Source organism: Lineus longissimus, chromosome 15 (assembly GCF_910592395.1).
Source record: "Lineus longissimus chromosome 15, tnLinLong1.2, whole genome shotgun sequence".
NCBI lineage: Eukaryota > Metazoa > Nemertea > Pilidiophora > Heteronemertea > Lineidae > Lineus > Lineus longissimus.
Genome location: NC_088322.1, coordinates 9,626,478 through 10,116,681, shown reverse-complemented (window position 1 = coordinate 10,116,681; position 490,204 = coordinate 9,626,478). Strand labels below are relative to the sequence as shown.

The 490,204-nt window shown below is 41.5% G+C and overlaps 20 protein-coding genes and 2 long non-coding RNA genes across 46 annotated transcripts; 13 read left to right on the top strand and 9 right to left on the bottom strand.

The window, feature by feature from the left end:
* Positions 1-4,651: 4,651 nt before the first annotated feature.
* Positions 4,652-14,201, bottom strand: LOC135499478 (uncharacterized). The gene is made up of 6 exons (XR_010449301.1): positions 14,127-14,201; positions 12,549-13,235; positions 12,022-12,163; positions 10,441-10,555; positions 9,110-9,481; positions 4,652-4,822 (listed from the first exon to the last, which is right to left on the bottom strand). It is a non-coding gene; the product is annotated as an uncharacterized LOC135499478 (long non-coding RNA).
* Positions 14,202-18,459: 4,258 nt separating this feature from the next.
* LOC135499917 (myosin-IIIa-like) lies at positions 18,460-67,373 on the bottom strand. 13 transcript variants are annotated; one of them, XM_064790977.1, is made up of 37 exons: positions 67,250-67,373; positions 60,382-60,629; positions 59,879-60,048; positions 59,322-59,526; positions 57,574-57,650; positions 56,445-56,590; positions 54,920-54,985; positions 53,228-53,318; positions 52,774-53,049; positions 52,443-52,631; positions 52,184-52,334; positions 51,795-51,846; positions 51,101-51,302; positions 50,028-50,154; positions 49,156-49,369; positions 47,917-47,985; positions 46,248-46,389; positions 45,799-45,952; positions 45,083-45,301; positions 44,783-44,818; positions 43,143-43,252; positions 42,174-42,200; positions 40,658-40,690; positions 39,814-39,929; positions 39,463-39,612; positions 39,042-39,153; positions 38,422-38,584; positions 37,825-38,067; positions 37,105-37,289; positions 36,520-36,714; positions 36,059-36,093; positions 34,627-34,710; positions 33,882-33,971; positions 32,682-32,792; positions 24,966-27,197; positions 22,435-22,534; positions 21,337-21,425 (listed from the first exon to the last, which is right to left on the bottom strand). In XM_064790977.1, exons 2-36 carry the CDS (start codon positions 60,524-60,526, stop codon positions 22,450-22,452), a joined length of 6,702 nt encoding a protein of 2,233 aa, XP_064647047.1. In that variant the 5' UTR covers positions 60,527-60,629; positions 67,250-67,373; the 3' UTR covers positions 21,337-21,425; positions 22,435-22,449. The 13 variants fall into 13 exon arrangements, with proteins under 13 accessions (XP_064647036.1, XP_064647037.1, XP_064647038.1 ...); XM_064790966.1 differs by lacking the exon at positions 22,435-22,534 and having other exon boundaries at positions 18,460-21,425; XM_064790967.1 differs by lacking the exons at positions 22,435-22,534; positions 67,250-67,373 and adding an exon at positions 61,343-61,507 and having other exon boundaries at positions 18,460-21,425.
* A 6,570-nt stretch (positions 67,374-73,943) lies between these two features.
* LOC135499484 (alsin-like) lies at positions 73,944-103,031 on the bottom strand. Of its 3 annotated transcripts, none has more exons than XM_064790247.1 (25): positions 102,938-103,031; positions 94,098-94,327; positions 92,112-93,953; positions 91,683-91,770; positions 91,319-91,415; positions 90,761-90,951; positions 90,463-90,498; positions 85,629-85,686; positions 85,000-85,251; positions 84,557-84,729; positions 83,855-84,020; positions 83,344-83,604; positions 82,438-82,508; positions 81,849-81,915; positions 81,415-81,617; positions 80,962-81,120; positions 80,378-80,547; positions 80,072-80,181; positions 79,391-79,620; positions 78,463-78,760; positions 78,033-78,190; positions 77,473-77,601; positions 76,984-77,212; positions 76,530-76,655; positions 73,944-75,937 (listed from the first exon to the last, which is right to left on the bottom strand). In XM_064790247.1, exons 1-25 carry the CDS (start codon positions 102,955-102,957, stop codon positions 75,713-75,715), a joined length of 5,589 nt encoding a protein of 1,862 aa, XP_064646317.1. In that variant the 5' UTR covers positions 102,958-103,031; the 3' UTR covers positions 73,944-75,712. The 3 variants fall into 3 exon arrangements, with proteins under 3 accessions (XP_064646317.1, XP_064646318.1, XP_064646319.1); XM_064790248.1 differs by having other exon boundaries at positions 76,530-76,652; XM_064790249.1 differs by lacking the exon at positions 90,463-90,498.
* On the top strand, positions 95,702-99,494 carry LOC135499791 (uncharacterized). 2 transcript variants are annotated; one of them, XM_064790747.1, is made up of 2 exons: positions 95,702-95,932; positions 96,302-99,494. In XM_064790747.1, exon 2 carries the CDS (start codon positions 96,311-96,313, stop codon positions 98,264-98,266), a length of 1,956 nt encoding a protein of 651 aa, XP_064646817.1. In that variant the 5' UTR covers positions 95,702-95,932; positions 96,302-96,310; the 3' UTR covers positions 98,267-99,494. The 2 variants fall into 2 exon arrangements, with proteins under 2 accessions (XP_064646817.1, XP_064646816.1); XM_064790746.1 differs by having other exon boundaries at positions 96,289-99,494.
* A 14,215-nt stretch (positions 103,032-117,246) lies between the features above and the next one.
* Positions 117,247-121,006, top strand: LOC135499994 (transcription factor Sp5-like). The gene is made up of 2 exons (XM_064791083.1): positions 117,247-117,381; positions 118,012-121,006. Exons 1-2 carry the CDS (start codon positions 117,313-117,315, stop codon positions 119,107-119,109), a joined length of 1,167 nt encoding a protein of 388 aa, XP_064647153.1. The 5' UTR covers positions 117,247-117,312; the 3' UTR covers positions 119,110-121,006.
* Positions 121,007-122,071: 1,065 nt separating this feature from the next.
* LOC135499992 (sacsin-like) lies at positions 122,072-141,931 on the bottom strand. The gene is made up of 8 exons (XM_064791082.1): positions 141,820-141,931; positions 139,491-139,637; positions 138,768-138,878; positions 138,404-138,551; positions 136,404-137,685; positions 135,795-136,063; positions 124,212-135,211; positions 122,072-123,780 (listed from the first exon to the last, which is right to left on the bottom strand). The coding sequence occupies exons 2-8, from the start codon at positions 139,581-139,583 to the stop codon at positions 123,496-123,498; spliced, it is 13,188 nt and encodes a 4,395-aa protein (XP_064647152.1). The 5' UTR covers positions 139,584-139,637; positions 141,820-141,931; the 3' UTR covers positions 122,072-123,495.
* A 1,709-nt stretch (positions 141,932-143,640) lies between these two features.
* LOC135499709 (neuropeptide SIFamide receptor-like) lies at positions 143,641-148,072 on the top strand. Of its 2 annotated transcripts, none has more exons than XM_064790643.1 (2): positions 143,641-143,821; positions 144,107-148,072. In XM_064790643.1, exon 2 carries the CDS (start codon positions 144,197-144,199, stop codon positions 145,202-145,204), a length of 1,008 nt encoding a protein of 335 aa, XP_064646713.1. In that variant the 5' UTR covers positions 143,641-143,821; positions 144,107-144,196; the 3' UTR covers positions 145,205-148,072. The 2 variants fall into 2 exon arrangements, with proteins under 2 accessions (XP_064646713.1, XP_064646714.1); XM_064790644.1 differs by having other exon boundaries at positions 143,668-143,702.
* Positions 148,073-153,084: 5,012 nt separating this feature from the next.
* LOC135499554 (prolyl 4-hydroxylase subunit alpha-2-like) lies at positions 153,085-163,202 on the top strand. The gene is made up of 12 exons (XM_064790390.1): positions 153,085-153,593; positions 153,929-154,089; positions 154,741-155,072; positions 155,461-155,512; positions 155,931-156,097; positions 157,229-157,393; positions 158,834-158,904; positions 159,469-159,583; positions 160,073-160,123; positions 160,469-160,543; positions 160,813-160,978; positions 161,175-163,202. Exons 1-12 carry the CDS (start codon positions 153,382-153,384, stop codon positions 161,264-161,266), a joined length of 1,659 nt encoding a protein of 552 aa, XP_064646460.1. The 5' UTR covers positions 153,085-153,381; the 3' UTR covers positions 161,267-163,202.
* A 2,296-nt stretch (positions 163,203-165,498) lies between these two features.
* On the bottom strand, positions 165,499-182,737 carry LOC135499870 (centrosomal protein of 112 kDa-like). 2 transcript variants are annotated; one of them, XM_064790871.1, is made up of 10 exons: positions 182,718-182,737; positions 175,604-175,638; positions 174,663-174,699; positions 173,518-174,200; positions 172,952-173,130; positions 172,536-172,654; positions 172,206-172,231; positions 171,484-171,651; positions 170,947-171,046; positions 165,499-170,389 (listed from the first exon to the last, which is right to left on the bottom strand). In XM_064790871.1, exons 2-10 carry the CDS (start codon positions 175,619-175,621, stop codon positions 169,560-169,562), a joined length of 2,160 nt encoding a protein of 719 aa, XP_064646941.1. In that variant the 5' UTR covers positions 175,622-175,638; positions 182,718-182,737; the 3' UTR covers positions 165,499-169,559. The 2 variants fall into 2 exon arrangements, with proteins under 2 accessions (XP_064646941.1, XP_064646940.1); XM_064790870.1 differs by lacking the exon at positions 182,718-182,737 and adding an exon at positions 175,848-175,899.
* On the top strand, positions 175,918-179,337 carry LOC135499872 (golgin subfamily A member 6-like protein 25). The gene is made up of 2 exons (XM_064790874.1): positions 175,918-176,188; positions 176,982-179,337. The coding sequence occupies exons 1-2, from the start codon at positions 176,184-176,186 to the stop codon at positions 178,507-178,509; spliced, it is 1,533 nt and encodes a 510-aa protein (XP_064646944.1). The 5' UTR covers positions 175,918-176,183; the 3' UTR covers positions 178,510-179,337.
* Positions 182,738-185,751: 3,014 nt separating the features above from the next.
* On the top strand, positions 185,752-191,664 carry LOC135499871 (early endosome antigen 1-like). The gene is made up of 2 exons (XM_064790872.1): positions 185,752-186,413; positions 188,450-191,664. The coding sequence occupies exon 2, from the start codon at positions 188,485-188,487 to the stop codon at positions 190,105-190,107; it is 1,623 nt and encodes a 540-aa protein (XP_064646942.1). The 5' UTR covers positions 185,752-186,413; positions 188,450-188,484; the 3' UTR covers positions 190,108-191,664.
* Positions 191,665-192,324: 660 nt separating this feature from the next.
* Positions 192,325-212,557, top strand: LOC135499604 (outer dynein arm-docking complex subunit 2-like). 2 transcript variants are annotated; one of them, XM_064790473.1, is made up of 21 exons: positions 192,325-192,429; positions 193,390-193,641; positions 193,891-194,063; positions 194,401-194,626; positions 195,071-195,180; positions 195,517-195,659; positions 196,040-196,156; positions 198,297-198,520; positions 199,057-199,131; positions 199,331-199,487; positions 200,157-200,303; positions 200,627-200,836; positions 201,636-201,665; positions 203,353-203,586; positions 203,975-204,085; positions 204,545-204,760; positions 205,135-205,316; positions 205,806-205,920; positions 206,259-206,447; positions 210,840-211,061; positions 211,475-212,557. In XM_064790473.1, exons 2-21 carry the CDS (start codon positions 193,415-193,417, stop codon positions 211,586-211,588), a joined length of 3,222 nt encoding a protein of 1,073 aa, XP_064646543.1. In that variant the 5' UTR covers positions 192,325-192,429; positions 193,390-193,414; the 3' UTR covers positions 211,589-212,557. The 2 variants fall into 2 exon arrangements, with proteins under 2 accessions (XP_064646543.1, XP_064646544.1); XM_064790474.1 differs by lacking the exon at positions 201,636-201,665.
* A 7,079-nt stretch (positions 212,558-219,636) lies between these two features.
* On the bottom strand, positions 219,637-234,595 carry LOC135500018 (CD63 antigen-like). Its single transcript, XM_064791148.1, has 7 exons — positions 234,437-234,595; positions 232,120-232,308; positions 231,754-231,828; positions 230,560-230,655; positions 228,846-228,977; positions 228,041-228,124; positions 219,637-224,581 (listed from the first exon to the last, which is right to left on the bottom strand). The coding sequence occupies exons 1-7, from the start codon at positions 234,497-234,499 to the stop codon at positions 224,516-224,518; spliced, it is 705 nt and encodes a 234-aa protein (XP_064647218.1). The 5' UTR covers positions 234,500-234,595; the 3' UTR covers positions 219,637-224,515.
* A 1,338-nt stretch (positions 234,596-235,933) lies between these two features.
* LOC135499550 (ankyrin repeat and IBR domain-containing protein 1-like) lies at positions 235,934-251,933 on the bottom strand. 3 transcript variants are annotated; one of them, XM_064790383.1, is made up of 20 exons: positions 251,916-251,933; positions 250,866-251,202; positions 250,162-250,369; positions 249,637-249,693; positions 249,259-249,384; positions 248,769-248,834; positions 248,297-248,414; positions 247,890-248,062; positions 247,390-247,623; positions 246,833-247,002; positions 246,365-246,453; positions 245,923-246,053; positions 245,284-245,418; positions 244,975-245,061; positions 244,530-244,742; positions 244,186-244,383; positions 243,557-243,728; positions 243,174-243,344; positions 242,532-242,873; positions 235,934-241,960 (listed from the first exon to the last, which is right to left on the bottom strand). In XM_064790383.1, the coding sequence occupies exons 2-20, from the start codon at positions 251,051-251,053 to the stop codon at positions 240,759-240,761; spliced, it is 4,080 nt and encodes a 1,359-aa protein (XP_064646453.1). In that variant the 5' UTR covers positions 251,054-251,202; positions 251,916-251,933; the 3' UTR covers positions 235,934-240,758. The 3 variants fall into 3 exon arrangements, with proteins under 3 accessions (XP_064646453.1, XP_064646455.1, XP_064646454.1); XM_064790385.1 differs by having other exon boundaries at positions 242,658-242,873; XM_064790384.1 differs by having other exon boundaries at positions 243,180-243,344.
* Positions 251,934-252,206: 273 nt separating this feature from the next.
* Positions 252,207-264,821, top strand: LOC135499765 (involucrin-like). 3 transcript variants are annotated; one of them, XM_064790712.1, is made up of 13 exons: positions 252,207-252,323; positions 254,403-254,552; positions 258,015-258,107; positions 258,416-258,661; positions 259,907-260,027; positions 260,299-260,360; positions 260,777-260,874; positions 261,370-261,522; positions 262,030-262,133; positions 262,538-262,609; positions 262,851-262,940; positions 263,540-263,749; positions 264,087-264,821. In XM_064790712.1, exons 2-13 carry the CDS (start codon positions 254,407-254,409, stop codon positions 264,285-264,287), a joined length of 1,596 nt encoding a protein of 531 aa, XP_064646782.1. In that variant the 5' UTR covers positions 252,207-252,323; positions 254,403-254,406; the 3' UTR covers positions 264,288-264,821. The 3 variants fall into 3 exon arrangements, with proteins under 3 accessions (XP_064646782.1, XP_064646784.1, XP_064646785.1); XM_064790715.1 differs by lacking the exons at positions 252,207-252,323; positions 254,403-254,552 and adding exons at positions 256,859-256,877; positions 257,658-257,728; XM_064790714.1 differs by lacking the exons at positions 252,207-252,323; positions 254,403-254,552 and adding an exon at positions 256,804-257,728.
* A 1,556-nt stretch (positions 264,822-266,377) lies between these two features.
* Positions 266,378-282,942, top strand: LOC135499764 (speract receptor-like). Its single transcript, XM_064790711.1, has 22 exons — positions 266,378-266,625; positions 267,426-267,554; positions 268,482-268,682; positions 269,124-269,277; positions 270,065-270,220; positions 270,534-270,760; positions 271,723-271,858; positions 272,367-272,530; positions 272,922-273,021; positions 273,663-273,741; positions 274,070-274,196; positions 274,751-274,924; positions 275,283-275,459; positions 275,744-275,906; positions 276,547-276,690; positions 277,178-277,361; positions 277,618-277,758; positions 277,900-278,023; positions 278,338-278,581; positions 281,439-281,537; positions 282,070-282,161; positions 282,413-282,942. The coding sequence occupies exons 1-22, from the start codon at positions 266,533-266,535 to the stop codon at positions 282,512-282,514; spliced, it is 3,210 nt and encodes a 1,069-aa protein (XP_064646781.1). The 5' UTR covers positions 266,378-266,532; the 3' UTR covers positions 282,515-282,942.
* A 4-nt stretch (positions 282,943-282,946) lies between these two features.
* Positions 282,947-314,166, bottom strand: LOC135499763 (uncharacterized). The gene is made up of 53 exons (XM_064790710.1): positions 313,955-314,166; positions 312,959-313,048; positions 312,531-312,601; positions 312,031-312,210; positions 311,625-311,792; positions 310,836-310,952; positions 310,080-310,349; positions 309,599-309,746; positions 308,717-308,915; positions 308,307-308,474; positions 307,313-307,670; positions 306,687-306,825; positions 306,162-306,320; positions 305,502-305,634; positions 304,954-305,184; positions 304,417-304,626; positions 303,652-303,923; positions 303,092-303,239; positions 302,562-302,789; positions 301,743-301,896; positions 301,083-301,363; positions 300,726-300,920; positions 300,265-300,396; positions 299,763-299,898; positions 299,095-299,315; positions 298,372-298,545; positions 297,670-297,853; positions 297,228-297,485; positions 296,813-297,021; positions 296,495-296,600; positions 296,011-296,127; positions 295,556-295,682; positions 294,975-295,149; positions 294,248-294,521; positions 293,777-293,969; positions 293,326-293,543; positions 292,731-292,963; positions 292,185-292,338; positions 291,557-291,732; positions 291,169-291,324; positions 290,683-290,851; positions 290,230-290,365; positions 289,868-289,989; positions 289,562-289,701; positions 288,868-289,027; positions 288,222-288,422; positions 287,859-288,062; positions 286,782-287,570; positions 286,265-286,489; positions 285,936-286,031; positions 285,219-285,559; positions 284,527-284,740; positions 282,947-284,005 (listed from the first exon to the last, which is right to left on the bottom strand). The coding sequence occupies exons 1-53, from the start codon at positions 314,044-314,046 to the stop codon at positions 283,713-283,715; spliced, it is 10,344 nt and encodes a 3,447-aa protein (XP_064646780.1). The 5' UTR covers positions 314,047-314,166; the 3' UTR covers positions 282,947-283,712.
* A 5,674-nt stretch (positions 314,167-319,840) lies between these two features.
* On the top strand, positions 319,841-403,671 carry LOC135499666 (uncharacterized). 3 transcript variants are annotated; one of them, XM_064790568.1, is made up of 117 exons: positions 319,841-320,076; positions 322,090-322,186; positions 322,554-322,587; positions 323,004-323,151; positions 323,478-323,541; positions 323,915-324,024; positions 324,441-324,523; positions 324,998-325,056; positions 325,488-325,612; positions 326,295-326,391; positions 326,798-326,921; positions 327,170-327,341; positions 327,524-327,713; positions 327,909-328,117; positions 328,352-328,473; positions 329,792-329,970; positions 330,766-330,911; positions 331,142-331,318; positions 331,700-331,858; positions 332,697-332,836; positions 333,286-333,520; positions 334,354-334,523; positions 334,972-335,149; positions 335,507-335,671; positions 336,034-336,219; positions 336,597-336,714; positions 337,202-337,252; positions 337,567-337,599; positions 337,925-338,239; positions 338,556-338,765; positions 339,279-339,348; positions 339,635-339,798; positions 341,163-341,290; positions 341,487-341,628; positions 342,188-342,433; positions 342,835-342,877; positions 343,088-343,346; positions 343,649-343,940; positions 344,153-344,207; positions 344,507-344,685; positions 345,127-345,300; positions 345,717-345,938; positions 346,066-346,108; positions 346,381-346,697; positions 347,054-347,324; positions 347,850-348,160; positions 348,678-348,927; positions 349,364-349,509; positions 349,844-349,920; positions 350,347-350,401; positions 350,647-350,856; positions 351,193-351,393; positions 351,773-352,105; positions 352,478-352,699; positions 353,075-353,401; positions 353,771-353,971; positions 354,135-354,205; positions 354,453-354,602; positions 355,004-355,115; positions 355,323-355,622; positions 355,957-356,166; positions 356,418-356,676; positions 357,080-357,239; positions 357,529-357,673; positions 357,947-358,173; positions 359,015-359,171; positions 359,859-360,090; positions 360,789-361,005; positions 361,497-361,736; positions 362,267-362,573; positions 362,855-363,114; positions 363,305-363,618; positions 364,036-364,304; positions 364,698-364,878; positions 365,393-365,559; positions 365,998-366,125; positions 366,473-366,722; positions 367,113-367,284; positions 367,939-368,309; positions 368,636-368,799; positions 369,153-369,312; positions 369,802-369,993; positions 370,371-370,607; positions 371,035-371,194; positions 371,535-371,922; positions 372,544-372,697; positions 372,992-373,219; positions 373,559-373,770; positions 374,012-374,157; positions 374,756-374,889; positions 375,119-375,385; positions 376,139-376,569; positions 376,992-377,237; positions 377,866-378,072; positions 378,422-378,596; positions 378,999-379,261; positions 379,521-379,682; positions 381,039-381,210; positions 381,588-381,736; positions 382,181-382,483; positions 382,756-382,930; positions 383,305-383,510; positions 383,943-384,129; positions 384,693-384,863; positions 385,172-385,603; positions 386,142-386,292; positions 386,651-386,793; positions 387,097-387,366; positions 388,340-388,671; positions 388,953-389,144; positions 389,328-389,544; positions 390,378-390,690; positions 391,634-391,685; positions 392,120-392,141; positions 392,501-392,640; positions 399,522-399,581; positions 402,138-403,671. In XM_064790568.1, exons 1-117 carry the CDS (start codon positions 319,927-319,929, stop codon positions 402,525-402,527), a joined length of 22,086 nt encoding a protein of 7,361 aa, XP_064646638.1. In that variant the 5' UTR covers positions 319,841-319,926; the 3' UTR covers positions 402,528-403,671. The 3 variants fall into 3 exon arrangements, with proteins under 3 accessions (XP_064646638.1, XP_064646637.1, XP_064646639.1); XM_064790567.1 differs by lacking the exon at positions 402,138-403,671 and adding an exon at positions 401,156-402,115; XM_064790569.1 differs by lacking the exon at positions 399,522-399,581.
* A 4,286-nt stretch (positions 403,672-407,957) lies between these two features.
* Positions 407,958-431,585, top strand: LOC135499840 (tumor necrosis factor receptor superfamily member 16-like). Its single transcript, XM_064790813.1, has 5 exons — positions 407,958-408,111; positions 418,532-419,042; positions 427,428-427,670; positions 427,974-428,087; positions 428,951-431,585. The coding sequence occupies exons 1-5, from the start codon at positions 408,076-408,078 to the stop codon at positions 429,160-429,162; spliced, it is 1,116 nt and encodes a 371-aa protein (XP_064646883.1). The 5' UTR covers positions 407,958-408,075; the 3' UTR covers positions 429,163-431,585.
* Positions 431,586-433,475: 1,890 nt separating this feature from the next.
* On the top strand, positions 433,476-452,598 carry LOC135499623 (uncharacterized). The gene is made up of 3 exons (XR_010449316.1): positions 433,476-433,579; positions 440,717-440,834; positions 450,801-452,598. It is a non-coding gene; the product is annotated as an uncharacterized LOC135499623 (long non-coding RNA).
* A 15,038-nt stretch (positions 452,599-467,636) lies between these two features.
* LOC135499776 (uncharacterized) lies at positions 467,637-471,657 on the bottom strand. The gene is made up of 5 exons (XM_064790728.1): positions 471,594-471,657; positions 471,312-471,460; positions 469,808-469,973; positions 468,708-469,506; positions 467,637-468,278 (listed from the first exon to the last, which is right to left on the bottom strand). The coding sequence occupies exons 2-5, from the start codon at positions 471,352-471,354 to the stop codon at positions 467,961-467,963; spliced, it is 1,326 nt and encodes a 441-aa protein (XP_064646798.1). The 5' UTR covers positions 471,355-471,460; positions 471,594-471,657; the 3' UTR covers positions 467,637-467,960.
* Positions 471,658-471,767: 110 nt separating this feature from the next.
* Positions 471,768-489,609, top strand: LOC135499463 (tyrosine-protein phosphatase non-receptor type 23-like). Its single transcript, XM_064790206.1, has 21 exons — positions 471,768-471,854; positions 472,308-472,382; positions 472,681-472,808; positions 473,312-473,438; positions 473,543-473,824; positions 474,183-474,341; positions 475,117-475,175; positions 475,761-475,840; positions 476,276-476,456; positions 477,329-477,468; positions 477,739-478,035; positions 478,319-478,479; positions 479,479-479,630; positions 479,773-482,941; positions 483,285-483,381; positions 483,563-483,627; positions 483,987-484,124; positions 484,314-484,498; positions 484,780-484,884; positions 485,537-485,736; positions 486,298-489,609. Exons 1-21 carry the CDS (start codon positions 471,768-471,770, stop codon positions 486,960-486,962), a joined length of 6,552 nt encoding a protein of 2,183 aa, XP_064646276.1. The 3' UTR covers positions 486,963-489,609.
* Positions 489,610-490,204: the final 595 nt, after the last annotated feature.

Below are 490,204 nucleotides of genomic sequence, written 5' to 3'. Positions count from 1 at the left end.
CATGTAGACCAATACTTCGATGTACAGCGTACATGTAGCAGATCGAGTCTATACTAACAGACTAATGGGCAACTCTGAATTTGTTAAAGGGGAGCTGCACCCATATGCATTTACACATAAGTTTGGCTGCTTTTTTGTCGGGTCTCGTCCAGTGACCAGAACTGTGTCACATTGGAGACCCGAGGGATACCTGACCTTATCTTATACCGTATTTAAATCTGCCAGAGATGCAACATAGCAATATAGAATGCTGTCTTACATTAAATCTCAGTGACAATATGGATTTATACTGGGGATAAACCATAAAGATGTGAATATAGATATAGGCCTACCAGTACAAATGTTGATACTCCTAACTAGTCCTCATAATAAGCACTTTAAAGACGGCAGGTTTCTTATGATATATAGTAGAACCTCTCTATTAAGGACACCTTCAGAACTGAAAAGTGCTGTCCTTAATAGAGATGTCTCCTGATTAGAGAGGTCAAATTGAATAGAAACAACCATATTTGGGGCTGAAACTAGTGTCCTTAATAGAGAGGTGTCCGCTCAGAAAGGTTCCATTGTATAATGATTATCTGCTGGTGCCATTTGGGCTCATCCTCCGTGGGACATGTGCCTGGTTTTGCTGTGATGGGTCACATTTTATCAGGCCAGGCTTCTGTATAACCGCAAAAGTCGCATTCCAGCAATGTACAGTGGAACCTCCCTTAGAAGGCACCTCTCTATTAAGGACGACCTCTCTATTAAGGACAATAGTTTTGTTCCCAAAGTGGTTGCTTCCATTCAATTTGACCCCTCTAATCAGGACACATCTCTATTAAGGACAGCACTGGTCGGTCCGAAGGGTGTCCTTAATAGAGAGGTTCTACTGTATATGTATTGTAGGGCCTATGGAAGTTAATATTATTAGACCTTTTTGTGTCTTGGAAGCATGTGAATCATGGTAACAGTCCCACTGATCCAAGTATAATTTAGAAGCAATTCATCAACCAAGCTCTTGTGCATTTTGAAACCATGGTTTAGATCTACTGTGAAGCCAGCCAGGTGCTGTTCATTTTGCTTTAAACTTCTTGGAAGCTGTTTGAGATGTGAACAAATTTGTTATGAATTGAATATGATTTTTATTACATACAAGATCACCTTGGCTAATAATCAGTTCATATTTAGGGTACTTACACAACCTTAACAGTTCTGGGGGTCCACCATGATATGGTTGTGGTGTGCATGACATCATCACATGAACATGTGCAGTCTTTGGCCTAGGCTTTGGGTGAATGATAGTAAGAAAAGAAAGTAGGAGATTATTGCCAGTTATTCACATTGTTAGGAATGATGGTCATTAGGAAGATTTAAAGAAATATCTGAGACAGTTAGCTTTATGAACCTTATTGTTTTTGCAGGTTGTTAGGCCAAAAGATAATAAGATGTTTCTCTGTCCTTTATGCCTTTATATCTACCATCGAAAAACTATATGAGAAGAGGATTTTCATAACTTTGTCACTTTATTGTCCGATGGAAACAGAGGAATCTGATGTGCTACCAGTACGACCACATGATGTCACTCTTCTTCACCAGTCTGGCTATGCTGTGAACCCTGCTTTGCGAGCATTCACCAATTCGTGGTGTATTGCACTTCATACGCACAGAATTATCCAAGTCGTGTCCACCAATACTCCATTAAGAGTGATCTAGGAGTGCTTTTCTGAAATAAAGGTTTGCTTAAAAAGCACACATCTGCGCATGTCTTTGTTGTTTTTATTGATGAACTCCAAATTTCCTCTGTCAATTGGGTTAACATTGCTCGACAGTCAATAAGAGTTAGTGTCAGGTATCTTTGAGATTTGTTTTCCCCTTGTCGGTACAGCGAGTGCCGAGTCTGTGAAATCTGCACCATCTGTAGTCATCGTCATCCGTTTACAATTCACAAAACAGTGGCATGTCCCCCCCCCCCCCGAGGCTTTGCTTTTATAGAAAGCCTACCACTCGAGAGGGCAAGCTCATGGCTTTTGTTGATTATTGTGGCCAAACGTGCCAAATCAATGTATCGTGTTCATTGGCCCAGAGACATTCTTTTCGGCTGGCCAGAGTCCTATCACAAAGGTTGCGTACTTTGCTAGCCCTTGCCCTGGGGCCAAGACACCAGGAAGGCCAACAGGGGACCACAGTTTTACGTTTCTTTTCAAAGAGAGAGAACTAGGCAGTTTTTGGTCGAGTATCTTCGAGAAATGATCAGACGGGGACCTGTTGTTACTGGACATCTATTCCCACTTTGGCACGGTCATGGATTGAGCAACTTGGTCAGAGAGCAGAGTATCATGGAGTAGACTCTTACAGCAGCCTGATTTTGTCATCCTGTTTATCTTCCTATCTGGGCTGTCACTGTTGTACCAAATAAATGCAGGGAAACTGGTGTCTATAGTGGAGGCAGTGGGAGGCTGTGACTGAGGCCATGGTCCAATGATGAGAGGGCTATTTTTGTGACTTCTCCATCTGGTCAGCTGGGCTATCTGTAGTAGTGCCATTGTTTAAAGTACACTGTTCAACTGGCTTGAGCCTGTCGACGCAATGTCTGACATTTGTCTTTGGTGCGGACAATCGCGTCATAAGCATACCCTGCTTTACACACAGCAAGAGCAGTCAAATGGTAATGTCCTTTGTTATTTAAGGTGCACAAGGGCACATTTCGATGCTACTGGTTTTACCCAGCATGAAACTGATACTGATGACACTTTTTAGTGTCATCACTGAAACTGATGACACTAAAAAGTGTGTCATTTCCAACCTCCATTGGAAGGCAAACCATAGGAACATAGGAACCAGCGAGATTTCTATTTGACCTATTTTAAAGGTCAAAATCTGGTAAGCACAACGGGCGGCTACGGTGAAAAGTTTCGATTGGTGATGGTGTCCCAACAGGCGAGTCAATAAGAAAAAACTGTTTCTCTTTCATAAAAACTTTATTGTTGTACATTACAAGGAAAACACATGACGATTTGGAATGTACTGTAGGAGGAAACCCGCATACCGGGAGAAAACCTTCGCAATCGGAAGGAGTCGTCATCTCCATCACACAGGTGACAGGTGCTTATGTTTGAAATGACTTAATACATTGTACATCATAGTTCATACAATGATCAAAGTACATTATTTTTTTGTTGCACCACTCCGAAAGCCCAATACAAGAAGAGGACCAGGAGATAGGATGGTAGCACTATCCCTTTAAGATGTGGTCAACTTCTTTACAAGATGTCACAAAGAAACACTGATAAGTGTCCTTGCAACACAATGCTAAAATGAGATCAAACACAATAGACTCAACTACTCCACCACAATGGTTTGAGTTAGCACTAAACCTCTTCATGCATTCACATGTATAGCTATTGTATTAAAGCCTATTGTTCATGCCTTCAGCTGAGCCATGTTAGCTTACAATAGGTTTGGTCACTGCTGTTGATTTGCAGGACCCAATTTGAATAACAAAGGAACCACATTTGTCATGGCCACTGGACAGAGCTGGCTGCCACTTAGCATGACAAAAGCAGCAGTTCTGACATGTCATTTGCATGACAAAAGAGGTGACCTTGACAGGGCAAAGATTAAAAGTTGGCTTTGCCATACTTTTTCGCAAAGTCATGGAGTCTAGATCTCATTTAGACATTTAATCAAATACCAAATATTTACAAACAGGATTTACAAATACATTCATACAGGACAAACATTTTAAAACGTCTGAAAGTTGACGTTTTTAAATGACACTTTTCTCAATCAATTCAGTATGAAGTCCAAAATTCTCATGACGGCAGGTACCATTGAAAACTTAGGGTCCCCAGTAGCCGTAACAAAACATGCATGCATGCCACCATTGTTGAATGACACACTTTGACAACGGCTCACTGTGTGACCACTAGGGAAGGACCAGTCTTTAAATTTCAATAAAACAGTGATAGTTTATCAAACTGTTTTAGTTCAATTGGAAAGATGTTTTGGTATTTCAAGAGGGAGGTAATTCAAATTCAACTTATCACTGTTGGTCTGTTGTCTCGAGCATGAAGGTACATGTACTGAGCAACTGATCCAGCCAGTGTGAGGTTAGGTCCAGGGCATCGGAGCCCAGGCCATGTCAGTTAATTCTGTGGTACTGATGAGATTGAGAAACAGAATGAAAGGCCTACGGTTCCATCAGACACATGTGTTCTTGTTTCGTGGGGTCAGCGATACAAAAACACATGGACCCCATGTCTTAAGTGATGGATATACCAGTAATTAAATATCTGATGAATTCGGTGATTTTTAAGCAGAATAATAACTTTTGCCTGAAAAGAATTTCAGGGTCCTCATATGCCCAAGGCGGCTGTTGATTCCTCTGGTAGCCACAAACAACCCATCCCCCCCCCCCCCCAAATTGTTGTTTCTTCTTATCTTAAGCAAAAAATTAAGCTTGAAAATTATTTTGTTTGGGTTCTGTCGTGCCTTATCATTGGCTACCTTGTTAGCCAGAAACAACCCAACCCCCCATAATTTCAATTCATTCTTTGAAAAGTGTAAGATTTTGAACCATGGTACAAGTCATGGTCATAACCAAACATAGATTAAAATAATCTATGCTTTTCATAAGCAAGGCATATTTGCCTTTTCACCATCCGAAAAATTTGAATTTTTATTAAATCACCTTTCAATCAGATATTTTGATAAAACGATAAAGCCTACGGTGACAAAATACAATCTAACCGTCGTACTGTTACTTGACGGCGATGGGAGCATGGTTGGGATATGCTGGGTCAGCAACATCCTTCTCCCTTCTGTGGGATGGCTCATCATGCTGAAAAGCAAATTAAATCAAATTAAAATCATACTAAATATCGAATAATGTGCTTTTAAATGCTTTTGAAATGCTTCCAAATTTTGCACCAACCCAAGCGGTTTGGTTTTCTTGCCCAAACCTCTGTGATGAAAACGAGGCTCTATACATTATCCATTATGAAAATGAAGTATTCTCACTCAGGTGTTTTAGAATAGTCAATCGATACCGACGTTGCACCAAACCAAGCGGCCGGCCTACCCATAACCGCTGAACTCAAAACAAGGCTTTGTTGGTACATGGTGCATTTACACTGTAGTGCTGTTCATTCTAAATCCAGGTGTTTTGGAATACTAGTTACAACGCGATTTCCATCAGAATTACACAGATGATAGTTTGAACCATTCTTTATATTAAGTACAAAAAAAGGTGTCGCCATAATACTGCTTATATCAAAATGTAGTAAAACAACACTTTTTTACATCTATCTGTACTGGGAACTGAATGCATTACACCTATCATTCATGCAAGATTTAAAATTTTTAAAGGTTCCACTTTACTCCAGAAAAGTATAATGCCCTAACTCCATGTGACCATGAAATTCATCAAGAATGTATGATAGAATTTTGTTAGTCAAGAAAAGTTTAACTGCATGGAGTTTATCATTTGAATAAACCACATGTCACTATTCTGAATGAAGTCTTGCAACCAGTTAAGATAAATTTCTTGCGAAGATGTAATGGAACCATTTCAGGGAAGTTGACCGAGGTCAAGGAGGTCCCATTGGGATTGCAAGGACTGACGATGGGCAAAGGGGTACTCCTCAACACAATCACATACTATGATTTCGGCCTAACCCTTAGTGATATTTGGTTGGTTGCCGAGCACATGTAGAACGGTCTTCAATTCACGATCTATAATCTAGTTAGAAGCACTATCGATTGGTGTTGAATTGGGCAGACATAGGTGTAGGGCGGTCGGTTTCTGTGCTGCTGACAAGAGGCACATATACCCGAGTGGCCGGTTTTGGTACCAAATGGTTAGGCCCATTGCTATCAGCTACTGAACGAGTATTAGTTCAGCCACCTATCACGGGATGTCTCTCCCATCGCTCAGTGTGTTGCTGACGTCAGTCAAGCAGACGATCTTTTCATAGGGCAGTCCAGCAGGGCTGGGAAAGAGCCGATTTTGGTAAAAACGTCAAAAAAGTGGCCACCACTCGCATTTTCGTCTCCATTTTTAAGAAATGGAGGCGTCTTCTTTCATAGATAGAGGAAAGCTAGAGGAACATCACAAACTTTACTTGGAAGGTGTTTTTCTTATAGTTTTTATTCTAGATTCTTTTCAAATACCCTCTCATGAGCCTGGACTGACAGAGGGTACGGAGGTGGGTACCTATGGGGAACCCAGGGTTCCCTGAAGATGGCCAATTTAACCCCCCTCCTGCTATAGTCCCTCTTTAATGTGATTCAAGCTCTTTCCTTTGACATTGTAAGTACATAACTAACTCATCCTGTTTACAACCAAGAAGTTTAATCTGCTTAAGGATGAGAGATGCTCTGCCCCTCATAACTGTAAATAAGTGTAATCACTTTGAGCACTTTAAAACAATCCAGAAACTCCTCAGCGGATATCAGGTAACAAAAGGCTACTTATGACTTTTGCTGGCCATTCCCACCAAAAGAAACTGCACTCGTCCATGTTGGCCAGCATATATATTGTGCAACGTCACAAGATTGTATGTCATTTCACAACGACCTCTGATGTGGTGATGGGCGTCATTTTCGTAAGTGCCCAATGCTATTGTCTCTGGTAATTCATTAACTAAGTCACTGCCTGTATGAGGATCAGTTTTGCAATGACCTCAGCTAGTAGTTAAAGCGAACTGGAACCGCCAAGCCAGTTCGTATGACCTCGTTTTCATTTCCCGCGTATCGGGTGATCAGAACGAGGCATGAATGAAACATGGCGCCTAGCTGTCAATCATTCAGTGACGTCACTACTATGGAATTTACTACGAAAATTCATGAATGAAAGATTGCATGACTCACGTGATTCTCACATGATTCTCAATAATAACAAATTGAACTGCGCATGCTCGGGCACTGGGGGCGGAGCTACAAATCTGAACTCGACTTTCTCGGGAGGTGAAAGTCGAAAAGTTGAATAAATCGCTCGGCAGTTCCAGTTCGCTTTAATGCTGATTCCAAGTTGACAAAGCAAGGAATCTGTGATGATTGCAAGTATTGGGAGAGGCAGACTTATGATGAAGTTGTAATTGTTAGCATTTGTAGCTGCTGGTCTAACTGGTTGTTTTGTCAGCAGAAGGCTCTGTCGATGACCATTGGATATTTGTCCCAGGTGCAGCCCCTAGTTGACGGATGGTGACCAGAAATAGACCACACCCTATCGCATGCCTATTTTAAGAAAATGTGTAAGAAAGGACACCATGAAGGATTCTGGTGTAGCAGGAACATCTGTCCCAGGATAGAATGTCACAGGAGCAAATTATTCTATCACATGCAATTTAATCTAGAGAGCTCAATAGCAAATGTCTTTGGTCTCAATAGGACTATACCTTAATTCATTACCATGTAGGACATTTGAAAATGACAATCAGTTGTGCCTTTCCTTTAACCAATGCCACTTGCATGCCAGACTGAAGCAGTGGAAGCCATTGAGCGATGCATAGTTGAAGTTAGAGCATGGTATATTGAAAATGAACTCATGATCAATGACACTAAAAATGAGTTTGCCATCTTTGGCACATGGCAGCAGCTTGCAAAGGTGAGCATTGCCATCAATAAAGGTTGGAGGGTCAGATATCCAACCAGTCCAATGTGTCCGCAATCTCAGTGCATGGTTTGATTGCAACATATCCATGGAGACACACGTAAACAAAGTGTGCGCCAAGGCCTACTATGGTCTCTATCGGATACGACGAATCCGAACCTTTCTGTCGGAAAAATCCACCAAGACCTTGGTACATGCTTTAACCATCGCCCACCTTGACTATTGTACTGCTCTCCTAAATGGTATCCCCACCAAGTTTTTGAACCAAATCCAACAGGTTTTCAACTCTGCCACAAGAGTCGTGTGTTTAGTGGGAAAGTTTGACCATATTTTCCCCTGTGCTGGTTCACCTGCACTGGCTACCAGTCAAGCTCAGGATCAGGTACAAGATTCTGCTCTTGGTGTTCAAGTGCTTGACTGGGGAGGCTCTGGGATATCTCAGATCCATGATTCAGTTAAGAAGGATCGATCGCCAAAGCCTTAGATCAGGATCTGCGATGTTCCTTGGTTCAAGTGCCAGACTCTTGGTGGTCGTTCCTTTGAAGTAGCTGCTCCAAAACGTTGGAACCAGCTGCCGCAAAAGCTCCGTAACATTGATTCCCTCCAGACTTTCAAGTCCCTCCTAAAGGCCCACCTTTTGCCTTTGGGGAAAAAAGTGCTCCAGAATACCCACTCGCTGAGTAATTGGAGCGCCCAAATGCCAACATTGATTGATTGATTGATTGATTGATTGATTGCTACAGCGGCTTAGGCTTCAGCATTACTCTAGTTTTGTTGATCTAAGACCAGTTCTGAATAATCAGAATCTTTATGCACATGGTTGTTCGACACCATGATACATGTTCAACTGGGATAATAGATGACCAGCTAAACTGAGTTGGCCATTGGCCATTACGTCACTTTTCCAGCTTGGCCTTTGTTTTGATTTAGTAATAATATATCGACCAAATCTTCGAATTGAGACCCTTTGCCTGTTTGCTATACAAAACTGAAGTCTGAGATCACGCCTCCTTATAGCTGTCCCGCTGCCACAATGGCGTTCTTACGAGAAAAGGCGGACCTCAGTACTACATAATGGGCGATGTGCTGAGAGAGATGTTAAATGTACTTTGAACACAATGAGACTGTTTCTTTGCCCTCCCAGTCCCACTTGTGTAGAATCTAGAAAGTACGACAGTTTTCATGTTTTCAAAGCATTTTTCCTTGTAAAAACCATATTTCTGAATGATGCAATCCTACGGAAGAGCAAGATTACATGTGTGGAATGTGTAACAGATAAGGTTACGAACATTCCTTATTGTCAAGTTCTTTTTAGAACATTTTATTATTTTACTAATTAAGATTGGTCCAAACTATCATCACTGTGAGTTTGATGAAAATTGCACTGTAATTGGTGTCGCAAAAACAACGTTGAAAAATTGTTTCTCAATAGAGAGCTCATGATCTCTAAATCAGGCCAATGGCTACACCTTATCAAGGACATTAGAAAAACTGAAATTGATTTGTTTATATTACCATGTGATGGCATCCTTCCGAAGGTATGAGATAGGCTGTCCTCGTGGTGGCTGCAGGATATCATGTCCGGGCTCTATGTCCGTAGCTTTCCCTAAGTCCAGAGAGTCCCTTTGGAGTAAGATTGGCATAACAGTCCATTAGAAGATTGTCATTATAGTCTATTAGTATGATGGACATTTAAGTATCCAATCCATCCACACAGCAAACACGTTCCCTTCCTGATCTTAGTGAAAGTTCTCCTTGAATTGGTCTGTCAAGGCATCGTTTGCTGAACTGTGGATCGTCACTCCTGCACATAAATATTCCTCAGCGCAACCATTCGATCCACTAAATCCACTCGACTCTCAGTCGTCTGCCCGTATCTGTGAGCGACTGGAAAACAAAAAATAAGGTTACTCCATTAATGCATGTGCCATAGGGCCTTTCATTCAGTTTCATCAAATTCACCAAAGTAGTTTATGATAGAATCACAACCCTTAAATCCTACACCGTTCGTTAAAAACGAGAAGTTTGTAATTGAATTTGAAATGTCCAATTGCACAAATATGTACTAAATATAGATTTCAGCACTGGCACTGTCGTTGTATAGAAATACAAATACCAGAAGCACCCAGTTTCAGCAAACTCATATGCATAATAACTGTTCTACAGCATTGTGTATAACTGCAATTCTATTTTCCTGGACCACCAGTAATACAAACGGCGTACCCCTTAAATTAAAGCCCTCACTCAGCCCCTTATCTCATCACCTCTCAACATCTTCCCGGTCCCAAAACAATGATTTGCAAGAGAGCTCATGACCGCTTGTCAGAGACCCAAACCACTGTACAACTGCGACTCTTTTATTTTTATTTTTGACAAAGTTTGTGTTTAATAAGGAGAGATGCAGTGATGGAATATTTATTGGCACTTTGGGCTGAGTTCGTTCGGTTTCAGAAGTACGCTATATGCAGGTCCAAGGTTTCCCAAATGAAGTATGAAATCTCCCTGAAGTTGCTGAAGTCTTCAAGCAATATGGGGGTATTGTTAGCATAGCGCATCTCTGCCCGAATAATCGGGTCGATCAAAACAAGGCGGCTGAAGTGGGTTTTTCAAAAATCATTGCTAGTTTCTTGAAGGGGACTTGGATGTGTTCTTGTCTTAATTTTCTAAAGGCCTTAATACCGACGACCACAATGCTATACCACTTGACACTTGATTTGCAATTCAATTCGAAACTGAGGTTGCTTGTGCAGTTTGAAGAAAAAATCCACCATTTTGCAACTAAATGAAACGAACTCAGCCCATGGTGTGTTCACCCATATACTGTCTTGTCATTTGTATATATTTACCATATATGCGTTGGATTCCTTCGTCATCCAAAATCTTTGAGAGTCACATCTACCATAGCACAAATTGTAGATCTTGGTTGAGTGGTTGGGTCTTCTCGACAGCCATCATCTCAATCTGCAGAGGGCAAGATAAAGGGAAATATAGATTGAAACCAAAATAAATTTCACTTTAAGTGTCAGGTTTCGTTATCATGAACTTTCTGGCTTCACTTTTTAGCTCACCTTTCAGGGGAGCTGATGAGTAGACGGTGGCGTCCCTCGTTGTCGTCCGTCGTTAACTTTTGACAAAAGAGTGGCACGTTTCTTAACCACTTGACCCAGAAGGTTCATACTTGGTGTGTGGGTACCCCTTAGGCAAGACCTTCTTTCAACATGAAAATTAGCGCAATTTGACTGCTTGTCTGCCATATAGGGGGCGCTCTTTGAAAAATTAAAGTGGCACTGCTGGATAGATGCTCAACGGGCCTTTTCTTGGATCAAGTGGAGTGAAGATGTCTTTGGTTGACGGCATTTTCTTGTGGAAAAATGTTGATCAGCCACACTCTTTGGCAGGCATAATCTTCATGATTCCTGGCTGATTTCATTTGTTGAAGACAAGAGTCTTCAGTTTTTAGTCATAATAACGGGGGAGAGGGTTCACAGAAAAGAAATAATTTCTTTTGGCTTCAGTCTATTTGGGATGGTTCCTAAGTATAAGTTGACATTAATTTCAATGACGCCCTTCAAGTTCTACTTCTTTTTTTATTTATTTTTCTCTGATCGTCTCCTAATTCTTTGGTCGTCAATGTTCAGATCAAAATTACAGCTTTAAAACCAACTTTGTTCTCCAAAAAAATTCTCAAGTTGGCTACCTCTATAAAAGTCAGAACACTCCACGTTTTGTTTGGTTTTGACTGATAATGTAACAGTGACCAGAATGTCACTGTAGGCATCTAGTGACAGTGTCCGTGTCCGTGAGGATTTTTTGAATAAAACTAAGCCTTGAGTAAAGTTACAAATGCTTGCATCCTCCTTTAAAATTAGTTAGTTTAAAATTAACATCATATAATATGTTCCATTGATTTGCCCTTTTTTTCATCAGGATTTTACAATTTTTACATCACGTTGTGGATTTTATGTGTTAAAATATAAATCTCTTGAAACTGGCTTAATACTTGGGGCTCATTATACCCCCTTCTGGTAAATGAATGTCACAGACAGTGTCGACTGATTTCCAGCTTGTGATGATGATTTCCTCTTCCAACAACGATCACTGTAGGGGTGAGCATATAATTTGTTCAAATTGCCTTGGATTTTTATATCAATGTTTATGACTGATATTACTAACAGCCATACATAAAATGTAACTCATGATTTGTCCAACTAATCAAGATCATCGAGGTCATGTTGCCCATTTGGCTGTTACTTGAGCACACTCGGTCAGGTGGTCTCACTCGACAAAAGTTCATGACTTGGCCGCCAGTGTGCGGGTTTCGGCGACATGAAAAATGATCTTTTTCCCCTCATTGACTGCTGGTTGGACAGTTATGGAGTTTGTTTCATGAGTAGTTATAATATCAACCAGGACTAAGTGATGCTCACCCTGTAGACTGCAAAATCATCTTTTGTGTTCCTTGTCCTCGTGTCCCTTGTCCTCGTGTCCCTTGTCCTCGTGTCCCTTGTCCTCGTGTCCCTTGTCCGTGTGGCCATGGACCTTGTGTCCCTTGTACAATGTTGGCTCGGGCTGCTTAAAAAGAATCATATTTTTTGTTGAGGGGTTTATCTAATTTCTTAGTGTTTCTACTGCATGCTGCGTTCACACTGAATCTGATTTAAAACTGTTTTCCAGAGAGCACTCTCCGGAATCAAAATGAATCAAAATTAACACCCACACTACACGTTTCAATGAGAATCAGCTAATGCGAATTCAATAAAGCACATTCAATTGTATTCTGGAACCAAATTGGGTGAAGAGGTTTCAAAACTGTATGAGCAGTATTGAGTGTGGCACCCCAATACGTATAAAAGTTGAAATTGTATGTCAGATTGATACTTCTTTCGGAGTTATTTTGACATCTTTGTAATGTTTCTTTCAATCCAGACGTAACTGAGGACTAAGTGATGCTTACCCTGTATGGCTCCAACATTGACAGCAACATATCCTTGGGGTCCATCCAGTGTCTTCTTGGCTCTCGAGCTGGAGGCCGGCTCTCCTTCTTCTTCGCCGTCTTGTCGATTTCAGGGGGTGTATATTATTAGCGTTGTGAGGCACAAGGAGGTCAAGGACACTGTTGTTATTCAAAGAGCCCAATGTCTTCGTCATATGTACTAAACTGGTTTAGCACAAGTCCCACACGGACACGCCTGACATTTCGTCCGACGAAATTCCGCAGGTTAACAACAGGCCTATTCCCCAGTCATTCCATCCCCCTCGAGATCAGGTAGGGGATCGCTGGCCAGCTATTGCTTACTATTGTTAACAGTCGTAAGACTTATCCCGCCAACACTCTAAAACAAGGGGACCAATTGAATGACTAGCGACACGCAACTGTTTATTGCCCCCATCAATCAACCACAATGACTCAAGGGGAACACGTTCCTTGAACCTAAGTCCATGTCATCACCGTCGAAACTTAGATGAGGACCGTGGAACAAAGTGGCAAGCATGCCTGGGACCCAGCCACCGTGCTTTGGACATGAGATGAGATAGACTCAAGTCGCCAGTCACGATAACCAAAGACACCAAGCGTATAGCTTGAATCGAACCCGATCTATCATCGTCATTGGTCACCTGGCCTCGCCTGGACAACTGAAAGCTGAATAGGTTGAAATCGATGATAAGCAGTAACCAAAAGTATAACAACTATAATAGCTAGATAACTACGATAATAGATAACTACAATAACTACTCTAACAACTAGAATAACAACATTAGCTACAAAATGAGCAAGTCAGTGATCAGACACACTTCCAACTCTCACAACGGTCACCATAGTCTACCCCCCCCCCCCCCACATGACCTCCCACACCCGGTTCTATGCCGTCTCAAACACACACACACACACACACACATCATATACTGCTGTTACAACTTTTGTACATCCACTCGCATGAATTGCTGATGGAGGCGCCACTGTCAATCTATATAACATGTTCAAAACTTGGTGTACTTTGTAGCAGTGGCTTTATTTGTGCATTTTACAAAAAACATTCTTGGGATAAAAAATGGCAAAATATAGACAAGATAGTTTTGAATCCTTGATCTCTCAGGAAAGTGCACATGAAAAGGTCCTTGCATTGCAATTGGGAAAAAAGTTGCATCTGATTTGTGACATTTTTTAAATTTCAGTATAGTTCATAGACAAGGCTTGGTCTATGACAAGTGTTTGACTTGCTTATTGGTTAGTTATATCTTTCAGTAGCCAAACTTACAATATTCAACTCTCAGTGGACTTCTATCACTATCAGTTTTCACCACGTGATATTGCTTTGAAACCGAAGCACTGAATGCAGGCAAATGATCTGCCATTTGCGTAGTCAGTTATTTCTTTAGCTTGCTGTTACTAAAAGTGACACATTTGGGAAATGACTTTTCTTCCCTTGTGGCCTTTAATAGTATTGTTTTACTATTCTATTTTATAACGGTAAAAAAATTTGACAGTGGCAACTCAATCAACAATTTGGGGAAGTTGTTACTTGATGCATACCCTTCATCCGATCATCTTGCGGTTCATCCAAAAATCTTCGGTTGCAATTGCGGACAAGGTTTGCAGCATCTGTAATGATAAATTAGAACAAATGCATAATGCATAACTTTATTTCTTTATTTCATACAAAGTTGCCATTCTTACGACTAGTTATAACAAGGATTTATGTAATTTTGGAAATTGGGGAGTTGAGATTGGTGTTGGGGAAGGGTTAGGGTTTAGGTTAGTGCTAGGAGGAAGGGTTAGGGTCTGGGTAAGGTTTGGGATTAAGACACAAAAGTGAATATGACTGTCGTAAGTATAGCCAGTAGTTTGTATGTAAAATCCAATGGGACCATCAGAATAACAGCTGCGGCCTTGTACTTATGTAAACAATGTGAGCTAGTTCACTTCTCAAAACTCGTGATCAACCCAAAACTAGCAACCCATGAGATGGCATCACCGCTTCAAATATGGCCTCCTGAGTTAGTGACCTGATTGTACTCTCCAGTTCTTTTGCGCAAAAGCATGCAATTCTCATATTTTTTGTCATTTGACAGTGGCACCTCTCAATTACTAATCGGAAAGTCAGAATCTAATACTCTAATATACATACCTGTATGTAACCCGTCACCTTGTAAACCATATCAGTGAGAATCTTTCGTTGCAATTGCAGACAACGTATGCGTTATCTGTAATGATAAATTGGCACAAATGCATAGTTCCAAATTCCTTAAGTTGAGAGCATTTTAAATTCTTTTAGCTCAGGTGATCTATACAGGGCGTTTCAAAAAAAGGAAACCAGGATTAATTCGTCAATTTTCTGGACAGGGCTTAATATTTTGGGAATTGGCAACCACCATTTATTGCCCAATGACGTCCTCTTTCTTACGACACCAAGAAATCCAATTTACTGCTATATGACTGAACACGAAACAGTTTAATTTAATCAACCATGGCAGAACTGCAGTCTATGGTCAGCCCTTAAAATGGTTCTTGGAGGTAGATTCTATCTCTGTATTGAAAAAAAGGGGAAAATACAAAGACCAGTTGCCCTCTTCAAAAATCCATAACACCTACAAAAATAAAACATGAATAACGTCAAGATTCAGTTAAACAGAAGGTGATACCCACCTTTAGAAGATTTGTGCTGAACACAAGTCATTTTCTTATTTCAGATGTTGAAATAAGTCAAAATTCGAGCAAAACCATGTGCTCCTTGCTGCAATGAATGTTCAGCCTGCATTGCACAGTCAAAGCAAAGGCAAGCATTGGAAGGCATAAAATGTGACAGGTAGTGGTTTTATGTAACACTCTCACATATTCTTTCAAGGTTGGCAATGTCTTTTGTCACTCCAAACAATCAAACAAATGTGTCAATGGCCAAGGCTAATCCAAGTTAGTAATGTAATTGGCCATAAGGAATAAATAAGTGGGTGGGACTGATTTTGAATTAGTATAGGGTGTTAATCAAAAGTGTTGCTAGTTGTAATGTTCAAAATTTTTTCATATATAATTTTTTTTTTCTAAAACAGTTTCGTGCAATAAAAACCAAAAGAAAAAATGGTGCAAACCTGAATGATACTAGCCATTCATTCACACTTTTCATTGCCAAACATCTTTTTGAAAGAATTCAGTCAAAAACTAGCAGCACAACTTGATTAACACCCTGCAGTAATTCATGATGTTTGGTTTGATTTGTTTGGTTTTCAACATGATACAGCTTTTATTCCTTTTAAAGATTCTTTTGGGGATTAATATCTTGGATCAAAAAATGTCATGAACAATTTAGAATAGCAAATACAAACAAAAATAGAATACATGTTTGCAGACTTTTCACTTGATTTTCTTGATTGGGGGTAAAATTATGACTTTGAGAAATTTATGAACATGGGGGGGGGGGGGGGAATGCAAATCGATGATTGGGTGTGTGTCACAGTCTCTGATATGGTCAAACTAGATGAGACACAGTCTCTGTCAAACATGGTCATAGTGGGTGTGACAGTCTCCGATATGGTCATACTGGGTGTGACACAGTCTCTGATATGATTGGGTGTGACAGTCTCCGATATGGCCATACTGGGTGAGACAAAGTCTCTGATATGATTGGGTGTGACACAGTCTCCGATATGGTCATACTGGGTGAGACACAGTCTCTGATATGATTGGGTGTGACAGTCTCCGATATGGTCATACTGGGTAGTCTCGGATATGATTGGGTGTGACACAGTCTCTGATATTGTCCCTGATGTGATCATATTCATGTGTTATCAAATGAGCAACGCTGTATCAGTGCCAATCATAGCTAGAAGCCATATCAGCCAGAGGGCGTAGCTCAAGGGCTAATACGGGTTGGAGGCCATGCTACAGCGATTTGGTCAAACGTTCGAGGCTCTGCTCCAGCTGATGTGTGGTAAGAAGGAAACCAGAGTAGACTAAAACTACCATTTTTGAAGTCATCTTTAACCAAGATACATTTCAATGTCAGATTCTAAAATACCTTGGTACCGTAAAGTCAACTTTTAAATGGAAAATGCATAAGCCTCGTTCTGAGAGTGGAGTGTTTTGGACACGCAACCAAGATGCTCTACCAAAGTTCCCTCGGGTTGCACTAAAATGTGGAACCATGCACACAGCTCACTTCAGAAGTTTGAGGCTCTCAAAACACTGCTTCAAACACAAATCAGCCAAGGAAGCATCAACCACCCTAAGTTTTTTAATGAGCACTACACATATTTGCTGAGAAAAACGCTCCAAATAGCCCATTTGCGCGGATTTTAGCGTCACTTGAGCGAGCCGATCCGAACTTCCTATACGGGCTGCCGTAACATAATGTAAACAACGGCGCTACCGGCGCTCCGGGCAGGCGATGGATGGAATTTGCCAAATTCGCACATATTAAAGTTATTTCGTGGCCTATCTTTTTAAGTTTGAGGTATTTTAGAATAGAAATTGAACCCTCGGCTTCGGACCTTGGTTGAGTTACCAAGACACTCTCGGGTGGAGCTAAAATTTCGTCCAAACCCTCGCCTGTCGGCTCGGGTTTGGACTGTATTTTAGCTCCACCCTCGAGTGTCTTGGTAACTCAACCAAGGTCCTCCGCCTCGGGTTCAATTCCTTAAACAGTCATTCTGAAGAGATAGATTCTATTCAATTGCAGAACATTTCAACGCAAATAAACGAATCAAAAATTTCATATTTTCAACATGTATTATTTAACATCATTTAATACCTCTAAACATCTCTGTACAGTAATTTTACAAGTTGACACGGCCAGGTAAGGCGAACGTGGAATCGAGGTGCAGCTACAACACTGCCATCTAGTGGTAAGAATATTAACAAATTGCGTACTGCCATCTATTGGTAGAAACTGAATCATCTTAAGAGTTCGAACATGTCAGGTCACAAGCCTCTGTGAGGGGGGGGGGCAAGTGTAAGTGAACAAGTGAATACATTTTTAGCCCGTCCAACCAGCCTCCTATCAGAAGGCTTAATGATGAGGAATAGAAAATAGTCAAGGACTTGCTGGAGGATGAGGACATGTGTTGGCAGCGCTACGAATGCTTGGTTGAAATGGCAGCCGGCCTATTCACCCGTGAGGCCTATCTCCACATAAACATTTCATGCTGCGATCACACAACTGCCAACTGTTCAAGTACATTCGCAAGCAGCAGGCCTCTGAATTGTCCCTAACAAAGTCCTGCTGTAATTGGCCAGATTTGGTGAGATCTCTCGCCATTTCATCCAACGTGCATCATCCCACTGGTCTGTCATTGAAAGACAGATCTTCAAAGCAAACAAAAATACTAGTACAACAAAAATACCAGTACAACAAAAAGAGAGATATGCATGTATATAAAAGATAGTGAAAAAGAGCTCAGAAAATACAACTTCTTTAGCATGATATAAAGCATTTCATGACACAGTGACATGTAAAGAACATCAATATGAGAAATACTTGTGGTTTGGACAGATTTTTATGTGAAAATATTGGACATTTTGGAATGTACATGAAGTATGTAACTACAGTGTATGCATAACATTAATTTGCTGTTCTTGAAAATGTCCTCACTCCCTCTTCTATTTCGCCAATGTGATAAAACTATACAGTAGGCCAACTGCAATGCCTCTGCACCTGCTTTGAATACAGTCCAGAATAGAACAGGGGGTGAGACACTTCATCAAGCAGCCTCCATGACGAAAAAAAGATTTGTGAACAGCCATATAGTACTGCTTGAACTCAAAACAGGACATCAATCACAATTATTTTATCCGAGTGGCTTCTGACAAAATGATTTTTGTCACTCTTCCAAAAGTCACCAGGCCTTGGAAAGTTGTTCTAACTGATCATGACTTGTTTTAAGTGTCAGCAGAACTATTTACCTATTACACAAATCAAAGAAAACAATATGGACATTTTTATATACATACTATAATTATGCCTTAATGTACATGTAGTGTAAAATATCACAAGTTTCTAAATATCAAGATATGCTTTTAGCGGAGGTTTTTCAATACTTATCTTGATGTACATGTAGTTACAGTAGCAACACTGATGGAACTCTGGAACCATCCATAAGCGATGGCCCAGGGGTCTCCCGATGATCTGTACCAAATCTGTGCGACAGGTTGTTTTTTCTGTTGGCAAAACCTGAACCGCACTCAGGAAATAGACCTCAATCATTTCGTCGAGGCCGCAATAAGTCAAGGGGCAGAGTCACAACCAAAATGCTGAGATAAGATCGCTTTTTAATGATATTTCGCTGGTATCATTTCACAGCACCAGTAGTAATGTCATGGCTTCTCCATGAGATTCACAAACAAACATACATTTTTATAGAATGTAAACAAACAACTCTAGTTTCACCGAGCTGAGACTACTTCATTAACTATCACGAAATCGACACGAAGGGCCAAGCTTGCACATGACATCATGACGAACAGACAACTTGGCGTCGTCAATAAATTATCTCTTGAATTTGAACATTTTGAATGTTATCAAACGACCATGTGCATAATATCTCCCATTTTTTGGAATATTCAGGTACAGTCTTAGCACAGTGAAACTAGAGTATTTGCAAATATGTACACACATGTAAAATATTTAGCTGTTTTTGCTTGAATTACAACAACCATATAGTTTTCAATACCATTTTCAAAACATTTAGATCATTGCAAAATAGATAATTTTGAAACATCATTCAATTTGCAAATCAAACTGTCAGAGATCCGCCCTTATCTTGAAAACCTTGGATGGAATTATGCAATGAACAACATAGATATTGGTGTATGCCTCTGTAATCAACAAAGTATATAAAACATTTCTGATTTATTAAATATTTCGATGTAATCAACGACAATGAAAAGATATACAGACAATATGCAAAACCATCTAGTTTAGAGGCCTTTTAGAAAAGTATTGACATTTTGACGTCATGACATTTGTATTGATGCGTTGATGCCCCATTGACCTTATGATAGCATCTATGCTGGCAGCATGACGTCATATGAAACGTGACATCATTCAAGTGACGTCACATGAAAAACCCCTTTTGGAGAACAAGTTGAACACATATATTAACCGTGAGTGTTACCTCATGGATACACTAAAACCTGAGAAGCTTTTACATGTTTTACAATAAAGAATTTACATGATTTACAATTTTTTTTACAGTAAAGTGTATTTACAGCACATAATAATCAGCAATGGCTTCCAATATTTCCTTGAATCAAACCAGTGGATCCTTTTATAAACATTCCTGAACAATTACTATACCTAGTGCATCAAAATAAACCTTGTCATAAATCAAGTCTTCCCCTTGGTGTCCTGTTAAACTTCATGATCATTTTCAACGCTTTTTTCTGAAATCTAAGAAGGGGAGGCCTCTTGTGCTTAAACACTGAAAAAGCTGTGATAAACACTTTACAATATGTTGCTATGATAAACATTGATTCATAGAAATTTTATCAGCTGCTTTAAAAACATGTCATCTGCAACAATATGGGGGAGTTGGCATCTTTTAAACATGACAACATTAAACAGAATTAAACTTAATAGTTGCTGATTTTAGAATGAGGAATATACATGTACATGTACATTATACAAGTACATGTACACTGTAAAGGTGTTTATGAATATTCAGTAAGGTGTTTGTGAATATTCAGTAAGGTGTTTGTTAATATTCAGTAACAGTGTCTTTTTGAAGTAAGCAATGTACACTTCAAGCCCAGGGGACGCAGCCCATCCTTTAGAAACAAGACACTCCAATACATGTATGTACATGTAGGATGTGAAAATATGATGACATGAAGGCTTTTTATTTCTGGTGAATATATTTTGATTTTTTTCACAAAAACAGATACCGATGATGAAGGTATCTTATAAGGCATTCTAACGTTACAAGTATCAGAAGTCACAAGGCTACTCAAAGTAGCTGGACGCATTTTAGGACGGTCTGGATGGCTCAAAGAGGCACGGTGGCATGCAGCCCATAATATTTCCACAGAAACGTAAATTGACACAATTGGACGGTGAACGTGACACACTAGTGAAGACGGATTGGTGTGCAAAATACAAAATCTGAAAACATGGCCGCGGTGAAGTACCAGTACATGCACAATTAGGATTTAATTGATGAATCGTTCATAGTTTGACACCTAGGTGGAGCCACATATATCAACAAGATCTAGCATACAGAACGTGTTATCTTATGTTATGTGTATAAGTTCAAAAGCCGAATGCAGTCATTTAAACCGTTTATCCTATTGACACATAAGTCTTTATTTTTGTTACAAACACAGAATGATACAACAAGAGCAACATTTTCTCACGTTTTACCCTAATATTTCGATTTCCAATTAATGAATTCAAATTTAATCACATTTGCTTTAACATTTAGTAGTTAGCCCTGTGACATTTCGCAAGACCCAATTAGACCCCTAAAAAATCTCAATTTTTTAACCAACTTCATATCAATATAGCACCTTTTCTGAAAACGTTAACCACTAGCATTTGTTAATTTAGACATTTACACCAGGGAATTTGGTCCAACATGTCGTTTTAACACCTTACGGAAGTCGTACTGGTTTGGCGCATCTGTCGTGAACCTTCGTGTCTCCTCGTCAGGATTATAATTTGTTTTACGTAAAACTGATCGGAAGTCGACAACATTTTCTCCAGTTTTGGTATTTATGTTGTTGTTGTTGTTATGAGTTAAGTCCAGAAGTGCAGGAACGTAACGTTGTTGACTGTTGACCTTTGGATTTTTCTTGTAGTGTGGAGCCCTCTGGTGGATAATGGGAGAGTTATTCATTTGATTCCTGAAGAGACGCAAAAAAGACGGTTAAAATTTTCAAAATCTAATCTGGCGGTTTAAAGTACGTGGCATTTGAAGGGACTTTATCAAGTTATTACTTATGAAGCTGGAAAATAATCAGGATAGGAATATTTCCCAAGAACATGTCATCATTTTCACCAAGTCACTCAAGGCAACATAAATAGAGTTGAACAGACAATGCTTAAATTGACAAATTTAGATAGGGTCTGTTCACATCAAGTCAATATTACACTCTCAGCCTCAATGACTATATTGCTCCTAACACTCCTTTGAGGACGTTGAATCAGCACCACAATCAGCCACCTGCGAGAGTCAGGGACAGCCATAAACATTAACCCTCATCTGTTCAAGATGGCACACCCCACACATACATGTACATACAAAATTAACTAAACGCTAACTTACTATAGCTGTTCTATAAACCAAGAGCGAAGAAAGGGCAAGCAAATAATGAAAGAGAAATAAAGATCAAATTTAAACAAACTAAAAGAAATTACTAGAATACAGGGTGTCCTCAAAAATATGTCAGACTCAAAATTATGAACTTTTCTGAGCTTGATTACGTTTAAGTACATGTAAAAATTACACTGGCTTGGCAACTTCCTCTGATCTTTATTTAAGTTCTCTCTCCGTCTGGATATTATTTTTATAAAATCTTTAACTGGTTTTTTTTTGCAAATTACGTACCACACCAGGGTCTTTGGAGCATTGTAAAGTAGTCAAATTCGATTTTTTTGCAAAACAGCGTTCCAACATGAAACTGAATTTGTTCATGAGCTGTCAAGAGTCTAGCTCCATTTACAGGTCAACCGAATGCATTTTAACACCTGCGAGCCAACTGGAGAACCATATTCATTTGACAAAGACCGACTACCTCCCCCTGCCAGATAAGCGACTGTTAACTTTATGTTAACACTCGAGCACAACCCCACTCACTGGACAGTGACCGACCCCCCCCCCCTCAATCGAAATCAACTGACAATAATACGAACCTTGCCAGTCTAGTGTTATGTTGTCAATGGTATTGGACAACAGATAAATAATCGTTTCTTGATCTGTCTATCCTCCGCAGATCTCTCCTCCGTTATCGTTCTGCAACATAAGTTTTAAGGTCCACAGAACCGAGGACAGCAACGAGGTCACTGGACGCTACACGCATGCACATTCCCATGCACATTCCCCTTTAATGACAACACAAACATGCACTCTCCCCTTTAAGGATGCCAAACACATGCACTGACCATGTGACTCTGGCAGTTTCAAAGTCACTTTGCCAGTGCAATCATAGTTGCTAGTTTCAGCATCATTATGCCAGTGCAATCATAGTTGCCAGTTTCAGAGTCACTATGCCAGTGCAATCATAGTTCCCAGTTTCAGAGTCATTATGCCAGTGTAACCATTCAGTAATTTATAATACTATTCTAACATCTTAGCAATTTATGAAGAACTTTTACCAGCTGTATCCAATATCGCAACCAAGTGCCGCATCACATACGATGATGTCTGTCACTTACACAAGATATTAGGTTATATATCATTTGTAGCTTTTTTTAGAATGGGAGGCATCTTGCCTTCAAATAGCCCACAAGTTGAAATTGCCCACAGGAATAGAGCAACTTGATCCCCTCCCACCCCACTTGCAGATTCCCTTTTGAGACACAAACATCCAAAACATATGCAGGCCCTAATTATGGTTCCCAACCAGTCCTTGACGAGTCACAACAAATATACAGTACGCCATCTAGTGCACAAACCTGGTATTACACAAGTGTGGGTTCGGATTCAGCAAGAAACTTGTGAAACAATGACCTATTTGGGAGCAAGGGGAAAAATAACAGTTTTAGGGGAATGAAGCTAAAATCAAGTCATTCTACACTAAAAGTACCAGGTTGAAGTTGTGGTTGTAGATGAGAACATCTCAAATAATTGATATAAAAACCACTAAAAGATACGAAAAAGTAAATATTCAAATATTTTCCTTCCTCCAAGATAACGAAGAAAATTCCCGGTGAATTTACCAGGTCATAACCTCAACCAAATAGCAATAAAGACGCAACCCTAGGTACCAAAAGTCCAAAACCTTTATTTAAAAACTAATGTAATCAAAATTCTTAGAAATTGGTCGAATCTCAACTGAAATCTAATCACCTGAAAAATCTAAAGACCTGAATTAAAAGTTTCCAAAACCAAACTTGACAACAAGTTGTAAGATCTTACATGTCGTTTTCGCACTGACCAACATGGAAACCATTTGTAGTGTTTTTTGAAGGTAAGGCTTTGAAAAAAGAAAATAAGCATCAGAGTATAAGGAAGAGAGATGCTTGGTGACTTTATTTGGAGACAGAAGATGCGTAATTACATTGTAGTCCCATCATAATCTTTCATCAACCTTCAATCAAAATTGTCATGACTTCAGGTTTAGACAATGGGGTAACTGGTCAACAAGAAGACCTGTTTTAGTTAAAATATTCTGCAACAGGAGTTTTGTTGTGGCCATTACAGACCATAAACTATACACGCTCTCTTCAAACTGTAGAATCAATGCTGGATTTAATCCGAAACCCTCAATAGGCCCACATCATTCACCGTAACAGCCCATGCTACATTGCAACAATGACAAATATTGAAAAATCCATTTAAATTTCAGTATCTCAGACGGCGTTCAAAAAATCTTTCACCGAGATACCGCAGTGTGATGTAAAGCCCTTATCTAACCCTTGCTGGCTTATCACTATGTATTGAGATATCAAGATATACCAAGCCTGAACATTGCCCAGGGTGGAATAAGAGTTGAACGTTTTTAACTCAATGATAGCATTAAAATGGATTTTCAACACATTGAACACTGCATGCATCAGCAACTCTGTCCGAGTCCGGTTAGAAAAGAGAAACAGACATATAGATAATCTCTCGAAAATGCTGAAAATGAAAGTAGACTCAGACAGAATTACCACCACAGATAAAGGCATAGTGTTACAACAACAACAAACACTGACTATTCATGACAGTAGATAACTTCAAATCAACTTAATTGCAGATGAGCTAAAGATACATGTAGTAAGAATCTACAATTTTCAAATCTAATTCTTCCAGTTTAATGAAACAACCCATGTTAAGGCAGGATTTCCAGTAACAAAACACAGCAGCAAGTTTTTAAAGACACAATCGTTATTTGTATTATGGCAATCGCTTACAGAAGTAAGGCGCACAACATGGGACATTACTTGACAGAACTGTAGACAAAACAATCAGAAGATCTGCACTACTTGATAGACTCTAGTTTGAGATAGTTCCTGGTAAACAAAGTAGACCAATTCCTGCATAGTCTGTGATTCCTGTATTTACCGAGTTGACATAAGAGCCTGTACAAAAGACCTATTTTACGTGTATAGGCCTATATGTAACAGACCCGCCTCAAATGGCTTAAACACGTCGAAACAGTATACAAAGCTCCAGCAGGATTTGGAAAGTAGGAACACCGACAGCACATCAAACAACACTAGAATATTCAAACCAAACCTACTCGGCCGCTAATCCCACAGCAGGAGAATCCAATGCCTTGAAGTCGCCAGTTCGCGATGCTTGCCGCACCATCATCCATTTTCCTTTCCCTCCAGCTTGATCCGCTCCCGGTTGCTCTTCCACAACAGGATCCGTCTCATCTGCACCTGGTTGTTTCATTACGACTGGATCCGGAGCAGTTTCTGGCACGCTCTCGCCATCGGCGTCCTGTTTCTCTTCGAGATCCGGTTTCACTTCCTCGCCATCCGGACTACCTAGCATCGACTTCTTCTCCGTGGGTGGCGTACCAGACAATGACGCCATCCGTCCATCCTCCGAACTCTCCTTGATCATTTTTGTCCATGTTTTTTTCTCTACGGTCACTTCTGACGAACTGGACTCCCGGCGACTATCAGCAGGAGATGATGCAATCGACGACACTACTGATGCCTGTTTAGACATTTTCTTCCAAGATTTTTTAACATCCGGGATATCCTGGACTTCATCCAAATCTCCATCAGGGCTTGCGCCATCCGGAGGTGTTCGCTTCTTCGGTGATACCTCCTTCGACAAAACAAGACTTGTCGCTGAAGCGCGTTTTGCTAAACCTTTAAACGTCTTTTTCTTGTCTCCTGGTGAGGACCCCGAACTATGACTCACTTGCCCTTGCGAGGAATCCTCTGCTAAAGCTGGTAGACTATCCAAATTCAGTGGCTCGTTCAAAACAACCGAAGTCTTTGGACTCGAAGCGGGTGAATTACGCGACGATGACATAATACTTGCAATCGATGTCTGCTTGGCCATCTTCTTCCATGATTTCTTTTCTTTTTCCTCCTCATCCGCCGGATTCAAATCTTTTTTCACGTCATCCCATGATGGCATCTTGTCCTCTAATGGTGGCTCTCCGGGATTCAAATCCTTCTTGACATCATCCCACAACGGCATTTTATCTACCAGGGGAGCAGAATCTAAATCTGGTTTTAAATCCTGTTTAATCTCATTCCAACTTGGCATCTTGTCTTCCAACGGCGGATCACCGGGCTGTAAATCCTTTTTTACTTCATCCCATGTTGGCATAGTATCCAACTCCTCCACAGTTTTCCTCTCCACGAGAGGGCTGTCCACAGGTGTTCCCGCCAACGATGCAATCCTTCCATCAGCTGAACTCTGCTGAACAATATTCCAAGACTTCTTATCAAGTGGCCCCCTCTTGACCTTCGGGGTACCCTGAAGTTCTTCTAAACGCTTCACAGCAGGCGAGACCGGTGGCGTAAACTTCTTCTCCTCTGACACCTGCTGGGCCATCTTCTTCCAAGTTTTCTTCGGCGTTCCTTGGTTCCCGTCCTCACCCCCAGTGTCCAAGTCCCCAACCCGATCTATAGCCGGTGAAGCCGGGGGCGTTGAAACCTTGCTGTCGTTAGAAACCTGCTGTACCATGTTTTTCCAGTTCTTCTTTGGAGTGCCAGGACTTGCCACATTCTCAAGATTCCCCTCCTTCACCGAGTTTCCCGGATTTTCTGGATTCCCTGGATTGCCCGGATAACTCTCGTGTTTGCGTTCACTCTCCAGACTCTCCCCCTCCTCTTCATCCTCGTGTTTTTCCTCCACACGTTTCATTGCCGGTGTCCCTGGTGGTGTATTACTAAACTTCCCTTCCTCTGATGACTGCTTTACAACCCTCTTCCATGTTTTCCTTTCAGCTGCCGGGCTTGCTGCAACCTCAAGCGACGAGCGCCGACTCCCAGATTCCGATTCAAAAGATTTGAATTTCCCCTCCTTCGACGACTGCTTTACAACCCTCTTCCATGTTTTCTGTTCGGCTGGTGGGTTTTCCGCAACATCAAACGACGAGTGACGACTCCCAGACCCCGAATCGAATGATTTAAACTTCCCATCCTTTGACGACTGGCGGGCTTTTGCCCAACCAGTCTGCTCAACACCATCCGGATCTGCGCCTTCCTCCATCTGATACTCCTTCAAAACCATCGCCATCATTTGTAACCGGCGATGCTGCTCCTCGATGGTTTTCCGGGCCACCAACCGCTCCTTGTGCTTAACCGTCTCCGCATCATTCTCCAACCTCTCCAACAAATCGTTCACATCAAATTCAGTGTGCATCTCACTTTTATCGGCGTGTTCTTTTTCTTCGACTGGTTTTTTGGGTTGGTGTTTCTGTGCATACCTTTGTGTGACTGCTACTTGTGAGTATCCTAATTGTGCGTACTCCCACCCAGGTAGGATGTACTCCCCGAAGCTGCACGAAAACGTATTAACATATGAGCACAGGAGTCAATAGGAAGTACAAAATTTAGTTAATTAGGTAAAGATAATTAATTAATTTCAATAATTATTTCAATAAAACAGGACTTTACTTAAAATCTGTTATTGGATAATTACAATCAATCCATCGAATGATGTAGATGCATTATGAATAACTCATAATACTGTAATTACAAAATGATTAGCTCAATCATGGAAATAAATTTTGTCCACTGTGTCAAACTTAAAAAAGAAAAACTCCTTAAACATGCCAAACTCGTATTATGTGACAAAGACCTCAACCTGAGATTGCTTGAGACCCGACGTCCTCCTACTTTAGTACAACCAGGAGAGGGTCATTCTATATTACTTCATACCCCATGTGCATCCCAGTCTAAAATGATAGGCTGTATTTTGCCCATGCTGCTTCTTAATTCACTCGGGTAGAAATCTGCATCCCTTTTCTGTGAAAAATTGGGTCAAGCACCGATTAAGACAATTCATTTTGTATATAAAGCAAGTGCAACATTCATCTGAAAACTAAAGATTTCAACTCAGTTAGTTTGATATAGCTAATAGTTACTAACACACAACATTTTTCATCAGTTAACACACAAGTTAGTGTCAGTTAAGAAAGGATGCAGCACTGGTAGCTCTGTTGAAATTGGAGCCAAAAGATACCAAAAATACTTTTCTAATATGTTCAACCCTCATTCAGGCTAAATCATTCGACAATACAGATAGATTGTTCTTGTGAGATTCCCGAGGGTTGGCTGCTGATTTTGCCAAAGTACATGTTGAAAAAAGACAGTATCCCCTTCCCCAGTGTTGCATGCCCCTCGCCTAACTACTATATATCATGCCAAGACTGTTAATTTGAACTGAAAGAGAAACATAAACAGTCAGAGAGTTAGAAGACATTTTGGGACATTTAGTTTTGACAGCGGCAAAAATATAGAGCAATACATTTCTCCATCGAGTCCTAGAATCCTACGAGAGGGCCTGTATAGTTACATGCAACATTGATAAGGTGACAGTTTCGAGGCTGCTGAACTTTTCTACAAGGGGACTATACTTTGAAACAAAGTAAAAAAAACATGACATACCATGAGAGACTTCTGTTTACAAGTTCCAATTAATCCTTTTTGCCAGCAGGCCCGATAGCGAGCAAGGCTCATCATTTTCAGAATATTGGAAAGTCCTATTTCGGTTTGAATCAATCACGGCAAAACCAAAGGGCCTATACTAGTATTTCTATGAGCACTACCTGGCTTTCAAATGAACAAAACAAGGGTGGATGGCCCATCATAAAAACTCGGATCCACATATTCTAAGCCAACAGAAATGAGGTTGCTAGGTATCATTTTCGAAGCTGCGAGGTAAAATTTGGCAAAATATTTGCATATAACTACAGTACTCCACCACTCCAAACCAATTAAAAGCATGTGATATAAAATTATGCAAATGTTCATGGGAAAATTATGTGTCAAAGGGATAAATCATAAGGCCCCGAAAATAACAGAGTATTATCATATTCTACAGCTATTCAGCAGTGACTTCACAAAACACCTCAGTAGTTGCCTGAGAACCTTGATGTTAGTAATGAAACACTCTCTCTATGAGTATGGTAGTGAACTGAGCCATTATGGGGTTTTGTAAGTATATCACCGTGCCATCACCTAACTCAAAACGATTTTTAAGTTATTAGTGGAAGATTTGCAAACTCTGATGTTCTTGTGCGCAAAGTTGAAGTATTTTTGTATTCTGTCAAAATGTTGCCTTTTGAAAACTTTGCAATACGAGGTCATTGTTGATCCAACTCTTCAAATTTCATTTGCAAAGGCATATCAATTAGCACCAAACTGAGCCACATGGAAAAAAAAGTAGTCTGTTCCCCCAAGCATTGAAATCATACACCTTGGCATGCGCAAATAAAATCTGCGCAAATAAAATCTGCACAAAAGGGACAAAAAATAGTTTTGCAGAAAAAAATGTCAACAAAAACAAAAAAAACAACAAATTTTAATATTGTATAAAAGTTAACAATTTTGCAAGAGCTCTTAAACCACTTGAAATAAAAATACTGAAATTTCAACTTCACCACACAAGAACACATCAAAAATGCAATGTACAAGCATACTAGCTATAATGTGCTAGGATCAGTACCTGCACCGCCTGATTTCTTAACAGGGGTCTTATTCATGTGTACTAGTCTAAGGGCGGGCGCAACTGTAGCTAGGGCGGATAAGTCCTTGGTTCTATAAGGCATGTGGGGGAAATATTCAGTCTGAACAGCGGCATCCACCATGTCTGGTTTTGGTCCTTTTCTGCTTTTTTTCCTGCGGAAGAGACAATTACATGGATTAATTAGCTTAGTTGATTGAAAAATGGTAAATTTCCATTCTGAAAACAGTTGTAAAAGTGGGGTGCAAGCAGCAAAATGATGACCATAAATTGATCCTCACATGTGATTCAATATGATGCATTGATCAACTCCAAACTACAGAATGATGCACATCTGATGCATGTGCATTGAGAGTATGTTGTTGGCACAGGCACTTACATGTAGGCTGCACACATGCACTTGCACATGCATCTGGCACCTGTGATGTCCAACATAAACAAAAGATTTTGGTTCATGCGATCATGATCGCAGGGCCCAGTGAAGGGTAACTGTATTTGTCATTTATTCTCACAATTTCCTTAATTGGCCTCAATTTCCTTTATCATGTGTATTTGCCTCAATTTCCTTATCTCACACTGTTTTCATACTTTCACATGGACTAACTCACTTAAACACACAAATGATGCTCACAAATGACAAAACACTTTTCTCTCATTTCATTGCGAATCCTGTTACTAATTAAAGGGAGACTATAGGCAGGAGCCAGGTCAGTCAGGTTGAGTTACACAAGTCACGAATAGAGGTGTCCCCCATCTCGCCATACGTTGAAATCATAACGACTACTAATTTCACCCCAAGCTCCTGCCTATGGTCCCCCTTTAAAAATATTTACAGGTATAACACATTTCTGCTACTTCTTTAGGCAAAACTAGATGGGGAATAGTTAGTTTACGACATACAGAGTTTGGCATGTTTATAGAGATGTTAAAAGCTGAATAATTGTTAATATTGTATAACAAGGCATTTATTATGACTCATAGATTGGGTAGAGTCCAGAGTACATCACAGGGTTCTGCCCAATATCGCCACCTTTGTTAAAGCCACTTATCTTAAACTGCACAAATGGTCAAAAGAATTACGTTTTTGTGACTTTCGTGGTAAATTTTGTAGAAATTAATTGATGCAAAATCTTACAGCGATGTTTTCTCGAACATCTAATGTAAAAATCTAATTTTTCTCAAAATTGGAACCAAACTGTTCTTTTAGAAATGGATGTAGCAAATTAAAATAGGACCAAGAAGGGCAGAACCCTGGATACAATTGGCAACAAAATTCATGACAACAGTAAAATCTTACTCAAAGTATTCAGACTCGAGAAACAAGTTGGCGATACGCCGAAACCTGAAGGAAGGAAAAGTTGAATTAAACTACGGACAGAGTAACAGTAGAGCACATCGACCAAACAACAATATCATAGAACAACCAATCAACAATATCGAGGAATGACCAATCAACAGCGAGAAACAACCACACAGGAACAACACCGAACATTGATAGCTGTGATGATAGACAATGATGTCTACAACTTTTCATATCTCAAAATAACCACTCCAACCTAACTGAACACAAATAAATCTGACCATTTTTCTATTCCTTGTTAAAACAAGATTATCTAGAGTGCGAATTCAGCTACAGGCCGAGCTACATAAGATTCACCTGTCATCATTCTTGATACTTGCTTGAACAAGGAGTTTTCAAAGTTACCCATGAAGGCCTAAAGCCTGTGACGTGGTCATTCTTCAGGTCACGTGTGTATTGTGACTTCTATGTGAACTCGATCTAATTCGGCCAATCAAGTTCATCATTTGTATCAGCAGTAATACAAAGTCAACAGTATAGACTTTGATATCATCAAATGAAACGAAACTATTTCAAACCGCATGCCCAGCAAAACAATCATCTTGGTGTACAACCACCACGTGAAGACAATGCCAGAATCGAACAACATTTTTTAATCGACGGAAAACATGAATAAGCCTTGCCTAATTTATAATGTGAAGATAACATCTACTCGCACTGGCCCCATGGCGGCGCTACCTGTCATTCTAGGAGAGAAAAACACGGTGCAAAACATTCAATGAATCCAACAAGAATAGTGAGTTTTGAAGCCGAATACTCCCCTTTCACTTTCATAAGGCCAGTGGTATATGCCCTTCTCCCTACTCAAACTGGTGTGATTGGTGGACCAAATTTTCACCGAAATTATAACAGGAAAATACCTTTATAATGTTTCAAACAGCCCTTCAACACATTGTTCACTGCGCTTAATTTGATAAACATTGCACACGGCGCACCAAAACTTTCCACAACGATCGGAAAATCCTGGAGATGATGCAAAATAGCACCAATCTAAGTTGGCGTGGAGAAGAAATGGTGCACAGTTACACAACAAAAATATCAAGTTTGACTGACAACCGGCATTCACGATATGTTCAAAGAGTAGCACCCCCTCCCCCTAGCAAGAAACTTTCCCATGGTGTAAAGGTGCCTTCCAATGTGCAAATAACTTTCCAATGGAAATAATTAACTTAGATCCAATCGGTCTTACTCCAATCTGCAAAGGACACTGCACATATTGTGTCAAATGAAGCCCCAAGCAACAATAAAAACAACAAAACAATTCATGATGAAGCAAAACTATTTATGCACAATAAAAGTTATAATAATACCCAAACCTTTATTCCATCGAACTGAAACACCACGTGGCAGTATGGAGAAAATACGAGAAGTCACAAGGCTCTAAACTAACACGAACCGTCAAGCTAACCTAACAGATGAGCTCAAAAAGGACTTATAGTGTGTTTACCGCATTGTCAAAAGTTGTGCTGTTTTAATAATCGTTTTAATACGAATATTGGTCAATTTGTTTCCAGACATTTAGTTTTAGTACTTCTACTCACTCTTTCTCTGTCCAACTGTGACTTTCAGGAACCACTGAGGTGTCAATTTCATTTTAATATCGTGTAATTATATGATTGGACAACTTCAAGACAACACAACTTATTGAATATCATGTAACAGTGTTCGTGTCAGCCTCTGTGAGTAGTGAATGTTGTTTAGTCCTTCCATGATACAGCAAGTAACACCTGCCAGAATCCACTGATGAGATCCAAAACAGGTCGGTTATATTACGGTCAGTAATATCATGGATTTCAGATAATATCTAGACAAATTTATTAATTATGATCTTTCGACAATGCAGCAACACCTCTAATACTAAGAAACAAGTTTAAAGACAGCAATCAGACATCAGCGGATGATGGGCGCCATCTATCCTGGCCCCTGAATACTAACTCTGGCTCCTCCTGTTGAAGTACTTGTTTCTGTGCGTTTAGCAATGGCGCGTCCCACGGCAGTGAAGAGTCACTCTCGTTTTTACGCATATGCGTGTCACCCGATGGTTTGCTACAAGTGGAGTAGAAACTATTGCATTATGGGTATGATTTGCAAGATTGCGGAAAAATCTGTGCGGACATCGTGTGACGTGGCGGAAAGTGCACGCGTGAAGAAACGCAGATAACAGGAACAAAACTGTGAGGACTAAACAGAAATCTATCAAAATTGAGGAAATGCCTCCAAGAATGTTATAGAGATAAGAGTTCTACAATCGCTCTAGTTTCCAAAGGGCATTCATACAGCATCATCACAGCAAAATACAACATTTTGAGCACCAAATTTACATTGTTGTCAACGCAACGATGGCAGAAGTAAAGTGTGGCAATGTCAATCATGACAATATCCACATGAGTCGCACTAAGTAAGCGAAGACAGCAGAGTCATTAAAATGATATACTAACTCTTAAATCTTTTGATCAAAGCAGGAGAGGAGGGACAGATGTAGTGCACCAACAACATCGAACAAAACGTTATCAAAAATGGAATCAATTGATTGCAATCAAAGACTTCTTGGAGTCAAATGTTTTGAACCAGCTGTCTCAGTATCACATGATTACATGGATAAAAGAAGACAGAGGCACAACGCTTGGGAGTTAGCAGCAGCCCCGAGTTAAGCTCGGCGCTTGGCATGCTGAATGCGGTGTACGTCACAAGATAGTTACAAATGCCGACCCAAGCAGCAATCCCCAAACACTAAATAGTATCCGTACTATGTTAAAATATGTCTAGCCAAGAAGATATCTATTCATTTTTCACGAGTTTCATCACAGCTCCTGAGTTGAGAAGTATTTTGCAAGTTTGTGAATAGATTCAAAATAGATAATTTAATTAAGAGACTCGATTAAGAGAATATATGACTCTGCTTGATAAAATACTGTAGACTCCAAGGTATCATTTCCTATTGTCAGTTGGGTGATACCCGGCAAAATGTAAGTCCATAAAACAATACTTCGGAGCAATAATCAGATAAAATGCACCCAAACTAAAGAGGACTTCACAACAACAAACTGGACAGATAAAGCAACAAGATGAGCCAATGAAATGCCCTCAGATGCAGCTCTCAACCAATCAGATGCCCTGAATCAAATTTAAACTAACTTAGCCATTATCTTGTTGGCTGCCGACTTTGCCAAAAGTTCACGGTACGCATCGTCAGCCTCTTCGTAGCCATCTTGAATTCCGTGGCGTCTGTCGAAGCAAAATTGCAAAATAATCTTTAAAAGATTGGTTGAAATAGAACGCAAATATGAGGATTTGGATTTGAAGTCAACATAAAGAACTCTGGTTGGAAAATATGAGTCAAAATGTTAGTAGGGAAGTAAATAAGCAAAGAATGCAACAACGCCAATATCAGTATTTATTTCAAAATGTTGACAAGCTGCAAGTGGGAAAACCCTGCAGAAAATCAGGCAAAACAAGCCTTTATACAAAATGAAGTTCAACTGAAAAAAATGTGTTGATAAACTCCTAATAATTGGACTATGATCCGGATATTTGCTCAGAAAGTCAACTCAAAACAATGCATACTCACATACACCTCTACATACATTCGGATTTGTTATAAAAAGCGACGTAGTCTAATAGTCTAACACTAAAAGCAAACTCGACGGAAACAACATTGCCATAGCAACCACTGGTATCACTTTGGCAATCAAGCATATCTTGCTGGCCATCAAACAAATCATCTAACCATTTGCATATATCTTAGAGATCATAAAAAGACAGATAGCAACCAAACTCGTCTCTTAGCAACATTTGTAACTGGTTGCTAAGCTACACTTCATGATACCATTAGTAACCACTGCAACACACACAGGACATCACTACGCCAACCACTACTTACCCTGATGACAGGGAGGGCACATTATTAGCTACTATACTATCGTAATAGCCCCCTTCAGCTTCACTTATGAGTATCTTTGTTTCTCTGAAAGAATCAAGGACCCTATTTGTTTTTGTCTCAAATTCTGCAGGTTTATGAAGTGTCACAATATTATGAAACAAACAGCAGCACGACAAGAAAAAAGTGTGCATTTTTAGCTTCATGTCAACTGCTTCATCAGGAAACCATCAGAGAGAAACCTAAAACTGTGACTTCACTAGTTAACGACAACATAGACATAAAGTTCTCAATCGCCTATTCACTTCAGTATTCTGAGACAGTTAAATTGAGATATTTTCGGCATCACAGTTCATAATACTGCAATTTTCTGAGTTTTTTTTTAACAGGTTTGATTGCTGTTTCTCCAAATTAGATTTGTTACTTTTTAACGTTGGAAAAAACTATTCCTTCAGGTGAATACTATTAGACAGCTGCTTAAATACTATCAGTCAGATAATTATTGAAACTTGATTTTTTATAGGGGAAAGTAGTAAGTTAAGCAATCTATTGAACACTGCTTACTTGGCACTACTTGACGTGAGGAGAAAACTAATATCTAGAATGCAACAGACAACACACAGGTGCAACAGACAACAAACGGTGCTAGACGAACATCAAACAGTGCATCAACGAACATCAACCAGTGCATCAACAAACATCAAACAGTGCATCAACAAATATCAGATGCTTGCATCAACAAATATCAGACGCGTGCATCAAGAAACATCAGAAGTGTGCATCAACAAATATCAGACGAGTGCAACAACAAACATCGAACATGTGCATTGAGTTGTACATACATTCAGGGACATAATTCCACAACAGATGTAATGAAAAGTTTCAAACATTGACAAACAGCAGAACTCATTGTGAGGTAAAACGTACCATGGAACTTGTTTGATTCCAAAATCGTTACAAAAAACTTTTTTGAGACACAGGTATGTCTCCACGACAAGCAGTGGTACCAGTATTAAGGGCAATATGTGCAGCTACATGTACCACAGAGTCAGCAATGAAGCTGTAGCAAACAGTACCCCAAATCACCTGTTAACAAGCATCAGCTTGGAACAGGCGCTTTAGAAAAGTAAAAAGTTTTCTGAAATTTCCTTACAGTTCAAAATCGGTTCAACCAACAGTAGCTGAAACTGCATGTGGTTTCCAAATTCTTTGAGAATAAGTATAAATTTCAAGCTCGATATTTCCACTTTATCCGATGTGAGAGGGACTGGGATGTGAAAGGAAGTGGTGGAATTGATTACTTTCTGGAAACAGAATTTGAAGCAAGATGCAGGAAGAGATGGCAGTATCAGCATCTTGAATAGACGAGCAGATGAGAAAACAGGACATGCCGTAACATTGAACACGTTGATAGAACAACATACAACAGACTTACTTTTTGGCGGGCCGTCTTGAACTCTCTTCAACAATCTGAAACGAAAGACAAAATGTGCCAAATTTTTGCAGTTTTCCAGTACTACTTGAGAATGATTCCTGCAGGCAAGAGCGGATGCATAAGAAGAAGGCGATAAGGTGGCTTTAGTGGCTGTTGACTTTACAAAGCGGACTGATCTACATCTCAGGCTGGATTTGCATAATGTTCAAGTTGTCAAAGTGGGACCTCACCTCGAGAACTAACAAGTCATTTCCAAAGAGTGAACTTTGCAATGGAAATGATCCACAACGTCACTTCTCACTCTTGTGTCATTTCATGCCATAAAACACCAGACAATTGACAAATTCTGCTTGTGACAAGTGACATTGACCTTGACACGTGACCTCGACAATTGACAAGTAACATTGACCTCGACAAAGGGAAAGTAAAGAAGACATTGCGAGATGGGAAGGTCACCATACCTTATTATAATATTTTGCATCCTCCTCTGTCCAAGGTGTTTTGGTCTTTTTCATTCTCGCCAGCTGTTTCATGCGTTCATTTTTCTTCTTCTCCTGCACCGACGAGCCGAATTTCCCAACCGCTCGTTTCTGCGGGTCAACGGGCGAGTTATTCTTCCTCATGGTATCAAGTAATTCTTTATTGTACAATTCAACCTGAATATCAAGGAAATCCGTAAGTACAATAGGGTTTAAAACCCAATGCCACAGAACTTACAATTGCTTTCAGAAGTTCTTGTTAAAGGCAAAATGGCCTAGATTCCATTATTTTTTACTAAATTGCTTCAAGAATTTTAGGGAGCAAGCTGAATTCCAATGCATGGAAACATAAAAACACAGCAAAATGGCTGCAGTACGGTGAACTATACATTCTGTCTTTCCAAAACGTGCAGAGTGCACAATGCCCACTGCACAGAATCCGTTAAAAACATGACTTTGATGTTGCGCAGTGCGATTGAGGTAAAACACAATTAGAGTCAAAGCCTCAGCTCCGGGAAGATGAGAGGGAATGCTTTATCGAATTTTCAAAGGAAATCTTGCCCTAACCTGCTGCCCAAAATATATGAGTTGCGTCTCCTTCTGCGACCTGTACATGCACAGCTGCTGGTATATCGTCTTCGTTTTCCAGGCGCGGAAATGTTTCTGGACGACGACCGCCGCCGTCTCATCATTGAGTCGCTGCTTCGCTCTCATGACCCGCATCTGTTTACGGGCCTTGAAGCCTCTCCAAGCTGAAGGGAAAAGACATTGAAAGTTGCGCGAAACTTTGACTCAACGACAGACTTGAGCAGACAACATCTAAAGCATACATTCCTGAGAAAAATTCATGCGGTTCAGAAAATATTTGATGAAGAGTTGATCAGAATACGTATCTGAACAATGTTTCTTGAATTGATTCTTAAGTTTTTGTCAGGTTTGCTAATGACAGCATCCGAGGGCGCTGATGGGGAAGCTGGAATGGTAATGAGCTGTGGTCAGGGAAACAGAGAGGTTGTGCCACGCCCCGACTCTTCTGTGCTGGGTTTTCCCGTCCACTATAAAAGTAAACTAAAACGTGAAAAAAACTTGATGGCGTTGAAGTGGTAGGCGATGTCCTACTTTCCACATCATGCCATTTGGTTCTCGTGAGTAGGTGCAACTTTAATGATATTTCACAACTTGTAGTAGGTGTGGGAGTCGCGAGGCAGTGCAACCTTGCAAATATATTTTCATCAAACCTTAACGAATTTACACCAACAGCACAGACGAACACGTCACGCCACCTACCAGCCTGTATCATCAAAGCCTTTTGCGTCACACCGCCCTGCACATTACGGTAAGTCTTCCGCGTTACAAATCCACGATACGCAGCCTGGATCATGACGGCGGATTGTTTTCGTTTGTCGATAACGGGTTTGTAACGCCGCCGAACAAGGAAACCGCGCACTGCGCCCTGGATTGCCGAAGCTGCGTTAGTACGGTGACCCACCATGCTAGAGAACTTCGTCCTCGCCTTCCAACCTCGGTACACTATAGAAAGAAATTGGGGTGAATGACTAACTAGAGGTGATGTTAACAAAATATAAAATAATTGGTAGAAGGTGCCTCTTATTTGAAAATAAAAAGCGAAAAAAAACCAGGTGACCAGGTTTTTCTAAGAAAATCATCAAAGTAAATGCTACATTCTGAAAGTAAATGCTATATTTTGGAAGTAAATGCTACATTCTAGAAGTTAATGTCACATATGTATTCTAGAAGTAAATACTATATGTAAATACTGAATCAGAAAACCCTTCCCAAAAAATATGACTTCATGGTATTTGAGGGGAAAGGAATAGGATGCTGTATTAAATGAATCACTGGGCAATATTCATTAAAACTTACTTCGTTGAATAGTAAGAGCACTGTCGAGTAATTCTTGCCTCTCCTTCCTGAACCTGACCCGTTGTAGCCACATCCGCACAAGAGCTTGGGCCACGATAACCTTCCTGTTAAACTCTTCAAATTGTCTTGTCAGCTCCTCGATGTGGTAGTATTTCAGGAAAACCTACGAAGAGGAGGAGATGTCATTCATCATCTACGCAGTTATTTGAAATGATAGGTGTAGTTTTATCCATCAGCAGCGATAACTAAGAAAGGATGAATCTAAATTTTCATCAGCAGACTGTCTGACATGTTCATGGATAGTCAACCAACCTCAAAACGAAGCAGGGTCTAAGCCTTGATTCCATTGAAAAATTTGGATATACATGTATGTACTTTTCACCCTTAGCTATAGTTCCCGATATATGAAACTACACATTTAGTTAGCGACATGGACAAGAAATACTTCAAGAGCACTAGAGATAAGTTATTGCTCTTAAATCCTGGTGTTTTCAACTTGATTTGACAAGACATACACAGTACCTCAAATTGATCACAGCTTCCATTGATGATTAGGAACGAAATGATAAGAAAAGGACCTTTTACTTGCCCTAAACCACCGAGCTAAATAAGGCACCAACCTTAGTTTTTCCGATAGCCCAGTCGGCAAGGTTGAGTTTATTGAGTAACTGGGTACAGCTCTCCCTGTTGACGGGGACCTTGTCGTGGTATATGAAGCCAAGGATATAATACCTGCAATTACAAATTAATTGTATCAGAATGGGGATATGATACCTGCAATTACAAATTAATTGTATCAGACTGGGGATATGATACCTGCAATTACAGATTAATTGTATCAGACTGGGGATATAATACCTGCAATTACAAATCAATTGTATCAGACTGGGGATATGATACTTGCAATTACAAATTAATTGTATCAGACAGGGGATATGATACTTGCAATTACAAATTAATTGTATCAGACAGGGGATATGATACTTGCAATTACAAATTAAATGTGACTTGGTCCTAACGCAAGTGCCCTAAGGATCTTACCTCTTCAGGAATTCTGGTATAGGTATCCTGTGCGAGTACCCCAGACGTCGTATTCTCGTTGTTTCTAAAACGCCTGTATAACGCAGTTGTACAAGCACCTTGTCATGGTCGAAGTCACTGGGCAAGTTTTCAATATTAGGACGGATGCACCTGAAGAAAGGAGAAAGTTTCATTTCATTCTTTAAAGAATTGACAGCCTTATGGGCATTGTATAAGGATACTAGTTTTGGTCCCGAATTGGTTGTTTCCATTGAATTTGACCTCTCTAAGCAGGACACTACTCTATTAAGGACTGTACTGGTCAGTCCTAAGGGTGTCCTTATTAGAGAGGTTCTACTGTATTACACTTACCGCACGAAATGAGGTGATCCGGCCACCATCTTGGAAAGCAGATCCATCAACGAGTAGCGGAAATACGTAGCGACGGTCTGCTGGGCGCGACCTTGGCTAGAGGTCACGGAACCCGGCTACAAAATAAAGTAAGAGCATTATAAAAAGAGTAACATTTTAAATTATTGGCTTTGAAAATGTATTTCCACATCAATTGAACACAAACCTCTAAATAACACCTCCATTGAATAGGACGCATATATCCCTCTTACAATGAGAGAGTTTTGTTTGGATTAAATAGAGGACAAATATATTTGCTATTCAACTATAGCAAATTTGTTTTGATAGAAACAACATTTTCAAGTCGGGAACACTTGAGCCTGAACCTCGCACAAATTAAACTTTTAGCTAGATTTAATAGAATAGAAACCTGGCGTTGATTTAATAAACATTCTTTTGAAAGCTCGAGAGTTACAATACATTCTATACAACAATTTGCAATTTTACCAAAGTGCATTCTAAAGTTACGGCATGGAGTCATGGGAAAACTAAAGCTCTCTATCAAACCAAACCGAGGAACCAAACACAGATATCATTCCTTATTCTAATAAACTAAACTATGTTTTTTTCAGGCCCCACTGTGTGTTCTATGTTGGGATATAGAGGGATTGGGAGGGGAGGATATCCATTCTATGCTTCTATCTACTTCTATAAAAGAAATTTTGAAATGAATGGAGGATCACTTTGAGAAGTGTGGACCGGACACCTTGGGAAACAGGGGTAAGGCAGGGGTGAGGGTAACCATTCCTTACATTCTTTTCTCTACCTACTTCTCTAAAAATTGTTTAAATTATTAGTGACTCACTTTGAGCAGTGTTGGGACGCCAAGACGTACAGTCTGAGATAGGGCAGGAGGACACACAATTAGGTACAAAGACAACAGCATAAGAGAGAGTAATATAATTTCCATAGGAAAAAAAATCCGTTCTTGTGAAGCATGTGCTTGGACTTGGTCCAATGGTATTATTGTGATATAATTTTAGATAGAAGACCACAATTTCTTGAGAGCTGGCAAATTTTAGAGAGACAAGCGCCTGTAGGCATAGCACACCAACCAGAAATATGGTGAAAATCGAAGAATGTCGATATTGATATGGGAATTTGAAGTAAAAAGCCACTAAATGATACACAGATAATGCAGACACATTTGAACACAATTTCTGGCAAGTTACACATAGGTACACTGATGAGAACAGATAATACTTGATAGAAACTGTATCTAAGTCTAATGCTAAGACATCAGGGGTCTATTCTAAAACTGATTAAGACATCTACCTTCTGTTGTGATCCACAGTGGGTTATTTTTTGAAGATAGTAAAATGTTTGTTAAAATTTGGAAAAGAGATATAGAACCATGCACATGTACATCACCCTGGAGAACAAATTTTCCAACTTGCCCAGAATTATGGCCTGAAACTAGGCCTTCTAACTTAATACAATGTACATTACAAAGCAGTTTGTCATCAGAAAAGCGCAAGAAAATATGTGCATCTCTTTTACAGCAACCAAAATGTGTGATCAGTGGTAAATTAACTCAAACAACCCGTGTCCATTTGGTAAGAAGGACAATATGACATCATATGCACAGGACTACGAGGACAATTAACTGTCAGGTTTACCCTGTACTGTTTGCAAAAGATCAGTTTTATGAAACTCCAGGTATGCAAATTTTCCAACTTTATTGAAAACATTTTCCTTTTTTGAACAAGATATCTTGGTAAGTTGGATGGCCTATCTGAGACTCAGCAAGTTGGGGAATCGATTCTCTGGGGTGTAAGGGGAAGTGGTACCATTATAGTCCCTGCAGTTTAAAAACAGCTGATTGTACACATTAAAGCACACAGGCTATAATCGCACCACCTTAACTTGCAGTTACACATCAAGAAAATGACACCAAGATAGTTGTCAAACATACAATGCAAGAATAGACTGAAGACAGTTGACAAAGACAGAAATCAATGATAAATGATGCTGTTGCTTTGTATTTCAAAGAATCCTTGTACAATTTGTCGTTAAATCTAGAAATGATCAAGCAAAAGCACAGCGAAAACCGAGCGATGCCTCCCAAAAGGGAATGTCTCGTTTTTGTCCTGAGCATACCAAATGCTTAAATCGGATCAATGAAGGGGCCAAATCAATTACTGAAAGAGGAGAGTCGCTTTGTAAACAAAGTACTATCACTGGCCCCCCTTAAATATCATAGTAGGGGGCGGGCCCACCAGTGTTAGTTTGAAATATCGAGGCATTCCCCCACTTAGCTGTCAGACAAAAGCAAGACACAGAAAAGACAGAGTTGGTGCTGACAACATCAAGTTACTTACACGCAGCATGGTGGGAACGCCGAACGACTGTTAGGTGCAAAAACAGTTTTAGGGAATATTTAACAGACAACAAACGACCAACAGGCTCATGCTCTTCACAACACTCAACGCTTGTTTGGCAATTGGAGTTTTCTTGGTGGACACATCAAGGTTTATTTGCCAACCAGAGCTTTCTTGTTAGGAAGAAGGCTTGTTTGGCAACTAGAGTTTTCTTGGCAGGAACATCAAGACTTGTTTGCCAACCAGAGCTTTCTTGTTAGGAAGAAGGCTTGTTTGGCAACTAGAGTTGTCTTGGCAGGAACATCAAGGTTTGTTTGCCAACCAGAGCTTTCTTGTAAGGAAGAAGGTTTGTTTGGCAACTAGTTTTCTTGGCAGGGACATCAAGGCTTGTTTGCCAACCAGAGCTTTCTTGTTAGGAAGAAGGCTTGTTTGGCAACTACATGTAGGTTTCTTGGCAGGAACATCAAGGCTTGTTGGCCAACCAGAGCTTTCTTGTTAGGAAGAAGGCTTGTTTGGCAACTACATGTAGGTTTCTTGGCAGGAACATCAAGGCTTGTTGGCCAACCAGAGCTTTCTTGTTAGGAAGAAGGCTTGTTTGGCAACTAGAGTTTTCTTGGCAGGAACATCAAGGCTTGTTTGGCAAACAAAGCTTTCTGTCTTGGAAGAAAGGGAAATGCAGTGGCCTAGATTTTGAGTGCTAGACTTCTGACCCAGAGGTTGTGAGTTCGAATCACTTCCAAGTCACTTTGTTCTTATCATGTTAAGAGTTTGAAGGTGATGCGCCCAGAACATATAGTTGCTTAACATCCTCCAGAGTATTCCGGGAGGTTTTCAATCAGGCTTACCAGTAATCGGAAAAGTGTTATGTAAATGCGAAATTTTATTTTTAAGTGAACAAAGCCAACACTAACAACAACAACAGCACAATTCTGGCACCAAATGACGCGTCAGTTCTGCTGAGGAACGTACCTTGCTTCCACTGCCCACACTGAAAGTGGAGGAGGCAGAATTGCCAGGGGATGTCATGGCACTGGAGCTATTAGATCCAGGGTTGCTGCTGCTGGTGTAAGTAACATTGCCTGCAATGGAGAAGTCAGGAGATGAGCTTTAGATAGCAATGCATCCGGACTGGAGTGGAAGTGACATTTATAAAGCTTACAATTGAAGTTTGTCCAATCTTTCTTTAAAGAGTAAGTCATTGTACAGTTAATGAACCAACAATTTGGTTTGGTAACAGCAGGCCTGTGGTGTAGTTCAGTTTACAAAAAGTGTAAATGTACCGTTATCTCACAACAACATGACTACATAACTTCATTTTTTGTCAATCTTGGGTTTCTGCAGACTTTATGGGACTTTCTATCAACGCTATCCTACCCCAACAGGTAAAGGTATATGGGTTCTATATGTGCTATCTCAAAAACCTTTGGGCTTTCTACTAATTTGGTCTACTGGCTACCGTCTTTTCAAACCATTATCAAAGCATACCCCTACACATTTTCAGTAAAAGTGTGTTCTTTTTTTCTTTTCAAGGCCATTCAGTACTTTCAACTGGCCTGGATTGGCCAACTGTAACGCAGTCTGTGCACTCCTTGGTTTCTACAGAAAGGTTTCGTGATTCAGCATGGGAATGACTGAAGTGCTTAGAGACTAAGAGTTGATATTTCATTTTACATCTCATTTCATTTAAAGGTTTCTTTTGTGTAATTTATTTAGAAGCACAGTTCAAGAAAGTAATGCAACTTTTTTTCTTCTTCAGCGTTCAACCTGCCTAAGTACTATAACCTCAGTCCTGTGGCGGAGATGAAGCGGCTTGTCGCCCGAAGGTCCGGCTGTGTTCCCCACAGCTTTTCGAATGCAACTTTCAATTTGTAGCTTTTACATCTTCCTCATGAGTTCGACACCTTATCACCTTGATATTCATACTCAAGGGTCGAGCATGCCGCTCTAACATCAACCGGGGCATTCCTTAAACAATACCACGCAGAGACCACAACAAGCTATGGTCGCAAGGTTTTCACTTTGCTCGTAAGGCTTCAACACAGGATCATGGCATTTCCTGAAGCCTTCACTACATGAAGCGCTATATCGGGGATATTTCTTGTCAACCCTTAAGAAGGGGGTACAAGCTACGAATTGACAGTTGCATAAGGCATTCAGACAATCATCAGGAATCTTCTCGTTCTTCCACATTTTATTGGTCACCAACAAAACACGAGATGTAAACACCATATCCACAGCAAACTTTTCATCACCAACTTGATACTGAAGAGAAGTCCATACTCCAAAGATACAATCTCTTTCTTATCACCAAGAAATAATCATGGGAGAAGTTTTAAACAATTTTATGATGAGCTTGCAAAGTAGTAGTAGACTGCGCACATATGTATCATGAATTAAGGATTATGAGGATATACCCAGGACCTGAACTGTATTTGATGGTGTAAAGCAGCACTGCTGAAACGTTCAACTTTCAGTCCGTGTGAAGGCTATGATTGAACCTTCCCTTACCAAAAATCCCATTATATCAAGGACAGATACATGTACACCATCAAAAACAGTTCACGGAAATTCGCATAGAGGAAGCAAATGGAGATATAAACAACATTTACTGAGTGATAAGAGGACGGTTTTATAAGTCGGGCTGCCTGAAAATGAAATTAATGTGCGTTCATGACAAGTGACATTGTAAACAGTGACATTGAACTACGTGAGTCGTACATACACTCGGCCTTGGGCACTGCCCACATGGGATACTTGATTGACTGACAGCAACAGAGACTTTCCTCTCTCCAAGTAAGCAGCGCTGATGATATGTTTCTCACAATTCAGCTGCCTGGGTGCGTCGTTCATCAAAGACAAAACTAGAGAGATTGTGCAACACAGACACAACACTCAACCTCAAAATGTACCTGTTTTTGAGAGTGGGTTCTGGAACAACGTCCTGACGAGTTGGACATCTGAGAGGCGCAGGATATTGACAATCTCAATGGCAAGACGATCACGGTTCTTCTCCAAGAAGTTCTCCGCCTCATATTCGACGAGGCCAGCGTAGTGCTTGATGCTGAACTGGAGGGCGTCACTCTTTGGCTTTATGTATTGGGCCGCTTTGATATTGCTGTGGAACTTGCCTGTAGATGAAAAAGGTTGGTAAATAAACATCGAAAAACAAAATATATCTTTTTTTGGCATAATTATGATATCTACTTGATGTATGATGCCATAAAAGGTGGGTTTTTTTGTAATTTTGAGACCCCCTAATTTGGGCAAATGGTCTGTGTTAAGTGTATTTGCAAGAGCTTTATTCCTCATGACCTGGCTAGTTGTCATACACAGTACGGTTGCCAGTATTATCATATAGAGGTGTAGGTTATCACCTGCTCTGCAACTAACACCGGAGGTACACTACAGTTCAAGTCACAATTGTCGTCGCTTCTGCTTCAAATTCTTGCTTGCCAAGTGCGTCCATGCCTTTAGCGTTTTATTTTTCATGAAGGTTGTGTGTATATCATTGTGCAACTTAATGCGACCTACTCCCCGGGTAGCGCGTCAGTGGCGTGCCAATTGACGCGAATCAAGGGATGTCAATTGTGATTTGGACTGCAGCTCAGAACAATTGTTTACTCACTGACTAAAGTCTGGTCCGTTGCTTTAGGAAAGTGACTCTCCTCATCCAGGAGGGCAAGAACTCCCATCGGTTTGGACAAAAACATGTCCAGGACAGGCCGGTTGTCAACAAAGTTTATATTACTCCCTTCGATGCCTTCATTCTTGTATTCTTGCTGTAACAGAGACAGGACATGATCATCTTTACATTCATTTGACATATAAACCTGAATTTGGAATTTTCTATTCTTTACTGTAAATACCCAAAAAAGTGAAATTCAATGTCCCTGCAATTCAATTCTGCAGAAGATCACTTGAAATTAGGAGTTAGGCTCCTTAGTCTTTAGATCAACCAAAAATAGTTAACCATCTCCAAAAGGTTATGTACTAGTCACTTCAAAATAATGAAGTAATACTGAACTTACCAACTCCCAAGCAAAGATATGCTGATTGAAGTAATACTGAACTTACCAACTCCCAAGCAAAGATATGCTGATTGAAGTAATATTGGATCTGCTCGTTGGCAATGTTGATGCAGAGCTGTTCGAATGAATTCCTCCCGAAATTCTCAAAGCCGAATATGTCGAGGATGCCGATCGTTGTGCTCTCGTCACTGCAACGAGAAAGCGATATTAGAAATCTTGTGCAAATTGAATAATAATGATATATCAGTATTCAAAATTAGAAATGCACGCAAAGGCCTTGACGGTGGTGTGAGCGACTCGGAAAACCATCCCAAGGAGACAAACACCTCAGTTGTGCTCAATGCCAATTTTGTCACAGTCTGACTTCTTGGTCCATTCATAGGGCAGGTCACCTACAGAACCCTTGCTTTTCATATGAAAATATACAAAATGCTTTTGACCAACTTTGAAGACTATCCTAAGGGCACGAGCTCATGTAAGGTAGAATATTATGATAATTCTGCGCAGTTTTTTAATACCGAGTGTAAAGATATCATAATGTGAGACTAGTGAAAGATTTGAGGTGCCAGCCAAATCTCAGATTGCAAAATAACAGTGAAAGGAAACGGTCAATCATATCTGACAACAGACAAATCAATTCACAACACTGGAAAGCGATTTTAAAAGCAAATGAATGAAAAATCTTTCTATTTGACACAGGAGTGTCGATTTCAAACTGATGCACTCTTCCGTCTATCAAATCATGCATGTTCTTTTACTATTCCTTGATTATCAAACAGAATTACATAATCCAACCGATTTTGAGAGGATGTTAAGTTGGTTAGAGAGATAAGGCCCCCAGGACAAGAAAAAGAGTATACCCGGCAAACCCCCTCAGACCTGGTTAGGTGTAGCAGTTGTTAAAATTCAGTTTACCCATGCATGCACACATACATTGGAGTACACAATCGCCCAAGAAGAGTATTTGCCACACCTGTCATAGAGGAGGGAAATATTGAAAATGGGGTGTGAAATACTGCCCGCATTATAAATGAAACTGTGCATCGAAAACCAAGAAAATCCAGTGTTCAACCACGAATCTTCATTGTCAACTATATTAAAGGTTGGTACAGAAAACTACACACTAATGTAAAGAAAGTTTACGAGTGAAGTCCAACTGCAGTTTTGTCAAAACTTAGTTTTTGGTATTGGAACTGATACTGGCACCAAATTGGAGGTATTGGCTGTCTCACCCAACGTCGCGACAGTGGAGCTATAAGCCAAAACCGAGGCGCCTCTCTGAGACAGCTCCAGCTGACAGATATGCTGACAGCTGTGTTGAAGCTCTATAGTGACGCCCTCTATGCCAAAATGTGAGAACTATGAGTGCAGAACAAAGTGATGACAAAACTACAGATGTACTTTCCCTTTAAGGAAGTAGTGCAGGTGAACAGAGAGAGAGACCGAAAAGCACAAAACAAAAAAACTCGGGTTAATCAAATTATTTTTGAGCAAATTGTCAACTATTCTTAGTCTATACCTGTCTCTGTTTTTACCAAAGTAATTCTTCATGGACTTCATGAACCACTTTTCTCTATAAAACACACAATGCAAAATAGAAATGTACGGTTTTTAAAACTTTTACGCCAGGGCGAATTTTCCAATCCATTTATTTTGGTACAACAATTATTTTTACTCCGACCATGCAACATTTTTACAATATTTTCCCCTCTCACCAGCTGAGTTGACTCAACATTCCCAAATCAGGAACTTCATCAAAACTGTCAAACAATGCAGTGTATTTGCTAAAAGTTGAAATAAAATGAAATAAATTGGTAAACAAGGCTTAGAACTGAAAGAAATTAGAATTAAAAATTAAAATTAAAATTAAAAGACTTGATACTGAAATTTTTTGAAAAAACTAAAAAAACAGTTTTGGATTTTACAAATATCAGGAAAGGTTGAAGAACTAATGATATTGAAATTTTATCAGTTGTAAACTGATTTCTGAAAATTTTACCTCCACATGATTTTTCTAACAGCCTTTTTTACATAAACACCAATAAAACTGTAACAATGGTAAATTTGATTTTAAATTACCACTAATAATACTGTAATGACTCAAAAAACAGTAACAATGGTGAATTGGAGTTTGAATTACCACCAATAATACTGTAATGACTCAAAAAACTGTAACAATGGTAAATTTGAGTTTAAATTACCACTAATAATACTGTAATGACTCAAAAACTGTAACAATGGTAAATTGGAGTTTGAATTACCACCAATAATACTGTAATGACTCAAAAAACTGTAACAATGGTAATTTGGAGTTTGAATTACCACCAATAATATTCTAATGACTCAAAAAACTGTAACAATGGTAAAATTGGAGTTTGAATTACCACCAATAATACTGTAATGACTCAAAAAAACATTAACAATGGTAAATTTGAGTTTAAATTACCACAAATACACTATAATGACTCTATGAGACTGTTATGATGGTAAATTTGAGTTTAAATTAACACAAAATATCTATAATGACTGTCCAACATAAACATAGTTCATATTACCACAAATGACATTTGGTGATTTTGATGTTTTAACATATTAAAATATTTGGCATGAAACTTCCAACAAAAGTAGTTTCTTGGCCGAAGATTTATACTTTTCTGTCCCATTTATGATTCTTATAATCAAGAATTTCGTAGGTTTTTAATTGGTAATTAATTCAAATTTATAGGAAGTTTACCTGTAATAACTATCAAAAGATAGACAGTTAGCCCACATGAACTCAGTCCGCTGATGTAGTATTCTCTAACGTTCACTTCAGCAACAACAACAAAAAATTCTTGGAAAGACTTTAGTTATTTGTAAATAATTACCCATCTACATGAAGAATGTCCATATTTTTAACTAAAAAAGGAATAAATTATTTCCACCAGAAGAATTAGTCTCCAATTTATACTTACTCGTGTCGAGCTTTTGCCGGCTTCAATAAATGATTCGTCTTGTAAACAATCCAGCTGAACAAGCGACCGTACAACGTCTTGGCCATAGCGTCCCGCACCATGATCGATTCCTCGACCGTGTTATTCCGCACAATCGTCTCGCCACGCGCGACAATGCCGCTAGTCGTCAACGCCTCGAGGAACTCCTTGGAGTCCATCCCCAGTAACTTTGACACTGAAATGATAATATTACTGATATGGCCAACTGATCTAGGGCACGAGCAGACAAGCGTAACAGCAGTAAACAATAGCCTGTCGGCATTAAAACCCCTAGAAGTTGATTATTTGACAAAGTTAGCAGCATGATTGCCTTGCCCAAGCAACCATGCCTCTTGTTAACAAGCATTTCGGGACTCTTTGGGTTCAAAGCCATTCCCTAGTGCAACTCTGAAACAGTTCAGACAATAGTGCAGTGACAGCTGACAGATTTGCTTTTAGAACATGAGAAGACAAGGCACACATCGGAAAAAAAACCTACAGGGTCTATAATCCCCAAGTATTGACGCTGCAATGTTGATACTGCTTGTACACTACAGCAGTAATTTGACCAATTACCTACCCATACTGAGTAAACTGGGGTTGGACACCACACTACTCCTGGCATTATGCTTGGCCTATTAAGTAAACTGGTGTTGGACATTTCACTACACTTGGCATTATATATGCTAGCCCTCCTGGCCCTTAAAGTCAACCTACCTATACTGAGTAAACTGGGGTTTGACACCACACTACTCCTGGCATCAGGCTTGGCCTACTAAGTAAACTAGGGTTGGACATTACACTACACTTGGCATTATATATGCTAGATCTCCTGTCCCTTAAAGTCAACCTACCTATACTGAGTAAACTTGGGTTTGACACCACACTACTCCTGGCGTTATGCTTGGCCTCCTTGCCCTCAAAGTCAATGTTACCAATGTGTAATAGGGCAGCAAGGATACTATAGATTGATTCAACTTCCTGAAACAATAAAAATCTTAAAGTTACATCTTTAGCAGACATGACAGAGGCAAGGTGAGGTAAACCTAATCTCATCCAGTTTCACTGCTTGTGGCACCATCTATCATTAAATGTTGGGACGTGGCTTAAGGAATTGAACCCGAGGCGGAGGACCTTGGTTGAGTTACCAAGACACTCGAGGGTGGAGCTAAAATACAGTCCAAACCCGAGCCGACAGGCGAGGGTTTGGACGAAATTTTAGCTCCACCCGAGAGTGTCTTGGTAACTCAACCAAGGTCCGAAGCCGAGGGTTCAATTTCTATTCTAAAATACCTCAAACTTAAAAAGATAGGCCACGAAATAACTTGAATATGTGCGAATTTGGCAAATTCCATCCATCGCCTGCCCGGAGCGCCGGTAGCGCCGTTGTTTACATTATGTTACGGCAGCCCGTATAGGAAGTCCGGATCGGCTCGCTCAAGTGACGCTAAAATCCGCGCAAATGGGCTATTTGGAGCGTTTTTCTCAGCAAATATGTGTAGTGCTCATTAAAAAACTTAGGGTGGTTGATGCTTCCTTGGCTGATTTGTGTTTGAAGCAGTGTTTTGAGAGCCTCAAACTTCTGAAGTGAGCTGTGTGCATGGTTCCACATTTTAGTGCAACCCGAGGGAACTTTGGTAGAGCATCTTGGTTGCGTGTCCAAAACACTCCACTCTCAGAACGAGGCTTATGCATTTTCCATTTAAAAGTTGACTTTACGGTACCAAGGTATTTTAGAATAGGTATCTCAGGCCTGGTGACTAATAAGTCTAGGATTTTTAGACCAAAGGGGGGGGGTCATTCACGGTCATACCTTAACAGGAGCAGAGGGAGTTGCCCTTTCTATCATTTTTATCTTTTTTTGCTACCATCGATTGGTCAAATAAGAACCCACAGTTCCCAAATAAATGGCTATTTTGCAACACACCTGAGGTTTAAATCCGATAATCTCGAAACAATGCTGTATGGTCTTGAATTTGACCTTGTAGATGGACACATCCACGGGTGTCGGGTCAGAATCTCGCAAGTATCGGAACTTATCGCCCGGCTTCATGAAGTATTTCCCGCTTTTATCTTCATGTGACAGGTAGGCCTTGGCGTAGTATAGGACGTGGAAACTCTGCTCTCCACTGAAAGGAGGAAAGAAAGTAGAATAAGAACATGCACATGGACATTGACATATTAGTCACAGTGTCCATTTTATTTCCTTTTGAATGGAACTCAGTTTGAACCTGAAGCCCAAGTTTTCATTCTTTACAGGCAGGAATAAAATTCATGTTGAGCCAGTTTTCCTTCAGATGAAAATCTAGTATTAAGTTTACTTTTATCACCCCCAATGAAAAGACCATCCAGTTTGACTTAGACACTCTATATATTTTCCAACCTCTAAATTCCCATGCCAAGCACCTAGCAAGACGGCAGTTTTTCCCCCATATTTTCAACTTAGCAGGTGGCTATTAAACCTACTGTCTTCATTGGAAAGAGCTACCAACTGGACTCGGAACCTTTGACAATCCCTACACATGGCGGACTTCGTAACCACTTGGTCACAGGGATGTGATGGTGAGGCAATAATTTATGAATACATTTTTCTTTAGCAATAGAACCACAAGAACACTCACTCAGCTTGGTGTATGACTCTCGACTTCTCAAGGAGATATTCTGACATCCGCGCTGAAGAAAAACGGAGAAAATTTTTTTTGAAAAAATAGCCAGACCCCTTAAGATGGAAGCCATCTAGGTTTTTTGATGACACGTCTTAGCTAGATTTCTAAACAAATGATGTAGTTCACATGCAGTCAGCCAAATCAAATGGCATTGAGACCTTGTTCTGGCTTTGTCGTAATGGTTTTGCAAAATAATTGCCAAATCGACTCGAGTTTATACATCATTACGGAGGAATCACAGTTTTCATGCTTCCATTGAAAAAAAGACACAAAAAAACCCCATCTGAAAGAGCAACAAAGACAACCATTCCCAATTTCAATGAAACTATTGACCATGACCTTACCTCCTGTGACCTTGCCCTGTGTCGTGAAGGTCATCTCCAGGTACTTGCCAAACCGACTTGAGTTATCATTAATCACAGTTTTCGCATTTCCAAAGGCTTCCATCAGTGGGTTCACCTGAAGGATACGCTCCTCGAGGCTACGGTTAAGGGCCTGCAATGAAAAAGTCATGATTCATAATGCCCAGGTTTCAAAAATCGTGGTAGCAGTGAAAGTGCAATAAAAGTCTTTTTTAAAACGTGAATAATTTTATCAACTTACCTTTCCTAGCTGCGTGAGCTGCTGCACCAAAAAGTTTGCACTTTCCGTCTTCCCAGATCCCGACTCCCCGCTGATCACAACGCACTGGTTCTGTTTATTATGCATCATCGCCTGAAACGCCTGGTCGGCCACGCCATAGACGTGCGGTGGATTCTCTGACTTGCCGGCATTTTGGTACTTTTGGGAGTACTGGAATATAAAAGTATGGACCATGATGCCACGAGAAATTCCAAGGGAAGGTAAATTTAAGAGAAGAGCGAGTCCCTTTTTTGTAACGGTGCAGAGAACACTGAAAAGAGGAGAACACTGCAATGAGGGGAACACTGCTTACCTCATTGCTGTAAATCGTCAGCGGCGTAAAAGGGTTCACGGCCAACAAGATGTCTCCGATGTACGTGTAAATCTGTGAATCCTTGTATCTGTTGTACAACTGTGTGACGATAATATCCTCGTCGAGAATCTCAAGGGTTGCCAAATCGTCCACCGTACTAATCATGGCTTTGCGTGATTTGCGTTTTGATTTCAGTCGGCCATGTTTGGTTGTGACGTCAGGTTTGTGGATGATGCGTCCGACTTTGCGGATCATCTCCTCCAACTCTTTCGTGAGCTGAAAAGAAAATCATACAAATCAAAAAGGGGTGTTAATAAGCACAATCTTCTCACGACATGGCGATAAGATATCTTGCAACGTTAGCCTCATGAACAGACTCTGGCTGGTCATCCTGAGTAGGTCAACTCCTGAACTTACTTACTGAAACAGTTTGAAATCTGAGAAGCAAACTCACCTCCGATACATCCTCCGGGACTTGCTTGATGAACGGATGCTTGAACAAGTCACCAATGTGAGGTCGCTTCTCAAAGTCCTTCACCAGACAGCTAGAAAGGAACAGAAATGGTCAAGAGAATTGCCCAAGGGTACAATGAACCATAGACTGACTGATGGATGCATGTTTGCATAGGTTACTGAGGAATCATTTTCCAGGACCACAAAATCAATAGCAATATTCAAATTGCTAATAGCACTTATCTATTTGATGAAAAATTAAAAATCCCTCATAATTATTATTGGATTTTATATCACCATGGTATGGCATGTTATCATTTTGAACTGATTAATTCATGAAGTATTCTCAATTTCCCACGTTGGGCAAACATACCTTTTTTGTCCCCAAGCAACCTACCCACTAATGACTATGTCGACAAAAGTCACCTACATGTATATGTTCATATGTAATGATCACCTTTGATCAATTAAATATCACATCAACACGCTAAAGGCTGGTTACGAAGTTCACAGGAACAAAGCTGTTTAAACAAATGTCACAGATCGCTGCCGGGCGTTTACAAAAATCTATAAAACTGATCATTGTTATTGGTCGTTCAGTTGTCATGGTTACCAGCGAATGGAATCGTGAAAATATGTAGGGTGGAGACTTGTGACTCTAATCTACTGAACAAGAATATTCTCACGGAACTTTATCACGAGAATATTACGAGGGCGGGTCAATAAGTTTTAGCAATAGGGCATTCATTTCAAAAGGGTTAATCACTGACTTTTGACAACAAGTTTACTCCAAAGATGCAACCTTTATGAGCACATCTGTGTAAAATTATCAAACAATTATCAAGATTTCAGTTTTAAATGTGACGTGTTAGAGTTAAATAGGGTTCACATTGTCACTTTTCATGTTTCACTTGTCACGAGTTAACTGAATTGGGCTTGATAACACGACGTGAGGGTGAAAAGTGACCTCGTGAATCATATGTCGCCCGCTCTTTGGAAATGACTTGCTCGTTCTTCATGTCGCGCGTGAAAAGTCACGTATGAAAGTGAACGTCATACGTGACTTTTCACACGCGACATGAAGAATGATTAAGTCATTTCCAAAGAGCTTCCAAAGAGCGGGCGACATATGATTCACGAGGTCACTTTTCACCCTCACGTCGTGTTATCAAGCCCAATTCAGTTAACTCGTGACAAGTGAAACATGACAAGTGACAATGTAAACCCTATATGTGACCCGTCACAGCAAAACCAGGCACATGTCGCTCTGAGCTTGGCAGCTTGAGACGGACTGTTTGATCAATTCTCTATTGTCTGCCTTTTGTGAAATATGAGCACATCAATTTCTTCCATTATCTCCTGGTGTCACTTTGGCTCATCTTCTGTGCAACATGTGCCTGGTTTTGCTGTGACGGGTCACATATAACTCTGGCATTATGCCCTATATAGTGAACCATGTACAACTTGATTGAAAAGCCATTATTAACACCACCACGCAGTGGATTCTGCCAGACTGTTCAATATAACTTCTAGAAGGGTGTGGCCACGGTATGCATTGTTATTGTTATTTTCAGAGACATGATTGACATTCAGAACCAAAGTTGTTATCTATCTGCACACGTCTCGAGTACTTTTAGTACCAACAGATGATTAGGAGCTCCAGATTATTTTTTCTTCAACATGATTAACTCACCTTCTTACAAAATCTTGAAATGACGTGGACCAATTCTCAATATTCTTAAACTTTGGTGGTGGATTTCTGGAAGGAGAATGAACTGTATGAAATACATGCACTGTAAGTGCAAACATGCAGAAACTGAGATTCCCTTTAAGAGTGTGTATAGCATGCTCTCTTCAGAACCACATATGCCCCAACGACAAAAACAAAGGCGAGAAGCTCAAGATATCCCAAGTTTCCACTGATAAACACACAAACGCCGGTAAAACGTAATATCTCCAACTGACATGACTTGATGTCAACATAATATTCGGTTTTTGAATTCAATTGGCGGTTAACCCGAGGAAGAAGAAGACTTACAATAGTGCACCCAGGACACGCCAAAGACTGCCGAGTAAAACAATAAACACAATCTTGAGCCACACTGTATACAGCAACAACAAACAACACCACAGGATGTCCTCACTTTTGCCTATTTTATATATACTGTATATCAATAAAACAAAACATCCTTACGGACATGAATGACAAAAACACACCCTTTCCAATGCCCCAAGACTGGACTGCTAGTTTAACAATATAACACGACCTCCTACAGTCTCACGCCCCAACATCCGTCCCATGTTGTGCCTCATTAATAAAACACAAACACCCAGCTGCTACTTCAAAACAATTAATCACAAGATAATTACCTCCTTCTAGGAATAGATCAATTTCTTAAGACTTTTTGCAAGATAATGATTTATTCAGCATCATTGGGTATGAGCACATTCATGATAGCACGTTTCTTCCCAGAATTTATCACCGTGTGTGCCCAACGACGTAAACCAATGCCTTTTTCACCCAAGCATTTGGCGCCCAATGACGTAGATCTACAGCGGTCAGACTTTGTGTCACCCCGAAAGTACGACACCATCGCCATTGCCAGTGTCATCAGAGCATCAGGGAACTCAGAAGAAAATCACTGCTGCAAAATCACTGCTGATGAATATCAAACCAGTCTGACATTATTGCATATGTAGGATGATGGATTTTGCGTGGTTTTAAATCGCATGCCTCTACAATAACAATTTCAAGTCTGCACTGTACCTAAGAGGTGTGACATTCCATGATCAGCATGCTTCTTTCTAAGTGCCTGGTCTGGAATTTATAAATCGTATTGATATCATGGATGTGTAACAGGTTGAACTAATGGCCTTAGAGGACCTTTAATTGATATTTGCCCACGCATCAGAATGTGGAGTCACAATATGGTATCAGCTCGTCCAATTGCATAAATCATCTCAAGACTGAAACTCGAGTGCTTTAGATCTGCTCTCTAATGAAGAATAGAGAGGAAAGATGGACAATTTGAGTGACAAAAGGACAACCTACAGGCAAATAACGAACTGACTCTGTCAATTTGAGTGACAGAAAGTCACCTACCTAGGTATTCGAGGGAAGAATAGAGAGGAAAGATGGACAATTTGAGTGACAAAACGATGACCTACAGGCAAAGAACGAACTGACTCTCAATTCAAGTGACAAAGAGTCCACCTACCTAGGTATTCGAAAGAGTGCCCTCATAGGATGTAAATCTGTCAGCGGAGGTTCTCCGTCTGCTAGCTCGATGGCGGTGATACCAAGCGACCATGTATCGCAGCGGACGTCATATTCGTACTCGATTTGTTGCTCACAGGCGATCACCTGAAAAAGAGACAATCGGAATGAAGATGTGTTGGAATTTTGTTCGAAACCAAACCCACCCCTACCAAAAGATTCACAATCATTGAGTTGATTGTTATGTATTTATGTTAGAAAAGGCTGACTTCTTGCTTCAAAACGTCTCATCTGGCTACAACATACAAATGGCACCTGCTAGGCTAGATCATCATCATGGAGTTTCATTTCTGTTTACCCCTTGGAATAGTACTCCTACTTTTGACTCATTTTTAAGGTCCGTGTATTCCAAAGTGTTTGCCTAGCGTCTACCATACAATCTGTACACATTTCCGGCAATGAAGTCCAACTGAGAACTGCGATGCCGACAATAGTACAAATACACCACACGGTTAAACAAGGTCCCAATATGCAGCCTACATGCAGTGGAACATATCCTGTAGCAACATTAGCACCCTGAGTTACACAATGAAGGGGCGTGATATACACCTACCACATTTAAATGTCTGGTACTAAGACATGTGTCCAAACATTCACAAACAATTCTCTGCAGTTGGACTCAATCTTGGAACTACCTTAGTATCGCAGATAACATTGAAAGAAATCTTGATAGATATCTTGATGATTGTGTTGGTAAGGAGGGGGTGGGGGTTATGCATGTGGACCCCCCATAGTCAAAGTCGTCATTGCTAAAGATGGACGAATTCTTCTTCTACATTAGACTCAGGCAAGGAAGTCTTGTGCATATCAAAATACTAAGTTGAGAGCCGAGTGTCACCTAGGACTCCCTAAACAATATTAAGTGATTTTCAATGGAGAGTAGGAGGAAACCTACTCCATCGAAGACATTCACCCTCTCTATCATATAATTATACTAGGACAGACGAGGAATCGAACACCAGATCTCCAAGGAGACATGTGCTGATGTTGCCACTGTGCTAAATCGACACCCTTGACCGCATTGCGCATGAGTGATGACAATGTGACAATCAACGTGAAAGAGCACTCACCTCGGGGGCCATCCAGTAAGGTGTTCCAACGGATGTGTTCCGTCGACCATGTGGTCCCTGTAGGTGACCAGAGACACCTGCAAATCGCATTCAAGAAGTGAAGTATTGTGGTATTAGAAAGTGTGATTATCAAATTAATCAGGATGACATTTGTACGTACTGAGTCATTAATTTTGATGAATTTTTTTACATTTGTACGTACTGAGTCATTATTTTTGATGAATTTTTTTACATTTGTACGTACTGAGTCATTATTTTTGATGAATTTTTTTACATTTGTACGTACTGAGTCATCATTTTTGATGAATTTTTTTACATTTGTACGTACTGAGTCATTATTTTTGATGAATTTTTTTACATTTGTACGTACTGAGTCATCATTTTTGATGAATTTTTTACATTTGTACGTACCGAGTCTTCATTTTTGCTTAATTTTTTACATTTGTACGAGTCATTATTTCTGATGAATTTTTTTACATTTGTACGTACCGAGTCTTCATTTTTGCTGAATTTTTTACATTTGCACGTACTGAGTCTTCATTTGTGATGAATTTTTTAGTTTCACACATAATGACTCTCCACTTTAAACCTGCCCTATCGCATCTTTTAACACAAATTTGCCTGAAGCCCAAAACACTTGAGATAATAATATCGCACAATTCTAAAAATAGAAACTCATCAGCGATATTGAATAGCCAGAGGAGGTGACTTTTTAAACTTCATGAAGTTGTTTGGTATAAAATGCAATTATTATTCATCATACAATTGATTTCTCAATTTCATGATTGCCACCAGCATGATATGTGGGTGGGGTACCGAGAGGCATGGAAGAGGTTTGTTCTTGTGACCTTACGCTCCCTTAAATTGCAGTACCCACAAGTCAGTTCTAACTGGTACCAGTAACACATAACAAGGTCGCGCTATTCATACCATTGTCGCCAACAGTCAGGTATACTTGTGAAAATGACACAAGCTGCGGCAATATCGGTCGTTATGATGGAAAAACAATCTTGTGACATCACAGGATGTAAATGACGGCCACCTTTGGCGAGTGTGGGGTTTTTTTGTGAGAAAGGCCAGCCAAACATAAATGGGCCCATGGAAACCATAGCTAACCGGATATCCACTCAGGAGTTTCCAGGTTATTTGAATTTTTACCGTGATTACAGTAATGAAAAGCAGTGCTGCTTTATTAATCTACTTTGGTGAAATTGAGACGTTGTCATAAAGAGTACAGGGTATCATGACACTCAAAGTGTATTTCTTGGCAGATCTGAGATGGCCTATATATCAATTATTCTGCCCCCTATGACATTCAAAACACCAAATGTTGATTGGTTTCCTTAATTTGCAATATACTCCAGTAACCATGCCAATGGCACGAAATCAGCTGTCATGCAATTTGGTATTCTCACATAAGTTGTGGTGAAAAGAACTTTAATTCATGCGTCGATTTCCTGTGGCTAGTAAAGCGCTGCCCAAACAAGCAATTGGAAGCTCCCTGCGATTATCATTTGTGCAACAAAAGGATTGCTTGTCTGTGGGTAAAACCAGTAATTGCAGGAATTTCAATCGCTCGTTTGCAGGGCTCTTTAAGGCATGAACCTGGCACCAACTTAGCGCTTGAAATTTTAAGCAAGTCACTTAACTTCAGGGCCAAATACTTCCACTAACATCACCAAACCCTGACGGTCTAAAAGCTGCCATATTTCCACAAATCCCAAGCGACAGATAATCTTTATACTCACCAAAATCAACTAATTTAATCCGCCCGTCACGTGTTAATAGAATATTATGTCCCTTCACGTCCCGGTGCATGACGTGACTCTCATGAAGATACTTCAACGCGCTCATTGTCTCTTTGATAATGTGACCGATCATTAGCTCCTTTAGCCGCGTGCCCGCCTTCAACTGGGACTTGGCGACCTCAGTGACAGACCCACCACTGCACAACTGGAAGAGGAGAGATTATTTGTGCTGTAAATCTTCCCGAGGGGCGGGCCAGTCGAAGAGTGTCCAACATGCAATCTGAAGATCGTCGGTTCGAGGCCCAGTACTTTCAACTGGCCTGAAATAGCCTAGTGTAGCACAGTATGTACGCTCCTTGGTTTCGTCATAAAAGTTTCTGGATGAAGCCAGGGAATTTATGCAAAGCGCTTTGAGACAATACAGTAGCAAAGAATAAAGCGCTATATAAAAACTTCCATATTTCTTTCTTCCAGTAAAATGATAGACACACTTATTGCATACCAGTAGGCCTACACGTTTCCCATTTTCAGGTTTTACTTCGATTCGAGAAATTTACCTCCATTGCCAGCCACAGCTGGTCTTCAGCCTGTGGGTCCCGTTTAAGAAAGCAGCCATGATACTGGGGCAGGTTTGGATGGTTGATTTCTTTCAGGACCCGGTACTCCTCCTCAATCTCCTCCAACACCTCATGGATTGTCTCCATTATCTTCATCGCAACTCGCTCCCCTGCAAACACGAACGGCACATTATAAAGTACCGGTATATAGAATAGCAAACAGATCATCGTTGTTTTGTTCAGTTTGTCTGGAAATGACACTTTCCCCCAAAGATCTGCCTATACTGTTTTACTGACACAGTGACTGTGTCTTTCTACCAATATTCTTGTGCCTCCGAGTCTGGGCATTCCCCCCCCCATGTCCCCTCTCCCGACTCCCACCAGCTCACATTCTCTGGTCAGGTCTGGTAGGGGCCAATGTGGACAACATTATTTTTATACTAACTATATGCATACCCTACGTCATCCCTGTATAGGAACCCTTCCCATTATACCCAACTCACCAGTATTCTTCTGCCTTGCAGCATACACCTCTCCGTATGTCCCCTCTCCAACTCTTTCCTCCAGCTCCCATTCTTTGGTCGGGTCTGGCAGGGAGTTGAAGTCGATGACGTTACTGTTATACTGACTGTACATACTATGTACCATCTTTACTCGATGTTATGGATGGAATGTTTTCATTGTTTTCAGGAATGTTACGAAGTCATGCAAGAAATATTGCCTTACGTCCCCATCGTGTTTATTTTCAACTCTGAAAATAGAAAGACAAATCATATTTTAGACCTTCGGGTGAAAAGAAAATTCTAGGTCATCTTATGCCACTTGTAAAAGACGTGCGACTTCAAGGCCACGTCAGGTGGGCATATCCAAAACAAAGAAAATAAACACAACAAAAACCACAAGTAATTCAGCTATGCTTTTATGAACATAAAAACGAACAAGTTTTCAAGTGACATTTTTGAGAATGTATGGCGCCATCAGGTATGCAGGCATGTGCTTGATATTGTAACATGAGCACCTTCAAGCCTACAACTTCACTCTGACATGCATGGTATGCACTCAGTTGCACACTACAAACCTTTGCACTGGCAGTCATGACAGTTGGAAAAAAATTGAGAAAAGTAGTTTTCGATAAAAGTAGGCCTAATGTTTGCTCGGGCAAACTAACTCGCTTACCCAATATGTACATGGAATTATGAGAGAGAATAAGCTATTACTGGGCGTGATTTACAAGCTCATGCAACAACGCAAACATTGCTGCAATAACCTGTGATGATTATCATGTACAACAAAATCTCCTGTTTGCAGAGACCGAGTGGTGACCAGTTTTACCAAAAGTCAAGACATACACTTACTACAGGTACCGGCAAAAAAAAACTTTGTGAAATGTCCATCAAGCCATTTTTATGTCCTGTACTGAAATAATGTAATTCCAGAAAAGATATTGAAAGAAACACACATCACCTTCTATCCAAAATCAGGGAGCTGGTTATCCAGATACTCCAAATTCCCGTGAAAGGTTCGCACAAAGCACTCTTGGTAGAAGACAATAACCCTCTGTCAAACAATTCGTTACTGTTGCTGTCAAATGATTCGTTACTATTGCAAGAATAAACTGGGTGGAGTTACAGGTAGCTGAGAAATGTGACGTGCATTGACCGAGTTGACCGCAGCTGCTTGCGTTGGATGGGAAATATCAATACTGCGTGGATTCGTATATAAATGGGACTGGAGCGTAAAATTGGTAGCCAATGTGTGGGCATTGTAGGCCTATGCAGGTTTTATACCTTCACTAGGGGTGAATTGATCATTCAGAGGAAGGAAAGGGGATCCCGGTACTTCACAGTCACGGTCAAAGTCCTCGTCGATTTCAAACACTTTTTTCAAACATCAAAATTTCATGTTATTTCATCTTGAAGTTCCTTGCACCTCACTACCCCATATTGATTCGACAACGGTTCAATCAAATTTGGCCAGTTGGAAAGTTATAATTCACTACATGCTCAATTTTTCTCAACAGGTCACATATAATACATGGGAGTTGTACATGTAGGCTAGTTGCTCACCGTTTGCACTACTGCGCCAGGCCAGCTGAACTCTGCATACAATGGGCCAACATTGTATAAACCATAATATCAAACCCCACACAATCGTCAGCTTTATTCACAGTAAATTCCATTAAACTGTTGTACTGTGTACATACTTTTCGATGTCATTCAGCTCTCAATGAAGTGTCTCAAACCTTCTATTTTGCCCTAAATCTGCAGTTAAAGGCCTCATTCATTCATTTAAAATCTGAACATTTTCAACCTGAACATTTTCAATCATCAATGCACCAAATATTAATTTCATCAATGCAGAAACTTAAGTGTAAGTTGTGTACAGGAATACAATAATGCATACTGATACATGCCAAGTTTCATCCAATTGGCTTGTCTTGTTACTGCACTATGGTATTATTACCTGCAGGCCACATGCAACTAATGTAAACAAACCGACATGGAATTCAAAAGGGGAGGTGCCAGAAATATGTTCTTTCAACGACAATACTTGGAATATCATTTAGTCATATTTTTGAACGAGCCATAGTTCAATTGCCAACAGCATGTATGCTCTCTTGATCAACACTTGAAATCAACATAATTGAACTGTAAATGAAAATGACATACATATGTTTAATGTGAAATTTCAGTGCTGTGATTGATCTGCAAGCATAGGAAGACATGTTTGAACTACTAGACATTTTATTTTGAACTTGAAGGCATGTCTTTCCACACGTGAGTCTGTGAGATTGGGAGACCAACTGACACGTAGTGTGTGCATATCTGAGACACTGAGAGGCCTACTGACACATGATGTGTGCATATCTGTGAGACTGAGACTAAGAGGCCTACTGACACGTAATGTGTGCATATCTGTGAGATTGAGACTGAGAGGCCTACTGACACGTGATGTGTGCATTATCTGTGAGCCAGAGAGAGGCCTACTGACACGTGATGTGTGCATTATCTGTGAGCCAGAGAGAGAGGCCTACTGACACGTGATGTGTGCATATCTGTGAGACTGAGACTCAGGGGCCTACTGACACGTGATGTGTGCATATCTGTGAGCCAGAGAGAGAGGCCTACTGACATGTGATGTGTGCATTTCTGTGAGACTGACAGGCATACTGAAGTGTCGACAGAATTCCAGTTCTAACATGGAGTCAAGATGTGACCAGATGAAGTCCTACACACACACGTGCCACTGCTGGCTGCTACCTCCAACTAATAGAATACATATAACCCTACCGACCACAAACATGAAAACTACATTAGCGAACTTTAATGGAAATTATCGACCCAGTGTCATTGCGGTCAACACCCTTTTAAATTACTCGTAAATATCAATGTAAGGGAAAACAATGTACACAAGCTAAACATATTTGCCTTTACCTCAAAGTCAAATTGATTGAGAATATCAGGATAACTGGAACAGGGTCGATATCAAATTATGTAAGATTTCAGAGCTAATTGTATACATAAGTTCACCACAAGTTTATACCAATCATGCTAACACATTTCTCTTTCCATGTCATTGGCGATTGCATAGGTGCAGGCACCAAGTTCAAGAAATCTCTATTTTATTTCTCAAGCAGATGCCACCAAAATGAAATAAAGAGATTTTCCAAAGATGACAAGCGATGTACTTGTGTCAGGTATCAAACTTTTATATTCCGGTCACGTAAACTTCCTCCTTTGACCACATGAAATCAACATTCGAGGTGTAAAATCTAATCAAGACAATCTACGGACACCTTGACAACCCAGCTCAGTCATTTCATTGTCGCCAAAGTGACCTACATGCTACATCAACTCGATACATTAATCATATTATGTTCAAAATACAATGAATGGGCAAAAAATCAATCCAAGGTCACCATAATGTCACATCAACGTGACACAAGCTGGCAGTAATAACAAGGGGTTTCATATTGTCCTCAAAGACAATGGATCAATGGATTAAACCATAGAAATAGAATGAGAGAGCAAGCTGTGCGTCGAATAAAATAATCTAGTTTAGTTTCACCCTTTGGTTTGGTAAGACCATTTTTGAATCTTCAAGAAACGGAAAATATTGCGCACCAGGCCGTTCAATACCATTCAGAATGTGGCAGTCAGTTACACTTACATGCACTGTCACGTGACATCACTCCTTGCTGAGACAGTCAGTTACATGCATTGTCATGTGACATCCCCATAACTCTGAGTCAGTTACATGCACTGTCACATGACATAGCTGTGACAGTCAGTTATATGCACTGTCACGTGACATAGCTGTGACAGTCAGTTTCATGCACTGTCACGTGACATAGCTGTGACAGTCAGTTTCATGTACTGTCACGTGACATAGCTGTGACAGTCAGTTTACTGTCACGTGACATCACTCCTAGTGGCAACACAGACAGCTACATGTACATATGTATAGTTCAAGCCACGTCTCAAAAAGACCAACAGAAATAATGTTTCTCACGTGAACTACATTGTACATGTATAGTTTCATAATAGGGTAATACAAGAAATAAATAACATCAGGAAACAAACATCAATATCAACATCGCGGAAAAAATGCAACATAATATTTTTCTGTTGACATGTTCGATATTCATACGACTCACGTGTGACAATTCACGCCACCTCAAAATGACCAACAAAACTAACACAATCGCTGCGATTGTCACGTGAACTGCGGACACGGAAACAATATCACGCAGCGGAATCAAGCGCCGATCAATCACCAATACGAGCCACACCTAATTTGATGATCGTATCGCATTGATTGCGATAGATCTGTGTAATTCTCGATGATTGAGGTACCATGGCAACACAGGTGACTTTTTGATAATTCTGACATTTCTCACACCGTATACAGTGAGAATGCGGAAGATGTCGGTGTAATTATGATTTTGGCTTATCAAGGTGTATATGACGTACACAATTGTTCTAGTTACACAACTGTTCTAGTTACACAATTGTTCCAGTTACACAATTGTGGGGGGAGGTTAGAAAGCATCCTGATTCTCATGTGATTGTGTCACCACTATCGGGTTAGCGACTAAGCAATCTCAAATCCTTGTGGGTCAAGATGGGTAGAAAATAGCAAGGATAAGGTTCAATCTTTTCTCGATCAGGGCTTATTACTATCCGGTGCTCGGAAATGCCCTACGATGGGCAAGACTGCAGCCATTTTAACTAGTCTCACAGACAAAACATATTAATAGTTATGAAGACTTTTCCAGTCATTGTGTGATATGAATAAAGACTAGCAAATGCTTTTACTCCGGTTTTGTACAGGAAGGCCTAGTGTAAATGTACATGGAGATTTAGATAAAAGCATTTGCTAGTCTTTATTCATATCACCCAATGGTTGAATGTTTTGTGTCTGGTCGACATTGAATCACAGAAGGCTATTTCAAGAATGGCAACGCTAACTGATTCTATCATTCTTTTTGACTGGTTCTTGGTACACGCTTAAATTTTTCCTCAAAGATTGCAATTTTTCTTGATTAAAAGTCAGGCATGACAAATCATCGTTCTGCCCTCAAACATGGCTGACCATGAATGCACTCTAGAGGTGTGACGAAAATGTCATTAAAAGAGACTTGACAAGACAGCAAGCTTGACAAGATGTAAAATTGTGTTTTTCCAGGTCAATTGACCTCTGTATCTCATTTGGATCAGTCCAGCGTTTCTCAATCCCTGGGGTACGAGTGTCCTTTAATAAGAGAGGTTCTGATGTACTATTCTACATTGAACAGGCCTTTTTTGCCGTCCGTAACTTTCGACTTTATACTAGACAACCTTTCATCCTATTCTTCAATCAATCATACGATTGATTGAATTATCAGTCAATATAACATATGACAGGTAGCGCCCAAACCACACCCATCGCATTATTGTAGCCATCTTCTTCTTAGCAATGATATTCATAGGTTGATGTTGTTGGATAGTGGGATTAGCATTAGCATAGCAATAAAGATATTCATACATAATTTATACAACTTCCTCATCAGGCAAATCCCAGGGACGTGCAATCTCCCCTCGACAGAAATGTCTTTCTTGTTTCACCCGGCACCATGACATATATTTAAGAGCCAGTCAGCTTGGCACTGCCACTGTTGATGCGAAATGATGAATAGGCAAAATGATGAATAGGCAAAATGATGAATAGACAAAATGACGAATAGGCGAAATGATGAACAGGCGAAATGATGAATAGGCAAAATGATGAATAGGCAAAATGATGAACAGGTGAAATGATGAACAGGCGAAATGATGAACAGGCGAAAGGATTAATGGAGCTTTAATCCTGCATCATAATCAATATCTCATAGTCCAGTGGTTAACACTGCTGGGCCCGGATTCGAATCCGGGGAGAAGCCAGGATTGTTTTTCTGGATGAACCGGTGTAGCTTACAAGGAACTAAAATTCTAAAATTCCTGGCTCTTCACAGTCCTTAAAATTTTGGTGGCTGACTAACGGCACAGCCCATAGGTCACTCTAAATCACTACATTTTACAATTATGCCCCTTTGCATGAAATGTTGAAAAGTTGACCCCCCCCCCCCCCATACCCCACCGCTATCTACAGCAGATGAAAACTGAATTTTTTTTGTAGGCGAAATGATGAACAGGCGAAATGATGAACAGGCGAAATGATGAACAGACGAAATGATGAACAGGCGAAATGATGAACAGGCGAAATGATGACTAGGCGAAATGATGACTAGGAAAAATGATGACTAGGCGAAATGATGAACAGGCGAAATGATGACTAGGCGAAATGATGACTAGGCAAAATGATGACTAGGCGAAATGTTGACTAGGCGAAATGATGACTAGGCGAAATGATGACTAGGCGAAATGATGACTAGGGCAGGCGTAATGATGACTAGGCAAAATGATGACAAGGCGAAATGATGACTAGGCGAAATGATGAACAAGCGAAAAGATGACTAGGCGAAATGATGAATAGGCGAAATGGGTGTACGCGAAATGGGGGTACACCTAAAAGACACTTACAACCGAGGTTCCTTATATCTGGTGTCTATGCCAGGGCAGGTTAAAGACCTCACCAAGTGAGATTTGGAGTACAATGGATACATGAGGAATAACTTGAGAGTAAGTAGCTTGGTATGGTATAGATTTTGGAATTTTTGCATGCACTGTCTGTCTTTTGAAGTCGCACCAATTTTACGATTCCAGAGTCAAGCAGACCAGTTTTCCTCACTTTATTATCATACTACTGTCACACTGATAGCCTACATAGATATTAACTTACTGTGACGGTTCGATTATGATTGGCATCAGAAACGAAAAATATTGTACTCACCAAAAAATCATAAACTTCTTATATTTTATCTGAACGTCTTTAAATCGACATAAATTCCACAGAATTCAGGGAAATATTGAGAAACGGGTGTGGTGAAAACAACATTAAATGACGAGTTTTGCACTTATGGCAATTTTAGATACTTTTGAACATCTACTTGCCTAGTTTTCCCGATGGGCGTCACTGTCTAACCATGAAAAATGTGATGTCCAAAAGTCGGTGTAGTATGCACCGAGCATTATCTGTGAGTTATATGAAAAAAGTTCTCAATAAAAAAAGATGTATTTTGGCATAAATAATACTATTCACAAAGCAGATCCAACTTTTATCCCATTTTAAAGATTTCATTATGTTCGCTTTTGAAGAAAGCAATAATTGTTTTGATGTTTACTTATTCATATCTTGAATGCATTTTATTGTATTCTTTATGCCAAAATACAACTTTTTTATCTAAATATTATTTTCAAATAACTCACGGCCAATGCTCGGTGCATACTACAATGACTGTTGGACATGTTTTTCACGCTTATACAGTGGCGCCTCTATCGGGAAAACTGGGAAAGTGGATGTTCAAAAGTCTTAACCCTTACTGATGAAGGTCACGCACGGTCAATGTTATATCCAATCCGCGTTAGCAGGTCATGTGATCTTTGATTTTTCGCGGGAAATGAAATTGTAAACAAACGCACGTGCGCAGTTCAAATGGTGAACAATATTCTTGGTGTTTTGAAAAGGGTTTCTTAAAGGGGGATTATGGGTAGGAGCTGGGGGTGAAATTGGTGGTAGGCCCTATTCATTTTACTAATACGTGCAGTTAGGAGCTTCAGCCTTAGGGGTCCTCCGTGGTCCTCCTCCCCAGCAGAAGAACAACGGGCCACGTATATAGATCCGTATAATACTTGCCGAATCCGTACGAGTCCGTCACTATCAAGTGCTGCCATCTGAGCTAAATAATTTTGAATGAAATAAAAAATCACGCCCGTTTTTAGGGCTGTGGATGGTTGTCAGATGTTGACCGTTAGATCACAGCTTATCTGAAGGATGCTTTCTTCACGTTTTTATTTCTACTGTTATCGACACGAGCTTGCAATTAATAGGCTAGCCTATGTCGATTGTTTATCAGCGATTCACAAAAACTGTTTGAATTCATATCGAGCCATTATTTCATATGGGAAGGCACATGTCTTGAATGTCTCCCTGTAGAGCCCCGGTCACAACCAATCTGATGGCAGAAGCTGTCACAATTATGATTTCACCATGCTACTAACACACATTAGTCGGTCAATTTGACACATACAAGCTCTTCCGATTTGCAGGACCCCCCCCCCCCACACACACACACCCTCAAAGTGCCTACATGTAGCTGTCACTTTGGCAAAAGTCATTTTTGAAAAACACAAGACGTCGATTTGGGGCGAAACCACTGGGTCGAAAAGGTCACGGGGCGAAACGACTGGATACCGGTCAAAAAGGTAATCTTGGCGTCCCAGGCAACCACTTTTTACAGGAATAAACTAGAAAAGTCTTCATTTTAGGACACTAGGTTTGTATTCCGATCCTATAGCCTACTTCAAGAGATTTTGTTCTGATCCTCTAATAGAAAACTAGGTTTGTATTCCTATACTTCAAGAGATTTTGTTCTGATCCTCTGAGAATGCCAAAACAGTGGGAATGAGTTAGTAGGCCTAGGCCTAGGCCTACTTGACTTATCACACGATCCTGACCTGAGGCTGAGAGTGAGAATGAGCTTTGTCTTTATTATGAGATTAAGGCCTAGTGATCCTAGTCGTCACGTCCGTCATGATGCATTGCAGCTCTGATGTTGTACATTGAGCCAACTGTAACGCGACGTCTTCGTAAACGCTGTCCCCAATCAAGTGCAACGATCTATATCTAGCCTAGCCCTAGGCCTACTATAAATACATGCACTTGATTGGGAACAACATTCAACAACCTTCACATAGTGTTGGCCGTCCTCACGTTGCCACTATGCATTGCAGCTCTGACGGTTTTACATTGCTGTAACGTGACGTGACGCGACGTCTTCGTAAACGTTGTTCCCAATCAAGTGCAGGAGTGGAGGTTGTGTACGTAGCCATTAGCCAAGTGCAAAATATTCGGCCTATGTAGCCTATATTATTTTGAATTTGAACTATTTTCAGGCAAAAATGGAGCGTGGTATGTCTGGTATCAATGAGCACAATGAAGCCATCCGTAGGTCAAGATTCCAAGACAAAGCTTATCACTACAAGATGAAACAAGAGCAAGCAAGTGGGGTAGGTATGCGAGGGGTCAGTTGGAAAAGGCGTGGACTTGCAAATTATGAGATTGACCCGAGTTAGCTCTCCATGCATTGACTCTTTCCACATGAAACGATGCACTTAAGTAAGGCGTTTCCTGGAATTAGGATCGACCAGTTGACGTCATGGTGCTGGTATCGATTTTCGACAAATGAGAGTTATTTTTCATACTTTTTCCTTTTCACAGACAAATGCAGCGCAAGCGCAGTATTCGTCAACTCCGTCTAATGCCCCAGATTATCACAGCCCTGAATTAGTGGACCAGTAAGTATCAGATAAGAATTGACACACCAGCTTAGGAGATCATGTCATGACATTCTGTCCAGTCTTGAGATGTCACCCTTATGATGATCATATTGATATTGCCGCTTTGTATATCATAAACTGAGTAGTTTACAACTAGCTTATTTAGCTCTTTCAGTTAATTCAGTAATTCTCCTTAAGTTGCTCAGTGCTATTTTAACTGGGATGAGCTCCAGCCTGATGAACCAGTAATTGTGTCGGGCCTACAGGCCCAGCAGATTTTACCTTTTACCTCTGTTTTCTCAGGCAACGTCGTCAACAAGTCCAACAACAGCAGAATACATGCTACAGTGCAAAGATCCCCAAACGTTATACGGTACGTATTGAGACTTTGATAAGTCGTCCAAAGTCAATAAGGTGGGCAGCTGCCTGATATGTAAGAATATTTTCTCAAGAAATTGACTATGAAAATACTGGTTGTCTTTCGCGTGGTGCCCTTCCTAGACTCTTATATCTACACTAATTATAGAAATGTACCAGTTTTCGGGGTGAATCAAGATGATTTGATGTACCTTCAGTGCGACCATTTATTGAGCTCGGTGAAGACATCGACTAAATCACGTGATAGGTTATTTGAAATTAAATCAACTTGGAAATCAGGAATCTGGGAATGCCATTAGGGTGAAAATTTGAACAATGAAACTCTAGGGGGAATAGTTGCAACACTGGACTCATCATCGGAGATGACATCAAGCTGAACATACCAATATTTTTCTCTTTGTTGCTTTTGTCTCTCCAAGTCCACTTGAAAATCCAAACTGTCATGCATCCGCTTCCTTACACTTTTGTCAAATTTCTCATTTTCACTCGTTTGCTTTTGCTGTTTCAGTCAACTGATTACATCAGCCAATGGTAGGAAATGAAATCTATTGCACGACCACAGGCATTCAAGGAATTTGGAAAAAGTCAAACCCACTTCTTCTTGAGTGACAAATTGAATTTCTGAGGATTGCAAGATTTGAACCAAAATGTGTCTCACCACATTGAATTTATGTTCACATCATAATTTATCTCCTTTTTGGAGTTTTTGTAGAGTGTCATTAGACTTCTAAAACATTTATGGACTTGCTGTTCTGTATGATTTTTAAATTGATTTGCATTTTGTATGTTTCAATGGCTTCTGACGCGACAATGCAGTAGTGTGCCCCAATCAGTATTAAAGGTGACAGAACTCTATAATGTTGTTTACATAATTTCCCTGGGAGCTATGATCACAGTCACATCATTGCAGTTTAAAGGGACTGTAAAGTAAATCTTATGGCTATCACCTTGCAATGTCCTAAATTGATATCATCCATTAGAATGAGGTCGTCTGACACTGTGTGGTGTTCTGTACACTTTGCATTCTTGATACCTTTATAACCTTGCTCATTATTGTCCCTTTAAACATCCATCTAAATTTTTCACACTTTTTCTAAAAATTGGTGATGGTTGTGTGTTTTAAATAATTTATCCTGTTTGTTTGCAAAATGTTTTGATATATTTTTGAAATCTCAAAACTGGTTATTTGTGGATGACATGGTTGTCCACGTCAGAAGATTTTGTCAACATGCAAGATATTTTCTATGTGTTTATAAGTGTGATTGTATAATTATTAGACTTTAATTACTATGCTGTACGACCATTGCCCTTGTTGTTAACAATGTAGTCGATTCAGGAGGGAGAATGTTGGTCCAGTTGTCAGTCACCAGGAATTTCAAATACCTTGGCCTGGTTGTTAAGGAAACATGTTTTATGGTATTACTTAACCTGGCGTTCAGTCTAAGGGCTAGACTGAATGATATAACGCCAGAATAAGTGACAGCATTTGATTTATTTTGAACAACCTGGCCCAGGTACCAAATCGATATCCTGTTGGCAGTCCAAAGTCACTGGTCCCAATTCTCCCAGTGTGAGTTTGTGGTGATTAAAATTGCCATTATCTCTAGTAATATTTACACAATAAAGCTTCTGTGATACTAATATCTTAACACTATCATTCAGTTGATCTTTCTTATTCATATTTCCCCAGCCAATGGGTCGAGAGCATATTTGACCATGAAGATATGCTGTTAGATGGTTTGTTTTCCCGACCCTAGGTGGCACAGGCGTATCTGGTAAAGGGCCTAAGGAGGCATTTATAGGCCCTGGCACAAGGGCCAATAGATCTAGTTACCATATCTAAGCCGCCATATACAATTTACCTTTTATGTTACGTTTTTTTTTTACTGGCTTTTACATTTTATTGGGGCAACATGAAGACCCCGATAATAAAACTGCGGCATATGAACTGAAGGACCTAAGAGCGTGGAATCTCAGTTTTATGCCTCGTTCGAAGTACCAAGCAAGATCAGGCTTGGTGTCTTACCAAGGGAGATGGAGATGAAACACCTGTGAACCTCTTGAAAGTGTGGAACCCATGACCTGATTTTGAGTCTGGTGCTCTCCCCACTATGCCACTGATCTCTCTTTATGGCAATATCAACCGACAAAACGGGATTAAGTTGGAAGTTTCTATCAAAATGGCCACAGAAGTGGAATGTTCAGTTCTGAATACTTGGGTTTGACCATAACAATCAACATTTTAGCACGCACCCAGGTTGAAGGTGACTATAAAATGGAAAACTGGCTGCTATGATAGAATTATGCCATCAGCCTGTATACGAGAACCTTTGTTGATGTGGCCTAGTGTCCAGGACATGAGGGCCATTACTTCATACCAAGTGATGTACATTTACATTTCTTTTTGCTTCCACCTGAGGGCAAGCTTGTGGGTAATGTAGATTGTTATGGCCAAATCCATGTATCGACCGGATGCAAAAATAAATTTAGGCTATTTTGAAAAGACCCTTTTTACAGGCAGCATAAGTTTACCATGACATGGGGTCATGTTTTCAATCACATCATGGCCAAAAGCATTCAAAATATCATGAACAATACAAGGCATGGACAACTTCAAATGAATTGTTTGAATAAGCTTGTATATTTTTACTTTCATGCCATGGTAAACAAATGTTGCCTGTGAAAAGGGTCATTTCAAAATGGTCACAGGGTGTCTATTCAGGGAAACGGGCAAGGAACTTACAACAAAAATGTAGCTCCTTCGGTGCTCTTGTCCTCAAAGAGACTGGTATATCCATAAGCGTAGGTTGGATGTGGCAGCGACATCCCATCTTGACCCTCAATGTGTTGACATTGGTCAGCTTTACAGTCAACGTGCGTCCAACGGGCGGCGGCAATACCACTGGAAGTTCAGTATGGGACATCCAAGAGCACGTCACAACACAAGGTCTGTAGTCCAATCCATTTGGTCTGATGAGAGTAACTGAGATCCCAAGAGAGAATTTTCAGCCTTTTATAACAAATAGCCTGGTCTATTTCATTCGGCCCCATTCAAGGACGAGACCTTGTCCCCGACAGGGACTTTATACAGTTTTCCAAAGATGAATTTACATAATTTTCAAAAGCTGGCTACAAAGGATTCATGATGTCACTTTTCACCCTCATGTCATGTTTTCAAGCCCGGGGGTCAATGAACTAACTCTCTCATTACAAGTGACAGGTGTTATGTTATATGTTATACAAGTTATAAACATCTGGTATATCATAGAAGATTTCTGTAATACTGTAAAGATGCTTTATACAGAGACCTTTAACCCTGTTACTACCAATGGCATTGTCTGTACCAAAGCATTCGACCAATTATTTAACTTATTTTGCACGAATGTGGCACAATGCTTAGAACTAGTTTTTTAATATATTTGAAAAGTAGATGAATTAGACTATCAATTGGTAATAGCTCCTGGTAACACTTATTTGTCTGTGATCAATAATCATTTATATGGTAATTTCCAAACATGGCCCCAGACCTTTATACAGCGTCTTCTGTGTTCAACTCATAATGCCAATCAAGAAGTTTAACTTCTTTTTCTTTTTAGTGATCAATTTTCTTTTTCTGGCTTTACTACCACCGAACCAGGCCTTTTTCTCTATTAAACCTGACTGTCATCACTCGTGTTCCTCCCTTGATCCCCAGAGTTTGGTCTCCATTGATGCAGCATAGGCCACGCGGCCAGTCTCTTGTAGATATCAGAATAACACAAACACCGATGTGAGAAATCATGACCAGTTTATTATCAATAGACCTGGAAGTCCTGATAACAACAGACAAAGAAACAAAAACAAATACTGAGGACAGAAAGAATAAAATAACATGCAGAAAGACAATATTCCAATTACAATTGGCCATATGAATAAAAACTAGCATTTGCTTTCTCTACCGATTTTGAAGCATTTGCTTGTACTCGTATGAATAAAACAGAAGCAAATGCTCGAAAATTTAAGTCTTTGCGACAAGTCAAACACTTTTCAGCGTCTAGAGTTTGCTTCGAAAGAATATGAATAAAGCTTAGCATATGCTTTATACTTGATAGGAAATGCTTCTATTTTTCAAGGTTGCTCCTGAGGTGGCTAGAAAATTGAAGTAAGCGGTTCGTATGAATAATCTTCTACTTTTAGCAAATACTGCCTCTACTAGAAGGATTTGCTTCCAAGGACATGCTAGTTTTTATTCATATGGCCCAATATATGCACCATTTCAGAAGACATGAATAAAATTACTAAGCCAGTTATATTGGTAGTCCAGTATTTCAGTATCGTCCAATGTATTATTAGGTCATACCAAAAGGCTTTTTCAGAAGTAAATCTCGCACCCTTTTGGGCCGCTCGGTGATCAGTCGAATCCATAAAAGTTTGATATTTCTTAAATCAAACTTTTGGACCCGAGAGGATTATCACATTTCTGTTACCATGGTTATGAAATAACATTTTTTGTTCCGACTCCTTGAATTCGTCAAAGGCTTCCAATGCAGATTTTGTTTTACTTAATTGGCCAGCCTCTAACCTGGAAATTGAGTTGGGTCCAAAAATTAGAAGAAACATCTCCATGTACACCGCTATAAAGAAACAAAATAATTTGCTCATCATTTACTACCAAAAAGAAGATCACAGTGAACAATTTTATTGACCATAATTAAAAAACTGGCAATATGAGGAGTAATCTTCTGATCTTGTTTCAAATAAAATTTACACAAAAGCCACTAAAATTTTCACATGATCACAGGAAGAAATCTTTAGCTAAAGTATGCCATAAAATACATATCTTACAGTGATGATATATGTACATCGTTGAGGGACCATCTCAAATCCAAATGAAGCCAAATATTTATTTTCGTAACACTAACATACATAGATGACTAATTAGTACTTTCAGCATGTTTCACCCCAAAACACCTCCTTTTCAGACTCCCAGGAAAAAAAAAACAATCGATATTTTTGCAATATGAAAGGCCTGTTTCAAATCAAAGACTAAAAAGAAACTCAACATGTTCATTCCAACAGAAATGTACACTGTAGTCCCTTAGAAGATGCCTGTCAGCTCCTGGGGAATTGACTTTATGTACCCTTGTTTCCTCACGTATACCGTCTTTGGGTGCCATATTCAAGAGGCCCGAAGGGATGAATACCTCACATACCTAATACAAAGGTTAGGCGTAGTGGATTAGACTGATTGGCTCAGATCGTGGCACTGACCTATGACCAGAGACAACAACTTGCAGTCCACTACCATTGCTCGATGGGATTTTAAATGAATTAAACGGGTTTTATTACCAGATAATCCTGTTTGGGCTTTATTCATGGTGTGACCGAGGCGGAGCAAATGGACAATGCCCATTCATCACGTGGGCAAAGAAAAACCGCCCCGCATATGTAAACCCTATTGTGTACCCCACCCAATGTATGGACACTTATTTTGTATTAGCGGTACAGAAAGACGGTATACGTGAGGAAAGGGAGTATATAGTGGTTGAACAATTCCGATTCAGAGAAGAATTTTCTCATTTTGAATCTGGAAATAGCTCGCCTTGAGGGTCGTGAACATAATGCCAAGTTCTCCCAGCTCCAAGTGAGCCTCCATCAGATCGTCAATGAAGTGGATCTCCGCGCCAAGATGGCGTATCCTCGCCCGTACCACGACATACTGGAACACCGGGAAGAGATCATCCATACACCAGAGGTAGTCGTCTCCCAACATCTTCTGGACAGCCTGTATTAAAAGGATGCTTTTAGCCGACGTTTTTAAAATGATTGAAAACATAATGTGCAATGAAAATTTCATGGTTTGACAGGCTTGGATGAATATATTTGGCTGTGAAAGCGTTCCTCGCTGATTGACTCTGGGAAAAAGTTATGAGCATGTGGATTGTGCCGATTTAACTGAAAGAATGGCTTAGACGTCTATTACAGGTACGTGACCCAAAGGTTTTTTGTTCAAAATGGCATCGCTGCAAGGCAACCAGGCAAAAAGATGTGCATTCCTGACTACTACAGTATGTTCCAAGAAAATAACTACACAGGCAAATATTAGAGAAACTGAGATAACTATTGCTACTAATGTCATCCCATACTCACCGGCACCCCAATCTTGTCAGCCAAAACAAAGAGTCTCACTTAATTTTTTTATTTAGTTTCCAGGATTTATGATTGAATCATTGAATTTATGAATTTTTTAAATTTCCATTAGCACAAATCTACAGATACCAATGAGTTACAGGTACAATTCTGTAGACCCAGAAATTGTTACATGCCTTTTACGTTTTTCATGTTTACAAATAATTCTAACTCTCTGCCATACTTACCCTATTGAGGTCATTGAATGTGTTTCTGATGGTATCCAGTTTCTCCGCAGGACAAAACGCTGTGCTGAGCTGCTGGAGTGATTCGACAGCTCCCTTGTAACACTGGTCTCTGATAGTGGACACCTGCTGAAATGAGGGGGAAAACACGTGGTAAAAAATTCTGTGGCATCCAAGATATAAAACAGGCACAAGTAGGGAGGGAGTTTTTCTCTTGCCTTGGCATAGGCACTGGGTACGGGAAACCTTGCTGTTACATCTCATTGAGAGGACAAAGCAAGTTGGTATGAAGCAGCAGCCACCATATGGACAACTGGACTACAGTGACCCCAAGTGAAGACAACCTCCCTTCCAGTGAAGTGATGTCATCTCAACCTAGTTTTTTCTCTTCAATTTTTGTAACTTTATCAATAGTTGTAAACGACATCAAGATTTTGCACAGAAGTTTCATACTCACAGCTTTCTGCTTCGACAGATCAACGGACAGATCATCCATCGGCCAGAATCGTCCGTCAACGCCTAGGTAGGAGAGCAGTGCCATGTCAGACTGGCGATTCAGGCGCTGGACACGTTCCCAGTACCTCTCGTCCTCACGCTCGTTATAGAGGGCGTACAGCGTGAAAAGGGGCGGGTAGACTTTCGGCAGGAGGAAGCTGTGGAGGATACCAGTCGCTGTGATCACTTCACTGAAATGAGGAAGCACACATCAAGTTGACTTCATCCGAGGCCAGGGAGTAGGAGCTCATCTTAAGCGATCGTCAACTCTGATAGGAAATTTATGCTTGTCCTGGCATAGGCACTTGGTACAAGGCATCTTAGATGTCTGTCTCGTTCAATGGATGAAGCATTCGAAGTAAAAGTGACTTGTTTGAGGTCACAAGCAATGTACTGTTCAGCTACTGGGAAGTGAACCCATGAAATCAATTTTCTACAGGTTTATACATACCTTCCATCTTCACTCTCCTCATCCACAGCTCGGAGTGTGAAATCATCGCCCTCCACTGCCTCAGGAGTCTTGCCCTCGGGAAAGATCTGACAAGGCATATCTGTCTCGGGCAGTTCTGGAAACAACACCCTGCGGAAAAGACAATGCAAGGTTTAAAATGACTGACGTTAGAAAACTAAATTGTTTAATGTTTATTGAAACCCTAGTACCAAGTTCAGTCACGGGAGTCATTCTCCCTCAATCAGTTCCGGGTTCTTCCCCTCAGGGAATTTCTGACAAGGCACGTCGGTGTCAGGCACTTTTGGAAACAACACCCTGAGGAAAACAGAGCCAGAAAATTTGCTGTTCTCACAATTACCAATGGCTCAGACAAGACTTTTGTTATGTCCACCTGGAGCCAGTCTGCAGTCATATTCTCCTCGTATGACAAACTTAAAGCATCTTCCTTACTGAAAAAGTGAGCATAAAATACCCTGCCAATGTAATTGAGTTTGAAGTGGCATCATAAAGATAAATCTGATCCAAGTCAGCACGTATGATTTTTACTATTTTAGACATACCTGAGAATATAATACATCCTGACTATGTAAGATTTAATCTCAAGTACTGCGTGGTGTAGTAATCGTGGATGAGCCCCAACACCAACGTAAGTCGCCCGGTATACATCCACGAGACTCTCCATCAGTTTACCGAGGGGATGAAATGACGTGTTGAAGGCCTGGGAAGACATAAGAATAGATCATTACCCAACCTCGCTTCTCAAAGTCAAAATAACTGGGTCAATATTTGGCTGTTCTTGACTCTGCCGGGGCATGTGCTATTGTGAAAGTCACACTGGTTCATCATTACAGACAACTGGCTCTGTTAAGGAAGATGAACTCAGTACGACAGGAACTAAAGGAAGTGTACTTCTCCTAAACGTATGCTATTCAATCTGGTGAACCAGTGCTACTTCGTGAGAAGAGTTGAACCCTGAAGTAGATTACTTACCGTTTTCAAATAGCTATTGATCTGGTGATAATTCTCCACGGTCAGTAGGCCCTCGCTGCGTGGAGGAATCATTTCCAACTCCTCCAACCCTTCGCTACGAACCCTCGACCGCGGTGACATCCTATTCTCCGAATCCCGCAACGCCTTCTTCCCAGCAGAGACCATCACTGCTACCATTTCCCACGCTTTGTTGCAGTCGGGCTTCCCGTTGCCCGCTTGGCATCGAAGGATTGCTCGGCAGTGGTCAAAGATACCCTCCCATTTTCTGTCCGGGGGGACACACAGTGCACCAAAGGTCCTGGACGAACAGGTATATGTATTTAATGTCAAAGTTGGATGTCATGGTCAAAGTATGATTGAATAACACAGGTACTGAAAGAACTGCACCGGCTTGCGATGAAAGCCAGGATTGAGTACAAAATCCTTCAGACTGTCCACCAGTGTGAGCATGAATCAGGGACCATTTACCTGAAAGGGCTGTTGTAGCAAAACCTAACCTCTTGGTGTACATGTAATGGGTCAGAGCATTGGAACAGAAACAAGACATTGCGAAATTCAAGGTAGGCATTTCTCTTTGGAAGGGTCTGTGGAGTGGTGGTGCCTTGAGTGTGGTTGGTTAAGGCGGGATAAGTAGTACATTGGAAGCTTGATGAAGCTTTTGCACAATTGGTTTTGTTAAGTTAAAACAAATTGTTTTTTTTACATTTTATGTCAAAACTGGTCTCTCCCAGGCAAACGTAGGACTACAAACAGAAGGACCTTTAACTGTCAGTGGTTATATATCCCACTACCACAAAGGACCGGCTACACTCTGAGCCACTTGATACCTCTGCAAACCAGAAGTGACAAAAACTTAAAGTAAGACGTCAATACATTCAATTAAGGTGATGGAAGAGAGTAATTGGAAGCAAAAAGGGATTCTACTTACTTTGGAATAATCCCAAGGGCATGAGAAAAGCCCTTTGCCTCCTTCACATTGACGGTTGCCTTCTTCAGCAACCCGTTGACCTTGATACCCTCCGACCATGCTCCAGTGAACTGCCCATCCATGGTATCTCCGTTAGGGAAGGTGAGGACACCCTTGCCATAGAGCTGGGTACCGTAGTTGAATTCGCCCTCGTAGCACGAGTTGTCGTCAGTCATCATCAGGCCGTAACCCTGGAATTATATTAAACATGCTCATGACATCCAGTTCAAATGACCAGGTAAGTGTACGCTCAGACCATGCCGCGGGAATGAAAGCTAGGGCTACAGTCCAATCTCATCACATCCACAGAGCTGAGTCTGAAATTGTGATCAATGACTCTGGAGAAGAAGGTACTCTGAACACTTGAGGTATTTAAGCCCTTCAGATGCCCAGAAAATGCATGTTTGGTACTTAAAATTCCAAATGTTATTTGGTGTGGGTCCCCAGACCCCCTTGTTCCAGTCCTCTATCCTGGTGGGGCTTCCCCCATTACCAAATTTCTGGATCGGCCACTTGAGTTTTCTGCCAGTGTTTGGCTGCATGACATTTCAGACAAAGTTGGTCTTTGAAAGTAAACAACATGTCCCGGCATCCCAGGTTGAACTCATTCGAGCAGATGTGAAAAGATAGAAAATGACTTACAGTGAGTTTGTTTTGCTGGAAGTTTCCTTCAAAGTACATGCCGTCCAACGTCACCACAATGCCTGCGCCCTGCCGGTTGTCCTCCATCCACATACCCATGTACTTTTCACCTGAAACAAAATCAATTCAGTGGTTGAGGAAAAAGTTGTGTGTTTGTTGTCAATTGGTGTCTTTTTTGCTTTTGTTTGAGGCACCATGTACAAGGCCTCTGGACTTTACATTGTACATGTGCATCTCCTTTGAGTGAGGGCTTTATCAAAGGTTCGCTTCCCCATTTATAAGTGTAATTAACATAGTCATACACACCTTTCAGAATATCGTCTACCACGCCATATCCATACTTCTTATCGTTGAGCCACTCTCCAATATAGATACTGGCAAGACTAGTGCTGTTCAAGCTGCCCTGTTTCAGTACCCCATGGCCATGTCGCTGGCCCTCTCTGAAGTAACCTGTGTACACATCACCATTGGCGTATCTGAGCAGGAAGAGACAATGATTTATATTACTCATGATATCACCATATCATTCGTGAATAAAAATAGTGCCACATTCAAGAAAGTTTGGGTGAAAATACAACTGTTAATAGGACTTTTGGATATTTGGACTTGAGTAGGGTAACCACTCTGATGCATAAAGAACGACTAGACACCTCTGACTCCCGATACCTCTGACTAATCGTAGAATGGGGGTTGGGGGTGGGGGTGGGGCGGTGCGGGACTGGGCGGGGGGCTCAATCAGTTGTTACGTGGAAGTTTTTTTCTTTTTCTTGCCGTTTCTCTCAATGAACAGTGAAGCTATAGCAACAGGAAAAATAACCACAGTGTCACAACAGATGCCAATGGGAAACTGCAGCAACAGACACTTGTAAAACATTCATTTCTTTACTGACCTGATACAACCAAATCCATGCATTTTTCCGTCCTTCAAGTTCCCCTCATAGACCTCTACCGAGTCTGTCTTCGGCACCACATTGACCCCTTGGCCATGCTGAAGACCATTCTTAAACTTCCCTGTGTACTTCCTGCCATCCATCCAAGTAAGTTCACCGCTGAAATAGATAAAGAAGATATATGTTTATTTGTCATTCAGGCCCTTGAGTGGCCACCAACTATCCCCACCAATGGCCCGACCTGCTAATATAATCATGGGGCCGCTACTCGACTTCAGACACTCTACCATTGCTATTGCTTGCGATAAAATCACTCTAAAATCTTATTATTAGCGAATCTGATGAACCTTTTTGGACCAACATGTATTGAAACTTTTTTGAGGCAAGGGACTGTGATTGATATGCTGTTATCCGGTCGCACTCAATAGAAATTTGGTAACCTGAGTTACTCACTTTCCATTCATTTTGCCCGAATACCATGACCCCTTATAGGTGGCATCCTTCATCAGCCCACTCTTCAAGAACGTATGACTGATGCCGTGCCTCGTGAGTGGGGGTAAAACATGGCCGCCGATTGTGTTGCGTTTGCCGACGTTGTTCTTGTCTTGCATTAGGACCTTGTCAACAGCCTGGTTGATCGCCCATAGCCAATCAGACTGAAAAGATGAGAAGAGCAGTCAGGACCAACCCTCGAGGATAACGGCCACCCTGGTTAATAGAGTCATTACCTAGAAGTCCAGTTATCAGACATTGTGGCACAAGCAAAACAATGCCAATTGGACACACTACCTCAGGTGCAGATCACATACTGACCACAAAAAGATGCAAGCCTCCCAGAAGGAAAGAGGAATAAATAATGTTAACCAGTTTATATAAGTCAAATTTACCTTGTCACAGGCTGTTGGTGCTATCAACGTGAGTTGATTTTCTGGTGTGATCATTTGAATGGCATTCCTGTTATAACAAATACAAGACCTTTGATGAGAATTAATCAAGTTGGCTACATACATGAATGGGAGCGTATAACAGACTGGCGATTTTAACTGCAAAGATATGCGATATTCATTACAAAGACATGCAATTTTCAAATGAGCGATAAAAAGGTAGGTCGTCTGCGGGCAAAATAAGTCATCGCCGACGTGCGATAAAATGAGACCAGTTTTATATTTATAGTAATAACTGGGTTGTTATATTCATCACAGTAATGATCGACTCTGGTTACCGGAAACGTGCAATGAATCTGTAGACCAGATTCTGTAGTAAGCGGCTGCGATTAAAATCATCTGTGGTAAACTAAAGCTAGGACATCAGTGATAAATGGAACTTCATCGAACTGGCTCAATATTTTTAAAGTGTCCATTAGCCAATTCTCGCTTTGTACATTCTTGGTCGGTCACAGACCCAAGGAAACTAATAAGGAGGCACCACATAGCACCTACTTTTCAATCACTGACTAAACTAAACTGATTAACTTACGAGACTTGGTCGGTATCTGAGAGCGTCTCCATCCAGATGGACTGCAGGGGGAAGACCTCCGTGGAAGAATACTAGAACACAGATGAGAAAAGAAATTATTAACATCTTTTTTAAGGGTGTTTTAGTAGGTAAAGAGACAGAGAGTTTTTCCATCATTCATTGAAACGAAGTTACTTTCGATTGACTGACTGATAATCTGTAGCTCACAAAGCCTGAGCAAGGAGAAGTGCTCTACAAGTAGATATAGCCATTAGTTATTTTTCTCACCATCAGATGTCTTCACTGCTCCATCCAGGTTGCGATTATATATCAGTTCACGTTTTCATATGTATCATGTCGCAGCCCACTTCTCATTTGTAACATGAAGAATGAACAAGTCATTTTCAAAGAGCGGGCGACATATGATTCATGAGGTCACTTTTCACCCTCACGTCGTGTTTTCAAGCCTAATTTAGTTAACTCGTGACAAATGAATCAGGACAAAATGACAACGAGAACCCTATATACATGTAACTTCAGACCAATACTTTCAGGATCAGTGAACAGAAGCTATGAAGAAAGAAGCAATGTAGGAGCTACTGAAGTCAAGAAGCTGGGGCTCTTGGCTAGCAGTCAAGAGATCCAAGCAGGTCTCTATTTCCAACTTGCTTTTACTCCACCCAGGTATAAAATGGGTGCCTAACTGAGCAGCTCATCTGAGATCTATTGAGACATTTCAGGAAAGATCAGTGTGAAGTTGGATGACACCAGGTACCTCTTTCGCACTAAATAGAGCAGACTAATAACCCAAATTTCAACATTTTTTGAAGAATATCTCCTAAATCCCCCACAAAATTAGAAGAAATGACACAAGTTTTACATTTGGTTGACAGCAGTTAGCAACCAAACAGATGTCCACCAACTTACATGTGAATGTACAAATACATCGCTAAAGAGGAAGAACCAGTGTGCTGCAAATCGTCCTGCATTATAAAGGGTCAAGGAATTAGTCTTGCTCTCCCGGATAAGACGCCGCCCCTTGCCGCGTAACGAGTCGACTAGCTTTGCCGGACTAGCTTCCCAGAATATGCGCGTGTTCTCGCAGCTTGTGTGTTCGATCTTCGCCGATTCGATCAAAGCATCCCATAATGCACAGATGTATGTCAGGTGTTCGTGCTCCTCTGTGTCCTACAAGGCAAAACAAACTGGGATGAAAATTTGACAATGTGCAATCCATTCTCCAGGAGAAGATGTGGTTGCCCCCCCCCCCCCGTAATGTAACTTCCTTGAAAAACCTTGGCTCCTTTTTGCAGCAGACCATCCGAGTTACTTAACAGTAGACCAGACATGCCAACAGCCTATGAGGCTCCCTGCCAACCATTGCGTTGCATGTATCAGATTACGGCAGTGCAAGAACTCAGATGCCAATTTTGCATACCTCTGCAACATCCATGGAGAATTTCTTTATCTGTTTCTTATAATCTTTGAGCCTACGTAACGGAATCTGCATCAAACGTCTGAAAGTTATACCACAGTTCATTTTGTCAACCCGTCCTTCCTCCAGCAACTCAGCGAAAACATCTTGAAGCTTCTCTAAAAACGTCCTGAAATGCAACGTGAAATAGTAAACTTACTGTTCAATGACTCATTTATAATTGTGCCAAAATCATTCTGTCACAACAACCAGACCTCTTGTCTCATATTCATTGAAATGCTTTCTTCTGTACAAACTGCACTATCTTGCAGCACTTTACATTCATTCTTCAGCCTAATCTAGAAATCAAGGGTGCTTATAATGCGCTACACTTGTCTTTCTGGCCAGCTGAAAGTAGAGAGCGGCTTTGGCCAAGCCACAAATTCACGACCTTCTGATCTCGGACGCTCTTCCACAGTCTGAGCCAAGAACTCATACTTTCCAAGCAGGGCAGTTTGCAGGACAGTCACTTACCCAGCAGTCTGAGCCAAGAACTCATACCCTCCAAGCAGGGCAGTTTGCAGGACAGTCACTTTACCAGCAGTCTGAGCCAAGAGCTTAAACCCTCCAAGGACGGCAGTTTGCAGGACAGGAACTTTATACCCAGCAGTCTGAGCCAAGAACTGAAGCCCTCCAAGTTGGGCAGTTTGCAGGAGAATCACTTACCCAGCTGTTTTAGCCAAGAACTCAAATCCTCCCATGGCGAGCACATTACCAAAGCTGTGCGAGAACTGGTTAAATATCTGGATGGTCTCTTCTGGGTGTGAGAGCATGTAGATTTGGTAGAGAGACTGGTCGCCCTGGATCACTTGAGTCACTTGCACAATGTTTATGCCAACCTGTAAATGAACAGGCACCTACATGTATGCCCAACCTGACCAGACGTTTTGAAAGGATGCAAACCTTCAGAGAAAGTATGGAGAATGAAAAGACATTTCGCTCATTTTCGCTGGTCATCGTTGATCCCACCGACCTGTAATTGATATCAAAACCAGCAGTTTGTAATACAAGTTTTACTGCTAAACAAGAGATCTTTCTATTGCGCAGACCAGCGATTAACCACAGGTTGCAGGAACAAAAATTGCTTGTTTGCACAGAAATTTACCTACCATGTTCATAACATTAGCAAAAGTGTCAAACAAGTCTTTGATGGCCTCTCCACATGTCGAAGTGTCCACTGCCGAATAGACATCTGTACTAACAAGTGGACGTATCACAGATAGATAGATATTCTCGAGCTGGTTGAAGAAGCTACGCTCGCTGGCTGAGAACTCGTGAAGTAGCGCTATCAGGCCTGATGTCTTGTCGACTATGCTTGCGCACATCTGGGATCCGGCCGTGATCTGCTTCACCCATCCAACCTGAGGAAATACGAGAGAAATTCAAATTCTTATTCCTTCAGCAGCTGCTTGAGCTGCACTTGGAGGTGATATACTCCAGGGAATATTCCTCTTCCAAGTCAGCGTGGTCAAGACCCTGATTGAGAGCCACACCCCTTTTCAGACCACCACTCATAGTGGTACTACATCTCTTTTGTAGGAAACAAAACGATTGACCTATGGGGTAAACCCTTGATGTTTTGGACATCAGATCAGCTGCACAGTTGAAATCAGCAGAGGCTGACCGCACAACTCAATGAAAATTGGCACAGCAAGAGGCACTTATCCGAGGAGGTGAATTCTATAGGCCCGAGAATTGTAGGTTCGAGATTGGTTTTGAGTGGCCGGTCATGACTTACTTTTTTGAGTTGACTTAATCTCTTTGGCACATATTCCGCTTGTACTACTGACTCTGTCCTGGAATTAAAGGTTAACATAGGGACTGAATCAAACATTCTTCGCAATATGATTTTAACGATTTTTTCAAGACGAATGAGTGAGAGGGACACAAGATTGTACTGCATTTAGTTATGGTTCTGGTTGATAATCAACAGTACTGGAGCTGGGGTTTGGCGTTGATGAAGTCTGTTTATAAGGTATTTTACTTGTTATTCTATTAAAGAATAGTAGAAACCTGCAGTCCTTTCTACAATGTTACAGTTTGCTTGACAGTGCTGGAATACTAGACCAATTCTTTAAATAGCCCAACTAACTTTTGCTGACTTGATCAGCTTCCTGACAAGTCAGAGGTACCAATTCCCCCATGGTTTGTAAAAGAAGGGTTTGTACCCCTTTCTGTCTGCTGAGCAGTTTTTGAAATGGTGTTTCTGAAGGGAGGGGATTCAAACTCTCTGGTTGTTGTCCATCTTGAAGTTACTGTCAGAAGAAACTGGTTTATAACTAATATACGCAGAGCGCCAGAAGGTTTGTTGGGTAAAGATAGGTAAAGTTACACCCTCTAGCAAACTGTGAAGGAAAAGTCAGGAGTGTTTCTACCAAGCTTGATTCTTAGCTCTTCACCATTCTTAAAAACGCTACTCGTGGGAATAATTGAGACAGGCCTATTGCGCATCTTTACTCAAGACTACGTGATATTTTGGTCAGAAAGATCAAATCTACGATGTTTGGTCATGCCTCAACACTTCACGACACCCAACTGTGACGACACTCCAACTGAAAGGAGACGAGGCATGCAGCTAAGTTAATCACAACATTAACTCTTTCACTACCGCAGGGTCTTGGCAGGGTCGTAAGGTTTTGGCAGTGTATAGACCCCTGGCCCACACCCCGAATAGACCAGGCGGCCTGGATCCCAACTTGGAAAAGTTCCAATGTAAAATAGCTAGCATTACCAAAACTCAGGGACAAGGTGTGCATTGAGTTGATTGCAGTGCTTCCATCAGTACCATCTCGTTTTTCAGGTGAAACCAAACAAAACCTTTAAAGGGACTGTGGTTCAGCGATAGAACTTGGGGAACATTTTACTAGCAGTACAGATTACTACGGGCCAATAGTCTGGTAAATACCGGGTACGGTAGCGAAAAAGTTAAGAAAATTCAGCTATTCTTGGCAGGGTTTCATCAGAGGAAAATGCAAGAACTGAAATAAAAAGACTTTATGAGCAAAGTGTCAGATTTTAGTCGTATGATTCTTGAGGAAAACTATACATGCACATCTTAAAAACTGTAACAGAAGGTACTAGAAACTCATTATGGGGTATTATCAATTTGTTGTTCATGGTGGCCAGAGAAAACTCAAAGATCCACAGCAACTTGAGACAAATATCTTTCCATTCCAGCTACATATATCATATTATTTAGCATCATTTTGACAAAAAAGTCTGAATTCTGCCAAAAATCGAAAAATTTGCTTCATTGTATTCATTGTCAGCACTTCTCTACAGATTTAACTGCAGCCTGAGGGTTCTCAAACTGCCAAACTTTTTTATGTCGCTTTTTTAGAATTTGTTATAAAATCCTGTCCTCTCGACCACCATAATCGTATGAAAGGTATAATGAGATAATGAATGGATGAATAACCCAAATATCAACATCTTGCAAACTAAAGCAGGTCAGGTTAATATAAAACTGCTGGTTGACAGGAGTATATCAGTCATGCCCGCCATTTTGAAAAACAGTGTATGGATGTACACTTCATACGTATTCCAGATTAAAATAGGAAGCATGACCAATCTACTCATTTTGTCCTGCCATCTAGTGTGCAGATCAGGAACCAATCTAAAATATGCAGTGAATTAGTTCCCAATATCATCATCAACATCATCATCATCCTCATAACAGAATGGTCCATCAGGATTTTTGCTGTATATGCAGATGTCATAATACCAATATCAAACTGATATACATTATTACCCGTACTATAAGGGAGATATGCAAGCTTTTTGAACAAAAGAACTCAATAACAGTAGAACAAGCGTTTAACAATACAGGGTGTCCCAGAAAAATACAGGGTCCGTATTTATGATCTGAGGTTTTCAGAGGGTTGATACACAGCAAGGTAGTATGACTGTCATACTGTCAGTGAAGACTGGTGAGAAAAGAATATAACCGGTCTGATTTATTTTGCTTCAAAACCACCTGAGAAACTTTTCTGGGACACCCTGTAAACTCATAACTGGCAAACACGTCATGCCTTTATGTTGCGGAACGGCACTCACGATACATAACTTGGAGCCTGAAAACTGGAGTTAAAGCGAATTGAAATGACAGTCAGGATTTTTCTATCAAGAGATTAGTCGGCGAATTTTTGATTAAAGTTGTAGTATTGAACTATGTAGCTTTGTTTTGAGGATGAAGAAAGGCAAAGACATCTTTCATTGCCAGAATAAAAATTTCATGTTGTATCTGATACAATATCACTAAAGAGGAGCACTGCAAACCAGTGATTTTTATTGCAGCCATAATCGTACATTTATGTAACAAAAATTACAAGGCTGTAGGACGAGGAGTCACTGCAGGCATTTGTGATAAAAACAAGTCATTCCTTTGACCTGCAATTACATCAAACTGCAGTCGGATATTATCACATGTCACAGTGATGACAGATATTTCTTGCATATTACATGTAGCATTGTTTTTATTGCTTATCGCAGCAATAGATATCACATGTCTTAGAGACAAATGTCACTAGTCTGTAGTGCACTTTAGACCTATACAAGTTATAGAAATAATTTCATAATGGGTGAGCCGAGCAATTTAAAACATTACATTGAGAAGTTGCTATGCATGTCACAAGAAAGATTTTTGTATACATATGTATGAATAGAAAATATTGAACTAAAACTGGAAAAGGTATATAACAACAGTAATAAAAAACCATTTCATGCAACTAAATGCTCTTAAAAAACATCATAATTCATTGAATGGGCACCGACTGTGGACAAAAAAACAAGACATGCGACACTGAGATTCGTAAACGGTAAAAGTTTCATATGGTTCGTGAGTGACTCACTGGTAACAGCCCTGGTGCTGGAATCTAAAGGTGCAAATGACAGTCAGACACGGTTTGCAAATTCAAATAAAATTGTCAAACGATCAGCGTAGGTCTATTATGAGTATAAGAATTTTAAAGATGTGCAGTGCTTTAGAGCCCGGAAACAAGATAGCTATACATGCTTCCCGAAATTGGTGGCTTGCATTGGAACTAACTTTTTCCCGCTTGTCCGTCATTAAAGGCATTCAAGTGTGTAGGTCAACCATGACTATCTCCTTTGTCCCTCCACCATAAGGCCTAGTTTCCCCTTATGACATCACTATTTCGGACACTCAGCGCCCCATTTCTGGAAAGGTGTATATCAAGGCTGAAGTAGTTCCATTAATGGCAATCGAAAGAAATACCAACAAAAATACAGTAATACCACATAAAACTAACTAAAGCTAATCCTACTCTCCACATACAACACTGAACTAGGAACACCTATTTGGTCACTATTGCCTTCAAAGGTAACACCGGTACAGTTTTTATATTCAGTTAGATTCAAGCAAACTTGATCCAGTTACACAAAGATAAACAGTGGAATAAATACGACACATCAATTATTGAGCAGGGATGAGATAGGTGGATACAAATTTTAAGGTTATGAAAAAAAAATGTACTCATTACATAGTTTGCTATTGAGGAAGGAATAATTCAACCATAGTTCTTTTCTACGATTTTAAAAACCACTTCGCTACAGACCAGCTTTGCAACAAGTTCATACGCTACAATTGACCTATTTTCAGTGTATGACATCATGGTGCGAATGCATGATGTCATGTACTCATGTTGTCTGAGCCCAAACCCTGTGCACGATGCTCAGGACTGAAGATGCGTTCCGTTGCAGTGAAATGGTGAGAGCAACCAAGGTACTGAAAATTGGGAAATGTTCGCAGCTATAAAAGTTGGTGAATTTATCAAAATTTATAAAGTTTGAATTACTTTAGTTTTGATACATAATGAATGAGAGTTCAAATATATGTGAGATTTATGGTTGCGATCCAACCCAAATTTGTGGAAACATGAAAATAAAGTGCTCGCAAAAGTTTCATGGTTTACAGTGATTATCTCATCCCCGATTGAGCCATGTAAGTTTTAGACGAAGCCATGCATACCTCCTGTGAAAGTTGCATAGAAAGAAAAAACAGCATTCAAAATATGAAAATACGAAATATAGGGTGGCAAAAGATATGGATGCAATGGCAAAACGGGGACGTATTTTTAAAAGCTTTAGTAAGCAAAGCTGGAATGGTTAAGGTAAGATATAAGGTAATCCTTGCACTTGCATGAAGCTAAACCATCAATTGATTACTTGATATAGTTCCCTATACTAATAAGGAAACAGGAAAGTTTTCGACAGTTTGCCGCGCTGCGCAAACGAGTGATTTCAGTCGCGGCGACCTGCGACTGAGTCATGACAACATGACTAAAATCATTGGTTTGCGTATCAATAGACGGTGCGGACACAGTACGTGTTGCTCAAGCCGTAAGCTGAAACTGAAGTGATCGGACCACCATTTGCATTGACCTCACTCCAATATTATCAAGGTTACTATCCTGTTATAAAACTGTTCTATCACTACTACAGAAAAGAAAGATAAGTATTAAAATAAGTAGAAAACCCACGCCAGTGTAAGTTGCAATGACCTATATGTACTAGGATAAATCACCAGTCACATGGCATGCACACTTACTTACCCCATTTTCGCGCCTGATAATAATCCTGTGATGAACCTAGAAATAACGAGATGCGGGATTATAGGTGGGAAAGCTGGGAGAGAGGAGGGATCAGGTAGGTCAGTTAGGTACAGCCTGTAGCTGTCTTAGGTCAAATGGTGATAGGGTAGCGCTTTACTGCAGCAAATTCTCCTGTATGATAATATTGCAAGGGATAGGGAAGTCGGAGGAAATTTCAAGGACAAAACGCCAATGGAAAGTCATCAAGACAGTCTTGTTTGGTTAGAACAATCTTGTCCGATCACAAAGCGTTACCTACCTGTCTTGGATGCCACAGAAGTATATCTCTGGCTGGTGACTGTTCTGATAGGCCGAGAGGAGGGACTCTAGTTGTCCTGCCGATATGTCCCAAATGAGACAATTATTTAGGCCCTTGATCTTGTTAGGGGTGATCGTAGGACACTCATTGTGGCCCAGTTGGTAGTTGTCATTTTGACCCCAGGCAAAAACCTAAAAGGATTAAAAGTTACAACAAACTTAGGCAGGTTTGGGTGACTTGCACTGTGACTATCCGGCCATGATAACCCAACTCAGACAGCTGTTCAAACGCTTGATCTTGTTTGGGGTGATTGCAACCAGGAGACTCATTGTGGCCCAGTTGGTAGTTGTCATTTTGACCCCAGGAAAAAACGTGAAAAGGATCAAATGTTACAACAAAGTTAGGTAGATTTGGGGCGACTTGGACTCCAACCACCCAGCCTAAACTCAGACAGGAGATCAAATGCTTGATGTTGCTTGGGATGACTGTAGGAGACTAATTGTGGCCTAGTTGGTAGTTGCCCGTTTACAGTGTATGACTTGATACAGTTTAAGTTACCTGAGAATTGCAGGTGAGTGCGAGGGAGTGCTTAGCACCGGCAACCACCTTGATGATGTGCTTGTTGCTCAGGATCTTCACGCAGCTTGGCTGAGGCCTAAAATGAAGATTAGAAGTAATGGAATATCAAAATATTCGGTACAAACAGGCCCAATTAAGATGGCTATTGTCAGCTACGTCATGTCACTCGGCTTTTTTTCATCCCCAGGTAGACAACCAGAGAACCATAATGGGAGTTCCACGCCCGCAGTGTTGGGTGATATAACAAATAATTCCTGTTTGGTATCAGACTTCGTTGGTTCATTCCACTCGTGAGGTGTTAGTTTCAATAAGAACAAACAATAATGGTCGTAATTGTCAATACCTGTCCAACATGTCTCCATGTCCAAGCTGACCACATTTCCCTCGCCCCCAACTCCATACCTCGGTCTCAATACACGCATCCTCTGGCTCTATAATCAAGAGAAATAAAGGACTAACTCAAGATGATGACAATCACACTCAAAAATAGAAAATGTGCAGTCACGTGAACTTAGATGACAACATGGTAATGCAGCATATGGTGTTGCAGGACATTATTACAGGACATCAGTGACTGACAAAAAACGTGTCTTCTCTGTAACATTCAACTGCTGTTCAAAGAAGAGCTTGAGGCAATTTTCCCTGAGAAATATTTCCATGAGCCTGAGGCAGACGCTAATTGATTGGGAAATGGTGGGTGGTTGCCACAAAACTCTTTTGAAGCGCGCCATTGACAAATTACCTCTCTCAAACTCTGCCCTAACACACTTACCTTCCAACTTCTTGGGCAGTTCATTCAGAATCTCTGTCAATCTCTTCACCGATATCTTCCTCCCTTCCTGCTTATCCTTCAAGGACCCCATCCTCTCCAGCACCGGCATCTTCTTCCACTGCGGGTCCGGCTTCTGCCGAGCAACCGTCTTCTCTTTATTATGCTCAGATTTTATCTCCATGATCTTCGTCATGGAGCCGCTGTGACCATTTGCGTTTGGCATAATCACTGGTACAATTTTTTCCGGACTTTCGCTGCTCTGGAGATTGCCTTGATCCGTGTTAAGACTCTCCTTACTGCTGGTCGGAGACATCCCTTTCCCACCTGTGTGACTCACCCCTTCACCTTCTAAACTCTCCTTGCTCGATTCCACTGAGTCATCTAATGTCTGATCACTACTCGTCAACGAGTTTGCGGGAGAAAACCGGAACTCTAGCTTCGCTTTCAGAAGCTTTGAGGCATCCAAGTCTGTGCTTGCCTCGAAGATTGCGTCAGGAGCTGAACCAGTGGGTTCTTCTTGGCTTGTATCGAGCCCCTCAGAGCAGACGCCACTATCGGTAGCACCCTCTAAAGTCTCTTTCTTTGAATCATCCTCGGGCAACACAATGGAGGAATCACGCATTGACAAGCTGTAGACGTTATCTTGTTCTCCAGGTGACATCGTAGAAACATCTGACGATGATTTACCACGGAGTGGAGACACGTCTGTTGAACTTTGAACAGTGATCGAATCCTGACTGGCAGACTTTGGAAAGTCCTCGAAAGTGACACCACCAAAACCCTGCGACATTCGGCGAATATTCGTCACAACTCTATTCCTCATTGACGATATCTCATTCGATACCTGCGTAGCAATTGCACTCGGCTGCGTCACGTTTGACCACAAGTTTTCAATCTTATCACGTATCACAGAATTTTTCGTCTGCTGCTGCAGCAGATCCACTTCGCAGCTGCCGGATAACTGTCGCTCCAAAAACTCCTTTGCCTCTGCCTCGTCAAGAAAAGTACTCGTGTGCGATTTCAAGATACTCGAACCAACGCCACTAATTCCAGACTTTGTCCGCTCATGTCCGAGGCGCAGTTCAGCCTGGCTACCAGGTTTAGAATGGGCACTTGGTTCTGAGATGCTTCGCCTGGGTGGTGAAATTCTACTGTCCGATTTCGATGAATCACGGGGTGATTCTGCAAGTTTATCTACGCTCGCACTTCGACTTACACCCCGATTTGGCATCTCCCCCTCTTCGACCTCCAACCCCAAGGGACACAGGTCCCCGCCACAACTATGTTCCGTACTAATCACGCAGGTGTCATTCAAATCTGTCATCGTATAAATCTCTTGCTTACATTTTGCACAAGTAGACGGTTGATCATCGTGGGTCAAAATATCCGCTGAATCAGCTCTTGCCTTCAGACTCTTTCCTTGCACCTTAGGAAGCTTTTTAACCAAGGCGAGGCTATGCAAATCACCACAACTTATACTCAGCACCTTCCTACCGCCAAAATATTCCACTTTTTGCGGCGTAAAAGTCTCGCCAACATTTGCCAGACCAAGCTGGCATCCAGATCCCCAGGTCCATAACTCCCCATCATCCGTCAACGCCAAGGTATGCTTTTCACCGCAGCCAACCTGACAAATGTTGACCTTCTTCGTGACCTTGGGCACCCCGTGTTCGCAGTGTCCAGTGTTTTCAATAATAACCACAAGTTGTGGAGAACTCACTTTGTCCTGCTCCTTCCGGGCACATTGTCCAAAACGGGTGTCGCCCCAACAAAAAACGTCTCCGGTGTGGCAAGTAACAGCAGTGTGATTGGTTCCGACCTCGACATCAATGACACCACATCCTAGAAAGAGATAGGACAGAAATATTTATTCAGCATGATTCAAGTACTACGGGATCCGAGGGGAGCCTGATGACCGGACCGAACGAAATCGTTGTGCCATGATTACAGTATAAATCAGCTGATCTACATTTTAATATTATTTACCTCTCAAGTCTTCGACCATCTGAGGACTCTCCAGTTGGTTGTCAAGGCTACCGATGCCCAGTTGCCCGTAGTTATTGTTGCCATAGCAATAGACATCCTGATCTCTTGTGAGGAAGGCACAATGGCTGTAACCGATGGCAACCTTGATGATGGGTTTCTTGTGGAAGATGCTGGATGACTTGAGGGCGACGTCTGCCTGGCATTTCCAGAGGTAGAGCAGGCCTTCCTCACTGGAAAGATAGAGAACACGAAATCTTCGATCAGCGGATGGAACAAATGTATGTCGCACTGGCTGCCAACCCACCATAAGGGCTACATGTATCACGGACAGTTCTAAAAGGTTCCCATTCTTCAGTAATTTTGACCAAAATACCAGTACTTTTCAATATTTTTGCAAGTGACCTCAGCATGCTTACTCCCAATCCATTATTGAAAGAAAATGTTGGTTGCTTTCGTCAATGCTACTGAAAAACTGATTGAAGTCATGAAGACTTGATGACTGAAGTTTCAGGATTTTAATCCTGAAATTTGTCAGCAGCAGAGCTGCCAACCCATCAGTACTTTCAGTATACTGATTGGTTGGCTGCTCAGTTTGATTCCTTTGGATTTGGATAAAAAGAAAATTTGGGTATTTCGAAAGGGTAAAATTTCTCTGAGCCATTCGCAGTGGAAATTGTTTGTAATTTTAAGATATCGTTCCTTTATTTTCAATGTACTTTACGGTCTGTCATAGAATGCCAAATATGCGACAAATCTTCAGAACTCAACATTGTGATGTCCAAAGGCCATGTAAATCATCAATCAAATCAATGCTCTCATAACCCTTCATTGAAATACTCACAGAATATTGCAAGAATTTGAACCTTTGGCACTTGAACGCTTCCAACTCTATCCTAAATCGATAATGGTGCCTTTAAAACAGGCAACTCAAACGACATATCATTTAGGAAGTCATGCGTAAAAATAACACTACAATTATGATGGTATAAGTATTAGTTTCCGAATTGACGAATGAATTAACTCGTTCAAAGTTGTTCAGTTCAGTGGCCCCATAACATGCATCATTGGTTTTATTTAGGAATGAAGTGGAAATAAAATGACGTGGGTTTATTACTTTGAAGGTTTTTAGGTCTGGACATCTGTACCAACAGGTGATAGCACTTCCTTCTTAAAGAAAAAACAGCTTTTATTGAGTTCCTGGTTTTTTGAGTTCCCGCTTTTTGTTCCGTTGGATAGGAAGGACAATGTCCTGATTACAGAAATAAAAATGGATAGAAAGACCCATTTGGGGCCAAAATTACCAAGGGTGATCTGTTATACATGTTATAGGGTGTCAGCTAAGAGAGGTTCCACGGTAGTCACTAGAACTAAGTTCTGCCCCCTATTTATTGAACGTCCAAACAGTAGTCAGCCGAGGCCATTCATAACCTCTATGATGAGTATACCATCAACCATTAAAATATGACATACACAATACATATATATTATTAAACTAGCAAGTACTCAAGGCAAGTTTGGACAACTAAAGAATGGAGAAGAAAAGATTCTTTATTCTCCCAAACGATTTAAAATTCATGACCTGGTTGGGCAATTCGACAATTCTAGCCATTTTGCGATCTGTTTGTGGGCGCAGAAGGTCAGAGTGAGGATTGAGACGTCAACTTCGATGAGTCTACATATCTGGGCGGGGGCAATTAAGATTCCAGATAGACTGAGACATCAATCGGAACAACAAGGAATAATACAACAAATCAGGATTACGACGAAGCATTTTCTTCATATTTGACGAGGTGTCTGGATCAAGTTTCTGGGTATAGATATCTCTAACAGAAAGGGTGAGTACATAATTGGAACTTTGAATATCATTTTAAATAATGATCTCTACATGCGTTTTGATGTACATGTAACACAAAGTATAGATTAAACCCATACTTGGCAACACCCAAAAGTTAAGCTTGCTGTTGACAATGACTCGATTGATGAAATATGCTGCATCTTTTGGGTTATAAACAAATTCATACTTACTATTTCATATTTATGCGCCGCACTGGTGACTTAAGGGTTGACTATAGACACCTGCATTTTGCGCAAATATTTCCCAGCTCACACGATGCGACAACAGCTTCATGAAGATACAGCATCAATACACATGTCCTGATGATGCCTTACCCCTTTATCTTTCTACTTTCAGCTAACCCAACCAGCCAGACAAAATGAGTTCAGCTAAGAAAATCGGCAAGACGAGCAAGAAAAAAACGCAACCCACGCCAATGCCGGAGATCCAGAGAAACGGCAGCCAAAAACAACACATTTTCAGCAGCACTCGACGGGATGTTCCATCAATAACGGTCGAGGAGCCCGAGATGAGTGCAACAGCGTTCTCATCAGGTGGTTTACCCTACGCCCAAGTGCAGAGTGATAACGAAGTGATCTATCACGGTAGGACGGATTTTCGGCAGCATTCGCTTCCAAATCATCAACGCCCACGTGAAAGGCCGAAATCTGAATCTGTGATGTATTATGAACGGAACCAGGGGCCGAGAATTTATCAAAGTGTAAGAAGCCGCAGTGCAGATCATCTCCAAACGGAACGACATCAATCGATGCCGCGGGCCGTTTCGCATCATGCTGTTCGAAGGAGTTCCAAGAAACAGGCTGTGCGGAGTCACTCGGATAGTGAGCAACAACTGAAGAGAAATGCAGAGAGAAAAGCTGTACGGACTTATTCCGAGGGAGATAAGGGAAGATGGTTGGAGGAGCAAATGGTCGAAACAAAGTCAGGAAATGAAATCCCAAAGCATAGAACCGATATAAAGGGACTGTCTCTCGATGACCTGCAGCTGGATATCAGGCCGGGTCGGTTTCCGCAACGGCCAGTCACAGCAACTTTGGGGCATAATTTTCGGGGGCAGATCATATCGCCGGAAGGAATCAGGAACGGTTTCATGAACCTTGGTCCGGGTCGAGACTCGGTTCGATCTGGTACCCTTGGGAGGCGGAAGAAAGAGGATGCGATCACGTACTTTGCGATTAGGTTTGTGAATAATGACACGCATGTGTACCACCCAGGAGAGACTGTGGAGGGTCATGTTATCATGGATACATCCTGGCCACTAACGGCACTCGGAATAGACTTGATTATAAGAGCGCGCGGTTCCTTGACAGTTTGTAAAGAGGGTGTTGTTAGCCATAGAAAAAGTGAACTATATTTGGAAAAGACAAGCAGAATGCTTGGTAGAAATGATGGACGAATGATTATGATAACGCCAGGACATTACATCAGCACCTTCACTTATCAACTCCCGAAGAAGCTTCCTTCGTCGATTCTTAGCGAGAACACCTTAAAGAATATCAGTTTTAAATTAGACGTTTCGTACACTGCACAAGCGGTAATTTTTGACGAGATGTATGCAAAGGCGACGTCAAACACGGGCAGCCCACACGTCACTCACGGAATACACATGCGCCGTGGCGACAACTACCGGGTTGTTGCTAAACCAATCAAAGTAGCGACAAAACAATTTAAAGTTGTGAGCATTCCAGACGCCCCTCTTACCTCGAATTTCCTAAAACCAGCAAATCACACCGAGTATTTGAGCAACAATGACGGCTTGATACTTGCGATGGAATCCACGATCGTGTATCCTGGGTCCGAGGTTGAGATGCATATGGATGTTGACGAAGGTACAGTCAAACTTGTGAAGGGCATCAAGGTTGAACTAGAGCAACAAATTCAGATACCAAACACCCACCATGACATCCGACGGACCATGAAAGAGACTGTCCACGACCCAGCCATGCGCAAACGCAACGGAACCCTCGTTACTTGGGACATCACAATGAAAATGCCCAACAGTTTGACCCCCACATACAAGGAGATCATCAACTTAGTCATCGTCGAGTATTCCCTTCTCGTCACCTTGAAGCTACCTTCGAAGCAGCTCTTGATGCGAGTTCCCATTGAAGTCCGCCGCATCCCCACCGCAAAGGATCACACGGCCACGATGCCCGATTTCAGGATGGCGACACGCTTTTCCAATCTGTCCGATGCGAAACCGAAGGAGATTGAAAATGGATATGCAAGGCCGGAGGAAGTGAAGGTCCAGGTGGAGTACAGATATAATTCGTGGATACGCAGGAACAGTAAGATGTACAGCTGCTTCAAGTAAACCACTTGGGTTTATACGTATGTTGACTCCTGATCGATATTGCCCAAGTATCATTATTATGGGATGATGTACGACTGTAGTTGGGCAAGGTAGAACCAGAATTTTTGGATTGGCGGCCAAAGAAAACTAATAAAACGCTGTACATGTATATAACACTCAATAGGCCTCGAATTCAACTGCTGTCATCCCTGCCATGGCAGCTAGTGCCCTCCAAAATGGCCTTTGTGCCTTCTCGAATCTTCTTTCAGATCTTCGAGTACCCAAGGCCAAAATGAGCCAATAATAGTACCCAAGGGCAATAATTTTTGAATTTGAGGTCTGGTATAATAGTTATATGTACAGCAACACATGAGCATATTTATGATATTTGTTATGAGAGGAAGCCACAATGCAATGCAGTGTGTGTAATCTAAGCAGACCTTTTGCCGCGACTCTCAATAGAGCATGATAATTGATGTGTATGAACAGCCTGTGAAGGATATTGAACTGACTTTGAAAAGCTGACATAAAAACGGCTATGAAGGCACCATGTCACTGAACTTGAGCCACGTTAAAGGCCTAAGCTGTTTGTGTAAATTGATTTTATCAGTGGCACAAATATATAGATATAAACATTGCCGCTGAACAGACATGTCAACGTGATCAACAATTCAATCGGGAGTGAATTATATAGGGAATGAATAATGAATGATAAATTGTTGACCTGATGAATATTAAGTTTATAGGTTATTACTAGCCGTGTATACAACAGCAATAAAGTGTATTGATTTACCTGTTAGAAAAATCTCAAAATTCAAATTTAAATTTCAAATTAACAGAGTAGGCCAGTTTCAAATAAATTTTGATGGCCCTACGGGCAGGGTGGTAAGCTGCACACAGGTTTTTATCACAGAGACGGGCAATGAGTGATGAAAATGTGTCTGGTCTGCAAGCAAAACCGGTCATTACCGCGTTTTACATGCAGCCTGTATAATCAATTTTCTTGTGTCAAAGTAATGACCTTTTTTATCGCATGTTTACAGAAATGACTTTTTGTTGCAGGCACAGTCTGCGATGACCGCACAGACTATAGACTTATCTTTATCGCAGGTGATGCTAGCCTGCAATGTTTCACAGATTCGATTATCGCGTGTTACCCTGTTGTAAAACTGAAGTCCGTGAATTCTGTAATCTATTCTTCACGGGTCATGTAAATATATCAAAATAAATACACAGGTATAATTTTAAATTTCAGACGTCCATCGAGGAAAGGTACTTGTCACACTCGTTCAAAATTTAATGAGCTTATTTTTGCATTGGGACAAACTAGGCCCACTTAATTGGTATGGGAATAAAATGCAGACAATATTCATGAATATCTCATGAATGTACAGCTTGGGGCATGTTCTTAGTTAGTTTGAAGCTCATTACAACTATTATAAATCACTGATGTGTCTTGATCTGAACCCAACATCAGCAAGGTGGGTTGCCCAGCAAACATAAGGCAAGCCCGCAGCCTTAAGCCCGCAGCACACTAGCCGCCAACTTTGGCAACAAGAAGCGTTCAGCTGACGCCTCTCGACGCCAAAGTTGGCGGCCAGTGGATCTCGGTCAGAGCACACCTGCCCAGAATCGGCGTCCAGTAGCGTCTTTTTCGCCACTTTAGGCTGCCATTTTGAAATCATGTGACATCAAGATGCAAGCTGATTGGCCATAGTCTCGCCGCTGATGCCAATTCAGGCGGCCATCCGTAGCACACCTGGCCTCTTCTTGCGTTCAAACGCGGCGACACGCGTCAAAAATCAAACATGTTAGATATTTGGCGTTTAGTTGCGGCAAGTGGCGGCAAGTCGCCTTCGCCGACGCCGTTCGTAGCAGACTAGGGATTTTTCAGGCGTTCAGGACTCTTGCGGCAAAAAACGCCAGTGAACACCGAAGTTGGCGGCTAGTGTGCTGCGGGCTTTAGACAGAAGACTCCAACCGAGAAGGATGTTGAGAGGAGCTGTGTCTGACCTACAACCCGGCCAGGGTGGAACTGGAAGGGGATAAGGAAGTTGGTAAGTAGACTCCTTGACTGCTGAGGGTTTCATGAGGGCAGTTCAGCTTTAGGGGTTTATGAAGTCTCAGTTTGTGACATCGATGAAATGACATGTGCTGCATGTGCCTTGTATACATATAGACTTGCGTCATGCAGAGGATAAAGGTCCATAGCTCACATCTGTTCCACACCAAGAGTGATTACAATAATGTTCAAAATTTAACATTTAATGTTCAGATTTTTGTCCCCAAGTCAAAATCCGATACCATGTAATTTTAATTTTAATCTGTCAACATAAGGATGGTCATGCAAAAAACGTATTAAAACTATTAATCCTGCAATAAAAAATGGGGACTGAATATCCAAGACTTGTAAAGGGTCAGGGCCGTAGCTGAAGGGCCAGGGGGAGATGGGGGCAAATGCCCTCTCAAGCAGTCAAGGGGCCCAAAAAAATTTGGGATTTTTATGAAGATTTTGCTCACTCACAGACTGACCAAGGACAAACATGACAAAGGCTCAGGCGTTTTGCTCCCATGACCAAAATAATTAGGCATGATTAGTAAGCAGATGCACCTAATTAAATTCCATGTGACACAATTAAAAAGGTCTTTTCCCCACTTTTCCTGTGGTGCCTTGTTGCTTTTCCCACAAAAATCAGTCAACAGTTCAGTTTGACATTTGATTTGCCGTGGTTTTGTTAGTGTTTCCAGAAAGTTTGTTCTGAGACTTTTCCACCTGATGACAACCACCAAAACTAAGAATGACATCAATAGTTTGGGATGAATGATGTTGTCATCCGACTTGAAAAGTAGATTAATACAGTATTATTACATGTATTAGATTGTTACAGTAGATTGTTTTTTTCAATGATTGCCCAACTGGTACTGCTGCCCAACTGGTACTGCCACCTGATGACAACCACCAAAACTAACAATGACATCAATGATGAAGCAGGATGAATCATGTTCTCATGATGTTGTCATCTGACTGGAATTAAGTATATTATCACAGTGCTTCATGAACTCAATTTATACACATAACGATCAATCACAAATAATGCAGGTCAGCTGATCATGATTAAAATCGAACGATGACAATATATTTTGTAACAGAATGGCGTAACTGGAGTATCTCATGCGATTGATAATGATACTACATGCAGGAATTTGTCATCGAATTGTATCCAACAGGCTTATCATCGAGACTTGACTATGCTTGTGTTGACTTTTTTTGAGATATCTCTTGTCTTATGAGAGCAATTTATATCGCAGCGACCTACAAATACTATCGCTGCTTCATGCGACAAAAGGATCACCTGTTTGCGAGTAAAACTGGCCACACATGACCTCCAATGTCCACCACAGATGAGCAAATATTGTCGCACGCGATTTCAATTGCACGTCGCAGAAATTTCTATCGCTCGTTTTTGGCGTCATTGATACCAGTATCAGCCAGGGCCTCAGCACAGAAAGGGCCTCAGGGCTTTGTTCAACAAAAGACGGGCAAAACAAGCTGCAAACTTAGTTGGAAAGGCCGCAACAATACCGCACACCTGAGCTGGACAGAATAAAAACCAAGACACTACAGGCGCAAATATTCACCTGTTGTTGTTGTTGTTTGATTCCAAGTCGAGATTGAGGCAGAATTTCAATATGTGTGACAGAGTGTCGTCTTCTTCGGAATTTGTTCGGTTTAGAGCGAATCTTCGAAGCATCATTACATTACAAAAATCCAGAACAAATTATCCAGTCAAAAAGTTTATCAAAACTCACTCAATATTCCAACAACAATTAATGTTTTGCAATAAGAATTTTGGTTACACTTCCACAAAACTGTCTGTAGTGTAGATTCCAGACTGAGAAGTCAATAGCTTTTCAAGTAAAGCATGATTGAAAATTAACACCAGAGGTAAAGTGGGGCCTATATAACATCCGTGTATTCCAAGGAATAAAGGTAACACAACATAGGTTGCAGAGAGGAGACTTGATAGATGTCCAAAGAAATTTCAGACATGGTGCGGACGAAAATAGATGTGCACCCTGCCTACATCCTTACATATCCATATACATGTAGGGATGTATGTAGACCTGCCAAAGCCTAAAGCACAGAGTACAGTGGTTTAATCAATACGTCAATACCCCCAGATCCTCCAGATGGCCCTCAAGGAGTGGGGCTCTTGACATAGTTACAGGTGCATATCAACCAATAGTTGTATTAGTTACGAAGTGAGCAGTGTATTTGTATTTGTATTTGCGATCTAATAGTCTAAGGGTAAAGGATGACCAACAATCTAGTCTAACCGTGTCCCTGCTCATCTACAGCTTACAGGATTCAGGATACTCCAAGGTTATTAACTGATTAAGACCGACTCTCAACAATTATGCAGCCTATGCCATGTTGCACAGTAGAGCTGTCAAACAGCCCGATGCACAGTGAACATGTATGATGTTTGTATACAGAGCCAGGCCTATACACAACAGTGTAGTGCATCTGCTAGTGTACTGTATAGTGTTGTGTAGGATAGTCATAGTGCATCAGCTGTGAAAACAAAAATCTGGTCGAGAAAAAGCTAAACATTTTGTGATCGTGAGCAAAAATGCAAACTCCAGTTATGGAAAACTTGGTGTCAGCGGACGGAGAATTTCAATACATACCTATCTTTTTCCTCAAACATCTTTATCACCCTCAGATAACGATATAAATCGAAAACGAAACCATCAAACGTCACAAAATTTCTGCTTTCTGGTTGTCGCCATTTTGTAAATCTCGTCCGTAGCTCCTATTTTTGCATGGGGCGAGGTATTGTTGACTTCAGTGTAAAGTTTCAACACGAGATGTCACTACTGAACGGTTCGGAAATGTTTAGATGACGTGTCTTCGGTTTGGGGTGTGAGAAGATGTAGGATGTGACGTTAGCTTGAGACGTGTCTTGAGTTCGTAGTGTGAGAAGATATAGGATGGGACATTAGCTTGAGACATGTCTTCAGTTTGTGGTGTGAAAAGATGTAGGATGTAGATTCAGGATGACCACTTTTCCCCGAGGACTTCCTCAGGCTGGGTTCGAATCGGGAGTATCCTACATCTATATTCCCGTGGTCATCTCGCTAAGACACAAAAAAATGCAACGATTTGGCACCAAAATCACAATTAAATATATATGGATGGCTCGAAATACTTCTATTTGGTGAACCAATTAACTATAAAACTGTCTGGAGAATGGCATTTCCAGGAAATCCTAACTCGAATTGACGGAGGGCATGCCCTCGGAGAATGAGGTGCTAATTCTCCACGGAGAAGTCAACAGTGCCACTCCAGCCAGTCGACCAAGTGGGAAATTGTTCCACAACGGGAAAAGTTATTTGTAAGATAAACGTGAAATGATCAATATCTACTCAATAAGTGAGTGAGTGGTCCGCTTGAGAAGTTGCTCGCGGGCGGAAAGATCAAAGAAACCAAAGCGAAAAGTTTCACCTCGAATTAATTTGTCAGTGAGGCGAGGTGTGAAATCGCCGCACTCTAGAAAGTGACGGAGAAAAATAGACCTAACGGAGGATTGGCCACAGCGAGGAGTGGTCAACCTCGGAAACATCGTATAAAATCGACAGATCAGGCGATGAGAAGCTGCTCCATGTAGGGGAGTTTAGTTAGAGGAAATTAGGTTTAGGACAAGAAGTAAAAAATCCAGGGCAAATCCTTCTGCATTTGAGTCTATTAGCGCCCAACCCTAACCGTGACGGGCCGGGCCGCTACAACCTTGTAGGAACATGGGACAGGACGTCACGTGTGCGTCCGATCAATCATGAGGATCACATTTCAATTTTTTTCTTGATAATGAGTAAAATTACAATTTTTAGTGGGACCTTTATGATGCATGATTTACAGAAAATGTTTAAGTAATGTCCTCTAGTTGGTGATCGTCTCAGAAGAGAGGACGGACGAGACGATCGGTGATGCCTGCCATTTTATGATGACGTCAAACGTACGTTGTCGCGAAGTTGACATAACGTGATCATTACAAACTCCATTGGCCAATCAGCGATTGCTTCTGTGACATGCATGGATGTGACATTGACCTTCAGAGAAGTAGAATTTAGCATATAGACATTCATATAAAAACTTGGCAGACATGACCGATCATCTCATCCGTCATCTGAGCTGCCATTTCGTGAGACGATTGGTGGCGCCACATAGTCCACCTTGTCCACGTCCAAAGATGACTTGTATAATTTCGCACTGTACGCTTTTTTGCCAAGCTATATGCAACCATTTCCTAATCAGAAAAATGACCTTTTGGATATTCGCACGGCTTGCGCCTCTGACATAAAATACCAGTAAGCGGATGAAACGTGACCTGGAGCCGAGATAACCGTCTGCCCGAGGCTGGATCTCGGCGCGGCGAGAGGTTCCGTCATCTCATTCCAGATATTGATAATAAACAATAGTGTCATTATTATGGCGAGATCAAAGTGGTTCCCCGCCCGCGCCATTGATCGAAAGAGGCCACAAATATTGACTGGGGGAGAGAGAATGGCATCGATCCATCATGCTGTTACGTTTAGTCGACGCACTCTCTCCGCCACCATTCGGCCGAAGGAAAAGCCAGTCCCTCACAATGTAGGAATGCGAATATGATGTGCACACATCTAATGTAGGAATCCCCAATGCAACGCGCAAACCGAAAACTACGCGAAAAGAATCAGTTGGCGAAACCGTGAAGGGTCTCATTCAGTTCATACCTAGTATACCCCAAAAACGCCCCAAAAACAGGTTTGATTTTATCGCACGTCGCTGGCACGTGACTCTGCTGGGCGTTGTTTTCCCCGCGGTTAGCAGACTGTTTCGGCAATAAAAATTGCCAGTTTGCGGCAGAAAGAGTGTCGGACCTGCGAAGCATCATCGGAGGGAAGGTGTGCAATCAAACCCAGCGCCTTCACGACACGACGGACCGGAATCGCAACGAAAAAAATCCAATGGCTGAGAAGAAAATGTTAGGAGTGCATGAATATTGTATGAACGACTGGAAGGTGTACAGATTGGTGTTTTTACATCGAAAACTAACTAATCCTTTGTAGCTGTTCTTTGAACTCGCCGTCCTAAAGAGCCGCCTACCTTTGATCGGGATTTCGTGTATTTATTTACGGAGGAATTCCAATGGTTCGTGGTTGAGGGCGGTCTTTTTGCGGCGCGGTGCAAAACATTATGCAAAAGTAATGGGGTTTCCTTTACTGTTTTTGCTTTGAAGTGGGATTTGGACACTTAGGTTGCCCGGCCTCGGTAAATAATAGTAAATAAAGAATCGGTCGCCGCCCGGTTCTGACACGCCGTTCTGGGCAAGGAATACATGAATATAAAATAAGAAATCAAACCCGTCCTGTACACTGCATTTTTACAGGAAAATAACGGTGGGGGGGGGGGGGGGGGTCAAGCAGCTTCCACACGGACAGTGTTGTACTGCGTTCGAATAGCAAGAGCGCCAAAAATCGCATGAGAACTTGTGAACTATTATCTTTGATTTCTGATTACAACTCCCTGGAGAAAAACGAAGCAATCACGACAATCTATAAGGCCCTTAGCAAGTCTTTTCATCCTGAGATTCAGCATGCCGTCTATGTGCGTACTATCCATCTTTAGGAGACTGTAGGATTCATGTTTACTGCCGGTACGTCATCCTGGCTTAACCAGCGGTTTTCAATATCCGCCTGTCGATATTTCATATTTTGTACATGACTAAAGCCTGATCTCAGGATGCCGGTATTAAATCGGCATGGAGATTTACATTTTTCACTTCTTCATCACCGCAAATATCGAGAGGAACATTTGAAAATCACTGGTTATACCAGGATGAAGCCTTTTCTGCTGAATCAGAGAAGGCAATTTCGTTTCGTCTATAATGACATTGCCGTTTGTTCCCAAGATGTTGCCAAGGCGTCGACCGAGGCAGTACCTTCATTCCCAATCAACCATGCGGATACGACCAGCAAATCCCCTGTTATTGTTTTCCAAAGAACTTACACGCCTTGCCTTACACCGCCCCTTCCTTTCATAAGTCACAAAATATAAGACGTGGTGTCTCAAGTACCACATGGTAACAACTTACAAGAAATAAACAGGATTAGAACCCTTTACGAGGTCCTTAAGAAACAAAAGAAGACAATCATTGAAAAATCAGAGGGGCAGAAAGTCACCTGTTACTTGTAAATAAGAACAAATGTTCACGCAACTGAAAATTATTAAGACAACAAAATGAGGAAATCTGTTGAATAAGTAAATGGCGATTTTAGCACATTTTCCCAAAAAAGTTTTGAATGCATTTTTTGTGTGGATGTTTTAGTGTTTTAACTGCAAATATAAGAGAAGAATAACATATTTGCCCCAGAAGAGGCCATATCTGTATGAAAAACACGTTTTTCGGTGACGACTGCAGGCAACCCCGCTAAGAACGGTATTCTGTGTTTAAAAGTAGCCAAATATTTTCCTGCACTTATGAAACTTTTGTGATTTTAAGGTTGACTCGAGACTGTGTCGTTAGGGGAATCGACAGCCTTAATTTTTTTGTTGTAAAACATACTCAATTAAAACACTCTCATCATATAAGGCCTAATTGGTATTTGAGTGCAATTAAGCACCATCTTGCGAATTGGAAGGTCAGATGATTGGAATCACAATAATTCGTCAGGATGCAAGCGACGGATGTAATTTCAGCGTTGACTCCCGACAACATTTTAGTGCAATTGCCGTTTTCGAACGACACAAACAAAAAATTAAAAAGAAATGTAGTCATATGAATAATTGTTGTCATCCAAATCTTTACCGATGAGTTCTTTTCGGTAGAAAAGAATCACAGGGCCACACCCAGATTGTGATTAGTTTTGGAACCTCGACTTTCGAATAATCGTTGTGTTAGTTTTCATCAACGTCTTGACTAAGAAGTCAAGCGCTAGCAACCATTACTCGCGACAGTGTTGATATTGTGATCGACGAACTTGATTTGTTATGTTTTCACAAAAAATAAAGAAGAAAACTTTATAAAGGTTTTATAGGAATTGTGATTAAGGTGCTGCTTCGGAAGTTTTGGAAGTTTTGACACTAATTTCATTCGGAAAATGTGGTAATTTGTGCGACTGCATTTGCGACAGTGTTTGCAAAGTGATCGACTAGCATACGTTTTTAATTTATTTTGGTGGTTTTAATCACAATAACCACAAAATACACATTGTACCGAGTTGGGAATAATGACATTTACTGGTTTTTACTGTTTCAATCTCGGATGGCGGCCATTTTGGTTTCGGGGAACTGCATTTCTTTCCTGATAAACCGCTTCGACCAAGCCTCCCCTGCTTCAATTAGAAACAAGTTCCCTCCCGTCTCCCCGAAGCGCACTAAATCTCCATTTCAAACTATTTTTATCAGTAATGTGATTTCGATTTCTTTATGTTGCATGTTTTGGGTGAAATCCAATTTACCTATTCCAAAAGTGTTCCTTTGATCACCATTTTCCTCCTTGAACTAATTAGCAGCCTAATGCTTTTGCATAAAATTATTCATTATTCTACTATTATTTTTATGATTCATTTTCTATCTCTCTTTTTTTTCAACGTGATAGAGCCGAGTGAGCTTCATACAGTTTTTATTGCACGCTGCTCTAGCATTATTGTTTTACATTCATTCCCAATGGCCGTATAGAGCGGGCGGGGGGAGGGGCAGGGGGCAACTGCCGCTAAAGGTCTCCGAAAAGTTTTTTTCCAAGCAGATTTAGGCTCTTTTTCGACGAAAAAACCCAACTCCCAAGGACAAAAAAGTTACATACAGTCCTGAATATAATTTAATGTTAGTCAATATGCGACTTTTTTACTACGGCTATGAGGCAAACATAACCTGCAACATATTCTTGATGTTACATTTAGGTATATTTTGTACCTGCAGTAGATGTATAATGGATCGACAGTAATTAATCCCCCGCAGGCTAGAGCACAGTTGATATTATCGATCCCAAATCGGTACAAAGACAAAAATAAAGGTATTTCTCATGATAGTTGGCCCTCCCACCCCTAACATACACCTTGCCTCACCAGTCGGAACAAATTAGAGGGCCCTAAGGTCCCGGTTGATGAAACAAAGAAAGCAAAGACCAAAGAGACCGACATCAAAGCCGGATAATTTCGTTTTCTGGGAAGTAATGATGAGGTAAGGGTTGTAGGATTGCGTCCCTGCTGTGGCGCATTTGGCGGCGCGTGCGAGAAAATAGGGAGGTTCCGCAACCCGGCTTAGGAACGACGAACTACGAAGACCGAAGGTCCGTCGTGTCATCAAGTTATGCGCAAATTCACTTGCGCCACCCGAAAAACAACTTCTGTACTTTTTCGGAAAATGAAAAGCGGTTTTTAGATTCTGAAAGACCTCCAAGTGGTTTTTTTCACTCTGCTAAAAACCTCTGCGGGGTGCACATTTGTGTTGGTCCAAGGTTTTTCAAAAGCTCCAAAACCTTTGTTTCGATAAAGCGTGTATACGGTGTCCAAGGCCAAACACTAAGTCTGAGCTGAGTTTGATATATGTTATATTTTCTCAGTAAATCGGTCACCAGTATTTAACCGGACTTGATGATGACAAATGGCAATAGGAAAGGCATGACAAGGTGCAAGACAATTAGGCTAACTATTCGCATTAATTAGCATCCTGATTACATTAATTATCATAGTTAGCACTTTGAACTTTCTTTTCTTGGCAAAAAGAGTGTCGATGATTACAGCTATCGCGTAAAATGTGTGTAATTATCGAAAGTATTAGCGAAATTGCGCTGACCCAAGCAATATACTTGAAGCAAATTGTAGCAAAATTGCAGCATTTATGATTGAACAATCGCAAGATACGCGTATTTATTACGGGGTGTTTTTTGCCCAACTTCCCAATAGGTGTTTTGTTTTATAAGGTCAAGTTTTAGCGGAACAATACCACAGCACTATAGAGATTTTAAAAACATGAGTAACCCGACCATCGGGCTGACTACTTTCATGAAATCCAATCATCATGATAGCCCTGATGTAGGCGTTGATAAGATACGAGCTAGACTGTACATTGTTTAAATTTGTATCACTCGTTGCATCTGTTTAACGACTTCCTTTATCTACATCTTGAGGTGCTGTCATCTGAGCGAAGAAATTGGAACCAAGCACTTGCCTAATTTTAAAACTATCTTGTCATCAAACCATTTCGTCGATCGGCGTTGGGTTCTTTTGAAACTATAGGTAGAACCTCAAACTACCCCCAAAACTTCCAGGAGTACAGACTTGGGTTTAGATTGACCGTATATCATGGGGTTTGCAGACGTAGCCTCCTTTTAAATAACCCAACGCTTATTACGCTGTGTTCAGGACTTCGTCGATCGGCGTTGGGTTCTTTTGAAACTATAGGTAGAACCCCAAACTACCCCCAAAACTTCCAGGAGTACAGACTTGGGTTTAGATTGACCGTATATCATGGGGTTTGCAGACGTAGCCTCCTTTTAAATAACCCAACGCTTATTACGCTGTGTTCAGGACTTCTGGTTTTTCTTCGAAAGTATGTGTTCATCTGCTGAAAAGGAAGATCCAGATATCTTATGATCTTATGAGATCGCTTTATAGACGAAAGCCCTTTAAGCCATTTAATTCGCACTCTGCCGCTTGGCGACGTCACTAGTCACCGTATTGACGCAGTGCAATATTATTTAAATTAATGACAATATTTGAATGGACTGAAGTTGCTCAAATTAGGTGGGTCGACCCAATATCAAAGACACCGCCTTCCCCTTCATTATATTTAGTTAGTATGGGCCTATTTATTCACAATTAGTATAGCACGCACCGATTACCCAAAAACATGGCCGACATCGCATAAAAAATCGTTTGTCCTGGTCGCAAATACCCCAAGGTATTTTCAAATCCAATATGCATATTGTTTTGTGTTTGTTTCACTGTGTATTGTATTTATTTCTGACTCAATTCTGTTTTATTTACAGAGTTCAAAGGAGCTTGCTGGCTTTACATGTTTGATGTGTGCGAGTTGGGTAACCCCGAGGTTTGGTCAGGTGCTCTGCTCAATCTCTGTCAAAGGTCGCGAAGAACGCAGGGAATAGCTGGGCTTCAGTCATAACAAGGAAGTTTTATAGAGTAAGTATCATACAAGTGTACAAGTTAAACTAGAACCTCCTTGGTCATACACAATGCTGTTAAGTAAATGTTTTCAAGAAAAAACATGTAAACCACAAGAAAGATTAAAAACTTAATGTATCTTCTTTTAAAACGGGCGGGCGTCCCCATATTCCCGCAAATTATGACCTCTTATCAGATTTTAGACATGACCAGAGTCGTTATTTGAAAGACTCTGCCAAAACCAAGCAACATGTCGCATTTTTTGTATGAAGTCCCCAAAAATCGGAGTGCCATTTTTTTGCGTGAAATTGTATAAAGCTCTTTCTCAGAGAGCACACTGCACACAGACTCGCCTAACCATTGAGAGAATGTGAAGGGCGGTTCCTCCCACGCCCCGACCAGCAGTCTCATCTGTTCCGACATCCCCGACCCCCGGGGACTTAACAACAAGTTCCAAATAAAGCGAAATCCGATATTTTGATAACTTTCCTCCTGTTTTGTAGTTGTTAAGATTCCTGTCGGTTTTACTCAAATTTGCTTCAATTGTGTTTCACTTTGATCTCGCCGCTTAAAAAACGCCGCGAGGATCTCATTTTTGCGCTCGTTTCCGGTTCGAGCTTGTTCTTGACTTTCTCGGAATTTTTTGAATTTACGTGCAAAATATTTGCTCTTTGACGGAGATTGTTGAGAAGTACACTGGGAAACTTTGTGGCATAGAGAACGTAACCAGGGTTTGCGGTTTGGCGTACTACGAAACTGACATTCTGAACTTACAGTGGTATCGCCTGACGCGCGTTCTCTGAAGCTGAGCAGTGGTCAAGATGGAAACTGAGGGATCGAAAACCCAATCTGAAGCAAAAGAAAGGTCCAAAACAATTTTTTTATATCAAACATTCGGAATCCTCCTTTCTCGTTTCTTCGAATGAACAGGTGGAATAAGAATGGATTCGAACAAGGAGTGCGGTACGGTTTAACGTATGTTGATGACGAACCTGCGCAGATTTGCGAAGGGCGTCGACGCGCTCAACTCTGACTGCACGAAATGGTACACATGTTGATCTACAAGTAATTAATGGTGGATAATCATAATTTGTTTGTTTATAATCACGAAGCTTCCTTTTGGTTGCGACAAGCTGCTAAATTAGCACGATCTGCCAGCACGACGTCGCGCCTTCGCAAAAATGGACAAAAACTCTTTCAATGAAGCCTTAATTAACTATGTTTTTGCCTCATTAATTGCGCATAAAGGTAATTAAATCTACTCGTCTTCGATTGGGACGTCGACAAGTAAAAAGCCACGAGTCCTTTGGAGTCACAGCATGACGTCACTGGCCGCACCGCCCGTCCGGTGTGCACAATTCTGCGCCTGCCGTTGCTTACCGCCCGAGGTGACCAAAGGCGGAGCAGGGCGGAGATTTCACAGTTTGTTTAGCTAACACTCTTTTGAAGTAGCCCGCCCTACCCCGGGTACTTAACACTTAAGAGTCCTTTGTGAGACAGTGCCGCACAGGGCCGGCGGGTCAAAACCTCAGATGAAAGGCCAGATCAAAGTGCCGGCTTCTCAAAGGGGACCTTGCAATGTTGACGGCTTTCGGCTGGGGTAATTAAGGCCCAAAGCACGCCGAATATTCTTTGATTGGCGATTGAGCCGATTTTAACTCCCATGCGCTAGAATTCGCGACAAGTTTAGCACGTACCTACTGACACAATATTGGTGTCCTTTGTGCATGTTTTGGCGGTGGTTGGGCGTAAGGATCATGCGTTTTTATCAAAATGACGGCGAAAATAGGTAAAATGCATGAAGGCATAAATTTTCCAAAATAGTGGGAAGGAGGAAGACTATAGAGGAGAAGTTGAGACCAACGTCCCGTGTAAAGTTTCCGTGTGTTACCACTTGAGGTTCTAGTACTCTATATGCAGAAAAGTTCTTGCTTGAGTCAAAGCCTTCTTATATTGAAAGGCTCTGCATGAGCCAACACAAGTGAAGACTTATCTTTGCCCAAAACTAAAGCAGCGAAAGCGAAGCATTTTCCTCTAATTGCAGGTATCAATCTAGATAACGGAAGCAAAGCTGCTACGGAATGGTTTCCATTGGCTATAGAAGGTTGCATGACCATGAGGAGTATACATAATGCATGATGGTCTATTTGAGTATTCCTCTCCTCTCCCCATTCCAGCCGAACGCCTATCCCAGGGACCAACCACTTCTGAGATCCTTGTTAACAAAGCTCCAACAAGTTCCCATGCCCCTTACGTAAACGTCCCTCCCCTCCCCTCACGGTCGGCGCTATTTTCGACGCCTTCAAAGGCACCGCGACTGCCCAAGGTGTCCAAATTAGAGCCCTTGCTCCGTGCAGCAAATTGGGCCCTTTGGTGAGGAGAATAAAGTGGGTGGGGAGGGCCGGGCCATGGTCTGAGGCTGTTATTATTGCTAGAGAACCGAAGGGCGGCGTCGGTGTGGGAACGCGAGGACGAGATACCACAAAATCTCAAGCAAATACGGCAATGTTTAGCCAGAGATCTGCTGGTTTCAGCGTTTGAGGGGTGCCGCGCACTTCGTTTGGCTGTGTTTTTTAAGCGACCTCAGTCTATCCCTCGGTCTGCTTTTGTTCGAACTTCTGCATCTGTGCATCATAACGTGGTCCTTCCCAGCCATGCAAATTCCTCATGTCTTGCATATTAGTGGTCGGTAAAATGACAACCCCTTAATACATGTACCTCCAACTTCTCATACTGCAATAACAAGATTGACAAAATATTCCGCTGTGTTCATGTTTAATTTTTAAACATGGCAAACTCGGACGGTGTCGAAGTTTGAAATGTCCTCAGGATGGAATGTCCGGGGAACAAAGGATTCTATTCTGCGCTTAAGTTTCTGAGCTATTGACAATGGCCTCTGAAGAACCATACCATCTTCCGTCAGAATACAACACAAGGCCAGGCGCTTAATTTTCGAGAGGAGCCATTTTGTACTTCTTCACCGGCCATAGCATAACCATAGCATAGAGATATCTGTGCAAAATTTGAATCTGATATTTTATCAAATATATTCTATTTTGGTTGTTCAGATGTCAAAATCAAATTTCTGAATGAGAGATCAATGGGACCGTGGCTATTAAAATATCATTACACCGATACGATCAATGACTAATCTATCGCAAATACATGAAAAAAGTCATCTCACAATAAACCATTAATTCAAATCGAGGTCAGTCCCATACGTCTGCCGCATGCCATTTGTAAATAGGCCTATACCTACCATTCGGCGGACAGCCAAACACACGTTATCGCTACGCTGGCCTACTTTGTTGACAAATATTACATATTGAGCGGAAAACATGTAATGTTAGAAGAGATCAAAAGAGCCGCCGATATCTAGCTCAAAGGAATTTTTGGGCAATTCAGGGCAACTTTGGTGATCAAAAGCTCCCGAATAGTTGTTTGGCCTGCATATCATATCGAATCGAAAGTATCATCAAATTGGCGAAATAATTATTAATTAATAATTGTTAGTGCGTGGGCTCATCTTCTGTCTAAAATCGTTATCCACAGTTGCAGAGTCATAAAAATGGAAAATTTGGAGACTGCCGAAATGTCAATTCAGATGCAGCGGGTACACTTCGAGGCTTATGACCTTCTGTTATATTCCATATAAATAGATGAAAATAACATTATGGAATCCATTATGATACTCCATATAAATAGCATTACAGAATACTTTTTCTCCTGGACACTCTATCCAATGACATTTAAAACCGTCACACCGCCTTGTTAATGGTGGGTTTCCAGCGGGGTTGCAGTCAATGAGGTTCGAGACAGTGAGAGTGGAAAAGATGTAATACTGATTTGAATACCGTGACAATGAATGTACATGTACATGTATTCATCAAACATAATGAAAGTGTTCACCATTATACATTTGAAGTGATGACAAGCACATTTACCAACATCTCTACAAAATTTTCGCCATTCTCCAAAGAAGACAAGAACGACGGTCATGCGAATCCCAACGAATTTCAATACAAAGCTGCCTTTGAAGGTTTTCAAAATATGAATTTCATGTAATGCACAATTGAATAGTTTCCATTAAAGATTTCTACAGATGAATCCACTTCACAATTGAAAATAACTTTCTTAATAAATGACATACGGTATGTATTTCTACATGTCCAATTCCTTTTGATGTTTTCATCTGACGTTGATTTGTTTACCAAAAGATCAAAGCATTCGCCGCAAATAAATAATACTGTACTCGTGGTTGACCCGGGGCTTGACCCGAATTCTTCTCGCTTCTGTTAGCGTTGTCGGGCGGGTTTTGTGTCTGCTCATGAAATGAAAAAGGAAATATTTGGCATATGTTTGATGATCAAAGCAAGGCCCGTGGACCCTGGTCTGATACATGTCCCCGCAGATTATGTGAGCAATAATGATATTTCAAAGTACTGTAATATCTTTGAAGTGATGTCGGATCAAGTACATGCGTATGACAGACCCTATTGCTCCGGTTCCCTCCTTAATATCATTTTCTTCAATTTTCCCGGGTGAATTGCCACAATAAATATCCTGAAACATCCCTCCTAGAAGTTCACCTTAGACAAAACCGCACAGGCACAGGCCCTTAAAACTTAGTACTATTCAGGAGACACTTTTACTAAATAGACGCACAAATGGGGGGGGGGGGGGGGGGGGGGCGCTCCTGAACATTCATTTACATTTACATGTATCAAGTGGAAACAGCGCCTTACAAGTCTAATAATTTTACTTATTTACTTACTTACTAATACAGTAAAGCGTGAATGGCTAAACATAAATGTTATTCAGCAATGGGAAAAGTGTGCATCCCTGTCTTATCCCGCGAGTTCTTTTTCGAAGTGCCGTTCTACTTAGAGGTGATATTCCAACGTGTATTAAGGTATCAAAACATCAAAGAATTTCTCCCTCAAGGTTTCAGCTTCAACTTTACTTTCCGTGTACGAATACGGGCCGCACAACTTGTAGGCAAACGAATCAGGACGGAAAGTGTAACTGCTTGTGCTACTTCTAGAGTATAACTTCAGAGGTAGAGCATGCTGAGATAACCAGTGATTTTCAATATACTCCGCCTCTCTAGGAGTAGCAAAAACCTGTATCGCAGGCGGTCAGGTTAAACATTTATGATCTATTTGTTTTTGTATACTCCGTAGCGTGTGCTCTCCACAGACTCTGTCAAAACAGAAATTAACCAGTTAAATGTTGAAAAAGCATGCAGTATATTCAGCTTTAAATGTTAAACCGGTAACTTCTTTTGTATACTCTGTAGCGTGTGCTCTCCACAGACTCTGTCAAAACAGAAATTAAACAGTTAAATGTTGAAAAAGCGTGCGGTATATTCAGCTTTAAATGTTAACCCGGTAACCATACGGCAATTCGACAAAATGATAACTTTTATTCGACAGCAATTATGGGTCACTCGGCGGAGTAACACCAAATTATGACTAAACTAACACGGTAGCGTTTTGCAGGCGTTAAATCGATTTTACGACACTAAGCTTAGAATTTTGCGGCTAAACACGCTTATTAAAGTCATGAAATCGGAAGAATTGTAATTACACTATGTATACAGCCTGCAAATCTAATTTATATTACATGGCAATTAAAATGACATCAGCTTCTACAAAGTGTCATATAATTGGTGTAAAATCGCAAATATTATCGGCCTATAGGAAACTATTTGTGTGGTCGCGCTCTTTAATCGACTTTTTGATTCTTGGTCAAAGCTTGGACACACAAACGTATGGTTATAATGCATAAGGTTTTGTTGAAATTTGGTATTCATAGTATTTGCATGTCTGTCTACACAACGGGAAATGCTGAAATTTATATCTCGTACGTAATAACGCAATTGGAAATGTTCAGATTCAACTACAAATTTCATCTTTTTAGTGAATGCATAGGTCTTTCAAACGACCAGGGTCACCTCACTTTCACTCAGGGCAAAATCCATCCATATAAAACCCAATTTATTACCACACCAAATCGCGCAGCGGGTGTCAGGACAGTTAGCCAGGAAACATGACACAATCCGACCGAGATGGCTCTTTTTAAGCTACGTATAAAGCCAGAAATTACCGCCAAAGATGAAACGTTAAATCACATTATTTGCATCAAATACCGCATGTTTGTTGAAATCCTTGGTGTACGCGAATCCCTGTTATTTTTCATCCTAAACTGAAGGTATTTTAACTACATGATTATTGACTGCAACGTACAAACAAATGTACAATTCCATGGCCAAGTTATCTGTAAAGGAATTTCAAATATTGTCAAAAATAAGCATTTTTTATCAGATATAAGATTTTCGCCACATGCTTACTAGAGTCAAAACTATAATGCATTATTTGTCAAATGTACACGATTTTTACGTAAATTTTCGTCAATTAAGAATAACACTAATTGAACCACGTGACGGTATTGACCAATGGGTTTCGCTTTCGCGGCATTTCTTTGATCTGAATGATCGCATTATTCCCAGCTAGATTTCTGTATAGACCCAGATTGGTTCGCCACCCCCGGTTTCTGTGAATAACGCGGCATAATGGACGCTATTATTCCCGTCAACAAACACACACTGCGACCACTGCCAGGCCCACTGTTCAATATCCGCCAACCAAACCACCATTGATCCTAATTGGCCCGCGGCGGACATCAAAGACACCGCATTCTCCTCTGATTGGTCAGCGGCACATCAAAGGCCATTGCCTAAACGCTAACAACTCGCACCTATTTAGTATAAAGTGTCGATAGGGTTGATATTGCATAGCACTTCGGAGAAGTACCAGTTGTCTTTTTGCCCTGGTGTTAAACGTACCATTTTCACTCTCCCTCTTTGGACTTAATAAAACTCTCGGACTTATCTGTTCTCGATGGCGTTATCAGCTTTGGTACCGGGCCATTCGCCCCATCAGCACTTCGCACAACATGCAATGATGCCGGTAAGTTGATATCCCTTTCATGATTTTTCAGTATTTCGTTCCGGTGTAAATAGTTTTAGACGTCATATATAGATATATTTTATGACAGAAGTGATGTGACGGCTACTAGTGTAGTCATCTGATTTCGAAGTTTGCAAGATGAAATGAATGAGACTCGTGTGTCCCATGTATGGTTCGATCATTTGGAGGGAAGTTTCCAAACTACATATCATTACCAGCTAGTAAAGTACTCGGGAAATTCCGCCTATCGTATATGTTTTGCCAGAAGTTTGGTTCAAAGCCTGTTGTGACCACGCGTTCAATTGACCGATCGACCAATTTGACCAATTCAGATGGACTGTTCACTCAACACTAAGATATTGTTGCTTTTTTCACGAAATGTCGATTTGACACCCACATATCTTATGGACATCATATACTACTTCTGCATCTTTGTAATCCGTTGAATATCAGCTGTCAAAAACAATTGAAAATCATATTCGGTTTCAGGTCAATTCTATATTTGTTTTGTGTTTCAGAAACAACATGTACTGGTATGCCAGTAACAAAACGTTGCTGTTGTACAATGTTTCGTTAATTCTTCAGTATTTTAGCATTGAGTCTGATTGTCTGTTTTCTCTCTATTTTTAGGACCACGCCCGTATGATAAGCGAGCACAATCGGGGGTCGTCTCTAACCGTGATCACACCCACTTGCAACAGATTCGACCAGAGCAAGATGCCCCACGGAGCACCCATGTTGAGCCCCGGCTGGTCTCCTGCTCACGTCACGCCACCGTGTACTACGTCACCAGATTATGCGCTCCTGCAAGCAATGTGCCGCCAGAATCTAGCCTTCAGCCATCACCAAGTCAGTCTGGAACAGGCAGCATACGCCTCAGCCGTAGAATACGACCTCCGAATTCACCAAGCAAAATTGATCCGTGATATGCAGCAGCAGATGCAGACTATGCAGAAAACGTCACAGCATATTCCGATGACATCACATCCATCCCAACATCCATTCATGCCTGCTGGTCTCCCGAAGCAGCTTTCACCACCTCCAGCCGAAGAAGCCGAGCTTCCATGGTGGAGCGTGCAGCCGCAGACAAAAGTACCACAAAACTCTGCGCCTATGTCTGCACCTCTGTCGCCACTTTCGCCGAACTTCAAACTCGGAATGCCGCCAAATATGGTCTTGCCCAACAGCCAAGCAGACGTAAAAATGGCCGCCATGTTTGCCGGCGGGAAACCGACCATCGTGACAGCCAGGAGGTGCAGACGGTGCCGCTGTCCGAACTGTCAAAATGCCACCAACTCCGGCAGTCCGAACAAAAAGAAGCAGCATATCTGTCACATCCCAGGATGCGGAAAGGTTTACGGGAAGACATCGCACCTGAAAGCGCATCTCCGCTGGCATACCGGGGAACGCCCGTTCATTTGCAACTGGTTGTTTTGCGGGAAGAGTTTCACGCGTTCCGACGAACTACAGCGACACCTGCGGACGCACACGGGTGAGAAGAGGTTTGTCTGCCAAGAATGCAACAAGAGATTCATGCGCAGCGACCATCTCAGCAAACACGTTAAAACGCACGAAAATAAACGGAGTAAAACGAAATGTTCCGAAGACGACAAGGAATTAGACGTTGAGGGCGACTGTGATGACGTCATGGTTGACTCAAACTCTGACTCGGAAGTAGATTCGTACGGCTCTGACTCTGAATGTGAAAATGTCATTGTGGATGTGTAGTGCTATTTTTCCTGGGTTCAGGCTTTTAAAACGGCTTTATGTTGGAATAAAACGTCCAGTCACAAATCAGAATATGCAATTGTGGCGTCCGTTTGACACCGCAACTGGACACACTGAACTTATTGATTCATCACGTTAATGGATTATCAGACATTTAAGAACATTCTACAATAGCTAAGCAGCGTCTGTGATAAAAAGGATGTTATTCTGAGTTTGCAATGCATGCCGACACTAAAACATATGGCATAGTTCTTGTGGCCGTGAAGCGGAACTAGATGGCAGCACTGATCCATATTGACATATCATTATCATATTATTATAAGACAAGTGCTGCCGTCTATAATTTAGCACGTCACGACATCATTTGTCACAGTAAACTTTTCCGCCTCTGTTGAATGGGAAAAAAATCACTATGAAAGGGACACTGTCCTCACTTTACGAAATGCCACTAGTGGTAATAGCTGTACATTTCCTTAAACTTCAAAAGGACAAATGTGTTGTGCAGTGTTCCTTTAATGGCATATTTTCATCTGCAATACAAAAACAATGGTGCTAATTTGTGCAACTCAACACGTGCGTAATTCATGCAACGGAAGTATCCAAAGCTAGACTTCAAATACACTGTACATATAGGAGCAATTCGGTACATGTTGGGATGCTTTGCCATGTCATGGGTCAAGAATCACCTGCATGTATCATATATTTTAGGCCGGGTCTATTTGGCAAGCCGCTCGCCGAACAGGCATCTTTTTTTGTCTTGTTTGGAGAGCCGCTTGCCAAACAGCACTAAAAAGCCGCCCTGTTCGACCAGCCGGGCTTGCCAAACAGGTAAAAAATCTACCCTGTTTGGCGAGCTGGAGACTTTACTTTAATATTAATGAGTTCGGCTCTCCATTCAGGACAAGAAAAAGTCGCTGTTTGGTAAGTCGGGCTTGCCAAGTAGTCACCTCCTATATTTTAAAGGCTTACGCCGTTCGTAAAGAAATTGAAATTTCTAACTGAATTAAAAAAATTCCTAATGGGTAAATAAATACCAAATATAAATTTCAGCCATGCCATTGAAGAGAAAAAAATACAAATAATATTGATACATGTACAAAGTTTCAGCGAATTTGTATGCATAGTAATTGCACTACAGCCTTGTGTACAACTGCATTTCTATTTTCTATTTTTTGACCACCAGTAATTACGAATGGCGGACTCCTTCAAAAGGAATACCTGAGACAATACCACCATTGAATATTCATAGGTTGGAGGGTCGAGGCCTATCAATTAGACGAGTGCATGTTTTTAACTCTCAAGTACATATTTGGAGAGGTATTGAAAAAATATTTGCTGTGGCAAGTCTACAGATATAAAGAAATTATTTGATGAAAAAATTAATTTCGAATTTTGCTAATTTGGTAATAGGGGGCGTGTTTTGAGATTTTTCTGCCAGTTAGCTGAAAAGAGTGAAAATATCGATGTCTGTCTAATTTGTCGATTATCAAAAAATTTCCGTGGTCAACTACCAGTTTACCTTTTACCATTTACTTGCCCGACTGTCCGGAATATCATATCAAAATTCCAGATTCATAACCCCACGCAGTATTTCATGCGTCGCGGTCAAACATTGACAATTTAACTGCTAAAAGGCTTAAAAAATCAATGGTGGTCTTGTCTCACCTTGTAAACAGATTATTACCGGTTCCATAATACGCACGTGCTGAATTGCCTCAACGTATTATTATGCCATCCTGAGGATAACCTTAGGATGATATTTTGCCAAAGCTGTAAAAATCATATAATTTGTTTTTTTGTTGAATTACAATTCTTTATTGAACGGTTATTTATGTTCAATTGCGATTCTTTTTTGAACAAAATGTAACAAAAGATTTTCAGAATTATTATAAATAAATTTGCCAAGAGAATATTAATCAAAATTATTGTCGATTATTTTATTCTAAGATAGAGTATTCACAGTACATCCTGGTGTTTTGGGAGTCTAATTGCCGGATGCCTTACTAAAAGTACTGTTGGCAAATTATAGAGCTACATGGCGGAATGGGACCAAAACAGTCCAGGGGAGCGAAGGTCAACCACAAACTGGACAAGATTTGCTTTCTCTGCTATGTTGCGGATATTGGGTACAGAGTTCTGTGGTGCTTGTCTGCTGCTAAATTCTCCACCGGGGAGCTCTACGCTCGTGGACATGCCTGCCAGACCCAAGGGAGTTTTCGCAAAGTCACCGAAACACCACGCTGGCGTTACTTGTGCCCTGTGAAAACTCCCTATTGACAGAGGCGTACCCGCACAACAACAAAACATACATATGTCTTTGTATCTGTAACAGCATCATATGCACTAACAAGATAAATAAATGAATTGAGAAATTGAAATCACAGGAGTTCCTTGCCTGCTATTCATATATATGTATACAAATGTGTTTACATTAGGTCCATGCGAGGATCTACCCGCCAGACCTGTATGTTACCGCTTTTTTGAACAGTATATCAAAAGGCGGTGTACCCTTGAAATAATTTTTTAGGTCTGTAGGTGGGGGTGTTTTTGCTAACCGCAGGTATATGTCCACGCTCAAAGGGCTCCCTTTCCAGTTTGAAAAAGTGTGTTCTTCGCAGCGTTTTGAATCCAGATGTACCTGAGATGCGATTTTCGGGTGTTACTTCAGTTTTCAGGCAACTGACTGGGATCGTTCTGAAAACAATTTTGAAAAAGACATGCACTTTTAGATTCGATTTCAAACCAATTCGATAAACTTGACTGAATCGAAAAATATTTAGCAGGTCGGGGGGGGGGGGGGCAGGGGAGGCGGACTGTTGCACGAATCGGTCCATTATCAATTTCAACACAGGTGCTGCCATCTTGAAAGTAGTAATTACACCCGGATGAGATGGCTGTAATTCATATAACTTCCCGATGTCAATCCCGAACTTCTGACGATGAAAAATGTACAGTCAATAACTAAAACTAAATTTTCCATTTATTCGCAACTTGAAAATTGGAATGAGTTGGCCTGATACATGTACAGTATATTTTCTAATGTGAGGACGAAAACATGTCGACTGTTGCCGATATATACATGTTCGCATGCGCACATAATTTATCTGATCTCTCCCTTTCTCGCCTCCATCCTGAACTTTGGGCGAACAATCGGCACGAACGACTAACGTGTGCGAGGGGAGGAGGATACGACCGACTCTGGCTTTCGAGGATGTCTTGCCTTCAAACCTGACATTGCTGAATATCATGATTCGGTGTAGACCGAACAACAAAGCACCAAATATAGTGGTTGTTGACCAATTGGCCTCAGATACATACGGTACATACCTATAACTGGAAAATAATGTAGGCAGAAATTGTTTGGAGTGGTTGAATTTTAAAGGTCACCCCCGTTTGTTCGAAGTTTTGAAATTTAACTTGAATTTGAAAATTTCTAATCGTGTAAAATTCAACAATACCATTGTCCAGACTGATATACAAATATGTACTATAAATGCCAAATTTCATGTTTTACCTGTGGCACAGGTAAATACAATAAGACAAATAGGGTAGACTTTTGAGAGTTTCAACTTAAGTTGAAAATCAAGTATCCACAGACAATGAAATTAGGCAATGTGAAACGGGTCCGTTACTGAGATAGTCCTGGGGACAATAATAATAATCACAACGAGCAAAGGCGACACTAAAAAAGTACACAGCCGAATATTTCCATCAAAAATCCATACAGAATCTATTTTCACACAGAAATTTCTTTGCACAATATCGTCATAGAATTTCTATATAATGATCTTCACAGATTCTTTATGGACCTTTCATCTGATTCTATATAATATTGCAAAGGTATTTTGATGCATTTTTTTGTTTAGGTTTTTCTAAATATATTTTATCCACCCGAATAAAAAAAGTAAGGTAGAATGGGGTAAATGTAGCCCCGGTTTAATTGTAGCCCCTGCCTATGATATTGATTGATATCCCAATGCATCAGAGTGCAGGGGCTACAAATAAACTGGGGCTACAATAACCCCATCATCTACCCTAAATGTACATGTAACAGACATGAAAGGAGAATTCAACAGTAAATTGTTCACGCAAAAGAACTTGACTATACACATCTACGTGTATACATTACCACGGTGGGTAAAGGTATTGGTTTACCTTTGTAACACAATAGAAATAAGACCCTCCTATTACAGGGATGGAGGGGTGCAATCGGATAACAATACTAAATGTGTGCTTTAACGCCCCTCAAAATGGACTAATCTTTTGCCTGTTTCTTTTGTGTCGTCATTCCTCTCCCTGTAAGCCCGTGTTTTTCTTTGGCAAACCGATACATTTACCCACGGTGATTACTCATAAGGAAACACAGCCTCGTCATTTGCTAGTGTATTATACCCCCATGACGAAGTGCCCCACTCGTTGTACCAATCTTTCCGTCAGTCCGTAGATCCTGGAGCAAGTCTCCTCACCGTATAGGTCATGGGGGATACGTGGAAAGGACAGGCGGTCGGGGTAGCGTAGCTTCATCCCATCTCCTAGCTCCTGGGCAATCTCGTCAGCGAGGCCTTTGAGGGTTTCATCACCATGGAGTTCCGCAATGTCGGGGAGGTTGTGGTGCTTGAAATGCGGGACATCCTTCATAAAGTAGGCGGATCTTAGAGCCTTCTCGGCTGCCTGAAAACCATAAAATATCTAAAATGAAAAAGCTATCGGTACTCCTTAGAAACAAAGCGGTTGCCCTGATCACACGCTGCCATTGCGAGCAAGTCCCCGTGGTTAACGAATCTAATGCCTGTGGGAAATGATTGATCAAACCGAAACAAATCTGATGTGACATGTTCATGAATCTGCAAAGTGATCGTAATGTCTCAAAACACTTCGAAGTAAATGAAAGTATTTTTCACGGGGGAGGGGGGGGGGGGGGCATCTTGAGTGCTCAAACTTCGCTTCTTCAAAAAAAATTAGCTGATCAAGATTTCAAGAATACAATTTACATATCTCTGTTGTAAATTGAGGAAAGCATGTCCAGCCATGTGAGGACAGAAGTGAAGACTAAATTCCATTTTAATCATCGGCTTCAACGTATTTTTGAGATGGTCCCTTACCTGGTGGCATTTGTAGAGTGCCCATTCGTACGCCCTGCTGGAACCATCATGATCATGCTTCGATGCCTTGAGGTCCATCTCCGCCTGACGATACCATCGCTTCGCTTCACCTGGCTGTGGATTCCTAGCCCAACCTCTGAAGTAACTGTAGTCAGTTGGGTCACTTAGACCAGCCCTGGCGGACGAGTTGGAATCCAACCATTGTCTCTGTTGCTGGATATCTCGGCTCTGTTCTTGGGCTCTGCTGCAAGCATATCTTGATATATGCTCAACACCATACCATATCGTACCCCCGGATCCGCTGCTATTCGTTTCTGAACGATTGCTGTCAGTTTCTATCTGTGCAATTTTGTTGTCAAGGAATTTCAGTACCTCGTTTGCAGTGCCTTCATGTCCAGGGTGCTTTCCAGGCTGCCATTTCACGATGAGTCGTTTCAAGACCCGGTTCCTGTCCTCTATCGGTAGCTTGTAGAAGGCATAGTCGACGTCTGCAGCCACTTGACATTTGACCTTTTCAAGGTCATATTCTTGGTCTTTTGGCGCGCCGTCTGCAGTAACTAAAGCATGGCATGATAGTTTGTACATCGAAGAGGAGGAAGTGGTAATCTTTCCATTGCCTGTGTCTATCTCGTACATGCGGATAACCTGATCTTCAGTGCCTTCTTTAGGCCCAAGTGCTTTCACAACCTTAGCGTAGATGTAGGTAGCTTGTCCTTCAAGTCCAGCATTGAGGGGGTCATCTAGCTCGAAAGCGATGTATTCCCCACTGAAGAACTGTAGGAAGTCGGGTGCCAATAAGCAGTGTTTGTTTAGGGGGAGGTAGTCACCTAAGATCGGCCCCATCTTGCTTCTGATGCGTGATGACGCCCTGATGCCATTGTCATCAAGCAAAGCTTGGATTTCGTTGTATGGAGTGTTGAACAAATCTTTGATGATGTCCAAGGTATCTGGACGAAGTGTCGGAAATGATTCTTTGATGATGCTCTTCAAGAGTTTAGTATATTCCCTAATATCCCGCGTCGATGAGTGTCCTTGTCCAATTCTATCCTTAGCAACATACACCATGCATCCAGCACCAGAGGTCTTAACAAGAACACTCTGCGCGTCATTGTCTGTCCCTTGAATTATGCCTCCTTCTCTTTCTTTGAGGATTGTTGCCACCCTTTTGACAACTATGAACTGAATCTTTCGCATATTGTTTTCTAGCTGACGCCAATATTCTTCATAGCGGTCACCATAATCCTGCTCCAAAGCATCGGACGTAAGCAGTTGAGTGAGCCCAGCCTGGAATTCATCATTCGCGATACGATCTTGAAACCAATTGGATGTGTTATTATCCAATAAGTCCATGGGTTGCATGCTGTTTTCATCGATAACCTCAACCAAGACTTCAGAGAGATCCTTTGGTCGCAGCGCCTTCGGAATTTTCCGTAGGTGCTTAAAGAAATTCCTTCCATCAAATGGATCATCCGGTATCAACAGAAGATGATATGGCAAGTTGGCATTCTGCAATCGGCGTTCCCAACCAGGCTTATCCACGCAGTATAGATCAGTTGAAATCTCGAGTGTATTTTTCTGGCTGAGGAGATACAACGGATGGTCGCAGTTTTCTGGGTTGTTTTCACTCAGGAAGAACAGGCTTCTCCTGATTGCACAGGTAGCTGCTGCCATTTTGTTCACATCTGACTCTAGGTCATTTGTTCCCAAATCTTCCTTAATCATTTTCAAGACAAGCATGTAGTGGCGGTGATCCGGTTCTATTTCAACACCAATATGTGTCAGTACGTCAATGTATTTCCTCAGCTCACATGGCAGGCTGTACAGATAGGGTGGGAGTTCATCACACGCTGACAGGGACACCACAACCTGTCGAGGATGAACGAGACTGTCGCAAGCATTTAGCCACACGCATGGTTCATTGGCCAGGTTTTTCAAACAACGTGATCCTTCTGTCTTCATCGTTTCGCAGAGGTATTCATAGATTTTGTTCATCACACCAGTGATAGTGTCTGGTTGTTTATGGCGAAGGTTGAGTCTTGATATGTGTCTTGTCAGTTTGATGCAGTGGGCAAGAACTGTTGTCATCGTGACTTTACTTTGTATTCCAAGAGATTGTTGAAGTTTCTGAGCAGTCAAAGGTCCGTCCTTCACAAATTCAGCCCCCATCCACGCAGGTAGGATCTTAGCAGAGGTCCAACACACTTCGAAACTGGAATACATCACACTATTCTGGAAACAAGTGAAGACCATTTTCTCTGGATCCTCTTGGCAAAACTGACAATGCAAGTTTGAAAATTTCACAGGAACAGACTCTATCGGTACGAAGGCAATGTCCTTCAGTTGGAAGAGTGTCGTTTCCTCCTGGTTCCTTAATTCTTCGCAAATAAGTCGTGATCTCATTTTTGTTATCTCCTTTGGATTCGTCTTGCCTTCCTGCTCCACTACCCCCGCGTACCTTACTAGGTCTTCAGCAGTCACTGTGGCCCTGAGACCACACAGCTGTAAGAACGCCAGACATTCAATGTCACAGAACTCCTTCGGTGGGAATTTTATCTCCATGGCCTTGAACAGCGGGACATTTGGGCTGAAGAACTCTTTTGCAAGCTGCAAGTCTCCATTCGAGTTCTTCAGGAATGGTAGCTTCTGAAGTGAAGCTAACAAAGCCTTGTATTCATTTCCATCGCTGTTCAAATTTCGTATGACGGTCGTTCGAATGAAGTCGAGATGTTTTCGTTGTTCATCCTCACTCAGGAAGTGTTGGAAATTGAACTCGGTAAGTATCAAGGTCACATACAGATCAACTTCAGACTTCTTGACTGCTCCAAGTCTGCAGAGTAATTTGTCAACATCAGTGGCTGTTTGAAAGATGAATTTCTCATGTGTGTCCTTGGAATACCAGTTATCTAAACCAGCTTTTGGTATCCCGGTTGGAACTAAGTAGCATCCTTGACCACTTTTGTTAAGGACAGACACAGTGACATTCACAAACTCGTATATTGGCAGGTCTCTCAAACGGACAGCCTCTTCGTTCGTACACTGATTCTTGAAGAAAGCAGTAAAGTACTCTCTAAGCATGTGTGCATTCCTTGTGTTCTCTGTGACTTGCTTTAGGCGGCTAACATCGGACTTATTCTGCAGACGACACCAGAGTGCATAAAGCACACTGCGGGGATCTTCCATGTTTGAGGTCAATTCCTTTGGCAGTGCTAACAGTGACTTGTATGGATACGTTCTGCCAGGGAGATGGTCTTTATCTAGCTTAGGGATTCCTGCCTCCAGCAACTTGTCACGAACGTTATCATCCTTGTACAAGGTAGCAACACTTACACTTTCACTCATTACACACTTTGCGCACTCAAGCTGGTACAAGAAATGTTTTCGTTCTTGTCTATCATGTGCTGGTACGATGCAGAATGGCTTCAAAGGTGCCAGTTTCAGTCGGTGTAAGGCCTCCCGGTCTCCGTTTTTCTTTCTACATGCCTCATTAATCTCACTGTTGATCAACTCCCAAAGTTCCTCTATCCATTTCTTCACCGTCTTGTCCGTGTCAGTGGTTGGATTCCATTCTATCCTATTAGCGACCTTGAGATGTTCCTTACCAGGTAAGAGCAGTGGTGTCAGGTCTTGGATTGTGAGTTCAACTAATGCCAGTGGTTCCTTGGTGCGAACATCTGAGGGAATGGCAACAAAAACATCCCTATTCACAAATCGACTAGCATGATCCGGTGCAAGTGTATCAAATCTAGGGTAAAACAGTGCCGTAGTCACTGAGAACTCCTTAAGCAGCCCATCACCAGTCACGCACAGAGGCAGACCTTGTAAAGACTTGATATTTTCGTTTGAAGCGTTTGAACTTTTATAACAGTATTTGATCACTGTCACCACCGATTCGATATCTTCATAAGGTGACTGACAGACAGGCTGGGGAAGACCTTTCAAAGTGCAATCAGTGTAGGCCTTGTAGTTGTAGAGGTAGTCCAACACTGTTATTGGTTCAACTTTGCGTACACCTATCTCCACCTTCTGAAGCGAATCGTAGATGAACATCGGTGAACAGAGCAGGCTGAAACCTAGTCTACACAAGATGTTCGTCAATGAATGTACCTCATCTCTTTCCCCGACTGTCACAGTTTCGGTTTGTTGTGTACCAGTCCATCTAGGACCCCTGTACGTCGTCGGTTGGCACTTGGTGAAATGTCGGATCACAGATGAAGGACTGAGATTATCAAAGAATGCTTCTCCTTGCACGCAGTGAGCAATGTTGAACCACCTTGTTTCAACATAGCCTCCAGACACCACTTGTACCGCCAGACATTCTATCTTGCGCTCATGCAGAGCTCTGTAAAAATTGTCGACAAGCTCAAGAAGATAGTGCTTTTTAACCTTTGATCTATCGGGAAACATCTTGAACAGCTTCTTAAGGTCGTTCACAGTAGCCCCTCCATCTTTGAGCTTTGCACACTGATCGCTTATGAGGGATACATATGCCTGGGCTACAATCTTCTCCATTATGAGGGTGTTCCATTGGCCTTTGAAATTTGCGTCATCATCCCAGAGTGCCCGGCGAGCAGAGTCTAGCACAAAGTGACCATTGACATGGACGGGGAGTTGGGTGTCCCCACGTGAAGGCAATGGAAGAAAGCAGAACAAATTTCGTCCTTTTACCTCTTCTGTGCTGCTCAACAGAATCGCAGCACCTCCCCGCGGCAGTAATGCCAAATCCTTCGAGGCCACTGCTTGCAGAACCTCTGCTGGTATATCAGATTGCTTAAATCCGATGCACTGACAGACTACCCAATTTTGTGATTTGCCTTTCGAATCTTCCATCGACAGAGTATAGACGACCTCTCGGTACTGTACATCTCGTAGAGACTTGCTTCCATCAGTCAAGCGTTCGCCAACAGACTTTACATACTGGTTGAAGTCACTCAGTGCAGCCTGGTCTTGGTTGGATATAGTAACAGTAACGGAGTACATGTAGCTCCAAGGAGCGTCACCAATGCTTTCTAGTGTAATACTGCGCACCGAATTGACAAATAAGAGACTCTGAAACACTTCTGCTTCAAATGACCTCAGTAACCGTGCTGCATCATCGACTTCAACATGTTTCTTAGAGATTTCAGATTTCTCTGCCATTTCTTCACTGCGGAGAGGTAGCCGGAATAGTGTCCCTCCCTTCAGATCAAACTTGTTTTCAAGATACCCAGAGAAAACATCAGCAAAATCATCACGAACTGTCCTGAAGTGGTCGCTCTGATAGAGTTGACCAGGACTCTCTACACAAACTCCAGGTGCAAATGTCAAATTTGGATCAAGGACACCAAAGGTCTTTCCAATTTCATCACCGTCAGTCAGAAAACTCGGCACATCAGTGAGATGGTAGACACTGTTGAATCCAATACCATACTGCCCGGTCTTTGCTGGATCACTCGACTTCGCCCCTTGACCCAAACTACAAATGCCCTTGAGATCTTTCTTTGTGAATGGCTTGTTGTTGAAGACGCATAAGGCAGGGCCCTGGAGCTGCTTCCAATTATCATTGAAAACCTTCTCGTCTGGGTGATTACGTCTGTCTAAAACAAATCGAAGTTCAGTTGCACCAGCATCATCTGCATTTTGCAGAAGTTCTTCCAGCACACCTTCATCGGATGGGTAGTTGTTTAAGATGTTCCTTATACGTCTCGAGAGTGGCTCACTTTGTCCAAATGGCATACCAGAGCCTAGTTTGCTCAAGACGTTCTCACGATCTGACTTTACCCCTAGAGCTTTGGCCACTGTGAGTGGTATATCAGGATGAACATAATGCAACTTCTGTTTCCCCACAGACTGGCCTAACCATTGCTTATGTGTCAATTTCTCATGGTCATTACCAAGTGCATTTAAACACAGTTCCTTTACAGGTAGTAGTTTCCATACTCCTCTATCATTTACCTCAGAGGGCAGTTGAACGCCTTTTTCAGGTTTTAAGTTCAATTCCTGTAGTGTTGTTTTTGTTTGACTAAGGCAGTCACAGAGGTTCTCAGCTATTTCTCGCACAGTTCTTACTCCAGTGTCTGGAGCAATGCGCTGTAAGGCATCTATGTAGTCTGTAGCATGGAACTGTTCCTTCACCCCAAGTGCCTGAAGCAGTGCTGGCCGGTAGGTTAGAGGATAGGGCAGAACGTGCAGAAAATTCGATACAAGTTTCCCACTCTTGGCACAATATTTTGGATGCATGAACTTGTCTCCAGTATAGAGGCATGGAAGTTCTTTTAGCTCATTCTGTACCATTGCTGCATCAGTAGAGTTTCCACAACGCTCATCCAACTTGCTGTACACATCATTACAGATTTCCTTCACTTTGGATGAGTTCGAGCCATTGGGCTGAACAGTGGCCAACATCTTCAACTGGATGATAAAATCATCTAAGGAGAGGAATCGTTCCTGTAACCCCAAGATTTCTATTAGCTTTGCCTTTGGACGAGCACCTCGCAACCCACAAATCTTCTCATCGACAATGTACCTGATGCTCCCTACCAAGTTTTTGCAATCAGTCGCGAAGGCATCGTCAGCAGACACTAGACCACCAGTCATGTCATCACCTTTCCATCTTATGGGATAATGCTCTGGCTTTGGAAGAACTGGCAGGAATCGAATCGTCTTCAGTTTCTCTAAGTGCACTTGGCTTGGTTTTTCCCCACCATAACACTGCAGTTTCTCTTCGACATAGGACGTCCAATGCTGCATTCTCTCTTCTCTCTGCCTTCCAGAGAGATTCCTCATGGATTCGGCGCGCTCTGTGACCAGGTCCCATGATATGTCATTGACATTCATGCCCAGATCCTTTAGAACTGATAGGGACTCATCTCCGCAGAAACCTGGCATCGGGAACACACCATCTGTTTCATTAAACAGGTTTGCCCGTCTGCCATTGGGACTTATCAACTGGTCAGGTTTTAGGAATGTTTTACCATTCGGCTGGACAGGAATACAAGGATACGCCTTAAGTATATTACTCAGCGTTTGGTCAGATTTTGCCTGCTGCAAGGCAAACAATAGTAATCTGGTCTGCTCTTGGTTGTCAAGCTGATGCAGGTATGGAAGTATGGCCTTCACGTACACTTCGGCACAGGTGAAAACCTTGGCATTGATATTGAACTTAGAGAAACCTTCCTTCAAGTTATTTGGCAGGATTGTTGCTGTAATTCTGTCCTGACTGGGCGTTCTTTCTAGGTAGAACTGAAGTCTGCACAAGAAAACTTCTTGCAGGTCAGAAGATGCAAGAATCTCATCCAAAAAGACAGCATGTTGATAGTCAAACCAAGAACTCCCATTAGTGAAGATCTTTGGAGATGTTGGACACGTTTGGCTGGCGAGCATCTGAAAGAAACTCGTATACACAGATTTAAAGCCCTCGTCTATGCTGCTGATGTCAGGCCACAGACTATATGGCTCATAGTCCTCGGTCACAATGTCTTTAATCTGTGTCAAGGCACCGATGTATGCTTCAGTGATGACGTCCCTTTTGAGAGCTTCATTCCAGGCACTCATCTTATTGTCCACTTTATCATCGGATGTGATCTTTACGATCTGACGTCGATCTGGCTTAATCGCAAAACTGCCGTTCACGATAACTGGCAATCCACTCCTCACTGACGACGGTAGGGGCAAATGACAGAAGACTGGCAATGAGGCTCCACTGCTGGTAACTGGCTTAAACCTCTGATCTTTCTTCTCTAGCTGGACAGCAATCCCTGCAACTGGTACATTAGACTGCAAAGTACTGCTTCGTGCGAGCGTCATGGATTCTTTGGTCCCGACACAATCATGAACCAGCCAGTGCACCTCATTTGTTTGTCCACGGAGTTTAAGCTGACATCTTGCATCGAGCTGTTGACATGTGTGCACTATAGATGTCCTACACATATCACTAGGTAGAGCCTTGCTTAGGTCTTTTACCAGGCATGAAGCAGTCTTCAGAATCGTTGGTTCTTCCTTTAAATGTTGTAAACATGGGAGAGGCCTCAGCACATTAGGTGTTGACTTCACGTGAAATATACGAACCGACTGCGAGGGGTCCTTTGCCGTCTTAGCTAGATGATGCAGTTCTATGGATTTTACACTCTGTGTAAAAAGAAGCAGATCGCTCGCCTGGTCAATAATAAGCTGAAACAACTCCTCGATGGAATCCTTAGTGTACGGCATACTGTTGATCTCACTCCTTGACCCAGCTTGTCGAAGTGGAAGTCTGAAGAGCGTACCACTGAAAGGACACTGTGCACCTTCCTTTGCAACCTGGCAACCAAAAACACCATGGTATGTTTTGAATTGATTGTAAAATTTCTTTCTGATCTGTGCACTTTTTCTGCTGCCAGAGAAAATGTTGATCTTCAATCCAGCATCATCTTTTGCTTTTGCTCTTCCAAGATGGGACTTGTGTGGATCAAAGATAACGATGGTTTCATTTGTCATGAAGCTTGGAACATCAGTGACATTATACACAACATTGAACCCAAGTCCAAACTTCCCAATTTTGTCACCTTCTGCCTCCTTTGTAGCCCCACTGAGTTTCTTGATGTTTTTCAAGTCTGTCGCTGAGAACATTTTGTCGTTGTAAACCCACAACGCTGGCCCCTGGCATTCTTTCATTCCTTCACCAAGTAAGCCATCCATTGCGTCAAGGTTTTCCCGCTCATCATACAAGAACTTGACTTCACAGGCCCCGGCATCATCAGCGTTCTGTATAAGTTCCTTTGGAATTGCCAAACCATCAGGATAATCTTGAAGGAGCAACCTCAGGCGCTGAGTGAGACTTTCCTCTTGCCCATGACCTTCTACGACAGGGATTCCCTCAGAGTCGTCCTCCAACAGTCTATTCAAGGACGTTTTCACCCCAAATGCCTCAGCGAGCTCTTTTGAAATGGAGTCATCGATGTAGTAGACAGCTTTTCCACTTCCAATGCCATCATCTTGCACGTCTATGATATCTCCAAAAGCCCAATCGTCTCCACAATAGGTACACTCTGATGCAGGCAACAGCTGTAACTTTCCGTCAGAGTTCCCTACCGGGAGGACGACGGTCTCCATGACATTAGCAGGTACCCCACTCGGGTAGAGGTCTGTTATTCTCTTCAATGCCTGCTTAACCATCTCGAGATCGTGTGAAACCCTTTCCTTGGAGACGGAATCTTGTGCATCGTACCATTTCTTAATCCTGAGCAGTATCTGGGGCCAGTTACACTCTACTCTCGCACCCATTGTCAGCAACCAGGGATGGATGTTGGACATTTCGTCGGGTATTCTATATGCATAGGGTTCCATGTTCTCTGGTAGGTCCTTCGAAACACATTCTACTGAAGTAAAACCATTGCCGTGCCAGACCCATTCTGTGAGACCTTCAGCGCTGAAAGCGGTTCTTACAGCAGGAGCACCGTAGTTTCGGAGGGTGTCATAAATCTGCTTCACGAATCCCATCAGGGCTAGTTTTTCTTCTGGTTTGTATAGGGTTACAATGTTCTTCAGGTGCTGTACGATCTTAGCGACAGGAAGACTGCATTGATCATGACCACAGATTGTTTCCAAAATTTTATCTGGCACCACCGATATCCTCGTGGACGGCATGGTGGAACCAACTACAGGAATCTGTGACGAGAGACACAGCGAATTCGGTGACTGGAACACGCCACTCCCGGCACCCCATGGCAAAAGGGATAGATAAGCAGGTCTTTCCTGCTGCACTGGTACCCACGAAAGGTTTCGAAGCTGCTGGCGAACTGCATCCCTCAGTATGATCCCACTTTCAATGACATCAGCTATTCCTCGACTCTTAGTCTCAAGTTGAGCCAATGGCATCCCACCACCGAGGCCTCTACTATCCCTGTCTACTATTTGGGCTGAGATTAGGACATCTTGGTCTACTACCATACTCCTTCCTTTAAGACCTAGGCGTCTTAACTGATCGATATAGGCGCAGTAGATTTCGGTCGGAAACCTATCTTCCCCTTGGAAGAAGTTTTGGAGGACGCTGTCGCTTGGATCAAAGCAATCTAAAGCCCTGTGGTATGTTCCCTGCTTATCTGTTAGGAACGCCAGCTGGATTAAACGGTCCTTAAAGGTAGAACTGTACTTCACATGCTGGTCGAGGTCCTGGAGAACGTAAACCATTACCTTCTCAACATCAGAACCACCAATCCGCCTCTGTGTGATTTCATCGAATAAGTGCTCTTCGAGAACCATCGTCTCGGTCAGTGTTTTGATACCAATGTATTCTGACATCAGCTGCACATCAAGAGAACTGATATCAAGGAGTTGGCACGGGCAATGAACGGGGATGGAGTAGCTTCTCATACCATTCTGTACCTCATTTACACTTGTGTAGTGTCTTGGTTGGTTCCCACTTCCATCTACAGTTTCGAACAACGCCAGCTGTTTCATGAACGACTTCCATTCGCTTCCACCCTTTAGCTCTGATCTCAGAGGTTCGAAGAACTGAAGGAATGCCAACCGTTCCTCCCTGGATGCATGATTGTTGAAGTTCCCAACATTTGAGCTTCTGTCTCTGCTGCACGCTGCCAACAGCGCCAACATGACCGACTCTGGATTCGGCTGGTAGACACAATGCTGATCGAAGACGTGAGGGTGCCGCATGATGACCTCTGGTAGACGATCCAGAAGAGTGATTTTAAAGTGCTCTAAAGCCGCTGCTAGATGATAAGGTAAACATTCATCGTGTAGCTGCTTCACAACACAAGTAGCACCGCCTGACAGTTTAGACAAGTGCAACTGTCCTGCTGTATTCGGAATTGGTAGTATATGCAAGTGTTTGACTTTGTTCAAGTGGTTGGGGTGGCTCTCAGACACTGAGACAAGAAAATGCCACAGATCATCAAGCCATGTATTGGTCAGGTGCTTCGCATCGTTGTCGCACACAAGAACATCTTTGTCTTTGCATCCTTGAGGGAATATCTGTGGAAGAAGTGTGAGGATGTCATCTTCTGTGCACTGGACAAGCTGTGTATTGCCTGTAAAAGAAACATTGAAGACAGAGCCAAATGATAATGCAAGGAAGGCTTAAAATACTTGGGTTATTAGAGCTTGAGAAGAGCCTTTCATGCAAAACACAATCGTCCATCAAACATACACACGAACTTTGTCTTGTATTGAGTCGCTTACTTGTTCTCGATGGAGGCTCTACCACCAAAGTAAGGATTGTTTACTATGGTGTCAACTCCAATAAAAGAGCCAGCCAATTTTGGCTGATGAGGCACTCTATATTTCGAACATCCTATATCTAATGCCAGAGGAGAAGACAATTTTACTCTCTATTTAACTTGCTGGCTGCTAAAAACCCGGCTGCATCGGACAGAGCTTATGGCAATGGCGCTAGAACCTTCGACCTTTTATTTACAAGGCAGGTGTCTTAACCACCAGGCTATCGGAATCGGTGTGTTGTATACTGTATGAAACCTTAAAGACATACCGAGTTCTTGAGGTCGTTTAGATCTAAATCGAGTTTAAAATATCACGACCCAGATATTGCACACAAAAGGGAACATTGAAGGTCTTTTCGACAAACACTTAACAACTAACCAGGCATTAGCTTACCTATCACGTCTTGTTGGCAAAGCATCACCTTCAAGGACTGGTCAATGTCGTTGCTCAAAAACTTGCTTTCCAAAGAGGGCAAGATCTTCTGATTCTTGTCAGTTGCGATGTAAATCTTTTCTGTCACGGCAAACGACCCGATGACTGTAAACGTGCCATCAGAGCAAGGGAGTAGTTGCAACCCATGAAGATCTTGAGGTCGGACTGCTCCTTTCCCAAGAAGATATTGGAGAAGCTCGAGCTTTCCTTGTCGGGAATATGACATGTAGCTATAGTCAGATCAAAACAGGTCTTTAGATGGAGAAGGCTTAAATTTTCGAAATCTGAATACAGGTGTATCTCACAAGAGCCATTGGGAGTGGGGAGGATCAATTAAGCTGGTTACCTTTTGATAATACGAGCTGTAGTTGTTGGAGAGAGAAACTTCATAGAAATGCAGGTATGTGGAAAGATATCACGTCGCCACCTGTTCAATGAATACTATAGTCTAGCTGAGAGGAATGAGTGTATTCATCATAAACTTAATACACCACATGTGTCATGTCGAAGTCATGGAGAGACACGATTTACAGTTTTGCCTTACTTCAAGAAAATATAAAATGTTCTCACCCGTCAAATTGTTTCATCACTTGGCAAACAAGAGTTGGTGTTGCTTCTTTAACCAGCTCGATGCAGGTAGACTTGATAGCGTCCATCATATGGGCTGGAATGCACACAGCATTCATCTGACATTCGGTCAAGAGCCGCACCAAGACGAGTCTTGTCTTTTCATCGATTTGAGGGGAGCACAGCACAGCATCTTTCACACCGACGTATCTGTTTACGCCTCCAGCAGTAGGGAGTATGGGCGAAGTCAATACTTGCTTCAGAAAAGGTGGCACGAGAGAACCTTTTAATTTTTCATCCACACACTCAGTGTTAGGGAAGGCATGACAAATGTCGTCAGGTTGGATATGTGGGTGTTGCGTTGCATCAAGAAGTAGTTGGGTGTACGCACAGGGAATGAGCTCTTCCAAGAGACACTGGTTCCACTTCAGATTATTCGACATCTTTTCATGGCTCTGTCCGGCTGTTGGCCACTTTACTTCACTCCTGTCAGAACCAACCACGAAAAAACTGTTGATATGAACAGGTAGGCCCGTTGGACTTTTGTTATCATGGATTGGGAGTGGTAGGAAGCAGAAGATGTGTCCATCGGGTTCGGAGATGCCCTGGGCATGTTTCACACCTAGAGGCATGGCAACGCCAACCAGCGGCAGATAACTCAGCCTTTCATCTACTAGGAGTTCCTTCATGCGTGAAGACACACCCTTTGCATCGTAGTAGTGGCAAACAAGGAAGCTCCGGGTATCATCAGCACATCCTGCATCACCAGCTGGCCAAGGAATATAGGTTTGGAGATCTATCTGATAGGTCAAATGACGCTGGTCTTCAACTAGCTTGTTCTCCGCCATGCCAAGTTCTTGAAAAAACTTAGCTCTGCGATTCAAAACGTCCTCATCCCTATTGATCAGGCAAATGCGAAACTGCAACCTTGGCGTTGGCTCATGTAACTCTCGTACATATACCTCTATTGACTCAAGGGACTTCAGGAACAGTAGGTTCATGTATGCCCGGTCCTTCAGCGAGTTAAACAAGTCCACAATCTTCTCTTCCCCATAGAGAGTCTTGGATATTTCCGATTCATGTTTCCGAAGGGGAAATCTAAACATGGTACCCTTATAGAGTCCATTTTCGTCAACTCCTTCATTGTATCCTTGGAACTCTCCTTGGAAACTCTGAAGCTCTGCAGGAAATTCAGAGTAGACTCTAGAGTGTTCGCCACATGGTAGTTTCTCCTTGTAGGGGCTTATTTTGGCAATGTACTTTCCACTAAGCAGGGTTGGTAACTCTGAAAATATCAATGGATTAGAATTATTACAACAACTGACCATGCGAAGTAAATATCATGAAACTATCGCTTTCTAAAATTCTCGTTTCAAAAATGTCATATACGGCATTTTGACATTTTGCTTTTTTTCTTACAAAAAAATTAATTTTATGCTTATTACTGATTAATTTATTTATTTTTTGCCCAAAATAAATAAAATTTTCTAGGGCCGGGTTTTTGAATTAAGAGATTACAAAATATTTTAAATTTGCTAATTGTTTTTGTTTAATGAAACTAGACTAGACAAATTTGGTCGTGACATAAAATAATTTTATCACCAATATAGATCATAAACTTTTGGAAAAAATATGTTCTTATCCATAAAAAATATGTATGAATGTAAAATTAGGTCAGGACTTTACCGCAAAGCCAATTGGGGTAAAGGCAACCCCTGTTCATCAGTATTGCACTGTCCCTAGCAGGCATTGTTTTAGATTCAGTGGCTTGCAGTGAATTGCAGGCATTATTATCAGAAGACATGCCACAACAAGATTGAGGTATGTTTTAGTGCATCTCCCAATATATTGTAAAAATGAGGTGATGATAGCGAAAAACAGTTGGGTTGCCTTTCCCCACGTTACCTCATACCCTGCAGATCAAGAAGAGCCAAATTCCCACTCAGGGTAGAGAGCTACGAATCCAGGAATCAGAGAGAAATGCCTTCAAAGAAATAGGTTACCTGTCATGTGAAAGATTGATTTGAAACCCTGTCCAAATCTTCCAACTTTGGTCCTGTCCGCCTGCTTGTAGCTCTTCCCCACATTGAGGAGATTCCTGAAGTCCTCATCTGTGAAGACGGCATCGTTATAGGCGTACAATGCCTCGCCCTACAAAATAAATGGAAATTGTTCAAGCACAGTCCAGTACGTATTCACTGCGACACCAAAGTGGCAATGTGACCCCATAGGTCCAGCTTTATCAGTCGCAGCTTGGCAACTGAGCCCAAGATGGTTGTCTTTATGAGCTGCAACAAAAAGATCTCTAAATCATCGTCACTCGTGCCAATGCTAACTGTGGACAGCGCTATATATCGTAAATTGTACCTGATGTTGTGCCAACGAAGGGTCCTGAAGTCCATCTATCGAGTAACTGTTCTTGTCATAGAGGAATTTGACACACTTGGCTTTGCCATCTTCAGCATTTTGTATAATTTCCTGTGGATAAATGAAGAATAAACACTTTGTATATTTCTTGGGTTATCTTTTGTGAAGTATGAAACTCTCTTCGTTTCAAACACTGGCCAGGGAAGTAAACGTTGTCAAGGAACCAAAAAAATCCGTAAGAGGCTGGAATGTGACATATGCCTACTAGCAGCTCTACCAGTCAGCAATTACGTACACGACAACACGCCGATTCGATGTTGGAGACCAATCTGATTGATGGAACCATTCTGACGTCATCACGTGGACCTCAAAGTCTGCTAAACCTAACCAATGACCGTTTCGACAATCAGCCTTGTCCTTCAACCTCCGCTCAGGGGCGTTGTAGTCGCCATTGTGGTTGAAATAGACGGTAACAAAACAGAACTACCCCAATCGAGGAGGAGGTTGCATTTAATAATATGGGATTTAACTTTCCCACGATGATACAAATGCAGCAATACCTGATATATTTTCAGTAGCCTGAGGGTGTGTGTAACGTTCGATCAAAATAAAGAATAGTGTAGTGATAATATCAGAAAATTACTTTATAGTGAGTGAAAAATAATAAGACACAAGCTACATGTAAATTGCCTCAAGTTTTAGGCTGGATGTGGTCTAGTTTACCTTCAGAATCTGTCCATCATCCGGGTATTTGTCCAATATCTCTTTTATCTTGCTTTGCAGTGTCTGCTGCCAATCCCATTGCAAATGGTCCATTTCGAAGAGTTAAGGTTGCATTCTGAGTATATACGGGAACCAATTATTCTAAAGCTGAAATTGGTATTTAAAATGCACGTACTTTAATGTACATAAAATTATGTCCTGTTCTTTAAACAGAATTGAAGTCTTTATGAATGCGGGACCAACGAATCTCTCTGGAACACCTATTTTGAACGGACAGAGCGTAGGCCTAATAATAAAACTTTCCATGAAAATGTCTCTCGCCACAGCTGTTAAAGCACCAGAGAAAACTTGCCGTTTTTGGCAGCTTTTGAAGACTGACACTACGATAACTAACTTCCTCGTAGTATGTTATCATGACAATCCAATGGGACACACCCTAAACATGCAGCGATCGGGAAAAACTGATATACGCAATGCGCTATACCAACTGTGTACATAATGACTGCCGTTGACTATTAGCGTCGCCTGGTGCTAGATAAACACACTAAAAATAGTGAAACCATAGATTAACAAATGTACGGGAATGGTGTAGGCCTTTATGGTCAGCTCTATGTCATTCCCTACCATTTCTTTATATCACAAATATACATGTACACATACACGTGTTGTCCTCATTACCAGCACAATTTTTCTACTAAAACTGGGCCTGTGAAAGCTGCTTTTGATAGAGTAAGAAATATCAAGTCGCCGCCGACTCAAGCAGACAGACAGATATCCAGCGACGTCACAAGTCCCCTTGAAAAAGCCTCTATCTGAGATCATGTAGTTTATCATGCTAGGCCTACAATTGCGCAATTGCGATGAACGACCAGTTTTATTATTGGCCGGGTCTATTTGGCAAGCCGCTCGCCGAACAGGCATCTTTTTTTGTCCTGTTTGGAGAGCCGCTTGCCAGGCCTAAGAAATGTTATCCAGCACGCAGATGTGTTTTCAGATAACCGATAAAGACGACAATGCGACTTGACATATAACCTTTATATATCAGTAATGCAGTCACGCGATCTCATGGTGCTCAATAACGATCTAATTTTGGATGGTGCGTGTTCGCCGAATGTCCGCGTGGAAAACGGCAGACATTAATGAAACGGTTCTAGGCAACCCCCCCCCCCCCCCCCGGTCAGTCAATTCCACCCCAGTAAAATAAACCCCTGTAAAATTGCCCCCCCCCCCCCCGTAAAATTGCCCCCAGTGAAAATGCCCGCTTTGGAGCTGAACTCTTCCTTAACAAAGGTGTCTAAGAGAAGCATGCGACCAGTCGTAGTGAACTCCATTTTTTCAAAATTGTCTATGGCTATGACTACAATGATCATGAAACAATGCATGATGGATTCAGTGAAACTCAAAGATTCCTTCATTGTAGAGAAATTGATCTTTCACCACCATGAAATGTATAGTACAGTGTGGATATTGATTTTTGGAACGCCCGATTCAAGTTTCGGAATCGAGGAAACCTTCCTGGGAAATTGCTATTTGAAACACCGTGGTGTTGGCAGACAGTTTGAACAGCCATCGGCTGGCGAGTAACTCTCAAAGGGATACGCAATTCGTAATCATCTTTGGTCAGGAAAACAGAACTTCAGTTATACACGTTGCCGTCGTAATATGATGCATATAAATTTCCTGAAACTTGGTATTAATAGTATATGTCTACAACACGGCAATGCTGACATTTCTATTCAGTACGTAGGCCTATTTTATTCTGAATCTCATGGTCTATAGGAGAGAGTGGGGCAAGTTGGCCCCCTCGGGTAATATGGCCCCCTTGAAATCTAAGCCATCCTGCTGCCATCCTTTTGACAAGCCTTGTTCTTCTACCTCTGCACAAGAGCAGACAGTAACAATATTGCGGCGGTGGCTGTACAGGCCATTCCCTGTGCAGTCTTGAGATCGAATATTTGCTCCACACCTGATCTATCAGTAGGTACCTGAGAAAAGTGTTTTTGTTCTGACACCCTTACTCACAAGTTTGAATGCTATTGCATGCTTCTTTGGGAGAAAACAGTGTCAAAAAGTGACAGCATAAACTTCCTGCTCGATTTGTTAAATTTTCCACATGGCCATTTTTATTTCAAACTTGTAGGTGAGGCAAAATGGCCCACTTTTGCTGGGGCTGACCCCACGCCATCCATAACTTGCCACAGACATTAATTTTGTAAGTTGCAGTAGGCCTACTAACTACACTAACTGACTGTAGAGTGTAAACCAGGATGTGTAAACGGGCATCGACTAGAAGGATTTTAATTTAAAAATATAACTCGGAGACACTTACAAGCCAACAGCGACCAGCACAACACATACACTGCGAGGGTTACCCAATAATAATTCGTCCTCAGCAACGTAGCGGATCCTCTTTCCGATCGTAGCAACGCATCTACCGGTTGACGCGAGTCTACTGCATGTTATGAGCCTACGGCCAATATATAATGTATTGTGTGTTTCGGATTCACCGAAACTATCACAGGTGTTTCGGATTCACCGAAACTATCACAGGAAAGCACGAGTTTTACCATCAATTTGGTCAATAAAATATCAACGAGTCCATCAATACTCCTTTGAGGATTTTAATTGATTTAATTTTAATTTTTAAGATTTATTAACTCAGCACCGCGGTCGGCAGGAGCTGGAACAAATTGTCCAGATTTTGCATCCAGTTAAACATGCGCAGTATACCTTTGTAACGGTTCGGTTACCTTGGTTATCAATGTGCTTGCTTAACGGGACGCTTGGATTCCCCGATTCAGTTTCAGATTCACCGAAACTATACCAGGAAAAGCATGTCCTTCACCATAATTTGGTTTTGTCGTTGTTAATATAAAGGATCGTTGATAAACATCAATGTGTCTAACAATTCTAACAATGTAAGAAGGGGGGGGGGGGGCTTGTGAGGGGGAAGGTCTTGTTGAATTGATTTTTTTCAGGTAAAAACATTGATCAATCAAATAAATATCAATGTTTTGACTAGACTATAAGCACAAGGGAGGGGGTAAATGCCATGTTCAAACTTCTTTTCAGGTAAAAACATTGATCAATCAAATAAATATCAATGTTTTGACTAGACTATAAGCACAAGGGAGGGGGTAAATGCCATGTTCAAACTTCTTTTCAGGTAAAAACATTGATCTATCAAATAAATATCAATGTTTTGACTAGACTATAAACACAAGGGAGGGGGTAAATGCCATGTTCAAACTTCTTTTCAGGTAAAAACATTGATCTATCAAATAAATATCAATGTTTTGACTAGACTATAAACACAAGGGAGGGGGTAAATGCCATGTTCAAACTTCTTTTCAGGTAAAAACATTCTTGTTAATCTTAGACCGTTATGGTCTTCCTGTAGATCACATACAGTGAACCATGGCAGATACTTGGTTGATTATCACCCTTGAAATGTTTCCGCATCTTCTGCGGCTTTCAAATAGCCCCAGGGAAATAACTCTAAGGGGTGTAATCTGGCGATTAGGCAAAGGAAAGGGAGGCCATTACTCGATGTCTTCATACAAGGACGACATAAATGCAGGGAAATGTGACCCATGCTGTGAGTTTTGGGGCTTCAAACTTCTGGCTGAAACCTCAGTACCCCCAGGAAGGAGATTTGAGAAGAAGAGGGATGGCGTTGAAAAGGGGGGGGGGCTAAAGTTGAAAACTGAACATTGAGCCTACTTCCTTTACATGACCATGCAACTCCTTTTAAAACAATTGAATGGCTAATCAAACTACTGAACTAATTTAGGGAAACTTTTCTTGAGACACCCGTTACATTGCATATAGGCTACATGTATACGCATATTATGTCAAACAACTCAACTCTCATAAATGACGAAAATAACCCTTAATCCAACTTATATATTTGAACTTCCATCACTTCCCCTGTGTTATAAAAATACCTCCGAATATTATTAAATGATAATTTTAGATAGTACGTATATTTTGCCAAGAATAAACCATTGTTTGATAGTTGACTACATGCAATTTTAGCCTTTGCTGATGAGCTGCTAATTTCACGCGAGATCACAAAGTCATCGCAGACATTACGCAGTGTTTATCATTCAAACGGCTTCTTGCCTCTCAAAGGCGGATTATTGACAGTTTTCAATCTGTTTAACATGTCGGCAGGTGTTGAAATGTACATAGAGCTGTACGGCATACATTGTACGGTATACCGTATATACATGCATATGGACATTCCGAATGTCATTCTGAACATAAGTGAATCTTTCACGCATGCGTGATTTCCATTTCTCACATTGTTTATGACTTTAAGAGTTGAGGTAGGCACCACCATTTTGACTAAAATCTTAAATCAGAAAGCAATTAGACCGCTATCAAAACGAAGCGAATGCCAATTTCAAGTAAGGGAATCTGATCTTTGTTTTCCCGGAGAACAGCCTCCAATGTTTTAAATGTTCGTCCACTTCATTTTGAAGGAGTTCTATGGCTTTAGGTTGCTTCAAGTTCTAGCCAAAATGGCGGTGCCTATGGTCAACCCTTAAAGTTGGATCGAGGATAAGTAGGAAAACTATACAATGTACCTTTATGTTTATGCAAATGCGCAGCAAAGAAGAAGTTCCTGGAGGATATACCAGTTCGAATTAGAAAGGGATGAGCTGCTGCGGCCATTATAGCATGCGTATCAACAAACAAGGATGAATACGTCTATAGATCTCAACGCAGGCTCCCGCACAGCGCCTGCTCAGGAAGAAGTGGAGGACAGCGAAGCCTTGCGAAATCTGATGAAAATATTATCCTTCACTGAAGGCTATGTCATCCTTAGTGTTCTTATTGGTGGCATCATCGGCAATGTCATATCCATCGTGGTCTTTTGGAGGACAAGGCGTCGCCGGGATGCCACAGTGCAGTATCTTAGCGTCCTGTCCGTGTCGGACCTGGCCGAGCTCATCACGTACGGTGTGCTAACAAGTTGGTTGACCTCGGGATTAAATCAGGTCACACATGGGGAATACTCCGTCAACTTATGGCTGATGTCAAACGTTTCATGTAAACTCCTCCCGTTTCTATCTCATGTCTTCGAATGTTTCTCCGCGTGGACGATCGTGGCGTTCTCCATCGAACGAGCAGTCATAGTTTGGTTCCCGCTAAAGAGACTATCGATAATCCCAAAGAAACGCAAAATCCTGATATCTACACTCCTTTTATTATCTGTGGCTGTGAGCATACAACGGCTAGTCTTATTCGAAGTCTATTTTAACCACTTTTACATCTGTTTCTATCTGGTTCCAAGCTTTACCCGAGTTGTTTTGTACCAAATCGACGTCATTCTCTACAACTACATCCCCAGTTGTCTGATTTTCATCAGCAATATCTTAATCCTGATCGGCATCGGACGGTCGAAAATCGACAAGACGGAAAAAATTACGAAGTCAGCAACGCAAGATCTAAGGGTAATTCTATCTCTCCTGTCGGTTTCGACCCTGTTTGTAATTTTTCTAACCCCTGCATCCGCCGCGTGGACGTATTATGCTCTGGCCCTTCGAGCGCCAGTTGTTGATGCCAAGTTCGTCAGGTTTCTTCAATATCTTGGAAAATTTCTCGCGCAGATTAGCCACCTCAATTATTGTATTAATTTCATCATTTACGGGTGTACCCTGCCCTTCTTTCGCGATGAGCTCAAGAAAATGTTCAACATTTTCTAAAAGGAGAAAGCTACAGGAAATCTAGTTTAGCTGGACTAAATGGTTGCCAGTGTGAGATGCATGTAAGCGGCCGTATGTAAGATCCATTAAGGGGGAGTCCGCAGATACAAAATAGACAGTATTGCACTGGCAGGATTGTATAAAACCATTCGCTTATACTGTAATCATACATCTTTCAAGTCATTGGACAATAAGCTGAGACTGTCTCTCCATGGGACATAGATTTCCTATCACACGATAGAAGTAGATGTAGCTAATAGAATTCGGTTTCCTGGAAAATAATGTACTTCTTCAGTTGTGTTGGATACTCGAGATCATCTGACATGACATTCGCCTTTAATGGTTTGCGGATGGCGCCCAGTAATGCCACCCGACACAACTCTTTCAGTGAGTAGCCAGTGGAGAGAAATTCCTTCAAATACTCCACAATGTCACCGCATTTGCGTCATCACCCTAAGGGCGAAAAATATAGTATGCAAATACACGGAAAGTTCGTTTCTCCTTGGTCCATTCGTAAATGTTATGTCCGCATCGTTTTGGGGTCTGGAGGGCGAACTACTGGTCAAATTTCTTTCAGGTTAGGTTTTTACTGGTCTTCACCTCAAAACCAACCCGGATATTTTCATTTTAGTAATCATGGTAACGAAATATTTTTTGTATGTATTTGTGTACATTGACGTAGTGCATTGAATTCGGACATTTTCCACTCTGTACGGTTTATTTCTCCACCAATCTGGATGAAATGTTCAGACATCTTTCTACTAGTGGTCTATTTAAAACTTATAACTAATGGCCTTGTGATCGCAGACACCATAAATACAGACATTCATTTATAGATTGCTACAGATATAGCAATAACAAATTATAACATTTTATAAGTTGACGCAGGCTACTAGAGAAGTACATGTAACATCGATGAGAATCCTGCAGGAACATGAAGATGATGGGAAAAGGCACCCGATCTGTAGAATACTTCTCGTTCTACGATATTGCAAAGGGTTCAAGTTGCTTTGTTCACGACGTGCAAGACGCCATCAATATACATGTCCTTTAATCCACCTTTTACCTGGCGATGTGACCTGTCTGCAACATCACCAAACAAACACTAGGTACTACCATACCTTTTTCACTTAGGTTTCCTTGTTTCTTCGGCCAAGTGCACGAATCACAGCGTTCTTATGTTTCTGCTTACACAGGTAAATATATGATATTTTTATGTTCAGAATACGTTTTGGACGTTCTTTAGCGATCGCATGACGTAAACGTTCCAATGTGAGAATTCGTGTGCCTCTGCATCCAAAAGCTTGGTGTTCCTGTACGATGTACAACGACACGTCTATAACAACGGCCATGTCAGTTCTGATTCAGGGGACGACTTTTTCTAGTCCTGACGTCAGGTCCTCGGATCTCGTGCTCGAGATCTACAATGTCATTCAGGGCTACCTCATCCCTGGAATTCTTCTTATTGGGATCATGGGGAACACCCTTTCCCTCGTAATTTTCATCAGGGCCAGGAAACGCGCCGATGCAGCAGTCCAGTACCTCAGCACACTTGCAATCTCCGACACAGGGTTTATTTTATTCCTTGGAGTGTCATACTGGATGTCATATGGCCTTGCTTACCTCACCAACGGCGCGCATTCATACAACTTAGTGACGTACTCAACACCAGCATGTAAAATAATGGGATTTCTAAGACACGTCTGGGAACTTGCTTCAGCATGGGCAATAGTTGCTTTCACTTTGGAACGAGTTTACATTGTGTGGTACCCTTTAAAGCGGGCGGGAATAACTACAAAGAAGCGAACAGTTATAATAATCGCCATTTGGGTCATGTCTGCCTGTCTGAGTATCCATCGATTGGTGTTAAATGATGTTTTAGGAAATTCTAATTGCTTTTACAACACTTCTTTTGCAAGCAAGTTTTGGATAATTTTGTTCGACGTGACCATTTACAACTATATTCCGTGTTTCGTCATAGTCATTTCAAACGTTCTCATCCTTCTTGGAATACGTTTGGCCAATACGTCCTTAGATTCAAAAGTTGTTTCCTCGAGACATGATCAAAATTACAATCGTCTGATCGTTTCTTTGTTGTTGATATCGACATCCTATGTTGTCTTCATGACGCCCCTCTGTGTTTCTGGAACTCACCACTTCTATTACTTAAAAACTGCAGAGGTCGTAGACCCCAAATATAACCAACTATTCTTCTACATCCTGACCTTTCTTGAGCAGTTTAGTCTGTTGAATTATTGCTTCAACTTCATCATTTATGGCTGCACTTTGCCATTTTACCGGAAAGAAGTGTACTGTTTGCTTTCACTGCGCATGCGTTAAACTGCTGCTCATGGATACAGCGACTCCACGCAATTCGTTTCGGCTTAAAGGGGGTACGCCGTTCGTATGTACTCATGGGTCAGGAAGCGAGAAATTTAGTCACGCACAAAGCCGTTGTACAGTTATCATGACTTTGCATGCATTTTTGCTGCAAATTGGTATCTATCGTTAGTTGTATAGCAGCTGTCAAATTAATTGCAATGTTGAAATTTATAATCAGTACGTATTGGCGTATTGGAAACTTTCAAATTACGAATTTCAGATTTTTAACGAATGTCGTAAGCCTTTAATACGTCGATTTGAAACTGAACCAGATTTTGATAAGGATAAACCTATTGTATGCCTCGTTGACGAGTGTACGATGACAGGCTTTTGCCCACTCATTGGTAACTTGTCAATACATATAATGTAAAATTCAAATCATTGACAGAAGAAAACAAATACTCATCAATGGGGGTGCAGAACTCCAAAGGGAATCCTCACTGAGTAAAGTAGCAGAATCGTTTCGAGGGTTGAAAAAAGCCAACTCAGTTACATGTATGTTAATTTTTATAGATGCTACCTTTCCAGAGCAGAAAATAATTCATTGCTTCTTCATAAAGAAACCTTGATTTAGCATTAGCTTGTTTTCGATTGATCATGATGTATTTATATACACAAATATGGACTCGCAAGAGCGGCTTTAAATACCGTAGAGAGATTCACAAATATCAATGCTTATCATAACAAGTTGACAAATTCTGCCGTAGCTTGATTGAGTTGATGTTCGGAGATTAAAATCATCGGATAGCAAATCACTAACACTGGAAAGCTTATCCTTAACAACGGAACTATTTCAGCCCATCAATCGTTGTGACAGGTAGTGGAATGCTGCGGTGATCGTGAGTCGATTTCGCCACAGACGTGTTGATACTTAATATGTACGTTTTCCTTCATCTGAGGTTGTCCACTGTAACATTGAGATCCTCCAAAACTTCACGAAGTACGGTCTGCTTTTTTTACTTCATCAGGAATGCTTCTGCAAGTTAAATTACTGAGATTTTCAAGTCCCCAGTCATCTTATAGCCTGATCGAAAGGTGGAAGAATAGCCTGAAATGAATGTGGCGAATGTTCATCTCTCCACCCACTTTGTCGATGATTTGTCAATTTTGATCATCGAGGCCTAAAAAACTATTTTGACAATTTGTGAACAAAAATCCATTTCTATGCCTACTTCAAGGGCTCTTCTTTCCTGTAATTCAACAAATTACAAATGTCCACTGTGACACTCTGTACTAAAAGTCATACAAATTACAAGTGTTCACAGCGACACTTTGTACTAAAGTCATACAAATTACAAGTGTTCACAGCGACACTCTGTACTAAAAGTCATACAAATTACAAGTGTTCACAGCGAAACTCTGTATTCAAAATCATGAGTAAAAAATCATAGATTATATAGCATTTTCATGTGTTTACTGCTGATGCACCTCATGATTTGGCTGGTTGTTGTCATGTTATCGAGCAATAAACCATCCAAAGCACTGCAATGACACAGTCAGTGCCTGGCGTCACGTCCTCGAATCTCGTACAAGAGATCTACAATTTTATTCAGGGCTACCTCATCCCCGGAATTCTTCTTATTGGGATCATGGGGAACACCCTTTCCCTCGTAATTTTCATCAGGACCAGGAAACGCGCCGATGCAGCAGTCCAGTACCTTAGCACACTTGCGATCTCCGACACAGGGTTTATTTTATTCCTTGGAGTGTCGTACTGGATGTCATATGGCCTTGCTTACCTCACCAACGGCGCGCATTCATACAATTTAGTAACGTACTCAACACCAGCATGTAAAATAATGGGATTTTTAAGACACGTTTGGGAGCTTGCTTCAGCATGGGCAATAGTTGCTTTCACTTTGGAACGAGTTTACATTGTGTGGTACCCTTTAAAGCGGGCAGATATAACCGCAAAGAAGCGAACAGTTATAATTATTGCAATTTGGGTCATGTCTGCCTGCCTGAGTATCCATCGATTGGTTTTAAATAATATCTTGACAAAATCATCCATATCGAATTGTTTTTACAATGCCCCTTTGGCAATTACATTTTGGATACTTATGTACGATATTGCTGTCTATAACCATATTCCATGTTGCTTTATATTTATTGCCAACACTCTCATCCTGTTTGGAATACGACGAGCAAATACGTCCATAGATTCAAAAGTTGTAACTTCGAGACAAGAACAACATTACAACCGCCTGTTGGTATCTCTGCTCCTGGTCTCGACATGTTATGTTGTCTTTATGTCACCTCTCTCCGTGTCTGGCACCCACTATTTCTATTATTTGAAAACTGCATCAGTTTTGAATCCCATATATCATCAACTTCTCTTCAACATCATGACCTTTCTCGAGCAGTTCAGTTTGTTAAATTATTGCTTCAACTTCATCATTTATGGCTGTACTCTGCCATTTTACCGGAAGGAGATGTATCGTCTGCTGTCACTGCGCATGCGTTAGACTGGTAATCATCCATAGACATGAAGTTGTGTCCTGCAAGATTGAACCCTGATTTAAATGTATTACATGTTCTTTATAGTCATCTTACAGAGTCACGCTTAGCATTCTCAACCAACATGGTTTTCCTCAAACTCGCATTTTATCAAGAAATCACATATACACAACACTCTGTTGATTTCGTCGTCACTGCTGACGTATCTTAGAAAAGTTGAAGGCTGAGCCCCTAATATATAATTCAGCCATATTTATCTCCACAGCAGACTCAATCATATGATGCCCTGATCACGAGTTTCCGTTTAAGTTTAATTTTCAGCCAAGACGCTCCGATTTATTATGGTATGGTTAATTTTAGAGTTAGCCTCATGGCCGCGAAAAATATACTCCAGGCATAAATAGTAGCATTCAATTTATAGATTGCTACAGTTTATAGCAATAACAACGATGATGTTTTGTCAGTTGACTGACATGTCTGTCGGCGCAGCATGGAAGACTATTGAAGTATCATTAATTCATCACCAGGAACTTTAACATGAGAGAAAAATACACCCAAGCTTGATTCTATGAATGGCGTTGTTTCGTTCTGTGATACTGTAAAAGGGTATCCGATTGTTACCTGGCGATATGACAACAAAACACCGGACGCACTAAACGCCACCAGTGCCACCAGTACCAACAATAATTACACTTTTTACTGAAATTCCTCAGTCACTTCGGCCAAAATATTCACACCTTTTTATGTTTTTGCTTACACAGGTATATGATATACTTGTGTTCAGAATATGTTTTAGGTGTTTTGCAGCCAATGCATGAGATATGCTGCAATGTTCGGCGAGGTAACTCGTAAAAGCTGGTGTACTCTGCAATGACACTTTTATAACGACGACCATGTCAGTTCTGATTCACGGGACGACTTTTTCTAGTCCTGACCTCACATCCTCGAATCTCGTGCTAGAGATCTACAATTTTATTCAGGGTTACCTCATCCCCGGAATTCTTCTTATTGGGATCATGGGGAACACCCTTTCCCTCGTAATTTTCATCAGGACCAGGAAACGCGCCGATGCAGCAGTCCAGTACCTTAGCACACTTGCAATCTCCGACACAGGGTTTATTTTATTCCTTGGAGTGTCGTACTGGATGTCATATGGCCTTGCTTACCTCACCAACGGCGCGCATTCATACAATTTAGTAACGTACTCAACACCAGCATGTAAAATAATGGGATTTCTAAGACACGTTTGGGAACTTGCTTCAGCATGGACAATAGTTGCTTTCACTTTGGAACGAGTTTACATTGTGTGGTACCCTTTAAAGCGGGCAGATATAACCGCAAAGAAGCGAATAGTTATAATAAATGCAATTTGGGTCATGTCTGCCTGTCTGAGTATCCATCGAGTAGTTCTAAATGATGTATTCACAGAGTCCTCCATATCAAATTGCTTTTACCACACTCCTCTAGCCATCACGTTTTTTATCCTTATGTATGACATCACCGCATATAACTACATTCCGTGTTGCCTTATTGTCATTGCCAACATCCTCATCCTCTTTGGAATACGACGGGCAAAGATGGCGTTACATTCTAAAGCTGTCAGCTCAAGAACGGAACAACACGATAGTCGTTTAGTAATATCTTTGCTGTGCGTGTCGACGCTTTATGTGATATTTATGATGCCTGTCAACGTCTCTGGCACTCATTACTTCTACTACCTAAAAACTACAAAAATAGTCGATATCAACTACCAGGTTACTCTTTACTACATATTGACTCTTTTGGATCAATACAGCTTGTTGAATTACTGCTTGAATTTCATGATTTATGGTTTCACTTTGCCATTTTACCGGAAGGAGGTGTATCGCATGTTGTCATTGCGCATGCGTTAGGATTGGAAACGAAACACGCACCGAATGGGACGCGGCAAACGCTGTCAAATTAACTGCTAAATGGCTTATAAATTCAATAGTGGTATTGTATCAAATGACGATGCAGAAATTGGCCTATTTCATCGTTCAGATCAGTTCTTGAACGCATATTTGAAGCCAATATCTAAGGTGGCACAAATATTGTGAAAAAATGCTGATTTGCGGTGCCTATCTCGTGCGCTGAAAATCAAAATGCAGGTTTCCCGTAACAAAACATTCAGTGTGTGCGCTGGCGTCAGAAACACGTGATATCACGTCAGCCATGTTGCAGAGTATGTCATGTATGCAAATATATATACGCATATTAAAAGGCACTTTTGATGTATGTTATGTGAACGGTTTTCAAAATCGATGAAAGTGTAATACCTCCTTGAACAGCTGTCGACAAACGTGGCAATTTGAAAATGCAACCGTGATTTTCATTGATTTTGATTTTGATTATATTTAGTATCGCCACAATTTGCATTATCATGTAAACTGGGTAAGATGGCGGTACCCCGTTGGTGACGAGGTGAATTATGATTCAATGATTTCAAATAACATCTTGAGCCATACATGAAAGTGTCCCTTTTTAGCTATAATGTGGTATCGGTAAAAATTTTAATCGATGTTACTGTTAATTTAAAAAAAATTTCCATTAGGACATTGATTTGCTTATTACACTTTAAAAGAAAAGGCATTTCGAACCTCTGTGCCCTTGAACATTATCGTGTACCTCGTTTGAAATATCGAGAGGCGGAGTATATTTAAAGGAAGTGACTACTTGGCAAGCCCGGCTTACCCAACAGCGACTTTTTCTTGTCCTGAATGGAGAGTCGAACTCATTAATATTAAAGTAAAGTCTCCAGCTCGCCAAACAGGGTAGATTTTTTACCTATTTGGCAAGACCGGCTGGCCGAACAGGGTGGCTTTTTAGTGCTGTTTGGCAAGCGGCTCTCCAAACAGGACAAAAAAAGATGCCTGTTCGGCGAGCGGCTTGCCAAATAGACCCGGCCATATTTAAAACCACTGGTTATGACTGGATGACTAATAGATTAGGTACGGTGCTTTTTTCTGGCCATCACATGTGCAGCCACATCAAGTCTGTAGTCGATTAATTGTGGTCTTCGCACATGTTAATTTTATTGAATGGACCGGGTATACCTTTAATTTAAGAGTGCTCTCAACACTCACGGTCTTTTAGACCTGGACATATGGTGTCTGCGTACCTAATTCTACATTGCGTAAGGTTTTTTAAGTACAGATCCAAGTAAAGCAAAATAAGTTTTCCAACTCTAAAGAGTGCTACTTCTGTTCGATTTGTTTCTCGAGACGAGCAGGATTAGGCAACGGATACAAACCTTGCCAATTAAAATATTTCAGCAAAAATCGTCTATAACGTACTTTCGAAAGGATATAGTTTCGCCAATGATGGAGCAACATCAGATTTTCTCTTGCTTTATTCTGCTAACGTGTCTGGTCTCATATATTCCAAGCGGTCAAGCTGAAATATACTCGGCGTTGTTCCGTCTAAAGAATGCTTTTGCGGAGGAAGGCAAAGCATTGGACTCCACTAACGAGGTTTTGAAGAGTTTGGCGAAGTCCACTCTGGAGGAAGCTGGGGTTAGGGATTTTGAAAGGTGAGTGGCATTTATGTATGTTCTTTTCCATATTGTAGTCGTAATGATCTTTACTAGCTGTATTATACTTCGGAGATAATGTTTTAAAGATTTCAGGTGAACACATTTTTCAGAGATATTCATTCTGTTAAAGGGAGATTGAGGCAGAAGCCATGCAGTTAGGTCAGATTAAGTTGCACAAAATCGCCGACAGGGGTCTCTCATATTTCACTGTACATGGAAACTATATGCGCTTGTATCACGAATATTAGTATTGTTGAATCAAGCCAACTCAGGCCGCACGGTCGATCCTTTGGCTATCTGAATAAAAAATGCTTCAAAATATTGCGTTTTAGGTTCGTTTTTGAAACAACAAACAAACACGACACCGGTACCACACAGGGGACAGAATACATGGAGCATCCAGTCAACGTATATCACGTGATCAGAAGAATGGCACAGGATTGGCCGAAAAAGTTGAAACTCATTTTTGAGGTGGAGGATAAATCGATTCAGAGTAAGTAAAGCGGCGTCACGATAAACACTGTGTTCCATGACTTGAGAATAAAATTGTTACAAGCAGAGACAGCAAACTTTAACAAATTTCCTTTTTTACTAGTCTCAAGTTCATTCCATCAGCAGTTGCCATTGCACGCCAAAAACCCCTTATAATAGCTTTGAAGATTTGTCAGTATTTTGCATCAAGTTAGTGTTTGCTCTTGGTCATGATTCATGGCGATTCTGGTAAAATCCTCACTTTTGTGTGACGATCAAAGCCATTTTCAATTGTCTCAAATGTTGATTCAATGAATGATGCATTTGGTACACATGGCGTGAATGAATTCAAGAGAAAAACTAACATAATCGACCATCAAACGATCAATGGGTGCAGCTGCTACACCTTAAAATCAGAATAAAAGCTATAAACATTATAGATTTTTATAAATATTTGTAAATGTTTGTCGATATCTACAAACTTATGCATACTCTGTCTCTACTGTGACCACCGGATGACTAAACTCCATTTGCTTTAGGTACAATTATAGCATGCTTCCGCATCCCAGCGAGGGGTGCTGTGCAGTTCCGTTGAAGCAAAATTTTGCGAAGCCATTGAACACCGCAAGATTTACAAATACAGCATGACCAATGAAAGTTACAAATATTTCAGAACTGTACCAGTCACTTTCAAATCTGACCACGACAGCTAACAAATGGCCGTCCATATTAGACAAGAACGGGGTAACCTTGCAGCTTATCCGAATCCAAGCCTTGTACCTTCTTGATATTCACGAGCTAGCTACGGGGACCCTCAATGGCACCACCACAGACCCTCTCGCCCTGGATGAGGTCTTCGACGTCGCTCTGTTTGCTTACGACCGGGGCATGTTCTACGAAGCGGTGTTATGGTATGAAGGATTGGTCGAGGAGATTCTGAAGGGAGGCAAAGGAAAGGTTACACTGTCTAAAGCAGCACGGGGGTTAGCTTCATCGTACTTTAGAGTAAGTTGAAAGGATTGTCATCAGTTTTCGAAAGCTCACTCATTTGATGTTGTTGTTTTTTCTAGCAGAGCCTGCAATTTACTGAACGTCCAGTAACGCCACGTGCATTCGATGTCCGTAAACAACATGGAATGCTATGACCAGGCTGACTTTATGACATAGGGTTCTTCCCCTGCTTTTGTAAATTGGTGGTTTTTCGCGCCTCCTTAAAAAAGAGAATAAAAGTTTCCCGATAACTATTTCAGCGGTGATAGTTCGGTTTTCGTTTTTTTCTCGGTTTCCAATCATAACCCAGTCTACAAATATTCTGCGAAAATAAAACACCCGCAAAAGTTGACCTCATTACATTCGGTAAATTATAGTAGGGTAATGGCAATCCTTGTTTCAGTATGAGAATTACAAGAAACCAGTTGAAGTCCTCGAAGAAGCTTTAAAGAAAGGTAAATCATTCTCATCACACTGGGAATACAATGCAGATGCCGATGGCCTCGTGGTTAAGGGTTGACTATATAGGCACTACCATTTTGGCAAAATATTTAGAAGGATTTCAAGTTCTAGCCAAAATGGTCAACCCATAAGGCGTACGCCTCATAACCGGGTGGTCGAAGACTATTGATAGCTCGTTTCGAATGCGGCGGGTTGGTTAAAAGCCATCTGGTTAAATATAGAGCACGAACTGCTTTCTCGTCTAAATCTCGTCTAATTGGATATAGGGAGTAAAGAATGCCTCATAAGACATAGTATGCCCATTCAGTTCAGGCTAAGGTTAGAGAGACGCTATGGTAAAGAAACAAACTTCCTTCGGTTGATAAATGTTGGAGAATGAAGGAAAGCAATGAAATTATACCTTTGTTTCAGAACCGGATGACAAAAGACTACAAGTGGACCTGGACTACTACAGGCAAAAACTGGCAGATAAACAAACGGATGGGGTCGAGGTTGATAAGAAATTGGAGCCCCTTGATAATCCCAATTACTCACATGCAAAGAAATATTTTGCAATGTGTAGAGGCGATATCAAAAAGGTAAGAAGTGTGTTTCCACAAAAAAATCAGGTACCAAGACCCGATATAGAAAATGGTAAATTATTTACTTGAACCTCAAGAATACAGTTCAGAGGACCTTCAGATTGAACTTCATCACTTCACGACTTCAATTGATTGATATGATCTGTCAAGCTGGCTAATATATACATATCTTCATAACTCACACAACGTAGTGAGTGTAATGGTTACGTGTGTATATAAAGTGTAAACAAAATTCATATATCCATCATGTCCATCGAATCTGAAAAAATTTGTGCAGACCCATGACAGTTCCGGTTCCGGTACAGTTTGTTGCATTCCATACGGGCCGCGCTTGCCGATCCTGCTTTCACGACGCACCGCAACCACAGTTACCATGATTCCCGTTGTTGACGCAATTATTTCATGACGTCATGAGCCATTGACCAATCACGCAAGTAGATTTATTCACACCGGCGCCACTGTCTTGAAGTGTATCTAAAAATCGTCTGCTAGAACATGAAGGACAACAACGTCGGCGGAGACAGTTGTGACATTTCATTGCAGACGAAGCAACGTCCTCTTCTTCTCGATTTACGTACTTTACTTCAAAAAGTCAGTTTTAACACTACTGCACAATTATAGAGTGGTCTTAAAGTTCCATTTGGATAGAGATTTGACGGACTGATTTGGAAATTCATTCCAACCATGCAACTGTTTCAGAAATGAGAAAAAGCTCCTGGGTGTCATGACATGCATTCAATTATTATTTACCACAAAGAGCTGCTTCTTCCAGCAGATATGAGACAGCTACCGGGGCGGGGACTATTTCTTTATGGGGCCTTATTGTTCAGCGTCTCCAAGGAATTCTATTTTTAGAGTCCAATGGGGGGGGGGGGGGGGGGGGGGGGGGGCTTCCCCCCAATGAACTGACTAAAACCTGTCACTTTCAGAGAACGGGGGAGGGGGTTTGGGGGACTCATCCCCCAATGTACTGGCTATATATGTCAGAAGGACGGGGGTTTGGGGGGCTCCCCCATGTCAAACAGTTGTGTGAGTTCACTAGAGATTGCTCTTTACATATCAACATTTTAGCAGAGTCTTTCAAATAAATTTATTTGAAAAACATTTTTTTTCTCCCTATTTTTGCAGCCAGAGTCATACAGAAAGAAATTAAAGTGCAAATACAGGCGGACGGACATCCCGTATCGCCCGGCAAAAATGGAAATCGTTAATTTAGATCCGTTGGTTGTAATGTTCCATGACGTCATTTATGATGATGAGATGCAACTGGTGAAGAGAATGGCGAAGCCGCATGTAAGTCAGTTTCTCAATGTCAATTCTCGCCTTGGCTAGGCCTACCCACAACAGTAACGGAGAACACATACCCAAGCTCGTGGAATGCTCGAAAAAAGTAAAGGAGCGGGGGACTCCAATACTCCTTGAAAATCATGTTGGTCGGAGGAGGAGAACGTACCGCGACGAACAGATAAGATGACCGCGACGCGCAGAGGATTCTTTTATTTTAGAGTGGGAGTGAAAGTTAGGATGTTGCTTAAAGGCCATATATCAAGGTTTGAAAACATGCTTGATACTCATGAAATATGTTGAGGGTTAAAAAAACAAGATCCCAGACATTAAAAAAATTCCAATAATAAAGTCATTATTTAGTTATTTCAATTTTCAGTTTTAAACTATTTGAATTTCCCACCACACACAACTTTAGATTAGTTCCACATGTGGCCGCTAGGGATTTTTTGATGACGTAGATCAGGTCAGTCAGAACAAAGCAAGATGGCTTCCGCATACAGTTCAGAGAGTGAGAGCAGTGAATTTGAGGATGTTTTGGTCGATACAGAAGGATATTTAAACGTTGAGCCGTACATGATCGAGACATTAATATCACAAGATCATAATGAGAGTGATCATTCGGACGAAAGTGATTAGAATTTGTGGTTAATCAATTTGCATGGCAGACCTGCCGATATAGCAAAGAAGACATTGATAGACGGTTGCAGATGCATAACATGTATGATTTTTGAACAGACTAATGTTGCACAATATTGTTTCGCCTCGTCAGTGTTGTATCGCCAGTTATGTCATGACGCTGAACTACTATTGAAAAGTGACGGTATTATGCACAATCATCTTGACGTGACGATATAATGCCGTGCAACGTTAGATAGGCCTAGATGTCAGATGACAATAATCTGTCATTGACAGTGGCTGTCACTGACACTGACCTGTGTCGCTGTCACCTTGCTATGGCTGGAACACAAGAAGACACTATGGGGTATCACAGGCCCCAATAGGGCCTACACATTATGTATAACAACCGACCTCAGCAGCCTCGGGCATTAAATGCAATTGACATGGTTGGAACAGCTGTTTTTAACAAGTGGCATTTAATATTCAGTTGGATGCAGATATCCGGCTTCATGTGATAATCCGTATCGATAAAGTGATCACTGCAAAGTTTGGCCGAAGGCCCAGGCTTCCAACACTCCAAACGTTGCACTTCCGAATCCACAGCTTCCTCCTCTCTCGTTCAACTGGCTTTGGAAATTCATGAAAATGGGTCCCATCCGTCATTCGATTGTTCTTCGTGCTATCCTTGACACAATTCGGAGCCACACAATACACCATAGTGAATGAAACACATTACTTCCAGGTGTGCATAATTAATTAAGGCCCTCCTGCTTTTATGATTGCATGACATGTACAGATAACCTGATCTACGTGATTGATGCTTTTCAGATGACCCGCTCTCTTATACGGGGCCGTACAGAAACGGATGGTGAGGTCTCAGATGGCCGTCTTAGCGACACGTAAGTTACATGCAGGTCATCCCATCATGTAACTTTCGATAATCTCGTGATTTGGATGTAACTTGTGCCATATTTTGCTCTGCGTATTGATGCACTTTGTGTATTATATTGGGATCGATCGACTGGACTTGTATGGATCAATATTAATTTATTTTGGTATCTCATCCTCCTAAGGTGCCTGTGATTCACGGAGGCACGTTTTAAAAGTAAAAAAAGGGAGCAGAAATGTTTTTAAAAGAAACTATTCTTCATCATCTACTAATTTTGGTCATGTTTTCGGGCCCCTTGTTTACATCATGTCAACATCATGGCGGCATTCAGGGAGGTCCGGAAGCAATACAGTTCATTGAGGCTTTAGGTCCGACCGTCATGTGAGTGACATCTGGACAGACATGAGGCAGAGACAGGTTTATACAGAGGCTTTGAAACGTGTATACTGTTCAATCAAAAGTGCCGAATTCTGCATCCCTGGAGATAAGAGCCACTCAGAAGGCTCTATTGTAGGGTTGATTTCCTTTCTTGAACTGGTGAATCCCAGAACAATATTATTCTCGTACATTTCAGAGCATGGTTCGACGACAGAACGCGACTCATTGCCAGGCTCAGTCGCAGGGTTCAGGAGACCACGGGCCTTTCTACAGAAATACACGAAGTCGCAACCCATGCTGAAAACATGCAGGTATATATATGAACGATATATATAAACAAGCTATATTTCTTGCGGGCTTTTCTAACGTAACAACCGGTCGAAGATGCGCTGTTACGAAAAATGCGACCTCACCATTTTCATTTAGTGAGTAACATTGTGACTTCGCGATCGGCTCACCAACTACTCACCCTCACTTTGTGCAATTCAAAATAATTATCATCATTTGTTATGACAGTAATATTAAACATAAATGTATAAAAGGTCGGAAAGAGTTGCATTTTTATTTGAACTATCGGGGCAATGACATTGCCATGTAGGTCGCATACATTTTACATAAATATGTGTACATGTACATGTACATGTAGAATGAAGCAATTTGTTATGACCGAGCCGGTTCGGCATCGTAAGAAAATGAAGTTTGAACTCTCACGAAGCACCCGCGGTACCGAAAACTGACCTAAAAAGCCTTCAAGAACATCTACGGTTACGTATGTAAAGCCACAGCGTTTCTCTCTATAGGTACTCAATTATGGTTTAGGAGGAATGTATGAGCCGCATGAAGATTATTTCGTAAGTATGAAGGGAGCCCTGCATTATACTTCACATCGCGCAGAATCCGTTATGATGACCCATGTCAAATACATCACCAGAAACTCAACAAGAATATCGCGAAAAAAATCCACCAGCCGTTTCGTTTTTCAGGCTTTTTTCGCGAGTAGTGCAAATTAATTGCTTATGAAATCGACCATAGCTTTTTGTTTATATAGCCACATGAATAACTCATGATTTTCGTCATCTGTCACCGAACAATAATCCAGGACTCTGTTTTTATTGGGGCTATATCAACTTTCACACCAGTTGTAGTGGCTTGCACAGACTTACTTACTCGCTACTTCAGCCTGTTTTTGCCTTCAGGGGAGTGAAAAGAATCAAGGAACAAACAAATATGTCGTAGGCTCAGGAGATAGATTAGCCACGTGGATGTTCTATGTACGTAAATTAAGGTACCGGTGTAGAAGTAGAAAATGTCCCCCCCCGGAAAAAGTCTCCGGCACTCTTGTACGCTGCTGGATGGATAATGGTACATACACGTATATGGTTCTATAGAGGCCACGACCGTCAATACCCCAGAGATAGATAGACTTTGATTATCATTCCAAGATGCCAAGAAAATTCTCTTTTCAAGAGGTACATCCACCAGGTTCGAACCCTTTACCCATCCATTCATGACACTTCAGACAAAAATGTCTCTATTTCAGATTAATGAGGTCAAGGTAGGCGGCGCCACTGTATTCCCGAAATTTGAAGCAAGAGTTCCGGTAGTGAAAGGTGCTGCCGTCTTCTGGGCGAATTACTTCGTCAACGGAACTGCCGATGCTAGGACGACTCACGCGGGATGCCCTGTAGTGATTGGATCAAAATGGGGTAAGGTGCCACCCCTCTTGCCGATATTAGTATAGGATGTGAGTCGAAACCATTAAGTGTTCAGGGTTGCTCTCGGCAAAATATCCCAGTCCCGTCGACAGATCAACCAACCTCGACAATGAAATTCGTCTGTGGATTTTTTATTGCAATGGTCCAATTGACAATGTGTATCAATCCCATTCTTTTGTTTTTTCAGTTATGAACAAATGGATCCGTACTCGTGCACAGATCAATAGATGGCGGTGCTCCAAGAGAAGATATGCGAGAACACCTGCCATATATCTGTGATTATGCATAGCGACATGTTACGACTGTAAGAACTGGAATCCTGTCGACACGTCACGGGAAAGTCCTAACTTTACGCCATACTGTGAATAGCAGCTGACTTACCGTTGACGTTGTTATCGTTCCAAATAAGGTATAGGTTGGTACAGTGAGAAAGAGAATCCATTAATCCTATTATAATACGCTACAATAATCTGAAATGTGATAGGTTTTTTAAAAAAAGTAGGCCTGGAAATAAAGCATGTACAATTTACTCAGCCTAAATCATGATGGGGTCGGAAAAACGTATATTTAAAATAAAGATATCTAAAACTATATGAAATTCCGTTTAAATTAAATGCTTATCCCTCCACTTGAGCACCATTGCCAGCTTATTTCGACCTACCGGGCTTTAGCCTACAACTTTTGTGGCACAGTTGTCCTTTTTACTTTGATCAAGCAATACCAATATTATTATTATATTATCACGATGCGTCGTACCGAAACACCGAATCGTATATAAAGCTTCTACGTTTCGCAGCATTGCTTACATGATTTATCCTTAATAGATTTTTCTGTTGGTCGACAGTCACTAAGTTTTCTTCGAAACCTAGATTTTTGCTTTCGGCCTCAACGATCATAATACGTAGGTTCACATGTAATTGTATTATTCCTTCTTGTTTCATGGCGATATTGAAAGGGTTTCTTGAACAGCACAATACTCTAAAGCCTCCCAGTTTCGGCAGAAAAGAACGAAATCGACCGATGAAAAGTCCTAGTCTTTGGTTTGTTGTTAAGTATTGGCACTCGCCAATAACCGGTAACGTGCGCCATTGCTTTCGACTCAGGCCTTGGTAAATGTTGCGGATAATAACCAATTTCAGGCAGTTACTCATTACAAATGTTAAAACGACATCCGTTTCATAAAATAAATCTAAGAAGAAGGTAAACAGGATACCACTGGGGATTCTCGTTGCAGTTGTCTGATTAAGTAGTAGGGTATAGATCAGTTCGTTATCTTCATGCGTTCGAAGGGCGGTGTATGTGGTCAAAGACAGCACCATATACTCTGGTAACTTACAGTGAAACGCGAAAGTGTTCATGTCAGTGGTGAGAAACGGGAGTGCAGTGTCGGTAACAGAAACACACCTCTCTTTGCTTGGAATAAGTAAACTCCCTATAAACCTTCCTGCTGAAAAATCAAATATCTTGGCATCGCTAATGACTCGTTTCACACCGGACTTCTTGAGAGGAATGTAAAGTAGATAATTCAAAACTGGGTGTATATTACATACTTTAAATGGTGTGTAGTTGGTGGAGTTATAAAGGACTCGGAAAGCCTTATTTTTGGTGTTATAGAGAATGACCCTGTTCCAAGGTACGGGTTCATCAACATACTGTACGATTACCAATGCCCTCGTTGGGTGAAATCGAACTTTTTTTCCATTCGCATTAATTGACGGGATAAAATTGAGAGTACGGCCTAAACGGTAGTTCAAAATATGATTTTCCTGTTAAAATAAACGAAATAATGTTATGATGCCGAATCAATCGATGTTTTTGCTAATAGAACGTTAAAGACGGGCTGTTTTTCTGAAAACCCGATATGTTATGTTTGGCCTTCCAAATGTAAGATTTTTGTTATAGTTTGGATGTTGAATGCACTTTAATAGACGTATTTATGAAGCTTACAACCAATTCTACAACATTTTAGAGGTAATTGGCTAGGTGGGCGACCTCAAAAAGCATGCATTCCGAAATAGCAAAATGAAGAAATTCGAAATATGAGGTGGCCCAACACTATTGGCAAAAAATTAATTCATGCGTATATATAGATAGAGAGTTCTGCAGTTGGTTCTTCTTGTCCTTCATGTGTCAGTACAGCAAACGGGTTGTTTGTTGTCAAGTCATATATCTATTTTTCTTTCTTGAATATATCAGTATATAGTAATATTGCATGTTCCTTCTTCTTGTCAACATTTTTGGAGGGAGCCTCTTGTATATGCAAGAAAGACCCATCTTCTGGGTTAAAACAGAAACTGTTGGTGATGTCATCCTTGTTGTGAGGATGGAAATCCGTAAACACTTCCTGATATAGCATTTCCGCCGATCCTTTCTTGACTAGACCGTCATTTGGTACGTACTTTTTTTTCAGTAAAATGGCCCGCGGTCCGGGTACGCCAAACACGACTATCTCCTTGGTCCAGGGGTTGTACCTGAGTCTGATGATTATATCATGAGCCACGCCAAAGAGTTTTCTTGTATGCTTGATTAAGTGCTTCATTGGCTTATATCGCATTTCCTTCCGATAGGTGACTACATACCATAATCCGTGAATACTTTCAAGGTCGTAAATGTCTCTAACCACAAGGCTGGGACGAGATGTCCTCAACGGAACATTTGTACCATTATATAAATGGAGGTTAATACCCCGAACACAATTCGATTCGGCCAAGTCGTACATAGTTGCTTTTATTCCACTGACTTTTGTACCGCAAAAACATAAAGCAACCTGCTGAAATCCAATTGCGAGTTGAACAGGCCCAAGTCGAATGCAAACATCTGCTTTTGGAACGACAATCTTTCCCGAAAATATGCCTTTAGTCATATCATAGAGAAAATAACGAGTCTCCATATTCTTGGGCTTATAATAGAATGCAGTATACGTTTTATAGCTTGCTCGAGAGCAATATCCACTTAGTCTTTTCTTGTGGAATGTCATGTTGTACAGTGCTCTATAAAAGCTACCGTTAATTTTATAGGCGATTAAATTGAAATATGGGGTGAAACGTGGAAATTTCAATAGAATGATTTGACCAGATTTCTTTTCTACAAACCACACATCTTTTTCGAGTGCAACAAAGGGAGGTAAAAATGACAAACGCTTCGCAAGTGTATACACAATTTTTCTATTGCTCTATAATCATTTAAAAAATTATAAGATAAATCGATAATTCAATTACATGTAGTTTGTTGGGTAGTTTAGGTTGCTGGAAAGTGATCGATTCTGCTCTATAATTTTGTCACTTAAGGTCATGTTTTATGCACATTTTTCCCCATTTTCCCATTCTCCAAAGCAGCAATAATGTCCAATCATATTCTCTGTGCCAGTCTTAGTTTCCATGTTGTATTAGTCACTGTACATCATACATTACGATCGCGGAGCGTACATGATCGGACTGACTGTAAATGGCCGCGGCCACAGATTCGTGCTCACATATTTGCGGATGAAACTACAAAAACGTATGTCAGTATGAATAAAACAGTTTCAACCAAAAGCGTGTAAGGAATTATTTAAAGCGTGTCACAAACGTGATTAGAGAACCTAAAAGTCTCAAATTAATGAAATGGTCCAGTCGAGGCTATTCGGAGACAATGGCGGCCAATTCCAACAGGGTCGGAACGACGTCACCAATAAATAGAGTTCCGGTCATGCGCAAGGAGGACGGAAGTTACCTTCTTCTGGTACATCTTGAAGCCCTGTTTGGTAAAAGCCTCCTCCTTCTCCATACATGTTCCCTTCTTTGTGCTCATCTGGCACTCAAAGTATGCACCATCTCGCAGAACATTCGCTGTTGAACAGTTCCCAAGGCTGCATAATATAATACAATCCAAGACGGAAACAACACTTCGATTGCTCAAGTCTGGTTGTAATATTCCGAAATTGATCACTATTTTAAGGAAACTGGTTGTTTTCAAATAGCTTTTAGTCATTTCAGAAGTTTATATTTTCCTGCTTTTTACAAGAATCGTGTAAAAATACAACTTCAATATCTGACAGGATTCTGATCTTACTTCCATAGAAGACTTCTTTTTGAAACTAGCAAAAAATCATACAGGAACTCGTTCTTCAAACGCCTGTCAGTCGTGCAAAATATCGAATCGGCGGCCACCACAATGACGCTAGTGTTACACCAGTGGGTTAAACAGATGTCACTCAAGTGTCATTCTGATGTCCTGATGATGTTGATTCCGCTGTTTATGATAAATTATGAGTCGGGGGCGGGGGGGGGGGGGTCATCGCAGATACCGGGTGACCAGGAAAAATGCCACCCCTGAAAATGGCGATATAATTAAATGTTTTTCCATTAACTTCAGTCTGTGCGTGACTTTATGCAAATTATAAAAAAAACGAAGGGGGGGGTCACACAGTCTACGGTATGTCTTATGCTCTTTCTATGGAATTGGTCCAAATGTCCTAATCGAAATTTAAGGAGTACACGTACTAATAAAGTAGGTTTGAAATTTAATCGGATGTTTATTCATCTTTTTCTATAGCAGAATATTCAATATCTCGAGTCACCCAACGCATAATGTCTAAGAGGACAACATACATGCATTAGAGAACTTGATATGGTTAGGCGGGACACAACCGGCCGAGGAATGCATTTTCACCATTTTGGCCAGGACTTGAAATCCTAAAGCAATTAAAACTCTTCTAAATGGAAGTGAGGGCCAGTTTCAAGGTGAGAAGTCTGTTCCTTGTTTTCCATAGAACACCCTCCCAGGTTTTAAATGGGCATTCACTTCGTTTAAGGAAGTTAGAATTGCTTTAGGATTTCAAGTTCGAGCCAATATTGTGGTACCTAGATCAATGGTATACACTCGTTTCAACAATTGCACAAACACACACCACAAAGACTGTAAAACCTCTAAACCTAAAACTTTGGCGTAAAGTCATGCACAGGTCTCATTCAAAGTGCAAGATATAGAGCTGATAAATCTATGCGTGACGTCCGAATATCGTCATTTCTTATACACAGAATCGAGGAGTACATCGCAAGTCGGCTACCTGCATTGTGATATACTACAGTAGAAACATACATATTCGACTTCATCTGACGCATATGACAACATGTGGCTTTCACAAAAGCGGTATCACATCAGCTTCGAAATTTGGCAGCTCACCCGACTAAGTGAGACAAACCATCGCCGATTTAGGAGTAAAGCTACTAGGCTAAAATCAAGGCTAACCTCGACAAAATAGTTTTTTATCGAACATCACGATTGGTAATCTAATTCTGTATTGCCCTTCGCATTCCAGGTAGCAAACCTCATACATTGTCACAGGGTTGTTTCAATGATTTCAGTATATGATAAGATAACAGTAACTACGATTAAATTGTCTGTCGCTCGCCACATTGACAAAATGATGAACATTCTTTGAGCAGCTAATTCTATTTTCAGATACAGTAGAACGTCTATAGAAAGACACCCTTCGGGACCGAAAAAGGCTGTCCTTATTTAAGAGGTGTTCTGAGGTCAAATTGAATGGAAACGACTCACTTGGGACCAAAATCAGTGTCCTTGATCGAGAGGGTGTATTGTTAACAGTCGTGTCCGCTCAGGAAGGTTCCACTGTGCATGTAGCAAAACTATTTACAATGGACACTGTATATCAACGTACGGTGTAAGTTAAAGAGGGGATAAAGATACAATGTAACCCCACCATTGGTTTGCATTCACATTCCCGAGACTATGATAGAAAACAATGCCAGGGGCTATACTCCCCAACTCTCAAGGCTAGGTTTACATAAGTTGGAGCTCCACTACAGAAATGTTCGGTGTCTGTCCGGCTCTATTTTTGTTGCATTACAGGAACACCGTGTCTAATAAACACGGACATGAATAACACCGGGTCTATTAGATACGGAGAGCATCGCCGTATCAGCACCGTGTCTGAAGCTCGGTGTTAATAGACCCGGTGTTCCTGTAATGGAACAAGAAAAGGGCCGGATATAATTGTTGTTTTTTTGTACGGTGGTAGGCAGCTGTACTGTCGATTGCACGGTGGAATTCGAGCTGATCAATGACAGTGATTCCTTACCTCCATGAAAATCAAACATTGGAGAGCGACTCACGTGCTGCCATCTGTCGCCGTATCAACTAACCTTGTTGTCCTGTAATTGAAACGCGGAACAAAATATGTCCGGGTCTATTTATACACGGACAGACACCGTATCTAATAAACACGGGTTTTAAAGCAGTAGTGGAACTCCAACTATAGAGTTCACGCTGTCATGTGTAACACCGACGTCAATTTTCACTCGCCATTCATTACAATGGAGAGCGAACAAGCCCTTTCAAAAGTGCGGGCTACATGTGATTCACGGTGTCACTTTTTCCATCAAGTCGTGTCGTCTTATTTTTTTCAAGGCTAAATCAGTTAACAAAAATGCTTGTGACTAGTAAAAAGTGACTCGTGAACGACGAGTGTACAACTTGAATCATGTATGTAAACCGAACCTCTTCATCAGGGGACTACTGGATTAGCAATTTACAATGGCCGCTCCGGAAGTCGGGTAGCGCCTTGACCCCTGGGAATACAAGTCGATGTAAACCAGGGCCGTGCACTTACACCGACCTTCCTGTCGTTCCAATCACATCAAGTGAAGCCGGAGTCTTTCAAATACATTTATTTGAAAGACTCTGGTGTAGCGTGAAAGGTAGACCGCATTCACGTTCAACTGAGAAAACTTGGTTGTTGTTGTTGTTGGGTTGTTGCATTCAAAATCCTGCCGGTGACAGCCGCAACTGAACCAACAATTACCAGCCAAGAAGACGAGATTGCAATGCTGGCGCCACTGCTGACCACATTGGCTTCTATATTCGCCATTGCAGCTAGCAGCAATATCATGTATCATGTCATGTGCATTAGACATTCTGTAAAAAAGAGGGTTTCTGTATCACAAGGCACAGTGAACATACCCACCGAGAAGGAGATCTTTCGTAATCCCGAAACGTGTGTTTTTACCCATCAAAGTGAAGAGCGGACCCTTGGTAATATTATATATATCACTTGTCAACTAGATGAGGGACCGTCCAAAATTATGCGGGACCCTCGAAGATATAATTTGTGAAGGTATAGCCGAATCTCTAAAGCAGTATTGTTGATTTTATTCACTGACTGCCTTTCTGAAAGTAACTAAGCAACCATTTAAATGAACTGCTACTGGAAGTGTAGCAGTAAATAATCGAAAAATTGTACTGATCGATTAGTATGAATGCACAAAGAAAGCTGTTATTTGATTATTGATTACTAGGCAAGAGTCCTCTATTAAAACATGTGTACATTACGTGTACATTGTTGTGCATAGGTTTTGGTAAAAAAAGTACTCATTGGACCAATCAATCTGCACAAAATTTTATATGTGTCAAGAAGAACCCTTTGCCAATAGCATAATAAAGTTTAAAAAAATTCCAATACCGATTGCCTGAGAAAAAAAGATTTCCGTACACCATATCATCCATCAAAACGTCACTAGCGCATTGATATGGCCCTGTCAAAGTACAAGTTCTAAACTGACCAGTGAGACCACATTTTCTTAAATATATTATCAAAAAGCATATTTCTGTGATGGCCTGACTCTTTAGATTAAGAATCAACCACAGATTGAGAATTAATTCCACTTTGGTCCATCCCAGCCATGTATTTACCACAACTTGACATTTTGATAAGCTCTATGTGACTCCGGTCGTGGATGAATACAGGTCTCTGCCCATATTGATTGACTTGTTTAAAGGTTGTTTTTTTCTGTTCAAAAGTCTCTACACTGAAAAGACTGCAAAACGCGTTATATCGGGTAGGCCTGGAAAAACGCATAGGCCTAATAGTATTTAAATCTCGAGTATGCATAAAATACGAAACAATGATGTCTTGAACACTAAGACATACCGTAATGTTAGTCGCCAAATTATACACACTAATGGTATTTTCAATGCTTGTTGGGAAATTATCGGAAAATGGTCATTTTCTTTCGTCGTTGTGAAATGTGTAAGATTCCAACGGCGCCGCGAAAGACACCGACCCCGGAACTCATCTCAACTAAAAGGTTACGTAAACGTGCGTTGTTCTAACCATTGAAGAGGTCCACAAGTACGATAGTTCACCAATATCCCATTTATAGTAATTGGCATTTAGTCGAAGTTCGACACAATGCCACAAAACAAAACCTTTCTTTCTCAGTTCAGAAATGTTTTGAAATTAACCACCACTTCATTAATTACTCGAAAATTGACAGAAAGGTCAAGCTGAAACATTACAATGTACGTCGTGACCTTGGTCTTAAAAAACAAGACATGAAGAAAGGCACCTAACGACAATAATGTGTCTTGTGGGGCTTTTGTCTTTAACACTTTGAAGCCCAGGCACGGACATGTCCGTGATGGCCAAACATAGCTGAATGCCCAGTCACGGACAAACTAATTATTAAGAAACGATTTTAGATCGGTGAAACCCGCAGAGTACTCAAATCTGGCCAGTAACCAAGCTAGGCCCACTATTGCCACACAGTGCCAGAGGAACTTCTGCAGAACGTTAATCTGATTGCTCTTCGATTCCATTCAGAAGAATTTCTATCCTTTCATTGGCCTGCTCTAGCTTAAACTCAAGGCGTCGTATCTTCGTCTCCATGTCACTCATCCTTTGACTAGCAATCGCCTGCATGATGTTCGCCTCGAGGAGCTGCTTCTTGAGTTCCATCCGTTCCTCATCCCATTCAACCATATCTTCGCCATAATCTTTCTCGAGCGCCAGGAGCTTCCCGTTCAACTCTCCTCGCAACTTCGTCTCGGTCGCCATCGCAGATGTTCGAGACTCGATCAGCGCTTTCTCGTAATCTTCAAATATCTCCTCCATAGCTTTCATATCTTTGTCCACCTTCTGTCGTTCTTCGTCCAGTTCTTTCTTGTGTTTTTCTTCCATGGCCTTCATCTTCTGCCTGACCGCGCTGATCTCATCATTACGTATCTTGTCCTTGAAACTCTCTACCTCTTCGATCCTCGCTTCCTCTTCCCGACCGAGGTCCTCCATGATCTTCGCCTGAAGCTTCTGAAACTCCTGAAACTTCTCGTCCGAGTTCCTCTTCTCGGCAAGCAAACATTCCATCCTATTGTTCGCCGCAGTCAGTTCCTGCTGCAGGCCACTTGAATCCTTCTCGTGGTCATTGAGTTTCTTCTGCATCTTTTTATGAATCTTTTCAAATTTGTCATTATCCTTCCTCCAGGAATCACCCATGTTTTTCAAATCATCTTTCAGTTTCTTGATTTCTTTCTCGTGCGTGGTTTTAAGTGTTTTCATTTCTTTTTCCTTATCATGTGTGCCCGCCTTTGCATTACCCAGCTGTAGTTCAGCATTAGCAACTTTATCTGAAATGAGAATAGTATAAAGTAAGGTACGAAAAATACGATATGTCGACACAGCCAGCAGTGTATCCGTAGACTGTTCCCTTGTGAAAATCTAGGCAGGTGGAACATAAGTGGGAAAAATTTGGAACATAAGTGGGAAGCATTTGGGATCATTTGTAGGCCGGGGTATGTCGGGTACGATTTGGGATAATTTTGGAATTTTCCCATCAAGTCACTAAATTGAAGCGAACTTCGCCGTTCGAGCAATACAATACCCTTTATACCGGGCCTCAGTCGGTATCAACACAGTTGATGCATCATCTGGTCATACGCGAGTATCTAAATGGAACCCGTATTGCAAGCCACATTCACCAGGACGAGTCTCGCTTACTGATCTGCGCTGGACTTATAAACAGGAAATGAAAAGGTTCATTTTTACTGCCCGTGAAAATGCAAAAAGAAGGCCAAAACATAGGTTGTACGAAATCCCCTTCAATAATCTACGACCCTGGAGTGAAAGCTCGAGTGATATCTTCCCTGAACAGGAGCTTTACTTCCTAACCGGTATGGTTACTCACTTTTCATGCTGTAGTATTCGCTGACGTGTTTTTCTGCTGCTACACTGATCTCTCTACGGTCAAGTTTCTCCTTGAGGAATTTGTGAACACCCTTGGAACTCTAAAAAGAAGACCAAACCTGGTGGAAATACATGAATACATTCGCAACTATCAGAGGACTCAATCTGTAGGCTCCCCTTAGGAAGTGCGGGCCGGCGTAGTGGAGTACAAAAACCCGCGGGTCAAGATGATTTTAACAAGGTACAAGTTCATAAACCTACAGCGGTAGGATGTGCCACTAGTGGTGCAAAATGATCGCTGGAATACATCATTCTTATTGAATCGAGGCGAAGGGGGCGACAGACTAAGCCGCGTATCAGTGTCTGGCCGATATCTAGCGACCAGACGAGAACAATTTTGAAAGAATCCGTCCAGCACTGTGAGAGCTATGCCTGCTTGAAGAAACCTCATTTTGGGGGTTTCGACCTAGAGGTCTTTTTAAAGTAATGTGTTTTTGATATTACACTGACCATCGCAAACATGTTGTTTTATGCCTACCTCAGATTTGTCATCAAGGTTATTCTGAAAGTCGCAAATGACAGTGAGGCAAGCTCTGTAAAATCTGCAGGGTTCCCCAGGCGTATCGTACTGCTTCGCATTCGGATAGACAGTCTCGAAACGCTTGTTCAGTAACTTGGTGTGAGTGTCGTACTTTGCATCGTGAAGCTAAGAGAGGAATAGGAAAAGGGTTATATGTCAGGCATCGCAAATGCAAAAAATCAACTGGGTATCATAAAAAACCACCAGGAAACGTACATAATTTCATCCCGTTTTGAATCTAGGTCAAAGCCGGCCATTTTCTCGTGGTTTGATAAATGTTAGTATATTTCTATTCAGTTAGAAAATGGGTGTTGCTCTCGTGGCGGCATTTGCAACACGAGATGTATTGAAGGAGAACCTATTGCAGGACTGTGTTTTGCGTATTATCCCATGAGACTTTCTTCGGTGCTGATTGTGGTCTCGTCCCCACTGAAGACCTCTTGACTATCAACAATTATACTTTGCAGCTGAGCAAGAATCAATAAAGATTCTTATTTGCAGCTTAAGCAGGGTGTCCACGGGTAACATTTTTGAAACATGTTCTGTACATAGAGCAACAAAATAGTAGCATTTTAACAACTTTTTGTCAGTATACACAGGGCTTCAGACAGTCCAATTGGACAACAAATATCCCAACCACCTCTGTTCAAATCCGACATAAAAATGAGTGCAGACGGTACCTGTGTAAGAGCCACTCTTCCTGTTTCTGCAAAGAAAGATAATATCAACGGTATAAAATTACGAATAACAGAGGGAACTCATGCTCAGCTGTCGCTCAATCACCGTCACTGTAATACAAGAAGTGAAAAGGTTCCATATGAGATAAGAAGATAAAGGCAGACACGTCGAGTGCAACTATCATTTAGATGCACGGATGTAGGCAAGGCTACAGAAGGCCTATACAGCATGTGGATGAACACGCTTTGGAATGTAAAATGCAAGGTTGTGCAAATACTTGGCGAGGTAACGGTTGTCAACGTTGACAGAAGCTGACAAAACATGCTTCCTACCATATTCCTTTAGAAGCTCGTCTTCTAGTTTTTCGACTGCGGAAGCGAGTGTTTTAAGGCTCATCTTCTGAAGGTCCTTGCGCAGTTGTTGATAATCTCCGACCGAAATATATCCTTTGCTGAAACAAGAGTCAAAAGAAGTGCTTAGCTTGTTTCGCGTCGGCAAAGGAAACGCTCAACCCTTTCGCAACCTAACTTAGCATCTGTTCCTAATTGTGCGAAAGTCAAAATTAATATTTGGTAATTCATACCAATTCATATCTTTTGTGGCATTCGCATGTAAGCACGGACCTAAAGATAGAAATCGATAATTAGAAAAGCCTTGTGCTCAAAAGATGTTTCACCCAGCCCCGGCAACGCAGCAACGCAGGGTGGAACCTTAAGACAATTTCCAATCAATCCGAACTCATCCTTACCTTTCTAAAACGATCCAGAGTTTACTAAAGGTCGTGAGGTCATGAAGCTTATTGCGTGGAATGGTCCCTTTGATGATGTAGTTGTCTTTCAGAGTATTAAACTGGGAATCAAGAAGTCCCTCTTGGACGCAAACCGTCACACTGGCATGTTGATCATTGTCCATCTGTTCCATTTGTTTCTGCAAAGCACATATAACACGGTCGTGGAGGAGCGATAATACATGCATACAGTAAGTACTAGATTGCACATGGTAATCGATGCAAATGGAAAAGGCGATGCAATGACTCTTTTATATTTCCACTGGTATAACTGACCACTTGCAACAAAACTCCAGGATTTAACGCGTTCTGTTTAAAATTTATAAGAGATATCTCAATCATGATCAATTCCAAACCACAATACTGCTAAAAGCCTTCTTTCTTTGGATATGCCATGTTATGAAGTGTTGCCAAATTTAGCCTCGCTGCGTTAGGTCTCCAGTTCGGTATCAAGTCCTATCAATCTTCGATCATGCATTACAAAATATGCTAGTTTACAACATGGATAACATTACACCATCACTTACCACAATACTTTCAAAGTCTTCCTTCTCCTTCCTTATGGCATTTTCCTCCTTCTTGGCATCCTCGAGGTCCTTATACAACTTCGTTCTGTCCGAACGAGCAGTCGTAATCTTCTGTTCATTTTCTTCCTTTAGTTGTATCAGCAGCTTCCTGGAAGCGGTCGGCTTCTGGCCCTGAACACGATTTTCGATTTCATACTCTTCTATTCGATCTTTGACAGTTTTTGTGTTATACTCCACCATTTGTATATTTGCCTGAAGGTCAAATAAGGCCGAAAACGCTGCGGTCTTTTCCCTCCTAGCTTCAATTACACTTTCAGTTGTCGATTCAAGGGCAAAATGGTACTTCCTTTCTGCCTCTTCGTTAATGTCCTTCGCATGTTTTAACTGAATGGTCATATTATCTTTTGCAGCTTCATGTTTCCGCAAGGTAGTGAGATCTTCGAGGTACAAGCGTTCTTTGGTGGTGGGTGTCTGCTCAACCTCCATCTGATCACCATGGTCGGCTTCCCCGCATTGTTCAATCTGGTAGTCATAATCATTTTTCTCGCGCTCCAGTTCGTCGATTGACTGGTCCACGTTATTCCATTTCTCTTGAAACGTATTCAGTGTATCTTCTGCTTTTTTGTATCGTTTCTTTATATCTCTCAGCGTCGTTTCATTCTCACTTATCCGATTTGCTCGTTCTGGAAATTAAGGCAAAATCCATTAAAGAGGAGTACCTCGAAATAAGGCAAGGCGGTGTAGAAGTCGGACCACCTCTCTCAGCTCTGACGACGCATGTTTCCTCATAGAAGTCCGCTTTTCTTTGCCTGCATTGCATAAAATTGCCCTGTTATTTATATCTTTAGATCTTTGAACATTTCAATGTGTTTCCCCGTGAGGATTACAGCAATTTTTTGCCCAAAAGACCCCCAAAAGCACCCAAGTACAAGCCAGCTACTAACTGTCCATTTCATCAACAGATCCCCTGATCGGCCGAAAACCGGATAGGAATGGATAGCCCATTGAAATTGGCTCCGATGTGCTACACTGTACATGTACATTGGTCTAGTTCAGGATTTATATAGACGACACTCAGTGGCCGGATATCGACATCTAGCTCTCAGCTCTAATCAGAACTGGTTAATGAATGTAAATGGACTTACTGGTCCGGAGTTCTTCTCGCTTCTTCTCAGGGTCTGACTGAAATAATCAGTAGCATATTGTGAATATTTTTTTACTGCTAAGAGGAAAACGATGTAGATTTTTTGATTTTTTAGACAACTGCATGTAGAAATAGTTGACTAGATATAAATGATATTTCTCTTCTGAACAATTTTTTTGGGGGTTTTCTTAAAGCTAATAACCATTATTTTTAAGAGTGTATAGTTACATGTAGCTAATCCTTCATCGTTCGGGTTATGCACTTTAGGGTTATCGTACGTCTCGACTCTGTTTTTCAAGGATATTCTAGACATCTATTTCAGACATTCCGTTCATCGCAGTCTTCAGGAGGAGACATACAGTGGCTTATCCGGGAGTCGAACGGAACCCACTCCCTCTAGATCATCGGTCTTAAGCCCGCAGCACACTAGCCGCCAACTTTGGCGACAAGAAGCGTTCAGCTGACGCCTCTTGACGCCAAAGTTGGCGGCCAGTGGATCCCGGTCAGAGCACACCTGCCCAGAATCGGCGTCCAGTAGCGTCTTTTCCGCCACTTTAGGCTGCCATTTTGAAATCATGTGGTCAACATCAAGACGCAAGCTGATGGGCCATAGCCTCGCCGCCGACGCCAATTCAGGCGGCCATCCGTAGCACACCTGGCTTCTTCTTGCGTTCAAACGCGGCGACACGCGTCAAAAATCAAACATGTTAGATATTTGGCGTTTAGTTGCGGCAAGTGGCGTCAACTCGCGTTCGCCGACGCCGTTCCGTTCGTAGCAGACTAGGGATTTTTCAGGCGTTCAGGACTCTTGCGGCAAAAAACGCCTGTGAACGCCGAAGTTGGCGGCTAGTGTGCTGCGGGCTTCAGCGGGCACTGTGCGTCATTGACATATTCAAATAATGTCACTGACATATTGAAATATCTATATGCCGCTATACTTACTCCAAAGGGCCAATGCATCCTTCCTACTCAGAGTGCTGAAAAATAAAGACTATCATTGAAACCAATTATTCGTATTCCGTAGAGCGCTCCACGGAAAACGGTTTCAATTCGGATTCTGTTTGAACACAGCATATAATGGTCAATCCTAAAGCTATAGGCCTACTGTATACTTATCATATACTGTTCGGACACTACCATTCTGTTCAAGCATTAGACATGGGCCTATGTACAAAAACTGGCCTACCTCAGTCTATCGCGAAAACGTCCAACAAATACTGTAGTCATAAAATAATGACCGCGTTATCGATTGACAAGCGCGGTCGAGGCGCTAAAAATCGCCTAGCTAAAGATACAATGTGGAATTCCCAATTGGAAAAGTTATTTCGGATTTCATTTCGGTATTTCCCATTCATTTTTTTGAAGTGGGTTTTTGTGTCTTTTTTATCCATATGGGATTCCCAATTCCTGGTATTGAAATGGAAATTTTAGGTCGATATAGAATGCCTGCATGGATTGCCCTGATCCAGATTTATATGTGATATAGGGTACAGATAAAGAAGGATCAAGACAAGACATTCTAATGAGGTAGGAACTAACCCTTTCTCTACTTATTCATAGCACTGATATCAGGATACTAAACACTTAGGTGGCTCTGTTCCCTCGGCTAAGTGTTGCCCATTGAGGACTCGTTTTTTTCAGAATGTCCCAGAATGGCGTGAGGTATTATTGGTTGATGAAAGCTCTATGCTTTGATGTGATAATGTACATGTAATTTGGTGATTATTAAAGGGACAATATAGGCATCAGCTAGGCAGGCACGATAAAGTTACACAAAGTCGCCAATAGGGGTCTCTCACATCTCACAGTACGTCGAAATGATTCACGCTCGTACGAGGAATTCATTTCGTGCTGAATCTGACATGACCCAGGTCTTTACTATATATTAGTCACCTGAAGATGGCCAAATTAGCCCCTCTGCTCCTGCCTGTAGTCCCCCTTTAAGAGAACTTATGCTGCTGAACCCCAAAATAGTTTTCTCCATTTTCAAGTCTGTATTTCCATTCAATTCTCGAGGACGATACTAGGTCGAGGATATAGAACGGGTTTGTGCGACTGAATACAATCGCGCTCAGTGAAATACTCTAAATGGGGACTACAGGCAGGAGTTTGGGGGGGGGGGGTCAAATTGGTCATCTTCTGGCGACTCACATGCACAGGGGCTTTGGTCGTGTTTGACCTATATTCCTCGTAAAAATTCCGTTCTGTCAGACAGGAGAGACCCGTATTGACGACTTCGTGTAACCTTAATCTGACCTGCTCCTGCCTATAGACGCTCTTTAACTGGCCACATTGTCACGAAAAGACAATTCCATTTCAGCCTTTCCGTAACCAATACGTCAATGAGCAGAAGACTATTTCAAAAGATGGCAGACAATATAAAGCCCTGTCAGCCAGGTCAGGCCAGGTCAGGTCAGTTGGGGCCTGCCAATACATGTATGACGGATGAATCGAGGACATTTACAACCATGAGGACGCGCTTGGAACAGACGAAAAAAGAACGCCACCAGAGGATTGACGAGGAAAAGAAGGATTTTGCTGAACGTTTGTCGGAAAAAGAACGGGAACATGATGATGAAATCGCCAGGCGTTGCGAAGAGTTTCAGGCGTACCAGGCTGAGAAGGATGGCGAGGTACGTAAGGCGGGGATAAATATCGTAGGCTTGGGGCAGAAGCTGACCAATTCAAAGCTAGAGCTGGAGAACGAAAGGCAAAGGATATCAGAGGCTGAGAAGCGTTATGAGGCAGGCGAAGGAACCATTAAGAAATTACGGGATCAGATGAAAGCAAATCGGGAGAAATATGATATGACGTTGGGAACAATGGAGGAAAAATTGAAAAAATGTTTGGAGGTGGGTCGAGTTCAGAATGGACAAGCGAATGGTGTAGGAGATGGTGAGATGGAGAGATTGGCTACTGATAAGGAAAGGCTTGCTGATGAGGTTAAGGTGTTGAGAAAAAGGTGTGAGAGTAAGATCAAGAAGCTGGGTGATGCGGAAGATCGACTGGCGCATAAGAAGAGGAGAAAAGAGGACTGTCTGAAGGAGCGGAAATCTGAGTATGATCATATCTTATCCAACATGCAGGAGAAGTGCGACAGAGAGGTAAATGTCATGAGAGAGCGTAAGGAGGAGGAGAAGGAAGCCTTGAGAAATGAGTTACATAGGCAGAATGATCTGAACTGCAACAAGTCGGATGAGCAGATCCGACTCCTGGTGGAGGGGCACAAGGAGGTGGTGAGACACCATGGACAAGAGATGGTAGCACTGAGGTCCACACTCCAGGCAGAGAAGGAGAAGATGAAGGTGGATATTGAAGAGATGGAGAGGAAGTGGAAAGAAGAGCGTGGACGACTCGAGGACTTGCTCCAGAGGGAAAAGGACAATCGGGAACAACAGCGGGATGAATATGAAGATTTCAAGAAGTTGCTTCGGGAGGAAAAGATCAGGGAGATAGAGTTTGTCAAGGTCAAGTGTGTACAGGAGAAAGAAGGGCTCAATAAAGAACATTCTGAGATCCTTGCGCAGAAAGGGAAGAAAATGCTAAGTCTGGCGGAAGGACATCGGGAGGAAATGGGTGCGAAGGCTGCAGAGTATGAACAGGAAACGTCGAAATTGAAAGATGAAATGGCGGCATTACGACAGACATTCGATAAGGATCGTGCCGGACAGGATAAGTCATTGACAGACTTGATTACAAAACATCGTAAATCGGAGAAAGATCTCGAAACGTACTACAAGGAAAAGGAGGAGAAACTCAGAGATGAGGTTGAGAGTTTGAAAGTGCAGTTGTCTGAAAAGATTAATGAGATTGAACTGCTGCAGTGTCAAGTTACGCTTCAAAGCTAAATGTGTTTAATTAAGTTATGTTGTCTATAGCCAGCAGGGCAAGACCTTTATACGCTTCAAAGCTAAATGTGTTTAATTAAGTTATGTTGTCTATAGCCAGCAGGGCAAAAAGTTACACTTCAAAGCTAAATGTGTTGAATTCAGTTATGTTGTCTATAGCCAGCAGGGCAAGACCTTTATACGCTTCAAAGCTAAATGTGTTTAATTAAGTTATGTTGTCTATAGCCAGCAGGGCAAAAAGTTACACTTCAAAGCTAAATGTGTTGAATTCAGTTATTTTGTCCATAAGCCTGCAGGGCAAGACCTTTATACGCTTCAAAGCTAAATGTATCTAATTCAGTACTGGTATTTTGTTTCTAGCCTGCAGGGCAAAATGTTACGCTTCAAAGCTTAATGTGTCTTATTCAGTTATTTTGTTCCTCAGCCTGCATGGCCAAGTTACCCATCAAAGGTTAATATATCTAATTTTGTTATTTTGATCCAAGCCAGACAGAAGGTCACTTTAAAATACAACACAACATATTGTTTTTTTGCTTTTACGACTGACCTACAATGGATGGCCAAAACCAGTTAATTTTGGCGTGTGCGTTTTTCACAAAAAGCTAACTTCGCCGAAAATCTAACGCTGGGAAAAAAAAGGAACGACACTGATTGAGATACTATACAAAGGTTAGGAAATCTACGTCAAAGCTGCAAATTCACAAAACCGCGAAGTTTTTAGCCGCCAATATGCAATTTTGATTGGTCCAAATGATAAATCGGTTTTCTCTGAATCTGTATCCTAAAAAGACAATAGGATATATACAATATTCAGTTACATGGAAATGACCCGTTTGTTTGTCTTTGTCATTGACATCAATCATCCTGAAACTCCCGAATTGTGAACCTTTGAGTAGATTAGATATGATTTGTCCACATGATTGGTCATGATAGTGCCTCATTAACTCAATTCGACTGATTGGGTTTTTCCCTTTTCTTATTGCGACATTTATGTTCGTGACACCAATATGATAAGTTAGGGTGACATGGAATTCCCAGTAAAAAAAAAACTCCCGTCGAATATCATTTAGTTTTCGCAACATTGACATGGGTTTTCCAATAGCCAGGAAAATCAACAACATATTTCTGGAGGGCGTTGCTCGGTTCGAGATTGGATCTCTCTGCCCGAGGTCATCTCGCTATCATCCAGAAAATGCCAAAATTCTACATCAAAATCACTAATCAAGTGTAAAATAACATTGCTTCACATACATGTAGTTGGTTCAGGCGCTTACACGACTCAACAATTGGTCTCTTGGCTGCATCACCATCTAAAACATTTACAAAGATAAGTTGACCAAACTAATCGTAACTCTAAAATTTGTCAGCGCCAACAAAACACTATGTCTTCTGTATTGTCAAATCGGTCTCGAAAAACAATTATCTGGCTCAAGCCTATAGCCGTCTCTCATTGACACTTCTGTGCTGTCTAACCCTACGTCTGCTGATATTGATGAGTTGGTCACTTGTTACAATGAAACACTCTCCAATCTTCTAGATAAACATGCACCTATTATCACCAAGGTGACCACAGTTAAGCCAGTGATCCCTTGGTATAATAACGAGTTAGGACAACTGAAGGCTAAGAGGAGAAAGCTGGAAAGAAACCGTCACGCTTCACCTTCTGCGGCACAAGCTTACCGCAAAGTGCGTAATCTCTACTCCGTCCAACTGAATCTCGCCCGGCGTGCTTACTACTCAAATGAAATCGCACAGTGTCAAGGGGATTCGAGGAAGTTATTTCGGGTTGTTAACTCGTTATGTAGTGAAAAACAGTCGGTCACATTGCCGGATCATGCTGATCCTGCTGTACTCGCGAATGACTTCGGTGATTTTTTCGTCCGCAAAGTTGACATTATTAAAAGCAAAATCAGGGCAGTCACACTTAACTGTCCCATTGTCTCTGCTGCTACAGCAGAGAAGTCAATTAATGCTTTTAGTACAGTGTCCGACGAGCAAATTCGAAAACTGATCATGAAGTCCTCAAGCGCGAGCTGTTCGCTCGATCCGATCCCAACCTGGATGCTTAAGCTATGTGTTGACTCTCTGTTACCAGTCATCGCACGCATCGTGAATCTCTCGCTACAGGATGCTCGAGTTCCTACTGAATGGAAGTGTGCCCTGGTATCGCCTTTGTTAAAGAAAGCAGGACTTGATCGGACCTTTTCCAACTTTAGGCCGGTTAGCAACTTAGCATTTGTGTCTAAGCTTGTTGAGAGGGTAGTAGTTGACCAGCTTATGGTCCACAGTGATAACTTTGCCCCACTACCAGCAGTCCAGTCCGCATACCGCAAGAACCACTCGACAGAGACTGCTCTTCTGAAGGTTCAAAGTGACATTCTTATGAAAATGGACAATCAGGAAGTCTGCTTGCTAGTCTTGCTAGATCTAAGTGCCGCGTTTGATACGGTTGATGTAGACATATTGCTTCAAACCATGGAGACAGATTTTGGCGTCACTGGCCTTTGCCTTCAGTGGCTGAAGTCTTATATCTCTAATAGAGAGCAGTGTGTCGTCATCAATGGTAGCAAATCTAAGCATTTTTCACTCCATTGTGGTGTTTCACAGGGCAGTTGCCTTGGACCCATCCTCTTTTTGTTCTATATGTCAAGGCTTTATCACATCATTTCACGTCACTTGCCAGATGCACATGGCTATTCAGACGACAATCAGCTCTATATGTCTTTCCGTCCTTTGGCATCTACTAACCAGCAGAGAGCTGTGTGCGAAACGGAAGCATGTGTAGCTGATGTCCGTGCGTGGATGATCGAGAACGAGCTCCTCATCAATGATCTTAAGACAGAGTTCATTTTTATCGGTTCTAGACAAATGCTCCAGAAGGTAGATATGGGTCCAATCAGAGTTGGGGAGGCCTCAATTTCACCTGTCGAATCGGTACGAAACCTTGGTGTTTACTTTGACAAAAACATGTCTATGGAAACCCATGTCAGTAGGGTCTGCTCCAAGGCTTTCCTGCATGGGTCTTTATAAGATCCGCCAAATTCGACGGTTCCTCAGTCCTGAGTCAACCACCACTCTTGTTCATGCCTTTGTCACTTCTCACATTGATTATTGTAATTCCCTTCTATATGGCATTTCTACACATCAACTCTCCAGACTGCAGCGTGCACTTAATGCTGCAGCTCGCGTTGTGTGTCTGGTGCCGCGGTTTGATCGTATCACACCGGTTCTCATGCGATTCCATTGGCTTCCTGTTAAATACAGGATTGTTTTCAAAGTGCTTTTATTTACATATAAGGCAATACATGGAGTCGCACCTGCGTACCTGTGTGATATGGTCAGACTGAGGCACCATTCCACCTACCATCTCCGCTCTGTTATTGCTCCAACTTTGGTGGTCCCTCGCACTAAGTGCAAAACCTTTGGTGACCGTTCTTTTTACAAGTCATCACCGGTTCTATGGAACCAGCTACCTTCCAACATCAGGCTTGCTGGTTCCATAGACATTTTCAAAACTCTCCTGAAACAACACCTCTTCAGGGAGTGTTTTGCTTTGTAAAGCGCCTGAGAATTTAAGTTTTTCTTTTAATTCAGGCGCTATAGAAATTCTTATATTCATTCATTATATTCATTCATTTAACATTGTTGGAAGTATATATCCATTCCTAACACGACACCAACTCTCTATATATGATGGAAATGTAGCACTGTGTGCCACTGTGAGAACTATGATTTTAAAGTTTGGAAGTTTGGGGAAAAATCGGTCTTTCCATCCGACACAAAAACTACGTTCAGTTGTCAGGTCCCATTGGGTTAAACTTTGATGTTATATCGTATGACGCAGTGCTCATCAATATCATTTTCAGATTGCAGATGAGCAGATTTTCAGTTATTCATTAAACAGTTACGGGGTCCGACGGAATGAACTCATTCAAATTCACTCTGATAAACCCTGAGAAAAGCATTTCTAGTGTTAGTCAGTGTTATTATGCACAGTACTGTCTAGCCGTCATTGATTACAGTGTACGGTATGGTGGTTACCGGGAATTCACATTTCCAGCGGGGGGGGGGGGGGGGGTTTCCAGACTGGACACTTGCTTGGAAAATCGTCGTTGGGAATCTATGGCAATATGTAATGAACGGAATAAGGATGTACTGAGTGGTGAGGATTTACAGAAAGGTTTATATATGTACATGTATGTACCTACTGTTTTTAGTGCAGTGCGAGCAGTTTCTCGTGCCACCTGAGGATGAGACGTTATTTTTTGATTTTAGGAAGAAAGCTAAACTGAAATTACAAATCGGGCTTTCCAATAATCCGGGTGGGCACTAGACTTGGACTTGGAGTAACTCAATCTTGCCTGCCCAGCTGCTGTCTTTTAATAGTCCCTTTAAATATCTGTTTATGTTAATGAGGTTGCAGTAGGGAAGTTCAGCCTAGTGTCGTGCACAGGCCGCGAAATTTTTTTCTGCAGGATACTTCTGCCACAGTGTACATCTGACAGCCAATCACAATTGGCGCGATCTTTGACGTCACCCTGTTTATTTATGCATGATAATGCAAATACAATGGACGATACCGAGTCGCATGCCGAGTGCCACTTCAACTGTGAATGTGACAATAGTTCATTGTCTGACCCCAATTATGCTCAACTCAAGGTTTGTGTTGTAGTGTTTAGGAATGAATTGCACAGATTCATTGTAAAATTGATGATATTATGCGTACAAAAGAGGCATCAGCTGATCTGATCGCTACATTGCAGTGCATGCATTGATTTGTGAAATTTTAAGGGGCAGTGACACTGACAGTGTTGCCAATGTTGATAATTATTAAAGGGACAGTGTATCCGATGTCTCGCGATTTGTGAAATTTTAAGGGGCAGTGACACTGACAGTGTTGCCAATGTTGATAATTATTAAAGGGACAGTGTATCCGATGTCTGCTGTTGAAGGTATCAGGCCTATTTTTGTAGTTTGAACATTGTTGAAGGGCCATTGTATAAAACACATTTTGAGAAGCAAACAAAATAAATTGAATGGTGGCGCCACCTATGCATATACAGCAGAACTAGTTACACGGTTGACAGATAAACATTCAACCTCGGCTATTTTGCCGAGCACAGTGCGCCTTTAACAGACAAGTCCAATAAATACAGTCCACTCGACAATGAAAATACATGTTAAGATACTGCAAATAAATATACTCCTCTAACCATTTGCTAACTTGTTCTTTCCAAGATTATCAGAACACGTGGCATTGTTGACATTATTGCGCCATGTGGAAAGATGATGTCAACAAAGACACGTGCTTGCCTTGAATTCTGATTGGCTGTCAGATGTACACTATGGCAGAAGTATCCTGCAGAAAAAAATTTCGCGCACAGGCCATGGAATGTACAAAGGAACAGGACTCGCTATTCGAAGGACTATTTTCTATTTACGCCGTGTAGTACATACATGTAGTGTATTGGGGAGGTCAGTGTAAATAGAAAATAGTCCTTCGAATAGAGAGTCATGTTCTATTGTACATTCCTAGCAGGCCTATGGTCGTGTTCTGGTCATTGGTCATGCCGACTTACTGGCGGCTCATATCGATCATAAAGTCCTCATGCCCTACAGATGGTGGATCGGCATGATCAATCAGGTGTTATGCCTTTAGTGTTTTAGATGCATTAATCAGGGTCAAAATGAAGAATGTTCAGTTGTCAAGTGGATTTTTTTAAAGTCTCCAAACTTGCTTAAATGAGTCAATTATTCTTTAAAAATTCCTGAATTCAACCAATTTTACTCAATTTTAACTAACCAAGATGATTATATTGAAGAGAAACTGCAAATAAGACTGTCAGGAGTGATCTCATGAAAATAAAGTGGGGCCGTTTCGACTTGGGGCCGTTTTTGGTCAGGGGCACGATCAAGGCCGGATGCTGCCAATCTGCGCACACGTTGATGAGGCTAAAAGGGGTATTGGGAAATGAGCATTCCTCCTTCCATTCCGACTGAATACCAGTTTTAGTTACACCCGCGTTCGCGGCCACAACCATGGCAACAAGATGGAGTCTGCAGACCCGAATTCGCCACAAGACTGGTTTCTGCGTTTCGTTTCTGTGTTTCTGTTTCGTTTCTGTGTTTCTTGTTTTACAACTACCCCCTACAATGGATGGCCAAAACCGGTTAATTTTGGCGTGTGCCTTTTTCACAACAAGCTAACTTCGCCGAAAATCTAATCTATGCAATTTTGATCGGTCCAAATGATAAATCGGTTTTCTCTGAATCTGTATTTCTTATGCGGTCGATTCCCTAAAAAGACAATAGGATATATACGATATTCAGTTACATGGAAATGACCCGTTTGTTTGTCTTTGTCATTGACATCAATCATCCTGAATCTCCCGAATTGTGAACCTTTGGGTAGATTAGATATGATTTGTCCACATGATTGGTCATGATAGTGCCTCATTAACTCAATTCGACTGATTGGGTTTTTCCCTTTTCTTATTGCGACATTTATGTTCGTGACACCAATATGATAAGTTAGGGTGACATGGAATTCCCAGTAAAAAAAAACTCCCGTCGAATATCATTTAGTTTTCGCAACATTGACATGGGTTTTCCAATAGCCAGGAAAATCAACAACATATTTCTGGAGGGCGTTGCTCGGTTCGAGATTGGATCTCTCTGCCCGAGGTCATCTCGCTATCATCCAGAAAATGCCAAAATTCTGCATCAAAATCACTAATCAAGTGTAAAATAACATTGTTTCACATACATGTAGTTGGTTCAGGCGCTCACACGACTCAACAATTGGTCTCTTGGCTGCATCACCATCTAAAACATTTACGAAGATAAGTTGACCAAACTAATCGTAACTCTAAATTTTGTCAGCGCCAACAAAACACCATGTCTTCTGTATATTGTCAAATCGGTCTCGAAAAACATTAATCTGGCTCCAGCCTATAGTCGTCTCTCTTTAACATTGTTGGAAGTACATATATATCCATTCTTAACACGGCACCAACTCTATATATATGTTAGAAATGTAGCAAGCACTGCGTGCCACTGTGAGAACTATGATTTTAAAGTTTGGAAGTTTGGGGGAAAATCTGTCTTTCCATCCGACACAAAAACTACGTTCAGTTGTCAGGTCCCATTGGGTTAAACTTTGATGTTATATCGTATGACGCACTGCCCATCAATAGCAAGGATAATATACCAAACATCATTTTCAGATTGCAGATGAGCAGATTTTCAGTTATTTATTAAACAGTTACGGGGACGGAATGAACTCATTCAAATTCACTCTGATAAACCCTGAGAAAAGTAATTCTAGTGTTAGTCAGTGTTATTATGCACAGTACTGTCTAGCCGTCATTGATTACAGTGTACGGTATGGTGGTTACCGGGAATTCACATTTCCAGCCGAGGGTTTTTCCAGACTGGACACTTGCTTGGAAAATCGTCGTTGGGAATCTATGGCAACATCCAATGAACGGAATACGGATGTTCTGAGTGGTGAGGATTTACAGAAAGGTTTATATATGTACATGTATGTACCTACTGTTTTTAGTGCAGTGCGAGAAGTTTCTCGTGCCACCTGAGGATGAGACGTAATTTTTTAATTTTAGGAAGAAAGCTAAACTGAAAGTACAAATCCAAATCGGGCTTTCCAATCTGAAAGTACAAATCGGATATCTTTATTGGACTTGCCGAGTTGGAAAACCCCAAACGCTGCATAAAAGCAGAGCGAACATTGCGTATTTTCAGTTGAAGAGAAAAGGGTGGAAACACAAGCACGGTTGCCGTATCTGTTTAGCTGATCAATGCGAGACACTTCAGACTATCTGTATTGATATTTTGGCAGATATTCTCAAGAGCTTGATGATAGACAGCAGGACCACTTGTTCGAGGTGAGTTGGAATTTAAAAAGTGCATTCCTTTCATTTCAATTTCGACAGGTTATTTCGAAGGAAGATTAAAACCCTTTCGCTGAGTTTGACAAGAGATGGAGATGGTATCGGCCTTGACAAGGATGTCAGGGGTGAAGTTTGTAAAAAGGGCTCAGGGCAATCGGGGCTGGTTTTGAGAATGAATAAATTTTCAGAAAAAAATTATAGGGTATTTCATAAAACATGGTGTTTTTTCCTCTTATCTTTCAGATTATGCTTGATAAAAAGGCACTGACACATTTTTCTTTTTTCGGGAAATTTTTCAGTAGGTTACTGGGCGTGGTTGTTCAAAACATGTTTGTCACTGACGCTGGCGTTAACTTAACTTGGCTTCAGTGAAGCCAGCGTTAGTGACAAAACTTCTCAAAAAATAATGAGAAAAAACGACACTGGTCAAATGGAGAACATCGTCAACAACTGATTTTCCCAAGCCCATAGCCGCCTTTATTGAAAGACTATGCTGAGACTAGATGCGTAAATTTAAAGAAAATCCGGTTATCTCTCTCCCTCTTTGCGATTGATAAATGTCACGTATTGATTTGGGCAGTTTGTTATTCTAGACATTACAATTTGCTATCGATTTTATGTCCATACTGGCCTCAATACGTTCAGGTATATAAAAGAGTAACACGAGCATGAACCTAGGCCTACCCACACATGCATAAAGAACAATAATCATACACAGAATTAACGACGTGATCAATCGTCTGATCGCCTGAGGTCATTAGACTGGTTTACTGACTTTAATAACACTAGAGGGACATTCATGTTGACATAAGATATTTCAGTTTTTCATTTACTTCGAAAATAGCTTCTCCAAACACGATCATTCTTTGAAAGGTCTCTAAAGTGCAATAAACGTTGAACTATAGTCGCGAGTCGTGTCCAAAACTGCCTCGTAACACCAGCGAAAATCGTTTATCCCGAGCCGCGGTATCAACATCCCGAGTTGTCCCTATAGGCGGAGTGATCTCATTTGTTCTGATTCTTTGTCTGTGAAAATCGAAACTGATGCCAAAAAGAATTTAGAGAAGATGTACATTATTTACGAATCCTACTCTCACCAACGTTGAATTACTGTCTTGGCAGGCATCGCATGGTAATGCCAAACAATTTCAAGCATAAACAACTACATGTACATGTAGGCCCTACATTATATATTTTAACAACAATAATGTTTCAAAATTCTAATGAAGAGAAAGCGTCAGCCAAAATCCAAATGAATGAAGTCATTTTCAAATACATACAGATTTTTTATACGAATAGTCGCAGTCATTTTAATTGAAATTCAGGTTTTTTTAATTCATATCGAGATGCGGAATGTATTGAAACCCCCTGCTTACAAGGATGTGTTACAGCCAACGACTTGGTTACGACTTAAAGCAATGAGCGTACAAATAGTTTCTCTTCTGTTTAATAGGTGACTCTACTGGTATTTTAAGGAGAGTATGAACTAATCATTTACCTTCCTGTTGCGTGGGATACAGCAATATTACGGAATAATGCAGAAATCATACATTTTTAATGCTGTATCCGTGAATCATTCGCTTGATCCGCCATATTTTCAGATGCCGTGTACACAATGCGCGCCATCTATCGTTAATCTCAAAAACTAATTTTGTAAATATCAATAGGTCACGACCTTTTCTCCAGCCAATCAGAAGTAATGTTTTGTAAACAAAGCCACGCGGCGTAACCGCGGACTGAGCACTATTGTTATGATCGTACTTAAAGCAATTCGCTGGTACGCGCTGTTCATTCCCAGTAGAAGGTTCAATACACCGAAACGTCGGACAGATTATATTACATTGTGGTGCTTGTTTATTTATTTCAACATATTTTAAGGAGAGTATACCTTCTCATGCATATAGTCCTCCAAACTCCTCCCTTCATATTTCAGATATATACCGCGCACCACAAGAAAGGAGGTATGTTTCCCCCAGGTTCATTCACCCTTGAAAACCATTAATGTGATAGTCTGTTTTGTGTCTTTGCAGCGCGAAGATATAGAGTGACCAGGTGACAGTCTGCGATGGGGGACCAAGTGGAGACTGAAGCAGTGGCAATCGGAGGTGGAGAGATGGAGAGATTGGTGTCCACGGCACGTTTGAACGATGACGGGAGCAGAGATGAAACCGCAGCCGTTGGCAGCAACGGGGATCATCACCTCGACAACCAGGCTGGTATCTTGTGCGAAACTGAAGACGACTGCGATGAAATGCTTGGTGACGATGGGTTCGACTTTGGAAACGAAATTGAAGGTTTTGATGACGGGTATGACGTATTTCAAGAGGAGATTGAGTCGGCAAGGCAGCAGCACGAGAAGGAAAGGAACGGACTGGTGCAGCAGCTAAAGCGGGAACGGGAGGCTGTGAAGACGCTGACTGATGAAAACGAAAGATTGAACAATGCTTTGATTGAGGTAAAAGAACATTGTGAAAGGGAAACGGAGGATAAACTGAAGTTGTTGAGGATGACCCTGCAAGAGAATGCAGACTCGGCTGTCAAGGAAGTTGTTGGGAAATATGACGCCAAGTTGCAGGCACTGAATGGCAAGGTGGATGATCTACGGGTGGAGCTGATGACCACTAAAGAGGCGGCACGGAGTGACCTAGAGGAGAACGTGCGGGTGCTGACTAATGATCATAAACAGAAGTTGGCTGAAGCTGTCTGCAAGAGGGAACAGAAGCTGCAAACTGAGCATGAGGGGCTAATTCGTGATCTGAAGTCCAAGTACCAGAGGTTAGAGGAGAGTTCAAAAGAGGATTTGAAGAGGATGAAAGAGTCACGTGACGAGCTGCAGGGGGTCCTGTTAAGAGGTATAGAGGCGTCACCTAACGATACTTTGATCCAGGCTGCAGAGTCATTTGCGGAGGACAAGAAAAACGCGAAGCGAGATTGGCAAATAAAAGAGGAGAAGTTGGAGGAGACGGTCCGTAACCTTGAGAAGGAGGTCCGCCAGACGAGGAAAGGCCAACATGAGGAGGTGAAGGCGAAGTATGAAGGGAAGATCGCGGTTCTTCAGCAGGAGAAGGAGAGTTTGGAAACAGAGATAAAGGAAATCGAGAGGGGACAGCAAAAGGAGAGGGAGAATGCCGCCGTAAAGAGGAGAGAGCTTCTACAGAAATTGATACGCAGCAACAATGCAATCAAGGACTTGAGAGGGAAATTGGAGGCGAAAGATGCGGTGTGTAGGCAGTTGGAAGAAAAGATCAGAGAGTTGAAAGTCGAGTTTTCGCGAGCCAAAGGTGAGGCAGAGAGGCGGGAACAAGCTACTTATAGGGAACACGAGACTCAAACCAACTACCTGAAGAGAGAGATCAGCAATCTTCGCGAGGCGTTGAAGGCGAAGGAGTCCGAAAACACCGACTTAAACAGACAAATCGTGGATAAAATCTCTCAAGCGAAGGATGAGATCATCAAACTGAAATCGGAGTATGAACGGGAGAAGTCCAATGCGGTAGCCATGTGTAAGAAAGAAGAGGAGGCATCCAAGAACACATTCTTCCAGACGTTGACCAAGAGGCATGTTCAGACGGAGAAGGAGTTACGGGAGGAGCTCAAGAGAGAACAAGAGAAGGTGGATCGACTGAAGGCGGAACTAGGAGAGAAGGAGAACAAGATAAACGAACTTGATATACATTTCAGACCTTGAGGCGGCCGCGCTGCCACCGGAAAAGAAGCATGGCCTGTTCTGCAAATTGAGAAATGGTTCCTTCAGCGGGGGTAATTCAGGCGGGGGTAATCTAATGACAGAGAGCCGCCGCTCATCACAAGACACGAGCTCACAGTCAAGTACCACTGACAGTTATAGAAAAGTGTCGAAATAAAATGTATCATGTTGGCGGTTGATTTCCGGATAATCGCGTTGGATTAGATCCTGCATTAGATCCAGTGACAATTGCTGCTTTTGAATGTACTCTCACTTTGCAATACACTGCTGCTTGTTTACAATTAGTTTATGCCCTTTGAGTTAGAGGCTCCAGTGACGTCTTACTGCGAAAGATAATCAGTCGTCAGTGTTTTTTAAACAGGAACCAAACGTCTCCGAATGTGTTTGGCCCGATTGTTCGATGCATTCTTTTTTCTATAGGACGATTTCGGCGAGAAAAAGATCCGCGTTTTTTTCTTCAGACTTTAAAAAAGCGTCTAAGCGTATATTGGACAATATGCCTAAGAAATCGGCTGTCTGCTTGAACTACTTCATGTATTAGTTTATTCCAATAAGTCATTCTTTTTCGTGCATTTTTACTAGTTGTCCAACGAGAGACAAAGCGCAACTTGATTTTCTTAAGCTGATGTTAGCCTGAGTGTGACCCCTTCATACCTGAGTGACAGTTCGAGACATTTCTTTATCTGTTTCTCAATATTTCTCTAGCTGTATGAGACTGAAATATGTGGAACAAGCCAAAAAAGTCACACCTGTCCGGTAAATAGTGGCTTGATTGAATGTTACGCAGCAGGGATGCTACATTCTTGCCCAAGTATTCATAATTTTGATGATGCAAACTGTGTTTGATGTATATCGACATTTCGGCAAAGTATACCAGTTAGTCTTTGGCGCCACCTGTCACCGTTGGTGGAAACCAGCCTAGTGATGTCCAGAAAATAGAGCCATTTTCTGTTCTGTATAAATTATGCAATATTGTTTCGCATTTTTCTCGTCTTTTTTTCCTACATGTATTTTCAGTGTGTATTGATTCATGGCGCTTTGGCCAGCTTTTCGTCATTATACAATTACAATGTACTTCTTAATTCCAGTACTTAAAGGGACATCTTGTGCGTGGATGAGATTTGGGTTACCAGGAGATTGACACCCTTGCTTGCCACCATTCGCCACAACATGGTAGACCTATTACTCTTATCAGATATTTTTGGCTCGTGATGCGAGGTGGTTTTGGAAAGGCTTGCGAATTTCATTAGGCCTACATTACGTTCCAGTGTAGCCTTACTGTTATTTGTTGATTTTTCCATGATCCTGTTTAGAGTAGTCACGCTTCAGCTGGAGGTGATTTTCGTATGAAAAACCGACATCTCTCATGCCCGGCCAAACTGTCCCTTTAAAGCTCGTTCAGGTCTACTTCTGGCAATGTACTACGTCGTGTCTGCGGAACATATCAGTTTTCGCACGAATAATCACATACTGGAAGCTCGCAAATATATATTCTTTATATGTTGTATCAATTCCATGGATAAAAATATTGATTTATTATTCCGTTGTTGTTCGTTTTTTTCGCCACTGTCCTATCACTCAACTTTGAAGGCGGTCCAGGTGTCTGATAAATCGGACAGTTATGTAAGAACGTGATGACTCTAATTGTATTTTGATATTTATAAAGACTTGTGAAAGTAAATCTTTACAGATTTCGGGATTCAACAAGTAATGATAAACTGTCAATGAATCACTAATGACACGGAATTTTGGTCCGTGGTAAAGGGACTCTATGGTCGAGCTAGGCAGGCAAGAAGCACACGAAGTTACCAATGGTGCCTCTGCCATCTCACAGTACGCCGAAACTATTCACGGTTGCACGAGTCTGTAGTGCTCAATTTGACCCAGTGCCCTTACTGTATATTGGTCACCCGAAGATGGCCTATCAACCCCCCCCCCCCCCCCCCCCCTCCTATCTATAGTCCCCCCATGCCCGTGAGGAGGAACGCATTCCTCGGCGGGCACAAGCATCATTGGCCCGGATCATTGGTCGAGACGAAACATCGAGGGGGGGGGGGGGCATCAGAGGACGTGCCCACTCTGAATTACATGCGACTGCCAGAGCCTTCACCATTCAATGTTTTGAACCGACCCGGATTTTGGTACGTTTCGTAAACTTCAGATGGCGCCTACTAATACCCACGCATGCGCACAAGGCCTAGCAACGGAAGATAAATAAATGGTGGCCGTGGAAAAAGAACTTCTCGCTCAATCAAAGGAAAATTAAGTAAACAAGCATAGCTTGGCATTAGAAGTTTAGATTCGGTAAGTTTGGATGTCAAATTATTGTGATTTCATTGCTGATGTGATTGTCGACGTCAATGTGCAGTAATTTTTTGTGATGGTTCATTTGTAGGAAGTGCATTGATCTATCTAGCCTAGTGCTATAGATCCATGCACTTGATTGGGACCAATGTTTACGAAGACGTCGCGTCTCGTCACGTTACACTACAGTAATATAAAATGCATGATGACGTGACGACGGCCAACACTACGTCATGTAAACGTTGTTCCCAATCAAGTGCATGAATCTATAGTAGGCCTATAATAGCCATAGGCTAGGCCGAATCTCAGTCTAGTGTCTCTCTCAATCTCATCTCATGCTGCAATGTATGCATAGCCATACACATGCATAGGCCTACTCATAGGCATAGCAATAATAGGCTAGCGGTAGCCTACACTTCACACTTACAGATAATATGCATGGCATGTGAAGTTGGCCCAGTCCGTAAGTGGTGACGGTACGGTTTAGACAATGGGAGACCGGTGCTAAAGTGTGGAATCGGGAATAATTGCATCCTTATTCCTTGCTTTGCCAGTTGGCAGATTCCACCATTGTCTAAACAGTAACGTAGTTACCGTAGCAACTTCCGGGCCATTTTCTTAAGTGTCGTATTGTGTTCAATGTCTTGATTGGGATGATGTGCGATGCATGTTGATCATGTTGTTATCAACGACGTTCATGATGTTGTAATGGTTGGTGATATCAATGCCTGGCAATAGAGCATCTCGTTCATTGATCACTGCAGTAATATCAGGAGTTTGTTTGAAAACCTGTAGTCATGATGTCATTTTGACATTCATCATTCATTCACCATTGACATTTGTGATTTTGATGAAGATCAAGAAGATGACATTGACAAACACTGAAACAGATGGCATAATCATGTATGAATGACATGGAGACATACAATCTTAATCTCTTCCAATTCCATGTTTTTTCAGTGTTTCAGGTCACCAAAAATCAATAATGGGTAACACACTCAAGAGGGCTGCCCAGTGGACGTCCGCCCGAGATGGGTCGGGCGGCAAGTTGGAGTTCACACCGCTTAACGCACAGATCCTCAACAGCATCATCAAGTTCTGTGAGGGATACAGCGGTGGACATCCTGAGGAGTCGAAGATCTTCTTCAAACAGCCACTTGTCTGGGACACTGCATTAGAGCCATCTCATTTTGGGGGAGGCTATTCCGAACAGTAAGTTACAAGAACGAGTTTACAATCCCCGTTCACGGCCCAAAAAAGGTTATCGGTTGACTTAAGAAGTGCCACTGTTCAATGGATTTATAGTTGAATGCGATCAAACTACGTCATTTCCGATCCGAGATTGTAAATTTTATCAAAGATACGTGAAAATCTTATCCTACCCAAGTGGAAATTGTCATTATTTAACTAATGCGAAAATTTCACTGAAATACGAAAAAAAAATTTAATTGCACTTTGCAGAGGTGGTAACATGGTGTCTGATGAGACTGGAGGAAGTGACAACCAGCCCACACTCACACTCAAGAAGAAACGCGGTGGCTATGAGGTGCACGTCTCAACCTGGGAACAACTCGAAAACGTCTTGAAAATGGCCGGCGAAGAAAAGATGACTGAAGTTCGATCATGTCTTGAAGGTGAGAATAAGCTGAAGTACATTGTAACAACGGAAAGCATAGTTGTCCTGATTATAACTTAAATTAGACTCCTTTAATTAACAGTGCTGCAAGTGCAAGGAAAGAAGTTTCATTTCTGCACAATCATAACGTAGGTGTTTGAAAATTTCAACACAGAGCTACTTCGTCATATGCTCAGGATTTTCCTGGCTGCTATCAATGTATTTCCCCAAAAGCAGTTGGCCATTAAACAAGTTTTTCTTCCAAGCGAACCAAGATCCCATCGCGAACATGCTCAGTGATTGCTTTACCACGACAGAGGGAAAGGACAACTCATTTAACCTGTTTTTCTTTCCAGCAAATCGTGATCCCATCGCGAACATGCTCGGTGATCGTTTTGCCACAACGGAGGGGGAGGACAACTCGGCGTACCGGTTCATGGAAGAAATCCTTCACAGCAAATCAGGCGAGGAAGGCGGTGATGATGAGCAGGTCGGCGAGAAGAAGGCCGCGCTCAAACTCCTGCTACAGTTGCACAACTTGGACTCGAAGCTTTTACAGGAATCACTCTCACAGATCAACAAGTGAGTGACTGAGTGAGACCTGGCTATTGATTTCGGGTTATAATTGGCACCCTCAAGACACAACAGTGATTGCATAATGGCAATGGGACACCATTGTATTTCCCCCATTCATCTTGATCTCAAAGTCTTGGCTGACTTTTGGAAGTTACCCGCCCCACGGCCTTGAGGTCGATTATCACGTTGTCATGCAGACAGCTTGCTGTAATCAATCAAGAAATTCCATGGCCTTGTACATGTGCAGAGCAAAAGACTGGGAATCAAGGATGCATGAGGGAAATTGATCTTTCATCTGCTAGTGCTAGTGTGCGAAGGCCGGAATGATAGAAGACAGAAGGCTAGAAAGAAGAGAAGATAAGACATGAATTGCAATCCACATGTACGACGAAGATTTCAAGAACGTACAAAAAAACCAATTCTTTATTAACTGTTTCCTTTCTATTCCAGTGAAGTGCGCCTGACGCCAGTTGCCGTTGAGAGTGAAGTAAAACTTATCCGTGATTACTCCGGAGAAGACGAAGACCGTCATGTTGTTGAGTACATCGAATTCGCAGGAGGTGAGAGAATATCATCAGTCATCAAAATATGATTCACCAAGGATAGGCTACCTATCTGACCGGTTGTTCAAAGCCTGGTCAGTTTAGCTCCTGCTAAGCTTTGCGACGACTACTTTAAACATGAGATGCCACCAAGGGTACGGCTAAAACTTGGCAAAGTCCCATGGCGAAGCCCTTAAGGTTCTGCAGCTAAGCCTAACAGAACAAACTAAGGTAGTGTGGTACTGGTAGTGTCTGTGATCTGAAACTTCAAACCCAACTGGTGACACAGCCTTTCCAAGTTCGCTGCAGAAGGTCAGACAGATTTTTTCCAATTTTTACCTTTCCTCATTCCAGTATACACCTATGTTTATGCAAATGGTTGCCGAGCACCGCCATGGCGACAGGTTCATGGCGACATCTGTTATTTGGAGATCAAACCACTAGATGGTGATACCGTCTTCGTCACTGCCAGCACCAACGGTTACTATGAAAACGGAGTAAGTATCTTGGTTATGAATTTGAGAAATATTTGTCCTGCCCCTACCATCTTGCAAAACATGTCCTTGCGATTGGAAGTAATCCTTCCATTTTGAGATCACCATGTTGTATCCCACAAATTCACGGTAGAATTATAGCACGAAATGAGGGGGCAATTATATGCCAGGTCGGTCCACCATTATCCCTTCCCCCAATACATGCAGTAAAGATGACCAATTTCTTGGTTGGATTTGTGTTCAAAAACAATTTAGCCAAAACACAACTTTTCTAAAGAATAACCATCAAGTTTCTATTATAACTTGTGAGATTCCAATTGAATTGTGACCAAATAATTTTCCCCGTCGGTAATCTGACAACTTTTTCTTTGTGCATTTTCCAGGGCTTCACCAAAGAGAAACATGAGCTTATTTTCGACAAACAAGGCGAGATTGAGCGAGATCTTGTCTCGTTCTTGAAGGCAAAAAGTCCAAAGTTTGCTGAGAATATTGATAAGCAGGTTTGTTCAAGCTTGTTTTCCTTTTGTCTTATTTTGGTCTCAATCCTAACAGTGACAGTTGATCTGTTTGCAAAAACATCTACACAACAGCACAGCACAAAGAAAATATTTAAAGATAATGGGCGATATGAATAAAGACTAGCAAATGCTTTTATCTAAAACTCCATGTACATTTACACTAGACCTTCCTGTACAAAATTGAAGTAAAAGCATTTGCTGGTCTTTATTCATATCGCCCATTATCTCCGTGAATATCTGTGACGGCATCAATCTCTGACAAGAGACCTAGCGAAGACAACCAACCTTTGACATTTTTTTCATATTTAAAACAGTGCAGCGACAATTTCTTTCTTACCAATGACATCATCTCTGATTTTTATTTACATCAGATTTGATATCGTTTATTCATTGGTACAGCAGAAGCTAAATCGAGACATTACGTAATGTCGGCAAAGTCACGGGGTCAGATATTCTGATGCCACAAATTTTTGTCTTCATGCAGCGCTGTTCTATGTTTGAGTTGCATGCTGTCAAAGATTTCATAAATTTCATTGCTTTGATTTGGTATGCTAAAACTAGCTAAAACAAGACCAATGAATAGAGCTAACTCTTGCGCTAACCCAACTGTGCTTGCTTCTTCTCTTTCTCTTAGTATCATTTCAGCCCTTCCTGCCTCTCCTTCTTCCAATCTCTTTGTTTTATTTATTTCTTATTCAATAAACACTCTCGTCACTCTATCCATTCTTTGTCTCTTTTCTTTCCCTATTCCACGCCCTCTACCATGCAGCACGGTTCGGTCATGACCTGTGCAAGAAGTCTCTCAGAACAAAAGCATCCAATCGACTGTGGTGATTTCCTTCTTAAGTATGCAAGAAGGGCTGATAAAACCACCTTGGGTCACCTTCCTTAATCTGATTGGATGTGCACAATCTTCAATGTGAATTAAAGAGGCAGATGAGAATCGCTAACAAATTTGGAGTTTGTTGCATTCCATATTTTTCTCTGATTCTGGTTGCCTAGCAACTAGAATACAAACACCCTTCCCAGGATTCCCTGTGATTCATCCCAGCAACTCTCCCCCTAGCAACTTGAAAGACTTGACTGGGCCGTCTGTTTCAGTCTGTTTCAGTCTGTTTCTGGCTTATAAACTGGCTGCAAAGGGTAAATTCTACCTTATGAGAGCTTATTTAGTAGTATAAGAACTAGAATATCCCCCATTGAACATGGATGAGAAATTCATGTGGATTTAAAGGCGCATGAAAAAATCCGAAATTTTTTTCAAAATCTTTTCAAATGTGTCTTGGTTCAAATTCAACATTACCTCCCCCCAAACAATTTTGGACTTCAAAAAGGAAAATTATGACTCCTATAGGCCCAAAAAGTCTTCAAAATGATTGATTGAAGTCCACTTTTCTATCTGGTTATTTTTGGAAGAATGTCCAGCACCTCTCTTCAGTCTGAAGCTCATCTTTCTGTTGTGCCACTGTGGCTTTCTCTTTGCATGGCATGTCCCACTTGTGAAGAAAATCTCCCAAGGCCAAGTTGTGATGGAGGGTTCCTAAATTTGTTTTGCTCCAGAGCTGCAAAAGGATCGTAGGTCTAACCGCAGAAAGTTTAATCTGCTGCAAGTGCAAGTGATGTCAGAGGAATAAAATTTAAAAACAGATGGCCAAAATACCAACAAATTGTTGTCATTTTTGTCTGATTTCCAAAATAGCTTTGGTTGCCAAGTGTGAAGACGTCCCAGAATCCTTAGTACGGTTCCCTAGCAACCAGATTCTGTGGTCAGTTTTCCCATCATGCTTTGCATGTGGCCTTGACAACCACACATCATTCAGTGGGAGAGCATCTTGCAAGCTGCTGCTGTGAGTTCTTCTTGCATTTAGTGCTTCTTAATCTTTGACATTAGCCCCCTAATGACCTCTTATTCTCTTCTCAATCTTCCATCATTACTTACTTTCATCATTTTGTTGAGTTGTTTTAGTTCCTCGGTGCAAATTTTCACTTTTTAAAGTGTGACTCTGAGCTTTGGTGAAAGCTGACAGATTTGGAATTGGAAATGTTATATCAATCATTTGATCACTTATTCTCGTTGGCGTCAAGCTCTTAATATTTTTGACGCACCCTTTTTAATTTGCAGAGCTTTGCCCTTCAAACAGAAGAGCGCGACTATCTCGACACAACAGCAGATCTCCGCGACGACCAAGACTCCGAGAGAATGGACCGCCACGAGCATAAATCACAACGTCGCGATCACCATGATCAGAAAGACGATAAGAAAGAAAAGAAGAAAGAACATAAGAAGAAGAAACTGGAACCGTCGCTGAAGTGGAAGAATCTCGGGATTGAGGAACATAAGAAAGAGTGAGTGTGTCATCGGTTGTGGTGGGGGGGGGGGGGGGGTAGGATTTAGGAACAGAGTGTGACCTTCTATTGTGTTGTCTGCTTTCGAGTTTCACCACTGTCACTGTGCATTTGATGGAGGTCTTTTGTTTGACTTGGGGTAGGAAGTCCAAGGAAACTCGGTTTTACATTTCATTCGAAAGACGAAACAACGGTAACACCCGACATATATCGACATTCTACAGCACCATGGTTACAATGTTTCATAATGGATTCGGTACAACGTATAATATATCACTATTGGCCTTGTTTTGACCACAGAGGTTTTGATCAGACTATATCTATAAAACCTCTTGGGTTGGTGCATAATGTATGAGCTATGCCTAAGATTTATAATTTGAGGTGTTTTTGAAAGGGAAGTGTTACTTCACTGACAGTATTCATTGTCTCACCGAACACCGCTTGCTGTCATTTCACCCTTACCACTCTAACCACTTTGCCCCTTATCTGGAGCCCTGAACCAGGCACTGACTCCTGCCCCTTTCTGTTATTTGCAGAGATGAGAAAAAAGACAAAGACAAAGACAAGGATGACAAGACATTGTCGCCCAGAGGCAAGAGATACCCAATCAAGTAAGTCATATCAAAAAGAAACGATTGATCAACACATCCCACCCGAATTGTGAAAGGTATCTGCAGAATGGCTCAATGTTTTTAAGTTCATTTAGTTCAAAAGACAGAGGCCAACACAACCAAACAAATGTTTATCATTTGTGTCGCTTGATATGAATTGATGTTTAAAACTCCAACTCTTTTTTTCTTCTAATTATAGATCGAGCCGAGCCCAGCATCACGACGAGGATGAACCTTTCAGTGAGAGCTCCAGCGAATCAGAAGAGGAGGAGGAGTCAGCTGATAGGAGACAGGAAGTGAACTCTGACCTCCCGTCTGAATATTGGCAGATCCAGAAACTTGTCAAATACCTCAAGGTAATTGAGTCAATGAGTGTTTCTTGGGCGATGAGTGGCACAGTGGTAATAGTTCCAGACTCAATAATCAGGATGTTTGGGTTTGATTCATCTTTAGGAAAGCTTCATTGCTGTTTTATCTCGGGGTCCTTGAGCAAGACACCTAACCCTGCTCTGCTTCTTACCTGCCACCATGGGTATCAGTCTTCATTGGGTCATGGGAAGTAAACCTACATGTGTACAATCATCTTGACCTGCAAGGTTTTGAGATCCCGAAAGTGGTGACGCAAATGCATGAGATCCAGGATGATGTACGATAGACCAGCATCCAAAAACGCAAGTTTATCTTTGCCCCTTTTTCATTTTTGCCTTTTTTCATTGTGTGGCGCAGGTTATCTGAAAAAAAATGTTGTCAATCAAAGTATTTTGTTTATGTGTTTAGGGAGGCAACCAGACCTGTCCTGTCTTATTACTAGACATCAATACACATCTAAAAAAAGTCTTCATGCCTGATTGTGTTCACCATATTCACCTCTAAACTAAGCATGATCCTGCCTACTAAAAGATGTATACGGTGAGCACAATGGCCCCTGGCCATTTCATTTCATTGTGTGACGCAGGTTATCTGAAAACAAATTGACCAAGATACAAGTCGACATGTCAATCAAATTGTTTTGTTTATGTGTTTAGGGAGGCAACCAGACAGCTACCATCATCGCCCTCGTGTCGATGATGGACTTCAATCTCCAGCAGGAGACTTGCCAGCTCGCCATCCGCGATGTTGGTGGTCTTGAGGTCCTCATCAACTTGTTAGACACTCAAGAAATCAAATGCAAGGTATGGTTTCTTTTCTGTTTCAGTAGGCCTTGATAAATGTAAACTTTATGTTATATATATCTATTCTTAAAGATAATTTTTATAACGCACAACATTTTCAAAGCACTTTACGTTTATTCGACAGTCTATACTGGAACCTTTCAGTAGAACTCGGATGAGCTGCTTAATCAGCACTACAACCTGAGCATTTCCGACCGGTACCTATAAAAACCCTGAGGAGTTGGGCATGTAAGACTCACGCCGACAGTGGGGATTAAACCATTGCCAGGGATCATATGACCGCTAGACAGTCGGCTAATATTACTCTCTGTTCTCTGTTGCAGATTGGAGCCCTTAAGATCCTGCGTGAGATCTCCAAGAACTCTCAGATCCGACGCTCGATCGCCGACCTCGGTGGCCTACAGACCATGGTGCGAATCCTTCGCGATCCCAACAAGGACCTCAAATGTCTTGCGGCTGAAACTATTGCGAATGTAGCCAAATTCCGCCGAGCGCGGCGTACCGTCCGACAGCATGGAGGAATTAGAAAATTGGTTAGTATCAGTACATGTGTATTTGGAGGATTTTCAAAGTTAAATGCCAATTGATGAAGGTGGTAAAATGAGAAAATGGTTTGGGAAAATATACCGGTAGGTCCTGAATGCGAGAGTATGAAAACTCATTGTTGACAAAGGCAATTTTGGTTGGGATGCTTCCCTGACAAATGGAGACTGTGACATAATACACAGGGATGGTTTGGAAAGTTCTTACCTCTGTTTTGAAAATGAAAGTTATTCCTCACGATCCTCAAAATGACTCCTAGTCCTAGGCGACCTAAGTCTAAGGTGCAGTCCAATTGCATTCTTAGATGTCAAAATGCCATGTGAAAGCAGATCCAATATGATCCGTAATGGCAAAACCAGGTGCATGTCGCTCTATTGCTTGGCAAGTTGAGACAGACTGGTTGTTCATTTCACCATTGTCTGCCTTCCTCTGTTATATCCTCAATCCTGGTGGCATTTAGGCTCATCTTCTGTGCAACAAGCGCCTTGTTTTGCTATACACCTTTCCAGAAATGGGGCGCTGAGTGCCCGAAATAGTGATGTCATAAGGGGAAACTAGGTCTTATGGTGGAGGGACAAAGGAGAAAGTCATGGTTGACCAACACACTTGAATGCCTTTAATGACGGACAAGGGGGAAAAAGTTAGTTCCAATGCAAGCCACCAATTTCGGGAAGCATGTATAATGTGTCACAATTGACAAAAGAGAGTTGAATCGGATACACTTTTCCTTGAGGCTGATATTGTCAAGGCTAAGTAGCAGGAAACATTTACATTCTCATGTTGTTGTAGATGGGTCTGTTGGACAATGATGACATGCAGGTAGGTAATTGTCACGTCTCCGGCTGGTTACATCATGCCAGGATCTAAAGCTATAAGTATAGTTTATTCTAAACTTCTACATGTACTTTTAATGCCAGGCACCAGACGAGAAGGCAGTTCGTACCCTATTTTTAACTAGCTGGCAGCTAACCAACAGGCCGTATCAGAAAGAGGTTACCAGCAGGCCTCAAACCTTTTACCTTTCTAAACCACTAGGCCATAATTCGACGGGCATACAGGATTCAGAGAAATAGGGGGTGCCCGAGGCACTTTACATTCAAAATCCTGCTCAAATGTTTTTTAAACATTTCATGGTCAGTTTCAAACATTTTCTTGGAATGAGACTACGAGTGGCAGGTTCCCGCTGCACCCCCCTCCACCTATGATCTGCCCCTGAAAAAAGGAGTTTGTCATACAGGTGTTAGACCAAATGAATGCACTGCTAATTAGTTTTAGGGACGGAGAGTGCTGCCTGGCATGGGTGTCATAAATAGAGTGCTGATTCCTGGCATGATGTCATAAATAGAGTGCTGATTCCTGGCATGATGTCATAAATGATTATATTTCTTTTCATGTACATTGTACCACTGCTTCATATACACTCATTCTGTATTCTTTTTTCACAGATAAACCAACCTAAATCTCCGCCATTTCCGTTGTCTAATCTTTGATAAGAAAATTCTCGATTAATGATTAGTAATTCAGTCGTTCAGTACATGTAATTTGTCTGTATAACACTTTGAATGTGTACTGTTTCACTCTAGCCCGAAAAAAATTCTAAACGTCCAAGTGTAATAATTCTATAATATTTTTTTGCTATAAACTATGACATTTTTGTGATCTTGATAATCATTGATGGACACAAATTTTTTTTTTCTATTTGTTGTACATGTACTTCCGACTTTCAATTCAACCCTTTGTACACTTGGCCAGTACATGTACATGGTTCAGGCTACGAGATACAATGTACATGTAACCTTGACACATTTTACACTTCCGAAGAATAATGTGTGCATGCGAATCCCTTTTTTTTCAATTCCAATTTTTTTATGCTTTTTATGTCATTATTCAGGATTAGAAAATCTATGAAATATCGATGGTTTAAAACAAAATTATGTGCTAGTGTTAACCAAGTGCTGTTGTGCGCGTTGTTTATTTTTGACCAGCAGACCTACCTGACTTAGTCGCCTACATGCAATTTGCCCGTCAGTGTAAAAGAGCCCATAAAATAACATTTTAAAAGAAAAAACCATAGTTGCCTGACATGTTCAGGTTGTTTTCTACATGCAGAACAGAGCTTCCCCATGTCAGTAAAAATCAAAGTCCATGCTTGTAGTTGTACTAGGTGACACAAGAAAAGGTTGCATATTTTTTATTTTGAATAACTCAGCTCCATGAATCCGGTTTCAGTACTTTTTGCTTTTAGGTTGTTTGATCCAAAAAAACCTGAACTATAATTGATTTGCAATTAAGGCATTTAAGTTGGAAATACATGTAATCAAAATCAAAAGCATATGACCTTTTTTGTATCACCTTGTACACTTACAAGGCACCAGACGTCTGTAAGACATGTCAACATTGGCTTTGTTTACAAATGAGAGGTACAATGTCACCATGGTCAGAATCAGACGTGAATATCACCTCCCTGACATTAAACCTCTTTGACACGTTATATATTCTTCTGCAGGTCGGTCTTCTTGACTGTGTCAGTGTTGCCACCAACAAGGGCTCTGAGAACGAGAAGGACATCGAGGTGGCACGCAGCGGTGCCCTGGCGCTGTGGAGCTGCTCCAAGAGTACCAAGAACAAGCAGGCAATGCGCAAAGCGGGAGCGATACCTTTGTTAGCAAAGCTGCTCAAGTCGACTCATGAGAATATGCTCATCCCTGTGGTAGGAACGCTGCAGGAATGTGCTTCTGAGGTACGTCGGAAAATTCTCTTAGAACTCATTTACTATCGTGGTATGAAATCCTTCTTGCACCAACGCCCGTCGTTTCAATCTCCTTAAACTCCAATCCTTGATCCTTCTGACTACAGAGTCTGAACTCCATCTCCTACGATACTATACTATCCATTAGACCCCTACATATCATAGTTCAATCGATATATAGTCTCCCTGGGATACACCAAAATACACAAAACAGACACGTCACCTCTGATGTCGAAAGCTTTGTGGCCCAACTTGAGAGCGCATGACAGCCTTGTAAGGTCACTCTGAATCCTGGGGGTTTACATGCCCTTGCATTCCATCCAAGACAAGCCACAAGCTGCAATCAACTATAATCAGTCTGTCTTCTTCTCCTTTCCAGCCGAGTTACCGTCTCGCCATCAGAACAGAGGGAATGATTGAGGATCTTGTGAAGAACTTGGACAGCGAGAATCAAGAATTACAAATGCATTGCGCGAGTGCCATTTTCAAGGTAAGCAATCAGTGTGCAGTTCGAGCTCTATGTGGAGGCATTCCTTTTAAAGGCCAAGTCTAATTGTTAAAAAAAATTGAAAATTGAACTTGTATTCGAACATTTCAAAGGTGTTAATACATTGTAGGTACTGCATGTAAATTTCAACACTGCCGTTGTGCAGACTGATACTTATATACAAGTACTATAAATGCCAAGTTTCAGCAAGATTACTTGCATTCTAACTGTAGTGCAATGCTTATTTCTATTTACCTGAGCCACAAGTAAATACATTGAACCCAGACGGTGTAGGCCTTTTATCTACTACCCTTGGCAATGTCATTTGATGGCAAAGCTGATGGCACATACTGTTTGGCTGGTGTTTCTTCCAAAAGGCAAAAGATCCTCAGTCTGGTGTTTTAGTTTTACTAACTCAAGTCAAAGGGTCATAGGCTTTACTCTTATCTTCTTTGATTGCAGTGTGCCGAGGACCAAGAGACACGTGACCTCGTCCGCTTTTACGCCGGCCTTGACCCCCTCGTCAAGCTGCTCAGGCAGAATGAAAATAAGGAATTGCTCGCTGCTGCTACCGGCGCAATCTGGAAATGTGCCATCAGCCCGAAGAATGTGGAACGGTTCCAGGAGTTAAAGGCGATCGATTTGTTGGTCGGCCTGCTCAATGATCAGCCAGAAGAGGTGAGAGATGCACTGTCTGTTCTAGAATACTAATAGTAAGGTAATGAGGTACAATTATACTAGTCCAAGTATAGCCCCTACAGTGCAGAATACAGCTGGTACTACATAGTTATGCACACTGAGGCTATAATTGTACTGGTGTTATAATTGTACCACTGGACCTTATTATACTAAGTAATGATAATGTTGGTCAACTTTTTCATGGAAAGTACTACATTATCTTGGTTGAAGCACTTTCGGGGAGTCTTTCTGTGGTTCCCAGGATCACCCACAAAGCACTTAAGAATAAGTAAAGGGTGATTCGGCTGTACCTGTCAATCATGAGGCCGACAGTCTACCACTCCAATACTTATAAATGTGTTACTCCATTCCAGGTTCTCGTGAATGTGGTAGGCGCACTGGGTGAATGTGCCCTGGACCCCCCTAACAGGATGGCTATCCGTAAATCCGGTGGCATCCCGCCCTTAGTCCAGCTTCTCACCGGTACAAACCAGGCATTACTTGTGAACGACACCCGCGCTGTGGGGCAGTGTGCGGAGGAACAGGAAAATATGGCGTAAGTATACACGATGTTTCCAAGAACCAACAGAATTAGTAGTAGAAATGCTTGCTCGCAGAGTTTTTCTGGTGTACTTTAGAGTCTTGAGTAAAAGTAAGTTCTTTTAAATCTGCTGTGGAACCTCCAATAGAGGACACCTCTGTTGGCAGGATACCCTGTCTATCTGATTTTGGTTTCAAATCTGGACGCCTCTCTGTTGAGGACAATTTTGTTCAGTTCCTCTTCCTGGGTGTCCTTGATAGAGTGATTCTAGTGTATTTGGCAGTACCAGCAAAGGACTCCAGCTGAAACTTCAAACCTGTGTCCATTCTGAGATGATATCAATATAAACTTGGTGTTTCTGCCCTTTTGGTATGCCCTCAAATTCTGTCGGCTGAAACACTAACACCTCATTGATTCAACAGTCTGTAACATTACATAGTAAATTCTAAACAGAATTGTTTGTTTTGCTTTTAGTGGGGTTGTCATGGATTGTTTATCTTTCAGCATCATTGACCGGTTAGACGGTGTGCGGTTGCTGTGGTCGTTGTTAAAGAATCAAAACCCCGAAGTGCAGGCGAGCGCTGCCTGGGCCATCTGTCCATGTATTGAAAATGCCAAGGTGAGTCTTAGAAAAAAACTGGGAAGTTGTTTTCTTGTGAATGCAAAAAGAAGGATGAGATATTGTTCCAAGTTTCGATGGTCAAATAACAGATAAAAGACAGATAGTTGTTTGACTTATTTGATGGAGATTTAAACTTGGCTCATCATCGACATCAGCATCTGTCAGGGTAAGGGGGAAACCAGTAAATGATATTTGTGACCTGGCAAAAAAATGCTACGGAGAAATTGTGTGTAAAGAGAGAAGGTTAATTGTTTATTTTATATGATTAAGAATGTGTAAGTTAGCTCAGCTTACACTTGCGTCAAAAAGCTAAACTAGGTTTGCTTTCGTTTCAGGATGCGGGAGAGATGGTGCGGTCGTTCGTAGGGGGCCTAGAATTAATCGTCAGTTTATTAAAATCAGAAGACAAGGAAGTGTTAGCAAGTGTCTGTGCCGCCATTGCGAATATTGCCAAAGACGAGGAGAATCTGGCTGTCATTACAGATCACGGGGTTGTGCCGATGCTGGCGAGATTAACAAATACGGTGAGTAGGCATTGTGGCAGTGGTGTTTGGGGAGAACCAAATTTTTTGCGTGGGGGGTTTCCATATCAATTCAATGTAAAGAATGAAAAGACTGATTTCTCCCACACCCAGTTTGATGGTGTACTCTGTCTTTGGTTGACGGCTCTACAAAACACTAAGTCATCTCCGAGATTTCTCCATTATTCTATTGGCATTGAAAAACACGCCATAGGCAGGCAAGTTGGAGGTAGCGTTTGACAATGCCAGATGTCACTACTAGCAGTGAACCCAATCTTGGCAAACCCTACACAGGACCTGTAGTGTTACAAAATGATGCTCATGGACATGTACAGTGTGAAGACTGATGAACCAACAAAATTGTATCAAGTGGTGATAAGTGCTGTGTGTATTGCAGCCATGTATTGCAATTGACTCGCATGCAAAGTGTCCTACATTGTATAGTCATATGATAGTTGAGTTACATCAGTAGTTCACGGATCAGATACTGTAGTCATGTAGAAGTTTAACATATCTTGTTAAAGGGACACTATAGGCAACAGCTAAATAGGCAAGATAAAGTTAGACAAATCTTTAATGACGTCAAAACCATTTAGGCTTGTACAAGGGATATGTTAAACGGTGAAATAAGCATGACCCATTGCCCTTACTGTGCATATTAGTCACCTTAAGATGGGCAATTTAACCCCCCTACTCCTGCCTATGGTCCCCCTTTAATATATTTGAAGGTCATTTCCGTCGGTTGTCGTGCACTTTCGGTTTAGTTGGTGGCCATTCTTGCTAAAAAAAACAGAAGATTTTCAAGGCGTGTATTCTGGCTTTCTTTATCCTTTCGCATTCCATCCTGTTGAAAATCAATATGCCTCGTAAAAATCTGTGACTGAACAATAAAGTAATGTTAAATCAGCCTTGTAGCAACACTAGGAACCGATAGTAGACTGTGAACAGCTGTTTGAGTCAACAAATGCATCTGATTGAACGCGTCGATTTTAAACATCAGTTGATCTAAACTAGCCAATCAAATGTGGACTCTGATCCATTGATCATGTTTCGATCGATGCAATTGTTTATTTTTAAAATAAATATTGAATGTTTTCAAAACTCTTCGTAGGCCTACTGTTCAGAGTCCAGAGTCTCATCAGTGTGGTTTACAACAACTTAGGTCATCACCTAGACCGGGACGAATGGGGGGGGGGGGGGGCAGGGAGTAGCCCATAACGCTCATACCTTAGTAGTTTGAGCCCGTCTGAACAGGACCAAGTGGTGACAAGACACTTGGTTTGAGATTCTGACAACTAACCTACTGTATACACGACCTCACTCATATGAAGCAATCTGAATAGCTCATAGAGCCCTACCTGTAGTTCTGGCTTTCTACATCACCTTGTCTTTGTTCGGCCCTTTGTTCGGGCCTATTTTTGGACCAACATCTGCGTTTGCAAGCCAACGGGCATGTGTATAGTTGTCTAACTCTTGAATGATGATTTGGCTGGCTTCTGAGAACATGTCTATTGCCACTTTAGTCCTCGAGGTTTGTCTGTTTTAGCTTATGTGGGTTAATTCTCGAAAACGCACATGTTCCACTTGAAACTTCAAGTATGGAACTCAATATCAAAGTTCTGTGCATGAAAACTCTAAATCTTCTAAACAGTGTGAGGTAGTGACATCAATTGAGTGATCTGAGAACTACCAAGTGCGGGCCATCTGTAGCGAAACAATGCATGCCACTCCCTAAGCCTTTCAGTGTTTCAAAAATGCCCTCGGTGCGTAATGCGACCAACAAAGTCAACAGGCTTGATAATCAACCGAGCCTGCTGGTTTACATGTCAATTATGACCATCATGGTGGTATGAATTGAACTATTGATTTGATTTGGACAACAGCACATTTCCTGTGTGGGTTGAAATCCAGTTTAATTATACGCTAAAATAGAATTCCTTGTACATGTAGAACCTCTCTCAATTATAATCACGGACAGGCCAACAGGTCTACAAGGCCTTAGACCTTATACGATGATGATGATGATGATGATGATGATGATGGACAACCTCAAGACTGACAAGTGCTGTTCTTAAAAGAGAGGTGTCCTGATTAGAGAGGTCAAATTGAATGGAAAGAACCAATTTGGGATGAAAACTAGTGTCCTCATTAGACAAGTTGTCCTTAATAGAAAGGTGTCCGCTATTAGGGACAAATACCACTGACAATGTACATGTACATCGATTGCATGTTGATGGATTATACAGTGCTGGACCCTTCAGACCAGCTGAAGTTATATGTCCTCAGTGCTATCTTAAAGGGGTACTACCGGATAGTGGTTGGACATTGCGTGGATTGATGGGGGCGTATGATTTGAATAAACTGCCACGGTGTCCTTGAAATACATGTATGGGCGCATATTTTAAAAAAGGTTTGCTTGGTGTAGTGTACCTTTAAATTTTGAAGTTCTATCTGAGCTTATGTGTCTCCTGAGGTATTAGAAGGCCTACACGTAGGCTACTAATTGGAGTAAGTCCTTGACATTGTGTACCCTTTATGGATAAGTATCCCTCACAATCGCAAGGTCATGTTTAACATGATTAACAGATCGATCGTAAACAGATGTCTGGTTTAAAGGCGTTCTCTGTTCATTCCAAAAGTTTAAAATTGAACTAGAAATTTGAAAACTTCTGATTTCGTAAACTGAATATAAATATCAACAATGCCGTTGTGCAGACAGATATACAAATACAGTAGAACCTCTCTATTGAGGACACCCTCGGGATTGACAAGTGCTGTCCTTAATAGAGAGGTGTCCTGATTAGAGAGGTCAAATTGAATGGAAACAACCAATTTGGGACCAAAACTAGTGTCCTTAATAGAGAGGTTGTCCTTAGTAGAGAGGTGTCCGCTGTAGGGAGGTTCTACTGTATATACTATGGATACCAAGTTTCACCAAATTTGCATGCATAATAACAACACTTAACAGTATTGTGTATTTCTATTTCTATTTCCTCCTGATCTACCAGTAAATACATGTACAATGAGGACGAACAACATTTTCTTTAAATGTCTGATTGGCCTGACCTAAATGATCTCATTCACTGATATGCAGATAATAATTGTCATAGTCTCTGCATGTAAATTTTTACTATAGCTCTTTACATACTCTAGGCCTACCCCCACATCTGTCCAGTATATAAGGTTTCATAGTGTTTACAAAGATGACAATAGGCCCTGATGTAAATAGTCAACTATCTATGCTTTTGAAGCAGTTCTACTGTTCACTGATCACTGAATCGATTTGGAGGGTTAAAATGGACTGCTTTATCCATGAAAGCTGAAGCACGTAGTAAGTTTGATCTTGAGAGCTGTTATGACCAATTTAGATATGGAAATTAGAGCCACAAATCCAGCTTTTATTATCAATTCGTTGTTTATTACTGGGGAAAATAGTACTTTGTTTCTTTTGTAGGTTTAAAGAATTTACCCAAACCAACCCTATCACATTAGACTTGTTATAAAGCATTTTGGTGGCCAAAATCTTCAGTTTCACCTCGCATTGCGTGGGTAGATTTCATCATATTGAATGGAGAGGATGTGCATGTTTGAGCGCCAACTCTAAGGGTTAAATGATGGTCTGATAGAATATTATATGGTGACAGATTGATCTAAATTTCTTGATGGTGATGATGATGACGGCCATATGTGACTGCATTACATGCTGTACAAACAATCGACCTACATAATATGTCAACAATATTGATGTAGTAACAGGTGTCTGGCCCGCTCAGTGATTTAATGCCTGTATGGAACATTTATTTTTCAATCTTTTGATTTTATGGCCTACACATTTGATCACAGTAAATCGTGAAATTTTCATGGCGCTAAAATTTGGGGAATTTGCTCAATGTCATCATCGTTTCTGTAGCCGAAATTCAATGGTCAATTGACTCAATACACGAGTGTTGAAATTTTTGCGGTTTTTATGTTTGCATTTGATGGTTTATTCATGAAAATCATGAAAATAAAACCGGCGCAAAAATTCAACAGTACCTGCTCTTACCCAGGCTGGTTTGGTTGTTGCCAATGTCGGCCAGTGAAAATCCGTGAAAATCCATAAAGGTACACACTGTCAAGCTAGACCTCTATTTTCCTGAGCCACAAGTAAATATGAACAGTTTTGCAGGCACTGTTAAGAGGACTACCAAGCAAAAAAAAATACCCACAGAGAAATCATACATCTGCTTGTCTGTTGGTGACTGATGAAAAATATGATTAATTGAGTACAGTTTTTTTCAGGTCATCGAACTGATTGAACAAGTTCACATCTCAAATAGCTTCTTTTTATGAGAAATAATATGCCAGGCAAAACAATTTTCATCTAAATTTCATTTCCAATTCGTACACTTTTAGAGCGATGATAAACTACGCCGACATCTCGCCGAGGCCATCGCAAGATGCTGCAGCTGGAGTAACAATAAGATCGCATTCGGCCGTGAAGGTGCGGTGGCGCCACTAGTGAAATACCTCAAATCTAAAGACGAGAAGGTGCACAGATCGACGGCACGCGCGCTATTCCAACTTTCTAAGGACCCTAATAACTGTATTACAATGCATGAAGCTGGCAGCGTAAAGGTATGTGTTACTGCTGTTTGTTATCATGGTCTATTATGGTATCTCAAAATTCCTGATTGCTTTAAAGGAACAATATAGGCAGCAGCTAGGCAGGCAAGATAAAGTTACACAAAGTTGCCAGTAGGGGTCTCTCACACCTCACAGTACGTCGAAATAATTCACGCTTGTACAAGGAATATAGGTAATGCTGAGTCTGACATGACCAAGGGCCTTTACTGTGTATACTAGTTGCTTGAAGATGGCCAAATTAGCCCCTCTGCTTCTGCCTGTAGTCTCCCTTCAACACTCATAGTGTGGCCTCCATCTTGTCCACTGTACTGGTACCATATTATGGTTTGGACAATATTTCAGCTGAGCACCAGGCCCTTGGGCCTCTTGTTTCATTTTACTCAAAGAATCCGTTATCTTTTCAGTTCCTACTTGTTATGGTTGGCTCACAGGATGAAGTTCTCCAAGAAGCCGCTGCAGGATGCATCGAAAACATCCGACGACTGGCCTTGGCAAACGAGAAAGCAAAAACATCATAAGCTGTGACAACGATGAGATACAATTCTGCCGACTACCTAAAGCATTGAGACGTTTTGAGATTTTGAGAGAAAGTTTAAGATTGCAAGAATCATTAGAATAAGATTATGTCTTTTACCAATTAAGCAGTTTTGAGTTTCGTGAATGACTGTCTATATCCACCTGGCAAATAGCGAAAATTTCCAAAAATCTTTATTTTTGATATGTTGTGGACAATTTGGTTCTATAACTATGATAGCCTTGCTCCTGTTTAATTCTTAGGGTCATACTTGCGATGATTCCTGTTTAAGTTCCAACCCTGGTATGACATTGAAAAGTTAAGATGCCAGTTGGTCTTCTTGTTTACTACCGAATCAACCATTTAGGTTCTCTTTACTCAGAAGGGTGTTGCAGGCATGACAGGGCATGTACAGGGGGAATCAGAACAGCCCCCCCCCCCCCTCCCTCCCAGCTCATGCAGTGCATAGATTTTGACCAGGACGGGGCTACCCCTTGGTCAATTTATCAAATTTGGGGCAGGTCAGACCCCCTCTGCAGTCTCTGCTAAAATCAGACACGCCCCTGCATCTGCTGTCCGACTCTGGTGGGAAGGGGATTAAGGAATTTGAGATTGCTTCTAATTTTTCAATGTCTATACCAGTTTGGTTATCATGCTTTGGACTGTGAACGATTCTAAATCTGTCCTTTCCTGGTTTTTATTTATTTTGGAGAAATAACTTTGCTTGTTAATTGAAATATATCCGTTTGTAAGCAAAAATTGGTATCCGTCCATCTGTTATGCTGCTTCAGTTTATGGCAACACCAGTCACCATGGCAACATCATTGTTGCTATGGAAACCATATTATGTTTGCTGAAATTTGTATTTTGATTAAAAACATACATCACTGTGATATCTGTGGAGATTCCTTTTCATTTGTCTGTTGTATCGAGGCGAGGAATATATACAATAAATTTACATTCTTTTTACAAATCAGAATCTTCATTTTCATTTGTACAATCCTGAAAGAAATGAATACTGATGCTCCAACTTTGACATAGCCCCCTAAGCTTGAGGGGTAACTTGCTAATAGGGGCTGTTGCCTGTGCCTCATTAATGACCCCCCCCCCCCCCCCAATTAACCCCTATTCATGGCCTGGACACTAGATGCCTTTTTAATCACACCTTGCCTGGCCTGGACTCTCGATCACTTGATACCCTCTTATTCGGTGGAAAAGTGTGTTGGCCAAGGCCAACACGAACAGCAGTGACATACCATAATCACACTTCACACATGGCCTGGAGTCTCAATCACTTGATACCGCCTCATATTGCTTGGGGAAAGTGTGTCACCCAAGACCACAATGAGTACAAGGGACATACCATAATCACACCACACACATGGCCTGGACACCCTATCACTTGCCACCTTGCTGTGAAAGTGTGCTGCCCAAGACCACAATGAGCAGCAGTGACAAACCATAATCACACCGCACACATGGCCTGGACACTCGATCACATACCGTCTCATTGCTGGGAAGTGTTTTGCCCAAGGCCACAATGAGCACCAGTGAGAAACCATACATTTCACCCACTCATATCCTGGACACTATAATGGTTTGTCTGGCCCCGCCCATGGTCCGATCAAGCCTACTCATAATCCCATTGTTTCATTTATCATTTTAAAGGCGCGTGTGCCTGCATTGAAAACGAAGTGTAGCAGGTGTTGACAAGCTTTTAGAATAGAAATGGAGATACGCCTACTAATGGAAATATTCAATTATCCAATAATGCTGCCATGCTTTGGTTCATGCAAGGCCTGATTTACGGTATAAATACTTCCCCGAGTAGAGTCGACAAAACAACATCAATGCATCAGTGTATAGGAAACTGGATCATGGTCATGCCATAAGCCAAACAATCCAAGTCCCAGGGTTGTCCATCAGGACTTCATATGCGTGAATCAAAAATACCTAGTCAAAGATCCAGAGGACGAATTTTATTATCTGGTTCAATTGAAAGATTTCCAAGCAGTGCTTTGTCAAACACCTGCTGTTGCATGATGTCTAATTGTTGGAAAAGTAACAATCGTTGCACTGCGGAACATCCCAGAGCAGCTGCCAGTGCCATTATTGTCTTCACCATGTGGTCCAGGAAAAATATCTATTAAGCCTTGTAAATCAAGGGCACGGCGTGCAAACATCATCACAGCCTAGCTCTCTCGCGCCAGCTAGTGAAACATACTGCTGTAAATCTTCCTTGCTATATACAGGCATCTCGGGGATCAACAAGGCTTTCTAAATCAAAGGAGATAATGTCACAACCTATCTCAGAAAACGAACTGAGAGGCATTGTAAACAATCAAGGGCCAGACATTAAGACATCGTCACAATACATGTATTTCCTTTTCGCATCAGGATGTACCGTATCAGAAAAATCTATAAGGCTGTCTAAACCAAGGGCATGACGTGAACACATCGTCACAGCCTAACTATCTCACACCGATAAGACAAGTTGCTTTTTTATATACATGATGTCTCAGAAAAATCTATACGGCTCTCTAAACCTTAGAGTAGCAACACTAAACCGAAGACCAGGCGTACAGACAACGCCGCAGCCTATCTTTCTCCTCGAGGTCCATCTATGTCTGCCTCAATGTTCGTGGCCAGAATGACCAATCCCTCAAGGAGCCTGCCAGTGTGTCAGGGAGCGAAGACCCCAGTTGGTCCTTGATGCTGTAATATCGAGTGGCCTGTCTCGAGGTCCATCTATGTCTCCCCATATTCGCGGCGTATTTGTCCATATGACCAATCTCACAAGAAGTCTGGTGTGTCAGGGAACAATGACCCCAGTTGGTCCTTGATCTTCCTATGGTATGTTGTGACTTGTCTTCTCGAGGTCCATCTATGTCCGTCTCCATGTTCGTAGCCAGATGACCAATCTCTCAAAGAGCCTGCCAGTGTGTCAGGGAGCTTAGACCCCAGTTGCTCCTTGATGCTGTGGTATGGTGTGACCTGTCTCGAGGTCCATCTGTGTCTCCCCATATTCGCGGCCTATTTGTCTACATGACCAATCTCTCAAGAAGCCTGGTGTGTCTGGGAACAATGACCCCAGTTGGTCCTTGATCTTCCTATGGTATGTTGTGACTTGTCTTCTCGAGGTCCATCGATGTCTGTCTCCACGTTCGTGGTCAGATGACCAATCTCTCAAGGAGCCTACCAGTGTGTCAAGGAGCGAAGACCCCAGTTGCTCCTTGATGCTGTGGTATGGTGTGACCTGTCTCGAGGTCCATCTGTGTCTCCCCATATTCGCGCCCTATTTGTCTACATGACCAATCTCTCAAAAAGCCTGGTGTGTCAGGGAACAATTATCCCAATTGCTCCTTGATCTTCCTATGGTATGTTGTGGCCTGTCTCCTCGAGGTCCATCTATGTCTGTCTCCACGTTCGTGGTCAGATGACCAATCTCTCAAGGAGCCTACCAGTGTGTCAAGGAGCGAAGACCCCAGTTGGTCCTTGATGCTGTGGTATGGTGTGACCTGTCTCGAGGTCCATATCTGTATCCCCATATTCGCGGCCTATTTGTCCACATGACCAATCTCTCAAGAAGCCTGGTGTGTCAGGGAGCAATGACCCCAGTTGCTCCTTGATCTTGTCATGGAATGCTGTGACTTGTCTTCTCGAGGTCCATCCATATCTGTCTCCATGTTCGTGGCCAGATGACCAATCTCTCAAGAAGCCTGGTGTGTCAGGGAACAATGACCCCAGTTGCTCCTTGATCTTGTCATGGTATGTTGTGACTTGTTTTCTCGAGGTCCATCCATATCTGTCTCCATGTTCGTGGCCAGATGACCAATCTCTCAAGAAGCCTGGTGTGTCAGGGAACAATGACCCCAGTGGCTCCTTGATCTTCCTATGGTATGTTGTGACCTGTCTCCTCGAGGTCCATCCATATCTGTATCTATGTTCGTGGCCAGATGACCAATCTCTCAAGAAGTCATGTGTGTCAGGCACAAATTACCACAGTTGCTCCTTGATGCTGTGGTATGGTGTGACCTGTCTCGAGGTCCATCTATGTCTCCCCATATTCGGGGCCTATTTGTCCACATGACCAATCTCTCAAGAAGCCTGGTGTGTTAGGGAGCAATGACCCCAGGTGCTCCTTGATCTTGTCATGGAATGCTGTGACTTGTCTTCTCGAGGTCCATCCATATCTGTCTCCATGTTCGTGGCCAGATGACCAATCTCTCAAGAAGCCTGGTGTGTCAGGGAACAATGACCCCAGTTGCTCCTTGATCTTGTCATGGTATGTTGTGACTTGTTTTCTCGAGGTCCATCCATATCTGTCTCCATGTTCGTGGCCAGATGACCAATCTCTCAAGAAGCCTGGTGTGTCAGGGAACAATGACCCCAGTGGCTCCTTGATCTTCCTATGGTATGTTGTGACCTGTCTCCTCGAGGTCCATCCATATCTATATCTATGTTCGTGGTCAGATGACCAATCTCTCAAGAAGTCATGTGTGTCAGGCACAAATTACCACAGTTGCTCCTTGATGCTGTGGTATGGTGTGACCTGTCTCGAGGTCCATCTATGTATCCCCATATTCGCGGCCTATTTGTCCACATGACCAATCTCTCAAGAAGCCTGGTGTGTCAGGGAGCAATGACCCCAGTTGCTCCTTGATCTTGTCATGGAATGCCGTGACGTGTCTTCTCGAGGTCCATCCATATCTGTCTCCATGTTCGTGGCCAGATGACCAATCTCTCAAGAAGCCTGGTGTGTCAGGGAACAATGACCCCAGTTGCTCCTTGATCTTGTCATGGTATGTTGTGACTTGTTTTCTCGAGGTCCATCCATATCTGTCTCCATGTTCGTGGCCAGATGACCAATCTCTCAAGACGCCTGGTGTGTCAGGGAACAATGACCCCAGTGGCTCCTTGATCTTCCTATGGTATGTTGTGACCTGTCTCCTCGAGGTCCATCCATATCTGTATCTATGTTCGTGGCCAGATGACCAATCTCTCAAGAAGTCATGTGTGTCAGGGACAAATTACCACAGTTGCTCCTTGATGCTGTGGTATGGTGTGACCTGTCTCGAGGTCCATCTATGTCTCCCCATATTCGCGGCCTATTTGTCCACATGACCAATCTCTCAAGAAGCCTGGTGTGTCAGGGAGCAATGACCCCAGTTGCTCCTTGATCTTGTCATGGAATGCTGTGACTTGTCTTCTCGAGGTCCATCCATATCTGTCTCCATGTTCGTGGCCAGATGACCAATCTCTCAAGAAGCCTGGTGTGTCAGGGAGCAATGACCCCCGTTGCTCCTTGATCTTCTCATGGAATGCTGTGACTTGTCTTCTCGAGGTCCATCCATATCTGTCTCCATGTTCGTGGCCAGATGACCAATCTCTCAAGACGCCTGGTGTGTCAGGGAACAATGACCCCAGTGGCTCCTTGATCTTCCTATGGTATGTTGTGACCTGTCTCCTCGAGGTCCATCCATATCTGTATCTATGTTCGTGGCCAGATGACCAATCTCTCAAGAAGTCATGTGTGTCAGGGACAAATTACCACAGTTGCTCCTTGATGCTGTGGTATGGTGTGACCTGTCTCGAGGTCCATCTATGTCTCCCCATATCCGCGGCCTATTTGTCCACATGACCAATCTCTCAAGAAGCCTGGTGTGTCAGGGAGCAATGACCCCAGTTGCTCCTTGATCTTGTCATGGAATGCTGTGACTTGTCTTCTCGAGGTCCATCCATATCTGTCTCCATGTTCGTGGCCAGATGACCAATCTCTCAAGAAGCCTGGTGTGTCAGGGAGCAATGACCCCCGTTGCTCCTTGATCTTCTCATGGAATGCTGTGACTTGTCTTCTCGAGGTCCATCCATATCTGTCTCCATGTTCGTGGCCAGATGACCAATCTATCAAGAAGCCTGGTGTGTCAGGGAACAATGACCCCAGTTGCTCCTTGATCTTCTCATGGAATGTTGCGACTTGTCTTCTCGAGGTCCATCTATGTCTGTCTCCATGTTCGTGGCCAGATGACCAATCTATCAAGAAGTCTGGTGTGTCAGGGACAAATTACCCCAGTTGCTCCTTGATGCTGTGGTATGGTGTGACCTGTCTCGAGGTCCATCTATGTTTTCCCATATTTGCGGCCGATTTGTCCACATGACCAATCTCTCAAGAAGCCTGGGGTGTCAGGGAACAATGACCCCAGGTGCTCCTTGATCTTGTCATGGAATGTTGTGACTTGTCTTCTCGAGGTCCATCTATGTTCGTCTCCATGTTCGTGGGCAGATGACGAATCTCTCAAGAAGCCTGGTGTGTCAGGGAACAATGACCCCAGTTGCTCCTTGATCATTCTATGGAATGTTGTGATCTGTCTCCTCAAGGTCCATCTATGTCTGTCTCCATGTTCGTGGCCGGATGACCAATCTCTCAAGAAGTCTGGTGTGTCAGGGAACAATGACCCCAGTTGCTCCTTGATCGTGTCATGGAATGTTGTGACTTGTCTTCTCGAGGTCCATCTATGTCCGTCTCCATGTTCGTGGGCAGATGACCAATCTCTCAAGAAGCCTGGTGTGTCAGGGAACAATGACCCCAGTTGCTCCTTGATCTTGTCATGGAATGTTGTGACTTGTCTTCTCGAGGTCCATCTATGTCCGTCTCCATGTTCGTGGGCAGATGACCAATCTCTCAAGAAGCCTGGTGTGTCAGGGAACAATGACCCCAGTTGCTGTTGTGACTTGTCTTCTCTAGGTCCATCTATGTCCGTCTCCATGTTCGTGGGCAGATGACCAATCTCTCAAGAAGCCTGTTGGTCTGTCAGGGAGCAGTTGCTCCTTGATCTTGCTGTGGTATGTTGTGACTTTGTCTCCTCGAGGACCATTATGTCGTCGAGACAGAAACGCAGCCGGAATTTGGGCGGAGGGGTTTCAGGGTCCTTTCAGGTGATAACTGGGGCCTTGTTGGCCGAACATCCAACCTGGGAAAATGATACTTTGAACCAATTGATATGTTAAAATCAACTAAAAAAAGTTGTGCAATTATTCTTTTTCCCGAAGAAATCTCAGGGCAAGCGTTATCCATTTTCTTATTTTCTGTTCATTTCTAATTTTCCTTTTTTGACCCTCCCCCCAAACTTTTGAGACACGAGAGTTGCATTTGGGCCAGTGGGGACGATCAACAAGTGTTTTTTTACTCAGCCTCACACCAGGATGTTTAGGAACAATAGTGATTGCTAAACGACCTTCTGCTCCTCCAGATCCATCTGCACATGACCCATGTCATTGGGTAAACAAGCACAGCAGTTGATGCCAGCATGTTCCACATTCTATCGATTACAGATCATGAGATTTTTAATAATGGTTGTAGTACCATTATTACCTCAATGAAGCAATGCTGGCCATATTGAGGCGATGCACTGATATTATATCTACGAAATAAGCTCAAGCTTGTAGGAAGTTTAGCGTTATATAGGCCTATCATTGATAACCCAGTTTGGAGACCTATATCAAGACAGTTTTTGTATCGGTAAACTCACCGCTCGATATTTCATAGGCTACAGCTCTCAATCAGAACCTATTCTTCCCATCTGAGAATCAGGACAAGTTTCCATGGAAACCAGTTTATTCTCATAGACCCAGTCATGACTGCATTGGTGAACAGATTGGCTGGATTAGGGGCCAATGATCCAACGTAAACAAGATTGATAAATGGACTGCAGTATAAATGGACGTATGCAATCCAATGACTTTATGTTATTGTGACTTTATCCGTGATTGTCACTATTTGAGATACTGCCAAATCAGTCCGAGGCCACTGTAACAATGGCAGTATCTAACTATAGTTTTTATACACTTTGCAAAAAAGCATCCTTTAAAGATTTTGGTTACATCTATATCGGCAAATGACAAAACCATGAGTTAAAAATTTTTCTCACCCCTAATGTTTTTAATTGTACCCGCCTCTGCAAAAATATTAGACTTGTCAAAAAATAAAGGGTTTACACTCTGCTAATTTGGATTGATATTCGCGATAACGTTTAAACAAATGTAAAGATAATATTCTTGGAAATAACATGATTTTATTCAATAGCGGCCTAACATTATACATTCTTGCTACAAAGTAATCTCTTGTCTTATAATGAGAACATCGTGAGGTGATCGGGGAGTGCTCACTTGTATTGTCACAGATGTCCTATGGCGCAAAGTATGCCCACTGACAACCCATGACCAAGGGAGAGCTTGCTTGTGTGTGCATCGTGAATGTAAAGCAGCACAGGTCGCAGTGACAAAAAACGCTTGTTTACGATCGCTTCAGGGAGTGAGCGCTGTGAACCCCTATCTCCTCACAACACCAAGAGAGATTCTCTAAAAATACATCACTTGGGAATTATAGTTTTATTGGACAGTTTAGAAAAATATCAACCAGCCACCGTATATCTTAGTTTAGGGAGCGTACTTTCAAACAGTCGTAGCAGAGAGATTGCAATGCCACCTTTTGAAAAGGACCTGCCGGTAGGCAATGTGACCAGAAGGTCAGTTTGAAAATAGCAGTTTTTGCTTTTGAAGAATCCTTTTCCAAAATTTCATCAAAATCATTCGTTTAAAAGAAATTATCTGGTGATTTTAAGATTTTTTTCTTCTTTAAAAGTACTTTTCTCTTTGCCTTGCAGGTTAATTCAATCCCCAGTCAAAGGCAGCATGCATTTACCACTAAAATATGATAATGAAGCTAATATATTCATGAGCTCTAAGTCATAAGGCAAATTGGTCTCAGTTCCTGAGGCTATATATCATGTACACAAGCTCCTGGAATACAGCAAAAGGTTAAGAATATTTACTGCAAAAATGTGGGACGCTACTCATCATAAAATAGGAGCATAATAAGCATAAATCCCCCCCCCACCCGCAACCTAGATTTGAAATTTCACTAAATACACCACTAACTTATGGGCAAATAGTCAACTTTGGTCCTCAGAAGAACACAGGATACCAACCAGTAGGACTTGCCAAAGGGAGGGGGATTGCGAAACAGCATGCGCCGCCCCACAAAATTAAAAAATTTGGAAGGGTGTTGCTTGTCCCGGAGCATTGACAAACCTGATCAAATCTCCTCTCTTGCCTCTACCATACATGTACCAACCCACAGATATAATGCAGTAATTACTGAAAGTGATTTCTGCCATAAGTCTCGTAGAAACTCGAGGAAATACATGTACTCTCCCAAGTTGAACATTTTCCCACTGACCAGATTCCCAACAAGCAGACAATATCCTACAATAATCACATTTATTTAGAGAGCTATCACAATACACTGCTAATTGCAAGGCATATTTCATACATAACAACTTTCCAACACCATTAGAAATGATTTCCCCCATGATCGAGTAAAAATGAGGGCCAATACAGTGGTGGTCACAAGTAATGCTTCTCCTCAAAAGCAACAGTTGCACAAAACGAATGTAGGCTTGCCCAATGTCACACAACTACAACAGGACTAGAATTTCTTGATCCACACATTCAAGGGAACATACACAACAGGGTGAACAGACCTGCTGTTTCTCTATAAAAGGTCTATCTCCACATAAATGAATCACGCAGTGTATCAAGCAACCTGGGTAATGCAGCCAAAACAAAGGCCTTGTGCAACATATGCGATGGGAAACCCTTAGATCGAGATGGGGATGAAAACAGGAAAGCACCACAGATTTCTAGATTGTTCTGCCAGGGACAAGGGGTGTTTCTTTTGACCAGAGCAGTACCTTCAGAGACAACGGGACTGAGCAACATGCCCAACCCTAGTTGAAAGGTCACATGGGATGAACATCCGAGTATCGCTTACAATATTTTCAAAAGTGACAGCGTTTTCAAAATTTTCAACAAGGGTCGACTCTCTTCGCAAAACACCTGGCACTTATATTCATATCAATCGAACTCTTATAACTGTAAGCCAAACATACATCAATGTATGTATGGATTGCTGACACCCCCTGCAACAGTACATCTATGCATGCTGTCACCAGAGACCACATCATGAAACTGTAAACCTTTGTATTATAGACTTGACAATGCGCACAGACATCAGTTAGTGCACTCAAATCAACTCTCAAGCAACACTTAAAATTCCACCAACTCCAGTAGTGGCACAACAGATTTTTTCGTTTTCCTCTAGTTCTGGGTATGATAGATCTATAAAATTGACATGGAAAAAGTGTTGTGCAGTTTTTAGTTGACTGAAATCCGTTTGAACAAATAATAACAATATTACTCTTTGACTTTGACAAAATTCTGCTTAAAAATGATTTAGAATAACAATTTTTGGTTGTGCAAATTCAGCCAATGGAACCACAGAGAGCACCCTCCTTATGCACAAGAAAACCGGAAATTGGTTTCTTGAGCATCAGAGCTTTTGTACATGATTTTACTACACAACACCAACCAATATTTCTTTTAACAACAGATTTGAAGCTGCAATCAAAGATAATAACAGAGTTTAAATATTTACATACTATGAGATTTATTCTTAACAACCAAAGAAGTCTTGATATGGGTTATATGTCATCTGGCAATCCCTGTGCTGGTAGGCCTATTCCAAAAATGCCACACTGGACAAAACAAGTACTGTTGACAGCTGTTGTGGACAGTCTGTTTTCATGGCTGAGTCATATGGATGGGAAGTCTATAATTAAACACTGTACGTCTTCCATTTCAGCTGTCAAATTCCCATTTCAAGAAAGAGGAAAAAATTGCCGAAAATTAGAAATGTCACATCCCCGTTTTATACTCACACTTAGACCTCTTAACCCGATGTCACTTCCAACAGTGTCTTTGTTACTTAAGAATAAATCAACTCATCTCATCAGTAATAATTACTTTATGCCAATATTCAACACTTCTCACAAAATACTTCCGGAAGGGTGGTAAAATCTGATATTTACATAACAATAGATTGAATGTTTTGAAGTCGAAGGAACAGCAACTGGTTAGGTGCCAATAAATGTTGGCGATAGATAGCAAGAGCGTGTATGATTCATGATTATATCTTAAGTTTTCCGAAAAAGTTATCGAGGTTTCTACAACAGGAAGGAGAAATTCAAACGTCCTTCTTATCATGAACAGGTAAACTTTGCATAAACTTTCCCCTATTCATGGTAGAGTAATGTAAGATTTTAAAAAGTCGTAACTTGGTCTGTTTCAGCGCCCTCCCATGGCAAAAACCTCAACAATTTTCACCTCAGTCCCTCTACCAACAACCCAAATTTCTTGATTAATCTTTAATATCTGACATACAGAAAGTCAACAGAACATTTACAGTAAACGATGAAATTTCACGAGCGTCTTCCTTTCGCAAACGCACCATCACAATATTGCGATCTTAAAAAGCGCGAAAATTTCACCTCTAATCCTTTTTAAACCATAAAATTTCGACAGCAAATGTTACATGAAAGCGAAAATTCACGAATTCAAAAATTCACGGTTAACAGTAGTTCAGACCTTGTTCAGACTCGGCAACCCTGATGTGAACAGATATCATGATCTGCCAAAGCTGAACTTTGAATGATTACTTGAAGATGAAGTACATAATTTAGAGTGGATCAGACGACTCCCTGGCCACCTCTGCTCAACCAATAACGGACACCAGTATAGGGCCTGTCCGGTTATGTTACCAGTGAGAACCATCCGCCATCTCGACGGTCAATTTGACATCAAATGATACACCGCTTACCAATGTGGTGCACCTTGTCACTGAAGTGAAGTTTGGTGGTGACGTTAACTCTTTCAGTGCCCAAGGACGTACATGTACGTCCTAAATATTAAGGTATTTTAGTTCATCCAGACGACACCAGATGTCCCCAGCTACTCAAATGTGGTTCATATGGTTTCTCTGGCCTGGGGCGTCCAAATTGAATAATTTTTTCGACTGAGAGGGTGGGGTGGGGTTTGCCACCCCTCATTTTAGGTGAAAAATGGTGAAAATCGGCCAAAAATACCACTCCCTCAAAAAAATTTAGAACATAATCCTAGTATGCCCCTACTTATTACTGCTGTTTTATTGAAACAGGAGGTAAAGACAAAGGTTTTGAAGAATCTTGATGAGTGTATCTCAATTATTTTTGTGAGATTTTGGGTAGTGACAATGTCCAAAAATGCCCAAATCCTGGGCACTGAAAGAGTTAACAACGATGTCGTCCACACACGGCACACCTTGTTGCCGATGTCAGATTGGTGAACAGGCGATCAAACGTGACATCACTACAAAAGCTCTACAGAATAATGCTGGAACTTCTCACGTCATGATAGCTTGATGGCCTGCAACTTATTCTCGAGTTTTCAGCGGATTTTATGAACATCTAATGACGGACAGTTCAAGCACTGTGCACGCAGCTAACTTGTTATGCCGAATATTTTTGCATTTTGATGCCGCCCTAAGTTTAAATAACTCAGAATAACAAGCAGCTATAAACTTAAGAAGAAGAAGCTTTAATAGTTAGTCTACTGATCAGCACTCAAAATCAGGCCATCAGCAACAGGTCAAATTAGAATCTCCATGCTCATCAGTAAGCTATGTGTTGCCATGGCAACAACTGTGACTATGGCAACAACAAAACAAACAAGAGGGAAAATGAAAATCGGCAGAATGTAACAGTGTGGACAATGTAACATCACAATGAAAAAAATAAAGTGCAATTTTGTTTATTCTTACTTATTCACAACATGCTTTTTAAACAATTGAAAATATCCGAAATCTCTCAACAATACCTGGTTACAAATCTTTTTTTCCATGTCTAACTATTTGAAAAATATGCATCAAAAAATATTTCTGGAAGATCAATCTATTTTCCAATAAATAACAGTGGACCCATTTTCATTTGGTACAAAAATTTAACAGACTTGTCACTTTGACCTGATTTGACCTTGACATTCCCTTGACCTCTGACCTTTACACGACCTCGTATTCTTTCTTGATGCTTCTCGCTAAGCAACAGGAAAAGATCACACCAATTATCTGTAAAGATGAAGAGAAGAATATATGAACAATTGGATATGGTGGGCCAAATTCGAGCCCAAACAGAAACGCCATGAAACACAAAAGATAAGTTGAATAAAAAAAGAGATTGAAAAAAACAATCAACTTTGACTCAGCGAAAGGGTTAAGACTTTGGCTTGTTTTAATATTGCCAGCAATATTGATCCTCCAACTGTTATCAGTTATTCTGATCAATACATCTCTGATATTGAATCTAAGCATCGACATCTGTGACTTGAAAATTAATATAATCTGTCGATCTATTGCTTGAACAATTAACATGGCGGGCCGAGATGATTGTATCCTGGCGATGAATTTCCGCCTCATCCTGTGATGTCATTCAGTCCATATGATGAGATGCGCCTGTCGACTTACTGTAAAACTGCCTATACATGTAGGTCGTATGTTTCTATTTTTGTGATAGAATGTACGCGAAAATTGCAAAAAAAGTACATGTACAATTTTTATTTTGCATGGTTTATACAAACTGCCTGTTTTTCTCCAATTTTTTTACGATTGTTATGGGGATAAGTAATAAATGCATGAGTGAATTTGCCAATGAAAGAGTTATCATGCAGGTTCAAGTGCTTTGTATGTGACCCCCCCCCCCCCCCATAAGGTGACAACAGGTGGGTCTGCAATGGTGCCTTACATCTCCAACTGTTCTTTAGAATTAAAAAAAAATTATGCAGTAAAGGGCCAATTGAACATAATCTGGTACCAGCAGCATTGGCAATTATACCAATAATGATCATGTAAGCATAAAGTTAGGTATTGTCCCATATGAACCCCATACATGTATTTCCATACAAGAAAAGAGGTTACAGTCAATTACATACTTACACATCAAAGGCCTATTATATTCATAAGGCAAATAGCCTACATGGTGACTTCATGTAGGCCTATAATTGGGGTTATTCTATGTCTGGCCACCACAAGCTGAGTTTGAAACCAGTTCACTATGCAAGTGATTAGAAGTTTTGTTCATTCACAAAAATGTTTGATATTGAAAGCCAAGGTGACTCCACTTCAATAGATCTACTGTTTTAAAGGGGGACTAAAGGTAGGAAAGGGGAGGTCAATTAGGTAGTCTTACGGTGAAAAGTGTGCACAGTGAGGAAGCTGGGTTATATTTATTCCTCAAGAATTATATTCCTCATATAACATTCCTCATATTATATTCCTCATATAATTTAAACAGTTTTGACGTCTGGTGAGATAGGACTGGGACTTCAACCGGTGACTTTGTTCAATCTGACCTAGCTGGCTTCTGGTTCTGGTCTCCTTTTAAAGGGACAACTTGGGTGTAATATTTTTCAGGCCAGGAGGATAATACCGCTGCTTGCCACCATGCACCGCCACCTGTAGTATTACACTAATGATGATCTATTGTAAGCATTTTTGCCAGTGTTGCGAGGAAACTTTGGACATGGCTTGAGAATTACAGGCAGGCCAATGCTTACACCTCGCTCTGGAAGCCACTTTTGTTGAAAAACCAACATGTCTCATGCCCAAGTTATCTCTTTAAAACAACTTGACCTTCTGATAATGAAACCAGGATGTGGGCTGAATCGATATTTAATCAACACAGAACACTTGACCAGCGTGAGGGTGGTGGCCTCCTCCTGAATTCAAACAAAACAACATGGTGCTGCAGAGATTTCGTCATAAGTCACGCTTTAGGAATAATTTGTCCTGGTCAAATCGCCAAGATGTGCACAATTTGACCAACTTAGTAAAAATAACTAAATTGGTGATTAGCTCTTATGCTATTGCAGTTCATTGCCTGGAGTTAGTAATGTTATGCAACGTTATGCAATCTGCGGCAATGTTACCCAGATGCCGAACTCACATAATCAACTACATGAGGGATCTTGAAACTGCTAAAGTTTATCAATGGAAGCTTATTCCCTTTGAGTTTAAGGGCACTGGACATCCAGCCTGATGAAGACAGCACTTGTATAGGGCAGGAGATCTCTGAACAAGTTCAATGACATTCGACAGTACACACGGCAATACTGATTTTGATCAAAAAAACATTATTGATTTTGAAATAATGCCAAATTCCATTCTGGTCTGATAACATATTGAACAGCAACAGACAACCTGTGTACAATTGGCTGAAAATCACTGGTAAAGTAAACAATAGATTATATGCATATGACACGGTCTTTCAATGATTTCAGGTCATAGTACGATGGTTAAAAAAAACACAATTTTGATAACAAACCAACAGTGCTTAGCACAATTGATGGGGCAGACATAAGTGGCTTTGGCTATAGATAGAACTATGATTGTTTGGTTTATTTTTTAGCCATGACTACAATCATGGTTTATCAGTCTCGCACATGTTTATACAGGAATTTCAAATCCAACATTTTCAGGTCAAATGTGAGATAGAACTGCATACTGTCTAGTACACGTTACACAAGGACTGCATATGACATGAACGAATTAACTACATTCTTTGGCGATGAACTGACCTCTATCAGCACACATGTCCACTCTCTATCTTGGACATGAAAAGTTTCCAAAAGTATAAAAACACCTCTTCTAATGAGACTTCAATGATTGACTATTTTTGAGTGGTGGTGAGACGCTTTGCGCAAGTGCTTTGGTACATTGGTCAATTTTCAGTGGAAATGGCATATTTATTTCTATTTTATCAGTTGAAATCATAACATTGAAATTCAAACGGCAATTTCACAGTTCAATTAGAAAACAGAGCAACAATTCATCTGTAAAATGTCCATTTGCGTGACCCGTTCTCCGTACATGTACAGTACAACCTCTCTATTAAGGACTCCTTCGGGACTGGCAAGTGCTCTCCTTAATAGAGAGGTGTCCTGATTAGAGAGGTCAAATTGAATGGAAACAACAATTTTGGGATCAAAACTCGTGTCCTTTATAGAGGTGTCCGTTAAGGGAGGTTCTACTGCATATTGATCTCTTGAGGTCTGATCCCACCATATGCCCGCTTGAAACCCGCGAATGAGAATATTGTTGTGGAGGCCTAAGCGTGTCACCTGCGAGTGACACACCCTAACATGTACACGCACATGAACAGTCCTAGGAAAGAGTATTGATTATGTGCTATTTATGACCTATGGTATTAATGTGTGTGAAGTTTAAGACTAAGAGAATTGAGAGTTAGTCACACTGAAGTACAGTGGAAACCTGTTGGAACTCATCCTTTTGGGAACGAGAAAATTGGTTCACTGCACCCGAGGTAAACCTTACAGATGGAAATTGAGAAACAGTTCAATTTTCACCATGTTTTCACAGTCAACATGTTCATAAGAACGTGAAACAGTACTGTTTAAGGGTTGCGATTGATAACTTTTCAATTTGATTGAATTTTGATTGGACATGCACTGCAGGAAACCTCCCGAATCGTCAATTGTGTGCACCCCGACGCTAACACCTGCAACGGCTTACCTGTACAAATGCCAATCCAATACCAACGCCCGCAACAGCGTAGATGTTTCTTTCAAGCCAATCCTTGATTTCCATAAGGCACGGCTGCAAACGAAAAACAACACATTCAATGTCAACATTTTAAGCCATCGTTTGAGTTTTGATTAAAGGCCTATGTCGTTCGTTAAAAATTTTGAATTTGTAATTCAATTAAGAAATGTCCAATTGCAGAAATACGTACTACATATAAATTTTAACATTGCCGTTGTGTAGACTGTTATACAAATACTATGAATACCAAGTTTAAACAAATTTCAACATTGCCGTTGTGTAGGCTGATATGCAAATACTATGAATACCAAGTTTAAACAAATTTGTACTCACAATAACTACACTGCGGCATTGTGTATTAGCAGATTTCTATTAACTGGACCACAAGTATTTACGAACGGTGTGCCCCTTAATCAAATGACTGGTGAAGTGGACAGATAACCACCAGTTACCCTACTACAAACCAAAAATGGGTCAGGTGCATTGTCGGCCAACCCGTGGTTTGACTAAGAGCATTTTGCATGGCAGTTTGAGTGGCAATGAAGAAAAATCCCTATCATCAAAGAGTTATGAAATCTAATTCAGCTCAATCTCTGTTCATTCTATGTCAAAGCTTCTTTAGGCCGACTCATGTGCTATGTCTCTCTTCGAGACTTTTCCCAATACACTCATCTTGACCCGCAAGATTTGAGATCCCCAAGTCACTCAACGCATGTGGGTCGGGATGATTACACTGATCATGGCTGACACCAATATTGGTTTCAGGTCTGCTTACTTTGTTGAATGGTTCCTTGTTCTTCGTGCAGTCGGAATCTTTGCAACATGACTGCGGATAGGGTGGTGTTTTACCCTTAAAAGGCCCATCCTTGACCCAGTCAGCCGTGCTTGTAACGCCACAGCATTTGAACTGAAATAGAAGAGACAAGGTCTTAGACATTCATCAGAAACACAGATGTTTTTTTTGCAGACACTGACTAAATTCCACCAGGGTTCTTCACAGAGTTTTCTCAACGTACATGTACAGGTGGTGCCCTTGATAATGATATTCAAGAAATTTTGTCCGTGTGCAACACGGTTACAGGAAAATTCGTCCCCGGATAATTCGTCCCCGGAAAATTATCCTCGGGGACGAATTTTCCAGGGACGAATTTTCCTTGGGGACGAATTTTCCGGGGACGAATTTGCGGGGACGAATTTGCGGGGACGAATTTTCCGGGGACGAATTTTCCTAGAGCCCTATGTGACCAGCATTCTTGGAAACCTTCTGGATTTTATATCTGAGCCGAAATTATGTTACACCATCCTTTTCGTTTTGCTTCCAGACTGCAAACTAAGCCTTACAGGTTACAGGAAAATTCGTCCCCGGATAATTCGTCCCCGCAAATTCGTCCCCGGAAAATTCGTCCCCAAGGAAAATTCGTCCCTGGAAAATTCGTCCGCGAGGATAATTCGTCCCTGGAAAATTCGTCCCCGGAAAATTTGTCCCCGAGGATAATTCGTCCCCAGAAAATTTTACAAAGTTGAAAGTTTCTGACTTTACTTTCTAAGACTCTTTAGTCTTGTCAAATGGACTGTAGTAATAACTACAACTTTCGATTTTTCTCATTCAGTGTAACATCTCTCTTTACTAGCTAGTTACCTACCCCACTATTTTCATAGTAGGTAGAGGTAGGCAGGCGAAATATTTTATTGAAGAATTTAGAGCTTTTCTTTCATTCTGACCAGTAAAAATACTTATTTGAAAAAATATAAATTATTTCGCCTGCCTACCTCTACCAACTATGAAAATAGTGGGGTAGGTAACTAGCTAGTAGGGTAGTAAAGAGAGATATAACGCTGAATGAGAAAAGTCGAAAGTAGTAAGTAGTAGTTATTACCAGAAAGTAATGTCAGAAACTTTCAACTTTTGTTAAATTTTCTGGGGAGGTATTTTCCAGGGACGAATTTTCCTTGGGGACAAATACTCCGGGGACGAATTTTCCTCTGGGACGAATTTTCCAGGGACGAATTATCCTCGGGGACAAATTATCCGGGGACAAATTATCCGGGGACGAATTTTCCTAGGGGACGAATTTTCCGGGGACGAGTTTTCCGGGGACGAATTTTCCTAGAGCCGTGCAACACAAGGTAGGGCGACCATAAATTTAAGGAAGGGTGGACCTGTAGACCCTTTGCAAAATTCTAGAGCAAAGTAGGGTGGCTCTTGAAAGATAGGGTGGGTAAGCTGCCAAGGTAGGTTGGACTACCCTGACAAATGGCATTGTGGACATATAATTCTCTGCACATGAGCATCCTAGTAGTACAAGAAGAATATTCAAATAAAATCGATTTCACAATTGTCTCCCTCGCAACAAGCTGATAACTGTCCTAAAATGACCTGGTGAGACTATTGTCAACACCAATGCTAAGCATGCTTGTTGAAAGATTAAGGATCCTTCAGTACCAATACCTCCAGATTCGGTATCGCTTAAATCACGATCGTAACTTACGGTTTGTTGTGTAGTGTCCCAGGTCTTTTTCACTCCCGTCGATGTATTGTAGTTAGTCATTGCAATCTTCATCTGTTTGTCAACGACCGTTTGAAGCTGAAACAATAAATGAAACAATTGCAGAATTCTTCATTGACAAACCTTGCCTAGTGGTTAACACTGCTATCTACCACGCAATAAAGGCCTGCGTCGAAACCCAGGATTGTATTTCTGGATAAACCAGCGTGGTTTTCCAGGAACTAAACGGTTATTTCCGCATAAATAGAGGTTGTCTCAAATAGACATTTTATGTCGTGTTATGACTCGAATAGACGTTTGGTGGCGCTTGTTTTAACGGAGACGTACCTGAAATAAACATATTGTGTCGTATCTCAAATAGACATACACTCAAATAGACGTTTGGTGGCGCTCGTATCTCAAATAAACATATATTGTCGTGTTTTCTGATTTTTGTGTATAACTCAAATAGACGTTTGGTGTCGCTTTTCAAATAGACATACACTCAAATAGACGTTTGGTGTCGCTTTTCCGCAAAAATGGAAGTTCCCTAAATAGACGTTGTGTGGCGCTGGCGTGCGGCAATTCTGGAGTAAGTTTGGAATTGGTTTATCTGCCACGACGATATTATTGTTATTGCTCTAAGCAATGCACATGGCTATTTGCGCGCGCATCTATGGAAAATCGAGACTTGATACCATTTCATTTTAATTGTAATTGGATTGCCAGTGTATTTAGCTATGGCAGAAGAAGAGAGAAACAAGTACATCAAATGTACTGGCAATACATGCAATAGCGCCGCCGCTTGCCGCAATGATAATGTCAATATCGCTGTCGCCGTCATTAAAATTGATTCCAGCGCCACACAACGTCTATTTGGGGAACTTCCATTTTTGCGGAAAAGCGCCACCAAACGTCTATTTGAGTTATACACAAAAATCAGAAAACACGACAATATATGTTTATTTGAGATACGAGCGCCACCAAACGTCTATTTGAGTGTATGTCTATTTGAAAAGCGCCACCAAACGTCTATTCGAGTCATAGCACGACATAAAATGTCTATTTGAGACAACCTCTATTTGTGCGGAAATAACCGCCCATACACAACCTACACACCAGGTTGCACGTCAGTGGCGCACCACAGCCAGGGATTTAGGGACTTACTGCTGTTGACAAGCATTAAGAAGAACTTACATCTTTCCTCATGACAAATGCAGCAATTCCGGCAGCAATCTCGATGATGAAAATAACTGATAGAAGAACAGAGAACTGAAGAATAAGAAAAGGAAGATAAGTGACATGACTCCAAATTAAAAAGTTAATTTTAGACTAATCAGTTACATTTTTGTGCCGTTGAAAAGAACAACATGAAAGGTACATGTTCACATAAAACCTAACCCAAGACCTGAGACACATTCAGATATGGTGCAGCGGTCAAAGTACACCCTGTCGTGCCTGTGTCCGCTAGGGAGGTTCTCCTGTATAATATTACATGAAAGTTGGCCAAATCTACCAGGAAACTAATTCAAACATGTTCTAGGGGTCAAAGGTAATACTCACGGTCATCACCATACAGTAGTTCTCCTTGACGGCACCACAACATCCGAAGAATCCAATGATGAAGATGATGCAGCCGACTACGATGAGAAGGATTGCCACCGAGCTAAACGACGTGCCAAAGAACTCAACATATTCCTTGAATTTTATCTCGATAACGGCACCGGCGATGATCAGCGCCAGGCCAGCAAGCTGGAAAGACACAGAGAGTGAAGGTGGAAGATCAGCAGGAATTGAGCAGTTTGATGTCATATACGCAAGCAAAAGTCTCCATCTATGGATTAATCATCGATGGCCCTTTTTGAAGGAATTTGTTTGGGTGCTGACCAGTCGTGCGTTTCACATGGAACAAAGGTTCAGTGTGGCTTGGCATTGTCTGAAGTTTGCTTTAGGCCTTCTGATGTGTTCGGAGTGCACGCATTTGTTCTGCATTGGCACTAGTTTGTAGTTTTTGTCGAAAATGTCCATTATTCTACCACGGGTCATCCATGATCTAAGAATGATGGCGAATCTCCATCATATAGATCCATGGATGGAACACATGGCCCTATCTACAAGTACCATGGATTGGATGGAACTCCGATTCAACGACAATAGTTATCGAATTTTGGTCGGGTCATCAATGAATTTATTTCCTATTAGAATTGGTAAACTATTCTTATTTTTCAGAAATCTGAAAACCAAATAACTCATATGGGTTTGTACTATGCTGCTAAATGTGCATTTGTATTGGACCCACCATGCACATTACCTCATCAAGGAGGCTACGGGGAAATACAAGAACGACATCACAATACTGCATTTCCTTTCTGTGTAAGGTTGCATTTCATTTCTGTGTAATTCTTTTTCTTGTCTACAACTGCCCGCAATATCATGTCTGACGAATGACCGCATTCAGGGCATGATAAAGGACATGACTGACGGAAACTCCTGATCTGTCACAAGGAAGTTAGTCAGGGTAGCCCTATTGTAAATGATCAATCAGTGTTATCACCCAGGTCAAACTTTCAAGTTGGTACAACAACACATTATAAAACTTTTGTAGTTTTTTCTATAATATATCTAATCTGGTTCAATAGTTGGCAAGTTTCAATAGATAAAATATTTCAAGACGAAAACATGACTGACTACAGCATGACTGAGTAATTGTCTGGATTTTTGTCAAGTGATCCTCTCAAACATGTCGCAATCAAAACAAGGTCACATGATATGATATGAATCAACAGTCATGAAGCAGACATTTTATTCAGATCAACTTATTAACCAAGTTATTGGTTGGATTAATCCGCCAGTTTTGAGCATACCCTTATTGGATGTTTACCTTCGGACAAATTTGTTTATCAACAAGGGTATGGCCTCAACTGGGAGATTAGCAACTTGTATGTATGGCCCACGGTTAGGGGATCTCCCAAGTTCCCCGAGCACGGCATCATTGGAAGCCAGATGAAACCCGCGAAATAAACTTGCCATGAGTAGAGGCCCTTACACCAGGCAGAGGAAGCCACTAATGGCCACCAAAAACAAAAGAACCCATGGTCGCACACCACATGATCTTTTGTTCGTTGTGCCTATATTAAGGTTTGGGCTTCAGTGACTTCCTCCGCCTGGTGTAAAAGTGACTATACTTTCAGGTTAACCCTTTAACGGCGATTTTTTTCCCCAAATATCTTGTTAATAAAAGACTGTAGCTTGAAAAAGAGAAGTTAGATTCCTGGAAACCACCATAGGAGTGATCAACTACCTAAACGCTATCTATCAGTAGGCGGGGAAATTGCGTAGACAATCTTTTCAATGAAACTTAATGAATAACGGGAACGAGTTTACAATCCCCGATCACACCCCAAAAAAAGGTCATCGGTTGACTATAGATTCCTCGAAACCACCATAGAAGTGATCAACTACCTACACGCTATCTATCAGTAGGCGGGAAAATTGTGTAGACAATTTTTTCAATGAAACTAAATGAATAACGAATAGGGGTACCCAACGAAAAGGCGCTCGTCACAATTTGGCGCTGGTGGCAGTAAAAGGGTTAACAGTACACCCCATATATTCAACCTCCCAAATGTAAGCTTGGTTCACTTGGATGCAGGGATGCCAGGGGAGGATGCAACAGTATCCAGAAAATCTGGGGCAGAGTCAGTAAACTGTGACTGCGCAAGTCAATCACTCAGCGTTCGTTACCAATGCCGAGGCTTGGAGATCGCCCGAAACTTGTATACGTGTAAGCGCCTACTATACATTGTATACGCATATGCATATAACTATCTACGACGCGCCGCGCCGGCACCATATAAAGACAAAAAAACGTGATACTTACAAAGAAAAGAAAATTAAAAGCAAACAGCAAATATTTCACACATTTCATTCCACCCTCAACCATCTTTGCGGCTTTAGTGAGGTCTAATCTCTACTATAGTTCCTTCCCGATTGAGCTTTTACTGCCAAATGATACTGTCACGACAGTCATGTGATTATGAGTAAGTCCATCCGCATGGTAAAAAGTAGTTCCACCAATTCAATCAAATCATGCAAATTATCATAAAATAATCAATGCGTTTCAATACTGGGCTTATTTATATATGTGTGAGATGAGGCTAGATCATGAGATGGAGTAAGCAATCATTTAGATCATAAGGATAGGCCAACTTGATTTTATGGGTTGGAACTATATTTTTCTTTGGTATTATCTGCATCATCCTGAGTTTCAGGGCCTTTCATTCGGCAGACTTGATGGGTTGTCACCCTGGTAGGCCTAATCGTCCCATCGAGGATGAATCCACACTTGATATCATTATAGTAGTTTTATTCAGCTATTGGACTAAATCAAATGACATTCCAGTGATCGATATGATGTGTGCCAATGATCGTGCTGATAAATCTCCGAAGTTGTGATGACATCACATCATCACACATCTTGACCCTCAAGCCATGGATCCACTCCGCAGACCCGGACTCCGTGAGGCTACACCATTGGATGAGGGGAGGTAACGGACCGAGTAACTCTGAACGATCATCACAGTCAGATAAGCCCCCCCCCCCCCCTCAAACGACACCACACGCAGCTACATCAAGATCAAAACTATGCTTTGGTAGAGACCATTTTCCCACCTATGCGCCGATACGACACCATCGCCATCTCACGGAATGCGGTGGAACTGGCTGATACCCTCAGTGAAGATCTCTAGCATTCCGCGAAGTTACTATTTATAGCTCACAAGGTCATTTGAATAAGATATTGATGACGTTTTAGTCACGTGACAGTCGGACATCGACACTTAAGTCTACGCATTTGAGCTTATTTCAAAGTCAATTATCTTTGACCCTGCATTGTTTTTAGCATGAATGATACCATAGAGTCAGAGAGAGAAATATTCAGAACAATTATGTTGTATTTCAAACACTCAGACATGTGCCAGATTGAATCTAACTGCCCTAGTTAGAAAGCCTCAATCCATTACGAAACCGCATGTTTGTCCGACATTGCCTGTAATTCAGCGATGGGGAAATAGAGGGCAGCAGCTGCAGTGCAACATCTTCGCGGAATGCTAGAAAAAATGCGCGTAAATTGAGTCGTAATGGTGCGCAACCTCTCTATTGTCAGTGGTAAATCAACTTCACATACATGTTACCGTGACACCTTAGAACAGGCCACCTTGAATTCTTTATGGCTTGCGAAATTGAGGCGCAAAGGGAACTGAAGGAGTGCTTAAAAGTCCTTTGACAAAAGCTTCGCACCAAACCATCAATCAGTGAGGAAACCGAGCAACCTGGAGATTCTCAAGAAAGAAAAGAACACAAAACACAATTTCACTTTCATTACAACTTGAAATGTATTTGTACCTCTTTGAACACACTCAATATAAGTAAGAAACATTTAGTATAAAACAAATATTGCGTGCCCCCAAAAAATTTTTAAAAAGGTTTGAAAAACCTGTGAACAAAAGGAGGCGCGTCCTGAATGACTTTTAGTAGTGTCATTTACGCGACACAAAAAGCGACATCATTTCGACAATACACCTTCATCAAATTATTTATCTTTTAAGTGCTCATAAGCCAGCAATCAATGTTGATCTCGCACCCCTTCAAAAACTGTGACATAAGTCTTCTCCACAACAATGAAAAAAGTAACCTAGGATATAGTTCCAAAGTTTATCAATGCTTCATAGTTTAAAGGAGTATGCCGTTTGTAATCACTGGTGCTCCAGGAAAATTGAAATGCAGCTGTATATGAAATGAAGTTCCCATATACAGAGAGATTCCCAACTATTAAACAGATCTAAACAGGATAAGAGAAGAGATTGACAAGCCACACTTTTTTGGACACAACAGCATTACTAGCAAATTCATTACTAGCATATCCCCTGCTAGCCATAGTGAGACATTCCAAATATGCACATAAATGGAGCATTCCATTACGTTTTTCAAGGGGCACGAGCTACATTTGCCAAATATTAGAATCTATCTCAGATAAGTAAATAAATAAATAAATAACATCCAGCTAGCATCATGTTTTGAACATAATGGAAAGTACATGTAGTGGTTTGCATGAAGGGACATTATAAATATACCAAATATGAAATAAAGATATGCTTACAAAGTGCATACTTTTGGTTTGACTTCAAAAATTCAAAGTTGTTCAGGGAGCTGAGGGATACATTTTTCAATTTCTGCTGTCAAATTCAACCCATTTAGAGGAGAAAGGAACAGAAGTCCTACAAAAGTTGGAAATGTCAGGTGCCCGTTCACTTCAAAGGAAAATGAAAGTGCAATAAAATGTGTGGATTGTTGATATGCAGTCTATTTATACCAGCTGTAGAATCAGCGTTATAGCAAACCTTTTAGGCCGAAGTTACATAGACCTCATTCGTTCATTTCCCATGATTCATTTTCCCCCTTTTGCTTTCATTCCTCGGTGAATGCACGGGCTTGTGGCGTGCATTCACCGAGGAATGAAAGAAAAACCTGGAAAGTGACTCGTGGGAAATGAAGGAATGAGGTCTATGTAACTTCAGCCTTAGGTGTTACTGCTTTGACAAGAACTTTTCCCAACTGCAAAGAACAACTGTCTCTGGGATCTGTAACAACTGTCATCAACCTATCGGTAAGGCGCAACATTCTAAAAAACCGATGTGCTTAAGACCACCTGTTACCGGACACATTTGGTATTTTTAAATGTCCCGCCTACACTGTCTGTAATGACCCCTCATACTTAAAGCACTTGGAACATTATCCATTTTCAAAACATCAACATCGCATCCGTGTAATTGTAATTGTAATTCAAGCAGATACATTAAACTGCTGTTGCTAAGCAACCAGGCTATGTTTTCATGGCAACATGTGAACACACTCAATCACAATCTACTCTACACAATAAATACAAGTAGATACCGATACATATCTATTAATACATAATCTAGAAGTTGCCATAGCAACTATTAAATGAAACAAAGTAATGTACTGAAGAACAGGAAATTTTTGCAAAAGCTGATCGATGTGATTTTTTTCTATTCACAAAAATAACCTCCCCGAATGTGTCTATCCCAATAGTTCAATGCCACAAAATTTTCTGTTCTGCAGTAACCATGACTACCAACGGTCAGTCTCCTCAGATTCTGAAGAGGCTAGAAATAGTCCCACTTGAGTATTATAATATAATGCAGAGCCTGCCAATTGACTGATACAATTTTTATAATGTTCTCAAAAATATGATCAGATGCAACAAAGGAAGACAACTGACAGTCCCTTCCAGTTGCCCTTACAGTGTTTTGAGGGGAAATTCTGAATTCAAGCCAGTATCCTTTGACCTCAAAGTTAAAAACTTTTCTGGGAAATCAGTGATATCAATCATGTCTTTGTCAGACAATTAGCATGAAAAAAGGAAATAAAGGACACCCGAGGTTCCCTTATTTTAGGTCTTTTAAGGATTGACCATTTTGGCGAGAATGTGAAACCCTACAGTAATCAGAACTGCTTCAAAATGAAGTGAATGCCCATTTAAAACCTGGGAGGCTGCTCTCTGGAAAACAAAGAACAGACTCTCGCCCTTGAAACTGGCAATCAATTCATTTTAAAGGAGTTCTAATTTTAGGATTTTAAGTACTAGCCAAAATGGCCCACCCTTCACAAAACTAGGCAGAGAGCATTGCCCTCGTGCTACTTCTAAATGTAGAGTTAGATGTTATTTCAAAATATCTGATGGCAGGCAACACACCACAGAAAAAGCCTAATGGCTCAAACCAGAGACAAAATTGGTGACCGAGATGACGTTTGCAAATCAGGAAGTACCACAAATCACACCGACATCCAACAATGCTTACAAGATGTACCATGGACAATACTTTGGTCGAAAACACAATTAAAACTGATGCAAAGTTGAAAAATACTTCTGTACTCGAGCCATATAAAAACTAATTCAGCAAAATTACATACTTTATAAGTAACTTCTATCTTCAATAAAACCAGATATTACCTTCTCAATGCATTACATAATCCAGCATCCAGCTATAGTTAAGTGCTGGTCTCAAGGATTAGCTAAAAAAATGTTGCGTAACATCACTGTTAGTTTCGTTGATTCTATGCATGACCACAAATGCCCGGAGTAACAGTTGCATTTTTCACGGACAGCGCTAATAGCGTAGAGGCATCACGCTAGGTGGTGCTGGCTGTCACATCACTTCACACCAGTGACAGTCAGCGCCCTCATAGCTGGTAGCTGATTGCAGTTCACAGAAACTGCCCCAAAAGTCTGAAATATCTCAAAACCCTATAACACAATTCTGATAGTACTTTCCCTTTCATCATGTTCATATTGATCAAAATTAATATCGTTGTATCATAACCCGTGTTGTGACTTTCTACAGGCTCAACATGGAGGTCAAAACTAACAGTTACACAAGTTATTCATAAACATCAAATCCACAGGACTGAGGCCGGGTTTATGAAGTGTTCGTATTTTCACATGTAACGTTTCATTGTTTATTTGTCATTCGCGACATACTTGTGATACTCCCAGAGAGTGGAGCGTGAATCACGAATGTCCAGGCCAACAGCTGGGGGTAATAATGTGAAGCGCTTTGAGCGACTGAAACCAGTTGGATTTAGCGCTATATAAGTCTCAAGATTATCATTATTATGATAGTACTTTCCCTTTCATCATGTTCATATTGATCAAAATTAATATCGTTGTATCATAACCCATGTTGTGACTTTCTACAGGCTCAACATTGAGGTCAAAACTAACAGTTACACAAGTTATTCATAAACATCAAATCCACAGGACTGAGGCCGGGTTTATGAAGAGTTCGTATTTTCACATGTAACATTTCATTGTTTATTTGTCATTCGCGACATACTTGTGATACTCCCAGAGAGTGGAGCGTGAATCACGAATGTCCAGGCCAACAGCTGGGGGTAATAATGTGAAGCGCTTTGAGCGACTGAAACCAGTTGGATTTAGCGCTATATAAGTCTCAAGATTATCATTATTATGATGATCATTAAGAATAAACAAGTCATTTCCAAGAGTGGACAACATGTGGTTCATTTGTCACTTATACATGTAGCCCCACAACTCGTGCCAGTGATCAGGAGGGCCATTTACAAGGGACCATACCAATCTAGATCGATACGGATGGGTCTGCCGTGTAAACATGCACGAATGTGATCTGGTCTGGTTCAATGTACAAACGTCATTACAAGACTTACATCATTCATGACGTCGTGAGCATTGTGATCTGATCAGACCTGGTCTGATCTGGTGTGGTCCCGTGTAAATTGCCCTAGAGACAGTCGACAAGTGAAGCGTTACAACATGAATCCTACATAAACCGAGCCGAACAGGAATACTTGAGAGAGCACGGCACGAAAAAAATAAATCAATTCAAGAAAATGTCCACACGCAATGAACAAGGACAACAATATTTCATTTCGTTTACACACTAACACTACAATGTAACACAGCTAAGATTCATGGGCACTTTTTTCTGAAAATTGCACTACCCAATATCAGGTCATTTTAAAATGTTCACATGATTTCGAGAGTCGATAATACATTTTAAGATCAATTAAGTGCATGAGAATAATGCTTGGAAAACTGTAAGCGGCTTAACTTCAACAAGCCATGTTTTTTTTAAGATTTCGCAAATAACCTAGATTTGCAAAAATAAAATTGCAAATTTTTCTTTTTTTTGTTTGGGAAAACCGAAGGAAATTTCGTTACCTGCAAAAGTACAAAATGTGAATATAATAATCATTTTCAGAAGTTTTTGTAAAAAATATTTGCCAGTTTACAGAATCCCATGCCAATTTATCCCAAGCACTTGTGAACACCTTTGGGTGCCAGTGGTCCACAAACATATTGGATTGGTGCCTAGAGATTCGAAAAGAAATAATCGCTAAAAATTTTATGAAATAGATTCGGCAAGATCTTAGCTTTTGGATATTCACTGACGCCAGATTACACCTCTCTGTTGATTTTCTTGTACTTTTCAATGAAAAAAAGCGCTTTTTTAAAAGCTTTCCAAAATACCAGATTTTTCAATTCCTCACAACCTATAATATCGACAACACTAGGCACCCAAGGTGTTGATATATATTCCTATATGAATTGTACAAGTATCCCGGCCAGCATAAGGCAAACATTACACAAACACAGCACCAGGGAAGTTATCGCTGTCATCGTCATCGTCGTCATGACTTCGCCGCCTGCTCATGCTCGGTGGCCGCGGGCTACGAGTGCGAGGACTACGCTGCGGTGAGTGATCCCACTGCTCAACGATAGTAGCGCCATCTTTATTCGACATATCGTAAAACACCTCATTCTCATCATCCTGCGGTAAAATGAGTTTCTTCAGCATCGCTTCGACATTTGATTCCTTGTGTGCAGCTTTGGCTTGTGGTGGTGGTGGAGGGGGTGGCGGGGGCATACGGTTCGAATCGACACGCGGCACCCAGATATCACTCGTATCCGGTTCATAACCGGTATAAGAGTAACACTTCCACTCACGACCTTTCGTCTGCTGAGTCCGGCGCGGCGTGCAGTGTAGCGATCCCTCGCTGAGATCAGAATACCGTTGTCTACCGATATTTGATTTCCCCTGGTCCTCGGCATGGCTGGTGCTATGACGCCTGTACAGCATCTGGTGTTTGTCCTCCTCTTTGCGTTGACGGCGTAGTGTGACCGCTTCATTTTTGTTTTTCTTACCCACATTGTCGAACTTGAGTGATATCTGCTCGGGGCAGACCGATCGTGGCTCTTTCTCTTTGGAGCGCCGTATCTGATTCTCAGATGTCAGATTAACAGACTTGCCAGAGTTCCTCTCATTCCGAGCAAATATATCACTGAATGTTTTGTTTTTGAAGTCTTCCGTTTTGTCGCGATCTGATGATGAGATATTCGCCACGGACAAGTCCTTGATTGGTCCAAACTGTGAACTTCCTATGGCACTTGGTACGAACGAGGTTTCCAACATGGCCGAAGGCTCCATTGATAGTAATTTCTGCGATGGCGATTGATTTGGTTCATAGCCACCAGTGGCGCCACCGCAGGCTCCTAAATAATCACTTTTCTCTCCTTCGAACATTGGAGAGGGAGTCCGGGCTAAGCGGGGTGCACGTATACACAAATTCGTGTCAGGGGATTGGTCCACTACACACTCATTGTTTTTATTTGAACTTTTCACACCAGACGCACGGATCTTAGCATTGTTGCATGATTCTATCACGTCTGTAGGCACCTTAGGTAAGTCACATGATATATCCGATTGTTTTGATTGGTCAGTTTCCCCATCTGGTGTCTCTTTGAGAGATAGTTCTATGGCGAGTTTAAGTTCCTTGTCCTCTTCTGTAAAAGATGGTAAAAAACAACTGAGTTAGATATGGTCCAACCAACTTCGCACAATAATGTACAGTAGAACCTCTCTATCAAGGTCACCCTCAGTGCTGTCCTTAATAAAGAGGTGTCCTTATTAGATAGGTCAAATTGAATGGAAACAACCAATTTGGGACCAAAAGTAGCGTCCTTAATAGATAAGTTGTCCTTAATAGAGAGGTGTCCGCTAAGGGAGGTTCCACTGTACAATCAAATAAATATGTACACCAACTTTCAATAATTCAGAGGCTTTAAAGTTGGGGAATACACTTGTAATTTCCTCCTCCTTTGAATGTTATACCTGTGAAGTCAATATCAATTCCCGAGGTCAATTTTACTGAACCTGGCCTGGCCACACTTGAAACAATCCCTCGAGGACTTAGAATCGGTGCTACGATCGGCAAAAGTTTGAACATGCGGTCCAGATTTTGTATTCAGTTACGCACATACATGAATGTATTCTTTGGAATTCACATTCATGCGAGTGCATAACTTCGGTCGGTGAGGTATAGACATCACTTTGGTTAGTTATGTCATAACTTACCAGGGGGCGCAGGGGTCGGTTCCGCTATCATTGACAACCGAGAGAGTATGAGTGCCCGCTGAAAGTCAGTATCCATTTCCTCTAACTGCTCCTCGACAGATCGGGGACGTTGTTTCGGCGACTTACCACCAGGGGTCATGGAGGGACCAGCCTCCAGGAAGTCCTTGGCCCCAGTTGGGGGAGTGGGTGGCAGGGGAGTGGGCTCGTCAACGGGTGCTGGGAGTTGTCCCGGTAGAGCAGCCGAGATCCCACCCATCTCGCGGATGAACTGCAGTCGCGACATCTCCATTGCCCGAAGCAAATCCATCTGGTAATCTGTGAAGTACTCGGCCGGGTCTGCGTCTGAAAATTGAGCAGCCTTATTGAGCGAAACGCCTTAGAACTTGTAAACATTAGTTCTGGAGATGAACTTTTACTGCAACATAGAAGTCCTCAGCATTAGTTATCATATGGATGTCTCCATTCTATCTGCCTAGTTTTACATCTGAAAATTGAGCAGATATATTAGGCAAAGCCGAAGAGTTTGTAAACAATGCTTGTGGAGGTCAACTTTGCAGGGCGCTGCTTGGCGCCAGACCATTGTGACAGAAAAACAAATGTAGACGAAGACAAAACACGTAAAAATTTGCAGTACGGCCTTACCAGTACCCTGATGAGATGGCGAGTTCTTATCCGAGTCGCCTTCGCTTTCCGATCGATCCAGGCGATCGAGTTTCATACAGCGTAAACTGCAGTGATCATGTGGTGCGCCCGTCCTCGGGTTCTGGGCGCGCGGTTTCATGCAACCTCGCCTCACACAACCGCCAACCATGGCTAGAAAAGAGACTTGAGATATAGGAATTTCTGCCGTTAAAGACTTCTTTCGATGCTCACATCTTCAAGAGAGAAGTGAAAGACAACAGTCAAGTTTATAAGAAGTGAACATGTTAAAAAAAACCCCCGATTTTGATGATTGGAGCATAGGGACACATTATAAAGAGTACAACATAAGAAAGTGAAACTTCCAACACTCTAATTATACTTACCACTGGCAGGTGGCGTCCCGAGCTGTTCAGAGTCGGAGTCGTCTTCGCTATCATCAACAGGCCAATCAAGATATGCAGCGACGTTGGTATGTCGACCTGATTTGTCCTTGACCCAAGGGTTATTGGGGTCAATATCCTGGATCGATGCCAGCAGGGCTTTCCTTAGATCCTCCTGGAATGACAACCTCGAGTCAGACATATTTCCCTAAAGCAGGGTCCCGTCGTTAGAAAGCATGTTAGCTCACAACATCATACTGACCTGTTGTTTCATGTTCATCAATGCACATGTAAGATCATGTCAACAGGATGTTATGAGCGAAAGTGCTTTCTAAAACCGGGCCCTTGATTTCTTTATCATGCTGACATGTTGTTACATGTGCATTGATGAACATGAAACAACATGTCAGCATGATGTTATAAGCTAACATGCTTTCTAACAACCAGGCCTATTCAACCACCGACTGGATGTGATACACTCTACCCCATACCAGGACTCACAACTAATTAACGAAAAGCTGACACTAACGCACAATTACCAAAGTCATGCATAGAGTTTTGGGACACGCTGTATTCATTAAAGACCATAGCAAAAGTGGTTTGGACAAAAGAAAGCCTATCGCAACACTCACATCCAGGTCCTTCCTCCTCTTCTTCCTAAAGTTTGGCGAGGTATCCGGAGGGATTAACCCCTTACTGATGGCCGTCACGAACTCGTGGCGTTTACGCTGGACCAGGTTTGACGTCTGTATGATGCGACCACGAGGGGTCCGGAGATACGGCCGGGCGATCATTTGTGAGAGACTCTCCAAGCACTCTTCAAGTTCAGTCTGAAAGTAAAAAGCATTATTGTGAGAACTAAATCACAATTCTCTTCTATCTTTCTATTCTATTCTACTCCGAGCAGGAAAGAATCATGGCATACCAAGAAGTAGAGCAAAGACGTTTAATTTGAATTTCATTTAGATATACTTGCCTGCATGAATTCAAATATCGTTTTCTTGTACCCGGAGTCGTCAAGGTAGAACCCATAGATGTACGAACATTTCAATACGCGTCTCGCCTTCAGCAATTGTCTGACGGCATCTTCTACAAACTTGGTCTCGGTGTTGGCCGTCTCTGGGTCCGTGACGGCTCTAGCGAGTATCATCATCTTCTCCTTGGCTGTGCTCAGTAGAGGTTCTTCAAGCTGGAGAGAAAGTGGGATGGTGTGAGCAAGGTTCCAGAACGGAAAAAAAATACAAGTATGAAAAGGATGATTTGGAAACTACACCTTGATGACATGTACAACAACAAGAGTGAGGTCAGGAGCCCAGTCAGGGACAAGGCATCCCCTCCTTAGCCCTTATCAGTAGTGGTAGGCCTGGGCTGCAGCTGGCAATTTTGATTGAAGAGATAATCCCAAACCTCACGCTACTGACCTTGTAACTGTGTTCATGATTCTTGTATCTTGAATAATAGTGCATGAAGCGATTCAGTTCCTGCATCCGACGGTTCTTGGCCTCAGCCTAAAAACAAAACAAAATTTGGTGGTTTACTGTTTCGCCAAAGGCACAGAGCATTGCTCAGAACTGTCTTACATTCTTGGAATTCAGACCCGACGCCAAAAATTCGTCCAAAGATAAACAAATTATGGGCCTCCTTATTACACCACTATCCCTGTGGAGGTGGTGGTAGATACTAAAAGGACCAGTTGCAAATCAAGAGACTCAAAAACCATATTTTTTTACCTCCGACTTGAGTTCACATGAGTCCTCCTCATTCCTCTTGACCACCTCGTAGCGATTGCAGCGGAAATATCCTCCCGTAGCTGAGCTGTGTTTCTTCCAGGCCTCCAGGCACACCCAGCAGAAATCATGCTTGCACTGAAATCGACAAAAACGGTTGAAAAGAAACAGTAAAACCAGAACAAAGATTAGATAACCGCGCACGCATCGCATGTGGGATTACGTTAAAACGCCACAGGATGTTACCACCTTTTTATGGCTGTACTACAGAACTAGACCTGTGCAGTAGGTCTCTTAATTAACCTACACTAATTAACCTACACTAATTAACCTACGCTACGCTACGCTACGCTACGCTACACTTTCACTACACTACACTTTCACTACACTACACTACACTACACTACACTACACTACACTTTCACTACACTACACTTTCACTACACTACACTACACTACACTACACTTCACTACACTACACTACACTACACTACACTACACTACACTACACTACACTACACTACACTACACTACACTACACTACACTACACTACACTTCACTACACTTCACTACACTACACTTTCACTACAAAGATTTTTTCCACGATTTCGTCCAGAAATTGGACAAAAGCCTGTACGTACCTTAGAACACTTCATGTGGTTACATCCCTCATTCTTCTGTATTGGAGACTTGCAGTTGGGGCATGGTTTAGAGTTGGTCACCAGCCATAGGTAGTTGGCAGCATGCTCCGTCTCTTCTTCAGTGTTGGTCACTAGGAAGTTGGGGCAAAATACATTAAAGGAGGCAACTCGAGGAGTTTCAGGGTTTAGCGTGTTGATGCACCACAATAAGGTCATGGTTTTGGCATGGTTCAGAGATGATGACAAGGCAGAGATCATTGTGGCAGGCTCGGTTTCCCCCAGTGGGTTGGTCACTCAAAACATGAGAGAAAAATGCACTTGTCTCCAAATATTTCATGAGTCTAAGCAAATTATTTAGTAGGAATTACATAAGTATCAAATACTAATTTTATGAAAGTTAAGCAGGGAGATATTTGGAGAACTTCTGATGACGGAGACTTACATTCCTCTGGCTTGACCTCCTGTATCTTCTCAAACCATTTGTTCCAGTGTTCACAACTGCATGGTTCATGGGCGTCACCAAGGCATTCCCTAAAATACACAACAATGAAACAATTTAAGTAAGTTAAAATGTTGCTGGCAAAGGTCAGCGCTACATATACAGGGTGACCAAAAAAATGTGCAACCCATGAAAATGTTAATGAAATTAACTATCACCAAGGTTTCAACTCCAGCTTTTTTTGACATTATCTTTAGCCCTTGCATGACCTTCACACAAAGTTCCACGCCCGGGAGTCAAACAGCCTTTGTGGTACACGATTAACAGAAAATAGTAAAAATTAGGAAAACCACATTTTAAGCACAGTCATGAACAAGGTGTGAAATAAGGCACCTGATTCATAAGTCAAAGTTTTTAAAATTCAAAAAAGATTTTTTTTCATAATTTTTTTTGCAAGAACAGTGGACTCACCAACAAAAATAATGTCCATTGCCACAGTCAACCGCATGTGATGTGTCACCGGACATCCTCATTCCCGTTATTCCAGTCGGCGATGTTGTCTCATTCTCAGGCAGCCGGACGGCCCGGCCACAAGCGGGATACGGACACCATTTGATGTTAGGGTTACTGTCAACAAAAGCCTGCAAAACAAAATGCATGACATGTTTATTTTTGTGTCAACAAAGCCCTGGCGTGGTGTATTAAAGTAAACATGCAGACAGACAGACAACTGAATCGTTAAACATATTAACTGTGCCTTGATCTCTCTTGATCAAAATAGTCTTCATGGACCCTAATATCTTCTTCTATCAAAAGTGCCCTTCATTAACGAGTGACTAAATTGCGATGATCTGCAATATTATCTTCCCATGCAACAAAAATCGCTCATTTGCACTGACGTTGCAGGATCATTGGAATCGAACAATATCAAAAAATGTCTTCAAATACTCTTCTGCCCACAAATGTGGGAGGTGCAAGTTTTCTGCAGAAGTTCATTTACCAAATGGGACTTTCTAAAATGTTCCTACCTTTATATCAAACTGTAGGTACCTCCTGGCCATGTCACGTGACACAACCGTCTCAATCAGCTCGACCGGCACGAGTTTGCCGCAATCAAACGCCGGACACATGATATTGTGAATTTCGCCTTCCTGTATTTTACCATTCAGGTATCGCTCCCAGCATCCCCGGCAGAACTGGTGGTCACATGACATGTCGACTGGTTCCTCCGTGCCAGGGATGAGACTCGCGCAGATGTCGCACTAAAAGGGAAGGTCAAGGTCATAAGGGAAGGTCGAGGTCATAAAGGAAGGTCGAGGTCACAAGGGAAGGACATAAACATGTGAAGGTTGTCCCATTCAAGTGGTGATGGAACTACAATATCAATTCTACATGTAATCATTGGCAACAACGCTGCTTAATCGATGAAAATACGATGTCAAGATAGCACGCTTTAAGTTTTTTGGGCGTGGTTTTCCATCTCGCACCTGGCCACACAACCTCACTCACGATCAGCTTAAACACTTACCACAATCTCCATATGACCCATGCTTCGATTCTGTAAACTCAGCTCCGCATGATGAAGCTCGGAAAGCCCGGGTTTCTCCACGAAGATACTGGGGGGCGGTGTCACACCACACTTCTCACAACACGCGATGGCATCTTCCATCCAAGCCTCGAGGAGTTGCTCTCGGGACCATTCTGTGGAAAATTAAAAAAATTATGACTTTTCACAGGTCTCAATAAGCATACCCTAGTGACCATGAACTGCGCCTTGCAAAAAACATGGGGCACATAGATCTCATGACATGACTCATGGGAAGCTGTTGGAACTTGTCAGCATGACTCTTCCATCTGTAATGTGGCCTCTTCGATGCCCGTCGGCGTGTTTTATCGAAAAACAAACTGAGAAGATTGAACATGTAAATCACGAACCATAGTTCCTCAGTAAGGCCTCGGCTGTGAACAGCGGCACCCTCAGCATGTCTGAGGTCTCCACAAGGAGCTGGTCCTTGGCCTCCTGCAGATCCTGTGCCCGCAACCCACTGTATGCCTGCAAAATGAAAAGTGTCAGGACTTAGGCCAGAAGGGGAGTGGAGCCATCAGTGTTTTCGTTTTAAGTTTTTAGGTTTTAGAGGGGTGCCAATCGGGGTTTTGGAGTCAAGACATCTTGACCCGCTAAATGAGTCGGTTGCAACAAGAACCCGTCCAAGGGTTTCCCTTGTGTTATATGAGATGATAAACGGAACGCGTGACCTAAAACACTCGTTCAAAATCTCTCTCCCTCTTGAGCAAAAACTTGTTGCTGAAGGCCCTCAACAGCCCCCAATCTGCCCCTTGTTTTTGTATAAGTAAACGTCTCATTTTGTATACGACACATGCAGCAGCACTCAAAAGGACACCTTACCTCTTGATTATTGATTTCATCAATCAAAGCATCTATATCTTCATCCTGTTCACCATTGTTGTCATTCTGTAACAAAGACGGATTTAAGATGAATAAAAGTGTTTTTTATGGCACTATTCACTGTATCATCTACTGTCTCAAAGTGCTTTACAATGGCAAACATTACTACCCAGCCTATCCAGTAACCTTTCTGGAGAACCAAGGGCAGCCACAATCAAGTGTACGCAAGGACACTTCAGGCAACTACAAAGAGCTACAAAGTGGCACCGAAAAGATGTCGAATTTGGGACCTCCCGATCACAAGGCCAACACTCACCCGTGGTGCCACCCCTCTATCACTTGAGTATACCGGGACCGACAGGCATCTGAGTTGTTCTGAGATGTATTGGAAAATGCACACAAAGGTTTTACAAAATTTCAACGTATTATCTTTAGCACTACAAGTACTGGCTTGGCATTTCCTCAAGACACACCTCATTAGAGTACTTACACTAAACACCATCTTGGATTCCAGGTAAAGTGCAATGTTGCTATGTGTACATTTCTCGGCGCAGTCACAGGGCGTCTGACGCTGGGCGTTCTCCACAAACAAGGGTCCCTGGTACGCGACGAGCAGCTGGAAGAGTGAGAAACATTTACAATAAGGCACTTTACTGCCAAAAGGTGGCAGTGATAACCTAATTGACAATAGAGTACAGAACCTATTGGGGATGAAATTGACAAGGGCTGGAAATGGCCAGCGGAGAACGATTGAGTACAGTATTGAATGGACTTCAAAGGTTAAAGGGTTATGCAATGAGCAACCTACTGTAAATGCTGGACTATCTTACTCGAATTTTACACTATTTTGTTTGTTTACTTTACTTACCTCTACACATCTCGTCAAGCCAGACGCAGCGGCATAATGGAGGGCCGTGTTCATTTTCTACAAAAATGATAAAGATTTTATAAAAAATCCAACAATTCATCATCTACCGAAGTGCAGTATTGGACCTAGAAAGACAGCCCCTTGTCGTTCATGCTTTATGGAATCCAGGATGAGTTCTGCCCTGATGATCCCTTTGCGACTTCAAGAGCAATAGCTCATCCAAGACTGCAGTCTTAGGAGTACAGATGGGTACCAGGCTTCCCTGGGAAGTAATCTGTGATGGACCAGCACCCTATTCAGAGGGACTGATGCTCATAGTCCTTTATGCTTTATGGAATCCAGGATGAGCTCTGGCCTGATAAGCCGTTCACGACTCGGGCAAAAGCTCATCCTAGCCAGCAGACTTAAACTGTTTAACTGTTGACAACAAATCAGATAAGGGAACTATTCATTATATCATGAAACTGATTTTCACAACTGGATGTCATAACTAAAATGCAACAAAGAAGATTCATTCCTCCCTACCTCGTCTTGAGCCCCGATGTCTATCTTCTCCACGTCGCCCTCTTTCAGCGTCGCTCCCCGCCATTGCAGAATCAAAGTGAGGCACTCAAGTCGACGCTGTTGAACCGTGAACGAACGAGTGTTTGCCACCATGCACACGGAGTGGAGGGAGGTCTCATTGCGTGTGTTCTTCTTGTTAGGGTTACCGCCAAGTTCGTAGAGAAATATCCTGGAATTTAAACGCCATAGAGTTGGAGTATTCTCAATTTTTTTACATAAATAATTTTCCAAGTCTGTTCTGGTCTCTACACCATTGCATATTTTAGTGCAGTATTTGCCAATTCAAATATCCAACTGTACTTGGTATTGTGATTTGTGATCAGTCAATTCATGATCAGTACCTGAATTATTGAGTATGATGAGCAACTGGTGTCGTGTTACGCCGTTCTAAATAAACTGGATTGACCTGATTTATCAAGTTTGACTGCAGCACATGACGGGATGGCATCCACGAGAATACCGTACTAGTGAGTTTACTTAGTAATTCAAGTAGAGAACTGAATTTGGCCTCTATAGCAGGACATCTGATTTATTGAGGACAGCATTTGTCAGCCCCAAGAAAAATGGATGGGTCAATGAATGGAACCAAGATGATTAATCCCTGTTATAGATCTACCTTTCCTTGTGTAAAATTGTTCCCAATTACTTGGGCTCATGATGCCTACCTTAGTAACGACTTCATAGCATGTCTGGCCGCGAAGTGAAGCGGCGTATCGTGACAATACGATTCACCATAGGACAGATTAGGATCCAGCGCCTTACGAAGGTCCGAGTTGTTATTGTACAATTGCAATGCCGCATACTCATCGCCATGTTGTAAGTGTTTACGAAATTTCGACGACGAACTTCCCATTTTCTTTAAATCTATTCAGAGCCAGAGGTACTGATTGGTAGATTTTTAAGTCTTTATCTGATAAGTCGATAAGTGGTGTATTTGATCGTCGCTATCACATGGCTGGTTTTGTGCGGTTGACGTGTCTTGCTTTGGAGGTAGTTCCAGATCTGAATAAGAAAAGGGGTTAAAGATTTACAATGCCTGATCGGCAATGACTTACAATTTCCCAAAAGTTGTGATCATTTTCAAATGTCATAACCTGAAGGGGAAGCCTGGGGGGATGGCTTCCCTCGGTACATCCTCAGGTTGGGTTCTACAATTCCGCCTTGTTGTCTGTGTAGTAATCCCTTAGACACGTTGCCAAAAAGCCAAAATAATGACCAAATGACAGAACACACAATTCAGCTACTGCGATTAAAACATCAAACCAGTGAGAGCTGTCGTAGCCAAAAGAAACCTAACCTATATTTCGGCACAATCTGACAATGAACCAAAGAGTAGGCCTGTGTGGTCATGCGACTTCTTATGTCCTTTCACTTTTGGCTAACAAATCACAAGTCAGTGTTCAAATATGACAGAAACAACAGGCCAAACGAAAGACCAAGTGACGTGAAAGCCACCACTAACTCCGTGACAAAGGGGTCCGTTCCTACACTACATTCTATACATTGTTTCCCCATACTGTACACACACACACAAAAGCCTTTATTTGTTTATACCATTCGGGGCTTTGTAGTATCTTTTTGATTGGGCTGATCACAAATCCTTTCGCTGGGATATAGAGATTACATGCAGATGAACATATTAAGACGTTAATGAATAAAAAAATCTCATTAATTGTCACACAAAATTAATTTTCTTCTCTGATTGTTTTTTTCACCTGGGTCATTCTCTAAACATCTTGAACAGTGCATGTTGGGTAATTGCTACGCCATCTTCAGGATGTCTGAAAAACTGCAACTCTTCAGCTGACGTCACATATTGGCGGTAAATTTGAAAAAGTGACCACCATGGATTGGGCACCCCGAAAAGCTCTTCCCACTACCCATGGACTACCCACTCCCCACCCACTGCTCCAGTTGGTTATACAATGACGTCACTCCGATACCTCTGCCAGCTGGTTATTAGTTTATTCGTTTCACCTATTGTCACCACGCGTCGCCACTGCATAGCGTGATTGGAAACCAAAATGGAGTAATGGTCAGATATTTTGGAGTTTTGATGACAACTTTCTGTGATTATTCGTGCTACGAGTTGAATTCGACAAAAATCAAGTAAATTGAGAATGGTGAGTGTTGTTGCCATCCATTCTGTTGTATGGGAATTGTAGATTTCGAGCTGATCGTTGAGTTTTGGAGCTTTTGTGGAGGTGAAACATTGTATCTGCTTAGATCACATTTATGATATCATGTACATCATGTACGTACACCGTTTTACAAAGTGACACACTGTATCTGGCTGTTTTGGGTGAGAGACTGGATCTATATTTGGTCACACACTGGATTTATATTGAGTGACAGAAAGTTTTATACCGTTCATGACACATGGCTGGGTTACTATCATCCATTCAATGTATTGCCGTGGGTGACAGTAACACTTGGTCTATTGGATGACACATTAGATTGGCTCTCGCACTAGATCTGTAATTGGTGACATGCTTGATCTATGGGTGCAATATTACAAGTCATGAACGCCAAAAAATTGGGTGAAGGTGCTGAAGTTATATGAGTTAGGCCTATCAGTCAATGTAATAAACCGTATACGACACGCCATTGTAATTGTTAAAAGCCTGAAACCCCCCATGGCACAGGCCAATATGGGCCCAATCCCCATTCAGGTCAACAATCTGATCTTACAATAATTTGCAGAAACCTGTGGAGATTGTCTGAAGGTCAAGTCACCTATTATTCATCGGGAGGGGTATGGCAGTCGCTCATTTGTGACCAATTAAACGATATCATAGGGCGAATGTGAAATTATTTGTTAACTTTCCTTTGGTAAGCGTTCTAAAGGAGTGAGGATGTTTTTATGTTCATAGACCACAGGTGTCGCAACTGAGCTGAATATCTATCGCACTATAGCATAATGATTGAACTTTCTAACAGCATGATCAGGGCAACCTCAAGAAAATTGATGAGCTGTCATTCTGTACTTGAGAACCAATAAAATCAACCACGCCAGCTGATCTCTCTCTATAAGTTGAATCAACATAATTTTGAATTTGGCCAGATCAGCTAAAGCCAAATTGTGACAAACCACCTAATATTCTTCTGAATAGTGATCGGAGAGAACCTCTGTGTATTCTGGCATCTCTATTGGACCAATTGATATACTTTTTATGCACGCATACAGCACGCCACAGCTAGGTCCGAGTCTGTGGACAAGTGGTTGGTTTAATTTGTCTCTTCAATATTGCTCCTTTTATATTGCATTAGATTTTCATTGCAATTCAATCTATTCAAGGTATAGCCCATTTGAACCTGCCTGTGCCACGGGTACAATGCTAGTAACTTTTAATCTACTTGATCTTGCCCATGGCTCAGGTTAATAGGCCTACTTCCATTAACACGCACACACAAATTAGCATAGAGAGCAGTAGTTTAAAATAGGAAGTAGACACACTTTGTTTGTTGTTAAACTTTATCGCATTAAAAAAGAATATGCCTTTGTCAGTGCTTGGTTCACCTTACATTGCTAATAAAACAACTCATACATTTGCTAAAAAAGGCTGGAGTAAGGGCCCTATTGTTGTGTGTTTTAGGTCTTAAAAAAGAGTCTTAAAGTTTGCTTGTAAACAGACAGCCCTGCATGTTTAATTCGTTCATAAATTTAAAAATCTTTTAAGAAAGAAAACATTCACTCACTGAGTAACAGTTGTACAGTTAAGCTTAGCATCCACAGTAGAACCTCTCTATTGAGGACACCCTCGGGACTGACAAGTGCTGATCCTCGATAGAGAGGTGTCCTGATCAGATAGGTCAAATTGAATGGAAACAACCTATTTGGGACCGAAACTGGTGTCCTTAATAGAGAGGGTGTCCTTGATAGAGAGGTGTCTGCTAACAGAGGTTGTACTTCATTTGATACCTCGCAATTCAATATGGTTTTTAGCATATTGCCAGAACTTTTTTTGTTTGCTAATCTGATCATTCTTAAGCAGGAATGTTATTGTAAAATGTTGTCATTATGCATGTTATATAATCTGCCATCAAAACCCTCACAAAAAAATTTTATAAAAAACCCTTTCAAAATTTTTTTTATTGTAAAAGTTTTTTGAAAAAGTTGCTAGAAAGATAAAGCATGAGATTCACCACTTTCCTGTAAATCAGACTATACGACAGTGTCTAATTTTCATCAATCGTTTCAGGACTATGCCGACCATGATGGATAGATACGCCGAGATGAGGGGCAAGGTGTCTGAAGCCTGGTCGCCTACGACGTCTGGGTACGACAGTCGGACAATCACCCCCTCCCCTTCCTCCATTCGCCGTGATAAGAAGAAGCTGAGCCGGCCAAAGTAAGTCATGGTTCTGTGGTACTGGTCAAAAGTAACCTTGCTTATCACTGAACAGGTTGCAACAGTCTGCACTCTACCCTTCACTATCCTCATCCAATGAGAACAGACTAAACTCATGCTGCCTTAAGTAACTTATGAGGATTCTATGGTACTGGTCAAAAGTAACATCCCCAGTCCTGATTAGAGAGGTCCAATCATGAAAGTGACCAATTTTGGACCAAAATCGGTGTCCTCAATAGAGAGTGTGTCCTGCTTATAGAGGTGTCAGCTTAGAGAGGTCCTGCTGTCGAGTAATTGATCCCTGTAAAGATTTGAGATCATCTGGACTAAGATTCTTTTTTACAGAGGCTTTGAAATAATCCTAGTTCACCTATCTCCCTTGAGATGGCAGCTCTATTGATCGCTGCTAGGCATAATTTTGCGTGACTGGTATGTGTATTATTGTCAATATTTATCAAAGGGTATATTTTCTATAAGCTCATTATATATCTTACCGGCTATCAATATTTCTCAATGCGGTTGGTCGCTATACCTATGTCTAGGTATAGCGAAGTAAAGAAACTTTTCTTTTCACTCTAGCTCAGTGATTGGCAATCAATAATGTCTGTATTTAAAAAGTGCCATGTTCTTTGAACTTCATATACATGTACTGTAAATCCCTTCAATTTTGTGGGTCTAAACAAAGATATCTACCACTAAATTTCTGTGACAGGATTAACTTTCCAATGAAAAAAAATAGTCATGGTGGTTTCCAGGTGACACCTGGAAACCACCATGACTATACACCTAGAAACCACCATGACAATTTTTTTTCATTGGAAAGTCAATCCTGTCACGGAACGTGATGAAGAAGAAGAGTTAAGGCAGGTTCATGATTAACTTTGATCACCGAGCGTTATGAAAATATTCCTCGTGCTTGAATTTTGCTGATTTACTGGAAACTAAAGTAAAGACACCTATTGGTGACTTCTTGCAACTTAAGCTGGCCCACCTGGGCTGGCTCCTGCTGAAGGATAGAAGTGAAAAGGTCAATTTACTTTAGTTTAGTAAGTAAACGTTACCCCCTGATGTACTGGAAACTAAAGTAAAGACACCTATTGGTGACTTCTTGCAACTTAGACTGGCCCACCTGGGCTGGCTCCTGCTGAAGTGTAGAAGTGAAAAGGTCAATTTACTTTAGTTTAGTAAGTAAACGTTACCCCCTGAGTACTAAACTACCCCCTATTGAGTAAACTGGTCAAGTTTGCAAACTTCTGTCAAAAGGTTTAGCAAAATCACGGAAACAATCTGTCACTAGTTTTTTTTGTGGCTATATTTTCTGTTAATTTCAAACACATTTCAAGCTTGGTACACGTAACGGTATAATAGCCAGGACATTGCAAGGTAGTGGCTGCATGGCTGCGATCTTGTGTCATGCGGCATTCAGAACACAGATATTTTCCAAAATATCGAATTAGGTAAGTTTTTGCTGAATTGGATTGTGTAGTCCCTTTTAAAATGACATTTGTCGCCACCATATTGATACAGTCCAAATCACAAATTTGATAAAGAATGTTTGTAGCTTTTTAAGAAACATATCAAATCATCTTTCTGAATTTTTCAATCAAGGTAAAAAGAAGTATTTTTGTGCCAATGACGTCATTAGTGTTGGCTAGTATAGAGGTTGCTCCTTCAGTTTTTCCTAAACTGACCACAGTTGTTGGAGTGTCATGGGTCAAATGCTTTTTTTAAGATGTGTTTACTTTAGAATAGGCATACATTTGACTGTATGATTTATGCCTATACCAGGCCATAACATACAAACAAAACCCATTTTACAATGTTCTAAATCCGAAGTCAAACATCTTTTTATGATCTCTATTTATCTTTTCAACATGATATTATGCGTTGATAAATACAAGCTATTCATGAGAATGTGAAAGGAAATTCAGTCGGAGTTTCTCACTTTGCAAAGACATACATGAGATAGGCCTATAGTGAGAGTGATAGTGGCTGATAGACTGGTTGTTGTCCCTCCCACTGAATGAGTGAAAATACTTTGAAAACTTCTGTCAGATTCTTGAAACATGTTTATATGGCAATAATTGCGCCTTAGCAAATGTTCAATGTTCAATGTTCAAATCTACTTGAATTATGGTTTATAACACATTGAGATATAGACTTGGATTCGATACAACATATTTGGAGAAGGGAGGGAGTGAACCTGCTTCTTGTAAGAGCCTGAATATCAGACACCTTTATTAGCTTACGCCCGTTATAGGTCAACAGATAATGTTGTATCAAAATGAAAAAATCAAACACATCTGATAAAGCTGGTTGTGATTGGTATAGTGGAAACATTTTTTAAAAAGAACTTCTACATGGCAACGTCACCATTTACGTGTTTGTTGTTGACGAAATTGATTGGAGCCGCCACGATTGGTTTCAGGAAAATCAATACCCATCTATAAATCATGATTAGTCGATTTTAACGGATTCGTACAAATGTAGAAATGACAATATTGCCAGATCTTTTGTGCGGGGATTGTTCCTTGTTTTGTGCATAGCGTATTGGATTCCAGGATTTAGTGGTTGGATTCAGCTTATTGGATATAGGGCCTACTGTTTGGAAAGAAAAGAAATGTCAAATGGACTTTGATCCATTGTTTCATCCCAATTCTCGAAAATCACAAATTCTCATCGTGGATATTTCTACCTTTTCTGGATTTACCATCTGTCTGATTAAAACTATTTTGATTGTGTCCCTGTTCTTTGCAAAATAGTTGTTGGATTTTATGGATTGTAAGTTGATTGGATACGCTGCAGCGAGTTGTGATGTACCCGCTTCTCTTGGAAACATTTCTATGAGGTCTGAGCATATTTTGAGATAGTTTTGCTGTGTGAATTTTGGTTTGTGGTATTCGGATTGATATTGATACTGATAGGAAGGACATCGTCCCACTTGATGCCAAACCCTGGTGTCACTATTCTACAATACCCACGTCTCAATGTGCTTAACCTACTTCTTTAAGCGTTCTGTTGGTTTGATTTTGTAACGTTTGAGTCAAATTTGGATTTAATTTCTCTGTGTGTCTTCTCCTTTTCGGGTGGAACTTGCTGTGCCAGACACTTGCGGAACAATGGGAAAGAACGATCTTGATGGAGACCGGTAGCAGGAATACTGTAATAATGCTACTGTAAGCTATCATAGAATCATAGTTTGGCTAATGAAGCTACACCTGAAAAATGGAGACGTTATTTACCCGTTGCTAAAATTGTATAACGCCATGGTTACAATATATCACTGTGCCTTGTTTTGGTAGCAGTGGTTATTGTCAGCCAACTGTAATTGGTTGTCTCACCAAACACGGCTCGGGTTGAGCTGTCGTTTTGGCCCAAACCTCAGCTAGGCATCTCTGGACATAACCTTCCCTAAATTCCCCCCAGCTCTTCCAGCCAACTCACAATGCCGTCTTTTTTTAGATCAACTCCGACGCACCTCCGTTACCAGTCTAGTGAAAAACATGTCGAAATAGACCGGCCTGCATCAGTACCCCCTGCCAGTGCTAACCCAGAGTAAGTAGGGAGAAATTCCATGAAACCCTTTACAGAGGAGTGTCTCGAGATTATGCTGGCCGGCACTACACAGGTGTATAGAGGGTAGCTCTGGGTTGTGTCAGAAAACGTACACAAACATTCTACTAACTGAAAAGTGTGCATTTACCAGGTATATCTTTTTGCACTCTCTAAGATATGACACCATTGTGCAGTTATGAGCCTGTCAAAATGAAATCTGAATTGATGTTTGATCCGCCCATAATTTTAAAGCAGACTTCCTTAGGCCCACTGTGTAGCGTGCAGATAATTATTGAGGCCTTTTTCAGCTGTGACCGAGTTTATCAAGTTGAACATGAGCCAGTGCGAAAACACAGCTTCGAGAATCATCTAAGTGTCAAACGACAGAGGTCGCCACCCTGGCAGAAACAATTGGATCAGAGCCCTGCGATGGCGTTCAGCATGGGCAATGGTTACACTCTGTATAAGAGTAAAGAGAAGCTTAACATGCACGTCAAGATGGACACTGTTCTTGAGGCACCTGCACTGGAGATCACAACACATCACCATCAGAGGTAAGTCACGAGGATGCCACTTTTAGGCAACATGTTCTGTATTCTTGGTTTAAGAGAATGAGTCACTAACATTTATGGTATGGTAGGGTGCAGGTCTAGATAAAAATTTTAATAGAATTGAGACAAAGGAAAACGTGTCGTCATTACAAAGCACTTTTCATGACCTTCATGCTGTTAATTCAGGCTTCAATTGAGGACAGAGTACTGTACTACCTAAGCGAACACCTGTCTACTAAGGACATCCTTTGTATTTTAAGGACACTGGATTTGTTCCTGAATTGGTCCTTTTTATTCAATTTGACCTTTATAATCAGGACACCTCTCAATTAAGGAAGGCATTTGTCATTCCCAAAGCTGTCCCTAATGGCGAGGTTCTACTAATGCTGAATATTTGTGCCTGCATACAATGTACATGGACTTTTCTTTATCCCTGCACGTTATATCGTTCAGAAAACGACCCGCCCTAAAGCTCCCCTGTGTAAGGAGAATGAAGCTTCACAGCTGGCACACGCTCAGTAACGTGCCGATACCTAGACGACCAAAAACCATGCCACATATGGCAGATTATACACTGGCTACGTTGCCAAAACTAGAGCAGTAAGGAGTGTGTCGATTGCATCAGTTTCTGTGGATCTTTATGTTCATCTATTTTGCAATTGATTTATTCACATGCTTTTTTCCTGGGCTGCATGACAACTTGAATCCTTTTTTCTTGCACTTGTTTGTGCCAAATTTTTTTGAATCTCTATTCTTTTGTCAATAATTTTTTGGGTGATTTGTGAGATATCTTGTCTTCAGTAGATGAGTGGTACGAAAAGAAAGATATTCAACATTTGCGTCATACACATTTGCATCATGATAGTTAAATAAGATACAAATTTTGCGAGTATTTTTTGGAATCTTCAGCTTTTATGCCAAGGAGAGACAAAGTACAGCAGTATATATCTTTAGTTTTTAGGCGGGATACATATTTTGAGACGTGCATGCTCTCTCACTGATGTGTAAAACATCAAAAGTGCAAGCTAAATGTTACAGATCTGGGCCCAATGGCACAGTCATTGGGTGATATGAATAAAGACTAGGAAATGCTTTTACTTAAAACTTCACGTACATTAACACTAGGCATTTCTGTACAAAATAGAAGTAAAAGCATTTACTAGTGTTTATTCATATCATCCATTAGGTGGTTGTCTCTAACACTGATCAAGCAACGGATAAATCACACTTCTCACTTCGATGTTTCAGGAAAAAGACTGGTCTTGATCCAGCAATAGAGGCACTGATCCACCAGCTTCAAGAACAAATCAACGATCTGCAGTATTTCCTGGAGGAGGAGCGACTCAACCACCGGGACACTGTGAGAAATGTAGGTGGGGTAGAGCACTGACTTGAGAAAGACATCATGGCTGCTGTCGTCATCGTCATGTCGTCATCATTGTCATCATCATCCTTATCACTTGTTGCTTCAAATCGGTCGTCTCCATTTGGTTTGACTTCTGCAGACTATACTCGGGCCCAGCTCTCTATTCAAAAGTACCACATGGCTATTCTTTGGCCCAAGGCAGCTGTAGAGCCGTGTGCAAACAAATTTCAAGCTCCTTGAGGGTAGTTCTTATTTGTCAACTGTTTGATTCCAGGCAGAGGAAGCCATGCGGAGGAAAGTGGAGGAGTTACTACGGCAACAGGACAACATAGTCAGGTGGGTCAGCTGAGCAGTGTCTAGTGCTGCCTCCTCTTGTGGAGTTCAGAAACTATGAAGTGAAATAAAGGAGAGGATAATTCGCTCATAAGTGAATCATTCATGAATGATAAGCTTGGCAGGCTTCTGGTCCTGAAGATAATACCGTTATGACTGATGTGCAGGTGTCAGATCCACTTCTACAGTATCGTGAAAGATACATCGTTTTGCAACATTCTGAATATTGAACATGTTACCAGTTATGAAAAATATGAGGGGCAAAAGTGACTTTTGAATAAAAGTTTTTTCTAAGTTCAAATGTATCTCAACCCTGGCAAACAATCCTGGCAAAATTACAATATTGTAGAAATTAGGGCAAATTATAATTGCACGATTTTTTGTGGACCACCCTGTATAATTTTTAAACACCATTCCAGACAACTTGAAGCAGACCATGCACATGACCTTGACCTTCTAAGAGAAGAACAACTGAAAGCTTTACAGGAACAAAAGGAGGAAGCAGATGCTCGTGTGGGTCAGTATGTTTATATTTTTTGTGGCGATTGCACAGAATCGGCGAGAGATATGCCAAAGATACCGAGTGCATGGGTTCATTCTAAATAAATAAATATAGAGTTGAGCGTCAACTGGGACAGTAGTACCTCTCTACTCGAGACTGACAAGTGCTGTCCTTAATAGAGAGGTGTCCTGACTAGAGAGGTCAAATTGATTGGATACAACCAATTTGGGACCACACATACTGTCCTTAATTCAGAGGGTGTCCTTAATAGAGATACATCCACTGAGGGAGGTTCCACTGTTCTGTGCAATTGTGATGTAAGTACATGTAGGAGGAAACCGGAGACCCCGTGGGAAACCTACGCTGTTGTGGCGAGTTACCCTCTTTATCCCATGAGTGTAGTGGGACCAACCGAGAATTGAAACCAGGACCTCGGAGGTGACGGGCGCTGATGTATTCACTCAGTGCTACTCCGACAGCCCTCCGTTCAAAATTGTCATCTTGTTTTAGCCAAAATGAAGAGCGAGATAGAATTCCTCCAGGGAGCATTCGAATCATACAAGAGTACGCTCCACCAGGAGATGAACGATGATTTCAATAAAAAGATTGAGAAGTTGAAGTCGGACCAAGAGGAGGACACGGATAAACAACTACAACAGCTCAGTAAGTATCTATCGTCTTCTGCGCTCCCAATCTTAGATGCGCTGTCCTGTTCTGTTGACAAGTGGGGTTGTCTGTCTTAATTTATCCTGTTACTTGCATGTAGGCTGACTTGATGTTGGTTCTGGAGGGCCACTACTAATTAATTGCCCAGTATTGCCTGCTAGTTACAAGATCTGTTATGGAACGGCTCTGTCTTTGACCTTGAAACGATGCCCTTCAGCGGGCGAAGTTGCCCAAGTTGGGAAATATGGGAATTTCATTAAAAGAAAGTGGTTAAAGGGTTTAAAGTTAAGCTGCATGCAACGTAATTAACAGCAGAGCAGGCCAGAGATAATCAGGTTCATTAGTTCATTTGTTTTGTTGTCTTGCTGAGAAAGACTTGGACACAATTGTGAATCTGTTGAGATTAGAACCAGTAACCTCCTGGTTATGCTAAAGTCACCAGACCAACAGTTAACGGTATTATATGGTTTGTTGTGACTGCAAGAGCGTCGTATTTTCTTACAGAACAGCGCATGATCATGGAGAGGAATGCGGAGAAGTCGGCCATTAGTAAAGAAAATCAGAAACAGATGCAACTGTTATCGCGAGATCACAAGAAAGAATTAGATGTGAGTTTTTAAGGCCATGTGACAGGAAATAGAACTCGCATCCTCAGAGGTGACAAGCTGTTAGTCACTTCCATGTCTTGTGTGGTAGCAGGGCCTAACCAGTGGAGAAGAAGAGGAGTGGCCAGGGTATTGCTGCCAAAATGAAGGAAGTCCACTCGGCAAATGGCTCTTTAGCTGACCACTTAACAGATGTTATTATAAAGTGCCCATGTACTCAGCAGATACCACTTGTAAATGGCCTTTTGCCTCTCGGGGGCCCAGTGAGGCCATCTCCAGTCCAAGTCAAGTTGAGTCTACCGTACATATGTAAGAGGGTAAAAACCCCTTCTCCTGAAAAGTCTCCGGTGTTCCCCTCTCTCTGCTTTGTTGACAATATTCCAATGATGTTGCTCGATCTTTTTCAGGCTCTTATTCGTCGGTTTGCCTCAGCCAGTCAGGATTTAGAAAAGTTGAAAGCCATTGAAAAGGAATTTGCTGTAAGTATTAAAAAAACCAGGTTTGAATCAAAGGTTGGTTCGTCACGTGGCACATCATCTATATGTCTCTATGACGTGCATAAAACGTCATACCCTGCTAAAATTCTAATTAAAATGTCTACATGGACGGTAGACATTTCTTTCTTTAGAGAGGATGGAGAGGAAAATTGACTGGGTACATACAATCGACTCCTGGGAAAGATGAAATTGGTTTGTAAGTTATAACTGTCCACTATTCCAGGAACTGAAAGAGGAACACAAACAACTCTACCAAGAAAATGCCAAAGTTCGCGACCAGCTCAAGATGGCAACACTGGAACTCTCTGATGCTGTAAGTTGCCACACCATGTCACGCAAGCTTGTCATGCTGCGGTTTATTTCCTTCCTCTGCAAGCGGCCAAAACAAAACAATTCTGGTCCAGCTTGGCTTGCACCAGCCTTCTCAGTATTTGACTTAAGGTTTTGTTTGGATTTATAGTAGAGAGGTTCTAGTTTTGATATGAGAATGAGAACAAGAACTTTTTGATGGCATTTTTACGTCATGCTGCCTGCTGTCAGAAATGCCATGAAGTGGTGTCTCTCTCTGATGTCTTGTGTGCCTAGAAACAACTTGATGACGTCAACCAGAGACAAAAGCACCTCGTCCTGGATCAAAGTTTAAACCTCTCTTATATATGAGAAATTAAGAACGGAACTGGAGGTGACATGCAGTCACAACCCATTCATTTGACTCCACCCCAGTCTGGCTAAATATGCTTAGTTAGTTGCTGATTTGCAAAATTGAAAACAACATAAGCAGCACACAACGAATTCAGTTTGAGCAGACATTTTGTTATAAGAATGAGGTCTTTGGAGTTTAAGTTTAGTCCCTGACATCAGGGCCGCTGGTTGCGATGCCGCAAAAGTAAACACACAACCGTCTATTTTCAGAAAATAAAGATCCTCGAGTTCGAGGAAAATTTCCAGGACAAAGTGCAACAGGTGGATGATAAGTACAAGGAGCAGATCCACGGGTTGATGAGCCAAAATACCGAGCTACGGAGAGTCTATATGAAGAAGTGTGAGGAACTGGTGGAGGAGAAAAATGTCACCCAGAAGACGATAGACACAAAGGTTGAGTCGGCAAAGGATGTGATGCAGGTAAGTTCTGGCTGTACAATGAATAAATTTGTTCATATCATTATACCTAATCCTTCTGATTTTCTATTTGTGACCCTTCTGGGTCTGAACCTCTGCTCACAACTGACGGTGCTAGTGTATAGTTGCAATAACAATTGCTTGTATCATTTTACCGACATCCACCTTGGGTGGAGGCATACCTGTATGTACAGTAATCATTGAGTTTACAAAACAGAACTGGTTGTCTACAACTAAGCCCATGGGTCACTCCCACTGAAAACTTAAGAGCATGTTATGCCAAACTGGTTGTGAAACGTTGCATTCATCGTGGAATTGATCATGTCATGTATCTTTTCAGGCCATTATCAACACGAGGCGGAGGGCTAACGTCAGTATGGCAGCAGCGGGGCCAGAGTGGGACAATGTACGAAAAGCACCAAAAGATCGGCCTAGTAGCGCGCCGATGACTCAGACAGAAACAAAATTGGCATTACTCAGTGCTGGAGAGGCGGATAAAACAGACAGAACGATATCACGTGCGAACACCCTAGTGCTTTGAGAGACAATTCACAATGTCCCGAAGTATTTGGCCATTGATATTTCCCTTGTTTGCACTCAATTCAGAATGTCCCAAACTTTCAGATTGTGCGTTTGGACCTGCTGAAATAAACTCTGATACAGTGAGAGACAATTGAAGACAAAGTTTCTGGCCATTGTTTTCTTTCTCTTTCCACAACAACTTTGGATTGTGACTTTTGACAAGTTCCACTGCTCTCATACCTCGTTGAACGAGAGGTGATACCTGACTGTGGCGACAGGCCTGTGTAGTGACAAAAGGTTGAGGAGATCGTAAATTGTTTCTCCTATGATTACAGTGATATGCTAGGGTATTCAATTTCATAACTTAGATAATGTTAGAACCCCCTGCCCTATTTCAGACAATTTTATCATGATCTCATACAATTAGATGATGTATTTTCAGCCAGTTCCGTCCATTAATTTGTCCTGAGTAACATTTTCCAGTATTGTATGCATGTATATAATGGAGCTCCCGATGTACTGTTGTACAAAATAGATTGCAAATAAAACCTAATTTTATATAATATTATCTTTTGTTCAACTTGTTGGTCTGCCCTGGTGATTTCTGTGTTACAACTGAGAAGCTGTCTTGGCTATCAGAATCATGCCTACATCATCAATTCTGTCATGACATTGGGGCAGTTGCGACTGTTTCAACTGATAACTGCTGGTTCAGAGACAAGGTCACAATTATGATCGGATAGGCCTACCAAGGAAATTATCACCAGCTCACAGAGCCATTTCAGAGACTTGTGCAACACTGTTCGACACACTGCGATAACCAGCGATAACTGGATGGCCACACTGTGATAAGCAGCTGGCAGAATGTTGGAGGATGTCGTGATCATACATCCATTCAATACGTGACCATTTCTCAGGCGTTGAAACATCTTTGAGCTTCAAACGAAATCGTATCTTCGAACGCCTCACGCAAGACTCCACACGTTTCGAGGACTCAAAGTCACTCTCAGTTGGATTCATGAAACTAAATGCATCGTTAGCCGTTGCCATGGAAATAACAATTGCAGAGCCGTTATGAGCACGGACCCCGTCGGATCAGCGAAGTATCTATGATTACCGATTGGTCGCTTCTTCTGTTTTGACTTAAGTGAAATAGACGAGGATTTCATACAAGGGCATGTCATGATGTCAATGTTTTTCTTCAAAGAAGCCAGCATTAACTTGCCTTCTATGGGAATAATTTAATCCGATTTTCTCACATTTCTTCGAAGAAACAATATTTTAGTGGAGCAAAAGCAGCGCTCAAGAAGCGGCTGGAAAAACCACCCACCTTATTATTGACTTTATTTATTGGGTAAGTTTTGCCAGTGATATTTATTCAAACGGACTTCGGCATCGTGAACACACTAGAGAGGTTTATAGTTCAGACTCGAGAACGAGAACGAAAAAGAGGTCGCATTTTGGTGACGGATTTCGCGTTGACTGTTGTCAAAAAGCCATGAAACCGTGTGACTTTCATGTCTGCTACGCATAAGAACAAAAGTACAAAACAGTCGACTTGACTTGTTGACGCAAACCAGAGAAAACATCACCTCGTTCCTGTTCTCGGATCAAAATCTGAACCTCTTCATTGTAAAGTTTCAGCCAAGAAAATTCGTTAGACCTCTCCTCGCATAGATGCACCTGCAACTCGTAAAGGTTTTTCATGTTTATTTGGTAAAGGTGTTAGCTTAGGTCTTTGGTAACATACTGTACACATAAAACAGGCTGTTTGCTGTTCCGGAAGATCATTCTTACGTGTTGCAACATCGAAAATTCGTTGATTCGTTGACTTCTCATAAAAGTTCAATACAAAGAATTCTCGTTGACTGATATGGCAACCTCGATATTGCCCGACAGGTACATGTATAGCCAATCGGGCTTCTCGTGGATGAGATAGATAATTTCCACTAAGTCACTGTGTCAAACAGTGTCTGTCCGCGTGGAACCAACCCATCGGTCTCTAATCTCATACCTACATTGTACACGCGAATCCACCATTAAATATTTCAGCTAATAAAAGTCTAAACTTTTCAGCTCGATTTTCGGAGATCATGTTGAATTCCTGTGAAAAGCTTTTAATAGTAATCCTGATCCTTCAAACTCCACCCATCTCGCTGGCATTCAAAGAGGAGACTATCAAGATCGGTCACATATTTAGCGGGAATGCGTTGTCCAACAGGACCCACTACTTCCTCGGGAACGGCCGGTGGAACGTGGGAGGGATGTACCAAGCTCTTTCTGTGATCAACGACAATCTCGATATTCTACCGAATCATACACTGGTGCCGGTCTTGTTTGATTCGGGTGGGTTTGAGGTAAGCAATAAAGGGTTTCCCGCTGCGGTAAAAGTTTGCTCGGCCCCAGCGGCTATTTGGTACATTCCGGAGGCAGTTGGTCGGCCTCGTCCTGTCGCCGGTAAAAGAGACGATCAGAATGACGGAATGGCCTTCTCGGGAGTGTACTATTTGGTAGTAATCACAGCTACTCCTGGTGCGGTCGGCGTCCTAATTGATAATAGGGAGTTTTCGCAAATACCCGAAACGCCAACGCGAGCGCCTGTCCCATTGTTCGACATCGTGATCAGGAGATCGAACCTTCTCCTCCGAACTGCGCCGTAGCGGGCAAATTAATTCAACATTAAATACCCCCTTGGGCCGAGCGTAGTTTTTCCACGCTTGAAAAGAGCGCCCAGTAAGTGGAATCCGGCGTTTAGAGCCTATCAAGAGTCACTGTCCAGAGTTGTTGAACGAACAAGCCAACGTTCCTCTGTGTACTTATCTTCGGACTCGTTCGCAGTGCCCGAGCAACTATTAATTCACCTGTGATATAGAGCCGCTAAGAAATTGGACTGAATTCAGCTGGGAACTCTACCATCCCGGGTTCCGTCCATGGATAGGTTTTGCAACTCTTACGAAGATCTCTACGAACGACGAAGTACGAGAAGTAATCGACGAAAAAGATTTCCCCTATTTCTCGTACTACTCAGCATGAACTCCAATTTACGAGTGTCGCGCACTTGAATTCGCGTGGGACTTGATTGCACCGCGCATATTCGTACTTCGTCGTCAGTAATTGTTTCGAAACCTGCCTATGATGCAAAAAACTCTTGTTCCAGGTCTACAGTATAGATGGTACTATCAACCTGACCCTGACGCAAAATGTGTCAGCTATCCTTGGCCCAGATATGACCTGTTTGCATGAAGGAAGAATGGCCGCAGCATTCAATTTGCCCATGTTGACCCATGTGAGTAGCACAGTATACGCCGTAGTATTCAATATGTCCATGTTGACCCATGTGAGTAACACAGTATACGCTGCGGTATTCAGTATGCCCATGTTCGTGGCATAGTATACGCCCCAGTATTCAATATGCCTATGTGAGTATAAATCCGCCGATGATCCACTGGCTCTATCATGCGTTCCCGATACCTTCCCGACTAGAAATCGGCTCCAGTGTACCAGCGTTGGTTTTAGCTCGATTACTGTTGCAATTTCAAAAGATTTCCTAAGAATAATGTCGAATTGCAAACTTGAATTAAAAAGATATATTCTCGGTAGAAATTTTCAGTACTAAGTACAAGTATTCATTCCAATCTGTGACATTAAAACAACTTTGATTCCGCCTTCTCCATACTCGCGCCCTCCCAGTTACTCATCAAGTTCCGAACTTGCAGGTAATGCCTTCACAAAATTGTTTTTGCTTTCTTCGGCCCGCGTATACATGTATACCAGGCAGCTTTCGCAAGGCCTTCAAATAACTACAAAGGACGTATGTAAAATTACAATGTGTATCAAATTATCGTCGATTTTTTTTAGCTGAAAATTTCCCTTTATTCCCCGTCAACAACGAAGTATAATAGAAGATTTATGAGTGTCGCGTAAAGCAATTAGCACAGGACTTGATGATACCACAGACCTACAAATTTCTTTCTTCGTCTTTCGTACGGATTGCGAAACCTGCCTATCTGGTTGGAACTTTAATATCTTTTTTATGGACAAGGAATCACAATTGACGCCTTGTGCAACATAAAAGTCGTTAGAAAGGTTAAGTTTTCCAAAGTAGTCTGTAAACTACGATCATAATCCTTCGGAAAAAACCAGAAACGCATAAATCTCTTAATTATTGACTTCAGGCGGACACCCCTATACATATCTTCATTACCTATTTCAGGCCTGCACAGATGAGGTGATAAAGGACAAGTTCAGATATCCAACAATGGCACGGACCATACCAAACGCCGCAACAGTCGTCGCGCCAGTTCTCGCGTTTTTGGCAGCGCAAAACTGGACAAGGGTCACTCTCCTGTATGGTTTCAACGAAAAATACACCGTGACACACCCCATTAAGGTTGCCGCCGATGCCATATTGAAAGTGAGTTTTCACACGTTTCAAAGAATACGTCAACCATCTGAAGTAAAAGTATCGTTTTGCCCCAACATATTAAAACACGACTCTCGTGTTACATTGTTGGAGGGTAATCCACTAGCGTACTTCTGTTCCGCAGCATATAAGTATTCTCCCATTGGGAGATTGTGTTGAAGAGGTATGGAAGAAACATAGTGTTGCCTCGGCCTAACGCCCCACAAAATCAACTGGTCTCCGTTTCTTTTTTTTGTCCTCATTTACTCTCCAGGAAACCTCGTGATGACCGTAGAGGTAATAGTCCCCTTTTTGTAAGAAAATATTTCAATGACTTTGATGTAAGCTTCTTTTATTTCTTCACACAAAAGGGAAAGTACGTGTGTCAAATGGCAAACATGCTCTTAACTTCATCAGATCGAATTATTGGACAACTTGCTTGCTTTATTCCAGCAAGGCAAGGAGAGTGGAATAGACTTCCGGCACGAGATCAACTATGACTACGCCGATTTGAAGAATGGGTTCATCCGGGAGAGGATGGAATATGACCGCATTATCAGCCTCAAGTTTGATGAAGTCATTCAGAAAACATACGAGGATACGCGAAGCAAGTACCATGACGTACTCCGTCGGCTGCGTTCGACTCATCGTTTTCTAGAACTAGTACAAATTGGTTCTCAACGCCACCGCTTTTAAGCCGGGTAGAACCAATTTGGAATAAGTATCGAACACCGACGAACGCGTTCGCAGGCTGTTCCTGCTCACATATCTCACTTTGTGGTGTGAAGGGAGCAGACCGGGAACAAACATTGCGGCAAGCTCGGTAAAAGTCGGGGTTCACAAAAGTATCATTTCATTGCCATTTCCAAATGATCATAGTCTGTAGTTTTGACCAAACCCTTCACAAATATATTTCAGAAAAATTGACATCTGTAATAAAAAACAAGGTTAACATTGCCTGCCATTCCGTACATATAGCTTGGCCTACTCACAACAATAATTGAGAACAGGGATTTTGCGTTCGAGACTCAAGAAGACGTTCCCACGTTCTTGGGCTGTTCGCGAACAGTGAACAAGAATGGGAGTCGAATACAGCCCAATAGTTTCGCGAGGTGTTACAAGCGTGTTGTGGAAACATATTTCGCAAGGCCAGCTTAGACTTTTCCTTCTCAACATGTGCCCTTCTGCGTGTTCTCTGCTGAAAACAGATTCTTTGTAATGTTTCGTCCATGGTTTCTGAAACAAAATCGGGTACCCACGTACCCATGTAAGCAAACATACGGCTACATCTATTTTCACCTTTCGACCAGAAAGAGAGTTTTCCTAAAATGGTAGTAATAACTGGCTTACGAACTCACAGACATTCAATATAACGTGATTTAATCTTATTTCAGTATATCTCTTTCTGCCATACATGGCAAGAAACCTCATCACATTCCTGCATCGTTTGTGGAAGAAAGGTCTGCTTGACAAGGGCGAATACTTCGTCATCGTCGTGGAATTAGATGAAAGATTTGACATAGATCTGAACCAACATTACATGGAATGGAGTAAGTTCTTGGTACCACACATAGGCCTATGCACTGGTTTTCAATTGAATGCAGTTATCAGCCATGCACGGATCCACGAACGACGAGTTGTAGCTCGAACGAGCTATTTAGCCCTTCACAACCACCGATTCGACTATACCGCAAAATCAGGGATCCTGACTGCAGTCTCGCTATTGTCCATGCCATTTCTAAAAATAAGCTTGCGCGAAAAAGCATGTACATGACCTTGTTGATCTCAAAGATGAATTTTTTGTATTCTCTTTTTCTTTTAGTGTTTATGCCACCACTTTTTGCAGTCTCTTTTTTCTTTTAGTTTTTATGAACGTACACAATCCAGACAAAGTCCTCGACCATCCGGGGACGGACTACCACCACCTCTTCATGCTGTTCCAGGCAGCAGTAGTAATTGGTACCACTCCACTGGGGCGCCAGTTGACCATAGACGATTTCTGGGATTACGTGAATGCGACTGCAATTGGCTTGCCGAGTGCTGCGGAAGGAATGGTCGAAAACTATCAAAGGTTTGGGAGATTACAAATGGTAAGTTACAAAATACCCATAGGTTTATTAAAAGTTGTAGTTTCATGTAGTTCATTCCCATGTATCAATTCTAGGCGGTTCTGTGCCGTGGTAGCACGCCGAATGCGATGGGAAATGATGTTTTTACGTGGCAAATTATTTCTAATTTTTTTATGCTCGGTGTATGAAATATTTGCTTTATCATACTGAAACGTGTTTTTGATGACTAGTAAAAACTAAAAGAAACCGAGAAAGCGACCGTCTGCATAGCAAGACGCCATTCTCTATTTCACGCGAAAATATGATACGTCATAATGACGTCACGAAGTGCCAGCTATAAAATATTGCCATGAAATGTTGCCATGAATTTTTTTACTCCACGTGATCCTCATTGACGTTATGTGATAAGCTCACATACTAATTGGTCATGATCAATGTATATACGTGTCATTTCTTCAGCCATAATGTTTAAGTTTTATATTTTTTTACCCACTCGGGGAACTTGGGTTTAGAAAAACCCGTTCTTCTCCATACAATACATTCCCATCTAACCTCCTGCAATAGTCAAACGGCGCTAAATAATCACCATTTTTGTCGATAAATATGGTAATCTGGTTTCATAAGACACCCCCTCATTTTCCATACAGGAGCCCTTCCCTTTTAAAGGCCAACTCATCAACAATATTCTGCGTCAAGAATTACTGTTATCAATACTTGACATATTCTGATGTTTGTGGAAACGCATTTTCACGTAAGCCTCCCCCTTCGCCATACAGGCCCCTCCTTTAATCTCTTCAGCAGCCGACATGACTTTCTGAACATGCCGTAACTATTAGTGCTGACTGTGCCATTTTGGTGTGGAGAATCATTGACCCTCACTTGCTAGTCAAGTACCCTTCCGTTTACTGAACTGTCAGTCCTACAGATGCTTGCGCAGCTTCCTCGGGCTTCTCCTAAATCCTATTCATTATGACCTCTTTCAGCCTCTGCGCACGACTTATACCCTCTACGATGCCACCATGCTCTACGCCATGGCCGCTCATGACGCCATCTTGGATGGGGTATCGCCAGCAGATGGTGTCTCACTCAACAGATACCTCAAAGGGCGGGACTATGAAAGTAAGAATATAGGAAACAGAAACTAGCACGGCTTTGGGACAGTTAAAGTATCAAATCTCATCTTTGAACCTGTTCAATCTCTTAAAATATTTTGTGTTGGCAATAAGGTAGTTTGACCTCTCCTGTTGGGATTTAGCGCCCCGCAAACGAGCGACATCGATGAGACCTGCAATGATAATCGCTGCGATATTCGATAAAAAGATGCCCCCTGCAAAAAGCGTCCGGCCCGACTGTATTCAGACGGATTGTGGTGCATGATTCTATAGAAGTCATGACCGTCAATGGCTTAGAGATTCAAGGGCATAATTGAGAAAAAAATGTTCTCTGGACATTCTATACTAAAACTTTTTAAACTTCTACACCGGTAAGCTCTGGGTTTGGCGTTGATCGCTCACTGGCGATGACCGCAGACAGAAACTTTTGTCGACCATGATCACAAGTTGCCGCGCCAACATTCACTCGTTAATATGGCGGCTCAGGACCTTTCTCCCCCAATCATTATTTGCAGGTCGTCTCGGCTACATGACATCATTAGACGAGAATGGTGAGACAACTGGAAACTATTCCTTCGCAAGTAGAAAACTGACGCCAGGTGTGAATGCAACAAAGACCGGATCCTACTTCGGAATGTATAAAATTGGAATTTTTGCAAGGGGAGAAAACAATACCGTGGTAAGCGACAAGACACTTTTAAAGAGGTACGCCGTTCGTATTACTGGCGGTCCAGGAAAATAGAAATACAGTTATATACAATGCCGAAGTGCAGTTATTATTCATACGAATTTGTTGAAACTTGGTATTAATAGTATTTGTATATCTGTCTGCCCAGCGGGAATTCCGAAATTTGTATTTAGAACGTATTGGCCCAATTGGAAGTTTTCAAATTCGATACAATTTCAAATTTCAAAAACATCGGTGAGCAATATGTTTGAAGCCGAAGAATCTTGAATACAATTTTGATAACACAATGGCCGGAAAGAACATCTTACGCTGTATATTGGAATTGAGGTAGTATTTTTTGACTTGATTTTTTATATATTGTAAAATGATTCACTGTCTACAGTTTGCCTCGTTTTCGGATTACATCGACTGGATTGGTGGAGAGCCGCCACTCGACATGCCCTTGTGCGGTTTCAAAGGAGAACTCTGCATCTTCATCGAAGGTACGCAGAACCTGCTACTATTTAAATTCAATTTCAATTGATTAAATATGTATAGAACCAAATAAGGGTCACACAGGAAGACTTGCCTATACGAATACAAAATCTGTGACTCCATGTATTATAGTCGGCCTGAAATTGCTGAAAATGACAGCATCGGGCAACATATGTGAAATTGTCTAGATAGAGAAAACCTATATATCTGTCCATGCAAATTAAACTTATTAAAATTTTCATGTTGCTCAAAACCAAATTTATTTCCAATCTGCAGTTAAGATCGATCTCTCGAAGATCACTAATGTGGCACAATAAAAATGTAACTAAGCATATGCATACAGGAGATTGAGCATGATAATCTGTAATTGTCAGTATGTACATTTAAATCAGTCCGTGTAAGTAAATGAAGTCAAGCTTTGGGGTCAGCATGCAAATAACGTACAAGTTAACAAATGGTAAGATTATTTAGAAAAGTTATTAACTTGCTTGTCCCTCCCCCGCTAATCTTACGTTTGAGCATAGTCTTGACCTGCTCATGATGATTGAGGCTGCAGGCTACGTCACGGAGACAGTATCTTTAGGAAATGATATTCAATAGGTCACTGTTTGAACCCATTTAAGTCATAAAAAATTATATAAATTTTTAGATCCGACATGGAAAATAGCAACTGGGACTGCTAATGCTGTCACTGCCGTACTCATGGTTCTTCTGGGTCTTATGTATCGGTGAGTATGAAGAGTGGCTGAAATTTTCGAATTGTTTGTCATGTTATCACAGCCTGGGCCTCCAATCACATAAATCACCTGAGGAGGAGCTACACTCGGCCTCAATCCAATGGCGAGACAAATTATTTTCGTTTATTGCTTCTTCCAAGAGAACATGATAACATCACATGAGAAGTTCCTCGAGTTGTACATGTTGCATGACCATCCAAATCACGGGATGTTTTAAGAATAATTGGGTTTCAAGTACATGTAGTTTGAAAGAATGGCCAAAATGCAAAAGTATGGTACACGTAGATCACTCAAATAAAAACACCATCTTGTTATTCAGCAATTGGAAATACGAGAAAGAATTGGAAAAGATGCTATGGAGGGTATCCTGGGACGAGGTTAAATTTACGAGTAACAAGAAGTCCCGATCACGCAGCAATGTAGGAAGTGCCCCGTTTGCATCTAAGGTGAGGCCATCATTTAAAGGGAGACCTTATGCATAAGTCAAGTGTGCCAGATAAGGTTACACGAAGTCGCCGATTGGGTGTCCCAACTATCTCACAATGCATCCGCTCTATCAACGATTGTACGAAATGTACTGGTAGTATCACCAAATGAGGTACGGGCTTGAACATTTTGTGCTCGTAGTTTATATCAAGAGGAGGTCAATAATATTTCGATATAATTTGGTTGTTATCAGCCTGATCGAGTATCAAGTGACGAGATGCCATAGCACGGGATTGCCGTGCGTACCCGGGAAGTGGACCTTTTTTGAAATATTTGTCACAGCTCAGAATAATTTCAAACACTTATACGAAATGGCTGTCAATGTGTTAGAAAAGAAGCCACACGAGGTTATCATACTACGGATGTATCCGTCAATACTGTATCAGCGCTGCAGGTATTACACTCGTATACTCTCCTGGTATATGGACTCTTGCGTATTTACCAGCTTGGGATGCTCGTGCTGATGCATGTGAGTTATGAGAGTACAGAGCGAATGACTTTTTTCTATTCCTAGATGAGTCTGCTAAACTCCCGGCTATCCATGCCAGGTTCAATTGCTAGCTCAAGAGGGGAACACGTCCAGTTGTTTGTGGAGCAAGCCGTCTATAGAAACTCGACTGTGGCCGTGAAGAGAATCAATAAACAAAGTGTCGTGATCACCAGACAGTTAAAGAAAGACCTGAAGGCGGTAAGCCAACAAGAATTTGCAGACACTATCTGAGAAAGCAGAAAGAGTTGCCGAAGATTGCGAATATGAACACTTTAACACCTCCTTTTTCCATACATGAGCTAGTCTGCTTACTCATGATGGATGTGCCCGTTAATTGCAGGAGTTTTATATTTATTTCCGCACTCATTCCTATGTATCACGTTATATTTCACTCAACATGGATCATCAAATTGTGAGACAGAGAGTTTTTCCTAGTTTGTTAAATGCTACTATAATTGACCAGTGTCGATGTCTGGATGCACTGATAATTTATGCCCACAGATTACAAATTGTGAATTTGGACCGATATGATGAGTTTGCTCGTTTTTGCCTTCAGATCAAGGAGATGAGACATGATCATGTGACCCAGTTTATGGGCGCGTGCGTAGACCCGCCAAATATCGCTGTATTGATCGAGTATTGCCAGAGAGGGAGCCTACAGGATGTTCTCGGGAATGACGAAATCACCCTCGACTCGATGTTCATTGCGTCCATTGTGAAGGACATACTCGCCGTAAGCAGTCAGGCCCTTTCGCACGAGAGACGCAAATCGCTCAATTGAGATGTACTTCTCAGCTGGGATTAAAAATTACCAGCAGCTAGTCGCTGGCCCTACGCGCGAAGTGAAATATCATGTTGGGATTTATCATTAAAATCAATTAGATGAAGATTCAGTAAACTTGTAAGGCCCATTTTCCCATAAGAAAGAACCAGCAAAACTTTTAAGAATCTAGTTTCGATAGACTTCATGGCTTACAGTGCAGCACTGTGTATGAATTCAGTAAACTCGTTTTTCAGGGTTTGTCATTCATCCATGACAGTTATCTCGAATGTCACGGCAACCTCAAATCGTCGAACTGCGTCATCGACGGAAGGTGGGTGTTGAAACTGACGGACTTTGGCTTGGCGGGATTTCGAGACGGAGAGAAGAAGGACGCTGGTGACCATGCTTATTATCAAAGTAAGCTCACATACCTTTATTAGTGAAAATAAAGGTCGACCAATAAAGGGGGAAAGACTCTGACAACAATGTTTATCATATCTTGGAAACTTTATATTTGTTGTTCATTAAAAACCCTATTAATAATTTATTTCCTTGGATGCAATAAATATTACCGGTGCTAGTAAATGCGTTATTCATAACAACAGTTATAAGCAGGCTATATCTCGCCCTGGAAAGTAGCAGGAAGTGTTAACAATCTGACAACATCGTGTCTTTTCTTTCAATTTCGTTTGTTTAAGAAACCATACTGTTAGAAGGAATGGCGCTGTTTCGTGCACTTAATATTATCAGGCGATACATTGCCTTTGAAGCAATGGGCACGAATCATGTCTGTGCTTCAGCCGAACTCAAATTGATGACATGTTGATAAGCAACAATGAAGCAAAAACGAGACCAGCTTTACCATTGTAAAGACAAAGATGGTGTCATTTGATATTGAAAAAAAATGTTTAAGGTAAAGAAACATTTCCGTGCAGGAAACAATCAGGCGATATATCACCTTTGAGTTAGAACCGTCAGGTGCCTGCTCTCTGCTACGATCACCTTGATGTTCAAGCCACAAGTCTGAATCACGCTGATACATTGTCGCTTACTTCAGGTATGCTATGGACCGCACCGGAACTCCTCCGCGCACCGTACGAGTCAGGAAACGCGAAGGGAGACATATATGGCTTTGCCTTTATTCTCTATGAAATATATGGACGCATGGGGCCCTTTGGCGCCTATGAAAACACGCCAGAAGGTGGGTTGTTTTTTTCTGTTCATACGAAAAGCTTTATATGAACGTCTAAGTTCTGCGATAATGGCTCGGTATGATGCAATTTCTTGTTTTCGTCACGAACAACTCGCCAGTCAGCTGACACAGAAGATGATGGCCCAAAGACACATGCCGACCATCAACAGAGAGTACTTCTCTGGAGTATTCCCTATTGGAAAACTCTTTAAAATCTCGAAGCTTCAATTCAATATTTTGTTTACTTTTAGTGGTATTATTACTTCAAGCCATTGGGAAGCTTTCACCACGTACATGTACTCCACATTACATAATCTTATTTGTCAGTCTTGATAATTTCTTTTCTAAAATAAACCCCAGGTGCCCCATAATACCTCATGAGTTTATTCACTAAAAGATTCAATGAGATATAAGAATATTATACATTCCGGCTCCGTATTAATAGAGACTTTCGTTATTGAAAACCTCTGATATGAACTTGTTCATTCGCTTCCAGAGATTATTGATAAAGTCAAACGCTGCACAGACACGTCCCGGCCATTCCGCCCAAAACTCGCAGAATTAGACAAAGTGCCAAAATATGTGACTGATACCATCGCTGCAAGCTGGGCGGAGTATCCAGACGAGCGGCCCGAGCTAAAGCAAGTCAAATCCAAGTTAAAACCACTTTCCAGAGGACTGTAAGTACACCTACTCGGTCTTCTGTATAATTCCTTCTGACACCCCCCCCCTGAAAACAACCTACTTACTTACTTAGTAAGTCCTCTTCATGCCGTGGAAGCATCACTTTCCACCGTCCGTAGACTCTGCGATCAAGTCCTTGCCTCGCTAGCCATAAGTCCATCAACAATCATTGAACAATAAAGTTGGACTGCTTCCCCAGGGGGAAAACTAAGTAGATGTAGTTTTAAACCAGTACTCAATTCTACTTTCTAGAAAATCCAACATCATGGACAACATGGTGTCAATCATGGAACGCTATGCCAACAATCTGGAGAGCATCATAGAAGAAAGGACCCAAGAACTGGTTGAGGAGAAGAAGAAGACTGATGAACTACTCTATCAGATGTTGCCAAAGTGAGTGCCCTTTTAGTTTGATAATTTTAGACTTTTGGTATCACATAGGCTACTAAGAAGTATATTAAGGTAAGATCGGTTGAGTATAAAGTTAAAGCGTTTTTCTCATGCCATGAAAAAATGATGCACTTTTTAATTTAGGTCGGTTGCTGAGCAACTTAAGCGAGGAAAACAAGTAGAGGCGGAGAGTTTCGACTCGGTGACAATCTACTTTAGCGACATTTGTGGTTTCACGGCCTTGTCATCAGAGAGTACCCCAATGCAGGTAGGATACTCTGTACTCTTTAATTGGAACTGATGTCCATAGGAAGTGTTTCACAGCAAAATGCTCTGCAATGTATATTAAGTTTTGAGAAGACTTGTTTCAAGGTTTTGATTTTTTTGGAAAAAGCACTAGAAATATTTAAGGAACTTGTTCAAAGAATCCGTACGGTTGGTCTAATTGTCTTACGTTCTTTTCTCTATTGAGGGCTGAGTAAACATTCGGCTGATTATCAATTTGTCTCGATATCAGCTTGAGGGAAGGGTATGGCCCAAATGGAGGTATGTTATAAACAGAAGTGCGCCCTCTTTTAACAGGTTGTTGACCTACTGAATGACCTCTACACATGCTTCGACGATATCATAACCGAATATGACGTGTACAAAGTGGAAACCATCGGCGATGCCTACATGGTGGCCAGCGGCCTCCCAAAGAGAAACGGCATCCGACACGCAGCAGAGATAGCTGGCATGTCTCTACACCTCCTGCGGGCTATCAAAGTGTTCAAGGTCAGACATCGGCCTGACCACCAACTTAACCTGAGGATAGGCATTCACTCAGGTAAACTGAAGAACAATTGACTCCGTTTAAAGACCAACGCCGTTCATTAAATGAAACGGCCAAGGGCCATTGTGCTCACCGTATAGATATTTGGTGGCTAGGAATTCATCCTGGTTAAGAAACATGCTGCATGTATAGTATATAGGTCAAACCAAAGTCGGTATGACATGTGATGTATCGTTGCTTGGAGTACCTACCATAAAAATATCATCAAAAACAAGTCACTAATAAACGAGATATTGCACTTTTTACCTATTTTAGTTTTGGCCTCCTGGTGGCCAAGTTGAGTACCAGATCAGATCGAAATTCCGAGGTTACATGATGTAGGGAGTCATTGACGTAGAGAGTCATGTGTACCAAATTTCAAGTTCATAGCTTTAGTGGTTAAGAAACGTGCAATAGTTACACTCAAACGACTAATTTACGCCATTTGACCTCTGTGACCTTGAAAAGCAGGTCAAATAAAAAACTTATATGATATGGGATGTATCCTTGCTAGGAGAACCTACCATAAAAATGTTATTGAAAACGAATCACTAATAAGCAAGATATCACACTTTCTAGGTTTTCACTTTTGGCCCCCTGGTGGCCAAGTTGAAAATCAGACCGGACTGAAATTCAGGGTCAGAGGCCAGCTGACCTAGGGGGTCCTTTGTACAAAGTCTCAAGTTCATAGCCTTAGGGGTTAACAAACGTGCCACAGTTATGCTCAAATGGCCAATTCACACCATTTGACCTCTGTGACCTTGAAAATAAGGTCAAATCAAAAACCTGTAGGATATATGATGTATCCTTGCTCTGAGTACCTACCATAAAAATGAAATTGAAAACACGTCTCTATTAAGCGAGATATTGCACTTTTTACTTTTTTTAGTTTTGGCCCCCTGGTGGCCAAGTCGAGAATCAGATCAGACCGAAATTCAGTGTCAGAGGTTATATGATGAAGGGAGTCATGTGTACCAAATTTTAAGTTCATAGCTTTATTGGTAAAGAAACGTGCCACAGTTACACTCAAATGGCCAATTTACGCCATTTGACCTCTGTGACCTTGACAAGAAGGTCAAATCAAAAACCCGTATCATATGTGATGTATCCTTGCTAAGAGTATCTACCATAAATTTTTTACCAAAAACCAATCAGTAATAAGCGAGATATCACACTATTTATGTTTTTAGTTTTGGCCCCCTAGTGGCCAAGTCAAGAATCAGACCGGACCGAAATTCAGTGTCAAAGGTCATCTGACCTAGGGGGTCATGCAAACCAAGTTTTGAGTCCATGGCCCTAGCGGTTAAGAAACGTGCCACTGTTTTAGTTCAGCTTTGCCGTTGCGTAGAAAGATATACAAATGCTGTACACACGGTGTTTTAACATAGTTGCATGCATGGTAACCGCACTACGGCATTGTGTATACTGTATTTCTATGTTTCTGGACCACAAGTTGTTCGAATAATACTAACAAAATAATTTCAGAATAATAAGCCTAAAATTAAATCGTGTAAAGCATGATAATAACATTTTGCGGTCAGCATTAAAATAAACTGTGTAAAGCATGATACGTGTTTGCAGTCAGCATGCAAATTAAGCTTAAGTATAAAAATAATAAAAATCGGAGAAAAATAATATTTTTCTTCACGATTCTTGATATTCTTGGCTCACCAAAGGGGAGTCTATACAATACCGCAGTGTCCGGCGTCCGTCGTCGTCCATTGTTGTCGTCGTCGTCGTCAGTATCCTATTTCAAAAACAGTGACACGTTTCTTAACCGCTGGGGATACGAATTTGAAACTTGGTACACAAGACCCCCGAGGTAAGGTGACCTCCGACATTGACTTTCGGTCCGATGTGATTCTTGTCTTGGCCACCAGGGGGCCAAAAGTGAAACTTAAAAAGTGCGATAACTCTCTTGTAAGTGACTCATTTTCGATAACATTTTTATGGTAGGTACTCCGAGAAAAGAAACATCACATATCATACCGATTTTATATTTGACCTACATTTTAAGGTCAAGGAGTTCAAATGGCGTAAATTGGCCGTTTGAGTGTAACTATGGCACGTTTCTTGACCACTGGAGCTATGAATTTGAAACTTGGAACACATGATCCTCCACGTCCTTTAACTGCAGACGCCGAATTTCGGTTTGATCTGATTCTTCACTTGGCCACCAGGGGGCCAAAACTGAAAAAGTAAAACGTGCGATATCTCGCTTATTAGTGACTTGTTTTCAATAAAAAAATTATGGTAGGTACTCCAAGTAAGGATACATCATACGTCGTATGAGTTTTTGATTTGACGTACTTTTCAAGGTCAAAGAGGTCAAATGGCGTAAATTGTCTGTTTCAGTGTAACAATGACACGTTTCTTTACCGCTAAAGTCAATAACTTGAAACTTGGTACACATGGCTCTTTAAGTCAGATAAGCCCGACACCGAATTTCGGTCTAATATGATTCTCGACTTGGCCACCAGGGGGCCAAAACTGAAAAGATTTAAAGTGCAATATCTCGCTTATTAGTGATTTGTTTTTGATAATATTTTTATGATAGGTTCTCAAAGCAAGGATAAATCGCATGTCATACCGATTTTATTCATTTTGATATTTTCATAAACTTTCTGTCAACATGCAAATTAGGCCTCGATGATTGAATTATTTCGAAGGTTAAACTACGGTTAAGAGCCAAATTTTGGCAGGCCCTTTATTTTTGAGAATCTGTCGAATATCCACTCGCGAAAACTGAAAGCACAAAAATTCGCCCAGATAGATACCCATGGTAAAAATTCTTGAAAATCGGAAATATTTTTGAATAGGGTAAAAAAATGGCGAATAACAGTATGTACTTAAGTTTTGTGGTTCATTTCAGGGTCATGCGTGACTGGTGTAGTTGGTCTCAAAATGCCTCGATACTGCCTATTTGGGGATACAGTCAATACTGCATCCAGGATGGAGTCCAATGGCCTGCGTAAGTTGCATTGATTGCTCGAATTTTAAACATGGGTGACAATCTCCAAAACGAACAGCCAATTTTTTATTGCGATTTTTGTTATGGCGAATCAACGTACTGACAAAATCCGTTCAAATAAAACTACTGCCAAAAATCAGCAGTTTACAGTACTCTGGGACGTATGGGGGCGTTTAAATCTATCCGATGTTCTACATAATCTAGGCCAGGGAGAGAGTCGGCTAAATCATAATGGCCTGTTCCTTTCTTACCTTCCTCAAGGGTAGGGGTTCTTGTGGATACTGTAAGGAATCTTGGTATTACACTCCTCATTCAACGAGTATGGATTGTCGTTTTCCTCTGATGCCACACACCTTCAAAGAGTACACGTGGCAATTGACGAAAACGACATCCACACATGTACTAACTTGCAGTGAACACTTACCATGCGTCGCACTGGCCAACGGTCGCACTAAACACTTACAATGACTTGTCGGGCCAACTCTCACAAGTTTCTTCGGTTTCGCTATAACTCTTCGTTGTCTTTCCTCAGCACTGATGATCCACTGTTCGCCCGAATGCCACGAACTGTTGGTGAAAGTCGGTGGGTTTACCTTGGAAGAAAGGGGATTGATCGCCATGAAGGTAGGACTCAATGCAGATCCCTTCTGAGACAGATTAGATCAGGGGACGAGTGGGGTCATCGCCGAGAAACTGTAATCTTATTTATTCAAATGTTTTAAACTTCTCTTTGGTAATCACTGCTACACAAGGTACTATCAATTCTACAAGAACACCTGTCCAACAAAATAAAGGAAAATCAAACAAATCGATGGAATTCTATGAATAAGTTGTCGGTTTCACCTGGGAGATTGTTAAACTGTTTTTCTTTTCAGGGGAAAGGTGAAATCAGAACATTCTGGGTAACCGATCGTGAACAGCCAAAAAAGGAGAGACTAGACTCGCACATGACGGCATCAGTGGGCTCTGTTGGGTAGATGAACTGTCCTCGTGTCCAATGTTAGGTTGAAGCATGGGCAACAAACGTCTGTTGATGAACAAAGGCAAAAAAGACATTCCGTCACTGTAAACTCACTTTATGATAGAATGGATTCGAAAGGCCAAGCCTATTACGCATTCTGCAAATAACATTTATTCTTATCAGCTCAAATCTTCTTGGGAGTCAAGTTGTGCTAGCCTGGTAAAGGGGTCATCCGGACTTCCCTTCTGAGACACTATTTATCTCCTAACTCCAAATGCCAGGTGCCTGGAGGGAAGGCATGCACTCAACTCGGCGTTTATCTACATATGACAGAAAATTTTATTTTAAGTGCAGTTGTTTCGCCGAATTGAATAAATCCGGACTCCAAATCGACACAAATGAAAAGAATGAAACAGTATTTATTTAGCAAATGTTTATTTCCGAAATATATACAAAACTATGATATAATGTAATATACAATATGTCTTCTATTATTTATTTTAATCATTAAATGAAAACTTGTTTTCTCTAAATCACGAATATGGAAAACTGCAATCAGCGAAATATTTGCGCCCCTTATGTAATGAATTCACAAAATCCCTAAAAAAATCAAGATTTTTATTTTGGCAGACTACGAAATTCCTTTTGGTTTTTCCAATCAACAAAATTGCAAGAGCATTTTTTTGCAATGTGGGGTTATTTTCGACGTTGACAAATATAAGATTATTGTGAACGGCGATAGGTCAACAAGACGATGTGACTAATTTGTTTTTTCTTGCGGCCAGGTTGTCTGTCAAGGACTTTGTGAATGTTAGGCAGGGCATTTAGCTAATTGAAGCAGCAGCTATGTCTTAATACTGATGCAGAAGAATAAAAATTACACACCGGTATAAGTTCGGATGACAAATATGTAAGTTCCATGCGTATGGGACAACAAGTGTTAAAATCACGAAGGCAAAAAAAGAGAGAAAAATCGCGTGACATCACAAAGCGTGAGCCAACATCCTCTGTGGTGCAACACATACATGTAAGTGTACATGTGACGTCACGATTTCCATGTGATATATCATTCGTATCCATTTTTCAGTTTTTCCGGTATATATCCTATCTCTTGCGCATAAAAGTTACATATTCATTGCCTCCGTGTCAATACAAAACGAAATCGCAGGTCACTCTCTAAAGTGAAAGCATTTTATATTCGACCTTAAGACGTTTTAAGGTTTTGATTTTATAGCATTCTTGTGGATGGTGTGTAGGTACTTGGTGGAGAGTCCAGCAGGGTTGACTGCGGTAATAGTAGCATAGAATGTACCGCTTGATTGCCACGCTGTTTCAAGCTCAATTGTCACGTTCGCCGAAGTCGTCTCCTGCCAAAGTTTGATATCAGCGCCCCCTTGGACCGTCCCTAAACAAACTTCGTAGTAGAAAGGCTTCTTTGAAAAGAGACCAGACCAATCCATGGTAAACAACTTGTTGGGGATGCTCCATGTCAACTCTGGTGTTTTGCCTGAAAATAAAAAAACTGTAATTAAGTTCTCATATAGTAAGAAATTTTGCTACCACAGCATGCAGATGACTGATGTTTATTACTTGAACAGGATTATGGAGAAGTGTCTTGAGATAATAGCAATGCTGTGCTAAGCACTATTAATAGCTACAGAGTCCATATCAATAGGTTAGTTCTCAAATGCACATGCATTCAATCGCGTGCATATGTTTCGGTTGTATACCAACTGCACCATCTACACATGAACCCTATTACAATCATTTTGGTGGCATTCAATCCTTAATTAAACACTTCAACAACGAAAAAAGTTCGACCATGCACATTTGATTAAACTACACAGTAACAACTACACAGACTTCAGTCACTACATCGTTGCAATATCTGTCACAGCTTTAAATTTCTTGTTTTCCTCAGTTAAGCCCTACTTAGCCAATGTGAAACCGGCAAGTACTGGTTGTAATATGTGAAGAAGAGCAGCCTGTACTACGTAGGCCTACTCACTGCCATGACTTTCGACTCACCTGTGTTCACTGTCGGTGGTGTACTACTAATTATGACTCTGGTAGCCACCTTCGAACTTCTTTTACCAACAACATTCACAGCTCGGACGACAAGCTCGTATGTTCCGCCAGCCTTCAGCTTGAGATCGTGGATTCTTAGGTATTTCATATTGCCGGGAACTGTGATCCACTGATCCCAGATAGGACCACTCTTGGCAATGTCCCGGATATTCACCTGAAAAAAACAGTTGTTAGTTTTATGGTATCACATTATTCTCTGATGCCAAGATGTAGTGCCTGTACCGCATCATCATTTGTTATAAGACAAAGAATGCCCACCATCACGCCATTGCACGGGAAATTAAATAATCACTTTTGTCTCTTAGACAAAATGCTCTGTATCTCCTTTATCTTTAGGAGTTCAGAGCTGAATAAGGTATCATTTTGATCGTAGTCACGATCATCAGATCAATGTATCAAAAGAAGAGACAGAGAAGGGGCGATCCGATATCCGCTTTACGACATATCAACCCTCAATGAGATCCTAAGATAAGACTAGACAGGGATGAAATACCATTCTCTAAGCAGATCGAAGGATTTTCTCTCTGCCACAACAGGTTTCCATCACGAAAACTCGGATGTGGCATATGCGCCTGACGATATCAGAATCAAGACAGCGACCGATCAGTTCGCCGCATCGGTTCCATGCCTACCTCATAGTTACTGATTCCGTTTGGATCCTCAAACCCATCCCAGCGGAGAAACAACTCATCTGTCTGACTCTGATGGATCCCTGCAGCGCTCCACTGGTTAGGGTAGACGGTCGGAGAACGAGACATGATTCGAACCCACGCACTCTTGGTGCTTGGTTTGGCCTGGGCAAAAGCTACTCCATTTGATGTCATGGTCGTTGCACCGCCGGCAAAATTGTGACATCGGATTGAAGTGTAGATTCTTGCTGGCACCTCAGACTGGTTTAGAGCATGTGATATTTTACTTGCCCCACCCTGCACCTTTTTGAAATGTTGGATATCCAAGATCCCGCGTCTAGATCCTGCGAAATAAACATATCGTTACTATGAACAGTAGTAAAAAAGAGACAGTCAAAACAACACATGGATACTGGTGGACGAGGAAAGAATATTCAGTGAGTGGAGTTACTAAACAACGTTGTTTGTTACAAACCAATTGGAATTGCCTTAACATATACAATTCTTCTGTCTTGACTTCTAGCTATAGAATGATCTATCTCTTCTTGGATCTCGTCACTTCCAGCTGCGATAAATAATTTGAGACACTTTTCGACGAAAGCAAAACGGGTGTTGTTCCCAAGGATAAAACAATCGGCGATCACCAATGCTCAAGAAAACCATGTCATAGATATCAGAAGACATATATATAGGATCGGGTCATTTTTGTTAATACCGTACCTATTCCGTATTCGCAATACTCTATGCCGGACTCTGGATCGTCGACACTCCACTGAGCTTTGACTGTAGACGAGTCCTGGTGGGCAATGTCTCCATCTAAGGTAGAAAGAAAGATACAGATAAGTTACCATCTGCAGTGGAAGTTGTTACTTGATTTGATTTCGCTGCTAAACCTCTACGGTGTGGTTTAATCATTGTTTCAATAGAGATGGGATGGGGCTAGTTTTATCCTCATTAACAACAGAAAGATCATCTCTTATGTATCTATGAGACTCGAATCGAACAAGCTCGAATCGAACAAACTGTATCTCGATAAAGTATTTCTTAACCTTTATCGGTTCCGTCCCATACATGGTGAATAACTGGCGGTGTCTTGTCGATCTTGATTGGATCCGAGAGAAGAATCTTCTTGAGACCAGCCGCGTTCCTGGCGATGACAGTCACATAGACGCTAGAGTTGTGGATCAGTTTTAGGTCCCGATCAGTAACCTGGGTAAATGGTTTCAAACCGACGGATTTGAAATAGGAAATTACTGAGCCACCTTTCCTCTTTCCTGAAAGAGAATGACGTAGGGTAACTCATTTATTTTTCATCATTCGAGAACTTACAGTTTTGCTTACCCAAAAAGTTTCTAGATATCATGCGTTTGAACTGAAACCTATGCAGATCTTTCTAATTATGAATCAAGACTATATTTAAACTTTAATTTCGACACGTACATGGATATATTGTGGTCTACTGGTTTATGTCTGTTATAAAGTTCGCCAAAGAGCCTTAATTGTCAAATTTTGTAAGGCAAACTAGAAAAACTAGGTTAAGAAAAAGATCTTATGAACTAAACTCACCCACTGCATATTTGTACTCAACAATCGGACTTTCCTTGTCTTCAAAGTCCCAGCCCAGATGAAGAGTATCCCCTTGGGCTGTGAAAAAACCGTACACATGCATCGGAGTTTTGAAACTCGAGGATATGTAACTGTTCCCGGGTGAGGCGTCACCATCTTGGATCTGTTTCACAACGACGTCATCGAAAGCAATACCACTTCTCGCTCCAACAGACGATATGGTGATATCACCGGAAGTTGAAGTGGCGACAAAATAGCAGACATGTTTGTTCCAAGCGGTTATTGATGTCTTACCAAAAACATCATGGCGGTAGGTCCTGTTCTGAAGGCTGAAGACATATCCTTTCCCATCAGGTAACTGGACTCGGCCTCGAGTCGGACCTGGCGAGTGCGATGGGTGGATGTGACTCGCGTATAACGTCACAACATATTTTGTCCCAATCACCAAACCCGTCAGTGTTTGAAACAGAGAACCGTAGAGAAGAAGGAACTGCCGGCCTTGCTTGGCAAGTAAAGCCTCGTCTACAGGCGTAACAACCGTTGTTCCCTTGGCTTTCCATCCTGTTGGTTCTATCGTTTTTAACGGTGTAGTGGTGATGGATGTAGCAGCCGCCATTTTGGGACCGGGGTTGTCCTCGAAGGATGGATTGTTTATTACGTTGTCCCCAAACTTGAGCTTGGTTAGAATGTCTGGTGGCGATCTGTCAATCATGACGCCATCAGAAACAACGACGCTTGATTGATGACCAACACCGTCTACTGCATACACCTTGTTGTAGATCTTACGACCTGGAAGCATATCGAAAAATAGGGATTGAAAGACATTCCCTGTCAATGATGGGTGCCATCTTGTGACTGAAGAAGAAAAAGATTGTACCCAAATTTTGATTCATGCATGGTAAGGCAAAGTAAGGCATTGCAGTTTGACACTGTACATGTAGTACAGTGTAAGTAACAATCATAGTTATTTTTGGATCTTCCAGATTGACCACTTATGGCGTTTGCTACAGAGTACTGTACAATACTTGGCCATTTCAGGCCTTTACCGGACATTCTTGATTACCATGAATGCCATACCTGCAGTGAGAGGTGTACTGAGTAGCTTTTGAATTCTGGTTTGAAGTCCAACATTAGTCCAAGTTTTCACGCCACACTCATCCTTCGCTGGTGTTTTACCCACACACCACATGTAGCGATCAATACCGGAACCAAGGTCAGCCCAACCTTGCCAGTGAGCGGCCACCAGATTGGTTCGATTCTGGTAGTCCTCATCATGCAAACCTGTAAATAGAAAATTTCCCAGACTGTCTTAATGGTGTAATTTGCATCATGCGTGTTGTTTGATTACTTCACTTTGCAAATGCACAACATTTACATGTAAGTATGTACGGTACATAAACCATTTAAGTTTTTTCAAAGAGTGTACTCCCTGATACTTACCCGTTCCGTCATTGACAACGCCAGTAAGAGGTGGAAAGGTATCAATGAGAACTCCATCAGAATACCTCTCATTGCAGAGACCAGCCTTGTTGCAAGCCCTCACATTGCTGTAATACCTCCTCCCCGGGACCGACTTCAAGTTGGACAATTCAACCGAAAACGTAGTAGAGGATTGAGTCTGGAACTTCAGTGTGTCTTGGCCTTTGAAGAGAAAGTAATTGGGCATTTTCACCCCGTCAAAAATGATAGGGATTCACACCGCGAATTGTAGCAGTGAACCCAATAATTGTTACCAAATGTGCTTGACTGCAGCAGAATCTTTCCATAAATTTATCGAAAGACTCTGACTATTGTAAGACATGAATACACTTGTAAGATTTAAACCAATCTCTTAAAGCTGATGACTATTTACTCAACTCTGGGTTACGTACTGTACTGTAAAATTTTCTTGGGTGTTTATTTTTAGGATTTTGTAAATAATATCAATTGGCGAAAACAGATATTGCCAAAAATTATTTTGACCAGCTGGATTTTTCGCAATACGCTTAATAAATTGTGAAAATGTTATTTGAATTTTTTGGAAAATGTTCACGAATCGCAATAGATGAATAGGTTGGACATTTTATTCTTCACATTATTTACTCACCGCCAGGGTAGGTACCCAGAGATACATAATACTTGTCCCAGCTTCTCCCTTGAAAGGCATTCTTCCACGAGACACAGAACATGTCCGTCCTGTTATAGACATCCACATCCTTTACCGCCGAGGTGCCTTTTTTGGGGTCGCCATAACGACAGTCTTTTACCTGAATTAAAATTCAAAGTACAAATTAAATATTAAGCCTAGACAGCCCTTAGATCATGCACATATATTTGATAATTTATTACAACATTAAATGCGTAACAAATATAGCAACTTTAAGACTCAAGAAACCCTGGTATGGAATTCATCCAACATTAAAGGTAGAAAACTTAAGAAACCCTAATGGAAAAAATCATAGAAATAAAGTCTCATATTGTTTCTGTGCATTTTGCTGTACTAAGTGTGTTTACAGAGTCATCACACGCTTATAAGAATACAGACCAGTAAACTACGAACGAGGTAAATGGGTAACGCACAGGGTTATCATTGCAAGATGAACCAACTCAGTTTCCACAGTGCCAATCTGAGGCACGCCAGAGCTCTATCAGACACCGAAAATCAGGTAATATTAGGTCGGAGGCCATGCAGACGAAAGGTGACGATGTCCTCCCAGTAATTTTTGTGGGTTTGATTTGTTCTGGTGTTCCTTAGACTGGCAAAACGGAGTCACTACAGTTTCACCTTAAGAAGAACTTACGGTCGCAGCTTGCTTTTTTGAGAGTGAGGGTGACTTTACTGCTGGCTCTACACCATTAGACTTGAAAATCCCATACTCGGTTCTGCTGGTCCAGGCTCTGACAAAGACACTGTACTTGGCGCCTTCAAGGAGAGATTCATCTAAAAATGCAAAAGCATTGATTTAGAGATGAGTACACCAGTAATGAGCTTTAAGGTTGCCAAAATGTCATAACTGGTGTGTTAAAAGACGGAGGAGCAGGTCAATGGAGCATTTGTTGCAGCTCTATACTTTTAGTCATATACTTGTGGGACATACGTTACCTACCATGCGGTCCTAGAGTGTGTATAGCACTCTGACTGCGACCGACATAGCGCCAGATGATGTTATCCCTTGAACTCAGACCCGTCGGCTCCTTTCTCGCTGTCAAACCAACAGCATAATCATAGCTGGAATTGGAAAGGTTACTTTTAGTACTTTGATAATTAAAATGATAACTACTACTGCATGAGCCGCACCAAATCCAAGCCTTTGAGCAAAACCTTACTTGGTTATGGTATAAGCTTAAACACATAGACCAATTGTTCAATGTAAATTAACAACATGTAGTTTTAAGTTGCAATTAATTTGGTTTCGAAATCTTGCATTAGGAATATTTCAAATTGATCCACTGCAACTAATAACCTTACCCGATTGGTTGAACAGTGGATGTAGGATCTACTTTCCACCACGCCGCCAATACAGACGTTGAAGGGCTGTGGCTGATGTCGACGGGAGAAGTGTTTGGGTGTATATCAACAACATCATACACACTTAGCTTGAGTCCTGTTGGAAAGACGTAAACAAGAGAAAAGGATTTTCAGCATGACAGATATTGTGACCTACATTGAAAGCAGACGAATGAAGAAGTCCTTCTTAATTAATGTAACTGAAAAATGCGCTGTGCTTGCTATGAATTCATTAGCGGTGAACTTATAGACTATCAGTTCCTGTTACATTCGCAGTTGGCCTTTTTTTAGTGCAACGAAAATAATATCGGTAGTTGAAATTTCTTTTGAGGGCTTTCCATCCTACACTTGTGCTTGGGATTATAAAGTGAAAACAGCTCGTAATTTCTATTCCAAACTAGAGGAATAACTTACCTGATGATTTTGTTGTGCATAGTTGAGTTGGACCATCACACTTAGCATTCTGTGGAGAACATACACAATGACCCTTGCATAGCTCATACTGACAACGTCGTATCAATGCAAGACCCCCACCGATCAGCTTCCTGAACTTCTTGATCAAGACAGCACTCTCCAAGCCAACCTGACAACGAAAAATCCGTTTATACCAGTTACCTCTACTTCTTCTTCTAATACCAAGAAAAGAGATGCATACTTGCTACTACTGCTACTACTATTAAAGACACATGACCTGAGGTCACTCGTCTATCATTGCAGCTGGCGAGCAAAGATGCCTGTCCAGAAGATTAGTTTAGTTTTCAGCCTTCTGGATAAGTTGAAGTGAAGTGAGGCCGATCTATTCTTTGATGTTGTCCATCCATGCTGTTCGCGGTCTTCCTCGCTTCCTCCCTCCCAAACCTATGAATTTATTCAACCGAGTTCTAGCTCGAAAAAGCTTACCCCATTGATGCCCACGACAGAAACATAGAATTCCGTTACTGCCTTAAATTTACCGCTGGTGATATTTTCACCGTTCAGGACCAACTTTTGAATGGTTCCTTCATTCCGCCTAGACCAGGGAGATGGACCGTGGCTGAAGCGAATAACTTTGCCATTCTGTAAAAAAAGATCGGACCAATGAGGATTATTCAGACATGGGTGGCCATAAATGATGTAATGCTCTACACTGCCAAATAGGAACACAGAACAGTCTCGTATGCATGCCGACTGTAACTCAGTACAAGTATCCCGTGCGACTATAATATAAATTTTACAATGAAATTCACATACATTCATTCAAAGAACAACAGGGGAAATACATGTACAATCGGGACATTCGTTCACTTACCGTGATATCGTTTCCTCCGTACATCGTCCCCACACTGACGTCATAATATTTGATGCCAGAATGGGCATCACTGAAACCAAGTACAGCGAACGATAAAGAATCCGCAGTGTACGTCCAATGGCCTGCCTCTTCACGGCTCAGTTCTGCTGCATGTTCTGTGTCTATTGCAACCATCCCTGCAAAGAATCAAACGTAACGATGTATGTTATCAACATACCCAACCCAATTGGTGGGTTGACCACAGGTACCGCTATTTTGGCTAGAACTTCAAACCCTAAAGTCGGTAATTAGAATTCGTTCCAAATGAAGTGAATACCGATTTGAAACCTGGGAGGCAGTTCTCTGGAAAACAAATTACAGCCTCCCACCCTTTAAATTGGCATTCACGTTGTTTTGAAAGTGATCTAATGGCTTTCGGATTTCAAGTTCTAGCCAAAAAGACGGTGCCTATATGGTCAACCCTTAAAGTGACCCACCACCTGATGCATAATAGTTGTTGTTGCAACAACCAGTTGAGTCGTGAGATTGTAAAATGCGTAGGTTCTGTAATCCGCAAACTATTTGGACATTTTCCAAACAAATTATGTAAATCAACCCATCTATGTTGGATTTGAAATAACATGCTCACCTGTTAATGGCGGAGAGTTATCCGCAAGTATCTTCGGGGTTGTACTTGTTGTGCACAACATTGCCAGATTACAAGCAATGACAGACACGAAATATGACGTTCCATCAATAAGGCTTACATTTGTTAAGAAGTAGGATTTGAAGGTGCTTCCTATCTGCAAGACATGAACATGTCGGGCACATGGTAAATACACTTCTGTTAGAAAATACGAACGATGGATGGTTAGATGATTGTTCAAGTTTGCATATTTGTTTTACAGTGAGATATAACTCTCCGCAATACAATTAGCCCGCCCTGCCTGTGACTGAACTAGTAACCGTTACCAGTGAGTTTGGAAACCACCGAATGGTTTCCGAAATCGTGGCTTATTTCAAAGGACCTTTAAAAGAAAAATATACGGCTTTGACAATGACAGTAGTTGTGCAAAATGCTGTGTGATCTAGATCTGATTCAAGATTTTGATCAGCTAATTATCATTGGCGTAAGCATGGAATCATTGTCACTGTATCAAACCCAACCAGCAGCGAAAGTCACAAGTCAGCTTACTGGAACAGTAGGCATATCTCTTCTGTGGAATCGATCCGCATGCAGCCGAATATGCTGAGACCGTATTGGACATTTAGAGCTATCAAACTCCCAAGAGACACCAATCGCACTACCGAAGACTTGTGTGTTCTTGTAGACGGAGCCTTTAGATTCAATGTGTGTGGCGGCTTTTCCTATTGATGGAGGTGCTGTGATCACTTTGAAGCCATTTGAAGTGGCAGTGGTTGACAAACCTGCAAAGATATAAAACCAGGACAAAAATCAGATGACCTCTTTGCTGCAGTGCACATGTGCTTGGTCATCATACATTATGTGCATCCATCATTTAAACAAAAAATACTCATAAAATTACACAAAAAGCCCCTATCTGGCAATATAAAAAGAAGAACACAATACACCATTAGCTACGACAAACACGAAGGATTTCATTTTACAAAAAGCCTAGAGTAGGTCTGAGCTTTCAGACTTATATAATTTGAGCAGTTCTGCTTCAATCACCTATTCTTTTTACTGTTGGTGCCTGGACCTTGCCACTCTATCTCTAAATGTATGAATAAGGGAACTTTGTTATGCGTTCAAGAGAGGTCCAACTCACCCACATGGTTGGTGGCCTTCACTGTGATATAGATGGGGATATCTACTGGCAGCTGAATGCCACCGGGTAATTCCAGCCGGTAGGCCATCTCAGAGTGGTGGAGGCGCTCTTCCTTCATCAACTCATTGCCACCAAGGGTCGTGCCTATCCACCAGGAGTAATACGATATGCCACTCTGTGCATCAAGGAAGCCCCACCATTTCGCTCCAACATATTTCCTGTAATGTAAATAAATTGTATTTTCAGAGAAATTCTTGCAGGACAAACCTGAAGAAAGTTTTCAATCCGCCAAATTAAAATGGCAGAAACTGTTAATTCGTTAAGATAATTTTTCGCAAACCCCAGGCATAAATAGGCGCGATTTATTAGCGGTTTACATTTTGTTGGATTTGTAAAATACTGACCGAATTTTGAGAATCTGGACACACACACTCATGAAAAAAATAGTTACCTGTGGTTTTGGTAATCAATATCCTGGAGTCCAACACCATCTTGCACCAATCCCTTGATAGGTGGTGTGCTGTCTATGAGCACTCCATCTGACGAGGCAGTGGAACACAGGCCTACTCCATTACATGCTGTGACAGTGGCATAATATGTCTTACCTTGACATAGGGTTACCTCTAGATTAGTGGCAACAGCATCTGAAAAAAGAATTTTGCTGAGTCTTTAAGAGGACAAATTTTTGCATCATATTGTCGCAACAGCATTAATCCGCATGGGCTTCGGCATATCGTCTCAATGAATATTTCAGTTTTGGGATCACCAACAATGTAATAACTATCCATGCATGTTTAAGTGAAATTAGTTTGCTCAGCCCTTACATAATCCTGTCTATGAGATGAAATAGCTACTTCGTGCTGAGCCCATGGACTCTCAAATGTACACGATGTTCCTATAGGTACTGCAAACGATCGTTTACCTGTGTTAGCCCCTACTGGATGGTCCTTGAGAATGTCACCACAGCCAACACAAGTCCCGACTGACCAGCTGTAGGAGACGACGCCAGAATGTGGGTCACTGAAGTCCCAGTAAGCCCAGATATGGTCATCATCTCTCTGGAAGTTCTGGTCCTTGCGGCCAGCTGTGGCCTGGTCCCGACTTCCATCGAAGACGTATCCCAGGACAGGCGGTGAGGGGTCAAATAACAATGGCCAGTCGGTGGCAAGACTTGAAAGGCCTGCTTTGTTGAATGCCTAAGGAGAAAAGGGCAATCATAGTCACCATCTTATACTGTTAACCGGGAAAGATTCGCGGCTATTATATAGTCAACGTTTTTGTCAAATTGCATATTTGGCGTAGTTTTAAATTAAACGCACGCACTAATTTCCTGATTTACTGCTTCACTAATAAAATACTCTCGAATATCTGAGCCGAACGGGGACGTCCATGCTGGTGACTATACTCAGCAAAGTCTCAATATGTTCCCTTATTGACACCAGACAACAGGTCACGGACAGACTTATGTACTTCACGTGAAACTAAGTCATCCTCATAAGTAATAGAATATCAATGTCGTTCTGACTTAGGTAGCTTTTGCAAGATACTTCACTTCCAGTAAATCACAGTGCCCTGGTGTTCCAACTCTTGCATTTTTGATGACCTAAGCCATTATGTTGCACGAAAGTAAGTAAGTTCAAACTCCTCACCTTAACTGACACATAGTACACATAGCCTTCCTGCATGTCCAGGCTGCTAGTAGAAGTGGCGTAGGTCTGTGCTGTTACTGTGTTAGGCATGATGTCGGCGTAACCTGGCTGGGACCCAACTGCCCACTCATAATGGGAGATTCCAGACTCACTGTCAAGAAACACTCCTTCCCAACTGAAAGGATGAAATTACACATGACTTTCTAGATGAAACGGAACCTGTTAAGGTTTTTCAGCCAACACAAACATGCACATCTAGAGGTTTTTCGTAGAAATGAAAAACCGTTAAGGTTTGAGCTTGTTAAAAGCTCAAGGGGTTTTGCATTTTCTTGACAAACCTCTACGGGTGCAAATTATTGTAGGATAAAAAAACCAATACGTTTTTCAAAAGCTCAAAACCCCTCATTTTTAAGAGTGTACGATGTGTCGTGATTACATAAAGTCATATTGTAGGATTCAATAACTCGTAGGTTATTGACCTACAATGGAATTATGGTGATGCATGTTTTACATCACGCAACCCTAAGGGAGTGAGAACACTTTTTCAGGGGGTCACTTATTCCTATTACACCTATTATTACCTTGCAAACACGACAGCGCTAGTTGTGTGGTGGCTCTTCATGGTGACATTATTTTTTACAGGGGGCGTTGTATCCACCGTGGCCCCTTTGCTCGTGGCATTTGCTGTCAGATTTACATAATCGGTTGCTGAAATAAAGATGTATATTGAGTAATTCTCGGTTCTTTTATCATTTTCTTAAACAGCGATCAAGGCAACCTGTGCTTTAGAAAGGGAAAGGGAACGTGTATGGAAAAAGACGTAGTGCGGTGTGCTTCAGAGGAGCAAAAAGAATGAAAATACATAGGAGAGTTCGGGCAGTCGATTCATATAAACATTGAACATCTCGTTCGTAAGACAGAAAGAATCTATCTGAATACCCGAAAAACAGTTAACTACAACGTATTAAGCTAAATGACTTGAATCTTTACCAGAACATGCCAAAATTTACTTAGGTCAGGACAGCCTTGAACTTACCTCTAACAGTAACGTAATACGTGCTACCAGATTGGAGATTGAGTCCATGTATAAGGTGATGCGTCGTAAACCCGACGTTCTTGAATTCAGCGATATCATCAACACCAGGGAGTGAACCTACAAATGTGACATGAAGGTGTGAGAGATGTGAGATGTATTAACAATTGTAGCCAGGCCTTTCACAGAACGACGAAAGTAATTCCTTCTGACCTACATCCTTGTTTAGCAAGAATCATTCAGAAAAACTGTTATATAGGGTACCCAAAAAAGAACATCTGTATCTTCAAAACTCTAAACATGGGTATAGCTAGGAGTGTGCGTGTGTGTGTTGGGGGGGGGGGGGGGGGGGGGTGCGACGAATGCCTTCCCCAGAAAAAACAACAAGTTTTGACCATGATTTTGGCCGAAATAATTCAAAAAGTACATTTGCCCCCTTCTCCAGGACAAGAAAGCTGACTAAGCCCCTGTTTAATCAATAGCTTACCAACTCCATATTCATAATACTTTATCCCTGAAAGGTCGGGTGATTGGCCATGCTCTTCCACATCTTCAAACCCTGACCAGTTGACAGACATCTCTGTATGAGATCGCTGGAAAAAGAAATGACTGATATCAGCCTTGTCAGCTTCTCTCTGCAAATTATTTCCATGCATAGTCGAATCCTCAGTGGTCATTGATGATAAGTTAAGGATCAGCGGTAAAACCTGAAATGAGGATCCACGTAGATATATCCAGTGTGATAAAGAAGAGCAATACAGAATTTAAGCAAAAAAACCTACAGCGCTTAAAAAAAGTTTCTTACCAAAAATGTTTCTCCCTTTTCGGCTCCCACCCACACCTTGCCAGGTTTAGGAGCTGTGAGGTCGACTGTGATACCATCACTGCAACTGTTCACCTCTGCCAATGGCTCAGTCCATTTCTCATGCTTCTTTGTCATAGCATCAGCGTGGACACAGATGTAGTACCGCCTGCCATGGGTGAGCGTCAACTCTACATTGGCAAATTCATGCTCTGGAAGAATATGGACTTGCACATAAAGTGGTCAGCAAATCAATTGCTGGTTATTGCAATATGCTCGTTTGTTAACGCCTTTAACTACGATATGACGATTTGCGGAAATTTCGCAGTCCACCAAAATGTTCTCTGTTGAAGAAATTTTCCGGAACGGCAAAAATGAAGAGGCGCGCACATTTTAGCAGTTTACAGAATTCACCTACCCGTCTCTCCACATTTGATTGCTGTAGGCAGGGAACATGGATCTTTGTAGATCATCTGATCAGGTCTGTCCTTGTGCCCGAATGGCTTAAGCATGCTGTCCACTATGACTGCATATTTGTACTTTCTGTGGCGAAGACTGGGCCAGGTGGCTGACAGGATGTTCTTGTAGGATGTGTAGTCTTGATCAGGTACGCGCCAAGCATCGTTTAACTTCTTCGTTATGGGCTGGCCAGTATTTGGAATAATTGTCTTCGTTGCTGATATAATGAAAAATATATTAACCCCTTTGGAACTGCTACTGAATACCTATTCGAAGATCTATGCAGCAGATGCAATAACATCAAACAATTTAGAGAAATGCAAAGTCTTATAGCGCTTTATAATGTACATCAAAGAGACAGCTACAAGTAAAAATTCAAATTTATAAAAAGTATTTTCTACCTTGGTCTATCACTGGCAGTCCAACAGCGTCTATGACAGTTGGTTCGAATGGTTTAATAGTGTCACAGGCTTTGACCTCCTTGAATAGTGTAGTGCTCAGCCCGGACTTTGAGGTGCCGCGTAAAGCAAGTCGGTAACAATCTTTGAATGCCAACGGGTGGTCGAAAACCGCAGTGAATTCACCCTGGAAGGGTAAATTTCACATCAAATAAACATGCACTGGTGTAACACATTTCATTAAATTAGGATAACTGTTACGGTGAAATGAATGAAAAGATAAAACTATCTTTTCCCCCAATAAGTGTGTCACTACATACACCACAGCAAAGAGGGTGCATACCAGATGCAGCTGAGTGATGAGCACCTGACTGTGTGTCCCTACACTCGCAGGAGCCCCGGCTTGTTGAAGGTCCAACAATATCCGACACATATTTGCCAAGGATCAAGACCAAAGTCGAATCCAAGCGGTGATGATAATCGGACACCTCAATGAGGCAGCCCCTACGATCCTAATCCACCGGGCGCCTACACAGCCTATGAGCCAACAACTCATTCTGTCCAAATACAAAGTTACAGAAACGAGAACCAGAACAGTTCCTCTCACTTATGATGGCTTGAACCATCATGCTGCAGTTAAGTATTAAGTAAGTTCTGTAACGTAAATCTAATCCCTCCGAGTGTTCACAGCGCGTTATATCCTACCTTTGTCTTATCGGCCAATATGTTAACATCAGCCTTCCTCCAATCTTCGATGTTTTGGCCAGGTTGATTGTTGGTTGTAACTGTCCAATGATAAACATCAATCACTGAGCGACGGAAGTCACTGTACAGCTCAGGGATGTCCACGTCGACAAATCTGTTTAACGCCACTTTTATCTACATAAGAGGGGAAACAAGAATAAAAATGCATACAATGTGCAAAAAGCGTTCTATTATAGAGGTTTGGATAGGATATGATAAAGACCTGCTGGGCGTTTTGCTTCGTGTAACTGATAATGTAAACAGCTCAATTTCAGTCTCTGACAATAAGAACTCTTTCATGACATCAAACGCTTCACGAGATAGACAGTTCCGCCGAATGGTTTAAGTGATGATCATGTAGTCATCAAGGAAATAAGTATTCCAAATCTGTCCTCTTTTCGCATTGATGGCCATGATTGCCACGGTCATGATGAATATAGAATTTTCCCCTTGGATGAACATTTAGTATTCTAGTCTCATCCATCTCAGACTGATTCATAAAGTAAAACAAATTCGACACCGAAACCAAGGCAGAGCATGACGCCACCATCGGACAGCTTTGTACCGTCAACCCATTATCTACCCACATTTAATTTTTTCAATGGCATCGAACAACCATTGGTATAATAACTCCTGTTTTTCTAAAATATTAAACGATAGTACGATAAAACTAGAGAATCTTACTGTTTTGTCCTTGTATAGCACCTCAGAGATTAAACCACCCGCGGGAAGCTTAGCAAGGATGAGCACACCATCACTGTAAACATCACTGAAACAGACCGTTCCATGGCAGGGCCTCAGCACTGACCGGTAGCGTTTACCAGACACCAAGCCCAGGTTTGATCGTGTAACATTGCCTGACATTTGGACAAGTGCAAACGGTTCAAACGTTTTCCATGAAGTGGCTGAAAGGGAAGAATGCTGATGTTGATATTGTTAGTGACGACATCGCATGTCACATCTGATGATACTGACTATTTTGTTTCAATCGAAAGGGAAAAACTAAGAATATTTCGGATACGACACAGAAAAATTTGGACCAGGGGCAGCTTGCATACTGATAGCAAACTGGCTTCCAATCTTGAAATGCTGTTGTCCTGACATGACCTAAGACTGTAATGCTGAATGAAAGGTTGATATCTGCATTGAAAATCATATTAAGATAGTGTCAAAAGGTCTTATGAACGCAATAAAGTTTGTTGTCCGCATATACATGTCGTAAATACGGTATTTGCAAAACTAAACAGCAGGGTGTGTTTGGATGACAACAGGGAATGGTTGCAGTATTACCCAAACAAATCTAACATTTAGTAGTACATGAAAAAATAAACAAGCAATCAATAGCAACATACAGTCCATGACATCATCCTGTTGTTCTATCTTCCAGTACACGTGACTGACGTAGTCGACCATGTTGCTAGGAATGGACCAATGGGCAGAAAGGGAGGATGTAGAAGCCTGGTAGTCGATGTCTGCTGTACAGACCAACTGCAAATAAAGAGTGACGTGTATTGAGGCAAACTAGACCAGCCTTGTTGATTCAGAAAATAAAATTACTTCAGGGCCCATGGTTCTAAACAGTCATGCTCTTGGACGATTACAGGCAGAAACCTATGGCACTATGATGCGATGATGATATACAAAGTTAAAGGTTAACTGACATTTCTGGCATGTTAAACTTTCAGGTAGGAGTAGTAACATTCCCTTTACAATCACATTGTAATTCATTTGTGTTACATCTATGTCGACTTGGAGGACTCAGAGAAGTCTTGACATTTGGTTGCTGATTAAGCATTTCTGCACTCGTTTTAGTAGAAAAGTTCGTGAGAGTATACATTTCTGATGAATACGTACAGTGGGGCAAGGCCTCGGACCATCGAACACTTTTGCATTGACCGTAGCCCCTTGGTCAATGACCTTTACACCATCAGTGGTGATCTTCACCTCGCCGTTCACATTCTTGGCCCAAACCGTCGTGTAGTAGGTCTGAATGAGAATAGCAAATAAAGTTATTATGCAACTGAATCGCTGTCGATATGAACAAGACTTCGCAACGTTTGGTACGCTAATGGCAGCAGGTGAGTGGGGTGGAGAATCATCATTGATTTTCATTGATTGATATGAAAGAGAACAACGATGATACCGGGATTGAATTGTCAGCAACAGACGCCAAAAACGTGTTGCCTTTGGGCTCCAACAGTTGAGAACAAAATTAACAAGAGACAGATAGTGTTCGATATTTTACTGATATACTTGAAGGACAGTCCCATGCTCACAATGCTCACAAGAAGGGTTTGGGAAATTAATAATTTTACCATAAATGCCACTAGGTTGAGACCGTCAAATCTATAGCTCGAGCCGGTCACCGTCTTTGGGGCCACCACATCCACTCCACCAGATGTCGTCCCCACAGCTACACGATATTGGGTAGTATGATAAGGTCTACCCAAGTTTGTCCAGGCAACCGCGAGGGACTTTTTACTTTTTTGGAAATCTATGTCATCGTGTTGCTAAAAAAATACAATGCGATATTTTATAAAAGGATATTAAGATATGTGCATAAATGAAATGTTTAAAGGGGCTCACTATCATGAAAGTGGTACAACTTAATCAATCTGTAGCTATAAACAAGTCTATTGATAGTGAATGAGAGATGCCGGTAGGCTACTTACACCAAGGGACACAATGGGCTGCTCACTTGCCGGGGCAACGTCCCGCACCATTCCCTTGGCAGGAGGGTCAGCGTAATGTTTCACTTGGACGGTCACCACTGCAGATTGGCCGACAAAGTTCGTAGCCTTGATTGAGACGTAGTACGTATCGCCGGCGTGGAGCCGCCTGGACTTCATGGGAATGTGGGTGCAGCTTGGGGTAGGTGGCAGCGCTAGTTTGCAGTCTGCGCCGACGACGAGAGGTGACCATGATACGACCTCTATTCCACTCGGTGATGTACCTGGAAGACAATTTCATTACGCGAGTGAAATTTTAATGTGATTCAGTTTTCATTGTACCAGTATATACTACTGGCATAAGTAGATGAGTGTCACCTCAGATTTATCTCAATATCATACATTTCATCTAGTGATGTGCCAGGCGGCAATTCCATTTAAAGTTTTAAAGTCATGTGTGATGTACAGTAACTAGGTGAGTCATAAAAAGTATTTTCTAACCCATTCTATTTGAATAAATTCCTTGGCACTCGGTCAAAGTATACGAAACAAAGTATTCAAACTGCCAAACTGCTTCCTCTCCAATGCACGGCCAACATCGAGCGCAATCAATTTTCATTTGAAACTACCGTAGACACATCATCACTTCAAGACAGTACTCACCTACGGCGTATTCATAAGTGAACGGGTCTGCAGATTCCCCATCAACAAAACCATTTGCGGGCCAAGTGGCCACAAGTTCACCATTTTTGGCATGGGTCTCGATCTTACCAGTGAAGATTGGATGTGTCACCTCCACAACAAACGGACCGAAAACCTGTCGAATCACAAAATAATGTTGATTTAGTAGGTATCAGTTACGTGTATCATGTACCGGTATGTCAAAATACATTTTTGTTGCTCCACAGCAGGTGACTTACATAAGTCGGCCATAACCGACCATTTGGTAGATCTCAACCACGTCGCCTGACTGGAAAAATGTCAAAATCCTGGAGCGGGAAGGATTCCAACTCGACCAAACACGTTGATCCATCCAAATATACGGGGTCACCATGGAAAGAGACGAGGGCTCCTAAAGACTGTCATATACATGCGATTTCTTCCTAGGAAGGCCGGGCCACCAAGACCTGTCTCGTTTGTAGCTAGTGTCGCGAGAAACACCACGCATCACCGCAGTCACTGTTAACGATGTCTGTCAGTGAGACAGACGACACGTCCAGTAAGTTTTCAGATTCTATCTCACAATAAACTTTGCTTTGATTAAATTATCTGAGCGTCGATGGAGTTATTTGACTGCCATGAAAGTCTACTATTTTCAACAGTCGTTGTCTTGGTATAAACCAATCGTGTAAAGCAGGACTTTTGGCAAATCCTAGCTTCCAAATTTCATTTCAAAAATCATTTTTGAAGAAGAAATTTTTTTCACTCAGCTTTGAAACTGCCAACAAGATTAATTTTACGCCATGTGGATGCATTACAAACCTTTTCAGTTGTCAGTGAAGCCTTATTCTTTGCTATAATTCCAACATAAAACACTTTCCCAGCCGTGAGGTCGGGGTGACGCAGTTTGAAATGTCCACGGCTGCCAAAAACGGTTGGAGTGTAGGGTAGAATATCCGGGGCTGCACTTGCCCCCTTGTTACTCATCAAACCAAACTGATAACTCTGTATACCACTCTCGTTATCGTGGGCTGTCCAGTTGGCGGAAATCTGGAAAACGAAACTGGTTAATCACGAAAACTGCGATTGCCATGCAGATGTGTGAATGATAAAACAAGACCGTCATCAGCGATTCACAAAGGAGTCAAACTAAGTTATAACGCATTTTCACGAAGCGAAATTTCGTTCGTTATATATCCGCGTTTCATTATTAAAAGCAATATTAGAAATTATCAGAGTCGGATCTTCGCGATATCTTACGTTAAAAGCTGAATCTGTAACCGGTTTGACTGCATATATAACAAAAACTGTTTTACAATGATGAAGGACGTCTAAATTATAAGAACACTTACATAGGAATCTTTCGTGAGTGGTGTGACTGCAGTGAGTGACAGTGGACGCTGACTCTGACAGAACTTAGTCGATTCTGTCACCAGTGTTCCATTTGGGAATACTGCATCAGAGTATATAGTGATGTCCGTTGTCTCAGTTGCCTTGGCACTGGAAGTGAAATGGCAATGTGTTCACAGTTGGGCAAGAGTAGAGGAACATGATTATGAGAAGGATTTGAGATGTTTACTCTGGACTCATTTTCATGCTGGTCACAATGACCTCCATTCTCGTCTTCCTTCATTTGCATATCAACATCAAGCTTAAACTTCCACAAAGGTCAATCGATTCCGGGTGAACTTGCAGCCCATATCTTGGCCATGGCGCATACATGACCAACCAACACATCGTGCAAAAGAAAAACTGTCGAAAAACCACCAACAGTCAAGCAACTAACACGATGACATCTTTTAAACCGAGGAAAATAAGCTTTTTCCAACAACATGGTCCAGGTAACTCAAAACAAGAGCAATAGTCGTGTGTTTTTTAACTTTCTGTTTTTGCAATTAAATTGACAACTTACAGGCAAGAGGAAGATGGCTTTTCAATCCTTACTCTTCTTCTGTCCTTCCTGATATAGTACACCTTCCCACCCTGCTTGAGTAGACCTGGTTTTGTAACAGTGTTTTCAATTGTAGATCCCCCCATGACTGGACCGGTTTCGTCCACCATGACGCCATTAGAACAAACTGGTTCTGAATGGTCCAACGCAGCGTTGAAAGCCACCACTGTGATGAAATACTTCCCTTTCGACGGCGCTGTCCATTGAGCAGAGGTTTGTGTTGTTTTCTTAACCTGATCGATAAAAGTTGGGCTATTTAACTGTTTTTGGGTCTTTGAACCAGCGCCACGATTGACAGAAGTTTTGATTTTGCTATGGTAATCATTCCTGCGCACGCAACTCTGGATGCAAAACCTAGGAATTTTGTTCCACCTTCTGTCAATGAAGGTGCAGAAACAAAAAGTCATCAAAGAAATGTTCCTGTAATTCCTGTTATGACGAACTTACCAACGGTTCGTCACAGCTGCTGTATTACGCATGTAAATACAATTTTAACAATCAAAGCCAACATATTTTTGAGCAAAAGATACATCATGATTAAGTAAAAGTATCTTTACGTTCCCTATCGGGATACAAGATATTTCTCATTGACGTAGATCCTATTCCCAAGCATGATCCCCGAGCGGCAAGAAGTGTGCATGCGCTAACGGTACTACTGATAAGGCTAGCAGTAAGTCTAAATGTCCTCGGCATATCTTCGTCAGAAAGAAACCCCATAAGAAATACCTTTGCGCTGTCATATTTGATTCCAAATACACCGGTTCCCTGACAAGAAGTCCCCCAGGCGTACTGAAAGTAGACAATCCCACTCTCGTGGTCGAAAAAACCATCCCAGTATGCTGCAAGGTTTCTACTACTTTGGTAATCAACGTCAGGAGCCCCTGGGAGCCCGTCATGGACTACTCCTCGTCTAGGACGAGACTTATCAATCGAGATCTGAAAGGACAAGTTTGGAGAATTAGTATAAAGTCTGAGGAGAAGCAGATAGAGACCCCGCCTCACCAGCTGCGACTCAAGGTTACGGGAACGAAGAGTTTCGGTAGTCATTCTATTTAAACAGCTAGTATCTGATAACAGCTGGTAACAGCTTGTATTTTACAAGCGAGGCCACTGTATGACATGGCCTGGCAAAAATAATATTCTGACCATACTCTATCCCAAAACCGGCTGTCTGCTAAATCGATTTCTGCCGTAAACTGCTGAAATAGTAGATCGATCCTGATATGATAAAATGTACATGTCCTACAATACATCTGTGTTTACCTTCTTAACGAATGTCGACTTTAAGTTTGCCCAGTTGATAACTGTTATATTGATGAAGAGGTCGACATCGTGGAGGGCTTCCTTTCTATCAGGGTGCAGTCCATTAAGTCCACCTGTTGAGACCTGAGGCGTTACACGAAAGTGCTTGTGGCAGGCACCGTGGTAAATAGTGGCATAACAATCCGGGCCGTTCGGGGCCTCGAAGTATTTCTTCTTACATGCAGCAAGGTCCTACAAGAAAAGTTCACATTAAATAGCTCTTGTCGAGGTGTCTTTTCACGCCATATTCTCTATATTGGTGTATGCATAGTAAACAACTAGACATCGCATTACAGCAGTTCATGAAACTCGCTACATCGAACAGTTACAATTCCTAAGAAGCAGTCCTGCGCTAACCTTTAAAGTCAATGAAAGGAGCATGTTCGAATTAAAATTTCATTCAAATGTAATGAATTACCCCGCAAAATATTTTAAAATTGCTACCACGCTACGCGACTGTCTATAGTGGGCGCTGGATACCTGCTGAATTTTGCCAAAAAGAAACATACCTTGTGTCGTCCCTGATGACCAATCTTCTGATGACCATGGTAGAAGATTTCCTTACGGGTGGTGTGGTTATCATAGATAGTCCATTCGACTTGTTTCAAGCAAGTATCATAATCGAACGCCCACCATTCAAACCTAGAAACACATTATTCTTTGTTGAAAGACAATGCATGTTTGCATACTCCAACAGATTCCTTCATAATTCATGGACCTCTTTTCAACCTTTGACAAGGTTTTTTGTGGACTTTAGATACATATATGCATGCAGAAACTGATGTAGAAATTGCTTGTAAAAGGTGGCAAGTCCACCAAATGTTGCAGGAGAATGGGTGGGACGTGTTTATCCGCCAAAATTCATCCAACAAACAAAAGCCCTATTCCACTAGCAGGTACGGGAATAAAGGCCTGGTTCCTCTTAAAGCCTTTCCCTGCTGCAATCGCCACCGTGCAAAGCTACGTTCGTCCAGAGCGGATATTTGGTAATGTAAATTACCGCTAGCATGGATGTTTGCTAGCGTAAAGAGTGTCAAAAGAATGGTTTTTAATTACCAAAAAAGCGCTGGAGTCGAGTGAACTTATTCTGTGGCGGGAACCGAAGCAACCACAGCTAGCGAGAAATCATTTTAGTGCAATCAGTTCTAATTTCATCTATAACTACGTACGTCATCGTGCGGAGCTCCGTGGAGTTGTGAACGGCAAGCCTTTTTACTCCTTCCCTCCACAATGCAACATTTAGAATCACAGGCGGACTGGAGTCGATGCGGACTTTCTTGCTTTCCTCAAAGAACCTGTTCATGTAGTCTGTTACCTTGATAAACATCCTGCAGGAAAGATGTTCTTTTTAAAGGCATGAATATGTTCGCTCTATACGTCTGAGTTAGATGTGTATAAGTCCAGAAGTCAGAAAGTATAAACTCTCTGTAAGTATATCAAAATTTGAATGTACATCTCTCGGTGACCTATCAATATCTATCTTAAGTGCGTGTTAATCCATCTTGAAAGATCTGCAGACTAGGCACTAGTAATTAAGTGATAACTGGGAGTAAGGTCCTTGGAACCCTTGGTAGTGACGCTGGATTCTAGATTTCAGAACCGCATTCTGATAAACAGCCCGGCCGTAGGAAGAAATGTAGGCACAGATGAGGTAAGTAGAGAATAGTTTGCTGTACATCAATATTCTGACTTACTCAATGGTGTCACCATCCTTCCTTACAATGTTAAAAGAGTTAGTCGTGGTGAATATATCAATAGACTTGTAGGGGACAGGTGTGTTTGGCCTATCAAGAGATCGGTATTGAAGGTACCCAATCTCCATCTCGACCACGCCTGCAAAATAAAAATTGTCTTATCAAGAGCTTGTTGTATGAGTCCAAATATCTTTGGTTCAAGACCAAGTCGGGGCAACTTGATGTGCTGTGAACCCGATTCACTCGTGCCAGGTAAAAATGGCTTAACGAAGTTGTCAGTAGAGCGCAGTTGACCAGTAATCCATGATGATTTTATTTCGTATTTCATTATTCATTTTTGTTAAGAAGAGGACGACATTTTACAGATGTTCTTTGACTGCCAGATAAAAATGCAATTTGGCTACACCAGGTTACATATCAGTGTTAACTACAGTAAAACCTCTCTATTAAGGAAACTCCTAGGACTGTCTAATGCTGTCCTTAATATGAGGTGTCCTGATTAGAGAGATCAAAACGAATGAAGTCAACCAATTTGGGACCAAAACAAGTGTCCTTCACAGAGCGAGAGTCTTTAATAGAAAGGTGTTATGTTAGCTTAGGAAGATTCCACCGTAATTGTTAATTACCCCGATTGTTCCTTATGGAAGAAGTCGTCCTCAGCCGGTCGTTGTCATCATACGTATCATTCATTCCATGGCACTTAAGGATCGCCCCCAACCAGTTTCCATGGGTATGGTTAGGGTTGATGAAGCGGCCCTCGCTGATTGTGTAAACCACAGGAATGGCAATGTCAGTGTTGTGCTGCCACTGGTCATCGTAGCTGGTGTTGCTAGCTGCGCTGCTAAACGATGCGTTAGTCCCGGTCATGATTTGGAGCTTGGAGCCCGGGTCATAGGTGAAGAATCGCCTCGAACGTTCATGGTTGCCGGCTATGTCAGAGACGGTGAGAATGACGGAATATACACCGGGTTTCTTAACGTTGAACTGAAGCAGATAATCAAAATTAATATAGGTTTGTCAATCTACATTAGAACGAAGAAATCAGGGGTTAGTGAAGGCCGGAGCAGCAAACACTAGCCCCTGATTTTTTCTGATAGACCAAAGCACGAGCCCAGAGAGAGTCAGTGATCTCCTCTTTTTTTTCCTTTGCCGGGTAAGGTTAGATTGTCTTGAGATTGATTTTTTTTCTGCATGAAGCCCAATGCATGGTAAGGAATATATAGCCTTGTGGTCTTCTAGAAAATTTAAAACCATTACAGAATTGTACTGTCTGTATTGTCAGAATTATTTCTGCAAGGTCTGAAGTAGTAAATAGTTAGTTTGGTGGAATTGTTCTTTAGCCTGGTTGTAAATGTTTAAAAGTATTTCGTTCTGATTCCCAACTAGGCTATTTAACAGGGTCACGGAGAACACTTTGTCCTGAAACTAGGAAGCGAAGAGAATCAACCTTGGGCCCGGTTGTTCAGGACCAGTTAAATCACTATAGCTTGTGTTAACTTTAATCTGTCCTCTTCCTCTTCAAAGTCCAATAAACTCAACGCTAAGGTAAAGCTAACGACAAGTTAAAAACTAACTTGTTTTGAAGAATTAGGTCCTAAAAGGTGCCAAAGTCGCACATACCGATCGTGATCCTGTAGCTGTAGGAATTACTGCTTCACCTCCCCCACAATGATCCTTCAGTTCTTTCCCAACTGCTTCCAGGCGCGTGACCCCCACGGTGACATTATCATGCACTTGAGAGTCGTCATCACTCCAGCCCTGCCATGTTCCCGTGATGGTTTGATCAACCTGAAGAGATGAAAGCATGAAATATGTGCCTGGCAACATGCCTCACGTCCTCCACTGCAAGTCAGTCAAAGCTCTCCACTCAAGTGAGTCAGTGTTTTGCCGTGTGGTGCAGTAAGATTTTCTTGAAACTGAATCTTTCCTCAACTGTTCTTGTCTGGTAACATATGTTTTAATCTGGGGATATTATAGTATATATATTCAAAAGGCGTTCAGCCGTCTGTATCAGTTGGGCTAAAACTCACGGTCTTTGCCTTCTCCGTTGACAGTCGGAAATGATCGTTACTTGTACTGTAAGGCTTGTGAAGATCCCATTTGAATGTGGTCTTATACTTGGAGGTGATCTCGATATAGTCGTGCCTTGTTTCTTTATTATTCATGCCACGGTCCAGGTCGATAATTGTCACAAATCCACCAGCGACGTAGACGACTTCTATCTCTAGACTGGAATAAAAGATCATCCAATAAGAAGAATTTATATTTAACGAAACATGTTTTACCTGAAGACATAATGGGTGATATGAATAAAGACTAGCAAATGCTTTTACTTCAATTTTGTACAGAAAGGCCTAGTGTAAATGTACATGGAGTTTTAGATAAAAGCATTTGCTAGTCTTTATTCATATCACCCAATTACTGTGTCTTTGCAGTGTAATGTAAAACTCATTAACCTTGAGAAATGAGGAGAAGGCACCTCACTATCGGGCCACGAGGTGACACCACCGGGATACAACCCAAATGAATGACAATCGTCTGAACCATGGTGACATATATCGTCAATTTATGCCTATGCAGTGCAGTGAACCATCGTTTTTCATTCTTCCTTTCGCGATCATATGCCGTGACGGGCTAGTGAAGGGAGGCGCTCTTTTCAATGGTTAGCCCATTGGTTGTCCAACAGCGATACTCTGTTGGGTAAAAACATAGATGTCGCCGAGGACGTTTCCACATCAGCTATTTCTGAGGTTGGATGACTGAGGCTATAAATACGTTTATTACGGCGCCAATAAGGGTCGTTGCGCTCATTCGCAGTGCGTCACGTGTCAATGGATTAGAATGAAGCTTTCGCATTTCTGTACCGTCCTCCAAGACTTATAAATTCAGGGAATAGACTTGAAGTTTCTTACCTTGCTCCGTGTTCAATAACATGCTGCAGCATCTTCCCACCGAGGACCTCCCACGCCTGACAATTCACTGGTTCTTTCCCTTCCGGAGCAGCAACAAACGATTTGCCTCCGCAAAGAGGGTAGGCAGAGGTACGGGCAGTCCCATTTGCTGCAGAAAAAGAATTGCAGTTATGTCAATCTGCGTTTCCAAGACAAATCTATGTCTTGCTTGATTTAGTGTAAAAAAATCTATATTTTATCGTAATTTCTTACCTACCACTCTCCCGTGTTGTAGTTCTTTGGCTGAGAGATCAGTTGTTTTAACTATCGAAACAGTAATACTTAATCATTTTAGTGGTTATCATTTACTAGTTAATGGTTTGTTTTTAATTCACTACTATTTTAAATTGATTAATTTCACAGGAACTGACAGATTAGTTGTTTTTACAAAATAATTTAAGTGTGTGGCCTACTTGAAGATTATCAGATGGTGATTACATACCTGGCCTTGAAATAATGGTAACACTAGCACGGACGATGCCGATGTTCGTCTTGGCCTTGTCCTTACTAACATATTTGGGCCTCGGACTCAGCTTAGCCGTATGGTTAGCTTTCGCTTTCAGGTCGAGGTGAGTGGCTTCCGCATTTGTCCAGTACACACGAGTAATCTTGAGTTCGTTTGGGTCGTTCTGCATCAGATTCCTGTAATGATCTCCGCCGATATGTTTGTCCAGTTTGATGAGAACAAACAGGATTTCCGGCGGTTTCGTGACTGAAAGTGAAAGGAAACATGTGATTTTTTTCACAATCATGCCTATCTCGAAACTTGTTTTCCAAACAGACTTAGTTGGATTCAAGGACAGGGCCCACGAGATAAGATAGACAGCCCTTGACATAGCTTTATTGGTCAAAATGCCACTGCAGCGGATCTGGTCCAACCAACCGAAACGGGCAGACGAGCGTACCGCAAATTAAACTACCTGATAATTTGGCACATTTCCATGCTACATTATGCAGTGATGTCTTTAAAGGGGAACGCCTTTTGTATCTACTGCTGGTCCAAAATGATAGAAATGCAGTTAAACGCAGTGCCGCAGTGCACTTATTATGCATACGAATTTGCTGAAATTTTATATCCACATTTGCCTACACAACGGCACTGTGAAAATTCGTATTCAATTCGTTTTTACACAATTTGAAATTTTCAAATTTAATTACATCAAATATTTATCGAACAGCCTTTAAAGATACAACTTACTGGTCATGCATTCTGGTCCAGTAAACCAAGGGTGGCACTTGCAGTCTGTTTTATGACCTTTTGGACCGCACTCGCCTGGCCAGCATGCAGTACTTGTTGTTCGCCATGAACAAAGCTCTAAAAACAAACATGGTAAAATAATTTTGATAAAAATCCCTCTGTTGACGAATGCATTGGCCTCAAATTATCGCTGTCCCCTTCACCCGAAATGTAGTCGCAAGGCAATCCTCAATACCATTATTGCAGTGGCGCTCTCCTCTGACGCGGCCAAGAGATTTCACGAGATGACACAGGCAAAGCTCTTTTAATCCCATTTGGACGTCGTTATTATTAATTATTAATTCGCGTCAGCAAGGATTGGTCGCGCAGGTGATAGTATGAAGTTGGCTGACATAGTTCTCCTCGATAGATTCTATATTTGTGGCCGAAATCGGCCAGTTTGAAATTTACGCTCGCAAAGTTTCGTTTTCACCACTAAATTATTTCAAAAAGCACACCATTGGAAAAAGTTGCACAGACCATTGGACAGTGAGAAAAATACTGCTTTCAGCAATGGCCGCTCAACTGGTGACGCAAATTCATTACTCCAATCAATTCACTCCATCGCGATTTCAAAAAGGATTGTTTATGTTATTTGATTAAGCAAGGTTTCCCAAGCCGCTAGGACCGATTCCACTAGCGTCCAACCGCCGCTACAAAAAAAGTTAATGCAAAAACAGCAAATTTTGGCGACAAACCGCTCTTGTAATAAGTCATTAACAATTTAAAATTGCCAGATCGAAACCTCACCCATGCAAGCTGTCTTTAAAGGGTTCGTGAAGAAAGCGCTGCAGCCATGAATCTGTTTTGGGGAAGCCTCATTACAACCTGTCATCCCGTAGTCACCATTACATCTTGCACAAATCTGATGGGTGTCGCTGCATTCCTCAAAGTCACAATTAGCAATCTGGGGACAAACTGCAACAATAAGAGATGGATACTGATATTGGTTGAATCCGTGATTCGAATAGTTTGTCCTTACCAGGACAAATATATTTTCTCTCACATCAAAATGACAGTAAAGTTACATTAAACAGGCATCATTATGCATATACACAGGTAATCAAATACATTCAAGGTCCTAGATAAATCCGAAATCCTACAGCATTTTTGTTAAATATTCATGAATCCATAAATCGTTTTAAGTTGGACATACCTTCACAATATGGCCCACCATTCTTTGGCCAAAATCCCTTGGCACACTTCTGGCACTTCTGCGGGAGGTAGCAACTCCCTTCACTGAACGTGACACTGCTCCCATCGGGCTTAACAATAAGCCCAGCGGCGACCCATCTGTGGCACGCTTTGTTCAGGTTTGTCTTTGAATCGCAAATAGCTAGAAAAAATTGGTCAGGACTACTTTTTAAAAGTGTATCACTAGCATTAGTCTAGAGGAAAATCAGGGAGATTTTGTCAGATAATTGCAGATTATTTAAGGAAAATGTGACGCGAAAGTATACTTTTGAGTCTATCATCAACATCCTGAAGATCAGGCCAACACTCGGCACTAGTTAATCGACCAAGTGCGAGGAGAGGAGGATACGACTGACCCTGGATTTTCGATGATGATCATCGAAGAAATTGAAGGTAAAAGGGTATGATATCGTTCCTGAGTTTTTCATACTTAATTTTAAAAAGAGCTACAAATTAACGTACCTAGATCACAGTTCACGCCATTAGAAGTTTGCCAACCCGCACAGCATTGCCATTTTGATCTCGTTACGGTCCTGTTGAAGCAGAATAGTACAATTTTAAGATAGATTCAAGATTTCATCTTTCCATAGAAAAAGGCAGGCAGTCCGATAATCGAAGATGTCAATTTTTTTTCAAAAGTGTTACTCAAAATTTGGTGGACGGTGAGGAAATGTCTATCCGTGAGCAGTCGTGCAAATTAAGTCAAAGCAGTTTGTCCACGTTTGCACTACGCAGTTCAGTTTCCATGTTGACCGCACAACTGCACCTACGCGGGCGCGGGGGGGGGGTCTGAATAATATGAGTGAAATCCTTATGTTAACATACTTATGTTATAGTTGATATTGTGATACTCGAATTCGCAAAACGCAGTCGGGATGTCGTTCACCTACCGATATTTGGTTATCCATGAAATAGAAATTCCACCAATTTTCTTTCTATATTTTTGACTATAATGATAATATACGAGACACGCATTGGGGCTGAAATATAAAAAAATAAATAAATTATCAGTTAATCAATTAACAATGGCTTCAGGGACGCTGGTCACGTGGTTAAAATCAAGTACATGCCCGAGCCTCATTTGGTACATCTACTCATTAACAAGTGTTGTACGCCTACATGTACATGTCCAACCCATCTACCTGTCACGCGGAGTTGCAGGTCAAATTGCCCACAGGAAAGATCGTCCTCGAGATTCATTTTGCTGCATGTTTCAAACTCCACATAATTGTAGGGCGAAATGATTTTAGAGGGTTGACAGGCGCTTCTTCTTTACAATTTCGACCAGCCACAAAGCTGCATGCCCGCAAGTCTGCTGTCTACTTCCGGCGGTCCGTAACTGGTATTTTAATTGGATCACCATGACTTTCAGTAGTCTGTCGGGTGTGACACAAGTCGTTGGGCAAATTTTGCAAAGGAGGAGTAGGTTGAACCTTGCAGGTGACCCACAACAAACTTTTTGGTAGTCCCGAATCCACCTTCATGCACAGCAGTATTGCACTCTAATTCGACCCCCAGTCAAACAAGCTAATTGCATGCCCTTCGATGTCTTACAGAGGTTTTTTTCCACGTGCTTTGAACGTTTTTCTTTAAATTCGCAGGCATTGGTGAGGTTAGATGCACACACAGCCATATGGAGTGGGCATGGCCCGTCACCATCACATGCGTCGTGGAATATTGGTAATTTTCGCAAAAGGTGTTCGTTGAGGGTGACGGGATAAGATATGATTTTATAGAGACTCATGGCATTCATGATACATCGGAGATTCAAAGCGAATACGTGTAATAGACAATCTGTTGTTCGGGAACACGTTATCTAAGGACATTTAAAACTGTTAGACGTATGTTTATAAAGATATAAAAAAACAAAGGTAAGCGCTACTCACCCTGATCCACTAACGTCAATCCTCGAATCAGTTGGAGCAAAAAATGACGCAAAGTAACCGAGAAACACTGCGATTCCAAAGAGATATTTCATGGTATTGCCATAAGCTGCCTCGTCAAAGCTCTTTAAGTGAGTAAAAGTAAGTCGGATATATCACGCTTGTGATAGCCGTCTGCTCAAAAGACTGATCGGACCACAAATCACTGTACAGGCCTAAGTTTTGCCTCACCGAATATCGAGTCTCCTGAATGGAAGAAGGCGGATTAAAATATCAATGGTGCAAAGACCCAGCGAACCAATAGAGCTAAAGTCATTGTTGGTGATTGGCGTATCGATTTGATCCGATGATTATGCAGTGAGGTTCCGATTTTGACTCTAGAACGAGACGACGGATTTCGTGGTCAGTAGGCCCTAATGAATTAAAACAGTGTTTTTTAATGTCTCATGTATCCCTCACAAAATTATGACAAAACAATCAACTTGTCTTGGTGACGTCACCACAGAATAAACCACACGTTCTCGTTTTTTAATCAAAATCCGAACCTCTCTTGTGTGTTACAGGAATGTCACAATCATAGATTTAAGTTGGAAGCACGCGAAGTTGGATGCTGGCTTCTTCTTTTGGCTTTTTGCCAATTTCCCTCGAGCCACAACAGATAGACGAAAGTCTTGACAGTGCACCTGTTGGCGGTAAATAGACTTGAGACACTAAAATGCGTAGTTTATAAAGAGGATGAAATAAAAAAAGTGTAAAAGTATTTCCAAAAGACAGCTGGAGAGACCACCATTTTTTCACATTGTCATGTCTATTTGCTCTTGCGGCTTTAGGTCCATCGACCCCCCCCCCCCCCCTGGATTGTCAGGATGTCTCACCTACCGGTTGGCAGAAAATTGGGACAGTAGTGGCATCTAATTCTTACTTGTTCGAAATGGCCTGTTTGCCAACTGGCGACAGAACGAACGGCTAAAGATCGTTCCAGATAAGATCTATGTCAAACCATTATACATTCTTCCTATTGACTATTTGGTCAGAAGAACCTGATCAACAACGAAAAATATCGAATGCTCTATGACGACAAGCCCATAACGCAAGGCCATGTCAAAGTAACAAAGAGGAGTAATAAATGATGATCCGAGCAGCTATAAGTAATTTCTATAAAACGTGATCAGTATACAATTTATTAAGGCTGGTGAAAAGATTTAGCTCCGTGTTTATTTAGGTCAGAACCCCAACGATAAATAACTTTCCTATTTTGAAGACTTCTCTCGAAATGAACAACAATAGAATAAATAATCTGAACTGCGTCAACTGAAATCAAACCAAGAAGGTCAAATCGCAAATCACATTTGATACCCATTTAAAATGCGTAGTCCAAATCCCTGGAACTGGACCAACAATATGTCCCTACACCAGGGACGTAGCAAGCAGGAAGGGAGTCAGGGATGCAGATCCCCCTCTCCCACCCAAAAATGTGTTTGACCATGATAACAAGACAGCTTTACCCAAGAAAGCCCCCCCCCGACCATAAAGCAAGCTACGCTTCTGTATAAGTGCAAAGTTGAAGTAAACAAATTCATCATTCCTTGCTCAATCAAATTCCGATATCAATCCTGGCCATATTTGGCTTTATTTTGCAGGATGTTTTGTTATTTGCGATCACCAATACAAGAAGTCGTCTCAACAAAACGGCAAACCCAAGATTAGCCCACCAGCCATAGGCCTAAGCCAATCAGAAAAAAGAAAATTCGATTTAAAAAAAATAAAACTCGTACATCATGCACGGAGAATTAAAATGTAGGAGAAATATTCAATTATTTGTTCAATTCAATGAGTATATTGAAATAGCTATGAAAAATTGTATTTGTACCAACCGCGGGCCACTACTGGCGGTTGACCGTCCTGCTCCGTTGGCCATGCTTGACCCTGCGATGAATTTTCCCCACTGCGATTGTTAGGATAAATTCTAAAACATCCAGATTTATAAAGAATTTCAGTTTACAGTGCAAATGCAATATGCGCCTACAAAGCAAGATATTGAGAAGTTAACTTTTGAGATATTTTAGAATAGAAATTGATACCTCACTGTCGGCATTGACTGTCTCATCAAAAGCGCTCGGGTCGACCAAAGATTTTGGTCTACATTTTACCCCCCCCCCCCTCCCCCCTCCTCGCGTTTTGGTGAGACAACGAATATCTCCAGTTCGGTATCAATTATTTAAGCAAAGCGCGAACATTGGCTTTTTTAGAACCGATAATGTCGAAACCTACGCATAATTTTAAAACATTCTCATCGATGCGTGATGTAGAAACTTTCTTTTTTTTGTCTAAAACAATCGATGATATCGAAGTCTACAGTATGGATCCGGCTTAAGGGCAGGTTTCAACTGAGAACGGGATCTCGAAACGAGTGGACAAGGATAATAATGTCTTATTCTAATGGCAGGCGAAAAAGAACATAATGAACGGTTTAGATGCAAAAGCCACTTTAAAATACAGTTCAGTTTTTTCTCCATCAAACGCAACTTTTCTGAACAGCGACTTCAATTTTTTGCATCAAAAGTAAAACTTCAGAACTTAGTCAATTAATCGATGTAACAAGACTGTCAATATACTCTAAACGTTGTTACTTCAACCTCTTTATTGAAAAAAAACCATGGATTTCAAAGTTGTTGCTTGGCAACATTCAATTAGGGCCCAGTTGCTCAATCGGCGTTTGAAAAAACGCCACCCTTAACTCATCTAAGCAATATATACATTTTTCGGCATTCAGTGACAACAGTGGGTTTTTGGACTTAAGCACACGTTACTGCCAACGCAGATTATATAAAGCAACCAAACCCTGATCAATGCATCGATATTTTGATATAATGGCGTCTTCAAAAGAAATTGCCGAGAACTCATTAAGCTAGGCTTAGAAATCGGCGACAGGACATGGCCAATCAGGATTGGAAAATTCAGACCTGAAAACAGATAAAAACGCATAATACCTATGAAAATGATTTATCTAATGAAAGAGGAAGTATATCACAAAGAGAACTGTGAGTTCTTTCAAAGGCTGACACACTGAATCAATAATACTTTCAATGTGGTATGGTAACGATGAAGTATTTTGTTGATGTTTACTTGACAATCTAGAGCGGTGATCACACTGAGTGTCTGCGTGTTCGTGATGTGAATAAAGACTAGTGACTGTTTTTAAGCCAAGTGTGAGTACATGAAGGTTACCTGATTAAAACCATTTGCTGTTTTTTATCTATACCTCACCCCAATCATACACATTTGTATCAACGAGAAAAACAAACCATCACTGTGGATTTTTTTTGCCGTCAGATGCATTGTCTTCTTGTCTTTGAATAGACGACTATGTCCCAAACCAAAACGTTTGGTTTTTGAAAATAAGGCATTTAATAAAAACTTTTGCAACTAGGTCTAGCAGACAACAACCGCTATGTGCTCCGATAGCATGGTTTTTTTGTTGTTGTCGAATCATGGTATATTTCCATATTTTTTTGAGATTTTGACTGACAGCGAATTTTCATGACAACGGGTTTAATTTCGAGTTAGCGGTAAAAAACTAAAAAAAACATGAAAAAATGCGAAACGTCTCGTTTTATGTGGTTAGATCTTCACATGTTTAGAAATCCCATTTTATGTCTATTAAAATGTTTCTTATTTATTGTAACTGTTATTTAATGGGATATTTGATAGTTTTGTGATATTGAAGCCCAGTTACTAGTTTATCGAGATTAGAAAACGGTTCATTTTCCCATCGATGAGTTTGTTTTGGCACACATATAAGCCCAAATTGGTGTGAGGGATACCGTTCCAATATTGTTGAACACGCAATTTGGCTGAAACCTCACAAACATAAATTTTATGATGCGTACATCAATTTTTGAGTCACCTCATAAGAAACAATTGACAGTGTATGTTGCCATAGATTACAACCTGATTATGGATTTTTTTTATAACAAATTGCAAACAGATGAGAGTGCATGCAGCTTAATTGCAATTAGCAATTAGCAGCTAATCAACACATCTGCCTAAATTCTTAGACAGTTCTCATCAATATAATTCATGTTGTATGTATTTGTAACCCGATAAATCATATGTGTACCTCATGTGCAGAATAAATATTTTTCGTTGAATTTTGGTCGTTCCATTATTGTTTTGCACCTCAGCTCAGTTTGTAGCTGAATAAAAAGGGCTTCATCATGGCTTCCAGTTAATTGCCCGAGAGAGCTGTTGGATCAAAGGAAACTTGCCGTGACCTGACTCTTTATTTGAAAGACTCTGATGTAATTAAACACAACCGACTAACGTTTACATCAGCTCTTCAGATTAATGTTACAGTCTAATTACTTTTTAATTCAACAATTTATAGTGAATGTATGACCAGATAAATTATTTGGATACCGCGCAACTGCAGAATCAAGGAAGTTTTAATATCGCAGACAGAAAGGTCAAGTCTACTCAAATAGTTATTTTAATCATGAAGCTATAGCTATAGCTGATTTATGTTCGATCTTAAATTAAGTGAATAATCCTACCGGATAGGCTTGAATAAAAATTGAACTCATAAAAAGGTAAGCTTATATGGATATATTTGATATCCCCCCCCCCCTCTTTATCGTACTAGGTACGCAGATTAAGGGTCGTTAGTCTGGACTTATACATGTAATAACATACTTCAAGCTGTGAAAAATGTGTTTTGACAAAACTATAAATAAATCGAAATGATTGCGAATGAAAAGGTCATACGACAGTGTCAAAGAACTTCCTTGTCGAAAGAGTGGGCATCTGAGTTGATGATAGACCAATCAGCGAAGTCCGAAAAATACCTTACCCTGAAGTGGAGAAAAATGTGTTTTGCATTTTTGAATGACGAAGTACATGTATAAATCAACTTATTTAACTAGTCATTGTCAAAGTACTTCCTTGTTCAAAACGCCGCAATGTTCTTGATTGACCAATCTGCGAAGTCCGACTCGACAATGGGTGGTCGAAATTATGAAAAAGTTTTTGGAAATTTTGGAATGAGAATGTATAAAAGGGAAATATTTGCGCAAGATAGGGTCAATCATACGTAATGGTCGAATCTTCGAGACTTTTTACACTGGAAATGATCATTATGAAGAGAGCGACGGCATACGGCTGTGGGCAGGGCGGAAACAACCCGACCATAACGTCACCGCATTAGGATGCCATAGAAGGAAACACGAAAATGTCTTTAAAATTGAATAAACTTGCTATAGACAATGCTATAGACAAAAATTGCTATAGACAACAATGTTCGAAAGCAGGAAATATATTGAACCGAAAGAGCACCGACATAATAAATGTTTACAGGGCGTTCATAATTCTAAAATATCTTTATGTATAATGAATCGCAGTTTTGAATTCAGATACCGCTTGTGTTGGTGCAAAGTATGGAAGCATTTAAAATCACAGTATTCATTGTCGGTATTGATTGTCTCACCAAAACTGCTCGGGTAGAGCTTAAATGTTAGCCAAAACCTCCACCCTCGCGGTTTTTGTGAGTCCACCAATACCTCCAGGCCAGTTCGGTATCAATTCCTGACGTCTTTACAGGTTGTCTACCCTTTGTCTAGTTTTACATGGAGTAAAAAAAATGTTTCTGCGAAAATGATATTTGGAAAAAATCAGGATGAAAAACAAATTTCTTACTGACACAATGGAAGTGATATCTGCCAAAAGAAGCACAAAAGTTCAAATATGGAAAGCAAAGTGACGTTCTAAGCAAAGTAACAGGCCTCTAATCCCACTGGGCAGCGCATTCAAGTGTGACGGTAGGCCTAGCATTGTTGGCAAAGCAAAATTCACCATATTCAACCACACGGAATCAGTCCTTTTTGCGCTGGCGAAGAGGCTACATCACATTGCGTACCCGTTCTTTTATAACGATTTTGATATTGATATTCTCCAAAATGGCAAAGGTGTAACAGCGCGGAATGAAGTTGGTTATTTCCCTGTTTTTCGCTGCTTGCTTCGCTGCGGCGACTTGCCAGTATTTCCAGCTCCAGGAAGGGTTCGAGTACCTCTACAGGGAGGATGTGGAGTGCCATCTGGGCAAGTCTGGAACCATCCTGGTGAAAGCGAAGGTAAGCAAACATTAGGCAAGCATTACATGTGCGTAGCTAGCGGGGCGGACTGGCAATTGCTCCCCCAAATGCCACCAAAAACGTGTTTTTGACAATGATTTTGGCCGAAAAATTTCAAATGTTTCAGCTATATCGGCACACGAAACCGCAACGAATTTGTCAGGATATGAACCATTCAATTCGAAAGATTGCTTTCATTTGTAGTCTGGCGTGCATAACATTCTCAGTCTCACTTGGTTACAAACTATGCCCGGGTGGTATTTTTTTGGTATAATAAATCACTGTTACGACCTCATTTACAGTGTACATGAAGTAATGAATCAAGTCAAAACAAACAACAACAAAAAGAAATGAAAAGAAAATGAAATGGCCAGGAACCAATGTGCTCACTGTATTGATATTTGATGGCTAGGAATTCATCCTGGTTAAGAAACGTACTACATGTATATAATATAGCTCAAATCAAAATCGATATGACATGTGATGCATCCTTGCTTGGAGTACCTACCATAAAAATATTATTGAAAACAAACAACTAATAAACGAGATATTGCACTTTTTACATTTTTTAGTTTTGGCCCCCTGATGGCCAAGTCGAGAATCAGATATGACCGAAATTCGGCGTCGAAGGCTATCTGACATAGGTGATCAAGTGTACCAAGTTTCAATCTCATAGCTTAAGTGATTAAGAACCGTACCATAGTTACACTCAAACGACACATTTATCCCAATTGACCTATGTGACCTTTAAAAGTAGGTTAAATCAAAAACCCGTACGACATATAATGTATCCTTTCTCGGACAACCTAACATAAAAATATCATCGAAAACAAGTCACTAATAAGAAAGATATTGCACTTTTTACCTTTTCAGTTTTGGCCCCCTGGTGGCTAAGTCGAGAATCAGATCAAACCAAATTTCGGCGTCGGAGGTTATCTGACATAGGTGATCATGTGCATCAAGTTTCAAGTTCATAGCTTAAGTTATTAAGAAACGTGCCATAGTTACCATCAAACGGCCAATTTATCCCAATTGACCACTGTGACCTTGAAAAGTAGGTCAAATCAAAACCCTGTACAGTGTATGGTGTATCCTTGCTAGAAGTACCTACCATAAAAATTTTATTGAAAACGGGTCACTCATTAGAGAGATATCATACTTTTTAGGTTTTCACTTTTGGCCCTCTGGTGGCTAAGTCAAGAATTACATTTAACCGAAAGTCAGTTTCGGAGATCACCTGACATGGGGGGTCTTGTGTATAGAGTTTCAAGTTCGTACCCCTAGCGGTTAAGAAACGTGCCACTGTTTTTGAAACAGGATACAGACGACGACGACGACAACGACGACAACGGCGGACGCTAGACACTGCGGTATTGTATAGCCTCCACTGTGGCGAGACAAAAATATCAAGAATCAAAAAAAGATTACTTTTTCTCAGATTTTATTATTTTTATACTTATGCTTAATTTGCATGCTGACTGTAAACGCGTATCATGCTTTACACAGTTTATTAAATGCTGACGGCAAAATATTATTATCATGCTTTACACGGTTTGATTTTAGTTTTATCATCTGAAATTATTTTTTAGTATTAGTCGAATAATATTTTACTCTGCAGAGGTCAATAAAACAGCCAGGGCTTCCTATCTGTGCTCAGTTGTTCAAAACAAGGTTTGTTTGTAACACTGGCGTTCACTTAACTTGGCGCTAAGTTGAAGGAAATAACGCTATGTTAGGTTGACACCCTTCACCTCGCCATCATTTAGCGCACTAGTAGCTAGAAACATGAGCTCCCATCATGTACTTAGTGCGTGAATTCCGAAGGCGTTAGTCCAACGGAGCCAAAAACTCGAGGCCGAAATGTACCACAGCGGAACGGATGTGTCTTCACCGTAGCATATACACTACATGACTTTGACCAGGCTACTCGTTCGAATACACCATCGATGACTGAGCTGGGTGGAATATACGGAGCTAGGTTATCACGTACATGGTAATCATCCTTCATTTCAGGTCAGCTTCACCCCAATCAAGACCATAGGGAGGCAACTTGAGATATCCCAAGCGGTCTACCATGTTATCTTCCAGGACAAGGTCACAGGACGTCAAAGTAAGTTAAGCAGCGGTCAATATGAATCATGCACCCCCTCTGGCGATAGACTTTTTGACTTATAGTCGACATTTAGCATTTATTTCGAGGGTTAGGATTCAACAATTATTCACCCAGAACTTAAAATGAAATAATCGTTGGTTCACAACTATCTTCTCCACTCTTTCACTGATCGTATGTACTCGACTAAGCGACAAGTATTTGACCATTTGACACTAGTTAAGCGACGCGTTTTCGACCATTCGACACTACCTGGGCGACAGGTATTCGACCTCCTCGACATTACTTAGGCAACAGGGATTGGACGGGAAATATGTGAATTGTTCGGCACCAATGGCGTTTTATATATGATTTCTTCCCCTTCCAGGCCAAGCAGACTCCGAAATGGACTTCAGCAAATGGTGAGTTGAGCCTATCGGGGGGGGGGGGGGGGGGGGGAGCAGTGTCCGGGGCGTAGGCTGATCCGTATTTTTGTGACCGAATTTCTTTTATATCTTACGATGGGTGAGGACTTATCCCTTGGTTAAATCAGTAGTTACATCAACCCTGGCCCAGATTTTGCCTGTTGACAAAGTACTACTCAGAGTCAACCGAGTTTATAGCCTGAACACCAGGGAATAGTGAGGCAAATATACGTCACAAATAATTGCTTAACCTAGACATTTCATCTCATCAAAAGTAGTATAGATTGTATCCTTGATCCATATTTAATAGCATTTAGCTCTGAGGTCGTCACAATTTATACTATACACCACGTAAACAGCTATGTAATTTATAGTTCCCTTTATAAATTCTGAATAATCTCCTTTTTTTCCAGGTTTTCTATCGTCATCTCTCTTGACCATGGCGACATTGAGAAGGTCTTCCACCCGCCGGACGAAGATTCTACCATCCTTGGCATGAAGAAATCGTTCGCAACAATACTATTCGGCAAACTCCACTCTCATGATGATCCTACGCTTACGGTAAATATTTTCAGTGATTATAATTAGTACGGGGTGTTCTCAAAATATTCTATACCCTCGAATTACAGTAATTGACGATAATTCCACACAGACAAAGAACCTTCCAAAGAGTCTTAATTTTTTTAATTGTTTAACAAAAAACCAATGGTGATTTTAAAGTTATATTGTCCTGTATTATACATTAATATAAGACCATAAAGGACATCTTTGTAAAATTTGGGTCAAATTGAGAATTTTACTCAGGCATGAAAGGGTTAGGGAGATAAATGTTACATCGTCACTCTCTTTATATGGCAGATTCATGTGTCGCAATGCTTTGTTTGCAGGACATCCAGCACGACCGAGAAACTGGAAAATGGAGTTACTCCACGATGGAAAATGGGCATGAAGGTGAGGAACGTTCGTGGCGAACCTCTACATATTACGGAGTTTTTGCAAATCCCCTGAAACTTCGACGCGGACGCCTATCCCATTGTTCGACTAAGTTATCAGTAGATCGAACAATCGGATAGGCGTTCATGTTGGCGTTTCGGGAGATTTGCAAAATAACTCTCTATTTAGGCCCTCTTCGCACTTTAAAGTGTGTCAATTCAGAGTGGAATGCGGATATTACGTTCTACTATATCCGGTTCAGTTCTATCAATTGGCTCTTTTTAAAGGTCTGTGAATCAGGCAAAACCGATTTTGTCAACAGAACTCCTTTATACTTTTTGTCATTTCAAGTGTTCTCTCAGTCTGTATTACTCTGCCGGGTTTTTTTCAGGTCTTCACAATGCAAGTTACACGGCTGAGCCAAATGATCAAGGTATCCGCTTCACGAAGACCAGACTGGAGCATCCACAGCTGAAAACCGCTGTCAACAATTACACGAAGGTAACCAAGGAACATAACAAAATTATGATGAATGTGTAATTTATCATATACTACCAAGCGATTGGATTGGCTTTGATATTTAATGTATATAATATCAAACATGATTTCTAAATGGCAAACTGTCGGCCATGATAATCTAGAAGGCTGTACTTAAGACCGACATCTGTCTTTTCGGAGATCGTTGCCCTGTAAGTTTCTCTTGCAGACACTTTTTGACTGGACGTGAACATACAGTGTACGAGGACATCAATAGCTCCTGCCCCGGTCAAACATCGGTCTCATCCACTGGCACCAGTCTGAAAGCCAGCGAGGTGGTCTAAAACTGTTCCAGTGGTTATGAAACGTATAGTACAAGTATCTGCAATTTGTTGGCAGACCTCTACAGTCACGTTGTTATCATGGAGTACTTCTTTCAGGTTTTGCATTACGATTCTCATCTCGGCTTGGTATCCAAAGTAAACGTGGACGAATTCATTGAAGTGGGTAAAGCGCCGAAAGGGTGAGTGTCTTGCCAGTGAATGTTGTCAGTGAAAACGTGTAGAAGGGCACAATCTATTGCATAAACAACATTAACATCCCAGACGATTTTAAGACGACTACTGATACCAGACTTCTCACTTCTACGAACCAAAACTATTGCCTTATATGAGAGCGCGATATGGTCTTTTTCTGAAGGCCTGGAGGCCCAAAACGGCTGGAATGTTCGGGATACTTAGTAAACACCCATTTTTTAACGGGATTTGGTAAAATATCGGAGGGGCAAATATTGCTTCGGGATTTTCCGAAATTGCCTGTCGGGATACCAGAGGTCTTTTTTGATAACGGGTCTTCGGGACAGATACCCAATTTCCCCCTTGTGAAACATACTTTAGCAAGATGATGTGGTGAAGTTTGTTGCATCAAACTGTAACTAGACGATTCCAGTGATATTACGGTCGGCATTCATGGTTTTTCTCCTCATTCTCCTTTTCAGTTTTGATCCGTTTGAGAACGACAGGCAACCACTTCCAAATGACACCTACATCAGAGCAGGTAATGAACTTCATGTAGAAACAATTGTCATTGTTCCCTTTTGGCCAGTGTTTATTACAAGCAAATGCCGCACTGGATCCGGCAACATATTTATAACATACAATCATTTACATTTAATTGGCAAATATGTTGATCGTTTTTTAGTGCTCCCAGACAACGTGTCAAAGGTAAAAGAAGGGAAAAACTACAAGGGAAAAGTTCCCGGTGTCGATAATACACATTCTCTGACAGGATGATATTCGGTCTGAATCTGTCAAAGAGAAATTTGAGATTGGGTTTATTCAGCGATATAATGCATCAATATCACGGCTAAGTCTTGGCCTTAATGCTAATTGCAAACATACAGAAAATTACTATACGAATTGCAATCATCTAGAAATGTATTGACTGGCAAACACCTACAAAGATACCTTTAATATCTTCCTTTCCAGAAACCCCGACGATGACCGCAACCAGCGTTGGATCCGCCCAGCTGTTAGCAAGGAATCGACTCCGAGGTCCATCGATCATGAAGCCAAAATCTGGTCTGGTTGATGGCATGATCCATGTTAAGCTGGTATGTAGTGGTAATCATAGGGATCCTCAGGGGAACGCCGTTCGTTATTACTGGTGGTCAATGAAAGCAGAAAGGCAGCCGTTGTTGAGTTATCATGTATGCGAAATGCTGAAACTCGGTAGTCTTATAGTATCCGTATATCTGTCTGCACAACGGCTTTGTCGAAATTCATATCCAGTCGTATTTACACAATTTGAAAAATTTCAAATTCAATTACAAATTTTAAAAATCTTATGACCGGCGTAGGACTTTAAACTTGTTTATTGTGTAGTGTGTAGTTAGATGATAATTTCAACCGTAGTTGACACGGTTGACCCCAAGTTTAAATTTAAATTTAAATATTCAGGCTTATCAGATCGTTGAAGACTCAAGTATTGTTTTTAGCCAAAGAACAATAAAATGTCCATTTGATTCACCTGCGAGTTTTTTTCCTCACAATGTAAATGTTGCGTTTGCAAGATGATATTGACCTCTGGTTCAGACCAACGTGACTTATAGAATATGATAATTATTACAAATATAATTATGAGACTTATAGAGCGCTAAATCAAACTGGTTTAAGTCGCTCAACGTGCTTCACATTTTTACCCATAGCTAGTTGCCTGTACATTCATTATTCAAGCTCCACTTTCCTGGAGTATTCCTTATAAAGTATGTCTTAGTGCTACATATTTTATTTCAGGAAACATATGGGAAGATAGAGCCAAAAGTGAAAGATCCGAACTATGCCAAATATTTGAGAGGCAACTTCACCTGTTTACAGAAGCTTTCAGATTACGGTAAGTAATTAAAGATCAAGAAAACTTTCAGTACCGGGTAGGCCTATATATTTGTTTTTCTTCCATGTTTCTCATTGATGTTGCATGTAATTGAGAACACGAATCGACGATGATTAAAGAAGGAGAAGAGACCAAATACATCAGGAGCTTACCATGATCACGATACCATTGTTGCTGAGTCTTAATTTGCATGCTGACTTTGCACGTTTATCATGCTTTAGGTATTATAATTCAGGCGCTGACAACAGAGCACTATCATGCTCTGCACAATTTGCGTACTGATCATACTTTCAGTTTTTCGTAGCGATGGACCTGGCTTTTTGACTGAACCAGTGGAGAAGGCCACTGCACGGACAACAGTACAACATGGCTATCTGTTTATTTTATTTTGAACATCTCTATCCAGGTTCCCTCGAAGGTATCAAGTGTTTCAAAGGCCTGGTGAATGTTTTGAAGAATCTGCCTGATGAGGATCTCATCACGGTCACTGATCAGGTTTTCAAGGGTGGCCGTCCTCTCCTAGAGAAACTGTAAGTAGCCGTGACTACAAATATTAACACAGACAAATACACTGCACAACCTTTATGACGACTACGCTTGGAGTTGGACCTGATGGAAATTAATTGCTTCAACACAGAAACTGCCTTCCAAAGATCTGTCCCAAAGGGGGCGCGATTTCTGTATCAATGACAAGGAGAGGTTGTGATTATCTGATTTTTTCACGGGCGTTAATTTTAACTGGCCGAAATTCCATGGCTAATATTATTGATACATACAGCGTTCCCGGGGCCACTACCTCAGCAGATAGCCTCCACCTGGTCGACGCCCTATTTGACATTGGAACCGACCTGTCAATTGGATTGTTGGTGGAATTTGCTTTCAAGTCAAACACAGAAATCCTGAAGCGGACCTTTTTTATATTGTCGGACGTCGATAAACCTTCATTTGAGGTAGGTAGTATTTCTTGATCGAAATAGCCCATGAATTACTGTTCATCCATTACGCATGTTGAACGTAATGCATGACAGTATCATAATATACATATCTAAAAAGTGAACAAATTAGATATCTTTAAAACCAAATTTGCTTTGAAGAAAATCTACTATATTGATCACCGCTTATCACATTGCAGGTCTTTGATACTGCCCTTGAGCGATATTGTTTCTTCCCGGAGACATTCCCAGATAGTGTTCAGGACGATGAGACCCACCACCAAGCTCTGTTGGCTCTTGGCAGCCTCGTCCGCCGACACGACCTAAACGGACGAAAGGAAGAAGCGCATAGATTGGTTGGAAAACTCGAAGCCGTGTTAGGCCTCCATGGTAAGAACTTACAGAGTTGTCGCAACTTGGCTATACTGCCTGACTCATGTTTGCTCGAGTGTGCAAATCGGTGCGCCACGAAAGGTCTCGGGTTCTCACGATTCTAACAGTCATTTCGGGCTTGCAAAAAATCACTTAAATTAACCAAAATATAGAATGCCTGAAGAAGTAATCATGAAAATCCCGTCGTTGCAGATCCTCACGCCTACAACATGGCCCGCTCAACCCTGAACGAAGAAGATGCAGGGAGTTTCGACCTCAAACATGTCGTACTGCTCGAGAGCCTGGGCAATGCAGTCATGGACAGGTCCTATGATCACATTATCTCTTATGTCAATTCTTCTTCGCATTCTGTCTTGAAGAGGGCAGGTCTTCATGCCCTGAGGCAATTCCAACGCGATTCGGTAAGCAACTCGCCCTATTCTAGACCTTCAAACATTCCTTTTTCCCGCGATCAGGTTTTAGCGATGAGCAGGGCTTATTATATGTCAAGTGAAAAAAAAACTGCTGGTGAGTGTTTTGATATCTGACCGTTCCCCCCACATACGTATGTAGCAGTGCTGCTGTCTACATTCTGGTTTCGATACCAAGGTACTGGTACCGTACTTAGGAGTAATCAAGTTACATAATTTTTTCAGGCTGTCTCCGCACTGTACCACGCTGCCACCAAAGACGAAAGCATGCTTATAAGACACGAATCCACTATCATACTCCGTAGGCATAAAAGAAAGGCGATGTTTCCTATGGTGAATCCGCCAGGGTGAGTCCATCTATGAACTCTTCTTGTCTTTGCAGGCAAGCATTGGACAAGGAAATCCATGATGAAAACTATCCAATCATGCCAGTGAGCTGACGGAGTACAACCCATTTACTGTATTTTCCAGAACCTCATTTAACTGTTGACCTCGACTTAAACTTTGTGTTTGGTTCACTGGGTTTAGCTGAATTACGCCAAGCAGAGCCCTTCCATTACATTTATTTGAAAGACTCTGCTATGGGCGGTTATTGCCGCAAATATTCACCAACGCGCCAGGGATAGCAAGTGACTCCTAGAAGCCGATGAGGCGGATAGTTCGTGGCGCGTACAGCTGTCATTTCTAAAATCTGCATTTCCTAGAATCGTCGTGAGGGATAGATACCGCGAGCTCTAGAACCCGCAGGTTCTAGAACCGTGAGCGATAGATCTCGTGAGGGATAGAAGTTCCAAAAAAATCCGTTATGTGGCGCCACTGTCGCATATTGACGTCGTCGTATTGTTTTTGCTGTAAGCGACACTACTGTCAGTTGGCCTCAACACGTGGTACTTGTCACTGTCAGAAAGCGCGTACATGCGTAGGCTACTTTCGTTGCAATTTTAAAAATGTGCGACCAGTCGCAGCTGCAACAGGCAGCACTACTGCTTCAGCAAGTAGTGCAGATTTTAGACCAGCAGCAGCCCGATCAGCTGCAGCCGAGACAGCCTCCAGCAGAGGCTAGTGATATAAACCCTAGTATAAACCCTGATTCTACACCACGAATATGCGACAGTGGCACCACATAACGGAAATCGTTTGAACTGCTATCGCTCACGAGATAGTGGCGCCACATAACGGATTTTTTTGGAACTTCTATCCCTCACGAGAACTATCGCTCACGGTTCTAGAACCTGCGGGTTCTAGAGCTCGCGGTATCTATCCCTCACGACGATTCTAGGAAATGCAGATTTTAGAAATTACAGCTGTACGCGCCACGAACTATACGCCTCATCGGCTTCTAGTAACTTGCCTATCCCTCGCGCGTTGGTGAATATTTGCGGCAATAACCACCCATACTCATCGGCTTCTAGGAGTCACTTGCTATCCCTCGCGCGTTGGTGAATATTTGCGGCAGTAACCGCCCATACTCTGCGCTTAGTAAGCATAAAATTGTCTTGCTTTGAACAACCCACCCAAAGCGTCCAATCCCAGACATGATAAGATACCGAAGAAGTCTTAAATTTAAATTTCTAATTTATATTGACGATATGGCCCTACTAACAAATATATGCAACAGTTTAACGATTACTCATATCTAACTTGTTTTCTAATTTTTCAATTCAGGTCTAAGATTGGTCCAATGACTTCGGAAGCTGCCCGTCATCACCGAGAAAGGCGCGATATTAAACTATTTAATTTCGAACTAAAGTCCCCGAGTATAGACTGGAGGAAGATGTTGGGGTCTAAAAGCATCGGAGCTTCGTTTGGCTTGATCATCAAAAATCAAATGAACATTAAAATTGGTATATATGCACTGTAAACTCGAATATTTTCACAGTTCTTAATCGCTGTGTGCCTCATAAGCAGAGCCTGCTATACTAACAGGAAGAACATTCCAATGGTCCAATTATTTGTTGTATAGGGAGGACAAGTGAACATTTTAATGCTGACGGAGTATAGCCCATTGAAAAAAATAGCCGACTCGTATTGAAATACCCTTGCGTAACAAAAGAATGTACGGAAGCCCATAAGGGACATTTTGAATAAAAATGCAATTTGTATTTTTTCTTCGGAGGTTCACCGCGGTGGAAACCTCTAAAATATTAACAAAACTAAACAAAAAAGTTAAAAACCTCCGAAGAAAAAATACAAATTGCACTTTTATTCAAAATGTCCCTTATGGGCTTCCGTAAGAATGTGATCAATGGACTCTACTTCCATGAGAGAGATAGCCATGCTTGTTTGTACACTTTGTTAATTGCTTTATGATTCACAAACATTTCTGAGAAAATTCTGTGAAATTTTCGCGATGTACTTTACTGTTTTCCACTGTCGAAAAGTCATGGTCCCTCGGTATGGAGAAACTTTGCAGGGATCAACCGAAAACTTGAGACACAGACGGGATGATGATCATTTTCGTTTATTAGCAAAGATAAAGCAAGAATAATGTTGATTAAAACAAATTATTTGTGTTACTGAAAATTCATTTGTTAACTTTGATACATATGCATGTGTTCTGTCAATCAATAACATCTTGGGGTCGTGTTTAAAACAACACTGTCATCTTTGTCAACCACATATAAAACGATTATTTGCAGAAAAGCTGAAAGCCGAAGGGGACATCGACGTCCACGATGAAGCCTATGCGAAGCTCCACCTTGGCATTGTTGGCTACACTTACAACTTCTTGGTTGCTAGAGTATGCTTCAACGGGATGGCATCGTATAACTTGAATATACTCCAGGTATGCTAGTTTACTTTCATTTTTAACTTCCAGTCACATTTATTATTTCATTCCTATCTGACATCATAAGAAGAAGAGAATCTCAACCTCCACCTCAACTTGCTGTTATTGTTCGGCAATCTGGGAAGGTTTTACACTTCAATTTATAACTCGAGGGACTCGCTTTCAAATCGAGTTGCAGCTGCTGCATGCAAATGATACGAGTTACTTGAGATCCATTGACATTTTAGGAGTTCAATTTCCAAAGCCTCCTGAAACAGATCAAAGACTACTTCAACCTTGTTGGTGATACCGTGGATGCCATTAAGGATGGAATCAAGTTTATCCAGGGTTTGGTGAACGGTGATGTTAAGATTAAAAACATCATTGAAGATTTCGTCAAATCGCTGGAGGACATGCCTAAGAAGGTGAGCGTAAAGATATCATCATCGTCATCATCATCATCATCGTCGTCGTCGTCGTCGTCGTCATCATCTTTCATCATCAAATGGGTCTATCCACAGCAAGGCGGAAAAGGTCTTTGATGTTTCAGACAGTCTGGTCTTTCACGTTGTCCGTCGAAATTCTCTTTGGGCAAATTCAGCATGATAATTGTTAAGTCAGCATGAAAATTACGTTATGTAGAGCATTATAACCTAGCAGTCAGCATGCAAAGTAGGCTACCTAGAAATGGGTTGCGCAGCCCGCATGACTATAAAGCAGCTTAAATAGTTAGAATCTCTACAGGAGTATGATACGACCTTCTTTCATCTTTGTTACATAATTCGATGACAATGCTTTTTGTTCAGATTGCCGACATTGGACGCAAAGGATTCCAAGCCATGCGGATGATTGGAATGTTTGATGACACGGAACTGCCTGCGTTCCTTCGCCCAGCAAAGAACGTCATCATAAGGATAACGAACCTTTACAACAGCATCAAAACCAGCATCATGGACTTCTACAACGTGAGTTGACTATGAGGCGTTGTTAGCATACTATTATAAGTGTGAAAAGCCCTTTTCCCCGTAATTTAGATACGAAGCATGTAATAGGTAACTTATTTGCCAAATTTAAGTGCTGTTTCATTCTTACACTAAATTCTGTAGCTTTTAACCTCTCAGTTTGCCATGAACTCCGCCATTACGAACTTTCGTTATCCCTCTTGCCTTCGCCGTCTTCGCACATGTCCATCACTCACAATAATTGGCAGGAGTTCTTAGTTAAGCTGAATTGCCCTAATGTGGATGATTTTATTCTGGTTATAACTTCGTTGTCAATGAAGGAATTAACAAAAATACAATGACCTTTCCAATAAGACAGGGGAAAGAGTTTATCAACGAGGTGTTGATGTGTTTCGGCAGCAAGCTCACCAGATGGTTGGCCTTCGTATTAGCTCTACGTCTCTCAGAACATTGTTTCCCTTGAGCAGATCTAGGAACTTTGGTTGGGAAGGGGGTTCACCATGTGATAATCTTGATCATCGTGGCGCACCAAAAAGCTGAGGTCTGTCCCAGGAAAACTTTTTAATCAAGATGTGATTATAGTCCGTTTTCAATATCTAGAATACGTTTGAAAAAAATATTTAACGGACCCATTGAGGGGGAGGGGGGTGAGCCCCCGGAACCCCTCTCCTGTATTCGCCCATGTTTCCTCTAATAGACGCCGATGCCTTGGAAGAATAACGAGCACTGACTCGATTTCAGGGTTTGATGATTAAGGTTGAATGTTTAAAGATGGTCATCACTGATAGAAATAGTTTATAAAATATTTTAGGTGTGACGTAGCATTTGTTTACCTTTTCAGAAAATGACTGATGCTGTCATTACATTCAGAAGGTCATTCAAAACGATCTTTGAGAGCGTGAAAGCCATTATAGACTCTGTCAAAAACTTCAAGGATTCTCCAAAACAAGCCCTAGCTGCTGTGTTTAAAGGCGTCATAAAGTAAGTAAGGTCGCAATAAAATTAACCGATCGACTTCACGTGTTGGCTTCATCTGGAGCATAGGCCTTCCACTGTCTTCCACAACGATCCTACGGCCCTGCGCTGCTGCCTCAGTTTGCCTTAATGAGAGCCACAGAGACCGCACCTCAAAGCTACATTGGTATGTTGTGGGTTCCATGGGAGAGGGCCTACTTCCTGGAAAATTCTGCTCGATGGCTCTCTCACCTAGTGACCAAGTCATCTTCACTTTCTCCTCAGCACTTACACTTTGTTTGATTTTGATGATTGCTGCAATTGAATTATTGCTTGACTTCCTAACTATCATATTCTTTGTGTGATTTTAATTATTGCCGCTCACGTTTTCATCAGATATGGATAGATAGGCATAATCTATAATCTGTGTCATCTTTAATGTAGACAATTTGCCTGATACGTTGTTATTTCTTCAGCATCAAACTTGCGGTGACAGATTTCCTCGAGGCAAAGAATGCGACAATGAACGCCTGTTTCTTCCTAAAAGACGAGAAACCAGACTGGTGGGACCTGAAGACTATTTACACAGAGATAAAGGAGGATGTAAAGGTGGCTTTCAAAGCCATTGTTAAGGGAGGAAAGAAATGGGTCATCGACATCGCCACCAGTGATGATCCAATCGCTAAACTGACAAATGGCAAAACGACCATGGTAAGTTATTGTGAACCGCAATATTTCCGCCGGTGTTTATTTTCGCAAATAACTTCAATTCATTCAATTCACAAATATTTAAAATGTCAAAATATTTATTGATTGGAAAAACCAAAAGAATCTTCGTAAATTCCCTAAATGTTAGGACAATTTTTTTTTAAAAGCATCGATTCTGCGAATCACCAATATAGATAGATGCAAAGGTAAAGAGGTAGACTATTTGTATTCGCCCCAGTTGATTAATATGTTCTTGTGAAGGCGCAGTTTAAAAAAATCTTTTGAAGATAATAATGATTATGATAATAGAAAAAAACAATAATATCTAGTTCTCATAATAGCGTTTTTCCAGGTTTCCCTGCTGAAAGTGTTTTTGGGAGCCCATACTATTTACCCCGGTCTCAACAGAAATCAATCAAGGAGCAACCAGAAGGCGCTCACTTGAACTCGACCAGTGTACATGATATTTCCTTTACAACAGCGTACATGCATAAAAAAAAAAGAAAAAAAGTTTGTTTATTATAGTGTCACCCCTAATGAAAGGGCCAGCAAGCTTTGGATTATGAGACACACTTTACTTCCGAACTCCTTTCTCTAATGCCAGGCGCCTGGTGAGAAGGCAGTTTGTACCCTATATTTAACTAGCTGGCGGCTAACCAACCGGCCGCATCAGAAAAAGGTTACCAGCGGGCCTCGAACCTCCGACCTTCAGTTCACGAGGCGGACGCCTTAACCACTAGGCCAACGAGATCGGAATGCATATTAAATCAAAATATAAATGAATAACGCATTGTTTCTATTTGATGGAGTTATAATGCTTACTTCCATTATGACAGAAAAAGGTGAAGGAAAAGTTCCTCGCAGACTTGCAAGCTGTTATCAATGTGATTGTGGATCCTTTCAAAACATTCCTGGGAAATATAGCTCAGCCGTTCATCGAGGCGTACCAGCGAGTGACGGACATCATACAAAAGCTGAAAGATGCCTATGTGAAGCTCAAGAAAGGGTAAGTCTAAAGATTTGTTTATTTCAGCTTCTCTTTAAGTTTCATACCTTGTCGTAGTGGCATACTACTGTTAGTTACCTCAAATAATTTAGAGTATATACTTGGCATTTTGTCCCACCTGTCAGAAAGTCACTCGCAAACCTTAGAGGGTATCACTTAGAATCTGTAGCGATTCTTTGACTGTTTGACAGGTGGCAGTGTCTCGCATAGAATGGGAGCCGGGAGGAGGAATCGACTCCCAGGAAGCGACTAAGCAGCCGCCGCGGATATTCGGCATGCCTCAAATTGGACAACATTATTCCTCCCAACTCGCTATACTAGTTACTGTTGGCAGCTCCTTTGCCACCGTCTTATCATGTTCATCATGGAACCAGCACTCATCTGAACATTAAAAGCGAATAACCTACCAGAAAACCAACCTTTCACGAGGCAACCAATCTTGTTTCAGATACGACACTGCTCGTCAAATAATCGCCGTGCTGTTTGGTCCGAAAGCACATGCTCGGTTTCCTCGCACCACTCGATTGGCTGGTTCTGGGAAGTGCAGGAAGTCTGGCTTCTGGCCATCAAATATTGGCTACCGATCCGGCGAAGGAATCGATCTGACCATCCGTGTTGGAGCACAGGTAATTTGAAGCAACAAAGTAAATGTCCGAAATTACTTTCTTTGATGCAATACAATGCATCACATGTACTTCAGCCAGGAAATTTTAAATAAGTCACATACATAAATAAGTCACATACAAATAAATGATCTTTCCTACCTAATGATACCTGTGACAGGTATGATCTTATCATCGAAAGACCACATGGCTAATACCGTGTTGTGATCAGATCCAGTTATCTGTGGGGCTGCAACGTGATCCACAATGGGTTATGTATCTTGTCTTCAAGCACGATCAAAGCCATCATCACATACCACTTTCGCCTTCTTCAATGAAGAAAAAATTACATATATAATTTGTTCGCCTATTTGTTATAAGGTTGTTGCACCGTTTGCTGGTAAAATATCACTGACGAACAATCGTGAAGAGGTTAAGATTTTGATAACAGATGGCTCGCTGTCCAACACATATGTCTACATCACCAATGTCAATCCTAATGATACCATACAGAAGGAGGGTGGCTCAAGTTATTCTGAACGACAGGTAGGCAAAAGGGCTGTTTTTTAATTGATGAAGTGACAGAAGAGATGAAAAAAGTGTATAACCAATATGCTGAGGCTAGTGGTTTAAAACTACGGTGGCTGGGAATGGACATCACATTTTTTTTCTTTTTCAACATGAACTTTTTTTTTTCAAGAAATATCTCGATCGCTAATTTTCATGTTGAAAAAAAATTCATGTGATGTCCTTTCCCAGCCACCGTACAAAAGAAATCTTGTCACTAACCCTGGCTTTAAATATATTTGCATTATCTCGATCAGTAACGCCCTTGTTAAATTATCGTTATACATTGTCTTATCGGGTGCTTAACTACATTCTCTATTTAACACACGTTACTTTAACAGGTTTACGCTGGTCAAGTAATAGGTGTCGCTACTAACGTACCCTGCACGACTGTGCAGAACCACATCCATCTTGTGATGAAGAAGACTTCCGGTAAAGTCATTGATCCTACGAATTTCCTTGCGAAAAGACTGATCGAACCACCAAAGTGGGAAATAAATTGCAATGATTATAAATATATCTTTAAGGTAAGGCTATGAGCCAAGATGGATACCGGTAGTGCGTAGCGACGGAGTTCAGATTGTACCTGAAGAGGTCAAAAACCACGAAGTCCATCTATCCCATTCTTTATTGGTGAATGAAGTGGCTTCACTTTGGCAAATAAATTATGAGTAACATTTAGATTATGCCGTTGAGGAAATACAATCTATCAACTTTTGTTTAGACCCTAAATAGAGTGCAGGCTTCGCGAATTGCTATTAGTCTGTCAGATCGACCAACGTGTCAATCTAGTCTTTATATTTTCTCGTTGCCATGGGACCAAATTCAGCTTCTCACTGGCAGCGTGAACATTAACAAATGTTTGTACAAACAGCTGCCTCACTCGTGCTTTCCGTTCTTACAGGACGAGGTTAAAGCATCTGGTTGGGGTAGCCCAGGATCCAAAAGTGTAAACAGTCTGCCCCCTGGACCCTCCAAGCCAGGCACTTCTATGAAACCAAAGGCAGAAAACGAACCCGCTGGTGAGTGAGAACATAATGTAATGGAATATTAGGGAGTTTTCGCAAAGCCCCCGAAACATCAACGTAAACGTCTATCCCATTGTTCAAGCTCCTGATCGCGGCGTCGAACAATGGGACAGGCGTTCGCATTGACATTTTGGGGAATTTGTGAACAAATATCACTATTACAGAGTTTTCGAGAAAAAAACCTGAAATGCCAACGCGGGCGCCTATCAATTGTTCGGCATCATGATCAAGAACATCCGTAAAACACTGAAAATATTGAGAAAATCTTACAAAATCTAGCACGTCACTTCCGCATACATTCCTGAAACAGAGTGGAACTTAACGCATTGCAACCTGAATGCCCTAAAATAGTACACAGACCAGGTCAATCCAGAACGAGGCAGACTTTTGCCTATTTTGTGTATGTTTTTACCCAAGTTGCACACTGTCTCCTTTGAGGATATAAAACAAACTTTTTTCATCAAGCATTTCCTGATTTCAGGTGGAGGTTCTGAATTGTGGAGTAAGATCAAGGAGGCAGCCAAGGCAAAAAGTAAGTTAGAGAGTGTGAGCTGGATGAACATTACGTTTATTGGCCCTGTCTAGGCCTATTGACCTCATGAAAGCTGTTTCAAGGGGGTCAGTGTGATCAAGATTTGCCCTGTTTAAAATATTGAAAAATATAGAAGACAACCTGTCCGTTTGCTTCCGTTGAAGATTTTTTATTGAGATTTATCTTTTCACTTATCATCATTACGTTTTTTAGCCCTTGTCCATTTAAGCCTATCGACCTCCACGAGAGCTGTTTCGTGAAATGAAAAACACGTTATGATTGCTTCAGAAGGAGTTTTTTTCTTATCATTTCAGTTGGGAAAAGGAGGAAGCGAGGCTTGTTTTCTGGTATGTAAATAACATAAAGTTCTGGTTGTATACTATGTTTTAGTTATTTTCCTTTCATGATGCAGCACCGGTGAACGAATTTCGTTCTTACTTGTGTAAACTAGTACATCCACATAATCATGAACATGTGTCCATAAACGAGCAAAAGATCAGAGAAAAATTGGAAGGTATACTACTGACCTCTCTCTAATGTTACTGTAAACAATTTCACTAAACTCTCTATGATACGCCACGTTTGTTAGCCCTTACGCTTTTCAATTGTTTCAATATGATGAGGCTTTAAATGGGTGGGCAAATTATTTGACTGGCATAGTTATTTTTATAGGGAAAAACAGTCTCCTTTCGAAGTTAGGTTTTCCAAAGCTTGGGCAAAAAATAATGACGACACTGAAGAAATTCAATATGAAGAAGCTGAAGCTCGGCAAGGTTGTTGAATTCCTGAAAGCCTTGGGTATGAAGGAGAGCACGAAACAACTCGCACAGGTTATAAAACGGATTAAGGAGCTAATCGACGCAAAGCCCTGCTTCAACCCTCACCAGTTAACAGATGACCAACTCCGCAATGAGCTTGCTGATAGGAGGCTGGCTACTACAGGCTCTAGGCAATTGATGGTTGAACGCATACTTCATTCCGAACCAAGTAAGTTCTTGCATTGGTCTTAAGTTATATCCATATTTTCTACTAATGTTTTGAACAAATAAATGCCTAAAAATAGTATCGGTTGCGAAATATGTTTAAAGGAATGCGATACATCTTTGGACAAGACTTCACTGTTTCGAAGTTGTAAACTTTCCCTAAATGTTCATCATGCTGAAAGCTCATGCATTTCATCATGCTGAAGCTCATGCATATGATGCATGTGATTCAAGTACCATGCTTTTAGGTGCACTCGTTTCTGGTATATGTAGACATCGATCTTGACTAGCTCTTCAACTTTTGATTGTTCTGACTCCAGAATGCCCCTTGATCCAGCTAAAGATGCCAAAACAAATCCACTGTGTGTTTGATGAGAACTGCCTGGCTGTGCAGTGCTGTATGAACTTGAAGATCATGATGTTCAACAAGGCCATCCGCGCATTTGTTCGCCTAGATCCTTGTGACTTCAAGTTCGAAATTGGTGTCGACGAATGGAAATATTCTGTGGCGGCCAAGGATATATATTTCAGTAAGTTTCCAGACAGTCGAAATGGTAGAGCTTCAATTTTTCTGAGCTATGATTATGATTTGTGTTCGGCAGTGATATGATAAGATGAATATTGGGCCAAAATTGCTTCTATATCTTCCCCTATGTTTCAAGCCTGTATTTCCTTGAGCGAAAATACGCTGCACACTTTAAGTTACTGACAATAACTCTCTGTTATCCTGAGAGGATCATATGTCTTCCACAGTCTCCACTGCACATTAATCAGAGTGAGTAATAGACTTGATTCAATGGTCTCCCAAGTGGAAGATCCAAATAAGATTCTGGTAGGATTTTAAGTTAAGATCTTGACAAAGAATCTCACAACAATCATGTGAAGATAAAACATGTACATATACGCAAACAGGAATCTGATTAAGATCTTAACGAAGAATATTGTGAACATTTTATCGGGGGTAGTCGACCTGGGAGTCGCATTATGTTTCAACAAGTCAAGGTGGATGTAGTAAATTCTGACCTGATTTTCTTTTTTCATAGACAAGGAGGGGACACTAGCATCTGGTATCAAGTTCGATATGTTTGACATGGACCTCGAAATCGTCATCGGGTAGGTTTGACTATTATGGCTGCTAACTGCATCATAATGTGGTTTAATATTTTTCAATAAAAAACGCTTCTCGAAAGCCCATGCCATGCCCGTGACACGAATATATATAATTACACCATGAGAACAACTTTATTTTCAAAACCGTAGAAAGAGTTAACCTCGTGTTTACCAGATTGTTTTGTGGCAAAACAGTTTTTTTTGAGACTGAAGAAACACCATACATGTAGGTTTCGATAGCATTGAAAACTGTGTACATATCTTAATTTTATTTCTATTTCTGTTTCAGCTATAAACTTGAGAAGACCGAGAATGTAGCACTGATTTCATTTAATGTTGGTGCGTGCTCCCAAGATGACCACAGCTCGTGTTTTGTCGATGTGCCTCTTTTAGATGAAGCTGTCATTCCACTCCCGATATGTCGCCCTGATGGAAGTGTCCAGTGGCCGGAGGGTAAGTCAGTTATTCTCCTGACTCTGCAATCTCTTCCATTAACACCAGTCCAGGACACAATTCCGTGGTTGCCAAAGTAAACTACAAAAAAGTTCGTCTTTGTCAGAGGGTAGCACTGGTACCACAAAAATCTAGGAAAGGGCACATTCTTCCTTGATTTTTTGCGATTGTCCATGAAAAATCAGAAATATCCATGATTAATCCGTGATCTTCCTAAAACAGAAAACCCTATAAACGTTTATGAGCTTTTATTGTCTGTTAGAACAAACTTTTGTTACTTGTTAAGCAATTCCTGCCAAAATAATTTTCACAAGTTTTACCATAAACTGCATTGTTCACTAATTTGAAGAAGTCCTGACAACAGTGTAGGGGATGACTTGTCAATCGGCCTAGTTTGTTCTGTCAACTATCACCTGCCTTCTTTTATCAATTGAAATGTATTATACTTATTTTGTGAGTCTTCATCCAGATTAGAAGACTTTGACATCTGACATTTGAAATCTGAAATATCCATGATTAATCCGTGATCTTCCTTAAACAGGAAACCATATAAACTGTTATGAGCTTTTATTGTCTGTTAGAACAAAATGTTGTTACTTTTTATGCAATTCCTGCCAAAATAATTTTCACAAGTTTTACCATATACTGCATTGTTCACTAATTTGAAGAAGTCCTGACAACAGTGTAGGGGATGACTTGTCAATCGGCTAAGTTTGTTCTGACAACTATCACCTGCCTTCATTTATCAATTGAAATGTATTATACTTATTTTGTGACTTCATGCAGATTAGAGGATTTTGACATCAGAATCTGACATTTGAAATCTGACATATCCATGATTAATCCGTGATCTTCCTAAAACGGGAATCGATATAAACTGTTATGAGCTTTTATTGTCTGTTAGAAGAAACTGTTGTTACTTTTTATGCAATTCCTGCCAAAATAATTTTCACAAGTTTTACCATAAACTGCATTGTTCACTAATTTGAAGAAGTCCTGACAACAGTGTAGGGGATGACTTGTCAATCGGCTAAGTTTGTTTTGTCAACTATCACCGGCCTTCAATTATCAATTGAAATGCATTAAACTTATTTTGTGACTTCACGCAGATTAGAGGATTTTGACATATTTTGTATTCATCAGTTTAAAATCTATGTCCAACTATATGTATGTCCAACTATTTGCAAGGGATATTTGGAATGCTTGTAGTGACGTTTGGGTGGAGAGGAATCACTACTATCCATTTCACCTCTTGCTGCAGCCAATTTAAGGTTGGAGGAGATTATGGTGATGATGCTAAACGGAATGATAATGACATTCTTGGATAATGATGGATATGCAATGTTTGACATGTCTACTTGCAGTGAATTGGGATGAGTTCTTCAGTCTCGATGCTGTGAAAGAGCGCCTCAAAGAGGCTGGTAAGAAGGTTATTAAGGAAGTGGCAAAGGCTGTGGTGAAAGAAGTTCTGGAGAAACTTGGCATTCCAGAGGTATTTATTAATACATTTATATACTTTTGTGCCCTCGCAAAATAGAATAACAAATATCCTTGTCTCCTAAAAGATGACGCTGCTAAATTTCAACATTATTACGAGTCACTCTGTCGCGAATTCATGTTTTAGAATTATTCGCTAATTTTTAATAATGAACACCAAGAAAATGATGATTACCAATCTTCCCTTTCAGAGTCTCCTTTCGTCAAGTGGACCTTGTCCAAGACCAGAAGTGATGAATATCAAGAAATTAAAGAATACACTGAAAGCAAAAGATTTGGCGGTGACTGGATCACGAGCTGATTTGAATGCGAGACTTGCTCTCGCTGATCTTAGTAAGTCATTATTTAACTAATCAGCGCCAGATTCCAAACAACAAAATCTTGTTTCATCAACACTATAGCCTGTTGAGGTGCGTCTGTGACACTCGGACCTATGCTATTTAAAATGGAAGTGACTATTTGGAAGCTTGGCTAACCAAATTTGAAATCTGACATATCCATGATTAATCCGTGATCTTCCTAAAACAGAAAACCATATTAACTTTTATGAGCTTTTATTGTCTCTTAGAACAAACTCTTGTTACTTTTTATGCAATTCCTGCCAAAATAATTTTCACAAGTTTTACCATAAAGTGCATTGTTCATTAATTTGAAGAAGTCCTGACAACAGTGTAGGGGATGACTTGTCAATCGGCTAAGTTTGTTTTGACAACTATCACCGGCCTTCATTTATCAATTGAAATGCATTAAATTTATTTTGTGACTTCATGCAGATTAGAGGATTTTGACATCTGATACCAAATAGACCTTTACGCAGGCACCCCAACCGATGTAATTATGTCGACACAGTATCGATGCGACTGATGATACCTTTTTCATTTTTCCACCTCAGACTGTGAAATCTTGAAGAAGAAATTGACCTTGCCAGCAATCACCAACCCGACACTGAAGAAGATACTCTACTACAAAATATCACCAACTTGCACTCGGATTGACGCGTGTGCAGAGTTCACAGTTAAAGCTCTCGGTTTCACCAAGTCGTTCAAAGCCTTCGTTGACATAGACGTGTGCAAATACATGATAAAGATTGGATTTGAAACTATCATTCATCCAATACCCATCTTTGTCTTCGATTGGGGTAAGTTAAAGGGAGAGTCGTCGTCATTTTTTTCAGGCCTCTTGACAACTGAATAATTGCCAGCCATCACTGAGAAAAGATATTACCCGCTGACACGATTTCGTTGTTTTCCTTGTTACCTCACCTTCTTCGATTTTCAGATTTTCGATGACCAGGCCTAATAAACCTGTTTGTCGTCTCTCGTCCCTTCCTTGAACCCCTAAGCTTTGTCTCTATTGATCCACGGTATGGTCATGTGGCCAGTCTCTCGGTGTCCCAGAGTGGGCAGTTCATGAGAAAAATACAGTCCTGGTGTCTGATCTGATTTATGGTCTCGGCCATGTTCCGTGTTACTGAAAGACGTTCATCATCATGATATTTTTACATTCTTCTTTCAATTTTGTTTGGTACTTTTTCTTCAGGGAAACCTCAGCAGCAGAAGATTACAAAAAATATCATTGTATCGTAAGTATTACATTTCTATGATACAAGAGTAGAATGTTATAAGTGAGTTTTTTTATTGAAGCCCTTTAGGACTTGGCTACCATAATGTTATGTACATCCATCTTTTTTAAATTACAGCTCTGTCTGGATCTTCTCATTTTTGCCAAAAGAAAATATAGCCTAATCATGTTTACCATCAACTGTATTGAAAATCATTCACTTTCTTCATAGGTACACAATCGGAAGAGATGACACGAAGAAGGTCTTCGTCGTCAGCCTAGGTATTAAGATGTGCCTTGCTACTAACGACTGCCCAATAGATGTCACTGTCCTCACTAATAAGGAGATACCACAGCCTCTTTGTAATTCAAATTTTTCACTGGATGCGTTCAAACCTGGAGATGGGTCACTCGGAAAGTTCCTCAAGGAGCTTGGAGGACAGATGAACAGGGCTGCCTTCAACTACATCCTGAAGTTGTTTAAACTTGATGTAAGTCACTGTATGCACAAACGTAAGCTTATATATGATTTAGAAATATCAGTACACTCCTCTACGCATCAGTAAATTTCTCCAAAGGTTAGGTTACAGGCAGCTATTAAAATGTCAAAGGCAACAAACAAAGCAATGATATCGGTTGACATTTTGCAAGAATATTGTCCCGAAAATTTAAGATAAATTACATTGTACATTGGAGATTCTTTAGCAGCTCATTTTCTGATATTGTCGTCATTGATGGATTCTGCACCTTTTAATTCGTGATCTGGATGTTCTACACTATTCTTATACTTCAGAAAATTTTGAGTGACGACGCTTGCACAAACACGCAACCGGCCCCAACCTGTCCATGGAGTCTCAACTTGAGGTTGCTGCCACAGAGCGTTCGAAATAAACTCACATGCCGATTATCAGACAACTGCTTCGGTGCAGGCTGCTGCCTCCATCTTCCCTTTAAGCTTCCCTTTGTGACCGAGACTATCCACAAGTACCTCGATGTATCTTTTGAATTCGACCCATGCGAATTCACAATCGAGACAAAATTTGGACCAGAGGTGAAGAAGACAAAACTCGGATATTATAATTGGGGTAGGTCTGTCATAATTATCCTTTTGCACGAACGTTTCCTCTTCAAAAAGTCATAGACTGAGGTTCCGCCTGCAATGAATCAGTCTTCTGGCGAATTCACTGAACTACAAATAAATTTTTAAAAAACTGACATGAATCTCTGTATCAACATTATTTCTTTCCATGTCCATAACGTAGATATTTTAGATTATCAAACCTCTTTTTTTATCTAGGAGAGGTGTCAACTATATCCGTTGGTCATGGTGATCCAGCACCAATAGTAATGACGTAAGTTTCATACCTTAAATTATTCGAAGTTATTCATTAACTCGAAGTGTGACGATACGTTACAAATAGGCTGTCGTTAAAAAACCCACGGCTCTATGTCACTTGAACACCGTATACTTTCCATTTGCTCGGTCACTCCTCTAGCCCCCAGCGCGGCTGGATAGAAATTATGTCACCACAACTTACAAATTCTGGTATGCTTGTCTTAAGAGAAAAACAGCAAGCTGACATAGGCGGAAAGCTCCTTTTATAACTAAGGAACGACCATATCTTGTCATTGTCCGATATCTGTTTCACAGATACTCAATGAAGAAGAGTGGAACTAATGTGATCCTGAACATGAAGATCTCAATCTGTCTACAAATAGAGGGACAATCTATCTGTATCCCTGATGAGAATGGCATAGAGGTGTTCAAGGATAAATCTGTGCCTCTGTGTGACGCTAATGCCATGGTTGCTCTTGCCAAGTCATTCAAAGGTAGGTTGATGCACAAGACCGACAGGAGATAAAGCTGGTTTAGATACGAAATCTTTGAAAGTCGTGTGAAATTAAGTTCCTTTTTAAACCAGTTGTGGGGCATCATTTCACCTTAAGGATTGGCAACGGATGTATTGATAGCACCCATTTCCAAACATGATGGTAATTTTCATGATGTGAGTGTAACGCTTATCATGCTCGAGTGATCATGCTTTACACAACCGTATTTGTATACTGACACTGAATTGTATATAAAATATTGATGAATAAAAAAGAATAAATTTTATCGAAGAAATTGTATTGACATTCACAGCTGAGATGGAGTTACTTCGTTACGCTCTTAACAATATTCATTCCAACAATGAAATCAGGCTGCATTTGAGAGTGACGAATGATAGCGTTTTCTGTTTTCATATCTGATATTCTCTACTACTCCCATAGTTTCGACCCTGAAGGATTATATGAAGGCCCAAGGCATGGTGCTTGGCAAGGCCATCGTTGGTGCAGGCATTGACATGTTTCTTGAACAGACTGGCATCAAGGAATACCTGCAGGAACCCGGATGTGACAGTGCCAATGACCCTTACACTCCTGCAGTGAATGGTTGGAAAAACGGTGAGTGCAAAATAAGTTTGCTTTGGAAAGTGAGTGATCATCATTTTTTTAGTTTTGCTGCATTTCTAGCAGAAAAAGACACATTTATTTTAACCACAAACGTATTACATTTCTTTTGTTTTAATGCATAATTTTACAAAGACAGTTATTTAATACTTACATTTATTCCTGATTTAATTGATGATAACGTGTATATTGCCCACAAGTGTAGCATTTGCAGGACATGATCTTTTCTAATATTGTAAATAAAATCACAAATGTATAGGGCGAGTTTATATAACTGATGAAAGGTATAATCGAAAATGATTTTATAAACCTTTAGAACTATAACTATGTGACCAGCATTCTTGGAAACCTTCTGGATTTTATATCTGAGCAGAAATTATGTTACACCATCCTTTTCGTTTTGCTTCCAGACTGCAAACTAAGCCTTTTCAAGCTTCCCCGACTTCCTGATTATGTCAAGTGTCACTTCGACGAAAGCTGTACATCAGTCAAGTGTTGTCTCGATGTGGACTTCTATGGAATCTACACCCGTTCCTTCCACTTCTACATCACCTTGGACACCTGTGATCTTATCTTCAAGGCTGGGCTCGAGAAAATCACCTACAGCTACACACTGTTGAAATATCATTGGGGTGAGTACAAGATAATACACACATCAGCAGTTTTCCCAGCAAAATATAATGTCCTTCTTATTGATAGATTGTCTGTCTTCACTCGTGTCGTCGTCGTGATTTTTATTAAACGTTTTGTTTATTTCAGGGGAAACTGAAGATTTCAGCATCTTAAATATGTTCAATGTCAAGTAAGTTACTAGGTCAGAGTTTGTTTATAATCTTTATAATAGCCACATGTAAGAGACTTATATACTTTTCCATTTAATTTGTTTGTAATTCCCAATAACCATTGGAGTTTGTGACTGTAACAGTTTCTTAACATCATGAACAAGAAGGGAAGGTCCATTGGGACTTGAGTCCTATCTTATGGCCGCAGTAGTATTAACAGGGGTGTTTATGTACATGGCTGCAGTATGAAAATCCTAGGTGTCAAAACCAATATGATTTCTCTTTTCACTAGGTATTCCATTCAGAAGATTAGCGAAAGGAAGGTTTTCATCTTGAACGCAGAATTGTGTGTATCTTTCGAGAAAAATGGCATCTGTGACCACAAGATAAAGTTCATGGACAATACGGAAATTCCACAACTGCAATGTGACTTGGCTAAGGGCATTGCTAATCTGCCTTCTGATATCAACTCCCTGAAAAAGTACATGAAAAAGCTCGGAACCCAGGCTGCTGGATTAGCTCTGATGATACCACTTAGGATGCTTGGCCTTGGGTCTATTATCGGTGTTGAGGGACTCTGTCCTGATCAGCAAAAGCCTGTGAAGAACCGTACGTTTTTCCAAATTTACACCAATGCCAAATGATAGCTAATGATCAAAAACGTCATTCTGAAGCTCAGATATTGTTAATCTCAAAACAATACGTTTGGTCGTTTTTCATTTTGCAGAAATAGTTATATTGATGTGGTGTTTCGGTGTATGCTCAATTAACGTAACACGAAGATGGAATGGAGACTTATTAGTGAAATCCTTCTGGGAATATTGGTTTTCTGAAATCTTGGGTTGAAATGTTTTCGGTTGGAAGTAACAGTTTGTTCATACTGATTAACTCTTCTGTTACATTCCCTGAACCATACGTGCATTAAAATGTACTAGCATATAACCCTTGGTCTAAATCTATTGCAGCATGTCCCTTTATTAAAGACTTCAAGATAACCCTTCCGACTCTGTCCAGTAGCATGAACTGTGCTGTCCAGCCTGAATGTCGCGGGATAGAATGCTGCATCAGTATCGATCTAGGCTTCATGCAGCGAAGTTTCAGAACATTCGTGACAATAGATCCATTCAGTTACCAGTTGACAATCGGTTTCGAGAAGTGGCGATTCAACCGTTACCTCTTCACTTACGAGTGGGGAAAGGAAGAAATCGCACCCCTTGGATCCGCAATCAAGTTGATGTACGTATTTCAAACGTGGCATTTTTCTCTTTCGATCTTTAGTCTAAGGACACAGGCGAATAGAATAGTTCGTATTTTTTGTTTTAATTGTTAACCGAGCTACTTTTAAATATTCTCAAAGACTATACCTTGCAAACTAACTTCAAGGCAGGGTCTCATTGCATCTTCTTTCTGTATACTGTAGTACAACAATGTAGGAACCAAACCAAACGAGCCCTCTCACCCTGATCTTCTTTGATGCTTACAAAATGTTGTTATTCCGAATTTGATGCCGTGATGTTCTGTCTGTCCGCCTGAGTTAAACTTTGTAAGAACTCTCTTCCAGATTTTCCATTGCGAAGTCACAGATGTACTTCATCGTCAATTTGATGCCGTGATGTTCTGTCTGTCCGCCTGAGTTAAACTTTGTAAGCTCTCTCTTCCAGATTTTCCATTGCGAAGTCACAGATGTACTTCATCGTCAATTTGATGCCGTGATGTTCTGTCTGTCCGCCTGAGTCAAACTTTATAAGCTCTCTCTTCCAGATTTTCCATTGCGAAGTCACAGATGTACTTCATCATCAATTTGCGGCTGGAATCCACAATATCAGAATACATGCCTGTCTACGTCACCATCCTTCGAGACTACATGTTCCCCATACCAATTGTGAACAAGAACGCGGTGTACAAGTTCCCTTTCCCATCTTGGAGTGACTTTAAGAAGAATGTGCAAGGTGTGACAGGAAAAACTGGTGATTACGTGTGGGACGCCACCAAGAAGTTCCTTGGCCTCGATGACGTCATCGATGGTGGTCTGTGCGTACCAAAAAGCAACATCGACGCTATTAACAAAGAGCGTAAGTTCATCCGGTTTTTGCGCTCACAATGAATATAATTTGTTAAACGGGCTGAACGGAATATTAGCGAATTTCCACATCGCAAACGAACTAGGAAAACGAATTTTTTTGTAAACAAACAGACACTACATGAATGAATTCAGTGAATTCGTCATCGTCCACAAAGTGACACTACTGTATAGTATGATCAGGAACTTAAGCCAGGTCCTAACTCGCTGAGATACAGTGATAATCATGTCAATCTCACGAGTAACATGAGGGGAACATGCATGGAAAATGTAAGGAAATGCCAGATACGTAATGAAAAGGAGATGTGCATGGCATGTGTAATGTCAAATGAGAAAGAGGCACTGAAATGGAAAACAGTCCCTGGTCAGTAAGATAACACGATAGAGAAATTGACTACATCTGCTCTTACTCCCGATCTATCTGTATCACATAACTATGCCGGCCAGTAACAGCTTATCAGAAAAAGTGATCTATAGTAGTGTCCATTCAATCATGTCTCAACTTCCAGGCTGCCCCCACCTGACAATGCCATCTCTTCCAAGTGCAGTTCAGTGTACATTTGATGACCTTTGTATGGGCGCCACCTGCTGCGTGGAGCTCGACTTCAAAGTGGTCAAGAAATGGTTGAAAGCTTGGCTGATTGTCAGGCCCTTGTCCTTCTCTGCTGGCATTGAGAGGAAAAGCTATGATAGATCCTTGGATGATGGTTTCTGGGGAGAGCGAATGACCTTGAAGATTTCCAAGTATTTCAATATGATGTAAGTTGTTCTCAACAGAACACGTCACTATTACTTATTATGTTATCGTAATTACAGTACAGTGCTTTATGTCAGTTACGTATTAAGAACAATGATTGACCTTGCTGACAGATATGAAAAAAGCAATGTTGGAGCAAGTTAACGTTATAAGTAAGCGACACATTAAAGCAACAAACTGGATGGATTGTGTCCACCAGACAGTGTCATTTTTCTAGCCCTGTACTAAACGTAGCAACGGCAACTTTTAACTTAAGAGCGTAAAACCCAACAAAGTTAGCACAACTGCACCACATAATCATAGTACGTAGACAATGTAAAATTATTCCTTAGCAAAAGACTTCTCTGGTTTGTCATAAACTCAATTCTGTGTCTGTGCAAGCAGTTGACTAAAAAACTATGACATTCTAAATACTTTACCGTTTATCTCATTTTAAAGTTTTAAAGTGACAAAGATTGACGCGACTAAGATGTTATCAATCGACCTGAGCATGCAGATGAAGCTGTACGATGAAATTGTGGAACTATTCGCACTAGAAGATTTCAAAATCCCACAATCTTTCTACAATGCGGATTGGAAGCTGGGTGAGTACAGCAAATAGATAAAACAAACACCTAATTAACAAATGAAAAGATTAACTTAATAACAAGAAAAAGAGAGAACCTACGTGGAAATTGTAATGAAGAAGTTACAAAATAAGTAAAAGAAGTGATACATTTATATCTCAATCCAATGCATTTGCCTGGATTGAAATGTCTTTGGTCAGGAAGTTGAATTCAAATCGCAATGGGTTGTAATGATCACTGTATTAAAATCCAAGAACTTACACTAACGAGAAAAATTTGTATAAGCTGATATGTATCAGTAAATACCAACTTGTGATGGGTCGTGTACTTATCGAACATTTTTCTTTGTTAGGTGCACCATTGGATAGCTTCAGATTCTTGCGTGGATCAGTCACTAATGCCATCATGAGGCGCCTGGACCTTAATATGGTAAGGTAACAGGCTACACTAATAAGACTAAAGCACATGTAGAAAAGAAATGAGGACCACATCAATACATGACCTTGTATTACGAGGCAATGAATGCTGGTGCTGAAATATGAAAACAAACACCGAAGGTTTATTTTTCCCAATCGACTTGTTCTCATTCGGCTCTTGGCAGTCTAAAGTTCTGATCAAGTCTCACAGGCTGTTTTGCACCAAGCTATGATTTTGTAGCAGGGCCTGGTTGTTCGGAAGACTTGTTACTAACTTTAACTTGACACAAGTTTGTGAACAACTGGCCGTTTGACGTGTGTTTGCTTTTTGGTTTGTGAAACTTTTCCCCAGCAGCAATAATTTGGTTAGGAAATACTATACCAGGGTTATTCTTTGCTGTTAACAAATGATGCATCATTTTGACTGTTATATATTTAGGACTTCTTTGAGCTTAAGCCTTGCCCACTACCGTCTTCAGAACCAGCAAATAATGGTAAGTGCTAGTGTAAGATATTACACTATAGCAATGCTTGTTCCTGTCAGTTATTTTCATTTTTAGGAAAAGATAGCCTAATCTTAGAGGGAAAGAGTTAATCTCTCATGTGAATGATTTTTGCTAAGAATGATAGAAATACGCTTAAAATCGATCGATTGCACAAACAACTTTATTAATTTTCCTCTAGTCAGGAAGTTGTGTGTACCCTAATTAAAAAATTATATTTTCGTTGCCTTCTGTAGCCTGTGCCTTCAAAATGCCAAAATGGTTGACCAATACGATCCGGGTGATAACCAAACCAAACTGCCTGGGCATACAAGCGTGCGTCAGGTTCAAGCTACTGTCTATTGAGTATGATTTCAAAGTCTTGATGGAAATCGATCCAAAGGATTATAAAATACGAATTGCCGTAGAGAAATTGGAGTGGACGAAGTACATATTCGAAAACTTTGGTAAGTGAAATTTAAAGTGTTTTTTCTACGTTATGATAAGCCGATGATCATTGTCGTTTGTAGAAGTGCAATAATCCTCGAGGCAGTCGAACATGTGGTGATATGAATAAAGACTAGCAAATGCTTTTATCTAAAACTCGATGTACATTTACACCAGACCTTTCTGTACAAAATTGAAGTAAAAGCATTTGCTAGACTTTATTCATATCAGCCATGGTCTTGTTTAAGATGATAGTTGCCCATTTAGATCATTGTTTGTTTTCATTTTGTTCGATTCAATTAATGCCAATCACATTTTACCTGACCCCGCGTTATAAACGTTTTTTGATATTTCAGGCCAAGAAAACACCTTCTTCATAAAGAATGCTCTCGGAGTGACTTACAAACTTGAGACAAATGAAAACGGCTTACTGGTCACAACTGTGGGCATCCGCATCTGTATTGATGGACATTGTACACCTTCCATACAACTGCTGGACAAGGCTCTGGTCCCCATGCCATACATCGCCGATGATGGCACCTTAGTCTGGCCATCAGGTTCGTATGATGATATGACATTTTGTATTTTGAAGAACAGCGGAACCTCTCTTCGTGGACACCTCTCTATTAAGGACACCCTCTCTAATAAGAACACTTGTTTTAGTCCCGAAACTGTCAATTCCTTTCAAATTGACCTCTGTAATCAGGTCACCTCTCTATAAAGGACATCCCAGGTTAGTCCTAAGGGTACCCCTAATAGAGAGGGTCTACTGTAATTTAAAAGTGGGCAAATGTAACTTCACGAAAACAAATTTATTGATATCACCAATACCGGAAAAGTATTAGCTGCAGCAGATATCACTATACCTGCCATAGTAAGGAAGCTAGACGATTATAGTCACTGGTAAAGAAGGTTCACTAACTTGATCTTTTTCAGCTGACCCCGCCAAAATGAAGGACTGGCTGTACAGCAAGGCCTTAGAGACCACGAAGGACCTTTTGGGTGTCGGAGACGATTTCTTCAAGGGCAAAACATGTGCTGTTCCAACTGGAGCAACCTGTCCCTACTTCAGTCTTCCAACTCTGCCAAGCTTTGCAAGATGCAAGTTGAGCAAGTACTGTACTGGAATAGAATGCTGCATTGATGTCGGCATGAAGATTGCCAAATGGTCATTTAAGGCGTGGGCTCTCTTGGATCCGTGTAAATTCGTCTTCTCCTTTGGATTTGAGAAGTGGATGTTTAATGATACTCTCTTCAGCTATAAATGGGGTAAGTAGTTTCAGTCCTGCTTTATTAATGTACAAACATCCATCTAGTAGCTAATATTACAAATGGGGTAAGTAGTTTCAGTTCTGCTTTATTAATGTACAAACATCCATCTAGTAGCTAATATTACAAAGATTTTCTAACGTTCTAGAAAACGATCTTCAATAAGGACAATCAACCAGTTACTGTGATGGGCTCTTAGACACAAGCAGTGGAATATAAGTATGGTCGCCTTGGGTTTCACTCACCATGATTCCCTGAACAGTAATTGAGCAATCGTGTGGGACTTGTTCTCCTACTGGTACTAAAGTTTACTTTAACACCTGGCTTTGTAGCATTTTGTTTGTTATATCCTTCATGACATTGCTATTTCAGGGGAACCAGTCGAGAAGAACATTGCTTCCACCATCAACATTACGTATGCGATTGGAAAGACCGCAGACAACAGGAACTTTGTGTTGACTGTAAAATTCTCAGTCAAACTGGACAAATTCTCCATCAGTATTCCTCCTATAGTCCTGTTGGATAAAGCCAAGATACCCATCCCAATCTGCAACCAGGATATCAAATTGCCATCTCGGCTCATCTGGCAGGATCGTGAGTTACAATCTTGATATTAACTGTAAAAAAATAATATGTAAAGGCTAAATAGTACGAATTGTTGTGGAGAAGTGATCTGAATATGAATTCCTTCGATGTCATTCATTTACACGAATATAATTTGCATGCTGACTGCAAACTTATCATGCTCCAACAATGCTTAATTTTCATGCTGACTACAAAGTTCATAATGCTGTTGTTGGAAGATTAATTTCTATGATGATTTCGGTCCTTCTTTTTGTTCCTTTATGTACCAAACAACAACCTTATTGGGAACCATTGTGTGTTTGTATTAAGGCTCCTCCCGTCACGGAGACATCTTATACATTCATCTTTTTTCGGTGCTTTGCATTTTATCATATCTCTCTACAGCCAGAAAATGGAAGGAGCAGGCCAGCGCCATAGCTCTAACCAGGATTGGCATTGACGCCAAGGTCCTCGAACCATCAGGTTGTAAGCCACTCAACAATGATAACAACAAGAGATGTCCGCACTTCACCCTGCCCAAGACACTTCCCTTCGGTCTCTCACTACACGTGATGGAAATGTGTACAGGGATCGAAGCCTGCCTGAATTTCGATCTCAAGATCATCAAGAGGTCATTCAAAGCCTTCATCCTGATCGACCCCTGCACGCTGTCTTTCTCACTTGGATTTGAGAAATGGACAATGAAGAAGACATTGTCTGCAAGTTTATTTGGTATGAGTTGCTCATTTTCATTGGCTTTGTAGCTTTCACTTAAACTTGATACATATATCCCACCATAAAGCTCAATATTTCGTTTCTGCTGTTCTGCCAGCGGATATCGGTTGTGAGAATTAGGCGAATCAAAGAGGTCGTGGAAATTTTCTATTTTTTTCTTTTAAACTATAAAAATGAAAGATTTGAGAAGTAATCTTGAAGAAAAGAAGAGTCCCTTCCGCTCAATTATGCACGGACATCTTGGAAATACATAATTTTGTTCGATTTGGTAGCCTCTGCTGGAATCATTCAATAATTCGGAAACTTTGAAGTGTCCAATTGTTGTTCACACTTCGTCATTGAATTTCGCGGTCTTCCTTCTTTCAGGTCAGGAATTTGTGGAGAAAATTGGCAAATTGACGCTAAAATACACCATTGACAAGACTGCAGACAACCGTGACTTCATCTTCACATTGAAAGCTGTCCTTTGCCTTGATGGCACATGTCTTCCTGATGTTGTAATCATCAACAAAGCCATGATGCCAATACCATTTTGTGACAAGGATGGAACATTTAAATGGCCTTCATGTGAGTAACCAGAAAGCTACATCCCAAAGAAACCGTCGAATAAGTATGTAAAATGCATAGTTGTTTGTGTAACTATATTAGTTTTTCGTACAACTATATTACTAGACAAACTCTCCTGTTTATGATCTCGTGGACGACCAATTAACATTCTGTCTCTTTGCAGTTGACCGTATAAATGCTGGTGGAGAAAAGCTGGCAAGTGCACTAGTCATGAACAGAATGGGCGTTGATATGGTAAGAATTGTATGATTAACATATTTTTTATTCTAACCAGTTTATCATCATCCCTATTTAGAGTTGCTCCTAATTCCCACTCATACATTTGGCTCAAGTACAAGTTCGTGTTCAGGGTTTAACTTATATTGACCTCCATTGTGCAGTACGATTTAAGCGGTTATGGCAACAGTTACTTTCACTTTTTTGTAAGTTCTTAGTGCTGAAACAGTAGCATCAGATTTAGACCTGTCCTTGTACATTTCAGGATTCCCTAATCGGAGGGGAATGTACTCCACCAGCAAGTTCATCAGCCGTGTGTCCTTATGTTAAGATTGACAAGCTACCTATTGGGATCAAATGTGAACTGACGGAATATTGTACTGGAATCAAGTGCTGTGCTTCACTGGATTTAAAGGTGGGTGTCTTTGGTTTGTAAATCTAGCTTTATTCACTTCTAAACCCTTAAAACGTATTTTACACATCATATTTTTATGTTTATTGTTTTCATTATTTCTGTGACCATATTGATATCTCCGTACACTATTTATGTCACTTTGGGCAGCGCATGCGCATCATGAAAATGTTGGAATGCGCATCTACGACCAACTCTCACTTAGAATAGCCTGCAAGAAATACAGGTGTAGTTTAAAGTCGTTTAAGAAGCTTGCACAGGCCTAGAATTTGAATGAAAAAGCTGGCTGACATACCTTGATAAAAGCTTTGCAGTTGCAAAAGTAACTTCCCTCTTGGTGTTGCAGCAATGGCGGCACACACCTATCCTGCTGTGTATGAACTACTTTATTAATTTCTTCTCAGATCGTTAAGAGAAACTTCAAGTTTTGGGCGATCTTGGACCCATGCGAGTTTAGCCTGTCAATTGGATTCGAGAATGCTCACTACAACCGGTCACTGACAGGCTACACATTCGGTAAGTCGATACCTTAAACCACAGCTTATGATGAAAAGGGGCATCTGAGGTCTAAACTAGATCTTACACAATAAGTATAATTTAGAGATAGATATACAGTTTTAACATTAAAGAGCTAAGAATCAACTAGAGACAATCAAAAATATGAATGAATGGTGTTGTAATAACTCGGCAGCAATCCGGTTGACGTTTGGCTGTATCTTCCAGGCACGAAGCAAACGCTGACGATTGGCCATGTCAAAATCCATTACACCATCGATGTCTCAAACGACAAGAAGGAATTCGTTGTTGACCTTGACCTACAACTCTGCCTGGACAGCGCATGCTTGACAAAAGAGATCCTTAAGAAGCACAGTATGCCTATACCTTTTTGTAATGGTTTGCCTGGAAGCTTCAGCATCTCATGGCCAAGTGCTCAGAACTATGGTTCCGTGTTGTACAATATCCTTGGTGTTGGACTGGATTTCTTCAAGCCAAAGCCTTGCATCATTAAGAAGTCAACCACATGTAAGTAGGCCTGGACAGTCGAATGGTCAAAATGTTTTCTCCCGATATCAACTTCTCTGTCAGATGGGCAATAAGAAGAGAATTTGTATGGAGAAGGAGGTAGATTTTAAGGACCTGGGCTAAAGCTGTTAAGAAAATCTACTTTTAATAGAGTTGGCAAAGCCCAGTTGTCCAGTGGTAAGCGGGCGTGACTTCAAATTGACAATCAGTCGTGTAACATCAGTTTAATTCTCCTCCGAGACACGTTGCTTCACCAGTGCTGCTTAAATATGCTGCTTAGTTCAGTTCAATTGTTCTACCTGGTTGTTTTGATGCCTTCAAAATTGTCTTACAGCTTGCACTGGAGTTTCCCTGCCAACCTTCACGCAAAACCATTGTCAGCTCAAGTCTAATTGCCTAGGCATTGAATGCTGCTTTGAGTATGACCTCCATGTCAGTAAAGTCAAGATGTCCTTCTACTTCTACTTTGACCAGTGTAAGAATGAACTACACTTCGGACTCGAGAATAAGGCATACGTAGTGCCACTAGGTGTTGATGTTGACGGTAAGTTACTGACAGGTAGCCTCTAGTCTGCTTAATCTAAACTGGACTCTATATTTGCGCATTGTTAAGTATCATCCAAGGATATGAAGCCACAACCAAGGTATACTCACTCATGTTACCAGATACAAAATATGGACATTTGTTAAACCGACTGCGGTGCTGCGTTAAAGTCATCAAAAGAGTGTCACAAACAAAGGAAATGAGAACGAATCAATTGGACAATAAAATTATCATTTTAAAACACTTTGCAGGAAAACAAAAGGTCAAGGCAATAGGAAGCATGTTGTCGGTGAAGTACCGTGTCTACAACACGGGATACACCTTCAAGGCCAGCGTGGAGCTCGATTGGTGCTGGAAGAATCCATTTACGAAGAAGAAGACTTGTGGAAATTATGAGTTCCTGAAGGAAGCGTCATTTAAACAGTTCGACTGTCCGACAAGGAAGAGGAGAAGTGTGGAGAACATTGGCGTAGAATCGGAATTGGACCGAATGAAGAGGGCTTTAGACATGTGAGTATCAATATGAAACGGTTTTTCACCATCGTGCATGTTTATCTGCAGGTTTCGAAAGCCTTGATCATCTTGAATAAAGTATGTTGTGTCCGTCACGAATTCATTCATGCGACACTTGTAAATCGACTTTCATACTTCAAACCCCACATCCACAAAATACATTCCTTTTTACCTCGTCTATCATAGCTTTGTCTCTTCGAAACCTGTCTTCCACCTTAAAAAGCAGACATACGCTACCGTTCTGAGTGTTATCATTGTGAAGAGTGGTCCCTGACGATCCAACGCTGTTTATCTACTTTTCACACTCTTTAAGTCACGTGAAGTCGCATTGCTTTCTGAATAATGTTCTCAAACTGCGGTATTTTAGCAACCATTGAAGCATTCGATATAATATTTCCAGTGGGAAACTGAAGGATCAGGTCAAAGGTCTGAAGGATAAGTACGACAAAAATAAGGATAAGATCGACACTGCCAAGGATATTTGGTCCATCACCAAATCACTGGTCAAAGGAGGAAAGACTGGAAAGCAAATAAAGGAATATTTCGAGCAGCTAAAAAAGGTAGGTAGGACTCAAAATAATGCTTCAACTGCGAGCGACCACTCAAATATCACGAGATCTTGCAGGGAAGTGCGTGGTTTTACCAGGCTGGTTGCATCTTTTGTTCCAGGTAATTAAAGGTGTGTAAATTAAACTTGTCTACTTGCAAGAGATTATTCGGCGCTTGCAGAGATTACGAAGGATGGCCGGGGAAGGATGGAGGTGAAGAGTTTTTAATCTCCCTGATATTTTAAAACTTTGTTCTTTTTAAAAGAAATCGTATCATTATGTCAATTATTTGCTTTTTCAGAAACTACCAAAGATTGGCCTGTCCACGAAAAATCTTAAGCTCAAGGAGAGTCAACGTGAAGAGTTGCAAGCAATTGCAGGTCAAGGGGTCGGGAGTTTTGTTAGTGGGAACAGAATAGTGGCCGGGGATCTCCAAGTAGAAGGAGGTAGGTGACCTGAGAGAAGCCTAGTTTTAAAGCCTACGCTTCAAAAGCAAATAGCAACTGGCATGTACATGATAGGTAGTGATGGTCATTTGAATCTTGCTGCAGGCATTGAGATTCATATACAAATAGTCTACAATCGTTGCTTGTACTTCATAGTGAGACAGCGGACTGTTTGATCTTCGTCTACAAAGTTGTTTTCTAATTGATGCCTTCAGGCAAGGAAATTTTGCAGTTTACAGTAACAGATAATGTCTCTTTTCCAACTTTGAACAGCGAACGCCATCAAAGCAATGCTGGGAAAGGTGAACTCAATCGCAGGCAGAGCCAATGAGCTATTCACACCTGGGGCCGGTTTAACAAATGCTGGAGTCGACCTTCTCGGAGCTCAGTTGGCCAGCATGACTATCGGAGAGATCGCAGCCATGATTGATATGCAGAACCTCGACCCTGTCATTGTCTTCAAACTGTTGCAAGATATTAGAAAACTCTTTGAGGCCATTGTAAGTTAAAGGGCATTTCGCACTACCAACGTTTCGCACTATGTTTTAGATTTTCTCGTGCGGTGAAAATGAACCTTCTCATTTGTTGTTTATATTAAAGTCCGGCGCCGATCAGGGCTGAGTTGTTCAAAACCACGTTAGCTTTAACGGAGTCGTTAAGTCTTAAGGTGAAAATCTTAACGGGTTTGACTGAAAGAGATAACGTCGTTGAGGATACTTAACGTAACCGTTGGGGATAACGGGACTTTTTTGCTTTTGAACAACCGGGCCCAGTAAGCTAGACTCGGCCTGATGAACATGTGGGAAATTGAGTCTGCAATAGGGTTCCATTCATAAACTCACGTATGACTTGATAAAGCTTCAACTGCTTCGATACCGATTGAGGCGCGGTAAGGGCATTTTATTGTACGAAATTCGAAAATTTTAAAATTTCTTAACCTATGCTCATTAATTTGCATGCTATCATATCTTCACATGCTTTACACGCCAATTTTGCATGCTGTCAATGTTCCTCATGCTTTACACGCACATTTTGCATGGTGATCAGTGCATGCTTTTTGATATATGATAATGAATAACGTGTTCCCGTGCAAACGCGTGTTCTAGTTTTAGATATTCAATATGTCATATAGTTGTGCAGGAATCGTTTGACTGACTTTATTAGGCCACTGGTATGTGGGTAGATGTTGCACTGTACGATTCCACCAAAATGTTGTGCTACTGGCACAATCTCGATTTTATACTGAAAAGATCAGTATTATAATAGGATTGCTGGCAATACAGTCCCTTCATATTAATTGTTTGTCGTATTTAGATCATTTTTTTTCTTTTGTTTTCCCAGTACGATGATCTGATAGACGCCTTCCTCTCAGGCAACATGAAAGAGTTTGCCCTGGGCGACTTGCATCTGAAGCAGCGGTTTAAGATTGGACCAAATTATATGGAGTTCTTTAGGTACTCAATACCATTCATGATTTGGATCATACCTTGCGAGTTTGGTAAGTCTTTCTTAACTCATCATGTTACTTACCAAATTTGTCGTGATATCACTTCAAAAACATTTTTGTAACCATCGTTGCAAGCAAAGCATAAATTAAAGAGGCATGAGTTATTTCGTATCACCAAGGAAGAACAGCAAAACGTGTTGGTGGTTTGACATGACGATTGTCTAATAATGTTGATCATCTGTTATATCTGTTTTTTGTTGGCACCCGCACAAAATTTTCATGCACGTTCACAATCGTTCTGTACTTATAGTACGAATAAACATATATATAAATGTAACATTGAAACCAAGGGTTTTAGAATAGAAGTTTAAAAAATATAGAGTTGTATGATTGACATTCTCAATAAAACAGTGCGTCGAAACCGAAATCTCGCCCATCTAAGTGCTCTACTTGACGATTACGAATCCCACTCGGACTTGTCATACTTTTATATATATCATTTGATATCATTGTAGTACGCATCGTATCTCACATGTATGTAAGGGAATTTTATTGTACGAAATTCGAAAATTTTAAAATTTCTTAACCTATGCTCATTAATTTGCATGCTATCATATCTTCTCATGCTTTACACGCCAATTTTGCATGCTGTCAATGTTCCTCATGCTTTACACGCAAATAAGAATATCATTTTGAAAATACACTTTGTATAACGTTCCACATTTCATTCATTTTTAGTTTTTGGAGTCCAAGGATATGTTGGTGTGGAAGTAGAAATCGGTGCAAAGATCCTTCAAATGTGGGCTTACGGTATAGCCACGCCATACACAGGGGTTTTGGTCTATGGCGAAGTAATAGTATGTGCTAGATGCCCACTTGAAGCGAAATTGAGGCTGGATGGATCAATCTGTGAACTGCGATTCCCAACAATGGCTGATACTTATTTCAACAAATTTCCTTTGGATGTAGCGTAAGTGAATGTTTAATTCAGCACTGTTCATCATGTATTCTCTCTGTACAAAACACAATGTTTAACTCATCGTCAAGTGAGGGTAAATTATATCTTTGACAGTCTTTGCTTTTAATTGCACTCGACATGTGTTATCGGATAAGGCGAAAAAACGAGGGAAGAACAAAAGTACTCATTAAGCAGTTGACACACATATATTAGCTTCTCCGGTGTGCACACAACCCCCCCCCCCCCGAGTCATTACTCCTCATTGGCTGAAGTTCGAGCGCAATGGCAATTGCAACCAATGAGAGCGTGGCTAGCATTTGATTCTGTGAATTTCATCATCGTTGTTGCACAGCTATCGAAACTCGCATTTTTATTGGTTGTATATGAAAGCACTGTATTCTCCGCGATGGTACTACAATCTCCACTCGAAGATTTCTGTGTGCCATTTCAATATTAGATGCAAATTAGAAGTATTGGAACCGAGGTTGCCTGTTAAATCTCGGATGCTTACTTAAAGGTGATATACACCTGTCCTTCAGAGAGGCTAGAATAGGGGAAATGTCTCCGGGGTTTTATGTTGGGCCGCTGAAGCGAACATTACCCCTGATTTCCTGAGGATGGTAGACACGTTGACCTGATCGGTTGATTAGATTATGCCTAGTATTGGTAAAATGTTACATCCTTAATGGTTAATGTCTATGTTATTTCAGTGTACGGATGGACTTGGTGTTAATACCCTTACAAGTGCGTCTGAGCGCCATAGTTACATTAAGAATCAAACTGGTAGTGAAGACAGTCACAATAACGCTTTTTAAAGCAGTCTTGTTTCGGTACCAGTCCCCAAGCATAAGGAAGACACTCTTTGACACTCATACTGTAGAAAACGACCATTCGGCCGCCATTATGGAGGACCTTTCAAAACCGTCGGTATGTAGACGCATTATCATTATAGAGTACTTGCTGTGATGATATTGGCTCTTGTTAGAATTGTTAACAATACTGTGAGATTTGCTTTTGTTAGACTTGTACGCAATACCTATGAGATTTACTGTTGTGAGAGTTGTTTACATTACTTCATGATCATGTGAGAGAAGCTTTTGTTAAAATGTGAGAAATTATTCATGTGAGATTTGCTGTTGTTAAATTGCCAGCAACCGCGTGCAATTTGGACTGACGTTGTCTATAGAGAGACATAAATCATAAATTCTTGGTTCTATTTGTGCCTATTTCGGCGTTAGCACATCCGATGGTTTCAGTGGGCATTGGTAAGCATCGATCGGTACAAGTATAATGTTGTAAAACCTTGTAATGTTCATGAAAATCGAAACTTTTCTAATCAAGTTCCTGATCATAAAAGTAGGCCTTACAATTGTCCGAATGGGTGAAGCGAAATATGCTAGCTTTACTTTCTTCTTCAGGGGACAACTTATAACATGACACTCCACAACGATTCTGGGAAACGATCTATCACCAGCGCACGTTGTGTAGTTAACCAGTTAGCGATGAGAGACTACACTGACCCAGCAGTTGAGATATCAGCTAAGGCCACTGATGATGAATCCCAAGTGAAGTTGTACCTCGATATTGGTTTTTCCCCTGGTACCAGCGAGATTTACAAAGGAAAGGAGCTCTCTGGACAGTCTACTATATTAACTGAGGTAGGCCACTCGAGTTTGATTGACTGCATATCGCATCGTGACTCTCAATGCATTGACATTGCTCAGCTTCCAGACAACGCGCCAGTATGGGCGGAGGCTACGGAGGCAATACCGCTGGAAGTTCAGTTTGTCAAATCGTGATATTGTAAAATTGGAGAAAGCTAGGGAGCGTCGGGTAATAGAGAAACTTGGGGTAAACTCTAATGACTGTCACGGCACAGTGCATTCGCATATCTAAGAATCTCACAAAAAGATTACAAGAATCTTGTTAAGATTGTACATGCACACACACACGAAACTAAATAGCACCTTATTTAAAAATCGTATACGTATCTTACCTAATTTGAACTCAGTTTCAATCTGTCGTGTCACACCTATTCAACTCGTAACCTCGCCTTTTAATATCAAATGTTAATTTCTTCTGACAATTTCCCTTTCACGAAGTTGGATTCTGTATTTGATCTCCATCTTCTTGTGAGCTCAGGCATAGGGATAATATGATGTTTATGATTTCAATATTTCTTACGCAGGTGTTTTCATCAGCTTCTGGCCGCAAACTCCATTTCCGCCTCTGCGGCAGCAACAGTGCAGGTGCCAAGACCTGTGTCGATTGCGCCATCCCAACCTATGATGTTACACTGCCGGTCCTGCGGGTAACGAGCAACTTCTTGATCACCAGCAACAAACATGTGATAGAAGGTTCCTATAGAGGCTTTGACGATTCTGCTGTGGCAACCACAGATGGTGAATTGTTTGGCTTTGGGCTTGGTAAAGGCCTTCTTGACGACCAGGTGTCACCATGGAAGCAGTTCTCGTCCCAGGCAAAAAGGAAGGAAGGTGAGACTTTAATGAAGTACAGCGGAACCACGGTAACGCAACCACTCATGGGGTCGAGTACAAATGATCGCGTTACCGGGTTGGTTACGTTAGTTAGTTTGGAAATTAGTTTTGACGAAGTTAGTAAGGTTTAGGTTTTACGCCAAAACTGCATACCAGTATGCCTGGGTGTGTACGCCGGGACGCTACAAACTATACATGTAGTTCCCGATGAAGGAGCTGAATGTTGTTCAAAATGAGAGACGTCTGGCATCACACCATTTTGTCTTTCATTTTTCAAGGTCGGTCTGGTGATAACCCAGCTACACTACACGCAACCGGCCGAGATGGCGAGGACTGGTTCACGGTGCCAGTCGTTGGCCGGCTGACAGGAGTGCGTGTGACGAAGAAAAACGTGCAAGTGCACAGCGCGAACCAATGCGCTAGACACTGTCTGAAGTTTGTGCCACAAAAATGTATGAGCTTCAACTACGACTATGGATCCAATGGGACGTGTGAGCTGCTAGAGGGCATTGAGAGTATTGATAATAAATTAACAAAGGTAAGGCCATATTGCATCGTTCTCCGCTATTTTTTGTCTTAATTAGCTTAAAGTTTCATGAATTTTTTAATTGTCTGTTGAAAATGCAGACTTGAATACTGCTGGCAGATGTTATAAATAAAATATTAAAAACTTAAAAACTTAAAAGTACAGGCACTTATTGACGAACGCTCAATAATCCCCTTTTCAGGACAACAAGTATGTCTATTTTGAACGCTTTGCCATTGGATCTACTGTGTCCTTCAGCAGAAAGGACCTCAATCTGAAGCACAACGACCTGTACTACATCAATGTTTTCATCAAGAACATGCTCGGGTACGGAAAAATTGCGGCTTCCCGAGGGATATTGACTGACTTCACGATACCTGAACCAGGTCCGCTTGGCAACTACAGTAAAGCAGATGACATCCTCGAGTTCATGAAGTGTGAGCAGTTGATTGCAAACCACAAAGAGAAATGGGGCAAACTTTGTGTCGGTGTTGACGAAAAGGAGAAAAATCATCGGTAAACAAGTTGTTTGATTAAATTTCGAATTGATGTTGTATTTCGTTGAATCTGGGTAATCCTGAAGTAGACGACAAAAAGGAAGTGACGTTCTCCCTAACTCTGTAAGACAAACAGTACTTTTAGTACAGTTACACTGTAAGCAGAATCAGACTATACGAGGCAAACTGATTGACTCTTGATAGTATATTCTTGTTATATACCTTATAATAATAATAATATAATATTAGAGGATTTATATAGCGCTCGATTATGCAAGGCATATTCTCGAGTGCTTTACAAAGCAAAGCACTCCCTAAAAAGATGACATTGCAAACTTATCACCAGTGTAATCGATAATTGGTCCTTTTGAGAGGAGTGATATACCAGTCCTAGTGTTGATGAAGTTGCATGATATATGTACTTATATTTCAATAGGAGAGTAATCGATGGCCCTGGAGCTAAGACTATGTTTAACGGTTTAAAGCCACTTGAAGACCTCCTTTACACTCGAGCAAACCGTTTCGTTGGTGGCAACTGGGACGGCTTCTATGATCGAGAAAGTGGCCTCCGAGGGTACACCTTCGCTGTTGGAAAGAAGTTCTGCGAAGAGCGTATAATGTCCCATCATGACCCTCATGACCATCTGTTTGACGAGTCGGAATGGACACATTTAGGAGTTGTTATGCCTAAGAACCCTCTTGCAGGTAAGAACTGGCGATAGAAGAAGCGGCACCGCAAGCATCTTGGGGCCCATTTTGTGCTGTATGTATCAAGGCCTCAAATAGTTAATTTCGTTTGAATAACAATCAAACTGATATTGTTAGTGTAACTCTGGGCGACCTACAGAGGGGCGGGGGTCTCAGTCCTGGTGTTGGTGCTAGGTTAATTTAAGGCCAACACATTTGGTGTCATATGCATTAGGTTGAACAAAGTTTGACAAATGCTAGTGCAAAGTATACTTGTTTATGAGAACTAAACAGCCTACTTCGGCTCATGGCACCACACCAATTTTTTGAAGTCGAGGCACCGGTCAGATTATAATAATTCTGCTTGTAGTATATAGGTATTTAAAACATATACAAAAATTTCTCCTTTAGATGGAACATATTACTTGACGATCCGTGCATTCAACAAGGCCGACTACGGTGGCCCCCTGGCGATGACTGTCTGTCACTCTGTACCTTATATCATTGATAACACACCCCCAATATTCGGCAAACTCTTCAAGATCGAATATAACGAAACGAGCCACTGGATAAAAGCAAACCACACTGCACGGTAAGCAAAGCAGAGCCTTTCAAATAAATTTATTTATAATTAATACTATATAATAATTTATTCGAAAGACTCTGATTCGTGGACATCACTCTATTATTTTACCAATGTGCTGAGGATTTGCTATACGAAATTTGCCATGCTCACATTAGTTTGTATAACATGCTCTCCACAGCCAACTTGCATGCTCATCGCTATGGTTATTAATGCTGTACAGCGCCAGTACTTTTCTTTATACTGGTAAAGTTATTTCCGTTAATTTGTGGAGAAGTGTCATTTGATAGTCTTGGAACGTCCATTGATCCTCCATCTAAAGTGGCGTAGGGGAGGGAGTGGGGGGGGGGGGGGGGGTCGGCAGCCCGAGTAGTCGGCTAGGCTGGCATTAGACCTTACGGTTCAGTTAAGCTTACTGTATATAGTTTTTTTTTAAATTGTGAATGCATATTGTTCCATTGTACTAGGTCAATACATGTGTTTTCCATCATGATGATATCCAATATTGGTTTATTTACTCCAGCGACCCGGAGTCTGGAATTCAGAAAATGTATGGCTGCCTTGGGCGAACGACCAAGGGGTGTGAGGTCTTGGACTGGCTACTGCTAAGTTCTATGGAATACGTGTCTTTCATCCACAAGCTGCCCGATGGTATACCAGTGTGGGTTAGGGCATCTGCTTACAATAATGGTAAGACCCAAGAAGAACCAATGGAAAGGCATCATGCGGAGTTCTTGCCCTTTTGAAGAAGTTCTTGCCCTTTTGCCCAGATGAAGAATTTACAATGAACATAATTTAGCTTAACATCTTTATCAGAAAATAAAATACATGTAATTGCCATTACGTCTCAGGCTATCCTGTTGTGTAATGCACGGTATATTTAAGTGAGATATTGTTTGGATGAATTTTAACCTAACCCGACATTTTTATTAGTGTTGTCTTGTAGTCAAGGGGAATGTGTTATATATATATATAATCAAGGGTGCAAATTTTCAAGTTAATTTTTCCGAGATACAAACAGAATGTCATCTTTAGGATCTGGATATATTTTTCTGCAAATGAAATGCTTCATTCGCGGCATCAATTTTGCTTGACCATTCAATTGATATGTCTGGCATTTAATTACAGTTGACATGCACACTGTTGGGAGGGCGGACTACCCCATAATGGTTGACACTTCGCCACCAACTGCTGGCACTGTCTATGATGGGGAAACGATTAAGGCGGACTGGGAGTTTACTAAGTATGATAAGAAGGTATGGTATTAAGATGACATCAAATGCATGATGATGTACTACATGAACACTTATCAACGAAACATATGATAACTTCGTGGTATTGAAAGATGATTAGTTGGGTCTTGTATATTGATCACCTTTCTTACATTAGAGAGGCTGGTTACTCTAAGTTAAAACATCACAATTGCTACACGTAAATGATAGTATAATTCAAACTAGTAAACACTTATTATGATTTCATGCAAACTGTTGTCATAACTTTACTCAAGGGCATTATCGTCGGTACTTCATCCATAATTTTCAATACTATTAATGTTAACGTCATCAAATTTACTGAGTGTGGTCAATGTAGTTTTGTTATTCAGATCTGTGCAAACTGGTTTGGCTTCAAAGACACAGAATCGGGAATTACTGCCATCGAACTCTCAGTTGGGACAACACCTCTTGGAGTGGATATTGTCAACCGTAGCCTCATCAGCTCTCACGAACACAGTGCCTGCATTGACCTCGAACCATTCAAAAAAGTTTTGGTCCACAAAGGGAAGTACTGTTTCACTGTCACTGCTTGGAATGGTGGAGTAAACAGGCTGCATGTGAACGGCAGTTCTGACTGTGGTAAGTATCCTACCTCTTGAGGAAATTACCTTTGTGTGCAGGAAATACGGTACAGAATCCACAGCTGTTTCAGCTAAGCCTAGACATGACATCGAAATGATCCATCCCCAGCACAGGCCTGCTGCCCAGCGATTGGTCAGCGCAAAAAGCTTGTTAACCACTAATCGTTTATCACATGTCTTACATACTGATGTATAGGTAAATTCAGCCCCAGTTATATAGTCCCTTTAAGGATAACTTGTGGCTTTAGCTTACAATCGCACAGTTGAATATCCTCTTACCATGATCTACTTATAAAGCTATGTCTATTCTAGATATCTGTCCCACTAGTTTACATAGACAGAGCTGAATGGTGATCTTTCTAAACAACTCACCATTTAAATTGTTTAGTGTTGGTTGACCTGACCAAACCGGAAACTGGTGACATCATAGATGGAAACCTGAATGAATTTCGGGACGTCAAGATCAGTTCCTTATCCACCATAGTATCTGGACAGTTCAGGAACTTCAAGGATGCAGAGTCGGGGATCATAGATGAAGAAATACAAGTAGAAGTAGCACCGTGAGTATAGTATTGAATGAATGAATGAATGAAATTATCTTTGGTATAACGCCTTTCCCACTGAATACAATGTTCAAAAGCGCTCACACTCCAAAATGCTCGCGAGAGAGGAAAGTTTTCAAGTTTTTTTGGAAGGTCAGTTTCTTTCCTCAGGTCATGGCCTAGTGAGATCCACATTCGAGGGGCATGCACTGAGAATGCCCTTGCCCCGAATGTTACCAGCCGGAATTGACGCTCGATAAGAAGATGCTGTGCCTTGACATATTTTACTATGTTGTCTGTGTTGTTATCCAGTTCTCAAATAAATAGGAGATACTTGAAAAGAGAAATGGTCGTCACTGTTTGAAATTAGAGTTGCAATTAATGAAATATTATCAATATATTAAAATGCGATACTGTAAATTGTCTTAGAAGCTGTCGGGAATTAAAAGGCGCAGCATCAGAGTCGGTCATTGCACAAGCCATATTGCCGCCTGCGTCTGCGAGGATCGAGTGAGTGATAGCCTTTACCAATTTTACAAGAACTCTTAAGGAGCCTCCTATAGTTTTAGATGGAACAAGACCTTGCGTAGCAGAAATAACACTTATTTCTTGTTCATGAATTCTTTCTACTCGGTATTAATGATGCTTTTCTGCTATAAATCATTTGTTTAGAGCGGCGATGAAAGACCAGTATAAAGTAGCCCACAGCTACGAGTCCATCTTCGACCCCGCGGGTGTGACTGGGTTTCAATGGGGCCACTTCCACCTGAGGCATAAAGACCAAGTCAGAAGCACAATTCAGGTTACCAATGGCGCACGTAACGCCGCTAAGCTCACAACTAATGGATATCTTGTTGATCTCACCCCTCCTGAACTTGATTATATCTTTGATGGGAAGTCACCCAGAAAGGACATCAGCTTCCAGACCTCGGACACCGAGATGGGCGTCAATTATCAGTTCCATGATGATGAGTCGGGCATTGACCATTACAGAGTTTTACTATTTCAAGTCTATCAGAACACGAGGAAACTAATAGGAGAATGTAAGTAAATGTAAATGCAAGTGTGTTCTTTTAGTCTACTGAGTATTTTAAACGACCCAGCACATCCATTCAGTTTCTCGATGTTCAGTTTAATTTGAATCGAAACCGATTCGCCCAAAGCATTTCAGTCAGCAAGCAAATTATGCAGCCGAAGTAAACACAATCAACATTAGTTATAATTATTATGTGTTTATGCATTTCTGGTCATATCTTTTATTGACATAAACGGATTCAATCCAGTTGGCTCATTTTGTTTAGTTTATCGAGGATTAGATGTAAAGTTTTCCCACTGCAACAACACTTTAAACTGACCGATTCGATTTCAGCCCCACACCTTCCGAATGACCAGAATCTCTACATTAATAGCAGCCTCTCAATAGAGAATGGTGCCTCTGTCTATGCCATGGTAGAGAGTGAGAATACAGCAGTCCCCGGTCTACTTGCAATGTTCCTGACTTCTGGTGTCAAGGTAGACAAGTCACCACCAGTGGTAAGATGCAGAGATAGTCATCCAATCTCAGCTCGATGTTCTGGAGCAGTCAGCATTCTCAAATGGCTCGCCACGCTCCATCGACCAGGAGCTGGTTGGCCTGATTCTCGACAGAACCAACCCAGTATAATATCATGTCAATGGTCAAGACACCTTACCTCACAAATCGTCTAATCATTGGTGGCTACTATCAGTACGTAACCATTATTGGTGGAGAAGCATCACATAATGAGGTTCTATCCTATTAATTTGTTAAATCTGAAGATTCCAGAATAATGTTCAGCCTGACAAACCAATTAACAGGGGTAATAGAGCATCTGGCTTTAAAAACGAATAAACGGACTCTTTTTCAGGTGATAGGCATCTACACAGGTGTGAATGCTGGCGAGGATGAAGAGATCTATGACGATTCTGTAGTCCAGTCTGACACCAAGGGTATCTTGGGCAGCTGGAAAGCTAAGGATACTGAATCGGGTATACAGGAATATAAAGTCTGTGTGGGGACTAAAGTTGGTAAATATCAAGCTGCCTTTAACCTCGCTATGACATATTTCGTTGGATCCAACCGAAATGTTTGTTTTAGCAAGTGCTTTGTGTACTTCTTTCTTGGTATCAACAAATCGGAGATAATGAGTTGGTGATAGCGTTTTCAGTAAAAAAGATTGTGAATTCTGTTATCAACGTAGAAATTCAGCAGCCAACATTGGTGAAGGAGGCTGTATAATTGCCATCTCCACATTATATCGCTAATTTCGTTTTCTTCCATTCTTCCTATGCTCTTCTTCAATCTCGTGATACCTGTAGCCGAAAAGAGACATGTAATTCAAGCCAAGATTTTTTTCTCATGACGTTCGTTATGACATAAATGTTTAGCAAAGTAAAAAAAGAATATATTTCAGAATAAAATGGAAAAAACAACTGAACCCTTTGTTAAAATATCACAACACTGTCATTATTGAGGAGTAATTTAAAAGGGAAACAAATTGCATTATCCACTTTCAGATAAGTGTGATGAGCTGTACTGGAGGTCAATGGGTACTGCTGAAGACGGTTACATCGGCGGCCTTAACCTCAGCGTGACTGGCTCAACTGGCAAGCACTACTACTTGAGGGTGGTAGCAATCAATGGTGCTGGTTTAACGTCGCTACCAATGACCGGCACTAAAATGACCATTCTTAATGGCGACATCACGGGTATGTACAATTTTTAAAAATCTGCGAAATCTCGTTCTTTTCACAGTTGCAACATATCAGGGTATACAATGTTGTTTGTCTGGTAGACAGCTGTTAGAGATCCTAATCGAATCTAAAGCAACTTTGCAAATATGCAACTATGGTTGACATTACTCCAGTCAACTTAATTTCCTACCCAAAGGAGTACCATGGAATGTTTCATAACACTCGAAAAGGATCTCGTTTCGGAGTTAAGCTTTCAGCAACTGGGCAATGTACAGGACGATGCATTCTTAAACAGCTCCTCACAAAGCGAGCATGGTCACTTCATTTTTGTTGTAGTCTATCTCTTAATGTTTAAAACGATGGCAATTTTTGTATCATGTGTATGTCTACAGGTCACAATATCGATGGAGCAGACGGTACAGATTCTGAAAAACAAAAGACAATTGGAGCAGACATCGATTACACACTTGACGACCACACCGTGACCATGCAGTTTGAAGGATTCAAGAGCCATGAGTATGGTATTCAGCATATTGAGTGGGCGATAGGGATGACACCTTGTGGTGAAGAGGTTCAGCCGTTCATGGCAGAGGGCATTGTCTTGTCCGATGGTGGTGACTCGTTAGTCGGTAAGTAGAAAAATGATGGATACTATGAATGAAATTTCTGTGCAATTGTATCAATTGCAGAACTTCAAACAAAATTGCCAAATTTTGCTTCCGATTATGCATGCGTATTGATAAGTAACTAAGGTAACCAATGTAACTTAGCCGTATCCAATAGTTATTCGTGTACCTGCCTAAGGGGATGAACAAATCTTGAAAAAATTTATTAATCAGCAAAGTCATATATAATAGAAACATGTGATAGTTTTTTCTCCCAACAAATATCCCACCGCAAAAGTATTTCCTACTTGTCCCAGCCTTTAAACTGATTAACGACAGTGCCACGGATGATAAGAAAATGAGAGTAGTGAAGGTGGATCGTGGATTCAACTTCCATTTGCTGCATTCAGTTCTCGATCTGTCCTGTTAAATAACCCAATGTTTTCTCCAGGTCAAGTTGGTTCCGGAAAAGCTTCTGCAGCAGTGGACCTCCAGCCTGGTAAGAAGTATTACACCAGCGCTAGAGTCACCACTTATGAAAGGAAGGTATTGGAAGCTTGCTCTGATGGCATTATAGTTGACCACACCGCTCCAAAGATCACCATCACACAGTAAGTACTAAAACATTTAGACTGTACGTGTGGTGCTGTTATAGACTTGATGACACAATGTACCACAATAGGGACTGCCACAAACTTTATAATTAACCACTGTCTAATTCTGCTGTTGTCAGCATGATAGTTGATGTTGATGATGTTGTCAGAACACTGTGCATTCTTGTAAGTTTCTCAGTTTTGATTGTAACCAAGAATCATACGAGAATCTTGATTATCTCGATTATAGACCTGGGATAATAAACTTTGCACAGTGCATGATAAGCTTTGCAAACAGCACGAGACCAGAGGTCATCTTTAGTGCCGAAGACTCATAAACCTTTTTCACAATTTGTAGCTTGGGACTAACAGACAGTAAGAAGGATGATTTGTCAGAAGGGAACGTCATATACCAATATACGGATGCACAGCTGTCTGCCGCGTGGCAATACACAGAAGACACCAGTGGCATCGCCTTTGCTGAGGTGGCTGTCTCGTCCATCCCAGGTGAATGGGATATCCATCCTCTCACCAACATCGGCAAGATCCGTGCAGATATGATCACCTCTATCCCAGACGAGAAGTTCAACTCCACAGTGAAACCAAGGAAAGGTGGTGTGGCAAACATGCTAGAAGTCTACGCTGGAAATGACGTGGGTTTGATATCGTCTCTGACTTCAGCTATCATCGTTATTGACGATACTCCTCCAACATGCGGAACAGTAACATGTCCAAAATACACAAAGGTAGGTTGATTAACGATATTGTGGTGCACTAGTCAGTACAAAAAATTGTTAAAGATTTATGGAGGTGACTATTTGGCTTACCAAACAGCGACTTTTTCTTGTCCTGAATGGAGAGCCGAACTCTCTGGCTAATGTGTTGTAAAGTCTCCAGCTCGCCAAACAGGGTAGATTTTTTACCTGTTTGGCAAGCCCGGCTGGCCGAACAGGGTGGCTTTTTAGTGTTGTTTGGTAAGCGGCTCTCCAAACAGGACAAAAAAAGATGCCTGTTCGGCGAGCGGCTTGCCAAATAGACCCGGCCAAGATTTATTTCATTTCTGTCCACGAGTCAAAATGTTTCCTTTATCATAATGTTTAAAAGCATACAGGGATTAATATGCTCTTAAAATTGTTATACTCCTATGCTGTCTATTTCGTCATCTTGATCGTCCCTCCTCAATATGTTAGGAGGAGGTGGATCCACTGCGATCGGAGTGTATCAATTGTACAATGCAAGCGATATGCGTACATTGTGAAGTGGCCTTAAATTATGATATTGTTTAACTAAAACATTTTGGCGAAAATGTTAATTGTCCTGTTTTTGTAGTCATGGTAATTTTTATTATGTTGTATGTTTTTCTTAAGGCTGGGACCACCGGATTGACATGCTCCATGTCAGGGTTTGTTGACACTGACAGTGAAATTAAGACAATGGAATTTGGTATTGGCAGTGCAGCGGGGAAAGATGATGTCTACTCATTCAAATCGATCGCCCACACGAACAGTTTCACGGCTACAAGTAAGTATTACTGTCCTGCCTTTGGGGTGAAAGTTCTCTTCTACAGAGAAAGGGGTTCACGATATCCTACGTTCTTTATAAAAGCCAAGGCTACATCGCCGACATGTCCACTTCTCATGATCGCATATCATCCCAACTTTGGCTTTCGATTCGATTACAAATCCAAGACAAAAAAACTTCCTCATAAGATAGAGAGCCCGTCGTATCTTACGACTCAGTTTTCGTCCAAAGATTCATCGGTTTCTGAACTCTGAACTTGATATGTCAAATAAGCATACTTTTTGTCTTTTAAAGATTTCAACTCACCACTGAAGGCAAAACGCAAATACTATGCCACAGTAAAAGCCACAAATATGCTTGGCCTCAAGTGTGAAGAGAGCTCTGATGCCATAAGTATAGACAACACAGCCCCTGTTGCTGGGGTCATTGTGGAAACGACAGATCTCTTCCATGTAGACTTCGAAGATTCTAATAATGCAGGAAATGACCTAAGGAACAAACGGACATGTAAGACTGCTGATGGTAAGTTGAGTCACATCACTGAAAGATGACAAATTCAACTGATCAGATTTGCACACTTCTGTTGCAATGCCGATTAGGCTGCTGTGTAAAGCATGATAAGCTTATCTTTCAGCATGAGAATTCACAAAATTAAGCATGAGTAAAGATATAATAATCATGCTTGCTGTATATGATTTCTTTATCGGTGGAATGGTGTAAGGCTTTGAGAAAGATAATCTGTGGTCAGTCGATGGGCATCTAAGGGAAAAGTTTAAAATCGTAGGGTCCGTCAGGTCAACACACCCCTGGGCCAGCTTACACAAATACTTACATTACATTTCTTCATATACCTCTTTTCAGAATGCAAAGATATAGACGCCACATGTCAGTATTCCATGGACAGTATTGGTGTCGCCTGGACACATTTCATTGACGATGAGACGGGTATAGCAACTTATCACATTGGCGTGGGCACAAGTCCAGGAGGAGGCCAGATCAAACCGTTTTTCGCAGTACCTGTTACAGAGAACAGTTACCTGATCACTGGGCTTTCTTTGAAAGGAAAAGCCAAGGTGAGTGTCAGCTATCATTTTAATGCATTGACTGGGTACGAGAGTGCATGTTTCAAATGCTTTGTTCCCAAGCTCTTACTTTCTCTCAAATGAACTTGCTCTTTGATGACCTTAAAGGTTCATGAGCCTGAGTTGTATCGTCAATGCAAATAAGTTTGATCCAACCCGAGGATTAAGCTCATCATATGGCAGAAGGGTTAAGATAGAGTCTATCCTACTTAATTTCGAATCTATTTTTCAGCTTTACGTCACCATTGTAGCCTATAATGGAGCAGGTTTGTCAACCTCTGTCACCAGTGACGGTATCTACTTGAATTATGTAACACAAGGCATGAAACCTCCGAAGGATATCTATGTTTGGGATGTGGAAAGTGGTGTGGAAGACATGTAAGTTACTTGACTGAATCATGAACGTGTTCACAATATGTACGATTATTTGTCTATCAGTTGCCTACATATGTCCTTATTCTATCTGAGTATATTTCGGAATGACTTTAGAATTCCCGATCGGAAGTATAGGTCCAAGGTCCAAGTCAACATGCAACATGCTACGCGCAACCATCTCTTTTAAACCGATTCACAACTTATATAGTGCGGAGGAACATCCGATCGGTAGTTCCATCGCAACTCTACTCATATTCTCTCCGTACTTGCTGTCATAAGAACTTCTAACATAGCAGCCAGCACAAATCGAGTCCTATGTCACTAAGAAAAAATTTAATTAACAAATTATTTTTTTAAATATCCAAGGCGACAGTAAAGGTGAAACATATTGTTTGAATACACTGTAAACAATCCTTTCTTACGGTCAAAGATCGGATCTATGACTCACATGCATATCATAAAAATGTTATTGTATAATGAATATCTACTTGACCATGATAATCTCTTCAGTCGGTGACTTTACTATTCTTGTCTGTGGTTGTATGTTAATTGTTATTCACCAAAAAGAAAATGCGTCTAAACATGCTTTGCCATGTTCCAGGGATTACCAAACAGGTACAGAAAAGCTTAGAGCCAAGTGGGATTTCAGAGGGGATCCTTGCCCTTCTTCGAAATATGAATGGCGAATTGAACGCATGGACGGGGAAGTGGTCCAGGATTTCGTCACAACCTTTGGTAAGAATGTACATCGTGTGGTATTCAATGGACGCGAATTGTTGGTTTTATATTCACCTTGGCTACACAGTCATTTGATACAATTAAAGTTATGATTTTCACGAAAATATGAATCTAAGTTTCATTAACCTGACAACCTTTGTTCACATTTCTTGCTCACTGCGTCAAGAGGCTGAACAAAATGGTGATGGCACTGCTTTTAATCGACTTTAATTCATTTCTATTTCAGGACAAGAAACAGCAAGCTATGATGGCCTGAAGATGAAAGACGGTGAAGCCTATTTCGTGAAGGTGAAAAACACCAACTCTCTTAACGACTCCTACATCATAAGATCTGACAGCATAACCATCCGCAGGGATAAGCTGGTGCCTGGAAGGGTTAACGATGGGCCATTTGAGGGATTAGATCTCATGTATTCGGCATCTCAGATTAAGGTTGACACTAATTGGCAAGACTTTGGGATGAGGAAGAAAAAAGTTTTCACTGTTGTATCAGGTAAATAGGCACTGAACATACATGTAGAAGGCATTCCCTGCTTCACTAATTGGACTCTTTAAATGGTATTTTAGGAATTGATTATGTAAATATTGGTAACGTATTTTGGTTGCACGTCCTTGTCCGTTTAATAAACTATAGGAAGAAAATCAGAAATACTCGGTCAATACTAACTCAGTATCTTGTTGCATTATTCAGTACGTTAGAGTTGGACATGTTGAATAGAAGCTGTTGTTTCGTATTCTAAGCTTGGTGATGACACATTAGACAGGTTTCGCATCCCTTACGCAGCTTGCGAACAAACAAAGTGAAAGTGTGTCAATGTATGTCGAAGATGACCCTAATACTACTACAATGTGTAAGCTTAAAAGTCGATTGGTGAGTGTCACAGGCTGAATTCAAGGTGTTGCCTTAATTAGAAGTGGTGACTAAGCTTGGTGATGACACATTAGGCAGGTTTTGCATCCCTTACGCAGATTGCGAACAAACAAAGTGAAAGTGTGTCAATGTATGTCGAAGATGACCCTAATACTACTACAATGTGTAAGTTTAAAAGTCGATTGGTGTGTGTCACAAGCTGAATTCAAGATGTTGCCTAAATTAGACGAAGTGGGGGATTCGGTGACCCACGCATTCTAACTTGTTCGCACTTTTGAGTTCGTAAGGGTTGCAAATCCTACCTTGAGCTAATGCCGGAAGCTGCTGTTTTTCATCTTTATATCATGCTTAAGATAAGTTCTTGTTCTCACGAAGGTAATGCTGGCGTGAATGAAGAAAATAACGCAGCTGAGAAGAATCAGTTGGTGAGATATTACGAAGCCTCCTTAGGCACGGACAGACGATTTCCACACACCAAGAACAACATTGTGCCTTACACCAAACTGAACGGATCCAGCCTGTACACCATTTTCAAATATCTCAAACTCCAACTTCACGGCCTTTATTACGTCACTATCCGAGCGCACAGTGCATCCTCTGCCATGGCTGAAGTCACTTCAAATGGGTTCAAGGCGGGCTATGATGATGGAGTCACAGCTGGCGTGATTGAGATGCCTGATTTCTGGGGCAGTACTAGCCGCCTCCTCACCAAATGGAAGGACTTCAAGTCAGAAGTGGGAATGTTTTTTTACCACGTCGGTGTGGCCGAAACACCCCTACCGAATGATCTACCTTGTAGAAAACTGGTAAGTTATTTCTTAAAAAGTATTTGACCATATTTTTCTTAGGCGTTTGACTGTCAAATAGAGCAACGTGATCTGAGAACCGCGATTTAAATTAAGTGACGAAATGGAACCAATGCAAAGTCATTCGGAGCTCAAATTACACCCCAAACCTTTGGTAAAAGCGCTTTTAAGTTTTACCTAAATATTAGCTCCACTTTCCTGGTCTCGATTTCAGCTCACAGAGCCGAAGATGCGTGGTTAATTCCTTAAGTGTACGTTTCTCCAGGGTGCCCTAGTTTCCTTCGACAATACAAATTGCCCAAAATATTACTTTTCAAAAACCTGAAAATGAGCCAAATTAGAGCTTACATGCGTTCGACTCAAAAACATTATTTTAAACGTGATGAAAGATAAAATGATGAAAATGTAATATTTCTCTGCAGATTTTAAGCAAGGAATCCGAGGACAACCTGATGGCGAAACACTTCCCAGTGGTTCATATGAGGAATGTGGGTGACAGTACCATGATAGAGCCTGTCAACCTCAATCTCGCTCATAACACCAACTACTGGGTATATGTGGTGGGAACAGATAACGCTGGACTCTGCAACATAACATCAGAAAAGTTCTTGGTCGATGCCACTCAGCCAGTGAAGGGTGACATTAAGATTGGACCTTATTGGAAGTCGGTATGTTTACTTTCCCTCAACTGTTTCTTTTCTTTCTTAAAATGTCCTTTCATTATCGTAAATTCCTATGTCGTCAACAATAAGTAAGACTCGTTTTGAGTGTTAAGCTGACAGCAGAATTGTGAACCCAACAAAAAAATCCCTCAAATTCATGATAAAGAAAAATTATGATGAGCAAGTTGGCAAATTCTTGGGATTCAAATGGACCTTATTGAAGTCGAAATGTCTTACTCCACACATTCTTTTTTGCTTTTGTTGTTAGTTTACAATGACTCTACACATTCATGAAAAAATACAACATTCCTTCATCACCAGTAAGAGCCGATTTGAATACTATCTCAGCAATAACATGGCTGAATACAGCAAATATCTTTCAAACTCAGAGTCAGATATTATTTTTTAGGCCAGAATAGCGGTCTGAAGCTGAATCTGCATTACTAAAGAATAGGTGTGTCATGCTGGTCACGACTACCTTGCATGATGACCACGAGACCCTATCTACTTAACCAACCAACATCTTTCGGAATCTTGATGTCATAAGCAAGAGGCTACTCAAACAAATCGGTGTAGAAAAACAGCTCTTTTCATTGTAGTTATGATTCCAATATACGTGATTTATATGTTCAAGCGGGGTGCTTCGTACACCTACTCCCGTGACACGATTGACGTTGAGTGGAGAGGCTACTCAGACCCAGAGTCTGGGCTGGATAGGTATGAGATCTCGCTTTGGAATGAGGCCAGCTGTAACTCCGGTGGCAGCGCACATCTTTCCGTTGACTGGATTAAACTGACAGCTAATTACTCAAGCTACAGCCTAATTGATCTAAAACTTGTGGTAAGTATCTAAAGCTGCAGTCTAATTGATATAAAACGTCGGTCGAACATCTCAAAATGCATCCCTATTTGGCATCATATTTGTGGTCTGCATCTCAGACTACAACCAAAACGATCCAAGTCCTAGTGGTGAATATCTCAAGCTACAGCCTTATTGATCTAAACCATGTGGTTAGTTTCTCAAGCTAGTGCCTAATTGATCTGAACCATGTGGTGAGTATCTCAAGCTAGTGCCTAATTGATCTAAACCATGTGGTGAGTATCTCAAGCTAGAGCCTCATTGATCAGAATATGGTGACGAGTATCTCTAGCTTTTATGTTTCCTAAATACATACCCGTTTCACATGCAGGAATCTATCCCATTCTTTGTCAAACTACGGGCATACAACAAAGCGGGTCTATTTGTTGAGACTGTCTCCGAGCCCATCCTGTTGGACAATACCAAGCCTACCCCAGGAGATGTAATCAATGGAAACGACTTCGTCAACGACGTCGTTTGGCAGAATAGCGCAAGAGAAATTCATGGTAAGTGAATGTTCTCAATATGCTCAAGACAACAATGAAAAAACTTGCTTAGTAAAGCAAGTTGGTGATTTTCTGAAATTTGTGATTGTTTGCGTTCCACGGAAAAGCTTTTTAATCGCACTCATGGGATGAATAGCTTCTTTCAGGACAGCAGCTAGAGGGGAGGAAGTCAGTTGTACCCAAGAACTGGATGGCAAAAAAACGTGTTTTTCATGCAGGTTTTCGCCACTTTTCAGACTGACGGAGGAGGACAAAGAGAGTGTTTTTCCCCCATAACCAAAAAAGGTAGCTGGGGCCCTGCGTTTCGTAGTGTTATGTCCACCAAGTTATCTTGGAATATCAGGTGAACGTCGGCGCTATCTCAATCACTCAGAAAACTGAAATGCTATTGATTCTTTTCAGGAAACTTCCTTCATTATCCCACAACGAGTGGAACACCGTGTCCTGACAGGCTGATTAACATTGCTGCTGGCGGGAAATCGTACGACGGCGTAGGACTTGGAGTCAAGCAAGGTGTTTACTGGGGGATCCAGTATGCCAACAGCGCCGTCACTAAGAAAGGGACCGACACCATTGCTATTCAGATGGTGAAGGTGGAGGCTGGGTACTCCTACCTCAAGTCTGGAGCAATATGGGTTGATGCTGACAATGAAGGAGACTTCGGGGTATGATATAATGATGCAGTTTACCTTTATATGATTCTTTATTTAACTTCGATATCAAATTACAAAGTACATGTAATAAACTTCCCAGGGCTGAAGCAAGCATTAATATAATCATGCAGTCCTGACAAAAATCATAATGTGATATTCGGTTTTGTGAAAAGTAGGTTCTTTTCACAGATGGAATAAAGTGGAAAAAAGAAATACCTTCATTTTATCATATTAGCCATTGAACTCATGCAACAAAACTCTGCTTTACCAGGCCACTATCCAGGCTGCTGATGGCGACGGTCTTGCCACCACAAGTGTCCTGTTTTGGGATGGCCCGGAGAATGAGCTGCAGGCTTTTAACTGGGAAGATGAACCAAGCTGGACAGGCAAGAACAGTATCTGCCAGTGCTGTTTCAAGACCCCATTACCGACTGTAAGTTAGACCGCTATGAATGACCGTAATCCGTAAGAATATCATAACAGGAAATCTAACATACTGAAAACCGACAAATCTACGCAGGCGTTTTATTTTCATGCATTTTGCAAAAAGCCTCCATACGCGAATATAAAAGTCGCGAAAATGTTTATGGTTTTTGTAGGAAAAACTAAATTTTGAAAGTATTTGAGAACATTCCGCCCAATCGAAAAATTAAGAGGTGAGAAAATTCGTGCGGGTCCAACAGTAAACCTTAGTGAGATGTTCAGTTCTCAGTCAACCGGTGTCCATTGTTGATTTAGTCGCACTCTTCTACTGTTTATCGTCTTGTTGCATATGTTGCCATTTTATTTTTAGATAAGAAAATGACAATGGGTGATTTCAAAGTTGGTTTTGGTTTTAGTGTTGGGTGTTAGTGTCAGTTTTATTCTTAATTTCTACCCCTAAAAACCTATGTCTGGATAAGACCAATTCGAGGTTTTAGTTTAACACCAACACCTGGTTTTATCTAAACACCTAAAACATGGGCTGAAACTAAGAAGAGGTTTTATTCTGCAGGTAAAACTAACACCAAGATGGACAGAGATAAAACCTTGGAAAAACCAAACATGCATGTTGTTGTCGTTGTTACTGTTGTTTCCCTATTGTAACCGCTTCCGATCTATATAAATTTCGTCATCTTCTTTCACGTCCATCATCATTCCCATCAGCGTTCAAAATACCAGCAACTACTTCTTGAAATGATACGAACAACATGATTTTTTTTTTCTTGACACCAACACCAACTTTGAAATCCACTCGGTGTTAATGCCTAAGGTGTTAGTTTTATTGGTAATACAAAATGCACTACAAATCTTCCAAATATAACACCGAGCTGGGATTAAGATGAGACCTTGGTGTTCCAATTGGTTTCAGTGTGAAACTAAAACCTAATTTGAAATAGGATAATGCTAAAACTGAGTGTCAAAACTAACACCAGAACTGATTTCATTTCTGGTGTTGTGGAGAGTTTTAGTTTTAGTCCCGGTGTTAGTTTTTGACACTAAAACCATCCCTTAGTTTTAAGCTAAAACCGGACATAATGCTAAAACCAACAAACACAGACTCTGATATAGGATGAAACTAAAACCCACTTCATTTCAATACTGGTTTAATCGAGGGTTTTAGTGTTCCATTTAGTTTTAAAACTAAATCTAAAAACTGACTTTGAAATCACCCATTGTACTGATTCAATCAGCATCTGCCTGTGATGCCAGATCGATTGAATATCGGGACATTAGCTAAAAGAGGAAAACTATTCGCCAGTTATTGCTATTGGATCCACCATATTGATTGCATTGGTGTTTATTGTAGAATTGTCCATGCGACTGTGCCGCATACAAACAAGCGAAAAACACCAATAACGTCACCACCAAACCCCAGCCCACAAAAGGATCTACTCTCCCAAAATCTGGAATAGTTGCCTTGAAAACTGCTCCAATCAAATTCACCAGGCAGAGAGCATGCGGATTCCAGCTGATAGCAGGTGAGACATTTACGACACAAATCAAGGTCACATTAAGCTGATCTCATGACACTCAAGTTACTGAAAAAAAGCATAAAAATGAAGCCTTATAATTGCCTGTAATTTGTGCTTCTTACTTTGCATGCAGTTTTTGTCGTTTTCTCTTTAAATGCCAAGTTAGTCCGTGTTGTTAACATGTGGCCGTTGATAGTGGTTACTTCAAATAAACATGGCCGTAGTTCGGTAAAACATGCCATGGGGACGAAACCTGTCTATGATTCTATATTGATGTACACAACAGAATCGCTCAAATTTATCTTCATATCTTTTATATGATTACACGCCGGAGTGTTCATACACCTAAGACCGCTCTATGTCAACCCCATCACTTCTTGCAGGCAAAACTCCATGTGCAGTATTATGGTGTAGCTCCTTCAACAACACTTTAGAGAAACTGAAAGAGAAACGCCTCCTCGATTTCAATCCGTCTTCCGCTGCCTACACATACAAGTTTAGCATATACTCCAACAACGATGACCCACAAAAGGTAACAATTCATATTGACCGTAGATCTTTACTTTTTATTTAACTGAAACACAGTTTGTTACTCTCTACTGTGTTTATTTGGTTCCGAAGATAATCTCATCTCTGAATACTTCTAAGGCAGTTGTAATCTCACGTGGCTTGCATTTTTGGAAAAGTCGAATTTCTTAAAAAAGCAAAATTACATCATTAAATAAACTTCTCGCGCACTCATGTGGTGTTCGTCGAATTGTTTAGAAAAGCAAAATGACAACTTTGTATAAACTTATCGCGCACTCACGTGGCGTTCGTCGACTTGTTTAAAAAAAGAAAATGATATCATCATAAGTGAAGTTCAAATCAAAGGGATCATGTCTCCGATCATGTGTCTGCAGTGTCTTCGGTCTCACGTTAGCCATGCAAAGCCAAGTGCCGGTAATCACGCCCGGGCCATCTTTTAATATTACAGAAACAATGGTGCTTTGCTGCATATGAGGTCTCGAGAAACATCCTTCTCGGAGAGTTGTGTGGTATAGAAGAGTTTTCGTTAAAGACCAAGCTGGTCGTTCACCTCTGGAACAAAGATAACTTCATTCCCAAGTCAAGGGACTGGAAAGCAACCGCTTTCGTCAGTTGGTTCCGCCTTCCACCAGCGAAGAGTCTCCTCTGTCGTTATGGGAAGGTGTTCCGTGGCGGGACCTCTGCCGTTATTAGCTACGAGGCTGGTATTGGGACCAGTCCCCTAAAGACGGATGTAGCAGCTTACAAAGTGGTGAGAAAAGTCTATTCCTTTTTCTATATCTGGAGCATTTTCTTCCGAGCATATTCCACGAGAAAATCTAATACAATCGCGATGGCCATTGACGTGTATGATGCAGTTTCTGGCGGTGAAAATGCCAAGACTGATGTCAGACTACCTTTGCAAGATTTTCATGTTTTAAAATAGGCGAGTGAATTAAAACAATTTTATAAGATGATATGAGATATTGGTATCAATTGCTTGATATTTGGAAGGTCTGATGGAAATGCTCATCATTCTTTCAGATTTCCCAACCTTGCGTTCCTTGCATCAAAGCCTGTGATGTCTACACCTGTGACAAATCATGCCCAAGCAACAAAGTCACCAACATCAAGTTCTTGCTGAGCGGTCTATCCTTGCCTATAACAGCAAACGTAAATGGAACCAATGAGACAGCTATAGTCGTCTACTATTTGACTGGTGAGTTGAAAGAAATCCCCTTTACTCCTTGTCAAGAGTATTGCTGAAATAAATAAAAGCGAATATTTAGCAGTTTGCCGTTGGCCGGCACGTCACACAGTGAGTTTCATCTTCGGGTTAGTTTCTTCGCTTCGCTGCTGAATTTGTTTGTTTCACATTGATTAAGATTACCATGGTTGTCCGTAAAAATGCGGGCTTATGCTGAACAATTTGTTGAGCAAATGTCAGACCCTTAAAAACCTCTCCTTAGCGTTTGAAGAACATGTCAGTTAAAGAAAACAGTGGTTGTCTTAATGAAATAATCAACCTTTCTGAAAATAGTCGTCTCAGACTGATATACTGCAATGGTATTTACGAATTTGTTTCTTAAACAGTGAAAGCTATTCTGGGATCTGGAATGAGCGCGGCTGGTTCATCTCGTGGGATCCAAATAGATGCGACACCACCAATTATTGATACCGACCTGAATGTCACTTACATCGATACGGACCAAGGACAGTATAAACCAGTCAACTATCAGTCTTCTAATTCAACAATTAGGGCTGCTTTTAGATGTGTGGATGAAGAAAGCATGGTTGTGGTAAGAAATACAATTCAAAAATATGATACGAAATGTGTTCACTTCCCTATTCGCTTTAAGAAGCAGTTCGGCGCTTTGATTGAGTTAACGATACTCTGCTGAAATTAATTTAAAAATAACTCTACAGCATGCACTTGCAATTCGACGTTATGAAACGATACCGTCAGACAAACCTCGAAGATAGCAAACAAATAAAAAGATTTCGGGTATTGTTTCCGTGGATTCCGTAAAGAAATCGATTAGGGAAAGTATTTGTTGATTGGAAAAACGAAAGAAATTTTATAAAAGTCGACGTGAACATTTTAATGTTTAGAAAGTTTGACAAATTAAAAATATTGTGAGGGCGAAAATTTACAGCATTACAGTACATTAGTTGACCTAGATTCACTCTAAGTGGTAAAGGGTAGTACAATTAAGGTGATTTTATTTCAGGAATACAAATGGCAAATCGGAAGGAAGCCTGGACTCGACGATGTACAAGCTCTGACTTCGGTGGGCAAGAATCCAGGTGGCGCTAATACACGACTTCTTGGCATTCTACACCACAATCATACGTATTATGCCACAGTTGTGTGTATCAATGCTGCTGGGTCGGAGTTGAGATATGAAGACACGAAAGGTTGGTGCCCATTGGAAGGGGTTATAGCACGCGGAAAACAAGTGTGTTTTTTAAAAGAATTAGTTTTTCCTAAGAGCAGAATGACAGACCTATCAAAATAACGATGGCTTGGAGCACAAAAGACATCCCTTCACTGTTAATACATGGTTCTCAGAATAGATGACGATACTGTCTACCTGATCTTTTCGGCAACTAATTCTTTTCAAAATTGCACTTTAGGTCCTGTTGTGCTCTAAGCCCTTGATTGTGTCTCACGATGATTGTTTTCATTCTTCAGTTCTGTGTGTTAGATATCTAAAACATATCAAAGTGAATGCCTTTGGATAGGTTTGATATCTCTTGCGACAAAGCTAGAGATGATTGACATACGAAGTCAATGGGAGCTCTCTCGTCACTAGTGTCATGGTTCCGTTTGCACATTTGCCATTTCCTCAACAGCAACACTACAAAACCGAGCAGTTCATCCTAGCTTGTAATACGCTTCCTACAATTAATAGACGATAGTTAAGAGTATCTTGATATGATCCAGGGCAACCCTACACTGTGTATCCGATTATTTACAGGTTTGACAATGTTATTTGAGAAACCCATTCCCAAAGACATAAAGAACACGCTACCTGGGACGAAATCGTTTGCGAAACCTGTCACTCCTAAAAATGCTAAGACGGCTACTGATGGAACGTATGTTGCTGTCACTTGGACCGAGCCCCGAGACAAGAACATTAAGAGAATCGGTAAGACAAGACGTCTTTCAGGTTCGAAAGAGACTGGTCTCAGCCATTTTCTAGTCGGCGACCATGCCCATTCATGCTCATTCTGCAGCCGTTGCCTGGATAAGTGATCGTTTAAGGCTTGACCCATTTATTAAACAACCACTGTAGCCTAATTAAAAGTAGAGTCTAACTTTTTAAAGACAGAAACTCAAGAATGCCTCTAGTATAGGATTTAGGCGTTAGGGCAACAGAAAATGCCTGCTTCTAAAATTTTAGAATTCGATTTTTCTTCAAATTTCTTTTGCTGTGTATGCTTTTTTATGTTACAGACGTTGGCTTTGGTACTAGTGTCTGCACTGACGGAAAGGCCTGGGATGATGATGTCTTCCCATTGACCTGGGTCGCCGAATCTGAGGCTGGGAAGTTTGAGATCAAGTCAGGAGCTGTGTATATCAACGGGAAGAAATTAAACGATCTCTGCAAGTACATAAAACCAAGTAGAAAGAGCAACTACGAGCAAAAGGCAAACAAAGGGAGTTGTGTATTCAGAATGGAGACTGGACGAACGGTATTCATCTGCATGAGGTTCTGCGACAAAGCTGACCAGTGCACATTGAAGGAGGGTGGCTCTGTGTCGTTTCTAGAAGATGGGAAGAGCACTGTTGCTAGCTCCCAGAATGGCAAGGCGATCTCAGTGACTGTCACCAAGAGCTCGAGAAAGAGGGCTGTTAACAGCGTGGCTGTGATCAAAACTCCTGACGGTGAGTATGTTTTTTGAGATGACGTAATCTTGCTTTATATGAAGAACGGTTGTCTATTGATTGTTCGTTCGATGGCAGTCAGGAGAAATTCGTATATGGGAGGGATCAGTTCACACCTGTGATGGCATTTCACGGGAGTGACGGATACAGCATTTTACGGAAATGATGTAATGGCAATTCAAGTTAAAGCAAGGATGGCCTCGGGAGTTGTCTATCACTCCCGCAAAAAATGCGGTTGTATTTGTGTAACCAACTAATAAAGCATCAGATCTACACAGACTAAATTACTCTTGAATGGTTTTTTGTTATGGCAAAAAACTGTGTTAAAAATGGCTGTTGTACTAATGACCAGTTGAAGTTGTGCATAACTACAAACAGTGTCCTAAAATACACTCAGCAATAATGAAAGTCAACCTGATCGTTGTCAATTCAATGTGTTCAATAGGACCCGGGATGGGACCACAAAATTGGGTTACTTTTTCAACCGTTTTCAGTTCAGCATCAAACTAACACCTTTAATGTTCTCATTCAATTGCAGGTCTGTTACCGGGTCAGACGCTGATAGTGGGACTTCTTGACAGCAGTCAGTTTTCAGCAAACTACGGGTCAGACGCTTCCTTGGGGTTCAAGCAGTACATCCAGGATCCGAATGCAACAAAGGTGATGACTGAGAGGGTTCTGAAAGGAAGGTATGCTACCCAACATTGGACTGTTTTTTTTTTTCATGTCTTCGTCCACATCAAGTTCTTTTTATCATGACGAATCGTTTTCCTTTTTATTATGAAAGAGAAGACAGTCAAGTCTTCATTCATTTATTTTAATCAGTGCCTTATTCAAGTACGAAATATACAGTAGAAATATGCTGTCGCGGGCCGACTTTGAAATCTAACATTTCTTGGAAGGATCTACTTTGAGCCCAAGTTTAAAGCATGATGAAAAATTTGATCAGTATTCAAATGAGGCTGTCGGTTGAAGCAATATATCTTCGTAGCATTGTATTTCCTTATTGATATTATTTACCATCCGTGTATTACTATATTTCTTTAGGATTGGTACACTGTTGGGTAGCAGCTTTTTCGTCAATTCTGTTGGCCATGTTACAATGCCTGGCCCAATGGTCGTATCGGTTGCTTATGCTGCACAAGACAAGAACAGTACAGCCAGACCGATGTTACTCCACTGGGACATAGGTTGGTATAAACAAATGCACATGTACATGTACATACAGTGCAAAAAGTATAAATTAGTGAAAAGAATGATTATTAGACATACGTGTACATTAAATAAGATGTATTGGTATTTTAAACCTAACGGCCATCCAGTCAGTATACCCATCAGGACAAATAGTTCCATCAGGACAAATAGTTCCGAGCGTGATCAACTGTGAGAACCCCTTGCCCATCTGTGCCTGGATGAGGAACTTTCCTGCTGTAAAGGTCTGTCTGAAGGTGATTTTTCTGAGCCCAGATTAATTCCTGCTGTCTTAACAATAGGTACACTCTCTTGGAAGATAACCTCCAAGACCTGCACATCCCACAATGGACCGACAGAATCCTTCGATACAGCCAAACTCATCTTGAACACCTTAGTCTGCCAAACCCATTCTGACACCCCAAAATCTGTCAAACGCAGGAAGAGAGCAACAAGTGGTAGTTTCTTCAACAAGGAGACGCAGTTTATCCTGGCAAAGGTTAATGCCAAGACAATCAATGACCCACCCGTCATCACAAAGGAACCGATGATAACAGTGGCCGAGGATTCGCGTAAGTTGTCTCGTCTATTTCCTCACCTAAGTGTGATGTCACGTTGCAGTGTGATTTGCAGCTTAGTCTCTTTCATTCGTTTTGAAACTTGATGAGGATGCATTTATGATATATTGGAAAGATTGAAGAATATGAGCGTCCTATCTTGGGATTGCTTAGGTCAAACAAACCATGTATCCCCCCCCCCCCCATCAATTCGACGTCAATCCTTAAAGGGGTACGCCGTTCGTAATTACTTGTAGTCCAGTTAAATTGAAATCCACTAATACACAATGCTGTAGTGCAGTTACTGTGAATACAAATTTGTTTAAACTTGGTATTCATAGTATTTGTATATCAGTCTACACAACGGCAATGTTGAAATTTGTTTAAACTTGGTATTCATAGTATTTGTATATCAGTCTACAAAACGGCAATGTTGAAATTTGTTTAAACTTGGTATTCATAGTATTTGTATATCAGTCCACACAACGGCAATGTTGAAATTTGTTTAAACTTGGTATTCATAGTATTTGTATATCAGTCTACAAAACGGCAATGTTGAAATTTGTTTAAACTTGGTATTCATTGTATTAGTATATCAGTCTACACAACGGCAATGTTGAAATTTGTTTAAACTTGGTATTCATAGTATTTGTATATCAGTCTACACAACGGCAATGTCGAAATTTGTTTAAACTTGGTACTCATAGTATTTGTATATCAGTCTACACAACGGCAATGTTGAAATTTGTTTAAACTTGGTATTCATAGTACATGTATTTGTATTATCAGTCTACACAACGGCAATGTTGAAATTCATATTTAGTATGTATTTTCGCAATTGGACATTTCTAAATTCAATTACAAATTCAAATCTTTAACGGGTGAACGGCGTAGGCCGATCAAACTTAGGTTCGAAGTGAGCACACGTAGTATGTCCATAAAAGCAAGTTGATATGAACCTTTGTTCATAATTCTGTTATTTTTTCAGGTATCATTTACCACACCCTGACGGCTTCAGACCCAGATGGGGACAAATTTGTGTTTGCCATGGATGGCAGCAAACCCAAGCCCACGGGGACTGTGACCATTGCAACTGATGGTAAACTGACATATGCCGCCTGCATGGACTGTGTCGGCTTGGATACTGTGTACTACAAAGTGACTGAGATCAATATGGGCGAAATAACACCATTGACGACTGCAGCATCTATTGTGTTCAGAACCACTGATATTCCTGACCAGCCAGAACTCTTCCTGTCCAAGAATGGCACGGCCATTTTCTCCTTGGCGAAAACCCTCAACAATGTTCATGAGGTCAATGTAAGTATATATGAGGAGCTATTTCTTCCGCAGCGAATTCTGAGTGTTCATCCCTTGCAGGTATTGTGCCCTGGTAGAGCATCCAGTTCGACTCCTGGCTGAGGTACTATGTACTTTCCTCCGCATGTCGAGTTGAAATTAGCACTTTGTGTCTGATCATTGATTCAGAAATCTAAGAAGGATTCTGTGGAAGATGTAGTAAGCTTATATGACTATGACGCTTCAACAGTATGATTACTCATAGGGGATACAAAATGTAAATTCATGACTTCATCTTTCAGGTTACCGTCGAGCAGTTTACAGGATACAATGCTGCCTACCGAGATCTCGTCCTCCTCGTTGGTGCATACGACAGAGACATTTCAAATGTTTTGACCATAGTCCCAGCACGATCTCCACTCAAGGGAAAGCTGAGTCTTGGAGCACCTGCCCGAACTGAACCAACGCTACCAAGGACGTGTGACGATCGAAATGTCAGTATCTCCCTCTTCTTACTAGTATTTTATTTCAGTATTTGATCACAACTTGTTAATTGTCATTAATATTGTACCAACTGGTTTTGCAACCAGATTTTCGAACAATTCGGGGTTTTTAGTTCTGGGTATTCATTATTCTCTGGTCTCTGGCTGACTTCACTGGTGGCTTGTATATTTCAGGCTGTCGCTCTGCCATGTACAGGCATTACCTTCCCACATGAAGAGTTCAAGCTTTCTTGGGTCACGCTGCCATTGAGGTACAAGCCGAACACCGGGTTCTCTGGGCACGATCGCTTCGAACTGCAGGCCACTGATAACACCGGGTATGTGTCGAACAAGGTGACAGTCAATGTGTATGTGCTAAAGAACCCCTGCAAGAATTCTGCCACATGTCGAGGTGAGTAATTGGATAATGATCATCAGTAATTGTGTTACTGTCACTAGGGTATAATGGTTTCTCAAGAGATGAATTGTAAGCAATTTGTCTCCTCGTGAACAAGTATGAATCAAATCGGGCTATTTAACAAAGACTATGACGAAATCAGATGTCAATTGATCTAAAAAGGTGCTCATTAGGTCCCACCCCTGGACGATTATGAGTGCTGCAAACAATTTGTGATGAGAAGGAAAAGTCAAGGACTAATATTTTGGCTGACCGCAAAGTCTTTGGTATCAACTTATTGTACCACTAGTACATGTAGTAACCGAATCTGTAGAATAATGACATTGAGAAAGATGCGCTCTGTAGGTTAATAGCTGAATAAATTTCAGAGCATAATCACTCGAGGTATCAGCATAGAAATAAGTCTGTGTAAAGCATGATAAGTTTAACCGTCAGCATGTAAATCTTGTATACGAAAAATAATCTGTAGACTATGAATAATTTTAGCGCGTAATCACCCGCAGTATCAGCATAGAAATTAGGCTGTGTAAAGCATGAGTAGTAAACCGTCAGCATGAATATGTGAAAAATCATCGGTAGAAAAATCATCGCCTTCCAACGTGCCAAAAGGAAACGAAAGATGCGTTGTCTTTGAGAATAATAGTTGTAGGCCCTGTTAGGCAATACGCCTTGGCTAAATTTAATGATCCGATATTTTGACTTTTGTACGTAACTTGATAAATATTAGTAGCTTAGGTTTATCATAGCAATATGCAGTCTTCTCTTGGGTATTCCTAGTTTCTCGAGCTCAATTTATACTGAGAACGAATGCTGTATTTTGTTGCCAGGTTTACAAGAAGATTTCAATTGTACTGCCCTCCGTCGTGCCTTTGTAGAGTACAATGACTTCTACAGCTGTTCCTGTAGTAAAGGCTGGGCTGGAGCTGTGTGCGATGTCAATCCGGATGACTGTTTAAGCACATCGTGCGCCTTCCCACTCGAATGCTACGATAAGCTAGGTGGCTACGAGTGTAGGTGTCCATCTGACTGGCCAGACTGCGACAAAGTAGACCACCTCATGCCAGCAATTGTCGCCATCGTCTTCATCCTTGTGATCTCTGCTGCGCTCATTGGTGTTGCGGTGTGGCTGCATAAGAAACGGTAGGTTTACTGCCTAATATATTCGTCAGGGCCTGGTTGTTCAAAACATATTTTGTCATCAATGGTGGCATTGACTCAGCTTGGCATATTTCCTTTAGTCCATTAGACTTACGCCGAGTTTAAAGCGAACTGGAACCGCCAAGCCAGTTCGTATGACCTCGTTTTCATTTCCCGCGTATCGGGTGATCAGAACGAGGCATGAATGAAACATGGCGCCTAGCTGTCAATCATTCAGTGACGTCACTACTATGGAATTTACTACGAAAATTCATGAATGAAGATCGCATGACTCACGTGATTCTCACATGATTCTCAATAATACCAAATTGAACTGCGCATGCTCGGGCACTGGGGGCGGAGCTACAAATCTGAACTCGAATAGGAAGTTGGAAGTTTGACTTTCTCGGGCGGTGAAAGTCGAAAAGTTGAATAAATCGCTCGGCGGTTCCAGTTCGCTTTAAGTTAGCGCCAGCACTAATGATAAAACCTGTTTTGAACAACCTGGTTAAGGTCGATCAGTGGTGCTCAATCATACGACTTTAGTCGTGCAGTTTAACTAAAACAGCATGATGTGGAATTATGGCCGTAGTTCTCTTCAACAGTGATGCAGTAAAATCAACCAAGATGTTTTTTGAAGTTCTTGGCATCTAATCCGTACCGAGTATGGTTACTTGACGACAGGTATACTATGTACATTCTTGGTATTCATTCCCAGAGAATAATAAGATTTGGTGCAGCAAGTTTAAGCCTCTTTTTTTTCCTTCTCAAATTATAACTTTAAATTACATATTCAGTTTATTATCTCAAATTGCATTATATCTGTTATTCCAAACCACCCATTTACATTTATTGTTCTGGAAAAGAGGTGTGTTCCTTTTCTGGCTCGGATTCCAATCCAATATCAAGTTTTCCTCTATAAAATTTATCTCCCTTTTTTCTTTAGGAAAGAGCGATACAACAAATATAAGAAGCATATGGATGGTTCAGAGAAATCAGTAAGTTTTCGAATACCAATGGTAGAATTATTTATTTTGGTGAAAAACCCAGAGACCACATTAGAAAGCCAGCCAGGACGTAATAAGTTATCCATTTCAAATAAATTGCAGGTTTCGTTCTACAGGGTGGCTCAGAATTCTTTCCCTCACACATTGGATACACAATAGAATTCTATTTTCCAAAGTAAAATAATTCTGGGCCACCCTGTAGAGTCCCGTAAGTAACTAAATGATGATGTCTAATTTTATTTGGAGACCATCGGTGACGATTGCAATTAAGAAAAAGGAAGCCTTTGCAAATTCGACTCAAAGCAAATTCGAAATATTTTTCTGAGGACTGGTCTGACTACTGTGTCAGGTTTCTTAGAAATTACGAAACGTGTGCTGTATGTATTTCTTCCTTAACTAAACGATTTCGTCCGTTGTATTTTCAGGATACAGGAGAACCTAATCCAGGTAAGAATATAGCCTTTCGGCGGTATGGTCAGGCGTTACACGCGACTATTTTAAAGGAAACCTGTCACGAAACGCTTAAAACATGTGACGGCGTTTGAATGGCCCGGTAAAAACCTAATGTGGGAACAAGATTTCATTCATTAATCTGAGAAGTTTCGAGGACACCAGACAGGGGCACAGATCTGAAAAATGCTTTATTTTTATCCTATGAATATCACTTAGCATTTTACGAGATGTATTGTATCAAATAATCTACATCTCGTTTTAAAATCCAGCTAGTACATTTAGTAGTAAGGCGAACGATTGGCCAGTGTTATACCCTGGTGCATAGCTTACCTCAATTTGTGTTGTTATTTCAGTTCCTTTCCTCAGTGGCTTGGCGAGTATCCCTGGTGCCCTGAAGCATGTCGGACGCATCAGGCGGAAAACAATCACAGGAAAAGTGGACTCAACCACCAAGGGCGACGAGATCGAGCTGACGAAAAATTCCTTAAGTATTGTAAGCTACGTTTCCGGCTTTTACCACATTTTGTGTCATTCAAACTTACCTATGGAACACTTTTGCATGTTACTCCATTTGGGCTCAAACACAAGAGTATCCCTTTAATTTTCTAAAGGGAGAACTGAGTTAACAGCTCGGCCGCCAGGCGGCGCCCTGACCGATCCCGCGAGATCGCGCCGATCTCATGCCGCCATATTCAGTCTTTACTCTTGTGCTTCTACGAAGCACATCGTTTTTTCAAAGCTGCCGTGAATTCGATTTAAAACCAAATTCAACCAGCCAAGTCTAGACGATTTTTGGGTTCATTCACCTACGGAGTAGACCGCCAAACTAATCTTGGCATTAGTATTGTCCAGTCTATTTAATTATAGACATTTTCTTAGCTAGCTTAGTCGACCCGGCTCCATTATTTTGATCTTGGTAGGGTAGAGTTAAGTAGGCTATTCTCCGCTCTATTGTAATGAACAAGACTCAGATCCATTGCAATAGTGTTTAATTCAAGTAGGCATGTTTTCCTTTCCATTAATTATTGCGTCCTTTCTGGCCTACTTGGGGTTCCCAGTGTTTTTATTGTCATTGGTACCATTTTTTATATGGCGTACCCCTCCGACGGCATCCTTTGTCTCACCACAAAGGAATGCGTCTGGTGGCGGGAAACGGGCCGCGAAGACGCCTAAACCCTCTTCCGGTTCCGTTTCCGGGCATATAACCCGGAGGTCTAGCAAACCTCCCGCCACCACCCCTTCCGTCAGCCGAGTTCCGGTTCCGGCCGCGGCTGCGAAGGATGCGGGATCTGACATTATTAATGTCTGTGGTCCCAAGGGAGACTTACATCCAATAAGTCTCCAAGGGTTTAATATACCCCGGACCTCAGGGAACCTTCCGGTTCCCCTGTCGTCCGCTCCCCCGAGTACAAGCCCTTTGTACCCGCGGGAGCACCCTGCTTCCGGTCCGCCGATTGCAGTTCCGGTTACTGACGCGGGTTCCCGTTTTTCAGTAACCGAAGACTCTACTGGGGGTTTTTCTCAGTCTTTACTGCGAAATAACCCCAGTCCTCACGGACACAGTAGAGTAGGGCCGGACCTTATAACGCCACCTCCGAAACGCCATGCGTCTTCGGTAACAGCGTTTCCGCCCTCCGTACCTCCTTCTAAAAGGGCTTCCGGTAGCTCCATACCGGCGAAGGAGTTACGGGCATTTCCGGTTTCGGACTTCGTCCTACCGGAAATGCAGGCACCTTCCTACGTTGGCCAACCTCTTGGGTGGAACCAACCGGAAGTGCCACCCCCTCCTCGTAGCAGAGGCGTCGTTCCCATGGAACGAGCTACGCAGAGAGGACATCTGAACTCTAGTTCAGAATATGGGCAACTTCCGCTTCCGGAAGACCCATTCGCCCGCACATACGGCTTCCAGGGTTCGCTTATGCGCTCACCCTCGCCTCAACCGCCCGTCGTTGAGAGAAGCCGCACGTCGGGTCCGGAACCCGAGTCGGGACAGCAACTGTCCCAGCTCATCCAGATGGTAGCAGGTCTTTCTGATAGACTCAGCCATCTGGAGCAGGGTTCCGGTTCCTCTGGTGCGCCTGGTCCCATCGGATACCCACCATCCGACTCCTCTATTTTAGAGGAATTTTCTGAGAACGAGAGTTCTCAGCCAGGCTACCGCTCCCCCAATCAGGAGGAGCTGTCACCAGAGGAGGCCAGTATCCTGTCGGATATGAGGACACTCAGATCCTTGATCAGAGCGTACCTCCCGCAGGATCTGTGCCCTACCCCGCCGGAACTGCCAGCCTTGTCAACACCGACCTTTTCACTCTGGGGACAGGAAGTGGATCCCAATCCACAGGTTTCTCAAGGCTCCACTCGGGCACTTGAATTCCTTCCTCCCTCCCCGTCGGTGTTAGCAGTCTCTGAACTTTTGGAGCGTACAATCAGAGACTCACAAGGCGCCCACCAACGTACTTCCATCCCTGTCCTTCCGGCAGTCGGACCGGAAGCTTGGTGTAAACCGGGGAAGTTGTTCACGGCACAACTTCCTCCCGTTAGGCAGTACCGCGCTGACTATTATCGAGTCAGCTCGGCCGGCTGTCCAGCTGCAGCATCGACTTCCATATTAAAGGACGATGTACAGCTGGACCAACTCGTGCCTAGGGTGACCTCCTCCTCGGCTTACCGAGACCTTAGAGCACAAGAGGGTCTGGCCAAAAACACGTTAGCGGTGCTCTCCTACGCAGAGCACACTAACCTGGCCCTAGCCAGATCCCTAAAAGATAATGAGTCACTATCTGATGACACAAAATCGCTTGTGACATCCTTGTCACATTCGATTAGGCACGCTATTGCGCTGTCCGCCAAGACCGCAGCAAATAGCGTCCTACTCCGTAGAGACGCCGCACTGGGCTCTCTCAATGTCATCAGATCCCTCCAGCTGGAAGGGGCCTTAAGAACCGCTCCTATGGACGGTTCTTTCCTGTTCGCAGATTCTGTACAAGAGGCGGCTCAAGCACAGAAAGATTGGGACAAATTATATGCCCCCACTGCGACACAGAGGGCCAAGACCTCTCTACCTAACGCTAGAAAGATAGAGAGGCCCCAGCAGGCATCGGGTTCAATCCCGTACGCCAGGCAGGTCCTGCCTAGGCCTACCCCGCCTAGTCAGCCTGCTCCTGCTGGATCCTTCCGACGGGAAGCGGAGGGTCGCCGGACTGGAAAGAGGAAAAATACTTCCTCTAACCAGGGTGGATCCGGTCCGACTAAGCACTCCTTTCGCCCAAGGGGTGCTGGCCGGAAGAGGTGACTCCCCCCTCCTTTCTCCTCCCGGACGCAAAAAGGAACCGACTCCGGTAGTCGGGGGCCGTCTGCAAAAATTTGCAGACATTTGGGACGATTGGTGCCCAAAGGGGTCCCCAGTCCCAAACATGTTGAGGTACGGAGTGAAACTAGATTTCAACCGTACCCCCCCGACTACCATATATCCAACCCCAGTTCAGCCACCGAAGGACCCAGTCAAGGCCTCTGCCCTCCAAGCAGAGGTCGCGACATTACTGGAGAAGCAAGCTATCCAGGTCCTTCAAGATCCATGCTCCCCCGGCTTTTACAGCCACGTTTTCTTGGTTCCCAAGAAAGCAGGGACATGGAGGCTGATCATAGACCTTTCCAGGTTAAACACCTTCTTGAATGTTCCTCATTTCAAGATGGAAACCACCAGGTCTATAGCAACGGCGATACAGCCCAACGATTGGGCGGTATCGATGGATTTAATGGATGCGTACTTACATGTACCGATCCATCCAGACTATCAACACTTCCTTCGATTCCATTACGAAGGAAAGACGTATCAATTCAGGGCCCTGCCGTTCGGTCTGGCATCGGCACCCCTAATTTTTACGATGATAGTCACAGCCTTCGTCGCTCCCTTTCACGTGATGGGGTTCAAGCTCCATCACTACCTAGACGATTGGCTACTCCGTTGCAAATCGCGGGAACTACTACTGCAACAACTTCAGGTTCTAAAGCAAAAAGTAGTTTCCGCAGGTTGGATTATCAACGAAACAAAGTCAGAATTCATACCATCCCAAGACTTCGTTTACGTTGGAGTTCGGTTCCTTACGGCCATAGGGAAAATGCTGCCCCCCCTAGACAGGATAAAGAAAATTCTTCATCTCGTCGCAGAATTCAGAGGAAGGACTCAAGCTCCCGCAAGGCGATGCTTGAGCCTTTTGGGACTTCTGAATTCGGCAGCAGACCAAATCCCCCTTGGCCGTCTATATATGCGTCCCATCCAGATGTTTCTAATGTCTCTATGGAAACCCCACAGGGACCCATTAGACAAGTTGGTATTGATACCTCAATACCTACTCAAGAACGTCTGGAACTTCTGGGAGTCGGAGACTCGTCTCCAAAGCGGTGTAGATCTTGCTCCACCGCCCCCAGAAGTGTCCCTGTTCACAGATGCTTCCCTACTAGGGTGGGGAGCACATCTGAACAACGGGGACATGTCCATAAGAGGTCTATGGACAAGGGAGGAGACCATTCTTCCAATAAATATATTGGAAATGAAGGCTGTCCTTCTTGCCGTGAGGGCTCTTTCCCTTCGCCTGAAGAATCGGAGAGTAACCCTGTTCTCCGACAATTCTACAGTAGTAGCATATGTCAGGAGACAGGGAGGCACAAAGTCCGGCATTCTTTGCCAGCTAACTTGGGAGCTTTACCATCTTTGTGCCGACCTTGGAGTATCGATATGTGCCAGACACATACCGGGCAATCGCAACATCCTTGCCGACGCCCTGTCCCGTCAGAACAAGCTAGTTCAGACAGAGTGGACACTCCATCAGGAGATTGTAGACGACCTTTGTCGCCTTTGGCAATCTCCGAAGGTAGATCTGTTCGCCACCAGGCTGAACAATCGCCTTCCCATCTATTACTCTCCACTTCCGGACGAAGAGGCCCTGGAAGTCGACAGCCTTACAGCCTCTTGGGTCGGGCTGAACGCATATGCGTTTCCACCCCTCCCTCTCATCCAACCAGTCCTGAACAAGATCTTGACCAGCCATCCGGTGAGAATAACTCTCATCGCACCTTGCTGGCCAAATCAGGCCTGGTTCCCAGCCTTGCTGGAGCTCCTGATAGATCACCCCAGGAGTCTTCCTACTTGGAAGCACCTCCTGTGGCACCCCCTGGGGAGATGCTACCACCAGAACCCTGGATTTTTCAAGTTTCACGCCTGGAACTTATCCAGTTGCATCTCCACCAGAGAGGCTTTTCGGACATCGCTGTCAAGCGCATGTCCGCACCTCAAAGGGGGTCTACCCTTGATGTGTATCAAGGAAAGTGGTCTACCTTCACTTCCTGGTGCAGGGAGAACGGAGTTAATCCGATCTCTCCCTCTATATACAGATTAGTTGATTTCCTTATTGAATTATTCACGGAAAGACAACTATCTGTCACGGCTATAAAAGGGTACAAGTCCGCCATCGCTTCTACCCTCCGTGTTTTAAGCACCTGGGATCTTCGTTGGGAGGACCAAATAACCCCTCTTTTCAGAGGAATGTTATTAGAGCGTCCTAGACCGGTTCACAACACCCCTAAATGGGACCTTTCTGTTGTCCTTAAGGTGCTCATGAGGCATCCTTTTGAACCCATGTCTATTTCATCCATGAAATATCTGACACTCAAAACGGTCTTTCTAGTAGCCTTGGCTACCGCCCAACGGAGATCAGAGCTCCATGCACTTTCTTTTAAGAAGCTGGCTTTTAGAGAGGGAGGGGAGGTTATCCTGGCTTTTATACCAGGATTTCTGGCGAAGAACCAGGGACCGGCCGCCTCTCGGCCCCCGGTTACTATTCCCTCTCTGTCAGGAACGATCTCTTATGATCTTCCTGACAGAACTTTATGTCCCGTCAGGGCCCTAAAGTTCTACATAAATAGGACAAAACCTCCCGGTATCCGCCAGGGGAGAGAGCGTTTGTTTTTGTCCTACAAGGAGGGAAATAAACGAGAGATAGCGGCCGCCACTATTTCAAGGTGGATTGTGGAGACTATTCGTCTTTCCTACAACACCTTGAAGACTTCCTCTGATCTTCGTGCGCTAGCTAACATCTCAGCGCACGAAGTTAGAGCACTAGCCACCTCCTGGGCTAACTACCGAGGAGTTGCTCTTCAAGAAGTCGTTTCCGCTGCATGTTGGAGTAATCACTCCACATTCTCTCGTTTCTACCTACGAGACGTTTCTTCCCTCGTAGATGGCATGCACACAATCGGCCCGATTGTGTCTGCGGGGCATGTTGTTTGATCCTGGCTAGATCAAAAAAGGGGGGGGGGGAAGCCCGATTGAAGAGTCAAACGCGCATCTTGCGCCATTTTTGATATGCCCTATCTTCAACATCCAGGCAACCCCTAGTAGACTAGAAAGGACGCAATTTCTTATTGTTGTTTAGCAATAATTCATTCTACACCCTTCAACATGCCTTACTTGCTCTAAGCTCTGTTGCCGGAAAGAAGATGGTTTTATTACGCAATTCTAGCGCTTTCCGGAGAATGGGTCTATTACTCTCTATAATATGATTGTAATACCGAGATCAAAATACCGGTCCTCCGGTTCTCCCCATTTCTTTCCCCTGGCGGTCCTCCTTAGCTAATATGCCGGTGGTGCCTCCTGGATGGAACAACAGCTCAGCCTTAGGTAAGTCCTCGTTTCCCACCTCCAATAGGTTGCTGGGATTCGATGCAAAAGTGTTCCATAGGTAAGTTTGAATGACACAAAATGCCCATTTCCTTACAAGAAATGGCCATTTTGTTAGTTCATACTTACCTATGGAACACGGCCCTCCCGCCGTCCCCACAAACGGGACATACTCTTTATTAACGCTCAAGAGTAAAGACTAAATATGGCGGCATGAGATCGGCGCGATCTCGCGGGATCGGTCAGGGCGCCGCCTGGCGGCCGAGCTGTTAACTCAGTTCTCCCTTTAGAAAATTAAAGGGATACTCTTGTGTTTGAGCCCAAATGGAGTAACATGCAAAAGTGTTCCATAGGTAAGTATGAACTAACAAAATGGCCATTTCTTGTAAGGAAATGGGCATTTTGACATGTACCCTAACTTTAACTGCGTGTAACTGCATGTAACTGCATGATATCGGGCGAGCTGTAAGTGGTTGGGACGAATGCTCAGTTAGACAGTGGGTGCCATGTTGACTGCTTAGCCTTCAATTAGATGACTTATACCAAAAAAGTAGTCTCAAGCTTTTTTATATGTCAGTTGAGATTTGATGGCAATATGCTTGGTGATCAGCACGCAAATTAAGCATCAGCATGCCAAACTTTACATATAGATTTAATATGGCATTAACCTAGCGCATTTAAACTTGTCTCGCTTTCAGTTGCCCCCTCTCGCTGGGCATGGAGCAAACAGCCATGGGTGGTTATCGTATCTCGACGAGGTAGGTATGTTATAATAAGGATGTCGACTTTAGCAGGTTGGAATTTCTGAGACCTATCAACCTTTTGACACAGATATCAAGGGCAATAAATAATAATCACTTGTTTCTGGTCCCCGTCTCGAGACCAATTGACGTGGCTCTTTAAAGTGTGGACATGCGACGCAAAGACTACGTTGTACTAGAATCTTTGAGTTTGTATTGTTTAATTATACTGATCCTGTCTGTAGGTAAGTGGGACTTACATTATTTCTCCAATATGCATGTTCTTAGTGAAGTGTCGTTTGCCTTCCTCGTTGACTACAAAGATATACCAGTTCGCAGGTGCCTGAAAGAAAGCATTGAAAGTGGTGGTAACTGAATGTTTTCTAATGCCCTAACCCGGTGCAAGGAGGATACCGCGGTGACGTCACATCACGTGATCCCGACCCATATTAGTGATCGCTATGGCCAATCAGATTCAGTCTACTGACAGCACCAGCACTGAACACATCTCCACGTCTCACTGTCTGGTGCGCTCCTGTACACAAAAACACCAATAGACATGAAATATTGCAATACCTAGTATGGATTCTTCCTGTGTAGAATAAAATTTACAGAGCAGATTAACTTCCACGAATAAAAAAGACGTTTGGCGTGGCCAAAGTGCGGAAATAATGGGAAATAATGTCTCCGCTAAAATACACTACGAAATACACTAGGCAATGCACTACGCGATACACGGTAGAGATGCAGTTGAGTTTGTTATTGTTTTGACTTAGAAGCCCGCCCATATCATAATATATTCATGTATTCATGAAGTATGAACTCATTTCTGTCCCATACAACTCTAAGAACGGTCAATTTCTCCTTAAATCATCACCGAAACCGCGATATCCGCAGGAAGATTTCGTTCTAGTGTCCGAAAATGCATGATCTTACAGGGGCGCTAACTCGACAAAAAGAGGGGATCTATGGGGATCTATGCGAGTTTTAGGTATAACAGGTCTCGAACTTGTAAAATCTGTAAACATGCCTCCAAACCCCATTATGATAATGAAGAGATTGCCCCATATCTGGGAGACTGTTTTAAAACCATCGCTAATTTTGGAAGATCGGTGCCGGCTATTTGGTTTAAAAAACCCTATTTCTCCCCATCAAAACAGCACTTTTCATTATTCAAATGATAGCTTATTGTCTGAAGACTTATTTCATAGCAGAAAAGTACTAATAACTCTGATTTGATGCGAAAAATCTAACTTTTTTGATGACTTGATTTTCCCTTGGCCGTGGATCGAGTTTGTTTACAATATGCAGCGCCATCTTGGAAAAGCCGTGACGTCACCGCGGTATCCTCCTTGAACCCGGTGTAATGTTTTTGAGTGTTTCTTATTTTGAGTGTTTCCCCTCATTGTTTGGGAACGCTCAAAAATAGATTGACAAGTTTTTCTGTGTATCCCCCCTATTGAAAAGTCGTGGTCTCTCTAGCTGCCTATTGTTTGGAAACACTGACACATGGGAAACAACCACAGATGTTACACCGGGTTATCAGCGGTTAAAACTGTTGGTCGAACGCTTTATAATCCTCTCGCTTTCAGCTTCACAACGCTGGGGACCTGCCAGGACCTTTGTATGAAAACTCAGCGGAGGAGCAGTCTTCATTACCATCGGACGATGAAGATATTCGCTGCACCTATTCTGCTATTGATGACCATAGCTCCCCTGACCGAATCTCCGTCAGGACGCCGGCGGATCTGTCTGAAGGAGAAGATGCGCCGAAACTTAGTAGTTCCCATGAGGAGTTGTTTGGTCAGACATCTGACGTCACTCGCACGACTGGTCTGACCTCTGAAATTGATGGAAGTCTATTTGACCTTGATAAGCCTCTGCCTGACCTTCAACAATATATGGAACAGTTACCTGATTTTCACGAGTTTGACCCCAGAACGTCTTCGGACTCATCTTTTGATGACACTGACTTAGACCTGCTGGCATCTGATTCAGAGTCTGATGAAGACTATATTTGGCGTTACTACAACTCTGAGGTAAGGCTACTTGAGCCTACATGTTTTCTCCCGCATTTTAAGTTCATCAGCAGAAAATGTTGAGATCTTTTAGGACGAATTCTCTGCAGATGTGTGTGCTCTTTTGACAAGGTTAGAAGGAATATCACTTTTTTTCTTGTATAGACATTATACATATGCATAGTAGAAATTAATTGTTAGAAAACCTGCTGACACGAACGCTAGTTTTAACTTTATCTGATCGTAGATTCCGGCGAAAGAATTAAGTGACAAACGAATACACCCAAGTGACGACTTTCAGTGAAGACCATTATTACCAGATTCGTTGTGTGGGATTATTTAATGATTTTCAAAAGAGATTGAAACAAAGCCTGCTCATGCGATTGAGATAACTACTAAGGCATATCTTCTGCTTTTTTAGATTGTCTGTGTGATGAGGAGTTTTTTGGTTCATATCAGCCGCTCTACAGGCATTGTCTGCATAACATTACATGTAATTAATAATGCCCCTGCATTCTGCAATGAAAAATTTACGGATTTATTCTTTGTATTCTAGATCCCTGCTGTCGGCAAACCAAATGCACTGACAAGCGGAAGCGGTGCCAATGAAGTGGAAGAAAGCATCCTTATGAACGAGGATGCTGGATCGGGATCGAAGCGCAGCTCAGGGGCCAAGGTCGCCTGGCAGAAGACGAGAAAAGGTCGGGCATCAAGTGTTGCGTTCAAGAACCCAGCGTTTGTTCCCGAGGCGTCGCCAGAGGCACAGGCAGCGGATGTCCATGGTGGTTCGCCTGGAGTAGCGCCAGCAAATGCCCCTCCAACAGAAAAACCAGAAAGCGCACCTCCCGCGAAACAGTCGGCTCCTGGGGATCTGCCAGAAGATGATCCGCCACCGTATGAATCTCCTTTGCCGCACCAGGTTCCATCCGATGCCTCCGAATGTTGATCAATGCGTGATTGTTCGATGGTGTAACATTGAGTTACTACATGTACATAAACTTGACAACACTCTCTTTGTAAATACAAATACTCGTACACCAAATCGTTGTAGCTTGGAGTATTACCTAATAAGCGATGTAATCATACTTGATGAGTTGATTAATATATTCTAGATTATTCTGAGATCTAATGCTTGCTTTCAACGAGTGGAATGAATTTTGCCTTTTCAAAAGCGATTTGAATTAAAAAGAAAACGTACACGTATATTACAAGTGCATATTCTGGAAAAAACTTGACCAAATAAATATTGTATCCTAAAATATACTTGCATCAAGGCAAAGCCACGCATTTCTCGAAACTTTTATACTACTGTATAACGCTTCAAATTGTCATTACAAACATCCTCTTCGAAAGGAAACGCTTGGCCAAAATATTATCCAGCTTAAGGCCATCATTACTACATTTATGCGTATATTTCCTCCTGTATAACGTGAAAGGCTGGCCACGTTTACAATGCTTAAACTATAACCTGTAAACTGTCCCTTAAAAGAACGACCTGGTCATTTCAAAATACGTAGTTCTGCGCGCGATATAATATTCAGGATGTCATTCGTCGCCCTTACGTTATTTCATGCCAAGTTTTCAAGCCTTGGTCCCGTGACAAGTGACATGTGACTCGTGTACCGTGTCAAGTGACAACGTGAATCGACAGTAAACTCAGTCTTAGGCTGCGATTATATAGAGTTTATGTACATTTATATAACGTGTCACTGTTCACTTTTCATGCGAGACATGAAAAACAAGTCACTCCTAAAGAGGGCGTTACATACGATTCACGAGGTCACTTATCACCCTCGCGTCGTGTTTTCAAGCATAATTCAGTTAAATCGTGACCAGTGTCAACGTGAACCCTATATAACTCCGGCCTTAGATGATTCCGCCTCCCAACACTAGATAATCCAAAAAGGTATGCCGATGTACGTCGTGTTTCATAAACTTCAGGACCAAAACCGTAATGTTTGGTGTGATAATGCAAGAATGAAGAATGGGCTATAGTTCCAACATAGCAATTATTTATTGAAGACTAAAGAAGCAACATAATAATGACTAGCTGTGTACGACATGTGAGAATAAATATTATTGTAGATGAAGATAGTCTTGTTCTTTATTTCCAATTGATAATCAGAGTTATTGAGCGACCAGGACCCTACACAAAAGCATGTACATTTGACCCGGGGACGGTTGGGACCAGCACCCACAAAAGCAGCTAAATCAACAGCGACGGTGGGGGACCAGCACACTCAAAAGCAGCTTTAGCTACAGCGACGATGGGGCCAGCACTCTATTCAAAAGCCGGTATCAGATCTACAGGGCCGGACACCTTGCTTCAAAAAGCCCCCGTATCCCATTCGTATACACAGGCCGCTTTCTGTCGCCTCGCAACTGTTCAGCAAGGGGGCGAGGGAAGGTATAATCATGATGGAGAAATACGAGGATGAAGAGCTGGGAATAAATCATTCAATCTCTAAAAACAAAATTCAAATTCTTAAAAATGATGGTTTATGACGAACCGTAGACTAACCGCGTACCTAGTTTAACACTCTACGCGGCGAAGTTAAAAGTGCATTCTTATCTATCTGCATTTTATTGCCCCATAAAATTGTTGAAGCCTCATGTTCAACAAGGCTGAGAAGCAAAGGGGCTCGCTCATACATCATGGTGTAAGGTACATTTTATTCCTTTGCGAAATAATCTGGGAAATTGATAATATTATTTACTTTGAATGATTTTCATCGTTGGTCAGGGACTAATTTGTATCAAAAAAAAAATAAAATAAACACGAGCAAGGTATACATGAAAATTATCATAGGGTACGCCGCTCATATTTCTTGGTTGGCAATGGAAGAAGATATTTAATGCAGTTTTACCCAATGTCGCACACAGAAATTTGCTTAAATTTGGTATTTAATGTCTTTTGTGTACCTGTCTACACAATATTGAAATTTATAATCAGTACGTACATGTATAAATACACAAAAGGAACTTTTCAAATTCAATTTCAGATTTCAATTTTTCGATCGGCATAGGATTTCAAGAAATAATGGCCACGGCCCAAGTTGATTATTTTATTAGGTTAAGTAGCATTTGCTGGTTTGTAAATTGTAACTTTTCAAGTCCTTACAATTTACCTTACACAAATGAGGAGTGGTCCAAGCCTTATAGGCCTAGTTTAGAGTTTGTATTCTTTCTTTACAGCCTGACAGTAGGCCTAATTGCAGTGCAAGTATTGCCAAAACTGACAATAGACGTGGAGATTGTTGATTTCATTCTTATTCTAAATCTGTAGACTGCCTGCTTCCACAACTAAAACACCATGTACATAGTGCAGCACTCGGCACTAATACCGAGGCGGGAAGAAGCGTACGACTGACTCTGGTATTCGAGGATGCAACTGAACAGGATTAGACGCTGCAGCCGCGCCCGCCGAGGCGGATTTTCTCAGAACCATACATCTGCTATCAGTCTTAATCAGTCTCACTCTTGTAACATGCTAATTAAGATCAAAGGAAGCCGCCCGAGATCTGCCGCGAGAATTTACGAGACTATGGACATAATTAATTGGTCGTTGTCCGCGGGTTATGTAGCATGGTCGAGGGATTTCATATCGTTTTTATCGCCATATTCGAGAAATGTTTAAATGATTAGTTTCTGGACAACACTGACTCATCTTGCCTTTGATCTCGCCGCCCGGAAGTCAAGCGAACTTTTAAAGTACATTGCTGTTTCGTCCATTTCTAACGTTTTTTTCTTGTTGGCAATGAACAGCCCTTCGTTTGTTCGTCGTTGTTACATGGATTTGGTCGGGTTGTTTTAATTTCAATTACAATTACAAATAAGCTTAACCGATATTGAATTCAATACAATGTACCTTCACAAAGCCAAAATTGACCTATTTCTGGAATAGGAATGAAATAAAACGACACCAAAGAAAGAAAGATGACAAGATCTGATTGACACAGCATGAGATTGCTAAAAATAAATCATCGGGCTTCCAATGGCGAAGCGTGCACAGCCGCTATCGCCAGGATGAAATTAATGACAAAAAAGCTTTATTCGTTTTTTACTCCTCAGCTGAACCTGTTCTGGGTCGAGTTGTCATCACTTTGAACAAAGGCAGGTTTAAATTATTGTCTACAAAACCGCAATCAATCTGCACAGACGTAACAGTAAATTACCAATTACAAACTCATACCAGCTCCAATTAGTTAAATCGAATCCACACACTGCACAATAATTTACTCACTGTGGATAGATTTTCAAAGCGGTGGGCTGACTTTTAAATTTTGAAAAAGTTATAATACGGTAATAGAAAAGAAGCATCCACATAAGCGCTTTCGTGAGAGCGTTTGACGCCTGGGGGTCATGGAGCGGTTTCCACTGACGGCGATTTTGCTTGAATCGCTCACTCAGAACCAAACCACTGTTGAATTACAGTTATTTAGGGATATATTCGACTCAAAATGACACTCTTTTTAAAAGTCATGGTCAAAAACACTTTTGGCGACTTCTTGGGGAGACATTTGATTTTGGTTTAATACGCCCGCGTTGACCACAAACAAACAAGGCCTTTCAGCGTCAAACGTTCTCTACGTCGCTTATTTGGGTATAGATCTAGGCCTTGCAATAATTTGCCCCAGCTTTTCAAAAAAGATACCAAGTATGCCTACAGAAGGATAATTTTTTACCTCAATTCTTGTGTGAAATCAACGAAAACCACGTGAGCTTGTCTTTTTGATGAGATAATTCTAGGCTACATTGTATTTGAACAAATATCACTGGCTTTGCGTTTGTTAACTGCAAAACTTTGCCTTTAATAATGATCCCAGTTAATTCAATAGCTGAACAATTATGGGTTAGAAAGCCTCATAAAATATATCGAATGATAATACTTTATGCTCTTCATGCAATAAATTCCATGGAAACGCCACAACTCAAAAATAATTGTTATTGTACTCATTAACATACCCATAAGTCTGCGCGCGCACCTGTCAACAATCAGGATTCTCTTTGATCTTGCCGACAAATCACAAATCTCACTTCCAGGTGGAGCGAACTTTAATACATATGTCTTCTCTGTGTACTTTTATGTACTTAGATTTCGCGTTGTTCCCAGAGACGAGGTTTGGGAATGATCTATGTGTCGTTTCACCACATAAACTTTGCGCCATAAATTATGTGCGTTGTTCTGACTAATACAGTGTACTTATGAGCTCCTGGCTCGGGCTGAGAAACAACATGGCCACTGAACATCACTTTTATAAAATAAGGAGTGTCTCACCCGGCCGGTGTAACGGTCTTAATTGCCCCTCTCGAAAGAAATGTCCTTGTGTGGTAATGAATTAGATATACCAGTATCTTTGTTTTGTGACCAATGATCTTCAATACTTCCGTGATTCAAAGTGCATAACAGAATTATTTTTAGGGACACTCTATCCTAGGACATTTAAAGCTGTTACGCTAGTTTAAGTTGATTGCATAGTTCCTCTGTAGGGGGCGCTGCAAATATACAAGGTACATCTAAAATAGTGTAGCCTACAGAACGTTAAATTGTTCTCAGATATTTGTCAACATTTTCTGATAGGCCTACAACCCTGAACTACCCACCATTCACTTTAAGTTGTTAATGATAGTGCCAGTGTAGGAGAAGAAAATGTCCCCCTGGAAAAAGTGTCCGGCCCTATTGTATTCTGATGGATTGTGGTATTTGGTTCAACATCGACCATGAGTGTCAAGAGCGAGATTCAAGCGCGTGAGAATCATTTGTTCCCCGGACATTCTGTTCTAGGACCAGCTTTAAACTTCTACACCTGTGTAACAGTTTGAAATGTCCTCGGATAGAGTGTCCTGGAAAAAAGGATTCTGTTCTGCGCGATAAATCTCTGAGTTATTGACCTAGCTGCTATTCACGTTCCTGGGTTTCATTTTTGCTCAGACGAAAACAGAGACCAGCCGTGGGTCAGTTGGTTTCTTCGTTTCTCCAAAAAGTGTCAAGTTATAGCCAAAAATGATAGTATAGGCGAATTTGTCTATAAGTGCGGACCCTGCCCTAAACTCCGCGCCCAGCCCAATGATGGTATCGTTAAAAAAACCATCATCGACATGCATGATCATTCCCAAATTAAAATACTACTGCAAAAGATAGTGATAGAACTTAGCAGTTAATTAGTGATGAATACACCCAACCCGCAAGGCCTTCCCATCAACAGTAGTCCCCACCCCTGCTCAACCCGGTTATTCCACAAAAGGCACCGCGCGAATCATTTCGCTAAGTTATTGCTCCATGGACCTATTTTAAAGCGAGAAAGCTCGTAAATTACTACGAATTATCAATGGGCCAACATTTATGGCTTTCCCGGCCATTAAAGCTCTTCTGGCGGCCAATCATTGGTGGTACGGTTTATCAGTTCATGGAGTGTGGAGGTATACCGTGTAGTTGAACGCCAGAGACCTAGGAACCCACAAGTATTGGATTGTTTCTGTCTATCTGTGGAATTATGCTGCTGAGGATCGGATTTGTGCTAGTCTGGGCGGTAAGTTGTCAGGATTTTTAAAATTCGCCATGTCACAACCTGTGTGAACAATTACTGTGTTTGTAAACCATGTCACGCGTGTGTCGCTGTGCACAATGTCTGAGTGTGTCCACGATGGTCTTCGGTCTTCGGAAGCCAAACATCCCAAAGCTGGGGTTACCCACGGAGGACCTGTCTAACTCGGCAGTTATAAGTTGCTATCAAACACTGGGCAGATTATCCCACGAAAGGTCTTCGTCTGGTTGTGCCAATACGACCAGGAGCGACCGCGGCCCTGTCTTTTGTAGTTGTGAAGAATGTAGAATTGTGATAATACAATGTCAAAGATAAGATAAGATGGCAATCGTTGAATATTTTTTCCATGAGTGGATATCTCCCCATACATAACGGTACTTGCGCTATCCGTTTCACAAACTGTCTCTTCCTGTCTGGCGTCAGGCGCAGCACGCGGGCATGATAATATTTTGTTGCAGTTCGTGTCAAGACGATACGATATAATTATCTTACCGAAACCTCGTAAGCATTGTGTTTTGAAACAAGGTATACATCTCTTTTTCCACAGATGACCAATATACATAAGGTCTGTCATATCTTTACCATTGACCTCTTAATGAAACTAAACGTCATTGCAGAGATGCCTTTCGTTGGTGCACGGTCTGTTGGTGGCATTGCACAGGAACCTCTTGATGCTTGCTGGAGTTCACACTCCCAGTCACATGACGTAAATATGTCGGCAACCATCAATACAAAGGTATAGACTGGCCACTGGAGGTGACGGCTCCTTCTTGGAATTATGACGTCACGGAATTCCACCTCAATAATGGGATGACCATCTTTTTTTGAATTGAACAAACAGAACTCGCTGTAGCCTATTTAAAAATGTTATTCCTTTTTCTTCAAAGAACAACAATAGGTCGTAGAAAATAAAGATCTTGCTTTTTTGTCACATTTTTTCACCTCACACCCGCAGTTCACGTCACAGAAAATATTTCTAAACCCTTCTTAATAAGATCTCATAAGATCAAACTACTATATGTTTTGGTTTAAACTTAAAGAGGAAAAATCGCAAAACATCTTTTCATAAGATATCATTTGAGACAATCTTACCAAGAAAGTACCATAATATAATGTACCTTGCAAAGTTAGTTTACCCCCATCTTATAAAGAATACAATTGAAATAAATATGTATTTAGAAAAATGGTTGACAATATTAGGTAAGAACAATAATTCATGTTTTGAAATAACAAGAATTATTTATGTACATTATAAAGACACTTATTAACTTCAAAAAAAAATTTATTTGAGAGAGAAAACTAACCTCGCCCCCAATATTATGGTAATTGGGAAATAAAAAGGAGGTTAGCCGCATATCAATCAAGTTGAATGATTCGGGTGTCCGAAGCGCATTGTTGTGATATTTTTAGGTAATTTTATGAAAATTTTGAACCTTTTTTCTGGTTCATGTCAGTGCAGGTTGCTGTCTTTTGATAGTTAAATGAAGTTGCGTATATTTTTAAAAATAGCCACGTGTGGCTGTTTAAAGGGGAACCGGGCCAATTCTCTTACATTTACCAGTCAACATCGCACTCTCAATCACTTTATTTTCTTAATTGTAATTAACTGATAATGAAATATATCTATAACAGGTTCTTCCCATTTCTGAACAAACAATGAATCCTCCTGTCGCAAATTTCTTTTTTAATAGTAACTTCATGTATTAAGCTTTATGCATTGTACTCTTAAGTGTTTTTTGGCAAGCCAAATATTATATAATAATAAGCAACCTGTAACCAGTTTTTGTTTGAAAATGAAACTACGCAAAGGGTTATCAATGATTTTTCATTGGTCAAGGTAAATAGAACGAAAAGTAAGCTTTTAATAATTCCATTCATTCCTTCAGTGAGGCAACACAAGTCTCCAAACACACTCTTATTCTCTTTACGCATGCGTCGTGACCCCTGCATGGAGCCTGTCGGCCTAATGTCCGTCCTCAAAGCGGTCTCTGACTAAACAATACAATAAAACTGACTATAAACTTCCTTTATTGTTTTATTACTTTATCTTATGGCCTGGATATGATATAAAAGCTACCATTCACTACCGAATCATGCTTTATAGCTCCGTGGAGCTGCGGACGGAGGCCAATAGTCTGTCGTGCGGCCTCTCAAGGAGGATCATCGCCCGTCTCTCGCGAGTTTTGGCCCCTTGATTTCTGAAGACCCTCTTCATAAGAATCATTATCAATAAATGTCTGAGCACCAATATATTCTTGCTAAGAAATTTTGGAATAATATTTTCTCTAATCTGTACTAAAGTTTATACAAGAACATTGTTAACAATAGTTTCTGAAGTTCTAATTGATAGATTTATTAGCTATATTGTTTCACTTATATCTTATCAAATATTATTAGGAAGCAGTAAATGTATTATTCTTTTATGGACTCAGCGTTTTCTTCGTAGAAAGTTCTCTCCTAAGATGTTATCACACTGCAAAAGATCTTATAATGAAGATCATTCGCAATAAAATTATTGTCATAATGAGAGATGTCTATATACCTATTTGTAATAATATCTTACACTGAAATATCCTAAGATACGAGTAGGCCTAATACTTCACGATGAAAAAAACCTGTAGAATTGTTTTCTTTTTAAGTGGCATAAAAACAGTGATAAAACAAAAATGACTCTGATAAATCGTGCATACATAATATCATTGATGAAGTCGTTACAGTCTTTATTTTTTGCTGATAATATCCAATAAATGTAATATCTACATAAAGTGGTAAAATCTATTTTCATATTCGTTTTATGACCGAGACCAGAAAAGGTCGCTTCTTGTTTCTGGTTTTTAAACAGACATGCCATTTTAGCGATTACTTCTTCTGATTTAACCCAGACAAGTATTATGTAATGCTTCGAGATCGTGGTTAGACAGCGTATATCTCCCTGGCCAGGCATTTACACGTTTGGTAAAGAAATCTCTGATTAAAATCGCCGCCGAAAATAGCGACAATTGTCAAAGCAAACAACATGAACGTGCAACACTTGAACGGTCCCGATAAAACAAGAAAGGAGATTTAAACGCTGAGCTGTTTAGCGCAAACACCATAACAAGATGTCTTGAACTGATATAGTGTCGACTAAGCTTTCTGGCGACATTTTAGGCAATTTGCGACAATAGTGAAACAAAATTATAGCACGTTGGGCCGAGAAAAACTTGTGTTTCAAAAATAGAGCTCGATTTGTCCAACACTGGCAATATTTCATGACCTGCATTTTTACTATAAGACAAAATCATAATTCAGGTGTTTCGTTCTAGCGTCTTCTTTTTGTTGAAACTTTGAAAAAAACGTATTTGAAAATCATATCAAATATCGATATCCTTTTAAAATTTTAGAACAATAGCTTTTGCAAAACCGGGGAAATGTCTCGGGCTTTCCATGCACCTTAGCCTACTCTCCATGCCCCCTCAAAATTATGCCAAAACTGCTCCTTTCCACAGTCTCGTCCCATTCCCATTCGCCATCTCCCAGCCCGACCCACACACGAGTCCGCCACTCATACCGCCTCAGTCAGTCTGTTTATTTCCCCGCTTATTATCCGTAATTTGTTGATAAGTACCATGAGATAAGTACCTCTCTTGATGTCCGCTGCCTTCAGGCGACAGATTCGCTAGGAGCCTGCAAAAATACCAACCAACATGTTCTACTGAATATTTCTAAGGATGTAAAGGAACAACACGAGTTACTGTCGAAGGAAAAGCTTTTCATTTCATTGTGTCGATAATGACATTATTCCTTCTAGAAAAGTCCGTTTTAAGATCACCCAATCGTCGTAGTAATTAATCAAACCTATGTCTAAATCCATGTCCTTCCGCCATGAGGGGTTACTTCCGAGGTTGGTTGCTTCTCGGGAAACTTGATGTCCATTAATCTAAGACTGGGGCCAAGTCTGCCTCCATTGACTCTCGAGGCAGTTCGTTAGTCCAAGCATGGGGTGAGACAAGGCCGCTCCACTGCATCCAGAGTGTAGCCTACGGACGTTTCATTGAGGTTCATCGTCGTGTCCGAGAGTCTGCGAGATTTGACCCCCATGATTTTTAGGAACTTCTTTCAAAAGAAATATCTAAATATTTTCTCTTATTATGAGGCCTACATAACTTACACTTCGTAGCAATAACTTCTTTTCATGAGCTCAAACTTGTTTTAATATTTGCTACAACATGTACGGGACCTTATTAAGACATTTCTAAGCGATATTTTCTTCTAATGATATCTTGCTAAAAAGCATTCTGAGTGATATTTTCTCTTACAAATAAATTCCTGAGCAACAATCTTTTCAAGTCTCTTTTGAGTAGCCCTACTAATTCAATACATATTAAATATATCTTAGTAAAATTTTCACTGAAAAATTATGTGCAGTATTTTTCTCCCATGAAATTTACCAAATTAGAAGTCCCCTTATTTGTGTTGTTTGATAAGTCTTGAAGTATTGATGCCCACACGTATAATCGTTCATTTTATCATGATAAATGTTGCTTCCGGAATTTCTTGTCGGAATCCTTGAAGTCGATTAAGTTGATAGCATAGGACAAACATTCGGCTAGACCTAATTTGATAAGACAGTCTAAGAATTAAGGACGACCATGAAGTGCGCTGGCATACGAAAACCAAAGTTGCTCAGATTTCTATAAAAAATGTTCTTTCAAGTACATGTATAATAAAATTATCCCAATAAAATACATACATTCATATTCTTATCTTCTTGAAAAAAATCACTCTAAATATTTTCTTCGTCCTTTTGTTTTGATTCGTGGCTGTGACCTGTCTCCTTCCCAATAAAATTCTGACAAACTATTTACTATGACCAGAAAATAATCTATTAGACTGTACATGTATTGTAGCTGTACAAGAGATAAACCGTGTGCTGATAATACTTGGGCATTGTTTGGCTGTTTGGTGAAAAAAATGCCTCTAGTCAAACCTTATGATTTACTGTGAGTTGAAAATAGAATAGCAATTGCATTTTATTATAAAACCAGAGGTTGTCTTTTTTACCGAAACCAAATTTGTGGTTAAATGTTGCCTTAAGGTGGGGTTTACGTTGGGCTTTAACGTTATACTCCTGATTTCTAGGTTACAGCTTTGGTTTTTTATAAAGTTGGTGTTAAGCTTTTTTTACTGAAATCAAAGTTGGGTTGCAGCGAAATCCAAGTTGTTATTTTTACTGTACCCCAAGATGGGCTTTTGATGTTTACTAAAAGTTAGGTATTACCATTAAGTTTTATTCTGAAACCTTAGTTGGTACTCTGGCTTTTTTTCTGAATGAAACTTGAGGTTGGTCTTTTTCTGCACTTCTATATATTCCCGAGGTGTCCATTGACGAAAGAGGAATGGAACTTTAACATCGTACCTAATGTCATTAGGTGCATAGTCAATCTATGCATAAGTATGGTTGAGTATATCTGGCAAACATCCATGGGAACGAGAGCTAGAGCCTGTCGGTCATCCATCTGAAGAAGTTTATTTCCCCCAAGTTGTTGAATTCACCCTTGCATAGCCTATGGGATCATTGATCATGTACAGTGAAGTTAGGTGCAATGTAGGAGCAGAGGCTAACAAGGTGCCCGTGATGAATAACCAACATGTGAACTCATTAACCTAGGAACGAGAGTTCGTGCACCTCTTTTCCTCAAAATACATCATCTTAAGTATTGTAAGATTTATCTTGATTGATCAAGGGTTAATATACACGAATATCCTTAATAATGAGCACATCATACTTACGTGTATAAGTGCGGCTGCAAGACGCCAAATTCTTGGATGAAGAACCTGGTTTGGAGAGCGTTTCGTCGAATATCTAGTATGTCGGCTAGAATCTGGATTTGTTTTTTCAATTATTGCTTGATGGGACGAGAAGCCTACTACATGTATATGTTTATTCTTTGTCCGCATCGTTGTGGACTCTGGAGCGCAAACAACTGGGTGAATTTCTTTGAAGTTGTTAGTGTAGAAATTGTGTTACCTAATAAAGTGAATGTGATTCGCGTGGGTAGATTATGTACGCTAGTAGTCGAGATATGATGGGTCTTCAGTGGTCAGCGTTTCTTAAGATATCCCCGGTCAAGTATTTGGTGATTTCTCACCACACTCACCATAGCTGCACGCATGCGCAACCTCTCACCTAGCTCTGCGCGGAGATTGCTCCGGCAGCATACGATATTTACCTTGGTTTGTAAACTTGACAAACTCATAACTCTTTCGAAACCCATAACTATAGCATGACCCCCTCCTGAAATTAATGATTTTCTTATTCATAAAAAAACTGGTTTATCTTTTCAAGATAATGTGTGGAGTGTTGTGTTGAGGGGTGGAATGTAGACTGGGTCGTATTGGCATGTACATGCAGGGTACATACCTGGGTGGTGAGATGAATTAACCCTCCGGGCCCCGTGAAAAATAGACAAATTATACACAAAGCCCCAAGAAGGTAAAATGGTATGACGATAATAAAACATCTTAATGTCTCTAAGATTATGCAGATCTGCAATTTAAGACACTCTTGACTATGCATATCTCCCATTTAAGACACTCTAAATTATGCAGATATACCATCTAATACACTCTAAATTATGCAGATCTACCATTTAAGACACTCTAAACCACGCAGAATAGAACTACTCTATTAAGAAGTCTTAACTATGCATAACTTTACAACCCGGCTTTGAGAACGGCCGTTTAAAATTGTGCAGATCTACCATTTACAACACTCTAAACTATCTGCCATTTAAGACACTCTAAACTTTGCTGATCTACCATTTAAGATACTCTAAATTATGCAGATATACCATCTAATACACTCTGAATTATGCAGATCTACCATTTAAGACACTCTAAACCATGCAGAATAGAACTACTCTATTAAGAAATCTTAACTATGTATAACTTTACAACCCGGCTTTGAGAACGGCCGTTTAAGACACGACAAACTATGTAGATCTACCCTTTAAGACACTGTGGCACCCTAAAGCATTCAGAATGGGCATACACTCCATACGATGTAGACGAATTTACTGGCGACTGCCCTTCGGCAATTTCCGGTATCGTTCGGGCCCCGAGCCTCGGGGTTCGATCTCAATCTCAAGAGTCACTTCAGACTTCAAAGTATCGTATCTCGTGGAATCAGGTCTGCAAGAAGTGACTCTTTGATTGGTGGATGCCTGATGCTTGTTTCTCTCCACAATAGCCTGTGGGTAGTTAGAAACAGCGGCAACATCAGATGGAACGAATTGAGGTTGGAGCGTGGGTAACATTATGTATAAAACTCCCCCCCCCCGAACCTAAAAGTGCCTGATTCCAGGTCACTCTGACTGAGGTTTTTAATAGTGACTGCATAAGTTCAAGTGATGCCTGTTGTGTAATTGTGATGTGTACATTCAATTGCTATGATATAAATCGAGAAAGCTGGCATGCTGTAGGCCATCTTGCCGTTTTACTGAAACAGTTCAGCTTTAATAAGGCCAGTCGATCACGCTTAATAGTTCTGCCCAGTTTCTTTATTGTTTTTGCGCAACAACACTTTAAACGACAACTGATGTTTACAATCAAATTATCATTCGCTCCGGCGGCCGACAGAAATACTTCCAAACCCGTCTCACCCATCGTAAATTTAATGTCTCAAATATTTACAGCCTAACTTTAGACCCACCAGTGCCAAAATAACTTTTTACACTGTATATTGCCATTAAAAGCGGTCTGTCGCAGCACAATAAAGATGTAAAACACAAATCATTCAGGTTCAAAGCCTCCGATGGCATTTTAGGGTACTCTGCAACCAGAATCTGCCGGCGGGTTTATAGGTCACTTCCGACTACCCTAAACCAGTTCAAGAGTTCAAGGGTGATATAAAATTAAAACTTAAAATTTACGTTCTTCATAAATCAATTTTATTGCTTGTAACTGAATAGAACGCTGTCTCCAATCACGATCACAACACGGGAACCTGGCAGCGCCGCATACGAAACAACTAACAACTTCGGAGATGCTGGCACTGACACCTCTTCCTGGAACCTCTTCATGTACAAAGACTATATTTTAGAAGTGATGAGCAAGCCCTGACCTACCATCATCCACCATCCACCACCCCCACCCCCTCGGTGTTCCGTTCAGAAATTTAAATAATGTAGGGGTCAAGTGGACCAGACTTAGTTACACTGAACGCCGATCTCTAGTAGATAGATCGGTACTTTTTATACCAGGCCTAGTTCTCTAAGTGTCCTCCACATCAGTCACCTGGAAATCAGAGATTTTACCCCCCCCCCTAGCTCCTACTTATAGTCCCCTTTGATTACCCTCCAGGGTGTTAAAAGTTAATTACTTCATTCAAAACTTAATGAGACAATCTTGCACCTCCTCATTCCTCCCCATGATGAAGTCTCATTTAACTCAGAGACACCATTACACCCTTACCTGGCGATGATTATCAATGATACAATTTTTCACCTCCTTATATGCAAATTCCCACACCGACTGTACGGCAGATTACTGGGAGGGCTTTGAGATAAATGGAGGTTGCTCACTTTCGTTTAGGCAGGGCAATGATACTTTAAAAATATATGGTGAGAGAAAACCCTTCCCAAGTTACTACTTCGAGTCCACCTGACAGGAGCCAAGAATACAGCGCATTCTATTCGCCCGTGCACGTATTTCTTAACCTTGCTCATTGAAACGAGCGGTACAACAGGCCGCGCAGCGAACTCTGCAAATTACTCTCGTAAACCATCTAAATGGCCCAAGTTTACATTTATTACCGGCAGAAAGATCCGGGCAGCCCCTAAACATGGGTTCTATAGCTGATATCAAACACGCCGCCTTGTTCGAACCGAAACTCTCAAGTAGTCTCGTATCTTTATCTCCTACAACTAAACCATAAAATATCTAATGATATTGTCAGAGGGTGAGCCGAAAATATCGCAAAACTCATAAACTTGGTGTACATTGGCTATTCCATGGCTATTTGGATGACAAATGGGCTGCTAGATTGGTGGACCCATGTCTCTGTAGGTAGCCATAGATGATGTTGTTAGGAGAGGGCTGACAACTGCCGGCGAGAACATTGGTATGGCCAGGGAGTTATATTAGTTGACTTTATTACACCTCCCTGGTATGGCAAACAATCAGGCTTTCAGAAATGATCAAAAATGCAACAAATGCAATACTGCCACACCAAATCGGCAAAGGTGACGAGACTAGCAGGACATGAAGCTGTATCGATAGCATGTGTAAATTATTACGACTAGTGGCAGGTAGGAGTCCTTCGGATTGGATACCCTTGAACATCGAAAGAAATGACCATGCCATGCCATTTGTTTCCCCAGGCTCGTGCCAACAGCCATTCAGGCCTACATGTGGTACTAATTTTTTCATTTCGTCTTACTTTATCCTTGACCATGTGAAGCTATGGTCAATGTCCAACAGCTCAACAAAACGCGAATGCTTCAGTTGAATAGGTAGGCCTAGGGCTTCGGGTCCTGTGTCTCGTTCTCCCGCTCTTCTAGCACATCAGCACAAAAACCGTGCAGTGCCCAGCCACAATCTGTGCTATAACCTTGACCCGACACCCATACATGTTGCCAAGTTCGTATCGATGTTGCGGGGATGACAGCTTTTTGCCGATGCTTTTATTGGCTGTTCGGAATTGTGGAATATCAGCGATTGAATTGGTTGTTTTTTCGCGGAATTACAAGTCTGTCACTGGCAGCGATCATCGCTTGTCGCGAACGTACAGTGCATAGGGACTGGCATGCAACCGAAACCTTTGTCATGATGATGAGAATAATGACCGCCTCAACAGTCATCCTTCCCCGTCCGCTTGAATACCCAGAGTTGTTACAACAACCAACCTGTCAAAGTCAAGACAGTAAATATTGCTTCAACAAAGGAGGAGGTCGAACCCCACACATTTCCAGAGCAATTAGTTTTCATTTTTGAATGACGGGCATCAACCGCATACGCCAATTGTACCTCCGAAATATCTAGTCTTGCGCAAATTATGATACGACCACATTGAATTTTATCCTCTTATTGGTGTGATTGAGTTGGGCAAGATTGTGGCTGGTCTCTTTAGACCAAACATCAACTTAATACTTCAGTCATGTAGGTCAGCATTTTTGTCAGTTTTATGATGGACAGATTACAAACGGCTTCTATATCACGGTATATCAAATTTTAACGCTTTTTGAACGAGGAAGTTATTTAGCGCTGATTCAAACGTAACCAATACCCTTACTGTTCATCTTTGGATAAAAATCACGCATTTTACCCCCTTTCCCGCTTGCTTTTTCTATCAGATATTGTTGATCACGGTGCCGTAACGTGTTTTTTAAGCATTGTTCAAGAGACTTGTTTTTTGTTTTTTCAGATGTGTACATATGCACTAATATGTCCAGACAAAGAATACAATCTGGAAGAAACACGCTGCTGTACAAAATGTCTTCCCGGGTCAGGAGTCAGAAAGGACTGCACGTTTGATAACAACACATACTGCGAACCATGCATAAACGAACGAACCTATTCACCACACACTAGCCACACCGAAAGGTGTCGCCAGTGTCGGCAATGTGGACCGGACGCCATCTTACGGCGGACGTGCAACACTACTCACGACACAATCTGCGAATGCAACCAGGATTATTATTTCAATGAAAGTGCCGGAGAGTGTAAAAAATGTGATAAATGCGAAAAAGGTACTGGAGTTACAAAAATATGCAGCAAAAATATGAATACTCAGTGCAGTGTCTGTAAAAACGGGACTTTTTCCGACTTTACGAGTGCCACTCTAGGATGTATACCATGCAGTGCCTGCAAGAGGGACGAGACTATGATCCAAGGATGCATTGCGTCCCAGAATACGCTCTGTCTTAGGAGATCAGGTAAGTTACCTTGACATTTGACCTCAGGACTGAGGTTGCGCCACCCAGTATTTAATTGATTAGTGCGAGCGCCTTCTATCTGCCGTCCGGTTGCTTCTATGTTTTCCTTCGTCAGTTTTACAAATTGCAGGCGTAGAGAATATTATAGCGGCGGAGAGAATATTATAGCGGCGTAGAGAATGGCTATCGTAAGGCAAAGCAGTTAAAGTGGTCCATAAAAGCCCTCTGGGCTAGCGGAACCTGAACATAACTTCGTGTTCCGTTCAGCCGATTCAAGTCCAAATCCAAGGTAAAGGGTTAACTAGACAACTCTACCATTAGTTGATGGCCCGATAGAAGTTAATGCACAATCATGGTTTCGGTAGAAGAAGGCCACATATAGATATGGTTAATGGGTTTTTCCATCTTAATGGCTATTTTGACCCTATTTACCTTGTCAGTATCCTAATTTACTCCCCACCTATTTTCCGTGGACTATTGTCCAAGATATGCTGGCAGGTAGGCAGGCATGAAGATAGATGTACACAACCGTGCCTACGTCATATTTTTAAGCAGGTCATGTGTAGATATAAATATTGTCGTAGTGAAGATCGGCTATACCATCTGAGACGCTAACTCATCGATATTCACCACCATCATTCTCATTTACATCCTCTTCACTTGATCACTCGTCTATAATTAGTAAGCTGGAAGTATTAGCTTTGATCTCACCGCCAGCCTCAGGACCGGTATCTCTGCTTGGTCTCAGTTGAGCTAGCAAAGCAAGAGGATGGGTCTAAGTCGATCTAGTGGCAAATAATGTCTTTGTCGAACTGAGTCCAGCCCTTGAGGTTGCTCGTAGACAATCTAGGGGTGCTAAATTCTTAGTCGGACTGAGTCCAGCCCTAGAGGTCGCTCGTAGACAAACTTCTTTGACGGAGTGAGTCCAGCCCATGAGGTCGCTCGTAGACAATCTAGGGGTGCCCAACGTCTTCTACTAACGGTAGATGGAGGAGAGCGCTGTGCGAGAGGCTGGTACATGGGACTGAAACTGACAATATTTCTGAAACCATTTAATTGATAAACCAAGGCTTTCCAAGTAGACTAGTATTCTGTGCCAGTTGAGGCGCGTGTGTTTCGCATCGGCCTAATACACGTAAAATGCATGTAGGCCTTCTGTACATGAGCTTCTCCACCGTCGACACAGTATGAATGCTACATCAACATTTGCTTTACCTCCAGCCCGGTCCTCCGGGCCATGATGGCTGCACAACATCAACTCAGAAATAACCAATCGAAATACATCATGTTGTCTCGGCGCTGATAGGTCAATTGTTGCTTGTCAAGTTCCTTTATCGATATACTTTGTCGTATATGTTAGAAATCATTGCTAACTTAGCTGTTTTCACTTCTTGAGTGTCAATCATTATGTCCAACGCTGACCCCATATAAACTGAACTAACAAAAATAATAACGGCGAAAATCATGTGTGTGTGCAAAGCGTTATTTACGCGGGTACGAAAATAAATTAAGCCTCCATGTGCTCTTGTTCAACGATGGTACAATGGCGATAAAGGCCAAACACCTCTAACTATAAAGATATCTTGTGTGCCGGCGTATTGCTGAGATTTCTCAATTCAAGTACATGTACACGTAAGCCCAGACGTCAGGTATCCGAAAGTCTCTAATATCGTGATTGAGATACGTCTTGGCAATGTTTCTGTAACCACTACACTGAACAAACAGTTAGCGAGGATGAGTAATGATCGTCGCCTTCAGTCAATTCAATTAAGCGCCCAGTGGTCATCGTTTAAAGCTCTCTTGTTATGGTAAACGGATTAAGGTACCACCTGAATAATAAGACAACTGAGCTGAAAACGCTGCATTAGTGCCTTCGCTATTTGAGTGGCGGGTCATTTTACTTGGTCCGTGGGTCTCTTTCACTGCCAAGCATGATAGATAAATCTCTTATATGCTAACGATTGAACTCCCCCCGCCCCAAAAGTGCTTTGGTGATAGTACCCAGCCTCAAATCCAAGCGTCGTAGGTAAAGACCGAGCTTAGTGATGCGCTGGATGAGCAGCTCATTGGTACCCAAGGCATCCTTGGACATGTGCACTGGTCACGTCCTAAAGTCTAAACTTGGGCTATCGAGATACCCCAGACTGCCTCCCTAGAGGTCTCCCCGTACATTACAGGTCTGTCAAAATGGTGTGGGGCTACACATCCCACTTTTTGATATGCCCAGGATCATCCATCCTGGACACCACTTATTTCTGTTCTGACTGAACAATCAAATGTTCCTGGTGTGCCGTTCTAGTAACTTTGTTTTGAAGTTCCCACAGAGGGGGTTAACATGGCGAGTGGCTTGTGTAGTGTCCACTTCAGATTATCGGCTCTTCTTTGCCTTATCAATAGAGCAGACCACTTTGATGAATAGCGCGCCTGTCCTAATCACGTCGTTATACGGCCTTCCCCGATTTAACCCTTAGAAAATGTGTCCTTCAGACCAAGGTTCTTCAGCGTTTTGTCTCAGATTAATAGTGATTCGATTGGCCCCTCCCTCGAAGTTGCGTAACCGGCGCTTCAAGATATTTCAATTTTTTTACAATTCTACAACGTGGTAGGCCTACTGTTGATTGCTCTGTTTGTCTTCAATTTGCACACAGTGAAATTCTTTCCCACAAATATTAAGTCTAGAGAAGGCATAATTTAGTGCAATAGATGCTGCCGCATACATTTCACTGGAACGGAATTTATAGGCATACCTGAAATTCTTAAACCATGTCAGTCCAATACCGTGAAGCAGGGAAGAGCATCATTAGAGCTCAGCAGAGTGAGACACTACTTGTGGCGGCGCATGCTGGCGAGTAGGCATAACTTCTCCTGATCACCGAAATTTCACGACCGAGTTGTCCCTTTAACACGGATTGCCATAAATTCTCATGCGTAGTTCAGTAGCCCTGACACCAGTAATGCAATCAAAGCCCCATTTTAAAGACAGATGGCTGGCGAATGGCCGCCTTATAAATCAACATGATAAACATAAATAATATTCAAAATGTTGCGCAGCATCCATTAAATGTAACGCAGTTTATTGCAAGATTCACCCCCGTGAACCTTTGTGTTATTCTTCAATTATTTAATTCCGACCTCGTCCCACCGCAGATCCAGACTCCGGTGTCAAACATAATGGCCAGAATTTTCTCTCTGAACAAAGTCTCAAAATTCTGTATTGAGGAGGTTTGATAATGAGCGTGTCGGACTTGGGTCAAAGATCATTTTCGAAGCAGACATAATATTCGAGATAAGCCTATTTCTGGAACGAATTTTTTATAGAGCTAGTAGTCATTATGACGGAGAGCAAAGACTGACGAACGACAATACCACTAGCTTTAAATAGGAGTGTGACCCCCACCGCTGATTTACGTCCTCGTTTGGGACCGCTGTCCATTCTTACGCATCCCAAGGTCACTCGAAGGACATAACCGTAAATAAGAAATAATGTTGTTTTTTATGGGAGTTTATCATAAAGGGACATATGGCAAGGTCCTGGTCCAATCCGTTTTATACCCATGTGGCTCTCCTTTTCTTGATTAGTTAACCCTCCCAAAAGATCGGTGGATAATAAAATCCCTCTTGAAGAAGCGTATGAATATAGGGTCCTTTTTCGTCATCATGATACTCTCCATATACATTTCAAGTCACCACCACACCCTGACCAAGCGGTGGGCACGACACTCTGACGTCCATCAAAGAAACTATCATTATCATCAAACGTGCTTTTTGCAACTTTAAAAACCGACTTCAAAAACCCTGGTGTCCATGATATCCTTTTCACCGATTGAAAGATTTCTAGTGCCTTTCAACTCATAACAAACAACGCTGACATCTACCGGCAAACTTATAAACCAGCCGCAAAAGAGGGGGTGTGCGCACCAACCTGAACGACATCAACAAGGTTGTGTGTGCAGAGAACATGGCTCATAAACTATCTCGAACGGCTGAGTCAGTTCGAGCTCTGGCAGGCGGCTCCCTTTGATCTCGAAATCTACAAAGACAATTAATGCCGCTGGAATATTAATGGCCAACTCTGCTCGTTTCAACCAACAAATCGCCCCATAAATTTCTGCCGGTTTTTAGATCGGAATCGTGATCTGGCATCGTCTGCATGTATGCAAGGCATGTTAGTTTCCTGTGCTAGAGGAACACGGTTGTTTCTGTGAACGCCTAGCCTGCTGTCGACTGATAAACGCTCGCTCCTGCTCTTGTGTGTTTCCCAGAAATTTATTACAATATTTACCTAATAAATATTTAGAATAGTTTGTTTTTGAGTGCCGACATACATTCCGCTTGCGACCTGCTCATACTATATAACCGACATTAACTTCTCTTTGGTCCAGATTGGTGTTTATCATTTTCATCATGGACTCTGGGTTGGTGCGCTCGAGGCCCGGCCCGTCACCGAACTTGGAAGGCCGAGAGCGGTTAAGGGTTGACTATAGGCATGCATCACCATTTATACAAGAAATTGAATGTCAATTTAGGGTGGGAGTCGTTCTTTGTTTTCCAGAGAACAGCCTCCCAGCTTTTCAATGGGCATTCACTTCACTTTCAAGGAGTTCTAGTTGCTTTAGGATTTTAAGTTGTGGTCAAAATGGTCACTGGTGCCTATGGTCAACTCTTAATCCGTGGATGGTTGATCGAGAATCAACACAATTCACTGACCATTTCTCAGCGAAACCTCGGATAAATCACGACGGTGATTCCTGAAATTCTCGGTGAAATCGTGGCCAAAGTCGTCCTTGACCCTCAATCTATTGACATTACTCAGCTTCGGTAGACTCGCTGGGCAGCATATCGCGTCAATCCAATTTGGTCTCCTTAGGGTGAGGAACGAGGCCGGTCCCCTGCGTCCGTAGTGTAAGCTTCGGAAGCTGCGGAGGCAATACCGCTGGAAGTTCAATGTGGTTGGTTCTCAAGCGCAGGCTATAATTTCCTAAATTCTCACCGCTCTCGTCCTAGGGGGTTAACAGCACAGTGTCTGTTATATTGTCTTCTAATCGTCTGCCATAAAACTTATCAAAATAAAGATACCATTAATAAAACCAAATTGAGAACAGTCCCCATTTAAATGCTTCAATAAAAGCTGTTCAATTTAACACACACACACCCTTGCTAAATTCGATAGGGGAGAATCCAAAAAAGCTGTTGCATCGTGTGTGTAAAATGCAGATTACCAAAATCTGTTGGGTTTTTTGTGTGTATAGACAAGGCCTCCCATGCCTGTCAGCGGTAACAGCTTCACCCACATGTGGATAGATACAGGGCCCTATTCATTGATAAGGTCATATTAATGTCGTTCGGCTTGATTTGGCCCAAAAAAACTGGATGAGATTGCAGGTTAGACCCGATGTTAGATGCGGCCTACGATGCAAGGGTAGGCCTACCAGAACAACCATTCTCGGGCATGTAGTCCGAGACGACATCTAACCTGAAATGTATCCTTCGATTATTTTATTTTATTCGGCTATGTATGATACAAATGAATCCTTTTTCATGGTCAAACCGGATTTCACATTCGATCCAAATGTCGCGAGTACTTTTCCATGGTACTTCAAAATGAGTACTTTTCCATAGTATAGGCGTACGCCTACAGCTAAAATGAGTACTTTTTCATTGTAGCCTACATGTACCACCACCATACGCAACATGCCATACGAGTATTTCAAGCTCCCGCGATAAAGATGAATATCATATTCGGGCTGATTGTTTGTTCCATTGTGTACTTTTCCATGGTACCAGGTCTCCATCCAGAATGAGTACTTTCCAATGGTACATGTACCGCCAAATGAGTTCTTTCCCATGGTACAAACGAATTTCATATTCGGGCCGATCCGGGGTTAGGAGCACCACGTTCAAGTTTGCTTCTCAAAATATCCCACTCAGTCGAATCATTTATTATGAGTTTGTCAGTTCTTACGATAACGTTAACCGACATCTGCGCAGTGTTAATACAGTCTATTTCAAATTAAGGTGAGTAGAACTTCACCTGTTTTCTAGGCTATCTTCATGTGTGTATTACACTCTCAATTTTGTCATTCCTAATTGAACCGGACTGGCATTACAAATTCACCTCAAGTTTCTATTCTCACGTGTACACAAATGCACGTGATTCTATCGAATTGCACAGCGATATAACTTCAATGCTGCATGGAATTGGATATCTCTGTCCCAGCTCAGAAATGCGGGAATTTATGTACATCAATTGACTCAGAATGTACATTCAATCTGATCAACCCAAGTTGGCGCATCCACTTAAGTCAACGTCAACCCAACCTGACAGACCTAGCCTACATAAATCAATGCTCTGTCCTAAAATGCATGTTTAGTTTGCGCGAACTCGTGTGACACGGAATTCCGTACCTGAGTCATTTACTCGAAGTTCATCAATCAAAGTCGGCTTCTGCGCCAACCAGCGAGAGCCTCCCTATTGTCCAGAATCTCCCAGAAATTCAGTTTACCCACAGTTAACGCAAGACATGGACGCTTCGGGAGTCAATTCCACATCGGGTGATACAAGCAGTGGACGACCGAGCAATGGAACGCGTATTTACTTTAATGGAACACTCGGTGAGTGCCAACTCGTGTCCGATTTATGTGTGTAACCTTCTGTCGACCCCAGTTTTCTTGCCTTGGGGTGACTAAGCTGGAGTCACTGACATACAGTCACCGTCCCGTATGTATGTTGCTTGGCACAGTAACAATATCTTATATTTGGTGAAATTGTCCGCTTTGGATCTGACGGCATACACAATGTTGTTTTGTGACTGGTATCCCATTCGCCTGGACAACCATTCCGATTGCAAATATAGACCTACGTCATTTTGAATTCTAGCACGTACGACTTTCTGGAAATAAGGTTGCTAAATCTTAGCTAAATCTAAAGACATTAATTCGAGTTGAGTCAGATCGGTGTGCGGGTAGGTTTCCAGCGGGGTTTCTGGTTTCCTCCAACATATACGTACAATTGAATCACCAAGTACTGTCTAAAGAAAATGTCCAGCTCTCAACTCAATATTTTAGGGGACTTACCTTGAGTTTCCTGTGAAAATGAGGTTCATGTATATGCATGCATGTCTGGTTGCTTTTGCTCAATATCTTTCTGCTCGGACGTATAAAAATCAAACCGGTTTTGTCAGACTCTCCTGCTGTTGGCAAGGGCTTCGCCTCGTCACAACAGAAGCCTACGTAGCCAGGGTATCGCCTCGTCACAACAGAAGCCTACGTAGCCAGGGTATTCAGTATTCAGGTCAAAATGACAGTTGTCGATGGCATTTGGTGTTTGGTTTCTGGACGCACCAATTCTCCATTAGGCTAGATCAATGTAGACCAGATTGACTTGCATGACATCGCCAAAGATGTCCCTTCTCGGAGTAGGCTAATCGGCCCCATCAACGTGGTTACGAGGAACCTTTTATCGGTGTCTCAGACCAGTTCCAAGGAATATTTTACCAAGAAGTCAGTTTTATCAAGAAGCCTGACCCTGTCCCCTCACTGTGCATATTGGTCGCCACCTGGAGACCAACGAGTTGACTCCGAGATGCCTGCCTATAGTCCCCCTTTAAAGGAATCCAGAGCATGTCCCTACCAACTCGATATACGCATTCATAATTAGTCTGAATTATCTACCTTGTTGAGTTACTGGCTACAGTTACCGCGGCCTGTTTGTCTGTGGGAATACATAAATCATATTAATGAGTTTAAGAAACAGATGAACTTCCAGCGGCCCCGCGGATGATAGATCTACAACAAGGTCTAATGATCGTTCCACTTCTGGCAGTTAAAGGCTCGGTACCTTGCTTCAAAGTTACCCGCGTGTGCGGTTGATCTTCATGGTATATCCATGTTTGTGCCTTGCATTGGTCAGGATTTCTAAAACTGGACATCACGATTTACTGAGAACACTGCAAACAGTCGAGTGAAGGGGCGCTAAAATCGACCTTACGTCGTTGAACACGTATCTCAAGACATTTCTGAACCTCTCTATTGCAGCACGTTCGAAATATTCTTTCAAATTCTTAAATTAGGAGGCGTGCGACAGTTTTGTATAAATCAATCTTTTGATGCTCACGGTCCATTCAAGTCGGACACGGATACGCATCGTCGGTTTAAAGATGATGACCAATATGACAAGTGATTGATGTGTCGTCATGACTGCCTGCGCTCTTCCATCATTTACATCCACCCCGGCCCAGGTCTGGAATTCCTTAGAAGTCAAGAAGATTAAGCCGATACGATTCCAGAGAACGAATTCCTCCCGCGTCTTTGGCAATGGGGCATGCGAAGGAAGCAAATACGTTACATGTTCACAAAACTTACCAGTTTACTTTCCTGTCTTTTCAGATATTCTCCTGCCTCGGTCCACGGAATCCTCAGGCCCTGAAGAGAGTTCCAACACTGGAGCCGAGCTTATCCCGTTGTATTGCGCAATCATGGGTCTGGTCGTGGTGGCCTTGCTTGCTTATGCCGTCTATAAACACTGGAAGTTGAGAGGGAAGAAAAGAAGGGCAGCATATCTTGAAAAAGAAGCGGCAAAGAGGACAGGTTCGGATAGCGGGGTGTACCTTGACCAAGACAATAAATTATGTAAGTTAAACGGGAAGCGCAACTTTCGTCATTCACTGGGAAGCGCTCAGAGTGGACCAATCTCCAAGCTTTGCCATCGGTCACAGTTGCTTAGTGATGTAGCATGCAGCACCGTTTACTTACGTACTTTTGCTACGGAGCAAATCCTAGCTATCCTCCCATTGGGAAATAAGCTGCGGACGTTTGAGTCCATACAAGCTTGCGGCGCCGACTATAGGGGAATTTCAAGAACAGTAGATAACGTCACCGGTGTCAACGCTGTTTGCAAGTTCATGATGTCCCCCCGTTTATCTTTATTTGCAGACAACAGTGGAACCAAGATTAGGGACCTTCCTCCTGCCAAGAAAAAAGAGTTGGAAGTCGTACTAACGACGGAGAAAGAAGGGCAAAATTGGACGCATTTAGCAAAAGAATTAGGTAACGACTCTCTACTACACCATACACAAGCAATTTTTTTAATATAAAAATGTATTTAAGTCTTATTTTATATAAAATATACAAAAATCCTTTATAGAAGTTATATAAAATTTGACTACGTGTAAAATTTATATTAAAAAATCTGCTATAAATTTTATATAAAAATCAATAAAATAAAAATTCTATATAAAAACGACTATATATATCATATATCAGATATTTTATATAAATTTTTGGTGTAATTTTTATAAAAATTCTACATCGAAATTGTATATAAAATTTATATTTTATTAATGTAATTTAAAATTTATATCACATTTTTAAGTGAAATTTATATATTTACTTTACTCGTAAAAAAATTGCAGGTGTAGGCATTCTCCTGAAGATCCCGAATGCTCAATCAACGTTAACAGTAAAGTTGGTGTTAAGTCCTAACGACATTACTGGAAATTTATTAAAATGTATTAAAATTATTCTGTTCCCCCTCCACACACAGATTCGGCTCTGTCAAATAAGAAACCTTTGGCAAAACCATTGGGTGCCACTCAATACTTGACTTGCCAAACCCAGCTCGACGCCGAACTGCAGCGCCACTCGCGGACAAAGATAGAACAACTCGACATTTTTTTCACCGGTTTTCTTGCTGCACATGCGTACCAGCGTCATCTTTTGTTGATTTCCGCTGGTACGCATGCGCAGCGAGAAAACCGGTGAAAAAAATGTCGAGTTGTTCTATCTTTGTCCACGAGTGGCGCTGCAGTTCGGCGTCGAGCTGAGTTTGGCAAGTCAAGTGTATTAAGGACAGTGTCCTTATCGAGAGGTTTTACTGTACACTGCAAATTAACTTTTTTCCACTTTTTCAGGTTATAACTCGTCAAAGATCGAGGATTTTAGGAGGACGGACGAGGAACGAGGCATGGAGACGCCTGTGAGGTATATGCTGGTGGAATGGGCCGAGAATGACTCTGCTACGATAGGCCTACTCGTCAGGGCTTTGAAGAACATTGGGCGACAAGATGTCCTCAAAGTGCTTCAAGGCGAGCAAACTAAAACTCAGGAACCGGCCAACGTATAGTGTAAATTCACCGAGTTTCATACTCGAGATTATTTATTACATTTCATGGATAATGCAATTTCATACGTGCTGACGTTTTGTACATACTATATTACTCACACGTGTACATGGCCAGTGGTGGCTAATTTATTGTCACGTGTGCTTTGCGCATTTTCATTGGCTCGCGCTGTTGGGAGTTCAAGCAATCATATCGGAGGACGGATTCAAATGATCTCTTTGTGATTCAGTTCCTGGAATCCGTGGATCACACAACATATACTGCATAATGAAACTTACAGTTGCCATGGATACAGTCATGTGACCAAAGTTCATACTATCCTCATTTTGTCGGAGTCTTTTTTCACAGAATTCAAAAAAGATTAAAGGTTCAATTTTGTTGAAAAACTAAATGGTATGGGTGGGGGGGGGGGGCAACTATCTGGTATTCCGGCAAAATCAGGATGAATAATGCTTGAGGAGTGCAATCAATTATGAAGTTGCCATGGCAACGATGGTTACTATAGAAACCAAGATGCTGCGAGTGTTTCTCAGGGACATGACTAAGAACTTTTTTGAAGGTGAGAGTACGTCAACGTGACATTTTCCAGCCTGAACTTGGTTCATACTTATTTCCTATTCGCCATTCCTGATTCTAAACTTTATAGTTGACATATTCCGGATTCTGAACGTAAGGGCTAAGTCTGTACTCAATAGCAAGGGCTCAAGTCAGTTAAATGGGAACCAGTGGAAATAAAGAGCTAAGTTGACCATAACAAATAATTCAGAATCTGAAATGAAATAGAATCTCGCATAAGGAATATGAAATAAAGTAGCCAACTTCAACATGGTGTGACATTTTCTTCTACAGAACAGTGTCGGGGGCGGGGGGGGGGGTCTTACTAGCTGATTTTCTTTGTGGTGATCATCGGTATGGCCACACTGTGCAGAAAGGTGTCTATTCGGGGGGGGGGGGGGGAACCTGGTGGAACAGGCCATTTAAACCATGGAAATCACTTCCCAGCTGATCCGGAGGGTCGGCGTTTTCTTTGCCACAAAACAGAACCAAAAATGGGCCCAGGAGAGAGGAACCCTTTGACCAAAAGCTTGTTTATCAGAATTTGAAGAAAAAGAAGAGGCCAACTGGTTGTTACCTGGGGAATGAGTCGGAGAACCGTATAAGTTACCAGTTAATTATATGGGGTATTCGAAAAAGCTGGATCTAGAAACACTGGACTGGACTGCGACTCATTGCTCGCAACCAGCTGGGTCACATGACCCCTGAAACAAATGACTATCTCAGCCAATCAGAGCGCAACTAGCGTGGTCTGACAAACTCTTCCGGCAATTCCAACGACAAAGTTTGACAGCACCATGCCACATCATAAGCCTTTGCAGCGTCTGTGTAAATGGAATGTTTTGCAAAAGAAAACACAATGTTTTTCACAATCGATTTTTCTATTGTTTATCAGTACAGACGGTGGTGAGCAATGACGCCGTCAATCCACTGGTCCAGAACTTGCTTTTTCGAATACCCTCTGGATCTGTGTTTCGACAACTTTTTAAACTTTCTATCGGAACATTTTGTATTTATATAAATATATATTATGCGTTTTATGATTCTTATAGATATATATATATATATCGGTGGTGTTTGATTTTGTCAAACAGATCATTTGCAGTGTAAAACTGACTTGAGGCGTTTCAAGAGAACGTCTCAGCGACTCCTGTCCGATATTACAATTCAAAATATGGTACAGAATAGAGGAGGGGGGGGGGTCATTATAGTAGTTTTGAAACAGCCCCTGAGTAAACCCGAAGTCGTACTTTTCTGCTCCCTCTCAGTCACTCGATGTCTCAAATATAGCAACGAAAATGGTTCACAGGGATGGGGATGTCGGGATACTTTATATCTTAAAGAGGGGCTATAGGCAGGGATCAGGCGGACCAGAATAGGTTTTATTAAGTGACCGATATGTGCCGGCCTCTCATCTCACAGCACTCCAAGACTATTCACGTCTGCCCGAGATCAGACCTAGCTTTAATAATCACTGGCAGTATCGCCGATTTGACCAACCAGCTCCTGCCAAACGTCTTCCTAAATGATAAAATGTAGAAGAAATGTATCTTACATGACAAACTAGGGGCGTCACCTACTAAAGAGAAGAGAAACTATCATGCATAGGGCAGCGACATCGAGCATCGAGCATAGATACTGTCTGCTTGTTGCTGTACAAGGTAGTTCCTCTAGCAAGTGGCTCCCCTGGTGGTCTAAAGTCGGTCCAATTTCGTCATTCATCTTGCCCTTTAAACCCTCTAGAGGGACTATCAGGTACCTCGTGTACCCTGTGCCAAATCGACGGGATCGGATGTAAATGAATGAACTCGTTCTTGTTTATATAAATGTTACATATTCATGGATCGACAATAAATTTCAAAGAATATAATTTGTTTTCATCTTCTATTCGTGATTACTTTGATTTCGTTCCTTCATCATCGCTACTTGAGATGGCGGTCAGGCATTTAAACGGCGCTTGATGAAAAGTGATCTGCCGAGGCTGACGGAATGAGCTGACATACACGGCAGCTCTCGCCCTCGAAAGATGGCGGACATTCCAGCCGTCATTCAATTTGGTCAAGCTCCGGCTGTAACGCCCGTGCGTGGAGCTGTTTTCAGGATGGCTGTTTGGAGAATGGGTAGACTCTCCCCAGCGCTATTTTTAGGGATGATCAGACGTTCACCAGGTGCATGCCCTATGTTATTTTCGAATCGGCCAATCACTGTGCGTATGGTAATTTGTGACGACTGGCGTCACGTCAAAATAATATGAGTGGTTGCTTGGCCCGGAAACCCACGAGTTGCTCCTGATATTGACTAAAGTCATTCAAAGGAGCAGAACCATTGTTTTATGTGAAGGAAGCACCTTACTTATCTCAACGATAGCGGTTTTACTCTGCCCCTGAGACGAGTTTAAAAACGGAGTTCCTTTTAGATTTGAACCACGGCCTGATGAATAAAGAAGACGGAAAAGGATCCGATTATACCCTCTATCGCTCGAACTAGTCTCTTCATCGGCTGAATCCGAAGATTCGATAAAAGTTCATCTTCTAGCGGCGAGATGTCGTGGCATGATCAGTCTCGCCACAGCCATTCATTATCATGTCATGCAAAGATGAAATGACTGTTCTGGTCTACGTATCCATATTCGGTTCGCCTGTGTAGTTTCTCCTTGTTCCGTGTTCCGTGTTCCGTTACCTTGCGACGCGCCACACACAGAATATGCTTTTGTTTGCCTTATTGAAAATTCCCATTGGTGTATACCCGGGAACATATGGAGACTGTGGAAATAACCCCACAAGTCAACAATCTCACAGGGGAGCAGCCAATGGAAACTAAACCTTAGATGTCCCTCTGGTAAATTTGTACTGCCGGGCCCTGGTGTACTGCGTGCAAGGTATAGTTCTTAGACAGTCGATACCTTAGTGAGTAAAAACGCAATCCTTTGTCCCCGGGACTATTTACCCAAGGACAAACTTTCCTACTACACGTCCATGCAGCTCAGAATTTTTTATTCTGTTTTGACGGAGGCAATAGGCTTCTTGACTGGCGACAGGTCCGCTGACGTCATTGGCAGAACGTTCTCGTATAAAAGGGTCCCTCGCATCAACCGACCCCAGAACCTAGATTCGTCAACAACAAATTCGGAAGGAGAAGATTACAATAGTGTTCAAAGATGTCATGTCATTCGCAACATGCAGGTTGGTTCTTTGGCGTCCCCAGGTTTTTCAATGGAGTCTGCTTTCCAAAAATACGGGCCGGGCATGAACTTGTCAATGTTGAAGAAGGGTTTTTCTCGCTGAATTTCAGCGATTATTCCCTACAGGGGGAATTCGTACGGACCCCCGCCCCGCCTTTTCCCCACGGTGGCCACCTACGAGTTCTAATGAGAGCAATATTGTCGTAGTCGGTTGAAAGAATCCTGTCAATAGGCAGGTTTCGCAAGCCTTACGAAGAGCTACGAACGACGAAGTCGGTAAATGTATTTTATTGGATTTCAAAAAAATTCTCCGATTCCTCGGACGGCTATAAATAGATGGTTTACGAGATTCGCGAAAATGAATCAGCGCAGGACTTGTTGACACCACAGACCTTCGTACCTCTTACTTCGTCCGCCCACGGATTGCGAAACCTAGCTATTTAGTCTCAACGACTGTCTGTGCATTACGACTGTAATAGTTCAAGGAGATTACGGAGAATTTGTTTCGACGACGCTTACGCAGATTCCGGTACCGACCGCTGAAGTAATATCAACCAATCAGCAGCAACGTAACAATGTCCAATCGGCGGGGGTGATACATATGTATAAATTGCGCGGTATCATATCGAATCGAGCAGACGAGAAGTAGGGACATAGAAGCTGATCAGTGCTGTGACAATAAGGTAAGGAAACCTATTAATCTTACACCCCCCCCCCCCCCTCCCATCACCACATGACAGAAACAAAATCGATCAAACATTTCTTCCGAGTCTTCTATATCCCCTTAGTTAGTGATAGGCCTACCTTTGTTTCAGACTGATAATCGTGGCATATCATCCTCACCATGCCACCAGTTTATCGGTTGAGACGGAAAAGTTACGATTTGATGATTACTTATTCTCTAACTGATACCTTTGAGACTGCAATCCTAAGTTTTATTCTCTACTCACGAGATAAACATGCATTCTTCATGAAATCATATCAAATCAACACTTTTGGTACATGTGAATGTATAACTATTTCGACGGCTGGGAAGCAAGAATACCGTACATTTCAAGTTGAGATGTGTCTATTTCCGTAAACTTCAAGTTCAGATAGTTAGTTCTTTTCGTCAACTTCAAGTCGATATAGATATCTCTTCGTCTCAAGTTGAGATTTGTTTTAACATACATGTCGATTATAGTCTTAAATAGTCATATTGATGTTCGGAACTCCGAGACGAAACAGAAAAAAAAACTTCAGTTATACACAATGCCGAAGTGCAGTTATTATGCATACAAATTTGTTTAAACTTGGTATTCATAGTATTTGTATATCAGCCTACACAACGGCAATGTTGAAATTTGTTTAAACTTGGTATTCATAGTATTTGTATATCAGTCTACACAACGGCAATGTTGAAATTTGTTTAAACTTGGTATTCATAGTATTTGTATATCAGTCTACACAACGGCAATGTTGAAATTTGTTTAAACTTGGTATTCATAGTATTTGTATATCAGTCTACACAACGGCAATGTTGAAATTTGTTTAAACTTGGTATTCATAGTATTTGTATATCAGTCTACACAACGGCAATGTTGAAAGTTATATTCGGTTCGAATCTACGTAAGTGAAATTTTTCAAATTCAATTACCAATTTCAAATGTTTACGAACGGCGTAGGCCTTTAAAGTGCTGTTCTTCTATTCTAACAGTAGAGGTACTAATCTATAATGGCTGTGTAAATGCGTATCTTGCTTTGACGTTTGGATATGTGGGCCCCTAATTTATTACCATTTGATAGGCGATCATCAGTGAGAATATTATACAAGTCAACTTGATGTAATGTTGTAATAATTACATAAGAACGGTGCTGGTGGCATTTCATCCATTAGTGTTTTCGTCATGGCTTTATCAGTTGTGTTATATTACTATATGTAAGCATTTTGATTAGAAGGCAAAAACGTGCTTCATAAGCATACGTATATACATGTACTTCGAGCATTTTAATTGAAATGACGTATGCCTTTTGAGTGGTACAATCTGTACAACCCATCATGGGTTTCGATAGCACAATTCGGCATCAACATTTCAAAACAAATGTCTAGTTCGGTTTCAATTCCTACTTTTTTTAGTTAAATACGTACATCGTAAGTTGTTACAAGTTCTTTTTTGTCGTTACAGTTTCTAAAGTTGCAATTTTGAACCTGGGTTAGGAAGTTTTTGAAAAGCACCCGAAACGTCAGCGTGAACGCCTATCCTATTGTTCGACATCGGTATCATGAGGTCGAAGAATGAGATAGGCGTTCACGTTGACGTTCCGGGGACTAATGATACACTGCGTCGCCCCGAGCGATACATTATTGACATACCCTTTTGGCACTCCAATCATCATTAACTTTCTCATCAATTAGTGAAGATATGCCTTTATGACCGATGTGATGACTTCCGCGTTACAGCAGAATCGGACAGCCATTGCGACAAGTTATAATTTGTATGAGAACATTTTATGAGAACAGTGTATTATCTCGATCGCTCGAGATGAATAACTTGATCACCCCAGATAATATCTCGATCGCCCGAGTTATTTATCTCAAGCGATCGAGATATTTTCTCATGATACCCCAGTATGTTTTGCCGGCATGTTCCTGGAAACAATTTTGATAAATATAATATTCAAAGTATGACTTCAGTCAGCGAATACCCCCCTCCCATGACGTCCAAAACAATAAACAACTCGAAATTTTAATTCCAGCCTCACCCGAAATCCACCCAATTTTCCATCTTTGTTCGTTTTAAAATGACAATAACGTGAAAAAACGAGATCCACGGGGGACGTGAATTATGCCCGGCATAATTCACGAGATCTGATGTTTTGATTGGTTGATTTATGGTGCACCACATTTCTGATTTATGCCGTGGCATAATTCTGAATTCTGTCCACTCGCGCCAACCATACAGCTAAAACTGGCTTGATTTTTTTCAATTAACCAGTCGCGACTGATTCCATAATCCAATGGGATCAAATAAAATTTTGGCAACCGTACAAAAGTTTTCAGTAAAAAAATCTGAGAAATTGTTTATTTATTGGGCGATCGAGTTATTTATCTCGAGCGAATAAGTCAATCGATCGAGATATTTCCTGAAAAAAAATTTCATGTTGAAAAAAAATCATGTGATGTCCTTTCCAAGCCACTGTAGTATTGTTCCACTCCACTCTTAAAATTAATTAGTGAAAATGTTAAAAAACTAGACTGAGAAATTTGCTTACCAGCAAATTTGATGGGCCCAAGGATTGTAGAGGAAGCAGTGGTACCTGATGATGTATCCATATGCGTAGAGGGGGAGGGGGTTATGACGAGAGTGGAGAAATTACTATGTCCGGAAATAGATCATCCGACAATCGAAAGTATATAACTTTTACGAAGGTTTCTCACCCAGGCAAAACAGATTCCTTCTACTTTTTTCATTTTTATAGTTACTTCGCCGGATGTACTAGGCCTATACTATAAAAATGCACTAACGTTAGAAACCCAAAAACACTACTCGTTACAAGCGTCAGGCGACCAAACACATTGATGTGAGGACTACTAGGACTACAGGGAGTCTCATACGCCCTAGTGAGTCGATCGGGAACCAATCAATCAATTGTCTGCTCGTGGTTTCAAATGCGCATGCGTGAACCGAGTAAGCCGAGTTATAAGCCGAGTTAACTGTTTTATATGAGAATGCCAACACTCGGGTTTAAGTGATGTCATCGAATCGAACTCGTGTTACGTGACGTCACCAGAATCGCTTTCGAGATTTTCAAACAAGAAAATCGGAGCAAAAAAACGCTTCAAAGTCATCGAAATGATCCGAATTTTGAAAAGTCTTTTGCGACGTACACTAGATGGGATAATGTTTGGTGGTATAGGGGTGATAGATTTTTGGTTTATTTCGCTGTTTTGGAGAACACTCGCAATGATGTTTGTAAAATGTGAACAGAAAGAAAGAAAGAAAGAAAGAAACCAGAACATGAGTGATCTCAATATGGACACCAGACTGTGAGTCTGGTGCCCATAAAAATAAGGTCGTGAATATACTCCATTGTTTAGGACAGCCTGGACAATTGAAACAACTGCGGTTAGTCCCACCAGTTTCATTACGTTGGCTGTATTATTCTATCATTGTGATAACAAAAAGAAGGAAAAAAGTTGTAATAGGTGCTTTTCACTCTTAAAATCAGTGAAAATAACTATTGTCTAGAGATTTTTTATACAATTCTGGTAGTTCCTATTCTTCTGTGAAATTACCTTTGTAGTTGTTTTTGAATATCGAAATACATGTAGTTATTATTAACCATTTTAATGGTTATTTTTTACTGCTTTTTTGATAGAACAACTTATTAATGGTGAGTTGCTCTACTATTTTGACTGATTTCACAGCTGGTGAAGTAGAGACAACAGTTTAGTTGTTTAACTAATAACTTTTAAAAGTGCACAGCAAAACATAATGCATCGATGTAATCGGGACATGTTCATTTGAGTCTTTAGTCAACACGGTAATGAGAGCATATCCGTATTCGATGGTGTTATGCTGAAGTGGAACAAAATGTGGATTTACAATGATGATGCATATAACAACATTGGTGATCCCTCCAGGAAACGAATGTCCACATCAAATGCCTCTTCTATAAACAAGGATGGCTAACCTATCATTTGAAGCGCGTTGGTTTTGGAAATCGATAGGTATATGCCAACATGTTTCTTTACCTTTCCTGACACACAGAATTTTGTTATGTTCTGTAAAAAAATTATCTGATGAGCGGAATATGATCATAATAATAGAAGCGGTATCCCCGGCGTTGACGGCATATCCTAAAGCTGTCATTGTGCTTTTCACCCGGGCATATGGGTCAATGATGTAAAGCGCATGTGAGATCATTACGACCTGGAACGTGCGCTATACAATTGCATATTTACATTACATTGCGTAACATGGTTAGTAAAAGAAATACGTGTATATTTTTGATATTTTTTTGTATTTGAGCCAATTTTAGCAAACCTAATGGTATACCCGAGTTACATATAAAGCAACTAATCCAACTGTGTTTTTCTCTGAGGTTTCTTTTTTGGCTTCATGGTGATCGAATAATACGGCTAATGTTAGTAATGAAATTGTGCATGATCCGGCAAACCGCAGTTGTTTACATTGTTCGGGCTGTCCTCTCAATAGAGCATACCCACAACTTCCCACTGTTCAACCATACGTGAGGTATAACAAAATGGATAAATTGCTTCAAAATGATCACTTAAGGCCCCTTGGCTCTAGAAAAACTGGGAAATAGCATTTTTATGACAATGACGTTTTCTGTCTAAATGGTTATGAGACTGCTCTTCGGGGATAGGGTAATGATGCCGCTGCTTTTGACAGCACTGTCTAAAACGCCCGAGAGAGCGTTCTTTTTGAAGGGTATCGTGGAGAAAATTCACCTGCTGTCGATTTAAAGTGGAAGAAATGATTTAGTCTCACCATGATTCCTATCCCTTTGGTTCTTTTTGAAAGGAGCAACTGTTGTTGCTGATGTTAAGAAATCTCTGCCATTGAATCATTGGCTTACCTGTCGTCGCTCAAAGGAGCAACTGTTGTTGCTGATGTTAAGAAATCTCTGCCATTGAATCATTGGCTTACCTGTCGTCGCTCAAAGGAGCAACTGTTGTTGCTGATGTTAAGAAATCTCTGCCATTGAATCATTGGCTTACCTATCGGCGCTCAAAGGAACAACTGTTGTTGCTGATGTTAAGAAATCTCTGCCGTTGAACCGTTGCTGATGTTAAGAAATCTCTGCCGTTGAACCATTGCCTTATCTAATGTTCCTCAAAGGAGCAACTGTCGTTGCTGCTCTTAAGAAATCTCTGCCGTCGAACCATTGGCTTACCTGACGTCTACGAAAGAGGTAAACAGCAGGACTGGTTAGTTTTACAGTTAGAATTACGGGCATATATCCCAATTTTCAATCGCAAGGACACTGTGGTACCCAAAAATATGTTGTTGTTATGAATAAAGGAGGATTGAAATTCCGCAATTTGAAATAGCCATTTTTATTACGCGCTTTGGAGGCTCTACGAGACTATATATTGCAATGTCGTTCGTTGAAGCAGTGAAAGAATCGCGTCTTGTTTCTAAGTTTAAACTGCACGGGAAAAAGATCTATGCTTGCAATTTCTGTAGTGTTAAACCCTTTTGCTCATTTTCGTCGCAGATTTCGTCCTCTTAGAATTTATAAAAACGCACTATGACTTTGTTGCGTTTGGTTAAAAACTAATTTACAAACTTGAAGTGTCACCACGTCACAACTAGGCTCCAGCCATTTAGAAGCTGGTCAGATATGCCTTGATTAGAAATCTGAGAATTTAAGAGGATAGGAACAAAGACAAGAAAACGAGGGCGTTATGAGAAAACACGAGAAATTGCAATTATTTCTAAGTCTTCGACCGCTTGTAACCAGAAACTCTATAAGTGGGTTTTTAACGGGAAACACGATTTACGGTATGTTTTCTATAATTGTGTTTGATGTAAAATCACCAAACGAAAGACTAATGGTCACAATCGTTAAGAAATTGATTTTAGACCAAGAGTTACACTGGACGCACCTTTGGTCTAAAGTGCTGGTGATATCCAAGGTGGCAACCAAGCGCTTTTCTGCAACTCCGTTACGCCATTCACGCCATTCTTTATTCTACATTGCACTATCAACAATGATTGTGGAAACGCCAAAAAGGTACCAGGCCAAAGTTTTATTCCATTGAAATAAGTTCGAACATGTTGAAAGAGATGCGATTAAGCTTAAAATTATGAAACAAAATTAGTAGAAGTCTCGAAGTACGCAAAGGTAGAATTTTATGTTTTACTGTTGAACCTTTACGAGTCTGGTTATTTTATGGTTAAACCTTAAAGAGTATGCCACGTGTCTGCACTGGCGTACACCGGCAGAGAACTTACCCACAACCGCGTGGGATCAGACAGTTATAATCTAATCAATTTAAACTCCGACGGTTCAACAAACATTGACAATTTCCACCAGAGCAGAAAATCAACTAAATTTCAAGTTAAGCAAATAGACTAAACGTTTAGCCTATGTTTTGAATAACGTTGCTCGCTCACCGAACGAATCGGTCACTCTAGATAGCCTCTGACAAGACTGTGCATTACATGTACAAAACCATCGACAACTGCTTATACATTTCGTTTCTAAAACTTAATGCTAAAAAAGACAAATTTGAATGATTTGATTATGAAGAATGTCCCAACGAAGCAAGATTGAAAAATGCAGATTTGCCAAAACGGCACTAATTTGTACGTACTCCTTCTTTGAGATGATGTCAAGGAGGACGATGGCAGTGAGTCACTTCCGGGTGGAGGCGAGTACTTCGAAATGTACGACCTCGTACAAAGGAGCGCTGCAGTCGTGGGTTTTTTTATACGCAGCAGCCAATATTGACAATCCTGCTGAAAATTATAAAGAAAGCAACTTGATTTCTCTACGGGAAAATCTAAGATGCATGGAGTTTTTAATAGCGCAATGAGGCAATGTCGCCAATTAACACGTGTTCTGCGCTATTGTCGGCAAATAACTTTGGAGCGACCTTTTTTTATCTCCTAGCAACAACGAACGATGTAACTCAGAGACGGACATTGCGAAATGTAGGCCAAAAATGCAAGCATCGTGTACAAGTAGTGATGTACACGATAATGCATAGGGAAGGGCGGCCATTTTGAATGGTGTCCTTCATACGAGATTTTCTTACTTTCAAGTCCTATAAACAATACATGCACGATATTTGTTAACTTTTTCAGACAATCTAAGAAACAAAGATGGCTTCTCTGCAGAAGTACTTCCTGGCAACGATATTCCTCGTTGTGTTGCTAAGTGACGTCATGCTCGTATCAAGTTTACCCGTCGACCAAGAATTAGGTAAGGACTCGATCTTCTAATTGCCTTAATCGTGATCTCACCATTTACTGTAGATTGGTCATATCCTCCCACTTTTGGAAAAATCAAACTAGCCCTCTTACGGAAGCTTGAAAACTAATCTGAGACAGGAAATTCATCAATGAGTCTTTGGCTTGCGATTGAGATAGGGATATCGCGGTAAAGGTATGATCATCGTTATTTTTTTGTAGCTGCTTGTCTAACTGGAAATAACTCATTAGCAGCAGCCATGCAGATCACGATTCGGCTTTTCATTCGCAAGTCGATCTGCGAGGCTGGTGGTGACTTGAAATTAGACGGACTACACCCTTTCGCAGCGCCAACGAAAAGCCAGGACCGCAGTAGATCGTTGTGTTTTAGCTTCCAATAGAGACACCACTACACCAAATTGTTGTCACTTTCTCATAGCCGCCTTTCAAAGTCGTTAACATTAAACATTCAAGAACTTGTTTACATTCTTGCAAACTAATAGAACCAATCAACACGATGCATGTGCCATCAGAACCCGAGACAGATTGACAACTTCGTTGGTCCTTCAAGTTTGGCTATACAATTGAAAACTCCAAGACCAATGATTCGGGACATGCGAACTTAATAAATGTAATAAGGGTATTTTAAAAACAAACTGTCCATTTCTCTTTCAAATCTCGTCAAATCCTAATTTGCAAATGTTTAAAATGCATCTGAGCCTTTTATGGGCAGAAGGTGCGGAATTTTTACGTTTCTGATGCGCCGCATTAATTTATCATTTGTTTGTTTGAAATAAAAGCTAAATAATGACACTTGAAATTATTCAAATTTCAGTGATGTCAGTTAAATTCAAATTCCGTGTGATGTGCAACAAATTCGTAATCTCTGGTGGATCGTACAATTCATTGAAACGGGTTTTACAGATGTGCACTGTGCCACGGAGTCCGGCTTCAAAACCATTGCTTTGAGGCCAGGTTTGTTGTTTACCTGTGTCCCGCTGGTAACTGGAATTAAATATGGCCCACATTGTAATTGGAAATTTCAAATTTCGGAAGCCTTCGACCAATCAAAAGCCTTGAAACATCTGACGTTTCATGAACTCCTCGTTACTGCATCAGTGCTGCAATGTAGTTCAAATTTATTTTTGCTCTCCTGTAAAATTGAAAAAAAATCAACTACGAGATAGTGTAACACCGACATTTTCCCCCTTCCCCTTTCCCCCTTCCCCCCTCCCCCAATTTCAAATTCTGAACCAACGAACCACTCCCCGTAGTCACAGTGTAGGCTAAAAAAATGTTAACTTCAGCAAAATGTAAGCTTATTGCGTTCTACGAAAGGGGCGGATACAGCGTTTTTTTTAGATATTTGTTTACGTTACGAACAAGGGATATATAACGAAGGAAACCTTTTAAACGAGGTCCATGGTCTCAATCGGGTGAACCCAATAAAGATCCAGGAAAATAGTCGTCAAAATTGGCTACGCGACCATTTTACACGTGACCATGGTGACGTCATGAAGCGACTATTGGCTAAATTAATATTACAGGAGAACAACAAAGAATGTATCTTTTCGGACGAAAACAAGTTAAAAAGACGCCGCGAAGCTAAACTTTTGTCTTGAATGTATGTGCCGTAAGCTACAAATTAATTTGCTACATTCACCTTGAGAAAAAAACGAAGTAGACAGACAAATGAGATGATCAAAACAGATAAGGAGCACAATTGCGCACCCTCCTAATGATAAGGTCTTGTTCTAGAATTACTCCAATGATTATTTGATGAATTGGAATTGCTCGTTAATATGTATGAAATAGTAGATACTGCATTTAATAGCTCCACCCAACGCATTTACTCGAAGCCGATCCACCGTCGTTGTGCGTATATCCATCCTTCACCGCCAATAGCCCCCCCCCCCCCCGATCTGCCGTCAGAAGGGCTGTTACATTATCGGTAGCCTCCCTGCAGTCCCTTCCTTTCCCACGCGTCCATGTCGCGACAACACTAACAATACACTCACTCCTGAGGTTGGCACTGTCAACTATCGATTCAGGCTGTCATTCACTTAATACTTTGTGTCGAGCAATTTGATTGGCCACCCGTTTATGATGGTGCGTCCGACGGATTTCCTGGTCCTTGATGTCGGCGGTGAAAGGAGGAGACTTTAGGACTGATATTCACCGCACATAAGTCGGCATGATTTACTCTTAATATGATGAAGACGATGATGATAATGATGACGACGATGTGCGCCCTTGTTTGCGGTGAGACCTTCTTGACCATTGAGTTCGGCGTTGACCTTGGAAAATGATATCTATCGATTCCCCTAGTTGATTATAGTCATCCAGTGGATCCAATCCACCGGCATTGATCAGCTACTAATTTGAGGACCAATGTACGAAAGTAGCGTCCAACACGCTCGTACCTCAAGAGAGATTATGTGTAGCGAATGTCATTGGCTAAGAGAGGTGATGTGAGAGGGAGCCATGCTTCACACTAATTGGCTCTACTAGAGCTAAATCTACTGAAACTGGTCGAAATTTAGTCTAATTTTCTTCTTCTTTCATTTTTTCTTCCCCCCTTTCTTCTTTTTTCTATATTAGTATGTCCTTTTTATAATAACCGAATCGATTTTTTCATCCTTTGATTCGAAAGAAAATTCAATCAGTTTTCGAAATATTAATACCAGTCTTTTTCAGCCAGTGTGAAGTTTTAACCAATTAAATACCTTCACTACGAAAACCCTTTATATCTATTATGCATATTTCTTTGGATTTTTTAGCCATACCTGCACCTCACACGATGTGTCACATGACGCGTCACGTGATTTTCCAAATTGGCTTTGCTCCGACAAAGGTCATCGTCTCTCATTAGGCAGTGTTGATCGATACAAAAAGTTATTTCGGTTTGCTCATGGCAAAAAGCTTCAATGTCATCATCAGATTGAATGCGCAACAGCGCTTTTTCTTCTACACTCAATCAAATTTAGTCAAAGGTCGCAACAGGCAATTTTTTTTTCTGAGAATCGATCTGTTTTGACCTCCGGTTTGCTGGCCTTCACCAAACCACTGCTGCAGCGTCGTTCCTGTCATGGAATATCTCCGTCTGCGGAAAGACCAACTATCCGAATATTACTAGCTTTTGTAGTGTGGTGTGTGGTTTACTAGGCTGACTAGTGCCTATTTTCTAAAACTGCAGCTTGGATACATGGCAACACGTTACTCATATTTTCTTATCTCCATGTATTACCTCCAACATTTATATGTACAAATAAAAATATACTAAAAGAAAATCCAGTAACTGATGTTCCTCGCCACAAGTCACAGTTTTATTTATATTGTTTTCGTTTTGATTACCGTACCGAATTACTATAACGAATTCAACATCATGATGTTGAACTTAATAACATTCTGAATAAACTGTAATCTCTCTGCAGTGAGTTTCTACACAAAGGTCGAAGGACTCTTTGACTTCTAAAACTCGAATCCAGTATTAGAGGACACAATGATCAGATGAATGGCACATCTCAAATATCATGATGTTGGTAATCGTCAAAACATTGTATACTTGTAATAGGGAAGCCGTCTGTGTTACCAATCCCATTGTAGAGGCATTGGCACATGGTTTGCGATAAAGCCAGGCACTGAACTGAAGGCGGGCACGGGAGTATGAATTTGAGCCATGATTATCAAGGGCAGTTCTGCAGAGTAAGGATCGTGAAGGGAATGACATTTTTTGCCTAAAATTCATTTCAGGTCTGAACATGACTAGATGTCAAATGCCAGAAGAAAAAATTTTTGACATTCAGGAACATAACATTTCTCAAAAGAGTCAAATAATCTGAAAGCTCCCCATAAACGAGCGAATTTTCTCGCAACAACTTGCAATCATAATTGCATGCGACAAAATTCTCTCGTTTGTGGGTGTAATCGCAGGAGCCTGTCACACGAATCAGTGATCGCTTGCGACCTGCAATCAATATAAAACTCAGCGATCACCGTTTTTTCCCGCGATCTTTTTATCACTTATTGCAGTGATAACTGTCGCAGGCCACAGCGATTAACGCTCGCAGTACGTAAATCCGTATGTGCATCGTCTATCTCAGACTGGTACCATTTCCTTATCCGTTTGTTCAAATATTTGAAAATGTATCCTGAATTCGTAAATTTTCAGTTACACTAATGGCATAGGCCCTAAACATTCCCCTCCCCTTGTAATCAGGCCGTAAATCACATGCTGTATCTGAAACTTTCTATGGTTGAACAAGGACCAGATCATTAGGAGAACATCATTTGATACAGGTTTCTCTGTGTGTCTAATTAGCGATTCCTACTAATTAAGCGTTTGTAACTCTCATTGGTGTAAGTGTGGCCGTGCATATTTCTATACGAGCGTTCCTGCCGCCTCACCCGAAGTAATGGAGGGAAGCCCATAATGATAAGTATCTTGCCTTTTCTCACAGATGAAGGTGTTACAGAGATTTTCTAAAAAGTTATTATAAGAAATCTAGATAAGATTTTTCTAAAGATGTCCTCCGTAAAATCTTTTCTGCGTGTGCAAAATTTCCCATGTATTCAAGGTGCATGTAGTATAGCTTGGGGGCTATAGCCAGGAGCTACATGTAGTGGCCGAATTGGAAGTATCCAGCCGATCTGCACAGCTAGGAAACTACTTCTCGTGTGACCTTTAGTGACAACAGTATTCCTCCTACAAGGGTGAGCAGTGCGACTTCCTGAGATAGAATAGAGACACCTTTCGGTGACTTCTTAAAACTTTGTTCGAATGCCTCCAACCTTCAGTCTCCCTTTAAGATTAATATTGTATGATAGAATCACTATTAGACCGTATCAGGGATCGACTAGGCGTGTGAAAGAAAAGCGTGACTGGTTTGTTGATGAGCTGTACCTTCTAATTAAGAGAATGCCACTTTCACTTGTGTACGTGTGGCTGCGCATAAAACTTAAATTGCACGCAGTCACGTAGTCGTGACCTTCACGCATCCCCTCACTACTTCGTGTTGACATGAAGCAGTGAAAGATCAATTTTGATTAGACTTTCCAAGACCTTCTCTTCAAGAATTTTCAGTGAAGATGATCCCAATCACATTGATAAAGTGAGGATTCAGAAAACAGCTGAAGAATGTGTTCGAAGGCAAATAAACCTAACTAGCGCTTGGACGCAGAAACGCTGATCCCGGCTTTGGAGGCCACGAGAAATTCAGCCTGGTGAATAACTTATTAAAGTGCAGAGAGCACGTTCGGGAAGAAGAAGAAGAAAAAAGAAAGAAAGAAAGAATTGTAGTAAAACCAAATGGAAATTCGGGCCATTTTAAAGGCACAGACTGAAACACATTCTTCTCACGTTGTCTCGTCGGTAGGCTACATGTGATGACGAAATAGGAGATACATTTGTAATTTCCTCTTGTTCTCCTCCTTCATGCATGAGATGAAGTAATTGCAATCCAATATTTAAAACGGGTGCCTTGACATGATGAAGTGAAAGTTTTAACTTACAGTTTCTGAAGTTGAAATAATAAAGATGAAAAACATCTTCAAAATCATTGTCAGTTCACGACCGACTGAGTTACCGATGGCAGTGTTATCAAGCTGTCGGCTGCCAAGTCACCTTCCAATCCACGGATTCATGTAGTAGCTTCCACTAAACAAATCAAAATCTGACTGAATTATTAGGCTACTCTGATTTCAATCCCGGAGTGAGCCCTTCGTGTAGCGATTATCTCTGTGCTGATTGATGCATTGTCAACCCGCTGCGCGGAGGCGAGGAACGGCATCATGACCTCATTGAGTCTTTCTCGAATATCCTGATACAACGATGACGCCGTCACTGACTGTTAGCTTTCTGCTATCGTCAGACGTTTCAGTCTGAACTTGGGAGCACGCAAAAGAGGCGTCGAATCTTTCCCAGCCAGGAGTCGTGCGTGCTGAAAATACCGAATAACGAGTTTTTCTACTAATTAAGAGTTGAAACGATATTGGAAAAAAGCCAAACGTCAGAAGAAAAAAATGTCACTAATGAAACAGGGGAAGAGGCACATTTAAGAAATATTCCACCTCGTCATTTATATTCTACGGCATTGACTTGTTCATCCTCCCTGTGCTTGACCGAAACTCTAGTTATTGATGATGTCGTTCCGTCCCTGCTTGAATTGGCCGACAATGCTTCCGATTGCCTCGACAAGACAATTTACTCACTGTTCCGAAAATAGGCCTGAGACTTTTTACGCCTTCCCCGTTTTCCTTCTATCCAACATGTCAAAGCGCCCTATTTAAGTCACGTGATATGTGGTCTTGTGACACTGTCTCGAAGGACGCGACCAATCATAATTTGTGGCACTTCAACAGTTGCGGGCGGATTCTATGTACCTCCAGATGGTTGGCACCGGTATGAATATCTCATGGCTAGATTTAAATATATTCAAATTTTTGAATCGTTGGTCGGTGAATCCTGTTTCACCTATCTAAAATAGCCACCACTGGCAGAACTGACAGAAAATTGTTTGGAGCTTACCAAAGAGGCGTTGCGATCTCACAGTCATGCCAAAATACACTCGTAGTCGTTCTTCGGCTTTGTCATCATTTAATTAAAGAAAATTCACTCCATTGATGGCATCGATTCGTAGTCGTTAATTAAAGAAATGTCACTCTATTGAATTTCACAACGTTTCATCACCATCTTGTCGAACCTTTGTTGATGGCCGATGTGCCGTGAGGCATTAACAAGGCATTTTCGGTAAAGTAAAGTTATAAGGTCAAAAAGGGCTTATCTTTTGACCTGGTATTTCTAATCCTGGGTCGTACTAATTACCGACAACTTTAGAATTTACCGACAGACGCAGAAGTCTAAAATTTGTGTCAAACGCTATTGGGATCAATATAAGCAGAGATATCTGTTCTGTTATCCTTTCTTTCATAAGATGAAAATTAAAGGTACATTTATTTGAGGTGAAAAAAAAGTGAGAATAAGAGTTTGATGTGTACTGCCAGCTGTTTTCTGCCTGTGAAGAGGTATACTTGTACCATTTTACCTTACATATTTAGAAGAAACGTGCTCCTTTCAGAACTATACCAAATTCATCGCACGTGTCAGATGTGACGTTTGGTAGACGGAATTTATGATCATCCTTAAAAGACTTCAAGGAGGTTTGCTTGTTCCACTCTGAGTTTCATTCTGACTTTGACCTATATTTATGTACTTTAAAACATGATTATAATGTATCTTATACAAACATCGCCATGCACATCCTCATCATTTTAAAGAAATGATATATACTGCGTAGGCAACCCATCCTGTTGTACATACAAGATTCAGGATGATGTTTGGACTCCGTTTTACAATAATGGAGACTATGAACATTAACGACCAACCATGCCAACGTCACGCGAGCAATTATAAACAGAATGTTGACCCTATCGACCACAGATAATTTCAAAGTAAAATTTTCTTTGGTTGAATATCTAGAAGGAGAACACGACATCTCAATTTCATATAAAGGTATCTTAAGTGCACTTTGATATCTTCATTTTCGTCCAAACCTATGGTTGAAGCATCATGCGAAGCGAAACAATAACTTCAAAAGGTAAAGGCATCTCTCTGAAACGTACACAAAGACACCAACAGAAAGAAAAAAGAGCTGGCACGCCTGCCATTTTGGATTGGCCACGTGACCACGAAACGATGAAATTTCATTTTTGGATTTTAACTGCAGTATGCTCAGAATATTGTTTACTCTCATGATCATTCTGTACGTGTATACGCACGAAAGGTATCAAATAATGGGATGGATATCGATAAGCTTTTGAGAACTATTTTTTGCGCACGATACAGATATGCAAATGGATTGACCTAGGGTCAGTGAGAGTTTAATCCGCTATTCAACATGGCCGCCACCATTGGGCCGCCATTGTTTTGCTGTATATTTTAACAGGGATATTTCCGGTTTTATTTCAATTGGTGCAGGTAGAGGGTGGATCTTATTGTCATGGTGATCGTCACGTTAAATGGACCAACGATGACAATATTAGATTCTCTCTAACGACTCGGGAGGGACGGCGGTTTGCATCACCATAATGAAATTCCTCGCTTCTGAGTCTGCTGTCCCTTTCTGCTTCCACTTCCGCTTGTCTCCCGGACTAATCAACCGATATATCCAAACTTCCGGCAGATGTTGTCTGAAACCCGCGGGATAGCTATTTATGTTACTGGAAGAAAGTCGCGCATTCCTAGGGCGGGCACATTCACAGACCGATCATTTTATCCGCATGCAGTGGGCCTGCGATTGCCCTTTTTCGTATGCCTGAAATTTTACTTCCTCGCGATCAGATCAACGCAAAGCCAGCCAAAGGTATTTTGAATTCTCGGTGATCGCCGGCTGCGCTCGAATATCAAATGATGGTGGTCGTTAATTAGCTCAGAATCGAAACCACACTCCGCCCTTGGTCATGAACTACACCGGAAACCAACAATTTCAATTAGAGTCCCATAAGGAAAGACCAAACTCGTTTGCCAATAAAGGTTGAATTGCCTGTGACAGCACTATCATACGTGTACCAGATGATGATGATCAGCGTTTGATAATGAACGCTACGCTCCTAATTAGTGGTAGTCCTATCCCCACATTTATGCTGGCATTTAAAGGGGAAGTTATTTGGGTTGAATTTGTCCTTTCACAACGCAAGCGATTTTTGTATTGTTCGGGTGCAGTCCGACGTGCCGTTATATTAAAGCACTGCAAGTGAGGCCCATAACTGGCTTCAGATTGTCTGTTTTTACCAACGCACATGATTTTTTTAGATAAATTGTCACGAGCTTTCAATAAGAACTTCCTTTTTTCTGATACTTACCGTATCATTCTCTTCTTCTACCACCTTCGCCAAACCCGCATCTAAAAAAATATACAAGTACATGCTATATTTTCATCGACCTGAGACCATTGCAGCGATTACATCAAAACCGACACAAGATGACATCATGCCCATCGGACATGTTGGTTTCGCCAGAGTTTTTCAATAATTGTTTTGAAAGGCTCTGGCGTCGCCAACCGATTGTCTATCCAAACTCGAAACGGCGTCGACCGATCGCGACCACGCATAATTATCTCATGTTTTATGTAAAAATGGTCTTACGTCGGTAAAAAAAAGAGTACATCGTCGATTTACACCCGCCGCCGTTATTGGGACAAACGTAAATGTAGAGCGATTTAAAAATACACGCTAAGGACAAGCTTCCGTCTTAAGGCCTGTGTACACTAGCAAAATATCAGCAACATTTTTACAACATTTCCGGTTGCAACAAATGTTGCAAAAATGTTGCATAGTGTGTACAGAGCAAAACGCGTCTTACAACATGTTGTAAAATTGTTGTAAAAATGTTGCCAATTAAATGCAATGCAATTCTTTGTTGCATGTTGTAAAAATGTTGCAAACTCTTCAGCCAATCAGAAATATGATTTGCATCATGTGATCTACCTGAGGTCATGTGACTTGAACAAGCAGCTGGTATGACAACTCTCAAGAGAGTATCTTACTTCGTAATGGGTGGTGAAACCTTTTCAAGAAGTTCTTCCAATGCAGTTTCATCCATTCGCAGGAAGTTTTTGTATGATGGCTTGTCAGTCAGCCGCAACTCCTTTAACAGGCAGTGATATGCCCCATGATCCACCCTCATTTTGATCCAGGGCCTGGTCCATACTCTCTTTGGTTTATTTCGCCGCCTGGTCATGCAGGCGCAGTGAACACCAAATTGCCACGTCAACATCATTTATGTATGATATGAAATAACCAGGTTATCAGCAGTCAGGTTGAGAAAAGATATCAACGCTATCGTCTTTTACACAGACAGGACGTTGGCCCTCATTCTTTTTCTTTTTCCAGATGGCGCTGTTCAAATCTAGGAGTAGTTCTCAAATTGCCAAAAGGGGGATTCTTTGCATGCTTCTTATGTCTGCATGTCTTTTCGTTGCAGACATGGAGCAATTATTGGAGCGTGCAGCCATGTTGTCGAAGAGGAATGACCGTTGTCTGGATAGAATCTGTCGCGTCAGGCAACTCTTCGGCGTCAATCCATCAATCGGGAGACGACGAAAGTGATCTGTTCGCCTGAGCAACGCCTTCTAGTGTCGCAATATAATCACGTGATGTCATTCTAACGAGTGAGATTTAGTGACAAGATGCGATCACCTGGTATACGTCTGATCACATGGTGTTCAATTTGTGACGTTAATCTGGTGCGGCGACAACGACAACATCTCTGACCTTGCATGGCGCAATTTCGACATTATTGTCATTTTTATTTTTATAGTTTCGTACCTCCCCGCTAGGCGACGCTGTTTAGTTTTCAAGGTCACATTTTCTATCGTTCCAGCAGAAGCAGAAGAGTTGCAAGAAGCTCTCGATTCAATGAAACGAACGAGGAGGCACCGATGCGGACCAAGATGCCAACGATACCGCAATATCCTTTCAGTCAACCCATCAATCGGAAAACGAAATTTATTACGTAGTACGCAATAGGTGATGACTTCGGCAAAAATGTTATATCTTTAAAGTGGCTCTGATTGAACTCAGTTTTTATATTTTGATACGTATGATTGATCTGTTTCGAGCTTCCATGCATTCTTAAGGACGGGGCGACTGATTTCGACTGAATACACGATCTGTATGATGAGTTCCTGTAATATCAATTTATGAGACAAGACCACCATTGAATATTCATAGGTTGGAGGGTCCAGACCTATCAATTAGGCGCGAGTATGTTTTTAACTGTCAAGTGCATATTTGGAGAGGTATTGGAAAGCTATTTGCCGGGACAAGTCTACAGATGACAAGAAATCATTTGATGAACAAATTAATTCTGAATTTTGCTCATTTGGCAGTAGGGGGTGTTTTTAAAGATTTTTCTACCAGTTTGTTAAAAGAGTGGAAATATCAACGTCTCTCCAATTTGCCCGATTATCTAAAAATGCCCGTGGTCAATACCGGTTTAAATTATACCAGTTACTTCCCGACTGTCCTGAACATCATATCCAAATTTCAGATTCACAACCCACGCAGTAATTGATGCAATCCGGTCAAACATTGACAACTTTTGCTAAAAGGCTTTAAAATTCTATGGTGGTCTTGTCTCTTATCAACAGCCTGTTTCATTTCGTTTTCAATATGGCCCCTTTCGCTCAAAATGGCGCCCACAATTATTCGTCATGTTCCCAGTTATAGCCCCTTACCCGGCTTTACCGCTTTGTAGTTATTTATGAAAGAAAGTTGCATGGTGGATTTCTGAATATTGTTGACTTGATGATAACCTTGTATATAATATACTTGTACAATGAGCAAAATGTGTGTATTCCAAAAAGAGACTGCACCGATTAGGATTAAGCTCCTCTAGGTAGATTGGTTCAAACTGCCAAACACTTTGGAAACGAACCGCTTTACCATCTTAATTTGCTACAATGGATTTCAACATTCTTGAGATCACTCTCAAACATATTCTGTTAAATTTCTGGGTTTGTTCGTCGATGAGCGTGACTATGTCATTTAATAAGGTTGTTTTTTTTCTTATGTTGACGTTTTAGAACAAGTTAACTAATCTATAGCTCCACAGTTTCCGACCAGAAAAACATCGGTCGGGAATCATCGGCAAAACTCGTTCTCTCCATTGTGAATTCGGCGATCTTCGGATTACATTCGACTCCAAAATGCAGTATGATAATTGATTTGTTTGTCGTTGTACCAAAATTATGACAATTAAAGGATTTTCTTTACGCTAACATTTTTCGTGTTTGTTTACTTCTGTTGTTCATCCACCATCATACTTCGGTGTGAAAGGAAATGCATTCCCTATCGAGAATTAGTCCCACACTATTTTCCTACAGGGATTTCTAGCTTAAGAAACCAAAGTCATAGATTTCGAACTTACAAATGACTTAGACCTACTGTACTTGACATGTATACTAGTATACTACCCGTTACCTCTATCTAGAGCATATGTCATACACAGTCGTAATCCACATTCTAAAGGCTTGCGCTGCTGCCTATTCTATCGTCTAGACGACAGCTGCAAGGACTTCAGCTTTTTTATACGGTTCTGCAACGGGGTCTACAAACAAGGTCATCGCGTGTCTTTATCGATCCCATCTTAAGGCCTGCCGTATTTTGTAATCCTGTGACATCTTTTTATACGATATGTGACCGAGCCAACCTCATATCCTCTTTAAAAACGTCAGTCGTCTGTAAAAGATGGCTGAACAAATTTCCTCCTTGTGCACCAAAGGTAGAAGTTCTTCCATTATGGAACTATGCATACGAAATCTACCTGGATATGTCGACAATACGACTTCCTCTCTAGTCTGTTAAGTTCCCTTACTACACAAGGCCAGGATGGAGAAGGATGTCTTTTTCAACAATTTCACAAAAACAGCTCATTGATTTTGGTCATTGTTATTGACATTCCATAGTTTTGCAACCGCTGACTGTGAAGACTTTGAACTCTGACCATGAAAAATCCTTTGAACTGCTCCACAATTCTCGCCGAATCCCATTGATTTTTGGAATTCTTTTTGAAAATTGATTTAATGCCACTCGCTGTGAGAGTTTCATTGGCATCATCCGAGAGAAAATTATGTGGGACCAATTTTGTACGTTTAGTCTATTGGGGAAGGAAACTAACCTAAATAAAATTTCGGTCAACTTAAATGGAGGCTATAGGCAGGAGCCAGGCATGCCTGAGTAAATTACACAAAGTCGCCCTTTAAGACATATTCTATTACATCGTGAAAAGTGATGAACTAGTATTCTGAAAACCCGGAGGTTTAGAGTTCGATATATGGACATTCAGATAACACAAAAATGAAAATCGATCCTAGTTTCATGTAAACAGCTAGTGACAGGTATTTCTCAATCAAAATGATATATAACAAATATTTTTTTAAAACGCTATACATTGGATTAAATTGGAATGTCACTTGTCACAAAATGAGTGTCGATTATTCCAAGTCTGAATTGAAATTGAATAGTGCAATTTGACGCTAAACCCATAGCAATGGTATAAGTGCACTTGAATACCAGATATCAACTTCGTTTCCCTCGCATTGGATGTGCTTCTCGGCCTATTGGTCAAGGCAAAGTGATCACAACTGATGGTATCTGTTCGGTGTTATATGCAAAGACGTGTGTTGATAATATCAAACGCGGGTCTTACAATGCTTCTGAGAGGCCCACGATAGTAGCAGCCTCATGGTTTCAGATGGACATCGAACCCTCATCCGATCACAAAAGGGGCCGGTGAGATGTTTCGATTGAGTTCCAAAATCACTAGGGACTGCAACAATGTTCCCACTCATCGTTATCTAGAAATTCAATTAGTCATGGTGACTTGGATATTTTCTGAAAAATCCCGACATTATCTCGATGCTGCGAGGCCGATTATGTCACTTCCACTGGCCTGCCGCCGGCCAGGCTCGGACCATGAAGACTTAGCTGGACTGGAGATCCCGGCGTGGCAAGCGCACTATCGACGAGGTCCGCATTTTGATGGTCAAAACTACAACGTGTCCAACAGTACTATGTCCGTGTTACATAGGGTAACGTTAGACTTCCGGTCAATTTGCTTGATGAAACGAGTTGCGAATAGTGATTACCAGCAGTATCCTGAAAAAAGCTGCGGGGGTTGGTCGTGGGGAGTTACTCCAGCGCAACCGTAAGCCGGATATTTAGAAAATAACTCGCAAGTATGTTGGCGTGAAGCTCGTTACGGAAGAACTAGGGAGCGAGCCTTAGGGATCAGACTTCAAAGGATTCCTGTTCCAGCACTGCTGTCTGCCTAATGGCACCAGGTCCAGTGGTCAAACATTTAGGACTTCCGGCAATCAGTAACGGGTCAATTTCCTACATCAAGCCTCGTTTTGAGGCACACCGTGCCCCGAAGGAAAGGCGAGGATGGGATTGGAGATGGTCGATGCAAAGTGCCGTGAAGTGTAATCATATTGTCTCCATGCTATAGGAAGATTTCGCTGTAGTAATGGCATTGTCAATGTTATGCCAATGATTTCAATACTCAGGCGCCGCTGGTAGCCAGTGCAGGTGAACCAGCACAGAAGAGATGTGGTCAAACTTTCCCACCAAACACACAACTCTTGCGGCAGAGTTAAAAACCCATTGCTGTCATTATAAGTGGAAGAAAGAAGAATCTGCCTCTTCGGTCTTGTGTCTGGAGCAAGATTTTAAAGGATTTTTTTTCACAAGTCTCATCTTTGCAACGGTATAAGATTACCTACCACAAGATTGAAAAATACAGCAGCTAAGCTTTTATAAGACAATACTACATGAAATCAAAATGATGTTCATCCAATCACGGGAAGTGTTTTGTTTAAGTGCGGGTTGATGTAAAACACAAACCTGGAAAACTTGTATGACGGAACAAGACTCGTCGCTTACATCGGCGATCTCGATATCGATACTTAAAAGAGGCAGGTGAAACAAAGTCGTCCCAAGGGGATCGATAAAATGTAATAATAACGTACTGTAGACGGACGTATTCTTTATTTCATGAACTGAGCACATCCAGGTAAACTTGAAGAAAAACGTATATCGAATTTGGGGAGAAAATAGGGCGCCTCTTTCAGCTGATTCAGCTCCCTTGTTAATTTCCTTGAAGTCGGCGTTTCTTTTCCAAACCGTCAATTGTTCTGTATCTGAAGCGACAAGTAAGCCCAAAAGGGACGGGTCTTCATTTCATTTCTGATGATCTTATGTATTTTTTTATGTTCGGTTGATGCACTTGTCACTATAGTTATAAAGAAACTCGACTCAACGTAGCTGCTGGAGCAGTGCAGTTTGGAGTTGTATACATCGTTTTGTCGTCAACGTCAGTCAGGAAGATTAAAAGGGACAAGTAGGAAATGCGATATGTTGTTTTTTCATTGAAAATTCGCTTCCAGCTAGACCGTGACTTCTCCAACATGATCAATGAAAAATCATTCAACGACATAAACACTTCGCTAGTAACGGAGAGTTATCGTCCGCCCTACCTGCAATTCGCGAGGCATATCCAAAACCGCCTCGTCACAACACCAGCAAAAATCATTATCGGATATAAGCGTTTCGTGTGATGCGTCACGAGGCGGGGCGTGGTGGCGAGTAGGTACATGCTCATTATCTTCGTGGCCAACTGCATCACGCGCTCATGTTGTCCCTTTAATAGAGAAATGTATCTCCTATTGACCAGTTTCAGTAAGGGGTTAAATGGACAACGTCGGCGTGGGATTTACCTGTCCAGGATGATAATGCCCCTGCTTGCTACCACGCACCGCAGGTAATCGGAGTTTCGAGAAGGTTGGCGCCTGAATTGGCGACAGATCGCCGTTCGAGGATCCTTACAGGAATGGTCAGTCAAGCCACCATTCCATCTTCAACCAAATCTGAACATGCTACAGAATCCCGAGCATAAGGTGGTTAAAATCTCATTAAACGACACCTAAAGGTGTTCTGCTGTCTTCTTTCATCTGCGTTCATCTCATTATTGCCGCGTTATTCAATCATAACAGATTTAATAAACTATTATTTTAACATCATGTCAAACAATAGCCAAACGGCCGTCGCGGAAAAACGCCATGAGTGGCAGTGTTATTAAAACGGGTGAAGAGTTTACCATGTGACGACACGTGATTCAATTAGATTATGGCGTTGTTGACATGTGACGTCACGTGATCCAATTAGATTACGGCATTATTGACATGACGTTGAGACACAAATCTTCTAGGCGTTGCAAAATGAGCTCGTTGGGGGGGGGGGGCAGAATTGGACACTTTTTGGATCATAAAACGACGTCACAATACTGAATGTGTTATTGAAACATTCTCGATTGCTGAAAAGACCCATGATATTCAATTCTAAACTCGACTTTAGTCGCAATGTCTACACGCGTGTGGGTGTGGATAATAAGGCTTATTGATATGCGACATTGAAACCTTTGCTAATTCCGATATAGGCCAACAAGTGAACATGCGATAATTAAAATATTCATGATGATTGCTTCTTGATGCGGCTGCCGTGTATAAAATAATGGAGGTCTTCACAAGTAGTTCCAAGATGCACCTAATGGACAGCGGAAACTCAGCTTTCAAAGGACAAATCTCTTGATATTCAAACACATCATTTTTCTGCTTAGCCGTTTAATCGCTTCCGTACAGAAGGTTCAAAAACGGTTGCCCTTTGAATCAAACGTCAGGGGATTTATATGCTAGTGAACCGCGACTGGTCAACGCTTCGACGAAAAAGTATGCGATGTTGAAAACACCATGCGCATCCTAACGCCTACGCACAGGACTGTTGCAATCCATTCGTAAATGTTATGTCCGCATCATTTGGGGCTCTGGAGGGCGAACTACTGGTCAGATATCTTTGAAGTTTGGACCAGCCTAGTTAACAACACACTTCAATGCGAGATCTGGTGATATTCGGTGGTCAATCGCTCCGTTCAAGCTGACGTGGCTATTCCCATATTATTACGTGAGATGCGAAGGTGCGATGAGGGGAACGCGGCTGATCGATGACGAGGGGGACAAGATGGAAACCGGATATTAATGCCAGTTGGGTGACAGTAATGTGGCATTCATGCCAGTATCTACATTCAAGGTGGTTTTCTCATACGGAACTTTTCTCGCAACATGTCGATGACATCATCACCTGTATGTACGAGGCTGGTGCACTGCCACGAGTCGGTGCAGCGCACTAGCCAGCCCAGTTTCCAATCTCCCAATGAGAGGATGGCTAGCATTTGCTCCGGAGCAGAAGTACGCTAGTATCACGAAGCAACCGTTACCATTGGCGAAGCTTGGAGACTGCCCAGTTTTGTAGTTATAACTCTGGGCAAGTTTTACACATTCTCCTCTCAGTGGCAACGTGTGACAAAGGTACTTGGATATCGCAAGTAATCAAGATGTCCATTTAAAGCACATGTCGGTGCATAAAACCCCATAAATATTTTGTTTTCATGAATTAGGGTGGCTGAGATTCCATAATTTACATCGAAATAGCCATTTTATTACGCTCTTTGGGGTTCTTTTCCGTCGATATCATGTTCAGCGGTGCGCGCAGGTGGACGGGAGTTGTTTGGGAAAGGTGGCTGAGATCCCTAATCCCCATCGAAATAGCCATTTTATTATGCTCTTTTGGGATCTACGTCATCGCGATCAGGTTCAACAGCTGTACGGGAGTTGCCTGGGCAAAATATCCCCGACCCGTGCGTGGACAAAGCAACATCGACATTGAACTTCGCTCGCAAAAGTGCCTCTTCTCAACGCTAGAAAGCACTGAAACGGTATAAACTAGCTTTTTAGAATCTACAATGACTTCGAGTATCACTACGCGTGTGCTGGGAAACTAATGCGCATGTGTACAACTAACATTGAAAAGGAATAAAGGCGGTCAAGGTGCCGTAGGTCTGTCTACATATCAGTTACACGACAGACGGACCTGAAGCCTCATGAGCTACAGCGTCGTTCAGTTTGAAAGTCAGGTGAATACGCCTTATCTAACCCTTGAATCCATTTTCCCTGGTCCTTATTTTGCGAGTCGCGAATTTTCTTTGCTATTTTTTATCTCGCCAATAAAGGTTATTCGCGAAATCCGCAACGCTGCGATGGTTTACAGTAAACAAGCGCTCGTGTAGCCTTAAGTAAGCCTACATAATTTCTCATCTCCAAACTGGTATCCAAGAAGTGTTGTAAACTTTCCGTTTCAAAGCGTCTGAGAGTAGAGTCCGTCCAGTGTTAATATTCCATTTCGCGTTTGAACGCGATATTCGCGTTTAAAGTTTCTTCCGTGCGATTCATAGCGCAGCTTGGTTATTTTTGTTCACGATTTCAAATGTTAAATCTCCCGTGATGCCCTGCGGCCAGGCCGATAATAGCGTATTGATATGGTGTATCTTGGTGACAAAGGACAGGATCGTTGTCCGCTGTAACTGGAGACGCTGATCAGAGCACCGCCGATTTTTACATGAAAGGTTGCGCCCTCAGGAGATGATAGTGGCTTCGCCTTCTAGTTTTGAAATATGAAATATAATTTAATGCCAGTGAAGATAAATCGTAGCGATTTGTGCAGAATATCAACAGATATTGATTAACCCATTTTAGAAAGGCGTGAGTAGTTTTGGTGTAGTGTGAGATATGAGCCGCGAATCCTACCGGCGATTTCGAGTAACTTAACCTGACCCGGTACCTGGTTCCTTCCAACATGTATATATACAAAGTTCGACAGATTGAATAGGTTTGATGTAATGTGGGATATGAGAGAACGCTATCGGGGACTTCGAGTAAGTTAACCTGACCCGGTACCTAGCTCCTGCCTGTTGTCCCCACTTTATGTCTCAAGAAAGTTAGACAGCCCGTGATTCATTTTTATTTACTCTGTGATAGGAGTGAACCCTGTCGGCCACTTCGAGTAACTTGACAAGACTTGGTACCTAGCTCCTACCTATAGTCTCCCTTTAATGTCTTACGATAGTCAACAAACCATTTCGACGGAAGCGAAAACCTTGGGTGACAGATAAGCATACACTTGATATATTTGAAAATGACACCATTGACAGCTTTGTGATTAGCCTCCTGAACTTTTTGCTGCCGGAAATGGAGAAAATGAAGAGTGTTTGGTAATTAATCGACAAAGCACGCGCTTTTTGACGTCAAGAGGAATTGGGCACGTGATTAATGCGCATTGAAGGTTTCGGGGTACATCAACCAATGTCAACCAACAAACATAAGAAACTGATCCTCTATTGATATGCTGCCTTACATTCAGGCCAGGTAAAAATGAAAAACTTTTCTCGTCCGAATCGGGACGGGCGAACTTAATTTTTCATCCTCTTTTTATTTAAGGTCCCGTCAAATCTGGCACACATTCTGATTAAAAAAATCCCCTAAATGACGATATTTCCCTTTGACAGCCTCGTAAAACAACGCACCTCCCTGCGAGATCTCTTGATGATTGGGTGGTCGATTACTCCGGCCTGCAGACGAAGCAACACTCTAACCTTATATCAGGAATTGGCGAAGATCTAAAATGGCTGGATACGAGGTTGTCGCGTGAAAAACACAAGAAGTGCTGCAGCACTAAGAGTTCATTTTCCTTTGGCCTGATGAGAGAAGACTTCTTAAAAATCAACAAAATTTATCGGAATGTCGAAAACATGCATCCACCATTATATGGAGAAAAAAGTATGCTTCATTATCAGGAATAATGACACGCCTAAGTCATTAGTTGCAAAAACGACTGTGTCTAGATGCGATATATTTTAGGAAATGAATAAAACAGGAGAAGCAAGGTTTCGTTAAATTTAGCCAAATGTTTCCACAGAATCTCAAAAGTACATTTTTACGGTCTCTGAAGATGCAGGCTTGTCCGCCTGCTACAGTCGCTGACTTGCTGTTCAGTAGGTGTTCAGTAGTGTCAGGGAGTTTTAGCAAAGCGCCCGAAACGCCGACGTGAACGCCAATTCCATTGTTCGAGCTCATGGTCACGATGTCGAACAATGGGACAGGCGTTCGCGTTGACGTTTTGGGGGCTTTGGGAGAACTCACTTTGATACGGGATCGAGATTCAGCTGATTGTTTTTCTGGTTAACGTCATCAAACCATGTCGATGGTTTTGTATTGTTGTTTTTAGACATATCAGACATATAAGACACACTGTTTCAATGTACATCTGAGTGCAGGCAACGCGATATCCGTCCTCAAAATACACCTTGTTTCCGAGGGTTTTCTGCATTTCTTGTTTTACACTTACCCATTCGTGATTACGTCAAACGGAGCTCCAGAGCTAGTCGAAACCGATTATTTTTTACAAAAACCAAGAACAGACGATGAGCACCTTCAATCACACAGACAGCCCCAGTGGTGAAATGGATGAACGCCATAAAAATGTCTTCCTCATCATCGCAATAAGACCGGCCAACTGATCTCACAACTTCATTTATGCGCTTGATTAGAATGACACTAATCTTATTTCCGAAGTACATGTATATGTATTCCGAAGAGGTACAATTAAAGGAAACTGGATGTACGAGAAATGTGCCCTGCTTGAACGAAAAGTGAAGCCACCGTTGCTAAGGGTAAGCTTGCGTAAGTTGATCAGCTAGGAAACCCAATCCTGAGGAAATCAGGGGTTAATGTTCGCTTCTCCGGCTCAGATGCAGTCCATTCGTCGTCCTGTTCATAGTCATACATATTTACATTCACTTTCTTCATGGGGGAGGGACGAGGCCGGTCCATTGCGCCAATAGCGCACTTAGCTAGCATTCATATCATTGAAGATTGATTGCCTTTTGGGAGGTGATTTCAAAAAACCTCGAGACGGCTCCTGATCGTTTTTGCCGCTCGTTGTTTCTGGTCCACTAATTGCATTACTATATCATTGCCAGTCAATAAAAAAGCTTGCCGGGCATTATTTCTTTCAAATAAAATGACCTTTTCAGGAGTCACAAGTGATCACCAACTCAACAAAGAGTCTATCACCGACATACAAAAAGTCGCCAAAGAGGAATGCTTGAGGCTCGGTCTTTCTAAGAGAGAGATGGAGAAAAATACTAGATGAAGCATTAACATTTCCCTTTATCTTGTGTGTTATTTGAAATCGAACAGCCATGGCAATGAGTCACTTAATGCCATCATAGGTCCATCATTAATTCCATCATAGGTCCTATGAAGGTGGGGCCCCGAGTTCCGCCAGAAACTGGTTGCAGGTGACTCTGCCAGGGAGCATAGTCCCAGCCCGGGTAGGTCGAGATATTAACCGCGAATCCGACGCCTTGGACACTGCCGACCCTCCCGCCCACCACGTCGGGCCGAGGCGGCCGCCCGGTTGCACTCCGATACCCTGAAGTAGGTCCCGGGCGCCACGGCGGGAAGTGACTCGGACATGGAATCAGGGCCCAGTCCGTGGCAAAGCAAGAAGAGAAGCTGCGAGTCCGATGTTCCGGACTATGCCACGCCTCGTCCATCAACACTGGCTGGGGCGACCGCCCCGCGTGCCCACCGCTGGCGTGAAGCCCGGTCTTGTGCAAGACTGGTCACCGGGAAGCCGACTTGGTCAGGGAGCCGAGGCCCAACCTGAAACACGTCGAGATGAGAAGCCGCGAGTCCGACGCTCCGGACTATGCCGTACCTCGTTCATCATCAACTCGGGCGTGCCCTCCGAGGGCGTGAAGCGCTTTTCCCGTGCGAGACTGGTCGCAGGGGAATTCGACCCGGTCAGAGTTGAGTGTCAGCTCGGGCAGGACTAGTTGATAAGCCGCGAGTCCTACGCCTCGAACACTGCTGCGTCTCGTTCATCAATTCGGGCCGGGGCGACCGGGCGTGTCCTCCGCTAGTAGCACCAAAAATGGCCCGATCAATCATCTTATTTCAAGACTCAGTGATCTGGACACATCCTTTAAACTTGTTCCGAAACCTTCGAGGGCTTCCCAGCCAATACAACAAATTAAACTATCATGTATAGGCCTACAAGTTATAAGGCATAACAGATTTATCGGATGATGAAAGACCATGCCACTTTCACGCGTCGAATATCCAGGAGGAAATATGCGACCTAGAGGTGAGTCCAACATTCCTACTGCTACTGTAGTGATGAAAACACCACAAATAATTAGCTATTTCAAAGTTCTTCAGATAGATGGCCCACCAGTTTGCAGCCTTTGAAGAAGAATGGTGTGAAATAACAGAGAATAGATACGTCCTATCCTGGGACAAATATTCCTATTTCAAAGTTCTTCAAGTATAGATGGAACCACCAGTTTGCAGCCTTTGAAGAAGAATGTTGTGAAATAACAAAGAATAGATACGTCTTCCCCGGGACATTCTGTCCTGGGGCAGATATTCCTTCCACAGCGGTACAACTGTCGTTAGTTTACACCTTTCACTAGCTAGCATTGTTCTAGTCATCAGCATCATCAGGCATCCTGACAAAACCACAGGCACTTGTAAATAAGAGCACACTAACACTGACAACACACGTATTCTTTTACGTGCGTAGTCTCTTATTTACAAGTGCCTGTGACATAACCAGTGGTTTTCAATATACTCCGACTGTCGACCCAGGATGTTGTGACACGCTTTGTGGCCAGGTTCTGGGCTCGACACCAGATGCTGGGTACGACAAGAGTCCATATGACCCAGTCTTATTACATGTAGGCCTAGGTGTAGACAAACATGCATCGATATAGACTGGGATGTCATTTACATAAAATGCACATGTCTGCACAGCCTCATGAATAAGAGCTACTTTGACATGCATATTGGAGGCTTTATCGAATAGCCGGAATGAACGGAATATAATGGAACGTGATAAAATCACATATGTTTTCTTATTTCATGGTACAGAGGGCAGCACCGGCATGCATCTATCATGTGAAGAAGAATTTTATATACCTTATGGATGTATATCTATGGCCCCCTCTCAACAGAAACCATGCCTTACATGTATCTTCCGCCAGTACATTCTTGAACAGGAAAAAAAACTTTGCAACTGTTTAAGACTTGATTTTACGTTTCCTCATATTCCGTTCATTCCGTTCCGTTCCGTCAATTCGATGAGGCTGATATTGAGGTGGTGTCAAAGAACGCCCTTAGAAAGCCTACAAAAATTGCGTAGATTCAACTCTGGTGTACCTGTACCCCCATGGAGACGGAATGAAGCCTTTGAGGTATACAGTGTACCATGTCTACGCTTCGTGACATATCATATCTGATCTAGAACCAAAAGAAAAGACTCATTCATCCGTGACTATATAAATTCATGATGACCTTGTTGATCGACGAAGCGAACAGTTTTGACAGAGAGTTCAAAACTTCTTTTCAAAAGCAGTACATTTAGTACTATAACATTTTATAAATATACATGTATACTGTATTTTCACTGATCTAAGAGTGGATGATTATTTTCTTGCGAATATGCTTGGATATCATATCCGTTTTGGAGAATGGTCATTGATAATTAACTTGGTCATCAGTCATCTCTCCTCAGGTCATTCAATATCAATAAATTATCCCGTATACGGTTAGTTGTCCGGTTGTCTAGCAACGGTCGTCATAGCTGCAACCATGGCAACAGTAAAGCAACTGATTCTTCGTGTGGCCAGTGTCTTGGTTTGTATTGATTCTGTGATCTGCCTTTGTGACGGTAACCAATAGCTACAACGGCTTCCGTTCACCGGTAGCAAAAAAATCACTCCTAATGTTGGTTGTGCGTAAACAACTACAAGCAGCTGAGCCAGTTACATTGAGGAGAATGTGTCTGTTATATCTCAGTGAGATACCCTTGATGTATTGCTCAAAAATAACAATCTCAGCGGGCGCTGCGCCGCAGCATGCCTCGTTTTCAAGACGTTACTGGCAATCCGTGACCAAGAGCCCGTCATCTGGGACAACGTTGAACGTCTTTGCTGCAGCGGTTCGTGGTCGATTTTGCAGTAGGCTCGGTTCATCAGTGTTGACAATTCGCTTGATAGTTTGTGTAGTATGCTGTGTATTCATCATTCTTCATTATATCTAATGTACATGTACACACCTTTATATATAAATGCTAGGGGTGGCCCCCATTGTCCATAGAATAAAGATGTGTTCGACACCAGAACCTGATACTCCGCCATGTTCGTTCAGTAGATCGTTAAGTGGGCCTAAAATGCCCTTAAATGCCCTATTATCTGAATATATATTGAAACTGTATACTTTTGCTATGACGGTGCCGTTAGTGATTATGAATGAACTGCGCATATTCTATGCATCGTATTCAATGGCGACTCCGTAAAAGTGAAGACGAGAATGATCAAGTATAATTTTGTGACTTCGGTGCTTTGTCCCGAGAAAGCAAATCCATCGGGCCCGGCTGATTACGCACTGGTATTCGGAAAAAGCGGCACCATGAAGCTTTGACACCCCATCGATCGTTTTAGTCGCCCTCAGTAGATAATCAATGACGGTGTTTCTCAAAACGATGAAAATCGTCCGGGATAGGATTTTAAATCCCAGCGTAAAATCCAAGAAGGGATTTCCATGATAATTTTCGCTGTGCTCTGGGTTTGAGTCGAAAGGCAATAGGGGGTACAAAAAGGTTAAAAAAAAGGCTCGCAAAAATGGAATGTTAAAGTTCTGGTCGCCGTTCCTGAGCCTGAGATAGGGATCCTTTTTGCTTTTCGAGAACAATAACCCAAGGTATTTCGAAGTCGTTGTTGTACCACGTTTATTTATAAAACCTCTTCATGCAAAATATAGTTAAACAACAAGAGTAATAAAATTTTAAACATTTGAGCAACACAATATGGCCAGAAGGAGAAAATATAAATATTATATGTAAAGAAGACAGGTTTGAAATCTTACCGCTAGGGCGTATAAGAGAATCGGTAGACAGCTTGTGCAAGTGACGTCACCAACATATTTCTAACTAGAGAGTACATGTAAGGAGGGTGTTGGGGGGGGGGGGGGTAATATTAGTCGTTTTCTAAGTGGCCTTGGTCATAAAGTCCCTCTGACAATCATAGATAATTTCGATGTACTGTCAGTTGGGAGACCCCTTTGGCGATTTTCGGTAACTAAATCGGACAAACTGGCTTAAGCCGATTGACTGCCTTTAAATTGACCTGAAATGATAATAATCTGGACAGTATATTGTGATACCGGCTTTTTGGAGCCAACATAATTCTTTCGGTTAACGTCAGATGCGACCGCTAAGGATGGACCAATCAGTGAACCGAATCGATGTGCAGTATATACCAGTCCTCATAATCACCCCAGTAGCAGAACCACTGCAACCAGGAAGCATAGCCACGAAGTGAAAAGTTTATAGGCCTACATGTGGACTGGTGACCCGACCAGGCTTTTCTCATGAAGCAGGCTACAAATCGATAGAACCGAAAGAAGCTGATTATACGTTCTGAATACACTTCAAAATAGGAAGCATGGTATAATAATACATTTGGGGGCTTAAACTAGCTGTCAAAATAAACATGATGGCTTTTTTTCAATTGATGCAAAGAACCATTATTATAATTTAAAACTTAATTGAATCATAGTATTTTATATGATATCACCCGCCGTGCACAATGTTCGTGTTTATTTTGACACCCAGTACGGCTTCAATGTTATATAAAATACATACAGCAGGTTTTTATCACTTATGCTATATAGGGCCAGCGTCACAAACTAAGACCTCCACTTTTAGAGCCGGGGCTAAGGGGTTGCCCCCCCCCCCCGAAAAACGTGCGTTTCATGGAGATTTTTACCGAACGGGCTGTCCGTCGGCAAGAGTGGGTTTTCGCACAGCCCCCGAAACGCAAACGCGAACGCCTATCCCATTGTTCGAGCTCCTGTTCACGATGTCGAACAATGGGATAGGCCATCACGCAAGGCCATCACGTGGACGTTTCGAGTGCTTTGCTAAAACTCCTTAATATAACACATAATCTACGGGTCAGCTTATTCATATTGCTGTACTGTAAACGGCCGTCTCGACTCTCAACGGTCGCATTACTCGGCTTGCTGAGTGAGGATGGAACAGGCCAACTCTACATCCAAGCAAAAATAACATTGCAAAATATTACACTGTGTAATCAATAATGACCTAATTTGTGTAATGTACGAATTTCTCACATCTGTGATTCCAGAACCTCTTTGTCAATTTCAATTTGTAAACGGACATTTTTTTTTAATGTCATATTTTATCACCATAACCTGTTCCATGCAGTAAAAACACATGTACCTAATGTTCCTATTCCCCATTCATCATTTAATTCTCTCAAAAGTTGTTTTTGCAATATGTTTTTCATTACAGATTGAACCGATAATCGATCTGGCGAGTCCTTCAATAAAAATTACAGTATTTTAACTGGCCTGATAAAATCACTTAGAATGCATGTAAGTAGATGCATGCATGTACATTTTATTCATAGCTAAAATACAACATCGTTCCGCCCGTGCATATTATGATCGCCCATTGACGTTGTTATTTTTCATTCAAAAATCCAATCCATCAAATTTGAAACCTCTCTAAAGTACCACTGTTCGATCGCGTGCATACATACCGCAGACTCATTGATAGACCACAGCTGCAATGAAAGCAGATCAAGTCACAGACGCCAAAAAAATCGAATCGAAATTGGACATTGCGGTTATTCTTGGGTCTGCTCGACGTCGGTAGACTCCCGCGGGCAGTCCATTGCGTCATCCTAATTGGATCTCCTTAGCGAGGGAAGAGGCCGTCCCACTGCGTCCAGAGTGTAGTCGTAGGCTACTTCTCGCTCCCCGCGCCGATTTGTCGGCGTTGTTCGTCAGACCTCGCCAGGAAACCCCATCCGCACAACTCCGATCAAAATCGATCGTTTTAGTCTCATTTAATGTTGCCACACAGTTGTGTATACTTATAGCGGTAGCCTAGGTAATTTTTTCAAGCCAGTACCGGAGGCTGCAATTTGACTTTAGATAAATAACGCATGGTTGTGGATATACACCCGTACTGCATATGTATGCCTATGTCTATTACAAGTTGTAGGCCAGGTTTCTGCGGCACGTGTTTCGAGAGACACTTGACGGGCGTGGCACCTGTCACACGTCAGTACTTCAGATACGGAGTGAAAGGTTCAGATTTTCTCGATGGATGTACAGGCAACGTGTGTGTGTAAAGGCTACACCAGACTGCCTGTGATATCAATCCAGTACCAAATAACACATGCACCCCGATACAAAAAGCAAACACCGCCCAGCGGGCATGCGACGTCGCCCGCCGCCCACCGCCCGCACCCCCAGCCGCCCACACGCCGCCCCAAAATAGCAGTACCATTCACAGTGACATGGAAGACCTTAAATATCACATTTAAAATTGAGTATGACGCACAATTTTCTCACTGGCCATTGAATGAGAATCACTAAAGCTGAACCGTCACCAAATAGCCCGATAAGCAGGGCCACTGTACACCATGAGACTCGAATTTTTCTAAAACTGGTATCAACAGTATAAAACCTTGCCTTTAATACATCAGTAAAGTTGAAAAGCATTTGACACTGACAAAAAAACAGAGCCTCGAATGTACTCAGTTGGGGCACTTTCACGACCCTGTGCTCAGTGTTGTCCAATCAAAGGCCGTGGGTTAAAGTTTCGACTGTATCTTCACTTGGCCCTGTCCTCTTTCCTCTCTCATCTGTCTCAGAGCCAAATCCACAGCCTTACAAATCCTATCGAGGTGTTGAAAGGACACATGCTTATTCACGGGAAGGTATAAGACGTGGTCTATGAGGTACTTTGCCTCCAAAGGATCATGAGTAATCATGTGTTCGAGTTTCTTGTCACCGGATGTTCCGGGCGGACCAAAACCATTCGTTGATTCTATCACATTCAGTTGGGTGGCGCCACGGTAGGCGTCGACGCCCATTGCCCAAAGACGCTTCATCATCTCATCCGGGTTCTCCTGAAAACGAAATGGGGTGTAAATACTGCAGATCAGGTGTACGTAATCGAAGGGGGGGGGCTAGTTTTTATTATTGGAGGCGATGCATGACATCGATGGACAGGCTGCAACGAAAAGAACTAAACGACGCCCTCTTGTTATTGAGCGATTCTAGATCTTATTCAGTCATACCAAAACGATGCGCTTGTGCTTGAAACAAAAAGAGGACAGAAAAGAGTTTAACCTCGCCCACAAATGAGTGAATATTACCGTCAAACAATGTCGAAAGGAACATTTCTTCAGTCCGTCTTTTCTTCTGTGACGGAAAGCCGTCCTTCATGGTAGAAAACCATCCATGAAGTGGAAGATGTTATGGACGGATGTTTGTCTTTATGGACGGACTTTCGTCCACATGCGGTGTTTACATCCGAAGAAAAATAAATATCTTACCACGACGATCGGGAACAACCAGAAGTTGCGCACATGTGCCAAGTGGCCGACAGTAGTGACACCTTTCGGGAGATTCTCGCTGACGTAATCCCCTTTGACTTGAGCAATGTTGTAATCGGAGGCATCAAAGCTGGAAAGTCTGTGGAAGAGGACGGAAAGCAATGCTGTGGACGGTTGGCAACGGATGCCCTTAATTAGGTCACCCGGAAAACCCCGAAGCAGCGACACTATTTTTGATTTCGGCGGTTCAATCCCGAACGTCCGAAGAAAGGAATAACTTGTTCCCAAAAACTTTGGGCAGTTTAGCGCTATATATATAAAAACTATTTTGATCAGTTTTTGTAAATATTCAGCACTGGATTGAAATGGATACTCGTTGTGTAATTTGAGCATATCTTCGTATAACTTCCGGTCCTTGATTTTGCAAATGGCGCCCCCGAATGCGGTGTAGAATTTGATAGTCCCGAAACTGAACAGAGATAAATCCGCGTCCGGATGGCCGACGTACTTTAATCCGCAAAACGCTTCGGCGGCGTCTTCTATAAATAACAATTTGTGTTTCTTTGCCGCTTCAATCCATGGATCCAAATTTGTTTGTTTTCCGTAAATATGTGCAACCAAGATGGCCACCGATTTATCCGTAACGAGGCTCTCTAGTAATTCCACTTTTGGGGCGAGTGTATCCAAACTGACGTCACAGGGTACGGGTTTGAGTCCGTGGTGAAGTACAACCTGGACCATTGACGGGATGTTGATGGCGGACATGATGACTTCTGAACCATGGGGAAAGTTCTTCACCCTAGCAAAGAGGAATCATTAGTGTTGACATTGTTCAAGCTAGTTGAACCTAACTGAAAGCGCCCGTCATTTGGCGCATGTTGACAACAATCAGAAAAGACCAGCATCTCTAAAGACGAAGTGTCATGGAGCTTTGACCAATGGCTTTGCAATCAAGACCATTTAAAATGACATCTAAATTTTAGTGAAACCTTCATGTTTATTCCTTATGATACCAGTTAATTCAATCAAAGAAATTACATGTAATTGTTTTTTTGGGTAATGATAAAAGCGTTCTGTTCTCACAAGTAGTGTTCACTTACCTTAGAAATAAGTCTAAGGATGATCTGACTGAAAGACATGACAGAACGTGATTTGGATTGGTGGGTGTGGTCCATAGCTCTCTTAGCTCCTCTGTCACCCAGGTCCTGTCGTGCCGACCAAGAGACGTAGCGTGCAGGCCGTAGAGAATGTCTTTCCACGAGGCATCTAAACAATACAAGGTAAATAATTCAGGCTTTTTTATCGACAGGCGGAGTACATTGAAAACCACTGGTTTTTGCCAGGATGGGGCGTACACCAGCATTTTGGTTTCATGTCGGGGGGGGGGGGGCTCTCTGGGGGAGGGGGGCAAAATGAAACTCTTTGAAATCTTTCGACCGAAATCACGGTCAAAAACACACTTTTTGGTAACTTCCAGGCCCCCAAATGCTGCTTTTATCCAGCAGTTGCATATTGACACGGGATCTGCGCGAAATTATCAATAGCACACTTTGGTTCAAGAAGAGATGTTACTTCTGGCTATGACTGTAGTGTATCCCCGGATTTATAATATGTGCCAGATCAAATCAACCGGTTGCATGTCATTTTGAACTGAGATACAACATATGCTCATTATTTAATGCAAATTAGTCCTGGGCTGATGCGTATACATGAGGATGAGGAACCCACGTCATATTTTAAATAAGTATTCATCAAGTACACGACATGAATGGCTATCGGATATTGTAATGTCAATTTTATTTACCACTTGTCATGTCAAACCATTGGTCATTATAGCATATGGGTAAGCGAAGTATCCACTTACAGCGGGAAACCGCGCAGCCTCGCATTCTCAGGGGTTTTCAATGAAGCATCGCCTCTCGACATTTTGTCACCAATGAGTTCAAAAGGAATTGAATCTTAGGTGGACTATGACTGTTAAATAACTGCGCGGCTTTCACAGGCGTTGGGTTAATTTCGACAGGCTCAGCAGTGGGAAATGGGCCCCAAAACCTGTGAAAGCAGGAAAACCACGATGGTAAACCGCTGAGGTGGAATCAGGCCTTGAAAGGCATGCGTATCCATTTGGCCACGACGGGTTATCGTGGTCGCGCTGGTGCGTGTTTTGTCAAACCTCGGGCTGGAATACTGAAAAGCTGGCCAAGCACCGTCGCGACTTGACATGGTACCTCCTGGCCGACAATATCTCTCCCGCTCCCTCTCCCCGCCGCCTCTAAGTTTCGGGACAACATTGTACCTTTTATTCTTGCTATGCCTCCTACACTGCTTCTCCTGAACAATTTGGCTGATATTGTATCCTCGACATGGATAAACCATATCACAACGAATAGGCCCTTTGATATCAATTCAAGCAATGGCCTATGCTGACGTCCCCCAAGCGTAACGTGTCACAACGCGAAAGTTGTCGCATATTGTCATAATCAGAAAACACCGGTAAAAGAGTTAAACTGGTCTTACCAGGGTAACATACGGGTAATATTGATTTTGATGAGCTGTAGCCTACTGTACTCGGCAGCAGAGAGAATTGTAAAATATTTCACTCACCAAGATAGAGACAGCTGTGCGGAACAATCTCTGCGTCGTCCATGTTGATATGTTAGCAGACTGTCCTCACTGTCCTCCTTTGCCGCGCGCAGACAGCACATGTGCACTCGGTCATGGTAAGCCGACGTCTGCTCAATGATCCATTGATTCTGGTTGAATAAATGAATAAAATGAATGATTAAACACGCCCCCATCTGTTGAATAGATGTATAGCAGTTAGAATGAATATCATAACATTTGCATCTCATCTGGCAGCTCATGCTGTCATGATGAAATGCAAACCGCATTGAAATGTATCCGCTTATAGGGTGGGGTTTTCCTGCGATGTTCATTTCAATGAGTCGAGACCCCCTTTAATAGAACTAATCTATTTTTAGTCATCATCACGTGCGGCGACGTCATTCGCTAAATTAACCTGCCAGGTGTCGCTGATAGTTGAACTACAAAAAGTCCAAAATGGAGGCTGTCCCTCGAATGCCGATGCTGAGTTTTGATCTTAAAACCAGCCCCAAAAGCACCGATTTCAGTCCAATCCTAAAAAAGGTAACCTGATTACTTTATCAGTATATACACCATATTTCGAAGCCATATATTCGCCCATTCCCGACTGGGTTGCGTTGAGAACAGTGAAAGAAGGTTGGACTTTTTTGACACTTACCTAGATTTTTGTGTACATTTTGTAGTGTATTTTTCTCTTACTTCGCATGTCGTACTCGTAGGGGCCTACGTACTTACTTGTCGTGGGGGCCTAGCCTACACCACTGAATCAAGTGTCGGTAAGGGGTCAAATCATTGTAAAGAGGGTTCAGGTTGAAGAGGGAGCAAGAAATAGGCAGTTTTCCTAGAAGACGAATCGGCACCAAAACAAATCCAATGGCAATGGTGGTTGGGATGGCAATGCGCACACTCAGATTAGAACAGGTCTGAGAGTGAGACTGGAGAGGTTCTGTTGTATTTCTATATGTATTGGGATCTTTAACAATTATTTTTTTGCAGTACATAACCCAGAAGTATCATGAAGATCCAGCCAACTACAGCAAAGAATGTGCGGACTTTGATCAACTCAGAGCGGTAAGTAGGCCCCTACAGAAAAATGAAGAAATTGTACTTGGACATCATAACTCTGAATCCTAGTCCTACTTTGTTTAGAGGTGGTCTTGTTTAGAGGTGGTCTTCAGTTTGTGGTTGGATTTGCTTAGAGAGGTGGTTTGCCTTGACTCGGAGAGGTGGGATATTCTCGGCGAGGTTGCTGCTGATTCTACATTGTAAAATGTGTAGGCCTACTATTGATAGTGTTATGTGATTGTATTGTATAACTTAATTTTCAGTTGTTTGAAATTTTCTCAAATCGTACATTGTATCTTTTCAGTCTGCCTGTAAAGTCTCCACTGATTTCATTGGATGCAGTCTACTCAAAAAATATTACTCCCAGCTGTGTTTTCTCCAGAATCGCTTCCCTCTCACTGACAGCGATGAGTTGACGATATCATTTACTTGGTAAGACAACACTTATCATTTGAAGTCAGAGAAGTAGTCGGAGTGCCAGGTTCATAATCAGGAGGTTTGAGTGTGACTCGAAGAAGGGTCACTGCTAGATTGTCTTCATGTCTTTGAGCCAGCCGACCTAACCCCATATTGCTTTGTCTTTAAATGAGACATAAAACTGGCGTTCCTTGTACCTGGTCCCTATGTCTGGGCCAAAAAAAGGCCCCATCCATCCTACTAGCAGACTTAAGTTTCAGATGGACCCTTCTCCCTGGTCCACTGCTGATATGTCTTCTCGTCCTTGAGCAAGTGCACCTAACCCGACGTAGTTTTGTCTTTCATCAAATGAGACATAAAATCGGCACTTCCTTGCCGTGTCCCGGACCCCTCTCACTATTCCGAGCAGCGATAGAGTCATGAGACCAATATTGTCAAGAAATCCATCTGCACCAAACCCTAGTAGCACAGGAAAACTGCTGAAGAGGCTTACATGAATAAACTTCATACTTTTTCAGGGAAGATGCCCACACTGGTGTCGCTTATACCCAAAAAGATGTGGGCTTTGAACAGGCGTGTATTCTATACAACATCGGTGCACTGCACTCAGTCTTAGGTGCCAGTGATACAAGGCAGTCTGCAGAGGTAAGTTGCTTCCAAACTTTTTTTCAAGCAGTGCGTGGTGTACTAAACTTAACTGGTTAGAAGGTCTGATTCACAATTTATTGATTTCCTTTGTCTTTCATCAGGGCATGAAGATTTCGTGCACGCACTTCCAATGCGCTGCGTGGGCCTTACAGCATCTTCACGACTCGTTCCCGCCATCTTGGAGCCAAGATATGGACCACGAGCTACTGACCTTTCAGGTTAATCTCATGCTGGCGCAAGCTCAGGAATGTATCCTCGAGAAGTCAATGACGGATAACAGAAAGAGCACAATTACTGCTAAAGTTGCCGCCCAGATTGTCGAGTATTACAGACAAGCGCTGAAAAATATCGAGCCTTTTCTAGGGGCCATAAAAAAAGCAAAGGTAAGGAATGGGCTGACTACTCGGCTTGCCTTTACTGTGAGGAGAACTTTAGCAGGATGTTCCAAGGGGACAGTATTGTTCCATGAGACTCCACTCAGTAATCTCCCTAGGATTTTCTAAAGGTGGGGTGAAAAGGGTGATTTTTCATTGAAGACATTTGTGGGAATTTACGAGGGGTGCAGTGAGTTTTAAGAGGGGTGCCCCTGATTGAAAACCATTACAAAATCAGAACCTTGAGAGGGGGAAGTCCAAGGTTGGTAATTGCGAAAATATTCTAAAGGGGGGTGCTCCTCTATACTTGCCACTATACCAGAGCCTGCTCCTTATAAAACCAATTCATATGTTTGATTTGTTTCAGGACTGGAAAAAGAGAATGGAACTGAAGTCGAAGTATTATGAATGTGTGACGTGTCTGTACATGGGCAACCAGGCAGAGGAACAACAGAAGTGGGGAGAGCGACTGGCCTTTTATCAAGCTTCTCTGAGCAAGCTGGACGAATGTAGTAAACTTGCCAAAGTAAGTGTATCTTAAGCATCCCGCAAACAAACGCTTTAAATCGTTGCTGCCTGTGATTTAAATCGCTGGTGCCTGGGACACAAATCGGTGTCAATTCCCAGGGATGTCAAATTTCCAATTTTAGGCCGACGTTTTCCTCTCAGAGTAGAACTGTACAGTAGCACCTCTCTCCTCAGGACACCATTGGGACTGACAAGTACTGTCCTTGAAGCGATGTCTGGATAAGAGAGGGCCAATATAATGGAAGCAACAAACTAGAGACAAAAACTAGTGTCCTTAGAAGTGAGGTTGTCCTTATTAGAGAGTTGTCCGCTAAGGGAGTTTCCTGCTGCGTTATACTACAAAATTCTGTAGCATCCTATTATAAAGTGGTGGAGAGCTTTGCTTGTCAGTTGTCAGGCCTTTCGATTGCACAGACTTCGTTAACACCCTCTATTTTTCATTTTGAATTTGGGCACACCTGTGTCCTTGAAAAATCCATTCATAGGTGAGTAAATCATAAAAGTATTTTTAAAAAATGATTCCATATGATTATGAAGCCAGATAGAATACTTTTACACTGTTATAGCCTCTAAACATGTGAAATCCTGTATTTCTTTCATTTTTTCTCATTTTCACCTTAACTTGAGCATATTTTAAAAGTACTGTAATTTGGGCACCAGTCAATTTGGGCACACCCTAGAGGGTGTAGCCAGAGTGCAATTGAGAGGCCTGGTTGTAAAACTATTGTTCTGATCCTATGAAATATTAATGGTAATTTATTACTCTATTTCAGAAAGACCAGGCGGATATTCTCGAAGCTTTGAGATTTACAATGGATGTTGTGGGGGGAAAGTGAGTCAAATTCTGAACCTTTATTGAATGTTTTGTAATAGTTCATCTCCAAATGGTTGTTTTGCAGCCAAATTGTCATCTTATGATAAGCATCAGGATGACAAATGATAAGCATTGAGATGACAAAATAATGATAAGAATTGAGATGACAAATGATGAGAATTGATGACAAATGATAAGAATTGAGATGACAAAATAATGATAAGAATTGAGGTGACAAATGATGAGAATTGATGACAAATGATAAGAATTGAGATGACAAATGATAAGAATTGAGATGAAAAACGATTAGGGATAAAAAAATGATAAGCATTGTGATGATAAATGATAAGCATTGGGATGAAAAATGATAAGCATGGAGATGACAAATGATAAGCATTGGGATGAAAAATGTTGATCATTGGAAGGAAATACTATTGTCAAATCATAAATGTTATGTCTGCAACGTTTGGGGCCATGGCGGGCAAACTTCAAAGAAATCCATCCAGCATTTCACCCTCAAGAGCCCCAAGTGATGCAGACGAATGGACCATTATCGGCATGTTTTTAGATCTGTTAATTAACATTTCTCGCTTCCGATTTCAGGCATAATGCTGCAAAGAAAGACAATGATTTCGTCTACCATGAAAAAGTGCCAGAGATTAGTTCACTTCCAGAGGTCAAAGGTAAGTCCTTTGGTAATTGCTATTTTGTTAACTTTCGATTAATTTGGTGTCAGCTGAGGGTTTTTTGTTCAGTCCTTCCTTACAAGATCATTCTGTAAAAAATGTCTTGTTCGAGCTTATTTGGTTATGAGAAGAATGGGACAATGTCACCACCAGGTTCGGATGATGCTTGTTCTAAATCTTTCAGAAACTAGGGTGGAATAATTCAACTACCTTGAATTCTAGGAGAAAAACACAGAAAATTAGTTGCAATCGTTGATTACTCATGGTAAACGTAAAAAAAGATATGATTTTTCAGTTCCACGAAGGTTGTCGAATGACAAAAGTGCTTGAATGCATGAAACATCTTGATATCACATTAGAATGAGATGAATTGTTGTAGGTATATCATAATATTTTCACAAACTTAATACTTTCCTCAATTTCAAATTGCAGGTGCATCGTTGGTAAAGGGCATCGCCTTTGACATCAAAGATCCTGAAATCGCGGGCCAGGATATCTTTTCCCGACTGGTGCCGATGGAGGCTCATGAAGCATCATCCATGTACAGTGAGGAGAAAGCACAGTTATTACGCGCTGTTGGGAACGAGATTGATGACAAAAATGAAGAACTAGTGTGAGTTGTGGGCTGTTATGGGGTGCGGAGTCATGGAACCCGACTGTGCTGGTAGATTAGCAGTCCATCTCTGGAGATCGGCTACCCTTTCTTGTATATTTTTCAGAATATATCTCAGAATGTAGAAATCAGGTGCTTTGACTTATCAAAGATATAAGCTTGCCTTAATTATATTTAGGTCTCATCCTACAGACTAAAAAATGAGTGTGGCTTAAGTCTTGAAAGCATATAGACCAAGGACTGAATGGGAGGTCAGATACCTATGGCATGATACCCGAGAAAGATCTGAACCTTTTTGCTGACTGTCATCCCAATGATCAACATTTTTCATCCCGATGCTTATCATTTGTCATCCCGATGCTTATCATTTGTAATCCCGATGCTTATCATTTGTAATCCTGATGCTTATCATTTGTAATCCTGATGCTTATCATTTGTAATCCCGATGCTTATCGTTTGTAATCCCGATGCTTATCGTTTGTAATCCCGATGCTTATCGTTTGTAATCCCGATGCTTATCGTTTGTAATCCCGATGCTTATCGTTTGTAATCCCGATGCTTATCGTTTGTAATCCCGATGCTTATCGTTTGTAATCCTGATGCTTATCGTTTGTAATCCCGATGCTTATCATTTGTCACTCCAATGCTTATCATTTGTATCCCAATGCTTATCATTTTTAATCCAAATGCTTATCATTTGATGTTTCAATGTTTATCATTTGTCATCCTGTCCCTGATGCTTATCATTAGATGACAATTTGGCTGCAAAACAACCATCTGGAGAAGAATTTTTACAAAACATTCAACCAAGGTTCAAAATTGATTGATTCTTATCTTTCAGTCAAGGTTCTAATTTATTGATTCCCTTCCAGTCAGTTTCTTGCCTCGCTGCAACTCGACCAGTCGAAGCTGAGCCCCGAGCCAGACCGTCTTCCACAGATTCTGCTGGAGAAGTGTGCCGCAATCAGTGTCCAGCCGAACGCTGTGAAGGATTTAGTGGACGCAATGCAACGTAAGTCTGATTGTGTCAATGAATTGATACTGAACTGGATGGACTGGTTGTCTCGCCAAACATTGCGATGGTGGAGCTAAAATATTGGTCAAAACAAAGCGTCAGCACCCCCCCCCCAAGCAGTGCCATTGTTGACCTGATTAAATAACACCTACATATTTGTCAGAGAAACCAAGAGGTGTGTAGCTAGTACATCTGTAGCCCTCCCAGGTGAACCCTGTTTGAACTATTTCCCATTATAGTTATAAATCATGTCTCGTTCAATTTCAGATTTATCGAGTATTTCACTGGACGTTAACACGACATTGGAAGACATTGAAGCAATGTTAGAAGACGACGACCACAAGGAAAACGAATATCAGCAAATAACCGGGAAGTGGGTCGGAAACATCATCATCAGCGAGATTAGCAAAGAGGGTAGTAAATATAAGGAGGGGCATACCAAGGCGAGCCAGTCCAATACAGATCTACACAAGGCTATGAATGAGCATATTAGTCGGCTGAAGCTGCTAGCCGGACCGTTGGAGGAGTTGCAGGCCAAGATACCGTCGCTGGAGGCAATTAGAAGTAAGTCACTAAGGGTCTTCTTGGAATTACAGTTATATGTGGTCTTGGAAAAAGGGTGATTAGAAATGAAAAAATGGGATGTTTCCAAATGCTCTGTATCAACACTTATGAAAACCAATGAGAATCGCTGTACGAACTTGTCTGGACTGCCAGCTTGTTTACCAAAAGCTTGCAATCCAGACATGTTTGAGATGGTGATATCGAAAGCAGAAGACGGCCTTTGGGTTTTTCACCTTTTAAAGTGCAATGATATCCTTTAACCTTTAATCTTTGACCTTTCTAGATTCAGAAGATGGCGTGATCATAGAAAAGCTCATGATGCTCCTCGGTAAAATCGATGAAATGAAAAATCAGCGACTCATGTTGAACGAACAGCTGCGGAAAGCGATACAAGATGATGACATCACGAAAATATTGGTGACGAGGGGAGATACTAACCAAGAGGTAAATTTCTTGACCAACGATATGCAGTAAAACCTCTCTATTAAAGGCCATAACTCCAGGTATTTTGCCATTTTCTGCTGTAAGACGATTTCAAAAGTGTACCTAACACTTTATACAATACAGAAAACCCAATGCAATTAGCTCCATCCATTTTGAAGATATAGCCATTTATGTGTTTGACAACTTGATTACCTAATCAGGCTAGCAACTTGCTTGTTAGAGCCAGGCGGCGGGTTCAGCAAAAGTTGTGATGTAGATCAGGCTATTGCCCTACTTGGAGGGCAAATATCAATGAATGCTCTTAAAATTGATATATGAAGTCCGTTTTTCATTGACATTCGATATACCCTATAATAAGGTAAGGTAATGCAGACAAATTTATACCATTATAGTAAGAAATCAAACATCAGTCTGATCTATGTCAGTAAACTTGCCGCCTGACTTCACTTAGAAACCTAACCAAGGCTGTTACATAACATGTAAACAAAACAGTTAATCTTGCTTTATCTCTGGACTGGGTGCTTCAATTTTGATCAAACTTGACTTAATGCGGAGCTTTAAGTCTACTCTTTGAGGATCTGTACATGTCATGCAATCATAAAAGCAGGAGTCGTGGCCTTTAAGGACAGCCGTGGGACTGACAAATGCTTTCCTTCATTGAGAGGTGTCTTGATTACAGAGGTCAAATGCGACAGAAATGACCAGTTTGGGACTAAAGGCAGTCCCAGACTAGATAGGGTGTCCTTGATAGAGAGGGTCTCCATAATAGAGAGGTGTCTGTTAAGTTGAGGTTTCACTGTACTGTTGTTAATTTGACCGCCTGTATTTGCAGAAGAAATAGTCATAAACACCTTGGGTGCCTTATGATGTGGATCTTTGTCTTTTACGAGATTGCTAATTCACTCAGCGGATTTCAGACATTTTGCTTACAATGTTTAGTGTTTATTTTATATTCTGAAATGAAAATATAAAACTTCTACTTTTTTTAACGAATTTTAGGAGTTTTTCAAAGAGCAGATCCAGAAGCACGACCAAACTGTGACGTATATCCATCAGAATCTCGCCGCTCAGGATAACATCCTACGAGCGCTGACAGAAACGAACGCAGATTATGCTAATATTAGGCGGGCTACTGTGGATATCACACAAAGGTACGTCTGACCTTTCTCTGTTTGCCAACACATTCAGACGTCGATTTAGTGAGGGGGGAATCCTGACCGGGGCCTCCATTTCTTATAATTTTGTGGCTATATCTGTTTGATTCGCTTATAATGTCATCTTTCATCTTCACAGGCGAGAGGAGATGATCCAGAGTCTGATCCAGTCGTATGACGTTTACGAAGACCTCCTCGCCAAGTCCAAAAAGGGCATCGAGTTTTACGACAAGTTGGAGAGCAACGTCACGAAACTCTACCAGCGTTTGAAGGGCGTGTGCAAGGTGCGAGATGAGGAGCGGGACCAGGTGATGGAGCGGTTACGACCAAAAGGTCCGCCGCCTGCCAGGCCGTCTGCTCCGAAACCCAACCTTAATATGCCGTCGCCTGCTGTGGCCCAGGGTGAACCAGACCATGATCCGGATGACTACCAGGGACCGACCTTGAAAGACTTTCTTCCGTTCATGAAACCTCAGACGTTTGGGAATCTCAAGAACGTGCCAGCAGCTTTCCCACAGGAGGGAGGGGCGCTACCGGTGGTGACAGGTAACGTGGCTCCCTCTCCTGGTGTGACTCAACCTGCCAGTGCAGGTTTGCCTCCTGTACAGATGAGCCAAAACGGACTTTATCCGACATCCCAGATGCCCCAGGGAATGCCAAGAGATTCCTCACCTCAACCCATGCCTCAAAGGATGTCAAGAAATGACTCGAATCCGGTGCCACAGAACTTTCCAGGAGCTGTTCCACCAGGGCAGGCATTGCCACCACAAGATGCTCCTGCTGAAGGTCTGCAGGCACGACCAGGCCAGACGCAAGCAGTGCCTGGATATGGTAACATGGTTTCTCAACAGGCACCAATGAGCCAGCCGAGTGCTGGCTATCATCCGAGGGCTGCACGTCCAGAGAGTGCCCATACAGTCGACACTGTGCATGCTCCGCTGATGACTCCAGGACAAGCTCCGTCTGCACAACCACAGATGATGCCCCCTAGCAGCCAAAGCTATTACCCCACATCGCAAGCCCCGCCTCCTAGTCAAGTAAATGTCAATCAAACAATGTTGCCGCAGGAATCTCATCCCAGTATGATGCGCAATGCCCCACCACCGCAAATCAACCAGGCTCCAACTGGTGGTCCGTATCAGCAACCCCCAATCCAGTATGTGAACAATCAAGTGCCATCTGGTGGCCAATATCCAAACTCTAGTCAGCAGTATTCATCGCAGCCAGCACCCTCCAGTGGCTATAATGTGAACCAGGGCCCGCCTGTTTCAGCCCCAACTCAACCGACACCAAATACTCGGCCATCTTACCCACCTCAGGGAGTCGTGCTGCCAAACCAACCACCTCTTGCGCAGTACCCCCAGCCACCAGTATCGAGCCAATTCTCGGGAGGGAACAGATTAGAGCAGCCGCAAGGTGTACAGAGCTATGGACAACAGGTTTCCCACAATCAGAGGTTTGTACCACCTACCGCATCAATTCCACCTGAACAAGTCAAGCAGGTGACTCCGCCAAATCAGTATCAACAGGTGCAGCCTCAACCTGGATACCAGGCCCAACACACAGGATATGGAAGTCAAGGCCAGCCTGTTCAAAATCAACAGGTTCCTGTTCCTCCCCAAGCACAGGGTCATGTAGGTCAACAACAGAACTACATGGGTCAAGGACAGATGCCATCTACAAGCCTAGGTCAAATACCTCAACAGCCATATCAAGTTCAAGGTCAGGTGCCTGGAAACCAAGGGCAACAGCAATTTGGAGGTCAACAAGGTCAGATAACAGCTAGGAGTCAAGGCCAGGTTCCCCAACAGCCATATCAGAGTCAAGGACATATGGCTGGAACTCAAGGTCAAATTTCTACAAATCAGAATCAGATTTCTGCTGGATTTCAAAGTCGCACTAATATGACCCAGCCACAGGCCACAGGGGGCCAAGTTCCATTCTGCCAAGGTCCGATGTCTGTGGGAAATCAGCCACAGATGCCAGGTCAGAGTCACCAAATGGGACAAAATCAGCCGCAAGGCCAAGGATGGACAGGGCAGCAGCCAATGCAGCAAGGGCAGACTCAACAACCAGCGGTTCCCCAGGGAAATAACCAACCCATTCAAGCTCCTTACATATCAAGTCAAGGTCAAATCTCCCAAGGACAACCAATGGGTCCTGGTAGGCCTGCTGTGGGCAGTGTTGCACCTCAACAGAACGTGGGACAACAGAACATGCAGTACCGACCTCAACAGCCTCCAGGCCAATTGCCAAATATAAGTGGAGGTTATCCTGGGTCCCAACAGCCTTCCAGACAACAGGTCCCAAACCAAAACCTTGTGCCAAAACCACCAGTGCAAGGACAAAGTCAAATACCACCAGGACAAGGGCAAGGTCAAATACCACCAGTTCGAGGGCAAGGTCAAATACCACCAGTTCAAGTGCAAGGTCAAATACCACCAGGTCAGGTTCAAGGTCAAATGCCTGGCTATCAACAGACAGGTCAAGGTCAATATCCTCCAATGAATCGCCCAAGCCAAACGATGACGCCTCCGACACAGCAAGGTTACCCTCAAGGTCAAGTTCCCCAAAATCAAGGTCAACAAGTACCTCAGGGTCATTTTCAGGGTCAAACCCAGCAACCCCAAGGTCATGGCTCGCCACATCATCAGGCGTCCCAGTACCAGCAGCCAACATCGTTCCAGAGTCGAAACATGAGCCCGCAGCTCTCGGCCCGACCCAACCAGGGCTACCCTCCCAAGGTCACACCATTACAGATTAAACCTGGTCAACAACAACCAAAACAACTGCCGAGTCCGCTGCCGAATAATCTGCAACAGCCGCTGATGCCAACAGCAAGTGTCCCACAACAGATTCAGTATCCACAACAAAATACGCCACCAGTAGTTCAACACAGTGGTGGACCACCTTTACCTCCTGTTGGTACAACGCTACCTCCCGGCGGGCCCGTGCTGCCCCCTGCTGGTTTGCCCGTTCAGCAGAATATGCAGCCACAGCCGCAGTTTCCGTTATTGCGACAAAACTCGAGTTCCTCAACTGACGATCTCCTGTCGTCGAGCCCGAGTCATCCCGCACCGTCGACGAGTCTCGTTCTGACGCCGAAAGTTCTAACTGCCGAGGACATCCAGCAGCAGAAGGAGGAGGAGTTGCGCAACACCATACGGCAGAAACATAACGACCCGTACGCCGACCGTGCTGTGCTGGAGAGCTTGATTAGGGAGGTGGACAAGTTGGAGCGCAAGTTGGAGAATCTGACTCGGCGGGAAGATGACGGAGGGCTTGCCATCTTAGATAAAGAGTGGAAGGTGAGTCGGACAATTTGTGAGATGATAACTTATCTCTGTCTCCAGTAATTTTTTCACCCTCCATGCAGGCCACAGTGTAAAAGCAAACAATCGACATGGGTCTCACCCATTGTTACATGCATCGTTCAATTATCACCGTATTGGGATTTAGTGAACATCGAATGAAAATTTTAAAAAATGGATGTACCATGTCGCGGGTCAGTGGTGCTGTCGGGATGTATTTTTATGTACCATTGTGCGGGTCAAGGGTGGTGAAAGGGCTAAACATCTGTATGACCTGCATTAAACTAGTTCTCGGCTGTACACGAATACAAATTGGGTGATCTGACATTCTGTTTGGCAGGTTTTGGCTGAAGACCAAGAGAGAGAATCAAAGAAACAATCGATGGCCATAGCCAAGTGCTACCCGATGAAGAACAGATTCCAAGATATTTTACCATGTAAGTGCAATCATATTAGTTTCTTCCCAGCCACTACGTCTCAAAGGGCGTGTTGCAATTGCTAGCGTATTACGTCAGTGAGTTTAAGCCAGTTGAGAGGTATCTTTTTGACATAGGCCTTTGACAGCAACCGGCTAAGACCCGTTTTCAGAGTATATGATATTCTATTCAACTTTTTCAGATGATAATTCACGTGTTGCCCTGACGATGCAGAAAGACGATTACATCAACGCCAGCCATATTGATGTAAGTACACTCAATCCTTGTGGTGTTTGGTGAAACAACAAATAACTCTAATTTATTCAGTAGTGTCTTGGCCATGTAAGTAATGTTAATGGGACACTATAGGCTGCTGCTAGATAGGCAAGATAAAATTATAAACTGTTGCCAATAGGGGTCTCTCCCATCTCACAGTATGTCAAATCTATTTACGCTTGTACAATGGATATATTTAGTGCTGAATCTGAGTCCGTATTAGTCACCCAAAGATGGTCAATTTAACACCGCTGATCCTGCCTATAGTCCCCTGTTAAGATAGCCTCAGGAGCTGAAATCGCAAATATTGAGCTGGAGGGTTGATATTCAATTTAAATCTCCTGTTCCAGAGTTTGGCCGCATCCTGCCCCAAGTTCATAGCGACCCAGGCCCCTCTGCCAATGACCTACGCCGACTTCTGGCTGATGGTGTATGAGCAGGGATCTGAAGTCGTGGTACTGCTTGTTAGAGATGAAGAAACAAATAAGGTGAGTGGGTTTCAGGACAATGATTCGAATAAAGGATTTATTGGTGTTTATCAGTGACATGGACTTCTATCAGAGCTTGGAGTTCGCCGGCAGAGCTGAATGCCCCAACTCAAATCCAATTGTGTTATTGGCCAAGTGACGCCGTCTTTGGCCAGGATTCTATAACAAAGACCTTACTGTTTCTTCCAGCAAAAACCTCACGTGTATTGGCCAACCGAGAAGGGACAGCGCATAAGCCACGGACCGATCGAGCTCACACTGCAGAGCCTGAAAGAGAGGGACTATTGGCAAGAGAGACTGATTACGTTATCACATCGCGAGACCAGGAATAGTCGGACCCTCATCCATTTACAATTTACGGCTTGGCCACTAAGGTATGTTACGCTGAACACCAAGAAAAGAATAATCAAGGCTGTACATAAAGATTGCGTGACGATGACACGCTACTACTAGTCCGAGCTCGCAGCGAAGTTCCCTTTAGCTCAGTCATTAGAGTGCTTGTCTGTCAACTTGGGATTGTGGCTTCGAATCCCGCTATAACCCAGATGTTCTCCAGTGCTAAAATTTCATAGATTTTGTCGTAATTTACGTGTGGCACCAATAGAATAGTCAGTCATTTCTCATGTTAACGATATACGTGTATATTTTCTTCTAGTGGTATTCCTGAGAAGGCGGAACCTCTCCTTCAGTTTATCTCCGAGTGTCATAGTTTCTACAAACAGCAGCGGAATCTGATGAAACCTGTCGTGGTGCATTGTGGGTAAGGAGTTTATTGAATCGTACTTCTCGGTTAGTCGGCAGTCGTTATCATATTCACATTGGTCGGGATGGCGGCTGGTCTCATGAACAACTCTGACGCCTACATACATGTAAACCTGTAAAAGGTTTTAAAAAGCACACTACTGGCTGGCGTTCATCTCAAGCAGTCAAGAGAGGCCAGGATTCTTACTGTTGGTGAAGCGAAGGTGACACTTTTTGTAGTTTCGTGGCCAAAATCATGGTAAAAAACACATTTGTTTTGTGATTTCTCTGGGGGGGTCATTTAATCCTCCTGTCCCCCCATCCCGCTAGCTACGCCCCTGCTGGTTCTTTTCAATTCAATCTGAATTAGATGAATATTGTAGCTCGATTTGACTCTAACTGTTCTTTCTTTCAGCTCGATTTGACTCTAACTGTTCTTTCTTTCAGCTCGATTTGGCTCTAACTGTTCTTTCTTTCAGCTCGATTTGACTCAAACTGTTCTTTCTTTCAGCTCGATTTGGCTCTAACTGTTCTTTCTTTCAGCTCGATTTGGCTCTAACTGTATTTTCTTTCAGCTCGATTTGACTCAAACTGTTCTTTCTTTCAGCTCGATTTGACTCAAACTGTTCTTTCTTTCAGCTCGATTTGACTCTAACTGTTCTTTCTTTCAGCTCTGGTGTGTGTCGGACAGGAATCTTTTGTGTTGTTTACACGGCCGTTCAGGAGATGAATATGGGCAACGGAATCATAAGTGTCGTGGATACGATTCGACGTCTGCGCCAGAAACGTAAATATATGGTGGAGGAGAAGGACCATCTCAAATTTTGTTATGAAGCAGTGCTGCAGTATGCCATGGATCTGTTTGCAACTAGTAAGTACATCATTAGGTTTATTTGTCCTTGCCGGTTTAGAAAGTTTGTTGTACATGTATGCTTGCCAGTTTAGGCCAATTGATCACCCTGAAAGCTGTTAAATGGGTTGTTATTAAGATTTGCCCTGATGACCCTTTGATAAGACTGTAGAACAATGAGATGATAGGCCTGGGTGCGAGTGGGCTTTGTTTAGAGACGATAAACCATGTATTGGGCTTGACCTTTCAACTGTGTGGTAAGGGGCGAAAAAAACGTAAAGATTAATAATAATAATAATAAAGTTAAATTTATAAAGCGCTGTTTCCATTTGAAAATGTTCGAAAGCGCTCCCCACTATAGTTGACAGTTATTAGTTGCGTGAGAAATGTTTTCTGAAAAGCTCAGTTTTTAGAGCCTTCCTGAACTTGTTCAGAGTGTCCTCCTGGCGTAGGCCTTGGCCGAGAGAGTTCCAAGCCAATGCGGCCGCTGACAAAATAATGAACACTATTCTGGCTTCTAATGAATTTGGTTCCATCAGAGTAGTACGTGTATGGTATCTAATTTTCTTTATATACTTCAAGGAGGAATACCCAACAAAAGAACAACAAACGTTGCCAAGAAATCATCGGACACCAAAACAGTATATCACGCAAATGAAGGCATTCTTGGAGATCTGAGTTCATTTCGGGACATCCAGTCAAGTGTCGAGAAATTCCACATCCGTGATGTCAAACCGGACGATCTTGGGACTGAGGGTCAAGGTCATCTCGTACCTCTAGATGCGACGGACATAACGGCAATGGCGTCATCGATGACATCATCGCATTCCAGCGCCCACAACGGCGTGAATTCATTCGACGACTTATTCGATATCCCCGACGAGCCAAGTGTTGGAAGTGGGGACGGTGGTGCCCCAGTGCCGGGCGCTGAAACTACCTCGTTAAAACCAGCTGAACGGAGTCGGTCCAATTCGAACAGTTCGGCGCAGAGTCTCGGCTCTCTGGCAAATTCGCCGGCGAAAAGTGTACAAAGTATGCCGCCATCTTTGGCCGATTTACAAAATCCCAACACGTTCACATTGGATACTTCAACGCCACCTAACAAGAAGAAAATAACTAAAGCGAGTTTTTTCAACCCTTCGAGCGGTCTGCAGGATAGCATGAGTAGTGACAGTGGTGACCCATTCAGTTCGTTAGACCCCTTATGGACAATTACCAATACCAAGGAGCAATCAGATTCAAGCTAATATTAACTGCGAAGACCAATACGGGCTTCAATATTATTCACTGCGGCTGCTTATAACTGTGTACAAGTGCGTCATACGCAGACCCTGCTATGCCATCGGGAAGTACATTCCGGTGGCCCAATTCTTTGTTGTGCAGGGTGGACAAGTGGACATTCTAATGCCACCGGTGTATACATTGCAGCCATTTGAAAAAAGTACCCAATTCGCATTGAAATACCCGGCACAACAAAAGAATATGATAAATGGACTCTACTTCCGGGAGAGATAGCCTGGTCATTTGGACACTGTGCTACTGCTATCGCTGTTGTCAATTGCTAAGTACTAGCATAAGACGACTGGAGAAACTGAGTGTCTGATGCTAGTAATGTTTTCGCTGTCAATGTAATTGTGCCTCGTTGCCAAAATTTATATTGTGCTTAATTAAACGATTTTCACTTAACACCCATGCTCTTGTAAATGCTCACTTTATTTAGTATTTCTCACCTGCCATTAACAAACTTAACCTCCTGAATCGCGGTGACCGACCAGTCGGTCATTTTGAAATAACATTTTTTGCCAACGACCGATAGGTCGGTCTCAGTGGTATTTTTATTCCCTTGAGCTGGGACGCTAGTTTATTGCTTGTTTTAGCATGTTTGATGTACAGTAGGGTCAGTTAGAGCATGCCTGGGTAGATGGCGCCTCGGTACCGGACTTTGGCGGTTGTATGCGGGCGCTATACATCGTAAAGGTCAGACCCAATTTCGCAACCACGTGACCACCCTGGGATTCCGGGATTTTCAAGTTTTGGGATTCAAGAGGTTAAAGGAGGGGTGTCACAAAAAAAGTGCCCAGCAGTTATGGGTTAATAAATTTGCTTTTGGCAGAACAGACAGAGCGAAATGACACCACAGCAGGAAAACAGAATCTATTGGCAAAATTTGGTGCTTTTTGTTTGATATTAGTTGTAGAAATGTGTTGTGTGCGGCTTAAAACTTTGGATTCGGACAAGCAAACTGCAAGTGGTGCACGTCTTCACATTGTGCTGATTGATTCAGGGATGCGACATTTCCAAATTTTTGGCGGATTTCCTCCTGAAAGGGGTTTGATTGGAAAATAGAAAGGTCTACATGTACATGTAATGCCTCAACTCACTGTAGAACTTTGAAGTTTTGAAATCGGACAAAATATATAAATTTTCAGGGCAGATCAAAAGGCCCAGTTAAAAGGAGAACATTTTTCACCGAAAAAATTGCAGCTTTGTTCTTAGCACTGTCACATCCCTGTTGAATCATGATTTATTTCTCTAGAAGCTAAGGTCTTAAAATTTTTCATCAAAAGCAGGTGTAATCGTTTATATTATTATGATATGTATATTGTACAAAAAATATAGAATTACTCTTAAATTATAATGTTGAAATGTTAGTAGCGCTGATATCTGAATACCTGGCATTTCTTGCCCACATTTGTTGCCTTGGGCAAAACTTCAGCTTTGGCAAAGTTACCTGTACATGTACTGCATGGAACCTTCACGTATGCTACATTGTAACCCTGTACATGAACTACATGTGACCCTGTACATTTACTACATGTAACCCTGTACATGTGCTACATGTGACCCTGTACATTTACTACATGTAACCTGGTACAATACATGTGCTACATGTGCTACATGTGACCCTGTACATTTACTACATGTAACCCTGTGCATGGGCTACATGTAATCCTGTACATGTACTATATGTAACCTATACCATGGGCACAGATAGAAAGGGGGGGGGGCAAATGCCATCCTAGAAGTATTAGTAGTTATTACCATATACATATGTAGGTTCACATGGGTGCCAATCTATTGTGTTATGAAAGACTCTGACAGGCTTTTAAATCCTACCAAAAATTTGTGTTCACTTTGTGGGAGAGAAGCTGTGCTTCAGCTATTAGATTTGTCTCGGCAGGTGTAAAATTGATGCATTGTGTCATTGCATGTGGGAAACGTGGCAATTTCGCTAAGAAAGAAATTATTAGTTCTTCTTTATCTCAACAGAGGGCAAGTGAGACGACTGGTCATGCCCGCCATTTTGGCAGTTAATTCGATTCAGTACCGTATAAAGTCTTGATTTAATTGGCCAAGACAATTAATTATCATCACCCGATGTCTGACTTCATTGTTATGAACTCAATATACATGTATTGGAAGTCGTCTTTCCTATTCTCTGGGAGGTTCAAGTGTCTCGGGGAGTTCGCTGGTACACTGATTGAGATGGCTAAGACTTGTCTCAATGAAAATATAGTAGAACCTCTCTATTAAGGACACCCTCGGGACTGACAAGCGAGGTCAAATTGAATGGAAACAACCAATTTGGGACCAAAAGTAGTGTTCTTTATGGAGAGGTTGGCCTTAATAGAGAAGTGTCCGCTAAGGGAGGTGCCACTGTACAGTATGATACAATACAGGTTGTGCCAATACACCAAATTAAAGGAAAGACAGATTCACATCAAAATGGTGGGTGTGACGTGACTTATCATGTAATTTGCCCTCTGTTAAAACCAATCTAATTTCTTGCAATTTGCTATTCATTGTTCAACCCGTCTGCTACAGTATCTCTGTGTACATATTGTGACTATCATTTCACAAGCTCTAACAAAATAAAGAAGCAAATGGTTGTGATAATACTCTCAAATCATAAGTTGTCTTATTCTCATCCCAGCAAATTGATCCTGATTGAGCTCTGTAGTTACCATGCTGTGTAGTCCTCTCCAAGGGAACAGTGTTTCTATACCAGTGTCTATACACCACTTGTGACTGCTGGCATCTAATCCTGTTTCCCCTACTGCTTAGGAGGTGAAGGACATTGCTACCAGGATGAAGTATTTCGATTCAGGGAAAACACATACAAATCAATTTCCAACAGGCGGTCCAATCGCCAAGACGGCTCAGATTTGTCTCCAAGAGTACAGAGATTGTGCCAGGACACTTTCAATTAAGGAAGGACAGAATCTCATCCATACCAAATAACTCGTTACTTCATTGGTTGGGAGAGCTAGGATGTGTCTCAATGAATACAAGTTCTGCCAATGCATTTTCAATTTAAGAGAAGACGGATTCACATCGATGAAACCAGGCTGAGACAGCTAAGACTTGTCTCTATGAGTGCATGATGTCCCTCTGCATGTCAGGGAGATCAGATTCAAACCAATAACCAACAATCCCCAATCTCTATCATCACAAGCAAAACTAGTGTTCACCAGCCAAGGCAGCAAAG

Coding starts and splice junctions, on each gene's coding strand:
- LOC135499917 (XM_064790966.1), bottom strand. CDS start 60,526: ATGGTACATAGTATGTACAGTCAGTATAACAGTAACGTCATCGACTTC. Junction 51,847..52,183: donor ACAGGGCAAGGTCACAGGAG/GTAAGGTCATGG, acceptor GTTTTTCTTCAG/CGCGGATGTCAGAATATCTC. Junction 51,303..51,794: donor AGAGTCATACACCAAGCTGA/GTGAGTGTTCTT, acceptor TCCTCCTTTCAG/TGGAGAGCAGAGTTTCCACG.
- LOC135499791 (XM_064790747.1), top strand. CDS start 96,311: ATGAGTTCAGCTAAGAAAATCGGCAAGACGAGCAAGAAAAAAACGCAA.
- LOC135499484 (XM_064790247.1), bottom strand. CDS start 102,957: ATGTTTGAGGAAAAAGATAG. Junction 91,771..92,111: donor ACTGCCCAAGAAGTTGGAAG/GTAAGTGTGTTA, acceptor TCTTGATTATAG/AGCCAGAGGATGCGTGTATT. Junction 81,916..82,437: donor TCAGATACCGACCAAGTCTC/GTAAGTTAATCA, acceptor TTGTTATAACAG/GAATGCCATTCAAATGATCA.
- LOC135499994 (XM_064791083.1), top strand. CDS start 117,313: ATGGCGTTATCAGCTTTGGTACCGGGCCATTCGCCCCATCAGCACTTC. Junction 117,382..118,011: donor CACAACATGCAATGATGCCG/GTAAGTTGATAT, acceptor CTCTATTTTTAG/GACCACGCCCGTATGATAAG.
- LOC135499992 (XM_064791082.1), bottom strand. CDS start 139,583: ATGGACCATTTGCAATGGGATTGGCAGCAGACACTGCAAAGCAAGATA. Junction 136,064..136,403: donor GTGATGAAACAATTTGACGG/GTGAGAACATTT, acceptor ATCTGACTATAG/CTACATGTCATATTCCCGAC. Junction 135,212..135,794: donor TTGCCAACAAGACGTGATAG/GTAAGCTAATGC, acceptor TTTCTTTTACAG/GCAATACACAGCTTGTCCAG.
- LOC135499709 (XM_064790643.1), top strand. CDS start 144,197: ATGAATACGTCTATAGATCTCAACGCAGGCTCCCGCACAGCGCCTGCT.
- LOC135499554 (XM_064790390.1), top strand. CDS start 153,382: ATGATGGAGCAACATCAGATTTTCTCTTGCTTTATTCTGCTAACGTGT. Junction 154,090..154,740: donor GGAGGATAAATCGATTCAGA/GTAAGTAAAGCG, acceptor CAAATATTTCAG/AACTGTACCAGTCACTTTCA. Junction 155,513..155,930: donor CGAAGAAGCTTTAAAGAAAG/GTAAATCATTCT, acceptor CCTTTGTTTCAG/AACCGGATGACAAAAGACTA.
- LOC135499870 (XM_064790871.1), bottom strand. Junction 173,131..173,517: donor AAGACTTTGAAAGTATTGTG/GTAAGTGATGGT, acceptor TGTGCTTTGCAG/AAACAAATGGAACAGATGGA. Junction 171,652..172,205: donor GAAGAGTGGCTCTTACACAG/GTACCGTCTGCA, acceptor TTCCTCTCTTAG/CTTCACGATGCAAAGTACGA.
- LOC135499871 (XM_064790872.1), top strand. CDS start 188,485: ATGGGGGACCAAGTGGAGACTGAAGCAGTGGCAATCGGAGGTGGAGAG.
- LOC135499604 (XM_064790473.1), top strand. CDS start 193,415: ATGGGTAACACACTCAAGAGGGCTGCCCAGTGGACGTCCGCCCGAGAT. Junction 194,064..194,400: donor AGTTCGATCATGTCTTGAAG/GTGAGAATAAGC, acceptor TTTTCTTTCCAG/CAAATCGTGATCCCATCGCG. Junction 211,062..211,474: donor ATGAAGCTGGCAGCGTAAAG/GTATGTGTTACT, acceptor TTATCTTTTCAG/TTCCTACTTGTTATGGTTGG.
- LOC135500018 (XM_064791148.1), bottom strand. CDS start 234,499: ATGGTTGAGGGTGGAATGAAATGTGTGAAATATTTGCTGTTTGCTTTT. Junction 230,656..231,753: donor CATTTGTCATGAGGAAAGAT/GTAAGTTCTTCT, acceptor TTATTGTTTCAG/CTTCAAACGGTCGTTGACAA. Junction 228,978..230,559: donor GGGACACTACACAACAAACC/GTAAGTTACGAT, acceptor CTTCTATTTCAG/TTCAAATGCTGTGGCGTTAC.
- LOC135499550 (XM_064790383.1), bottom strand. CDS start 251,053: ATGGGAAGTTCGTCGTCGAAATTTCGTAAACACTTACAACATGGCGAT. Junction 244,743..244,974: donor ATCATGAACACAGTTACAAG/GTCAGTAGCGTG, acceptor CTTTCTCTCCAG/CTTGAAGAACCTCTACTGAG. Junction 242,874..243,173: donor GCCATCTCATCAGGGTACTG/GTAAGGCCGTAC, acceptor CTCAATTTTCAG/ACGCAGACCCGGCCGAGTAC.
- LOC135499765 (XM_064790712.1), top strand. CDS start 254,407: ATGCCGACCATGATGGATAGATACGCCGAGATGAGGGGCAAGGTGTCT. Junction 254,553..258,014: donor AAGAAGCTGAGCCGGCCAAA/GTAAGTCATGGT, acceptor GTCTTTTTTTAG/ATCAACTCCGACGCACCTCC. Junction 258,662..259,906: donor ACAACACATCACCATCAGAG/GTAAGTCACGAG, acceptor TCGATGTTTCAG/GAAAAAGACTGGTCTTGATC.
- LOC135499764 (XM_064790711.1), top strand. CDS start 266,533: ATGTACCAAGCTCTTTCTGTGATCAACGACAATCTCGATATTCTACCG. Junction 273,742..274,069: donor CTTCTGGGTCTTATGTATCG/GTGAGTATGAAG, acceptor CTTGTTATTCAG/CAATTGGAAATACGAGAAAG. Junction 277,759..277,899: donor CTCTATCAGATGTTGCCAAA/GTGAGTGCCCTT, acceptor TTTTTAATTTAG/GTCGGTTGCTGAGCAACTTA.
- LOC135499763 (XM_064790710.1), bottom strand. CDS start 314,046: ATGAAATATCTCTTTGGAATCGCAGTGTTTCTCGGTTACTTTGCGTCA. Junction 303,924..304,416: donor TCAAATATGACAGCGCAAAG/GTATTTCTTATG, acceptor TTTATCGATCAG/GTTAAGAAAACAACACAAAC. Junction 293,544..293,776: donor ATTGATTACCAAAACCACAG/GTAACTATTTTT, acceptor TTTACATTACAG/GAAATATGTTGGAGCGAAAT.
- LOC135499666 (XM_064790567.1), top strand. CDS start 319,927: ATGAAGTTGGTTATTTCCCTGTTTTTCGCTGCTTGCTTCGCTGCGGCG. Junction 326,922..327,169: donor CGTCCTCTCCTAGAGAAACT/GTAAGTAGCCGT, acceptor TGATACATACAG/CGTTCCCGGGGCCACTACCT. Junction 334,524..334,971: donor TATGTGAAGCTCAAGAAAGG/GTAAGTCTAAAG, acceptor ATCTTGTTTCAG/ATACGACACTGCTCGTCAAA.
- LOC135499840 (XM_064790813.1), top strand. CDS start 408,076: ATGCTGCTGAGGATCGGATTTGTGCTAGTCTGGGCG. Junction 419,043..427,427: donor GCTCTGTCTTAGGAGATCAG/GTAAGTTACCTT, acceptor CTGTCTTTTCAG/ATATTCTCCTGCCTCGGTCC. Junction 427,671..427,973: donor TGACCAAGACAATAAATTAT/GTAAGTTAAACG, acceptor CTTTATTTGCAG/ACAACAGTGGAACCAAGATT.
- LOC135499776 (XM_064790728.1), bottom strand. CDS start 471,354: ATGGACGACGCAGAGATTGTTCCGCACAGCTGTCTCTATCTTG. Junction 469,974..471,311: donor GCACAGCTGTCTCTATCTTG/GTGAGTGAAATA, acceptor TGTATTGTTTAG/ATGCCTCGTGGAAAGACATT. Junction 468,279..468,707: donor GGTTGTTCCCGATCGTCGTG/GTAAGATATTTA, acceptor TTTCGTTTTCAG/GAGAACCCGGATGAGATGAT.
- LOC135499463 (XM_064790206.1), top strand. CDS start 471,768: ATGGAGGCTGTCCCTCGAATGCCGATGCTGAGTTTTGATCTTAAAACC. Junction 476,457..477,328: donor GACAAAAATGAAGAACTAGT/GTGAGTTGTGGG, acceptor ATTCCCTTCCAG/TCAGTTTCTTGCCTCGCTGC. Junction 484,885..485,536: donor CCTGTCGTGGTGCATTGTGG/GTAAGGAGTTTA, acceptor TCTTTCTTTCAG/CTCTGGTGTGTGTCGGACAG.